The 576,716-nt window shown below is 30.9% G+C and overlaps 23 protein-coding genes and 5 long non-coding RNA genes across 70 annotated transcripts in view; 17 read left to right on the forward strand and 11 right to left on the reverse strand.

The window, feature by feature from the left end:
* Window positions 1-3,593: 3,593 nt before the first annotated feature.
* LOC105152928 (uncharacterized) lies at window positions 3,594-14,381 on the forward strand. Of its 8 annotated transcripts, XR_015544669.1 has the most exons (9): window positions 3,594-3,794; window positions 3,897-4,040; window positions 5,680-5,826; window positions 6,231-6,745; window positions 6,907-7,098; window positions 9,928-10,081; window positions 11,799-11,878; window positions 11,951-12,074; window positions 13,620-14,381. It is a non-coding gene; the product is annotated as an uncharacterized LOC105152928 (long non-coding RNA). The 8 variants fall into 8 exon arrangements; XR_015544670.1 differs by lacking the exon at window positions 9,928-10,081; XR_847030.2 differs by lacking the exon at window positions 5,680-5,826.
* A 3,924-nt stretch (window positions 14,382-18,305) lies between these two features.
* Window positions 18,306-22,685, forward strand: LOC147910170 (uncharacterized). The gene has a single exon (XM_087404034.1). The coding sequence runs from the start codon at window positions 18,306-18,308 to the stop codon at window positions 22,683-22,685; it is 4,380 nt and encodes a 1,459-aa protein (XP_087260160.1).
* Window positions 22,686-22,936: 251 nt separating this feature from the next.
* On the forward strand, window positions 22,937-23,455 carry LOC147910171 (uncharacterized). The gene has a single exon (XM_087404035.1). It carries the CDS (start codon window positions 22,937-22,939, stop codon window positions 23,453-23,455), a length of 519 nt encoding a protein of 172 aa, XP_087260161.1.
* A 12,793-nt stretch (window positions 23,456-36,248) lies between these two features.
* On the forward strand, window positions 36,249-39,494 carry LOC105153906 (uncharacterized). 2 transcript variants are annotated; one of them, XR_847142.2, is made up of 6 exons: window positions 36,252-37,005; window positions 37,538-37,697; window positions 37,783-38,271; window positions 38,461-38,677; window positions 38,738-38,829; window positions 38,900-39,494. It is a non-coding gene; the product is annotated as an uncharacterized LOC105153906 (long non-coding RNA). The 2 variants fall into 2 exon arrangements; XR_015544502.1 differs by having other exon boundaries at window positions 36,249-37,005; window positions 37,783-38,677.
* Window positions 39,245-46,020, reverse strand: LOC147910172 (uncharacterized). The gene is made up of 2 exons (XR_015544501.1): window positions 44,505-46,020; window positions 39,245-43,941 (listed from the first exon to the last, which is right to left on the reverse strand). It is a non-coding gene; the product is annotated as an uncharacterized LOC147910172 (long non-coding RNA).
* Window positions 46,021-72,026: 26,006 nt separating this feature from the next.
* Atac3 (Ada2a-containing complex component 3) lies at window positions 72,027-76,961 on the forward strand. Its single transcript, XM_011065729.2, has 8 exons — window positions 72,027-72,199; window positions 72,602-72,710; window positions 72,937-73,095; window positions 73,183-73,380; window positions 73,457-73,817; window positions 73,899-74,165; window positions 74,246-74,526; window positions 74,612-76,961. Exons 2-8 carry the CDS (start codon window positions 72,642-72,644, stop codon window positions 74,864-74,866), a joined length of 1,590 nt encoding a protein of 529 aa, XP_011064031.1. The 5' UTR covers window positions 72,027-72,199; window positions 72,602-72,641; the 3' UTR covers window positions 74,867-76,961.
* An 8,152-nt stretch (window positions 76,962-85,113) lies between these two features.
* LOC105151804 (Remodeling and spacing factor 1) lies at window positions 85,114-106,967 on the forward strand. The gene is made up of 16 exons (XM_011065727.2): window positions 85,114-85,304; window positions 86,606-86,790; window positions 86,887-87,083; window positions 87,417-94,642; window positions 94,731-94,945; window positions 95,036-95,342; window positions 95,419-95,597; window positions 95,747-95,936; window positions 96,055-96,290; window positions 96,385-96,781; window positions 97,299-97,410; window positions 97,510-97,882; window positions 97,948-97,992; window positions 99,596-99,712; window positions 99,771-99,879; window positions 101,759-106,967. The coding sequence occupies exons 1-16, from the start codon at window positions 85,160-85,162 to the stop codon at window positions 103,780-103,782; spliced, it is 12,057 nt and encodes a 4,018-aa protein (XP_011064029.1). The 5' UTR covers window positions 85,114-85,159; the 3' UTR covers window positions 103,783-106,967.
* A 4,020-nt stretch (window positions 106,968-110,987) lies between these two features.
* Window positions 110,988-119,065, forward strand: LOC105151801 (upstream stimulatory factor 2). Of its 2 annotated transcripts, XM_011065719.2 has the most exons (5): window positions 110,988-111,229; window positions 111,320-111,692; window positions 111,763-111,912; window positions 112,379-112,577; window positions 118,619-119,065. In XM_011065719.2, the coding sequence occupies exons 1-5, from the start codon at window positions 111,165-111,167 to the stop codon at window positions 118,654-118,656; spliced, it is 825 nt and encodes a 274-aa protein (XP_011064021.1). In that variant the 5' UTR covers window positions 110,988-111,164; the 3' UTR covers window positions 118,657-119,065. The 2 variants fall into 2 exon arrangements, with proteins under 2 accessions (XP_011064021.1, XP_087260505.1); XM_087404379.1 differs by lacking the exon at window positions 118,619-119,065 and having other exon boundaries at window positions 110,991-111,229; window positions 112,379-114,630.
* RhoGEF3 (Rho guanine nucleotide exchange factor 3) lies at window positions 112,825-366,235 on the reverse strand. Of its 17 annotated transcripts, none has more exons than XM_087404368.1 (25): window positions 263,859-264,420; window positions 259,808-259,840; window positions 257,576-258,043; window positions 232,941-233,112; window positions 231,813-232,074; window positions 229,688-229,986; window positions 226,113-226,362; window positions 224,577-225,505; window positions 224,141-224,278; window positions 222,920-223,302; window positions 221,649-222,386; window positions 220,904-221,360; window positions 147,078-147,186; window positions 139,429-139,556; window positions 131,115-131,519; window positions 130,002-130,104; window positions 129,488-129,679; window positions 124,308-124,513; window positions 122,460-122,560; window positions 120,744-121,066; window positions 120,063-120,434; window positions 119,498-119,860; window positions 119,127-119,340; window positions 118,645-118,887; window positions 112,825-116,807 (listed from the first exon to the last, which is right to left on the reverse strand). In XM_087404368.1, exons 4-25 carry the CDS (start codon window positions 233,075-233,077, stop codon window positions 116,662-116,664), a joined length of 6,498 nt encoding a protein of 2,165 aa, XP_087260494.1. In that variant the 5' UTR covers window positions 233,078-233,112; window positions 257,576-258,043; window positions 259,808-259,840; window positions 263,859-264,420; the 3' UTR covers window positions 112,825-116,661. The 17 variants fall into 17 exon arrangements, with proteins under 17 accessions (XP_087260494.1, XP_087260492.1, XP_087260493.1 ...); XM_087404366.1 differs by having other exon boundaries at window positions 263,821-264,420; XM_087404367.1 differs by having other exon boundaries at window positions 259,808-259,831; window positions 263,817-264,420.
* On the forward strand, window positions 279,431-321,181 carry LOC105151800 (lysosomal acid glucosylceramidase). 5 transcript variants are annotated; one of them, XM_011065713.2, is made up of 11 exons: window positions 279,431-281,786; window positions 292,013-292,073; window positions 309,496-309,595; window positions 315,517-315,738; window positions 316,003-316,141; window positions 316,295-316,448; window positions 317,743-317,903; window positions 318,097-318,503; window positions 320,403-320,631; window positions 320,797-320,910; window positions 321,029-321,181. In XM_011065713.2, exons 3-11 carry the CDS (start codon window positions 309,553-309,555, stop codon window positions 321,126-321,128), a joined length of 1,569 nt encoding a protein of 522 aa, XP_011064015.1. In that variant the 5' UTR covers window positions 279,431-281,786; window positions 292,013-292,073; window positions 309,496-309,552; the 3' UTR covers window positions 321,129-321,181. The 5 variants fall into 5 exon arrangements, with proteins under 5 accessions (XP_011064015.1, XP_011064017.1, XP_011064016.1 ...); XM_011065715.2 differs by lacking the exon at window positions 279,431-281,786 and adding an exon at window positions 283,920-285,644; XM_011065714.2 differs by lacking the exon at window positions 279,431-281,786 and adding an exon at window positions 290,245-290,462.
* Window positions 310,950-313,955, forward strand: LOC147910173 (uncharacterized). Its single transcript, XR_015544395.1, has 2 exons — window positions 310,950-312,842; window positions 312,916-313,955. It is a non-coding gene; the product is annotated as an uncharacterized LOC147910173 (long non-coding RNA).
* LOC105151798 (venom acid phosphatase Acph-1) lies at window positions 338,056-350,515 on the forward strand. 4 transcript variants are annotated; one of them, XM_087404415.1, is made up of 7 exons: window positions 338,056-343,425; window positions 343,846-343,953; window positions 344,975-345,240; window positions 347,202-347,548; window positions 348,329-348,540; window positions 349,824-350,038; window positions 350,145-350,515. In XM_087404415.1, coding segments are annotated over exons 1-7 (1,239 nt in total). In that variant the 5' UTR covers window positions 338,056-343,335; the 3' UTR covers window positions 350,146-350,515. The 4 variants fall into 4 exon arrangements, with proteins under 4 accessions (XP_087260541.1, XP_087260540.1, XP_087260539.1 ...); XM_087404414.1 differs by having other exon boundaries at window positions 338,056-338,396; window positions 339,965-343,425; window positions 349,824-350,515; XM_011065710.2 differs by having other exon boundaries at window positions 338,058-343,425; window positions 347,202-347,355; window positions 347,425-347,548; window positions 349,824-350,514.
* Window positions 366,236-369,492: 3,257 nt separating the features above from the next.
* LOC105151797 (uncharacterized protein CG5902) lies at window positions 369,493-374,590 on the forward strand. Its single transcript, XM_011065709.2, has 4 exons — window positions 369,493-369,964; window positions 370,875-370,985; window positions 371,532-371,737; window positions 371,832-374,590. Exons 1-4 carry the CDS (start codon window positions 369,549-369,551, stop codon window positions 371,996-371,998), a joined length of 900 nt encoding a protein of 299 aa, XP_011064011.1. The 5' UTR covers window positions 369,493-369,548; the 3' UTR covers window positions 371,999-374,590.
* Window positions 374,591-376,699: 2,109 nt separating this feature from the next.
* Window positions 376,700-381,808, forward strand: LOC105151796 (AMMECR1-like protein). 2 transcript variants are annotated; one of them, XM_011065708.2, is made up of 5 exons: window positions 376,700-377,231; window positions 378,611-379,166; window positions 380,070-380,180; window positions 380,364-380,569; window positions 380,670-381,808. In XM_011065708.2, exons 2-5 carry the CDS (start codon window positions 378,952-378,954, stop codon window positions 380,834-380,836), a joined length of 699 nt encoding a protein of 232 aa, XP_011064010.1. In that variant the 5' UTR covers window positions 376,700-377,231; window positions 378,611-378,951; the 3' UTR covers window positions 380,837-381,808. The 2 variants fall into 2 exon arrangements, with proteins under 2 accessions (XP_011064010.1, XP_087260312.1); XM_087404186.1 differs by lacking the exon at window positions 376,700-377,231 and having other exon boundaries at window positions 378,121-379,166.
* Window positions 381,809-383,981: 2,173 nt separating this feature from the next.
* On the reverse strand, window positions 383,982-386,097 carry LOC105151795 (transmembrane protein 126). 2 transcript variants are annotated; one of them, XM_087404187.1, is made up of 4 exons: window positions 386,003-386,097; window positions 385,438-385,609; window positions 384,490-384,618; window positions 383,982-384,402 (listed from the first exon to the last, which is right to left on the reverse strand). In XM_087404187.1, exons 1-4 carry the CDS (start codon window positions 386,080-386,082, stop codon window positions 384,163-384,165), a joined length of 621 nt encoding a protein of 206 aa, XP_087260313.1. In that variant the 5' UTR covers window positions 386,083-386,097; the 3' UTR covers window positions 383,982-384,162. The 2 variants fall into 2 exon arrangements, with proteins under 2 accessions (XP_087260313.1, XP_011064009.1); XM_011065707.2 differs by lacking the exon at window positions 386,003-386,097 and adding an exon at window positions 385,771-385,996.
* Window positions 386,098-392,589: 6,492 nt separating this feature from the next.
* On the reverse strand, window positions 392,590-401,133 carry LOC105151807 (facilitated trehalose transporter Tret1-2 homolog). The gene is made up of 2 exons (XM_087404036.1): window positions 401,109-401,133; window positions 392,590-400,851 (listed from the first exon to the last, which is right to left on the reverse strand). Exons 1-2 carry the CDS (start codon window positions 401,131-401,133, stop codon window positions 399,899-399,901), a joined length of 978 nt encoding a protein of 325 aa, XP_087260162.1. The 3' UTR covers window positions 392,590-399,898.
* A 9,516-nt stretch (window positions 401,134-410,649) lies between these two features.
* On the reverse strand, window positions 410,650-426,232 carry LOC147910174 (uncharacterized). Its single transcript, XM_087404881.1, has 2 exons — window positions 425,895-426,232; window positions 410,650-411,614 (listed from the first exon to the last, which is right to left on the reverse strand). Exons 1-2 carry the CDS (start codon window positions 426,230-426,232, stop codon window positions 411,524-411,526), a joined length of 429 nt encoding a protein of 142 aa, XP_087261007.1. The 3' UTR covers window positions 410,650-411,523.
* On the forward strand, window positions 426,197-452,347 carry LOC105151792 (hypothetical protein). The gene is made up of 4 exons (XM_011065701.2): window positions 426,197-426,351; window positions 434,733-434,838; window positions 444,574-444,755; window positions 450,997-452,347. Exons 2-4 carry the CDS (start codon window positions 434,751-434,753, stop codon window positions 451,057-451,059), a joined length of 333 nt encoding a protein of 110 aa, XP_011064003.1. The 5' UTR covers window positions 426,197-426,351; window positions 434,733-434,750; the 3' UTR covers window positions 451,060-452,347.
* Window positions 452,348-452,848: 501 nt separating this feature from the next.
* Window positions 452,849-462,333, reverse strand: LOC105151793 (uncharacterized). 4 transcript variants are annotated; one of them, XM_087404877.1, is made up of 14 exons: window positions 462,192-462,333; window positions 460,620-460,703; window positions 459,703-459,967; window positions 458,362-458,506; window positions 457,551-457,750; window positions 457,330-457,436; window positions 456,827-457,048; window positions 456,362-456,571; window positions 455,984-456,286; window positions 455,336-455,434; window positions 454,724-455,106; window positions 453,806-453,920; window positions 453,562-453,726; window positions 452,849-453,177 (listed from the first exon to the last, which is right to left on the reverse strand). In XM_087404877.1, exons 2-14 carry the CDS (start codon window positions 460,692-460,694, stop codon window positions 452,980-452,982), a joined length of 2,487 nt encoding a protein of 828 aa, XP_087261003.1. In that variant the 5' UTR covers window positions 460,695-460,703; window positions 462,192-462,333; the 3' UTR covers window positions 452,849-452,979. The 4 variants fall into 4 exon arrangements, with proteins under 4 accessions (XP_087261003.1, XP_087261004.1, XP_087261002.1 ...); XM_087404878.1 differs by having other exon boundaries at window positions 460,620-460,802; window positions 462,192-462,324; XM_087404876.1 differs by lacking the exon at window positions 462,192-462,333 and adding an exon at window positions 460,225-460,496.
* Window positions 461,598-463,442, reverse strand: fh (frataxin). Its single transcript, XM_087404880.1, has 4 exons — window positions 463,092-463,442; window positions 462,870-462,990; window positions 462,192-462,644; window positions 461,598-461,846 (listed from the first exon to the last, which is right to left on the reverse strand). The coding sequence occupies exons 1-3, from the start codon at window positions 463,319-463,321 to the stop codon at window positions 462,369-462,371; spliced, it is 627 nt and encodes a 208-aa protein (XP_087261006.1). The 5' UTR covers window positions 463,322-463,442; the 3' UTR covers window positions 461,598-461,846; window positions 462,192-462,368.
* Window positions 463,443-464,603: 1,161 nt separating this feature from the next.
* Window positions 464,604-471,043, forward strand: LOC105151791 (beta-1,3-glucan-binding protein). The gene is made up of 8 exons (XM_011065700.2): window positions 464,604-465,134; window positions 466,967-467,194; window positions 467,295-467,440; window positions 467,586-467,731; window positions 467,797-467,960; window positions 468,938-469,302; window positions 469,996-470,097; window positions 470,273-471,043. Exons 1-8 carry the CDS (start codon window positions 464,990-464,992, stop codon window positions 470,381-470,383), a joined length of 1,407 nt encoding a protein of 468 aa, XP_011064002.1. The 5' UTR covers window positions 464,604-464,989; the 3' UTR covers window positions 470,384-471,043.
* A 718-nt stretch (window positions 471,044-471,761) lies between these two features.
* Window positions 471,762-473,427, forward strand: LOC105151790 (uncharacterized). Its single transcript, XM_011065699.2, has 2 exons — window positions 471,762-471,890; window positions 472,736-473,427. The coding sequence occupies exons 1-2, from the start codon at window positions 471,800-471,802 to the stop codon at window positions 473,143-473,145; spliced, it is 501 nt and encodes a 166-aa protein (XP_011064001.1). The 5' UTR covers window positions 471,762-471,799; the 3' UTR covers window positions 473,146-473,427.
* Window positions 473,424-475,104, reverse strand: mRpS10 (mitochondrial ribosomal protein S10). The gene is made up of 5 exons (XM_011065696.1): window positions 474,898-475,104; window positions 474,645-474,830; window positions 474,444-474,571; window positions 473,745-473,946; window positions 473,424-473,550 (listed from the first exon to the last, which is right to left on the reverse strand). Exons 1-5 carry the CDS (start codon window positions 474,910-474,912, stop codon window positions 473,500-473,502), a joined length of 582 nt encoding a protein of 193 aa, XP_011063998.1. The 5' UTR covers window positions 474,913-475,104; the 3' UTR covers window positions 473,424-473,499.
* Window positions 475,105-475,790: 686 nt separating this feature from the next.
* Window positions 475,791-488,091, reverse strand: LOC105151788 (uncharacterized). Of its 2 annotated transcripts, none has more exons than XM_011065698.2 (11): window positions 487,727-488,091; window positions 487,462-487,596; window positions 487,012-487,299; window positions 485,321-485,673; window positions 484,630-484,819; window positions 484,050-484,204; window positions 480,542-480,849; window positions 480,246-480,471; window positions 479,882-480,086; window positions 479,209-479,760; window positions 475,791-479,121 (listed from the first exon to the last, which is right to left on the reverse strand). In XM_011065698.2, the coding sequence occupies exons 2-11, from the start codon at window positions 487,481-487,483 to the stop codon at window positions 476,954-476,956; spliced, it is 4,467 nt and encodes a 1,488-aa protein (XP_011064000.1). In that variant the 5' UTR covers window positions 487,484-487,596; window positions 487,727-488,091; the 3' UTR covers window positions 475,791-476,953. The 2 variants fall into 2 exon arrangements, with proteins under 2 accessions (XP_011064000.1, XP_011063999.1); XM_011065697.2 differs by having other exon boundaries at window positions 487,012-487,302.
* Window positions 488,092-490,906: 2,815 nt separating this feature from the next.
* Window positions 490,907-532,730, forward strand: FucTA (glycoprotein 3-alpha-L-fucosyltransferase A). Of its 3 annotated transcripts, none has more exons than XM_011065692.2 (8): window positions 490,907-491,313; window positions 520,478-520,719; window positions 522,734-522,823; window positions 524,058-524,246; window positions 524,986-525,210; window positions 525,392-525,580; window positions 526,252-526,487; window positions 526,939-532,730. In XM_011065692.2, the coding sequence occupies exons 2-8, from the start codon at window positions 520,552-520,554 to the stop codon at window positions 527,279-527,281; spliced, it is 1,440 nt and encodes a 479-aa protein (XP_011063994.1). In that variant the 5' UTR covers window positions 490,907-491,313; window positions 520,478-520,551; the 3' UTR covers window positions 527,282-532,730. The 3 variants fall into 3 exon arrangements, with proteins under 3 accessions (XP_011063994.1, XP_011063997.1, XP_011063995.1); XM_011065693.2 differs by lacking the exon at window positions 490,907-491,313 and adding an exon at window positions 516,096-516,423; XM_011065695.2 differs by lacking the exon at window positions 522,734-522,823 and having other exon boundaries at window positions 490,912-491,313.
* A 14,538-nt stretch (window positions 532,731-547,268) lies between these two features.
* Window positions 547,269-551,277, reverse strand: LOC105151785 (uncharacterized). The gene is made up of 2 exons (XM_011065691.2): window positions 548,972-551,277; window positions 547,269-548,484 (listed from the first exon to the last, which is right to left on the reverse strand). The coding sequence occupies exons 1-2, from the start codon at window positions 549,322-549,324 to the stop codon at window positions 548,457-548,459; spliced, it is 381 nt and encodes a 126-aa protein (XP_011063993.1). The 5' UTR covers window positions 549,325-551,277; the 3' UTR covers window positions 547,269-548,456.
* Window positions 551,278-553,017: 1,740 nt separating this feature from the next.
* On the reverse strand, window positions 553,018-561,782 carry LOC105151784 (uncharacterized). Of its 2 annotated transcripts, XR_846865.2 has the most exons (5): window positions 561,015-561,782; window positions 554,925-555,107; window positions 554,686-554,843; window positions 553,780-553,923; window positions 553,018-553,691 (listed from the first exon to the last, which is right to left on the reverse strand). It is a non-coding gene; the product is annotated as an uncharacterized LOC105151784 (long non-coding RNA). The 2 variants fall into 2 exon arrangements; XR_846864.2 differs by lacking the exon at window positions 561,015-561,782 and having other exon boundaries at window positions 554,925-556,993.
* Window positions 561,783-567,669: 5,887 nt separating this feature from the next.
* Window positions 567,670-576,716, forward strand: part of LOC105151783 (1-phosphatidylinositol 4,5-bisphosphate phosphodiesterase epsilon-1) — a 129,177-nt gene continuing 120,130 nt past the window's right edge. For both annotated transcript variants that reach the window (XM_011065689.2, XM_087404388.1), the window contains exon 1: window positions 567,670-568,306. The gene's annotated coding sequence lies outside the window, so the exon portion shown is untranslated. The remainder of the gene's footprint in view (window positions 568,307-576,716) is intronic.

Raw genomic sequence — 576,716 nt, forward strand, 5'->3', positions numbered from 1 at the left:
TAAATAGTGGTAACATATATGATATGACAAATAATAACACATAATGTCACAACAAATTTCCATCTGTGTAAAAGATGTACTTGAGATTCTTCATTTTTTTTGCTGTAAAACAGGTAACGATTCTATTCTCATATATTTCGACTAGAAGATATTAATGATAGGTTAATTAGAATCTGGACTGTTAAATTAGAATCTGGAAATTCTTGTTCTACATATTTCGTAATTTGATAATTGGCGCTGCAACATTGTTATAGAGGCACCTTTACATGATGAAAGAACACATTTATACATAGTTAAATTACACGACGATTGAATTTAATGTCAGTTATGTGTACTTCTGCGTTTTAAGAATATTGTGAATTTACTGAAGATGGCCAGATTGTGGCTGAAACGTCTAATATTTTATTAATGTAATGATAATTAAATATCACAAACAATATCTTGTGATGGTTTTTATGCTCTTCTTTTTACAAATTTTAAAGAATATTATCTTATTAAATTTGTGAATATGAAAATATAGTTTTGAAAAATAAATACTCATATACACGCATAATAGTAATTAAATAAGTAATAATATAATAATAAAATAATAAAATAAAATAATTCTAAAATAAATAATTAATAAAAATATATAAATAAATAATAATTGAATAAAAATAAAAAAATATAATTTAATAGAAATAGATAATAATTAAAAAATAAAATAATAAATAAGATAAACAATTAATAATTATATAATTATAAACAGTTAAAATTATTTATTACTTTTTTTATTACTTATTTTGAAGATATACACATTGAAGTTCCAACTACTTAAATTGTACAAATGTTATCATTTCGCAATAAGAGCATTCTTTCTCACATTTCTTTTATTAATAGTTTCCTCTTTGCACCGATGTTTGTCCATCTCTTTTTTTAAACATTTTTTAGCTTGAAATCTGACATTTGATAGATAACTACGAAATTAGCACAATTGTTTCTATTCTGAAGATGCTGTCGGTCGTCCGATTACGTGACCATTTTCAATCTTTTGATTGGTGCATGAAATGAAACAAGTTCGAAATCTTGCATAAAAATCATGTACAGAAATCATGGATGTCAGTATGCACCGATCAATGTATGAATGTATTCTAGCATGCATCGGAGCAGGTATGACTGCATGCATGCATTTCATTTAATAAAATGTATGATTCTATCGTAACGCAACGTTCGATTTCTTGTTAATTTTAATTCGAAACTACTATATATATTAGCGCAAATCTCCCCGCCTTACTTCTCGATTGAATGAACACACAATTTCCAGATTCTAATAATGTTACTAAACTATAATTGATGATAATTAAAAATTATGTCAGAATCATACCTCTATGCTCATTGCAAGTCCGTTAATACTTTGATAGTCGTTATTGTTGAAAGTGTGACAAGAACAGAGATTATTTAATTAAGTGAGTACTTCGTCTATAAGTTATCAGTCGTATTTCGGTTTATATATTAAGTTAGAAAATGGAAAAATTAAGGAGTGGGAATAAATAAGGATTCCTTATTCAGTAGAGGAAGATACACATTTGACAACCTCTCTGTGTTGCTTTGCTTGTTTAAACCAAATTTTTGGCTTTCAACGCTTTCAACAATAATGATTATCGAAGTATTAACGGTCTTGCAATGAACATAGGTATGCCTTTGACTAATATTTTTTAATTATCATCAATTATAGTTCAGTAATATTATGTCATCTTGTTATTAGAATCTGGAAATTGTGTGTCCACTCAATACAGAAGTAAGGCAGATTTGCGTTAATGTATAGTTTCAAATTAAAATTAACAAGAAATCGAGCGTTGTGTTGAGCTGAGAGGCTCATGAAAAAACTTTCAATAATTTGTTATTGACACTAGAAAAATTTTCACCTACTTTACGTAATTTTTATTTATTTATTATTTGTTAATTTTACATTACATGACATACTGAGAATGGCCAGAAAGTGGCCAAAATGTATATTTTTTATAATTTAAAAAATTTTTTATATATAATATGATATATTGTTTATACGTTTATAACGTATTGCGTTGGGATTTTTATGCTCCTTTTTTCATATTGTTTACAAATATAAATAACGTTTATTATTTTTAATGTTTATTTAATGTTTACTTAATGTTGGTACTACACTATCGTGTTCGTATATCCTAACCACAGACTTCTATATATACTGTTAGACTGTTAAGGGGCTCCGCACAATAAAAGGAACAAAGAACGGAGAACAGAGAATAAGGATTTCAATCTATCAAAAGTTATATATTGTGGAATACACAGTTTCTAATAGGTTGAAATTCTTATCTTCTGTTCTCTGTTCCCTGTTTCTTTTATTGTGTGGAGGCTCTAATGCCCGCATAGTCAGACCTTATATTTAAGCCTTAAGTACAAGATCTGACTGATAGGTACTTTCCATTTGATGACACAAGTCGACACAAGCGTTGTACTATCCTTATTGATATTCAGAAAGTGACAAAGATAGAACGACGCTTGTGTCGACTTGTATCGACAAATGGAAAGCACCCATTGAATACAAATATAGTTTAGTACAAGCCGTGGTAAAATGGGGTCCGAAATTTTATAGTGGTTTTGCGCATGCGTCGCGATATACATCGAAGGAATGTAATATGGATATGTCCAGCAGCTGTGTACGTTTGTGATAAACATGATGTGAGATTAATATAATTTTCAAATTGTATCAATTACATTGCCAACAAAATGTGCCTTCTCAACTTGTTCCAATGTCTAGTAGACATGTAAGTAGTAGGCATGTTGTTCCAGTATAGTTTGCACATAAAGCATAGACAAGCTATATTTTTTCCAGTAAGAATTATTATTTAATTGCAGAAATAAGAAGTATACTTTCATTGTTAGCATTGCTCGTTTTGTCTCTCGAAGCATTCTTTGACTGATCATTTCGTAATATTCTTCCTTCTAAATTGATCAACGAAGCATTAATGGATCATATCTAAGTACGCTGAGTTCATTCAGAGCGACAACGAGCAGCTCCCGAGAAAAAAGAAATAATACTATTACAAAATTATTTTAATTGACAAACTAATTTAAAATACTAAATATAAAAAACCTGATAAACTAAAAAGTATAGTAACTACTATTTAGATTTCCATTAAATAAATCAGACCTATGTTCATAATGGGTAATAGCGGTAAACAGAGAAAATTAATAAAAATGTAAAAAGAAATTTAAAAAAACCAGATGGTGATACACAGAAGAAACAAAGAGGTTTCCTCCTATTTACTCCTATTTACTTATTTATAGTAAAAAATTTTTTTGCATTTATAATTTTAGTTTATATTTTTCATAGAATATCCAGAGAAAACGTTTGAGTTTGTACTCTCAATAATTGATCATAAATTGCAAAGAAACTATCCAAGTTTACAAATGATTTTTCCACAAAAACAGTTTCTTATCACTATTTGGAAAATGGCTACTCCTGATTCTTACCGGTTAATATCTTATCGAATAATAAGATAACATTGGATAACATTAAATTTTTTATTAATAACTTTTTTATATATTAGATCCAATATGCGAAAAATTTAATGTCAGTCCATCAACAGTGTTACTAACAACACGAAGAGTTACCAAAATTCTAGCAAATTTGATAGTAACATTTATTAAGTCCAACAGGAAATGATGTTACAGAAATTTGGACAGGAATTGAAGCAAATAATTCTTCTCCAAAAGTTATAGACGGTACTCACATCAAGATTCCTCATATCAAGAAGCCTGTATCAATCGGAAAGGTTACTATTCTATTCAACTACAGATTTGTAACGTGCACTTTCAAGAAGAAAAATTATTTCATCTGATAATATGTTTATTTATGTATATTCTATATCTTACAGGTAATTTGTGATCATAAGGCTCATTTCATTCACTATGTTGGACATGCTGGTTCTGTACATGACCAGCGTGTCTTTCGACATTTTCAGAAATCCAAGATAAATTGGGTGATTCGACAAAATTTCCTGATGATTGTCATTTAGATGGTGAGTCTGCATATAAACTTCATGACAATTTAATGATTCCTTATCGCGATGATGACCACTTGTCTGAACGACAAAAAAATTATAATTTCTGTCATTCTTCAGCGCGAATTAGTATTGAAAGAGTCATTGGTCTTTTAAAAAATCGATTTCGAAGTTTATTACAATGTTTTCCTATGAATAAGATTGACTTAATTGCACGTTTTAATTGCACCTTGCCTGTTGTGTCATGCATAATATTTGTATAATGAAAGGTGATTTAAACGTTCCTCAATTAGGTGATGAAATAGAAAATGATATATTTCGAGAAGTTGCAAAATGTACCAACAGGTGTGATAAAACAAGATTTAATTTCTGAAAGACTTCCAATAAGATTTATATAGATTAGATACATTCAATTAACTTTCGAGGGTTTGATTAATTTTACTGTTTAAACAAGCAAACATTTTGTACCTTTTATTATAATCATTTATTCATCAACGAAAACAGTAAATATTTTGATTTATATATCAGTTTTCTTATACTTTGTTTATATTGTTTACATATCAATCTTACATCATATTGAAAATATACGCAAGTTACATATATTCATATATTTCGCATATATTATATTAATATAAAAATAAAATTAATATTAATATTACATTTAAACATACACTGAGAGGAAGACATTGTCATATAGTACATATGCATTGTATTAAAGGGATTTATGGATTATAAAAATAAGGTTTTCAAATAATATAAGTCCGAAATCCAAGGATATAACATTTAAAAAAATTGAAAGTCATCTCTAAAACGTCTTAAAGATACTTTATGAAAGACATTTAAAAGACGTTTAAAAGATGTTTTATATCCTGATTTTTATACTGTTTGAGTTATAATAATATAACATTATAATATATAATATAACATATAGTTATAATAATATAACATAATTCTGTATTGTTGTACATAAAAAAGTTACAATGGATAAAGGCAAATTGTGAATTCTCATGGCGCAACTTTTTGTTCATTATTTACTCATTTTAGAATTTCGTTGCGTAAATGCTTATTGTGACAATTTGGATTTTTAATGGCATATAATGTAGATTCGTTTTTATACGTCTCTATTAATATTATTATTTGGTCTTTATTACGACATTTTTTAACTTGAAATCTGATCTTTGAGAGATAGCTACGAAATTAGCACCATTGTTTCTATTCTGAAGATGCTGTTAATTGTCTGCCCGATTACGTGACCATTTTCACTCATTTGATTGATGCATGCAAGGAAACAAGCTTGAAATCATGCATAAAAATCATGTACAGGAATCTTATGGCTCCTACACGTGCGCAAAATGTGATGCGATAGTCAATAAGCTTACAGCTTCTAATATGTTCATTGGTTACCGCGTCTTATTTTGTCGCGCGGCAAGCGTTTCCGTGTCCAGTGTGTAGGAGCCAATAGATTTGTTTTCTGTTCCTGCATTGAGACTGCACTAGAATTGAACTTAACCGAACTAGTGCAAGTCAGAACTGACGAGTGTAATGATTTCTGCACAATGGAAGCGGAAACTTTTGCCGCGCAGCAAAATGTGATGAGGTAGCCAATAAGCTTACTAACTCCTAATGTGTTCATTATTTACCGCATATCATTTTGCAGCGCGGCAAGCGTTTCCGCATCCAGTGTGCAGGAGCCATAAGCGTGTCGATAAAGAATAGAAAATGTTCTAGTATAAGATAAAATTTGGAGCGTTCCCATAATCCCAACAGTATAATTTTCTTCCTTTCGAAAATCGATTGTAAAATGGTAAGTATATGGACAAGACACTTTTGATGTATAAATTATATGCATAAAATGAAGATACATATATATGTTAATTAAAAATCATAACTATTGAACATCAAATTTGTAAGGTTAGAAAATGTCATGTTAATGTGTAATAATTAAATATGTCACAATTACATTTTATAAGCAATGATCACTACTTATTTATAATAGAAATTGAAATATATCTTTTATATACGTATATTTTATATATATATATATATATACATATACATACATATATAAAAAATACATATATATTATTAAAATACATATATATGCGTAAGTGCATTTATATATATATATATATGTGTGTGTGTGTGTGTGTGTGTGTGTGTGTGTGTGTATGTGTGTATACTTTTCTATCTATTTTAAATATGTTACAGGTCTACTTTATTACTAACAAGAAAAACAAATATCAATGAAGGCATAAATGAGAAATATAAAAATAATGATGTAGTAAAATTATATTAAGAAATGTTTGACATTGCGACTTATGATAGCACAAATTATATAGAGGTTAATAGAAAATTGTATGCAATGTACCAAAGAGAAAAAGAGAGAGAGGAGAAAGAAAGAGAATGCCTTTAGCCAATCAAATTTTTGCGCCGTGATGTCATCATTCGTGCTATTTCGCGTTATTATTTTCAAGGCACGAAATCAATTTTGATGGGCACTTATTCTCTCTTTGAACGCTTTAAAATTCATTTATGTTCTAAAGTACAGAAAATCAGATAATAAAACCAGGGTCATCAATGCTTGAATAATTTATACAAATTTTCTTGCTATGTAATTTATATAATGCAAATACGTGAAAATTGTGAATTAAATCTGATAGATGAAGTAGGAATAAAATACTGCCTCAAAGTATTTCCGGAAGACGACGCACATGCAAAAAATGGTAAATAATTAGAGAATATAGGTTTTATAAGTATGCTGTTTACCACGTTATTATGATCAAGTATAAGTTGTAGGCAAAATAATACCATGAAAATTAAAATAAAAATGCCATAAATTATAATATCTTTAATGTGTACAAAATATTATTTGCCTTTGTTTCAGACCTAATATTTGTCTCTCGCCTACTTGGAAAATGCCCAGAAACAAGAATGTGAAACAGCAACTACTTTAGTTACTGCAGAGAATGAGAATGAGTCATTTTTTAAGTGGTCTCATGAAGCAACCCTTTTATTGATAGAAGAATATCGTCTTCAAGAGCATAATCTTATATCGGATAAGATGACCCATGAAAAAGTATGAAATAGTATTGGATCATTAGTATCTGTTATGCATGCTAACCTATAATAACCATATGTCCTTAAAGAAAGATAATGTAAAGTAAGAGCAAATCTCTTTAATTTTTCTGTATATCGCAGGTCACCTGGTTTTTTTAAATAATTTCTTTTTTCATTTTCATTAATATCAGAAAACATATTATCCAAATCGAAATCAGATACTTTTTTAATTGCAGCTTTATTTTTTATTTTAGTACTGACTGTCCCTTTTTTTCTTTAGCTTTTGTTTTCTTCGTGTTTTAATTATTTTTCTTTGCCATAATTAATTTTTTCTTTTCCATATTCAATTTTTTTTCTAAGTACTCTGTTCTTTTGCCATTAAACTTTCATGAAATGATGCTTGCTTTTTCAGTTTTGTTTCAACTTTTTCTTCTAAGAAAACAATCATTGCTTTCAATTGAGCATTTTCTTTTTCTAATTTTAGATACTTTTTATTTGCTCCTCTGAAGTTTCTATTATTTTACGTTTTGTTGTTTATGATTCGTTTATTGAAACTGAAATATGTGTAAAAAATATGTGAAACTGAAAATTGTGTAAGTTATTAAAAATAGAAATTATAGAGAAGAAATAACTTATATTTAATTTAAAAGTCTATGAATCATAATTTAAATATAAATTTATTAAATTAACGAATTATAATTGAAAGTTTTGAATATTTAATATAATGTTACCTTTTTATATTTCTGATGTTTCATTGCTGTCAAATACTATTGTAGAAGAGCAAACCGAAGGAGAAATAAAATACGTATGACCTGAATCTTTGTCAAATAATGTATAATAATTAACAAATTATTAGTCATAAAGACAAATTATTAGTCACAATTACTTACAGAAAGTAATTTGAATATTATATACACACCTAGTTCAAATGCACCTACACTATCAGATACTACTATAACAGATTTACTGCATTAGATTTTAATCTTTTTTTTTTTTTTTTTATATATTGTAGAAATCATTAATTTCGAAATGTAATTCACAAATTTTTCTGTACAGTGATGGTCCAATTTTCTCTATTTTCTCTGTTATCCATTATGCACATAGCTCTGATCCATGGAAATTTAAATAGTAGTCTTTTTATTTATCAGGTTTTTTTATATGTAGTATTTTAATTTATCAGTTAAAATAATTTCATAATAGTATTTCTTTTCTGTCAGAAGCTGCTCGTTGTTGTTCCGAATGAATTCAGCGTACTTAGACATGATCCATTCAATGCTTTATTGATCAATTTAGAAGGAAGAATTTTACGAAATGATCAATGAATCAAAGATTGCTTCGAGAGATAAAACGAACAATGCTAACAATAAAAGCATACTTTTCATTTCTGCAAAATTAAATAATGATTCTTACTGGAAAAAACCTAACTCTTGTGTACCCTATGTTTTGTGTACTGAAACAAGTTGAGAAGGCACACTTTGCTAGCAATGTAATTGATACAATTTGAAAATTATATTAATCTCATATCGAGAAGATCATGTTTATCCCAAGCGTACACGACTGCCGCAGGACATATCCATATTGCATTCTTTCGATGTATAACGCGACTCATGCGCTAAACCACTATAAAATTTCGGACCTCATTTTACCACGGCTTGTACTAAGCCCGTATTCATAGTCAGACTTTGTCTTAAAATTTCCTTAAATTTATCTTTAGATGCTCAGTAGCCAATGACATAATTCGTAGAGCATCTAAAGATAAATTTAAGGAAGCCTTAAATATAAGGCCTGACTATGCGGGCATTAGAAAACTTATTAGAAACCGTGTATGTAATAATGATGGAGATTATTTTGATAATTAAGTATGTTTTCGTTTCTAAATAAATAAATATTAAATTTCATTAAAAACGCTCTAAAATTTATTTGTACATCTAATAATTATTCTTGCGTGTTGTATTTTACATAATTTCATTTTTTTATCTTGAAAATTATTTGTAAATCACACAGTTGAAAATTATTCTGAGATTAATTAAAATTGATAAGAAATCGAATGTTGTGTTGAACTTAGAAGCTCATAAAAAAACTTTTAATAATTTGTTATTGACACTAGACAAATTTTCATCTACTTTACCTAATTTTTATTTATTTATTATTTATTAATGTTACATGACATACTGATAATTTTTTATATTTGTCTGTAGAAGTATCTTTGCGTTGCCGCATCCATCATCCACGCGGAATTGGATATCTAACGTAGACGCGAAACCTGGATTTCAGTTAAATGTTTTACAAGCTCTTAGTAAATTGAAAGATGAGAACAAAGATTGTTCACTGATATTTGAATATATAACACTTAAACGTGCCATTTAATGGAATGAGCATAATCATAGCTATAATGAATTTAATGAATATGGCAATAACATGTCAGATGGAAAGAGAAAAAAGATAGAAATTCAAGAAGTTATAGTATTTTTATTATAATAATATTTTTAGAAGGAATATGGAAGTAGCCTATTGCTTATTTTTTCGCGAAAAAAATGTCAACAATGCTTTCTGAACTTTTAAAAACTTTGATTTTATACTCTTAAAATAAACTTAGATAGTTTTACATTCGATACATTCAATATTCCGCTGTAAGAGTGCATTCGAGAATACGCTATAAACGCTACAGACGCATACGCTACAAACTCCGTTTGGAGAATCAATATCATGATAGTATTGATAAGCTTCGCAAATGCTTTACACAGAAAGTAATATTAACGTACACTCAACATGGCCAACGTTAGTGCAAACGAAATGAACAAAAATCGCATATTAAATCTTATCGCTTGTGTTTTAAACGAATTAATAGAATCATCATCATCAACATCATCTGATAGCGAGGAAGAATTGGATATACTTAATAATTTGGTAACAGCTCGTCGGAGGAAAGTTCTAAGGCTGAAAAATTATGTAGAAGAAGTTATTCCTAGTTGGAGAGATAAACAATTTAAATCATATTTCAGGTAATAATGAATAATCCGTTTTTGTTTAATTTCAATATACTTACTCAACTTATATTATACAATTTTCACATTTTATATATTTTGCAGTATGATGAAAATTATTTTGATTTAGTTATTTATAGTAAAAAGTTTTTTCTGCATTTATAATTTTAGTTTATATTTTTCATAAAATATCCAGAGAAATGTTTGAGTTCGTACTCTCAATAATTGATCGTAAATTGCAAAGAAACTATCTAGGTTTACAAATAATTTTTCCACAAAAACAGTTTCTTATCACTATTTGGAAAATGGCTACAACTGATTCTTACCGGTTAATATATCTTATCGAATAATAACGTTGGATAACATTAAATTTTTTATTAATAACTTCTTTATATTTGAATTGTCAGCTATATGTAACTCTGCATTTTAAGAATATTGAATTGACTAAGGATGGCCAGATGATTGTGGCCGAAACGTCTAATATTTTAATTAATGTAATGATAATTAAATATCATAAACTATAACTTGTGTAGTGGTTTTTTATGCTCTTCTTTTTATATATATGCATTGTATTAAAGGGATTTATAGGTTGTAAGAATGTTTTCAAATAATATAAGTTCAAAATCAGGATATAGAACATTTTATAAAATTGAAAGTCATCTCAAAATCGTCTTAAAGATACTTACAAAAAACATTTAAAAGACGTTTAAAAGATGTTTCTACCTGCTCGGGACAAGTGGGGCCGTATATTCATGACACCCTGTATATACTATACTATCGTGTATATATTAGGTTAGGTTATCCATTTATTTTTTCCAATAGATGGCTTTAGTAATCTGTATCACGCGTAGACGAGATACAGATTAAACTAAAGCCATCTATTGGAAAAATAATGGATTTCTTTTTACTACACCTAATATATACAATATATTATGCTATCATGTATACATATATACTATGACTAAGCATCATTCAAAGTTCGTGCGAAAAGCAGTGATGCGAATTCCGGACCGCTTGCAACACGATTATTAACATGAAGAGAGCATAGACGGACACACGCATGCACAAGTATATACGGATATGGACTTGTAGTGGCCGGAATTCGCATCACTGACGAAAAGCAAATTCAGTACCCGCGCTGGGTGAGAAGAGAGAGGAATAGCGGAAGGGGAAGCAGAACCAAGTCGAAAATCGGCCGAGAAGTGCAAATCTTGCCAAACCCTGATATAAACAGAAAAAAATAGTGTGATGTCCAAGACAAAATTGCTCCGAAAAGGCGATTTAATGTGTAATGCTGAATTGTTTGCTAACCTTCAATTGATCTCTTCTTTATGAAATCGGTATATATAATGGCAGACTTTTTCGTAATTCCAAATCAAGACAGCTAACGAATGACAATGTTAATGACAAAGCGTCCGATTCTGCAATTCCATTAATGATTCCGAAAGATGATCAATAGGAAATTAATCCAAAACCAATTGTAATATCCCATTTCTGAGTTGTAAGACTTTGGCATGCAGATGAATCGCAAGTTGAAATAAATAAAGGTTTCTAGAATAAGTTGTCAATCATTCCGACATTGAGGCGAATTCAGTTTGAACTTTGTCTTTCAGATGAATTTAATATGAACAATTGATTTGCAAGGTTCTGGGTGTCTTCGGCACATTTATAGATACTATGTTTGGTGCTAATGTATACCATCATCCATTGAAGTAGTATATTGGATTTGTTGCAGTCGACCTTGGTGTCTCTTGTGGCGTTTCGAGGATGCGTGTCATTATGATGCGACTGATACATTAATGTCTCACGAATTAGGTACGGCATTGTCGAATAATCTTGAATTTGTGTCTTCATATTACTCCATGCATATTATTGTTTAATTTGCAGATATGTTATCGTGATGCTCTTGTGACTGCCTGCTGCAGATTCATGATTTTTCTGGATTATTTTTATTCTGTCTTCCACTGGAGAAGTGATAACAATACCAAGACAAACGAAAATCAATACAGACGTAATTACAATTAAATTCATTTTTGTTTATTATTATTAACAGCCGTTATAAGTTTATCTTTATTTAATTACAATAGAGATAGAGAGTATACATGAATTAGATACATAATGATTAAATAATGAAATGAATAACAATATAAAATAGCATGAAGTAGTATAAAATGGTATTAGACAAAATTTATTTATTTTTTAAAAGAAGTCTCGTTTCTCATCATAACTTAATTCTTTTAAAATAAGTTGCTCTTTCGGAAGAATAATCGCATACTATTTTATATCGTTATCCATTTCATTATTTAATCATTATGTATCTGATTCATGTATACTGTCTATCTCTATTGTAATTATATTTTACTATGTTTCAAATCAATAGCACATGATTAAATATATGTATTATTCTACTCTTATTTACGGTTATTATAATTTACTTAGTTTCTAATCAGCCTTTTAGCTGCTGTCTTTTACATCTGTCGCTTTTATTTATTATCATGTTTTTATTTTTTACTACTTGTAAATAGTTCCACAAAGTTGTTATTATTATTATTAAACAGATCTAAAGAATAGAAAACGCTAAGACTTGAGAATTATTTTTCATTTTACAATTTAGGTTAAAAATATATTACGTAGTGTCGAGTAATTAGTTATATATTAGTTATATAAATGTATTATGTAATATTAGTAATGATTAGATTAATTAATAAAGTATATCATCAAGTTTTTAGTGGAAATTTAAATTTATTAAAATGAATTTTTAAAGTGCAAAAATGAAAACAGAGAAACAATCACGAACAATCTTGATCTTAACAAATATTATCCAGGACGGATAACAAATGTGTCCTGAACAACATTCAAGAGGTTTTAGCCGGACACCTTGCGTAATGCAAATGCCGGCAGTACTGTAACTTTCGAACCTTATAATTCGAAATGTACCTAACGAAAAAATTCTTTATTATATTGTCTTGGAAAGCTTTTTTGAAATAAGCTACAAGAATTCGCAATAAAAAATGGAGAGTTTGATTTAAAAAATTTTACGTAACATAAATCTTAAGGACTTCTTATCAAGGTGAACCAAGATCACCGTCTTTTTTCTCCCTTGAAACCATAAAATTTTTGTCTGAAATATTAAAAAAAAATTTCCCCTTTTAGAGATATTCGCGTGTATTGACTAAAAGAGTCTACCCTATATTGCTTATGTTGAATTGGTAGGTTATCTGTAATAATAATTTTGTGAGTTTGTACATGCATTTTGTCGAGATACTTGTTAGAGATATAAAATCTATCGCTATGTGTTCTTACTAATTTAATAATATGCTGTTTCTCGAGAGCAGTTAAATGTTCGTAATAATGATAGAATGTATGATAACTTATTGGAATTATTGAAATTATTTTCTACTATTGAATTATTGTTTATATTCGCTATGTTTTCGCAATTTTCGCAATTATCGCTTGTATTATTCGTATAATTATTAATGTTATCGCTAACGGAATTGATCCGTTTCGCTTTTACTTATCATATTTATACTGAATGTATTCATTTTTCCTTTTTCAGAAACAGAGTACACGCAAGATTAACAATCAAGCCTCGCATGAGGAGAGCATGTTCCTTGGAGCTATCAAGAGGGAATGGTTCTACCAGCTTCGAAACAATCTGATCGAACAGTCAATAACAAGATGTACATCCTGAAACCAAAAATTCCGCTTCAATACACCTGGGATATTCTTTATTTGTAGAACAATACTCAATAGTCCCAAGCATAGCATAGCACAACATAGCATAACTGAATTCAAAAGAGAACGGTGAAGTCGTACGAAAAAATCGATGAGTACGATGTGACCAGTCTATTATCCAGGTGGTTGCTTGGATTCAGAGATTTAAAATCATCACAATATTAAATATAATAAAATTTATATAGTCAATAATATAATAAAATTTATAATAATAACAAAATTTATCAAGAATTTTAATATTACATGCTTCATGTATATGTATAGGAATATCTGTAGAATTAACTCTTGACAATCAAGAACATACACCGGACACATAATAAAAGAACATAATCCATAATTTGTCTATCATAATTTAGTGCCAATTGATACACTTTAACTATTATAGATTTCTCGCTTACAATATACGATGTACCAAAGCGCATTGTACGTATAAACATTATACATAGATCAATGTATTTAATTAAAACAGAACAATGATATACATATATATATATCCGCCTATATGCGTACGCGCATATATATATGTCATATATGTAAAATATGTATGCATAAAATGAAGATACATAAAAGCCATAACAATTTATGAATTAAAAATCATAACTATTGAACATCAAATTTGTAAGGTTAGAAAATGTCATGTTAATGTGTAATAATTAAATATACCACAACTACATTTTATAAGCAACGATCACTACTTATTTATAATAGAAGTTGAAATATATCTTTTATATATACGTATATTTTGTATATATATTGTATATATATATATATATATATATATATATATATATATACATAAATATATAAAAAATACATATATATTATTATTTATGTTATAATAAACAAATATTATTGCTCATTAAAACATTCAGTATTATATTATTAATTATTATACATTATGTATACAGCATAACATTTTCTAACCTTACAAATTTGATACTCAATAGTTACGATTTTGAATTAATATCGAGAAAAATATGAAAAAAGTTTTTTCATATTTTTTTTATATAGCACCTTTTACAGCTCAGGCATCGATATACAGTTTAGTTGATCGAACAGTTTTGTTATCACATCCTAAGTTTTATCAAAAGAAAACTCAGATATGTGCATTAGAATACTTTCGAATAACGGAAAGCCCTTGGAACTAATATTTAAACTGTTTAATATAAGGATTAAAAAAATTGCTCTCAACAAAAATTTCACTTAAGAACGATGTCACACAGTCCGCCACACGCATGATTAGTAAGTCAATCTATAATATAAGTTTACAGTTGCATTAACAAATTAAACAAATTTATAAAAGTACATAAAGATAGAAAAGAATTTTTTGACAATAATAATATAATAAGATAGGAAACAAGACCGTTTATATTAAATAACATTACAATCCGAAGCGCCACTACGGTCTAAGTATTAAGATGTTGAACTAATATATATATTATTCAAACGAATGAATTAATTTCAGAAATAATAATTACGTGTCGATATGGTTGTCGACATTAACGCAATTAATCTGAAATGTAATAATCCCTCCAAAATTCCCCAAATTAATCTTAAAAAACTGTAATAAACTTATTGCGAAAAAATATTGCCTCGGCCGGGAGTCGAACCCGGATCTCTTGCATTCCGTGCGTATTTTTTCGCAATAAGTTTATTACAGTTTTTTAAGATTAATTTGGGGAATTTTGGGGGGATTATTACATTTCAGATTAATTGCGTTAATGTCGACAACCATATCGACACGTAATTATTATTTCTGAAATTAATTCATTCGTTTGAATAATATATATATTAGTTCAACATCTTAATACTTAGACCGTAGTGGCGCTTCGGATTGTAATGTTATTTAATAATAATATAGTTTACAAGATTCATTATAGCGATTGTGAAGTTTCTTATGTGAGACAAACGAAGAGGAAACTCAACTCCAGAATAAATGAACATATTGACAATAAAAAACTTAACTCATCTAGACATTCAGTTGTAACGGAACATTTATTACAATATAATCATAGCTTCGATTGGAAGCGTGTTAGAATATTGACTCAGAATTAAATTATAATAAGAGATTCATTTTTAAAACATTACTCATTAAAAAACAGTTAAATGGCATAAATTTGAAAAAGGACACAGAATCTCTAAATGACATATATCTTTATTTAATAAATTTCGAATAATAACAAAAATGATAGTTGATTTCTTTATTCGTTTGGCACTCTTGTACTTATGCGGTATCATTTGAGTTTAAACTCTCTCACAATCAAGATCTGTTCTCTTTATATGATAACTCTTAATAATAACCGATATCACGTTCTATATAATTTCACAATTATATTAGACTGCTACTAAACTAACCGATACACACAATGTATACATCTCACTTTCATGATCATCGTAAGTGTTACATAATTCTATTTGATATTCTTTCAATTTATATTAATATGCATAATTCTATTCTTTTTGTTTTATATATATATTTATATATATATATATATATCATAATACTTACGATGATCATGAAAGTGAGATGTATAAATTGTGTGTATCAGTTTAATAGCAATATATATATATATATATATTAGGTGTTGGAATTAATTCGTAGCGTTTTACAAGTGATGGGAAGTACTTTCATTAATGTATTTTTTAATGCTCATGTGAAATAAATAACATTCTTTCATTAAAAACGAATTAATTCCAACACCTAATATATATATATTTGATAATTTATTATTTATATTTAATATTTCTCTCAATTTAATTTATATAAAATAAACTATAATATTAATAAAGCTCTTACGAATATCAATTCAATAATAGTGAATTAACAGGCTATTCGAGCCGTGCTGAATATTATTTGCGAAATTTTGTTAATATAATAATAATTTATTAATATTAATACATACGTTTCGATCTTTTTTTTAGTGGATAATATTGGTACCAAAGAAAATTTCTAAACAACATAATTTTAATTTCTATGGATTGCTGGCACTGTTTAAGTAGTAGGTTTAAGTAGTAAGTCTTTAGTTTGCACATCCTTTTTGACATCTGCGCGCGCGTGTACATAATAATATTGTATAACAATAATATATGAAAATATAAATGTAAAAAATACGTTATAACATTTTATTAAAATAAAATAAAATAAAAATAATAAATAAGTGAAAACATAAAGTATACGCAGAACATAAAAAATGAGTACATAAAATGAATAAGGTAAAAAACGACGATCAATATTGCATGTGTGTGTGTGTGTGTGTGTGTATGTGTGGGCATATAAGTGGATAAATAATTATATGTATGTTAGATTAATTATATATTAACTATATGTTAATTAAATAATTAAATAATTTTAGAAATTAATTATATTTAATAGGGCTCTCAAAAACCAAACAATAATAAATATTAATAAGCGGGCAATGAGAGTTTATAGCACAGTATTTGGAGCACAATACATATAATATATTCAAATAATAAATAATTTTCAGTGTTTAGCCTCAGTAAAAATATTACTCATAGTTATAATATAATTCTTCGTACTGGAATCAATTTGTCATTGTTGTAATAAAGAAATATATATCTGAGTGTTCGAGATCGGTAATTCGAAAGAAAAGCAAGAATTCTTTCAGTCGATCGACATTAATTGTCATTGAACGCATGCACAAATTGAGCTCGTGATTTCATCTCAAACATGATTTTAATCCTCGTTAAAATCATCAAATTCGTCGTTCTTTGTTCTTTTTAAAAACAATTCGTTACACGCAAACAAGTTGTCGTTACCGGCAACGGACAATCGAAGGTTCTAGAACAATTCAATTCGCGCACGCGAGCGCCGCGCTCCGACGAATACGTCACGCGCTGTCACCAATCCCACGCACGGATCTTCTGTCGCGCATGACTGTTACGTTGAACGTCGCTAGAAAAGAATCCAAAGCGCCAATCAATTTTGTACACCTAATGCCACGTAATAATTACGATTGTGGCAAATTTTTATTGGATTTTTCCCAAAAGGGAAAGCTCAGGCCGAAAGCAATAAATGCTTCGATCTCGCCGTCCTCTTTCTTACTTCCAAAAAGTTCTTAGAGTTCTTAGAGTCGTAATCTCGCTTCGTAAAATCGCCGTGCTAACCGTTTAGTGAAATCGCTATAAACCGAAACTTTCGAGAAGCGTCAAGAAAAATCGCCGAGATTTTCCATCACCGCGATTCCAAACTCAATTTGGAAAAGGTGACCGCTTTTAATATTCTGTTAATCTAATCTTTAATTAATTACATATATCTTTTGACTTTGTAACTGAATATATTAAAGAAATTCTTTTGTTAAATTACAAAGAAACTGAGTTGATTTTACTGTCGTGCATCATACCAGCCGTGCGCCGAACTCTCACTCGAATCTTTACGCGCGGTGCGCTCTCGCACATTTTCTGGTCCTTCGAGCCGGATTCTCGCCGGCATCCGCAGTGTCGAGTGCATCGCGTTCAGTTTGCTAGTGCTGAAAAGAAAGAGTGAGTGATGGGTAAGAAACTGCAGAATTTGCTGACGAAGCAAGACGACCTTCGCGATCGCATGGCTCAGTCAGTATCAGATCTGGAGGAGCTCGGCGCAGCGAACATTACGCTGGCAGCCGCCGAGACAGTCGTCGGTCTTCTGGATGGATTGTGGGCGAAATTTGAGGCTCAGCATGAACTCATCATAGAGCATCTTGAAGATGCATTCGCGGAGAGCGAATACAACTCGACCAGAGTCGCTAACTCAGCGAGAGTGACGTACATCACGCAACGAAGTCTCCTTCTCAACCATGTTCGGAAACTCAAGGTGAAGGAACCGAGCTCAGCTTCCAAAACAGAAGGTAATGAGTCTTCCGGAAAACCGTCGCTGCCTCGCCTCAAGATTAGTTCTTTCTCTGGCGCATTCGAAGACTGGCCTACCTTCCGAGATCTCTTCCAATCCATTGTCGGAAACAATTCATCAATCTCAGCAATTGAGAAATTTCATTATCTGAAAACTTGTCTGGAGGGTCCTGCCAAGGAACTGATTCAACCATTAGCGATGACCGAAGACAACTATCCACGCGCATGGGAGCTGCTAAGCGAGCGGTACGAAAATAAGAGAGAGTTATCTCGCTCCAATTTTACCGCCGTGGCTAAGATGAAGAGCGAAAGTGCGGAGGAGCTCAACCGCGTCTTCAACGCCTTTACCAGGGTAGTCAACGGCCAGGAGAACATTGATAGGCCTATCAACTCTCATGGCTTCGATCTACTAACTCATCTTGCCGTCGAGCTCTTCGATCCAAGAACTCGCCTGGAGTGGGAGTCACTCTCACGCGCCTCGAGCGACATGCCCACTCTTAAAGAGCTAATGAACTTCATAAACCAAAGAGCACTTACTCTCACAGCCGCCAAACCACAATCGCTCAAGGTCTCCGACAACCCGTCGCGATCTGCCAAATCGCATCACGTCAAAAAATACACCGAATCTTCACAATGCGTCCTATGCAAGGGAAAACACAACGTGATGGTATGTGAAGAATTCAAGAAAAAATCCGCGGTCGACCGCAAGGCCGTCGCCGAAACTCACAAGCTGTGCTTCAACTGTCTCGGCTCTCATACATTCGCGAAGTGCCATTCGACGAAGACGTGTGCTACGTGCAAGTCTCGTCACCACTCAATGTTACACGACGCGTACGCTTCACCGAAATCTCAAGAGGTCAGCTCACTGTCGGCAGTGCGACGCGACAACAACCACAAGGCCATTTTGCTCGCAACGGCGCGAGTTTCCATCGATGATCGTCACGGCAATCAGCACACCACACGCGTGCTCATCGACCAAGGTTCGGAAATTTCTCTAATTTCCGAGGCGCTGGTCCAACGCCTACGCTTGCCCCGCTCTCGATCCTCAATCGAGGTCATCGGCATCAGCGGCAAAAGCTCCGGGCCCAGCCGGGGAAAGGTGACTCTCAAGGTGACCTCGGTAACAACAGGGACCGACTTCACCGTCGGAGCCTTTGTTCTGCCACGTCTGTCGCTTTATCAAGGCTCTCACGCAAGGATCAGAATGGAGTGGCCACATCTGAAGGGGCTCCAATTGGCAGATCCCGACTACGCAGCAAACGACGCTATTGAGTTGCTTTTTGGAGCGGAAGTATGCTCAATCATTCTCCAGGATGGTCTCCGCAAGGGAGGCCCCCAAGCGCCTATCGCTCAAAAGACGCTGCTCGGCTGGATCTTATCGGGAGGTTGCGACCGAGTAAACAACTCAGCACAACGTCACTCGCTTCAGTGCACAGCAGATCACGAGTTGGCCGACCTTGTGCACCGCTTCTGGGAGCAGGAGCGAGAAGTGCCCGCTCCCGTCGCTCTCACGCCAAAGGAGCAGCAATGCGAGGACATCTTCGCGCTGCAGCACCAACGCACTGCCGAAGGAAGATACATAGTGCGACTACCTTTTGCATCTCCGCCGACGACGCTAGCTGAGACGCGAAGACCTGCGCAACGACTCTTAGTCGCCATGGAGCGACGCTGCGAGAGAGACGCACGATTCGGCGATCTCTACCGAGCCTTCCTGAGGGACTATGAAGACCAAGGTCACATGGAGTTGGCGCCAGAACCTCCGAATTCCAATGAAGATCGGTGCTACCTTCCACATCACGGCGTCCTTCGTGAGTCCAGCACCACGACTAAGCTGAGAGTCGTTTTTAACGGATCGCAGCGTGCAAGGTCAGGTGAGTCACTTAACAATCATCTGCTGGTGGGGGCTAACCTGCTGCCACCCCTCGCGAACGTGCTTTTGCGGTGGCGGTGGCACCGATACGCGCTAGTGGCCGACATCGAGAAGATGTATCGGCAAATTCTTGTGCATCCCGACGACCATAGACATCAGTGCATCCTGTGGCGACACCGCGTTGATGAGCCTGTACGCGAGTTCACATTAAAAACGGTTACTTACGGTCTCGCTTGCGCGCCATTTCTCGCCATTCGCACGCTGCGTCAGCTCGCCGATGACGACGGACCGCGTTTCCCTCGAGGCGCGAGTGCTTTACGACACGACTGCTACGTCGACGATATCGTAACCGGAGCGCACGATAAAGACGACGCTATCGCGCTCCAAGTCGAGCTACGCAACCTCTGCATGGCGGGCGGGTTCCCTCTCCGAAAGTGGGCCGCCAACTGTCAGGAAGTTCTTCGCGACATTCCGCCTGAGTACTGTCTCACCAGAGACTCGCGGTCGTGGGACCTAGAGAACCACTCCACGCTGGGATTGCGCTGGTATCCAACCAGGGACGAATTCGCCTTCTCTGTTCCTCGTCGCACCGTCGTCACGTTCACCAAGAGAAGTCTGCTGTCGGAGACCGCTCGACTCTTCGACCCGCTCGGATGGCTGGCTCCAGTAACCATTCAAGCTAAAATTCTGATTCAGTCGGCCTGGCTACAGCAGCTAGAGTGGGACACACCATTGCCGTCAACCATCGCTGGAAAGTGGAAGCGGCTCTGGGAAGAACTTCCACTGCTTGAGAAGATCAGAGTCGGCCGCTGGCTCGGCACCGGCGACACGAGCTCTCAACTCGAACTGCACGGCTTCGCAGACGCGTCCGAAAGAGGTTACGCCGCCGTGGTGTACCTCCGTATCACCGCAAACAACCAAACGAAGACTCTGTTGTTGACCGCCAAAAGCAAGGTCGCGCCGATCAAGCTCGTTTCTCTCCCGCGACTCGAACTCTGCGCCGCCGCCTTGCTTACAAGCGTGCTCGTGCACACGCGCTCTGTGCTAAACCTGGCGACAACGCCAGTGATCCTGTGGTCCGACTCCAAGGTCACGCTCCATTGGATTCGAGGTCACGCCTCGCGCTGGAAAACGTACGTGGCCAACAGGGTGACACGAATCCAGCAGCAGCTTCCAGAGGCTCAATGGCGTCACGTCCCGGGCAAGGACAACCCTGCCGACTGCGCCTCCCGGGGACTGACACCAAGTGAGCTCCTCAGCCATTCCTTATGGTGGACGGGCCCTGCCTGGTTGAGCGGGAATTCGTCGCTATGGTCAAGCGTCAACCTCGAGCCCATCAAGGACGTACCAGAGCGGCGGGCCGCAACACTCGCAGCAGTCGTCAGGAGCAACCTCGAGCCGGAAGAACTGCTCAGATTCTCGTCGCTTCACCAGCTGCTCAGAGCGACTTCCTGGTGCGTGCGTTGGCGTCACCGCGGTCGCGCGGTCGGCTCTGTGAACGGTCAGCACAACGGGTCGGCGCTTCTCCCAGCTGAACTCGACGCGGCGCTCATCAGGTGGATACGCATAGCGCAGTCACGGCATTACCAAGAGGAGAGAGCAGCTCTCGAAGACAAGCGCGACCTTGCCAGATCCAGCCATCTGCGAACCCTCAGCCCGTGCATGGACGAGCACGGAATTCTGCGAGTTGGAGGGCGTCTCAAGCACGCAGCGCTGTCGTTCGACGAGCGACATCCGATCATCGTGCCTCCAGGGTCATGGCTCACTCGCCTGCTGGTGGAAGCCTACCATCGCCGTACTCTCCACGGAGGAGTCCAGATGACCCTGGGATTGCTACGCCTCCGATTCTGGATTCCACAAGGTCGAGCTGTAGTCAAGCGATGGCTGCATCAATGCGTGACGTGCACTCGGTGGAGGGCTGCCACTCCGCAACCAAAAATGGGGAACCTTCCTCCAGGGAGAGTGACTCCTGCACGCCCATTTCTTCACGTGGGCATCGACTACGCCGGGCCTATTTTCATCAGGACGAGCAAAGGGCGGGGGCACAGCGCTCACAAAGCATTCATCGCAGTTTTTGTCTGTTTTAGCTCCAAGGCCGTTCACCTTGAGGCTGTTTCAGCTTACACCACCGACGCCTTCCTGGCTGCTCTCCGTCGATTCACATCTCGCTGAGGACTGTGCTCGGACATATATTCTGATTGCGGCACCAATTTTTTGGGCGCCGACCGGCAACTTCGCGAGATGCTTCGAGCCTCCTCGGCAGAAGGACAAAGGATCGCACACGTAGCTACATCGGAGGGGATCCATTGGCATTTCAATCCCCCGTCGGGACCTCATTTTGGTGGACTCTGGGAGGCGGCCGTGAAATCGACTAGTATCACCTGCGCCGAACCATCGGCGAAACCAGGCTCACCTTCGAGGAAATGAGCACCCTGCTCGCACAAGTGGAAGCATGTCTGAACTCAAGGCCCATATATGCACTCTCAGACGACTCCGACGACCTCACGGCTCTGACACCAGGTCACCTGCTCATTGGGGCACCACTGCTGGCCATTCCTGAGCCGTCCTTGTCGGACGAACAGGAGAATTTGCTTTCCAGGTGGCAACTTATTCAGCGAATGCGAGACCACTTCTGGCAGAGATGGTCACGCGAGTACTTACACACTCTGGCTACCAGACCGAAATGGACCAAGGACGCTTTGCCACCACGCCTTGGATCGCTATGCATCATTCGCTCCGAGCTCTCGCCGCCAAATAAGTGGCCTCTGGCGCGAATCACGCAGCTACATCCTGGAGACGACGGCGTAGTGCGGGTGGTCACAGTCAAAACCGCCTCATCTGAATTAACTCGTCCTTTGGTCAAATTAGTTTTATTGCCAGAAGAGGCTAACGCGTTTATCTCGCACGCTAATGCGACAAATGTAAAGAAGAGCTTGAATTGATCGCGCGTATTTTCGTGAATCATTCTTTCAATGTTATTTGTCATATAACTCTCGTTTACGGTTCAAGTTCTTCCACGAATTCATTGTATTGTATCGCTTGTTATGTTTTCGCGTTTACGGTTTTTTGTAATCTCTATACGTAACCTCATACACATATCGTCACGGAGATGACGAGGCGGGCGGAATGTTCGAGATCGGTAATTCGAAAGAAAAGCAAGAATTCTTTCAGTCGATCGACATTAATTGTCATTGAACGCATGCACAAATTGAGCTCGTGATTTCATCTCAAACATGATTTTAATCCTCGTTAAAATCATCAAATTCGTCGTTCTTTGTTCTTTTTAAAAACAATTCGTTACACGCAAGTTGTCGTTACCGGCAACGGACAATCGAAGGTTCTAGAACAATTCAATTCGCGCACGCGAGCGCCGCGCTCCGACGAATACGTCACGCGCTGTCACCAATCCCACGCACGGATTTTCTGTCGCGCATGACTGTTACGTTGAACGTCGCTAGAAAAGAATCCAAAGCGCCAATCAATTTTGTACACCTAATGCCACGTAATAATTACGATTGTGGCAAATTTTTATTGGATTTTTCCCAAAAGGAAAAGCTCAGGCCGAAAGCAATAAATGCTTCGATCTCGCCGTCCTCCTTCTTACTTCCAAAAAGTTCTTAGAGTTCTTAGAGTCATAATCTCGCTTCGTAAAATCGCCGTGCTAACCGTTTAGTGAAATCGCTATAAACCGAAACTTTCGAGAAGCGTCGAGAAAAATCGCCGAGATTTTCCATCACCGCGATTCCAAACTCAATTTGGAAAAGGTGACCGCTTTTAATATTCTGTTAATCTAATCTTTAATTAATTATATCTTTTGACTTTGTAACTGAATATATTAAAGAAATTCTTTTGTTAAATTACAAAGAAATTGAGTTGATTTTACTGTCGTGCATCATACCAGCCGTGCGCCGAACTCTCACTCGAATTTTTCCGCGCGGTGCGCTCTCGCACATTTTCTGGTATGGATGTTCGAGATCGGTAATTCGAAAGAAAAGCAAGAATTCTTTCAGTCGATCGATCTCGAACACTGAGATAAATATTCATATAAAAGAAAAGATAAAGTAAATATTGCCTAATTGAAGATTTGTTGAATTCTTTCGTTTTATTTATTTTTTTTCTAGTTTCCCAGCTATATGTACACGCAGAATATTAATAACTGTAGAACAATTTTCTGTGGAGTAAAGTTGTAAATTCTGAGGATACTGTGTCTACAATTGGAAATGTTTACAATTGGAAATGTCTGAAATTTGAGAAAAATTTAATTTACTCATATACTTACATAAAGTGCATTTTACAATTATATGAACTAATTATTTCATGAATACAGTTGTGTATGAATGAATTTAAATGAAAATGATATCCGTGATATTCTATTTTAGACTATTGGATCTTTAAAGCATTGCACTTATCTCTATCCAAAAAATAGAACAACGCGATTATCATAATGAAGCAATATTCGCGTTATTAATTATACTGTTTGTTAAATAAATCGCATGGAGATACGAAGTAAGAAAATATTTTAGAGTAAAATTAATAAATTATATGGAATTATATATAACATAGGAAAATTGAAGAAAAAGATAGCTTTCTAGGTAACAGAATGATGTTTAAAGATGTTCTAATTATAAATATTTTTCTCGCAATTATGAATATAGTTTTTGAAAAAAACAAAAATGTGAAATGTAGAGCATGACTGTAAATAGAAAATGGTAACTACATTTTAATTGAGATACGTAAAAATCACAATAAACCTGCTTTAAAATTGTCGGAAATTAAAAAAGAAATTGAAGAGTCACATCCATATGAATCAACAAGAGCAATAAAAAATATAATTATTTCAAAGTAAGCACACACAAAAGCAATAAAATAGAAAATAAATAGTAAATGCTGTAATAAAGACAATTACTTACTAATAATTTTTGCATTAACACTTAGATATGATAATTTGTTGGATTACATAAACATTACAAATGTAGAGAAATCGATAAAACGATTTAAGAAGGAAAAATGAGGAAAAATTTTGGACGGACTTCAAAGAATTTAAACGAATTAAGGATTAGCTTATGAAATAAAAAATTGGAAGAAATTAATAAAATAAATGCAACAAATTCATTTCTTATAGAATGTGTTATTAAAAATAATGATGTCAGATCTATCCTTTTTATAGATAAAAATTTGACAGAGACTATTATTAAAGAAACAAATAAATTAAGTATATTTGAAGACAGGACATTTGCAACGATGCGCTAATTAAATAATAATAATTGTCAATTGTGAACAAATAATTGTTATTAGATATAATGACAGAATAAATAAAATAATTTACAACTGTATTCATGAAATAATTAGTTCATATAATTGTAAAAGATACTTTATATAAGTATATGAATAAATTTTTCTCAAATTTCAGACATTTCCAATAGTTTATACAATAATGCAAGGTTATCGTTTATACAATAATGCACGCATCAGCGAAATTTACAATTTATATTAAAAAAAAAATCAGCTGTATTATTCAAATCCAACCTGGCATAATAATATTAGATTTTAAGAAAGCAAAACGAAATGCGCTACAGACAGCTTTCCCTGGCGCTAAAATTACTGATTGCTTTTTTCATTATAGCCTGTACATTGATTATATTCTTGATTATTAATTTGAGGAGTCATTTATTAAAAATTCATTTAGTATTTAAATTAGTTGAATTATTTAAAATATTAAATAAGAAATAGATAAGAAGAAGTTATTTAAAATAATAAATACTAAATAACTTTTTAATTTCTTCTTTATTTAAAATATATATTTTAAATAAATTTGTTTGAAATAAAACCGAGTCCTGATAGTATCGATTTTACGAACCTGCTTTCGTCAATCTGTCGTCGCACTGTTAGTGATTGATATTTAATGTTAATAATTTCATCTTCTACGTACAACTAGAACACACTCGAAGACACAGTAGTCTCAGAATTTAACAACCTTACTCGACAAGAAATTGTTTTGCAAATATTAACATTCTGTGAACACATGGATAGCTGGAAAATTGGAAAAAAATTAATGAAAGGAAAGAAATGGTTCAACAACAGGCAGCATATAGATACTTCATATTTTTTTATGAATATTAGCTACTTATCTCAGATATATATTTCTTTATTACGATAATGGCAAATTAATTCCATTGAAAAGCTAAAATTATTTAATTACATAATTAACATTTAATTATTATAATAGTGGCAAATTGATTGCGAAAAACAATGCTACAATCATGAGTGACATTTATTGAAAAGGTAAAATTATTTAATTACATTAATTAAAATATAATTAATATATGTATAATTAATGTAACATATACATATAATAACATATACATATAATTATTTATCAACTTATATGTATATATGTATATACACATAAATACATATAATGTTTATTATCGTTTTCTATCTTATTCATTTTATATCCTCACTTTTTATATTCTGCATACTTTATGTTTTCACTTATTTGTCATTTTTATTTAATTTTATTTAATTTTATTTAATTTTATTTTAATAAAATGTTATAACGTATTTTTTACATTTACATTTTGATATATTATCGTTATACGATATTTATTATGCGTACACGCGCGTATATGTCAAAAATGATGTGCAAAGACTTACTACTTAAGCCCAGTTCCACAACTCATGGTTAAATCTTAACCGTGAAGATTCAATTTATTAATTATCTCTTTCCAATTCTAGAATCATCCTTTTGCTTCTTATCCGGTTTTTTGTTTCATGTCGCTCGAGATAAAAGTAAACAAACTTCGGAAGAAACAGGAAACACGTAGCAAGAAATGCAGTTGTCGATAAAACGATTGCAAAAGGGGAAAAAAAGCAAGAGATAAAAAGCAAGAAACAGGAAACAATGCATTGTAGAATAGGTTTAAAAAAATAGTAAAAAGCAAAAAATAGAAAACAAACAGCACATTGTAGAATAAGCTTAAAGGTTACAAGTAAATGTTTTTAAAAATACATTATAAATGTTTGTGTAGGAAACGTTAGAAATAACGATTAATTAAACGTTCATAAAACGTTTATAAAAACTTTTTAATTATAAAACTTTTTTTTTTACTGTAAAAGAACCATTTTAAAACGTTTACTTACAAATTTAGCTAACGTTTTTACAATATCTATATAACCCATTTTTATAATAGATCCCGGATGTTTGTTCACTGAAAAAAATGCAAATGTAATTTTACATGGAAGTTACATATGACCGGAAAATTATCTAAATATGACTGAAAATTTTCTGGAAAGGCTTTTCGTAAACAATTAGTAAAGGAGCGGTTAGAAAAGCGCTGATTGGTCTTTCTCAAAGAGATGAATATTATAATTAGGCTGCAAATACAAAAGTATATTAAAACCTCACCTCTCGCCTCGTTCTCAGTTCAAATTCTACTCAATGTTTAGGAGCGTATAACGCTCGTAGACATGAGATTCACCCGTACTAACGCTGTAAACTTCATTCTATTTTCTTTTTTTTTTTCATTCATTACATAACTAAGATAGAATAAAGCAACGCGTAAGATTGAATGCTTATGCTTTGGACTAGATAGATCTTCTCTGTCTTGCACACATTTGTTGTACGATGAAAATGCACAAATAAAATAACGGCTATAAAGTACCTCAAGTAAAAGCTAATACGGACAGAGTGCGAATGAGGCAAAATCGGAAATGAGTTTGTACAATAATCTGCTACACAGCCAGACATCGTAATTTGACAAATTCATGTCTTCAGTTTATTAAAATGATATATAATTCCAATGCGATTCTTCATCACTCACTTATTCTTTTCATGTATATTTTATTTTTTAAAAACAACGTTTTAAAAATGTTTGCACAACATGTTATTTAACCTGTTCCTAAAAAACATTTTTAAAATAACTTTAAACGGTTTTAAAACAAAAATCATTTTATAAACGTTGTTGTACTTGGGATCTATGATCTTCCCGACCCAATTTTAAATTCAGTATTTGATGCTGTAATATGAAGACTGTGTATTAAAAACAAAAAAAAGCGAGAGAGAGAAATACGATCGAGTTGTTGTGACGATTCAGTGTTTTTGCTGGATTCGCGGAGCCGGCTAGAAAAACGGCACTATACAATGAATTTGTTGCATATGTTCGTGTCGATGAATGTAGGCGCTTTATCGATCGCAATGTAGGCGCGGGACGCACCTGGTTGGTCCGTACGATACGCGGGTATGCGCTGGCCAATCGCGTTCGCGTTCGCGATAACGCGCGCGAGTTTTCCCCGCAATGGAGAAAATCAAAAATGCGTTTTGGGCACCCGATGATTAAGAACACTCGGCAAAGGCAAAGAAAAACAAACTCTACCCCTTTACTATTGTCGAGACCCACTGATCTAAGGCCGGATTCACATCTTGACGGAAAAATGGAAAGCGAAAAAGCGGAAGCTAAACAGAACTCGCGGAAAAACAAAAGCAGATAAGCGAAATGTACTGCCTACTACTACTGCGAGTTCCGATTCAAGATGTGGAACTCGGCGTAAGAAACTGACGGTCGAGAATGCTGGACAGAGGCAGAGCACGCTCCACTTCTGGAATTATGTGCGCTGAAAGAAAGTGGCAGCAAACAAGTGCCGGCGGCAGAGAACGCTCGGTGAAACAGAGAACACTTTATTTCAGATAATTCTCATCGATGAAGCGGAGTTCAAAATATGCCAGTCGGTTGTTATCGAAAACACTCGATAGTGAGTATGCTCTACCATTTTTTCTAGCTCGCGGCCAGAGGATTCGGTTCGAGAAAGTGTCAGAATCGAAGCAGGCGGAAAAAAGAAGAAGAGTTTTGCCGAGAAAAGCTGTTATGATATCAATCACTGTTTTTTTTGCAACATTTAATATACGCATAAGATCCTCTTTTGTGTGTGTATGTATATATATCTTGTAGTATTAAATAGCAAACTTAAATGAATTATATTGATTTAAAATGATTGGAATAAAATCTGTTAAAATATTAATATTATTTTATATTATAATTGCAAGATTAAAATAGAAACTTTAAGATATATAATCAATTAAAAAAATAAACAGTTATTATACATGCTAAAAATTATTTGTTTCAAAATTGCTTTATTAAGTAATATCGTTATGCGTAAAGAAAGAATTTTAATTTGGCTTAATTTTTTATCTTTGACCAATTTTATATACTTTATATTTGCTGAGAATGATCCCAATATTGAATTAAAATATGGGTTTATCATTAATAAAGTTATTTAGTACAGCTAACTAGATTGATTCACGATTGTAGACAAATAGACAGACAAATTTGTATCCTGTCAAGCCCGCATTGACTCTTTTATCGCCTGTTTCTTTTTTCCATTTAACTTCCATATAACTTCCCGAAATAAATGAATTACGCAGCGTTGTATATCATAGAATTTTATCCGTGGCAATGTTTCTCGGGCAGCCTTATTTTAAGCGCATTTTATCGATGTATGCGAAAACTAGGTCAGCAAGGCAATTGCATATACAGAGGAGCGCGCTATCACGTGCGTGCACCATCACATTGCGTTATCCTTCCTTATATCACGATTTAAGGAGGTGACTAACCACACAATCACGTCGGATGTAAGCTTGCATGCTTTCGTTTTGCGAGAGTGGGTTGAGACGTGTATATTGGGTAGCCTTGCGAATTTCTCACGAGGGAAAATGCACAACGGTATTGCGGTTCCGAGCTTTACCTGCGACAAGAGGAAAACAACGATCGCATAGGGACTGTTTTCACTTCATTCGTCCCTATTGCCTTAAATTTTTTAACTTCCCCGAATTATAATTTCTCTTTCTCTCGACCCATTCTCTCCTCTCTTTCCTTCTCTCCGTGGACCTTCCTCAATAAACTGTTCTATAAAAATAAAACTACTTAGAGGCGCACATATGGCGTGAATAAGAGAGAAAGTCAATCGATTTTTGTGTTGTTTTGTTTGTGACGCAGATGTATCGAAAAATCGCTCGAAAACAGATCGATGATTTTTAAATCTCGCCAAAAAATTGTTTTATAAAAAGAGAATGTAACACGATCAATTCAATGTGTGGACTGATAGCTCAGGCTTTTTTGTATTCATGAAAATGTTTTTCAATAGACATGTTTTTCATTAGTTTCTTAGAGAGGAAGAGTTTTTCAATCTACAGGATATAATACTTGATGTGTATTTTAATATTGGGCTATCTCGTGATTTAAATATTTGGTCACATCAGTTTTTAAACCTATATTGTAGTTATGTATATTTCTATTTTTTTATTCAGGAATCACGAGTTACGATCAATAGCTTTATCCAGGTCTGCTGCGACGGACCGTCCGTAAGCGTTATAAAAAGAAAAAATAACCAAAATGATTTTTATGTATCGGAACTACAGTTATATATACAACAGGTAGGTTTCATGTTGCATTTTTACATATTTTTTTTAAATATTCATGCATGTATTATGACTAATAATTATTCAAAAAACGGTAATAAATTTAAAATTGAACTTTTAAACTAGACTTAAACTAAAAGCTAAGTATAGAAACATTTTAAAACATTTTGCATCAACGTTGTAACACTATTATAATGTTCCAAAATATTTCTTGCTTACTGGGATGTTATAACTTCAGCGTAAATCGAGCCATGTAAATGTATAAGTCATTGAGTGTGATCGATTCTCACCTCAGCTCTTCCTCTATCAAAAGGCGCACGACTTTCCATACGAAGCGACTCTCATCCTATCTCCCTCTCTGCTTAGGGACGCTTGACTTCTATGTAAATCTCATTCTACTTTCTCCTCTTCCTGAGATCTTGGGGGCGCGCGACTTAATTATTATACAACTGTATTTTGGTATGTTGATAATGTATTATATATAACCACGAAAATATTGGTGATAAGATTATTTTCAATGTCAAATGTAAAAAAATGTCAAATAAATTGATTTTTCTAAATTTATTTTGAAAATGACATTGTTGGTAATTTTCATGATTATATTTATGATCAATGCACCGAAATACAGTAGTGTACCAATCGATAGCAAAATCGGAGACTTTAGGAAGAGAAAGACTTTCGGAAGAGAGAGAGAGAGAGAGAGAGAGAGAGAGAGAGAGAGTTTAGTAAAATTTAATAATTTATAAATATTTTATAAATAACATAATTATGAGAAAAAAACATATAAGGATATATGATATTCATTTTAAAATTTTGTATCTAACTTATATTTATGTTAATCTTGTAATATTCATTGCAAGTTTTTGAAAAATAGTCTTTGTACAACTGTTTATAAATTATAATCGTCTTGCAATATAAATTTTTTTTTAAATATTTATATGACTCCGTATATTTTAACTCAACTTTTGAGCTATAATATCTTTAGGTTTTTAAAACGTTTATACATCTGCGAATGTAGACTGAATGTAGATTGTTGCGTAGAAATAATGTGTATATTTATAAAACATTATAATATATATTGTAACTTTATATAATATTATATAATTTCATAAAGTGAGGTTATTTTGATTACTATTAATCTGTTTACACGTTCATATATAGTTTTATATTTTTTATTTTATTTATATTATTTATTTATATAGTTTTATATTTAATAATCAGACAAATATCTGGATAAAACAACTGGAGAAGAAGTATTTAAATATATCAAAAGAATAAAGCATTACTTAAAGTAGCAACCAATAAAACTTACTGAGAAAAATAGAATGTGTGAAAGTAATGTAGAAACTGAATATCATCATAAATCAAGCGCATTTAATTAATGGATATCACAGCCCAGCACTTGGTACTAACTAATAACTTTCTATTAAATTATTTCAATTTCAACAATGTATTTAAAGACTGATGTGTAAAGACTAAATTGATACAGTACGCATTAAAATAATTAATTAAATGCATATTATATATATATATATATATATATATATATATATATATAAAACAAATCTGTGCTTCGCGGGTTTTCTCCATGTCTTGGTCCATTCTTGATGTGCCAACGTTCCGTGGGCCTTGCAGTCCACTTCATCAGGGCGAGGAACAGCCTGATACTGAGCTGTTCCTCCAGGTCCTTCCTTTTTATGTTACGTATCAGGCTGTTCCTCGCCCTGATGAAGTGGACTGCAAGGCCCACGGAACGTTGGCACATCAAGAATGGACCAAGACATGGAGAAAACCCGCGAAGCACAGATTAGTTATATAGAAAGCACCCATGGAAACATCAAGAAGACATATATATATATATATATATATATATATATATATATATATTTTCACGTATCGCCGAAATAAAAATAACTCAAATAAAAAGTTATTATTATTCATATTAAGTGCACGATGTAAATTTATAAGCCTATTACGCCCGCGCGTTTCATATAATGTTTTAGAAACCAGTCGCAGGATCCAGAAAGTACTGCACGGAAAATGAGAGTCTTGCGTGAATAATACTCGACTCATGAGCTATGGCCTGTGCTCTGTATATGTGTATCGGTATATATTTTACATCACGACGGGGGCACGAATTTGGGGGCATTCGGCGATTCGTGGAATTTGTTCTTCGCTATCGTAATGCTCGTATCACACTAGAGATTGCAGATTGATCTGTGATCACGCTTGTGTCTCTTGACTAATCAGAAAGAAACTGTTGGTTGGTAGTTCACGGAAAAAAACAGCTGAAAATTTAATTGATTCAACAAATCTACGGCCCGAATTCATAGTAAAATGAACGGAGCTTACTATAACAAGTTAATCATCATGTATGTATTGTAATTTATAATAGTAATTTATGTCTCTGAAGAATTAAAAATGCCCGCCGAAACATGTAGGCGCATTAATTTACAATAATAAAGAGTTTTGTGTTACATTTGTATATTATTTTGCGCAACGATTACAACGTCTGACTCCTATTTGCCTTTTTTTTACTTAAAGTGGTTCTTTAAATCGAATTATCATAGAAATGTCTAATTTTTTTATATAATGAAGTTAAAGTACTGACATGAAATTAACATGTGCAAAATTCTACGGTAAGTTATCAATGAAATAAGAGAGAAAAAAATGTAACATTTCACGTATAATTTAGTGACATATAAGATTCGTAGATGTTTCTTTGATTAATTGCACATAAATCCTAGACTTTTCTCAAAAACAAGATTATAATAGTTTAAAAAATTACGATTTTAATGGTCACAGAAAAATAATAGATCATTCTGGAAAGATATTTAGTATTGAAGTAGCAAAATATCGAGTGGAATGTGATGATGACAGATAAATCTAGCAACATTGCTAGAAAATATTTGAATGCTGCAAAGGATGCAAATATTGTATATAAACAAATTCAAATATTTGGTTTACGCAGATTGTGGAATATAATAATTGAATAAAAATGTTGGAAAGTAAGAAATTATTAAAATAATAATAAATGTAAACACATTTAAAACGGGATAATTAAAATAACATTGTTAAAAAATTCTTTATTTTATTAACAAAATTTGTGCATATATCTACGTTTACAAAAATAATATACACAGAATTATACAAATATTACAATTTATACTTTTAAAGTAGTATTTTATTCCATTAAATTTTGTTAAAGTCGTTACAAATTGCAGTAATAATTTTTTCGCTTTTTTAAATTTGTAGAAAAATGTCAAATGCTTCACATGATCACTATATAATGTGATGCGTATTAACGGAATGATTCCATCTTTTTTGTACAAAAAAAAAGATGTGCACTTTTTAAAATTATTTTAAAATAATTTAATTATTGTACAAAAAATCGTTTTGTTACTAAGTGTACGTGATAATGCAACTCTTGAAGAAGAAAAATCCCCTTGCAAATTGCTATGCAACTGCTCAAAGATGAAGAAATTAAGTTTTTTCACAGACAAGTTTTTATTGAACAAATGGCTTTTTGCAAAACCTAATGAACATTTCAAGCTCGTTCAGGGCCAAATTTTTTTTGTCATCACGAGGGCTACATTTTATGAGAATTTTAAAGTACTGCGCTTCAATCTCGATGAACAGAGAGAAGTGAAAAAAAGGCCTTTTTCGGTGTGGTTTTTATTTATTTTTTCTACTTAACTAATAGAACGATCTTAACGTTCCACATCTCATTTTGTAGATATTTTAAATACCTACATTTTTCATACTTTTTTGTATATAATTATATATCATTTAATATAACATTTTTCGTTTTATAAGCGAAAAACCTGCTTTTTGCAACTATTCGAATTTTTTTTCGCATATTTTTCACACAAGTTGCAAGTCTCAAACATATATATTTCTTTTCTGATAGCCTTCCAAACATTTTCGTGCAGAGAAATGTCAACTTATAATTTTTGTGCGAAACGGATCTTTTTGAGTCTAATTCTACTATTAATAGTAGCGACGTGGAGCCGATTCTTTCGAAAGAAAAGAATTGTGGCATCCACAGGAACAATAGTAATCATTCACAAAAAGTATTCATGTAAAAAGGATCATCTTCATATTTATGAATCTCTCGAGATAACTGCATAATTACACTACAATTTCTATAAAAAAAGAGGAGATGTTGGTAGCAATGACAACCTCTAGGCATTGCAATTTAATTTTCTATCCTCCGATAACGGTCTGACAGAATTGAAAAAAGGGAATAAGCTCCGCGAAAACTCGTAAACGCCAATCAACCCTAGGAAGGAATAACAGCCTTAATGCAGGTCTGAAAAATGACAAGATTGCGAAAGACATTATAAATGCAATCCGTCTAAAACGAGTCATTCTCAGACTGTAGTAGATTCTCGAACAAAGCACTCAACATATTCACAAGCTTTGAAAAATTTGTTTTAATTTCTTTATGCGATAATTCACTTAATTTAATGATAATACATGCCATGAAAATGTATAAATTGCAGTTATCCAAAGTGTATGACCAATGCTGCCAGATTGAAAAATTGGACGGTAGATGGTACACCAAAAAAGCAGATTTAAAATTTAGACCGTTATAGTCAGATCTTAGAAGATCCGCACAATAAAAGAAACAGGGAACAGAGAACAGAGAATAAGAATTTCAACTTATCAGAAATCAAGCATTATGGAATACACAATTTCTAATAGGTTGAAATTCTTATTCTCTGTTCTCTGTTCTCTGTTCTCTGTTCTCTGTTCTTTGTTCCTTTTATTGTGCAAATCCTCTTATATTCAAGTATTGAAGTACTGTCTTAAATACGGTCTTAAGAAATCACGAACTAATCAGAGGACTGCATTAGCGTCTTAAGACATTACTTAAGACGGTCTTGGAATAAAAATCGACTATGAATATCTTTACGGCCTTAAAGCGATAAAGTCTTTTTTCAAGTAATTTCGTAAAACTGTTAGAAAATAAAAATATTGGAAAAAAAATATTGTAATTGTAAGTAATACATATCGAAAACAACTCAGTAGCATATAAAATACAAATTATACTAAAAAGAATGTACTCATACTTTTTTCTTTAATTTTTATTTAATCTCATTGAAAATGAATATTACAAATTTTATAAAAAGTAACAGAAAAAAAATTCTAATCTGTATAAAATAAATAATTCAAATATTTATTATAAAAATAATACAACATTTAATAATCTCAATAGTAGGAAGAACAAAAATTATAATTTATATTTATAATAAAAATATATTTTTTTTGTTTTCCAAGAAACACAAAAAAAAATAACATAACATTAATATTACATTTTTTTCACTCAATAATGCAACTACAATGTATGCTTTATGCATAACAGTAACCTTATTGAGTGGACAATTATAACGTTATGTGTTATTGTTATTTTGTTTTTTCTTCACTCCGAATCTACAATAGGTTTTTAAGCCTTAAGTCATAAGGAGACGAATCATCAATTATTCTCCTCACACTTAACTGTAGTCAATTTCTTACGGCTTAAGAGTGAAATCACACAGTGCGGAAAACGACTGCGGAATAGAGAATGCGTAGATAGCTTCATAGAAGCAACCAATCAGCGTTTTTCTATGTTCCGAATAGTGCTAATTGGTTATTTTAATGACGTATTCTCTATTCCGTAGTCCTTTTCCACATCGTGTGATTTCATCCTTAAGCCATAAGAAATTGACTACAGTCAAGGCTTGACACCTATTGTAGATCCGGACTTAACCTTCACTATGTGAAATACCTCGGCAACGAATTAACTTAATTAATGTTTTGTGAATAAACATTGCATAATGTTATTAAATATATCATATTGTATAGATAATGACATTGTACGTCGAAGTGATGTGAAAGGGGAAAATATTAATATTGTTAAGAACCTATAGTTCCAGTCGAAAAGTTTATAAGATGTGACACCAGAAAGCAATACAGAAATTCTGATTACAGAAATATGTTTAAGAGAACCTTTGTGGAATCAGAACGTTATGATCGCACAGCGACATAGAAGAACAATGGATAAGCTGTAGCAAGAAGTCAGCGAAGTAACAAAAGGTATACATTCAATTTTCAAATAAATTATATGAATAGTGATGAAAATTTGGAAGAAATTGCCTAGATGAGTGACTTATGTGATAATAAGAAAATTTTTATATAATTCTCTTGATGTCGCAGGCTACTTTTTCTAAGTCATTTCTTTCAAACTATTTATCCCACCATTCATACTATTTATCGCTATGTTTACACTGTGCATTTAGGCCGCGGCCTATACAATAAATGTCCTTGTTTAGTCAAAGTAAGTTAAACAAAGATACTTATCGCATAAATCGTAGACTAAGCGCACGGTGTAAACGTAGCCAATATATAATCAAAGTTCTCAGTTTTTTTTATGTAGTTGTTTTTCTTATGTAGTACACAGTACGTAGTTTGAGTACACAAGATTATTGTAAATATACAATACTTATAATTAATAAAATTATAAAAATAAAAAAAAATGATTTTATTTTAAGAGTATACTCTAGCGAAGAGTGTTAGTGCTCTAGTGAAAAGAAAAATCTCCGTAACTGTTTTATGTGGATTGTTTCAGCGGAGAAGCTGCTAAGTGGGGCGGCAAGTCAGTCGGAGAAGAATGGTTTTTATGAGTCATTAAACTTTTTGCGTGACACATTATTAAGAAGAGACTGAGTACAAGAAAAAAAATTTTTTTAATTTTTAGAAAATATGTTAAATGCATGGCTAAAGTAGAGGTTATTTGTATTTTCAAGATCTTGAATATTTTCATTCTGCATACTTCAGAAATATTATTGTAATTATACTTGAAATTTTTTGTAGAGAATATTCACATGCGATTTACGTGAAGAAATTATGGGCAGCTTGGAAATAGTAGAGAGCCATTCTTGTCTAATATGCAAAAGCAATTTTTGACGAAAATCTTTATTTTTATCCTCATATATATCATGTATAGATAATGGAGACATTGTATGTTGAAGTGATGTGAATATTTAAGAGAGAATCAGAATATTACGATCATACGGCAAGATGAAAAAACGATGGATAAACTGATGGCAAGAAGTCAACGAAGAACAAAAGATACACAACTAAGACATTCAGTTCAAATGAGTTACATGAATACTGATGAAAATTTGAAAGAAATTGCCTAGAGTGACTTATGTGACAAGAAAATTTCTATATAATTCTCTTGATGTCGCAGGTTTTTTCTAAGCCATTTCTTTCAAACTATTTATCCCACCATTCATACTATTTATCACTACGTTGCATTTAGGCCGCAGCCTATACAATAAATGTCCTTGTTTAGTCCCTGTAAGTTAAACAAAGATATCTATCGTATAAATCATAGACTAAGCACACGTTGTAAACATAGCCAATGTATAATCAAAGCTCTCAGTTTTCTTATGTAGTACACAGACGTAGCTCGAGTACACAATATTATTGTAAATATACAGTACTATTATTATAATTATAATAAAAAAAAATATGATTTTATTTTAGAAGTATACTCTAGTGAAGAGTGCAAAAGAAAGTGAAAGAATCTCTATGAGTTTTATGTGGATTGTTCAGCGGAGAAGCTGTCAAGTGGGGCGGCAAGTCAGTCGGAGAAGAATGGTTTTTATGAGTCATTAAACTTTTTGCGACACATTATTAAGAAGAGAATACAAGAAAAAAATTTTTTTATAATAATTTTCAGAAAATATGTTAAAAGCATTGCGTAAGTATTTGAATTATTAATTATGAAGCCACATATTAATAATTATTACTATTATTTCAGAAGTGTATCGAATACGCCAGTCTCTAACAACTATATAAATATCGAAGACGAAGAAGAAAAAGAGGAAGAATCTGCACAAGATGATATCCCTAGTATGTTGCATTTTATGCCCATCATTTTAATTTGTATACATATATCAATATGTATACTTATTATTTTCAGAGAAGCAGGAAGCAAAGGATAAACAGAAACTCAAACCAAGTAGTATTATCCTGGCACAAATAAGCGAGACATTATATGAGCCGCCGCCGACAATTTCTTTGCCATTCAATTCCAGTAACGAACGAAGAAGATTTCTGAATGATGATTTTTTCGCAACTTCGTCAATTTCTAAGATTTCAGGAGACAACTAATGTTGAAAATACATAAAATGTTATATAAAGAATTAAATAAGACTGAGTAATAAGTAGAATATGAAGAAAATGTATTATAATTTTTTTATTATTATTTTTTTAATATATTTTATAATAAAATATTTTATTAATATGAAGAAATAATATAAAAAGCTTTTAGAGATTTTACAAATGTTTTTTTATTAGAATATTTTTTAACACAAAATAATCATTTTTAAACAAAAAGTTGTTAGTAATAATTAGTACGAAGTTATTAGTAATATTAATACAAAGTTACAACAATAATGTTAGTACAAAGATTAATGTTTTATATTACTTAATAATAACTTATAACTTAATTATTAGTCTCACTGCCATGGTACGCCACCTTCATTGTTGAAATATTGGCAGAAAAGTTCTCTAATTCTGATGGCTTCTCGAGTACTATTATGTGTACCGCAATTGGATATGTCTATAAAAGCACATCTATTTTCTATTATTATTCTCCATAAACCTAGTAATATGCACACCATTTGCTATTTCTTTATTCAATAGGTCTAAATGTTACATAAAAGTTGTTCTTGGAGTCTTTACGAAGTCAGTAATGCAAGTAAATTGTATTTTTAATCATGTTCATGTGTCTACGTTGGCAATAATTGGCTTTCTGTAAATCCTCTATTGACTTGCCAGAATTCCGAAGACGTTTTCGATGATCCATCTGGTACGACTTAATCGATAATTATAAACATGATGATCTGCATTTAATGTCTTTTTGCCCCCTCATGCTACAGAGCGATTGGTTTTTACTTATGAATTCATAAGTAAGAATCGATCTCTCGGTGAGCAGACTGCATTCCGAAACTCATTAAACAAAAAGTGTTGCAATCTTTATTTGGTGAATACACATACGTATTAACATCGACTTACATACATTTTTAGTGGACTTAATTATAAAGCACGGCATTCACACAAACATAAGGCAGTAAGATGTAGCAGTAATCGCAATCTTAATTACAATAGAGAACGTAAAATGACTCTTGTGATTGATCGATTTGCTTATTGCTACATCTTAATGCCTAAAAGCCATTCTGCATTGATCATATCATAGCGTCGGAAGCGTCGTAAGCATCATCATGCGACTTTCCGATAAAAAATCACTTTTTTATGTATGAATATGTATAAATATATATATAAACATATATAAACATGCATAAATAGTCATAAACATGTATAATTATGTATGAAATATGTGTTTATACATTTTTTTTTTATAAAATTACTTTTCAGTGTAATAGAAATAATATTAGTAATGTAAAAACATAAAAAATAATTAAAGGGATAATTTCACATTGTTTATTTAAAAAAAAAACAAGTTTCAAAAAATATAAGGAAAAATGTGCGGAAAGTCGCATGATGATGCTTCCAACACTACTATATGAATAGCCTTTAGACATTAAGATATAGCAGTAAGTAAATCAGCCAATCATAATGGTCTACAATGGGCAGTAACAATAGTTGATTAAGGAGGGATAGAAATCGACCAATCATACTTGATTATTTTTCTCACATTCAACTATGATTGGTCGATTTCTAAGTCTACTCCTTAATCCACTATTGCTACTGCCCATTGTAAAGCATACATAAATGTGCCGAGGGCTTTATACTTAAGATCACTAAAAATATATGTTTTAAATATGTTTTAAAATGTATACAAAAAATTTTGTTATATAATAAATTCTAATAGCGTTTTCGGTTCGACCGGATCTGCACCAACTTGGGTTAGAAAATGTTTCGCTATTGGTTGACGTTACACGCTCTATTAATAGGAGAGCATCGAAACATCATTACTTTAACCTAGGTTAGTGCAAACTCAATCGGACCAAAAATGCTTTCTGTTTTTTTTTCTAATTTTCTGCTTAGTGAACTCTGGAGGAGATTGTCTCATCCGCCCTCCTCCCAGACTCTGAATCTGCCACTTGGTGTTGTTATTGCACATTAGTTGGGCAGTCTTCGTTTTACACTGCATTCTTTATCGAATAAATCAGATATTTAATAGTGGCTGGTTTAGCTTGGAATTCAACAACGGAAATAAATTTAGGACCTAATAATAATTACATTTTCGAGTTGTCTGCATCAGTTAGGTAACTATAAAATTTGCAATCCATGATACATTCATATTTATTATGTATTTTATAAAATCGTTATGTTTTATAGATGTATCATGTAGTTATTGGGTATACACGTGTTTCAAGATTCGGAATATAAAATTGGCAATGCGATACATGGAGTTAGGACATACGAACACAATAATACTAACATTAAGTAAACATTAAAAATTATAAACGTGGTTTATATTTGTAAACAATATAAAAAAGGAACATAAAAACGCAAGTTGTTATTAAAATGTCCAGTGTGCAGGAATCATAAGCGTATAGGTAAGGAATAGAAAATGTTCTAGTGTAAGATAAAAATTAGGGCGTTGCCATAATCCCAACAGTACAATTTTCTTCCTTTCGATACAAAAATCGATTTTTTCATACGACTTCACCGTTCTCTTTTGAACGTTCAGCTATGCTATGTTATGCTATGCTATGCTATGCTATGCTTGGGGCTGTTGAGTACCGTTCTACAAATAAAGAGTATCCCAGTTGTATTGAAGCGGAAATTTTTGGTTTCAGGATGTACATCTTGTTATTGACTGTTCGATCAGATTGTTTCGAAGCAGAGATACGGTCTTGATGTTCGACGACAATTCGTGTTCTATCAGCTCTGGTTGGGTTTCCTGATCGTGAGCTTCTTGACACAGGCACACGAATTGCTGGAGGATTACCAATTTTACAGGACGATCGTAACACGCATGAAATCTTCGTTTTGCATGAGATGTTGTCGGCTATCGATTCTGATTGACTCATCCTGGAACCTTTTGATCAAGCTGATCTGAACTGATAAATCGCAAGCGTTTCGAAGAATCGCTAGAATATCTTATGAAAGTTGATGAGAGATTTGTTCTTTAGAGAACTTCGAGAAACTAGAGCATTTGCCACGTTAATTTTTTTTACCACTTGCTCTTTCCTTGCTACGCTTGTTATGTAATAATGGATCTTCTCCGATTAATTAATACATTAAACATTCGTCTTTCCCCAATGTTTCAACAATACTAAAAATATTTTTTCGATGCTTATAAAAATATATATATATTATTCTCTACGTTGCGTTGGTACAATTATAAAACACTTGTAGTTCTAAATAAATATCTAGTCAATGCTACTCTAATATCTTTGTCTCTGACAACTTTCATATAACTGCCAAACATTATATGTAAAAACAGATTAATTTTTTTAACGTTATACAAAAAGAATCAACAAATCGTTAGTAACCGAGAAGAGAAAAGTATTATTTTTAAATGTTTTTGCTAATTTTCCAATATAAGATATTATTTGATAAATGTTCATTTACTTTCAGGAAAAGATTTATTTTCATATATATGCAATGTCTTTCTTTCTCTTTTATTTTGTACTTCTCTTCAGAATGTTTAAAAAACATCAAGAAAATGTTAATTAAAATATATACTCGTAAGAAATAAAGAGAAATATCACTATATTTTATTGTTGCAGAAATGGTGGAAGATTTTCAAAACTTAAACAATAAATGAAAACACGGGCCAATTAAGAGCCTACATTCGTACTAATTGGAACAATTATATCAACCTATATTTCTCAGTACTACACATAATACCGAACGTTTCGGCTTAATTCAATCTATCTTCATTCGATTTGCGACTATTTGAATTGCATTAAGGAAATTGTATCATACGAGATTACTAAGATGTTTGGAATTATTCAAGGGGATTTAGTATACTAGACTGCTGAAAATAAGTCGCTTGAATTAAGTCGAAACGTTGGATATTTGTTACATATTGTACATATTGTAGTACTGAGAAAATATATGTTGATATAATTGCTCCAATTATTGCGAATTTAGGCTCTAATTGCCCGCGTTTTCATTTATTGCTTTTATCTCAAGAGCCCTCTCTCTCTCTCTCTCTCTCTCTCTCTCTCTCTCTCTCTCTCTCTCTCTCTCTCTCTCTCTGTGCCTATGAATAATCCATCAAAGAGTGCGTTTCGAGTTACGCATGAAGCGCATGATGCATCACATTTGTCTTTGTTTTTCACCAAATAATAAAGAAGGATAAAGCAATACATCATACGCTTCATGCGTAAAGCAGGGAGCACAGACTCTTGCATAACGCATGATACATAAAGTATAACAAATTCAAGCAATTATAGTCTTTATTTCATGGAAAGGAAAGAAACGAAGGACTTTGATTGATTCAATTTCTTATGCATTACGTATTATGCAAGAGTCTTAACTCAGAACACACTTAATATCATGGAGCATAAGAGGCTGCGCACAATGAAAGAAATAGGGAACAGAGAATTTCAACTATTAGAAACTGTATATTCCACATGATTTCTTCTTCAGAGATTGAAATTCTTATTCTCTATTCTCTGTTCCCTATTCTTTTTATTATGCGCAACCCCTAATGCACACCGCAAAAAAAATCTTTATGAATGTGTATATCTTTATGAATGTGTAGGTGGACATCTCTTCCTTCCTAGTTTCCGGGCGTAGGTGAACTCCCACTATATGGTCGATATCGAATGTATTGTAGTGGTGAGATGAAAGGTGGGGAGATGTTCTCCCCTTCTAACGTAGCAGGGTGTTGCCAGATTTCAGTGTGCATGGTGGGGGAAGAGTGGGGATTCAGGAGAATCCTGGCGTCTATCCTTTATTATTTGCGCTCCGTCCTGTTCTGTTGAGATGGAGAGATGGAAGCGTTTCGACTCACGAGCAGTGTTGGACAGGCCTGCCCTAATAAAATAAAAGTTTGATTAATGTGTAATTATAATTCTATTTAAAAGGAAAAAAAATTTGTTGTACACATATTATTGCATTAGTATAAAATTTGGCATACACATAGAATTAATTTCATTGCAATTGTCGATTGTAGATGTAAATTTCACTGTATCAAAAGGCGCCGCGACGCAAAATCTACATCGCATGACAGCGCATGCTCCTGTTCGCGCGATAAAATCAATGACGCTAATTTAAAAGTCCAACGAAAGTGATTATCGCGTGGATTAAGCCAAATGACATACCGTTTTTTCATTTTTTACGTCAACGATATTCTTCGATGTAGAAATATTAGGTGGAAAATAGTAATGGGAAATCTGATAATGTAAATAATAATAATATACACTCAGTTAATTATTATATTCCGGTGACGCCGAATTTGTATATACATTATTAATTTTAAACCGTCAATATTGGTCCATCGCTCTCGCTGCGATTACATTTGTTCAATATCTTTGTCATTTAAAACGTTGTTGTATGCATCATTTGTCGCAAAATACTTCCAACACAAGCTTAATTACCGTGATGACATGAGATAGGACTTGGCGTGTAACGCACTTTCGACCTGGTTTCCCATCCCTTTATACGCCACCCACACGCAGTGTGAATCCTACATTAGCGTTCGATCCATCAGCGTCTTGTCAGTCGGCGACGACAGTTAATTATAAAATCGCCAGCGGTTAAATTGCACAAGCTGTCTACCATCTTTTTCACGTACCGTAAATAGAGTACAAATATGCAGCGCTGATTCAGAGATTGCACATAATGATGGGTATACGTCAATATATTTATCTACGTTCCTAATATCTCGACGGCCGCGGTGGCTGACGATGGCTGAAACTATCTGCGGGTAAGCAGACACCCCAACTGGACTGCACCCATCGCTGCTACGCTCGCGCCGCGGCCAAGCGCGGCTATTACAATCTCATTTTCTCATCTACATGCTAAAATGTAAAGCATAAATTTACTTTATACACTGAATTCATATTATTGTTACCCGAGATCGCGCTGATGAAACGTCCATCATCGCTTAATAAAACTCGGATTTGCTGCTGTGAAAATTAATCGAGTGCAAATATCATAACATTTTCATTTGCACAATTGCAGGTGTGCGATGAGCACCCTTTAAAACCGTTACACGTAAATTGAATTAAAAATGTATGTTAAGTACAAATATTGAAACGCGAATTAAACCGGAATTAAATCCTTAATACGTTATACCGCATTATTTGCTGGAAATGTAAAGTCACTCTCATTAAATATTTTATTTTGAATATTTCGCTTTTACATTCAGATTAGTTCAATACACAACGGTTTCAATGTTATATGTATTGAGTACACACACATTGTGCTGTCAACAAACGCTGAAAAAGATATTGCGTGGAAAAATATATCGCCAGTTCGAAAGCAGCGAGCATAAAGAATAAAGATCTTCGATTTCTTGTAAATTCTCAGTTGCAAGATATGCAAGATATATCTATGTATACCTACCGTAGAACTGGAAGAACGTTATGCGTGTGAGAGAAAAAATGAGAAAAAATTTTTCATAGCCTGCTGTGGCGGATAATTTTGTAGATTGATGGAGAATTTCACGGAGCAACTGACACCCGGGATACGAGTTCCTATACAGTCAAACGTCGCTCTATGTAACGTCTCTCTCATATAGGATTGACAAGCATTAGTTTTAAGGGCAAACTAAGACGTCAATTAAGAATTTAATATCTCTCTAACACTGAATGCTGACTCTTGACGATGACGCCTGACGTTAACGCGTCTCTCGCGAAATCAATCCAAGCAGAACAAGTCGTTTCAATATTAAAATGATGTCAAAATCACTCCACAATATTATTTACAATTCATTTTAACATCATTTTAATATTTTGACGTTATCGTGACTTGTTCTGCTTGGAAGTGTACCGTTGAGTTCGAGTTTAATTACCTGCGTGTAGGGATGTGCGGAGAGCACATACTTTTGATTTTAAATTTAAAAAAAAATTTTTTAAATCACTAAGTAAATTTATTTATCAATAAAATTATAAATATTTTAGTTATATAAAATTTATATACACAAATAGCAATGGAAAAGAGATTGATAAAAATAAAAAATTATGCATTTTATACAATACATATATGTGTCATTTTATATATATAAGTCTATCAACTAACAAATATACTCGTAATATAAAACATCAAATTTCTTTTAGTTTTATTTATGATGGCGTTAATCGGGATGTCATAAACTGTTCCCGAATTGATGATTCTTGTAATTTATGTGGTTGAATTTTAAAAATATGACCTTTTTTATCAAATCAATTGGAAACTGAAAATTTCAATGCATCAAATATCAAATGTTAAAAGGAATACGATACTCCAAAAATCGATTATTTATATTGGACATTCCTGCAATTAAATGTGTCAACGCGATCCGTTATTTAATATTATGCGGCCCACGTGAGAGTATCCGTGATGGATCGCATTGAGAATAGGAATGTTCCAATGTAATCGAGACTTTGATATCTCGTATCAACACTCCATTTTTACATTTGTACCGAAACTTTTGATTTCCGTATATTGCGTATTTTGATTCAAATTTCAGTTTCCGATGTTGCGTATTTCGATTCACATTGATACGAAATATCGATAGTCTATGTCTATGCTTCTTCGCACAATCTTAGTTGAGAGACAAAGTAATTAATTTTACATTATTGTCATTTTGCTGTGGCATTTTTTTTGTCTACAAGCATTCGTGCAGCACTGTTGTGTAATTGCTTATCGTGTTATCTGTAAATCACTGTGCGATATTCTGTGTTGCGCTTTATCCTCAATTTTATTCATTTACATAAATATGCCTGGGCGTTATAACAACAGCAGCAATTAATGCTTTTTATATACCTAAATTTTCTATTATAACTTGTAATACTGCTGTACAATAAACTAAATTGAGATTAAATTGTTATTAAAAGACGTAAAGGAAGAAATCTTAAAATTGAAAATAAAACCTTTAGAACTAAAAGAAATAAAAATTGATCGAGAAATAAGCAAAGAAAGCCATATCACTCATTATAACGACATGATGCAAAAGGCAATGTTTTTCATAAATATAAGTTTGAATATCGTCGCGTCGGCCGGGCTTGTATTCTGTAACTCGTTATGCAGTGATCATTATGAGCATATAATGATTGCCTAACAAGTTACAGAATTCTGTTGCCATATCGCTTTATGCCGCGCTTCGTTTTCCTATTCTACAAACGCACTTATACACGCTGAGTTACGCGGAGATCGATAGCAGCTCTCAGAAAGGACAAAATGATTTTTATCAAAAGAACTCGCAATATTTTTTCAATGTAAAAAAGGTTTATCACTAAAAATACAGTGATACTACTTCTTTACAGTATTCATGTCCACAAAGAGATGTTGTCCGTTCGAGTATATATATTGAAAAGATAGTTGCTGAGCGTTTTCTTCGACAACAGCATAGACAGTATGGATCAAAAGAACTCGCAATATTTTTCCACTGTAAGAATATTCATCAATATAAGAATGATACTACTTCTCTACTGTTATGTCCACAAAGAGATTTTTTCCATTCGAGTGTATATTGAAAAGATAGTTGCTGAGCGTTGTTTAACGACAACACGGACAGTATGGATCGATCATATTTAGAATCGGATTAAACCGATTTGCTTGAATCCATTGTTAAAGTGGGCGCGCACTTCTCAAATATTCCTGTTAAATAAATTGCGAGTTTTAAAAGGTGAAAGTTTCATTTTTCCTGCGAGTGCAATCTGATATAAATAAATTGCGCGAGTGTGCGTGGGAGCGAAGGATGCGCGTAAAAGTAGGGCGGGCAAACGTCCCGTTCGAGAGGATGTATTATAGGTAGTGCGTCAAACGCATTACCTATAATCTTTTTAATCCGCGAGCAAATAAGCGTATTAGCAAATAAGCAATATTTGATTGAAACGGATTTTCGCTTAACAATGATTTTGCGCAAATTTTACAATTCCATGTGCGCTGAATATTTGATATTTTTGGAACGTAGCATAAATTGAAGTTAGAATGCGTACAACACACACACACACACACACACACACACACAAAGTTAGGGATTTATTGATAGCATAATTTATACGTTATTGTACAATGCCCGGAGAAATCAATCATCAGTATTATTTTGCTGCTCAGATCGCTCCGAATGAACTCACCGTATTTGAAAAATAAGATTCACACTACTTACGACATCCGTCATACGACATTTAACATTTATTGTTACGATGAATGTCGGACGTTGCACCTCCCAAGAGACAAAACAAATAATGCTTTTATATAATAATGAGACAATGATCAGTTGTTCTAGACACTTCATTATTAAAACGCATAAATGCACGTTTTCTTTTTTACTAATCCGTTTAATCTTCTTCTTGATCCAGCATGAATGTCGTTCGATGGAAATGATCGTGCATATTTTATTATCAAATGAGTGTACATTTTATATGAATTCGAGAGCGTCCGAGGATTATTCACTTTGTGCATGAACGTAGGGGAATTCACGACTTAGGTCCTCGTAGCAGTCAATTTGCGAAATTAATCTGGAACAACGAAAATACTCGCAAACTTTCAAATAAATTGAAAAAAGTAGAAAATAAACAATTAAAAAGTGAAATTATGTTGATGTGATATGTTAAACTGCAAAAATTATTATATTCGCTTTGTGCATGAACGTGGAGGAGATTTGCGGAACGATTTAAGCACTTAGAGCAATCAATTTGCGAAATTAATCTAAAACGACGAAAATACTCGCAATCTTAATAAATTTTAATAAATTGAAAAAAATGGAAAATAAACAATTAAAAAGAAAACAAAATTATATCGTTATGTAATAAATTGCAAAAATAATTCTATTGATAACTCAGATAAATTATTTTACTGTTTTTTTCCAACATCTAATGTACATTATAAATATGTTCACATAAAGTGCAAAGATATGAAATATGATTGAGAGTTATAAAAAAATTGAGGTAAATATAATTTACTAGTAAATAAAGGTAGAAATTGCAAGAAAAATGTCGACAATTATTCAGTTTAATACACAATCAAAAAATTAAGAGGTATACCAATCAACATGTTATTTTATAAAACAAACAAATCTGCCAGAAAAAAGTGTCACTCGGCTTTATTAAAAGAATTATTAAGTATTTACAGTAAAATTAGAAAAATCTATCAGGCTAACTGTGAGATAGTATACAGCACAGTGAGATAAATCTATATTGAAGATATTAATCCTTAAAGTTGACAACTGTTCAGATTAGAAAATTCGTCATATCGACGAAATAATTCATGAAAATTTATATTTACAATTGTTATTCTGGTTTAATTAATTAAAGATAAATTTTCTTATGTAATTGAAATTATAGCAGAGAATATTTTAGGATTCAAAATTTATATTTTAATTTTTCATTCTTATGTGCATGCGCAGTTTGTTATCTAATCAATAATTTCAATCCCTCGCAACTCACGGTCTCAAGTAAAGAAACCACGGTAATCGTTGCGTTTGAATTAGCGTCGAGACACTACTATGTCTTTTGATCATATCAATATGACAAATTTCATAATCTCAGTAGTAAACTTCTACGATTAATATCTTGCTTTATGGAGTAGAGCGACTTTTTCTGTCAAATTCATTTGTTTTATTAAAAACCATGTCTATTGGTAGAGGAAGGTCGATACCGACATATCACTTTGTTTTTAGACAATATTCCTTAAATAAAAGGTAAAAATAAACCTTCAAATACATAAATACAAACTAAAAAGTGTCTTCTATCAGATAATATAAGCAATGTTTATAATATTATTTGTAACTTTGCAATAATTAATTTTTCTGTAAGATAAGCAAAAATAAGACAAAATGGGCTCCAAAACTGACACAATGAACAGTAATGATATACAGAATATCCCAGAATAATCGCCAAATATTTTGTGCGCAGATAGAGCGGACTAAAACTGCATCGAAAAGTCCTCTACCATTTTACAATTTTTTTTTAATAGTTAACAAGATATTAATTACTAAAAATTGTTGAATATTGGTTTTCAATAATTTTTTAATCATTGGTAGTTAAAAAACCTGCTGAGGACCAACGCCGGTTGTAGTTGCAAATTATAATTTATTTTCCAATGCACACATATAAAATAAACTAAATAACATAGACGTTTTGATCTGAATTTTGGATCCTCCTCAATATTTACGTTACATTGAGTAACGAATAAAATGTTGCATTATATACTAGACGTTGTTCTGTGAATCGTTTAAAATGCGTTTCCGTCATCAAAGTATCGCTTAAAATCAAGAATTGTTTACAACAGTCACAATTGCTTAGAACAGTCAGGGTGATATCCCATGCAGCGGATCGTGCGTAAGCGGATTCGCGTATCACCAATCATAGACTCATTCTCTTAGATCTGTTTGCAAATTTCGCAAACAGATCTAAGTGAATGATTCTGTGATTGGCGATACGCGAATCCGCTTACGCACGATCTGCTGCATAGAACATCATCCTCAAGATATCACTTACATTGAGAATTGTACACAGAAGCGTAATTAGATTTCCTGGTTTAATGACGGTTTCAGATTGCTGTGAATACCGATATTATGTGTACAACGGTCATGAACATACATGACCGTAAACCAGGAAGTCTAATGACGCTTCTGTGCACAATTCTCGATGTAAGTGATATCTTGACTATTGATTGACGATGTAAGCGATACCTTGACTTATGTCAAAGCTCGACGAAATAAAAGTCAGCAAAGTGGTACAGCCCCGTGGCGCTTCGTTTTTCGACGAAACGGCAGATTTTTGCGATATTTGTGCGACAATGAGCAATGTGGAATTTCCCGACGGACATTTATTCAAACGCATACGTAATCGTGAAATTACAAATGTACAGGTTTTGCTAATTTTTCATCAAGAAGGACTGAATGATGGATGACGCGATTTGCATCCAACACTGTTATTTCATTCTTTTCATTTTTTTCGATCATTTTTTTCGAAAACTCCATACTTTAAAACTCAACTTTACAGAAAAACAGTAAGAGACAAAAATTGTTTATTTTCTTCTCATAAAATTCTGAGAATTTTTAAAAAATATGTTAGTATTGCATTTTCTTATGTTGGTAAAAATAGTTGCCAAAAAATGCAGTACTAAAAAGTAAATAAAAAATTCTAAAAAAATTCTCAGAACTCTGTAAGAAGAAAATCAATAATTTTTGCTGTTTTTCTGTAAAATTGATAGTACTTCAGTAAAAAGTTATTAAAAATGAATATTTAACGATTTTTAGTTATTAATAATCTTGTTAACATACTATATTGTAAAAATTGCAAAATGATAAAAAACTTTTTGACTCAGTCCAGTCTGCTTACACACGAATATTTGGCGATCATTCTGGGATACTTTGTATATACACATATTTCAATTCTTTTTCTTTTATAAAAATTATATGTATAAAATACATACAATTGAATATATATAAAATTTTCCAGAATCTTCGATATAAAATATTTTTGTTGAATTATATGTACTTTATGCTGTTCTACAAGATACAAATATATAACGCGGTTTTTCAAGGTCCCATATATGTTCCCATTATCTTCAGCTCCGATAGAATTATTTGACACTATAAAGCAACATTACAAAGATTAAGTTATCTCATGATTTGTTTTACAGACATGTGTGCCGGATTACACTGCACCCCGATGTTATATTTAAAACTGTATTATGAAAAATAAGATAGGAAACAAAACCGTTTATATTAAATAACATTACAATCCGAAGCGCCACTATGGCGCTACTATATCTAAGTATTAAGATGTTGAACTAATATATATTTTTCAAACGAATGAATTAATTTCAGAAATAATAATTACGTGTCGATATGGTTGTCGACATTAACACAATTGATCTGAAATGTTAATAATCCCCCCAAAATTCCCCAAATTAATCATAAACTTATTGCGAAAAAATATTGCCTCGGCCGGGAGTCGAACCCGGATCTCTTGCATTCCATGCGAGCATTCTCTTCATTCTTCGACTCCCGGCCGAGGCAATATTTTTTCGCAATAAATTTATGATTAATTTGGGGAATTTTGGGGGGATTATTAACATTTCAGATCAATTGCGTTAATGTCGACAACCATATCGACACGTAATTATTATTTCTGAAATTAATTCATTCGTTTGAAAAATATATATTAGTTCATCATACATCTTAATACTTAGACCGTAGTGGCGCTTCGGATTGTAATGTATTATGAAAAAACTAAGAAAGAAAATAATATAAATATGACTGATTTAGGAAAGCATTTAAAACAACGTAATATTATTAATAATACAATCATTATTATTTAAATTACGCAATTTGCAAAAGAAAATTGTAAGAATTTTATTTTCGCATTCATTAACGCATTGATCACGAGGTTTATTAAATTGTTTCATTTTAAGTTTCAAATTTGATCGACCAGCAGTTCTACATATCATCATACACGAAGCGAATAATAACCAAGCTCTGATTCGCGTTGGGATCTTTGTAACACATACTGATATCTTCGAACATTATTCTCGTAATTGGTTTCTTCAGAAATCTTTAATAGAACATTTTTCGTTGAGAATAATTTATATATCTCCTTCGTTTTATACGATACATACAAGTTATAATTATAGTATAATATACGTTTACAAGTTATAATATACGTTTATTTATAATATTTTAATAATAGTTACATTAGATCGTTTATCAAATTAAATAAAAAAGCGCAAGAGATGATCAAGGCTAGACATCTTAGTGCCTAATAAATGTGATCGAAGTTTGGAGCGTTCGTGATAGAGCGAAAATTAAAAGTAAACTGAAATTAATCCTTTTGCGACTGCAGTGTTGGTCGTCATATTACCACGGATCGCGCTCGCAGCGATACGCTATATTATACGAGAATACAAGCTATTTCCGATAAATAGTTTTTGCGCTTATTTTAACTTCAACTCGCTCTCCTACAAAAACTACATATCAGACGCAATTTTGTTGAAGGAAAAAGTTGTTTTCTGTGCTAAAACGAACAACTTTTCTCTGTAGTAAAATTACATTTGATAAATAATGTTTTTTTACTCGTTATTTCAATATGTTCTTCTGCAAAAACTACTTGTCAGATGCAGTTTGCAAAGGGAAAAAGTTGTTTGTTTTAGCAGTATTGTGTTCTGTACTCCGAATGCGCAAATTTTGAATTACCCTGTATAGCGCATGGATAAATTAAACAAAAGCAATTAAACAAAAGGCATTTTTAAACCTTAAATATCAATAATTGTTGCTAGGCACAATTAGTATTGCCACTAACAAATTAAAAATAATAGCCAGTGTCGTCATCTATGCAAAATTTTGATTATAGTTACTCTTACTACGTATATATAAGGAGCGTCGCGCGGCAAGTGACTATACTATAAAGTCTGTTTTTTATTGCTGCACTGAACTGGTGCAATAAGTTGAAGTGAAATAAATATTTGTTGATGTATATTTGTTTCACTTCAACTTATTGCACTGTGTGTACCGGTTCAGAAAATGCAGCAATAAAAAATAGACCTATAGTCATTCTCAGTATGTAGCGAGCTTCTGGCATGGAGTGATAGTCACTCTTAAGCGGGAAGCACTTTTGTATAACGCGTAACACGTAATGCATAAGAAAATGTACCAATCAAAATCCTGCGTTTTATTCCTTTCCATGAAATAAAGAACTCTGAGTGGTTGGATTTCTTATGTCTTATGTGTTATGCGCAGGGCTCGGTCTTATTTCAAATAAATTTATTAAAAATATATATTTTAAATAAAGAAGAAATAAAAAAGTTGTTTAGTATTTATTATTTTTTAAATAATTTCTTCTGACCTATTTTTTATTTAATATTTTAAATAAGTTTTTGGAACTTATTTTATATTTTTTTATTTTAAATAAATCGTATCAGTTATTTTACCGAGACTTGGTTATGCGTTATGCAAGAGTTTGTATTCCCCGCTTTAGTATTAATTTAATTTAGTATTTGATGGACATTATTGCTTTAGTACAGGCATGTGCATTGCATCGAACGTACTAAAGGAAAAAGTAATACGAATTTAATTCATCGATTGCCTTTAAAGGGGTGGTATTTAGAATATCAATTTGCTTAAGTTCATTCCTGTTTTGCAAGTGAAGTTCAAATTTTTTAACTTTAATTTCGTCTGTTGGGCCGTCTTAAAAAAGTCTTTCTTTCTCTATATTTTCAATTAATGATTGAATAATATCAACACAAATGTTTGTGTTTTTTTCATTAATAAAATAATCTGCTTCTTTGTACATAATAATTCTTAAAATGTCCGTATTTCTTCTTCTCCCCAATTGAATCCTTTTTTATAAGACATTTTAATATGTATAATATAATACTGTTTGAGAAAGACTAAAAATTAATCATATAATACTATTTTGAAATTATACATGCTAGATGCTCTCCAAAATGTGTTTTATGCTTTTATATCGTTATTTGTATCATTTGATAAGCGAATCAGTTTAGTACGATACTTCTGTTTGATACTCGTATCAAAATGAATCCGACAGCGTTTATATCGTTCGTATTAAATATTTAATATTGATTTAATACAATTATAGTACTTGATACGCGTATTAAATACACGATATAAACTGAGTCTATGTGATCAATTTTAATTGGCAATTTTTATTGATATGATCTAATTCCTATTTTATAATTGTAAATAATTAAGAAGTTATTGTAAATAATTAAGACAAAGATTTTGGAAGTCCTTAAGAATATTATGTTTTGTCATTACATTATTATTGTGAAGGTACATGGCTCAGATGTTTGCATTGCGCGCTACGTAATCGGATAGATACATAAATCGACATTACCTTAATATTTAAAGAGCTAAAATTTTCAAAAAAATTTCCTTAACACTATAAATAAACAAAATTGTATAGATAAAAGTATAGATAAAAGTTGACAATTCCAAAAATAAATTTTTTTTTTTCGTTTATAATTTAAAAACAAAAAAAAACAAATTACAAATTTGATATAAGTACAAAAAAATGCGCTATGAAATTCTTTACAAAAATCAATTGTCAAAATCGAAATTAGTGTGATGTATGTATATGTCCAAAATTAGTTCTGTGAACAATACTTATCTCGCAAAATCCACGCGTATTCCTTTATAAAATCTAGCCCCTCAATTGACGATCTATGTCGTATAACTGAAAATTTCCTACGTTTGTCCCTATGTTCTGTATCAAAATCTACAAGCGAGAGTACAATATCACAGGATATAGAGATAAACGTTGGAAATGTTCGATCACACGCATGAGAGAACACGCTTGCGTTTCAATTGTTCAGAGCACTTCCAAGTATAAGATCTCAACTGTCATCAATTATACCCGTATCAGGCTACGGATAGACGATCACAATTAAAGGTTCTACTTCAATCACTCACGATGTAATGAATCTATCATAATTAACTGAAATTGACAGAACCGGTTGACCATAATTCTCAATCTGTAGATTAATATTACACTTCTCTTAAACGTTACTCTCGTACTCGTAGAATTTGATACAGAATGGTAAGGACAAACGTAGAAAATTTTCAATTTAGGTCTGTTTTTATTGCTGCATTTTCTGAACTAGTACATTCAGTGCAATAAGATGAAATAAAGCAAACGTAATATTTATTTCACTTCAACTTATTGCACCGGTTCAGAGTGCAGCAATAAAAAAAGACAATAGTAAATTATTTCATAAATTTACAATATTAATCCAGACATTCGTTCGTCCGTTTATCTATCCAAATGTCCGTCTGCATTTAGTTTTGTCAAATTTTGTTTTCGGAAAAGATACCCGAGGACTTTATACAGCTCTATCAAGACACAAATGAATCAAATCACTTGTGTAAAAAGATCAATAACACACTATATCAAGCAAGGCTTTTCAAACAGTGACTGAAATGTATTTTAAACTGTATTTGCAAAACAAATATACTTATAAAATAGTGCGCACTTTATAATTATTTTTAAAAGAATCGATTTTTTTTACAATAGGTATAATATGAAACATCCAAATTCGCTGGAAGTTTATCTCAAAAAAAACAAATTGATGTTTATTTAAAAAAAAGATCACTTTAATAACATTTCAATATTATTTTAATACTTGTAAAAAAATCCCCTTTTGCCGAATTATGTACAATACTTTCACGTAAAACTTTTCACATTTCATTTTTCAATTTTCACTTTTTATTATTCATTCATCAAAATTTCACGTGAAACTTACACTTCATTTTTCACTTTTTACTTTTTATTTTTCACTCATCGATAGAAGCGATATGACTGCCTTTGATTGGCGATACGATCGCCTTTCGCTGGAATTTGCTTTTGCGCCCCGTTATAAGAATTGCTTCACTAAGTGATTGCCATCATTAAGTCTCTGAAGCATCAATCCCCTGCTAACGACAACAAACTAATAACTAAAAAAAAAAAAGGAATTTCCATCAATTTGCATAATACAGAAATACGAATAAAATAAATGTCATATTTTCTTTTGTAATAATATATTTGATGCTTAATGTAACATACTATTATATTTTCTGACTTTAGTTTTTGAAAATATTCTGATTATGTCTTTAATTGTTAAGTAATTAAGATTGATTACGTAATCAAAACTGTTCATCAATTCTTTATCAATTGATATCATAGCTAAATTGCATGATGCTGCATGGCATGATCGCATGTCTGTGTCATCGTATTTCTCAAATAATTCTTTATTATTTTTAATTTTGAAAAAGATGCCTCTGTATATAGTCGCCACAGATATAGGCATAGTTAATAAGATCTGTAACGCTATTGCTAAATTTGAAAAGATTTCTAGAAAACCACTTTTAGTTAATTCATTCAAAATATCAAGTAAGGTAGAGCTTTATATTTACAAGAATAGCGCTACCTATTAAAATTTTGCGTCTCTCCAAATTTTGCGCCCTATGCTGAAGCATACTCAATGCCTCGTAACGCTTCCGCTCATCGAGATTTTACATAAAACTTTTCACGCATAAAGATTACATATGTAGTTTACCCTGACAAAAAAGACATTATTTTTATATACGCACGTACAACACACACACACACACACACGTGCGCGCGCGCACATATATAAAACTTTTCTTTCGTCAATGCAATATTAACAATCTTATTCTTCTTTTTCTTCTTATCAATACACAGCAACGCGCAGATTACACTTCCAATTCCAAAGTATATTTTTTTATTTCCGAAGTTTATTTTTTTATTAAATTTTCATTTTTTTGCCATGACAGTATACAAAGGTTCAAGTAAATAATTTTACAGCTTAGGGGAATTACATAATCTCACGAAACATGATCATAGAAAGTGAAAGGTTATAAAGTTATGTAATCTAGCTATGATATCAATTGGAAAAGAATTGGCGAACAGTTTTGATTATGTAATCAGTTTTAATTATGTAACAATTGAAGACGTAATCAGAATATTTTTAAAAGCCAGAAAATATAATAGTACGTTGCATTCAGCGTCAAATATATTATTACAAAAGAAAATATGAAATATATTATATTCGTATTCCTGTGTCATGCAAATTGGTGAAAATTCCTTTTTTTGCAGTTATTAGTTCGTTGTTGTTGGCGGGGGATTGGTGCTTCAGAGATTTAGCAATTCTTGTGATTGGACGCAAAAATAAATTTCAGCGTAGAAAATCAAAGGCGGTAGTAACACCTCCATCAATGAATGAAAAATAAAAAGTGAAAAGTAAAAAGTGAAAAGTGAAAAATGGAATGTAAAAAATTTCACGTAAAATTTCGATGAGTGAAAAATAAAAAGTGAAAAGTGAAAAATGAAATGTGAAAAGTTTCATGTGAAAGTACATAATCGACCGCCAGAAGGGGATTTTATGATTTTTCACAGGTATTATATTAAAGTGAAATGTTATTAAAATGGTTTTTTTCTTTTAAATGAATATCAATATTTTTTTAGAGATAAACTTCCAGCGAATTCGGATGTTTCACATTATACCTATTGTAAAAGAAATCAATTCTATTAAAAATATAATTTGAAAAATAAAAAATATTTTAAGAGAATAAACAGCAATATTTTTCTTTTTATAATATGTAGTCAATCTAGTGCATAGTAAAGACCAAGTTTTTATAGTTTCTGAAAACCTGGGTAACAAACAATTGTCAAACTTGAATGTAAGTACGCAGGAGAAATCTTTTAGCCTTTTTTGATTCAAATGATTTGATTCAAGAAAAAGAAATGCGTTCTCAGTCCTTAAGAAGACAAAAAACGTGGATTGTAAATCAAGATGAAAAAGACAATATTGAAATAAAATATTAATTAAATCATAATTTTGTTTTAATGTAATCTGATAAAGAAATAGAACATTTTGAAGAAAGTCTTTTAGTTCTCCCTTGAAATAATTGAACTTATTTTTTCTAAGAAGATTTTGTTAACCTGGCCCGGGTAATGGATTTATAATTCGTTTGAAATCATGGAACAGTCCCAAAAATAACATCTATTTGCAAACTTTTGCAAGGATTATCATTGCGCTTTCTGGCCAGTGAGTTATCTTATAATTTCAAGGTCCACATCCAGTGTCTTTCAAAGTCTTTTCTAATTTCTTTTGTCACCTTATCACCCATTGCAGCGGAAAAATTTTCCATTTCTTGCTGCTTTCGCCAATTAAAGGGCAGTTGCCTTATTAATATAGAATTCCTTTTTCGCGATATACCAAGATTACTTTTTAATATTTATAAGCCGGTATTTATAGTCAGATCTTATATTCGAGATTGCTTAAGTATAGTCTTAAAAAAAATCAGAGAGCCATATTAGCGTCTTAAGACATTACTTAAGGTATTTCTCCTACAATCGCGTTCAACCTATGAATATGCCTCTCCGCGCCTACTCTCTGAAGAGAGAAACTTTTAAGGCGAGCGTACACACTCACGCATAAATATCATATCTGTGTGCACGAATACTCCATACTAGAGACAGTTAAAATGTAGCAACAGCATGTCCTTGTCTCGCCGCTCGGTGTGCGAGAAAGAAAATTCCATCAAATTGCGAATTTAAACTATTCTAATTCAGAAACAACATCTAGTTCTCACCATTTTTTTATAAGGTTTCTATAATATTTCTACATTTATTTCTACGTATTTGTTAAAAAAAAAAAAATCTGTAGAAGATTTCCTATTAAGTATTAAAACGTTACTTTGGCAAGGCTTGATATAAGAATTTACATATTAAAAGCTGAAACTTCGAAGGTGAATATTTCCATTTCGACACCGCTAGGGTCCTTGAAATTTTAACCATATATAAATAAAATTATTTTAACATATTAACCAAATTTCAAAAAAATCTATAGAAACTCAATTTCTCGAAAAAGTACCTTAAAACAGTCTTGAAATAAGAACGAACTACGAATCCGTGAATTTATGATCAATCAGGATTAGCTCACAGCTAGAGATGTTAGCATAACAACTATTATCTGGGGATATAGGCTTATTCTGCTACTTAATCTGTTTTTATTCACTTAAAATGAAAGTGTAGCTTCTTTTTTCGTAACATGGCAACACCACGTAGCAACAACAACACAACAGAAAGCTTTTGGTTCTGTATCTTCTTGATAATGCACGTTTGAGTAAATTTTCGGAAAAAAAATTTTTATTAAAATTATTGAAGTTTAGATTTAGTTAAAAATAATGAAAAAAAATTGTGTAATGGATTATAACAACTTCAGATCAGTAATTTTTATTTTATTTTTATAATGCGCGATTATAAACAAGATAATTGTTCGAAATTTACGGTGATTAAGATAGCATATTATGGAATCATTTGATATGATTCCGATTGAAATTACTCAATTATATCTTTGATTTCTATTGAATTTTTTAGAGAAAACGGAATAATTTCAATAACATGATGCCAGTGGAACAGATCTAACAGTAATTGATGTTCTGTTGAACAAAGCAATACCAGAGCTAACGAATTATGGTGCTCCTGGTAAGAGATCCACAAGGCCTCTTCCCCTCCCCCTTCCCCCTCCCTTATAATTTTATTGATTCCGTTTGCTCGTAAGGGAAACTCAGATATCCGGCTCGGCTGAGCGACAACTTACAAAAAGTAGTTACAAGACGTATACATACAAAAACTCATAATCTTCGATCACTGCACCGGTGCACAGTGAGGAAAAAAATTACTATTAAAAAATTGCGATCTGCATCAATAATATTTAAAATTATTATGTTGACATAATAAATTTAAATATTGTTTAAGTATCAATTAAACATATATTTAAATATTATTTCTGAAGTACTTAAAATTTATTAAGAATTTTGTGTGATCTGTTTATAAATTACTAAACTTATTAAAATGAACTTAAAGTATTTCTCAAAATTAATAATTATATCGCCAATTATTTTGATTAATTAATTATTAATTACTTATTAATGTATAGAAATACAGGGTATGTGTGAGTCAACGCAATCTTTCTGTGCTTTCTGGGATTCATCTTATACAGGGTGTTTAGAATTTAAATATCACTTCGGAAGCATGTAAGGGATCGATAAACTAAGAAAGAAAGATCTGTAGAGTTATGTTCGTTTTTATTTCATTTTAGAAAAAATTGCAAAAAAGTCAAAACGTTGCTGCTTTATTCTCGCACTGTCTATGAAGTACTATCGTCGTTAAAATCGTGCACAAAAACAATAATAATAATTTTTAGGTGAAAACTTTTTTGTTTTTTTATATTTCTTTTTTTCTCCTGTAAATTCATCAGTTACTCGTCAGAAGTCATCAAATAAATTATTTCTGTCACAATATGCCGCGTACATAGTATAATGTTGAATATGCTGGATTTTCATGTATGCGACAAAACATCAACATTTTGAACAATATCTACATTAAGCAAGCGAATAAATACAATGTGAATAAATAATGAGAAAGTACAAAAATGTTTTATATAAAAGTTTCTTATATTCTGTATAACGGCATAAATAACATGTAAAAATTAATTTTGCAACAAATTGTTATAAATAAATTATTAAAAATTGTAGAAAAATTCTTATTATGTCAATCGATTGTACGGAAAAAATTACTAAAAAAACATTCTTAAATTTTTTTTATGCAAAAAAAATTATATAAAATTACCTGCGAGTAACAGTTTCATTAACAAATTTGCCGGAACCTCGATTTTGTGGATACATGTTTTTTTCTCGTGGCCTATCACGCAGTATTTCGGCGAATGGTGGTCTTGCGAGAATTTTCATTGAGTGCGCAAAAGGTATAATAATTTCGGCGCGACGTTCCTTCTCTTTCCTTTAATTATAATTATTTCATTTCATTTTAAAAAATATACCTCTTCACTAACCGACGCGATCGTGGTAAGAATTTATATATAAATAATTTTTACATAAACAAATAATATAATGTACTTGTTTTATTTATGATACGTAAGTATTGCAAAAGTGATAGTCACGAAAAATGTGTGGTCATGAAAAATGTGATCATGGAAAAAATAGAAACTCAATTCGATTCCTTACCGATTTATTTATACCTTATTTATACTTATTTATATCACAAATTGTATTTTAAATTAAGTAATAATAAAAGAATTATTTCTAATAATAGTTTCAAATATATAGCGCTGTAACATTGCTACGACAACGCAATCTTGCTAAAGATGAATATTTTTATGATGCTATGACATTACAACAATGTTGCAAATATATTGCGCGATGTATTTGTAATATTACAACATTGCAATGAGTTATATCTGCAATCTTTCTGTGCTTTATGGTATCGGTGCAGGATGTTTAGAATTTAAATTTAATATCCTTTGGGAGATGGTGTAGGAGATTAATGATCTAAGAAAGAAAATCCTATAGAGAGATTTTGTTTCATTTTAGAGAAAATTGCAAAAAAGATATCATATTCAAGCTCCGTACGCATGGAGCTGAGGGGATAAACGCAATAGGAACCGAATCATAGGCCGATTTGGTCGCTCCGGATTGCAAACGAGCTATGGGGAAAGATCGACATAAATCAGGAGACACTTCCCTTCGTCCTGAGACTCTTAAAAAGTCGGGAATCGAAGGACGAAGTAGAAACCCTACTCGCGGTTAACGCTCCGCTGAGCAAACTCACGAGTCGAATGAACTTTTCGTTTAAGGGGGTATACTCAATTAGAAATTTAAAAAAAAATTAATTTTTCAAAAATCACACTTTCTTAAAGTATATAATGTAGAAATATTCCCTAAAAATTTCAAGTTAATTCGCTATTCTCACGTATTTTCACGGAGATATACGATCTTGAGTATACGTTCGTCGAAGCGCTCCTAGCAGTCGCTCTAGCATGAAGGAAAGAAGGAAAGAATATGTAGAAGGAAAGAATACGTCGTCGGCAACAACAAAATTAATATTTTAGAAGCATCAACTTTAAGACAGGATGTAGTATAAGGTCCTGGAGTAGATAACTCTGTGTAAGTTGAACAATTTTTTATTTAGTAGTACACTGTACTTGAAACTTTAAACGCGTTTTTCTCAAACCTATGTTTTCAAAATCGGTGACCAAAACCACTGCACCGATCAATCTGAAATTTTACATGCTTTTTTTAGACATATAAATCTAATAGAAAGATTTTTTTCCAATGCGTTCTTTTTTTTTAATAGACGAAAAATGTCCGTTTCTTTTTTATGAAAATTGAAAGTTTAATTTTGAACAGTCGCCATTTTGTTGTACTTCAATTTTTCGGAATATCGATCAATTAAAGACTAGATTCATATATTAAGTAAATCTTTCGGATTTTTTCATTTCAGATAACTTGGTTCCAAATAGCAGTAATTACCGTAAAACGGCTTTTCAAACAGCTATTTTCTAGCTATAACTCATTTATTCATTAATATTTTTACATAAAAAAAATATGAAAACTTTGTCAAAGTAATCTATCGAACATAAAACCTTTCATACAAATATGTGCATATACTTTTCTGGAAAAAATTCACAAAAATTTGTCTTCTTTTGGCCTCCTAACTGAGTATATCCCTTTAAAGCGTTCAAACTGGATCAGTGTGCCACGAGGGCGCACTTTAACCAGATGTGTTAGTACGTTCGTTTACCCTTTCGATCATCCTTTCGGTTACCCTTTGGAACTTAATCCAAATGATTGGGGAGAGGGCTAATTGAATAAGGGAGAATTTAAAATACAAGAAGAAGTTTATATTAAATAACAAACTCCGCTTCAAAGTAAAGTTCGGCTTTACAAATATAATTGAAAAGAAAATAGTTGATAAATTTTTTTTGTCTAATAAATCAAATTATATGATTCCACCCTAATTAATCGTGCATTGTGATGAGTGTATTAATTAGGTGAAGGGACATATTTCTTACTTTTCGATTGGTCAAGATTCGGAATACGCTTTTGAGAGAGGAAAGGATATTGATCGGAATCTGTGTGAAAGTGTTATCTTTAATTTTATGATCTTAAAATTTATGAGAAAAGCACACGTGCAGTACGTTAAGAAAATGCATTGGCGCCGGTCTTACGCCTTCAATTGAACATTTTATAGTTATTTTCTTTTAATCGCAATGTTCAAGGAGGGCACCTTCGATATCTCGTTTAGTTCGCGCACATGCATCGATTTTTTAATTGATCTTAGCTGACATTTATAAGGAGATACTGGAATCTCTTCGCTATAGTTGTCATGAGAAAAGAAAATTTTTATAACTTTTTAAACTGTAACGGCTCAATTATATTTGTTACTAAACAACTTTATATCTTGACGAACTCCAGATCTCCATGAAAGAAAAGAGTCGTGGAAGTCCGTTGGACGTAACAACAAAACGTAGCTGCTTCATTCTCATACTGTCTACTAAGTATTATCGTCGCTGAAATCGTGCACAAAAACAATAATAATAATTCCGTTTTTAGGTGAAAACTTTTTGATTTTTTACATTTCTTTCTTTCTCCTGTAAATTTGTCAATTACGTCAGAAGTCATCGAGTGAATTACTCCTATCACAATATGCCATGTACATAGTCTAATGTTGAATATACTGATATGGTTTTCGTGTACGGCTTCTGTGATAAGAAGTCAACATTTTGAACAATATCTACATTAAGTAAGTGAATAAATACAATGTGAATAAATAATGAGAAAGTACAAAAATGAAAACTACGTCTTTTTCGCTCAAACTACGTCTGATTTTCTTCAAAACGAAACAAAAACATATATCTCTACTTTTTTTCTTAATTTATCGATCTCCTACACGCTCTCGAAGTTTTGATGTTTAAATTACTAACACCCTGTATAATATATATTTTTTAGTGTTACATACAAACACAATTTAATTAAATTACATTAAATTTATATTAATCTAATATTTAACAATATTTATAACATATGTAATCTTGGTGTAATGTTAAACTCAAAATTATAACGGACGACCACATAACTGTCTCCATCCATAGATCTTTGGTTAAAACATAAAGTCATATAATTAAAATTTAAAGTCATATAATTAAAATTTCATATCCTGTTATTTGAGATATTTCGTAAACCTTCATGATATACATGTAAGTAAAATAATGATGTTTTTCCTTAATAGTTACATGGGGAACTAGGATGTCAAGTAGAAATTGTTTAACCAAAGTCAGAATTCGTTAATTTGAATAGCCTATTATGATAACAATTTATTCAATTGAATAGAAATGACTTCCCTTATAGTAAGAAAGAAGTAATCAATTGAATTTTTAATTTACTTGAAGACTGTCGGAATTGACCCTCACCGATTTTAATGAGCTTTAGATATGTTGTAGAGCATGAAAAAATATTAGACCTATATTTTTTTGTGCTTATCTCAAGATTTAGGATGTAAAACACCTCGAAAATAATGAATTGTATAGTTTTTCTTAAATATCTTTTAAACTATAAGATATTAAAAAATGCTTTATGTAAAAGTTGTATAGTTTCTTATGCTCTGTATAACAGCATAAAAGATATGTTGCAAAAATAATTTTACAATGAAATGTTATAAACAAATTATTAAAAATTGATTGTAGAGAAATTCTGATCACACCAATCGATTGTACGGAAAGAATTACTAAAAAAATATTTTTGAATTTTTTTATGTTTGTACAAAAAAAATAAATTATAAAAAATTTCCTGCAAGTAACAGTTCCATTAATAAAGCACTGAAACATCGATTTTGTCAAACATCGATATGTTTTTTCCCGTGGCCTATATGCGCAGCATTTCGACGGATGGTGATCGCGTCGCGAGAGTATTCATTGAGCAAGAAATAATTTCTCGGCGCGGCATTCCTTCCCTTACCTTTAACTTTACTTCATTTCATTTTAAAAGGGATGATTAATTAGGAGGTATCGACTATCTTCCTCTCGTCATATCTTCCTGAGTAGAACATCCGCGAAGAGCATCCGCGTCAAATCAAAATACGCAAAAAACATGGATCTAATAAAGATATATCTCTTCACTAACTGATGCGATCGTGATGTTATCGTCTTCTTGTTGCACATCGAGAAGATGTGCTTATATTTTATAATAATTATAATATATATTGATTAGAGTCCTTTTTCTGCATTAATTATATACTAATTATATACTAATTGCAAATTTTATATGCAGGTATATATATTTTTAAAATTTTACATATGTAGACATATATTCTACACTTTTTCGCAAATATATATTTCATGCAAGTACCTATTTTGTACATACTCTAACTAGTGGAATGGACATTTTCTTTGCAATATTAAAAGAATTTTTTTTAATCTAAAAATTCCAAAAAATTATAGGAGTTGATTCTAAAGTTTGAAAAATCTTATCGCATGGAGACGACAACAAACACTATGACCCCTTTTACACCATTAAATCGATTAGTGTATCAAATTGGTGCGGAATAATATTTGATACATCCTTATACCGATCTACTTCAGAACGGATCAGGTTAGGTGACATGATGTCTTCACTGCTTTTCAAAATATAAAATCTTTAATTCTAACTTTAATCTGAACTTAAAAGCAGTGGCGAATTTTAATGTACGATTCAAAACGAACCAAGCATTTACAGCAGAGATGATTATTTGATACTATTTGATACGCATTCCAGCTTAGTCTGATACTTGTTCAGAAGTTTCAGAATAATCCGCCAGCATTTATATCAAGCGGTATTACGGATATGATGCGCACATCTTCAAGTGCTCGGTATAAATTCCTAATGATTTCCGCGTATACTGGATACGAAAACACTTGCCGCGCAAAATGCTACGCGATAATCAATAAGCTTACAGCTCTTAACATGTTCATTGATTATCGTGTCGTAGGCTATTAGATTTTTGTCTATATTACTCATTTCTTATGTATTTTTTATATATATTATTGTTACTAAATTGCCTATATTAAATAATAATATAAAATATTGATGAGATATGATTTAGGCGACCAGTATACATTCGGCAACTTTCCTAATATCAAAATAATATTTACTATTTATTTTTAAAATAAGTATGTCAATTATATCCTTAAAGTCACAATAATTGGGATTGTTACTGTTGTTTAGCGATATTATAACGATAATCGAGATATTAAATTTTAATGTATATACTAATGAAAGCACACGCCGAGAAAAATGTTCCGCCTGCATGAGTCGAATAGCCCGGTCCAGTTTGTCAAATATTGACTGTCAGCAGCAATTAAAGTTGGAGTGACAAGAGGGGAACCATGTCATTATCCAGGATTGTCGCTAACATGTTGCTGCACCGAAAAACTCGGATCGATGGCCACTACGCACATTCGCGATTACAATGGCGATAGGAGTGGTTTACTCCCAAAAAATCACTTGAAAAATGCACTAACCGACCAATCAACATTTTACCGATTGAAAATGATTTAATTCGTTTTCTTTCACATTATTCTGCAAAAAAACATCTATATACACTTTATTTTTTATGTGGTCATTGAAAAGTTATAAACAATTTTTTGTTAAAAAAAATCTAAACTTCAAATAAAAATTCCGAAAAAATTATGTAAGTTTAATTGAATCAAAATAAAATATTTTTTATCTCTTAGATTTTTTTTTAAAACAGTAATTTTCGAGATAAAAAATGTCTAAATTTGAAAAATAATTATGATTTTTTTTCTCACAAACTAATCATCCAATCAGTAAATAAAAAACGAAAATATTTGACCAAGCTTAAACCATAACGAGAATTTTATTTTATTTTTAGTTGTACTGTTATCGATAATGAAATTATTATAATGAAGCTCTGAAGGCGCGTTCGGTCTCCGTAGCGCGTGAGCGGTCTCAATACCAAGTCGTGAACTAATATCGCAGCTGGATACAGCGCTTGTTTGAAAGTTGAAATATCTACATTAGGATTATAAATTTCTAAGACTATAAATACAACAGGACTATAAATATCTACACTAAGATTATAAACTTTAATGAAACACGAAACATTTTGAATATTTTTATTGCATTTACACGCTGCGGACGCGCCTTCAGAACTTCTTTTTTTGTTTTGCATAGGAGGAGAAAATTTTCATAGGCCTTCTCTCCGATGGTCCATCAGAAACAAATCTAGATCGAGAAGAAAAAAAATATTCAAATCCCCAACATCTGGATCCAAGTGCAGGATTTGACTGAGTTACATCGCTCACAATCCTAATCCAGTCGCCTCCTCGCTAGAATCTTCTCCTTAAATATACTTCGTCCTTGACATATATGGGGACCATTCCGGTATCAACCAAATATTTCATCCGGGCTCTCCCATGTTCCTGGAGATAACCATCTTTCACACGTGCGGGACATTGCTATATGTAAAAATATACACTCAGATATACATTATAAATAATATACATATTACAAAAGTGAAATTAGATTATAATGTTGTGTAATCAAATATAATCAATCGCTAACGATTTCTGGCGTTCATAGTTGCCTTTTATCTTTCTTCATCAATCAAATTTGATTTATTCGGAAGCCGTTATGTGAAAAGTTGTATATATAAGTGTTTTTAATAACGCAGAATAATATGAGAATTCGAATGAAATCATTTTCAATCAGTAGAACGTTGATTGATCGATCAGTATATCTTTCAAGCGACTTTTTGAGAGTAAACCGCTTGTCTATTATAATCGCGAATATGCGTAGCGGCCATCGATGCGAGTCTCTCGATATAACAATATGTGAATATATATTGTGTAACAATAATGTTTAGCAACGAGGGCTGGATAAAATGCCTTTCGAATTCCATTTAAGATACTAATTGTAAAATACTTTTAAAAAGTGTATTTAAAATGTAAAATGGGTTTTTAAAATCCATTTTAAATGTAAAATGGATAAATAGGTATTTTAAATAATTTTCGAATGCAAAATGGTTTTTCCTGCATTAGCGAAAAAAAATTTACGGAAAAGTATATAGATTAAAACAAGATTTTAGAAATCCTTAATTTCTTATAGATATTCGTAAGAGGATATAGAGTGAGATTTATTTGTCTCAGAAATCCACAATTTTTCATAGATATTTATAGTAAGTGAAAGTTGTTTGAGAGCGGAGAATTTTTTGGTTTTTCAAAAAAACAATACTATTTTATATTCCACTACGAATATCTATGAAAAAATTAACAATTTCTAAAATCTTGTTTTAATTTATATAGTAAGTATTCGTAAAAACTTTCCGTCAAGGTGGTATACGTTTTTAAAAATAGTTTACGTTTGAATTCCATTTTCAACGGAAATCGAAACCCTGACTACAGTATTATAAATAAAGTATTTCTGACAAGAATATTTTCAATTTCTTAACATTATGATTTGAAAATTTTTTGTATTTACTTGAATAAATCAAATAAATACAAAAAGCCCTGGTTACGGTCAAAATTAGATATTAATATACATTTTTAGAAATCTATATAATATTTTACATAAAGCTGGATCATTTATTTTTTTATTAAGCAATAAAAACAAAGAAACTTAAAAATATGAGCCTACACAAGATGTTCAGTGTGATAGCAATGATTAATGTATTCAAAAATATAATATAATTACAGATGTTTTGACATCAATATTGTGTCCTCTTAAAAGTATAAAAAATATGTAATCTTAGTATAATCTCAGTATACATTGAATTCATTAAATATGTGTTGTCAAAAGTATAAAATATATCGTTAAGTAATTATCGTCAAGACTGCAATCTTCATCTACCGTATCTCGTCGGATAATCAAACTATTACGAAAGTCATTGAGAAACAGATTAATGATGTTCTGTAGAATATAATAAGAGAATGATCTAAAAACTATTAAAAATAGTTATTGAAAAACGATAGAAGCTATTAAGCAAATTGAAACTCAACGTAGAGATCATCTGACGAGATACGACAGATGAAGATAAGTCTTGACGATAATTACAGCTTAACAATGTATTTTAGAAAATTAACATAGATCATATGTAAGTGTATTTCATATCTCATACTTCAGTAAAAATATACTATAATTTAGTATGATTGATAACAACGCACTCTTCAGTTATTCGAAATATTTTTTAAGAAACTATTAAAATTTATCTTGCTGGAATGTGTCACACCCTACCTGATTCATGGAAGGTTAGAAGAAATTGAAAGTTCCGGATTAAAAATTGAAATTTTCGGAAACATACGTATACATTGTCGAATATCAAATCAATTGTAATTCTAGCGATAATTAAATGCTTAACTGTTGGAAATAAATCTTTTTAAAAAAATTAAACAATGTGACTTATTTCGAGCTTATAATTATAACTTTAAATTAATGTAATTAACATAAGAATATAAATACTAAATAATATTTTAAATAAACGTTTCGGCTTACAAAGCCTTCAGTGTTAAAACACAGAAATACAATCTTAAATTAATAAATCAAATAAATAACAAATACAATTAAAAAAAAGAAACCATCATTGGTGAAATGTCAGTATATAAAGAATTCAAACATCAAAAAATATTAAGATTACAATAAGATAAGAAGATTAAATATTTCAGTCAATAGTAAATTACATGGTATCATTCGATAAAATAATTTTGCCAAATTCCTTAGTTAAAATCGAGAATCCAGTTTGTTGCAGTTTGTTGCAAATAATTTGAGAATTCATTAGTTAGAATTCAGTTTTAGTTAGCGTAATGGATAAATTGAGCAACTTAAAAAATGATAAAAATTTTTCTTTTCCCATGACAACCTGGAGCAAAGGCTCCAGTATCTCTCCGTAAATATTGATCCAAGATAAATTAAAAATCGATACATCGTGTGCGAACGATGAGATTAAAAAGACGCCGATGATGGACATCGGGTGACTGAAAAAAACAATAAACAATAATAAAAATGTGAATTGGAAGCACAAGATCGGCGCCAAGATATTTTCCTAATGGTCAAGTCGCGAATTGTCAAATTTATTTAAAATATATATTTTAAATAAATTTATTTGAAATACGACCGAGCCCTGTTAATAATATTATAATAAATAGAAAATTAACAATATAAGTCGACTGAGGATCGGATATAGAAAAATGGCTTTTAAATTTTCTTAAATAGTCGATTTGAAGTCGACTTACAGTCGACAAAAAGCCATCCTAAAATAGTCGATTAAATATCGATCTTACAAATCGATTTAAAGTTGATTTAAAAAAGTCGACAATTATATATAGCTGTCGAAAGTGCTGCGTGGGTACTTATTTATGTAGCATTTATATAAAAAAAAATTTAATAAATTATCAAAATATTTATGTTAATATCGACTATTAATAAATTTTTATTAATTGTCGATAATGTCGTTCTTCAATTATCCTCGGGCCTCTCCATTGATAATCACGAAAATTTGCCCAAAGCCGGTCTTTAATAGTATCTCGTCGATACAGTGCAGTGCATTAATTCGCTGGACCATAGTAGCGGCTATCGAAAATACGAAAATGCAGTACTAAAAAGTTCTGAAAAAATTCTTAGTTTTATGAAAAAAAAAAAAAAATAAATAATTTTTGTTTCTTGTAGTTTTTCTGTAAAGTTGATAGTATTTGAGTGAAAAATAAACGATGATAAGTCGAGCCATTATTATGACCCAGCGAATTAATGCACTGCAGTGTACATGAAAAAGATCGGGACACAATATAGATAAGAATATATATAGGAACTGTGACCTACATGTCCACTCTCAGGTTTCTCTCTGATACAATTTAATTTGATTTGAGTTTGAAGATATTAAAACTTTTTTAATGTTGTGTTCGTCATTTAAATTTTTTACATTTAGATATTATTCTTGTACTTCTTAATTCAGACAAGATATTATTAAAGACTGTCAATCCTGAGCAAATTTTCGGCAGTATAAAAAGGGCCCCAAGGGCCCGAAGGTAATTGGAGAACTGACATTTATCGACAAGTGATACAAATTTATTATTATTAACATAAATCTTTTGCTCATACATTATTAAATTCATAAATTTTATTATATAAGTGTTCTATAAATAAAGATACATACTTAAAGCTATAATATTCTATATATGTTGCAGAAAAATTACAATTTTTTTCTCTGCGATTATCATCTCTGTTGATAATCAAACTTTGACTAATACTGAAATCACAATTTTAAAGAAAAATCGAGTATTATTGAGTTATAAATTATACATAATTACGTCTACTAAACTAATAAACTATAAAATTAGTACAATATTATCAGTTTTGAACTCTTAATCACTTTAATATTCACAAGAATGCGAACTCCCATAAGAATGTCGGTCTTTAATAGTATCTCGCCGGTATTCTTAATAACCTTAGATTATCCTATTAGATGCCGATAATCACGTATATCGTATGACAGACGCAAATGCAATCTGAATTCCTCATGATATCCATATGATATCCGTAAATACACGAGGCGACATCTCGGTATGGACTCGTCGCACAGGTAAGAAACTCTTTTACCATCTGAGCTAGACCGGACGATGCTAGGAATGGCGCCAATGCGCCGCCATTTTCATGAAACTTTACCGTGACTGTAAATCGCGGAGACTGTGACGAGGAAGAATTCCAGCGGACATCGCACGCTCATCGGTGGATCGTCGGAAAAATCGCGAGAACGGCGAGAATAATGTACTGGTCGTAAGTATGACATCCTGTTCCGATCCGTTGGTCTGCTAGTTTTTTTTTCGGGCACGTAACACAGGGCCTATGGCATGGGACTTCCGTTCGATGAAACAGGAACAGGAAGTTCCTCGCGACCCCGAGACGGCGAAATAAAAACATCCTGTAGCGATGCAAAAATTTCAAGGAATAAACGTACCACGCGCACGTGATACACCGCGAGGAGCAAATCGAATGTATTCGGCCGCACGTGTTTCTTCGTCGGCGAGCTCGATATTTTTACGGCCTACTTTCGGATTCAGCTGACCCAAGGTCGAACAACAGCGATTAATGCTCGAAAATTAGTCACTCAATGTTCGATTCTCATCAGTCAAAAAAATCCACAGTGATTGTGACAAGTCATGGATAATATAATTTTAGAGCCTGCTTGCACGAAGGTGACTGAGCTGGATAATCAAGAATGCAAGCTATGCAGGAAAGCATATGTACCAACGATATTGAGAGTTTGGACACGGATACTCTCATACCAGTAAGCATTCTTTTTTTATGTTGAAGATGTACAAAGAGTATCTGATTTTATATGAAGCTATTGTTAATAATCTGGTTTACACTGTACACTTAGTCTGCGGTCTATACGATAAGCGCCTTTGTTTGATCTATCAGTTAAACAAGAATGTCTATTGTATAGGTCGTGGACTAAGCGTACAGTGTAAGCGTAGCTGTTATCTAATAGTCATGCTGTCAATTGTCATTAGGTGGAACTTTTGGCTTGTGATGTCTCCTCTCATTCGAGACCACAGGATGCCTCGACTATGGTGGAACTTGGTAAACAGCTTCTACATAGTGCTAAAAATGGTGACACTGAAGCTGTTCGTGAACTCATGTGTAGGGGCGCACCATTTACCACAGATTGGGTATGTACTTTAGCATTTAAAAAGTATTTGTATTCTTTGTAAATTTTATTTATAACAATAGGCATATAATATATACTTGTCTTTTAGCTTGGTACAAGTGCGCTCCATCTCGCCGCACAGAACAATCACATAGATACTGCTGATGTTTTACTTAGAGCAGGGATATCAAGAGATGCTAGGACAAAAGTCGATAGAACTCCCTTACACATGGCAGCATATGAAGGTCATCATCAGATGGTACAGTTGCTGCTTAACTATGGAGCAGACGTCAATAGCAGAGACATGGTACAATATCAAAATATCATTTATTAAAGCACCAGAGCTTCTAGTACCAGATAATTAACATGAAAAATAATTTTAGTTAAAAATGACTCCATTGCATTGGGCAGTAGAACGTGAACACATAGATGTAATGCACATTTTACTAGATCATGGAGCCGATACGAGTGCAACTAGTAAATTTGAGAAAACTCCAGTCAGTCTTGCATTGGAGCATGATAGACTAGACTTTGTAGATATATTACAACAAGAACGAGAGCTAATAGGTATTCAAACTCATCAACAGAATCAAGCTAATTCTGTAGAACTGGAAGTAGCCACGAATAATTTAGTACAATTAGAAGCTGCCAATAATAGCAAAAGTTCGATAATACAAGAAGAGGAACAAAAGTTTGGAATGACACAGCAGCAACAATCTCCACGTAAACGTAAACTTTCTCAAGGTAAATGTCAATATATTTTTCCATGTAAATATTTATTTACAAATGCTTCTTTCTATTTCGAATTCTATTTATAATTTCTAGCGCAAATTGAGAAAAAACAAAAAATGATCTTTCAACAAATTTCTATATCATCAAATGATACAGATGGCGAACAAGAAAAAGAAATTGAAGATGTTGAAATAATTAATGCGAATAATATTATGAATAATAAGAAACATAAAGATATCTTATCGATAGGCAAACAGTTTAGGTTATTAGAAACACATGGAATCAGAATGATACCTGTAGATGATGAATCATCTATTGTAGAAAAGGCAATGGAAAGTGGGAGAACAGTAGTTTTAACAGGTCCGCTTTTGTGTACATTTGAAATTATTTAAAAACTAATATCAAAATATAATGTTCTAAGATGATTTATATGATTACAGAAGCCGGAAAAATTGCTTTGAATTTGACGAAAGGTTCGTCGATTAAACGCCTTCAAGTTGCTTCACGGAAAGGACCATCGAGGAAAGTTATAACAATTAGAGCAGACCAAATTCAATCAAAAATTTTAAATCCAAATTCTAATACATCTACATCACGAAGTCCAAATATTTTGAAAAAAGCTGTTGATAACAAACCAATGAAGTTATTGGTCACAACAGTTCCTAACACTTCAACAGCATCTACTGTCACCGAAATCAAGAATTCTATTTCGACAAAAGAAGTAAGACTATTATATATTTCAGATATAAAATACAAACAATAGACAATTAACAATAGACAAATAAATAAACATTTTTATATTTCAGAAAATTGTTTACGCTCCATCAAAGATCGTGGAATCAACAGTTTCACAATTAGATGATGATATAGAAGAAATTATTGAAGACGATAATCCAGAAAACAGGGAGCCAGTAACAGATATAGCAGTACTGAATAGACAATTAGCAGAAGCGCGAAGACAAGCCGCCGAGTATCGTAAGCAATTACAAGAAAAAGAAAAGGAAGCGGAAATATATAAACAGCAACTCAAGAACATCACAGCGCAAATAGCATCTAAGTAGTTTTGTATAAATATAGATTTCATATTCGGTTTCACAATTTGCAAATCGGATTTCTCTTTTTATATCAAAAAACTTTATAGCTTCGTTTTTTTTACAACATATTGTGTATTTTTACAACATATTATCAAGTAAGTGATTCAAAGTCCTCTCAATCCTCTTTTTGTATATGAATTTTGTTTCCACGAATATTAGATAACAATTTTCATTATTAAAACAGTTTTGTAAAGAATACCTATAAGAAACTGGCAATTTCATACGTATTTATGAAATACTTCTCAATATTTACATAAACTTATTTTACTATATTTTATAGTATGCATGAGTTCTACTTTTATTATGTGCAAATATAAAAAAGATATATATAAAATAAATACTTTAGTAAAACATTGATAACAAATTACGGCCAGATACATGAAATTGAATGTAAATGTACATAAACCTTTTGCTTTCCACATAATGTATTAAATTTAATTTATTCGTGTTTTTCAGACTCATACTTGTATAGAATGAGAGACATTTTGTAACGTAAATTATCTTGTTAGTTAAAAAACATGTTTTTTATAAATTCTGCTTAATTTTGAGAGAGACATTTTATAAACAAGCAATGAAAGAAAATTATTTTCAATGTGTGAGTATAAGAAATTGTAACAAATAAATTTATTACATAATAAATAAATCTTTTCAAAATATTTTGATTTTCTAAAATAATGATAATTAATGATAAATTTATTAAAATTTGAGATTTATTTTCGGATTTATTGAGATTTAAATTAGGACAGATTTAAATTATTTCAATACACTGTAACTTTTTCTCGTCCCACTTACATTTTCCATTTAACATAAGAAAGGCTATCTAATTTTATACATCAAATTGACGTGTCTCACTCTATATAGGCTTTAACTATAATTTCCTAAACAGATGAATGTTCATTCTTATTCTAAACTTTCACATTTTAATAATAAATAATTATTAATAAGTAGGGATGCACCGGATTGTAAAATTACCGGATATCCGAAAAGAATGTAACATCGAATGAAAATAATTTCTTTAAATCAAATTTTTATTTAATTTCAAAAAATGTTTAAATCAAATGATATAAAATTTCAACCGGATGTGTTTTCCGGATATTAATGATATCCAACTATCCAGTAAAAAAGTGTCGGATATCCGGTGTATTCCTATTAATAAAATTAATTCCCAAATTAATTCTCAAATGATTGAGAAATTAGAATAATTGATTTGTTTAAGGAAATATAAAATTTTGATAATTTATGTTAAAAATCATAATTCAATTCAATACATATCTTATTCTAATTCATCTGTACAGGATATAAAAATGTTTGCAAGAATTTCTAAAATATAAATGTAAGTTTTTTGCTTCCTTTTTGTAATAAGTGTACATATAAATTAATTTTTTGCATAAAAATTATTTTTCTTTGATTTATAATATTGTTTGAATAAAAACGTTGAGTTAAATGCTCTCTAACATTGATATTCTTTGTTCGATACGTTAGTCATTTTTTGGTGCAGTAATAATTAAATAGGAAAAAATATGCTGTACGCAACACAAAGATTATAGTGTCGTTAAAGTTTACATGAGCCATTTAGAATTTTATACATATTGTACCTTTTCATATCTTTACCATAAATTATGTTTCTACATAATTTATGAGTTGTTACAGATTGTCAGACATCGAGATAAAAAGTTTAAAATATCTGTTGTTGAATCAAATATGAAGTCTATATACAATGAATTTTCTAGAATTATAATGAACATCAGGATATTGTATATTGTATACTGAATTCACTTGCGCTTGTAAATAGAACGCATAATGTGGAAAGCAAATCAAATTCGGCGAGAAGCTCCTAATAGTGTGTAATTTAAAATGTGCTTAACATAATTTTACATAGTTCATTCAACTACACATGACATCGCTTCGCCTTAAGTTTAATACGAAGTGTGCATTCCAAGTATTTCTTTAACTTTCTGTCTGGTAGACGATAATTCGTCATTTTTGTATAATACCTAGAATAATTTTTCTAAGATTTTCTAGCCATGTATAGTGTAAATATAAATTTATACATAGTTAGAAATCTGGATTTTCAAAATGGATTATCATTTATTTCATAACTCTTTCATTACCCTTTAATTCTCCAGTCAACTCCGTATACGGTCGTGATCGAACTTGGGACTTGACTACGAATCGATTGCTTTTATATGAAACTCATAAAATTTATATATTAAAAGTCAATAAAAAAATATTATTTGTGAATTAAAATTTCATACAGGAACAAATGTTATGTTTCTACACGACAAACATAATATTTGCGTTTGGTACGGAATAGACAACAATTGTGTAAATAGTACGTTAAATAAAAAACAATGTAGTATTAATTGACAACAGTTAAATTGAAAATAATTTTGTTAACTCGATGACAATATAAATAAAACAATATAAATAACATTTTATTAAAACAAGAGCATGGTAAATTTCTTTCATTAATATTGTCATTGAATAATAAAATTATTTTTAATTAAACTGCCGTTGGTTAATACTTCATTTTTTTTCGTGCATTTGAAAGCTATTTAAAATAGATAACGAATTCAATTTGAGAATATTACAATATATAAAAAGGATTGCACTCTAATGAGTAAAATTTGAGCACAATGTTACGGCAGATTGGCATTAACTGTACTCGCATTATGTTGTTTTGTTAGATTGTCAACAGAAGCCAGGCAAAGTCTGTCATTTTCTAAATATTTAATGAATTATATTAATAATTATATTAATAATTTAATCTATGAAACGACCGATTCAGCTCGGCGATCAATTTGTTATTACATTCTGTTAACAAATTCTATTAGCATTCCGCCGATAAAAATTACATGTAAATATATTTTACAAAGAGATCTGTCTTCGACAGATTTGGTTATCTGGTTGCTCATATATTAGCCTAGATTTTTTTTTTTTACGAAGAACATTTATCACGTCCTCGCGGGAATATTTCCCACGCGATCGATGCTAACATTTCCAGTAGCGGCGGCATCTCGAATGAGCATCTCAAAAGTTCGATTTGTGTGATTTAATCGCTCTTGCATATCCGCGCATTTTTATCTTTTGTCAGCCTATAGATCAAAAGTTTCATTCCATACTACATTGACAGAGAATTACCTATATTGTTGCCTCACGTCCATGTAGGGGTGTAGGTATATTATACCTATGGCATTTTGTAGACCCGGCGGGATCGATTGCGGCGGAAGATTCGCACGTCGCTTCGTGCACTTTCTACACCTACCTGCACTTTTCCTTTTTCCGTCTCTTTCTCTCTCTCTCTCTCGCTCTTCCAGGCCCCGTTCCAACCGAGCCGCTCTTTCGAAAGACGAGGTGAGAGCTGTGCTCTCACTCAAGTGCAGGTAGTGTAGAATACAAGTATGTATGTGTATACCGTATACGTACAAGGCGACATCTCGCTGAGCTCGATGCTGCGTCCATGCAAAAATGATCTCCACACTTGTTGTGCATATATGTCGAAAAGCGATTGACGATTGGCGCAAGACGGGTTCTACTGAGTCCTACATGATACGGCGGATTCGATTCTCCGAAACGCTCGCGGCCAACTTCAATTCGATGTTGCAAACGCATTTCCGGCGGGCGCTCTCTCGCCTCAGACGTGGGACTTTCGCGATCGATCGAATCGTCGCGCCCATGGGCGTCCTCGGATAATTCTCAGGGGTGGGCAACGCGCGCCGATCGATAAATAACTTAACCCATTGACACACCTATCACGCGGTCCTTTCCGGAGACCGGATTCTCGAGATGAAAGGACGAAGAGGAAGAGAATTGCAATTATTCTTCTGTCGCAATCGCGCGCGAATTCAATTCATTTTCGAGCGCGTTCGATTTCCGACGCGAATATTCGGGCGCGTTCTCCCGATGCGAATCGATCGCGAAACTCGACCGATTGACAATGCCACCGCATGCTCTCGCTTCAAAATAACATAAAACAGTTAGCATTCCTTCAAGAATCTATACCGTATCTATAGAGAGAATCTATCTCGAAATTATGAATCGATTATATGTGAGATTTTTATCAGGGGATTCTGAAAATCGGTATGATTTCGCCAGATTCAATTTTCTTCACAGATAATAAAAGAATGTTCTTTCACATAGCTAGATTATTAAGAGTATGGTTATCAATCCTTTTAAAAGTCCTTATATTTTTTTCGAGATAGTGAAACTTCTTGGCCATTAATTAAAATTTTACATTTATAAAATTATATTAATAAAAATTGTCAGTAAAAATAATCGGTATTCACAGTTGGTACCTATATTTAAAATTGTTTAAGTAAGTACAGTCTTAAGATGTCCAATTAAGATGAACCAATTAGAAAGCTGTTAGTATCTTTAAGATTATTTACGATGGTCTTGAAACAAGAACCGACTATAAATACCGGGTATATTTTTTTCTTATGATTCAATTAGATAACTTTAATTGTACAAAAAGATACAGCGTACTCTGAGCAAAATCAGGGGATGCGCTGGAGTGACCAAATTATCGATATTACAGTCGTATAAAAAAAATCTTCAAATTGACTGAACGGAAAATCAAAAATCTTTTTACAGAGTTAAAGTAGACGCAAAATTATAGGAGGTGGTGCAATGGATTATAATTATACTAATATACAGAAAAAAATTAAAAATTTATTTAACTTTTTTTTTTATTTTAGTATAAACTCCACTCTGTACCATCTTCTAATTTTGTTTATTTACTTAATCTTGTAAAAGGATTTTTGATTCTGTTCAGTCTATTCACAGATGTTTATACGACTGTAATGTCGATAATTTGATTCTAACACTCTAACATTCCCTTAAATATTGTCAAGGGTTATCGAGCGAGAACAAAAACATTTTTTGAAAATTTTTGACCGCGCCTTTCATAATACTGGCTAGATCGACCTCTGTGATGGAAATGATCTACACTTTATTCACGAGAAATCTTAATGTTCTTAGAATATTCAGAGAACATAGGCCGATGTTCATAATTTTAAGTATAGCCCTAAGATATCATGAACTAATCAGAATGCTACATTAATATCTTCAGACATTATTTAAGACTGTCTTAAAATAAAAATGGATTATGAATACTGCGTGGCCATGTCCTACTAATTTTAGGACGTTCCTTGGAAGTCTGTGTTGTGCAGAGAGGCCATTACATATGGAGCAAAAGAAAAAAAAAACCGAAAGAAGAAACAGATCGTTTTTGGTTTGACATCTATATTTTCACTGAATTTATATTTTGTACAGTAATTCCGAGTATCGTTTTACACTTTTCTCAGAAACAAAAGAGGATGGCCGTGATAACGATCGGTATATCGTAGCTGAATATCAGACATAATCCGCCTGGAGGATTATGGAGCTTCTGTTTGCGGCTAGCTTACTCGCTCTCGGAGCATATTGTTGAAGGCTAGTGGTGCACACAGGCACGTAACACGAACTACGCACAAGCGACGGAGGTCTACAAATATATCATGCGAGCGTTGTACGTTATGTGTGTACAGTGGACGGCTTGGTTGCTTGAAAGTTGCGATCACCTTAAGAGTTAAATTTGAAAGAAGCGTGCGCTCTCGAGAGCGATCAGGCCTCGCATCCTCCCTCTTTTTGTCGGCAGGACCGTACGTGAATTAGGCCCTTTGGATGCCCCACAATTACTTTTTCCCCAGAGGGTAGTATTATGTATTTCCTTCTTAAAGCGGAAACGTAAAAAGTGAAAATTTTTATGATTAATGGTAATCCTTGCAGAAATCTAATAGTGGCCAATATTGAAAGGCTAATTATTTATTAAAAGCATTGTTGTTTCGTACTTTTAATAGTAATTAATTGTTTTCAGTAATAAATTGGTCAATATTAAATAGATCAGTGTTAATTTCTGTAAGAGAATAAAACATTTTTCACGTTTTCGTCCTAGAAAAAAATTGTATGATTGCTACCCAGAAGTGTATACATATAAAAATGTTACTTTATATAATATTTAGTGAAAACTTGTGTAATATACATATAAAAATATACATTTTTAATATTATTTTATTCATTTTGCCTGGATTATAACAACATATTATAATATATTTTTATATTTTTAAAAATATAAAAATTGATAATTAATTATACGTCTAGTTTTACTCATAATCATATTACAATGCACATTGTAAAAAGTATATATAGTAAAATTATACTAGTATACAAATTTACCTACTGTGTGTGTGTGTGTGTGTGTGTGTGTGTGTGTGTGTGCGGCGCGTGCGTGTGTGTGTGTGTGCGTGCGAGCGTGCGTGTGGGGAGAGGATGTGTGTATACATATAACGATGTAATCAATCTATTTTTCTATTACGTTAAAAAATTATATATTAATATGATAATTTACTATAAATTCAGCTTAAAACATACAACTTGCATAAAACATACAAAAGCAATTCAGGTAAAATTTTTTTCTTTAATAAAATTTAATCATTTTAATCTTTATAATAAAATATTCAAATAATTATGGTAATTGTTTTGTAAAATATGAAAACGTAGATTATATTTTTGAATAAAAATATAATATCTATCAAAATCTCAGTATATTACAAAATATAACAAAAAATTTATTAGCCATTTATTAACCATTTTTATTAAGATATCTAAAAATTTTATAAAAAGTGTAATCAATAAAAACCTCTGAAATTTATCCTTTTTAGTTTCATTTATCAGATTTAAAGAAAAGATATTGAATCTAGAAAAAAAGAGCACACAAAAAATCGATAGATTAGAATTATAAAATATATTTATTTGTTGTTAGAAGGTAATATCCAAAGATTTAATATTAACTCATAAGTAATAAACATTTATAGTAATATTTATTAGTAATATTAATTAATATTTGATTTCTTAACGAAACCAAAAAATTGTCAATTATTTTTAATTATTATTTTCAATTTGTGCATTTGTGTGTATAAATAGATTGTTTTGTATAATAAAAGGCGTATTTATCATTTTAACGTCCAATTACATAATTTAAGTACAGAATATTGTATTATACACGGATGAGCAGGGATATCTAGTGATTTAGATACTGTCCTGCGACGTGGTGCTCATGCTTTCTACGTATCATGAACTGCGCAGATACGTCATCGAGCGAGAGCGTCGTTCAGTGGAGCGAACGTAGGACATGCACAGCTTAACATTCAGCTTGTAAAGTTTTCGCGCTCTTTCCGAGCGATCTCCATTTTCGACAGTGACACGTGAACTTGTCGTGACGTCGAAAATGATTCGTCGATTAGATCCGAACGAACATCGACTTCATGCGTGATTAAGAAGATAATAACAGAAAGAAAGAGAGGGAACAAGAAAGATAGAGAAAGAAATGTTCTCGTGGACGCGGCTTAAAGACTACCAGGACGATCAGGAGTGGATCAAATCGATTGAGAATCCCTGCACTTATTGCAAGTTTATAATAAAGAATCACATGTGCTGTATATTTTGTTCGTCTGTGTTCCTATGTTTGTTACAATATGTTTAGAACAAAATGTACTCGTCAGTTCGATCTTTTTATTTTATTTTTACAAAAAAAAATTTTTGAATATTTTTATTTGAAAATTAGCCTTTGATTCTTCTATTCATCTACAAGGATTTGAATAAGGATACAAAAAAGTGTTATTTGTGAAAACACTGATTTTATTTGAAATCCTATGGATTTTTTTCACGCATTAATCTCACGTAGAAATATTGACGGTTCTCTATTGATTTCTATAAAAAAGTTTTCTTTATAAAGATAAAAACAATTTTTCTCTTAACTCGAATAGCGAATAAAGATCAATAATCGATTACTTTTTTAAAAGTTTAATAACGTCGTGCTGCTTGTATACGTAGATATATGATCATTTTAGAAATGTTTAATAATTAAATAATTCCACAATAAGAAAGTAATAATTTTAATATAAAATAAAATTAAACGAATTTCATGATACTTTATTAAATAAATAAATGCTGATTAATTACAATATGTCTTCAAAATTCAATTCGTTTGCGTTTAAAATTTAGTGATTCAAAAACAGTGGCTGCGTTTAGCAAAGACAACAGCTTTACAACTAAAAAAGTGATTGTAAAATTCTTTAATATGATTTATATATTTAGATCAATAACATTACATTTTTGATATATTATTACTTACTTTACATGTTTTCCATTAGGTATTATACCCAATTGTTCTTTTCAAATCATTTATAAAGAAATAAAGTGAAAAAAAAGAATTTTTTAATGAAAAATGTTGGAAAGTATTTAAAATAAGAAGTTGAAAAAAAAATTTTATTGAATATTCTTCATATCAAAATATCATCATTCTTCGTGTCAAAATATAATGTATATTTTTTTCAGATTTTTGTGCACGCTAAATTTTTTTATAAAAAATTATTGGTCTACTGTGTGAAAAAAATTATATTGCGTAACAAATTTTTTTAGAAAACTAAAAATACAATTCGTGGAAACTATATAATCTAAATGCTTAATATATCTGTCATTTCGAATTTTTTAAATCTGACCTTAGATTTATAATTAGCGACCCAAAAAACTACAAGAAATTTCACAGGAATTCATCAGATACAAAAATGTGTCTCTCAAAGGATTAATTAAATCAATTATCGATCACACACATAAATGATCAAGTTTCGTCGAAGTTAACTTAGACTACGATTATTATATTATTATCTAAATCGCAAGAAAAGAGTACATGTATATAGATATTTTTTTTTTAAATACGACCTATGAAGGAAGAAGTATATTTTTTTATTACATAAAATGTAGGCATTTAATAAAACTTCTAAAACATAATTTTTTATTAATATAATTTTATAAATATAAAATGGTCAAAAAGTTTTATAATCTGAACAAGAATACATACTCTTCCTTTCTCTTAAGGGTACAGTTGGTAACCCTACTCTAAGCATTACTTTTCGCAGGGTACGGCCCTGGCGCAGTAATGCGTCTGTCGTCTAGGTTGAGAACCTCTGAAGTGTTTCCAATCCCGAAGGCGATGTCCAGTGCTGCGTTTTGTCGTCGTGGTGGTCGTTTCTGCGCCACTCGTGTGTACCCGGTGACTCGGCGATCGCGGCGTCACACTTAACGTTCGTCTAGGACGAGAGCATCTCGACCCGCGCAATTTCGTAGTGAAACTATTTCGCTCGTCTTGCGGATTACGTGCACATAATCCTTGACTATACGTCGACGACGACATCGTGCGTGCGTACGTTTGTGCGCGCGCTCTCGGCATCGACGAAGTGAGACATCGAGTGTGCGTGTACGTGTGTAGTGCTTTGTAAAAGGAGGATAGAAAAACGGAAAGGACGAAAGGTAAAGAGAACTGACGCGCATAGAGAGTTTTAGCGCGTGATGTGTTGTGTCCGTGATTCTTGTTAAAGGAAAAAAAAAAGTGCGAAGAGGAAGAAGGAAAAACGTTACATACTACTGAGAAGGACGGAAATATCCAAGATACGATATAAAGAGCGCGGGAGGAAAAAAGAAAGAGGGAAAGAAAGAAAGAGAGAGAGAGAAAGGCAGAAGTGGCGGCGCCGCTTCTTTTCGCTTGTCGTTCTCGAGAGAGGGCGGAGGAGAGAGTACCTCCGTCTCTCTCTCTCTCTCTCTCTCACCGAGCGTGTGGTTGTGATCCCTCCGCTCCACTCCCCCCTTTCCCTCCTCTCTTTCTCTCTCTCTCTCTTGCGTCCCTCATCGGCCTCGTCCGCGCGGTAGTGGCAGGTAGAGGAGAGGAGACGCGCGAAGCGAGAGACGGAGAGACGGAGCGAGCGTGAGGGCGCATCTCAACGAGATAAAGGAGGACGAGAGTGGCGAGGAAGCGGGAAGCGTCGGCATCGGGACGCCCGGCGACTGACTACCTGCTGACGGTGCCGGTCCGATTAAACACGCGCGCGCGCGCGCACGCAGTTTGTCACGTTACGTTGCTGCTACTCCTGTGTTATTGCTGTCGCTGGTGGTGTTAGTGTTGACATTATTGGCACTGGTGATCGGCGGCTGCTCCGTGTGTGGGGAAAATGGGATACACGGCGAATCGGGCGGTTTAACATAATAGTGTGTGTCGCCTGCTTTGACGGCGGTGGCGACGACGATTGCAACGACGGCGGCGACGACGGCGGTGACGGTGGTGGTGGCGGCGGCGGCGGCGGCGGCGGCGGCGGCGGCGGTGGCGGCGGCGGTGGTGGCGGCGGTGGCGGTGGCGACGGGGCCCAACGGCGAGAAGCGGTCGGAAAAATGGCGTCCGATAACGAAGCCTCTTGCGCGAGTGACCCAAATTTCGCGGTGATCTGCTCATTTCTCGCCTGCTTCGGCAAGTCCTGCGGCATCATCTATCCGGACATCGCTCGGCTCCAGGAGATGCTCGAGAATACGCAAGAAGGTGAGTCTTTGCTCCAGTCTGTATCTATCCATCTCTTTCTTTCTCTTTCTCTCTCTCTCTCTCTCTCTCTCTCTACACTTGTGTGTACGTGCTCTCGCGCGCGCGGGAGGAAGGGGGGGACAGAGAGAGAGAGAGAGAGAGAGAGAGAGAGAGAAAGAAAGAGAGACACGATGTTGTATATGCGCCGCTAGACGGTGAGGGGAAGAGAGATGGAATGCGCGAGGAGGTGCGCGGGAGGAAGCGAGAGGGAACGACAGCGACCCGCCCCCGCGAGAGGCCAGTCGTCTAAGCGCGTACTATTAGTTTCTTTCGTACGTCTCCGCTTCGACTGCGAAGGCCTCGTTCGTTCGTTTTGTCTTCATCCGTCAATTGATTCGTTCCGGCGGAGGAAGCAGTTTCGCTTTCTCGTTTCCTTCGAGGAGCAAGAACGGCGGACAGTGGGAACGGGTGGCCGTCATCGTCGCCACCGCCACCGCCGTTGCCACCGCCGACTCCACCGTTACTTTTTGTTTTGGTGTGTGCGAGCGGTTTGGCGCGAGATATCGGTATAGGTAACTTACAGACCGTCCCTCTCTACGCGTCCCTCCCTCGCGTTCCGCGCGGTTTCGCGCCGACCTGAACGGTCTAATAACACGTTCCCTCCGCGAAGCGTTGCTATTGACAGATACAGCCGAGAGATACGGGGGGGTTTCACGTTGTTGTTCCGCCGCGTGCTGCCACCTTGTCAGCTTGTCGGTTACACGTGATTACGAGTTTACAAGCAACGCGCTTACGCTGCTCCGCTCCAATTTCTGGGGAAACATCATTGATTGATACCGATTTAAGCGCTCCAGAATTCGTCGACGATTGTTTCCCTTCTTTAACTAGAATACGTAAACAAAGTACTCAATTTTTTCTCACATTATTCGGATTTCTATTTATAATTTACGCTTTAGGTTCGAAGTATTTATCTATAGCATCTTAAATTTAATTTAAATTTGGAAAAATGTATTTTTTTGAGTAATGTTTTTTCCATCATTTGGTTTTATTTAAATTATTTTATATATTAAGTATATTATTTTAATAAATATCTTATCGGAGATTTAAATACATATATATTGATAAGCATACAAATTCATACAAATTCATAACTATGTTGACAATAAAATTTTGTAATTTGGAAGCTAATTGTATATGTATGTGTAATACGTGAGTAAAAAAGTATATATATATATATATATATTATATATATATATATATATATATATATATATATATATGATTATTTCTCTTTTGTTTCTTATAAATTTATATTTTTTTAGTGTCGCAAGAATTAATAGATCTGCACATCAAGTTGTTGCGAAAAACACGTAAATCCGTGTCACCAGAAAAGTGGGAAAGAGCGCTAGTCAAGTTTTGCCACACGTACTCTAACCAGGATGGATGGGAACTTGAACGTTTCGGTTACAAGAAAGCTCGTATTGCTGTTAAACTGCGTTTACTTAAAGTATGAATCATATAATTATATTTTCTTCTTGTCTGTCTGTAGGATCAAATAGTTAATTTATCTTATATATAATACTAAATACTTTTTCTGTTTTAGGTATTATTGGAAACACAATTTGACTTAAATCAAAAGTTTAAGAATGAAGTAAACAAATTGGCAGCTAACGAGTTGCGTGTGGAACCTTTAGGAAGGGACAAAAGTGGATTAGCGTACTGGTGTCAACTGGATGAAGAATGCAACATAAGAGTTTATAGAGAAGATTTAGATGAAGAGAATTGGGAATTAGTAGCTCAGTAAGTCTGTCTTATATACTATATATATAATTATAATAATATTAGGTGTTGGAATTAATTCGTAGCGTTTTACAAGTGATGGGAAGTACTTTCATTAATGTATTTTTTAATGCTCATGTGAAATAAATAACATTCTTTCATTAAAAAACGCTACGAATTAATTCCAACACCTAATATATATATATATATATATATATAAAATTGTAAGTTAAATATTAACAAAAGCTAAACTGTTATTTTTATTAATATGCTTATTAATAAGCTATTATTATTTGTATTGTCATTTATTATTTTATTCTTTATATTTATCAATGTATATGTTATTTATAATAGGGATCGAGAAGGTGTTGTTAATCTCATAAGTACCTTGTCAAATGGCGAAATCGGAGCTATACCAATTAATGAGGATAGCAACAGTTTGGAAATCTCTGAGAAACCTATAATTGACACTGGACAAGTAACAACGTCTCCAAGCTTAGAAGACGAAGTTGTGCAAGAAAACGGCGTTCACGAAATGAAGCAGCTACCAAACGGTAGAAGTGATGAGTTAGAGGATGAACGAGAGCATGATCAAGATCAAGACCAGGATCAAGATCAAGTTCAGAATGCTATCATTAATGAAACTGAAAAAGAAGACGTTGATGAAGAAGAAGATATTGATGCGGAAGAAGAAGATATGACGAATGATGAAAGTTCCAAGCAGATTACGGAGGAAGACGATTCTCAAGAAATGGTACAAACTCCGAGCACAGAATCAAGGTGTACAAATGATTCATCTTCGTCGGCGACTAATTTAAAGACGCTAAACATGAAAGTGGATGCAAAATTGGAAGATGCGAGCCACAGAGAGGCTACTGATGAAACGTCCGCTTTCTTGATATCAGAAAGCAAACCTTCAATAATACACAAGCAGACCGGTGTTATAAAAACTGAAGTTGAAGAATCGGCGCCGTTAAAATCTATAGAAACGCCTGTTATTACTTCGTCTCCATTGAAATTAGTAAATATTGCGGAATTGAAGCAGCCGCCAGAAGAAAAGTTAGTAAGTCCGACATCTGTTATCGCGCCCTTAAACGCGATGAAGAAACACGGTCCTTCCGACGAAATAAAGGCCCTTGAGAAATTGTCTAGCAAGAACAGTTTATCTTTCTCGACTACAGATTCCATTTCTGTGGGGCACAGTAAACTATCCATCAAACCAATCGACCAATTAGCTGCAAATCTTGTAAGGATACAGTCAGAGAAATTGGACAAGCCAAGCGGGCCGAAATCGCTGGAAAAGATTGCAGAAACTTTAGCAAGATCTAGTAGTATGTTGGGAAATATGGTAAACGGAGAGGATGATAGGCTGCCACAAGATTTTTGCGCGAGAAATCAATCCGAAAAGTCGGCAACGCACAGGAGTCATAGAGGCATAGACTTGTCAACGTCACCGCGTGGTTGGGAAAACGCAAATGAGCAAAATAGACCGGTGGATTTCTCTGGAATTGATCTTTCTAGTCGAAAATTGGGAAAAACAATGGATTTGCCTTCTCCTGGTTACAGGACGCAAGATTTCCAGCATCGAGAAATGGATCTGAGTACGAAGAAGGTGAATAAACCAGAAATGTCGAATATGCCATACGATGCGCGTAGCGTAATGTTACGTAATCATGTGATGGTGGCTGATTTGAGCAAGAGACAAATGCCATTTACCACCTACGAGACGCCGTATCATAATACAGCTAGATTACCTGCCAAGGACGAGCACAGATTACCAAGCTATGCGATACTTTCCGATCCCAGCAAGATCACGACGCTGAGGATGAACAGTGCACCACTGAAACGTCCTATAGAGGATGATGATATACAGCAAGATATGCTGAAGAGGATAAGAGCGGATGTAATTCCAATCAGAGGCTCTATAGACAAGAGACCGATGATAAGTGGCAACTGGAGAGACGAGGTGAGTGAGGCTATCGAGGAGCCTATAATGATGGTTCAAGGCGAGGGATCTGGCAGTGACTGCGACGCAATAAATCCCATTGTTGGAGAGGCTATAGAGGAACCGACAACTTTTTTCTACGGCGAAGGTTCCGGCGCGGAGTGCGGGACGGGTAATCCCGGCGACGACGCGCCTACTGACAATAAAGAAAGCAACGAATCAAAAACTGAACCTGACTCAGCTACCACGGCGCTGTCGCAGAATAAGGTTTTAACTGAAGACGAGATATCTACGGGTTCGATACTGTCGAACAAAACCCCTGTAAAATTAAATAGAAATTATCCACAGTCTAATGTAAGCGTAAACGATAATTGTCAAATAGTAGATTCTATACAAGAAAAGCCAAAGTTTAAGCACACGTTAGGCGTCCAGATAATACCTAAAAGTACAACCGGTCCTGTCAAAAGGTTGTCCAGGTGGGACGTGGGAAAACCAGAAGAGAAGAAAGAATGTGACAGTAGTATCATATCAAATGAAGGAGACATATCAGTGAAGAAAAATACAGATGATCACGAGCGTGATAATGTGGAAGAGAAGCTGCTGAATGTGGATGCCGAATCGACCAAAACTAGACACGAGAATTCCGCTGATGTAGATCAAAGCGTTAAAGTAGATAACCTTGTAAACACAGACAGTGACGCTATCGAAGATAGTGTTAAATTACAAGTGCCCGACGTAAGTTCGGAAAATATAAGTACGACGAAACAGGAAAGAGACTGTATACTTCAAGAGCCTGTGCAGTGCGACTCGTCGATATCGTCGTGCCAAGCAGATACTTTGCAAGAACCTGAACCATGTACAGATCCTGAACCTACGACTGATTCAGCCATTACACAAAATTTATTTGATTTGAATAGCGTGGTTTCGCGCGAATCAGATATTCCCGAAATAACGAATAACGAATGCAAACCAGCAGCTGCATCTCCGCCGAGATTTTTTTTTGGTCCCAATTGCATTTCGTACACTTCGAAATCCGATGAATTAGGATCTCAATCGGAACAAAGTCTGACTACGTCCATTCACGATAAAACGGACACTGTGCAATATGAATGCGTATCTTCATCGAAGTCAGCAGATGATACTGTTTATTCGTACAAGACGGAAGATTTTGATTTGACGCAAACAAACAATAATTCGTTGAAATCAGATGTGTTTACCTTGGAATCTGACAGCGTTTTATGTGGAAATAATAGCAAAGATATCGAAAAAATTGAAGCGCCAAGTAATACATGGGATCAAACAAAGGAAGAAACTTTGACGCCCAATAGCTCAATAGATCCAAACGTGTCCGAGTACAATGTTGCTAGTTCATCTGTCGCGCAAGTTGAAATACAAGCGAGCAAAGAGTCCAGTGTGCAAGAATCTATTTGTATTAATAAAAAAATGGGAGAGAATGATTGCACAAAATTGCATACAAGTCCTATGTCAGAAGTGGTAACTGAAAGTATTAATAACATAAGTGTAACTGAAGAAGATTCAATTAAAATCAATTCGAATAGCGAATCCAATGTTCAGTCAACAGAATGTGGGATTGTCGAATCGCAATGCGATCAGTCTATCAATTCTGAAAATCTTGCAAGTACAGAGAGTCAAGAAGATTCTTTTAAAAGATCGGATGATATGACATCACAGCTATTGGATGATAAAGAGGATAAACTACTGGCCGAAGACTCTAAAAACGAGAATGATTATCAATCCGATAGTACAAATGTTTGTAAGGAAGAACAAAACAGAATTGAATCCGAGATAATGGCGCATTCGTCTCTATTGCCACTTACACAAAATTCGCAATCAGAGCTAGCTGATCTCAGGGAATTCGAAGACGTTAACAAGTCGAACGAACCATTAGATTCGAATTCCATAAATGAAGTGGAATCTACGAGTTATCAAGAAGCAAACAGGCTCGAAAAAAACGATCTAGATTCCATGGGAGAGAATTGTGACAAGCAGAGTGACAAGAATGACAATTTCTCCGAAATCGATGGCCAGGAAGATCATTCAACTGACACGGACAATGAGAAAATGAAAGGCCTGACTGGTTCTGATGCTGACTCGTTGTGTGTTAACTATGATAAGAATAGCGAAAGAACTGATGCATTATCTGATGTAGGAATCCACGATGATGGGTCAGGTGATTCTGAAGAAATTAAATCTAAAGGATTGAATGATGTGCAAGTTAATGATACTGTGTTCGGTATACATTCTGAAACACATCTTCCTGAAAGTTCTGTGACTAGTTCGGAATCGGTTCGAGAAAGTGATAAACACAATGTAGTTCCTACTATAAGCAGTTCAGACGATGCCTCTGCACAAGACTCTTCATCTCAAGAGAGTGAACCTGTGCAAATAGATGATGAAAAAGGTGAAAATACTTCGTCTGATACTGATAAGCCTTCTACGTTCAATATTTCGCCTGTAACGGTGCCTGAAACGAATATTTGTGAACAGTCTGGTAGTGTCGAAACTATGAAAGAAATAAGCTCATCTAATTTAGTTCAGTCTACAAGCGAGTACGCGGACAATGTTTCTGAAAATCCCAGTTCTTGCATTGATCAAGATTCGAATGGTGAGATGGTTATAGATGATCGTGTGTCTGAATCGAATGAATCGTATAAAGAAAATGAGGAGACTGCAACGAATGATGAAAAATCAGGAAATACAACGCCAAAAGATACAATGCAAGAAGATACAACGCAAAAAGTTACAACGCAAGAAGTTACAACGCAAGAAATTACAATACAAGAAAATATAACACAAGAAAATATAATGCAAGAAGATAAAATGCAAGAAGATAAAATGCAAGAAGTTACAATGCAAGAACATACAATGCGAGAAGATATAATGCGAGAAGATACAATGCGAGAAAATACAATGCAAGAATCAAAAGAATTTGAGAAAGAAACTCCAGTTCTTATGAATATTGCACATGAATCTTGTCAGTCTGAAATTGATTTAGCAATGACGAAAACTGAAATCTTGGAAAAAGAGAAATCTGAAATTGATGCAAAGAGCAGAGCTTCTAATGATCTTAAAGAATTGACCGTAAAAGACGAGAATAAAACTTGTAACACTGATCAACAAGATACGATGGTTGCGGAGGCCTGTAAAATTAATGTAAGTGAAAAGGTTGCTGAAAATGTTACAAACAAAAAATCAGAGATAGATACAACTGCAACTGTCGAACAATCGGAAACAAACACTGTAGATATAATTTCTCAGGAATCACAAGTAAAGATCGTGAATGTTAACAAACAGTCACTAGTTGCGAATTATGATAGCGATTCCAATGATAATGGTAGCGATAATGTTTTCGAATCTGATGTAACACAAATAAAGTCTAAAGATTGTACTGTTGCCTCGATAGAGCAAAAAACGGATGAAGAGCAGTACGAAAAATCATTTGATAAAGAAAAAGATATCGACGACACAAATTTAGTTTCTGATGTGCCTCAAGAACCAGCGTCTACCAAACAACAATTAGAACCTTCAAAAACGAAAGTATTGAATCAAGATATAGTCACAGAACAAGATATAAAAATTAAAGAACAAAAATGTGTCGACGAAACACAAGTCAAATCTGCCTGCAATAACTTTGAATATCGTTCTGATCAATCAACAATGCTTTTAAATAAGGATGAACTTCAAAAGGAAACGAATATTCAGGATATTTCTACTACTGATAATTCTAAAGTGTCAGATGTGACGAAGCTTTCAGTAGTTCCGGTCACGATTCAGGAGACAACTGAATCTCTTCAAAACAAAAGTTTTGAGATGACTATCGGTCATAGCGAGAAAAATGGAGAATATCTCAACAATTCGATTGATAATACGAAAATAGTCGAGATGCAAGCCACTCGAGATATTCTTGAGACAACGGAAAAGGCAGATTGTTTAATATCTGAAAATGATTTCAACGAAAGCGATGCAAACAAAAGCACAAAGGTTTCGCTTATTCGAGAAAGCACGGAATGTAATACTGCAGACAATCAAGTGACTGACGTACTTCATATAACAGAGCAAGCAAAAAATGTTGCCGAGAAATTAGATGTCAATTTAGATATCGAGAATATCGCAAAATCGAAAAGTGTAAATGAACTTAATTCTGAGGAATTGCCTATTCCGTGCAAAAGATTTAAAGAAGATCTCGACCGTGGTAATGAAGACAATAAATGGGACGAGAAGTCGCAAGAAGAATGTTTGACTAAACCGTTCATGGAAGAGGTGAATTTACCATTAATTCAAACAGAATCAGGTATTATGCTAGCAAAGTTGGATAGTACTTTAGATGTGGATAAATCACACACGTGGAAAACTGAGAGTGCAAGTTTAGAAGGAAGCACGTCTTTGGATGCCTTGTATAATTCAAATTCAATGTCCACGAAGATGGACAATGTTAATAACTTAGACAGTTGCAACAATCAAAATGAGCCTTTTAGTATAAACATGAATGTAAATAAGATTACAGAAAATTTTGATAAGAATGAGCCTTCAGATGCAAATAATGAATCGACGACATTTTCCGCTCAGAAGATTATTTCAGAAATTGGTACTGTAAAATCTGATCCAAAGAAAGAAGCTAGTAAGAGGCTGATCGATGCCTCAGATATAGAAGATGTTCCTCCGTTAAAATCTAAGCCTCCGTATATGGAAACCGCCGATGATAAGACGCTGGGAAATTTAACAGATTCCGATATACAACTGCCTAAGACTTTAGATACCGTCAATGAGGCCGAAAAGTTAAAATTACAAACTGAGGATGAAACGAGATCAACGATCTCTACAACACAATTGTTTCAAAATGATTTCGATATAGTAAATGATTCCATGGCTATTGCTGAAGATTCGAAGAAGGTCGATTTAGAAACTACGGAAAGGGAAGAATCTTCCGAAATTCAGGACATCGAGATGAAAAATATTTCTGAAGCTTCTAATGATTCGACAGGCGTGGATAATGAAGATGTTTTTAATGTATCGGAAGAAACAGATCCCTTAGCATGTACTGATGACGCTTTAAAGAATATTACCGAAGATCCGTCTGACACTTCTAAGATAAGTATTCGCGTAAAGTCGGCATCTGATTTGATTTATGAAGGATGGAAATTGGACAGCACTACAGAAACGCCAAAGATCTCGCGAAAGCGGCGAAACAGCGCTCATGAATCGAATTCCGAGGATGGAGCAGCGAAGCAAGAAGATGAAGAGATAATGGGTGGCAAAAGGATGAAGTTACGCGCAAAACGTTTGCCGGATAAAGAATTACGAAAGTCTATCGAGGAAAGTCGTGGAGTGGCGGTAAGCTCCGAGGATGAGGCTGTGAAATGTGATCCTGATAATGTAGCGGAGCACGCGAATAAAGAGGGCAGCGGTGGTGATCCGAATATTATGCAAACATCGACAAACGACAAAAAGATTAGGGGTCGTCCTAGGGGTAGAAAGAGGCGTGGTTTCCGAGGTGGTGGACGTCCAAGTCGGCCAAAACTCGCAGAATTTCAGGGCGATCAGACGTCGCCTGGTACTCACCCTGATGAAACACCTAACGATGCTTTAAATACAGCACAGAAGAAACGAAAAAAACGTAAGTATACATACTATACATACGTATAGTAATATGGGATTTGCAGTATTTGTGAAAGTCTGTTAATTGAAAAAAATTTTTTTTACAGGAAAAATGGTCTTAGGCTTAGAAATAGGTAGAGATATCTCATTGGAGACGGAAACACCAGTAACAGCACAGGATGAAACGCCTGTTAGGCAATCAAGAAGAATAGCGCAGTTGAAAATAAAGGAACAAGCAGACAGGCGTAGAATCGAGGAGGAATCTATGCGTGAGATAGAAGAGAAAAAAGAATCAGAAAAGAAAAAAAGAAAAAAGCAGAAGGTAATTGTTTTATGATAAACATATGAAAAACTGTAATTTATATAATATTACATGTCTTATATAATGTTACATATCTTATGTATCGCATAGCCGGAAAGCGAGGAGGAAGTTATCATAAAAGAAATTGAAAAGGAGAAAAAATCTAAAAAGAGACGTCGAAAGAGGAAGAAAAAGAAGATGCTTGCTAAATTTAACGAAGCAAACCCATGGCAGAGTTCATCTGGATCTAGCAGTGACGAAGAGAATGATAATGAAGATGAAGAAGAGGATATGGACGAAGATATGGAAAGTGAAGGATCTTTATTATTTAAAAGTGATCATGAATTTTCTCCTGAGAGTGACCTCGAAAAGGATCATGAACCTCAACCTTTAAGACGTGCTAGAACAGCTCAAAAGGGTAAGTTATTTGCTAAAGAGAAATTTATATAATGGGACTCTTATTCGACTATTCTATTATATCTATCTTCCATTAGCCCAAAGTGATGTCGAGGAAGCTGAGGATGAATATGCCTGTCAAAAATGTGGCAAGGCTGATCATCCCGAATGGATTCTTTTGTGCGATTCTTGCGATAAAGGTTGGCATTGCTCTTGTCTCAGGCCAGCTCTTATGCTTATACCTGAAGGCGACTGGTTCTGCCCTCCGTGCCAACATGTAAGTTTATATTTTCTTTATATAATCTTCTATTATTTTTGTATAATTATTTTGTAAATTGTTCGCACATAAATACATAAATATTGTACATTTTTCACAAAGTTTTTATATATGTGTATAAATGTAACTTAATAAAATTATCTTTCAAGACTTTATTGGTGACCAAATTACGGGACAGTCTAAAAACACTAGATCAGGTAACAAAAAGACACGACAATGAAGTGCTACGAAAGAAACGATTGGCTTTTGTCGGCATAAGTTTGGATAATGTACTTCATAAAGGCGAAACACAACACGGATCGAAAGGATCGCAAGCATCCAGTCAAGAATCAGACAACGGTGAATATCATGTGCTTTATATTGTGTTTGTTTAAGTTCTTTTAAATAACATGACATTATATTAATTAATATTATCATGTATTACTATAATATATGCGATATTAATTTATTTTTGTAGAATCTTCAGAATCTTCTTCGTCGGGCACCAGTTCCGAGATATCGAGTAGCGAGGAAAGTGAACCAGTTTATCAGTTACGAGAACGTCGGTGCGCCAGCACCTACAAGTTTAATGAATATGATGATATGATTAATGCCGCAATTCAAGATGAAGTTGAAGCAGTTCAAGGTGCTGGCAATCAAGGAAGAGGCAAGGATATTGCAACGATTGTTAACGCGGAAAAGGAAGAGGCACAGGTAGGTTGAAATAATTATAAATAGATATAATAAATAAAATAGAAACGTAATATGTATTATCAGACGTAATATGCTACATTTATTTATTTTACAGGCTGAAGCGTTAAAGATGACGCAGTTAGAAGAGGACAAGGATGATACGGAATCAAAACCGGAAAAAGAAAGTGATGAAGAATATAAGATTGAGAATGAAGATGTGATCGATGACATAGAAGAGGAACAAAATACGATTGCTAGAAACAAAATACGATTGTTAGCACGTAAAAAACATCGGAAACTGAATAGTCTTGACATAAGCAGTGAAGACGATCCGGATAGTGACGAAGATTTCAAGGGTACAAGCTCCGAAGAAGAGGAGGACTTTGATGATCATATCACATCATCTGATGACAGCTTTGCCGATGTGAAACGACGTGGTAGAAAGGGCGATTCGCGACCTGTTAGAAGATCTACTAGGGCGCGCATGACTAGGGCCTACGATGATGATTTTAGTAAGTTTTGACAATGAAACTTTATTCTACTTTTTAATATCTGTATATATATTCTATGTGTATTTATTAATTTATTCCTGAAACCGATTATAATAATTTCATTTTTTTTTCACTCAAAAAACCTTTAATTAACTTTTTAAATTAAGCTATAAGAGGGATAAGAATAAAGATTGAATCCGTGGAATTTGTTCTACAATTGACTATTTTTACATGAAACCATATGTCATATTTGGATTTTATACAAATATTTTGTTACATAAATATTGTTTAATTTAATTGTATAATTTACATAAATAATTAAATTTTTATCTGAAAATTTTAAATTATTTGTCAATAAATGATTATCATTTATGCATTTTATTTATAGAAATACAATTTAAAAAATTAAAATAGACATACAGAATTTTTGAAATACAGTAATTTATATCATTTAAGTTACATTAATCTTCATAATAAAATATTCGATTATAATTTTAAAGTAAAATTTTAAAAAATTATTTAAATAAATTTTGTTTAGTTAACGATGACAGTGACGAGAGTGCTCGACCAAAGAGAAAGAAATCGCGATCCATATGGGGAGATTCGGATAGTGAAGATAGCGATAATTCGTGGAGGCAGAGAAAGAAAAAGTACGAAATGCGTAATATATAATATATATTAAAAATAATATATTAAAAACATTATTATACAGAAAAATGTTTAAAATATTATTTTTGAAATTATTGTAGAAGCAGAACAATATCAACATCCAGAGTTAGGACCGTACCTAAAACAAAGGGCAAAAAGAAAAAAAAGAGAAAACGTATAATAGAATCTGACAATCAGAGCGAAAATGACGAAGAAGATGAACCGAAAATTGAAGCACAATGTGAACCTAATTTACAAGACTTCAATACCACTCTAAATGAGATAATGGACGTTAATAAACAAGAAAATTTTGAAACTTCTTTAGGCGAAGGCAATGTTGAAATAAAAGATGATAGATTACAAGAAGAACCAACAGCTGCAGCAACAGTAGCAGCAACTGCTGCTGCTTCAGATGTCCCGATTCCACAAATTCAGCAGCCGTCAGAAATAGTACCGATTCAAAAAATCAAAAAGGTAAATACATTTTAATTAACTATTGTTACAATATTTAATGTTAATATTTAATGTTATTTTTTTAGGATATTGTGCCTAAACCGAAAAAAGCTCCTGGTATTAGACGAAAAGTATGTATAATTTCATATCTTTATTTAATTGATTATAAGCAGAGTTGGCGAGTAACGTTATTTGTAACGTCGTTAGCATTACAAGTTACTTTTTTCGGTGTAAAATGGATAACGATGTTACATTTTCTTCTGAGTAACGCAGTTACTCAGAATTATATTCGTTGTCGAAAAAAGTAACTAATGAAATTATTACTATTACCTTTCTTTTATTTCTCTTTTAGTAGAGGAATAAAGCTCAAAAACTAATAAATATATGTGTGCGTGCGTGTATGTACATTAATAATTTTTGAGCTTTATTCCTCTATTAAAAGAGAGATAAAAGAAAGACAATACTTATATCACACACACACGCACACACACACACACACACACACACACACACACACACACACACACACACACACACACCTCTATATATATATATATATCAGTTTTTGAGCTTTATTCTTCTATTAAAAGAGAATTTTGATATCTTTTTTATATTTATCGCAAAAATCTGCATATAATAGCGTTTTTCATTGACAGAGTTAGTGCGCACTCAGGCTTTAAAGCTGTTGCAATACAAATTGACATAAAAATGTATATTTAATAAAAAGCCGTTGTAACACAAATCGACATAAAGATGTCTGTTTAATAAAAATTTAGAAACGAGTTAAATTGCGAAATCCTCAATACATTTTATTACGCTATTTGATAAAATATACTTTAGGCGTTTTATCAATCGAGATATCTCATTTTTATATTCAGATTAGAGTAGTGTACAATGGCTTTAATGTGCGCTGAGTGCGCACAAGTTTTGCCAATGAAAAACACTATAATATTCTATTATAGCATTTTCGGCCCGACCGGGTTTGCACCAACTTGGGTTAGAAAATGCTTCGCTATTGATTGACACGCTCTACCAATAGGAGAGCACGAAGCATCATTACTTCAACCCAGGTTAGTGCAAACTCGGGTCGAAAACGCTAATAGTAAGTGCTTTCCATCTACGACACAGCGATCACCTCATCCTTGTTTAACAGTGACGAACAACAAGGATGTAACGATTTGCCGTGTCATACCGTGTCACTTCTGTGTCTCTTGTTGGATAATAATTTTATGCGTAGGTACAATTTTTTACATTAAAATGATCCAGATGACTTATGTACGTACTTCTTATTTCGTACCCTATGTGTAAAATGGAAATACTCTAAAGTGCCAACCGAAAATTGGTAACCATAACCAAAGTTCGACTATGCTTTTCTACTGTGTCGATGTGTGTCGCCTAAAAGTCTTGACGGAAAGCATCCTAACTACTGTGTCCAATTGTGCCGTGACGTGTCGTTGTTGGAAAGCACTGTGTTCGACTCTGTGTCGATGTGTGTCGCCTAAAAGTCATCCAGTGTCAAGAAAAAAAATTAATAAAAAAATAACGACTCATAATATTTTGAGTAACGTTAATAGTAACGAGTTACTTTTGCAAATCAATATCGAGTAACAATAATGAGTTACTTTTTTAGGAAAAAGAATGGTAACGATATTTTTATGAGATAACATTGCTAACCTTGATTATAGGTATCCATTTTCAAACAATATTAATTTTATCAAATTTTATTCTTTACAGATTATTTATGGTGGACTTCCAGATGAAAACAAACGAGAAGAAGAAGAAATATTAGGCAGACGGACTCGAGGACGAAAGATCAATTATCGAGAAGAAATGGCGTCAGATAGCGAAGAGGTATGTGACTTTTAACTTTAACGAAATCATGTGTATCCAAATCCTGATTATTTTATAGGAGCTGAAAAAAGCATTGATGATGAGAAAGACTGGTGAAAGCGAAGATGAGTACGTAATGAATGAGGCTGATGATATGAATGATGATGGAGAAAAGGATTCTGATTCAGGTAACATAACATCTTTATATTTTTTTATAAAATAATTGTATTCAAATAAATCATAATATAATCAAAGCAGAAACAATTTTTCATATAAGTCAAAATAAGTAAAAAATAAAATAAGATATTTAACAAATTTTTACAGAAGTAAAATTTAATAATAATAGGTTATGAGCTAAGTGATTATTACTATTAAAATTTATATGAAAAATTTGATGAACAATTAAACAGACTCTAGAATAATCAGATTATTATCAATGTTAATAAAAATTTATTATTTTGTACGGTATATAAAATAAATATCGAATGACAGTTAAAAACAATATGAAATTTTCAATAAGACCGTTATGTGACTACACAACAATTAAGAAATAAGGATAATGGTCAAGCTAGATCTTTAGTGATGAAATAATTCTGTGTGAATTTTTATATAGGATGTATCTAAAATAAGTATAAGACAATTAAGATATCTTTCAGTGTTCTTTGTGAAATATTTTGGAGATGTTTCTTAAAGATATCTTAAAGAGTTGTCTTATACGTTATATCTTATATGTCGATTTTAGACATTTTGCTCATTGAGTAACTAAAAAAGAATATTGCGAAAATTGCAAAACGATAGAGGACTTTTCAATTCAGTTTTTTATTAGAAATCGTACTATATGATTATTTTGATGGACGTTATTTCAGATATACCCTATATACTATTAGGTGTTGGAATTAATTCGTAGCGTTTTTTAATGAAAGAATGTTATTTATTTCACATGAGCATTAAAAAATACATTAATGAAAGTACTTCCCATCACTTGTAAAACGCTACGAATTAATTCCAACACCTAATACATATATATAGTTCTTAAACTATAATTGTATACAAATAAATCGTAATATAATTAAAGCATCTTAAGCCTTTAGATCGAGATTTTAATTTAATAAGATTCTTCGCAATGACTCACATTTAGACGTATGCAAGCTAAAGGTCACGTGTATAAACATTAAATTATTAAATTGCTTGTTGATTTAATTTGATATTACTGTAGCAGTAATCGGCTTGCGTCAAGACTGAAAACAATTTCGGAATGCAGTTTAAAAAGGATTATTACATATATGTAATATATAAATTCACGTAGAATTATTTCAGCACTAAAGATTTAGCTTAGGGTCCTTATTCCCTGACAATTAAAAATATATTAAAAGATAGGACTATGGGTTGAACAAACAGTTTCCTATCCTAAATCTCTTACTAATTTTTTCTCTTTCCTTACCTCTCAACTTATTCCTACCTTTTTATCTTATATAATTCATCTCATTTGACAACTAATGGCAAAATTGTCTCAGAAATTGTAAATTTTATAAATTTGAATTGAATTATACTGACTTCTCCTTAAATATAGTTTGATGGTTTATTTTTTTATATTTTTTAATTAAGGTGTTTTTTATAATAATATCCAGTTGTTTCTAAAACATATTCTAATTAATATCAATTATAACTGAAATTAATTATGAATTGACTAGAAGAGGAATATAATTTTATTCATTTTATACATTGACGAGAATATAAGCAGTATAAATTCATAAAAATGCATTATCTATACATTTTATTTAATTTACATATAACTATTATACTCTTGTTAATTTTCTATCTATTATGACTTATGTCTGACATATAATAACAGTTCACTAAGATTTTAGAGCGATTTAATGACTTAATTAATTCTTATATTTTTAACTGCCGTTCGATATTGATATTATACAACGTACAACTCATTTTTTGAATTATAAAAGAGATTATTTCTGAAAATTACTATAATTTATTAAATATTTCATCTAATGTTCTACAAATATAAATAATAATGATTATACAATTATAGATCTTAATTGAATGTTTTAGGAGATAATTATATTCCTAAGAAGGATGCCCTAAAATTTAAGAAGTCATTGAAGACAAAGAAATCACGTAATAGTAAAAGCCCTGCAGCAAAACGTAAGTCATTATCTGATGACATACCGAAACAAAGAAAGAAACCTGGACCGAAACCAGGAAGCAAGAACAGAGGACGCAAGCAAAAGTTGAAGGATGACATGGATGGAGACATGATTGGCGCAGTTATGGACAATCCTATTGGTGACATAACATCTAAAATTGATGAGAATCTTCCAGATAATGTAGGACTGGCAGGCACGACGATGTCAGTAGCAAGTTCGTTTACCGGAGACGTTCCTGAAGGTTCATTAACAGGTCTTGGTGCCGGAGAGCTGGCTGATCTAGACGATGAGCAGCTCGAGCAGATGATGATGGATGAAGAGTACGGACGTCGACAGCTGGAGCTAGCGGCAATCGAAATAGCAAAGAAGAAGAAAAAGGAGGAACGAGAAGCTAAGAAGTTGGAGAAAGCGCGTTTGAAGGCTTTGGAGATACTGGCGGCAGAGAGGCAGAGAGATCCCAACGCACCCGAGGGAACGGACGGTGAAGTGCCCAAGAAAAAGAAGCGTGGACGTCGCAGCAAAGCTGAGATCCTCGCTGAACAGATGCGCAGAGATGGTGCGTCAAATCTGGGCATCGCACCGACTTCGGTCATCGGTGGCGTTGGCACGCCGGATGGCATGAGTAATATGTCACACAACATGAATCCTGGTACCTTATCTACGGGTCTGACACCAGAAACAGATAGGAGCATCGAAGGAGGACACATGCCTCTTATGACTGGACCGGATGGACAACTTTTCAATCCGGATGGCACTCCAGTGAAGCCGAAACGACGAGGACGTGGTAAAGGCAAGAAGACTCTTGCAATGGAGGCGGCTAGAGCCGCGGAAGCGGCAGCTAAAGCCGCGGCCGAAGTTGGTTTGATCGGCATGGGTACTGACTCGAATTCAGACATGAAACAGAATGATATACCAAACGTTCTTCCTACGCCAGGTAGTAGTACATCTGGTTCGGCGCCCTCCACACCACCAGCGAGTACCGTACCTACACCAGGCCCTCCATCGACACAGTCGCCAAATTCGCAGCCAGTTTATCCATCACTACCCGGTCAACAGTCTTCCGTCATCACAAGAATGCTTCAGTCCCAACCGGTTTCCAACACTCCACAGTCATTCACCGCGGCGGCGGCAGCGATGGGTCACAAATATTTCGGTGGACCCAACGCTGGTGGACAGATAATGGGCGGTCCACGAACGGGATACGAGATGCAACCACGTGCCAGGATCCCGTCCCCTTATAGACAGGCGGGTCAATCATCTATGCCACCGCATTTTGCTGCGGTCAGATCGGGTACGCCACCAATGCGTATGCGAGTACCCGGGCCGCAAATGTATCACACGCCACACCATCCAATGGACCCATCCCCATCGGGTGGCGGACCGATCTCCATTACCAATAGAGATCGCAGTTCGCCCTTGACGCCCGGCGGACCGGCGATGATTCCACCGTCGGCCGGTAGTCCATTAGCCAAGGGTGGTCCAACACCGCCACCGCCACCCCCACCATATGTGCGGAGTGGTCCACCAATGGCTAGGTTTGCCGAGAATCCTATGGGACCCAGGCATCAGATGCCGCCGTTTACTAATGCCTCGCCTGTAAATCACAATATGCAGCAACCTTCACCACCTCCCAATCGACCGCCCGGTAATTTTTCACCGTATCATCCGCCTCCGCCACCTAATTATCACTACGGTGCCTATCCGCCGCCTCCGCCAATGTCTACAGCGGACGATGCAGCTGCCTACCAGAGTTCACCGTATCCCTCGGAGCATTTCTCCTCGCCGGCAGACAACCAACCACCGATTCAAGGACCGCCTCAGGCGCCACCGCAGCAATCGCATCCGAATGATGAAGACCATGGGACCGGCGAATTTGGCGGCTTGGTATCTTACTTTAGTAGCCAGAGAGAGGACGATCTCGATTCGTAGCATGAGTGAGAGCTTGGCCAACCCTAAATCATTAGGTAGGGGGAGCGTGCCCAGGTAAGATCGCAACTTTTGCTACAGAGGGAAAAGTGGTAACGTAGACGCACGAAGTAGAATATGAACTTTGGATGATCTAACTTTTCAAGGATATTAGTACGTATATCACGTGGAAATAAAACTAGAGTCTTCCTCTTCGACCTCTAAAGCAAACAGTTGTCCTGTAATCCTTGCACTTCTTACGCCGCCAGAGGCAAATCAGAGGTTGGCCAAGTGTAGAGCGAATGGAATCATAGTAACATGGCGGAGCCTATTTTTTAAGAGTTGTAAGTTTTTCTGTAATTAGTTTTCAGTTTAATTGGATTTGTATGCAACGACGTACGATCGTAAAAACTTTAAATGAAGACATAACGATCGTTTAGTCTAATGATAAGGTGAAAGATCTGACCAGAACCATTTTTTACCATTATTCATTATTATAATCCGCTGAAAATTCAAATGAAGTTATTTCCAGAAAATTTTAGAGTGAGAATGAAATATTCATTCTTCGCGAAATGGTAGTGTGTCCTGTGGAAGAAGAAAAAAATGATAGCTTGATCATTAATAATGACAAGAAAGGAATAAAAATTATCGAGTGGTTTTGAACGACATCGTTATTAACATGTACATATTGTAAATATTCCGTAAGTCCTTTAGATTATGTATTACATGTATTATATATACACACAACACATGCAGTCATGCAAAATACTATAAAAATTAGTGCGGAAAAGGCACAAATGTAATATTTAAATTTAATTCAAAAGAATGACATCTGAATATTATAAATTAACAAACAGTGTGACTATTACTATAATTATTTATAAAGAAAAAGATTAAGAATTTATAATAGGCAGTATATTGTATTTTACAAATTTTACTTGATAATTCTATGAGAATCATTAATATAGTTATATTGAAGAACAGGAGGCTGCTTTAAATGTATCCTATGTGAAAAATAAACAAAATGGATTTTAATAAAACCAGCTGTTAGCGTAATTGGCGATGAAGAAATTTTATAATGTCATGGCATGCATTAGTTACATAATTCTACATCTGTATGATTTTGATTTATTCAGACATGTGCAAATATTTTATATATATCGTGTCGTCTTTCATAGAAAAAATAGAATTATATATATATTATTATTATATATATATATATATATATATTATATATATATATATATAATATATATTATTTATATAATATAACATAAATTACGTATAATTATATAATTTGGAATAATTATATTTTTTGAAGTAATTTTAATTTAAAAGCAGTTTATATTATTATCGGTGTGTATGGTGCGTGATTTAAAGGACAATTAACTCGTTCGCACTACCTGATGTTTCTTTCTGCACTCCCACTTTGTCAGTATCTATATCCTTATCTATGATATTTACATTAAGTGTTGTATATGGTCTATCTGAATCTGGATTTCGTCCAACGTAAAAACTACTTTCACCAAAGTATAATGTAGATAGAATGGTCGGTCGATATAAATGTGTGTTCGAAGGGTATTTTGAAAAAAATGACTATCAAAAATCTTTTTTGGATCGATTTGACAACATTAATTAATTTTAATGCTAGTCAATTCTGATTCTTTTTAATAGCAAAAAAAAAATACGTAACTAATTAAAATTTGATGTATTTTCGATCTTACGCGAATAATCATATTAAGGCCAAGTATGTGAATATCGGCCAATCTTGAGTGCAGGAAGGAAATCGAGATAGATCGAGATGTCCATTGGACAGATGCAAATGTACTGGTGGCTGATAGTAAACTTCACTGAACGTGAAGTTTAAGTTTCAATTTTTCGAATGTTATAGATGATCATGACAGCCTCCTGCTCTTTGAAGTTAAGGCCGCTAGTGGCCGCATGCGACGGAAGAAGAAATCATGTATCTGTTTAGTTATCACACGTACATGCATACCTAATATAAATAGAAGCTATATGAATAAACAAGAAAAAGATATTACATTATCTTAGGATTAGCTTGCTTGGGAGAGTTTCCTTTACTACGTTGAACGTTTTGCGACCGAATCGAACGGTTACACACATATACACGTATGAAACACCCACAGACATGTACACAGACTCTACATGCAGTATAATGTAATAGAGGATTTATTACCACTAATTTTATTATTTTTACACCTATTACGATGTATATCGATTGTACGCAGTTTGATGTACAATCACTATTGTCTTCTTCTTTAGGCACAGCATGTCTTTGGAGCCGCTGGTTCTTAGGCTGCGCCTCGAGGAACCAGCTTTATCATGAAAGATTATTGCTGTCTTCTTTTTCTTTAACGTGCAATCGGGTAGGAGTGATTGACCTGCGATCTTATATATTGATGATGATTCGTAATCATAAAGTATTATTCAAATTAGAAATTGTATATTCAGTGAGATTTTTTTTTTAATCGACGACCTTCTATTATATGTGCATCAGTTATGAGCAATTAATTAGGAGCGATGATTATTTAAAAATTTGACTGATTCAGCGCATTAGTGACCTGTATTTTTAAAAAATTAATATTAATCTGAGAATTGAGAAAGTGAAATTTGTATTTTCTCGAATTTTCAAAGAAATGTATCGAGCTCGCTAGCGCGCTAAATCGTTCTTTGTATTGTCAAGCGTATTGTTCAGCTAAGATGAAGATATCAGTAAAGATCATTGATAGTACAGAATATCTTTATAATACATATAGATATATATATTGAAATATCTGCATTCAATTTCGAGATTTTGCACATTTTCTAAATCTATTTTTATGCGTGACATTGCATTTAGCGAAATATTCTCTAACATTGACATATAAATTTATATATAAATGAATATTTCGAACGTGTTTCGATACGTAACAGTTACTAACTGTCAGAAAATTGAGCATTATAAAATGTGACATAAGTAGTTTGTTTTTAAATTTGCATGAAAATGTTGGAAACATATAGTTACTTCTCGTTGTCTTCATAGTTTTTTTCCTCGAGGCGTAAATTAGCAAAGTGGCTCGATAAGACAATAGTAAACATGGTGCAGTTTAGCTTTTTCTTTTGATAAGGGTCTAGACCAAACGCAATTATATTACATGTTGTAGCCTAAATAAAAGAATTTTCTAATAAAATTCAATATATTGAAATAATATTGTCAAATCTTTTTACTTTTCTTTCGCTTTTACTTTCTAATCCTTCGCCTCGTCCTATTATATTTTTATAAAATAGAAAATATAATAGACCCTATTTACTATTGTAAAATCTTTTTTAAAAGAATATCTTTTAAACAAGATTTTACAATAGTAAAAAAAATACGCTAAAACATAAATGTATTAAAAAATATGCAATGAATATTTAACAAAAACTTATATTTATACACATCAAGTTTCTGTTTCTTTATGATCCCGTTGATTATTTTAATCATTTTAAGCCCGTTTCATGCGATTTAAAATTTACATGAAAAGACAATAAGTACGTTTAGCGGTATATATTTTTAAATATATTTATTGAATCGTTATTGCACATAACTTTTGGATGCATTAATCGTTAGGCAATTGCACTAACATCAATTTTATATATTTTTGAAGTTTTTATAGGATTTTTTAAGACTTTTTGTAATGATATATACTTAGCTAATTGTATTGCTCTTATACTTACTTTTTTATTTGTATTTATTTTTATACTCATTTTTAAATTAATTGAATAAATATAAGTTTTTTAATACTTATTGCATACTTTTGAATGCATTTATGTAGGATGGAATTGGCTAGTCGTATTGATAATTTAGTCGTACCTCTATTGTGTTTTATAAACGAAACATTTTTTTTCTTAAAGGTGACGACACAAATGTGACGATAATAACATGACTCAAGTACTGTCATTTTTATTTTGTCCTCAAGCGATCCGTTTACGAGTAATATTTAAAATTAATTTTGTTCGATATTTGATCTAAGTTTTTCCGTACAATTTATTTAAGATGTTAATATAAAATAAATAATTGAATTATAGCTGTATTATAATTAATATTTAAATTCTTTTCGAGTATAGTATAAATTATTTATAAAGTAGTACAAAATATTTATAAATTATGTTATTGTTGTCAAATTCGTAAAACCACAAAAAGTTGGATAAATCGTATTTGTTGCTGGTTTTTATATTGTACTTACATTTAAGATATAATAAAATAACATATTAAAATTGAATAATTGAATAATACTTTTGTAATTACTATATCTTGATATTTGTGTATAAGAAAAAGTATGTTTGTATTGAGCGTCTTTTTAAGATAATTACTAAAAGTTATTTATAAATATTATTTGTTGGATTTAAAAAAATTTAGATTTTTCTTTGTAAAAACTAATAATTCTTCATATTAATTACAATATAATTAATATATTATTATATTGGATTAGGGATAAAGTTATCCCTTTACAAGTTATATACAGGGTTTGGAAATAAAAATTGCCAAATATTGGTCTTGAATAATTTTTTTACTCAAAAAAAATACTATCAACTTTATAGAAAAGTTGTAAGAGACAAAAATCATTAATTTTCTTCTCATAAAGTTCTAAGAATTTTTTCAGAATTTTTTATCAACTTTTTAATACTGCATTTTCTCATTTTTACCAATATGAGAAAATACGGTATTAAAAAATTCTAAAAAAATTCTCAGAATTTTATGAGAAGAAAATAAATGATTTTTGTCTCTTGCAGTTTTTCTGTAAAGTTGATATTTGACTAAAAAATTATTCAAGACCAATATTTGGCAATTTTTAGTAATTAATATCTTGTTAACTATTGCGAAAATTGCAAAATGGTAGAGGACTTTTCGACTCAGTTTAGTCCTCTCTACCTGCCCATGAAATATTTGGCGATTATTTCCAGATATATAATAAATGAAGGAAGAAGGTAAATAATTAGCAATTATAGAGACTTTTAATTCAATCTTCTCTAAATATATATTGTCAATTTAAGGTATAATTTAGTAAAAACGAGCTATAAAGGCCCTCCACTTTCACCAATTTTATCGGCGATCCTCTTTTCTTTGTAAGTATACTCACCCATAAAAAAAGACGAGCTATTAATAAATTTAGCCTGTTTTTGCAGGTAAATATTATTTTTAATTTATTTTTTATTTTTATATTTCATTATTTTATTGTATTTCACTAATGAAATTGCAATAACTTTTTTAATATTATTCTTTATTGTAATTCTTTATACAATTTAATATTATAATTATAATAATTATTTATAATATATTATACAATTATAAATGTTGTTCAAAAATATAATAAAAATGATGACATACAAGCATAATTAACAAATTTAATATGCAAAATTATTACGATAACAATAAAAATACAACACAAATCGATCAATCTCGTAGGTCGTAGCTGAACCATGTTAAGGATATATGTAAATTATGTAATTTTTAATTTTCTTAATACACTTAATTCTCTAATTATTTATTATAATTATGATACTTTAATTCAACTCTTATTTGTCTTGATAATTTGATAACTTTAATTGCCGTAGATTTTATAACATGGATGCACTTTCCCATTAGATAGAAAGAGACAGTAAATGCGTTCTATTCTTTATAGTATCAAATGCACGACACGCATACTCAAAATGACATATGAGAAATGATCAGTAATTTCAAATATATCATGCAGTGATATTTTAACTGATAAGTTATAATTATATATAAGTTATAAGATGAAATCTTACAAAAATGATAAGACAATGCGAGCTATGTGATATGTATTGGTGGAAGAACGGCAATATTTCCTTTCATTCATAAATATAATACTTAATGAATTATACTTTGAAATGTAATAAAGCATAATTACTATTACTCAAAATTCGTGTCGGCCTATGTTATTATATTGTACAATATGTTTAAGATTTGTTATAACTAGAACCTGGATTATCCCATCGACCAATCGGACCGCCGATTCCAAAATAATGACGTATAAGAAAGCATTCACACCTTGGCGGAAAAGCAGAAAGCGGAAAAGCGGAAGCCAATCAGAACTCGCGGAAAAACAGAAGCAGACAAGCGGAATGTATCGTCTACTACTACCGTGAGTTCCGATTGGTTTCCGCTTTTCTGTCAAGGTGTGAACCCGGCCTAAGTCGACTACCGCGCCGCGCAGTATGCTCCCCTTAATAAGCTTATCGCAAGACAACTTAAGGCTTAAACACAATATGGGATATAATATCGAACTTACACACCAGAGCTCTGATTGGGCGTTATTGAGCTCGTTATTCCCTGTTGCCTGTGCCTATTATATTTTAGCCTTTACAGTTTTGTCAAAGGGTCTGAGCACAAGAATTGTCGTAACATTTACTTAGGCTTGATTGTACCAACGTTACTTTGACTTTAAGTGAAACTTAAAACTCTGTCTGTCTTGTTTTAAAGCAGAAAAGAAACAGAGATAGAGAGAGTTTGAAATAAAGCTTCATTTAAATCAAAATAATGTTGGTCGGGCTTCAGAGATTTAAATTATAGACGTAAGTAACACATAAGCTTTGGCGTATGACGTATAATTTATTATCGTCTCTTAGAGACACGGCAATAAGTTGCACGTCATACATGAAAACTTGGGCGTTATTATGTCTGCAATTTAATAGCCGCAGCAGAGACTCTCTCATAACGCATAATGCATAATGCATAAGAGAATCAACCAATCAAAATTCTTTTTTTCTATGGGAAAAAAGGAAAGATTTTGATTAGTTGATTTGCTTATGCACTGTGCGTTATGAGTTATGCAAAAGTCTGTGTTGCGGTCTTTAGTCTAAGTAAGTGTTACAACAATTTTTGTGCTCAGACCCTAACGAACCGAAATTCGTGGACATAGCGAAGAATACAACTAAAAAATCGTGGACATTGGTACTACGTAGTTCAATGTTCACATTTTATGGACATAGAGACGCTTCAAAATAAAGGGTTCCGCACAATAAAAGGAACAGGGAAAGGAATAGAGAACCTATCAGAAACTATATATTCCACAATACATGATTTCTGATAAGTTGAAATTCTTATTCTCTGTTCTCTATTCCTTTTATTGTGCGGAGCCCTTAACAGTTAAATCCCGGGCATGGCTATTCTCAAGCTTCTCTCTGATAGTACTGAAAGCACCTATTGTGTTGATTGCATCTCGTTGGCGTCTGATTGGACGAAATTCCATCCCCACATTCCCTATTATGCGCAATGCTTCTCACCTTTAGAATTCCACCATGTGTAAATCATTACAAGAATACCGGTTTATAATCTCACTTATAATTTTTTCAGTATAATTACTACAAATATTTCAACGCGTTATTATTTATATATTAAATTTATGATCATAAAAGTATTGCCGCGTATCAAAATGGAGACCAATCATTTTGATACTATTGACGAAAGGTATAAATATTTTTTAGAAGTGCAGCTTTGTGTTTAATATTGTAAATATATATTTCTTTTCTTGATAATAAAACTACACTCATGTTGCAGTGCAAATGAGAATGTAATAGGAGCCGAAACTGTTGATGTAGTATTGGAAGAAGCTGAAATAGTAGATTGTGATGCTGATGAACAACAGGATGATGACATTCAGTACCACCTGTATGCGATAAATAGACGTAACAATACAGTAGCATACAAAGTTATGCAGGTTAGCAACGATAGCAGAGAGGATAACGAAATTTCGATAGCTACTCCTGTGAATAATACTGTCCAAGTTTTGACTGCACCTCTAAATGGACAATTATATGTACTCAGTAATAGCAATGACATTGTAACGACAGAATCCACTAAAGCAGTTGTACCTAGCGTAGCTAAACTGCATATAGAAGGATCACAGAATATTATAACTACTGTAAAGAAGGTAAATCACTTAATATTACTGATACATTTTACATTATCATTATTTTGTTTAGAAAGATAATTATATTTAGAGGGATGAAAGACGAAGGGTAACACATAATGAAGTTGAAAGACGTAGAAGGGACAAAATTAGCAATTGGATTTCTAAGTTAGCAAAACTCTTAGCAGATTGTGAGCAGTATATGGATGAAGAAGACACAAAACCAAATTTAGAAACACTAGTAAGAAATTTGTAAATTCTTATTAAATAAATAGAAAGTTTATTAGTTGCAAATCAATAAGGACAATGGCTAAAAATGCAAATAAATTATTTTACTATTACTTAATTTATTTTCTTTAATTTTTATTCGTTCTTGACTGATTCATTGTTGTCCTTATATTGTAAATTCTTAATCTTCAACTGTCGTCGTGAGTCCATTGGAATCTTATCAAATTTTTCAATATCTATCAAAGTCTATTAACATGCTTTAAATGAGGATCAATGCTAATTTTTAGTTTTTATTATTAATTTTTATTAAAAATGGATAAATGAGAGGCTAAGCATCAAAAATATATGATAAAAAAGTTTATATGATTAATGGTTTCTTCACGACATCAGTTAAGGGTTATATTTATGTTTATCTTTTTATCATTTTTGACTTTATGTTATAACTTACATTATTTGTTAATCATAATATTAATTTATAGAGCAAAGGAGGTATTCTAGCACGAGCTTATGAATACATTATGGAATTAAAAGATGCTCCGGACAAATTAACTCTTAGCTTAAATGAAAATGTGCTGTTAATGGAAGAAATTGATCAGCTGCAGCAAGTCGTAACTGAATTAAGAAACGAAAATTCACAATTGAAAAACCAAGTTTCAAAACACGATATAACTATACTCGGTACTTAAATCTTTATAAGGATTATACATCTTTATAAATGATTTCCTATTCATATTTTGTTGCTGATATAAATGAATATCTTTATGACAAGATGGAATAAGAACACATGGACAAGTATAATAGTTATAAAATGTTTATTTACATATTTGTAACTCAGCATATGTATATACAGTGTGTCCCAAAATTCATAACTCAAAATACTATAGCAAGAAAGTTTTGGAAAAGTTAAGTAAAAAGTTATTTATGAATTTTAAGCAATAAGTTTTGAGATACAAGAATTTATGGCCAATTACAGATTATGTATTAATGAGCGCGCTGAAAAGCGCGTTCACCACCGTTAATTAATACTACTGCAAGTAAAGGGTGTTTTTTTAAGCCCGATAGAACTTAAAATTGTAAAAACTAACACAAAAATTAAATTATAATCAAAAAATTTGTTTTAGTCGAAAGATCAATGCATGGCATTAACATTTGAAAATGATTTCGGGCATATGACCGCGGCTGTTTAATTTAATTTTTTGTTTTATTTTTTACAATTTTAAGTTCTATCGGGCTTAAAAAAAACACCCTTTATAATTCATGGACAGATCATCTAAATGTAATTAGATTAGTAATTGGTCATATTTATCTCATCATCCCAAAAATTACTGCTTAAAATAAAAATTTATGAATAACTTTTTTACTTAATTTTTCAAGAACTTTCTTGCTATAGTATTTTGTGTCGCGAAATCTTGAAACATCCTGTGGTGTATATATGCGCGCGCGCGCGTGTGTGTGTGTGTGTATGTGAGTGAGTGAGTGAGTGTGTTTGTTTGTTTGTTTGTTTGTTTTTGTATTTGAAGAACAATGACAATCATTGTATAACATTCTATTGTACATATTGTAAACAATAATTAGCGAACAATTAATTTCGCAATGACGAGTCATCGTCAAGATGATTAAATTAAAGAAATATACAAATATACAAAATGATATCACCGTTTAATCAGTAATCAACTATATGAACGTCAGATATATTGCTTAAATAGTAAATTTCACTTAATTACTACAAAACGTGAAGTTATTTCTTCTAACAAGAAAGTAGGTCTACAATATTTACACTTACAAAATACGTCTATATATTTACAGAAAACAGCGATATCATGCGTTATCAGTGCTTTTCCTCTTGCATCGTTAGTGTAGCGCGAGCTCGCTACGGAAAAAATAGAAAAAAATTATGTTTACTTCATCGTCAGAGTGTACGCACACGGTTATCAATATCAAATCTCAAGGAAAATATAAAGACGTTTTTAAACACGTTATATGTAACTCTAAATTATAACAATAACGCTTAGTTTAATACTTATTGCTTCGAAGCGTTTTTCTTCAAGTTTTGTGCAGATCCTGTTTGTATGACAGTTTCTGAAAAAAGGGGGAGGGAGGATAAGTATTCTCCGAAATATAAATTAATCGGTGTTGAGATTACGTTAGATATGTAATTCACCTGTCAATGAGAGACACCTGTACATGAGAGCTCGTGAGTGCAAGATACGAAATGTTCACGGATTTCGATTACTTCTCCGTCGTGACAGTGCAAGTACGGTTTTGTGAATTGTTTGTGAAAAGTTGTGCTTACTTGTGCATTACACAATATCCCGTAGACAACACGAGTGTCATCAAAAGATGCCTCTAAAACTTATTGAGAAGACGTTCCTCTGAAGGATGTCTTTTAGACCTGCGTGTTGCTCGGGACCTTTCCGCTACTTATTTTTGACAAATTACGTCTCTTCCTTATACTTATGTTAGCCATTAAAGCATTTCATGTATTAGCGATACTTATTGAAAAAATCACATTCGAACTAATGAGTCATTTCTTCTATAAAAATAACTCTGAAATGAGTTGGGTCCAGCAACAAATTGCGCCTCTCCTAAGTCTAAACATCAACAGGCTAATGATCTCTCTGTACAGTAGGAATCTTGATCCATTCTTTTATCATTATATTGTCCTCGTCATATATAGTAATTTACGCTGTCAAGAAATAAGTAAAAATATACTTTTCTGTGTTATACAAAACGTAAATATCGCCTCGCCCATACTTGTGTTACATCCCTTTAGACACAAATATCAAAAAGACAGAATAATCGCGTTTGTCCCTCGTATGTATGTAGAGAGAAAATCGAAAACGCACCGATCTCTTTTTCTCTTATTACAGACCGGATCAAACAATTCTAATGAACGAAGACGTATTTCTTTAAACTTATTGGCAGTGTTGGAAACTTTCAGAATCCGTGAGTCGCTAAAACTGCAAGATCGAACATTTTGTCAAGGGACCGCATAGATAATATGCATAATTAACACAGAGGTTCTGCTGGCTGACAGATATTTTCTCGTTGCTAGGTCTGCATCTTTCATACAAGAGTAGAAAAAATTGAGAGATTCCCTCAATAATCTCCTTTTTCCTCTTTCTTTTTTCTTTCATCTTTTTTTTCTTTTAAAAGCTTGGTGCTTTTATATCGCAGTTGAATAAGGAGGCGTGATATGCGAGTACTTACATATCTTGACATATCTTGACTAATCACTTTTTTCATTTGTATGAATAATACTGCTACTATGTTGTTCCGCGAAAACATAAATTTTATTTTTCTTTCCTTTGCTCTTGCGTTTCATCTTCTCGTTTTTTCCTCGTCCTTTCACAATTTCGTACAAACTACTACAAATATTACCATTATGACGCGAAATAACGAACATTAGTTAGGCAGTAAGAGTTACCTTGTATAGCTCGCTGGAGATTTTCTCTACAAAATACATCTATATTTTCGTTGAGAGAAAAGTGGTATGCGGAATCGCTGATCAGAATTTCCTCGCAAAATCAATCAATATGAATTTCGTGATCGAACTTGCTAACACTTGCGCAGAACGTGTTATTACAAACGATTCTCGTTGTACATAAAATTGGTCGAAAAAATTATTCTCAAAATAGTCAAATAATCTAGACGAAGGCGAAGCTCGTTTAATTCAATTCAAATATTTCCTGATCGATCCCGTCGCATTTCTCTCTCAAGATTACAACCTCAAGGTTTCCTCTTGAGGAAGCATCTCGGTCGTCAGTCTTTCGTTTATCATAAAAAATACAGCCGTGTGACGTACCATGCCAGCTTTACCCAAAAAGCGATTGCGTGTGTAACAATACATCATATATTATGTATATCATGTTTTCATCGGCGTTTACCAAGAATTCGCAATGAAGAATGACTAGTACTTTCTCTTTAGTACTTCATAAGCCCGCTATTGACTTTATGTTATATTTACTATCTACTTCTCTAAATGTCTCTCTACTTTTCTAATCTACCCTCATGTCCGCTACTATTAATGTAGTTTTTAACATCAAATATCTACAAGATCGATTATACATCTTTCTCAGCTCGTAACAAATATTTTTCTTCTTCGAAACGTTCTATCTTTAGTCAGTGTTTATTTCAGACTAAGCACCGCCGTATACGTAACGTCGAAGATGATCGAACATTGCTTTTAAGACCTAATAATTAGGGGAGCACCGATTCGAAGACTCACAAAATCCTGGTTAGGCATAATGAGCGACTTTTGCCCGCAAATATCTAAATTGGACGATGACATTTGATAGAGACAAACGTCTGTTTTCGTGAGAGAGGCAGTAAATGAAAAATCATTGAAAGTTTCTTCTATTTTCCTCTCCACGGACAATGATCAAGATCGGTTGATAACGATTATTTTCCCTGCCTTAGAAGAAGATTCGAGGTATACTTCGTAGGACAAAAGCCACTTATGAATTAACACCTCCGTGCCGTATATATGACGAGGCGCTGTTCATCCTCGGTCCTAGCGATCAGTGGTTCGTTCATCGATCCACGAAGAATAATTTCCATGATTTGACCGGTTGCAAAGTGAGCATTACTCTGATTGGAATATCAGTTAACAAAGATATTCTCGAGTGTATTCTGCTCGCAAAGGTTCCTAAGTTTCGAAGCAACCAATATCGAGATGTCTCGCGCCAGGATTTCGATAGGACGATGCAGCGTTATTAGCTGCAGCTTACAGGTCAATATACGGTACGAAGGTAGGCCTGTCTCAGGACGGTTGAAGCCGTGCACTTTTCTTACTGCTACCAAACATAAACCATGTCCCAACCTTCCGTCCCAACGAATTAGTGGTGCCTTGACCACCGACCATTGTTGTGGGCATCTCGTACGCAGACTCTCTCTTATACGTTTTATCTGCAACATCATTAAATTAATATAAGATAAAATAAATTGATATCGAATAAATCAAATTAAATCGGTTAAAATCGGATACAAATGAATACAAAATAAAATGCAGATATTACAATGAAAAATATTCCAAAGAAAAGCTAAAAATAAAATCCCGACTGAGGTAATATTTTTCGCAATAAATTCTTTACAGAATTAATTTAGAGGGAATTATTTCATATATAGGAATGTTCGAATGTTTCGGCGCCTTATATTTATGTTATTAGCGTACAGTGATCACATCTGACAAGTAACACTACTCAAATGCCATATGCCGATTTCCCTGAGACTGTGCATACATATAGTACATTGAAAAATATCTGACATGTATTCTTTTACATCTGTTCGAAAGCCGTTTTAAAAGTAAAAAACGCCTGAATGTATAGGTGAACTCTAATATTTGACGAAGTACTCGTTTGTTACAGAATGGGGTATATGATGATTTTCGAAGTTGATGAATTCAAATCTGCTCCCAATTTTTGAGAATTCAATATGGTGGAACTAATATGGCGGATTTGATTTTTTTAAAATTAAGATAACAAGATTTTTTGCTCTCTGCCGAACCCGGGAATAATCAAATTTAAAAAAAATTTTTTTATATTCAATATAAAGTGTGAGCATCTAATAATAATAATAATAATAATTTTATCTCCAGCTCCTTTATATGCTTCACTTTAAGTCTCAAAAATAAATAAAAAATTTTTTCAAAAACCTCAAAAAAATATAAAAAAAAAGAAATAGTTTCTCGCCACCTCCAAGTTGATTATTTCTGGGTTCGGCAGAAAGCGAGAATGTCTTGTTGTCTTCATTGAAATGAAATCAAATCCGTCATATTGGTTCCACTATATTGAATTCTCCAAAATTGAAAGCAAATTTGGATTCAGCAATCACCTTCGAAAATCATCGTATACCCCATTTTGTAACAAACATACGAGTACTTTGTCAAATACTGGAATTCCTTATCATCGACGAGATACTATAAAGACCGACATCCTTATGGAAGTCCTTGAGAATATTGAAGTGATTAAGAATTAAAAACTGATAATATTGTATTAATTTTATGATTTGATTAGTTTAGTAGACGTATTTATAACGCATTTTGAACTCAATAATACTCTCAATAATACTATCGATTTAGAACTCAATAATACTCTCAATAATACTATCGATTTTTCTTTAAAATTATGATTTCAGTGTTATCGTCAAAGTTTGATTATCAACAGAGATGATAACTGCAGAGAAAAAGTTGTAATTTTTCTGCAATATATAAGATATTATAGCTTAACAAGCTATATGCACATTTATTTATGGAACATTTATATAATAAAAAATCATGATTAATAATGGATAAGTCAAATACGTATGTTAATAATAGCAAATTTATATCAATTGTCGATAATGACAGCGTTCTTCAATTACCTCCGGGCCTTCTGGGCCCTTTTTATATCGTCGAAAATTTGCCCAGGGTTGTCGGTCTTTAATAGTATCTCGTCGGTGTCTCTATACATTCATAAGGGCGTTTTCTATCCTTAAAACGGCTTTTGGGCAGATATAAAAAAAATACGTGTCTGATATTTTTCAATGTATTACATGTATGCACAGTCTCAGGGAAATCGACACTTGTGAGATAATTAAATCTCTAAATTAAAAATCTATATTGTATTCATAACATTTAATCTTCACCGATTATTGGCGTTCTCTCTCTTATTTATGTATATTATTTACACGGTCGTACTTATTCTTAAAAATAAAATGGTATCTTATTAATATGATTATAGATAATGTCACAGTGGCAAATATTTACTGCGAGGTTTGATCGGTGGCCTGTTCTGCTGTCTGCTGGCGGCAAGCCTGGCAAGTTGCCTAGCTGCTGCTGGAAACTCCAATCCATCGTTTCTATCCTGAGCCACCAGCCTTCGTTCCTCAGCCATTGCCGCTAGCCATCGCCGTTTCTCTTCCGCTGTGCGGCAACAAAAAAGTAGCCATTTGTCTCGGACGCAGCTGTACACCTTCAGACAATGTCTCACTGTTACCCCCGATTGAAGGTCTACGAAGAAAATCAATTATTAATTTGATATATCTTCATTACAAATCGTGATCAGTTATATGTACATCGTAGATCCTACCAATTCTATTTTAATTATTTAATAACGTGCTTTGCTACGATGAATAATATACAAAATGAAAAAAAATAATAATAAAATTATATAAAATTATAAAATTTATGAATTATTACTTTCTTATCGTAAAAGATATAATAATTTAAATTATCGAGAAATGCATTACCTTTTCCATCAGGCACATCAATGACTTCGCTAGTGTCGAGATAGATGCGACCTTTGTAGACGTAAGTATTACGCTTGAGAATGTCCTTTTTGCAATAGACCAGTTGATGATCGAAAAGGAATAACGTAATGTTGTTTGTCCACATACCGGTCTTCACTCTCATCGCCTCACCTTGATAAATAAGTTGCGACGAAACTTCTATGAGATCCTCACCCTGCGACCGATCATCGATATTAAATATATTTCTCAACAAATTTTTTTTTAATTAACCATTTTAAATAAAGCTCGCATTATTCAGGCAAAATCGGTATTGCAGCCAAAATGTAAATTTTAAAGAGAATTTTTATTTGCAACTATGAAAAGTGACATACCTCCCAACCTTCTACGCGCAATTGCCATGCGGCTAACTTTTCCAAACTTTCCATCCGCCTTTTTCTCTCGTTGATCAATACAGCGACGTCTCTCATCGCTTCCAAGGCCTCCTGGATCTTGTGATAATCCGGATGATCGGTCTTCGTATATTTCAGCAGCTCCGCCAATTGAAGAGGATATTTGCATATACGTTGGATGGGAGTCAATAAATATCCGTCCAAGGGGATTTCTATGAGACCCCTCATCAATCGACAAGCCTCGAAAAATTTGCTATAACGATTGTGCTGATAAAGCTCTTGCAACGTTGCCGTGGCCATTGGGTGACTGTTGCAGTATTCGGAATACATGCGAAAACCCGCCCTCTGAAAGAATCAATAACACCTCCTTTTTAACTTTATCTAAAGGTATATAAACAGAATTCTTTCTAACGTCTCTCTAACTTTCTATATATAATTCGAGAAAGTCAAGTAGAATGAACACACAGACGTATCAATTAATTCATTATTCATATAAATGGGATTATCAACAAATAAGAAAATTCATTATAAATTTGACAATGCTAACATGATTGAGGAAGCATTCGCCAACGCAGCTTTTGTACGGCGCGTTCCAGTCGATGCGATCTTCAAGGTCCTTCAGGAATTCGGATTGAAAGTCTAGGAGCTCTTCGAGGTTGATGAAGATCGTCTCGATCTGCTCCTCGGTAAACATATCCGTTCGCCTGCGGCATTCCGCGATGTAACCCTCAGCCACGTCGCGTAGAACCTTAACGAAATCGCGCTCAGTCTGGACAAGCTCGCGGACCACGCTAGTTCTTACTTGCTCGTTCGAGAGTAGGGAGATGCTTGTTCGTCTTCTGAGCTGAGTACCTGAAGACCCTCCCGAAGCCATTGCAGCCAGACAATCCTCCACCGTGTCCTCTTGACTCACGCGCAACTTTACAAACAAATTTATTTCACTGAGTTTATTTATTTATATATACGTTTAATTTAATTTAATTACGTAACTAAAAATTCGATAATTAAAATAATTATAATTATTTAAAAAATAAATAATTATGATATTATTACTTGAGATAATTCTAATGGAGATAAAAAATGGCGTATATAATTCGTTGATAAATTATTATTAATATGATAATTATATTGTATACATATTAATTATTATATTAAACATTTTATGTATTATAAATAATATTTATTGTTATTATAAAAATCGTACGGATTTATTTAAGGACATTTATACCCTGACAAAAGCGGCAGGAAACCATCCATACTCTCCTCTGCAGCTACCCCACCACCAATCCCTGTCCAGGGTATCGAGAACATCGATGACATCCCCAGCACGAAAAGCCAACTCTTCCGACTCCATTGCCACATGATCCCAAACGGCTTCAGCTAACATGACAATCTCTTCATCCATCGTTTGCTCGAATGATTTTTTTTTATCCGTCAAGGAAGCGATCGAAGATTCGGAATCAGACATCATTTCATCATCTTCTGATGTTCCGGCTCTTCCATCCTGCTCGTCCTCTGATAGCACGTTGCCACTGGGTAATCTCGCGCCTACTTTTTTAGGAATAGAATTTTGTTGTAGTAGAAATAAATAAACAATGTGAGTACATACCCTTAAACAGATTGTCCAAATATTGACTCAAATTTTAAACAAAACATAGTTGAAGAAATAAACATGGAAATTAATCGGCACATATATCGATAATATATTGTTATCTTTTTAATAAATATATTGCAACTTATTTGCAAAATTACAAAGAGGATATTAAAAATATAAAAAAATAAACCTAACAAAATTAACTTTTTTAAAGAAATATCTTTTCATTTGATTCTTTAGTATAAATGTTTTGTCTGAACAAAACAATCGATTCCTACAAAGCGTCCTATAACGTGAACGACATTTCGCTCCGTTTACGCTCGTCGAAGGAATCCCTCTGGAAGTTATTGGGACAACAAGTACGTCAGCCCCCGGGCCCAAAAACCGTCCATTGTGCAGTTCTCGGTGTGAGCGGAAAAAGAATGAAACAGTAGTTTTCATAAGATTCCTCGAGAGAAGGTAACCAAGCCCGCCGGAGTATCTCTCTTAAGTATTCAGTTAACCGCGTACGTGCGAATTGATCGCACCCTCGGGAAGTCGCATCTCTCGCGAGAAGGAGAGCTACGAACGTGCAAGAAAATGCTTTTACTAGGTTCTCCGGCAAACCGGGTTTCCTTATTATTGTAACGCAAAACAGAAACGTTTCCACACGAAGCAACGTTCTTACAGGGATGAAACTGAGCATGATTATTACAATAGGGACGTCCCATTCCTTACTCTCGCACAATTAGCTTCCCTTCTCTTTTCTTTCTCTTTATTAAGAGGGTGCATTCAATGGCAACACGATGTGAATGTTTCAACAATATTTTTACGAGGAATGCATGCTGAATACTCTTCAAGGTGATGTCTAGAGAGAAAACTGGTGATCTCTGTGGTATACAGTGCACTAGATGTCATCGAGGTTTTTCTACTGGCGTGTAAACTCTGTCCACCCAGCAAACGCGTTCTGACAGAATCCCTCCAACAATTCCGATACCGCATGAAAATATCTTTTTGAATTATTTGCTCAACATAATAAAAATGATCATTAAAAAGAATCTTAGTTTCCGTATCATTCTCTTGCGTTTTTCTTTCTCAATTTTTTTTATATTACATTAATAATAATTATAATGTATCTTTTAAAAATCTAGAACAATCTACGATTAATTTTTTTTAAAAATAATATTTCGAGTGATATGAGTAATTCTTCTCGATAGAGATGATTCAAGAAGAGACGTGCCGTCTCTCGTATTTTGCAGACGATAAGAGAACAGTCTACGCGCGTGCTTGGTAGACAAGACGAGAGGAACGTGATCTACGTCAGAGAGCTCGAAGTCTATCTTAAGTTAAAAGGTCAAATATGATGTTTACCTGCGGTTTTGACGCGCATTAACGGCGAAAGCTGATTGATTCCCAGTGGCTGGCTAAGCGACCGCCTCAAATTTGTCCGAGAACTCCTCCCTTTCGCGTTACTAAAGACCGCGAGAAAAAGAGAAAACGTTATTCGACATTAATTCGTTTTTGTACCGCGTTAACGTGCGGCGTATCGAGCGAAGGGATCGACAAAAGCGTGTACTCAGGTATTAAGCATATCGGTACAACATTCAGCAACAGATTACAGTATAGGTAGGTATAATATGTATATGTATAATATATATATATATATATATAGAGTACAACACACGACAAGAGGTATGTATATATACATATGTATATATACGTATGTTACGCGTGGCACAGATCAACTTTTTACTGGAGGAAAGATTAAAAGAAGGTGGTTTGTTATAATACCCGTCTACCTACCACTGGTCTCCCTCGATTTACTGGAAAGGTTCGAGAACAAAGAATTTTAAGTTTTCCCAAGTTGTCACTTGTTTTTCGGGGGTTGTTGATTCGAGATGTGGGAATCGCAATATAAGTGTCGCGTTTGTGAGAGGAAGTCAGAATTGTTATTGATTCGAAAATAAAAAAGCAGCGAGCGAGCGAGGCTACAGTAGGTATGGCCGTGCGGCTAAAAAGAGCGGAGTTAACAAGCGATATATCTTTTTACTTCGTATGTTTCTCTTTTCTTTTAATGCCTCCTTGACACTGCTAGCTTATTCACACTTGCAGAGTGCGAAAGATTATGCTCGCCTCGATTCTGGAAACCCAAGGAAACGTTGCTTGGATCTCAAATATATATTTTAATTGTACATTTGTACAATTCAAATAGAATGTGACAATTTTGAGCGTAAAACAAAATATTCGATATTTTTAAAAGTTTTAGTTTGATATTTTAAAAAATTGTAATAAAAGGTGTGTAAAATAATAATATTATGAGATAATATTATATAGAAGAAAACCTCAATCAATTACAATTCGATTAAAAAAAATCTTGTAACTTTTTTAGATAAAACACATTTTAAAAAGTAGCATATTTTGATTAAATCTATTATCGAATATGACAATTTTATATATTTTATGCATTAAACAAAACATACATTTCATACATTTTAAAAGTTTTAATTTGAGATATTTGGAAAAAAATTACATAAAAGAGAAAATGTAAGATAATAATATTGTAAGATGATCCAAAAAAAGACTTTCTTTTAATTCTAATTCCATTTTTTAAATTTCGTAATTCTTTAGATAGAATATATTAAGAAAAGTAATATATTTTATAATTAAATCATGTATTTATCGAATGTAACAATTTTACGCATAAAAATATATACTTATAAATATTTTTAAATGGTTCGATTTGAGATCTGAAGGAATTATGTAATGAAAAATAGGATAATAACATTATAAGATGATATTATGAGAAGAAAACTTCTCTCTTAGTTATAATTCTCTGTTCAGCAAATCTTTTAGATAAAATACGTTAAGAAAGTAGCTTTGAGAATAATAAGAAAGATCATTAAAGCTTTTAATAAGGTTTGCCTTATTCAAACTCCTTTTCTCATTACTGAAAATCGCTTGAATAGCTTCGATGGTTTTATACCTATCTAAAAAGAAAAAAGTTCTTTATATTTATATATTTTTCTCTCGTTAAAGCTTTTCAAGAGGCTTCTCTAAGCAATCGTACTTCTATCAGTTCAAGGATCCAAATGCAACGGTTGCCTGGGTTTCCCCAGCCTTCGCGAAGAGCCGACGTGATTCGCAAATGGCGATGATTTAATGAGGCGTACGCGACAAGGGTTGCTTGAACACAAGCGCGATTGTGATGATTAAACGCACCTTCTGAGCGTAACGATATCATGGGAGGAGTGCCTCGGGCTGAGCCTTGGCGGTCTCGATTTGATCGGTGACGGAGTTGACAGCATCCTGCGATAATTGTGAACGTATCCAGATCTGGTGTCCCATTGGAGCAATCTCTGCCCTCCTAAATCGCTGTTCGTGCGACGCACGTGATTATGCCGCGACGCACGATTCTGTAGATCCGCCTGAAACAGTCATGCGATTTTGATGAGGAGCTGCAATTAATTTATGTCGCGCTGAACGCGCTTAATTCATCGCACCTCCAAGATGAAACGCGCAAGTTCCCTATTTTCTCTACAATTCGCAGCGAGTTATATCGCAGGTCTATGTATCATGAACGTATTAAATTTGTCGGAAATAACGAGAAATTTAATACGTTTCTTTACTGTGTGCTATTTCAATGTAACTACAAGATAGTAAAGGTTCTTTTATGTTGTTTTTATCCGAAAGATATAAATCTCCCTTGCTCTTTTTTTCTTTTTTTATTTCTAATATAAAACTGTTCTTTCATAAGATTTTGTAATCTTTAGATATACAAAGATAATTATATTTAATCTACACAGAATGTATCAAACTATCTGTATTACCCTTTTTTTAAAAATGAATTTGGAAGTTGGGAAAAGAATTTTTATTACTAAAGCTATCTGAATTATCTAACAGTGGCATTTTAGTTTTCCGGAACTGTTGAAAGTAGGATAGACCTGAGTCAAGTCTGAAATTTTAAATAGAAGTAGAGTTCGTAGAAATTGTTGACTAAGTCTTTTAAAAATAAATAACACTTGCTTAAAATTTTTTTAATATTACAATTTACGAGAAAAATAAGGAAGTGTCATAGATTATGAATCATTCATTTATCTAGACACTGATAATTATCTGGAGTTTAAATTAAGTTTTTACATTTTTAGGATTAAACCATATATGTGATTAAGAAATTTTAAAAATACTTTTTCTTCTATTTTTATTTTAATTGAAACAAAAACATTAATAAAAAATAATATTATTTTTTGTTAAGAGTAAAAGGTATTAAAACTTTTTTATTTAAAAATTATTTTTTTGCAATAGACCTATCCAATGATATTTTATTCACCTATGTTTAAATTAAAAATTTAAGGATCTGTTATAGTTTCTTTACTTTTTATTTTATTTCTAAAAACATAAATACTACCATTCGATTCATCACGTAGATTAATCTCTTATCGGTCTTTGGTTAAAATTTTAATTTGAACTCTCGATATTAATGTCTGGATGACTCATATTTGTGATATTATTTTATTTTCCTCATAAATCGTGATATGAAAAAAAGTTTAAGCAAAAATTGTTGAATTTTAAAAGACCTATCCAATAATATCTTCTTATGCGACCTATGTTCCTATTTACTTTGTCAAATCTGGTTCAGGTTTACTTCCGGTTAATTTTTTCAATACTGCCATTAGTTTAAATAGGTAAATTGAGAATAAAATTTTTCTCCCTAACTTCGGACTATTATTCATTTCCGAGAAAAAAAATAATAGTAGGGTAACTCCGGTATATACGCCGCACCTATCAAAAACTTAATTTGTTAAATATTATTTACTATATTTAAGTAAATGAACTATATCAGTAAAAACTTTGTACTGTTTACTATTATAAAAAAAATATTAGAAATCTGAAATATTTATATTTCGTATTAAAAAATGAACTTTTTTAAACCTTGCATTTTTGCCGTATATCCCATAGGGATATCTCATAGGGGGAGGAAGGATATGTATGGCTCACGAAAAATTTACAAATAATGCATATAAATAAGATATAAAATGACACAATAACTTATAAACTTTATAAAAGTTTTATTAAGGAATAAGAATAATAAATATATATATGAAGTAATAAATAATAATTATAATCTTGCCAGATGTATTACAAGGATTATGAGATACATATTGGGTTATGTACCTCATAGGGTTATGAGGTACATATTTCATGCGTTTATTACATTTAGTGCACTGAATTCAATCTATGCACTTTGTATGCTTTGGGCATAAATCTCGCCTGTTGAAAATGCCGTATATTCCAAACAAGTGGGATGTACAAAACAACAAACTAAACAAAGAATACAAAAGCAAAGTACTTATGTTTTGTTATACGTACTTTATTATTCCTTTACTTTCATGTATCACGAAATAACTACTAAGTCTTTTGCACGTCCTACAATAATCATTTTATGTAGATTATAGTTTATGATGGTGTTACTTAATACAGTGAATCAACATCGATTCAATTCACAATAATTTCATTAATATTAACAGTAAGAAACTGAAATCGGAACACTATACTAATATAACATAAAGGCACATAATAGAGTAGTTGCGGGAAAATTATCCCCTTCTATTTTTTCTGACTTCTACGGTGTAAATCCCAGCGCGGCGTATTTGCCGGAGTTACCCTATGTGTAATCTGACATAGTCTGTTATATAAAATATTTTTAATTTTCTAATATGCTGTTACTAATATTTTGGCTAGTTCAGAATGAATTCTTCTTCAGCAGAAATATAGAGATTATTATTTATTTTCTAATACTTTACATTATATCTATAATTTAGCTTCAAACATTAATTTATAAAATTTTGTCTGTTATCTAAAAAAGAATAAAATAAAATGTTAAAAAAATAGGCCAAAATACGCAAAGATAAAAGATGTATGATTAATTATACAATTCTAATTTGTCAATTTAAAATTAGGACGATATAATGGAACCAGTTTTGACCTAATTCAATCAGTCTTTGTCAGCCACAATTGCATAAAATAAAATAATATTCAGTTAATTAAAATTAGTAAATACATAATTAAAAATTTTGAGATAAATAACATATATAATATATATGACATATAAGTAAAAACAATATTCAAGCTATAAATATAATCCAAAAATAATGTTATGCAATATTATGAAATAAAATACATTAATTGTCGTTATGATATATAAAAATAAAATTAATTAAATTAAAGAGAATATAATATAATGATGGATGGAACTTGTCACTTCATCTCGTATGAACATTGTATCCATCTTCTCCTTTTTTTCTTATACAAATATTATCTTGGTGCAGTCAATATGTGAAAAAGTCGAATAGATTAATAATTATTGTGATATGGTTATTATAATTGGTAAAACTTCAAAGTAAATAAGATATTTGAGAAATTTCATATTAGTATGATTTTAAGCGATAATGCAACGTTATCAATATTTCGTAATTAAAATACTGCAAATATTCAAATTGTATTACACTAAACTCTAATTATAAAATTAATTTTGTTTTTCAAATTAAGTTTGTTATTCATTTGATTTTTCAAAATTTAATCACGGAAAATCTTTCTTTTCCAATTTTCTTTATTACAATTATACTTATATATATATATATATATATATATATATATATATATATATATATGTGTATATAAGTTGAAAATTAATGATTATTTATTAAGAAAAAAATTTATTCCAAAGTATTAAAAAGATAATATAAATTTTAAGATGTATGCAAACATTTTTAATGGAAATTAGAAACAATATTACTCATAAATAACTCATATATAAATTAATGACACTTTACTTTTTGTTCTTCGTCAATTGTCGACATTATTCTTTGATAGCATCAAAAGAATGGATTTATACGGACTTTTGTACGAAATGATTAATATACACACAACAATTGTATTTCACGCACGCAAAATATTCAGGCAACAGACTCGAGCATAACAAGTTCTTTACACCGTGAGTTAAATTCTGGACGACCGCATGAGCTGCTCCATATCGACTAATGACGAGCGCGTTTCCTTTCTCGGTATCCTGGCGTTTGCGATATAAAAACGAATCACGAAATGGTAAGTGAATCTTTCTGCAAACGTGGTCAAATCGTACGTAGAGATGACTAATTCTGGCTCTATCGAGGAAACGGTTACGACAATAACACCGATAAGCATTATGTTACTATTAATGACTAATGTAAGTCATCGTTTACAGCAAAAAGAAATATAATAAATACAATAAAAATAAATTGTCCGGGATTATATATACAATTTATATAAAAATAATGTCCAATCGCGCGTGTGTGTCCTTGTCTCGCGAGAGATTAATTCGGAAAAGCGAATTATATTTGCTGCAAAAAATATTTGAACTTTTACGTATGGAATTGATTATATCTTTACAAAAAGAGCCATTTAATTCGCTACCAATCTAATCTTGACCGAAAAACAAACAATAAAGTTAAAAATTGCGCACTTGATTTAATTAATATTGAACACTGTCCATTACAATATTCATCGCGATTTGCTTCAACTGTTGGATCGGAACAAAAGTTCGTAGCGCTAAAAACTTCGAAATTCAAGTAGCTACAACTTCGTTAAAAATGAACAAAACTTAAATTTTTAAAAAGGATTTTAAAGCTTGAAATCTCTACTTTCGAAAAGTCACTATGTCTTTTTTACGTTTCTGTGATTGAAGTAACTTTTACATATAGAAAACTACGAGCTGTACAAAATAAGAAATTTTCTTCTCACTTTGTAAACCTGTCACATGCCCCAAAAAAACTTGTGAACATTTTTTTATTTTCTAACATGACAACTTAAAGTTTTCTCTACAAAATCGTTCCTAAAATTTTGTTACTGATATACAATTAAGGATTGTATAGCCACAACTCAAGATGTTTTAAGAGATAAAATAATGTATTTCGAATAAATACGTTAAAACATAAAATTTGTAAATTTCGTTACGGAATTATTGCACATTTCAAAAAATGGATTTTTAAAGTTAAAACTTTGTTCTAATATAGAATGGTATATAATTGCAAAATTATATTAGGTGTTGGAATTAATTCGTAGCGTTTTTTAATGAAAGAATGTTATTTATTTCACATGAGCATTAAAAAATACATTAATGAAAGTACTTCCCATCACTTGTAAAACGCTACGAATTAATTCCAACACCTAATATTATTCCAAATTTTTTTTAAAAACATGAGATACAATACAAATAAAATAACGCTACAAACTTTTGTTCCAATATTTTTATATTGTAAGAAATTAATGTATCGATTTCATATTGTGCAAGCTGAAACATTTTCTGAAATAAAGATATGAGAGGCATTAACATAACGATGAGAGAAAGGAATAAAAAAGTTTACCTTGAACTTGTCAATCAGTATCTGGTTGATGAGCTCGGACTGGGGTCGCAATTTATCGGTAACTCGCCTGCGAAGAGCCGGAGGGCTGTCAGTGTCGTCGGGAATATCGTCCGTATCGTGGGACTCGGAGCTGTCACCACCCCCCATCACTCCACCGCCACTGCCCCCAGTCAACGCTCCACCAGATACCATCTATGTCATTCATGTAAAATGTTTACGATATTTACTTCCTTCATGTGTCAACTCTTTTTCGTTGAGTTGTGCAACACTTTGAGGACGCTACCTAAATCGTCCGAAAGATGTTTGGAGGAAGTTTGAAAGATTAAGATGATCTCTCAGCCGCATAAGATTCTCCTATTTCGCCTAAAAACTGTTCCAATCTTTCAAACACCCTTAGACGTCATTCGAACATTTCTTGAACTCGCAACTTGTTTTTCGAAGTAGTTTTTCGAACGTAGAGAAAATAAAAAAATTTGTCTTTTTCTCTTTCGTTTTCTTTCTTTCATCTTCTCACCTCGATTTGTATACCGCTGTCTCCGCTGTTGCATTTGGCGTTTCGGGCAGCTTTGTTACCCTTTTTTCTCTCCTTGCTGCTCCTCCAGACGAGTGGGCCAAACCTAAATATATTCGGTTAAGTCATATTCGCTTCTCCTCTCAAGATGATTGTCATTAAAGGATACGATCTTTTATCACTCTCTATGTCAAATATGTGATTGAATTTAATTTGATAGTTTATGTTTATATAATGGCTAAAATTTGGGATCTATATTAATTTTAGACTCAATAATATATTATACATATTCTGTTTTAAAAATAATTTCTTTTTTTTTAATAAAATATATTTTAAAAAAGGCAATTATTACAAAAGTGAAACAGACATAATTTAAAAAATTAAATTTTTCAGAAAAAGGGAAAAATTTTTCAACTTGAAATTATTAAATCAAATATTGGCAAAAAGAATAATAATTATCAACATAATAAAATGTTTTTTTTTGTTATTTTCGTTTTACTCTTAAAAAAAACCACTTTTTGAAATGTGATTTTAACGATTTTTTTGATAATTTTTTATGAAATTAATTTTTGATAATTGCTAGAGTAATCTTTATTTAACTTATTCTCTCGTAATAACTTGAAAATTACATTTTTTTATTTTTTGAGTGCCACTTTTGAAATAAGGAAGCGATATGCTCAAAATTGAAGAAATTAAATTAAGGAGGAGTTCACCTCTTAGACTAATATAAACATAGTCGTTTGCATATCCTGCCTTTCTAGGATATACGGATAATAACTATGGTCGATTATACTGTATAATTATATTACATTAAAAAGGATTCGAAACTTGGATTGAAATGTTTGTAATTATTGGTGTTTCGAATAAATTATGCACATTATTAATCTATGTTCGGCTCATAAATCATGTTTTAACTATTGATATATCTCATTTGAATCTTGTGTGGGGAATTTATATATATATATATATATATATGTAATATATATTGGATAATATACAGATTGCAAACAAATTATTCTTTACGCCTACCGTAATCAACGTTGTAATAACAATATCTTCATGACCTAAGTCTAAGATTGTATTCGGTCAAAGAGAGTAAGAAACTATGATACAAACCGGAATTTCTGGTCATTGCTAGAATCGTCTTTGTGTTGGCTTTGACTGCTTTGCTCGGAAGTGGTTACGGAAGGCGATTCTGTGCCTTCCTCCTCATCCAATGGCCCGGTGCCATCATTGTCTTCCACGGGACATTCCTCGTTGCTCTCCTTACTGCCTTTCTTGTGGAACCTCAGCGAGAAGCTCTTACGGAATTTCTGCAGTACGCTCTCTTGCTGGCTCTGTGCGCGATGCGCAGCATTTTGACTTCCGCCGGTGGGCACATTGGCAACATTCAGGACGGAAGACGGTTCTTGCAACCTGGAATGACTGACCAGAGGGATCGTAGCCTCGGCCAAGGGATGTTCGGTCGTCACGTGGCCCGTCCTTGTTCCTTCGTCCTCTTCGTCGCCAGACCATTGTCGACTGTAAATAGAAATTGCCCCTTTATTCATCTTACAGGAAATTACATTAAATGAGAGGAACCGACAAGAATTCAGGAAGCTCCCAAGGCAAGAAATTCCTGATTTTCCATATCAAGAATTGCTTTAGAAATTATTGAATTCCTTTCGATTCCCGTCTATCTCTGTCGATTGGCTTTAATTCTTATGAGACTCATCAGGAATTAAAAAAAGATGAATCTCTTGCATAATTGATCAAGATGCGAAGCGTCCGGGGTTAAAACGGATGTAAAATGGATCCGACAAATTATATAGATTCAATTCCTCCATTCAAGTTCTAACATTCGCGTGTCACATAAAGCTAAAGTCAATATCTCTCCATGCATCTCGTGTATGGCATACGACTACAAAAAAGCATCGAGAATGATCGAGAAGAGACGATCTACAAATTTTTGCATTACTTGTATAAAAACGGAATCATTCGATAGTTCGCGGATTGAATGGTCTTTGAATCTCACAAGAATAAATTCTCTCTCTGTTTCCATTTATTTTTTCAAACGTTACGACTAACCGATGATCTCCGATGAAAATCGACAAGAGACAACTACGCGAACCACCTCTCATGTCTCGCATTATTCAGCGTCTGTTCACTATGAGGAAAACGCGGAAAAGAGGCAAGACTGATTAATCACGAACGTGCTCGGTCGAAGGCGCATAACGAGTGCATGCGCGATTGCAGTTAACAAAATGACCATCCGAAACTGAACAGCGGAAATGCGTCTACGTTCGCGAAAGAGGAAACCGGTCGAAATATTTCGCAAACGTTTCACGAATAAAGTTGCATTAGCGTTTCGTGAAATTATTCAGCGTGGCAATTTTGTTTCCATGCGTCGTCGGATCGCTCCCTACCGTGGTGCTAATAAGTGCAGTATGAATTATTCGTCCTCGTGCTAAATACGTATAAATATATCCTATGTAATACGAGCATCCCTCCGTGATGCAACGTTTCGTTAAAATTATCATGGCCGCGCGAATGTTTATGATAGGGCGCGAGGAAACGTTTAATGATGTTAATTGTGCATGCATTGCGCACATTAATCATTAATCATAAAGGAAATATTTTTACATTAACTATTATTGTATAAATGTAAGAAAAATAGATACTGTAAATAATGCAAATAATAATTATTTGTTTCAAATATTTCAAAAGTTCATATATCTGTAAAAATCTATAATAAAAAAAGTTCATGAGCATCAAATTTATCCGAAATATATTTTAAATCTTAATAAGAGTTTAATACTTTAAGATTAATTAAAACAAATTTGATTTGCTTATTATATAAAGTTTTGATAAATTTTATAATATATATATTCTTTAAAAAAAATAATACGTTTTTGTTTTGAGTACATATTAAGTTTTTCTAAAGTTGAGTATAATAAGTATATTTTATAAAATTATCAAAAAAATATTCTTCATAAGGGGATTCTAAAGTCATTTGCATTAGCGATTAAATCATAATTTTTGTATAACAATTACATTATTCCTCTTTTACAGATTCGAAAATTCTTTTCCAGCAATAAAGTAAAAAATCTACACACACACACACACACACACACACACACACACACACACAACACAGAAATGTCATATGTTCTATTGCTAAGAAAAGTGATTACTCAACTTACTTTCTTTCTTTTAAGTCACTTCTTAGCAATATAATGATATTTTTCTGTGTGCGTGTAAATTTTTTAAATTAATATTGGAGACATATAATCACAATCGCTCGCTATTAATACTGCGTTAATAAGGTATTGCGTTAATTAATTATCATACTAAATATTCCATAAATTTCAAATCTTAATAACAGAAATTGATGCCAGATTTACCAAAGAATTTATTGTTAAAATCAAAATCGGAGCTTTATTGGACAAATCGACGCATGAAAACAAAATGTATATATCACAAATGAGCGAAGAACACCATATCCAATTAAAGCGGACGTCTAATAATATTTTTGTTTGAGTTTTACAAGTTCAACTTCAAATAAACTACACGCTGATTACCTGTTTATATTTTGAAGATGCTCGTTAATATTAATAATATTAAATTGCTTGTGAAATTTAATTTATGATATTATGTACTCCAGCTTCAGTTTAGAACTGTGTTTTAGAGACCGACAAATAATCAGCGTGCAATTTGTTTGAACTAAAATTTACACGAAAACATTATTAGGCATCAAGATCTACTTTGACCGGATACGGTTATTTGTGTTAAACATTTTCCAATCAATTTTCTTAATATTATGTATACATTGTTTTTAAGAAATTAAAAAATCTTTTTAAAACTTTTCAAATAATATAATTATAATAATTTCTTATTGTTAGTAAGACTGTAGAGACGATCTCAAATTCATTCTATCTTTTCACTGTTTGAAATTGTACATCTTTATAAAAATCAAATTTTATTAAAGTGAAATCTATTTAAAATTATTTAAAAAAATGATTTCGACGTCATTTTTTTCCTAAAGTCTGGTTAATTGGAAATTTTTAATATTTATTCGCTAATCAGAGACCATAAATGCCTTGACATATTTTCTCTTCTTGAAAAATTTTTTTAATCTGGCCAAGAATCTGGTAGATAAAAAAACATTCTTTCTGAGTAGAGTCTCAGGAAAAAAAAAATGGTTATAGCTTTTTAGGAGGGGTTTCAGTGTGTTACGACAGACGGATGTAATCGTCTGAATCAGTTTAATCGGAATCACGCACCACATCATAAAGGATATTTGTCACGAGCGAGTGCTCTCCTTTCGTATGCCAATCCCTTATCCTTCCTACGAATGTGATCCCCCGCACGCAAAGCCGCATCTCATGCTCTTCGATAACACCTTATCACATCACTGTCACGAAATCGCGGAACATTACCGCGAAAGTCACGTCGATATAAATCAAAACACTTAGAATTCCATCATTTTCAATAACGTGATTACTATAATACAGAAAATGTGTGTGCAAAAAAAAATATCAAAAATATGACATCAATAAAATTCAAAATCTCTTCGCGACATTTTTCTTCTCCAAGCAAAAGAAGTGTTCTCGTGACGAAAATGATTAAAAATAAAAACCGTTTGCAATTTGTCCGTAGAAGTGCCGATGTGCCGCCATTCGATGGGAGAACTTTTGAAGGAAGAAGCATCTGGCAACTGAAAACAAGACGGCAGCAGGAAGTGCAGCGGTCGACGTTCCATCGGCGACTGAGAGCTTTCATAGCATGAACGAGAAGTCTACGGACGTGTGCGTGTGACCGAGTATACTACACGCACGTATTGTGAGTTGTGTGCTCGTGAACTCTTCCAGGAACCGATTTCGAAGGGTCGATCGCATCGGATAGCATCAGGTATAAGGCGAAGGGATATGCAGCATCTTATATCCCACACCTTATACTTTCCTTTTCTTTAGCCCTTCTTTCTTCTTTCTCTCCTTCTCTTTTTCGGCGGTGATCACAAAAGGCACCATTTATCCGTGTAGCGACAGAGGACTTACCTTACCTTTCATCCTTTTCTCAATCGGCAGGACGCCTACATTCAGAGAAACGCAACGTTTGATATCTATGCAGATATATACATAGATCGTTAATTCTGTGACGAAAATCGGAAAATCGATTCGACAACAAATATCATTGATATTTTGACATTTTTATACTATTTCTGACATTATTAAAGTTATTTAGGAGAAACAATTAATTGTAAGATAATTTTGTGATGTAATATGAAGGAGAGAAAAGAAAGAAAAGAAACAGAAAGACAATATAATAATAAATTATATTATTATAAATAATAATAAATATATATTTCTCTTTCTCTCTCTCTTATCTTCCTTTTTCTAAAATATTTCAAAATAATTTTTTGAACTTCTCCAACTCGATCAATTTTCCACAAAATTTGCTACATAATTTGCGTTTAGAAAGTTTTTTAAATTTCTTATATTAGAAGATTTCACTTTTCTCTTATTAAACGACACAGTAAATATTAAAACGTTAAAATAAACTAAAATAGCTCTATTTACCCCCTTGTTACAATCGAGGTATATTACGTTAAGTAACGCTATGATGGGAATAACACGGGGTTAATCAATGTCGGCACGAATGCAGAAGATCACGAAGGGTAAGGAAGTATCTTTCAGCTCTGTTCACTTTATCAAAGCGGATGGCCCTTCTTATGGCAAAATAGAGCCTGCATAGAGCTCTTCGCTAAGAGAGGGAGGATGTAGACGAGATAAAAAGCTGGCAGGGCGTTTTCTATATAACTCGGTAATTAGAACATCCGTCGATCACATGTGTGTATGTGGACCTGGACGTCCAAAGTCAATGCACCCCAGGTAGGTCATCCGAAATAACGCTCTTACTCGCGCCTCGATAAATATCTCTCTTTCTACGCGACATACAGACATAGCAGACACATCATATAGACATAGCACACACATACACACACAGACATACACATTCATGTGATGCGGAGATTGGTGAATTGCGAAAGAGAAGCTTGAAAAACGTGACACTGTGTGGGATCACGGACGACCTTTGACGCGGCTCGCCTTTGTCCTCTATCAGCGGGATGTTTTTTTTCTTTTAGATCATTTTTCGTTTCAGAAGAGTCCTCTTCTGATGTCTTTTTGCAGGAGGTCTCACTACCGCAGCGACGATGACAAGGAATGCAATCATCACGAGCGAACAATCAGCGCGATGAAACTGCACAAGACGTCGTTCTAGGTTTCCAATTTATCCCAAAGAGATCGAGTGGCGAAAAAGTGGTTTAAAAAAAAAATGTGCATCTTATAATTGTCTCCCTCCGGCATCGTGTCGATGTTTGTCGTACGCAAGATTTCCAACTATGTTGACATGTTCCCGTTATGTTTTTTTCTTTTTTTTTCTTTTCGATCTACATTCAATTCGCTGTTGCAGCTTTGACGTTACCGCATCATGGATGAAACTGCCATTCAATAAACGTTTTCAAAACGCGGTATTTTATCGACAATTGAATAACACGATGTCATCGATTTTTTTCCGCATGTACAAAATAGAATTTCACTACTTTTCGTTGTCAAATATTTGGTAAAAACGGACTTTCACTCGTTTACGAAAGTAACACGTAAATAAGCGTCATAAAATCTGCACACTAGATCTTTGATATCATATTAAATATTAAATGAGATTATATTTAAAGATTCTAATACTTAAAATTAATATTGATAAAAATGCTTTAAGCACACTTACATCCGAAATAAAATAAATTATCTATTCATTAAACTATAATAAAATATGCTCTTATAAATAAACAATAATACGCACATATATATATATGCTAATCTAATAATTTCAAAAGACCTTCATATAAATTGATATACGCACACGTATTATGTATCATAATGAAAAAAAAAGAAATTCCATTTCTTTTTCTTCATTTCTCACATTATGTGTATGATTTATTTATTTCATTTGGGACACATCATTTAAGACACACATACATACATAGAGAGAGAGAGAAGGGGAAGGGAGAGGGAGAGGGGAGAGAGAGAGAGAGAGAGAGAGAGAGAGAGAGAGAGAGAGAGAGAGAGTGCGCTAATAATCTCGAAAGACCTTCAAGAATTTATTCTTTCGATGTTCACAAACACGCTTTCTTGATTATTTTGCCTTTTTTCGAATGTTTTCAATTTTTCTCTTCGTAAACAAACTTCGTCTTGATTCGCATATCTAATTTTTACCAAAGTTTATGGGAATAAAGTCGCAGCTTGGACTCTTGGACACAAAATTTCATTTGTTGTTATCACGTGTTTCATATATCAGCCCATGTAATATAGAGTCAGCTTTCCAAATAGAAGTTATTTCTATCATACAACATTGCTTGTGTTGGGCACAATTTTAGCGAAATCATAAAATGAGTGTAAAGAGTAGACGAAAAATAGCACTTAGGAAAACCAGGAGATCATGTATCGGTGGGACAATTGCAACATGAAAATAATTTTGGAATAAAATCTATGGCACATACAAAGATGTAAAGCAATTAGACATAAGCAGTAAGCAAATCACAATAGAGAACATAAGGTTATTGCCATACATTCTCTATTATGATTGGCTAATTACTTCTCGCTTACTGCTTCTCTTACTATCGTAAGTTTTTCTAATGTGTTTCTGGCTTAAAAGTCTTCACCGCCATCTTCGTCGCGACCACCCTTCAAGTCGCCTTTTCGAGAATGCCTGTGGTTTTTAAAGAAGAAAATACCACCTACAAGACGAGAGGATACCACCCGTGAAAGAAGATATTTGTGCTCATGTTTAAGTTTCGGAGAAAAAGAATTCTATGAGACATTATTTTTGTTTATGCTTGGATTTTTCCCACCATCACGAAAGAAATACCGTAAGATGTATATTAAAAACGTAAGAAAGACAAAAGGGAATATGCTCAAAGCTAGAATAAAGATAAAAAAAGATAAGAAGAAATAGCACGTTAAAGTGATTATTTTTGATAACTTAAAAATCATTGTATTTTAATGTGATATCTTCATCAAAGTTGTATTATTTTATTTTAAACGATATTTAATAACAAACAAATGCGTATACAAAATTCTATGGGATATCTTCATAATTAGCGATTGCGTTCAGCAGAAAAAAATAACTTCAAGAATTTTGCAACAGTTGCAAAGTTGCTTTTCTGTTGAACACAGTCGATGCATGAATATCAACGCAACACTAAAAAAAGAGTCAGTAAATTATCAAATGTAAGTGAAACAGTGTTAATCAAATGTTCGGTTAATTATATGGTTAATTATATCGATTAAAATTATATGACCAACAATAATTTTATTTTTCTAAATAAGATAAATGTTTCAGTAATCTGGACGTTTAAGCGTAGGTTGTCATAAATAATTTATAATATATTAGAAGGTTTTTAATATAAATATTATATTCATTTGAAAATTCAAGACTCCCTTAAGCAAAGAAAAATTATTTGAATCCACTTATAACAATTATTAATTAAAATATTTAAATAAGTAATAGACTGCGTCAATATATCAGTGGCCAGATAGCCGATCTGACACTGAGATGTAATTGTTCAACTATAATTGAAAAATTAGTATGCTGGGAAATATTAATGTAAATAGATGTTTAATGACCAAAGACAACTTCAAATTGATCTTTAAGGTAAAAAGGATTTGAGACTGAATATTAATTTAAATAAATAAAGTTTTGTATAATCTGTTCGGTCTCAGTGACTGGACATGTACCTATGTCCGGATTTACATAACAGTTTTTGTATTTAAATTAATATCAGTCTCAAATACGCTTTTTAAAACATAATATTATAATTTAATTGTAATCTTTAAATGCAATTAAATTATAATACAGTGATAAAAAAAGCATTTGAGATTAATAATAATTTTTGTGTACGTGTCCGATCACTCTCTGGGACATTTAGCTTATTTAGTAAATATTATCAAACATAATAATATAATCAACCGTAATATTTACTAAGTAATATTTACTAAGTATTTAGAAAAAGTAAAATTATTTTTGATTATATTAACAGAACATTTAATTGGCGTTATTTTATTCAATTTGATAGCTATTATCAGATTAAAAAAAAAAGTAACGTAAATCATTTAAGTTTGAGAGGGAGGAATAGCTTGGGTAAAAAATGTAATTAAGAAAAGAAAATTAATTATAGAAAAATTAAATATGGAAATATAGAATATTGTAGTTTTTTTTTCTTTTTATTTTGCTTTGTAAATTTGATTGTGAAGATTCGGTTTTGGAGAGTTTATATATTTCCATTAATAAGTCGTAAGGCCTTTCAAAAGCTAAAAGGCAAAAGCTAAAATAGACTGCCTTCTCATCTATTATTATAATACTGATGCAATTTAGATATATATAATGGATGTACCTGTCATGATTTCTATCCAAAAGCGCCGGGGTGCTGGACGCTTTGATCCGCCGTTGAGCTTTGCTGAGACCAGGAGTTCGTCGTCTTTCCCTTCCGGCGTGGCCACTCGTTCTGTAGTCATGCAAAGGCTGAAACAAAATGTTAAAAATTGAAAATATAACTGTTAACACAATCAATCTATTAAACAAACTAACAGTAATATTACAGTATTATAACATAACATTCATTAACAAAGTTATAAATAACATTCAGTATTATAATTTTCTATTCAATAATACATATATGTATTACAGAAAATATTGCACTTATATTGCTAAGTAAGAAATTATAACATTAATATAATATTATTGTTAATTGATTGGGAACGTAGAATAATAAAACTATACTCATCCAAATAATTTCCAAATAATATTGTTTCTCATTATTGTTTGTCAGTAAAGAATTTCTTTTATTCCATCTGCTAGTACATATCGATCTCGATATCGATATATCAAAAAGGATCACGTTCATTTTTAGTACGTGGATATACAGGGTTGGCCATATTCGACGGAAAGATGTTTTTTTTTTCAATCATGGGAAAGAGATGTTAGATCGAGATGTTAACGACGTTTCCCATGATTGAAAAAAAACATCTTTCCGTCGAATATGGCCAACCCTGTACATAGCGACATATTATTGATGACAATTGATAACCCTCGCGAGAAAGTTGCGTTACGTATGTATATCTTTCCCACGATTCGACTGGGTACGCACGAATGCGCTTGATCATTCGTATCTTTGTATCAGTATTGAACGTACTTCAGCCAGGTTACCGGGTCTAATATTATGTTGCTAAGCTTCGTTACAAGTGGGTTACCAGACAACCGATTTTATTTTAAATCGTTCAGTTCATCTTCCTCTCGCTTATTTTTGCCGTGATTGACAAATTGCAAATTGCAATTGGACTGGATTTTATTTATGACTCTACTTTATTATGCAGAGACTATAAAGAATAATTACGTGGAAATACGAGCAATAATAAATCATAAAATGCGAAGTGTTTAATAATAAATTTCTCTGATGTATTAAATGGTATTTTTTTTATCGGAAGTCAAAATAATCTCTTTATTATTCGCATATTAAAACACCTGTGCGAATGATAAACGTTCGCTTTCACAGTGTCCGGCTGTAAATTATCGATTTACTCGCCGCAGCCCCCAATGTATATCACTGCACCTTATCCGTAATCGACGAAAGCGTTGATTTCGCGATTTCTGCCCATCCTTTCACGCATGCCTCCACGCTAGACAGGAAATGGAAGGGGTGTCGAGCCACAAAGGTCGATTATATCTTTGCAGCTGCCTCGACACCGCGCACGGCGTTTTACTAATTAAGATTCCCATGCGGCGAGAAATCTAATACAATATATGTGTATATAGATGTGTGTGAATATATATAGATATACACATATATATCGACAAGATAAATCCCGCTCGGTCGAACTTCTATCGCCGACACCCCTCGAATCCGTTTCACTATAATCGTACTCGATTCAAACGGAAAATTATGGAAATTTGAATCGTGCCACTTGGCTTTTATTTCGATGGAAATTTCGTTTAACGCTCTCGTGCTCTAAGAAACTTGAATATCTGTCAAATATAATCTCAATCTATGACATTTTCATCAAATAATTTGCTTCATCGGTTATCCGCTGTTAGAGAATCTGTCAATTTAAACTGTCTTGTGTTCTCTTTTTCAATCTTCCATTTTGAATACAGCGTTTAAGAGGATTCTAAAGTCGTTTATGCTTTACTGATATTTTTCAAATGTGTATTTTTCTAATTTCTTTTATTAGATTAAAAAATCCTTTTCTAGAATTAAAGTATAAACAATAATGTAGGTAGTTTCTAACTACTTACTAAACTGGTTAGACTCGTTTGACATCATATGTCAAAAACGAAAAAAAGTTGGAAGATTACAGTTTTATTATCGGATTTTGGCGTCGATTCGTAACAATATTTATTTTATACACCTACGAGTTTTATACTTTGTATAAAATGTTAAATGATTTTAGTTTGAACTAAGGATTACATGAATAAACAATGTTAAATTCTTAGAATTAAGTTTAGATACCTAATATAAAAGATTAGCTAAATAGTGGTAGGATGTCAATAACACATAAATGTGTGTAACTCCTATCGAATCGGTAAAACGTCTTTAGAATCCCCTTAAGATAGTAGAAATATTCGCTCGATTTTATCATTATTAGATGCTTTCCATTTGGTGTCAACACAAGTCAACACAAATGTCGTTCTATCTCCGTTACTCACTGAGTGTCAAGAAAGATAGAACGATGCTTGTGTCAACTTGTATCATCAAATGGAAAGCATCCATTAGGAGCATAAATTACCTGCCTAGGAGCTACACCTGCCGCAAGAGTGTGACGCGTATAACGTGGGACTTTACGTTCCCGAGACGTCCGCTTCCGGTTATAAACGCGCAGTGGATAACGTCAGTTCGACACGATACGTCGGATGTTAACGAGCACACTGTCGTCACTGCGGATGATGCATGTAGGTCGTCGCAAGCCGTTCGCGGTACACCACAGTGATGCATCCCTATTCCTACGTACAGCTACCGTCGAGACGTCACCGGCATTGGGGCCATTACTCACGTGTCGCCGATCGATGATCGCTTCCGTGTAATCGATAATTATACTCGGATCGGAAATCTACGACAGCGAGCCGTCGCGCGGAGTTCGCGTGCCGCGAATAACGTACGGTGTGGCAATGAAGTTCGATAATGTTATTAGAGAAAGAAATACTATTTAATTAATGCAAATTACGCAATTTACATTTTTGTAAAAAAAATATTATTATAATTTTAACATTTTTGCTTGTCTCAGAAAATCCATTATACATCCTCAAGTTAAAATTAATTTAATTTAATTTTTAACAAAGTACTTCTTAATTAATATACAAATGATCTTTTTATCCTTTAAAGTAATTCTCTTCAGAGTCAATGCACTTCTGATAACGTTCGTATAACTTGCGGAAACTCTGTGAAAAGTTATCTTTGGATATCGCCTTAAGTCGCTCTTGTCACACAGTTTTATAAGTAAAACACAGAAGTCATAATAATCATAAAATATCATGACCTTATTTATATATATTTATTTTTGAATTCATTTTTAAATATCAAATGATGATATTATTATAACTTAATTATAACGCTGTGTTCTATCTGATGGAGTTAAATTCTGATTCAAAATGTGATCACTCCATTTCCCCAAATGCTCTAGCAGACTTCTTTTTATTCTCTAAACTAAAAAAAGATGATGAAAGGAACTTGATTCACAAACATTTCAGACATTCAGAATATATATATATATATATATATATATATATATATATATATAAAACTTAAGGCAATATCTAAAAATGATTTATACAAAATTTTCATAAACTGTATGTAAGAACGTCAGAAATGTATTATCTCTAAAGATTACTTTGAAGAACAGTAAAAGTCATTTGTATATTAATTAAATATAAATTTATTTTCTCATAATATTCACTAAACTTTATTGCTACACCTCGTATTTAAATCGTCGGATGAAATATCATCGTCGATATTATGTCGGCTAAATGAGTTCCTACGCGACGTCGGCGTTGCGACGAAAATAGTCTTAGGGAGAAAAATAGCCAGCAATGATGAATGAATCACTAATAATATAAGTACAATATGTTAGTCCTTAGCTCCAGAAACGCAGGTAGAGTTCTTATACAAAGCTTGTGATCAAGTCTCAAAGTCTATTAAGTTCTTATCGAGCAGTCCTCAAATCATCATACATTGCAATGAAGAAATTATGACTCGAACTAATGAAAAACGAACATGTATGTTATACTTGTCCAAGTTGAAGATTAATAGTCGGTCAACTTGTTATCGACAGAATTGAAAAGATTCTCTATTTAATTATGAGGAATGGGCGTTTTATCGCGCGCGCGCGCGCGTGTGTGTGTGTGTCTAAAATAAATCGACGACATGCATCGGCCTACACGTCTACCGAGTGTTCAGACCGGAAGATTAGCGATGTTGTTTGAGGTCTGTTTAATTAAGAATTGCAATGTCTCATTGACTAACACAAGAGTTCTATAATAACAAATTTATGGTTTTACATCGATAAACAGAGCCAATTTGATTCGCGATTTATTGGATTGTTGTTTAGCCATTAATTCGCTCACTTTGTGTATTTATTATAATTATACGGGTAATTCTTTTTTATTAATCGAATGCATAATTTTCCTTCTGCAATGTAAGAATAAACATAAAAGTCTTTTATGTTAATAAAAAATATTGAATTATATTCAAATAGTTAATTTTTAAGAAAATTGAAAAAAATGAATTTTTTATTAAAAATTAAGAAAATGATAAATTTATCTATACTTCTCGAATTTTTACCGAAAAAAGATACAATAAAATTATTATCCTATTGAAATTTTTTGTAACTTGAGATAATTTCTTTTTTTATGTATGTTAAACCTCCAGCACCACTCCGAAATTTTTGATCATAATTTCTAAAAACACTCTAGGCAGTTGAGAAAAACAATATATATTTTTTATGATTCCGGACTACATTAAAATCTGAAAAAATCTTGTAAGCTTGTGAAATCTTTAATAATGAGTTTTTACTGTAATAAGAATTAAAGAATACATTTTATTTATTTTTTATATATTCAAATCTGAATAAGAATTTTGAGAAAACATGATATCAACTGTGCCTTTTAAAAGGTACAAAGTGATACCGGAGGGTTAATAATATTTAAGAATCAAAATTTTCTCATATATATATATACACGTGTTTAAATATTTCTCGTCTAAATTAGTGTCTAAATTACTAATTGGATTTGAACAATGTACTATTTTAAAAGTAATTAGAGTGATGATAATTTACTAAATAAAAATGACGTCCTATACTGTCAACATAATATTAATGTGGGATTCTACTGTATTTCATTTTAGTAAGTCTTTTCTCTCTTAAGAAAGACATTCCAAAGTAGGAAATAATAAGAACTTCACACGGGGTTTTCGCCTTTCCCATACATATTAAGAGACAGAACAATTAGGCTCAGCTCTTAATCAATCTTTGTTAATCTATTATCAATACCAACGAGTCAGTAATCTTTCAGTTAACTAATTAATCCGATTGTAATAGTAAAACAGTGAATCAGCAAACGGAAAAATAGTAAATTGGCAAAACAATTCTGGTCCAAATACACCTTTGCGTGAAAGGTCTAAGTTTGTAAACTACATTTGTAATCCTTTAACACGTTCCATGCTACATGGATTAAAGGTGACTCACGCTGGATTTGTAGTTCAGGTCGCTTGCTATTTTATCGATAAAAGGAAACGAATTACAAAATAATTTTGATATCATACGTGAATATGTAATTATAACATATTATGCATGATATATTTTACATTGAAACACAAGTTTATTGCGCTATGAATTTCAAAATTCAAATAGCTATAATTTTGTTTACAATGAACGAAATTTATCTCTACTTTCGAAAGATCACTATTTGATCATTTTTACATATAGAAAACAAAAAAGACAAAAATTTTTCTTCTCACTTTGTGGATCTAACAAAAAAAAAACCGTGTAAAAATTTTTGAAAAACTTTCTATTGAAATGTTTAAAGTTTTCCCTATAAAATTATTTTTAAAAAATTTTCCTAAGATTCTCTCTCTCTTTCTCTCTCCCTCTCCTTCCCCTTCCTTCTCCCTTCCTCCCCTCCTCCCCCCCTCTCTGCTACTGAATTATCGCAGATTAAATAAAAGAAGCATTTTGCTTCTTGTGTGATTGCTCATAACTCCATTAAAAATATAATACTGCAATTAAAAAAATAGATTTTTAAAGAAATTTTGCTGAACATGTAGCGCTATGAACTTTTGTTCCAATCTAATATGAATATTAGATAATATTAATCTAATATTAGAATTTAATATTAGAAAATATATTAGATTCTTTGATAATACTTTTAAGACTTTCACGAGTATTTTCTTCAGAGGTGCCAAAGGATTTGCGAGTCATCACCGTGTTGTGATCCATTGTTAACACCAATGTTTCGTGAATCTTGCCGTTCACTTTATCAGGGTGAGGAGCGCACTGATACTTTATCCTGATGAAGTAAACGGCAAGGTTCACGAAACGTTGGCGTTAGCAACGGATCACGACACGATAATAACCCGCAAACCATAAGACTTTTTTCTTTATAATAATTTTTATAATTTTTTAAAACAAATTATGAAATTCATGTTATATTTAATAAATATAACAAATATAAACAAAATCACCAGTGACTTATACAGTGTGATGATCAATCATTTAAAATTGACGTAGTTAAGAACGTATAATAGTTTTAAGGAAACAGTAAAGGTAAATTTAATTTTAATTGTTTTTAATTTAAATTAATTTTGATCATTGTTTTTGATTGTTTTTTCTCCGAAATTGTTTATAATAAACTGGAAATAAATTTAAATAGCTTGCAAGTAAATTGTTGCTGTCGAAAAGTATGGAAACAACTCCAATTTAAATAAGCTCATTTTGCTGAGTATAGTTACAGTTCGAATAAAATAAGTTGTTGCTATTGACAAATGTAATGTAACTACATTTCAATAAACATAATTTGAATAAATATTAATCTTCCATTAATAAATAGGTGCTCTGAAAGGATGCATGCTGCTTCCTCTAATATAGGTCGTTTGAAACTGTAGGTTTCATATATCTATATGAGTAATGCAGAACGAGTTACGTCTCTGATAAGAAACTAGAGACACAGAACAAGAAGAATAAAATATTAAAGGAAGTAATTTCATGTTATATTAAATATAAAATTCTATTTCTTTTTTACAAATTGATTACAAAAACTTATCCAATCCTGGCTTAAATGTATATTGACCCAAAAATAGTCAGTCAAATTTTTTGGTAACATATGACTGAGAAATAAGTACGCGGAGAAAATAATGTTATACCTGACAGGTCAGTTAATTTATCAAACGATACCAGTTATTTACCGTCACGTTCACCAGTAATAATGCATCGCTGTAGCCAATCCGCGACGTAGATGCCGCAAAGCCATTGTTATTCATTGAAGGAAAAATAATATTACTCTTCTGGGAGGAGTGAATCAAAAGACGCAGGTTTTACGTCATGCAATATGTATACATATATAGAAATATAGTAACCTCAAGAAAGAGATGTTATATATACTTTACTTTAAAATATCATATATTTTTAGACACAAATGCAACACGCAAATCGATTGAATAAAAACGCGACTCTATCTTCCCTGTTTTATATCAAATAATTAAGTTTGATTATTTAAATGGATCGTCTATTATTCTTTTTTTCTTCAAGATTAAAGTATTGATCTCGGAGTATCGAAACGACTTCGTGCTCTACCATAATTAGATTACTTATTCTTTTAAGTAATCACTTCCATCTTCTATTATATTTTAATTATTTCTTTAGTAACATAATTATACTTAATAATAATTAAAAAATAATTCAATGTAATAATAATTATTATATAATTATTATAATAAGATTACATATATAATTCTTGATTACGTAATTACTGCAATTCTTTTATTATATTCTTTTAACTTACAGAAACGGGGGCTGTGTGAGATGTAGCCGCTTCCTGCGTGTGACGGAGTCTGCTGGGACTAGGACTGGATCGCTGGGAATCTTGTCCTCGCTGCCAGGATGTTGACCTGCTGCAACAGACGAACAAGAAAATTCAATTATCTTTATTGCGACAGTATATGACAAAAAAAATGATTTAATGAAAAATGTCAATTAAAAATAGGACTTGATGTAAATTGAGAAATCCTTATCTCTTTGTTGAAGTCTTTTGGACTTACAGTCACACATATCGCTTTATATTCTCTCATTGACGTAACTTGATATACCGAGTGATTCAAAGACTTATTCATTCGCACGCTTATATTCGCAGTAGAATTGTATAAGTAACGTTATCTCAATTAATTCACATATAGGCTTATCGTGTGTTATCGGTATCGGATAGCAGTGTGTCCAATGGATGCGCCACGTCAGTGATTAATCAATAAACACAACGCGGTGCGTCGCTTGAATCTTAATTAATGGGTTTGGAGGAGTTGAGCAAATTCAACATACGTCTCAGAGTTGCAGTTCGTTATCTTAGTAGGTCGCATTCAAGTACGATATGTATGTATATAGATATAGAAGACCGGAATACAGGTTTCGCGTAATAAAATTCTGTTAAAATAATTCGTGCGCTTAGTTCAATAACGCGGAAAAACGGCTGTGCGCCTCGCAATCGTGCGTACTGGTGGCAAATATATATGCATGCCACATTCGTTTCAACGAACAGTGGACTTTTTTTAACGTTACAACACACGCCGTTTTAAAAGTACCGTTTAATAATCGCAATATGCAATGAAAACAAAACCACAATCTTTTTATTATTCTATTTATTTATATTGATACGTAAAATATGTGGACATATTTTCATTGAACAAAAATTGATTGCAAAGTCGCTCAAACAAAAATAGAAATTATACCAAATGATTTTAAGATACTAATATAGAAAACGATTAAATATATTCTTATTAAAAATAAATTATTATTACATTAAATTTTCTATTATTATATTAAAGAACAAAATTTTAATATAAACATAGTTTTATCTTATGCATTTAATTAAGTAAAGAAGATATTTGATCAAAGTGAATCTTAGATATTTCCGTTTGAATTTATGCATCTAATTCTGCAAATCGCGCGCCGCAATCATTTTCGATCTTGAAACGCAATCATGAGCAAAATCAGAGTAGTAATATGACTTATTAAATTGATAAGAAATTTAATAATTTTTGATGCTAATATGCACAGCTTTATAAGATTGTTAAAGCTGAGGCAATTTTTCGCAATAAATTATTCATAGATTTAAGATTTTTATTAACATCAGATTATTAATATTCTTATAAAGATGCTTATTAGCATAAAAAAATCATTAATTACTTGTCAATTTAATAAATGATATTGTTATTTTGTTTCTGCTTATGATTGCGTTTCAAGAAAAAAAATTTCGGCGCGCGATTTGCAGAAACAAATGTGTATATTAAATCACACAGATCATTTAAGCACTAAGATCCATATTTAATTAGATTTATTCGCATCGGTTTAAATTCGTATCATAATAGTTTTACCTTGTAAAATTGTAAATTTTAATAATAAATTTGTTTCGCATCGCGTGTTATACAATCAAATTGCGCAATCACCGACGACACTATAAATATCACAATTTGAAAAACACACATTATGAGCAGGAATAAAGCGGAAGTAATGCAATTAATAAAAATGTGATTTTCTTCGTCGACGTGCGATAAGGAGGAGGTTCATACGATTCGGTCGACATTGTTCGCGGCTCTCGCGATTGAACGGGGAAAACATTTTCGTAATAAATTACGATGGAGCGCATGGCTTATCGTCCTGACGCGATAATGGGTGCGATGTTGTAAGTTATGGGGTCAAGGATCACCAGGTACGATTTGTACCAACGTTTCGTCGATAACCCCTCTCACAAAGATGACGATTAATCGTTCCGATTGTCGTGCCACGAGACAATAATCTCGGGTTACGTATCACACGTAGCGCGCAATGACGTGGGCTCGACTTTCTACTTGAATCCGGCAATGCGTGCGTATACACTAAAGTGCGTGGAGCAAGCGAAGAACGCAATTTCTAATCTTCTCGATACTTATTTGCATCGCAGATCTTGAAATCGTTGCTCCTATTTGTATTCCTAAACAAATTGCGAAAACCTTTCCAATTTAACGAACGAAGCGTTTGCTCGATTTTCATAATGGATCAAAGAAATTAAGAAATCGATCCACGTGATGTGAAGAGAATCAGCCGATCGCAATAATCTCAGACGATCGGAGACGCGCATGCACTTGCGCTGAGGAAAAAAAGAGAGAGAAAGAAGCGGAAATCGCTTGGTCCCGCATTCTCACGGCAGTATTTCATTATTCGCGCGCGAATATACCTCGCAACGTCGTCGTGCTAGAAACACGCAACGGCGACGTACCGATCGTCAAATGGTGAAAGGCGATAATAAACGCCGCGGTATGGCGAGGCGCGAGAGAACGAGTGCATTCGTATCGTTCGTGTTGCGCAGGGAAGATAGGAGAGGATAGAAGAGAAGAAAAGCCAATAAAAAGAAAGTACCCTCGGTGACGGCCGCGAATAGCTGACATAGTCAGCCGCGAGTAGAATTAACAGTTGTATTCTTTTAAAAATACATGTACTCTTTTTTAAAGTCATTGGTTATTAATTAAAATTTTATTACTTGTAATTAAAATTATATTAATTATCGAAAAAGTTATGGTCTAGAAATTTCATTTTATTAATTCCTTCTAATTTGATTTTATTAGAGCCATGTTAAAAATATTTTTTTCAAATTTACAATTCATACGCAATATAAGTAATTCATATTAAATAATTCATTTTTCAAAATTTTGGCTATTTTTCGAACATATATATTGTTCTGTATATCAGATTTCAGATAATATTGATAGAATTAAATAATTTTAATGGATGTTTTCAAATTTGATATACATTTATACAATGTATAAAGAGTCTGAAGGGGTTAAATATTGACATTTAACGTATGAAAAGTTATATCCCTTCTCTCTCGGGTCACCTTTTTTTAAAAAGTGTACATATGTATTATACATTTTCCTCGTGTTTCGGATATGGTAACTCTAGCCGCGAGCCGACTACGATTGAAGGCAGGTCACGGTGTATACGGTGTTCTTAGGCACCTGAGAGTTCATCGATTTATTCCACTTTCTACGCGTGGTACCGATCGAGACCAGCGCGGAATCTTCTTTCCTCGCGCGCGCGATGGGAGCGGCCAACTGTCATCCGCAGAACGGACGAGATTTACTTAACCCCGTTGAGTATGAACGACGTGCAGCTCTCGTCTTTTTACGAAAGATCGGTTCTCGATATGTTGACTCTGTTCGCTGTCATGTTAACCTTCTCTATTACCGACAGGAAAGCGAAGCAAGGAGGCGTCGGCGAAAGCCTCCTTTAACCTTTGATTATAATTAGCTGTACGATCATAATGTAAGACCAACGTCAAGTTAATCTCGAAGAGCTATAAATGTCTTACATTTCTAGAAGTGAAGATTGTCCAACCTTTCGTTGTATAAATATTAATGGATTTGTTCTTATACAGGGTGTATCTGAAATAACGCTACTCATGTAGTGCTATTCTTAATAAAAAACTGAGACAAAAAGTCCTCTATCATTTTGCAATTTTCGCAATATTTTTTTTAGTTGCTCAATGAGCAAAATGTTTAAAATCAATGTATAAAACAACTTGAACATATTTTTGAGAGTTTTTTAAGAAAAACTTTCAACTCTTCATTTGGAAAGATATTTTAAAATTGTCTTATACATCGATTTTATGCGTCTATTCTATTTATGCGCAATATTTAGAAATTAATATCTCGTTAATTATTACTCTTCGACTTTTTTATTAGGAATAATACTGTATGGTTAATGGGCATTATTTCAGTTACATCCTGTATTATGATAATAACAATGGATTAATATACATATGAGAACTTTAGCGGACAGAATTGCAATTTAATTAAATCAATTGTTTTCTAAAGAAATCCATCCAAAATTATTAATTTATTAAATATTTTTGATACACTTTTATTTTTTATAATCGAAGAAGTCGATCTTTAATTTGAAATTCATTTGAATATCTTTAATTGAAATTCATTTTTCTTAAATTAGAGATTGCCACGTTTAATCAAAAAAATTAATTCGAAATTAATTTAATAAAATTAGATTTTATAACTTAATTTCAAATTAACTTTTTAAAAAATATTTGTATAAACTATATATTACTTTAATTACACATTTTTCTATTTGTGTTCAGACTTTAATAGTTCGAGTTATTATCGTTTGATAAGGGAATCTCGCGAAATAAAAGAGCTTCTTGTAAGATCTTCTTACAAGTCTTTATTAATTAAGAATTTTAATTAATTTTGATAATGTAAGTACATATTACATAGTCGTTTTTCTTGTGAAATTTTTCAAAATCGCGCGTCGAGATAGACATTTTGTAAGATATCCGTATCTAAAAGCTTCGACGAAGGTAAATGCATGGCACGGTTGTGCCATTATGAAATACGGTACTTTAAAATTTGATGGATGATTACAAAAACGCGAACGACGGTACGGGATCTAATATTTACCGTCTGGTACGTGGAAACTACGTCACCAGCCGCGTAGTACGGTTGAAGGATATTGGCACGTCGTGCTCAGTGTACATAAGCGGATACCTACGATACGTGCTTGCAACCAGGCATACTGGATTCTTCTCGTGGAAACGCATGAATTTTCGACGTGAAAAGTGCCAACACGTAAATATCACCAGCGATACGTCCAAGGTTAAGAAGTTTTACGTGTTAACTGCGTTACCTTGTAACGTATTGCACGAAAATTATATTTCTCGACAATTATCGAGAAACATAAGTAACTTTTAATTTGTTGTATTTTCTTTAAGGAATTAACAAATTGTTTAAATAATAAATTACGTGACATATTTGCCTATATAATATTATAAATGATATAATCTATTCTTTGTCCATATATATAAATCCAGCATTATTTATAAAATTAATTAAAAATATTAAATACAAAATACGTTTTTCTATTTTTCTTTTTAAAGATAGATACAAAGTACACAGAATATCGATGTTCCAAAAATAAGGACGTCGTTAAATTTTTATCTCAAAAATAACTTGTCTCTAATCGAAGTCTTAACCAACTTAAAGTCGGTCTTCTCTTATCTAAAACGACACAAAAATTTTCTGGAATGCGTCGATTTTCTTTTCTCCGCGTTCTTCGAATTTTTTAATATTTTAACTTTATTACTTAAAAAGAAGAATAGACAACTTTCTCAACCTGTGTTTCTATCATATGCTTAATATGGAGGCGCAGACTCGCTGTTTTGCCCGGGGCGCCGAAATACCTCTACCGGGCCGCGTTGCGCGTGGGTGTGCTCGCTGGTGGGTAATAACCGGTCGTAAAATCTTACCGGTTTCACAACGCAACAGCTTCCCCTCGGCCCCGTCCACGTCTTATATGAATATACCTGTGAATCTTTTCTCGCTCTCGGCGTCCTCGCTTATTTAAGAGACGCGCGCGATGCACTGCCGCTACTCCGCGCCCTACAGCATGATAGATTCACGGATAAATGTACGATTTTTCCCTTTTAACAGGCGCATTGAACTGGCACGAAGTCTGCGCGCATCCTAGGAATGATCGTTCTATCGCGCGTTGAATGATAACGCTCATGACGTCCATAATTCGCGTATAACGTATCGTTTTGCTTTATGCAAGACGTTTCCGTGAAATTGCCGCTGCATATCAACATTGGACGATCCAATTGAATAACAGTCAGAGGTTTGAATTAATTTCTCTTCGGTGATCATTTTATCATCGCATGACTGTAAACGAATGTAACATCGATCGCACTCGTTATAACTCGTGTCATAATTATTCGTTTGTTTTATATATAAGGTATCTTCTTGTTTTACTTTTCCACATTTTGTACTTAACAAGACTTCTCAGTCTTGTTAAGTACAAAAATAATAAAGTTAATATTATTATTATTTCTGCATCGTTATTATTATGTATTACAAAACTGATACAATATCAATGCGATGAAATAATAATCCGAAAAGTTTAGCATTTCTTATTTTTTATTAATGGTTCATTGGAATTGCATTAATTATATAAAACAGAAAATAATTGTACACATTATATTAAGAGAAAAATTTAGATAAATATAAGGTAAATTGCAGAATAAAATTTATGTTCGTGTAAGAATTTAAAACATATTATATTTAAAAAATTCACTAAATCTTCATACATATAATTTTTTTAAATAGTACTAAGTAAATATGTATTTATAGTAAATAAATATTTTACTTAGAGGAAAAAAAAATCATTAAATCATTAATGGTTCTTCTCCGAAAAAATATATGTTTACATTTAGTAAATATTTTCAGAACTGTTCAAATAAACTTATTAAAATTTATTAAATTAATAAAAAATTTAAGTAAATAATTACTTATTAAATTATTTTTCTGTGTGTCATAGTTAACTGAGTGGAAAATTACGTATGTTATGAATTAATTATTATTACTTCGAATTTTCTCTCTCTCTCTCTCTCTCTCTCTCTCTCTCTCTCTCTCTCTCTAGCTCCATGCAAGACAAGTATGATTTATTATACAGCAACTCTTTTCACTTGTCATATCCTTATTTGAAGAATTGCTTACAATCATTGGACATGCGTTATTCGCTGAATGAATATGTACGTATATAGCCGTCATATGAGTGGTAGAAACTAGTTGTAATATTACAAGGTAGATTACCGAATCACCAGGCCATTTAAAACTCCAACTTCCCTTTTTCTTGCATTTTCAAGGATTCAGAACTTTCGCGGCTCACGCGAGCGTTAAAACGGAATTGCGGCATTTATCGGTTCGTTGTTAATAGCACTCGTACTTGTATGTTTCCGCAGCCGTTTGCTGACGGATCTCTTTCAAGCCATTAAGGTTTTGTACGTTTAGCGCACGAAGTACTGGTGGCTCCTTTTTCCATTTGTGAGTTTCACGTTCGCGTGTCGCATCATCTCGACTAATTTAGCATAATCAACAAAATTGCGTGAAATTTGCAAAATGCGAATGGATTTTTGACAGTCATCGTGAAGATTTAAGCTGCAAAAGATCTCCATAAAATAGAGTATAAAATATAACATAACATTTTATTGTCATCTACACGCGTATTGAAGTAGAAAAAATAAAATGTCATTAAAATTATATTTATTTTGTTTATTTATTTATATCAAAATAATAATGAGATAATTACATAAAGAATAATTATATAATCTCTCAAAGACACATTATTCAAATAATAATATTTCTTCTTAATGAGAATGTAGGCAGACTCTCTGACGTCAACGTAAAATATGCGGTAGAGATAATTATCTGATTAAATTGTTCTAAAAATATAATTCGAACTTTAGTCAACAAACAAGGTTCTATACAAAACAGTAAGTAAATTATGAAAACTCACGCGATGCATATAAAATTTTGTTAAATTATGTGATTGTTTAGCACATCGCTCATTTACAATGTAGATAAAACAATAGATTATTCATGGTACTATGAATAATATCATTTATAAACATTACAATAAATGATAATTATTATATAATATATATATATAATACTTATGTTGTAAAAATAAGAGAGGAGGAGGGATATAATAAGTTACGTTACATTAATAGTATATATTTCGAATAATACATTTTTATCCAAACAATCTTTTTTTTATTTATGCCATAAATCCTCTACATAGTCTACAAGCTCGGTTGCGATGCTCGTAAATTGAGCACGGCATTTCCTCGATTTTGATGCGACGAACACATGCCGATAAAGGGAGGTTTTGTGGATCATAAAAAATCGATTCTGAAGCCTTCACCTCGTATGTGCATTAAACGCATGGATTCACGTTTGCCACGGGAGTGGTCGGTCCGGATGAGATGTTTAGTCCATCCCTGTACTCGTCGGGAAAATACTTAAGGGAAAATACTCTCAACATTGCGGCAAATGTTGTTAAACGCATTTATTCGATGTAAAATAAATTTTGTCGTTTAGTCGTGAATTCAAGCAAATATTTGCAGCAGCTAATAATTCCTGACAATTCTGCCATTTTCCCATTTTATTAGATTTATTCTCATTAATTTCTCATTAATTAGATTTATTCTCATTGATCCAATTTCGAATTATAATTGCTTATTTTATTACTTTATTAATTTTAAATGACGCGTTTTTCACATATAAAAACAATAACAAATTAAAATCCGAATGCATAACTCGAGATATAAATTAAGTAATATATTAGGTGTTGGAATTAATTCGTAGCGTTTTACAAGTGATGGGAAGTACTTTCATTAATGTATTTTTTAATGCTCATGTGAAATAAATAACATTCTTTCATTAAAAAACGCTACGAATTAATTCCAACACCTAATAAAATATTTTCCTTTGAGAAAGACTTGTCTAATGATACTTTTATCAACACAAACAATTTACTTATAATAACTCTCTGTGGTATTATATATCAGTGTTTGTTTTTTTTTTTTAACAATTTCTCGACGTTTCTGCGGTTTTGGGATTTTTCTGAAAATCGTGGAGCTGATTTATGTAAGCACAGTCGATGCCCGCCGTAAAACATCTCATCCCGAGAATCACCTACGAGACGAAGAGACCGCCCGAAGGGATAAAACGACGTTGGTGGTGGTCGGCAGAATATAAAGCCCACCTTGCATCCGCGGAGCATTCGTGACGACTTTGTATATATGTATCTATTGATATACGATTCCGCCTTTTGTCGACGGACTCTTCTTTATCTTCTTCGCTTTCTTATTTTTATTCTCTTTGTCTCATCCGCCGTTTTCTCAACGTCGGCTGCGAAGATAAGTCATAACGCTAAAGTAACGCACTGAGATTTGGAAATCTCACGGAAATACCAAATACATAACAGTATTACGTACATACGAAGGGAATCATATTTAGAGATTCGTCATTTTATATGGATTTATGATGGAATAAAATAATAATTCGCAGAAATTTATACAAGACTCTAAGCTTCGACTACAGTAACGGATCATTTGGAGCCGAAACGACAATTTTAGACGATTGCACAATCTGTACGATTGGTATTACAAGGTTTTAAATTGTGGATGAAAAGTCTTTGACCCTTTCTTTCAGTCGTCGTAAAGCAAAGATTTTCTTCCATTCTATACTTCAAACAGGACGAATTTAGAATTTAGATGTAGTTTCCGTAGCTGACTTGAAGTTAAACTGCAGCAAACAGGCAACAAAATTTTACATTTCAATTTTTCTCAAGCAGATTCAATTCAACAAATCCTCTGTATCTGTAATTTAACATTTAAGTTGAAAGAAAAACTGAAATAGTTGTTCGAGTCTTTGGACTCGAGATATATTTTCTATTATGCGCATTGCGGGACATGCATGCAGTTCTCTCTTGAATTTTACGTGGAGTTTTGATATGTGCCAGCGGGGAAAGTATCGATCGTGCAAATCGAAAATTATACAAACGTAGAATTCTCGTCGACAGTGAGAACCTTCAGTTCGGCGAATAACGTATTCCGGTCGTGAATAGGATGCATGTCTCGTGAATGCACGTCTCACGTGAAAGCCGATACGGCCCCACGCGATGCGTGACCCTACTCGCTATACGGCTATTGAATTTCAATTTGCAATATCGCTATCTAATTAATACGATCCTCTCCCACACACATACACATACACACACACATACACACACGCATGCGCACACACAAGCACGCACGCACATATAAATCTTCATTTCTTTCTTCTTCGAGTAGGTCAAAGTAAATCTATCAAGTTCTTCCCACGGAACCAGTATTTCGCTGTTTGATGTATTTTGCATTTGCCTGTACAAGATTCATTGTAATCTGTAGCTTGCATGTTCATTCATGATAAGTCAAGTATGAATAAATCAAGTCTAATTGTAAGGTCAGTTCCTATATAAATCTTTGGATTTTATGATAAACCTTAGTTTATTATTTTTAATTTTATGACGATATGTGTTATGATAACTTTATGATGATATGTATTACCGTTTTCTTCTATTTTTTTCATCATCTTTATGATAACTTTTTTACTATAATTTGTCTTTTGTTCCGTGTATAATCTGATAGAAAGAATTGTAAAACTAGCGTTTTATGCGTTGTAGTTACCCAAAGAAAAAAATCAAGTTTTAGAAATCATTACTTTCAAATTGGAAAGATTATTAAGAATATTATAGTCTAAGAAGTTAATCTTTTGTCTTCTCTTCGTTATTACGTGCTTCATTATTACGAGTTGACTTACGCGCAACAAATCCCATGTTAATTCTTATGTTAGAACAAAGAGAGCTACGGTTAAGCCGACTTCAACTGAAAATCAGAGAACCTTCCCGAATTGCACGTACATCCATCGAGCCTGTATCTCATGTGTCCAGCTTCCCAGGAACTAACTTTCGCGGTTTCCTCAAACTTTGTAATGGTTTTACTGAATGAAATCTCCGCGCTAAGCGGATTAATAGCATATATCCGGGGACCAGATCATGCTCGCCAGAAGTTGGTTATCCTCAGGTAAGATAAGAAATGATTGTTCTGCAAGAGTATGATAATTTTACGAAGAAAATTATATTCCAGAAATACCGACAAGATCATCTTTTAAGATTAAATTTTTTAGCAGCCATATAATATTTTTATTTTATAAACCAGAATTAAAAATTAAACTTTAGAAACATAAATACAAATCAAAAAGTGGCTACTATCAAATAATATAACAGTTTTTATAACACTATTTGTAATTTTGCAATTTTCACAATTAACTTTTTCGTAAGATAAGCAAAAATAAGAGATAAAATAGGCTCCAAAATTAACACAATAGACAGTAATGTCATATATTCCTATTATTTTTCTTTCATAAAAGTTATTTGTACAAAATATCTATAAGTAAATGTGTATAAGACCTTTTAGAATTCTTTTCACTTCGATATAAAATGTTTTTTTTTTGTTGATTTATATATTTATTATACATACATTATGCTGTTCTGCAAGACGCAAACATGTAATGCAACAGTTTCTTATTTTGACAGTTTTCCCATAAATACACGATTGCCTTCAACTTCAATAAAGTTATTTGACATTATAACAAGACTATAAAGATTAAATTATGGTCTGTTTTACAGATAGGTGTGTCAGTTTACACTGCACCCCTTTTATATTTAGAAATAGGACATTTAAAACTAGGGATATATTGTGGAAAAAATAGAAAAGAAAAAATACAAATAAAATTTAGGAAATTACAAACATGTAAAACGATGTAATATTATCAGTAACATAGCCATTGTTATTTAAAATATGCAATTTGCAAAACAAGATAATAAGAATTTTATTTTGTAGAATTCATTTTTAGCTAATTTTGTACAGAAACAAGTCATAAATATATAAATTATAAGTTTATCTTCTTTTTAAATAATTAACTTCTTTAATTACTAAACAGATTATGTTTTTATTAATATTAACAAAGTGCAATAGTTTTTCGAGAAATAAGGGGGTGTCTCTTTAGGAGACCTATTTTAATATCCGATACAAACAATTTGGTGAATATTTTAAATTGGATCTCACTTCTCTCTCTCTGCCTGTACGTTCCCTAAAGTTGTATCGAAAATGGATATATCGAAGAAATAAATCCTATGTAAAGAACGGTTCGTTTCCATAACACGATCTGCACGACCTTCGAACAAATCAGAGTCGACCTTTTATTAAATTGTTCATACATATTTTCGTGAAATCGATAACGGATCGTTCTCATAAGAAATTGCAGAATTGCAGAGTTGTATTCGAGTCATGCACGCTTCGCGAAATATCGTTGGTTTAAACTTGGCGAAACTGGATCTATGGAAAAGCGACATGTCACTATAATGCTCTGTTTGTGATAAAGAGAACATGCATTGTGACACACGTGCAGTCATAATTATGCACGACGTTTTATCGTTACGCGGAAGATAGAAGGGTAAGATTTCAAAGTCTTGCTTGAGGATTATTCGCCTTTGAAAATTCTCTCCGAGAGCATTTTCGGCTTATTTCTACGGGAATATCCGAAGAAGTTCCATCGTGCCGTGAAACTGTGTATCGTTTTTCATATTTCCGCATTTTATTTTATAACTATCTAAGGCAATAAACTTTTTCGACTTCAATCGTATATCATAATATATTTACAGGTATTTCTCCGCAATATTTGCTGCAAGATCTTCGTACGCCCAGTATTGTTCGATGTTATTACGTAAGACTTTTAACTCAAGATTTTTTAACGTCAAATAAGAAATTTCAATTCCGACAGAAGCTAACGTTTTATGGATGACTACAGGTGATGGTAAGTTTCTTGAGCGAGTTCATTGTCATAAGAATGAGGAGAGACAATGGAAAAAAGATGGAAATGCTAGATAGAAAGAATAACAAAAAGAATGTCGGCAAAGGAAAGAAGAGAAGTGAATGACCGAGCAAATTCCAGTGTCACCGCTAAGAACGGCGCGTATAAACAAGGTGATTTCTTCTCTAAGACTCTTTCGTTCACACAAAATATTTTTCTTAAAAATACAGACAGTTTTAAGAGCTGCTGCAAATCTCGATCGTAATCTTCTTGCATTTATTTTTCCTTTGGTAAATATCTTTTGTCTAATTCAATTCGATCGACTAATTGATCTCAATTGATCTTGAAATTGATTTTGAAAGGTTTAACACATAAAAGATCGATTAATATATTACGTGACATAAATCGTTAAACATTTTTTTGTGATTAAACACTTCAAATTCTTATCGAAGAAAATGATTGATTAATAATCAAAATACGATTAATAAATTTCTGCAATATACATACATATTTGTAAAATGAAATTCGCTTTCTTTCTACAAACTCTTCTAAAATCATTGTTTATTACTATGTTCTTCTCTTCCGGAGATTCACGCAAGCAACAAAAAGCCCTATCGAAATTTCAATAGAATAATATAAATGCTATACAATGGACAACTCATGAATGGAATAATAGCGAATGCATGACAAAGGGATTCTTATTAGCAGGCCGTCCTGACGGAAGGAAACATGAAACGACAGTTTAAATATGAGAGACGTGAGCTCTCGTCTACAATTTATCAGAACGACACGGCACTTTTCGTTGAATATAAACGAGTGTGGTGGTCAGTGGTGGCACGCGCCACGTCGCCGGAAACCTGTCGCGACGTCAATGAGTTCTGAGTTCTGACCCGGTTTATCTCTTGTCGATTCTGAATGTATCCTGCGATAGACGGACTCACGGATGAGAATGTCCTCATCCATCCCACTCATCAAGAAGTTCATTCATCCTCTGCATAACTGATTTGTTACGCAGTTCTCACGTGGATTTCTTTACTTCACGGATATTTTAAAGTGTCAAAAAGAAAAAAATATTGATAGTATTTTAAAATGTTACATTTGTGGAGAAATTGATTAATCGCGTGCGCATTTCATCAATTTTCATAAATATTTTAATATATTTAAAAAACGGGAGACTTTAAGTAATATTATGTACATTGCAGAGTATACTTCGTTTAAATGGAAAATCAATTGTGACTAAATATCAATTTTTAATGAATATTCTAATATATTAAAAAAATAAATATCAGCAATATCATGAAATATGATATTTAAATGAAAAATTATAATTATGATTAATTATTAGTTCTGATAAGTATTTTAATGTACAACAGGAATTATTGCTCTAAATTATTAAAAAATATATAAATATATAAATAAATAAATCGTATACGTTTTGTTGAGAACATACATAACCACAAACTAAATATTTTAATATATAAAAATTTATATTACTTATAAAAGTAGCGACAATACAACAAGTACATTTTATTTTTTATAGAAATATTTTCAATTTATTCTGTATATGCAAAAATATTTTCATTACTTTAAATACGAAGCGCCACTACGGTCTGAATGTTAAGATGTTGAACTATTATATTCATTTTAAATGAATTATTTTAAATGAATTTCAGAAATTATAATTGCCGATATGGTTGTCGGACTTTCAACGCAATCAAAATATTAATAATCCCCCCAAATTTCTCAAATTTAATTTTAAAAAACTGTAATAAACTTATTTTTCGCAATAAGTTTATTACAATTTTTTAAGATTAAATTTGGGAAATTTGGGGGGATTATTAATATTTCAGATTGATTGCGTTGAAAATTCCACAACCATATCATGCAATTATAATTTCTGAAATTAATTCATTTAAAATGAATATATATAATATTGTAGTTCAACATTTTAACATTCAGACCGTAGTGGCTCTCCGTATTTAAAGTAATGTATCTATCAAAAATATTTTTATAAATATTTGTATAAATTACAATAAAACGTAATAAAAGTTATTGATTAAAATTTAAATTGCTATTGACAAGATGAAAGGTGAAAGGAAAACTCTCGTGTATGTATTTTTAAAATATACAATCAAATATTTTTTATTTAAATCAGTTAACCTTGTTATATATACAATATTAAAGTGACATTATCAAAAAGCGAATCTTTGCCAAATCATATTTCATATTTTATTTTAATATATTTTTATATGGATATGACATTATATATACATATAATATATTGTGCACATTAAAATGTATTAAAATAAAATATGATGTATATGTAAAAAAATCTCAAAACTATTTTATATATAAACTAATGAAGAACATTGATTTAAACAAAAAATATATCATTAAAAAAAAAAAGAACTTACTCTCCTGTTTCTTTGAAGATATTTTTTCGCAACGATACATCAGTCTAATGCTTCTTAATAAATTTTAGAATAATAAAAAAAAAGTTTGTAGCCATTAATGTTTAAACAAAACTTTATACGTATATTTCTGCATATATAAAAATGATACTAATATAATTTTTATTGAATATGATATTATATTAAGTTATTGAAAAATAGATATCTGTACGTATGTATATCAACATCTATATAATAACTCTGCATATATAATATTTATTTTATTCTATCTTATTAGATATAATATTTTTTATAAATAGACTACCATGAGGTTCAAATATCCTTAAAGTGGTCAATACAATATTGCGAGTTATAATTCATCTTGCTAAAAAGTACATTTGCCAAGACTCACGTGAAATGCGAGCATTTAACTATCTCAATTTCGATGATTCTCTCCTTTGTCTGGTGTTTATCCCAAGGATAAACTGTGTATAATAACAATGCCTCGATCGAGCGATCGTTCACCTTCATCACCACGATCTTCGAATCGCCTTCTCATCCGCCTTGTATCGCCTTTTCACTGCGATTACCTTCAATTTCTGTAACAAGAGTCTGCCGTAACTTTTTTTTCGTTTACACGAATATTACTTCATCACTACGGATATGTATAATTAGCGCATGACGACCCCTAATAACAAAGCCCATCGCTGCACTAATAGATGGGGGTGATAATTGCAGAATCGATCGATCGGGCAAAAGTTCCCATACGTGCGCTTTCAGGTGCAGCATGCATCTGCATATCTGTACCTCGTCGGCAGCTGCAATCTAATGTTTGCCGCATATGGACCGGTTATCGCCACGTCCGGCGGGGATGACGTTCCCCAAGAGACAGAGGGGTGGCGTGCAACATGCGCTACATGCGTCGCGACGTCGCGTACTCGTAGATTTTAATAAAGTGAGTGGTTGCACTACTAGAAGCGACGCACGTAACAAAACAGCGATAGCCCGCAGAATCCATTTTTCACACTTTTTCTTTCTCTTTTTTTATAAGCTTTGGAATTAATTGTAAACTTATTTCCTTCGGAAGATTTTGTTTTTCGTACGTTTTTCTTTCGCGGCACACACATTTATTATCTCTAATTTAAAATTCTTAGAGATGTGCACGCGCGAATTTTTTGCTGTACTTTTGTTACCTTCAAGCGATGTAGCAAAAGAAAATGTAATTGATGCAAGTTGCCCCGTTACAAGTATTTGAGAAATCCGACAAAAACAGAAAGGAGGCATGATTGACTTTTCTCTTGCGTGTCTGTACAGCCCTCTTCCTGTCCTTATAGCAATTCTGTCTCCGTTCTGCAAAATGCTAACAGCTGCTATACAACTAAATGCAGTCCATCCGGACCGGTTTCGACGATCTGAACAAAAGAGCTCACGAAAAGAAGATTCTTTCATCCTTTTAAAATCAAAGGAATCGATATTTTATTATCCAATTAATAATAAAACAAAAAAATAATAATAATTTAACATCTACACAGGAAGAACAATTTTGCTGAAGCAATTATACATTTTGATAGTTTTATAAACAATGGAAATGTAATTCAAGTAAAATTAAAATGAGATTCTTTTGTGAAATTTGAAAGAGCTGTGAAGAGTCTCAAGTAGGCACGCGAAGTGTGCGATACACGTGCTTCCTCGTATTCCCTCTATCTCAGTTTTCAATTTTTTTTTCTTTTGTACAGTTCAAGCTCTGTAATATATTGAAACGAGATCATCGAACATGTCCGGCAGCTGTCGCGTGGCCGCAGGAAAAGCACATCTGCTAGTCGGGTACCTACTCTTGCCAAGCCCTTCTCCTGTGTTGGCTCGTCCTTAAGGACCTCCGTTCTTTCGCTTACCTCCCGTCTATTATTTTGCAGAACAGCGCTTCGATCGATTCTCATCCCTTAAACTCGTCCAATTTCTCGACAACGACCATCTGCCTGCTCCATGAAAGGATTTCGCACATTCCTTGGTACGGACAAGAACATCTATACGGTTTTTCTAAATGTACCTTTGTTAAACCTCACATTTTGAAAATTTATATATTAAATGGCGTTTTTGCAACAAAATTGTAAATATTAATCCCTTAGGCGAGAAATAAATAACTTGGATATTCTCGTCTACTTATAGACTGATCCTATTCGAGTCTTCAATTCAAAGTTAGTATGGCTGTTCAAAAATGGACGACGATGTGCCCAGGATAAAAGGTCGGTCATCTATTTTTAGCTCTTCTCACAGCGCTTATCGTTACTGAAGCGTGATCTCCTTCTATTCACGTAATCCTTTATTACATCAGAAGGTTATAAACTCCGCCACAAGAGAATATCAAAAAAAGTCGTTTATGATATTGAATTTCTTGTATGGAGAAAAGATGCACGTATACATTGGATAACTCTTGACGTGCTTATCGTAAAAGTTGTGTTAACGAAAGCTCGACTAAGAGGAGAAGTCATAAGTGAGACATATATGTTTGTGGCGCTTAATGATATATTCGATCCATGGCCTACGACAACTTACATAATTCACACAGTAAGTGGAGCAGCAACAGAAATCGATACTAAACGTCCGCCATAACGGTCAAGGAGGGTCGGCAACCTTATCAGGAAACAGGAGTTAATTCAATATCGAATAAACCGAATGATGCAATAAATAAATGTTTAAACGTAATATTTTATCGTACTTTTATAAAGGACATTCTATTTATAGTTTTAAGATAATTTCATCACATATTATTTGTCGTACAATTTTCAGGTTTTCTGTAAATATCAAATAAAAAAATTTGTCAAATATGATTAAATATTGATTTTCGAATGCTTGAATTTTTTTTTGAAGTATTACACATGCATAAAAAAATACATAAACGTAAATAATAACAATATGTTCCAAGTACTATTGTTTATCACAAACATCAAATTTATTTAAAATATCTTCTGAATAGTAAGTTTAATATATGTACTTATAATAGGAAGTTAATAATACTTCAATTAAAACTATCAAATCATAACAAATTCGATTTGCTTATTACATAAAATCGCTTTTTCGATCAATTTGAATATACATTATTCAAAGAAAAAAATTCTTGTTTCGAATACATATTAATGAATTTTTCTGAAATTTTTAATAAATATATTTTTAAGATTCTTATCAGGAAAATATTTTTTGTAAAAGATGACCGTTACTTAAAAAAAGAAAGAATTAAGTAAATGTTGTTAGTAATAAAATTATATTTTTCTGTGCAGTATTTTTTGAATAATTTTTGCAATCTTGGATTATTTAAAAAGATTCTTAATTCTTATTCTCTGATATTTCGTATCTTATTATACTTATAATTCAGCTGTATTGTGTGATCGGCTACATTAATCTCAATGCGAAACGTCTCACGCACGTTCGTGTGCGTGCGCATAAATGCCAATAACAGCGAGAGTGCGTTGACTGCTGCAGTACGAATTGCATTTGCATAGCTAATTCGTCGTAAGAGGGAAACGACATCGTCCTCGTTATCAGGTAGCATAATGTCCGTTACATGCAGATCTTGATTTCTGCAAGTCTCACTTTGTTACATTTTGCCGCGTATTCCGTGTATCTTAAACAATCGCTGTTCCGGCAAATGAAGGAACAATTCATCGGGAAGGAATTTCGCTGCCGCGATAAATCTGCAATATCGAATATGTTCACAATGAATCACGTGGCATTATATCGCCGGCTGTTTAATATCCATGGCGAAAACTTTGCGAGTTTCTACCACAATTGGTGGCGATAGTAGTAGTGGTGGTTCCATTATTGTACTCCTGACCGTGGAAAATTCGGAGTGTATAAACTGCCATACCACGGCGAACTCTGCTTTCTTTGTGGGTCTGAGCGGCCAATTATTAGCGTAATGGCTTCTCGCGACTAACAATAAGCTTAATTGAAAGCGAAACTATGACACGATTCTCGTATCCGACGCTTGTTCCATCCACTAATGATCAAAGTCCGAAGTTTATAAGAATCGCGAGATTTTATTTATTACGACAGAAACGAGATATCTATTTTCGCGATCTTCTCGAAAGAATTTTTATTGCAAAAAGAAGAGTTATCAGATAATATAATAGAAAAACTTGCAATTGAACAATTTCCTAGACACGATGTATGTATCCGTTACGCGCGCCAATCCAGGCGTGCGCTCGAAATTATAGGTCGTCATAATCTCGTCGGTTCCGACGTTGTTGCCGCAGGTGATGTGATTATCCTGTCGATACAGCCACGGTTGTATCCTATAGAATTGCATGCTTGTTTTTACGCGATTACCTCCTGGTGCATTAATTACACATCGCTTACTTCAACGTCCACCTTTCAGTATTCGGATATACATCACGATTTTCGAGAATGTGTCTTCGTATTAATGAAGTTCTTTAAAAAAAAAAAAGGGATTCGACAGTATGATCTGACGATTTTCTTCATTTGTTGTTAAAATTGTAAAAAAATAACGCGTATATCTAACGTATTAATATTATTAAATCCACTTTCGTTGAATTGACAGAAACCTGTTATAATATTATATTAACGAAATAACTTCGACTATTAAATAGAATTAAATAAATACGTTATAAGCAAATGCATCAAAATTTTATGAGATGAAAGGGAACTCAAAGAGACAACAAAAAAGGATTTGATGTAGTCGATTTCAACTCTAGTCAATTTGAATCAATTGGCCTGTAATTGTGGTTAGACTGTTCCGCTATCAATGTTCTACTTTGGTTAGAATTCTAACGAGCAACTTCGAGGAAATTGGAGAATTCTAGGGGAATAGACGTTCGGCGTACTATTAAATTTCCGTCAAGATTATTGTTCATATCGTATTAACGCTGCTTTTCATACGGACACACCCGTTAATTGTATTATTCGCTAATTGGTTAAACAGTTAGAAAGTTAGAAAAAAGATCGTAAACAATGTCGGTAAATTGAGTATAAGAAAAGAGAGAGAGAGAAAGAGAGTATAAAAATTTCAATCTAATAACAAGTTAAGTCGATTATGTTTGTGTAACAATATGTGTAGGCGTGTGTGTTTAATAGAAAGACAATTTAATATAATTTGTTGACACTGCCCTTCGATAGACACAATTTATTAAAAAAAAAGACGATGAAAGTTCTAGTAGCAATTGTAGAGGTATAATATTATAAATTATCGTTAACTACTAATGTATTTATATACATCGTAAATATGATTTCAATTATAGAGTTTCTCTCGAATAGTTAAGCACATGGCCATATAGGTGCGCGCTGTGAATGAACGACTATATCGATTTCACCAGACCTAATATGGCCATCTTATCATCGTGAAGAAGAAATGACGTCGCGGTAATGTGAGAAGTAAGGCACAATTCAATTTAATTTTCTATTTCTTAGAAAAATTCGTTTTTACATATATTACGTATATTACGTTTCAAACATAAATAGTGACTTCTCATATTGGCGATCATTCAATATCCACATTCTGTTTAAAAACACAACTTTTTTGGATTTTGCATTCGTTGCTGCGATGAATAATTATTATTTCTAAAACCAATTTACTCTATTTTTGTGGAAGTCGCATTGAATGGCTCTTACATCAGAATGTAATTCCAAAGTGAGTTGTTCGAAATTCTAGGAAATCGATAGATTCTAAATTAGATATTTGTTGTAGCTACATGGACACACAAGGTGACTGATACAAACTTATTAACTGTAGCGATAAGAGACGAACACGTCACTAAGTGCCCGCCATAATTAATGTAATTACTTTCCAGCCACTGCGTTATCAGGACGATGTACTACACCCACGCGTGTCTCACGAGATACCTCGCATTGCGCCACTTCGGTAAATATCCCGTAACGAAATAAAACGATCGAACCTCTCGCTCTTCCTACCAGAAATAATTCGCCTTACTGCGCTTTATCGTATCCGCTTGATGAATAAAAGTCAGTTACAGTAAAATACAATATCGTTCAGGTTCCCTCGAGACTGAGATAAGATCTCGATTAAAGTACATATGCGACATTCCAGTAAGAAAAAATATTACGTTCATAATCGATTCAATAAAAGGGATTATGCAAGCGGTAAAATGGAAAAAGGGGCCAAGTTTAAGAAGTATTGGTGCGATTTTCAAATCGATATAGTTGTAACCGTAATAAAAAATTAACGAAAGCCAAGTTTGTCTGGTGTTTCCATTCGTTAGTCGTTACGAGCGATGACACGTGTGCGGGAGGAATAATGAAATACGCAGAAGAGTGTATACGTATAGTAAGACGAAAGCCGCTCCGTCCGCTGAAGAGCACAGTTAATATTTCGTAACGCCAGGTGGTTAACGAGCACCATTCACTCGTTGGGGCTCGGCTCTCCATTCGACACACGCGGACGCATCGTTCGTATCGAATGCAGTCATGCCACATTGCAGCAATTGTGCTGTTTGCTAGGAACTGTCCGGTTGCCGGCTGGACACGAGCAATGGCAAGAGTAATTCTGTTGCTCGGACAAAATGCGAGGACAATCTCGAGAAAGAGATGATATTAACCGCCCAAAGTGACAGAATAAGCTCATACCTCCATGGAAGAATAACTGGGCTGTACGCAAAGGGTATTATACGAGTATTTTCGTGCTGCTATTATGTCTGAAACATTTGCATGCTCCAATAAATGTTCAGAGAATGCGGACAATGGATTATGGTGAAAAATATCCTTTATTGACTATAAAAATATCTCGCAGTCAAAGTCCGATGAAATGCAACGAAAAAATTTATAAAATATATACCTGAAACTTTTTAATAACTTTTCTTACAAAAATAGATTTAAATAGATTTAATTATAATTAATTAAATTATACTGATTACTTTCAGAGTTTGTTTTCTTGATTCATATGTCTTAATTTATTTTCAAAAACCGAATTTTGTCAAAATAATATATTTGCATTACGTATCAAAAGATTAAACATTAATAAAACGCAACTTCTTAAGACGCACAAATTTTTATTTATTTATTATTTTTTGTTAGTTAATAATACCTAGTATTTAATCAAAATTAATATTTCAGAGCATAATAATTTTTTATAAATAAAGAAAAATTAAAGCTATATCTCCGTGATTATGTTTTACAGAAATATCTCTTTTCTAATATTAAGTGTAATCAAATCTAAATTTCACTTTTATCAATGTTATAGATGTAACAATTAATGTATTAATTATATAAATTTCACATAAATATATGTAAATATATATAATATTTGTATCTAGATACAAATATTTCTTTTTATTATATATTCTGGATATTTTTGAAATTCATCGCTTTTTTATTTATTGCAGATCCGTTTATCAATCCGTCCATTTTTGTTTTTTAATTGTTTTAACTTTGCTGATATGTTGAGTCTAATTGATCCAAAATATAATTTATTTTATTATTAATATTTCATTTTTTAAATCTTTTTTCTCTGATATTTAATGATTTTATCTGTCAATAAAATCTCACGGAAAGAATAGTTTTGCTGGAATGTTAAAAAATTTAAGTAATTATAGATTTGAAAATAAATTTTATTCAACTATCAAAATACTATATATATAGAACGCTCAAACTGATTGCTAGAATAATAAAATTTGTTGCATCATTGCTCATCGTGTTTGAGTTTTCTATGCAATTATTTTGATTAATCCAATAAAATTATTTTTAGATTTGTATCTACTTTAATTTTTATATATTTTAATAAAATTGTTCTTTTTGTGCTTTCTGTATTTATAAATATTTTCGATTTTTTATTTTTTGGTGCGAGACAATATTCTTCAAAGTTTTTTAACCATACTGAACCAAAACGATATAGAGGATCATATAGTGAATAGATTAGCAGAATTAACTTATAATACACCTCAATCTAGATAATCATTATTGATTGATGATACAATTCTTGCAAATAATGAAAAATCGACTAGACGAGGCTAAGAAATTTGTCTGTGCAGCGGACAATTGAATGAGACAGAGATTAAGATGGGACGTTGCCCATAATACCTCGATGGAATTTGCCGCCGCCCACACGGCTTTGTGTATACCCGGGTGTATACTACGTCGATAGAAAAATAAACGGACCTATCGATTGCGAAACGAAATGCATACTTATCATATATACAACTGTATGCTATCATATGTGCCCGTGATAGTTGCTTCACATACGCGGTTATTACATTCGACGGTGCGACACAATAACACATTACAGTTAATTAATAGAACTAATTGCGACAGAGCTGTTCACCGCTCACAAAGACACACAACTTACGCGCTACGTCTAATTTGCGACTTTGCCATAATTAGCTGGCTCGGTTTGCTTGCGTGGCGCGATTTCGTGTGAGCAAATCACTCGCGGGCGAGCAAGCTGCCGTAAAATGAGGTCGCTGCTCAAATCCCAAAGTTAATAGCACCGTAATAATTTGCTTTCCGTTAGTTACTTTGTAATGCACATTATGACTGTCGAAACTTGCGTCAATTAGCTGTAAAGAGCCTAGAATTTGTGAGGAAAAAACCTTAAGCCCATAACCTACTTCTAATGTCTTTTTTATAGACGCTAATATATAATGTGAAAGAAAAGATCGAATAGATTTTTCGTTAATAATACGGTTTACAGATTATGCTGTTTTTATTAACGAAAAATCTATTCGGTAAAATTAATGACGGACCGTGTTCGCCAAAGGTGATTCGTACTTGGTCGAACTTCCTTTTCCTTTCGCTGGTATTCGCGAAGGAGATATCCCGAGACACACCCGTTCCAGGCGAAAAGGTAGCGCGCCGATTGGCGATTGCGAGCACAAGACGATGTAATTGTGCGGTTCGATTGCGGAACGGTGCGTTCTTCCGTTGCGTGTCTTAAATGCGATCGTTAAGGAAGACTTGTGGTGGCAATACAGGCGTCAGGAATGCCGCTACCAGCATTGTTAACCTTAACGATACTCTAGTCAATGTCGTCCTTGGCGTCTTTGGCGAAAAAGACACGAGCTTAATTCCCATTCTTGTGAAATTGCCGTAGTCTGGCGTTCATGAACGTCATTTTGTGCGAAATGAGAATGGCTGGAAAACGAGAAGAATGGATTGAATCGTGAGTCGCGTGGAAAAGTGGATCCCAGACGAGCGAGAGTTCGTTCGGCGAAATTGAAGCAAAGTGCTTCTCTCTTTTCCGGAGATTGATTCATGGATTTTAAAGACCGTTTAGAGTTGAATCATATAATTTTAGATCGATATTTCTTTTTTTTTTATTAGAGGCAAAATACAAAGTCTAAAAACTAAAAAAGATTTGTCTATTTGGCTGATAGATATGCACTTTTTTTCACTGACCAATTTAATCACACATTTCTGTCGAGTTTCTCTTTATCTTTCGTTTTTCTCTTTGAGATGGTTTGGATGCACGCCAACGAGGGAGATTCGACGCACGTTCTTTGATCACTCTTTATCCGAAGCATATTTCGTTCTCGCTGGTTGGACGGACACATGATATTCGAATTTGTCAGCGCAGCGTTAATTGCCAAACGAGGGATAACAGAGAGAGAATGAACGTCATGCGTAACCGACACCGACGAGCAAATAGTCAAATCCACGACGGCGATCCTGCAATTTATTCGGACGGAAATCTCCGGACGGAACGATGAACTCGAGTTTTCATCATCAGTGCGCTTCGTTAGTGGATCAATCAACATGATTTTTGTATGCCTGTTCGTGAGCAAACGAGTTCGTTATCGCGATTCGCATTCTTGCAGAAGTTTCGTTCAAAAATTGATCATAGTTCTCTTGATCTCGTATTTATACGTTTCAAATCAACGTATACAATCGGCATATCATTGCCGTTTAGTGCTTATAATTACAAAGAAATATACAATTTGTCAAATATTCCGATTTTAGCAAAAAAATAGCAAAAAGAGGTCTCACTAAAAAATATTTTATTTTTCCAAATTGTAAAACCATAGAATATGTATCGCTTTCAGAAAGTACAACAACTTAACTAAACGAGTTTTCTCTGCAATGAGATCAAAGTGTGGACAGTAGAAAAAATTTAATTTTGAGTTTATATTTTAAAAGCAATATTAATAACAAAAATTAGTTTTGATTTTGATTAGCCAAGAATTTTGTACATTTTTTAAGGATACATCTTCCTTATTAAAGCAATAATTTCAAGTTAAAAAAATAACTGTATTATTTATATATATAATAATTGAATTATTTTTAAAAATAAATTATTATGTATTCATTTTTACATTCATACATCTCCCCCGATTTTTCCATTTAATGAAACTTGTCTCGTTTTTTTATATCTTCTTATATTATATATAAATCTCCACTCAGCAAATAATGCTCGTTTTTACCAATATAGATTAACTTTAATCTCGATTCAATTTATTTTTCATCTTTTTCTAATTTTTAGAACTAGGAAAAGATGAAGAATTAGTTGAACTGAGATTAAAATTAAACTACTATTGATAATAACGACATTACAATTGATTCTACCTAATATATAAGTAGATTGTTTACATTTCATATCATAATTGTCTCGCATTTGTAATGTTCATACAATACAGATGAGAGAAACATACTGTATAGTTTGTTTTGAAACAAAATAAATTTTTATTTATTTTTGCTTATACTTTCTTTTCCTTTTGATCATAAAACATCAGTATGAGTCTTGAGGGAAAAGAATTCTTACAAAATGGAATAAAACATAAATTGACATATATTTTTATTATAAATTCGCACGGATTCATGGTACGTTGACGAGAGTTGATCGTTATAAAGGAAAACATATGTTTCTTATTATATATTATTAAATATTATAAAGAAACTTGATCGTTGAGTGTAAGCAGCGACATCAATGCTCGATTGTATAATATTAAATATTATGCTTTATTCACTGTAAATACTTCATGTTAAGAAAGACATGAGATTCAAAAAAGCTCTGTGTTGCAGTCAAAGGAAAGGAAAAAAACCCTAGAATTGTCAAGAATTCCGACAGAAACTTCACCGAAAATTGGATTTCCGCAACGACCGTCGAGACTCCTTGAAAATGAGATGGAGAAAGCAAAAAAGAAAAAAAGACAGTGTGATGCATGTTATATACTGACGATAGAGACTCTCGCGAGATTCCTGCGGCTTCCGGTAACGATATTATCTGCATCTTGGCAACGGTTGCGTGATAACGCGTGGGCGCTCTGATGATTCGCCTTCGCAGAGAAACAATAGCGGATCCACTCTCACAGGTTGCAAAGAAAGCTCATTTGGTTTTTAAATAAAAATCGGGTTTATTTAAATTTTCAGTTTAAAATTGAAAGATTGAAATAAAGAGAAAATTCAAGTATCTTTCCTCGGTTCTTCATTGGCAAATTCTTCATTTAGCACCAATATTCGTTGACTATAATTTTCATTTGTAAATTCTTCAATTACACACACACACACACACACACACACACAAAAATGTGTATAATACATGCACACGTACGCGCGGGAAATTGCTTCTTCTGAACAGAAATGTCAACCATTTTTTATACATTCCAAGTTGGATAAATTATGAATGATTCACTATTAACATATCATTCATACACGCTATTTAATATCAATATTTTTTTACAAAATATGATTTTCCACGTAATAAATACAATTATTGCTTAATGCAGTCGCGGCTATGATTTTCTTACCGGTATATCAATCTTTTCATCAAATTGCATAAGTACTTGTCATATGAATATAATCTAGCGCAAGACGTGCACATCTTTACACGTCGTTGTAAATTGTCGGCGCACGTAGTTGTGCCGGCGCGGCAGCAACGACGTGCTTATTAAATTCCCGTCATAAATCTTTATTAAGTTTCCCGGAAACTTACGCGACGGTAATTTCCTCCTGTACCTATGTCGACGCTTTCGAGAGGGACTCGGAAAGTCAGTAGCGTCCTGGTGGATAGTCGGTTGCAAGAGGGGATGACAAAGTCCTTTAACAATCGTTTGATCTACCGAGGTAAGAATCCGTGTTGATGGAGAGAGAGAGGCGAGATAAAGGTGAGTGGCAAGGACCACCCGGGCTTCGAGGGTTCTCGTGAAATCTTGGCAAAGCTACTAGTTACGGATACACTCCATTATGGGCGCACACAACTCGTCCAGTCAATTCCTCGCCGGCTTAAACTCCCCCTGTTTACTCCTTTGATTACATTCAAATAACAATTACCAATAATTACCGGAAGCGAAAGGGAACGGTCGTCCGGTTTATCTACTTTTGCTCTTCTCTGTTTTCAGATATTAAAAATTTAAGAGCTATCCGGAAAGATGATTTAAATAGGAAAATGTAAAAGGATCTTATCGATAATATCCATAATTCATACATTACAGATTCCATTTTAACTCGACAGATTTTTTAAATCTAGACAACTGTGTCAATCCTGATTGAATATAAAGCTATAAATATTAATGCTTATATGATTAATCTTATTTTGATTTAGCTCGATGTTTTAATTAATCGATGTTTTTTTTAGAGTTGAGAAAAAACATGATCCGTATTATATCTTCAATGATCATAATAAAACATTAAAAATCTTGGTAATTTTATTTAAATTGGTTAAAACAAGAGATTTAATTATTTTCTAAATATATATTTAAAATCCTGCAGAGAGGAAAGAAAAGAAATATTTTTTATTCTTAAAATAATTTAGAAGCCAAATTATTAAAATAATATTATTTAATAAATTAAAAGCATTCAATAGACAAATTATTATAAAAAAACGTCAATATTTCTTGAATAGTGATTAACATAGTCATTAATGAAACTTTTTTGTTTGAGAATGTTGATCCCAATGTTTATTATAAATTTACTTTTGAGATATATATATCTAAAAAATAAATAAATAATAATTCACGCCTGTATTCACAATCTACAATTTATACCATAATAGACATCATCTTCATACATTATTGTACAAAACATTATTGTTGTTTAAAAACTGAAATAATATGTACAATATTTTTCTTTTTACTTGCAATAAAAATCAGTTAGTTTCGAGTTTTTATAAAATTTGTTAATTTCTACCAATACGATTTATTAAAATTCTATTTTGTTTTACGTCTCTATTATGATATCAAATCACGAGATCATAATAGATGTGTCTCGTGTTTTATCGCGAGATACCCACGTTGCATCAGAATATATATACGGCCGGATATAACATGTCTAGCCGCCAATAGTGTGTGTACGTCGTGCGTGACGACGGCAAGCGACAGTGAATGGTCGTCGACCATCATGGGAAGGATGTGGTTAGCCCCGCCAGTTTCGTGTTTCGCGCTAAGGTGAAACTTTGGGTCTCATATGCACACACGATTGTAGAATTAACACGTAGAGGTAACGAGATGCGCGCTTCATCCGTCGCTTTCTTTCGGATGTGCCTGCAGAACGCATTATGAATTACGATTGTTCGAGAAAATTTGAAATTCCCGCCGAAGATCCAATGATTTAGCCGTTGATAAATCAATTCGCGCATTTGTTAACAAGCATAATACGTCAAATGTATTATTCAAATATGATAAACGATTGCAGTGGGAATAAATTACGTGTCGTGAATCCTACAGAGTCAATGCATCCTCCCCAATAATAACGAATGCAGAAAAGAAGATTTTGTATATGCGTGTAGCGATGTATAATAATAAAAAAATTTAAAAAGTATCTTCAAAGTGTCCAGTAAATTGAACATTTATTATGGAATCTAATAGACACGTTTCCTTTTAGAGTCTGTCTAGAGTCTTTTAGTATCGTAAAGCTTCCAGTTTCTTGTCTCTATCATGCTAGTGTACAATTACTTCGAGTGGTCCAAACGCAAGTAAAACGATAGATGGAGAAAAAGTCTGCACATTGATGATCTCAGTGAATTTACTCTAAATAAAAATAGTCTCAAAAGTAGTGTTTCATTATTTGCACTTTAAATGTAACAACAAAATGTAACAGATCTTTTTGTTAAAAATTATTTAAAAAAGAATAATTAAAAGAAGATTTAATGAGACACAAAATATAAAAACAAATTCTTTTCTAAAACTGCTTTTTGTTTTACATTATATTATCAAAGAAAAAAAGAAAATTAATGTAATTAAATGAATTATCTTTTCAATTAAATTTAAATTTTTTTCAGCAAAGTAGGAGATATACGTAGAAGAGGATAAATAAGCAATAATTATACTTCATATACTTCACATACAGACAAAGAAATACAATTTAAGTATCGAAATATTAATTTTATATTGATATATGCCTCTCTGACTCATTAAATCGTCAAACTTTAAACTTTATTAATTCTTTATCTATTATCTTTTTTTCTATAAAGTAGTATTTAAAAACTCTATGGTCTATAAAATCTGCAACCCTTTTAGCCTCAATCTTTTTGCGGGGAATCCACTTTGGTACATAGGCTAAAACTCTGGAAATGAAGGACCTAAGGTGGTAATGTACGATGTCTCGAACTTGCTGTCTCGTAAATAATTCGCATTTGATATGCAAGGGAGAAAGAAAAAGTATCGTAGTGTCTGATCCGGATCGGAAATATGTGACGCGATATGGACGAAATACGGCACCTGGGAGGAGGCCGTTCGTGTCTGTCCGTTGTCCATGTCGCGACGTAAGAGAGAAAGAAGAAACCACCGCGCGCCATCAGCTTCGAGAAAAACTGGTTCTGGTAGAACCTGCCGAGGCTCACACGAGATCCCACGGGTGTATTCGAGAGCAGATCGCGACAGACGTCTCGAAACCGCGAGAAGGAGAGATCAAATTCGGCCTATCCGATGTAATTCGCCGTAACGATACGCGAGGATGAATATAACTTTCCTCGATTTGAAAGATCGCTCGATCGGATTGAATTTCTTTTTATTTCTTCAAAACTATCTAGTTTTTTTACATGGAAATTGCATTGGTCATGTCTAATATATATATATATCTATATTGTAAAATAGCATTAATTATTTCTAAACATATATGTATATGTCTGTATATGTATATATTGTATTGTAATATATATTATATTGTACATATAATCAAATATACAAATAATTAATTTATTTCTAAAATTTTTACACGGAAAGAACGATTTAATTAAAGTACCTAAAAATTGAGCTAAATACAGATCTAAAAATAATTTGTTATTGTGTTATCAAAATAATTACGTATAAGAATTTCAAGCATGATAAGCGAAAAAGATTTTGACAATCTAGTAGTCAATTTGAGTATCCTATATAATTATTATATATATAATTATTTGGTGAACAAAATTATTCTCTCTCTCTCTCTCTCTTTCACTGTATATATTTTTATAATAAAGACATTTAAAATATTAAAAACTTTTTCTTCTATCAAAGCGATTCTTTCTCTCTCTTCTTCTTTAATAAAGATTATAAAAATTAAACGTTTATTGCTGCTTTATAATTTTTAATATCTAATAACTGAAATTTAGTCTTAAAGAACATTTTAAACTTCGAGGACAACGTTAAACGTGTCGCGGCGAAACTCGAAAGTATCTGAATTGCAAAGTATTGTAATTTATGCTTAGACTATCGCGTAAATTATTCGGATCCTCGCTTATCATTTACTTTAAGAAAAAGTTTTCTCGTCGAAGTTTTCATTCCTTAACTCAACAAGAAGCACTTCTCTGCTTTGTGTTGTAATCAATGAAATATTAGGACGCAGAAGTCAAGTCCTCGCAATCGACGCGTAATGTGTGTATTTTTGTCTCAATCGATTCTCGACCATTTCGTTCGACGTTGGAAACATGAAATTCACGTTCTAACATAATATTAAATTTCCGCTTACAACCGCCCCCGCTGTGGAAAATTTCATTTCGATGATAAAGGTGACTGCGTTCGTATATACACTTGGGATTATTATACACCCAGTGCATTTACATTAGTGAAGACGTTTCGTGATTCAGTGATTTTTTGAAAAAAAAAAAAAAACGAAAAAACGAATCTGTATAAATTAAAAATAAATTTATTTATTTTAGAAATAAATGACACGATGTGTCTTTATTTTTAAAATAAATTAAAAATAATTATAGACGATGGAAATTTACAACGTCGAGTGCACGCGACTAGACGTGGATACTCGCAAAAAAGCAACACGCCTGCAGTTCGCCACAAAATTGCACTGTAATTGCTATCAATTTATTAATTTGCGAGCGCAACATGCTTTAACTACGTGCTGCGGGATTTCTGAACGGGTCTTTCGTTGAATTAATATCCAGAGATATCCCGGTAAAACTTTGCACACTACCCTCCCATAAACTTCAACGTGCACATATGTATAAATAATCGCTTGGCGGTTGCCTAGTTGCACGAGTAGAGGCTAAAGTTCTATTTGCATATTGTTGCTTGTTCGATTACTCACTGTGACACGAGATTTTGGATTATTAGGCTGCGTCACGTCATAACTTTGCGCACGTTTCGAGAATTCTGCTGGGAAAACACAGATTCAGTGTAACTTATGCAAATTGGCAGGGAACCTGTTCGAGAATGTCGATATATTACATAAAAAGGACTCGAACTGAATATTAAACAGTAGCAATAAATAGCGATCTCTCTCGCAATTTCTTGAAAAAATTGAAAGCAGATTAATGCAAGCATTTGTCATTAAAATTAATGTCAGATAGCTATAGCAAATAATGACCTCGTTCAAAATTCTCCCTAAGGAGAACCGGGTTCAACTCGGTCGTGATATTTATTATTAAACTAACATTGAGAATTCTAGGCTGTTCTAGATATTTCTTAGATTTCATGTTGAAATATTAAAGCAAGAATACACCGACTGTCAGAATGCTTCGTGAAGGCAAAGAATATTTTCTGACAACGTGAAGGAAACATAGTATATTAGAAAAAGAGAAAACGATACAAATCGTAATATTGATTGGCGGGAGTTAAATTAAAAATTGACATCGATTCGATCATAGATATTCTCGATAGAATGAATATGAAAGAAATGGAGCAGTATGTAAAAAGGAAAGCTTCAATATACTTGTGTAATGTACGGTATTGCATATGTAATATTTCCTATCGAATCTCTTAAAACTCTTTTATGCCACTTTTACTCGATATATCTCATAAAACTATTATATGACATTTAAATTATGATTTAATAAGAATTTGCAAAGAAAACTCTTGTAAGTTATAAAAAATATAATCACATAATAAAATAATATGATATAAATTAATAAAAAACACATTAAAAAGTATAATAAAAAAATTATCTCTTTTTAAACAAGCGGAGAAATATTTTCCCAAGGAGTTTGTGTATCAAGATTTGTTAAGCTAATCAAAATATTCTCGACCGCGACTAATTATAAAAAGTTCATGACATTTATATTCTCTACTGATTATTCAAAGTAAGTCGCGAAGATATTCTTACTTGTCGTTCTTTGCCCGCGCCATATTCTCCAAACTGCGAACCAACTGCAGATTGGTGAGCTTTGTGAGAGAGGATTCCCTTGGCAAATAGGCGGAACAGTGCCAGCTGTGTCTCCAAAAGATACTTCCGCTCACCCTTTCACGGTTCTTCGATGACAGCACTGCACCTTTCTCACTCATGTCACTGCCCACAACAAAGTCCGTCTCGTGCAACGCGTTTACACGTTTCTTTGTCCCATTGGCCCCGCGGAACACGTGGAAAGCACAAATTTTACATTTTAGTGAGTCTTGTACGTGAGTCTTGTACAGCACGATATTTTATTTCGCAGCTCCACTCTATTTTCGTTCACAAAATTACGATATGAAGTCTCGTTTATTTTACAGAAAGAAAATATTATCTTCATTTGTTAAGAAAATACTTGATTGAGCATTGTCAGTTTATTAATTCGTTAATAACTTTGTTAAAAAATAAAAATCTTTTTTTATAAATATCTTTTAATAAAATAATAAACTGAAAAGTTGGATTATGGTGTACATATATATATATATGATATACAAGCAATCGTTTATACATAATTTAAATTTTGAGCGATTATTTATTGATAGCCAAATAACGTGATATCACTGAAAGCCATGTAACGAGAGTCGCTGAACGGACAAATTTTTGCGAAATATATGAAATTTCTGGGGTTGATGAAATTCCCGCAATGGATGAAACATCCTGCGAACGAGTAAAGCTGGCGTCGATCGATCGGAGATACTCCGGTGATAATTGAAGAGAGTTAAATTAAGAGAGTTTGATTCGAAGAAGAATCGACAGCCAAATAATCCATGGAATTTCTAGCCGCCGTCCAATGGCGATTATTACTTCGCTCAAATGAATCTTAATGAAGCTCTTAATTGAATGTTCATCAATTTTCCTTCGTACATTGGCTACATGCGAAGGAGAATTGATAATTGTAGGATATTAGCAAAAGATGAGTGGATACGTTTTGCACGTGAACACATATTTGAAGAATCAATAACAAACAAGTAATTATGCAAAGTGAAAACGTCATAATATCCGGAAGACATTTTTTTTCAAACTGGATATATACTCGATGAGAACAGGTACGTAATATCTACGTATTTTACGTGAGGCATGTGGATAAAAAGTTATTGGCATATCCACAAGAATGTAACGTGTCATAAAAATATCAAAATTTCAGCGTGAATTGCAGAGAGTAAAATCAAATTTTTTTATTCACATAATTTCCACCTATCTTGATTACTACCTTCTAGTTTCATTGCCATTAAATTTTATCAGTAATTCTACGATTATACGTATTAAAATCTATATAAAGTGTCAACTTCAAATAGAATTCATATTGAAAACAATTTATTATGATTTGACATTAAAATCATAACGATATATTCATGTGGATAAATAGATGATCATGTAAATAAATTTTTGTCCACGTAGTTTATGTAAAGTATGTGAATTCAAGGTAGATACCAGAAATCTGTTCTCATCGGGTATATGATTTTTGAAAGATTTTCACTCTGTCGGCATTAATACGGAAGTAGAATTGCCGAAGTAATCGCTGAGGTAAGAACGCGCTAGCTAAATTACTAAAGTCACACAGGGAGAGATCGAGGCGACCTCGGAGGTAGACTTCCTGGCTGTGTCTCGCTTAATTAAGCCAATAATTCATGTCGCACGATAAACGAGGATCGTCGCACAGTGCAATGTATCGCGAGAACTTAGATTCCGCGGTGTCTTCGCGACTTATCTCGCGTCGAATCCAACTCGCACAATCTCCCTTCCTTTTCCGAGGGAAAAGGAAGGATTCTCGGGAGTTCCACGTGAGCGAAAGAAACCGGCGAAGATCTACGGATCGACGAAGGTGAGCAGGTTGCCGGCGAGAATTCCCCGTTGTGTTCCCTGGGGGGGGTCGATTAATCATGGTTTTAATTTTAATTTTATTGGCATGGTTACATAAGAATGATCGTTGCACCGTGAGAGCGACTTCCGGTCTGGCGGAAACCGATGCTTTTGTATTTGTTTACCGTTTCGTTTGTTATAATGCAAATAAATTATTGATGTTTTGCTGCGCGATTATTTTTTCCAATCGTATTCAATTATTAAACGAGGTATTGTGTTAAAAAATATAATCGCTATATTTTTTCATTATTAATGAAATATTTTATTCTGAAATATCTTGGAACAGCCTTGTGATTATTTATTGTTCCAAAACAGTCAATTGCTCGAGTAATATTTCAGAAAGTGGGACATACGATTTAGATAAATGAATAGTCGAATATCAGTTTCACATAAAATCACAGAATAATCGATGTGAAATTGAGGTTCGTGAAATTTCCGTTCTATATTTCGTTGTAGAAAAATAATCAAGTTTATTCGAATAGAAGAATTGGCGCTCCTTAGGTTTGTTTCCTAACTATAAACACTTTTGGAACTTAAAGTAAGATATATGTTTGATATTTGATGAAAACGAGAAAAAGAGAGTTTTCTAGTGCAGTTTAGTGTAAGAAATAAAAAATAAATTACTTGTTTTTAATCAAATCGGACTGTGATAATATTACGTCATGTTATATCACTGATCGACCAGCTATACTCAATGGATTACATAGAAATAATTTTAAGTATCAAAGGTCGACATATGCACGCATATATGCGCGCGCAGAACTGACGAAACAATTTTTTCTTTTTTTTTTTCTCATCGCCGTCATTAATTATCAGTCGGGATGTGAGCTCGACAATGGCGAGGCTATCGCAAAATTCTTTTCACAGAAATAGCGGACTATGAGGATGCCATTAGCAGAACGCGATAGATCGGAAATGAATTTGGAATTACTCCTCTCAATCCTTTTTCTCAGCGTCTTTTGTTCTTCGTTGGTGCTGTACGATCGCGCGAATCGTCAGCTTCAAATCCGGCGACCCGGTGCAATTAACGAGAATGAGCGCGATGTAATTTCAAGCGTGGGTCTCGGCGAAGGCCGGAAATGTCGGTGGGTGAGGAAAAATTGGCGCGCGCACGCGCTAAACGACGAACGGGAATTGCTCTCGCCCTTTGCCGTGCACCAAAATATTTTTACATCGCGCGGTGTAATTCGCAAGTTGTTTTATTTCTATACGAATTTGCAGCCCGATATTACGTCGCGATACGTCGCAGCGTAGTGATTACAATAAACTCCTTTTGTACACCAAAATATTGCGCATTTAAAATAGGAAAAAGACACCTACGTGCATAAAACAGTATCGAGAAATTCTCAAAGTTCTTTCGGATATAATTTCGGATGGAAGTGATAGTGTTTTTTTTTTTTTTCAAAATCGTGTCGCTATCGCGGCGTTCCTGCGTGATAAGGTACTGGAGAACCTTCCGTCTCAGGTCGCGGATGACGGACCATCTGTGTATCTGTGCACCGGTCGACACTGATCGATCCGTGACCGTCGCCGACAGAATTCCGCGCGGTGCTCGCGCAAGCCGGAAGCGGAACGGTGTCGCGAACGGTGAAACGAGATGCGCGGGCGATTTTGTATTTCGGCAACAACCGACGATAACAACAAGGACGACGGCGACGGCGACGGCGACGACGTGCTATCGGCTCGGCGGCACGCGGCGTACTGCTTCGTCGATTGCAGCGCCCTGGTAAGCCGGCGACGAGCCGCGCGTCCCGCGATGCGCCGCGCGTTGCACCTTCGGAATGATCGCGAGCCGGTTCGCCGACCGCCCGCTGCTACCTACCTACCTACCAACCTCCCTTTCCTTCTTGAACAGGAGAAAAGGGAGGAAAGAAAGGTGATACGCGCGAGAGGCAAACAGTCCAGCTCTCGTCCAGCTTCGCGCTTTTTGCTACGCGGATCGAGATCGAGTTTGCGCTCACGCGAATTGCGCGCTTAAATGCAACTCGCACACTCGAAAAAAAAAGCTTGGTGATATAGTTATCAAACGTTGAGTGAAATAACGCCAAATGTTCGGTCATCATAAAAAATAATTTTACTTTCCTAAATTTTTTGATAAATAATCTCTATTAGCATAGGGATGTCCCGAGGACGTCCTGTGGATTATTACATAAATGAACGCCTTATTATGTCCTACACACGTTTATAACATCCAAATTCGGAGTCTTAAAGATGTCCATTCGTAATCCTTGGAACTATTCTATTACTTTTTATACAGCAGGCCTCCAAGAGATGTCCTAAAGACATCTTAAGGATGATCGAAGGGTGTTTCTTGGGTAAAGTGTGCTGAATTTGCAAGATTGAAATATTTTACAAAATATTATTATATTCATTAATTTTGCTAGTACAAGATGATACACTAAGACTGATCGCACTAAAAGTACATGCGAAAATCTATAAGTACAAATCATTATGACATGTCTGAGCTTACATAAATTTGAACTTACATAAACAGAGACCTTGACTAAATTTTCAATGCGTGACTATTTAGCAGCAGAATATTAGAAAAATACAAAAATAGATCTCAAGGATTACTATTACGGATATCTTTAGAACTTCGAATTGGAATATTAAGGAGATTTTTAGGCACTTATTTACTAAGGCAAAGGATTTACAATTTTCATCTTATCATTATTACTAATGTCCTACATATATCCCATATATATCCCAGGATATCTAAGACCTATTTAGGATCTGAAAATGTTTTATGCTGTTAGTGTATTTACTAAATATTTACAAATTGTTCACATTTTTACCTTAGAGAAAATTACATAATCGCTACCTCTAAGATATACTGAAAAAAGTCTGGTAATAGCTATCCGATGTTGAGTGAAATAATGCCAATCGAATGTTTAATTAATATAATAAAAAATAATTTTATTTTTTTAAATAATTAATACTAAGTTACTATTACTAAACAGTTGATTATATTATTATATTTGGTATTTACTGAATATTAAAATAAAATATTATTTAATAAATTTATTTAGTAAGTAATAATTTAATAAGTATTTATCAAATATTCAGGAAAGTAAAATTATTTTTTAGCCTTATTTCAATGTACCCTCCAGAGTCCAGGGTAGCGATTACGTATTTTTCCCTAAAACGGAAATGGGAAAAGTAAAAATTTTTATCGTTGAAGATAAGAAAGTTTTTCACTTTTCCTCCTTAGGGAAAAAAATTATGTGATCGCTATCCTATGGCGTTTTACTTCCTGCATATTTTGAACGGATCCCAATCACTAATTTCAATCAATTTCGCTAATTTGCTGTGCGGTAAACGCAACGGAAGGATGAACACAATAATTGTAATCCTCCTGTGGGAGTATTGATTAGTATATACGAGGTATATATACTCGATAATGACCTGACAGGTTTATGAATTATACAATTCGCAAGAGATTGATGTGCGAGAGCATTGCACTGGCGTTCTTTGACGAACTCTCGAAGCTGCACGCTGGAACTTTTCAAAGAAATTTCTTTTCTCCTGATCTTTATCTACCGATTTGAAAATCATCATAAGCGTGGCGAACATCTTGATGATTGGAAAATCGAGAAAGTGGTACATCAGAATTGATATGCATGATCGATAAAAAAAGATTCGTTTCTCTACGCTTGATTCCCACTATGCGAACGATCCGATAATCGAGTTTTGGGAGGAAATTTCGCGACAGACACGCGTGATAGGATTAGAGATGGGAAAATTCGATTTGTTATTCCTCTTGTGTCTCAGCTGTCATTACTTCGTGTTACAGTACAGAAGACGATAGTTAGAATAACGAAAGTTTTGAATAATCTTATTGTTGGATTAGTATTCATAGTCTTATACTTAAAATTGTTTTAAGATACACAATTTTAAGATATAAACCAATCACAGAGTTATATATTAGAATCTTAAGACATTATTTAAGACGGTCTTAAAATAAGAACGGATTTTAAATATTTGACGTAAAATTTTGTTAGCACAATTTTCACTTTCGGATCAATTAGAACTTACGCAACATCGATCTTTTATTAATCTTCTGTCTGTAATCATATTTTTAATCCCTCTGTTTACAACAAGTCTTTTTTATTCAGCCCATATTTTGTTACTATTTTAGGTTTTTAAAAAATGTGAAAAAGTTCAGAGTTATTTTTCAATGTTTTTATTATATTATCAAACAGTTTTTTAATGCAAATATTAAATCTTTATTTAATAAAAATTGAAATTTAAGCAAAAATAGAAAAGAAATTTTAGAGTAAAATTTTGTTTGCGTTAAAAAAGACTCAGGTTGCTGACAGAGAGTTCAAATAATGTATCAATTCTTAAATATTAAAAACTAAATATTGAAGCAAAGCTTAAATATTGAAACAAAAGATTTGTCATGCCAAATAAAATTTAATTTTTAACATAACAAAAGTAAAATTGTTTCTTCAGTATTCTTTTTTAATTTAGAAAGAAATTTTTTTAATCTGCTTTGTAAAGCAGTTAATTTTCTACAATTTTATTTAATACAAAATCTGATAATTGTATAATTACATTTTTGCCAATCTTTTGAAAAATGTTTCACATCGATATTTAATAATAATTTAGCTATTCATTGAATTTAGAAAGCGACTGAGAGAAATAAAAATGATATAAACGTAAGTTGTAAATGTAAAATGAGATGATCGCGAGTGAGACATTAAAAGATAATAAACGCATATAAATGAGAATGTATCGGGAAAAATGAATCTCGATTCTTTTCTTTGTAAAAAGGTTCCGTTTCAAGAGCAATTAGATTAGTACATTGCAGCGCAATGAGTGCAGATCGGAATATCCAACGAACAAAAGCATACAACGATCATTTTATCGTTAATATCGACCGACTGTACATGGTATGCAAATTACCAAATGCATTTCATGTTGCCAGGGTTTCTCAACCTGATATTATGAGATATTGTTATAAGTTATTGTTATAAAAAGAAATATTAAAACTTTTTTTACTTGAGACTCCAAACTTGAGACTTATAATAATTTTCTCTCAATTTTACTCATAAACATTACAAATAAATTCATTTAATTCAAATTTAATTAAATGTAAATTAGGTTATCAAGTAACCTCACGAGTTAAACTATCTTCTTCTCAGGATTAAATAAATAATAGTTGAAACTTTAACATTTATCGTTATACATATATATATATATATATATATTATATATCATTAAATACATTTCTATTTATTAAAATATTTGAACTAGAGATCTAACAATAAAGATGTTATTTTCAATGAGCCAATTATTGTTTTATTTAATTCTGCTACTTCCTTATTCAATATTCAGAAGAAAGTAAATTCTAAAATGACGCAGGATATCTGTTTCCAACGGCGAACTTTCAGCAAGAATTCCTTTTTCGTTATTGCGTTACAGTTTGATGGCGGCATATTGCGTTTGATGCGATAACTTTCTCGCTATATCGACGACAGCGCAAAACTCTCGGCCCCGTTACTGCGATACAGTTTAATTGCATTTTCCATGAAGACGCTCGAAAGCGTATACGCCTTACTGAGACTACATTACCAAGAGAATCTCTTTGTCCGAGCTGTCGGGTTCTCCGCGATCGTTTTCCAAAGAGATCAGCCTCTTCAGTGGAGGGAGTGTTCGAAGGGGATGTTCGATCGAACTCGCTAAATCTTGTTTTCAGTTTCTTTCACGCTCGATTCTGCAAAGTCGCGCCGTATAAAAAAACCTCTTCTTACATTCGAATGCAGATTCAATGATCGAGAAAGCGAGATTTTCCTTGAAAATTCTGAAAAGAATTCCATTTCGATTCAGCGAAGTTACATTGTACTAAGATTGATTCTCGGAAGCTAAGAAACGCGAGCACCTTAATAGAAACATATCCGAAACAAATCCAGCAGAGAGAGAGATCTCGCTCTTGTATTTCAATTTGCGTCTCGCACAGTAAATGCTTCGTGTATATCCTCGTTACATTTCATAGCCCAGAAATAATTTGCGCGATTGTTCGTACAGCGACGTCATACAGAGGCGAGTGTGGAATGAAAGCGGATAAATGTGAGCGAAGGCCGAATCCGGAGGGTACAAACTCGCTCTTTGGAGAAAGTGTACCAATGAATACGAGAATAACCACCGACTGGGCGACTGGCGTAATTAACAAAAGTCGGAACAAGTGGAAGTACGTTCATTAACGGACGTATAAATCTTTAATTCAAAACCGGATCACACACGCTGCGATACTATTCGCTCACTACATTACGTATGCGTATGTCCCGCAATTATTTGTCTCTGTCGTTTGTATCGACTTTAAAGAGAGTGCGTGACTATGTCGAACGATGTGCTAAACATGCCCGGTCGGGCCCGTGTTAACGATTCAGGAAATTCGGATAAAAGGGGATGCGGGTGTATGGAGAGGGTGGGAAATGCCTCGCCCCTTTCGAATCGACTAGATCGTGTTTCACGTGACTGGGCGGAAACACTGAGGACGAGCTTATTTGTGTTGAACCATTGCTCCAACTAATTGATGCTTGCTGTAGAATTCACCGTAAAGTACACGGATACCAATGCAAATACGAGAGCGCAAACGTTCGACCGCTGCATAATCTTTGCCGAGTGTTCCATCGTTTTAATTCTGATAATGTGGCCGACAATTAGCACGAATTCGCGGAAGAATCTTTCGAAATGTAAAAATGTCAGATCAGAACCCGTATTCGGATATGATTATGCTTTTTTTTTAAATTTTTCTCGGAATTCGTATGTAATATATGACGCAAATATTATAGGAGGCGTTCATCATTTGAATTACATGGATTCCACAATTCAAACGTGTGTAATTCTGTGAAATCGCAAATGCATACATAGATATTCGAGACGAAATTCTAATGATTTGATCGCTACTCTCAATTCATATAAATATGGTCTTTCGTTCTTCCAAAAATCTAATTTGGATAGTAATTCAGTATCTATTTTTTTCTAAAATTTCTTCCTTTCTACATAAAAAAAATGTCGAAATATCAAATTTCAAGTTACAATAATTAATTTGTAATATTAAAGTGAAGTTTCTTTATATTAGTCTTCTAACATTTGCAATTATTAGAGAGAATGCAAATGGTTATGTAATAATATTAAATGGCGCAATATTGTAATAATTTAGTGTTCCTGCAATTAGAAAAAAAATTAGAGTATAAAAATTTAAATATCAAAATTTTAATATCTTTTATTTGACATAGTTTTCAACTGGCTCGGTCTACGACATCAAGTGTGATAAGCCAATGGGGTTAATACGTTCAACAAGAAGTGTAATTGTACTCGCGCCGTGCATACTTTATGAGTTCACTCGAATGTTGCTGAGAATTCCTAGTACTTATCCGACTCATTACAGATTAGGTTGACAGAGATACTTTATAGAATATGTTTGTGAAATATATATATTTGTGAAATGAACAAATTGCAAAATCAATCAATTATAAGTCTAGATATACGCTTAAAATTCACATAAACTTTAGATTGAATTGAAAAATCATTTGAAAACAATTTATTGCTAATATTAATTTTTTATTTAATTTAACATATTTAATTCTTTCTAATTTTTAATTTTATGTATACATATTTATATAAAATTATAAAAATTGTGAAGGATTAAATATATCAAATTAACTGAAAAATTAATGTGTATTAGAAATAAATTGTAAAATCATAAAGAAAATATTATAAATAAATTTTTAAGTAATTTTTTATGACTTGGTACACATAAAAAAAATTTTTCTGCTAAGAAAGTGATTGTTCACTTTACTTTTTTCTTTTAAGTAACAACTATATTTAACAAAGAAGATTTTCTTGATAAGGCTTGAAATATACTTATTACAAATTTTAGGGGAGGGAGAGAGAGAGAGAGAGAGAGAGAGAAGAGGAACATTCATTATTATGTACTCAATACATTTTGCTGCTAGAAAAAGTGATTACTCAATTTATTATTTTTTTTTAAGTAATCGTTATCTTAAACAAAGAAAATTTTCTTAGAGTATACTTGCTTATTACAAATTTTAGAAAATTTATTATCATGTACTTAGCACAAAAGTTTATTTTTCTTTTAAAGAATATAAAATAATTAAAAATTTTATCGAAGAAGTGAATTTATAAGCAAATCGATTTGCTTTAATTTAGTAATATTGATTGAAGTATTAAACTTATTAGGATTTTTTTTTCAGAATACATTTTGCATACATTTAATGTTTGTGATTAATTTAGCTTAGGAAATACGCACACGTATAAAACACACACACACACACACGCACACATAATTAAAATTTAAATACAGTACGTATTTTTCTGTGTGTACACATGTATAATTAAAAATTTTTGGATTTATATATATATGTACATATATACACCAAATAAAATAAATGTATCAATTAAGGAACAATTAGCAGACATGACCCAATTATTGAATGAAATGCTAAAAATTTTAAATATTAATAATATCAAAATTTTAATATTATAAGATTGATATATACGACTTTAAATAAATTTGTTATTCGCTAAAATTTAATGAAATGAATTTATTTAGAGTTATATATTAAAAGCTTAATATTAAAAATTTGTCATTTTGATTAAGAGAAATAAATAATCTATTTTCGGTCAAAGCGGATCTTAAATATTTCAGAGTATAAATTTATATACATTTCTAATTCTGTAAATCGCGTGCCGAAATTCTTTTTGATCTTGAAACGCAATCTTAAATAGAAAAGTATAGTAATATCACATATTAAATTCATAAGCAATTTAATAATTTTATATGTTAACATCTCACAATTAAAAGGATAATAATTTTATGTTAATTTATGCATCATAAGAATTGTAAATAATTTAATTCAATTATGTCATATTCTTAAAAACAGTTTCTTCGAATGTATACTAATAATGCAAATAAAAATAATATAAAATAATATAAAATAATATAAATAATATAGTATCCTTATTTAGGAGGAAGAAGAGCGTTTCTTAATACTCTTGAAGCATCTTATTAGTTTAGATTTAGAGAAAAGCATTTTATCGAGAACATCATAAATAAATTGAAGGTATGTGTAATGCGTTATAGCAGAGAATACTGAGCCACGGAACTCGAACGGAGTGTTTTCCTCGAATGTTCTAAAGTATTTCTTGCAAAAAAGGAGCACGTTTCCGTGGATGGGGCAAATGGACGGTTTCTACGGTGAATTTTCTTGGCGAGCCCGGCAACGCTCTCGGCGAGCACGATGTGCGCGAACCGATGAATAATTGAGGCAACGGGATACGAGGAGCGGAGGTGAACGAGCGCCCGGAACTCAAGCAGTTAAACAAAAAAACTGCCGCTCCCGCTAGGTCCGTCATTTATTCCTCCGTGGCGACTGACGCGAGTGGCGGGATTAATTGCAACACATAAGTCGCTCTATTTTTGTACGGCGATCGGATATACGCGCGAATCGCTTTGAGCGACGGGCTTCCATCCCTTAGTAACGGCCGAACAACAGCCACGCCGTCTTTCCCGCGCGCGCATTTAAAATGTCAAATCGAGTTATTATCGCGATGCTCGCGGTTGTAATTTATCGGACAAGTAATTGAGGAAATAACGAGCGCGCGTCCACGATTCCGTTTTATTTCGCTCGGAAATCGTACGACGACAGGATGGGGATGCGCGGAAGGGAAGAATTTGCGGAGAACATTGATGGTTTCCATCTTGGAGGCTGATAACCCGCTCTCCTTTATGGACCAGGACTAGTCCATCAGCGCGGCAGCGGCAGCATAACGTTTTCGAAGTACAGTAATTACGAGAATTGCAATTTGTTCGACCGCTGGTCGCGGCTGGAACATCCGAGAGTTCATTTTGCTCGATTGTTCGTCAAGGAGAAAGAAATGTATGCCTGCACCGTTGCTTGATCCTAATTGCACATGCAGTGGCGATGCGCCGACGGTGCAATAATGGCGTTTCGTTCGTATTTTCGCACTTTCGAAATTCTTCCCGCGTCATCGCGGACGACTCACTGCGAAACGAAAGAGTATAACGAATCGAAATTTCGCATGTGAATTTCGTGGTGAATTGTGACCGTTGCAGTAAAAACGTTTATCACGTCATGGTTGTATATTATTATAAAAGTTGCACGTTCTTAAAACAATTTGTCGCACACCAATTTGACGAATTCTAAGATCAGTATTTCACCAGTATAGTTCATTCTTATTTCAAGATCGTTTTAAATAATGTCTTAAGATGTTAATACGATCCTCTGATTGGTTCATGACATTTTAAGATTTTTACTGTACTTAAGACAGTCTTAAATATAAGAATTGTGACTAGGAATACTAGTCCAAATCGCTAAAGAATTCGAAATAAATTTCTATAATTTTTTTTAATTATATAGTGCCGAAAAAATTGTAAATAAATTTCTATTCTTAATGTTTTGTCTTAAATTAGATAAATAAATAAAGAATAAAAAGCTGAGCTTTCGAGTTATTTATTAAGTTAAATTAAATATATAAAGTTTCAATATATAAAGTTTATTTTTCAATAAAAGTAAAATCAAAGTAAAACAAAATCTTTTTAAAGAAAATATACGCGCTCATCGAAAAATATATTGTGCACAAGAATAATGAAAAAGTTACCGATTATGAAAATGTTTTTCTATTTTATAAAAAGAGGCCTCATAACATATATTTAATAAAAATAAAAAACATGACTTTACATAAAAGATGCTAAAATTATAAGAATATTTTGTATATTATTTTACATATTATATAAAATCAAAATACGAAATATAATATAAAATTTTATTCTTTTCAAAGATATAATTTATTTAATGTAATTCATGATAAATCTTTCATATTTGATCATTTGTAAAAAATAATTAATATCAAGTAAAGTGTGATAGAATTATTACATTTTACATTAAAACTTGTACATGTATTTGTACATGTACTTTAAACTATATAATAAAAAAAAATAAAAACCTATAAATAATTTGTAGTTTCAGGTCAGTATTCATAGTCCATTCATATTTTGGGATCGTTTAAATAATGTCTTAAGATGCTAATATGATTATGAAATTAGTTTATGACAATACTTAAAACTATATTTAAGATCTTAGATATAAGAACTATAAATACTTTATTTAAAAATATAAGTTCTAAATAAAGAAAATAAAATCAATTAAGCTCTACTATTAATCTTTACATATTAATCTTTATTAATTGCCTAATTGTTTTAACTTTTCACATATAAATAATGTTTAGCATAAGTTGAAAATTGCGAAAGTAAACAAATTAAAGAGACATCTGGTTGTTAAACAAATTCAAATTCTATATCAATATTTATGTCTTAAGACTACATGTCTCTCCTCGACCTTCCCCAAGCAGTTCTGAACATTTCTTAGTATATCACATTTAGTAATACGCGTCGTTACAAAAATATAATGGAAATGCGAAACGAAAGCTCGTTTTGGAGAAATTATATTAAAATAAAAAGTTCAATGACAAAATGCGATTTGTGTAATAAAGTTTATGAAGCTAAAGACGACAGACTATCGATGAAAGCAAAATTGCACTTACTTAAAGAACATAAGAGAGTGCAAGTGTGATGTATCGGCAGAGCACAAGATTACTATGCCAGAGATCCCGAGCAGAATTTTTCGATTTTTGTTAGAAAAGTTCTCTCGACAAAGATACACTCTCGGTGGTTTGCCATTGCTTGCCAAGAGGAGCTACGAGCATTCGAAAAATTTTTTGATTCTGCCTGGGATCGAACCCGGGATCTTTGTGGCGTAGTAATCTTGCGCGTTGTCGCTACGCCACGCTTGCACTCGATATTATAAACTTATATATAAACAAGATAATATTTTATTAAATGAAAAAGATAAATGTTTCTTTTACAGAAATTTGATACTGACAGATAGTGATTAATTATTTATTATGAGTGCTTTCAGTGCTTAATACTCAAAGTAAGTAATTTTCAGTATTAATAAATTAGCATTAAATTGGATTTTCGTAAGGAAAATATGATACTTTATATTGAAAAACAATAAGACAAAGTGCACTATTAGTGACTATATTTTTGAAATATTGGATGAAAGAGTTTAAATAATTACTTGATTTTATACACATATATATATATATTACGTGTGTGCGTGCGTGCGTGCGTGCGTGCGTGCGTGCGTGCGTGCGTGCGTGCGTGCATGCGTGCGTGTGTGCGTGTGCGTGTGCGTGTGCGCGTGCGTGCGTGCGTGCGTGTGTGTGTGTGTGCGTGTGTCTGTGTGTCTGTATGTATGTATGTATGTATGTATGTATATATATATATATATATATATATATATATATATATATATATATATATATATATATGATCAGATAAATATTGAAAACATGACAAAAGTAGCTCAGAAAATAAAATAACTACATTAATAGAAATCAATAACATAAAGGAAAAACGTTTGCAAGTCTTCATTACAAATCCTTATATTACTGTTTTATTCTTTCTTTGAGTTATGTATATTCTAAAATAATGAACATATTATATACAAAAAATATTATATTTGTATATGTATATACATATAAACAATAAATACTTAATATTCATGTTTTAAAAATATTAGAAGTATCCTCTCTCTCTCTCTCTTTCTCTCTCTCTTTCTCTCTCTGTCTCTCTCTGTCTCTCAAGTGAATAAATATTAATTAATATAATATAATATAATATAATAAATTGATATTAATTTCATTTTCACTCTATTTTAAAATCCAATAATATTTATCTTTAATTTAATAAATTTGTCACTTATTTAGCACCTAAATATTTAGCAGTTAACGAAAGTTCCCGTAATCGGACAAGAAATTCACACTTATGTATTTAAATCTTCATTTCTTAAATTAATTCAGAAAAGAGTTATAAAAGTGAGATCCTTCTATTAAATGATTAAATAATATACGTAGAATATGACATTATAATTACATTAATGTATTTCTCAATATTTTTAATCACTTTATGTATACATATATGTGTACATATATATACAGGCTATCCAGTAGTTCAAATAGACGATGATGATATACATTTCGAAGAAGAAAACTAATAATTTATTAAGTAATGGCAATCTTGTCTTTGATCTATTCTAAGCCGGAATAATTGAAGAAACAGGAACTCCCGGAAGGAATAATTATTATGCGGATCTGTTCTCATATAGCACATAAAAGACATCCTTACAAGGAACGTCCCTACAGACATTCAAAAGACATTCTACATCTTGAAGATGTTCAATCTTTTCTCTAAGAGATTAGTTATTTTAAAAAAATTTATTCTTAACTTTAGAAATTAACGATTTTAGAAAATAATTTATAATCGATCCTTTTTGTATTATTAAATTCCAATTATTAAATTTCAGAAAAAAAAAATTACATTACTTTAACCAGTGGTGACATTAAAATTATCTTGGAAATAACAGTTTGTAAAATCCAAAAACAAACATTATCTTATTTCGTAATAAATTTATTTTACATTTTATGATTGACAAGTTTGAAATATATCATAAAATATAAAATAATGATTACATATAATCTATAACTTTTTCTGGTTTAAGTAAAATGTAGAATTAATTCACACATTTATAATTAACACTTATGTACAATATACACATATATTGTTATTTATATATATTTTGTGTAGTGGGAATCTATCATTATAATGTATTAAGTACAACGAAGGAAGAGAAAATAAATTTTAATTTCGTAAAGTGATGATAAGATTAATTAATTGAAGTTAAGAAAATTTGATGCAATATGATTCAGTGCTGTTATATCGATCAAAGTTCTAATGTCCTAATTTTTATATGAAAAGAATTTATTATTAGTGTATCAAGATATTTTAATAATTTATTAAAGAATAACACAATATAATACGTATTGTTGCAGATTACATACATCATTTTATATATTCAAAGATATATAATAAATATCTAAAGATATATGAAAATAGATAAAATGATAAAAGATATATAAAATGATAAATGCTAAAAGAAAAATGCTAGAAAATAGCATTTTGATTGCCATAATAAAAGAAATTATTACTAATAATTAGACATTTTTTATAAATTTTAAATAATTGAATACAGTCAAATTAAATTACATAATGTGCGGGAATGCACCACGCGGAAAGATTCGAGTGAGAAAACGGCACAAGGTTGATATGATACACGACAGTAAAGAGAACTCCGTTTCTTTGTAATTTAACAAAAGAATTTTTTTTAATATGCACAGTTACAAATTCAGAAAATATAATTAATTAAATATTAGATTAACAGAATATTAAATGCGATCACCTTTTCCAAATTGTATTTGGAATTGTGGTGACGGAAAATCTCGGCGATTTTTCTCGGCACTTCTCGAAAAGATTTGTCTTATAGCGGTTTTCACAAAGCGGTTAGCACGGCGGTAGCGAGACTATGACTCTAAGAACTCTAAGAAGTCTAAGCACTCTAAGAAGTCTAAAAACTCTAAGAAGTAAGAAGTCTAAGCCGGAGGAACGGCGAGATCGAAGCATTTATTGCTTTCGGCCTGGGCTTTCTTCTTGGGAGAAATCCAATGAAATTTTGCCACAATCGTAATTATTACGTGGCATTGGTTGTACAAAATTGATTGGCGCTTTGGATTCTTTTCTAACGACGTTCAACGTAACAGTCATGCGCGACAGAAAATCCGTACGTGGGATTGGTGACAGCGCGTGACGTATTCGTCAGAGCGCGGCGCTCGCGTGCGCGAATTGAATTGTTCTAGAACTTTCGATTGTCCGTTGCCGGTGCCTGTTTGCGTGTACCGAATTGTTTTGAAAAGACTAAAGAACGACGAATCCCTGACTTTGACGAGGCTTACGGTCAGGCTCGAGATGAAATCAGGTTCGAGCTCACCTTATGCGTGCGTTCAATAACAATTACTGTCGGTCGAGCGAAAGAGTTCTTACTTTTTTTCCGAATTACCGATCTCAAACATTCCCGCCCGCCTCGTCATCTCCTGACGATATATGTATAAAAGTTACGCATTGAGATTACAATAAAACCGCAAACACGTACATAAGATACGCGATACAATACATTGAATTCGTGGAAGAGCTTGAACCGTGAACGAGAGTTATATGATAAAATACAATTGAAGCAATGATTCACGAACGTACAGGCGATCAATTCAAGCTCTCCTTTACATTCGATGCATTAGCGTGCGAGATAAACGCGGTAGCATCTTCTGGTAATAGAACTAATTTGACTAAAGGACGAATTAATTCGGATGAGGCTGTTTTGACTGTGACCACTTGCACTACGGCGTCGTCTCCAGGATGTAGCTGCGTGATCCGTGCCAATGGCCACTTATTTGGCGGTGAGAGCTCGGAACGAATGATGCATGGCGATCCAATGCGTGGTGGCAAAGCGTCCTTGGTCCATTTCGGTCTGGTAGCCAGAGTGTGTAAGTACTCGCGTGACCATCTCTGCCAGAAGTGGTCTCGCATCCGCTGGACAAGTTGCCACCTGGAAAGCAAATTTTCCTTTTTGTCCGACAAGGAAGGCTCGGGAATGGCCAGCAGTGGTGCCCCGATGAGCAGGTGACCTGGTGTCAGAGCCGTGAGGTCGTCGGAGTCGTCTGAGAGGGCATGCATGGGCCAGGAGTTCAGGCATGCCTCCACTTGTGCAAGCAGGGTGCTCATTTCTTCGAAGGTGAGCCTGGTTTCTCCGATGGTTCGGCGCAGGTGGTACTTAGCAGATTTCACGGCCGCCTCCCAGAGTCCACCAAAATGTGGTGTCGAAGGGGGGTTAAAATGCCAATGGATCCCCTCTGATGTAGCGACGTGTGCGATCTTTCGTCCTTCTGACGAGGAGGCTCGGAGCATCTCTCGAAGTTGCCGATCGGCGCCCGAAAAATTGGTGCCGCAATCGGAGTAGATGTCCGTGCAAAGTCCTCGGCGAGATGTAAATCGACGGAGAGCAGCCAGAAAGGCGTCGGTGGTGTATGCTGAAACAGCCTCAAGGCGTGGAACGGCTTTGGAGCTAAAACAAATAAAGACTGCGATGAACTCTTTGTGAGCGCTGTGCCCACGCCCTTTGCTCGTCCTGATGAAGATAGGCCCGGCGTAGTCGATGCCCACGTGAAGAAATGGTCGTGCAGGAGTCACTCTTCCTGGAGGATTTCCCATTTTCGATTGCGGAGTGACAGCCCTCCACCGAGTGCATGTCACGCACTGATGCAGCCATCGCTTGACCACTGCTCGGCCTTGTGGAATCCAGCGGGAGGCGTGACCTCGAATCCAGTGGAGCGTGACCTTGGAATCTGACCACAAGATCACTGGCGTTGCAACTAGTTTTAGTACAGAGCGTGTGTGCACGAGTACACTTGAAAGTAAGGCGGCGGCGCAGAGTTCGAGTCGCGGGAGAGAAACAAGTTTAATCGGCGCGACCTTGCTTTTGGCTGTCAATAATCGAGTCTTTGTCTGATTGTTTGCGGTGATGCGAAGGTACACCACAGCGGCGTAACCTCTTTCGGACGCGTCTGCGAAGCCGTGTAATTCAAGCTGAGAGCTCGTGTCGCCGGTGCCGAGCCAGCGGCCGACTCTGAGCTTCTCAAGCAGTGGAAGTTCTTCCCAGAGCCGCTTCCACTTTCCAGTGATGATTGACGTCAATGGTGCGTCCCAATCTAGCTGTTGCAGCCAGGCCGACTGAAATTAGAATTTTTGCTTGAATGGTTACTGGAGCCAGCCATCCGAGCGAGTCGAAGAGTCGAGCGGTCTCCGACAGCAGACTTCTCTTGGTACACGCGACGACGGTGCGAGGAGGAACAGAAAAGGCGAATTCGTCCCTGGTTGGATACCAGCGCAATCCCAGAGTTGAGTGGTTCTCTTGTTCCCACGACCGCGAGTCTCTGGTGAGGCAGTACTCGGACGGAATGTCGCGAAGAAGCTCCTGGCAGTTGGCGGCCCACTTTCGGAGAGAGAACCCGCCCGCCATGCAGAGGTTGCGGAGCTCGACTTGGAGAGCGATAGCATCGGCTTTGTTATGCGCTCCGATTACGACATCGTCGACGTAGCAGTCGTGTCGTAACGCATCTGCGCCTCGAGAGAAACGCGATCCGTCGTCATCGGCGAGTTGACGCAAAGTGCGAATGGCGAGAAATGGCGCGCAAGCGAGACCGTAAGTGACGGTTTTCAATGTAAACTCGCGTATAGGCTCATCAACGCTGTGTCGCCAAAGAATGCATTGATGCCTTTGATCGTTGGGATGAACAAGAATCTGCCGATACATCTTTTCGATGTCAGCCATTAGCGCGTACCGATGCCACCGCCACCGCAGAAGTACGTTCGCGAGGGGTGGCAGCAAGTTAGTCCCAACTAGCAGATGAGTATTGAGTGACTCACCGGACCTTGTACGCTGCGATCCGTTGAAGACGACCCTGAGCTTCGTAGTGGTGCTGGATTCTCGAAGGACGCCGTGATGTGGAAAGTAGCACCGATCTTCGCTAGAATTCGAAGGTTCTTGCGCCAATTCCATGTGACCTTGGTCCTCGTATTCCTTCAGGAAGGCGCGGTAGAGATCGCCGAATCGTACGTCTCTCTCACAGCGTCGCTCCATGGCGATTAAGAGTCGTTCAGCAGATCTTCGCGTCTCAACCAGCGTCGTCGGCGGAGATGCAAAAGGTAGTCGCACTATGTATCGTCTTTCGGCAGTGCGTTGGTGCTGCAGCGCGAAAAGGTCTTCACATTGCTGCTCTTTTGGCGTGAGTGCGACGGGAGCGGGCACCTCTCGTTCCTGCTCCCAGAAGCGGTGCACAAGTTCGGCAAGCTCATGATCTGCGGTGCACTGAAGCGAGTGGCGCTATGCTGAGCTGGTTACTTGGTCGCAACCTCCCGATAGGATCCAGCCGAGCAGTGTCTTTTGAGCAATAGGCGCTTGGGGGCCTCCTTTGCGAAGACCATCCTGGAGAATGATTGAGCATACTTCCGCTCCAAAAAGTAGCTCAATAGAGTCGTTTGCTGCGTAGTCCGGATCAGCCAATTGGAGCCCCTTTAAGTGTGGCCACTCCATTCTGATCCTTGCGTGAGAGCCTTGGTAAAGCGAAAGACGTGGCAGAATAAAGGCTCCGACGGTGAAGTCGGTCCCTGTGGTTAACGAGGTCACTTTGAGCGTCACCTTTCCCCTGCTGGGCCCGGAGCTTTTGCCGCTGATGCCGATGACTTCGATTGCGGATCGAGAGCGTGGCAAGCGTAGGCGCTGGACCAGAGTCTCGGAAATCAAAGAAATTTCCGAACCTTGGTCGATGAGCACGCGTGCGGTATGCCGATTGCCGTGACGATCAGCGATGGAAACTCGCGCAGTTGCGAGCAAAATAGCCTTGCGGTCGTTGTCGCGGCGCACTGCCGACAGTGAGCTGACCTCTTAAGGTTTCGGTGAAACGTACGCGTCGTGTAACATTGAGTGGTGACGAGACTTGCACGTGGAACACGTCTTCGTCGACTGGCACTTCGCGAATGTATGAGAGCCGAGGCAGTTGAAGCACAGCCTGTGAGTTTCGGCGACGGCCTTGCGGTCGATAGCGGATTTCTTCTTGAATTCTTCACACACCATCATGTGGTGCTTACCCTTGCATAGGACGCATTGTGAAGATTCGGTGTATTTCTTGACGTGATGCGACTTGGCAGATCGCGACGGGTTGTCGGAGACCTTGAGCGATTTTGGTTTGGCGGCTTTGAGAGTCAGCGTTCTCCTTGTCATGAAGTCCAGCAACGTGTCGTGGTTTGGCAAGTCCGTGGAATTGCTTATGTGCGATTCCCACTCGAGACGCGTTTTCGGGTCGAAAAGCTCGATGACTAGGTGATTCAAAAGGTCGAATCCATGTGAGTCAATTGGTCTCCCAATACTTTCTTCGCCGTTCACGACACTGATCGCGGCGTTGTAGATGCGGCTAAGTTCCTCTGCGGTATCGCTTTTCATTTTTTGCACTGAGGCGAACGTGCAAAAATTGGAGCGCGACAACTCCCGTTTATTCTCATAATGCTTGCAGAGCAGCGCCCACGCGCGCGAGTAGTTGCCGGTTACGGCCAGCGGACGTATCAACGCCTCCGCGGGTCCTTCCAAGCAATGCTTTAAATGGTGAAATTTTTCTACGTTTGAGATAGACGGATTGTTGCCAACGATAGACAAGAATATATCCCGAAACGATGGCCAGTCTTCAAACGCGCCCGAAAACGATCGGATTTTTTCGGATTCACTTGGAGGTGCTGTGCTTGATTTTTCAGCTTTGAGTTTTGTCCGGTAATCGTTCAGCAGGCTGCGCTGCTGCACGTACGTGTTTTCGGCGGAATCGGCAAATTGAGACGTGTTGTACTCACTCTGATCGAAGGCTTCCTTGTAATGTGCTCGAATAAGCTCGTGTTGCTTTTCGAATTTCGTCCACATCTGGTCGAGAAGCGCCAAGCGGATTTCGACAGTGTAGAGGGTGATGTTGGCCGTCCCCAATTTCTTCAAATTGGTCACTGACCTGGCCATGCGACCATGGATGTCCCTCTGGGCGGTCAGCAAGGCGGCTATTTCGTCACTCATGATTTCACTTGCGAATTCTTCTCTCTCTGATTTTCTTGATAATGCGCGCACTGGACGCGATGCACTCAACACTGTGGATGCCGGCGAGTATCCGGCTCGAAGGACCAGAAATGTGCGGGAATGCACCGCGCGGAAAGATTCGAGTGAGAGAATGGCACACGGTTGATATGATACACGACAGTAAAGAGAACTCCGTTTCTTTGTAATTTAACAAAAGAATTTTCTTTAATATGCACAGTTACAAATTCAGAAAATATAATTAATTAAATATTAGATTAACAGAATATTAAATGTGGTCACCTTTTCCAAATTGTATTTGGAATCGCGGTGATGGAAAATCTCGGCGATGGAAAATCTCGGCGATTTTCTCGGCACTTCTCGAAAAGATCTGTCTTATAGCGGTTTTCACTAAGCGGTTAGCACGGCGGTTTTACGAAATGATATAGTAGCTATGACTCTAAGAACTCTAAGAAGTCTAAAACTCTAAGCAGGAAGAACGGCGAGATCGAAGCATTTATTGCCTGGGCTTTCTTCTTGGGAGAAATCTAATAAAATTTTGCCACAATCGCAATTATTACGTGGCATTGATTGTACAAAATTGATTGGCGCTTTGGATTCTCTTCTGACGACGTTCAACGTAACAGTTATGCGCGACAGAAAATCCGTACGTGGGATTGGTGACAGCGTGTGACGTATTCGTCGGAGCGCGGCGCTCGCGTGCGCGAATTGAATTGTTCTAGAACTTTCGATTGTCCGTTGCCGGTGCCTGTTTGCGTATACTGAATTGTTTTGAAAAGACTAAAGAACGACGAATCCCTGACTTTGACGAGGCTTAAAGTCAGGCTCGAGATGAAATCACGAGCTCGCCTTGTGCGTGCGTTCAATAACAATTACTGTCGGTCGATCGAAAGAGTTCTTACTTTTTTTCCGAATTACCTCTCAAACAAAACCGGTATTGTTATCGTAGGTATAACGCGGTCATATAATTCTTATTAGAAACATGAATCCCGATGGACTAGATTGTTTTCACTTAAATATAATAGTTGGCCATCGATGCGTATATCACGAATGAGCTAAATGTGGATATAATATACGGATTATATATTGTATATCTCGTAAAGATTGTAACAATGATTAAAAATTTTCTGAGATAATGTTAAAACAAAAATTAGAAATTATACAGGGAATGGAAGTAACTCGTTACTTGTAACGAAGATACAGTTACAAGTTATTTTTTTTTAACTTTACTAATAACTGCGTTACTTTTTTTCTTTGGTAATGGTAACAAAATTACATTTTTTTATATAACGGTAACAAATTTCACAATTACTTTTATTGTTACTTTGCACATGATTGGACACAAGCCACTTACACTGTAAACAAATTTTTTTACATTTAATAGATGTAAAATAGATTACATGAGTCCCGTATATATATATATATATATATATATATATATATATATATATATATAAAATCATATAATTTTATAGAAATTATGTAAGTCTACAAAAATTATGTAAATTTTATTGCGTGAATATATCTTATTTTATATTGAAAATTATGTAAATTATGTAAATAGTAAGGTATTTTGAATATTTATTATGTGATGTAATTAATCTTGTTTTAGTGCATAAATTCAATGAATATGGTATCGGAAGATTGAAATTAATACAAATATCAGTATTTCAACTATTAGGTGTTGGAATTAATTCGTAGCGTTTTTAATGAAAGAATGTTATTTATTTCACATGAGCATTAAAAAATACATTAATGAAAGTACTTCCCATCACTTGTAAAACGCTACGAATTAATTCCAACACCTAATATATAATGCTCAAATTTTCTTTCTTTTTTAAGTTAAATTTTACTGATTTATATCCAGTGCCAAATATGCCACTAGGTAATCACAATCAGTGGTTATTGACTAATTTAGATTTAGAGAATAATTATAACAAATGTTTGAAGTCTTCTATTTAATTTAATTAATACATTCTATTTAATTTAATTAATACACTCTTGGACACGAAGCAATTACAAATAATGTCACAAGCATCAAATAAGATGCGTTGGCGTATATCTTTATTGACAATTGGAACTTCATAAACTAAGGACTTTAAAGTCGGTATTCATGGTCAGTTCTTATATTCAAGACCGTCTTAAGTTCAGTCTTAAGATGTCACGAATCAGAGAGCCGCATTAATGTCTTAAGACGATCTTGAAATAAGAATCGACCATGAATGCCAGCCTAAATATCTCAAAATAAAAACCTAGAGAAATTAGATCGGCGGGCATTAGCGGGCATAATGAAATTTATTGAGCTATATCTTAATAACAATGAATCGATCTCTAAAGCTTAATATTTTTTAATAAAAATTTAGGAGTGTTCTTTTGGTATGAAATGGAAACTTTTGAGCTGAGAGGCCGATTAAACAATTTTTTTTCCATGTCAGTTTAATATATATATATATATATATATATATATATATGTATATTAAACCGATATGGAAATAAATTTTTTTAATATATAAAAAAGTTTTATATATATATATATATATATGTATAATTTTGTTGAAAATAAACGAAATTTAAATTTAAATAAAAGATTTTAAAGCTTGAATCTCTACTTTCGAATAGTTACTTAGTATATTTTTTGAGTTATGAGTTTTGTAATTTTTACATATAGAAAACTGAAAATTTTCTTTTCACTTTGTAGGATTGTAGCGTGTCCAAAAAAATTTGAAAAAATTTTTGACTTTCTATCGTAAAAGCTTAAAACTTTCCCTACAAAATCGTTTTTTCCTATGATTTTTGTTACTGAGTTGCTATGTTAATTAAATAAAATGAATATTTTTTTTTACTTTGATTGCTTATAACTCTGTCAAAACCATCACAATTTAAAAAAAAAGATTCTCTCATATAGATAGAATAAAATTTAGATTTTATTTTATTTTTAATAAAATAGCAACTGTTTAAAGTTCGAATAATAAATCGGGCACGATTTTTGCACTGATCCAATATGTATAAACACACATATAAAAAAATTTTCATTTTTCACGTTTTTGTTCTAGAGAAAGTTACATATGATCGGTATCTTAAATTTATTCTCTCACGATGAAAAAGGGAGGACTAAAGCGGCACTAGGGAATGGTTACTTTTCGCAGCGCTATATGCGAGAGATCCCGATATAAGAATCATAAGTGAACTTCTGCCGAGCTATGACATCAAATTCGGAAGCGGAGATAGTCTGGATAAGGAGTATATCCAATCCTAAAGACATTTTTGTAAGAGTTATTCAGAGGGAAACAAAATGCGCAGCCAAAACAACGCCGACTGTAATTTCAATTATAACGCGAAATATCCCGCGCGCAAGGATGAAGGATGCGGCAGTGCTATCACGACTCGTAAGAACTCTGAGGTTCGAGAGATAGCTTCAATTAGCGCGATAAGAATTATTACGTGGGCTTACGGTTGCTTGCATGCCCTCGAAAGGACTTCGCCACTTGTGCTATAGCGACGATCAGCGACGGATGTGCGAGAGGATGCAGGACATCCCGCAAAATAATTCTCGACGCGTACTGAGAGCAAGAGGACTCTGGTAAGATGAACGTATTTATTTATTTATTTTATAAATCGATTTCTGTGTCGAAGGGATCGCACGCATCCATAATCATTATTCCGGGTCATGTTTGGTAATGTACTTTTTTTTTTTTAGTTGCGTTGCGAGTATGTGATCGTGCCATCATGCTATTTTGCACCCTTTGATTACTGTGACCTCTATGCGATTCGATAGTCCGGGACATCTTCTTCACGACTACTTGGGAGATCATTCTAACTTTGGCGATGTGTCCTCGCATGTTATGTCATCGCCCTTACACATTGCTGATCCTTCGGATTCTCCGTACTTCGATTATAGAAATTTATAATGCAAAGCCTGTTCTGCAATGTGCATTTTGTTTCCTGTTTCTTGTTTTTTTACTACTTTTTACATCTTATATTTTTGCCTCTTATCTCGTTTTTCGTTTTTATCGTCCGAGTTAACAAAAGTTAACGAACTTTGGAAGAAACAAGAAATACATGGCAAAAAATATGATTGTCAATAAAACGATCGCAAAGAGGGAAGAAAGCAAGAGATAAAGAGCAAGAAACATGAAACAAAGAGCACATTGTAGAATAGGCTTAAGACTTAAGTAGTAAGATAACATATTGAATTCGCTACTGCTTATGTTATGGTCTTACGGTCTCTAGTGTGATTGATCGATTCGCTTAAGCCTTACGTCTTAAGTTTTTTTATGTACCAAAGCCTACGTAAATGGAACTTAACGTTTTTGGGTGCGCGTGATGTTTGAGGCGGAGGCGTTTCTAGTATTGAGGAGAGACGTGAATTGCTCCCCATTAGTGATCAAGATTTTTTTCGATGTTTTCATCGATCATTCTTTTCGAGTACCATGTTTTACTGGTTTTGCATTCGGCGTTCGGAATAGCAAACGTGGGATCAATTTGTTACCGCGTGGCAAAAATGTTTCGACGATCCCAACATTCAATATGTGCTTCGAAATGAAATTTTTTGTATGCAGGAAGAGCAATAGAGCACGAATCGGTTGCAGATTATTTAATTTGCATTCAAACTTTTTGGGTCTGTTGAGTCCGCCATGGAACTTAACGAAATAATTAAATCACGCGTATAAAATGCTGCCCACGACTCCAAGTAGCTCTTCGAGACAAGTTTCATGATTTTGCAACTCTTAGGGGATGTAGAGAGAAATTACCATTTGTTTACTTCTGAGTTTCGTATATCGTGGGAATAGAATTTCTATGCACGTACGGTATTAGTATTTAGATTTTGCGTCTTCAGAATAGTATTTTGCGAGTTTCCTAAGGAAGCGACATCCTTTCGAGAATATTAAGAAAAATAGTATGAGTACTTGTGAACTTTCAGAATTAAGCCCCGATCAAGAGGAGTGTTTAAAGAATTTTCTAGAAGCTAAAATATCGAGGGCTGTCAGAAATCCTCTGTCAATTCTCTTACGAAACATAAAATAGATGTAGGGCAAAACGCATCTATCAAACAGCATCGCTATTTTTAGTTTTTTGCCTAAAGTTCAAGAAGCCATCTGCGAGGAGGTCGACAAGATATTAGCGGCCGAAATAATAGAGCCATCGTTTATTTAGTGAATGGTCGAACCATATCATAATGATTAAAAAGACCAACGGAAAATACTGTTTTTGTCTAGATTTTCGTAAAGTAAATGGCGTGTCGAAAAAGGATGTGAATCAGCTAATATGAACGGCATCATAGATAAATTACTGTTCGATATATTTCGATAGATCTGAGCCAGGCGTACTTTCAAATATCGTTGGAAAGAGATAATCGTAAAATTACTGCGTTTAGTGTTCCAGGTAAAGGACTTTACTATTTTACACGAATGCTGTACAGGTTTACCGGAACGCTCGCGACTTTTCAGCGGCTCTCAGATAAATTAATCGGACTGATTAATGGAATCCCATGCATTTGCGTACCTGAACGATAGTTATTAATTATTGTAACGGCTACTTTTGAGGAGCATTTAGAATGGCTTGAACGTATTTGGATAAAATCTTCGCTGTTGATCTTATTATAAATCCTGAGAAGTGTGAATTTTGTCGTTCACAGATTCGTTATCTGGGATTTACAATACAGAGAGAGGACTTAACTGTCAATTCAGAAAAAAACAACCGATCTTAGAATATCCAGCTCTGTACAATCTTAAACAATTGCGAAGATTTTTGGGCATGTCGGTACCGTCGCTTTATTTCGCAATTCGCTACCATTAGCGAACCCCTTACGCGATTATTGAAAAAAATCAACGTTATGGATAGGGTTGGAAGGGGGGACGGGGACAAAATCATGCCTTTGAGCAAATTCGTGCGAAATTTGAATATTCGCTCCGATATTATCGTGTCCCGATTTTATCATTCCATTCGTCTTGCAGACCGACGCTAGTTCCGTTGATATCGATATTGTTTTAATGCAGACTATCGATTGCGCGGAAAATATCGCGTTTGCGAATCGTGCGCTTTCAGACCCGGAAAAGAAATATTACAGAAGTGTTTAGCGGTCGTTTAGGTGATACAGAAATTTCGACTATATTTAGAGGAGTGTAGATTCATGATAATGATCACAGTAGCTTACGTTGGCTTCACCATCTAAAAAATCCAATTGGCTGATTGCGCGTGTTTGGGTGTTAGAATTACTAGAATAGAATTAATAGAATTACGAAATTATATATCGAAAAGATGCGTAACATTAGGTGCCGTAACATTATGTACGTTATTGCGTATATTCTGGAACGACATTGGATGGCGAAATTATTACTTTTTCTTTAGTAGCTGTTGCAAACGCAGAAATTTTTGATAACGGCTGATCTTTGGTATCGTAAACTTTTTCGCGAGAAAGTTTCGGAGAAGACTAAATTATTCATAAATTGGAAAATAATAGATGAGTAATTATATATATTACTTAAAACCGACTACGACTTCGACGGTAGAGGACCGCTAAAAACTCGTGTTGCCGCGTGAAATGAGAATAGAGGCTCTAAGCGAATTTCACGATGAGCCATTGGCCATCTCGATATTGATAAAACCTATCAACGCTTAGATCTTTTGTATTATTGGCCGAATATGTTCCGTGATGTGACGAAGTCCGCGCGTGTGATATACGTCAGCGTACAAAAGTAGAGTAGACTAGTCCGGCAAAATTCATAGATCGGAAGATTGCAGAGAGTTGTGATTGTCGATATAATGGATCCGTCGTTGTATAGTAAGTCAGGTTTCGCATATGTTCTTATAAACTTCTAAACAAAACTTAAACTATTTACAAAGTGAGTTGAATCCCGTACTGAGGGCGGCAAATGGCAAAATCATATGCGAAGCTTTGGAAGATCTTGTCATTTCGCGTTGAGGTACGCCGAGATTTTTGCTGATGAATAATGGTACGGAATTCGTTAATAAAACATTACGAACATTCACTGCAGAACATGATATTAATTATATAACCGTTCCGTATCATTCACAAGCCAATCTGGTCGAGAATAAATCGTACTCAAAATAATTTTCATTCATAGCCTTCCTAGATCGTAACCACTGAGAGTGATATGTTTATCTGAAGAATTTCCGTTTCGCATATAATACCGCACATTATTCGTCGGTCTGCACTTCACCTGATATTCTGAATTTAGGTCACGAGTTAGAGCCAGTACACTCGTTGCGTCGACGATGTCAGGGAATGACTGAGAAGTGGAATGACTGTGAAACGCTGCAAAGTGGGAGGAGCGCCTTATCATCCATGGTTCATAATGTCGCCGCCAAACTGTCATCGAAGTTCCAGGGTCTCGCCAAAGTTAGAATTCTTTCTTTCGTAATGTGAGCTTCGATTAATGTAAATTTCGATAATACCTGTCGGAAAGGTGCACATTAAAGACCTTAAATCATATCACATCACATGACCTTGTCTAATCCTAAATTAATGCTACCAAAATTGTTTGAGAAGCTACCGACGTTTCCGAAGGAGGATGAAGGAAGCCTGGGAGGACTTTTGGCAGCGATACTACCTGACTCTGAGACGACTGGAAGATGAAATTCCCAAGTTCTGGAAGGAATTCTTGTACATGGCCCGTTTTCGCGACAGCCGCTATCCCATCCGGGACGCCCAGGTGCGGGAATAACCCACGAGATGCGGAAATACAGGCCGACGCCCCGGGAAGAGCGGTGGTCATGGATCGGGGTATACAGATGGTTTCTACCAGATGAACTGTTACCATGCAACCATGCCACATCCCCGATTGACAGGAGGATAGCCAACGGACCCTATCATCGTCGTGGAATCCACCTTGGAGGTGAAGTAGCGAGAGGAACGTCAGGCCGAAAGAGCTGAGGAGCGTCCAGTTATCTTTCACATGGGAATTGTGGATCCATGGGACATTGCTATTCCCGATGCTCTGAGCAGGGACCGCCTCTTTTATTACGAATGTGGCCAGCAGGAAGTCACCCTGTGGGATTGTGAGAGATGTCGAAAGGCCTAGAGGCGTATAGGATCCTATCGTCCAGAGCAAGAGCCCTCGAGGGAGGAAGATATATATCCCAATCGCGGCTACTAGCCGAAAACTATGTTATCGACTCTTAAAAGACTTTCTATTTTATTTTATGTCTAATAAAACGTAGATAAGTAAATTTTCGTTTGTTCCTTTCGTGTTTCCTATATCCGAGTGTTCCTCTGGTCTATGAGCAACTGTTGTCTCTCTTCTCATGTGATGTGACGTTCTTTCTCTGGGTGATTGGATGATAGTGTTTCTTTTTCACTTTTCTAGTGATACTTTCCGAAGAATTGAACTGGTTGCGTGACGCGGGGCCAAGGTTACTTCATAGAGACGGAAAAATCTTTCTTTCGTACTTTCTTTTGGATTTTAGCCTGGCGATATCGTTTCCCGTTGAATATTTCGGGAAAGGAAAAAGTATCAAGTGAGTTGCGTATCGGGAGGCAAATTTTTTTGAGTTGATCTTATGCGTCTTTGAGAATACAGAGCTATTATAAGGCAAAAATTTTTATTTAAGTTGCATTTTGCAAGTTATATAGCTTTGGAAAGCCTGAAAGTTATATAGCTTTGATATGGGAGAATCGCGAGTAAACCCTTTACAGAATATAAGCTCGGCACAGCGAAATGTGTTAATAGGGTCACCGTTGACTAATCAAAATTTTTTGGAGTCACTATCATTTTGAGCATTTCGTTTCTTTAGACTAAACTCTGCAAAATTCCTTTCGTTTTTGAAGAGGCTAGATGCGGCCGACTGGAGAACTGTAATTCCCATATCGTAGATATTAGAAGGTTATCCATATATCCGTAACTCGCTTGTGACATACCGCCAGGTAACTATTGGTTGAAAATTGGTGGCTACTGACATTCGTCGTAGCTAAAACCTTCTCGATCCTTTCTAGGGAAGAGAGAATTGTAACGTGATGTTCAAGTATTATCAAGTATTATTATGTTTATCCAAAAGTAATAATAAGAGGCTCAAGAGATTAAATCTAATGATATGTATAATATGAACCAACACAAGATATTAGTGTGTGATATAATCAAAACTTTATTAAGCAATTGCGGTATATATTACGACCCTCGTCCTCTTCAATACATAAATTAATGACGCAAAAACAATTAGTAAGATCGCATTATGACGACTGTGTCCAATCTTAACGGAAAGTTGTACATCAAATTGATAGGTTTAATGTAACGTTGAATCGGAAAATCATGGAATCACCTACTCTGTTATTGAATTAAAATTTTAATAGCGAATATGAAAACGATGTTAACAGTTCAAATGTTCGACGGGTAATGATTATCATTTATCCGTCGAGTGTTCGAACTATTAACATCGTTTTCATACTCGCTATTAAAATTTTAATTCAATAACGGAGTAGATAATTCCATGTTTTTCCGATTCAACGTTACATCAAACCTATCAATTTGATATTTGTATAACTTTCCATTAAGATTGGACACAGTCGTCATAATGCGATCTTACTAATAACTAATTGTTTTGGCGTCATTAATTTATGTACTGAAGAAGACCCGAAACGAGAATCGTAATGTATACTGCAATTACTTAATAAAGTTTTGATTATATCACACATTAATACCTTGTATTGGCTCATATTAGCATGATTATACATATTATTATTATATTTATATTAATTCAATTGATCTTTAATGATTGCGCAGATTGTTTAACGAATAATGTTCTATCTTGCGTGAGCTCGTACCATTGAGAAAAGTTTTTAGTTAACATCGCGTTGTCGAAAACGTAATCAGAAGATGTGATAAAGTTTTATGAATGTTTCTTCCTTCGTATCACCGTTCATTAACTTTCTGAGAACCGGCATGTTTTTGATTGAATTTTTTTTAAAGGGCTAGAACTTTTTTGTCAATAGGGTTGAGTGAAAAAGGTGTCACTGTCGAGTCCCTAAAGAGGCCTTCGTTGCTTTAAAGGTTAATTATCCAGCGTGTATAGGAAATTATAGATGGTTGATAGAATCTGTCACTATTTTATTGTTACAAATTCTGTGTATTTCATTGCTGCAATATCCTACTCGTTCTCCGAAATCTCTTTTCCTTATGAATCACTCCCTCTGTCAATGTCATGGCTGAGCAGTCAGCATTCATGATTCTTTTGAGTTAAAATTCTGCGAAAGAGTGATTACTGATATTGTAGTTGAGAATAGTATGGACTTTTGGGAATTATTTACTCTGAGTATCGACTAATTACTATCTGCGAACCTTAGAGAATATTAATCGTGAACACATGACAAAGCTGCATCACGGTAAATGCAATTGCTCTCTCTCTCTCTCTCTCTCTCTCTCTCTCTCTCTCTCTCTATATATATATATATATATATATATATATATATATATACATACAGATGCATATACACTTACACACAATAATCAGGGGATCACTTTAAAACGTGTAAATTTTGCCAATTTTTAAGAGGCTTTCAAAGATTGCAGAACATTTTTCTGAGTGCATTATAAAAAAAAATAGAATGTCTTTTAAAGTAGTTAAAATAATATTTTCTGCTCCATTAAATAATCTTTTTTGCGAAGATCTGCAGAAGCAGGTCGTGTTAATATTCTGAAAAATTCACGATTTTCTAGCTTTTCACGAACAAAATAATGACAGAGTAAACAATATTATCACATAGGTTTCGAAGTCAAAAACGTTTCCTTTAAAATAACGAGTATTATTCTAACATGTTTAGGAGCTGAGTTATTAGATTCCAAAGTAAACCATACATTTTACAAGATCTTGGTTAATTATCGTCAGCATTCGTGTTACCCGATGTGCACCATGGAGAATTTGCTCGGATTTAATTCATACATTATGTATATAAAAAGTGTGCAGCAAAATGTGTGTGTGTGTGTGTGTGTGTGTGTGTGTGTGTGTGTGTATACTCTAAAAAAAGACCGGAACAACGCTTAAGGGAAGATATCCGAGATCATTTTAAGATGAAAATCCTAATATCAAAATGTTGAGGGAAAATATTTTTTTTTTTTAACATAATAAGTATCAATAATTTGAAATATCAGTAATTATATCTTCGCATACATAATTTTTATATTAATATTTACAAGAGGCAATAATTAGCTTTCACTTTTAGCATTTTGCATTGTATCATATTCGAACGCGCAAATTTTGGACGGTATAATTCGCTAACTTTAAATATTTATTGTTCAAAAATTATTATAGCTTCGATATTTTGGTATAAGAATTTTCATTTTAAAATAATGTGAAGAACCTCTCCTTAAGCGTTGTTCCGGGGCACCTTGCTTGTGCACACACACACACACACACACTCTCTCTCTCTCTCTCTCTCTCTCTCTCTACACACAAATGATGTGTAAACTCTAACCGAGTAACCTTCCCTAATGCACATCGTGATTGTAGTAATTATCTAAAATTTTGCAAAATGTACCGTTCACTTTAGAATTTAATAACTCAGCTTCTAGACATGCTAGAGCAATGTTCGTGGTGTGGTTATTTTAAAAGAAAAGTTTTCGATTTCAAAATCTATTGGTAATATTCATAGTGACATTTTTCATCCTATCTTTATTTTGTTCGTAAAAAACTAAAACATCGTGAAATTTCCAGAATTTCAATACGACTTGCTTATAGTCTTCGCGAAAAAGACCGTTCGATGAAGCAGAAAAAATTATTTTAACTGTTTGAAAGTCGATATTCTTTATAATGCAATCAGAAAAACTGTCTTGTAATCCCTGAAAGCTGAGATATAGCCTCTTAAAGATCAGTAAAATTTGTAGATTTCAAAGTGATTATTATGCGAAGTATATTTCAAAAAGCATTATGAAAGTTTTTTTTTCCAATATTTGCAACATTTCTGATGACAAAAAAAAACAATATTTCATTTGTTCATTATATTTTCAGTGACCCTATTTTCTTGCTTAGAAGGTAAGGTAAGACATCTGTAATGATTATATCGGGGGAAAAGAACCTCCAAATTAATTTTAGTGATTAATGTTTTGATAGATGTTAATAAAATAATAGAAAGCGTCAGTATAGTCAATAATTTAGTAGCATAATATTCGCAGTGCATCATTCGAGTGATTAATGGCGCAGTTATTGCTGAAGCACATCGCTAAATGCATCGAATCGCAATTCGTTGATTAATCAAGGCACCCGGTTGCGCTATCAAAATGACGAGAAATCATAATTTGACTTTGACGCGAAACGCACGCGATTTGTGCTTTCAAGTGTATCAAGTGTATACAGTTCTGTCCCAATTATGAGTGTGAATGAATACGTGTGGTCGCAAAATCAATAATACTCATCCATCTATACGAGGATCAGCAAAATGGACTAAAGAAAATAAGCGGCAACACGATGCAACGATGCGAACGATGAAGTTCCAAATATAACGCAAATAGCGATATATTTTGATTGAGGGGCGTGAGCGCGCAATCTCCATCATTTCGAGGGCTTTTAATTCGACAGCTCGATGTAACATTTCGCATTCGATTGAATGAATACCGCATATTCGAAAAAATAAAGTTCATAACCACAATTTGAATATTTAAGAAAAGAATTAATCAAAATGGAAGAATTAATCAAGAATTAATTAATTAATTTTATTTATTTCAGGGATAATTATTTCCTTTATTGACGTTCGATTTTCCATGCATTCACGTTTCTAAGAGTAATCTGACTTGAGTCTAATCTCGTATGAAATAAACATTTGGTAGATTCGATGGCTCTGAAGCGGAAAGTGCACTTCGATCAATCTCGATAAAGCGATACGTCAACAAGTTTTGTGGAAAAGACTTGGAGTAATTTGTGAAGTGTACGAGTATTAGGATTATACGAGATGTTAATTTTCGATCAATTCGAACAATTAGATGACTCTCGTCTCTAATCAGTATCAGCGGTCAATTCCTCGAGATTTGGCCGACCACCTGTCGCACGAATTACGATCTTTGGAAGATTAATACTCCAAGCGTGGTCGATGTCGATATATAGCACAGAATCAAGCTTTGCGATCCGAGAAGCTATCTTAGTTTCCACGCCCACATATAGAATTCTCGATATACGTAGGCGTCGTTGAAAAGTAAAGTTGAGAATTTACTTGACCATAACACTGCTGTTATTGTACTGTATCCAATAACGGATTCAATGGCGGACAAGAAGAAAAGAGACGTAAAAAATTCTTTGAAATCTTTTTATTATTTAATCAAAAGAAATTCATCGACAGTTTATTTACGAGCAAATTAAGAAATTCAAAAGTTAAGAAAAAAACTTAGAAAATTATTTGAAATATTTCTTTTAGGTAAAATATAGAGAGTAGAAAATAAATTAATTTTATAATTTTAGAGTTATTCGACATTTCTATAAAATAATTTAATGGAGATATATTATAAGATACATTTATAATATAAAGTACGATCTTAATTAACCTGATTTATATTAATTTATATTAAAATTGAATAAAGCGTCAAAATATTATCATGGCTGTTAAAATCTTGTTTATGATTTTTATTCTAATTATACTAATTATATTTTTCTGACATCACTTTATTTATCATCTTCATAGCAACATTAAACAATACGTATTTTGAGCACAAAAGTTGTCCATATTATTATTATTATTGCCACTACCGTGTTATATAATAAATATTACTACGGATGTGCAATAAATTATTATTGTAACTCTCTCTCTTCTCTTAGTGTACCTTGATTTTATAGTGTGAAGGAGAAATATATCTCTATCATTCTCATACAGTTGAAAAAGACGTATGTATATAAATACTATATATTAATATATTATTAATATTAAATATTAATTTCTCTTCGATATTCTTTTTATAAATATATCTTATAAGTTATAAAAGGCAAGGCTATTAATAATTTTTAATCATCTTTTATGAAATTTTTTTTTATCACTTGAAATCTGTTATATTTGATATTTGTATTTTCGTCGAAAGGAATTTTTCCGATGAAATAAGGTAAAAGAAAAATAAAAATTAAAGGATATTTCCGAGGTGTCATAAAAGGAAAGGTAGTATGATACATCGATCAATGACACTTATGGCGTCGTGAGCTGAAGAATGTGGTTTCTCTTGATAGATAACATTCCATAAATATTAAATAAACGTCAGTCATCGCGCGCACGTAAAGTGAGATTTGATGGCCTAGATAAAAATCGATATTTTCATTTGCCGACGATATTGTTTATTTCATTTACTGGCTACCACTTTTATTAAAGAAATGTTTATGGCGAGCGTTGAGATCTACAATATGCACTATAATTATTAGAATTAGAGGATTGATGGAGAGAAATGAGTAGTGATCTAGATATGTCATCAAAATGAACGATCTCATGCGAATGGTTGCGACATCAAATTAATAATACTTCTCGACATATTTTTATAATTGTGTAAATGTTAATAATATTAAGGGAATATAATAAATATAATATTTGTATATAAATATATATATTTATATATAAATCTAAATATTTATTTATATATTGATATTATCTGTAAATAATATTAAATTAATTTAATAGAGGAAAAGATGATATTATAATCTCCCGTTTATATTTTACTAATTTTGTTAATAATTAATATGTAAATTGAAAACTTAGTGATTATATTACATTTGTTAAAGTATATTTCTCAATCAATTTTATAAATTTAAAATTATGAAATATGTATTTATTATTTAGAACGTTATTTATAAAAACGGCAACAAAGCATAATAGGCTTTAAAGAGAAACTTTAAAAAGAATGGGGGTAGTAATGTGACCTCCAATAAAAAATTAAAAAAATTGATTTTGCTTAAAAGACGCAGAATTATAAAAAAATAAAATATTTCAGAATATATACGTGTACACTTAATTTCTTTCCTATATAGACTGTTCAATACTAAAAATTTATAGTGCATATGAACTACAGATTAGCGATAGAGTTATAATTAACTTATTAAATAATTATTTAAAAACTTCGAAAAATGGAGGTTGTTAATCAGCACTCTTAGGGTACTACATTAATAAAATGTGCTATTGTTTAGGGATCTATTCTGTAACTTTTAACGACTTTTAACTGTAACTGTAGTATTACGATTGCGCAGGTTTTATACATAATAAAAAAAATAACACTAATACTACTACGACAATCGTTAAGAGTTACAAAATAAGCCCCTTAATCCTTAATCGAGCAAAAGTATTAGCTAACAGAACAGTTTAGGCCTCAAAGGTCCATATTATTCTTCAGACAAATTTTGAAATAAAATGCAATTGAAAAACGATAGTAAAACTTATGCATGGAAAAGTTTGTCACAAAAAAAAGTTAAAAAAAAAATCAAAACAAAGTCGCACAAATGATACTTTCTGGGCCTTTGAAATCCTCTCTTTGCCCTTTAAAAATTAACTTGTTTAACTCGAAACATTGTACAACTAAATTAAATATTAAATAACGAACAACAAACTCAAGCATATATATTGTATATTCGTATAATATATATATATTCGCATATATATACTCGACTCAAGCACACATATATTTGAACGTAATAATACGTTCAAGTTTATAAACAATGAGGAAATATATAATTAAATACTAAAATGTACCGGAAGTTGAAGATGTTTCGAAACTTGATAAGTAAAAATACATCATAATAAATGTTGGCTATTGTGAATGGGGCAGAATCGTGATATAACGGTGGATTTACTAAATAAATGATTCTATAAATAATCAATATAATTTACTATCTATTAACGGAGATATTAAGAGAGCTCATTATATTTTACTTACAAAAGCCATATAATATCTTCTCTTTTATTATTAATTTAAATGTTAGTTAATTTAATATTGTTTGTAAATAATTTTAAATATATGTATATGTATATATGTATTTATAAATAATATTAAATATACGTGTAAATAAAGTAAAAATATAAAATATTTGTAAAAAACGGCTTATAATAAAAAAAAATCTCTCATCTTTTTTAAATAGCTGAATTGATCATCAACCATTTTATAATAATCTTGAAAAATTTGCAATCTCCGTCTCTTATATCTTACGATTTTTTACGGATATCTAATGTCTTGCAACGTGACTTACGTTCCGATAAACTCGAGAACGCGCAGTTTCTGGCGTTATTCCATACAGTGGAAACTCACGCAAAGAGGTCGGCGGATCAAAAGTTTTGCGTTTCACGAATGTTAGAAAGAAGGAAGAGAGTTCATGGAACTTCGCGTTTACCGGATTAAATGTCGAGTTCAGAAACGTTGGAAACTCTGTGCACATAACATCAAGCTTAGAAGTCTGAAACGCGCACGAAACGACCAACTGGACAAGATTTAGTGAGAGATCAGTTAGCAACGAGACGATCGACGTAACGCTTTGTCTCATATCGGAATTAAATATAAGAATTTCAAGTTAGTACCAATATTTCAATATCATAAATTTTGAGGAAAAGAAGAGATAGAATCGCGGTGTGTTGAACTTGTAAAATGCCTGAATAAGATCCACCTAATTTATTTTCTTTTTTTTTAATTCTATTTATATAGGTATATTATAATAACTTAAGTAAAAAAATAAAATCTTTATTTCTCTCATTCACAAAAATAAAATATATCTTCTATATAGAATATTTGTAGATAAACAAAAAAATTTTTTAACTCTGATATTGAGCCATGTTATATGCATATGAATATAATTTATAAGTCTTAAATAAAAAATAAATTAAAAATAACAAAGAAACTAAACATTATCTTTCTAAATCAGTTTTAAAATTATTAATCATAAAAAAATTCCCCTTAGGACTTACTTTACTCTTAAACGTCACAATTATCTATAATTTAATCTGTAAATAATTTTTTAATCTTTGAAAATTTCTAATTGGATACAATTTTATTTTCTTAAAAATTGGCAGTATTGAAAATCGTTATCCTTGATGAAAGTCTCATACAAAAATAAATAACAATGACCATAGTAATAATCACTTAAATGGGCCTCATTTGATGAGAGTACATTATTTAAAAAAAAATATTATCTCAAAAAAATATATTTATTTGTTATTTTTCGATAGCTAGGAAATTGAATAATATAAAATATATTGAATATTATATATTATAATAAAATAATGTGTATTTGACAAACTTTGCAGTAAACTATTATAAAAATAGTTCATACACATACTTCGTCACAAGTTTTTGTTGCAGTAAACAAACATGTTGTTGTCGATTTTAATTTTTTTAGCTATTTTTTTATCTAAATACTTCCTATGGCATCTTTCAAGCATATATTCTAAGCGTAAAGCGTGTTTTTAAGTAATTTAAAAGTGTCATATATTTAGGTTTTATTCGGCTTAGGTATCTTATTCTTTGATCTATTTTCTGTTCCTGCACTAAACTGTTCTAGAACTCTCTTTCTCGCTTTAAACAAATATCAAATATATATCTATCTATCTCACTTTAAGTTTCAAAAGTGTACACTAGTTCAGAAAGCAGCTCTTATTTCTCTGTGGCGTGTTTCCAATGAAGAACGCTTTTCGCATTTTGCATTAAAAATAACAGCAGTCAATCAGAAATCATTTCTGCCATTTCACCGAGGCTGCTCCATTATTTTACATCAACACGAAGGCACAAATCGTATCGTGGGTCGCGCGTGGGCGAGTTTACACTTGCGTCCAATTGTCTTGATAAATGCGCGATTACATCGTGTCACGCTTCGCACGCGTGCTTCGAAACAAAGAAAAATTCTCATGACAACAAAATTTATTATGTGACGTTCATTAATCGCCGTGCGATGGCCGAGGAATTAAATCAGGAATTAGGTCACACCGATTCGTATGCATTTGCATTCTTGCGTAAAACTGCAAATTGGTAGGCGATAGCAGTCGAGTTTCAAGTCTGCACTGGGATCTACCGTATTCTCGCGCGAGTAAGCAAGTTTATTGTTGATCTGACAGGATGACGCGAGAAGCAGAAACGCGAGAATTAACGAGAAATTAACGCGTACATTTTCCTCGCGGGGATATATCGATGTGTCTGTTGCATGTGATTACACTGTTAACATGTCATCGCAGATTCCACGTCATTCGTCATTTCGCGATGGAGCAAACGAAGGACAGTTCGCGTCGAGAAAGAAAATGCTCGCGAGGTTGCGTCGCTAAAATTACATTTACCCGCCGGACAAAGGACGCGCCAATGACTGTCGTGACGCCTCTTCCCTGCGACGGTTTAATTGAAAGCTTCACACGTGCCGTTTTACGTGCAAAGCGCGCGTGTTTTTATACACAGCAATGCGGTTTCGTCTCTCAACAGAGATGAGAGTGTCTTTTAGCATTTAATAAATATAACATCAGGCAAGGTTTGATACACATTCTGGAAATTTGATATATATGATACGTATGCGTATCATAAATAGAATACGTATCGAACTTGATACCTTTAACGTAATCGTAACTTCTAATTTATTAATCTTATTAACTAAAAAATAATGTTTTTAGGTTTTTGAAGTTTTGAAGTATATTGCTGATTGGGAATAACTCCAAAAGCTTTCCAGTTTTATTAAAAATATAGTTTGGAAATAAAAAACGAAAAGGAAATAATATTGAAAATGTAAGTGCAGTATATACATAAATTTGATATACAATAATATTAGTAATTCGTTGTAATTTTTGCTCTTATCGCGTGGATTTAATTTGAAAGTATATATAATCTGGTTATGTCATAATTTTCTAATTAATTTTCAATATAATTACATATTGTTGTATTTCAAATTGTTGATATCACAGTAAAATACAAATTTGTTTTGCCAATTTGTTTGTCTAAAACATCTAAATAAGCTCATCGGATTAAAAAATAAGGTTATATGATAATTCATATACATACATATGAAAGTAAAGAGAATCATACTTCATTATCATACGTAGAATACCTATGTATGATACACGTATGATACGTTCTCAACCCTGACATCATATATTGCGTCAGCTGTAACGCTTTGTGACATAAGTTCTGCAGATTTCTCTCTGAATAATCTATCTTCCAATACATTCATTTTATTTTAATTTCAATAGTTTTAATTTTGTTTTATTTGCATTTTTATTTGTATCTTTGAACTTCATGTTCGAAAGCTTGTAAATAAACTGAAATGAACGAGAAAAATTTCGAACATGTCTTCGTGTTGTACGCAAATATTTGCCAATCGAATTTCAATGCTGTAAAAATATTAGCCTACGAATACATATACGCGTTTAACTGTATCCATTTCTGTTTCCATTTCAAAATCCGATTTTAGGAAAATCGTATTAGAGATGAACATACCTACATAAAATCCGATAGGTGTCTACATCGATCATATTCCTGTATTTTATCGGATTATTGTGGAAATAACAATTATGAGAAAATTTTTTATAGAGCTTCTAAAAAAAAAATCGATATGTTAAGAATGCGTGCTCCGTTAAAAACGAATTTGCAATAGCATTTTTAAGTCTAATTACGTCGTAACGTAAAATGCAAAGTTTAATATCGATTTCAGGATAAATTCACTAATTAAAGCGCGCAGGGCACGCTGGCTGTAATATTCGTATTGGAGGCTTAATTCTAATCCCAAGGATACAGCAAGTCCGATAGGCTGTCCCGACGCGATTCGCGTATGCAGAGCACGTATAATGGAATACCCGACGGGGTTTCGATCGGGAGCCAATTACCAGCGCAATCGAACGGGCGCGGCACGGTGGCCCAGTAAACTTAACCGCAGGATTTAAACGACCGCGGGCGCGTACTGCGTTTAAGGCGAATCCATTCGTGAATCCACGAAGCCGTCCACCTCGAAATTGCATCCGTCGTTTTATTCGAATGGGACCAGGAGGTATAGGCCACCACGGGCGACTTTCCCGAGAGATCTCGCTTTACGAGATTTATTTGCGCGGACGAATCACGTACTTGCAGAAATAACGTGGAAAAAAATTCTATTACTGGTACTTACCCCTCCGCCGTGTTGTGTGCCAGGAAGGATTTGGGCAGCGACAAGGATCGCTGATGAGGGTCCAGGACGGTGTCGCCCTTGAGCGAATCTTCACCCCGAGTTGGCGCACTACCAGGCCTGGATAGTGTACCGTCCTTCGGTGGTTCCATCAACGTCTTAAGCGAACCGATTACAGCATCCTCTATTGGTGTGGACGCACCGGAGCTCTTTGCATTCCGCGGACTCTTCGTCACCGTGCGATCCGACGTGGTAATCCAAATATCACTGCTCGAAGACGACGAGGTGGTGGTCGAGGAGATAATCGGGCCGCCGCTTGGCGATCTATTGACGACGTTCATTCCTTGAACAGGCGACACTCTCCTATCCTTGCTGTCGGTGCTCTCGAAGGATCCCGGAAAATCAGGCTTCCGGTACACTCGGTGATGCATCTGATCCCTCTTCTCCGTTCCAGAGCCTACTTTATTTACAAAAAACTCTAATATAAATGGAATCTAAATTATTCGACTTATCCCATATAGCACAGATCGTTCTAATAATGTTACGATGTTTCAGCAAAATTACAACGTTACAACAATGTTGCTGTAAGCTTCTGTGCTGTATGGATATTAAAGATTAAAATAAAAACTAACATTTCTAAATAAAAATAAGTAAGATACTGTCTATTAATTTAAAATAAGTATTTGTTTCTACTTGTGACATCTTAATTTAATAGGATAAATTTTTTGATAATTAAGCTATTACGGACCATTCCCGTTAGATCCCTCCAACGGCGACCATCTATTGGCCTGCTTGAGCACGGCTTTGGGTCTCTCCTGATATTTGCCCTGCTGGCTGTTTCTGCTCTTCCTTAAATTATCTCTGTCACGAAGCTCCCGATCGTCCATTCGCTCGAGAGAGGCCGGGGAAGAGCTCGCACTTCCGCGATGACTACCAGCATCGGTGGAGAGTCTCTGATGTGCTGGATAACTCTGCGACAGCTTCATGAAAACTGGTGGTGGCGCCTGATTTGGTGAATACAAGGTTTCTCTTTGTGAGCAATGAGGCCAAAAGTCGCACGTGCTGCTGTTACAACGCAGTTTTGTATCTGGGCTGATACAGAAGTCTTGATTGATGGATGGCGCGTTCGCGTTTGGTGTTGTAGCACCTCTCTGCAGCGTCCGTGGCCGCCTTGATTGTTGCTGTTGCTGCTGTTGCTGTTGCTGTTGTTGCGATTGCGACTGCTGTGGCTGTTGCTGTTGTTGAGATTGTGAAGAATTTGATACTTTCGAAGATTGCTGCTGTTGCTGCTTGGAGGATATGATGTAAACGTCATACGTGTTATTGCCTCGTCTCTGCTCTTGGCTCTCGTCGCGACGTTCATAGCGGCTTGACATCATATTTCTAGGCACGACGCGGCTACGCGTGCCATACAGATATTCAGTCACCATCTCCGTTTCGCGGAAAAGATTCTCATTTATGGTATCGTCAGTGGATTGAGCTTTTCCTAAAGAATTTGGGAAAAATCAGATAAGAGAATCAGTTCGATTTTGATCAATTTTGATCGTTGATTTGACGTGACAATCGTATATTTTCTTTAAAAACAATTCTTTTTTCAGTTTTTTGTCCGCTAAATTTAATATAAGAAATATTCGATTTCGAACAATTAATCTACTATGTAATTTTCTATATATTTCATAAGATTTTCTATTTTCTTTACATTTTTCATGTTTTACGAAACTTTCCATTACACATTGATTTTTCTATAAAACGTATGAAAAAGTGAATAGCTAGAAATTTTATGCAAATATTTTTTAATGTAAATATTTAAAATAAATTTTGCAGAAGTAAGAATAATTTATTATAATATAATAATTATATAAAAATTGTCTGCATATATGATCATTATCTTCTTTTCACGAGAATATGAGATTTATAAAAGATACATTTGAGACCATTTATTCTTCGGATCATAAAATATACGCTTGTAACTAGAATTAAATTATCTTAGGCGTAAAACATCCAAGGAAGAGTACTCACTGTTCTGAAGAACATGGCGCTTGGACCTGTCACTTCCTCGATCATTCACAATTTTCACAACAACTCTGTGTGCCTCGTTTGACTCTCGGGAGTGTTCTCTCTGCGGGCCCGTCGTTCCCGGTGACCTTTTCTCCGGTAATTGGAGACTCCTGGATCTTCTAACTCGGGATTGATGAGAATCAGGCGATACCTGATTGGTCCTAGCGCTCTGGTGCTGTCGCGAGGGATTGCCGCGTCTGAATGGATTAGGCGTAGGTGACCGCCCTTGTCGTCCCTCGCTGCTGGACGAGGAAGACGATGAAGAAGGTGAATTAAACATCTGTTTTCCTGATTCGGAGGATCCGGGCGATCTTCTGAGCCCCTGTTGGCTTCTATGGATTCTCCTAGATGTAACACTTAGGCGTTTTATTTTCGCATAACACTGTGCAAGCACTTTGCAATGCAATACTAAATTAATTTATTTTTTTAATTCAGGAGTAATTCTAGTTACCTAATTTTTTTTACCATCACCTGGAATATTTTTATATCATTTAAATCAATATTAGTAACAACATTTTATTATTTTTAAATTTGTTATAGTATTTGTAGATTAAATTCATATCCATAAACAATTTTCTAAAAAAAAAAAACATAAATAGAAAGGAAACAAATATTAAACACAAGTAATTTATTATGACATATATTTTTAAAAAATGAAAATTTTTTAATTAACATAACGTTTTTTTATTTCGATAAAATTCACATATTTAAAGCTTTGTAAAGAGAGAATAGTTATTTAAAAAATAAATAAATAAATATAAATAAATAAAAGTTATATACCCATTTAAAATAATTTTACACTTATTCATATTTCTTTTCGCCACTGGGATATAAAAATATCTCAGGTGACTATTCCCGAGTTAATACATACATATATATGGAATGTTAATTTAAAAAGATTAAAAAATACAAAAATAAATGTCCAAAATGTTTGTATTATACAAATTAAGAAACTGTTTAATGTTCATTTACCAATGTAGATTAATTTTAATCTCTGTTTAATTCACTCTTTACTTTAATCTATTATAATTTTTAGAAGAGAAAAAAATTAGAAGTAAGTTAAACCGAGATTAAAATTAATCTGTGTTAGTAGAAATGGATATAAATAAAATACTTTACAATTTTTTCTCTGTTGAATTTTTATTTCTTATATGAGAACTTCATAAGTTTTCATATGCATACCCTTGCCTGTTGGGCGATATTCGTTCGCCGTTGGCGCGAATCGATTCTGTGGACGAATTCAAGGCAAGAGCTGACGACGACACCAAACTGAGATTTAAGGATGAACTAGGATTATCATCTTCGTCACCATCTTCATATCTAGTATCGAAAGATCAATATTTTCAATATATTTCTAAGCTTCCGTTAATACTGTTAACGTTAACATTTTATGATATAGTGATTATTATAATATATCTATAAATTATATGAAATATAAATTATAAAGAGAGACTATGCTAATTAATGGAGAATATCAATGTTTAGATTTATTTAATTCTGCCGTTATCAATTCTACTTTTCCAGAAGAATTTGTAATCGAGACTGAACTAATACATTAAAAAAATTTGCCGACAGAGACAGTTTTCGTTCATCGCAATCAAAGTTTTTTTTTACATACCCTTCCACTGAAGAATCTGTATTCTCTGCCAAACTAGGCATAATAGGTTTTGTGACACAACTGTCAAGGCTTCGGAATCCCATCGACGATGATGACGAGCTGGACGATTCGAGATATCTCTGCGCGAATTGCGATCTTCTGGAGGATGATTGATCCTCCAGGGACTTGGCTTGCGCCATACGATATTGTTGCTGTTGTTGTTGTTGTTGCTGCTGATTGGCATTTTGTCTCTTTGACCTGGATGACGCTAAACCGGAATTCTTCCTGGACGGAAGGGAGCTCCAGTTGACCTGATGAGGTGGCGGCGATGGTGGCGGACTGATAATGTCGCTATCGACGATGGCATTCGATCGCGGTAGAAAAGGGGCCTTGCTGCCATAATTGCTGCGCACGGCAGAGGAAGACGAATGTCTGGAGGAGGACTTTTTGCCGGCAACGGCGTCTTGGAACGCCGGTGGCGGCGATATAATCGGCGTAATCGATGGTGGAGAGAAGGACTCCGGAATGCTGTGCGGCGACGTGCAGGCACTGGTAGTGATAGAGTCGAAATCCTGGCTGTGCAGCGCGAGGAAATCAGGTCGCTGTGAGTCTAATCCTCTGGTAAAGTCCTGCGGACACTTGCCCGGCTCGCTGTTGCAATGATAGTCCGCTAATTTCACCGCCGCCCGTCGCGACAACGGTAAAGTACCAGTGGCCGCAGTTACCAAGTTGCTCTCATAGTTTGCACGACGATTTTCGTCGAGAGACCGCTGCTGTACCTGCACCCAGCCGGAACGACCCAAGTAAACGCCATCAACCTCGCGATCGCACCATCGCACAGGCGAGAGCTCGCGACTGCAGTTGCCGCTGATAAACAGCTCACCGGAAGTGCCGCTGTTACCCGATAAGAAGGAGTTTACGGCATCGCGTCGACGGGAACTGGCGGAGACCTGCACAGGGGAGAATCCTCGCTAATTGACACCCTAAGTGTCATCCCAATCTCCTAGTGTCATTTCATTATATTAATTTATGTTTGAATAACGCTATTCTACTAATGATGAAGCTAGACAATTATGGCGAGACAAATTTAATTCCAAATAAAAAAGAGTGATTTTGGTTAAGTTAAGAGATTGAAATGTACAGCCCATTAAATACACATTATGTTTCATTAGTTTTTCTCCATAATGGAGAAAAAGTTGATTATATTATAAATCATATAAAGCCATGTTCGTAAATATTAATCAACGCTAAACATAATTTAAATGATCACTTATTAAAGCAACAATCAGGAAAAGAACTCATTTAACTTAAATTAACATTTACTACGGCGATCCACAGGATTGTTTTCTCAAGCTTCCGCATGAATTCGATTCTTACTTCCGGGATATGTTCCGTTTTCATGCTTACACACTGTAAGCCTTGTTGTTTATCAAATATTTAACAAGGACAAATGATGCTTACAAGCTGTAAGCGCAAAACGGAACACATCATTCATCTCGAGGATGAAGTAGCGGAGATTAACAGTACGTTTCTGACGTCTTTGCGATCCCCACTTACCTGGCCGTGGCTGTCTTGACGATGCTTGTGGCTCGACGTCGATGTGGTCGACGTGGATGTATCGTGACGTTTTAGGGATGGTATCGAACTACCGCGGTTGTAGGATCCACGCGCGTTCCCGCTGGATTTTCCTCTGCCGCTCGCTGTCTGACTCTTATTGCTGCTGACGCTGTACGAGGAGCCTTGAGAGCCAACCTCCCAAGGGTCCGCTGACGCGTTACGGAGATGGAGGATCGATACATTAGGGCCCCTGCAACCGAAAATTTTCTCCTTTCGAGATCGGCTTGAGGTACCAGGAATAACTATTCTTAACTATATCATTTAAATGTTTACTTTACGAATAAAAATTTATTTTTTATTTGATGTTTATATTAATGTCGATTAATAATAGATTCCTGTTTGACGAATAAAATTGGAATTTTACACTTCTCAGATTTGGCAAAAAAGAACAAAAAGTTTATTTACGTATACATCGCTCTCTTATTTCAAAAGTGACATAATTTAAATACTTAAGTTTTACAGAAAAGATAAAAACTATTATATTTTTCAATTCGATAGAAAATTATTGACTAATCAAATATATCAGCAAAAATAATATATTCTTAACTCTTAGTACACATATCGATGATTTTTCTTTTATTACACACATCGTTTGTGTCTTAGGTTAATTTTTATTATTTTAATAAATTTACTACAAAAATTATTAAGTAATTCTTACATCTTTAATATCTTAAAAAGTATTTCTAAGATTGTGTATTTAAACAAATTGTATATAAAAATGTTATAATTAATCATTTGATCCTAGTTTTTCAAAGAAAAGAAATAGGATATGAATAATCTAATTGTATGTACTAAGAGTTCATTTTGTCATTTTCATTTCACAATCCTTTAAAAAATCATTCTTTTTTAGTTATGACAATTTTGATGATATTTTTCTAATCGCTCTTTTCGAGTTGTGACGTTTTACAATAAAATAATATTTGAAGAATAGAATTTGTTTAATTTTTTTATCTTATTCGATTTTAAAGGAAAGAAATTATATTTTTTATATAACACATTTTTTACCATGAAATTAAACAAGATAAAAATATATAAAATTGCTTTCTTTTGCATGGTTGCGCCTATTTATTCATACTTTTTTTATTTGCTATCGAACTCAGAATTTTGCTTCATCTCGACGTAAAAGGAAATCAACTCGTGGTGCATTTTAACGTCTCCGGGGATTTTACGCGACAGTTGGCACGATCGGAAACCTTCCGTATCCGTCGATGTCTTCAAGTAAGATAGATGCGATCGTTTTCGATTGTATACCTTCCCATGCATACTCCTTCTCACGTACATGTCTGATGTTACAACGACGAATATTTATATAGTGATATTGTGCAAAGAATAAGCGAAATAATGATTTAAAAAATATCATTAATACAAATACAAAAGTAATAAAAATAAGAGAGAGAGAGAGAGAGAGAGAGAGAGAGAGAGAGAGAGAGAGAGAGAGAGAGAGAGAGAGAGAGAGAGAGAGAGAGAGAGAGAGAGAGAGAGAGAGAGAGAGAGAGAGAGAGAGAGAGAGAGAGAGAGAGAGAGAGAGAGAGAGAGAGAGAGAGAGAGGAAGCAAAGATTACATCATATGTACTAGTATGTTAAAAACTTCTTTGAATATCATTGTGACAATCAGATATCCGAATAGTTTTTCTCGAGAGTAGTACGCAAATCTCTTCGCGGACATATGTACCCTTGACTATGTCTCTTATCTTCGTATCAGGATCTTCATTTTCTGGACCTTTCATCGCATGGAAGAAATTTTTACAGACTACTGTGAAAATGTTATATCTTGTAATAATAAAATGGAATTTTTCCATACTAATTATATTAATAAGAAAAATGTATGCGAGGACATCGCCATATTTTCTTTGCGAAACGGATGAAATGATATGAATTGAAAGTAAGTATAATGATTGATATTTTCACCACCACGGTCTGGACAAAATTCAAAGTTTCTCCACTAGGGATTCAATCATCTTTGGCGCCTGTTGTGATTAACGCGCGATCAAAGAGATCGTTGGAGATGAAAAAGACGCTTGTGAAAATGAAATTTTCCGGGGCGCTCTCAAGTTACGCCTCAAAGTCTTGATGATGCTGTATTAGACGAAATTTGATCTACCGGGTAAATGAGAAATGTTAAAATGTTAAACATTAAAATGCGAAATTAATCGTATGAAAGGACCTGAGCTTCTAATTAAAATTAATTTTCTTGGACTTATTTTAACGAAGCGTTAAAAAGGATTATCGATGGAAAATGCAGAATTCGCTGAATTTGTATGAACAACTCGACATTCGATGTGATTTGTGAAACTATTAATTAATTTGGGCTAAAGACAGAGGAAAACGTACAATGAAACTAGGTGACGAAGCGTATTTCAGATACTTGCTGCGAATAACCTTTCGTCGATATCGCTCCACATATGGAGCTGACGAAACGCGCCGAACAAATCGATTGGGACAGGAATATCCGTGCTCTCAATTAATCATATTTACCTTTTAACCGACATGACACGTAGAGTCGTTCGCTTCCTTTGATAGTAGTGTGATGTCTTAAATAGAACCGCACTTTAAATAGACCGATCTTTCAGTCTGAATAAGAAACTGGCAAGATGGAGTGACCACCCTTTCTTTTATTCACTGTCACGTATGCTTGTGTCAGTATAATCGTTGTATTGAACATTGCAAAACATTTCTCATCTATACGTTTATCCATCATACTTTTTACCTGTCAAAATTGACTGGTACGAGAACAGCAATTACTCTTGCTCGGTTTATTTTCGAATGTCAATAAAAATGTCTCGTATAAAAGAGACAAATCTTTTTTTATACCGCACGAGATGGTAATATTTGGTATTTTTAACATGTTTATCATGCGGGATGTTCTTGAAAAAACTCCAATCTTGTCTTTACAGATTAATCAGTCAATCGGCCTTGAGAACGGACATCATTCTAGATTCGGCATTAAATACGACGATAAATTTAACATTCTTTCCCTCGTGTAAGCAGGTCACGCTCGACGATGAGTATCCGAGTGCACGAAGAAGTAACGCGAGAGTGGTCCTCGCAGCAGTTCGTTGGGCATCATGAAACTTACATCGTATGTAAACACTAGCATCTAGAGGGAATCTAGACGGAAAGGACAAGCATGAACAGGATAACAGCGGGATGAACAGGATTCAGCGACTGTTTTCGTCGTTCCTATGCGACAGTCACGCTAACTTCATAAGATTCCATGCTGGATGTCTTCTTCAATAACTCAAATAGACACAGTCGCACTATTTTATCACACATATACGATTTCACTGTGCACAATAGTAACTGTGCATCCACAAAATCTTCCTAAATTCACGTAATCAACGTTTCTAAACTTTTCGATTGATTATTTTTAATATTTCAGAGATTACCAAGCTAAGATTACTTGCCCTGTGCAGTACTACTGGTTGTGGGAGTTCACGGAACAATTAGGAACGCACTGGGACCATTCTCCAGAGCGACAAATTTAAATAGAAAAGAGATAAAACGCGTAACGTTACCTGTCGACACGCGGGATAGGACCCGCGTTAGTGATCTCGCTTGTATCCGCGGCCGGACTGATTCTGCGCGGCGGCAGGGCGGGAGGCGCAGCCTGACCGGAGGTTTGGCTCGAGGACAAGGTCGAAACGGGCCCTCCGACGCCCACATTACCCCCACGTACCCCATCCTCGGTCGAGTGCTGTCTCGAGGATTGCGAGTTCTGCGAGAGCCAGCGGCGCCCAGCATTCCGCGTCACCACCGTGGACCCGCCGGGCCCCGGCTGATGACCTATCGTGCTCCCACTATCCAATGACGTGCTCTGTAACCGAAATCCAAGGCCGTTCTTCGTGGGCAGAGAGAAAATCCGTGGGACGCGATTGAAAATCTGAAGACTACACGCACCGATCTGAGAGACCGAGCGAAAATTCCAATTGAGTGCTTGAATTTTTCCTCGTTTAAACATTTATTTTAATTTATGCTAATTCTACGCGAAACACTACTGTGTCTTCTGACTATTAATGTAAATTAACTTTAATCTGGGTTTAACTTACTTCTTATTTTTTCCTAGAACTAAGAATTAAAAAAAGTTAGAAACTAAGTTAAATCGAGATTAAAGTTAATCTAAATTAGTAGAAATGTCCATGTTAAATCCATTAAAAAGACTTGAATTTTTTATATTTTACTGTGTCTGACATTCTCTTATAAAAATTTATTTTTAACGTGCATTTAGAAAATAATTAACACATTTAAAAATTAATTACATTTAGTTAACAAATAGTTACTTGAATCCAAGAGATCTAGTATATAGTCCTATAGTCCTAGAATTAATTATTGTGGTAAAATTTCAGATACATAAAAATCACTGTTAAATAATAATTAACGTTTCTGATTTTTTAAAACATGTTCTATAAAAAAATATCTAATGCTCGTTTCTATACTAATGTAGTTCAATTTTAATCTTGGTTCAATTAACTCTTCATCATTTTCTAGTTCTGAGAATTAGAAAAGGATGAAGAATGAGTTAAATCAAAATTAAAATTAATCTACATTGGTAGAGAAATGGGTATAAATAAGAACATTTTTGAAACACACGTATTACGTCATTAAACATTAGTTTCCTTTTTTTTCGACCATTTTTGGTTTTCTCTTATTAACTAGAACTCGTTAACGGATATCATTATCGTTATGATCGTTATGAAATTGTGTCAATTGCCAAAGAGGCTTGTGCTACAGGGCGCCATTATCGTTACGTCGATCACGGACTAAACTTGCGTAGCCATAAGAGCACGAAGAGCCGTGCGGCTGTCTCTACTTCCAAATACGGTCGAAGCACGTACAACCGGTGGGTTGGCGCAACTCCGTCGCGTGTCGAAGAAAGTATTTTTATTCTCGTACGTCCTGCCTGAGAGGAGAACTTGTCCGTACGACCGATCTGTCGCGATAACTCGAACTTCGAACGTGCGTGTCATTTTATTGACTTTTATTACTCTACACGACTCAATATCTCATTGATGCATCACCTGATTTGCTTTTGGAACATCCGTCTATATCAATTTATTTATACAATATCGTAATCGAAATACGTTCAGGAACACATTCCAGACAAATGATTTTATAAAATATACACGGAGAAAAATATTTGGTTGAATTAATTAGAATCTTGGAAAATAAACGATCCAGAATTTTGGTTAAGATTTCTGACCAGAAAAATAAATCTATCAGAATTTTAGTTAATTTTACTTTTCTCTGTGTAAAGATTAATAATTCAAAATTTTTAATTATGTTCCATCACAATGTGATTGAGAATGCGGTCCACTTGGCGTTACAATAAAGTGCTTTGAATCATTTGATTGACTCAACAGAAAGAATTGTACTAATTTATATTAGGTGTTGGAATTAATTCGTAGCGTTTTACAAGTGATGGGAAGTACTTTCATTAATGTATTTTTTAATGCTCATGTGAAATAAATAACATTCTTTCATTAAAAACGCTACGAATTAATTCCAACACCTAATACTAGTTTAAAGAAGCTTTAAATTTGTAATATCAAATGGACCGTAATTTAAATAACGACAAAGAGCACCAATGTGTTAGATTAATAAAACAGATTATTTAAATTCGTTCGATTATATCTCAAGACGTACATTTACATGATTTTTTCTGGACGTAACGGACGAGTCTTGCGAGGATCCTCTTGCGTAATGCCGAGCGAAGACCTCGGCGAGTCTGGATCTTCCTGAGCTCGCATTTGACTTGGATTTATTTGGCGGCGAGCCATCGACAACACCCGCCAAATTCGGATTGCTGCTCTTGCGCTCCGGAAACACTAAGTGCTCGATGTTCGGCGTGTATCCAGGATCGTTTCTGACAATGTCCTGGAGCGTCACGCGGCTGGGTCCGCCATTACTGCAACAATTCATGCGCAATGCCAATTTTCGTTAACTGTTGTCAATGATGATAAAATGAACTGTATATGAATTTTAGTAGATTCGTATTAATAATAATAATAATAATGTGATAAGTTAATAGGCTAATAAACTAGCAAGGCGTTAGTTTTTTAAATAATTACATTAGAAAAGAAATTATTAAATTTTAATACATATTTCTTTGAATATGCATAGTATTAAGTAAATATTTATTTACGGTAAATACTTACTTAATAAAAGAATAATCAAATTAGTCATTTTTATATTAAATAAGTGTATGTTCATATTTAGTAAATATTTAGTTATTTATTGAAATTTAGTATTTTTTCAATATATAATTATTAGACTGCGGATATTTATGCAAAATACTTAACTGAATATTAACCATCAGAGCAGTCGATCGTTGTTCGTTAAAGAGTTATTAAAAAGTAAAGTAAAAAGGTTGAGATTGCCATCTGTAAATATACAATTTATGCAAAATATGCATTTTATATTCAGTAAAATATTCAGTTAAATATTTTGCATAAATATCCACAGTCTAATAATATATATCATAATTATATTTATCAATTAATAAATATGATCGCCAATTAAAAAATATATTTATATTGAATTAAAATATAATTATTATTATTTAAAGAAATTAACATCCATCTTACTCGTTTATTAATCAATTACCTTATATTATGACTACAGATGACTATAGATGAATCGAAAGATGTCTAAAAATTCATTCCGAGAAAGTTCAAGTAAATGCCTTAAGGTATAAATTATTTCATAAATGGATTTTAACCTTTAGTTATTAAGATAAATTCTTGACATAAATTTGTAAATTTTTTAACTAACCTGGGCCCGAAACCATGCGACTGTCTTTGTCCGCGTCTCTTCCCGCTGCCACGGCCAGGCTTGATGTTTGTCGCCTCGGCCAATTGCAGCAAACGGCTGCGATGCTGCCGTAACAGCGGGTCCTCCCGACGATTCATTCTATCCTGTGCACCTGGAATCTTGCTCCTGCATCCTGGAATTATTCAAGAAAAGAAGACAATAAATTCACTTAAGATTTACTTATGTCCTTTGATATCTTCACACAATTATATTTTTCGCACAACACCAATAAATAATTGTTTTACTGCCGTGAAGAAAAAAATACTTCTCAGAATGGGTAAAAAATTGTAATAAAATTAAAAAACACAAATAGGTGATAAAGGCAGTATTTGGTCAAAGCGGTGTTTAATAATATATTTGTTTAAGTTTTTTATAATTTTCTATTAAAGCAAATTGCGCGCCAATTATTTGTCGATCTTAAAACATAATTTTAAACTGAAACTGGAGTATACAATATCATAAATTAAGTTGACAAACATTTTAATATTATACAAGCATTTTATATTACAAGCATTTTAATATTACTGATGTTATATCTTTGAAATACTAGTAGAGAAATTATTGTGAAAAATATCATCTCAACCAGAATTCAAACCTGGATCTCTTTTATTCTGTGTGGGCATCTTATCAATTTGATTCGATTACCGCATATGATAATAATAAAAGTTAAAAAAGTTTGTACAAGATGGAAAAAGGTATTTGTGCTGGCAAAGTTCAACATGTCTAGAAAAAAGCATACTCGTTGCAAAATATTAATTTAAATTTCCATAATGTTCACGACAACAAACAGTTTAATAAAGTAAGTTTTGCTTACAGTGCTTTATAAATTTTTACGAGATTTGCAAAAGCGTGAGCTTGCTTTTAATCACTCTCTCCACAAGGATCGGTCAGAGAAGAGGAATTTACCACGAGCATACACTGCTTGTGCTGCTTTTCGACTCGTCTTCTCTCTTTTATCTCATTTTGATGCGAGAAGAGAAGGCAGATATATGAGATATATGAACAGAAAGGAGAAAAATGTTGTTGTCCTCCGCTGTCTGCCTGCCGGTTGCGCATCTTTAAAAACGTTCTCTTTCTTCTCACCTCTCGAAAACTTGGCGATTCCTTATCGCGTATGTAAAATGTGTATAAATGTTTCTCTTAAGGAATAATACTTTTTTTCCAAGCAAAATATTTTTAATTCCAACGTGTATTATAAGGCTAATATTTTGCATTTATTCGATATTTTCGTTAAAAAATTTTCTAATGATTTAAAGAAAAATAATCGTTTCAAAAAAGAACAAGTTATATAGCACTATTGTAATTCTAACATTAAAAACGTTTTAGGTTTTTGGATACTTCGATGTAAATTGTAAATAACTTTCTGAGAATTTCTAATTGAGAATAGAGGAAAGTGAGAATTCCAAAAAAGTGTCATAATTTTAAAATCTCAGATAGCACTGATTCATTTGAACTCGAAAAGTATTCATCTTCTGTTCTTTATAAATTAGCATAATCTGTTTAAAATGAACATAAATGAAAAAAAATTTAAAAATATATATAATACAAATATATATATATATATATATATATATATATATATATATGCATATTTGTATGTATGTCTTTAATCAAAGTAATATTTAATTTACATAAAAATTAAGTGTGACAAAACAGAAATTCATTTCATAAATAGGAAGTCAATAAAAATTCTTTTCGGACTCTTTGTGCTATCTGGAATATTCTTAAAATCGCATGCCTTTAGCTTCTCAGGTTTTAGATATTTCAGTTTAATTTATAAATAATTTTTTCAGAATTTCCTCCATGAAAATACTGTTTATAATAATTAATTGTTCTTAATCTCGGCGTAAACTTTTGTGACAAATAGCAATCCCGCGCGTGAACGTGATAAATGGGTAAATATTCGAAGACAAACTGATGAATATCCTATTCCTACTTTTCGTTTTTATTTTTTCAATAATATCACTCCTAGCAGTAGTTTTAACAAAGCGCATTAAAATATCGACTATCGAAGAAAGTTCGGCGGTCATGAATAGTTAGCCGCAAAAGCAACAATATGCATGCCGGTAAATTTAATATCAGCCAAAATTAACCGACAAAGCGAATATTTCAAATATTTATTCTCCATGTTTTAATTTTCATTGGATCGTTTGATGTTTTTGATATGCAGGGTAAAGAAACGAATAAACATTAGATTTTCCTAAAAAAAAAAAATATTATCACAATGAAAGAATATACACAGTGTTCCAGGATCATCGGATTTTCTTTTAATCAAGGATACTTTGGAAGAAACTAAAAATCCATGGGTGGCGAAACAGTATGGATGATATAGAGCATTCCGTACTTATAAATATTCAGTGTATGGAATTCCATACATTGAATTCCATACCTATGTAGGTATTTGATCGGAACTCTTGTGACACGCTTCTGTCCTGAAGCGCTATCCAATATGTCTATTGCACGCTGAATGCGATAAACAACTAGTGATATTTAATGAAAGCTCTGCATTTTCGCACGTGATAATGTAAAGCAGAACTCTCATTGGATATCGCTTATCGTTCATCGCGTTCAGTGTACAATAATTTTATTTAAAAAAATAAAATCAGAGCAGCTACTTTTGCCATGTAAGAAAGGTATGTATAAGGAAATATATATTTACCCCTTCCTTCTCCTCCATCAACCTATATACCAGAAACTTCATACATTGAAAAATTTTACTTCGTCGCCCTTACAAGAATCTCCATCTTGAATTGCATTTTGAGATTCATCAATCTTTGCCACAGTCAACATTCGAGTGAACGCGTCTACGACCGACAATTTTTTCCTCTTAAGGAAATCCTAAACTCGTTTTATTGACTCAAACAAATTTACATACATATGATTTACGTGTCATTGAAACATTACTATTACATCGCATGCACACATTCGCAATAAATTTAGCGATAAAGTATCTAAAAATCTAATTCTGAGAACTCGACGGTGTTCATATAAACTACTAGTCTGCAGACTACAATTTTGTAAGCACAGATTTTATATCAAGCAAAGCTTTTATATCAAGCAAATGTTATCACGTTGTTGATAACATTGAACTCTAAACGTCATATTGGATTAAGAAATGGTAAAAATCTCAATTTCAAAATTTTTTTCGTTCTCGGTATAAATTCCTCACAAACACGTATACTTTAATTCTGGAAAAAGATTTTCAAATCTATAAAAAAATAAAAAAATAATTGTTATACAAAAATTATTGCGTTTAGTGGATAATATACACGACTTTAGGATCGCCTTAATCGATCGATCAAATTAAATTCACCTTAATGCTGGACGCGCCTTAAATGACGATTTTATTTCCTTCGTTACAAATCGTTTTCCGATTCTATTAAGAACCGCTCTCTTTTGCAACTTCCAGTTACGTTGACGCATAATCTGTATTTTGGTTCACTCGGGCTCAATGAAAAGATCGTTTTCTCTGTGGCGAGGGTTTTCTCACTGGCGCATCGGCGGCACTCTATTTACTGAAATTCAACGATTTTTCCTGCACGAGCTTAGCCGTTGTGTTGTAAAATATCAGGACAAGACACAGGATCAAGGATTTTAAAGGATTTTAAAGGTCGATTGGCCTTTAAAAAGACCCGACATATATAACGTTTTTAGACAAAGCGTGAATTCCGGGAAGCCACTGTTTCAATTTGATTTATTTGGAGTCTTGTCAAATGGAATACTTTTCTCTGTAATTTTGCTAGAGTAACATATACACGCACGTGCCGCCCATAATTTTCAAAAATTGGATAATGTTGGCGCGTCGTTAGTTCCACTTTGCGGGATTTTCGTTCGAGGAATCGTGATTCGGAATATAATTTGTAGCCCATAAAAGTATCATTCGTTTCAAGTTATTGTCATTGGCGATAGAAAAAGCACATAGCAGGCAAACGCGGGAGCGATGCCAAATCAAAGAGCAAATCATGCGCGCGCGCGATTACTCGTCGGAGGGATGATCGGATTTGCGTGCATTTGGACAGCGAATTTCGAGACGAGCGGCGCACGTAACCCACCCTATAAATTGCGAGTTCTGATTAGGATTTACGAGGGTGCAAGCACGCTCTTTAAAACGAGCATCACGAGGTACACCGCGAGTTCTCCAATCGAAATTTATGGCTGCGTACCTCGCGAAAGAAAATAAGAAAAATGAGAGGGCGAAATCTCGCTGGCGGAAGGGGATTTTTACCACAAGCTCGTACGTTTTCTGACAATGCGAATGTTTCGACCCTTAATCTTTTCTGCGGTACTAATGCTATTTGATTTACATACACTCACTTCCTTATGTTCATGGAGAACGGTTTTATCACATTGGGAAGAATGAGAATACTTGATTGCATAAATATTTAATCTTAACGGCTTTTGTATATACTTGAAAGTACAGCGCGATAATTATTGCGCACAAATTTCGACTTGTTAGGTATTAATGTATAAGTTATATTTTAGGTGTTTTTTACAAGCTTAAACTGAACGTTTTAAATGCAGCCGAAACTTGCGGGTTAAGCTTGTAAAAATATTTAAAATATATTGTAACTTATATAAATACATAACAAGTTGAAATTTATACATAATAATTATCGCGCTGTACTCTCATAGCCTTATAATTTGTAATATTTTAATAATATTTATTTACAAATTTGCAAATATATTTTTTCAGTTTTATAACTGTATACTGATTCGATTTATATGACTTAAAATGCAATAAACTGAAGTTGGAAATAACATCACAAATAATATTGATCGCTAATTTAATAATGATGCTAATAAGCATTTTAAAATACGAAAAATATTACCTTTATTAGGGTTTGAATTCGGAATTCTGACATTGTATGTCGATCAATATGCTTATAACATTCATTTATCAATTAGAATATAGTCATATAGCTTTTTAGTCAAGTTATAGTTTTAAAAAACCAAAAACTAATTTAAAAAATTTTTTTTTATCAAATATGAACATTTTGACTACAAAAAATTAATTTTTTTTTAAATTAACTTTTGGTCTTTTTAAAATATGATTTAGCAAGAAAACGATTATATAATCTAATTGATAAATAGCTATGTTCAACAGAGAAAGCAGCTTTGCAATTGTTGTAAAATTTTTCAATATAATTAATTTATACATTTAGATTTATAAGAAAATGAAATGAAAGATAAAAACTAATCATATAAAGAACTTCATAACTTGCAAAGCTGCTTTCTCTGTTGAACGCAGTCATTGACTACTATAAAGTATATTAATCGACATAAAACATAAAAAATATTGTAAATAACGACATAAATATACAAAAGCAATTAAACATATTTGGGCTCTTTTTTTATTTATTTTATTTATTAAAATGTTTTGTATTTTATTAATTAAAATGTAAAATTTTAATACTCACCAAAAATTTTACATATGTATTTCTAAAATAAAAAATGGTATATAGAAATACGAATGAAAAATATATAATTAAAGAAATATAAATGATAAAGAATTGTCTTCTCAAGTATCCTCATTTCTTCTTACGTTTTTATCTACAAATTCCTTAATAAACTCTTAGAACTGAATTTTTCTTAGCAAATATATCGCAATTATAAACTGTCGTAGATATAAATAAATTTTCCTGAATTAATCCCTGTTGACGCAAGCAGATACTGAAATGATTATTCTTTATTTAATTTCAAATGAATTTTGCTTCTGTAGAATTATAATGAATTTGCGAATTTATCTGATATTATATTTCATTATTTGTAAAGGCAATTTTTCTTCTCGAGATTTCATTCAGAAGTAATGGAATGAAATGAAAACATTTCATTTTGAGCATTCCTAATCCGCGTAGGATTTTCAATGAAGAGGTGGAAATTGCGCGACACACGAGGAGAAAGATTAATACGTGACGAGCTTTAGAAGGACTCTCGGTTTAATAAACGGCATTCTATATTTCTAGTTTTATCGTTTAGGACTTCTGTCCTAGCAGTGGATGGGATCACGTACTCACATAATATAAGTCCAGATTTGTTGGACATATGTTCCAGAATCACTTGTGCAGGAGAGCGTGAATCGTTAGTAAAAAGATCATATTGAAGTAATAACGGAGGAAATTTATAAACGTCACGTAAATGCTTGCGACTATCGATTACTAGACAAATTGAAATGCCGAGAGGAAATATGATATATATTATACATATAATGCAATAGAAAATATAATATATAAAAACTATAAATTTAGATTCAAAATAAATTATTATATTAAAACAAAAAAAGGTTTATTTTTTTATATTAGTTTTAATACGATTAAATTGAATAAAAATACATTAAAGTCATGAAATTCGTATTAAATAAAATCTCATTTTGCGCCTGCGATATAAGTCATGACAATTTGCGAGTATAACGGAATATCTCTCCACAGGCGTTGGAACGTCACAATAAGTTGAAGATGAATCGCAGCATTTTAGGTATCTATAAAGTATCTTAAAACTTAGATTTTTCGTAATAATTATTACGAACGACATCCGATATTTGCATATCACTTTAATATTGTATAACTTTATAATATTATTTGATTTCTCTCTAATCCCCGTATCGCAATCTATAACTAAAGCTCGACACAGAAAATCAACAACCCGAAAGCGGGGCACGTTAATTAAAAATAAACACTTGGTCACATCTAATTAATAAATAAAATAGATTAATTGTTTCATTATAATAAAAATGTTTCATAGAAATCATGAATATGACAAACAGCGTTTAAATAATTTCTTTTTTTATTTTATATACAAATATTAGGTGTTGGAATTAATTCGTAGCGTTTTTTAATGAAAGAATGTTATTTATTTCACATGAGCATTAAAAAATACATTAATGAAAGTACTTCCCATCACTTGTAAAACGCTACGAATTAATTCCAACACCTAATACATAGAAGTGTAACTTAATAAAAAAGCTTAGAATTTATTTCGTATAAATTATTTCATAAAAAATTTATATAAATAATATCTATTCGCATGAAACATGGTAAACAAATTTTTTTTGCGTTTGATAGAGAAACATGACGAAAATTAACTTATAATCATATTTACAATCATAATATAGATTAAAAATAATCTGTAATATTTTTAATAAAAGTTATTTACATTGGTATAAAAATATTTTGAATTGTGTATGAAAATGTTTATTATAATATAAAAACTGTTATATTTTTTTTATAAATTTAATCGGTAGAAAACGGATGAATTCAACGTGCAGCAGATAATACAGGTAATTGTGGCGATCGATAGAACACGCGTTAACGAGACGGCGAATGGATATTCTTGGATAATAAACATTACGTTAGATAATTGCAGGCATAATTCTATGGGATTAAACGAAGGAAATCTATTTTACAGAAATTCTCTTTTACAATAAATTCTCTTCCTTCTGTTGATTTAAATATTTAATTACATTCTATTATAATATAGTTGAAAGGGAAATTTTATAGAATTTTTACTCCCCCCCCCTCCCCCTCTGTGCCCTTTTATACATATTTTTTTAAATACAATTCTTAAATACAATTTTTCCTAGTATTTTGCATTAAATGATGTAATAGATAAGATTTTCTTTGCATTCCTATAATCATAGTGTTTATGCGAACGTTTCGGGATTGTGTGACACGTACGATCATACAAGAAATATATTTGACGGCTCTCGTACTACATGTAGGTGGATAAATGCAATGGCGGTGACGTTAAGTCAACAGAACATTATCTGCGCTTACGGAAAGAGAGAAGAGAGAAAGATAGAGAAAGAGAAAGTGACGTAATTGTGAGGACGTGGTGGATAACGTGAAAGCTCTTCAAGCTTGGCTACCATCAAATTACGTCAGATTTTCAGAACTTTCAAAAAGCTTTCCAAGAACTGACGGTAGTCTTTGATAGCAAAAATTCGAAGCTACCATCACCGTGTGTGATATCAGCTCGACTTTGTTGAGTGACGTTAGTTTAGAATATTAATTTATCACTTTAAATTAATTTGCAAAAATTATTTTTTACTTATTATCTTCGTTGGTTCTACGATGAAAAATATTTGATATAAAAATATATGTCTACAAATATATTTATATAATTATAAATAAAATGTACTTATTTATGTATGTTTCCTAAAAAAAGTAATTAAAAAGATCATTGAAAAATATTTTTAGAAAAATAACTTTCGCATTGTTTTTTCTTATAAAAATTGCGATTACAATATTATATGTATAATTATGTATATGATTATACAACTATATATATATGTGTGTGTGTGTGTGTGTGTGTGTGTGTGTGTGTGTGTGTGTGTGTGTATACTCTTCTATATACGATTATTTATACATAGACATATTTTTTCTCATTTTTTTAAATTTAACTTTTTTTAAAATAAACAATACAAAAAATTATCTTTTGAATCATTTTTTATTTTTTCTTATTATTATTTTTTTTTGTACATACAAATAAAAATTATAGAAAAGATAGAAAAATATGATTGATGAACAGTTAGTTCATAGTCTACATATAATTATATAATTAATAAATATATAATAAATATATATAATGTATGTATATTTTATATGTTCTTATATCAAAAATTTTTTATCGAGTATCAGTCCTCATCATTTTGCTTGTTGCTGCAAATTTTTATTAATTGTTATTTAAAAGAGAATAATTACTGATTAATAAACAGTAATATTAATTATATATCGGTTAATATATAAATATTAATGCGTGATCGATGATGTTACGTAGTCAAAATAATTATCGATGCATAATTGTCGAAATTTAGAAGATATCAGTTGTCGGGATTTAAAAGATATCAATTGCACAACCAATTAATTAAATTTCACTTGTGGAATTTTTTTCATGAAAATGTGCTAATTCCTGTTTTGCAGATAATGTATCATACATACAATAATATTAATCACAATTGCTAATTTTTTTTTTACGTAAGTGATTAAATGTATAATGCGAATTGTCCCATTCGTACTCTTGAGTGTGATAACAAACCAAAGTTAGATAGAAGTCGGTTATGCAATTTCACAAGTGATTTCCCCGTGGAACGAACATAAAATCGAGATATAATATCTAGATATCTTAAACTTATCCATCAGACACGAAAGAAAAATATTAATATTTTTTACATCAATTGCAGTTATACTGCGCATAGCAATATGCTTGTAAAAAATTGTGTATACACAAATGATATCATTAAAATAAATTTCATTATATATATATATATATATATATATATATATATATATATATGTATAAAATGAACATTTTAGTTGGCAAAATATTCTACAAAAAGTTTATTCATTATATATATATATATATATATATATATATATATATATAATAAATAAACTCTTTGTAGAATATTTTGCCAAATAAATATGTTCATTTTAATTTCTATAAAATTTGAGCTAATGCAAACAGAGAATTCATTTTAACTTGCGCGTTTTAAATTTTGAACTCGATTAGAAACTCGGCGATCTTTTCTAGAAATAATTCTGTTGTCGAAAACGCTCAAGGGCAATAAGTTTCTTATCTTGGGTAATGGGGTATGGTCGACCAAACTATGCAGTAAAGTGGAGCATGTCCTTTAGGTTTTGTAGAGATCGACCTTCAAGTAAGTCTAGACATCACTTGATTTTAGATCAGCTAGATTTAGAATACGACAGTATATTGTGGCAATACTTTATTATTCAGAGTCCATTAGTGTTTCGATTTTTCTATAAAAAAATAATTGATTGCATATTATATAAATAGTTATATATCTACATTCGATCGACAATGGATTTTTAATAACTTTTTAATGACTTTTTTGTATATTTTAATAGAAAATATTGTGCATTATTATTAATATTGATATTAAATTAAGAATTTAAAGGAAATATCCATGAAAAATAAATTTTTATTATCTTTAATGTTATAAAATATCTTTGTTAAATATAACAACTAATAAATATTTTTATTATTATTATATGGAGACATATTTCTCTGAGTGAATAAATAAAAAAAATATTGTATTAGGTATTGGAATTAATTCGTAGCGTTTTACAAGTGATGGGAAGTACTTTCATTAATGTATTTTTTAATGCTCATGTGAAATAAATAACATTCTTTCATTAAAAACGCTACGAATTAATTCCAACACCTAATAGTTGTAATAAAAATTTAAAAAAAAAGCTTTACGCTTCGCGTAATTTTTCTTATATTTATATTTATTATAAATAAGTATTTTGACAGAAAATTATAAAAAATAAAATCACAATTTTTTGAACTTACAATGTACACAAACAGGTCATATAATTTAATAAAAAAGTTTATTGTAGTATTTGCTTTTATTTGCGTTATCACCATTTCAAAATGATTTTTACAAAATGTAATTTAATATTTTTTTTTATTTTCTTCTCATATCTTCTTTTATTTTTTCTTTATTTTAAATCCAAATTTCTTTTTCTTTATAACTGTTATTTATTACTTAGGAAAAGTATTTTAAAGAAATAATAAAGACATTAATCGATTTGTTGGAGTTACTCAACATTTATCCCATGAGTATTTTACTATTCTTGGAAGAAAATAAATACACTCGGTTCTATCGGAAATGTAAGAAACAACGAAGTATGGCTAAAAGTAACACGTCGATCACGATCGGAACAGGAAATGGAGGAAAACTTTAGTTCGACTGCGTCAGAGGTATGTGGGAACGAGCGAACTTGCGAAACAAATTTACAGTTTCTGGAGTTCAACGGTTTGGTTGAAATGATATGACGGCTAGTTTCAAGAACAGGCTCGATAGGGACAACTACGTTTCGTCACTTTCCACTCGAACTAATATATTTAACGAACTGTAACGCCGTTTACCGTTAATGCATCCGAAATGATAATGCATTAACAGAAATAACGGCAAACGATACGCTTGACTTACAAAATGATATTACGCCTCTGCTAATGCAATAATCTACGTTTACAGACTGCGCATGATATAAGCTTATGAAAGAGATTTATTAAATAAATACACAAAATAGTCAGGTTTGTTGAATACAACGATAATCTTTAAAAAGCTTGTTTACAATCCTATTTAAAACTTACTTAAATATTTTTTTAAGTATACATCACAAAAAGGGTAGGTAAGGGTAGGTAATAATTTAATGAAAGATACATCGTAAAAGATTTTAATAGGCTTTATAAGCATATTTCATTTTTACTGTTAAATATTTAATGATTTACAAGATATATAAAATAAGATATATAACGGAGTTATAGATGTTACTTTTATTTACAGTATGCTATGGATACATAATTTTCAATGCATACTTGAATCGACAGTACATATACAATTAGTTTTTTGGAATCATATCTTCTCAAGTTGATTATCTGTGTTTCGAGAGATCGATCGCTAAATAATTAATATGATCAAATGGACATCGAATGCGCAATGTATAAAGAAAAACTTTCGTGTGCTTTCTACTTCATTCAAGTAACGATATGTATTGAACTATAATAGTAATAAGGTATGTACTGATTTTGGAAAATCTTATAATAATTTAGTAATATTCTTGAGGTTTCCATGAGTACTTTCTATATAAAGATTATGCGTTTCGCGGGTTTCCTCCATATCCAGATCCGTTCTTGGAATGCCAACGTTTACGCCGATACCAGTATCAGGCTGCTCCTAGTCCTGATGAAGTGAACTGCAAGGTTCACGAAACGTTGGCATTCCAAGAATGGATCTGGACGGAAGAAACCCGCGAAACGCATAATCTTTATAATAATTTAGTATTTAATCTGCATTGAGGATGACCATGGAACATTGACTATCATCGGTGGATCCTCATTCCTTAATAACAGTTTATCACTGTACTCTGAGGATTCCATGTATTCCCCAATAGCTATATGAATATTAGTGTTTTCTATTGGCGTGGCTTGTACATAAAGGTTAAGTAGTTATATAGTAGGGCACACTAGAAATTTTCGTGTATCTAATTTTGATCCAATTAATTAATTTGATCCAATTAATTAATTAATTTTATCGTGTAATGTATCGGTACACATATAGCTAGTACACTGAGAAACATTTATCAAGTGTCAATTACCAAAAACAAGTAAAATGTTACAACAATCAATTTTGCTTCAACTAAATTATTTTGTTGCATCAACCAAAGATTTGTTTGCCCATATCCACACGATAGAATTAATTAATTAAAAAAAATCACTTTTACACATGGCAGCATAGTTCAAATCAGATTTGTTTCAATGTTTTGTAATAACTGGAAAAGTACTTATGCATTTCGTTTTTACGAAATTGTATTAATTTAAAAAATGTTTATTTAGCTTCTCAGGCTTCGTCTATGATATCACGATGATACTCGTGGTATATAAATAAGTAAATAATTTTTTAGGAATCATTGATGCATTACATTTTGACGAATAACAATTTCATTTTTTTGTATCTGTGTATATATTTACTATTTTTTCTATTAATAAAAGTTAATTGTCCTAAAATTTTTATTGTGGCCTCTGAGTAATCACTTTTATTTTATATGGCGACAGTCAATATGTTAAAGGTCAAATCGTATGATTTTATCTCTATTGTTTGTTTGAAAAAGAAATTAGGAGGGCTATCGTGAAACAAATTAAGATTGCAGGATCATCTTAACAGCCTGGCATTAGTCTTCTTAATGAACAAACCGGACTATTCTCGTAAGTTATGGGTTGAAGCGCAAAATACCACAAGATTTCATCTTGTAAAACTGACTGACGATAGAGTGAACCTCTGAGCTCATACCAAATAGGGTCTTTATTGATATCACAAAATTATTAAATGTCCTTAAACGTGACAGATTGTAATGGATGGAGTTAAAAAAAATGATATTATTTGTATCATTAGCAAAAGACATTTATCCCGTCTCTACAAATGATATTGCAGTTTATTTATTATTTGAATTTATATCCATTAGACTTTTATGATATAATTGTTTTAATTGTTAAATGATTAAAATAATTTTACAATAATCCTTTTAATTTTTTCATAAACGTTAAAACTATTTTAACAATAATGAGACAAAGATAATTGTCATAGACGTTGAAATATTAATGTTCATTACAATTTGCAATCGAGAAAATATTAAGAATCGAAACATTTTGGCTGAGTAGATTAATAATGCTATTTATTTTTAGAAAACACGATGTTTTCAATGAGTTTTCTACATAATGTATTAACGTGGATATCATGATACACTACATCAATTTCTTTCTGCATAATTTATAAATAACTAAAAGTAACATAGGCACACCACAAGATCACAAGCATCTTCCTGTAAGTACCCATAAGTCTGCCACAAAGTCCTCGCATAAGATATCAGTTTCTGACAGGTGTTGTCGAACATTCTCTTCTCTTCTCTTCTCTCTCTCTCTCTCTCTCTTCCCCTCTCTCTTACTCTTCCTCCTTCCCCCCCTCACTCTTCAAACTCATGGTATGTGCTAAAGTTTGTTCGTAAGAAAACGCGTTCGCACTCTTAAGAGCATATTTAACAGCATCCTATTTCCGCACTTGTTTATAAACTTCTCTCTCTCTCTCTCTCTCTCTCTCTCTCTCTCTCTCCCCTCCCCCCTCTCGTTTATATTGATCGCGTCTATATCGCAAACATGTTGTTCTAATTTGTATGCGCTTCTAATTTCGCTCTAGAAAAAGCGATTTTAATCATTTTAGGAATTTCAATTCGATTGCATGTCATTGATTGAAATTATTGGTCCTCTGGTTAATTCTTTTCATTTAATTCTTACTCGGATAATCGAAGTTCAACGAACCTAGCTACGAATTATCGGTGTGACGTTAATTAGTACTCAGCAACAAAAGAGAAATATTATATGCGTAGTAGTAAATTAATTTCGAAAAGCATAAGACAATTGAACAGATTTCTAAGTCACATAGTTATTATATTAATATATAGTTAAAAGCTCTCTCCCTCTCTCTCTCTCTCTCTCTCTCTCTCTCTCTCTCTATTTTCTCTTCTCTACCTACGTAAGTATACGTGCACGTATTGTCTGTCGCTCTATCGTTTGAGACTTTCTATCAGTTGCTGCCCTGTGTGGGCTTTTTTTTCAGAACTACTGTCGAGTACTACTCTTTCTGCTAGACTTGCTCTAAGTCTTGGATTTTCTGTATTTTTGTGGCTCTGGGAGGGCTTTTCATTTCTGCTCTTCCACGGATTGCTGAGGGAAGTTTCTGAAAAACTGCCTGTCTTGCTGTATGCCTGCGGGTGCGTACCATAAGCTCGTGAGATAAGCCTTGTTGCGGATAGCGAGAATCATATCGTTAGGCCGAAACGTAGTCTAAGCAAAAGGTCTAGTGCATCAAATATTTTAATAAAAAGATTGACGTTTGAATTTATTAATGTTTCTAGAGTGAATGTGATTAGAGCAACGGTTGACAGGCGAGTTGCGAGTTGGCTAGTTGGATTATTTTAACTAACAAGGAGACTGCAAAGAGGAGAGGTCAGACTGATACTGCGCTGCGTGTTTGTAAGGGATGTTTTCATGGAGGTTTCTACAGTTCTTGTAAATTTGTTGGACGACAAATTGAGTGGATTAAATGCTGACAACATTAAAAAGATATTTCAAGAAGTTTTATTTTTTAGAAATATGTAATATTTTTTGTTATATTTTTGTTCTTTTTTAGTTCCTTTTTTTGTATATGCTTTTTTTTAGAATTATGATTTTTTTCTATGTACACTTGATTCATTCAATGTACTATAGTTTTTGCGCTTAAGAGGACTTGTCCCAGAGCGCATAATAAATGCTGCTTTTTCTCTCTCTCTCTCTCTCTCTCTCTCTCTCTATATATATATATATATATATATATATATACAATAATAATAATGATACTTTATATTATACGTATACATATAAATTTGTGTAATAGATGTATACCATAAATAATTGCACTGCGAAAATAGATTAGCAAAAGAAAAATTAATTAAATTCTTTCAACTCTTTCTGCGGACAAACCGGAAATACTTAATTGCTTTCACAGTTCCTGCATCCCGTATAGATTAAGCAATACGCATTTATCCGATTGAGCGATCTTCAGCGATTGAGCAATATGCATTTATCCGATTGAGCGAGCTCCTTGTAGCGATTGACCAGCAATTACACATAATTATGTTTTTGGTATAAAGTTGTCATATCACTGAAGATTGTTTAATGTAAACCAAAAAAAAAAACGTCTGGATAATATTTTTAATTTCAAATACCCTAACACCGTGTCAGGCTAATTGCCTCCTTTTATTACTTATTTAATTAACTATATTTAAACTGTAATGCCATACATAAATAGTAAAATTAATAATAAATTAACAAATCACAAAAAAAGAAAAAGAAAAATACAAAAAAAAATTATTATTTATTATTTAATTGCTTCCGTCGACAATATGAAATTTTTACTCTTCGTTAGCAAACTGGCGCAAATTTTAAACCTCACAGATATCTATGTCATTTCGAACTATACAAAAATCTGAAAAAAAATTCTTATATACTTGTAAAAAGTTCTTATATACTTTGCCTCAACAATGAGTTCCTACTTATATTATATAAGTGAGTTTTTACTATTAGAGAAATTGGATTGTATGTATTTTACTTATTTAAAAATTTATCTACCAGAATTCATAATAAAAAAAATCAACTATATGTGCCTACAGTTCAACATTGTCGGCGAAGAATCAAATTTGTAATAACAATTTATAATATTATCCTAATTTGTGTGAATATATACTTTAATTATCATAATTGCACAAATGTTATAAAATATATGTTAACTAAAAAGAATTTATAAAGAGTAACTGTGATAAAACTGCAATTTTTTTTGGAATTTATAGAAAATGTCGAAGTTAATAATCAACACATCGCTTTGCTCAACACCGCAACTCTTAATTTTACTAAAGAATTACTAAACTCTCATACAAGAATTTACTATTTAAGGGAGAACATTCATACATGTATATTAATATATTATTAGATTGACACAGCTATTATAGCATAATTGAATAATGATACGAGTAGAATTTGAAGACGTTTTCTTCTTACAAGTAACGCGTCCATCTCACTGCGTACTAGAAACGAGGTCAATCATACTCAAACCTGACGAGGGGATTTTCTTTTATATATATATATATAAAAGTATACCTTATTCAGGATTATCTTAGATCAATCAAATCAGGTTCTTATAACATACAACCTTACAAAGATTAACCATATTCAAATGAGAGAACCACTCTGATGAGAACCTTGTTAGATGGACCTTATTTACCTTATGTCAACCAAATCAGGTCCTTATAATATATGAGAATAACCTGTAAATCTATTCGAGATATTGCATTCTCTCATTTCGGATACATACCCTAATAGCATACTTTATTCGAGGGACAATCTGGCAAACGTTCTTAGGACATAGGGATATCCTTTGAATGTTCTTCAGAACGTCCCTTGGAAATCTGTGTTATTAAGGTAATATTGATGCCACAATAATAAATTATTTTTTTGATAAAAAGAACTAACTGAAATTATATTTAAACTTTTATAACTTTTATAATTGATTTCGTGATTTAAAGAATCGTGATTCTTTGTACGTGTAAAACTCAATCAAACGAACAAAATTTATATGATTGAACAGTCTGTGTTTAAACTGACGCCTTTTTCCCGTTGCACGAAAAAAAAAACTTGAGCAAACAGCCTTGTATGCGTAAAGTATCGGGCGTTATGCAACTGCATCATTATTCTGACGTAAACGAGCGCGCGCAGGACATGAGCAGAAAGAAATGACGTGCTCGAATTTATCGGCCCAGCGCATAAACGCCAGTTGCAGAGTGCCAGGCCTTTATTTGCTCTCAATGGGCGAAAAGTGTTCTTATCAAATGTGTCAACAGCACGTTCCGAACGCGAAATCCGACCGCGCGTGCCGCATCGAACCGTGTGAATTCCACGCAACTTTGTCATGATGCGGTGCATCGTTTGTATAAATGTATTAGTGAAGGACGGCATTGATTACGAAAGACGGCAGTGTAATACGGATTGTAGTTATATGCATGCGATATCTTATCTCACAAGGGAGTTATAACTGTCCGGAACCAATTCTTCTTGAAATATATTGTTAATGTATTAATATATTGTTATTGTATTATTAAGAAATAATTATTAATCCTTATAATATGTTTACATTTGTGTTTTTTTTTCTAATAGTACTATCAACAGTATTAGAACATAATAAAAAAGATAAACGTAATAGGTAATGAATTGCGGGTATAATTTTTTATTTCGGTATCTGTTATCTGTCACAACTATTTTCAAATTTCAAGATTTTCTAACATAATACTGCAATAAATTCTTTGTACTGTTTTGAAGATGCTTAGTGACATTGTTAAATTGACGATCAACTTAACTTGTGATATATTATTCCAATTTTATAATTGCGTCTTAAATCCGACGACAATTAATGCACAGTTTATAAAACTGGAAGATGTAATTAAAATTTACATTATTAACCAAGATCCAGCCTCGACTGTATAATTAATAATTTTCCTATATGCTATTCATTAAACCTAATTCAACCTGTTATTTTTTTAAATATTCTTATAATCTTTTAACACTATAATAATACCGAACGATCATTTATGTACTTGATCGTTTCTATTTTTAAATTTTGTTTTAACAGATATCTTATTTCTTACATAAAAGATAAGATTCTGAAACTTTCTCATCAATTTTTGTTGAAATGTTTCATCAATTCTTTCCTTTAGCTTGATAAAGTATTTGATTTTTCATCATTTTCTTTTCATAGTAATACAAACGAATTCTACAAGTAAAAAATAACCTTCCGTTATAAAACATTTAAATTATCATCGAAAAATTTCCTGGAAGGAAATTAAAGTACGCTGACAACAACTATAATTATTTTGACAATTGACTAATGCGCAACAAGTGATTAATATTTCATTGAGATATTTCACGACTTGCAAAATCCGCACTACTAATAATGTTCAGTTGACTTACTGCACGCTGGCTGATCATAACCGAGTGATAAACCATTAGAACATACAAAATGCATAAGCTAGTATAAAACCGTATGGATCAATGAGCATGTTATATAAATCAATGTAACAACTTTATGCTGAATGCTCGTTGGTCCATTCGTTCTTATGCTAGTTATGCTTATGCATTTTGTATGCTATAGTTTTTACTTTCAATTCGATTCTTTATTTGCCTGAAAAAAAATTTATATTACTACATAATATTTAAAAATAAAAGTAGAATATTAGCAACATAAATTAATATATTCTAATTGTTTATTATATTTATTGATTTCTGCATATATATATATATATATATATATATTCTTGCACAATAACATTTCGTATACATGCACACGTTGAAAATAACTTTATATCAATTTAGCAAGATTTTAGTAGAATCTTAATGTTCGAGAAAAATAAGAGTTTTTGTTACGAGAATAATTAAAAGTATTTATATTCCTATATTTTTATATATAAGAATTATGATTTTTCATCACGCTTAATTTTTGTTGTAATAAAAATGCTTTTTTTTCTATTGAGAATATTACATTCTTTTTCATCATTTTATTCATTCTTATTTTCCAATAAATAAATATATATATATATATATATATATATATATATATATATATATAAAATAAAATTTTAATGAAATATCTAGTATTTTTATTTGCGATAAAAAATGATCGCTTGGTCCTTTTGAGAAATATCGATACTTTAAGTATTAATAATTCTTTTCATTTTAAAAACAGTTTCTTTTTAACTTTAATCAATACTTCATATTAATATCCAGCTAAACTTTTTATCTTGCAATCTCTGTGTTGTTTTATGTATTAAAAAAAAAGGATTTATGAACTTTTTCCTGAAATTTTTACTGACAGAATAGTAAAAGAACTTACACTTACTTAAATAAATCTCCTCTACGTATATGCAGTCCCTTACCCTGTTTTTATTTTTTTCTAGTAATTCTAGATTTCTTCTCTCGAAAAATTACATCAATCACTATTTTTATTAAAATCATTATTCTCTATTATTATTTTAACAAAGTTTTACCCTTCTTAATAAGTGAGGATTCATCTCGAGTTGAGTTTCTCGCAATCAATTTTCGTTAGTAACTTATAACGCACATACTTTGATTCAATATATTATTGTAACGTTACTTACCAAGTATATCGTCGTCTAAATAAAATTTAATTGAGAGAACAGTTTCTCTACTTATTTTAACAATAAATACACTTAAAATATCACGTCGCGTTTCCGACGCAACATCATATCGTGAGTTTCTTTTGGTGGACGCTGAAACTACAAATTCGAATATTATTCTGATCCATACAGGGCTGTGTTTATAAAATTTACATCCAGGGAGTTTGACGTGATTTTCAAATATTCCACTCTAGCCTTTCCCGACTTTAATAAATACAACTCTTTTTGCATGACATCGGCTAAACTCACAAGTATACCTACAAGATACTATTAATAGTACCTTGTCAGTGATAAATATCACGTTAATCATATCATTAATCATATCTTGTTTAGACGGTGGTAACCTTATATACTTAAGTATATTGTATATACTGTTAGCCCTTAGTATAAGGTCGAGTCATTATAGTGACCGAGCAATTCCTGTTCGTGCAAGTTTCTTTGAGTTTTTTGGTAATTATAAATTAATATATTACATTTTATTATTTTCCAAAATGAAGTTTTGATATTTATTTTAGAAAGTTGAAACTATGTTGATAAATTTTTAAAGATTTATTGAATCATTTTGAACATGTGAAAAAAATGGACGGATTCTAGTGATCCATGTTTGAATAGATGAAGCATCACATTGTACCTTGTATTGTAAGAGTTAATGACAATTGCTATCTATCATTTGAATGATTTACAAACTCACACTACAGACGTGCTTGTTTAAATTATTTAATATCATTTTCTTTTAAAATTATGGCGTCCCTGGGCACTTTGGCGCCCTGGGACTTCAGCCCCAAAAGTCCGTAGATAAACGCGCTACCGGATACACATAGAGATCAATGTAAATAGTTATTATATTATTAATCGCTTGGAATATCACTTCGAATATAATATGTATAATTTAATACATAAATTTAATACATAAATTTATTAGTATTTATAACATTATAGCTTAATGCTATAACGCTAATTAAGAAAAAATGATAAGATTAACTTCAATAATTCATGCTTCAAAATGATTTTTGCTTTTCTCAAAAAATTGGACTTAAAGAGAACATAAAGAATGAGATGACTAAAATGAGTTATTCTTTACATCCGGAATGATAAGTAAAAGCAATATGTCTTTCTTGTATTTTTTTTAATTGCTTAATTTGATTTCAATTTTCGAAAAATTTTAATTTGTTGGAAAAATACTAAAATCAGCATACAAAACATCTCTAGTAATTCATCTTTAATAATACATACATTCTGCTTAATAAAAGAAAAATATTAGTATATAAAAATAAAGCATTTCAATGGAAATTATTTTATGGCATGAGAGCGTGTTGTTCATTCTTTATAGAGTATATATATATGAATGGAAAGAAAATCTTAAAATTAAACATAATAAATATAATAAACAACGCTCTTGGCTATCATAGTAAAAATTTACAATAATTCTCATTTTGATAAGGTCTCTGTTTTTAGATGTTAATAATTTGTTTACTTTCATGTCAGAATATGAATTATTAAAAATAAAGGCATTATCATTTTACTTGCAAGTAAACGAAAATGAACATGTCGGAAGCTTAACAATAATAATTTATAATACTAAATGTAATAACTCCAATTTAATAACTCCATTTATGTCTGTTTTAATATATTTTCCTAATAAATTTTTTAAAGTTCAGAATCGAATTCTACAGTCCAAAGAAACATACCGCTTTTATTGTACTTACCATTCCGGAAGTAAAAAATTGGAAAAAATCATTTTAATTATCATCTTTTAGATTCATTCTTCGATATCATTGCGAAAAATTATCACACCAATTTTTTTACAAATCTATTTTAAAATTTAGAGAACTCACTTAAAAATTTCATTAATTTTTAACCAATAATATTTCATCATAATCTATAAAGTAAAATATTGAAAAAGGTACCAATTTTTAATTTTATACAATTTACAAACAAAATATCATAGAAAAAAATTAAAAAACAGATAACCTTTGCTCTTTTTTTAAATGCATTTTTTAAAACTTCTCTGCGATTCTTTTTCATCAAGATACTTAACTTTTCAGATGCGAGAAAATTGCAAGCTCTCAAATTTATGAACGGTAGTGTATACATTTTATACATAAACACACATATATGTATATATAATGTGTGTGTGTGTGTGTGTGTGTGTGTGTGTATACGCAATGTAAACGTGTATGTCAAAAATATAACTGAATGCTTAATATATCAGCAATAGTCTTTCAACTACACGAAATATGCGTATCGCGTACATTTTTCACAAACAGTCATTGATTTGTTCGTGAGGGGGACAGAAAAAAAGTTTGGAACTAGAGAAACGCGCTTTTATATCGGAATAGTGTAAATTTCCAACTACCGCAACCTCACTCTTTTCATTCTCGCGGGAAATAGAGGGATTGACGGACAAAGTGCGGTATGCATGTTTGCCGCAGCTCAATGCGAGTTGAAAACAATTGATAACTGTAATGAGATTGGCTACCATCCCGACCGCTTCGCATCAACTGCGCACAAATGCCGCGGCCGATGCGTTTCTAGGTGGAGGCTGGTTCTCTACGTAGAACGTCACCACCGATGAAACACTATTAGCCTGATTAGGAGTATCAAGGTGAAAACATTTACTGGCGCGCGTGATGATCAAACAAGCTCCCTCATTAATGACGTGTTATAGCCGCAACGTGAGTCGTTAAATACGAACGGAATATCCAAAATTCGAGAAATTGAATCTCATGCTACAATTTGATGTGCCAATAAAAGAATGGCGTTGATAAATATTTATAAAACTGATCATTGTAAATACGATTTCTAGTGTGCCGCGTAACCGAACGTTCACTGTGACAACTAAACCCTTCGTCTCATATGATGTATATCATATTATTTTATTAATTCATCATTTTAATCGCGCAATGACATAGCAATAAATATATGTATTTCTAACTTTTTGATGTTTTCATGTCATCGATTGAAATGCTAAATCAATAAAATAATATGATGTACATCATATATTATTTTATTAATTCACCATTTTAATCAATGACAATAAATATGTATTTTAAACTTCTTGATGTTTTCAAATTGTTCGATTTATTTTCTCATTTGTGTTCATTTTTATGCAATATTTTTACACAATACCCACCAAAAAATATTTTTAAAGTATCAAAATAATTATAATAATTACATAGATCGCTGAAATTGATTATTAAAATGACAAAATTTTTTACTGCTTTGCTTATATAAATTTCTAATTTTTTTGATAGTTCAATAAAATTATTTTCAGATCTGTATTTATCTAAATTTTTAGATACTGCAGCAAAATCGTTTTGTGCAATGTGTTGAATACAATGTGATAAAACATATAATATATGACACTGAAGGATTAATTTTCCAAATGAACTCTGTTATATTTTTCATTACGTAAATATTGATAGAGGATTAGATTATCATACTATATATATACGTATATAATAACACACATATCAATTAAATTATTATATAATAAATTATATACGCATAATAATTATTTATTATACATTAATTATTATACAAAGTTACATATTTGATATATTTGTTTCTCATAAATAAAAAATCAATTGATATTATAATAAAATAAATATGAATTGCACATTCTCTGTCTTAATTAGTATCTGTGCTCCGCTAGAAAGAGAAAGCAATGTTGAATTCGCATAAGTATTTCTCTTCGATTCGTTTTGAGTGGGAAAAATAATAGAACAGACGATAGAAACGGAGCTTTAATCTTATTTGTCATTATCCTCACTAATACTTTGGAAATGGATTAAGTATTGATTTCTTATTTGGAAGATGGTAATGATTTTTAAGTATCTTCAATATTTTTGGTAAGATACATAAAACTAGAATGCCAAATTCAAGATATTTATTTTGCATCTCGATTCATTTAGATCGAACAAATTTGTTTGCAGGAACGACTGGCCAAAGTAGAACGCTGGAAATTGAAGATGCGATAAAAAGGACTTGCTCCTCTTATCGTACCGAGGACGATAATCAAATTCTCAAAAAGTGCTATCTTCTTATCGAGATTCCGAAAAAAATACTACAGATTTTCAGAAGTTAAAAAAAAAAAGCTAAGAAAAGAATGACATATGGAACACAGAGCGAGGAGAATGTATGTTGTAACAATGTCAAATAATGCAAACCGACAATTTCGATGGATATAACTCGCATTACGGAAATCGATACTCTAACCAGGGGGGGGGGGGGGAATCTTACTCGTGTGTGTACATGTGTATGTGTGTGCAATGTTTGCTCGTGCTATAAAAAATTCGAAACTTCGATCCATTGGACGTAATGAAATTTTCCTTAACGCGACGTTGCTTTCGTAACGAATTGTCTCTCCTAGAGATGGAAATAACTCGCTTGTTTAATGCAACTGTCGTCAGGTCGTTGTCCTCGTGAGATCGGAGACGAAGAATAAAGGAAACGAAGAGAAGGAGCAAAGTTTTCTGCAAGATGGGAACGAAGGAAAACAAGATTTCTCTTCCGGATGCCTACGTGACGAGGGTTAAAAAAAACATCGTACAAGACATTACAGAAAAAATATGCAACGGGGTCGAACTTCCTCTTCGGACATTCGACAGTTCTCTGCGTATCTCAAACGCCCGCCCGAGAAAAAAGCTCAATGAGAAACGAAAGATGAAGCGTGCTTACAGCACGATCGAGAAGAAAAAAAATGTTCTTGATAAAAAGCAGTCAGTTTAATTTCTTTAATCTGGTTTTTTCTCATTTGGACGACTGCGACTTTCTGCGAATAAATACGAATGTAGTTACAAATTGTCGACTTGTGTCTCTTTTATCTTTATATCTTTTGCGAGTTCCAAAGTTAAACGTTGCAGCAAAATAGTGACGACGTTATATTATGTAAAATGCATATTATCTTTGCGTTGCTGGAGTTACAATTATTTCTCAATATTCATTAAACATTAGTTAAATATTAATTAAATGCATATTCGTATAAAATTAATAATGATGGAATTAACAAGGGAGATCCCTTTTCCTCTCGGTGGTCAATTTAATGCGCATCCTTCTCTCTCTCTCTCTCTCTCTCTCTCTCTCTCTCTCTCTCGTGAGCGCGCACGTTCACACACACACACACACACACACACACACACACACACACACACACATACACATACAGAGTACACATTTATCGATCAAAGGCACTCCAGAGAGATTTTCCTCTCTGATTGAGATCCGAATCGAATGGTTACACGAAACAGAACAAAGGACTGAAGCGCACGTTTGTGAGACTATTGATCGTCAGTTTCTTACCTGGCGATTCCGGTGTTCCTCCCACACCTGTCGTTTCCGGAATTCAACCTCGTCCATGCTCCGGAAGCGTATCGGGTCCGCAATAGAAGAAATTGATGTTCTTTCCGCAATTCCGCCAACTGCGCGTAACGTGTTAAAGCTTCCATCAGGCGTGATTCTCCGTGCGATCACTCTCGAAATAATAATTCGCGTATCTTCTCAGTGCAGTTTGCAGGACACTTCATTTTGCGAATTCGCCGTTCGAGGGCATTTTTAACGTGACACCACTTACTCTTCTATATATTTTTCTTTTTCTTCACTAACTAATCGCCGCTTTACGAGGAAAATATAAAGCGTTACTTCCCACTGCAGAAACAGCACGAATAGAATGTTTATTTGACAACAATCCTGTCCGTTATTTTATTGAAACATTTTTAAATAACATTTGTTCATAATTTCCTTTTTCATCAAATGCACGCTTGTCCATTTCTGAAAATAAAAGTATTCATTGCACATCTTCGAGATCATTCCTTTTTTCCCGAGGAACGTTAATTCCTAGAATTCATGTATCAAGTAATATTTGTATATATAAAACGATCGTGAGAGAGATGAAAGATTTTTTGTAACTTTTAAATTCTTCATTATCATATTCTAATGCATCACCAATTTAATGTATAATTGTAGACGGTACTATGATGCAATGTTGGAGCTTGTAAAAGTATTAAAACTATTATATTTTGATTCTTTAGAATTTATTCTTATTGCATCAAATTTTCAATATAGTTATACGTAATTATCAATCATAGCTTATATCAAGGGATATATTATTGTTAATAATATACACCTTTTTTATTTTTCACATTGCGTTATGATACAATAAAAGAAGATTTATTGAAATATATTAGTGTTACACATTCCTCGATATTTTCTATATTTTCTATAACGAAAAATACAGTTAACTTTAGAGTGTAATTGTGTTGTTAATAAATTATATGAAATTTTTAATCTAATACGAATTTAAAGTTTACATTTTATACTGTATATTAAAAAAAATAATTAAAAAATATTAATTTATCGCGAAGATATAAAACGAGGCAGTTCGTTCACGGTTGACATAAAATCTTCACTTGTAGGCATCCGAAACAAATGATTTTAGTGTCATTTTAATTAGTGTTGAGACACTAATTAGAGATTACAGTCGTGTCTCTAGAATCTTAAATAATGTCGCTATCGTTTGATCGAATGATGGTCATCTGAAGTTAAAGGTTTTTCACTAAAATCTTAAAAAAAACTTTTTAAACTTTTAACTTTAAATTGCCACTATTTTGTTAAAAATTATTATTTTTTACAAAAGCTATGATCAAACGATCATCATTTAAGATTAAAATAACATCATTTGTTTCAGATGCCTACAAATAGAAATTTTGTGTCAACTGTAAAAGACGCATTAGTTTTCTTAAATGTTTTATATTTTCGCGATAAATTAATATTTTTTTAATATGTAGTATATAAAATATAAATTTTAAATTCATATTAGATTAAATATTTCATACACATTTACAACACAATTGCACCCTAAAGTCAATTCTACTTTTCAACCCTCGTGTCTACCCTTAATCCATACAATTTCTCAAACTTTTTCAACATTTTATTCTTTTAACTTAACAACTTCACTTTCTACAGGGAAATCCGACCTTTCGCGTTTTTATCTATGATGAAATCAAGAATCACACATGGGCGTAGGTCTTCTCTTTATCGCGAAAGATAAAAAGGTGGTCTTTATTGGTCCATTGAGACACGTTGGTTGTTTTAACAAGATATCGCGAGAGACTTAGACGGCACAGATTTAACTTTGTTCTCACACAAATCCTAAATCCATTTTTTCTTCCTCATTTCATCGTCTACAAACCCTAAATTCATTTTTTCTCCCTCATCTCATCATCCTTGTTGCATAACTTTCCTTGACCGGCTTAACTGAATCGTTCCGCGATATATTTAATTGCGAATAGCCGAGTTGTAATTAATTCCGTATTAGAAGCGAATCTGTTGGAATATATAATTATTTAGTAGGGCGCGTACGCTCATATGCAATTACAATTTTATTTTAATTAACAATTCTAAAGGTGATTTTCGTAAAATTGTTCAGAAAATTTCATTATTATTCAAAAATGTTATTATTTTATATAACATTATATATATATATATATATATATATAAAATGTTAATATTTTTATTTAATTAAAAAATACTTACGAAGTGCTTTAAGTACTTGATAGACTAGAATTCCTTCGGCATCATATATGTATTTTTTCATAAAAAAGTTATTCATATAAGATTATTAATCATATTCAAATCTTGTTCGTGCGCAATAAATTACACTCTAAATCTGTAGCAATAAAATTTCACTGGATTAAATTGAAATTTCAATACAGACATTAGTGAAAATTGCGCTAATGTTATTGCCAGTGAATATTACTGCAAGATGGGAATGGAAATCCATTTAATGATTAAAGTAAAAAATTTACTCTAAAAAGGAGTGAATTTGGAAATTAGAATAATGACAGAATAATGTCATTCCAAATTTAGATAACAAAGCCTACGGAGACAGATTTTGAACAGAGCATGCTATCAATTTATTAACCTATTAATTATTGTTAATAATTATTATTTTATTTTTAATTATTTTATTCTGTCTCTTATGTGTTTATGTTATATGTGTCTCAAGATGTATCTCGCTCGTAATAATCAAACGATAAACATATGACAAATAGTACGCTATGTCGCTAAATTCCCTCTTTGCAATAACATTCAATGCATTATCAACTTAATGCTTAAACCACTTCGATTAATCGAATGAAATAGTTCACTCTTTTATGTAAGAGTAGACAGATTAACTTCAAAGCAGTGAAAATCCTTATTTAAAACACTTTGTTACTTACTTTTGTTAACAGTAAAATTTTCATTGCTACCGGTTTAGAGTGTAATTTAAATGAAATTAAGTTAAATTAGAGTAAATATTTGTATGATACAATGGATCTTCTGCATGTGAAACGAATTTCATAAATTTAGAATTAGTAGTAAATGCAATAATGTCGTTGGGAAAGATCGTGAACGTCTTAACATTTTCCGTCCTGCCATTTTGTAATTTATCCCGATAGCCATCGTTTCATCAAGGTGGCTACTGCTTTCCGATAACGAAATATCGACCTACAACGAGTAAAGGTCTCGAGTGACTCCGCACCCTAAGAAAAATTACCTGTCCTGCATTACAGGGCCATTTTTTTATATCTTAAAAAAGAGAAAAATGAAAAAAAAAACATACGACCTTTCGTCGTAAATCCCTTCGATCCCATTTTACCCGAGATACGTATAATGTCTTGTAAAAAAAATGTTTTTATTTCTTTTACGACTATTTATAAAATTTGTATACCCTCAATCTGACGATCCTTCTTTCAACAAGCTTTCTCGGGAAGCGAGAGTTCGAAGAAAGAACCTTCGGAACAAAGCGACGCGAATAGAATTCCATGATACTGCTGTACAATCCTCGCATGTGATCGACATTTCGCGTTGCGAGGAAAAATTACGCGATGCAATAATGACAAACTTTCTCGCAACGCTTCCGCTTTCTCATCTCACTTCGAAAAATGTGAAACAATTTTTATTTTCGTATCGAATGGATGAAATTGCCACAAAACAGTCCGGATCAATCGTTGAGATGGTTTCCGCAGGAAAGGACGCACTTCGAATTCGGGAGTAATGAAATTTATCACTGTTACGTGACCGGAAGCGACAATCCGCCGGAATACACTCCTTTCAAAACGGTTTCGTGAATTTCGCGAAATTTTCAATTTATCATTTAATTATACGCGTCATACCATTGTTGTGTGTATAAGATGAAAAAGCGATCAGCAATATGTACAGTTTGAAATTCACTTTGATCAAGTACCTTGTATTTGTTGGCATAAATTAAACGTTTAAAATGAAAGCTAATTAATTTGATTTGGACACCTTTATCCATTGAATCAAACGGATACTTAAGAATAAATTACCGATGCGATTAACGCGACGACTCTCCAAAGACCTTCGAGAATTTATGATCCAAAAAGTAACGGACGCACGTTAGAAAAAAAATTTAATGCACCTGGGATTATCCTGATAAACGTCACGTGTTATTATTTCAAGTCGATAAAAATAAAATGATAAACGCTTCACAAACTTTACATTCAAGTGCGAAGAATGTACTATTGGTAGGATCTCTCGTTCATTATTTCGTGACATGAGTAAATATAAAATTGTATTTCGTAAATATTATGTAAGTTTTATTTCTTCTAATTTATTATATATATAATTATAATAATCTAATAATTTTTTTTTATTAATTAAATGACAAAAATTGTGTTTAAAAAATTACATTTTTATTAAATAAAAAAAACGTAATGCTTTTACTTTTTTTACTAATTGATCCACTGTTACACATCTAATCCAGTATTAAGTACATTGTTATATTTCGTGGACTTAGATCTTTATTTAATCGCTAAATAAGCGGACAAGATGAGAAGCGAAATTAATATTTGTACGTGTATATGGGTCACACACGAGAGAAATAATATTAGCGAAATTATAACGATGGCCGTGCAATAATTATGCGCCTTTCGGAGCTCGTAATGTCTTTAACCTCGCTCCTTATATGGATGAGTGCGCAGTTGGCTGAAGTAACTTCAAGACTTTGTAGCTTCCATTCTCAAAAGAGAAAAGAGATGTGAAAAAGAGAAAACTGAGAAAAAGTAGAAAATAGAAGCTACCTCTTACAGCACGATGTGTCAAATTGCGACGTAATGTGTCGCGATGACGATCATGCTTTGATTTACAACAGATATTTTTAATTTTTTTGCGAAAAACTGACGTCGATCTAAATCATAATGGGAAATTATTTTTCAAAATTGTCTCAAGTTATTATTAACCGCTCTTTTATAATTTTGCATACATGTTAAAATTAAATACTTGCTTTTAATTTCACGCGTATTCTGCATCTCAATTATAAATATTAAATCATTGTTATTTTAGTCTCTGCATGATTCGACAAACATAATTAAACATACAAATGGAAAACATTGAAACTTAATCATGCACCCTCAGCTGCGCGCTACGTGGGTGAGGTCACGTGATTAAGTTTCAATTTTTTATTTCTACATGTTCCAAATATAAATTGTACAAATGACAAATTCTGCATGAGATAATTAGTTTGTGTAAAAGGTGGAAAGGACATAAATCAGACACCGACGCAAAATTTGCACTAGTGGGTCAACTTAATGGAGAAATTACGGTAGTAATTTGGAAATTGCGATACTAATGGTATCGTTCGAGCAACGATTAACAACTAGCAGAGATATATCGACTGGAAGAAGCTGCAACTACTAATCACGATGGATTTATATCGTTAGATTGCTCGCATTGTACATCTCGCAAATTTAATACTCAACTAATTTCATGATCAGTACTTAATGGTACATTTACTGAGCATCATAACATTCGAAAATTTTATTTCTATATAGAAATTCAAAACAATAATAGCAGTAGTAAATGTCAGGCAATAAATGTACATCCAAGAGAAACGCGAATCGACAAGAAGGAGCTTGATATCGAGATACCTCGTGAAATTTGCCTTTGGAATGTTCCGTGAAAAATATTTTGCGCATTTGCATCTGTAGTATGCGCTTTATCGAAATTCGATGGTTCGAGGACGTTTGAGTGCCAGGGAAAACAGATAAACTAGCCAGACAGATGCGGAAGCGGAGGTCAATGTCCTCGAAAAGGCGCGTATCGCAGGGTCGTATCGGAGATCCGCAGCTTGCAACCCGGCAAAGGGAACTCCGACATATAAAAACTTAAACAGAGACTCAGTAATAATGACCACGTGCGATCGTCTCGAAGTTTTATCGTCAAAAACGGAACGTCCCGTCGCCGTATGCTGGACAGAGAATTTCAGGAGTCGGATTCAGAAATCATGAATTTATTTTGATGTGATGTAGGCACGCGCTTCGTTTCGTTCGTGAGAGATGTTACACATAAAAATTCCCGGAATTTTAAAGAGAAAAAGTAAATTCCTCTTTGAAAATTCTTAAATACAATCCATGCAATTTCGCCTGCTTCGCGTATTTTCTCACCAATATCAAGGTTGAAGGGTGCTCGAATAGAGAATGCGCGAATAAAAGGAAGCACTAAATTCACAAATGTAAGCGAGTATCCTCGCGAAAGCACATACGCACTCGCTTTGACCCTCAGTAAGCAACTCGTATCTCTTCACCTTACGGTGTACGTTACTCGCAACGGAACCGCTTTGGGTCCACCGGGGAAGCTGATCGGCGTCGTCCCGGAGTCAATAATTGCGATGCACGCTGCGGCATCGCTGAAGAAGCGTCTTCGGGAGGTTGTCGACCCGGCTAACAATCATGGAGCGGCTCGTCACCTTTCCTCGCGGGTTTTGTCGCGCCAGGATTGCAGCGGGACAAAGGAAGTGTCAACGTGCCGGCGAAGCACGTACGCACGCATGCACAGATGCACACTCGCACTGTACGCACTTTCTCTGTAAATTTTTCTCGGAAATCCACCTTCCGTCATCCGTACACGCGAGTTTAAAACGCCTCGCGGAGACGCTCGTGCGGTCGATCGGCACTATTTACGCCGAGGATGCGACATCTCTTGAGGGGGGCCAGTCAGAAAAGGGGTGGATTGACGAACGTAAGTTAACCGCATGGGATGGTCTTTTGGGGTGCCGGTCCCGACGTTGACTGCGCCATCGAGCAGACTCCATCGCGCCGCTCGACATCGGCGGCGGCGACGACGACGGCGACGCCGCCGCCGCCGCTGCCGCCGCCGCCGCCGCCGCCGCCGCCGCCGCTGCTGCTGCCGGTGAGCGTCGACTATCGATTTTTCCGCGCAGCCTCCGCGACCGGAACACGCCGGTGCACGTCTCTGCTCTAGCTAGTCCTGTCGCTGGCTTGCCTGTCCTGCGACACTGTCGGGTCGATCTTTGTTTTGCCTCCTTTACCACACAGCTTCTATTGAATCGACGTCTTGCGAAAAGATTTCTTCGCGACATCTTCGATCGAGACAAGATAATTATGATAATGAAGCTACGAACTGAGAGGCAGAGACTGCGGTTGATTTAATTGCGGTTGCTTGGAAAGATGTTTTTCACTGTAGTTATAGGAGTAAATATTTCATACTTTCCTTGAAAAGGAAAAAGGAAAAGCCAAAACTAATGTCAATTATTTTTATGCAATTATTTTTATGCGTTTAAGCAATAATGAGAAGCAGTAAAAGATCGTGAGAATATATAATTTTAGATTGGATCCCGGGGATGTAAATTTATACCGTTCGTTGGTGGCTTTAGTCGCATTCAATTTCATCGGTCTTTTATCCTGCAAGAGTCTGGCTTTTGACTCTTATATCTCGGTTCTTTTGCGTCTGATGATACAGGTCCTTCTTCCAGTCTCCTTGCTCTAGAGAAGTGATTAATAATTACGATAAGATATGCGAGATATTTCATTGAACGATCTCCATGTTTATTGAATTTTTCATAATAATTTTTTTCCAACAGCTTTATCTCAAGGCGTAACGCGTGTTTCATCTCAAGAAATTAAAATTATTCATATTAATTAGTAATATATAATATGGTTACGTATATCAAATTGTTCCTCTCAATTGCTACGTCGCTTATATTAACTTTATGTCGATTCTTCGCTTGCATGTTAGTGCTTAACAATACATTAGTATTATTAATTATTCACGGCGACACGAGCACACATTACTTTATTCAATTAACTCATTAATTAATTGAATATAATTACATTTATACAAATATGTAATACTAATTTATTCCTCAGATCTTCCATGTAAGACATAAGTAACGCGATTAACCGCGATTAACTGGCGTGTCGCTTGTAATAAATTTATATCTTAAAGTCACGATATACTTTAATGAACCGTAATTTACACAACATGTAATAATTATATATTACTAGTAAAATGTTTGCATTTTTTTATAAATTCTTCCTTATTAGAATGAATTTGGTAATGAGCTTATCGCGGAAGAGAAGCGTTAGCGTGACGTATTCGATATCGACTAGTATTATTCTCAGCACGCTGAAAGTTCTAACAATATTATGAGAAAGACAGAAAGGGAGGAGAGAGAGAGAGAGAGAGAGAGAGAGAGAGAGAGAGAGAGAGAGAACGACAATTTTATTAAACGAAGCAATACATCATGCCGAGGAAACTTTCAGAGATATTTCATTACAATAGTACGTTACATTTTTTTATCGAATTAAGATGCGCATAGCGAAAAACTCGCGCAGAGTCTAAAAGGTTACTGCAGATTGAACTCGCTCGTTGGAAAGCGACGCGATCGATCATTTCAATCCGGTTGCACGAGATGGAAGGCCGAGATTAAATATCCATTGTGTGGCCGCTATGTGTCTGGATAACATCCGCCGTGCCATTGGACAGTTTCGGGTAGTTTCGAACGATTCTAATTACAAACATAGTCGGCCGCAAGAGAAGGCAATAAAGCCTCGAGGGTGGATCAAAACTTCGCCGATTATCGAATCTGCTTGCTCGACGTATCAAGCAGGAAAAGTCAGACATCATCATGTTACCGGAGGCACCATGTGTTAGTTTTAATTATGACTCGCGGTGGTAGAAGGTAAGTGGCGTGGAAGATGCAGCAATATTACATGTTCTAATGATACCATTCATCTTCCAATTAATTGCGTTTATTTTCAACAGAGTTTAACATGTTTATTTAATCACCTGTCTGCTCATTATTAATCATTTTTAATTCCTGCAAAATTCAATATATCCGTTTACATATTCGTTTCTATAAAGTCTTTTAAAAGACGCAAAATTGTTTCGTAATCAATATTTTTATCGTCACTATTGTTATTAATCGTAAATGATCTGTTTATATTATCTATATTATACATATAAAGACAAAAAGGTCTGTTTTATTTCAGGATTAGATTTTAAAATTATTTTTACCCTATTTACGCTATTATCATTCATGTGTTACAACAAAGTTATAATTTTCAATCAAATTAGAATTTGCGTAGAAAAAGAGAAAAGAAGCGAAAAAGAAAAGAAAGAAAAATAGAACTAAAATCAAATTGACCATGGGTAATAATAACAAAAAAAACGAGTGAATAAAGCCACAAACAAACGCGCAGTATTTTCTTACTCCCGGTCGTGGCTGATCATGAACGGATGAGTCTACTTACGGCCAGTAGTGGCACTCGATCTGTGGTCGAACAATAAAGGGAAGTTAGCTTACGCTAGCGTTTTATCTGTTGGAGATAAGTGATCTTTGAAATTGCGATAAAAAAGATGTCGGACAGGTGTATCGAATGCCCACATGACGTAAAGTGTACGCAGACAGAATATATATATGTATATATATATATATATGTGTATGTATAATACACGTCGACCTCACGCATGGGATGACAATAAGAATGACAAAGGATCTCATTAACGTCGCAGGGAAATATCTCGGGCGCGGTGAAATTTGATCTCGATATGGATATACATCACAGTCACATCCAGAGACGTTTCGATACGGAATGTAGGACAGCATGATAAATTCGCTGAATTACAACTAAACGCATAACAATAATACGCAACATATCTTATATGTTACGTATTATTGTGCGTTCAGTTGTAATTCAGCGAATTTATTAATTCTTGCGTAGTACGTTTTCAGCATTTTTATTAAATAATAACACGCATAGATCATTCGGATCAATTTTGACAATATCAAAATGATCAAGGCATTTTAACAAAATTTATGCACATTGGACATAGAGAAGTGCTCCCCTCTCCAATTTTGATGAGCTTTTAATATAGTGTAGTCTAGATCAAAATAAATGACATATATTTCTTTATACTTGTCCATGCGTGCTTTTAAAAAGTAAAAAACCCCTTAAAAAAGTCGATTCTTTTTCAAAGCAAATATACTGTTATACAAAAATCGTAACTATAAAAAATAGAAATAAATTTTTTTATATTAAAGTTAAATGGATTAAAAGTACTTTATATAATAATTTAAATAAATATATTTTAATTTTTTTGTTTTTTATAAATAAAAAATTTTTTATTAAACAATTGGTATAAAGTACTCTTGAAATCATTCTTTTACGAGAAATGAACAATTTTCTTCTATTATTTATATATAGTTTATATGTAGTTTCGACGATATTTGTTTAAAAGAAACTAATAAATTAAGTGTTTTACCTCTCTAAATAAATAAAAGACGTATAACAAAAATACGTAGCCCTTATTATTTTTATCTAGAGGCTACAATATATTATATTATAAACTTATCAAAATCGAAAGATACTTCCTTGTGTTGCATTGTTAGTTCAAAATGTTCAAAAAATTATATTTCTGAAAAAATATATAAAAAAAAGATTAAATATCTTATTTTAGCAATTATTTAGAAGAACGTGGTAAAGAGACGTTGATATTTTACAATTTCTCACATTTTAGTTATAAAATATTAATGCAGTAATAAGAGATGTGGTAATAACGTTATGTCATTAACAAAGATTGTTTTGAAGAAAACAGAGAGGAGCCTGTTCATTAATGAATATTCAAAAAAGGCAGTAAGCGACCCTTTTTTGAATCATCATTTTAAGACACGAATTATAGCGACATATACGATCGTTCACAAGGGAAGATTCAAGTGAGCGCGCTTCAAGTATCACATGTGGGAAGTCCTTCTGAATGAAACGATAAAAGAGACGTTTTCTGGGATATTTGGAGAATGGAGATAAATTCAGGAAGCTGTAAATCTCATGAAAATCTCTTGTCGAGGCAATGCGACCGAAAACGGTTGCAAGACGGTCATTAATGAAAGATACAAAAGAATCGGTAAAAAAATGTATACACATGAAAGTGCGTTTTTCTGCTGATTGTATCAAGAATAGAAAACGAGGACGACTTTCGCATTCGAATTCAGCACTGACCTTTTTATTTAAGATTACTTCTTTTCTTCTATTAACCATGTCCTACTTCTTTCCTTGCGTTAAAGTGTAATTTAATTAACAGACTTTCTGACGTAGAAAATGAAATAGTGACGACTTTTAAAGTAAAAAGTAAGATAAAAAATGAATAAGCATGAATGTATGATAAAGTATGTTAAAGTGCAGAGGAGTGTGCCAAAAATCGATGGAAATGATAGACTATATATCCTTTCGCGATTTCTGTCAGCATTCTGTCGTCCTTCGACAAAATTCGTGTGAACTAAACAGTGTGATGTAATTTTTCAATAAACGTGGAGTTACAGTAAATTGAGTTACAATAAATGGATTATTGCTAAACGGATTGTTGCTATTGTGAAATAGTTTTATTTGCATAACATAGTTTATTAGTGCTCGTAAACTCAAACGCATATTTTCCACATCTTATCGCAAATTTATAATATCGAAATGTGTATTTGCCTTTTATGTTTTACTGTTTATAATTTTTTAACTTATAAGATTTTCAAAGATTGCTCAAATTGTCATTAATTAATTTTAAATTATTTTATTAATATTTGTTAATTATTTTAAAAATTAATTTTTAATGTGATAATAATTGTACTATCCGAAATTTGATCTTTTTTTGTAACACGAAATCTGTTGGCCAAATTTGGCTATTACGTCATAATTTTGAGAAAGCATGGTATCAAACAGATAAAATCTGATAATTGAGGGTTCTTTGAGATGTAGCTTCGCCAGCAAATTTTTTCTAAATTTCGTTAATCCGCGAAAATATCAATTTTTAGCTTTAAAATGCATTTCATTTCGTTTTGATATGATTTTTTCGTTTTCGAAATGTAAAAATTTAATACAACTTTTTTTCCATGTAATACATGGAAAAGGCATTTCATTCCATTTTAATACTAGCATTAAGTGGAAAATAAATATTAGCAATATGAAAGACATTACATCGACGATTAATCTTTATTACAATTTTAGTCAATTTTGGTCAACGGATTTGGGTACAGCAGGCAAAAATACATAACGAATGGTTATCCACACTTGTGTTGAGTAATGGTTTTGGATAGTGTTATTTACTGGCAATTGTAATGAAGCTGTGGAAGCTTTATCATACGGATAAACGAACGAACGTTCAGAGCTTCCTTAATACCTGCAACGTACTACTATTATACTCGCTAATGCTGTATTCGCAATGTCGCGCATATCACCGGTGGATTTTCGCGAGAATATCCTGAGTCCTAACTAAGTTACGGAGTTTTGACCAACGAGAATTACGCTTCGCGGTCGTCGTCGGCCACCCATTACCTATGCGAGATCCGCTGTACTAATCCACCTCGTCACCACGATAAATCGTACAAAAATACATATGTCTACCGTTATTGTTGACGTGGAAATACGTAGATAATAAGTCTAAGAACGTTAATCTATCAATATACATATGTTGTCGCGAATTTATGATATTCTGAGTAAAATATATTTTTGGTTATTTTAATTTCACTTTAATTTACTCGATAACCTAATTTCATATTTACATCAATAATATTTCAAAAAATTGCTATTAATTTATTTATTAAAAACATACAGCTGCTTCATAGACTTTTCGTCAAATTCAATTTAAGTTAAGGCAAGCTAATTTTCTGAGTAAAACCGGAAGAGAGTCAGATCGTGCAATCGACATCAAAAGAGAATTTTATCAGTTTTGATTCTAAGGTTTCCAATTACGGTTCGATGTGCTTTAATACGAGCGGTGGTTAAGTTTTCTACGAAAACTTCGCATGACTTTTGGACAGACTCTTCTCGACATTGGACGCGAAGAAAGGATTAGAGTTTTCCACGTGAATAAAAAGAAAAGTAATTAACTCTCAAACATACACTACTCAACAAAATTAAAGGATCTCATTTTAAATTAACGTTAAAAAGAAAAAACTAAATTCTAAGTTACGTTATCAATTGTATATCATAAAGTTATATATCGTAATATTTCCTCTTTAAAATGCTTTTTTAATTATTGCATTGCGATTTTTTGGATGATTTAAAGTGATTAGCATTTTTCAGGTCTTTTCTAAAAAAAAATCTGTATTTATCGGCATTATCCCGAGATGTACCGCAGGGAGATTATACGGTCGAATTTACAATCTTATCTGTGTGTGCGTGCATGCATGCAGAAAAATCTCATTCTTTTGCTAAGAAAAGTGACTACTCAATTTACTTCCTTTTTTTAAATAATAGTTATCTTTAATAAAGAATATTTTCTTGATAATAATCTTGAAATACACTTAGAGGCTGCATACAATGAAAGGAATATAGAACAGGAAATAGAGAATAAGAATTTTAACTTATCACCTACCAGAAATCAGGTAGATAGAATCACACAGTTTCTAGGTTGAAATTCTTATTCTCTGTTCCCTGTTGCATATTCCTTTCATTGTGCGCAGCTCCTTATACAAATTTTAAAAGAATTAATTATTATATATGCAAAACAAGAATTTATTTTCTCTTAAAGAACATTTTATAAAATTTTTATAATTGTCAAAAAAGCGATTTTGTATAATAAGCAAATTGAATTTGTTTTAATTTTTGAATATGCGATTATTGTACTTAAAACTGTGAGTTAAAACGTTTATATTGATTTAGTTAATGAAAATTTATATATGCGCGCGCGAAAGAGTAGTTCTTGTAGGCATTTTATCTTTTTGTTTTAATTTAATAATCTTGATTGATGAAAATATTAAATAAAGGATTCAGAATATATTTTGAATAAATTTAAGTAACGCTTGTAATAAACTTATAGATTTGCAATATATGAATTTTTAAAATACCTCAAACAAGTAATTATTATTTGCATACAGTAAGTATCTTTCTGTGTGTATGTGCGTGCGTGTGTTTTTTTCGAAATGCCAAGAAAGCAACTTTCAAAAGTGCAGGCAGCTTCAATTGTTGCAGAAAAACAAATATGACGGCAGAGAGAGAGAGAGAGAGAGAGAGAGAGAGAGAGAGAGAGAGAGAGAAGTTTTTAAGTAAAAATCTGAAAATGCATTACTTACTTTAAATTATCTCAATAAACAAATCGTAGCGTATATAATGATTAAAAAAGCATTTTAAAGAGGAAATGTTATATTTTACGATGCAATTAAAGAAATTTGCAGAAAATATTTTGCGCTCGTACATGTCGTTAAAGTGAGAATTTATTCTTCAATTTTTCAAGATTCACTTTAAATTATAATTGCTGTTTGCAGTGATATTATTGCAGAGACTCGGGATTCGAAAGTTGAGGTTTTCAACTTTAAAATGCTTTTTTAAACATCGCTCTGCCACTATTTTTCACAAAGATACGTAACTTTGAATTTGGTCTTTTTTAACATTGAATTTAAAACAGTCTTTTAATTTTGTTGAGTAGTGTAGGAGCAAGTTTCGAATCACGAAATATTTCTGATCTTTAATTACATAATATATATTGTTATTACGAATGCAACTGCAATACCATAGAATCATTCGCCTCGACGAGATAAGATAAAAAATACATTTTCAAGCTCTCTCGCGTAGCGAAAATTGTTGGCCCGTCTCTTTCGATTCGGGTTCGACGGTCCTCTCCGGCGCTATTATCGAGGTGCCTGGCAGGCTCACGTCTTTGCGGACGTCGAATTTACTGTCTCTCGCCCGAGGAAGCGTAGTTTCATCAATTTTTGATCGATCGCTTTTCGCTCCAACTTGCACCACGCCGAAGATGGATAAGAGCGACATCGAGAAGCGATTCACCGCCTCCACTTTAGATTCGTACTAAATTTTCCGCGCAAATGTTCCTGCCTGCATTATTCTTCCTCTTCTCTTTTTTTGCGTCCATCTGTTTCGCTCTTTCTCTTAACGGCAGCTGCTCACACTGTCGGTAATTTAATAAATAATATGAAAACGACGATCCTCGTGTGAACGGAGAAACATGAGCATTTTTATTTTAAAATAATATTATTATATTAAAATAATATTATTAAATATAGGTATGCAGGGTTGAAACGTTATTTTATAAAAGTAACGCATTATTCGAAAAATATCGATTTGTTATTTTTTTGTACTGTTAAAGTAAGATATTAGATTTAAAAATTATTTCATAAATATTAAACGTGAAATCAATATTACAATTTAAAATTATAAGCTAGTCCTTATAACAAGTTTTCCTTATATCTAATAAATCTTCTAATTATAATTAATAATTCTTTATTACAAATATTAATTACAAATATTAATATTTTCTATTTATTAATATTTTTGTTTTTTAATGTATGCTTATCTTTAGAAAATTAGATTGTAATTTACAAACGCAGATTTTATTAAAAACTTTTATTAAACATTGTTTTTAAACATTAATGTCGTTATTAAGAGCGCATTCCAATATTTATTGTCAATATTGAAAATTTATAGTTCACATTTATATGGCAGTGATTATCGGAATGCAGCCTGAGAAACAAAGTACATAACATTTTTCAATACTTAAATTTCTATTATAAAATATTTCTAGCCAATTAAAAATAATGCAACCTATTAAATAATTATAAAAATAATAAGGAATTAATAATAAAAGTAGCGACTAAATTCATTACGGTACAAATGTAACGATATTACCGAAAAAAATAATAATAAAAAACGGTAACAGTGTTACAAGTAATTACCTCCCAACTCTGCACAAATACTATTGTTATTTCTAGTCACTGTTTCGAAGATTTTAGTAATTAAATGACATTATTATCAAGACGTTATTCATATTCGCGAGATTTAGATATTCAATAATTTCTTGCATTATATCAGTACGTATAATATATCCTAAAAAATCGACATATCTGTCAATAATATTTATGAGAATTGAAGCTTTACGTATTGTCGTACTTCAATGTAGTAAAATACATTAAAATGGAAAACTGTTTCGACAAAGATTTCGCAATTTCTCAAACAAATTTTTTTTTTTAACTCGTTTTCTCAGTGTCGATAAAACATATGGTGAAAAAACTAGATCACGTACTAGTACTGGTCTCTCGTGGCCCATACATTTTATCTGCGCGCGAAATGAATGGTCTTTTTAATCGATAATTGATCTCATTCGTACCATTAATCCATCCCCTTGCATCAATGATGCATCAAACAACGCGAGCTTTTCCACCGGTATAACCGGTTATCACGAGCGCTTAAAAATAAACTAATTATTTCCCATCCGTTAATGCACGTGTTTATAAATTCATACCACGATTTATCGTTCATGTTTTAGCATTGTTTTGAAAAAATATTTGTGCTTAAAATATCAGTTTATACATTTGTGCATACAAGAATGATTTTGTTAAAATATTTAAAAATTTAGCTAAATACAGTTTTAAATAATTTTCTTTGATCATCCAAATAATAATGTGTAGGAACTTCGAATTAAGCAATGCTATAAAAACATTTTAACAACCAACTTGAACAATCTGTAATTATTTTGGTAGTTTAACAAATTATTTTCAAATATATCTAACATCTAAATTTTTACATACTTCAACAAAACTGTTCTTTTCGTGTAGGCTTGTTATTGAAGACTTGCTTTGTTCATTAAAATTTCATAATTTTTAAAATAAGTCAATAAAATATTAACGTTGCAATTAAGGAAAATTAAGTAATAGGCAATTTATAAATTTTATTGATACTGATAGGACAGAAAAAGTTCAAATGGTTATAGCGATAATCGATAATGTTTTATGGCCATTAATATCTCACCGGCTCTATAAAGAAGGAAGAGAAGAGGAAGAGAAAGGGGATTCCGATTATGACTGCAAGAAAGAGAAGCCCTGGCAGATCTATAATAGGAAGATTCGAATATTGCTGCATTCTTAATTATCGGAAGATCAACTTTCGAATAAGATTACAATGGATTAATTTGCAAGATGAACAAGTCGTCGATTATGGAAAATATTGAGCGTTGTGGAAAATTTTAACGAGACTTTACTTTTGCGAAAAGAAACGAGAGGTATGACTATTATTTCTAATATATTGTTGAAAAAAATATATTGTATTAAATAATATTCTAGTATGTATTTTTTAATTGTCATTAAAATGATATCAGTGTTGAGATTGAATGTGACGCGCTCAGATCGATAGAGGAAATCGACGAATTTTGAGTCAATCGCACGTATTACACATCGATTGTTTTTTCACTCATTACGTTATCTTACACAAAGTCTTCGTTATAAAGTCTGCGAGTAAAGTCTTATTTAAATATTCTTAAATATATATTTTTTTACATTTAAATTGAAACATTACGTATCTTTTGCATTCAAATTAAATAAATACACGTATTAAACTCATTTTAAATGAATTCATATACACAAGTGTACGTATTTCTGAAGTTCCTTATATGTCAGGTATTTTTTAGTAAGCATACTTTAACAATAAAATAAAAATATTAAGCTGTTAATTATTTGCACTTTGAACAAGTGCAGAATAGTTTCTTTATTTAACTAATTGTATGTTTGGTTAATTTATGTCAATTTTATGCTTATGATCACCAATATTTTATATACGTTCAGATTCTTGATTCTATAGTAAATAAAAGAAAAATATCCTCTTGTATTATATATAAAAGTTAATAATTATATCACTTGAGATATCAAGCATTTCATTATTAATTCAATTTGACGTCATATTAATTATCAATTAGTTTAATTATTAATTCGATATTTTTATAATGCGTATTAGTCAAAATGTATTGTAAGATATGAGTTACAAACAAACTTATTATTCTATTTCTGTTGATAATTACTGCAAATATTTGTTAATGATTAGAAAAGTAAATTTTTACTACGTATAGGTTCGTGTGTTTTCAAATTTTAATAAGTTTAAATTCACTATAGAAGAATAACAAAAGAGTTTCTTTCATTAAACTTAAATTTTATATATTTCACAATTAAATTATCTACAAATTTTGTATTAAGATTTTTCTAAGATGCTTGTAAGCATCAAAATTATTAAATTATGATATTACTGTTCTTTGATTTAGGACTGCGTTTCAATTTCGAAATAATCGACGCACAGTTAGCTTGAAATGAAAATTGTATAAATTCACAAAAGAAATACGGTTAGGCACGATGAACCGCCTTGACCAAATGACCTTTTTCATTTACGTGTGTTTAACTTCATCGATTTTCATTTAATATTGTTAAATTTAATAGTACTCGTGTACACGGTAGAACAATTTTGCTCTGAAGCATCTGAAAATTTAATTAGATACAAATACGAAAATAATTTAGTTGGACGTCAAATTAATTACATAAGAATCTCGAGCATGATAAACAATGCCACAAAAAGTTTTGACATTCTAGCAATCAGTTAATTTGAGCGTTTTACAAAATTATTTTGTACACAGCATGTCTAAAATCAGAACATAAGACGTCTTTAGATGGTTCTTTGGTAACTCGAGTTACCGTAGAAATATCTAATTTTTTTATATAATGAAACTGAAGTACCGAACTTGACGTATGCAAAATTCTACGATAGGTTAACGATGAAATAAGAGAAAAAAAATGTTGGAAATGTAACCTTTCACGTATAACTTAGTGACAGATAAGGCTCGCAGATGCTTCTTTAACTAACTGCATGTAAATCTGCCATAGATTTTTCTCAAAAACGAGATTATAATAGTTTAAAAAACGATTTTAATGGTCACAAAAAAGTAATAGGTTAACGGAAAGATATTTACATGCACAAACTTGCATATAAATTTAACCTCGAAAAGTATACATAATCTCATCTTGTTCTCGTTCAATGAAGATGCAGCTATTATATGTTCCATACTATTTCATTAAGGTATACACGTAATTTTAATATTTTATTCCAAATTATATAAATATTTATAATTATAATTTTGGGTAGGCCGTGATGAGGCAAATTTTCGTACTTTACTAAAGAACTATCTTAAAATGCTTTTAAAATTAATTGTTATGCTATTAATAAAAATCTTTTTAAAAAAGTTCTAATATTAATTTCTTAATTCTGATTTATTTAAAGCTAATAGAAACTACAATATTTAAATTAGAATGTTTAAATTTGTAAGTAACAAAAAATGTACAAAAAAAAAACAGGAAAAAAGGAAGTTTTATATTTTTATATTTATCGCAGAAAGAAGGCACGATGTGATAAAATATGATTATGAGAGCTTGGGTAAGATATAAGGAAGGCCATTGGAGTATACGAAAACACTGTAAGAAAGGATCTCTATTGGGACAATATGACTCGGAGGTTATCGATGTTTGCAGAACTGAACTCTGTACTAAAAGCACGAAAGAAAAAGGAATAGATAAAAGAAACTGGTTTAGAAAAGATTCAGAGGAAATCTCATCAATTATATACGATAGAAAAGAAGGAAGAGTTATTTTTAAGGAAAAGGTTCATCATTAGGATTAAAGGACGTTTTATGTTTGATAAAAATCTGTATAAATATCATACCTTTATGTGTTCTTATAGTTTAAAGGGACCTGGATCGAAAGGTTTTTTCGATTCGGTATCGGTTCCAGTTCAATAAAATATCAACTAAATGTTCCAGTTTCAATTTTACCAATAAAAAAAATCAAAAAAATTACACTTTTTAAAGGGTTTTTTTCGATTCTACTTATTTGTTTTATTTTATTTATTTTTTAAATTTGTTCTATAAAGAAGAAGGAGGAAGAGGGGGGGGAGAGAAAGAGAGAGAGAGAGAGAGAGAGAGAGAGAGAGAGAGAGAGAGAGAGAGAGAGAGAGAGAGAGAGAGAGCGTGTTCACCCGTTCAATGTAGAGAGCCTAATCGAAAAGAGGCAATTGATCACATGACTCTGAATAAAAATTACGTAAACATTATTTTAGGCATGTTTCTCTCAGTCCTTTCTTACAACTTATTTGATTCTTATGGATCTCACTTATTATCAGGGCTGGGTAATATTTAAAATAATTCCATTTTAAATATGTATTTAAAATGAAAATGGCATTTTGCATTTTCTATTTTTAATGGTTTTTAGAAAATCACTTTCATTTTACATTTGAAATAGAATCGTGTTTACCATTTAACCATTTATAAAATAGATAAAATAAGTAGTTTCCTATGTTTTCACAAATTTTCTCTAGAATCATTGTATAATATAAAAAAAATCAAACCTCATGATTGGCCAAAGATTTTTATAAATATTCAAATAAACTGCAAATTAAACTATAAAAAGAAAATTAATTCTAGATAGTAATAAGTATAAATATCGAATCTTAATAAAAAAAATTAAAGTTCCAGCTTATGTAAAATACTAATGTAGATTTTAAAAAATGTATGTTACTCTTAATATTTAATTTTGATCATAATCAGCACTTATCATATTAATTTGAGTTATTTGAATAAATGATCTTATTTCCAAATCATAATATTAAGAAATTTAAAATATTCTCGTCACACACACACACGCACACACACACACACACACACACACACACACACACACACACACATCCGCACACACACCCACACACAAACACAGAAATACTTTATTCATAATACTGTCCGGGCTTCGAATTCCGTTAAAAATGAAGTTCATACGTAAAATAAAAAATGTATACTACCTTGGTGGAAAGTTTTTACGAAAAACTATATAGATCGAAACAAGATTTTAGAAATGCTTAATTTTTCATAGATATTCGTAGTGGGATGTAGAGTAGTATTATTTGTTTGAAAAACCAAGAAATCCTTCGTTCTCAAATAATGAATCACTCTATGTCTCAAATAACAACGAAAAATTATGGATTTTTAAGACAAACAAACTTTTTTTTGAGAAACTCTCTCTATATCCCACTATGAATATCTAAAAAAAATTAAGGATTTTTATCTTGTCTCAATCTATATACTTTTTCCGTACTTTTTCGCAAAAATTTTTTTCCGCTAGGGCAAGAAAAACCATTTTGCATTCGAAAACTATTTAAAATATCTATTTATCTATTTTACATTTAAAATAGATTCGAAAGATCATTCTGCATTTTACATTTTAAATATACTTTTTAAAAGTATTTTATAATTAGTATTTTAAATGGAATTCGAAAAGCATTTTACTCAGCCCTGCTTATTACATATGTATTCTTGAATTTCATAACTTAGAATAAATTCCTGCAAAACATGTTGGTGAGAAAGATAAATAAAAAAAATGCTATTAGGTGTTGGAATTAATTCGTAGCGTTTTACAAGTGATGGGAAGTACTTTCATTAATGTATTTTTTAATGCTCATGTGAAATAAATAACATTCTTTCATTAAAAAACGCTACGAATTAATTCCAACACCTAATAGTATCTTAAAAAAAGTTTACATTAAATTAATGTCTCGTGATCCCGCCAGATTTCTTATATCATATACAGGTGTTGCAAGTATTTACATTCTGATTATTATGAGAGTTGGCGATGGTAATACTGGATTGAACATTGGTAATTTGAACGAAGGAAGAACAAAGATTAAGACAAGGATAAAGATTAAAAATTAAGAACTGAAAATAGAACTGAAAAAGAACCGAAAAAACCATAAAATTTTACTAGTTCTGTTACGGTTTCGGTTGACTAAAAAAAAGGATTCCGAAACGATTCCGATTTTAGTTCGGTCACTGGCTTAAACCCTTGATTATAGACTATAAATAAGTAAAATATGCAAGTTTATATTGTATCACATTATTTAATTGTTTGTGATATCTTTTCCCCCATAGCAAGTGACATCTTACCCGTATATATAGAAGAAAGATGCCACTTGCAGGGTATCAATTTTTTTTAATAATACGGGACATCAAAAGTTTAATTCATTGATTTGTATGAATAAAGAAAGGTTGTTAAAATAATATAAATAATATTTTTTCGCTCGGTCGGGGCTCGATTTATTGCTTTAGAGCGAGTGTTACATCATCTTCTAAACTAAATCCTAATAAACTTAATTATACTATAATAATATTTATACACGTACAATCCTTTATCTACTTATATTATTACTCTTTTATATTGTTCAAATAATAAAATTTTATTTATTAATTGTAAACTTAAAATATGTACATTCTTCAAAAATATCGATTTTCGATAGTTCAAATAATCATACTTTTTTGAGCGATTCATATCGTACTATTTTTTTCAGTTAGTTCAAAATTTCAACTAAAAAAATTCTACGGGTTTTTGCTTGAACATTAAATTTAAAAATTTGAGAATTTTTTATCCGAAGTAGTCATTTTTTGCAAATTTTTCCAACTAAATTTCTTTGAGGCATTGTAATTAATTAAAATAAAATATGATTTATTTAATTCATATTTATCTATCTTTGAGGTATAAATTTCGCACATTATAAGCTAAAAAATACGTATTCAATCCAGAGATATAGCGTGACAGAGTTTCACATATTCTGGTTAAACCGGGAAGGTAACCAAAAATTCGGTCGGCTTCCTAAAATTAAATTTCCAGTTTTTTTAGTCTGCAAATCTACTTATTTTAGCAATTTAACATAATGTTTTGTAGGTCTGCATTTCTGAATTCTGTGGATTTATCTTTTTATGACAAAATTTAATAATATCAAGTAAAACAGATGATGCAGTTTGAATAGTTGCTTCTCGAATTTTCACAGGTCAAGAAATGATATTTGTGACAGTAACGTTACTAACAAAAAACACTACTAAAGCCTATTCTACAATGTACTCTTTGTTTCCTGTGTGTACCCTTCTTGTTTTTTACCTTTTGCTTTTTTCTCCTTTGCAACCGTTTTATCAACAATTGTATTTTTTGCAAATATTTCTTGTTTCTTTCGAAGTTCATTAATTTTTATCTCGGGCGATATAAAAAATCGGATAAGAAGGAAAAAGACAAGATGTAAAAAAATGACAAAAAGCAAAAAACAAGAAATAAAAAGCATATTGTAGAACAGGGAGAAATGGAAATAATGCGAATAATAGGAAAAGACAAAGGAAATAAAAAAAATTTTTTTTAAATTAATTAGCCCCAGATAAACTCTCTTATAAAAAGAATGAGATTTATTAGTTAGTAATTAGTGTAGCTAATCTAAAGTAAAAAAAATTTCTACAAAAAATTGCTCAATTGCTAGTTAGTTGTTATGTCGAAGTTTAAAATTGCTTTTTTTACATACTCAACCTTGTGCAACCCTCTTCGATCTAAAAAATTTATTTTCCCAAAGTGGAGTATGTATGAGTACACATACATGAATATTTGTTATTTTAGCCTTGAAAAAATAATTTTTTAAAAACTGTTGCACAGTTTGCGTTCTAAATAATGATCCAATATACATGTTTAAATTTTATCTCTCGTTTTTTAAAATTATAAAATTTCTATTTGTAGAAAAAAAGAATCGTCAAGCCTATAGCATCACAATAAGTATCGTTAATGTGTCATTAACATTTTGTAATTATTTTGTATGGAATTAATTAATGTTTAATTTACTTCTTTTCCTTATGTATAACATGTTCATATAAATCTTATAATATTGAAGTTAATCTTACTTTTTCTCGATATACAAAACAAATTAAAACTCGTAAGTAAAAGGAAATATCAAGTGCGATCGACAGATGAACAATCGACACAATACTTTATATTAAGGTATATAAATCAATAAAGCTTACAGACTCATACTTTGAAAATCAGCTTACACTCGAGTGTGCTTCTGAAAGCACAACGTTCAGTGAAGCAACTTGCTCGTATGCACTATAATCTACTAACTACAATCCAGTTAGTATTACATGTATCGTAATAACTTGCGTACATTTTTACATAAAGTTTATATGAAACGGCTTCCAGAACACACGCATCGAAAATTCATAGCATTTGGACTTTTTTAAACAATATTTTATTTACTTTCACAAGTCCTAACATTTCTGCGTGTAATGCAGACATCAGAAATTTACAGACATTTGTGTAAACTTTTGTAAACTTTCTGGCATAATGATTAATAGCAACAGACATCACATTAGTATTATATTTTTAAAATTTGCATATATAAGCAATAAATAAATTTTATGAAATATTGGTATCGTCAGTATTAATATTAGCACACAATTAAATACATTAACGAAATATAAATGTATCTCACTGTACACACAATTACGCAAATATTCTCGCACGGTACAAACGACTTTATTGCCACGGCTCCATGTACTCTCAGTGCCATGTACTCTCAGTGTTCATTTCACACTAGAAGGACAAATGCTTGTAAGTAGAGACATCATTTGTTAAAATATAGTTATAAGTGTAGCTATAGTTTGCATCCCGCATTTTTCTTGATGAATTTTTTTACAATTTTTGTTATAATAAATTAAATAAATCTTTATTATTAGTAAAGTTGATTAAAAGAAAATTGAAATATGATTGAATTATGATCCAATATTACTGTTATTAACAAAAAAATGTCCTAAACTTTGTCGAAAATTAAGAAAAAAAATCCGTATTTTTGTTACTTAGATCTCTACAAATTTTATTTTCTGTTATATTTTTAAATGATTATTTTTCAGCTTTAGAATGTTATACCTAATAATTAAATAATTTTAATAATTTATTGAAAAAAGGATCAAGTGTTTATAACAATAATAAAAACAATAATAAAAAGATAAAAATATCGAAATAAACCTGGCTCTCTCTCAAGCTTATTTTTGCAATTAACATCTGTAATCATATTAATTATTATTAGTTTTAAAAGCCAACGCTAGTTCTTAATAGCTAATATGTAATGTCTTTCAAATTTTTAACAAACGTCTCGTCCTTACATTAGAACCTTTTTAATGTAAAAACATACAAATAAATCCTACCTTACATATTAAGTCAAATATTAACTTATTATGTAAGGTAGGATTTGTTTTTATGTATTAACATTGAAAAGGTCCTAGTTTAAAAACGAAACGTTTGTTAAAAATTTGAAAGGCATTAAATTATTATAAAGAATTAACATTGATTTTTAGCTCTTTTTATTTCATATTATTGTTTTATTCAATTGAGCTTAATAATTCAATTCATTATTAGTTTTATTATCGCCAATTATCAGTCTTATCTTGTGACGGTACAATTTAGGAAACTTGATAGGTTTCATAAAAACACGAATTTAATCTTTATAATATTGCAAATATGTGCATATATAGAATGAATGTAAAATATTCTACAATAAATCTTCTTTTATGCAACTTCAGATTACAATTATGCATGACTGTGTTATTATGTCAATATTATAGTTGTATATCAACTATATAAATTGATCAAAACTTAATATCAATTGTACCTGATGTTAATTTTTCAAAGTTTGTATACACAAAACAAGAGATGTAACCTTAAATAAACTGTTAAATTTTTGTTATATTACTTTTTTTTATTTCATGTTTTTGTTATTGAATATTGCTCATATTAAATAATAAAATAAAATATTGATGAGATACGATTTAGGTGACTGGTTCAACAACTCTCTTCAAATTATGTAAAATTGCACAAGCTGAACAGAAATTTAAATGACAAATTAGTTTAGTTTATTTAAACAGATGTAACAAAAATATTGGAATAGAATGAGAATAAATGCAAACACGAAGAGATTAATGTTTTTATTATATGTAACGTAAAACAGGATAAAGCAATTAGCAAATTTAAAATGCTGCAGAAAGCATCCGAAGCGTTTTTTTACCGAACCAAATAACTGAAGAATTAAAAAAATTCATATTTTGCTTTACCTCTTTTTTTTTAACTATACTCAATTTGTCAAATAAAATAATATGCGATATTTTATATTAGTTTCGTTATGGTTTTTCGCTATGGCATTTTAATGAACACATATATACATCATATGCGCATTGCTTAATCTATTTTATAATCATAATAATTAATCAACAACATTAACAATTTAAATAATTCTAGATGAGATCATAATAAATAAATTAATATATAATAGGCAATTAGCGCTTATGGTATAATACAAAACTTTACATTAGAAAATATGTACATGACATTACATCACACTAAAGATATTGTAACTGTATTTTTAGTTAATTACAATTACAAATCATATTTTCGAATGTTCTATTTCATTAGAATTCTGAAAAGTAGATTATAATCTTATTTATTGTACATTTGTTATTTATTTAATATCTTATTTTAATTATGATTGACAATTGATTATGATTGATAAACAAGACACACACACACACACACACACACACACTCTCTCTCTCTCTCTCTCTCTCTCTCTCTCTCTCACTCTGAAAAAATATTTTATAACTAATTCTTTTAATTTTTTAATAAAAGAAGTTTAGTTCTGATATTTTTAATGGGCGACATATTTTTTCTATTAATTTTAAATATATGTCCTCGTGTACGTATTGAATATAAAAATTTTTTCCTCTTAGCTAATTTTTTTGTTAGAAAGTTTGTTTTTTCATATTTTTTTCATATCTTTTAATCATGCAAAATTGTTTCTATTTTTTATAATATGTCATTCTATAGTAACAGCCACATATAACACTATTGTAAAAAGATAATTAATTTATCGTGAAAACTTCATATCAGAAGATGCAAAATTCTCTTCATTTAAGTTATTTTGCAACGACTAAAATAGGACCAATATAAAAGATGCAAGACGATATAATTTAGTTTTCTAAATGAAAATTATAAACATTAGATTTGTGAAGTATAATCTAATATTATCACAATAAAAATAATGACGTATTTAACCTCGTTCTTTTACACTGTTGTTTTTAATTGTCTATTTTTAATTTGTTGTCAGTATTCATCCGAATACAATCAATTGTACTGCTCTACATTTACAATTTTAGTAGTTCACAATATTTTTTACATAGACAGCATTGTTTTTTAAGGAGATCCTAAAGACGATTAATCATATTGAAAATTGAAAGATTTTTTGTATGTCCATGGGATCTCCTTTGTCACCAATCTTAGCGGATCTTGTCATTCAAGATTTAGAAAATCACATTCTGTAGAACGTCAACATAAATATTCCTGTATTATCGGTATGCGGATGACATTTTACTTGTTGTTTCTAACAATCAGATCTATGTAATATTAGACAAGTTTAACTCGTATCATGACAGATTGAGATTCACAGTTGAGCACAATTGTGAAGGTATTGTGGATTTTCTGAATGTTAGTTTGAGGATTGTTGAGAGTCTCATAAGATTTGATAATTATAAGAAACCAACGAATTCGGGACGCTATTTAAATTACAAATCTAACTACCCAATAGAACACAAAAAAGGGGTGATAATCAGCTCAGAATCCTTTTCCTTGCCGGATTATCATAAGAAAAATATTGAATCTGATCGATGTTTTGCTCTCTAATGGCTATCCTTTAAATTTTATCTTCGCCACAATTAATAGCAGAATAACCTTGTCGAGGAAAAAAAATTTATACTATACTAATACAACTAAGAACTTCAATGATCCGAATAATAATAATCCAAAGAATTACTTTACGATACCTTACATGCACGAAATTTCAGAAAATTTTAAATCGGTGGCCGAAAAGAATAATTTGAAAGTAGCTTATAAACCTATGAACACGTTAAGGTCGGTCATCAGATTAAGTAAGGATAAATAGACATGGAACATTGTAATGTTGTATATAAAATAAGTTGCCTCGATTGCGATGTTTCATATATTGGTCAAATTAAAAGGAAAATTAAAACAAGGAGCGAATATTAAGAGATCCAAAAGCTCATGTACAGTAATGTCGGAACATCAGTTGGAATATGGATATGAATTGGACTGGGAGAATATTTCAGTGTTAGATTCGGAACCATGTTTTCAAAAAAGATTCATGATATGATATTCATTAAAAAACAAACCAAAGCTATTAACATACAAAATGATATAGATCACCTGAAGCATACTTTCCTTTACTTAATATAGCTTCCCCCACTTGACTCCAGAATTACCCTCTCCTTCGGTTTTTCGACGAAAATTGTTTATAAATTGTACTGTCATGATTGTACTGTCTGAGTTCAACATACAGTCTCCGATATTCTATTCGTTAACACAAGTTCACATCCTGATAGGATTCATAAAAATTATTGCACATAGGTAAGATATTAATGTGTTTTCATAATTGTAACTTTGATTCATTAATTTTATTATATTCATTTCATTAGAATCTGGAAATTATATGTGAATAACCAAAGAGGACTAGCGATAGGACTAATTAATTGAAATTTGACAATAGATAGTTTAACAAGATATATACGACATTATATTCGACTTCCTTCTCTTTGAAGATTTAACAAAGATTTCTCAGCAAAGATTTCTTGTTGTAAACGTTTGAAAAAAAAAATTTTTTTTCTTACAATTTATAACTCGGCATTTTATACTCTTTATATTATTCTGCGACTTTGTATTATATGCGTTATTCAGAATTTGTAATTTCGTAATACTGAAGATGACCTAATTTAAGGTCGAAACGTTTATTTTTTCCAATTGTTACATAATTAAAATATAATAAATTTTCGCTACAAACATCTTGCGTTGTGGTATATGCTGTTAGGAGAATTTCTCATTTTCATATTGAAAATAGCACTTATATCCAGACGATTTACGCCCTGATTAAAATTGCGGACAAAAAAGGATAGAAAATGCATTCTGTTTCTGTCTGCTTTACTATGTTTCTTAAACTGCATTTACGGATAGAATGTGTTCACGCAATTTATCAGTTCCTGCAAAAATAGATAGACATACTGCGATTCCTGTCCATTTCTGTCCGCCGATACGGATACGCATCCTATTCTTTTCTGTCCGCCGATACGGATACGCATTCTATCCGCTTCTGTCTGCCGATACGGATAAGCTTCCGAGAAAAATACACATCTGGATACTTCGTATCATCGACGGCAATCATAGGGACGCAAACTTCCTTAACGGAGACCACTGCGCAAGATCACTCATGTCATTTAACCGTGGATAATACTCGACACCTGAACATCAACTTTCCTGATAGAATAACATCTGGATACCGAGTTCCTCGACAGTGACCCTTAGGACCCTTGTCTAATGTCAACTAGAGATCCCTCTGAGACACTTGGACACTCCTTTTCCAGAATCGCGAGTTACTTGCAATTTCATTAAGCAACATCCTAACATCACCCTCGTTATCCCCCCAATACTCGGATGTCGCTTTCTCAAAGAAAAACATTAGTTCCTTGTCAGCAAATCTAGACGACATATTGTTCTTCGACGGTGAACATGTAGTTACTGATTTCCTCGGCGGACCTAGATGACATCAAAACATTCCGTTCCTCGACGGCGAACACGTAGACGATATTTAAACGCGTTTTTACATGAAAAGAATCTGTAAGAAAAAACATTGGGTCGGCTCTGCAAATCGAGATAATAAGCATTAGTTGACGACTACTGAGATTAGGATAAAAAGTAACTTTTCGTTACATTTCCATTATTATTTTTTTAAATCTACAATCGCCAATCACAGCGAACTAGAAGCTTTTCTAGTCTCAAGCTATGCACTGTAAAAAATTGTTGTGTAAAATCGCAACTATTATAGTGGATAATTTTGAGACCCATTATAATAGTTGTAAACGTCCACATGTAAATTTGCAATATGCAAATAAAAATAATTTCTTGATTTGTGAACTAAGCAGATTGTGAAAGTATAATTACAATGTGTAATTACAGGAACGATAATATGGCAATATATTTCGCATTATACATTTAACAGCAATACGCGAAAAATTTCTATTACATTATGTAATACTACTAAAATGGATAATTACAGAAAATATTCAAAATATCCTGCTATTTACATAATTTGCAATATAAAATAAGATATATTTATACAATAAAATTTTATACAATAAAATTTACATAATTTTTGTGGACTTACATAATTTCTGTAAAATTGCATGATTTTTTATATGTACAAGACTAATCATGTAATCTATTTTATTATATATGTGTAAACAATTTTTTTTATAGTGTAAGTGGCTTGGGTCCAATCATGTACAAAGTAACGATAAAAGTAACTGTAAAATTCGTTATCAAAAAACCGTTATCAAAAAATGTGTAACTTCTTTACCGTTACAGTTACCAAAGAAAAAAAGTATCGCAATTATTAGTAAAATTATCAAAAAAGTAACTTGTAACTGTAATTTCGTTACAAATAACGAGTTACTTCCGTTCCTTGGTAATTGTGGACAGATGCTGATAGAAATCTACAGAACGAGGACAAAAACGGATAGGATTCCTATACGTAATTGCGGACAGATGCAGGTGAATTGTGATTACGTACAGGATGCAGACAGTAACGGATAGAATCTATTACTGCAAATGCGGATTTTCTATTTGCAGATTGTGTTTGGATAGAACGGACAGCTTACGGTTAAAATTGGATAGAAATCCTATCCGTTTCTATCCGTTTTTCTTTGTTATTTTAATTAGGGCGTATCATTGACACATTCCCAGGTAGCAAAGTTTGACGTGTTTTGGGCCTTTACTGATCATTATTGACATCTTAATAAAGTTAAATTAACATTCGAATGTCACAAACGATTGACGTCATCGTGAGCCGTCATTTTGACGTTATATCTTGGTCCTTTACTAACATGATACTATCCAACTGGCGACTTATGACGTCAATATGACGTCACGGAATGGCATTACAAAAATGACGTCAATATAATGTCACGAAATGACGTCAAATAAAATCTGGCTGCTTTTTGGTCACTTGACATCATTTGTACAAACATGACTTGAATTTGATGTCAAAATGACGAACTTTGCTATCTGAGTTACTACATCAATATCTTACTCACGCACGCCACATATACACATAAATTTTCGTACAATAATTACATTTTAAATAGACGTCTAAATCCAATTTTGAGAACTCCACACTGTTTCTTTATGCAAACTACTAGTCTATGGACTACTATTTAAATACAATTTACACAGCTTTTATATGAAACAAATGTTGTTACGACGTGAGAATTCTGGAGCGCCATATTGGACTAAGAAATGGTAAAAGTCTCAATTTCGAAATTGTCATTCTCAGCATAAACTCCACCTCACAGATGCATATACTCTAATCCTGGAAAAGGATTTTGAAATTAATAAGAAAAGAAAAAAGTAACTGTTGAAAAAAGTAACAAAAATTATATAGGTTTATTTTCGATAATTTATTTCGAATATAGACGACTTTAGGATCTCCTTAAGGAAATGAAAATCGATCTTTAGCTGACTGGGTCAGGTTTGTTTTCCGAGATGTCCAGAAAAACTTATAATAACATTTACAATGTTACTGTAATATTAACGAGACGTTTTATTCTCGTTATAATATTTCTGGAATAATCTATGGGCGTTATTGAATAATGTTATACATAATGATCTATTTTTCTTTATTAGTCAGCAATCGATTCGATCAGAAAAGAATTAACAGAAAAAAGATTTGTTCCACATACTCTATTCTTCTCCGAATATCAAACTTCAAATTGTATTCGAGTTTCATTAAATATCGGATGCTATCTAAGTTCAGTTTTTCTTTTCCGATTTTAACTCTTCCGTTAAAATTTTATTTATTTGATATTGATTTTTATTTTATATTGATTGATTCTTTTATTTGATATTGATTAAATACCATTACTTTTCTAGGATTGCTCATACTCTTTTCATACGTTTCATTCAGACAGTACCCAAGTAATACACAATGTGATATTAAATTAATGTCAAGTTCTCTATATCAATTTTATCGTGACAATCGAATGTTACTCAAGTATATAATCTTTATCGCACTTGATATGTTTTCATAAGATTTTTATGAAATACAACAAATTAAATCAATAATGACATCGTTATTCTATTCTAATAGAATGTCCCAAGTTCGAGAATAATATTATTGCAGCGTGAAATTTCGTAAAAAATTAAATAATAAAAGTGTAAGCCATTTTTTTTCATAAAATAATTTTCGTAAAATTTTTAAATATAAACCTAATTTAATAGTTTGACTGATAAGCATTGACTCATAAGCATTAGTTAAAAAGTCATCTGTCCGTGTAATGTGCATGCAATAGTATTCGATACTAAACAAAACCTTGCCAAGCAATTGTATGCACACTATCACATATCTTTTTAACTAATGTTTATGATGAGTTAAACTTTAAACATTTATTATAACATTTATTTAAACATTGATTTAAATAACTACTTTACGAAAAGAATGACTAATACTTTTATCACTTAATTTTTCAAGAAATTTCACGCTACAATATTATTCTCAAATTTCGTGACATTCTATATAATACGTGTTAATTATAGACTACACAATCAGCACACCGCAGGGAAGGTCTTTTAGATAAGAGTCTAATTTTTTCACTTAGTAACTTCTAGAAATTTTGTAGTGACCATGAAATATACATTATTTACCGATAAGTTTTTTTAAACAAAAATAAATTGACATAAATCATCATAACTTGTTTGTGAATTGTAGTATAACAAGGAGTAGCGAGATATGAATATTAAAGTTGCAGCATTTCTTTTGGATACAAACTGAAACTAACGAATATCTGGCCAATACTAGAGAGAAAAAAGAGAAGATATGCCTCGCTAGGCGCGAGCGTCCTGTTTCTCGGCTATTACAAAAGAAACTCAATTTCAATGTTGGGACGAGGCCAAATATATAAGCATGCGCCAATTAACGGAATTCAGTTCGCTCGTGGCAATGCGTTCAACTAGGTACTCGACTGACCAAGTTTCATGCAGTCATAGAATAGTTATCAACATGTTTAGTAGGGCGTGATAAAAAAAACAATATAGAAAAATACATGTTTGGAGGAAGGCCAAAAAAAGCAGTCACGTATCTTTGTGCAATTTTTTTTTCAATTTGGCGACTAAATAAATAAGGTAGATACCTATATTCTATAAATAAATTTCTTTACATTATTAATTATCGCATAATTGTCAGTTTCGCATGATTAAAGATCAACATATAAAGTTCGATAAAATAACTGTTACGACTTATTCTAAAAAAATTTAAATAAATTCCAAAAACGTATTTAAAATATTAAATAAAAAATAGAGGTTAAAAGAAGTTATTTAAAATAATAAATACTGAATAACTGCTTTATTTTTATTTAATTTTGATATACATTTTAAATGAAACTTTTTTTTTAAACATGACCGATCCCTGATACACCTTATTTAGAATAAAAAAATATAAGTTCTAGAAACTTATTAGGTGTTGGAATTAATTCGTAGCGTTTTACAAGTGATGGGAAGTACTTTCATTAATGTATTTTTTAATGCTCATGTGAAATAAATAACATTCTTTCATTAAAAAACGCTACGAATTAATTCCAACACCTAATATTTAAAATATAAAAACATTGGAGCCGATAAAAAACTAGGAGGAGGTTTGCCTACAAATCGATTGTCTACAATATCATTTGTCTACATCACTTTTGCCGACAGTTCGTTTGCACACAAAAATTGTTGCCTACAGCTCGATTGCCTACATGCACACTATTCTCTGCTTTAAAAACACAAATTCTGTTTTAAAACACAAATTATCTGCTTTAAAAATATAAATTATTTTCTTACTTAACCTTAATTTTATATATGTGCGCAAAAATGCTTGTAAGCAAACAAGCTGTAGATAATAATTCCTATAGACAATAATACAGATAGGCAAAATGACTTCATTTCTGAAATTTTTATTTGTACGCAAAAATGTATGTAGGCAATCGAACTGTAGGCAATAATTTTTGTGCGCAAACGAATTATCATTGAAAGTGATATAGGTAAACGATGCTGTAGACAATCGTTCGTAGGCGCCATTTTCTAAAAAACTGTATGACTTATTTAAAATAAAAAAGGTTCCGAAAACTTATTTGCACCCAGAAAAAAGTTTTTTTGATTTATTGAAAAAAAAATTTGCTTGAATCAAAGAAATTTGTGCTATACGGTTAAAAAAATATTCTTTGATTTGAATGGCATTTCTTTAAATTTTTATTTTCCTCAAAGATATTGTCTTCGACTTAAAAAAAACAACGAAAGAAATGATTTCTTCAATTTAAACATAATTTTTCCTTGAGTTAAAAATATTAAATAAGAATTAAATAGTCAGAAGAAATTATTTAAAATAATAAATATTAAATAACTTTTTTATTTTTTTATTTAAAATATATGTTTTAAATAATTTTATTTTAAATATAATCGCGAGCCCTCTAGCCCAACGTACATTATTATTGCAGCAATGTCGATTATTATAGATTAAATAAAACAACATTGTTCAGTATAAAATTATTTTTAAAATTGTTTTATAGCCGATTTGTACATCATTATATGTCATACATTTACAACAATTAACACGACACTGTAGGAATTTTACTACACATCACGTACGTAAGCTTATCTTTATGCATAACGTAACAAAAACATTACTTTCCTTACAGATACCGTCAACCGTCTTCATCAACCGTCCTCAGTCTCGTCTATTGCCGGCACGTTCAACAGGTGATCTCTCTAGTCATTGAAATTAATTAATTAATTAATTAATCAATTAATTAGATTCTTGAATGTATAATTTTGAGTTCTTACAATATTTCTTTTTGTATAGAATACACAAATTGTTTTATTTAGAAAATTCTTTTGTTTTCTTTTTTCTTTTATTCAAATTTATTATTGCCCAATAATCCATTTCAGTTTTATCAAATTTTATTTTTAAAATATTCTATAGAATATAAAAAACAATATTTTACAAAACATAAGAAATAAAAACATTCTTTTATTTTGAAACACAGCTTCAAAGCAGTGTTAGACAAAATTAAAAATTAATGATTACGGTTAAAAATTTAATTTTTGATTATAATAAACAATTAAAATTTTTTAGTTGCCTTCAAAATCTTAAGTATTAATCAATTAAATTTTTAATTTGCAATTTTAATCGATTAAAAAGTCATTACATGTAACTGTGATTAATTTAATCGATCAATTAACAATCATTATTTGCTGTAAATTAAAAAAATCAATCGTTAATTATTAATCATTTGTGTTTTGTTAAGCACAGATTAAATCTACTTAATTAGTTTAACATTTTTTTCGGTAAAAAGAAATTTTTCACGTATTGTACGTTTTAAATATTTACATAAAAACGAAATAATTATTATATATAAACTATTATATCACATAAAAGAAAAAAACTTAAATAGACTATTAACTGTTAAGGTATCAGAACCGAATAAATTTTGTTAAATCCTGATATTGGGCTTTATTACATGAATGTATAATAATATATCAAATTAAAAGTAAATTAAAAATAACAGAAAGTAAACGTAAAGTTTTAAAATTATTAATCATAGAAAATAAATTCCGTAGGACTTACTCTACTCTCAAATATTACAATTATCTTTAATTTTATTTATAATTAACTCTTTAATCTTTGGAAATTTCTAGCTATTTGAATTTTATATTTTGACTTCTTAAAAGATAGCATTGAAAATTGTTATTCTCTGGCGTAAATTCCACACATAACGAACAAATAATAACAGCTATAATAATAATCATCATATAAGTAGGTCTTATTTAATAAGTATATTGTTTTAAAAAAAGTATATAATTATTTCAAAAAATTGATTTATTAATTATTTTCCAGTTAGGAAGTTGAATAATATTATAATAAATTATAAAACATTATATACTGGTAAATTTTGCAGCGAATTGTTATAACAATGGCTCATATACACAAGTTTTTGTTGTGTTAAACATATAAACAAACATATTGCTACCGATTCCAAATTTTTAATCCCTTTTCATCTACTGTGATACATCTTTTAAGCATATACTGCAGGCTTAAAGCGAATTTTAAAGTAATAAATTTATTTAGTGCTGGGCTTTTTATTGAGATCAAGTATCTTATTTGATGTGTTGAAGAACATAATTGCGAACATCTGAGCGTTGTTACGATGAATCATCACAGTGTAATGAATTGTTACAAAATAAGCTAAGAAAATAAGTTAAGAAATATAAACAGCTGTGTGATACTTTGTAGAGTTAACTCATCTCAGTATGATTCGTATATTCGTACTGGTAACATACACCTAAGATCGAAAAACATTATAAAATGAAAAATAACAAATAATTTCTAAATATTCCTTTAATTTTTCTTTTTTTATTTATTTTTTATTTTGTTGTAAGTGTTGTATATACCAGAGGATTCGGTATATACACCGGTATATATACCGCACTTACAACAAAAATTTAATTTATTAAGTATTATTTACTATTTTTAACATAAATGGACTATGTCAGTAGAAACTTTGTACTATCTACTACTATGAAAAAAATATTAAAAATCCGAAATATTTATTTTTTGTATTAAAAAAAAAGAACTTTTTGAAACTATTGATAATTTGAATAGCTTTCCGATATGACAAATACGTTCTTTAATAGATTATAAATCCAGATAGCAAAGTGTCTCAGCACAAATTTGTGATTATTTATGATGTTGGCAACTTGATGCAACCATGGAAAAGAATCATCGGATCATTTGTATCCGTTCTTTTTTCACAGTTAATATAATTTACTATTTTACTATTAATAGGCGCATCTCAAAACTAACATTAGTAAGCGTGGTCATTTTGATCGAAATATATTCTTGCGCACATACACACACACATACACACACACACACACACACACACACACACACATATGTTATAACTCGGATACATATATGATTATAATTACTATAATATAAGTAATAATTAATAAGAAAAAATGTTTTGATAATGCTTTATATTAATCAATTAAAAACAAAGAAACGTAATAATTACTGGAAATAATTATATTTATTTATGATCTTTGAATTTAATTTTACCTTTTTTTATTTGTTAAAATTATTGATATGTAACAAAATAATAAGAAAATTATAATAATTTTACTTTTTATTTATAAAAATATAATAATGACAGAGGCTGGCGAAGACAAGAAATACTACGTAAGCGCGCACTACGGTTTTTTAGACGTTACAAATATATCAAATTTTATATAGATAAGCGTGTTTACGTCATCTATTTTCGCATACTATATGAAAAAACATACATTAACAAACATTTACGTAAAGATAAAAATATAATAGTATTTGTCATCAATAAAAGATATAAATTAAAAAATATAAATAAAAGATAGAAGAGTACAGCAAAATAATCACTCCCGAGTTAAACGCTAAAGAAGACTAAATCTAGGATTGAAATATGTATGTCGCAGCTTTTTTGCAAAATTAATCTTTTCATAAAGGCTAACTTTTAGCCTCTTAACCGCAAAACGGCATTTTTTTGGCATAACCGCCCCAAACCAATCAGCACTAATCTATACTTATCTCTAATGTCTACCAGATAATGATTGTATTACATAACAGATGATGATTGTATTACGTAGTAATACTTTAATCAACTTTAATGCTCCATATCTCGCTTCGCAGAGCAGTCCCGGACATTTTTCTAACAATTTAATCAACTTTAACGCTCTACATCTCGCTTCGCAGAGCAGTTCCGGACATTTTTCAGATTCTTTAATTTTACACAAAAACGCATCGAATGAGCCTAATTTCACCGAAATTGGAGGTAAGCTCTTCTGAAGAATTAGCAAATTTGTTTTTATTTGATAGTTACTATTATTGTTCTAGATTGATTAATAATACACATTTTACAAAAAGGCTAACGAAATATTTAGCTTTTTTGCGTAAAGCCTAGAATTTACGTAAAAAGGCTAGACGATTCGTTAGCCTTTTTGCAGAATATGTATCATTAACCAATAAAGCTGATGTGAGTTAGTCTTTTCGCGAAAAGCCTAAGTGCTTCAACCTACTTGAGAAACTATTGTTAATTTTGCAAAAAGGCGCCGTTTTGCAAAATCTGAAAAAGAATTTTGCATAAAGGCTTGCCTTTTCATGAAAAGGCTAATTTCGCAAAAAGGCTGCGACATATAAGATAAATAGGTCACGAATTATATGTATAAATTGTTTACAAACTGTATTTCTAAATCGCTCTCGTAAATATATAAATTCACGCTCTAATAATCGTAAAGGCAATTTAGTTCTGTATAAACAATAAAGTTATGTATATATATTTCGACTCACATTTAAGCCAGTTCGATAACGGTTGCATGACATGAGTAATCAAAGTCTCAATACTATAGTATAAATAAAACGTAATAAATGTCATATATGGAAATTAAAAATACAGTCAAAGAGTAAAAAATAATAATGTAGTAATATTGTAATAAGATTAAAAATAAAACGCTTATATAAAAGACACTCATATTTTATAGCAATAATCAACTAAATAGCGATACATCAACTAAATAATAGAGAAGCATCACTTACGATTCAAAATTATATGTTAAACTAATATATATACATGCAGGGAATGGAAGTAACTTATTATTGTAACTTATTACTGCGGTTACTTAGTTACTTAGTTATCTTATTGTAATAACGATTTGGTAATGCTGTTACATATTTTTTTTTATGATAATATATTATCAGAGTTGGAACAGTCAATAATTACTTATAATTGATTGGAAAAGTCATTCGTTACTAAAAAAAATAACTCGCAGTTTGTAATTTATTTTTTAATGTAACTTGTAACAGAGTAAATTTACGTTACTCGTTATTTATTCACACAAAAAAATAAATTCTTAAAGAAATGCATAAATCTTTAATCCAAGAATATTTTATGCTTAGAATAGCGTCAAGAATAAACATTTTCCAATTAACAATAAATTATTCGTAAATTAAAATAACTCTGCGTAACTAAATAATTGATTTTATTAGAATTATATAATAATTTTAGAAACAAGAATACAATATACTTTGCATAAATCTATTTATTATTGATGCCAATGAATATTTATAATTGAAAAGAATATTTTATACTTAAATGAAAATAAACAGTATTCAAGAATAAAAATGTACATAAATCAGGAATTCATTTTTTTCTGTGTGACTTTTTTCAGTAAATAACACGTAATGACAATCTTTTGACCTTTCAAAGTGACTTCCCTAATTTTAGCGTCACCGCACTCAAAGAAAAATTTCTTCGATTCAAAAAAATATTTCTTTGCTGTACGGTTAAAGAAAAAATTTCTTTAATTTGAACGTAATACCAAAATTTATTTGATTTCAATGATTGAAAAAATAATGTTTAAATCAAAGAAATAATATTCAAATTAAAGAAATTTTTTAATTAAAATAATCAAATAAATTTTTTTATTTGATTTCAAAAAATAATGTTCAAATCCAAGAAATGACGTTTAAATTAAAGAAATTTTTTTTTAACCGTATAACAAAGAAACATTTTTTTAAATCAAAAAACCTTTTTCTGAATGCACACGCGTTTAATTAATTATCACTATCATCATAAAAAAATTATGATATCATTAGCAATCTATTCGTAACGCTTTTTAAACTTTTACGAATTATCTTCAAAGATATCAGAAGATTTGCGAATTATCATTGCCGTGTTTTCATTGCTAATGCTAAGGTTTCGTAAACCTTGTTGTTCATTTTATTAAAAATAGTATACTAATACTGAGCTGCTCCTCCAGAAAACTTCATTTATGTAGAAAATTATTATAAAAAGTAACTGTAAAAGTAACGAAAAAGTAACTCTTCCATTTCCTATACATATGTATTCTTATAAATAAATTTAACTCAGAACATATAATTGCGCAATTACTTTAGGACTTTCAATTAGGAATCTGTGCGGAAGAGAACAAATTTTCGATATAAAACAAAATACGTAATACCAATATGATGATATGATAATTGAAATGATTACGAAATATCAAAGTCTGTTCCTTCACACATAATTGTCGCCTCTCTTTAATTTTCCTACTTTTTTTTGGTTGTATGTTCCAAAATTCGCTGCTAGTATTGAAAATCTATACTGCACGTATACTTACTGCACATCTATACTGCACATAAACTTAAATAGTCTTTTAATGTTGGCTGCTGATAGACTATGATAGACTGATAGTGAATTTTGGAAACAGCGTTTGTATCGAATTAACTGATATCTAGGTTTTAAATCTGATATGCTACAATACGATGTGACCATAGTCCACCAACCTACCTTAGGACTTTGCCTCTAAGATAAGAATAGAAGTGAGACTAGATTCTATTGTGACCATAGTTCACCAACCTACCTTAGGACTTTGCCTCTAAGATAAGAATAGAAGTGAGACTAGATTCTATTTAGACTCATTTTCGAACCTTATAATGTGACCATAGTCCACCAACCTACCTTAGGACTTTGCCTCTAAGAATAGAAGTGAGACTTTAGAATAAGATTAGACTCTATTGGAACCTTATAAAAGAAAACCCTCAGACTGCAGAGACAGTCTTCGATATATTGCGAGAGTAGTTACGTCTCTAAAAATTTTCCAAGTGACAATTGTAAAAAAAAAAAGAAAAGAGAATACAATAAAGATAATTTTTTATTTTGAAATTGTTATCACAAATCTTACAACGAAAACTCATGAAAACTCAAAGTTTCAACGCAAATGTCAAATATTAAAAGAGTAATGATATTTTTGAAACATCCCTACTTTCAACACACATACACACACACACACACACACACACACACACACAATCAATTTGAAATATTAATAATCCCTTCACATTTAATTAGAAGCATTTAAAAACCTGTAAAGTACTTATTGCGAATAATAATAATATAAATTAAAGAATAAAAAGAGTAAAAAGAGAACAGATCATCATAATACAAAAAAATTAAAGGACAAACTACGAAAACAATCAACACGGATCGAAGTCAAAATTTAAAATAATTATTAAACAATTATTTTAATATATTATATAAAAAATTCTTTTAATATATGAAAAAGGACATCTGTAATACAGTACAAACAAAAAATTTTAAGTAAGATACTTTTATAAAATATATGATTATAATTGAACTAGAGGCTTTGTTACAGTCTCTTCAACATTATCATTATTAATATTAGGTGTTGGAATTAATTCGTAGCGTTTTACAAGTGATGGGAAGTACTTTCATTAATGTATTTTTTAATGCTCATGTGAAATAAATAACATTCTTTCATTAAAAAACGCTACGAATTAATTCCAACACCTAATATAATGGTTAATGTAATGGTTACATACGTTAAAAACATCTGTCATTATTCATTGGCACAAATTTATGTATGAATTATCTATCTATTACGTTATCTATTATATGTATAGCATATATATAAGATATTCCAAAATTTGAGGATATAAGATTGTAGCGTGAAAGTTCGTGAAAAATTATAAATAATGAAAGTACATATTATTTTTTTAAATAAAGTAGTTTTTAAGTATATATATTTAAGGTACAAACAATCCTAAACATTCATTAAAAAGTCCTTTGTATCACACGTACCACATACATGATAGTATGTGTACAGCGACAATATTTAGTATCACTGATTGCAAAGTTAACATCTATTATTGTATATAATAAGGTTTTGATTTTGGATTATTTAAGCCCTTTGCTAAACGTTTGGTACGAAACCTGACTTAGCTTTAGATTAAATCTCTTTTTTTTTTAATGATCTGACCTAAAATAGGCCACTTGTTTGGTATAAAATGTGTGTTACTCGAACTAAAAGCTTACTAATCTTTCAAAGCTTATTAAGAAGACTAATTTTCTTGCTAAGATAAAGGCACAATAGCTAAAAGTGTAACTGGTGAACAGCGCTGAGACTGAGAAAATACTTCAGATCGCTTATGTAAACAGTTGGTGACCTTCTTTGAGATACCATATAGGTCAGGCCGCACATATGTCTTTCGAAACATATGTTTTCTAAACATAATCAGACATTAGATGAACAAATAATTTTTTAAACAACATTTAAGTCTGGTACATTTTAAATTCTTACACTTAAAAAACTGTTTTATAAAAAAGAAAATGGCATTTTTTATTCAGAGATCCGGAATTGAAATCGAAAACCGTTCTATAGCCCTTTTTTTTTGGTGAACCGAAACTGAAACTAAATTCTATAAAGTTAATAAGAGATGACTCCTTTTGCCTACAAATCGATTGCCTACAGCTCGATTGTCTACATTACTTTTGTTGACATTTGCGCACAAAAATTATTTCCTATACAGTCCGATTGCCTACAAGCACTTTTACGTACAAATAAAAATTTCAGAGACGAAATCACATTTGCCTACATGTATTATTGTCTACAGGTCGATTGCCTACAGCTCAATTGCTTATGAAGCATTTTACCTCTCTTAGGTGGCTTCATTAATTTATAAATTTGATAAAAGGGAAACTGGATTAAAAAAATGATTTGTATTAGCTGATAAAAACATTTAATAATCCTTAATAAGTAATATAAATATAATATATTTTTAACTGTGTGTTTAATATATCGTTTCTGATAAAATATGCTTGGTATAACTCATGTAAAAATGTTAAATTAAAAAATTAAAAATTTATCTCAACTATATGAAAATTTTCTGTCTTCAAAAACTTGCTGCCTTAGACAAATGCCTTGTTTGCATTAATCCATCACTGTCTACGAGCACTTTTGTGCAAATATAATATAAAATTAAGGTTAAGTTAAGTAAGAAAATAATTTGTATTTTTAATGCAGAGGATTTGTGTTTTAAAGTAAAGAATTTGTTTTAAAACAAAGAATTTTTGTTTTCAAAGTAAAAAATTTGTATTTTAAAACAGAATTTGTGTTTTTAAAACAATGAATAATACATGTAACAATCGTTGTAACAATCGAGTTGTAAGCAATAATACATGTACACTCTCAGAAAGGATTTCTAATATCGAGAAAAAAAATTCTTGACGTACTTAATCTTATCTCAACTATATGCAGTATAAATATAAAATTATAATTTATATTAAGATTAAATTAATAATTTTTATTCTATTCTACTTAATCTTATCTCAACTATATGCAGTATAAATATAAAATTATAATTTATATTAAGATTAAATTAATAATTTTTATTCTATTCCCCTCGAATAAAATAAGATGGACTTCTTGTCTTGAGACGAGTATAACACATATAAATTTAGGTTTATATATTCTTACGTTTAGAATAGTCTATCCAGTGTTATACATATATGTAATGATATAGTATGGCAGCGAAGCTTTAGTGGTGTAGTGCGCTAGCTGAAAGATACACGAAACAAGAGATCCTGAGTTCAAGTTTCGGCTGAGCCTAATTGCCGAAAAATGTAAGATTACTAACATTCTGCAAATTTCGTATGGAATAAGAAATTTCCTTTAGATCGGTGTTTAAAGGAATCCTAAAGTGAAACTCTGATGAAGTCATGGTGAGATCGCTATTTTTCCAGCGCATCGACATGTCTTTATATACTACCGCATCAATATTTCACGCAACCTGTGATACGCACGTTGCAAATTCATGTCGCAATTTTCGTATAACAAATTCGTTGCAATAAAGCGTGTAAGTCTAATTTTAAGAACTCGACGTTACTTGTTCACGTACAAACTATGTGTGTTTGTGAGTTACTATTTCGTAAGTAAAGATAGCAAAACTTTCGTATCAAGCAAATGTTGTCATACACAATGTTGATTTGACAGCTTGAGAGATGCTATGTTATACTAAAAAATGATGAAAAATTATAAATATAAATTTCAAAACTTTTATTTATGCCGTTTTTGCATAAATTCTACCTCATAAATACGTATTAATGCGTATACTATTTAATCCTGAAAAAGGATTTTCGAATCGGAAAGAGAAAAAAAATATTCGTTATATAAAAATTATATGATTTAGTTGGTAATACAGACGACTTTAAGATCCCCTTAATGTTAAATATTTATTGTATCTAACCTAAATTTTTTTATTAAGAAAATTAATGAAATAGCATCAAGAATATTTTATTCTTATATAGATTTTCGAATTTTTCATTTAAGAAGAAAATATTCTTTTTTAAAAAATAAATACGATTGGCTTTATATCTTATTTATCTTATCTTATCTTATTTTATTCTAAATCGAGGAGTAATAGCATTGAATACATATATAATTCTTTCCTATAGATATAGGCAAACATGACTTCATATCTGAAACTTTTATTTGTGCGCAAAAGTGCATGTAGGCAATTTCATTTTGATGCGCAAACGATACTGTAGGCAAATAGGATTCTCTCAGATAATATCAAAATTATAACTAACTCAATAAAATCATTTTTGGTTTAATTTTTTTTTGTTCTTTTTCCGATTCTTAATCTACACATCTAAAAATAAAATCTATTCTTTATATCTTGAACTGATTAGTTCAATTAATGAATTATTTGTCTTTCTCCTTCCATTAAAGAAAGAAAATAATCTCTAAATTAGTACAGCTAATTTATGGACACATGAAAAGGATGAGTTCATATTATCGTCACATTGTGATTCAAATCCTTGCATATCATATGTACACAAAGTACATGTATAAAGCACGTGTGTGCTAAATAATATATTTTTCTATAATATATTTTTATTTCGTTCTATATATACACACACGCGCGCGGGCGCGTAATCAGGGCTCGGTCTTATCTCAAATAAATTTATTTCAAATATGTATTTTAAATTTAAAAAAATTAAGACGTTATTTACGTATTTATTATTTTAAATAACTTCTTTTGATTTATTTTTTATTTAATATTTTAAATAAGTTGTATCCGTTTTTTATCGATTTTGTATTTTAAATAATTTTCTGGAAAACCTATTTTATATTTTTTATTTTAAAGAAATTGAAGAATCAATTATGTTACCGATTCGTTACAAATAAAAATAACGATGAGTAATTAAATTATAGTATATTTATGATGAAGTATAGCATGTGTGGGATACAAGATATACCCATATATGATTCATGTTTCAATTTTCCACCTGTGGTACGCAAAGGGTTAATACTATTAAATATTAATTATAGGCTATAGTTATAAAAAAACTGAAACGTTATACTTATAAATATATATTCATATATTTAAATAAACAAAATCATTAAAATATTTTGTATTTACAATACTATTTGAAACGTTTATTTAAAGTACAATTTTTTATTTTATATTTTAAGTAAGTTTATGAAATCAATTTCTTTTAAAATAAAAAATTGCCTTCAAAAACTTATTTAAAATAAAAGACAAATTATTTTTCTATTTAAATAAAAGTTATTCTATATTCTAAATAAATTAATGTATTTTCAGGTCCTATTTTATATTTTAAATAATTTCTTGTGACCTATTTTTTATTTTAAATAAATCATATCAGTTATTTTACCGAGCCCTGAGTTTAATAGAATAAATATAGAAAAAAAGTAATTTTAAATTTAACTACTCTCTTATCTCGCGAGTAACTACATAATCGAAAAAATCTTAAAAAATTGTAATTTTTAACTTTTCGATTTTCTTCACTAATCAAGTAACCGGAATATTTATTCGATATTTTATTAAACCTACACCGGAACTAAATTAAAAAAAATCTTTCGATCCGAATCCCTGCTTTTGTTATTTAATTTTTTACAAACTTTTATGTTACAATTTTATTATCTTCAAATTTTGAATCACTTTATATATAGTATTACTATATATAGAGTATGTATGTATATATATATATATATATATATATATATATATATTATATATAGTAACTCCAGCAAGTACGCCGCGCTGAGATTACATCGCAGAAGTTAGAAAAAATAGAAGGAATGGGAGTAATTTTCTCGCAACTGCTCTGTTATGTCTTTATGTTATATTGATATTGTGTTATGATTTCAGTTTTTTACTGTTAATATTAATAAAATTATTGTGAGTTGAATCAATTTGTCACTGTGTTAAGCGCCACTATAAATTATAATCTACATAAAATGATTGTAGGACGTGCAAAAAACTTCGACGGTTATTTCGTGATACATGAATGTAGAGAAATAGTAAAGTATGTTGTATAACAAAATACAAGTACTTTGCTCTTGTATTCTTTGTTTAATTTATTGTCTTGTATATCTCTCTTTTTAGGATATATGGCATTGTTAACAGACGGGATTTATGCCCAAAGCGTACAAAATGCATAGATTGATATAATTTGTTTACTTTAAACATAGTAAATAATATTTAATAAATTAAGTTTTTGATAGGTACGGCGTATATACCGGAGTTACCCTATATATAATGTACATTCATATCTTAAAAGTAAAGCAATACAAAATTAAGTTTATCATTCACAGTATGAAAGTAATAAATTTCTTTAAATGTCTGATTATTTTATGTTACTTTCTCATGAAACGCTTTATAGTAACATACAAATGATTAAGATAAGAAGACTTATGAATATAATTGAGATAAACACAGAGAGAAGAATGTTCTTAAAAAGAATTTTACAATTTACATAAAAGAATTTATTTATAGAATTCAATGTTTTCAATAAATTAATATCAGTCATACATATGGTGCAGCAAAAGTTGTGATATAATAAATAATTAAGAAAAAGATAAGTTTTCTTTAATTACAGTAAAAAATCGAATCAAGATTTTTTTCAAACAAAATGTGATTTATAAAAGAATAAATATAGAAATAAAAAAATTGATATTATATATTTGCGTACTTAAATTCCATTGCATGTAATCGTTTCAAAAACTCGTATATATATATATATATATATATATATATATATATATATATATAAAATCTACATTATATGTGATTAATTTAAAAAAATATTCATATATATATACTGGATCAGGGAAAAACTTTCTTCGTATTTTTTAATTCAAAATTGTATATACAATATCTTCGGCAAAAATGAACGAAATTCAAATTTAAAAAAAGGATTTTAAAGTTTGAAACTACTACTTATTATCTGCTTTCTTAAAAAGGTTACTATATTTTTTGAGTTTCTGTGAGTTTGATAATTTTTACATTTAAAAAACTACAAGCTGAAAAAAATGAAAAATTTTCTTTTCACTTTAGAGTTCTCTCACATGTTAAAAAAAAATTTACGAAAGTTTTCGACTACCTATCGTGAAAGCTTGACGCTTTCCTTACAAAAGCACTTTTTTTTAAATATTTCTATGAATTTTTGTTATTGAGTTATTTGTGAATTAAGTAAAGGAGCATTCTAACTTTAATTGCTTATAACTCCGATAAAAATCATCCGCAATTTAAAAAACAGATTCTTAAAGCTGAAACTTTGCTCTAGCGAATGATATAATTATAAAATTTTGCAACAAATGAAAAACTTTTTGCAAAAAAATTTTTTTAAATACAAAAAAACTTTTTCTCCGACCTAATATATGTATATATAATATATATACATACATACGTATATGAGTATACAGGAGTAGTTCAAAATGAATAAGACCTTTTTTTGTGTAAGTACAAATCGTTGGTAGATTTTTATACTTGTGAGTGACAAATGGAGGTGTCTATTCAGATCCATACAATTGGATTCGCTATAGTTATTTCTGTAGTTATTGTTTCTTAAACAAATAGTACCGAGTGCTGCACTTTGAAAGCGTTTTTTTTTTCAAACCGTACATACACAATATTTCGACAGTTTTAATATTTTGTAATTTTTGCAAGAAATTAGATAAACTCATGAACTCGCACTATGCGTTGCATAACGCTACTCGCTACTATCTTTTCGAACAGCATTATAAGAACTACGGAAATAACTGTTACGAACCTATTGTGTAGGACTTGAACAGACACCTTCACTTGTCAATAAGTACATTTATCAATGTTGATTTATACAAAAAAATTTCATTCATATATTTAAATCATCCCCTCATATATTTAAAAAAATATCATAAATGCTCGTTGTTTGAGATCGGTAATTCGGAAAAAAGTAAGAACTCTTTCGATCGACCGACAGTAATTGTTATTGAACGCACGCATAAGGTGAGCTCGTGATTTCATCTCGAGCCTGATCTTAAGCCTCGTCAAAATCAGGGATTCGTCGTTCTTTAGTCTTTTCAAAACAATTCGATACACGCAAACAGGCACCGGCAACGGACAATCGAAAGTTCTAGAATAATTCAATTCGCGCACGCGAGCGCCGCGCTCCGACGAATACGTCACCAATCCCACGCACGGATTTTCTGTCGCGCATGACTGTTACGTTGAACGTCGTTAGAAAAGAATTCAAAGCGCCAATCAATTTTGTACAACCAATGCCACGTAATAATTACGATTGTGGCAAAAAAATTTTATTGGATTTCTCCCAAGAAGAAAGCCCAGGCCGAAAGCAATAAATGCTTCTCGCCGTTCCTCCTTCTTAGACTTCTTAGAGTCATAGTCTCGCTACTATATCGCTTCGTAAAACCGCCGTGCTAACCGCTTAGTGAAAACCGCTATAAAACGAATCTTTTCGAGAAGTGCCGAGAAAATCGCCGAGATTTTCCATCACCGTGATTCCAAATACAATTTGGAAAAGGTGACCGCATTTAATATTCTGTTAATCTAATATTTAATTAATTATATTTTCTGAATTTGTAACTGAGCATATTAAAGAAAAATTCTTTTGTTAAATTACAAAGAAACGGAGTTCTCTTTACTGTCGTGTATCATATCAACCGTGTGCCGTTCTCTCATTCGAATCTTTCCGCGCGGTGCATTCCCGCACACTCGTCATTATGATAGCACAAGTTGGTGTTCGCAAATTTGGACAAATGATATTTTTAAATTGGCGTGTTTGCGTATTATCAGTTTGTATAGTAAACTAATAAAAAATTAATTAAATATTTTTTTCGTGACAATTTTTGCAATATTAAAAAACAATGTGTACTGAGCAACAACATATTTTGGCATTAAATTTTATTTCAAAATTGGTAAAAATAAAATTGGTAAATATTTGATTCGCTGAAAATAATATATGAGCATAATAGCACAAAATTTTCAGGATAGCTTTATTATTAATAAGCGAATATAAATACTTAATAATGCATTCACTCACTTACCTCAATCTGTTCAACATATTTATTGAGGACGAGATAAGAACAACTTTTATATTCATCGATTTAAAATTAGTTTTGTGCGCTTCTTTATTTATACAATTATCCCAAAGCTAAAAAAATTTAAAGAAACGCAAGTTTGATGATATCGAAATATTAAACAAAATTTGAGGAGAACGTTTGTGAATACCTTGAAAAACAATTTTGAGAATCATTTTTAGCAGAAATGGACCAATAATAAGTGTATTACAGCAGACTAAGCTTATTTTGAAGAAGATTAAAAAACTTCGCATGGGAATCTCATACTAATATGAAAAATGGTTTCATTTAAATTATTTAAAACTGTGATATTTTGTAATTTATGAGATGCTAATAAAAAATCTCTATAGGCATAATTATAATAAATGGATAGATTTTGCTGTAGTAATAATTTGAAAATTATTTTAAATCAAATTATACTGAAAAAAACATCTTTATTATGGACAGTATATATTTATTTTGTTAACTGCATAAGCATTTATACAGTTAATCACGGATATCGTATAATCATACATGTGATCAAATTATTAAACAAGTTTATGTCATAGTATACGTGCGCGAGAGGAGAAATGGAATAGATGTATATCAATAAAAAAAATCATATCAGGAACTAGAAATTCAGGACAAATAACGTCTCGATTATGTATCATAAAGTTATAATAAGAACAATAAATAAGCTATAAACTAAGAAAATATAGTAATAGTAACCATTTTCTATAATACAAATGATTAATATTACTACATTTTCTTAGTCCATTTAATTTATTTATTGTTCTTATTAAAATTTTTTGTTACACATTGTTGTAACGATATCAAATTTTAATAAACTTTTCCAGAAATTTATTTCTCATTTAATTTTGTCTTTGAATTAAATGAACCATTTTATTATAATATCAGTAAAAAGTCTTATAATGCTACGTCTTTTATTGCTGAGTGGTTTTTTTTGTTAGGAAAAATTAAACTTCACTGCATCTCTGATGGAAGTATTGGTAATGTATTGGTCGCGAGTGAGCGACTTTAGTAAAAAGTTTTATGTATTTTTTAAAATTATCTCAACAATGATTATAAATTAGTTCTTAAAACTAAAACATTATGTTTTATTTTTAAAATATATTATCTAAAACTAGAAAAATATTATATAATATGTTTCTAATCTTAATTATTGAAAAATATATTTGTTAATTTGTTATATCTTATATGTATATTAGATCTAAATAACTATTTAATGTAGTTGAGTCGCTATTTCGCAATCAATTAATAGTACACAAATATTATTGCCATAACTATATTTTTATAATGTTGAATATCATTAATTGCTATTGCTCTGTAAAACTATATATAATTACATATATTATAATTTCAAAATTGATAAATTATTATAAATTATTATAATTGCCAATAACTATTTCGTTTTCTCTCAGTATGTATAGAGGAAGTCCAGGCAAAGCGGATGTGTTAAAGTTTGGGAAGATAAATGACACAGTTAAAATTAAGATCAGAAATCTTTTTTATTCTAATAATTCTATTAATGGAAGGAACTTTGAAATAAAATTAAATTAAATTAAAAAACTTTAATATTTAAATATTTTTTTAGTCAAAACGTAAAAAAAGAGAAACCATCCGCTTTGCCCGACCTCCTTGAGTAAAATGAACAGGGTCACTCGAGCAATAATGATGGAATTAAAAAAATCAAAATCAGCGTCGGCAGTCATCACAAAAGTAGCTATCTGATTCTTTATATCTAGAGCAGCTTTCATGACCCATTTGGTACACTGACTGCATTAGACTGCATCTAAGGTTTGTTCGTGTCGCATGCTCCAACATGCTCCAATATGCTCCTATCATAGCTCCTACTCACTCCAATGCACTCATACGATGCGAACAAATCTCTAGTCTTCGAATGATGGATCGGTGTACTTTTCAGAACATATCATACTGCGTTGTGGAAAAAAAACAAAAGTGAGATGTAAACAATCATGTGCCTTTCGTTCACTCAAAAGAGTCTCTCCCTTTTCCGGTATTTTCAGTGCAATTACATACTGGATAAAGAGGATGAGCCATTCGCTTTGCCCAAAGAACTTGGCGCAAATTTGGAAAAGTTAGAATAAGTTTAAATAACAAGTGAAAAATGTTAACCCTGAATACACATTTAAAGTCAGAGAATTCTTACAAAGAATCATTCACATTGGTTAAGAAATAGTTATTGCTAATAATTAAACTACGTACCTTGCAAAAATCACAAGAAAACACACAATTTATTTTATTTCTCTATCAAACACAAAATGAGCATAATCATATGTTTTGCATTTTCATGACGTAGCCGGTCGGTTATTTCTTCGATAGTTAGAGATTCATGGTACTATCTCAAACAGATAAGCAAAAATAAAAAATATTTGCTTTCTCCAGAGCGTTTGTTTTGTTCGGACTTCCCTTGTATCTACATCGCAAAGGCCATTCTATTCATTATATTTCTACTTATTATACATATAAGTATAAATACAGATATGGTTAAATATATAAAGGTCTATATAGTTAAAAAAAAATAAACGATGTACTACAGATCAAGGTATTCAGGAAACAAATTCATTTAATTAGTCCAAAATTTTCAAATGAAGCTGCAATAAAATCTGTAAATCCATTTTTAAATAATTATAGGGACTTTTTAGACTTGATTAGAGCATGTTCTCAGCTACAAAACATCATAGTTTCAACTAATTTAACTAAAAACATTTTTATATAAAAATGTATAATTGAAGGGTCCTTTCAAATCCAATAAAATTTGTTTTTTTTTTTTAATTACATATTAATCCGTACATTTTTTAATTTTCTGAAATATATTTTTGTCGATTGCTATACAAATCGTGCAAAACGTTACAGACCAGTTAATGATTCTTTTTTTCTTATTTAGTACGGAAGAAATTGATTTAAGTTGGCAAGCGCAACATCTTTGCGTCAGTTACTCGCAATGAAGCATGCAATTATCCTCGTTCTTGCTGTTGCAGCGACAAGTAAGTATAAAAATACACACACACACACACACACACATATTTTATATATATATATGTATATACGTATATATAATATATATATATATATATATAGAATAAATACTAAAAGAAAAAAAGTTGCAATTAGTATAATTTAATTACAATTTACAATCATTTTTTGGAACAACTACTATATATGTATTTACAGTTGTTGTTTGACTATACACATAGGATCAATTGTACTATTAATGTAGTCATACTGCTTAAAAATCTTCAGTTTTTTCTTAATATATTTTTAAATTATTATTACCATTTAAATAGTAAGCGAATGTTAAAAAATAGTTATATTTACTATATAATTGCAATTACATTTGCGAGTTAATACTAGAAAAATGCCTATTATATGGTCGAAGCTGGATCTTCATTGCTTTATAATAATTCAATCTTGAATTACTAATATACACTATATATGTACTTGCATATATATCATATTGTAGTCTTTTTAGAATTGCGCGCGCCGAATTATTTTTCCGGACTATAAACGCAATTAAAACTACTCTAGTAATCGTGAATTAAATTGACAAGCAATTTAATAATTTGATGCTACCATCAAGCATCATATTATAAAGATGTTAATATGTTGAAACTGTTAATAAATTTATTGCGAAAAATATTACCTCGGCCGGGACTTGAACCTGGATCTCTTGTATTTCGTATGAGCGTCCTAAGCTATCAGATCACCGAGGTTTAATGGTTATTAAATTACTTGTCAATTTAATTCGCGATTACTAAAGTAGTTTTAATTGCGTTTATAGTCCGGAAAAACAATTCGGCACGCAATTCTAAAAAGACTATAATATGGTATATGTACAAGTATATATATATATATATATATATATATATATATATATATATATAGTGTATATTAATAATATTTAAGATTGAATTATTATAAAGCAATGAAGATCCAGCTTCGATCGTAATAGGCATTTTTCTAGTATTGATTGTGTTTCTCACATATGCGGTCTAAAATAAAGATTCTTAGTATTGTTTACATTTACTAAATAAAAATGTTTATTTTATTTACAATTTATATCTTGATATTTACTATGTTAATTTTTGTGTCATAAATTATAATACAATTTGTTCATGTTTGAAAGAATTATATGCATGGAAGATTATTATTAAGGTTAAAAAGTAAACATATATCTCAACAGTCTATTAAAGTGTAATTCTATTAAAATATAATCTATTCATATATATGTGTAATAGCTAAACAGATTTTTAATTATATATATATATATATATCTTTCACGATAAAATATATAGGTCTTTATCACATTTAGTATTTAAATAACTTTTCTAAAAATCTCATATTTTCCTCCCGCAAAGTATTCGCAAGTTATCAAAAATAAGACTTGTCCTAGAAAATTCTAATATGTATTATAGCAGCTCCAGACAATACAGTTAATGTCAATTAATGTACTCCAATTTTTCGCACCTTCGCTAAATATTAGCCTATATTTATGTAAATAATTATGTCATGTGCGCGTGTGTTTGCTTGCACGCGCGCGCATGTGTAATATTTGCGTAGATTGATATTGGCATAATATTTGTGTAATATAATATTATATTAACCATATTGTCTGGAAAAGTCTTTAATAGAATAGATTTTTGGATTATTTAATTATCTCAATGTTATTATTATTCACTTATTATTTCGTTTATTTTCTAGCAACTCTCTCTCTCTCTCTCTCTCTCTCTCTCTTCTCTAATAATAATTAATATAATAACTTTGAAATATAAGATCAAGAATTTTGCACGTCTAGTCAAAAAATAATAAAACATTTTAAACTTTGATAGCAAGGGAGGCAAATTGCGATGAGCAGTTAAACAAAAATAACGAAATTCCTGATTCTAAAAAATTAAAATAATATGAATTAATGGACTCTCGATATTAAAAATAACAACACAAGTAATGAGAATAATTCTCATTGCTTATATTGTCATTATATCTAAAAAATTAATTTTATATATATATATATATCTTTCACGATAAAATATATAGGTCTTTATCACATTTAGTATTTAAATAACTTTTCTAAAAATCTCATATTTTCCTCCCGCAAAGTATTCGCAAGTTATCAAAAATAAGACTTGTCCTAGAAAATTCTAATATGTATTATAGCAGCTCCAGACAATACAGTTAATGTCAATTAATGTACTCCAATTTTTCGCACCTTCGCTAAATATTAGCCTATATTTATGTAAATAATTATGTCATGTGCGCGTGTGTTTGCTTGCACGCGCGCGCATGTGTAATATTTGCGTAGATTGATATTGGCATAATATTTGTGTAATATATTAGGTGTTGGAATTAATTCGTAGCGTTTTACAAGTGATGGGAAGTACTTTCATTAATGTATTTTTTAATGCTCATGTGAAATAAATAACATTCTTTCATTAAAAAACGCTACGAATTAATTCCAACACCTAATAATATTATATTAACCATATTGTCTGGAAAAGTCTTTAATAGAATAGATTTTTGGATTATTTAATTATCTCAATGTTATTATTATTCACTTATTATTTCGTTTATTTTCTAGCAACTCTCTCTCTCTCTCTCTCTCTCTCTCTTCTCTAATAATAATTAATATAATAACTTTGAAATATAAGATCAAGAATTTTGCACGTCTGGTCAAAAAATAATAAAACATTTTAAACTTTGATAGCAAGGGAGGCAAATTGCGATGAGCAGTTAAACCAAAATAACGAAATTCCTGATTCTAAAAAATTAAAATAATATGAATTAATGGACTCTCGATATTAAAAATAACAACACAAGTAATGAGAATAATTCTCATTGCTTATATTGTCATTATATCTAAAAAATTAATTTTTATTGGAAAATTGGATCAAAAAATTCTTGCATGACAAGCAATTTATCACAGTGAAAAAAAAACATACTTCTTATGAAAATACAACAAACATTATTTACGTATAAAGAATCGTATCCATAATTATACATATTTTTCTCAAGAAAATTCTAAGATCCTCTCTTCATCCAATTTAACAACGTTTATTCTACACTTGCTAAACAAACTGATTTTCAGCGAACAATGTCTAATTTATTAACAAAATGTTTCTTTCTATTGTAATATTCATGAATTATGTCTTATAGATCGATAATAGCCACGTGTTAAACAGACGCTTTAAAAAAAAGGAAAATTACAGAAAATATAGAAACATTTCGGAAATTTATAAGGTAAAAATATAAGAAAGTTTACAATGTAAAAATTAATGAGTGGCATTAAATTAAAAATTTAATTATTTTCCAGGAAATATTTAATAAAAATTTAAGAATATATTTTTTGTAAAATGAGAGTCAGTAATACGTAAGTCTTAAATCAACTCTAGAAACTTTTCTATTTAATTTTTTAAGTTACTGATTGCCAAAAGCTGTGCAAACTTTCTGGAAGAAGCTTTAATAATATAATATTTCTCGATTTACTAATGGTAAACAAGGTTGTCAAATGTTATATTTTCATTGTTAAATAAAATTTTATTAGGTGTTGGAATTAATTCGTAGCGTTTTTTAATGAAAGAATGTTATTTATTTCACATGAGCATTAAAAAATACATTAATGAAAGTACTTCCCATCACTTGTAAAACGCTACGAATTAATTCCAACACCTAATATAATTTTTTAAAGATTTTTTAGTTAAGAAAAATAAAATTTTTTAATTAATATAAAAATGAACAGATAGAACAAAAACAATTAAATTATTGAAAAATATAAGATCTTTAAATTAAATTTTAAACATTTTGATTGTATGCATATATCACAAATATTTTATATGAATTATGAAACATTGTTTTCATAATTACAATTTACATCATAGAATACTGTTGCATATAAACTAACATAATATATAAATGAATTTCATTTATGTAGCATTATCAGATCCGCAATAAAATTACACTTATCAGAATTAGCTATCAAAATTTATGTAAGGTGCTAATATATACTAGGTGGGGTGAAAAGTAACCTCCTTGGGAATGAAAAAAATTTTTTTCTTATGCAGAATCTCGCCCAAAATATGGCGTGTTCGCTCAGTACTAATCTTTGTAGCATCTGCTAGCTCGCGCACCTTCACTTTCCGGTCAGCCAACACCATTTCATGTATTTTTTTGACATTTTCCTCGGTAACCGCATCGGAGGGCCTGCCGCTGCGGACTTCATCGGTAGTGGAGTTGCGGCCACCACGAAACTCTCGAAACCAATATTTGACGGTGTAATCTGACGGAGTATTAGCCACATAATATTTATCCAACTTTTCTTTTGTTTCCTTCGCCGTTTTGCCTCTCAAAAAATAATGTTTTATGAGAGAACGAAAATCGTTTTCGCAAACACGTCAACAACAATCAGCTCTCAAAACAAAACTAAGGGCAGTATCGCACTGCCACTTGGCATGTCTGCCTAAATATGAACGGACTACAAGGCACCATAAACTTTTTTGCAGTAGTGGCGCATTCTGACGGTCAAGGAGGTTACTTTTCACCCCATCTAGTAAGACAGATGAAAAAAAGAGAGAGAAAATACAAGGAATAATTATAACTACATAAAAGTAGTAAAAATTAAACATAGATATAAAAACAAAAATAGAAATAAAAATAAAAAGATCTAAAAGCAAAAAAAAAACGAGAGAGAAAGAAATATACTCTAAAAAGAGAATCTGGTTATAGCTAAATGTTGAATAAAATAATTTCAAATGTTCAGATAATATAACTAAACATAATTTTATTTTTATAAACATTTAGTAAATATTACCAACGATAATACTTATTAAATATTAAAAAAATGAAATTGTTATATTATATGAATATTTAGTTGAAATTATTTCATTCAACATTTGGTGGCTATAATCAGACTCTTTTTTCATTATATAAAGTCTCGAAATCAACTATATCATATATAAATGTGAAAAAATATAATAATTGATAACTTAATACCAGAGATCTATGTCTTCTGATAATTTATTTGAAATTTGCATTTTATTATCTTAACTTCACTGCAACATATGCAAAAAACTGGCTTGTTAATGTATTCTTATTTAATGTAAATAATATTAAATTTTATCTTCTTCTGAAATATTTTCTTTACATTATTCTTTAATTTTATTTTAAAGATAATAAATTTTCTTTGATATTTTATCAATTTGTAAATTCTTTAACATTTGGTCTCAAGGAAAGATATTTATAGACACAAAAGGTTTCGTTATAAAAATGATATATTATACATATATCAAGCTACATATTAAAATATATTTTGATCTTTCTAATTTCTTACGATAATTAGGTGATGCTCAATCGTACATATTCAAAATAGTTAATATAGTCATACATATTCAATAATGGTCAGAATAAAATAAGTTGAAAATTTCTTTACATAGTTTCATCTATATTGCAATTTTCTATTTCTATCAATGCATATTTCTATTGTATATTTTAATAATTTACAATAATTTACTTTTATATTAATATACTGTCATAATACTTTTTATAATATTTTAATAATAAAATTAATTGTTCATATCAAGGAAATTACAATTAAACACAGTTTTATATATTTTATTCAGGGTTTATTATATTTTCACAATTTTTTTTACAAAAATGTGAATGTCTTTACTTTCCGAAACTAAAAATATTGTATAAGATATGCAAAAAACGTGGCAAAATTTTCCATTTTATTTAATAATTTTAGAATGTATTGATATCTATATATGTATGTGTATGTACTGGCATAAAGTCATCCGTTTAATTTCCATAGAAGCTCCATTAAAATAATAGAATGCAAAGAAATGTGAAAATGCGTACATAATATAATGGTAATGGTGAAGCAATTAATCAAGTATACTTTTTGATGGACTCTTTTTAGTTGAGTCAATAAATGGCTGCAAAATCAAACGCCGATTGGAGTTTGGAGACGAAAGCGGAGATGATGGATATTATTGCGTTTGCAATATGACGTACTGCGACGAAGCTCCGAACGTGAGCAGGACATCCAATAGATTTAAATATTTCCTAATAACATCCAGCAAAAGTGGTTTGCTCTTTAACGTATCAAACGGTATATACAAAACGTATAAATTGAATGGCAGTAAGTACTGAAGTTGTTTTCTTAAAACATCATTAAGGCCGGTATTCACATAGTTGATTTTTAAAACTGTTTTAAGTACAGTCTTAAGATGTCACGAACTAATCAGAAAACCGTATTAGCATTTTAAGATATTATTTAAAACGATCTTGATAAGAACAAACTATGAATACCGGCCTAAAAGACTATCCGAGTAGGTTTAAAGTAGCCTAGTATCCTTCAATTCAAATTTGTGTACAATTATATTTCAAATGCCTTGTAATATAGAATCAGCTCCATTGGGAAAGATCACTATAAATCGAAAAGACGTATACCAAAAAATCTATGGATTTGGTGGGGCTGTAACTGATTCAGCGGCTATGAACATTCATGAACTAACGCTCGAGGTATCCGAGCACTTATTGAGGTATAATGAATTACATGAAAATCAATTCAATTTCATTTCAACAATTTAATTTCAAAAGAATTTTGCTAATTCATTCAACACAGTTAACATATCTAGAAAATTCGTAGCGACTTCTCTTAAAAGTTAATTTCACGTTCAATTTTCAACTTCTAGAAGCTACTTTGGTCCGCATGGTATCAATTACAATTTCATAAGAACGCCCATGGGTGGCTGTGATTTCTCAATGAGACCTTACACTTATGCAATGGTAGAAAATGATACTTCGCTTCAACACTTCGAATTACAAGTAGAGGATAATCTTTTCAAGGTTAGTCATTTATTGATTAATATTTCAACTGTTTATATATCTGATAAGACAAATAGTTCATTTTTTTCGGATATCGATAGGCATATCAAAGAAAATGTGTTTGTATTTCTAAAATTAAGGATGTGTCACATCAAAAAACCAAAAATATACAAATTTCAAATTGTTCCGCCATTTTGTCGGAATATCTGTGCAAAATTTGAGCCCAACTCTCTTATTAATTTAAAAGTTATTTAATTTTTTATTTGTCTTGACAATTTTCTTTTGTCTCTCTCTTATGTAAAATTGCTTTTATGATACTTATTTACAAATTTGAGAAGTAACATTTATATGTGTGTGTGTGTGTGTGTGTGTGTGTGTGTGTGTGTGTGTTTGTGTGTGTGTATAGGACTGTCAAACCGCCAAAAATAAATTTAGGAAACAAACAAAATTTTTCTCTGTAAGTTTACTGTCAAATTATTTAAAAAATATAGACTTCTTAAATTACAGTTCTATAATAGGAATGAATAATGTCAAAATAACCTAAATTATCTCCATTAATACTTTATAATAATCAAAATGTGATTATTGAATGTTCTGTTTATAATAATAGCTTTCAGCTATTAGAAGAATATTGTATCTATTAATAAGAGAACGATCGACTGACTGATTAATAATATTGTGCATAATTTTTTCACATACTTGTATTATTCCTCGTGATTAAAAGTCAATAACAGGTACTTCATACGCTTTTTGCTTCAAAGCAAACGAAATTAAAATATTTCGACATTATTTATTATCTCTTAAATAAAACATTTGTAAGCAAATTTTCAGAGGAAAATTTTATTTGTTTTCAGATCCTATGCTTTAAGTTTGACAGTTTAAATCGAGAATAGTCTGTATATACTAAAAAAAAAAAAAAAAAAGAACCGATAATAAAACAATAATAAATATCTATATAAAAGTTTATTTGGATTCACTTACTCGTTTAAAAGTTAAAAGTTAAAAGACTTATAATAGTTTTATTGATAAAACTGCAGCAAATAACAAAACTGCACCAATTATTATAATTCAAATTATTTGTTTTGTCTTTTTATATAATAATTAAAATATAAGCGTATTCACGAATTAAAAGTATCATAATTTTTTAAATGATATTGTCTGATATTAATTTTTTCTGACTAATTGTTTAACTGATACTGTTAGAAATAACCAAAACGTCGATCCTTAAGTGAATAATATAATTATCAATTACACAATATATACACAATGTATATACATTTATTAAATTATTAATAGAAATCTTAATTATCAATAGATACCGATAATAAAGCGAGCTCAAAAAATAAAAAAAGGGAAAATTAAGTTGTTGACTGCACCATGGAGCGCCAGTCCATGGATGAAAACTAAGAACTCTTGGACGATTGATACTAAATTACGTCCAGAATATCGACAACTATGGGCAGATTATTTCGTAAAGTAACTACCGTTAAAATATTTTTATTAAGTTATATTCTCCTTATTCTCTTTCATAATAGTTAATCAAAATATTCTGATTTGCTACTACACTGCACGATTCATTTTCATATATATGAAACAACGTTACAATTACGTAAAATTTCCCGAGATATTTGAAACATATTATTTTATAAATCATTTTATATTTTTATAGATTTTTCAAGGCTTATCGTCATAATGGTTTAGAATTTTGGGCTACAACGCCTCAGAATGAACCAGAAAATTACAAGTATATTCCGCTAAGTAATAATATGTCTATCAACGCAATGGCATGGACAGCCGAGGAAGAACGTGACTGGATTATCAATTACTTGGCGCCAACCTTAAAGAAAAATAATTTCGAACATATCAAGATCTTCATATTGGATGATACCAGACTATCGATTCCTGATTGGCCAAAAACAATATTTGAAGATAAAAGAGCAAGAGATATTGTTTCTGGAACCGCGGTCCATTTTTATTTTGATCATTTTATCAGTCCGAGTGTCTTGGATGAAATAAAAAAGCTGTTTCCAGAGCAGTCAATATTATACACGGAAGCTTGCGCTGGAGTTTTCGAAGGTTGGTAAAGATTTCTGTTTTCATTTTTATATTAATTTTTTTTTGCTTCTTTGATGAAACTAGTAGTTTTGACAACAAAATTAAACACAAAATTTCTCTACTATTTATATTTTTGATTTTATATTTTTCAATTATTTTGTATTTTTTGATACATAATACAGCATGTCTCAAAGCAAGTTGTTAAAATTAAACTAGACTATCATTTTTACACGTAGAAAATAGAAAAACTAAGGTATTTTTTAACAGAAGACTTTGTTAGTTTTACATGTAAAGTAAAACCAATCGAATATACTTATGTCATTTAACAAATGTTTATAAAAATGTCAAATATTGGTAATCGTAATAATATATATTTCGGAAATTTAACATCTCTCTTGATAAAAGAAATGTTAAATAAAATTCTTTTAAATGTTCTAAAATACATGTCATTGAGATTAATGATATTTAGTACTTTTACAAACATTTAATTAAATGATACAAATATGTTCGATCGTTTTTACTTTACATGTAAATAAAACCGCCAAATGTCCTCTATTAAAAAATATTTTATTTTTTTATTTCTATGTGCGTTTAAAAATAGCTGATTAATTTCAACAACCCATGGGACATGTATATGTTAAAAATATGTCTTTCCTCCTAATCCTTTACAACCTTTTATAACAATTTTTTATAAAAATTTTTGCTAAGTTTTATTGCTTTAAGTTTTATTCTGTAATATCAAAACAAAAAAGAATTCTGCATGTTTATATATATGTTTATTATGGATTTATTTTTTTTCATTTAAAAACAAAAAATATAAGCCTCGTAAAAGTGGATACTTTAGATATTTTCATAACTATTCGAAGATCGTTTTATTTTTACAAGTTTTTCTACATAGAGACAGAAATTATCATTATAAACCGATAAAAAAATTGGATAAAAAATGAATAAAAAATTTTCATGCACAAATATATAATATTCATATATAAACATATATAACATATAAACATTTAAAACGTATATAATTATATATTACTCATTAAAAAATAAGAAACACTTTCGAACACGTTCTAAATTGCGCAATATTCGGAACACCATAATTCGATAAAAAATCATCACAGACAAACAATCAAAAAAATTTGAAAACTTGAAATCTGTACTTTTGAAATCGATAATGGATATCAAAATTTTGTACAAACTTACAAAGATTTATAGCTTGAAGTAAAAATCACATAAAAATTTATAGCAATCGAAAAAGTAATCTTGAACCTTTAATTTGTTTTTTTATTAAGCATTATATGATTTTTTTTTCACTGAGTTATTGAAGCAAAGATGATCACTTTTGCTACAACTCTCGAATAACTTGGTGAAAAAAAATGTTGAATAATTCGATGAAAAGCAAATTGAAGGTAAAGATTCACTCTTTTGTAAACCGCATTTTTATATAATTTTTATTTCACGCCAGAAACTTTCGTAAAATTTATATAATACAAAATTTTCAGATTTGACGGATATCCACTTGTGTCTATGTACCTCCGTAAAGAATCAGTCAGATTGACATATCAATTACTGATTTCAAAAAAGTAAAGATTTTAAGCTTTCAAATGTTTTTTTGATTGTTCGTCTGCAATGATTTTTCACCGAGTTACGGTGTTCTGAATATTGCTCAATTTTAATCACATATAGTATATTTCGTTAAACATACAAAATGTAAACTATTGCATCAATATATGTTTTGTATGTTTTAAATAATTTTAATTGAATACACTGTGTAACCTCAATATTTTATACAATTTGAAAATTTCTGTTAACGTATCTCTATTAAACATCGCTTTACTCTAATGGTTTTTATGAAGTACAAATAAGGGCTAAAATTTATCGTATGCATGTCTTTAATGAATAATATATAATTATTTATAGAGCAAAAAGTGATACTGGGATCGTGGAAACGTGCCGAATTGTACGCAGCGAATATCATCGAAACTATGTCGCACTGGGTGTCCGCTTGGATCGACTGGAACATTGCTTTAGATACGAATGGTGGACCCAATTGGATCAACAATTTTGTTGATTCTCCAATAATAATCAACAGCACTGCCAATGAATTCTATAAACAACCGATGTTCTATGCAATTGGACATTTTTCAAAGTCCGTACACTATACCTTTGTACCTCAATTGATACTTATAACATTACATAAAACCTAACTTGTAAAAACTCGTAAAAACGTAATAATTTGTAAAATAGTTACATTTAATATCTGTCTACTGTGTTTTACCAATATTTCTATTAATTAAGCGTTTTTCTTAAATAGATATGTCCCACCTGGCAGCAAGAGAATTGGCATAAAATCGCAGCATATCGCGAATATGCGAAACATTGCATTTTCCACGCCTGATGGTGGTACCGTATTGGTGATCTTAAATTTGTGAGTTTAACCTTACATAAATTTCTAATAATAAATCATATATAAATATATGAATTAGAAAACTGCACATTATCTCATTATAATAAAAATCTTATATATCTACTTTTATTTTTTTCAGGAACGAAGAGGACAAAGAAATTTTGATCCACGATCCAAAGAAAGGAACAACAAAACTTAAAATCCTCGCAAAGTCCTTAAATACCATGAAATATTGGTGATGTAGTTGAAATATAAATCCGCTGTAATGTAATATATTGATAGATACACATAATACGTGATGTGAACACTTAAATCGTTTTACAGAGTTCTTTACAAAGAATTCTTTTAAGATCTATCTATTTAAATTTGAGGGGGGGAGAGGGATTATTAATATTTCAGAGTGATTGTATTGAAAGTCCGAATGTAATTGGCACGCAATCATATGTTTTGAGATAAAATATATATGTATATATATTTTATCTATATTATATATATATATATATATATATATATACACATATACACACACACACATAATATACACATATATGAATTTAAATATACGAATTTAAATGGCCAAACTTCGGAAGTGCGTAAGGGATCAATAAACTAAAAATAAGTCCTTCAGAGATATATTCGTTTTGAAGAAAATCGCAGAAACGTAATTTTATATTAAGAAAAAAGTATAGTCAATTTTAATAAATATTTAGTTCAATACTGCCAATTAAACATTTACTTACAGTAAATAAATATTTCAGTTCAGTAAATAAAAAAGATTATTAAATCACACAAATTAACATTTCTTGTATCAAATAAATATATATCTTTATATTTAATAAATATTTAATTGGTACTATTCAACTAAATATTAATTAAAATTGACTATATTTTTTTTCAATGTACGAAATATTATTATTTTTAAAGCAGAATATTATTGTTTTTTTTATACGACTTTAACGATAATGCTTTAAAGACAGTGCGAGAGTACTCTCGCATGTTTGCACACCAATTCCAGACAGAAGAATGAGATTGACGAATCATTACGTTGAGATTATGATCGAGTGTTTGACTGTAACACGAACTATCCATACAAGATGCAATGTGTTCATTGCTGTAAGAGGCCAACATTTTGAAATCTGCATTAAGCAAGCGACAATAATGTCAATAAATAAGTGTGAATGAATAAGTAATAAATAAGTACAAAAACTATTTTTTTGCGATTTTCTCCAAAACGAAGCAAAAGCGAATATATATCTCTGAAGAACTTTTTTCTTAGTTATTAATTCCCTACACACTTTCTCCTGAAGTTTGACCATATAAATTCAGGACACTTTGTATATATAATATATATGTGTATATTAATTTAATATCAAATTTTGACTGAAAGTTAACGATTCTCATATTTAGGTCATGAATTATTTTAGTCTCTTAATTCTCTACACACGATAGATCATTCGTATTTTGCGCATTTCTTTTTTTTAATACTAAAAACACCTAGCTAAATAATGGTCTGTATGATCTTTTTCTTTTTTTTAATAATCTTACAAATACTTTATAGAGATCTTTAAAAGGCAAGTAGGTCTATTATTCAAATCTTATAGCTTTTCTTTAGGGAGACTCTTGGGCTCGTTGGGCATAAAAAAGAGGCAAATTGACATTGTTCCGTTTATGTATTTATGAGGAACAATGAAAAAGTTACTACAAAACATTTCTTTTACAATATAGATACTTCTCTCTAAGTTTCATTTAAATCAAACAAGTATTACAATAGAAAAAAAAAAAAGTCTGATTCAAAAGCACAAGTAAATTTTTGTGAACATTTCGTATTAATGTCCTTCGGCTTGCGAAAACAAATCTAAGCGATATATTATTAAAAGAAAAGTGTTTATCAATGTACAATACAATATTTTTACGAGTAAAAATGATAATTTGTTATAATAAAGTAATTAAAATCGAATGTGTATAGGAAGGGAGTGCTGACTCATATCATAAGAAAAGATTTGGTTAAGTCGCTGTATGTGTTAACATTTAATTACAATTTAACTATGTCAAAACGCTTTATATTTTGTGTAATATTTCTATATTAAAATGAAGTAGAATTAAAATAATTTACACTTATTTTTCTGTAACATTTTGCTATTTGATTATTACAAAATAACTTTGAAAGATACAATTTTTATTAAAAAGTACATATCTACTTTCTAATTTTCTATTACTTTTCTATTATGTTTTTGTTAATTTAATATAAAATTTATTATAGGGGCAATTTATAACGTAATATGTACCAATTTATCCCACATATTAGGGCAAGTTAACTACAATGCAGCATGTCCATATTTCATTTATTGCAAAAAACTATACAGTGTATAGAATCGTTACTGGCATGAAATGTAGAGAAAAATTATCTCTATCATATTGATATATTTTAACCATAATAATGAATTGTTTAAAATCTAATGCTGAAATTGTAAAAACCAATGAAACCCCGGTCTTCCCTAAGACTTATCATATATCACTGTATTTCTTGTTCAAAACATGATTGTTTTAAAATCATTATAATGACTTTTCGTTCGCTACGTAATGCCAATTTAAAAATTGATAAATTTATTAAGGATTTATTATAAAGAATTTATTATATAAATTTATTATATAACTTATATATATATATATATATATATATATATATATATATTACAAATTTATATATATTACAAAATTTTTTTATTCGTTGAATTTAAATTTGATATCAGAATTTTAAAATTTAAAATGATAGATCCAATAGGCGCTTGGCAATCAAAAAAATTTTTAGAGGATTCTTTAAAAATTCTAGAGTGAAATTTATATACATATTGGATCTGCCGTTTTTAATTTTTAATTTTTTATATCGAATTTGAATTTAATGAACCAAAAACCTTTTGTAATAAATCCTTAGTACATTTGTCAATTTTTAAATTTAAAAACTATAATATATTTTACTTTAAATGTTACTCTTAAATATTGAAAATTGAGTTACTCTTTTTCAAGCTAGCTTAATCTTTTCTTTAAGGTCATTACAAGTAGAAAAAATTTAATCGTAAATTCGTAAAGCCGTAAACAAATCTCAATTAAAAATGCAGTCTTGTGTTTTAGAATGTTCAACTATGATTAGTTAATATGCTTATGATCTTACGATAAATTTTTTTTAGGATTGGCTTTCAGAGTAAGATTCCGCTTTTAAAAAATTTAGAGAGTAAATTTTTGTGAAAATAATTAAAGTATTTTTTACATGAAAAAATAATAATCGAACAGTAAGTATAAAGTTTTGAGAACATAGAATAAAACGATAAATCAAATAAAACATGCATACACAAGCGTGAAATATTAATAAATAAGCTATAATAATATTTAATATTTATTAATAGTTAGTATATACACTGTAAAAAAAAAATATTAATTTTAACTTAAAGACGTATAGTGGACTTTCTGAGACATGCAAAAATGTTAAAATGAACATTTTGTGTTAATTTTAACATTTACATGTCTTAGAAAATCCACTATGTCTTTAAGTTAAAATTAACATTTTTTACAGTGTACATAGATGCTAGCATATATTAATAATCAATAAATTTATTAATAATTAGCAAAGGAAAGTCGCTGATGTAGGTCTCCTAAAGCGACACTCCTTATTTTAGAAACTAACTATTGCACTTTATTAATATTCATAAAATCATGATTTGTTTAGCTAATTAAAGAAGTATAAACTCATAATTCGTATATTGTTGCCTATTTCTATATCAAATCAGTTAAAAACAAATTCTATGAATGTAAAAAATAAAATACTTACGATTTTCTCTTTTGCAAATTGCGTAGTTTAAATAACAGTAACTACATTATTGATAATATTATGTCATTCTAAATGCTTGTAATTTCCTAAATCAGTTTGATTTATATTATTTTTTTCTCTTAGTTTTTTCACAATACAATTTTAAATTAAAAATTGGTATACAACGCTACGCCTGTCTGTAATACAAACCATGAGCTAACTTAATTTTTATAATATTGCTCAATTGGCTCTATTGGAATTGAAGACAATCGTATATGGAAAGCTCTTGAAAAACTATCGCATATTACATATTTGCACTTTGTAAAACAGCATAAAGTAAATGTGCATATAATTCAATAAAAATGTTTTATAACGAAATGAAAAGATTCTGGAAAATCTTATATATCATTCACTTGTAGATATTTCATACAGATAATTCCTGTAAAAGAAAAAGAATAAGAACGTAGCATAACTATCTACTATGTCAGTTTTGCTCATTTTGTCAGACGCTCATTTTTGCTTATCTTACGAAAAAATTAATTATTGCAAAATTGCAAACAGTATTATAAAAACTGCTTACTTACTATCTGATAGAATACACTTTTTAGTTCATGTTTTTAAAGTTTTATTTTTTATTTAAGAAATATTGTTTAAAAACAAAATGGTATGTATGTCGGAATTGTCAACTTTTCTCTATAATAACGAGGAAAAGTTTTTATTTGTGAATATATATGTACAAAGTATCCCGTAAAGACTATAACGACATTATAAACATTTAAAGTTAGCAAATCATATCGTCTTTTGCACATTCAGATGTGGTTACAACACAAAGTGTTAAGAGCGAAAGCTATTAATTGCCTTTTGTTAATATCAATATAAAGACATACATAACATATGCAGAGATAAAATTATAAATATTTCCAATTATTAATATTTATTATTAAAAAAAATTTTTTTCTTATACTTAGATATTACAATTTCTTACATTTTCAATCTCAAAATGATTTCAGAAATCTCCCCGTAAGTATTATTACGGTCTTTATGGGACAGCTTGTATATATAGTCACTGTGGTCGTAGCCATCTAATTTTAGTATTAATTTTAATATTAGTTGTAGATCAAGTTTTAACAGTAACAGCAAGCACAAGAACATGAAAAGTACAGCGTCACTATAATGACGCTTCCGTCTTGTTAAAATATCCGTAAGAACCACTTAATAATTTTTGTATACTTATAAAATGATGAAAATTAACTCAAACACAAACGATCAGTAAAGAACTGAAGAATCATAAATATAACAGCTAGGGTTAAATCCACTGTTATTATAATATATCTCGTTAAAATACATATAATATATATCTCGCTAAAGCAGATATTTAAACGAATTTACTTAATCTAGCTTAAGGCGAATGATAAGAAGAATCATTAACTCGTGAAATACTGCCAAACTTCCTTGCCTATTCTTGAGGCACAATCCTGCTGATAGTATAAATATGTAACGGTCCTGCAACTTGTCCTCCCTTTAAATAGAATTTCTACTCAAATTGTAACTTCCTCAACTGCACCTTATTTGCATCCGATTACGCGTTGTTAGTTCGTCGGTTCTCGCAATTACTCTAAACTTTTGCATAACTCGGGTCACTCTCTATTAAAACTCTCACTAAGAATTCTTACCTCCTGGGCAAGAATTTGCTAGATTTGATGAGCACCCAGCAGAAACGGGCTTGCTCAAACGCTTTCTCAATCTCATTGAATGTTTAAAATATCTTCCGCTAGACTATATGTATAACTTCAATAATAAAGAAATGATTTAAACTCGAGAATACAAAGTTTGATAAAAGTCCTAATTATTTTTGCAGATTATAATATATAATAAAGAAATGATTTAAGCTTAAAAATACGAAATTGATAAAAGCCCTAATTATGTTTACATGTTCTTCTAATGAATGTCATTCCAACAAAATTACCCTTCATGAATCAATACTATATGTAACTTAATTAATATAATTTTAAGAATAATGTTAAGAATAAAAGAATTGAACAAGTATAATAATATTGGCTCTTTGAACGTCAAAAATAATGAAGATGACTGGATAATAGTCAAAATGTTTATTTATAATTGAACGATAAAAGATATTTGCAACAACATCCTATGATTTGGCCTACATGCTCTTTATTGTTTATTAAAAGAATTGAATGCGTTATAAAAAACTACACTCAATCTGCTTAAATAAAATATTATTTATATAATTGTCAATAATTATAAATAAATAAAAAATACAACTTGATGCGTAATCAATCTTTAATGTATGTAAAATGATAGAAAGAAAAAAATGTATGATGTATTTTATTTATATGGTGTATTTTATTTGAACCATTAAAAATGATCCAAAACCGAAATATTTAATATTTGCCTGTTCTTTTCGTTGTTTTTCCTCATATTGACATAATTATATCACAAATATTAACATATTTACAGTTTTATTCTCTCTTGTCTTTTCCTTTTTATTATCTTTATATAAATTTTCATTTGTATAATTCTTATTAATCAACGGAATTCCCGTTAATAACTTTTTTTCATCTCTATTCTGATGATTTGCACAATCTCATCAAAGCCAATCCGATAACAATGCCAGTACAAAGAGAGAGATATTTTTATCGGATGCGTCAGCGAATCTCAGAAAATGAACATGCATGGATTTAGGGCGGAGGACATGCGCGAAAAGGGAACGCCAAATTTCTCTCGGCCAGTGAAATAAAGCCCGGATCGAGGTTGCTTATCGGATATACGCGAAGGACACTCGCGTCGCTTCCGCGTGCGCACATTATATGGGTTACTGGTCCAAGGTCTGCCTGAACTATGCCCCGGGTTATCGCACCAACTCGTGTGCAGGTAACGCTGCTGCAGGCACTTCCTCTCTGTAACCCATATATTCTACTGTTACTTTGCCCATATTTGCGGGTCAAATTCCAACGGGAAAATATTATTTCCGAAGCTCCTCGAAATCTAGTCAAAATTGCCTAATATGTCACTTATGTGCATCACTTTTAACATTTTGTATATAAAACTGCTTAACATTGAATTTCTCAACACCTTATGAAAAAAACAAAGATGTTTCTGGATAATAAATATCGTTCTGTATATGTAATTATATTAACATAACTGTTTTTTCTATAATTATTTTATATAATATAAATATTTAAAAAAAAACATTTATTTTCAAAGTCAAGAATTTTAAGAATTATTATAATTCAAAATTTTAAGGATTAATATAATTAAAAATAATCGATTTTGCATTATAAAATAAAATTATCTATTTAATGTAATGAAATTAGTTTTCTAATTCTGAAATGCTTTAGAAATACTGTGAAAAAAGATGTACTGATATCTCATTTGTAAATAAGATTGGGCAAACCTTCGATTTTTCAACGAAGCAAAGTAGTAACGATACATTCGTGCTATTGTGTGAATACGATCTACTTTTGCCTTCTTCAATGTTTTATAAATATCCTTCAATTATTTCTTATACAATAGATTGTATATCAATAATAGTCTAAAATTTTTATGATTTTCTTAAACAATAGATCCTTCTCTTCTTAACTAATTTAAAGTCTATAAATACTAATCTAATGCTATATTATTTTAATGCAAACATAAAGTAAAGCGTTTCGAATGATAAAAAATTATACATGCAGAGAGATATATTTCTCTTTCAAACCGCTTTGTGTTTCTTACATCACTATATGTTATTCATGTTGTTCCCGAGAAGTCATTTTATATAGCAAAAATAAAACTTAAATGGAAGCAAATAAAACAGGAACTATTCAAGGAAAGATATATAAATAGACAGAGAGAAAATTAAATCACTGTAATTTTTTGCTATGTAAAAATATGTTCTATAGTATATCGTTCTTTTAATTAAAAAATGACACAATTCAAAAAACTAAGTTTCTTAGAAAAATTTTTCTACTTAACAGAAAATTATTTCTATCTATTAATCAAATAAAATATCGGCAAAATAAATATTCTTAACATAATCAAATGTCATTTTTGTTATTTTTCATTTTACAACTCTTAAAAAAAACTCCTTTTTTTTAGTTGTAATGATTTTGACAATTTTTTATGAAGTCAGTTTATTTTTTATGACTAATAATGTTTACCTAACTCATTCACAGTAATAATTAAAAATTAATTTTTTTATTTGTGTATCACTTTTGAATTAAAGTGCTATGTTTATATAGCAGAATAAATTCTATAAGACATGTATATGCATTAAATACGGACGCACGTTGTTTGAACTAGTTAAATAAATTTAAGATAAAAGAAATATAAAATAACAGTAACATTAAGATAAAGAGAAAAGAAAAGAAAAGAGAAAAGCGCAAAAAAAGATAGAAAAACTTCAAAATGAAATTATAAATACAATATACGTTGATTTACTTTCTATTAGAAATATATTCTTCTATATGTATGATAATAAATCGTTTATTATTGCAATATATTCTTTAAATAAAAATATGTATTGATATACTAATAATCGATATTTAGCGTAAGAAACAAAATATATAAGAATTGAAACTAATATTTATTATGACTGTTATATTTTCTGTTTTGTTGATTGCCTTTCGAAATTGAAAGTATTTCGGCGCGGAGTTTGCGGAATTGCATATGATATACATAAAATTCATATTAAAAAATTCAAATACTAAGATCTAGCTCATATCATGTAGGCTTTTGTCACTTACAATTATGTATTCACATATCACGGTCTTATGATTTTGTTTATATTTTATACATAAACTATATTATATACTATATTATATCATACAAATTTTCATTTTTGTTATTTATCAGCTTGAATTGGCTTTTAAATTATTTCCATCAAATATTCTACAAAAAATAAATATAAAACGTTAAAATATATATAATATAAATGATATATTCGATACTAAACTTCTTACTATATAAACTTTTCCTTAACAAGCACATTGATTAAATTTCTGAACAAATTCTAGAAGAAAGTCCCACAAAGAATATTATGATAAAACAATTTCTAAAAAGTGGATACTTAATGAATAATACCAGAATGATTATGAGTTAGGTTGCGTTTTATTTAACGCTCACAACGCTCATGGAATCATTTCATCTTTCGTCATTGCGAGAGTTAAATGGAACACAGCCTTAGATAAATAGTATTTTTATAAAATGAGATTTAAAAGTCAAATTTATATATAATAGAGTTTTTGTTACTTTAAAGAATACTAGATATAATCCAATAAGTAATTTTCCAATCTTCTGATTATTTGAGATTAATTAGAAATTATTATTTTACAAGAGAGATTTGCGCTTCGCAAAGAGATATCATTTAATTTATCAATATACAGTGAAATATTATATATAGTAAAATATATATAGTAATATAATGGATACAGAAATAATCAAAAGAAATTTTTAAGAAAAATGGAAGACAATTTATAAAAGAGAGTTTAAGTAAAAGTCTAAAAGAGAAAAGATGTTTCGAAGAGTAAGATGATGTAATACACGAAAAGAGGGAGAAGAGAAAGAATTGCGTAGATGGAGGTGAAGGTCGAGATTTTAACGTGAAAATCGTGCACTGGTTGCTAGAGTGACTAGATGTAGCCTATCGATCTTAGGCTGATCCGCGGTTCCTCGAGAGAGGAGGAAGTTGTTCCCGAACGTGCCTTCACGCTCCACGACATCTGTCGATAAGTTATTCAATTCCGGCGCTATTGGATTTCTCTTTCCCCATGAGGTGAATCCTCAGTTGCGGTCTAACTACATCCTCGGCGGTCCTGGTGACCTGATCGAGGACAAATTCATTTTTCGTTCATCTCTCCGTACACGCGCGTCAACAAACGATGTTTGATTTTTAAATGAACAGTTTGGCAATTTCGCGAATTTAATTCTCGCTGAAAAATGCAAATATCGCAATATATGGCAAATATCGTAATACTGTTCACACATTGCATAATTACAAAATAATATATTGAAAAAAGCGTTTGAATGAACTTCGTAATGAAACCGCGAGCCTGTACGGCCATGATAAGAAGCTCGTCTCTTATTTGCAACGTTGCAGCCTCACCCATTCATTATTGATGCTATGAACGTAATAGAGGAGCTTCTCTTTCGCTACATTACGCTACGCTCTATGTGCCTGAGAGAAGACTACGTTTCTCTCTCCTTGCTCGGCGGCGGATTAAAATTCATAGATATCCTTGAAAATATTAAATGCGAGTACTCCTGGGTACTCATAATGGTATTATCTAGTGTATCAATCATCGGTATCTTCCAAGCAATGGCTATTTCGTGTTTATATCTTGAAAAAGAGAAACGGAAGAATTAAAAGAAAAGAAAAGAGAAAAAATTCTTTTAAGAAATTTCTAAATATTAAATTTCACAATATACTTTCTGCAATAAATTTCTTGTTCAATATGAGACTTTAATAATGTTCATTAGTGATATTAAATTAATAATATTAATTTAATAATATTATCACTGCGTTTTCATTTTTAATATTTAGTTGCAAGACCAATTAGTAACCAGCATGTAATTAAAAGCTTGTACACAAATGTGTACAACCCACAAATTAATATTAAGCTGATAACCCGCCTAATGATATTAGGTGTTGGAATTAATTCGTAGCGTTTTTAATGAAAGAATGTTATTTATTTCACATGAGCATTAAAAAATACATTAATGAAAGTACTTCCCATCACTTGTAAAACGCTACGAATTAATTCCAACACCTAATAGAATATGTTATTTATTTTATTTCATAATATTGTCTTATTTCTTAAAACTTAAGTAATTATAATCTTTATTCTTAATTTTTCTTAAGCATTAAAAAACATAAACAAAAAATTTATAAATAAAAATTAGAATAAAATAAGAATAAATTATTTAAGACAAAGAAATTAATTTTCAGTGAAAGAGGATCTTGACTGATGATTAATATTTATATGCAAATTTGCAAATATATTTTTTAGTTTTATAAACTGCGCACCGCTCATCAATTCGATTTGGTGGATTTGAAATACAATCATAAATTGAAACTAGAAATAATATCACAAATTACATTGATCTTCAATTTATCAGTTTAATTTCTATTATAACTGTTTATAAACGTCTTATTGAGAAATGATGTCTCTCATTTAGTTATCACGACAAACATCTCCACATATGTATATACGAATTAGTAAGCCATCCCGGAAATCCAAACAGCAAAATGTCGTCTATTGTAAGTTAATAATATCATCAAAATATCATGTCATAAAAAATATCAAAAACGAAGCCATAGACTGACGTGATATTTGACGGAATTATGGCGTAATTAATAGAAGAAATATATATATATGTGATTCTACACAATACGTAGATAATATAAGCAAAAATACAACTTATTTTTCTATGGAATAAATAGCTATAACGAATAAATAACGGAATAAAATTATTAATTACTACTTTACTTAATTAGGCAATAATTGCAATTCTAACACAATTTATTGATACGATAATTAAACATCGGTAAAGCTGGGAACGTTACTTCATAAAACTAACATATTACCATTATTGTTATAAGTATAGAAAGTAACAATTGTTAAATACTGTTTTGTAATATTAAAGATATTACATTTAAAAATTACGTTATTTAATAATCAATGTTAATTGTAAAAATCAATATTAAAATTATAATTCTAATAAGTTAATCTTATAACAATCTTATTTTCTTTGTATTAAATTTATATATCTAATAAATAATCGATGTTTATTAATATATTAATATTTTTATTTTTTAACATCTTATTCATTAAAAAATAATAATTATATGTGACAATAATATGTTGTCACAAATATTACTTTACGTCATTATTTAGTTTTTCATTAATACTAAATAACGAAAAAAAAATTTTTAATAATATTACAATAATGATGTTTTGTTATTCGAGAATTACAGGTTCAAATTTTAAGATGTTTATTAGCATCATTATTAAATTAACGATAATTGTAATTTATAATGTTATTTTCAACTTCAGTTTATAATTGCGTCAAATCCAACAAATCGGTGCGTAGTATAAAATTAAACAATGAACCTTTACATAGGAATACTATTAAACATGAAGATTCGCTTTGATCAAAAATAAGATTCTTTTTTTATTTGGAAAAAATATAAATAAAATTGCAAATTGTGTTGCATGATAATTAAACGTCTTATACTCGACACAAGATGATAGATTATATCAAGAGATATGACCATATAGACGTAATAAGAACATGACAAACGCTGTGGAGTACGCTTTTTCCGCAATCTTGATCAATATTCACAAAGAAGGAAATTAAAGGTTGCGTTTGGTCGACTAATAGAATGTTCGGCTGCAGTTGCGCGATATCATGTGGTTCTTCTAAGGCTCCTTCTTGCTGCACGAAGATTGCGTGTGCAATTCAAAACTCGCTATCAGCGATATCTCTTTTTATTCATTATGCATTTGCATGTCGCGCTTGTGGAAACTACACTTGTGTCGTGCGTAAATGATGCATTAATAAAATACTCCGAGCATCCGGTATTTCTGTTTCTTCTTTTCGCTTCTTCGCTTTTTGCCTCTCACTTCGCATCCAATCGATGTATCATTCAAGGTCACCATCTGCAGAACTATAAGATCACTAATTGGCTCTCAGAGCAGAAGGAAGTAATATTATTAGCACGCGACTATTTAAAAAATGTGAAACGATTATTGATATAGCATCGACGCACATTCAATAAAGATATAACATTGTGCCATCGAAATCTAAATTCTTAAATCTTTCGAACAGTAATTCAATATTAACACAAAACCACATCACAAAAAACACAGTTCTCATCGCTGAGAATAAATATTTGTCTTATTTTAGCAAATATTTAAATTTTAAAGAATTTATATTTAAAGAATTTTTTAAGATCAATTCACTTTTTTTCTTCTCAAATTTTTATATGTACGATAAATCGCGAACGATTTGTGATATCTATTGCATTATATTAGTTTCGTGTTTTATTATATTAACGCCGTACGCATAAAATTATAATATTAAGTATCACATTGAATACAGATTACGTATTACATATATAAATGTAATCTTTTTTTAGATTCATCGGATTGTGGCGGATTAATCTGTATTTTTAAACATTTCACATACATATATATCAAAATTAAAAATTATTTAAATAATTCTAACGAACGTGGTTTATAAATCAAACATATAAAAAAAAGGAGCATGAAGTCACAGCACTAGATGTTGTTTGTGAAATTTAATTATTCATTAATAAAAAATCTTTAGACATTTCGGCCACAATCTGATCATCTTCTGAAGATTTCATGCTCCTTTTTTTAAAAATTATTTAGATCAGGGATTCCCAAAATGTGGGTCGCAACCTATTAATGGATCGCAAGCCAATTTTTTGTGGGAAAATTTTAGAATATTAAATTACATTTCACTAAAATGCTGCTCCCTTTCGCAACTACATACACGTGTAAAATTGATATTGACTTTTCAGTAATGATAAGAGTTAAAATTAAATTGCAAAATAAGTTATAATTATCAAACTCCTTGCAATGCCCTACTGAAAATGACTCGCATCAATGTTGATATTAACCCTCCTGCACCACTTTGTGCCTTTTAAAATACAATCGATATCACGTTTTTTCAAAATTCTTATTCAGATTTCAATATATAAAAAAATTAATAAAATACAGCTTTTATCATAATAAAAATTTATAGTTAATGTGGTTGTATCGCAAAATGACTTTTCTTGAGATTTGTTTGAAGCTTTTACTATATGAAGATAATGATATTCTCTATACTATAATACATACATATCATTTTGAAGGAGAAGAGGAGATAACCAGGCATATTCAAAAGATAATTGCATTTGAAGTTAGTACTTTTAACATGTGCTAGACAAGAAGTTTGCTGTGTCAGACAAGGAGCAACGGTACATTTTTAATTATAGCGCAAAAACGGTATTTAAAAATTCGCTCAAAAACTAAACTATATAGACTATATAAATAAATATAATATGAAATCTTCTAAACCGAAGAAAATGGAGGGTAACTAGACAAATATTAATTATAAAACCTTAAAAAGTTTCTTTACTGTTTCACTAATATTCACTTCGCTTATCAATTCATTCTCAAATACCGGACGACAGTGAGAAATTACTGTTGAAAAATAAAAATTATTGTTCAAAAACTGCGATCTGCAATCAATATTGAACAATTTTTTTCACTGTCGAACAATGCTCTTATGTGCTTCGCTCTTATACTGGTGCTTCGGGCGATTGCCCCCTTCCCCCCCTCCCACAAGTCGCTCCTATGCAATACAAGGTTTACAAGTATACCAGAATTTTTTTCAGATTTTTATGTAATCCGGAACTATAAAAAAAATATACATATATATATATATATATATATAAAATGTATAATATATACTGTTTTGCTTAACGGCCCAGAGTGTAAGGTATGATTGAAAATTCTGGAATAGTGCTGGAGAATTAAGATAGTTAATTATTAATAGACATAAAAAACAAATGCATTTTTCATATACATCTTATACATCTGCAAAATATATTGATAAAAATGTATTTAATACAAAATAAAAAAGGAGAGCAGTAAAATTAAGTATAAATAAATAACAAAGATCTGATTAGGAATCAGAAACGAGAGCAGTCATTTCTTATGTAATTTTTCACACTCAATCGAAATCTGGCAACAGAATTATTCCATCACGTTAGGATTTCGAGATATTCTAACTTAAAGTTGTAAAAGTCGCTTTTTTGGGTATATTTGAGTTTCTGTATTTACAATATACCTCTCTCAACATTAGCACTAATTTTATATGAAAGTACTAAAGTTTAACTTTCAAACCCATATTGTTTTAACCCGATGTCTTCTTTTTTTGTTGAAATATGACAAATTGAATTTTTGAAGTTTCAGTAACAACTAGATAAATAATACACACATATATATATATATATATATATATATATATATATATATATATTGCAGTCAAAAAAATAGGGATGTATTTCTTATTCATTGGCAGAAAATTGAGCTAAAGCCTCCAAATTCTAAGCCCTAATGTCTAAACTTGTGAGCCATAAACACTTGAACCATCAACCCTTAAACTCTAAAATCAAAAGATGGCAGACGTCCCCCGATTTTCTATGTCTACTGAAGCTACGTGGATCGTAAATTTGCTATTCTAAAAAGTGGGTCGCGATTCACAAAAATTTGGAAAATCCTGACTTAGACTGTAACGATTATAATATATATTTTATTATAAAATATATCTCATTGTATACTGACATTAATAAGAAAGCTAAATGACACGGTTTTAAATCCATAAATTGCACATAGCAGATTATATTAAACGAATTTAAAGTTTACGAAACTACTTATGTAACTTGAAAGAAACGTTAAGGAGCGAATTATCAGTACGAAAATATTAAGACATGTTTCTCTTGTAATTAACTTATTGTATACAGCAGATTATTGCAACAGCCAGAAATCAAAATTTCGAACATATATTCTGTAAATAAAGTATAATAAAGATCTGATTCTCTTATATATTTCAACCTCTCCTTCGGTTGTCCTTAATTGGAGATTATTTTGAATAAGTCTGTTAAATCTGTCTTTTTCATGCTTTTATGGTACCGAAATAAATAAAATTAATGTTTAAAAAAAGCAAGATCATTTACATAACTTTAAAAAATTCAGAAAAAAATGTATTTTGCATTATCAGGTTTTACATAAAAAATTATAAAAGAAGCTTTTCTCGTATTCATTCTTATATTTTCTACTGTTTGGCAGTTTTAAGAAAGTTTAGACAGTTTGACACTTGTCTAAAATCATTTTGTATAAATATGTACGCGTACACACATACATGTATACTTTAATAAATTTTTAATTTAATAAATTTTATAATGTACACGGTATGAACGTTTAACGCTCATTGAAATAATTTGTCCAAAAATATTTATTTAAAAACAAAAATTCTATACATACAAATACACATATAAAATAAAAACTCATCCAATATACTATATTATTAATAAAAGTTTTTAGATGATCAATGAATTAATAAATGTAATTAATGAAATAATTCTAGCTGCCACATTGAAAAATACTTATATATGTTATGTAGAGTTGGAAATGTTACTTTAAAAAAGTAACGCGTTAGCATTATCATTATGATTCATTTCTGTTTTATTATTTTTTTGCAATATAAAAATAAAGGTTATTAGATTTTAAATTTACATTATTTGATAATCAATAAATAAACAGAATAATAAATATTAAAACTTGAAACTATTTAAACTAGTTTATATACTATAAATTGAAGTTTTTTTTATATTAACTTATCTAATTTTTCTAATTTTTTAAATTATTATCTAATGTCTTTGCTCTTTAGTACTCCTTTATATGAATTTAGATTAAACAATTTGCTTTTAAACATTAATATCATTATCAAAAGTGCATTTTAAGTTCACTTTCAGTACTAAATATCCATAGTATATACGTAATGTGAATTATAGATTTTCAATATTGATAATAATTATCAAATGCAGCCTAAGATATAAAATATAAAATATTTTTTAAGAAATAAATTAAAAATGAGAAAATAAACATTTTAATTGTATTTATTGTATATGTAACTTTTTATTATATCTAATAAAATTTTATTATTTTATACGCAAATAATACTTGCAAAAATCCGATCCATCGAATGAAAACTAAAATAATAATAACGGCTAAATCATTACCATTACCGCTATAAAAAAAATAACGATCATTACCAAAAATAGTATCGAAAAAAACGGTGTCACAAGTAATTTATTACTTATCAACTTTGATTATGTAAAATGCATAAATATATGCATCTCGCGATTCAATTACACATACTATAATTCAAATTTGGAAATTGATAAAATATTACATTAATAACTGCATTTTGATCGATTGCTTCTATTCAAAATTTCAAATTAATAAATATGTTATTATCCATTATTTGTATTACGTACCTTAATATTTACACTGTCAAAGCACATTTACAATATTTATCAATAAGATAGAACTGATCACAAAGTTTGCGAAATCAGTCATAGATCTAATAATATTCTAGCTACTTGCTTGTAAATGATTAATTGTATCTACTTTTTGTTGCATTATTTTTGTTCTTCATTTACACATATACTTCTTTTATAATCTTGTCGTATACGTTATTACGTATTGAAACTATTATCATTATTTGTCATTACTTCTATTATATTAATTAAAAAATTTCCCTTGATATATATTAATATTATATCTCTATTATTTAATATCTTTTTTACAACATTTTTGTTATTCCTTACAATGATTAATAACAAGATTAAAATTATGTTACATATTACTCAGGAATTATATAAATCTATGTATAAACATTGCATAAGTACGATAGAGCGAATATCGTAAATTAATTATAAACTTACACGATCAGTTTATTTTTTTCTTTTCTAATCTACATGTCCACATTAATATAAAAACACGCGCGGACTTTTATTCGAGTCACACCCACAATTCAGTTTTTATAATACGACAAAGCTGTATGACACAACGAACTGATTTTTCTTCTACACGGAAACTGAGTAACGTGTTTCGTTATTAAAAACAAAGTGCGTATTCTTTTTAAAGTTTACATTTGCACTGATAATTAATTTAATTATATAAATGACATTTAAATGATTAATTTCAAAATCCGCATCAATTGATAGATAGACATATTGTACCCGAATTTCATATTAATTGATATTTTCATTTCGAAAATTATTCGTAAATAATCAAGTCAGTCATTTAATTAAAATTTTAACGGAAGAAAATTAATAACGCACATGTACACTTAAACAAACAATCATGTGACACTTGTTAGTTATTATATTGTACAATGTAAACTATTGTTTAAGTTTCTATGTGATACATTATAAAATATATTATAACATATCTTACAATCTAAATCTATAGCAATGAAATTTCACTGCATTAAATTGAAATTTCAATGCAGGCTTTAGTGGCAATTGCGCCAATTTTACTGCAAGATGGGAATGAAAAATCCATTCGATAATTAAAGTGAAAAATTTATTCCAAAAAAGAATTTGAAGATTAAAATAATGACAGAATAATGTCATTCCAAATCCAGATAACAAAGCCTACGGAGACAGATTTTGAATTGAGCATACTATCAATCTAGTAATCTATTAATCTTAATTATTAATTATTATTTTATTTTTAATTATTTTATTTTGTCTCTTATATTTATATCATATGTGTTAGATACGTTTCGTCCGTAACGACCATGATGAATGATAAACATGCGACAAACGGTACGCTATGTTGCTAAATTCATTCCTTGCAATAACATTCAATGCATCTTGCATTATCAACTAATACTTAAATCACTTCGATTAATCAAATGAAATAGTCCACTCCTTTATGTAACAGTATACAGATTAACTTCAAAGCAGTGAAAATCCATACTTAAAGCAATGACTTTGCTACTCACTGTTAGCAATAAAATTTTCATTGCTACAGATTTAGAATGTAGAAAATATTTCTCACAAAAAATATTTTAAACACACATATACTCTAAAATAGATACTGAAGTTATTTGACAAAATTTTTACAAAATTTATTAACAATATCAATAGATTCAGGTAACAAATATAAATATTTTATAATTATCAATTTTACGTTATCTTGTTATAGACAAGATACCATTAACTTTTTTTTATGAAAACGAAGATATTTTCTTTAAATTGTTATAACAATTAATTACTGTAATAAGTAACATAAAAAAAGTGTTTTGTAAAATAGATATAATTACTAATATTGCATTACGTATTTTACATTAATGATATAGATTAAGATATAGAAGCGAAGATTAAGCATTAAATATATGATTCATTTATATGTAGTTGTAACAAGGTATGGCTGAATGAAGGCCGCGCGAAAGTCGTTCTATTCGCATAATTTTAATACATAGGTAACACTTGATCCTGTGCTAAAATAGCATTAACCTCACACAAGAAAAACTAAGCGAGATATGTTTTATTGTTTCATAACATAAAGATTATAGTAGATTCTATATATATTTTTTATTATATTTATAGAATAAACATATAATTAAAAATTGGAAACATTCCATTTTTATATCAATGTACTGTTATATCAAACTGTTTATCCGTAGAGTCATCCAGATGATGTATTACAACGTGGAATTTCATCATTTTATTAGAAACCATCAACCATGACTAAAAAAATCTGAGAGAGAAGCAAGAGGAGGAAGAAGAAAGAGAGAAACTTGTATAAACTAACAAGCAAATATGCTTAAGATACTTTAATAGAAAAATAATGTTTTAAAGATAAGGAGCTTGTTTTGCACGTGAGAATGCATGTTAAAATTAGTGATATAATGAACTTGTAATTAGTAAATATATATACAGTACAATCATTTGATGCAAAACTTATTCTTTCTTGACTGGTTTAGTTCTTGCACGTAATTAACAATCGAGCCCACTGCGATTGCACAATTATGAGAAATCATATAAGCATTATTCATCAACAACAAAAAATCTTGTACAATTTTAATATCGATGATATAATGTTAATTATAAATAATGTAATAATGTCAATGATGCATTAAAATAGCTAGAATTCTTAATCTATTCAGCTATTCGCAATATGCGAATAATTTAATTATTTGCACTCTTCCTCATACGAAATACGTGCGCGATCGCAATACATTGTTTTTTATGATTGTTACATAAAATAATTATTCTAGGAAAACCGATATTTTTTGTTTCACATAATTTAAAGTTTATTTTTATAGACAATTTGTAATTTATTATATGTCAGATTTCAAATTGTAAAATTCCATTTATAATTTCATATGTAAAATTATATACAAAAGAAAAAATTATACGTAGTTAAAAGATTGCGAATTCGATCGAGATTGTAGGTCGTTTAAAGTAGATTTTAGATGCGATTGTTAATGCGTGAAATATATGCCTGACCACGCGATATATTTTTTTTTTCATATACATATTACGTAAACAAAATATTTCTTCAATGTTTTATCCGTTTCGTAAAAATAGATTCAATCAATTTTGTTGTATGAGCGCTGATCGGGAATTTACGATGTATAGGCCAGTATTCATAGTCAGATCTTCCATTTCAAGACCGTCTTAAGTACAGTTTTAAGAAGTCACGAACCATTTAAGACGCATATTAACATCTTAAAATATTACTTAAAACAGTCTTGAAATAAGAGCGGATTATGCATACCGCCCCTAATTAGAAATGGCATCTTCAGTTGCATACATAAACGTCATTTTTGTTTGAAAGCCTTCTCCCAAGTTTCCCTGATTTCCTTGAATTGATTTACGGAAGAAAAATTTATAATATGCAGTCGAGTAAAGCAAAAGCGTGCAATGATTTCGCGGAATGCACCACAAAAAGACTCGGCGACAACATATTCATTTCATTTTATCTCGATTATATCCACATGAATCATTGGACACACCCAAATTCTTACAAATTCTAAAAATACTATTAATGTACTATTAAAGGAATATAATTACAATATCTCTGAATAAAAAAGATCCCCAAAAAGTCATTGTCAGAAATAACATCTAATATTTCAAATACGATTAGAATAGCTAAATTCGTTGCACGGCGAATGACAAGGTAAGCATCATATTGCTCTCAAAAGTCGAATCGACTGGATATCCTTGGGACTTCCATAATATGGTATATATTCGATTTAGTCAATTTGACGCACGTCTACACCTGGCACGACATATCAATATCAATTTAATATGTCGATACATATCGCAGAGATATCGGAATTTGATTGAGGTTAAAAAAATATAAAAAGTACTTCGCGATGTATTTTATGTGAAACAATATATGATATTTTATATATAAACTAATAATCATATATCTTAAAAGAAAACTAAATAAAGTACAATTCAAAAAATTATATTATATTCTATTTGTGATAAATAATTGTTTGATATTATATATTAATTGGATTTCAACTGAGAGAGAGAGAGAGAGAGAGAGAGAGAGAGAGACAATAAATTTATTTAAAAAGTTCAAAGATTCTTTACAGATAAGTTTCAAATAATTATTAATTAATTGCGTTAATGTCGACAACCATATCGACACGTAATTATTATTTCTGAAGTTAATTTATTCGTTTGAATAATATATATTATATATTAGTTCAACATCTTAATACTTAGACCGTAGTGGCGCTTCGGATTGTAATGTTATTTAATATAAACGGTCTTGTTCCTATCTTATTGTTAGACTGTTAATGTTTAACGAAAATTATTATTTACAAATTGTTAACGAAATACTCAGTGAAATTTGCAATTATATCGACACACAAATAATTCTCAACAGGAATTCCTCAAGAAAAAACTTTAGAGATTCGTAAATCACATATCGCTTTTTATGGTATACTTTTATGTTCCACAGATTCGTTTTGTTATTTACGTATATATAGATAAGCCTGTTGGAACGGGCCAAGCATTTTGCAAAACTCATAAATTTAGCACATTCATGAGTGTACATCAAGGAATTGTTTACTAGGAAAAAAGAAAGACGCAAATCAAAGACAGATAAAGCGATTTTATAAAATAACAACATTACTTTATTGAATATTTGGTATTAAAAAACGCAAAATATTATCGAAATTATTTGCAATTATCTCCATAATAAAAATTTTCGTTAATCGCTACAATGTTTTTCTCATATTTTTTCTCAATGCCAAGCATTAAATTCTTTTAAATAGTTAATTAGCCATTTTAAAAGAAGATAATATTTTTCTTTATCTTTAAATCATTATCTTGCAAAGCTAATTAATAAAAATTGGGTGAAGTTAAAAGTTGTCATCAGAGACAGCATGTTTGATCGAAAGATAAAATTCTAATATTTTTAATTGCTGCGCTGCGCACGTAAGTGGATCAAATGACATCTGAATCATTTTCAAAAATATCAGATTGCTATTTTTCATAGTCTATCACACGTTTCTAAAAAATCAATAAAATGGAGTTCTTGAAGTCAATATAATAAAGTTCTCGAAGATAATAATAACTCACTTTGACGTTCACTAACAATTATAATTTCATACATAATTCATACATAAATGAGATGTCGCGTGGCGGAATGTGAGTGTTCGATTAAAAAGTTTCAACATAAAGAATTTCCCTATAAGATCGTCAATTGCGGTTTTCTGTAAGTTTCCTGCTATTTATTTACGTGTCCTTCGTGGAAGGTGACGATCAACGTCAGGAAAAAGGATTGGATTGCTTGCTCAGAGCGGGAAACTTGCTAATAAAAATCGTTGGAATTACGAGCTTGTTCGACTGTTCCAACCCCCACTTACCCACTCATGTCAGCAGAGAGGCGAGAGTAGAAATATAAACACCATCCGTAGATTGTGATGTCGTGAAATCGTTGATTCCGATCGCGACGGTTGTTCAGATCGTTTCGGATTAAGTTGAAAGTGCTCGTTCGACCTAAAAGTGCTTTCGGGAAGATACCGGGAGAATGTTTCTGCAATCGACGATTTTCACCATATTTCTTAGCAGCCTTGCGTTATCAGCCACTCCCGATGTAGAGCTGCAATTGCTTCACGTGGTAAAGTTTTACTTCATTCATTCAAGTGCACATAGAAAGCGTTCGTAACTAGTGAAAATTATTTTTTCTCGGAAGATTGTATTCAAATAATGATGTAAAAAAATTATGTTTTTTTTAAAGATTTAATTTAATACTTTTCTGATTTTTTGCAAATATGTAATAATTATTTTCTCTTTTTCCAAAATGTGTTATTTCTACACTTTGTTATATCACTGAGAGGCAAACATAAACTTTGCAAATTATGCAAGTGTGAGTTCGATGCCGAGAGAAATTTTCGAGAGAAATTAAAAAGTTAAAAGAAAGCGATCCCCCGTGTCAAGTAACAAAACATTTACATTATTGCGATACCGTCTGTGCGGTGACAGTGATGGTAACGAATGAATATTAACATAGCTTAAATAAGTATATTCTGTTTCGAAGGTATTTCGTCATGGTGATAAAGTGCCCCATCGAGAGTTTCAAAATTATCCCAATGATCCATATCGCAACTATTCTTACTATCCAATGGGAAACGGAGACCTGACCAATGTAAGTATAAATCACAACAGTTAAAACAATAAAATATATTATATCAGTAATCAAATATTATCAATCCAAACGTGATTTAATTGTAGTTTTAATGTTGTCTGCTTAAAATCAATATCGTGTTTTTCAACTATTTCCTTTTCTTATATTTTTTTAAAAAATGTTAATATGTTTTATGTTTTTGTTAAAAATAAAGAAAATATTTTTGTCGCTATCAGTGTATCCTTTCAAAGAGTGGTGGCTCTACCCCCCAATTTCTGTATCTATCCGCATTTGACTTATATTTTAACATATAATTACTAAAACAGATATAATAAACGTAAGCTAATTGTTTAAAATAATATTGCATAAATTATATTTTAATTATACTTACAATTTCAATGTACACTCATAACACAATATTCTCAACTCCAATACAGACCACACTAATAGAGAAAAGCTTAAAATCTTGCAATATTTTACTAGACTCATATAAATTCCTCTAGATTGTGATATGTATCTTTCGGAAAATATTTATTATACTTTAATAGTTAAAAAATAGAATATCATCTTTAGTATCGTATATATTAAAATAATTTAATTTAATAAAAAAAATACCTATTATTTAGTAGCATTAGTTTTTTTATGACTTATTTAAATACGAAGACATACTAACAAAGTCAATAACAAAATCACACTAACAAATACAATAATAGAAACAGTTACTCTTGAAATAAATTAGGTTACAACGCTATCATTAAATCTTTATTTATTTTTATTCTTGTTATCTCTCTTTTGTCTCTTACTCTTGTCTCTATTTTTATGCAGCATAGTATAAATGTAAGAGAGAGTATAAGTGTTTTTCAAAATTTCTAAAATAATTAACTTAAATAATTTCCGTAAATGAGAAATCAATTCCCTACCTTTGTTAAATATTCGTTATTTTCCGTTAAAATTGAGAAAACAGTTCGGTTTAAAAAAAGTCTATAAAATTTTCCGGCTCTTCGAAACCTATCCAATTCCATACTTTTTCTTATACAATTAGCAAGGCAAGATGCGAGAATACAAAATTGGGACAATGTTGCGCGAGAGATACGATCAATATTTCGGACCGGATTATTGGCCGTCCAAGATCTATGCCCGATCTAGCGAAGTCCCGCGGACTCAGTTGTCTCTCCAGTTAGTTCTGGCAGGATTATTCCCGCCCTCCGAGAAGCAAACCTGGAATCCGCACTTGCCCTGGATTCCGACATGGACGTTCTTCGTGCCATACAAGACTGACAACCTCTTGTTTCCGCATTACTGCTATCGGTAAGTAACTTTACAGAGAATTGATCACAAGGATCTGATAACAGGATTGACGATCAAATCTCTTTCTTTTATCTCCTTTTTCCAATCTTTTTTTCATAAACGCTTAAAATATATTTGTTTCCCTTTTTTGTCTTGTTTTCAACTATTTTAGCTTTAATATAATCTAGAATAAAAATAAAACTTTCAAAAAATAGAGAGAATAGATTTAACTATTTTTGTATGTACTCTTCTGCGCAGGTGCATAATGTTTTATACAGAAAACTCTAATAATATTTTAATCTAGCATTTATAATTGTTTCATTTTTAGTCTCAACAAACGGTCATGCTAAAGTTTTAGTTTTTAAATAATTTGGTGTGAATTTTTATACATATCCAATCCAGCAAACTGCATACTAAATTTAATTTTTAATCTTGAAACGCAATCATAAACGGAACTAGAAATTAAAATTATTTACAGATTTAAAAGAAGCTTATTAGTATCAGATCATTAATATCCTTCTAAGATGTCTTGAGCATCAATCTTATTATGTTGCTTGTTAATTTAATTTGTGATATTACTATTTTAGTTTTGTTTATGATTGTGTTTCAAGATTGAAAATTAAATTTCACGCGCAGTTTATAAGATTGAATATGTGATATATAAAAATTCATGTATGTCAGAACACCGAGGAGACAAAATTTTATTTTATTTCTTTTCGCATTGTCTCTATTATAATTTTAACTATTATTTGTACCCGAAACTTTGACTCTACTCTTTTTTGACTTAAGGCTCAGACTCATATTTGCATTCTCCGTTCACTTTTAATCAAACATTCGATTTACTAAAATTGACATTATAAGTATTTTAATGATTAACTGCAAGTAGCTTTTATTATGCGTACGTTTTTTTCCATTATACATTATAATATGTACATTATGATATTCGTTTTCTTGTTACCAGTATCAGAGCAAAATAGATAATTTATTATGTTTTTGTTTTTCCCGACTGTAACTATTATGTATGTTTTTAACATTAAAAATGATCCGATCGCGATCGAAACATTTGCTAGCTTTCTATATTAAATTTTTAACTTGAAACATTTCTGTTTCTTTTATTTTTTTGTACATTTTATGTTATCATGTTTATTTTATATAATAATTTTTGGCTCGTTTTTTTTCTTTGTTTTATAAAATTTATAAGCCTTATTACTAATTAGATATAAAAATTCATGAATTATTGAAGCACTAAAGACCCAGAATGATCATTTAAGGCTTTCATTTTCTAGTTGTGAATTCATATTATTGTCTTAAAAGATACTTTGTTGAAAACAAAAATTAAAATTAAAAAAGCGGTTACGAACCAAAGTTGCTAATGTTTAATAAATCTTATATATACATCAAGTACGAACAAATCTATCACTAGGTCATTTTCAATAATAAAATCAATGTTAACAAAATATAAATAATAATAAATTTCAATCGCAAAGAAGCAATCATTAAAGTAGAGAAATAAATAAGCATTAAAACGTCCAATCAAAAAATGCAAACATAAATTATTTTATAAAACCGATGATTAAAAATATTTTCTTATACATATATAAATTTTGTTACTTCTCTCTTCTGATTATAAAACGATAATATTCCAATAACGTTCAATCAGTAGAAATCTCTGTTGTTATCAATTAACAAATATGTCTCGAAATATGATGGATGGCCAATTGCAATTGCATGACTAAAAGTCTCGATTACAAAAATTGTTATATCATACTTGCAAAAGTAGATCAACGGTCTGAAAACGTGAGAAAACTCCATCGAGTCCTATAATTCCTTAAAAAATTTCAATTGCAATCAGTTACAAAAACACAAAATTTTGTAAAACAGCTACGACTGGAATCTTCAAAACAAACAGATGACTATCGTTAAATTTTAAAGACCAATCAATTCATTACTTTGTTTAATATTTTTTTCTCTTTGTTTTTTAGATACATAGAAGAATATCAACGGTTCCTTCAACTAGATGCGAAAGAGATAATTAATAAGTACAAGAATATAATGGATTACTTGACGGATCACACTGGTAAACTAATCAATACTACGGAAGCAGTTGGTCATTTATATAATCTACTGAAAGAGGAGGTAAGCAATTATTCCGATAGTAATAAATTTATAAGTTTATCTAAATTTTTATTATATAATCATTTCCAGAGTGCACAAAATTTGACACTGCCAAAGTGGACTCAAAATGTTTTCCCAAGTCCGATGATAGAGTTGATAGAGTTAGACTTCAAACTTCGATCATATACAAAAACTTTAAAAAGATTAAATGGAGGTTGGTACTGTGCTATTATTGCAGAATGTCTTTGAAATAAATCAGCAAACTCTAATAGTGAATTTTATTTATCTTAAAAAGATGTAAGCAAAAGTATTAAGAAATCTCCAGGAAACTGAGAAAAAGATTCGAGATTGTCGTATCACTGATAATAAAAGATCAAGCTTAAAATTAATTGTAGCTTTGTGATACAATGAAAGTTATACGTCATATCTAAAGAGCAAATAATTATATTTATTATCAGAATTCTGTTTGACAAGATTAAAACTATAAATACTATAATAAATATGCAACAATTTTATGCAATTAATCTCAAGGAAGTATGTAATATAGAAAATGTATGCAAAATGTATATTTTCATTTGTTAATCTCAAGGAATGTACGAGAACATAAAATGTATAATTATTTTATACTCTGGTATAAATTCTACATTCAAGTTCATAAGACGTCAATTTAAAGCACAAGAAAATTATTTCCGACAGCTCCTTTAAAACTTAAAGAAAGAATAATATTCATTTTAAGATCAAATCTCTATGAATTTCTTAGATATTCTTGTATAAAATTTCTGCCACAAGCAGAAAGCATTTGTAATTCAGCAATAATTTTTCCGGATTTACAATTATGCAACTATATTTTCTTCATCTTCAAGATAAATAGAACATATTACTGAGATTTTTAAATTTATTCCAGGGACTTCTTACATTTTCTTTTTATTTTATTATTTAAAAATAAAATCTCAAAATTTCTAATTGTATGATAATATGGTGTTTATATGAACAGGCATGCTGCTTCGTAAAATAGTGGATGACATTCAAGAGCACCGAATAGGAAAATCACCACGTGATAGAAAAGCTTTTCTGTTTGGTGGCCATGAATTTAATGTAGCTGCTCTTGCCTATACTTTAGGAACAAACGAACCAACAGTACCACCTTATGGTGCTACGATCATTTTAGAAACTCTCCGAGACAACAAGGGAATTTATTACGTACAGGTATGTTAATACAAATATCTCACGCAACAAATAAGGTCATTGGAGGCAAGATGCCACATTTAAGCCTTTATTCTTGAATAACTTCTTAATGTTATTGAATTAATCAACGAAAAAATATTATTTATACATATTCTAGCAGCCTTTCTTTATTCATACAAATCAATAAATTAAATAATATTCCGTATTATTAAAAAAAATTGATATGTCATACTCTGTAAAAGTGACATCTTCCCCCTATATATACGGATAAGATGCCACACCTACGGGAAAAGATGTCATAAACAATTACATAATGTAATGCAATACAAACTTGTATATTTTATTTATTTATAGTTCATAATCAAGGGTTTAAGCTATAAGAACACATAAAGGGATGATAAAACAAATTGACGAAATATGAAAGAGAATAATTTAAGGACATACTTTTATTTGTTTAAACAGCATTTTATTAATTTAAAATATTTCGAATTATATAAAGCATTTTAATTCAAAATTTTAATTTATAAAATCGTTTTAATGATGGTTTCAAGCAGGAAAAATTGTATTTTATATTTACTATCATCTTATTCCCAAATGTAAGAGGAATCTTCAATTGCAACTTTTACGCATATAAGAATATTACAAATTATAATATATATCATCCACATGACCTCCAAGAAACACTGATTAAAACCGTATATCATTTGCCCGGTTTTACAGTAAGCATCGAAATACAGATCTTAGCTATTAGCATACCAAATATTACAAGAGATGTTTCACGACCTACCTTTTCGTATTTCGTATAATCTTTACCAATTAACTTTGAACGTGTTCATCTCTGATAACTGCGCAACTATTTATCACATGCTTGTGCACAGTCAGTATGGTCAATGCACGTTCTATAAAAAAATATAAACAAAATCTTCCCCCTTGTGGCATTTTCCCTTGAATTATCTTAAATCTAGAAATTATATTAATTTTTATAGTAATAAATTTTCTGTAAACAATTAATAACAAATCTACTTTCCGCGAAATGCAATTCAAGAAAAGACTTGGTTCTATTTTCTATTCCAATATAATATTTATTTTTATATCTTACGAAAAGCCTCCATTTGATGTATAATAACTGTCGGAACTATTACTGTTTAATATCTCAACATAATTTTTAAAACATTCTTTTTAGACCTGGTTTCACAATTTACAATCAATTTTTTAACCAAAATTCAATTTACTCCTCATCTTTTTTCAATTCTAGAATCAAGCGCTTGATATTAAAAATTTATTTTTCGTGAACCTCTCCACAGGTTTTATTATGGTCTGGCGTTACGGAACAATTGAAAGTACAGAAAATCCCAGGCTGCGCAGAGATATGTCCCTTTGAGGACTTCCTTAGAATTGTGAAGGACGTTCTGCCGAGTGATGATGAGTATTACTGTCGTTGGGATAAAACAGAGGATCTTAAAAAAAACATACATCATCGATCGTCGGCAGCATGTATCGCCAATGACAAAACTTCGTGGTACATCTTTCTCACCGTTCTCTTCGCATTTACATCAAAATTCGTGCAAAAGTGATTTTTATCAATATAGTCAGAATTCTAGATACTTATTCTTTTTTTTCTGCAGAAAAAGATAAGAGCACAGCTACATGTCCTTAAGTTAAAAGGAAATAGTTGCGAAAATCGACGCAGTACGCGTTCTGACCAATATCGGAAATACTTTGCCGAACTATGAGAACGTTCGGGAAGCCCAACGAGGTTGTGGCTATGCGTTTCGCTGCATGTGCTGCGGTTACCACGTTAATGCATTTTACCGCACGCGTTGTTACACTGTCGCGTTATACACAGACCACTGTATATATGTAAATAGCTATCGGTATATCAATTTCATAGTAGTCGATATCGTATTCATTTAGAAATAGACATCTCTCACTCATAGACACGTATCACCAAGAATATAAATACTGTAAAACGTGTCTAAATTCCTAAACTATAATAAAAAAAAGTAATTTTTTTCCCTTTAAGTAAATATGATATTAAAGAAGAATTTTATATATATATATATATAAATTCTTCTTTATATATATATAAAATATATATATATAAATATATATATATATAAATAATAATATATAATATAATAATAATATAATAATATATAATAATATATAATAATAATATATATAAATAATATATATATAAATATATATATATATAAATATATATATATATATATATAAAATTCTTCTTCAATATCATATTTACTTAAAGGGAAAAAAATTACTTTTTTTTATTATAGTTTAGGAATTTAGACACGTTTTACATCCTGTGATAATATTTCATAAATAAAAAATTTAGTAAATTTTTTTATTTTCTTCCGGACATATGAAAAAATCATTTGGACCTTATCTGGAAAATTTAATTGCTCATGTTATAAATACATATGTATAATACACAGAATTGGGAAGTTACTTGTAACTAATTTATAATTAGATCCGAATTTTCATTTTCTGCTTAACTTATGGTTAAACTTAATCTGATATTTTATCTAATTGATTTCTATGATAATGTCATGGGTGAAGTATATTGGGTGAAACATCAGATTAAGTTTAACCATAAATTAATCAGCTAAAAATTGAGTCTTAGAGTTACTATTTTTTAGTAACTTTAACTTCGTTCCTTTTTTTCCAGTTGTAACTATAATTTAACTTAGTTACATTTCCTTTAATAACTATTTGATTTATTTTTACGTTTTAAACTTATTTGTTAATTTAATGTGATTGGTTAGAATCTGAATAGTTGCGCTACTACCGCTACCGGTAGAAAACAAAGGCTGCGACAGACAAACAATTTAGGAAATTATTCTGTAACTCTTAACGACTGTAATTGTAGCTTTACAATGTCATTGCGCAGCTTTTTTATCATACACAAAACCTATGCAAAGTTACAGTCGTTAAGAGTTACAGAATAGACTCCTAAATTTGGCTTATTGTTGATGTCTACTAACTTTAGCTCTCGTAAGCGAATTATCTGTACAAATATTATATTATAATAACAGCGTTTTTATTACAATTTTATTCTGTTGTTGTTAATGTCAACTGATTCCTTACATGTAAAGAGTCGTCTATAATGGGAATAATATGGTATAAATTGTATAAGCAATAAGAAATTGACCAATCAAAGTATAATGAGGAGAATAATTAATTACGACTGATTAATTCCTTATAACTTATTGCTTACTAATGCAATATTATTCCTACTGTAGACGAAAAGCACATTATATTATCTGTTTGAATATCATAAGTCAGTAAAATCATAAGCGAAGCGACCAATCACAGTAGATAACGTGAAGTTATTAGCTTATATTATATTTTTTCTATTATTGGTCAATTCGTTTACTGCTTACATCTCAAAATAGAACAAAAACGTTTATAAAGTATTTAGGAATAGCTATTTTTGTTTTAAAACCGTTTAAGGTTATTTTAAAAATGATTTTTATATAGGAACCGATTAAATAACCATGTTGTACAAACGTTTCAAAATCGTTGTTTTTTAAGATAAAATATAAATGAAAAGAATAAGTAAGGATCGCATTGAACTATATATCTTATTTTAATGAAACGAAGACATGAATTTGTCAAGTTACAATGTCTGGCTGTGTAGCAGATTACTGCACAAACTCATTTCTGATTTTATCTCATTCGCCCTTTGTCCGTACTAGCTCTTACTTGAGGTACTCTATGGCTGCTATTTCATTTGTGCGTTTTTGTCGTGCGACAAATGTGTGCAGGACAGAGAGATCCTCGGATCTATCTATCTTATAGCCAATCAACAGGCTTGAAAAATTTGTCGAACAGAAATGCATAAAATAGTGACCTTTTAGTATACTCTGTATTTGCAGCTACTGTATAATATTTATCTCTTTGAGAAAGGCCAGTTAGACTTATGTGAACCTGGCATCCGAATTAAAGAAAATAATTTTTTTAATATCTAGGCATTAAATTAAACTCGGTTTATATCTGTTTGTACCTCAAAAGTTTCAAATATATAAAGGGTTAAAAAAATGTCCCACTTTGAGATATTTGAAATCTCTAAACGGTGCTGTTTCGGGATCATTTGTACCCGTCTGTACCACCATCGATTTCGTTTATACCCTTAATGGTGAATTTGGTTCTCACCCCTGTTTTAAAAATAAGGTACAATGAACCTTTTAAAAATACAAACGAAACTTTTTTTATACAAACGAAACTAACGGGCACAAACGAGTACAAACGATCCTAAAACAGCATTCGTTTACAGATTTAAAATATCTTAAAGAATGGCGAAGTTGGCTCTCACCCTTATTTTAAAAATTCGGTACAATCACCCCCTTAAGGGTAACGAAACCGATAGTGATACAAACGGGTACAAACGATCTCGAAACAGTATTGGTTTAGAGATTTCAAATATCTCAAAGTGAAATGCTGACATTTTTTTTAACTCTTTATATTGTTTTTAAAACCCTTGAGATATAAATGAAAAGAAAAATGGTACAAATGGATATAAATCGAATTTAATTTAATACCTATTAAAATATATTATTTTTTTTTAAATCAGGTGCCAGGTTCACATAGATACTTATCAGAACTTTTCTAATCGCTCCTTCACTAACTGTTTACGTAAAAATTTCCAGTCATATTTAGGTAATTTTCATATACATATAACTTCTATGTAAAAATTACGTGCATTTTTTCAGTGAATGGACGTCCAGGACCTATTATAAAATCGGATTATACAGATGTTGTAAAAACGTTAGATAAATTTGTTGATAAACGTTTTAAAATAATTCTGTTAAAATAAAAAAATATAACGTAAAATAGTTTTTATACTGGTTTCATAAACGTTTAATTGATTATTATTTCTAATGTTTTCTACATAGATTTTCTACTTATAACGTGTTAAAAACTTTACTTATAACCGTTACTGACATTTTTTCAACAGTTTTTTAACATTTTTGTTCTACTTGGGATCTTATTAGCTTTGTTAAATAATATTTCTAAAATAATAATAGATGATTATATGTCAACTCCTGTTAATATTATGTTATTAAAAAGTAATAATATTTAATTTTAAACAAATATATATACACATATAAAAATCGCGATATATCGCGTACACTGCATTTAAAAAAAAAATCGCAAGCATGATGCACAATTTTGAAAATCGTACATCCCTATTATTTATAAATTCAGGAACAGTAGCGATTTTTTTATCTCGAAATTTATCACGAAAAGTTAAGTCAGAAAAAAGTCTTTAAAAATTTTTGGAAGCATTTGAGAACATAACAACAAGATTTTCTCTTTTTTCAGTCAATTCTTTAATCTTAAAGAAAAAAACCTTTTGTAAAAATAAGTTTTTACATAAGAAATTCGAGAGTATTGCGAAAAATCATCGCACCATATTTTTTAAAAACCATCAATTTTTTAAATTTTATTTTACTAATTTGAAAACAAAATATAGAAACGAAACTAAAAAACAAATTCACAACTTTATCTTTTCTCCTTAAAATTTTCCTTGAAAACTTCTCTCTACGATTTTTTTCCGAAATGAACGGTAAGGACATACATGCAGCCATATATACATTTAATATACCTAATATACAGCATTAAACTCTATAATATACTAAAGAACCGTCGTTAAAGTAAATGAATGCTCTAATAAATTGTGTGTTCTGTGCCTCTCCAACATGTTATGTGAGACAGAGAATACATGATCTGTTACAGATATCTGTCTCTCGATTGACTTACTTTAAGAACAGTTTTTCTTACATTACGAATCCTTTTGTTCTGTAGAGTTCAATGACATACAATTTTCTATCACGATTATACAAAAACACGGGCTCAACATGTTACAAAGAACTTTATACTGCCGGCGTCGCTGTATTATGAGTTGCTATAGTTATATTATTTTTATCTGCTTTAAATATACATGACTGAAACCATAACCAATAATCATAATCTTCACAATATCTGTCTGTTATAATAGTAATCATTATATCAGTCCTTATAGAAAGGATTTTAATACATATAAATAAAATTTCATAAGAATTACACCAGTATTGCTTAAATAAACATTTAAAAAATCCATTTTAACACTGTACTTTCCGCTAATATGAGTATCTTTTATATATAGAGAAGATATGTTTTGCAGTGTGAAATTTTCAAAATCGAAAAGTAGGACTTGATTAATATTCATATGATAGGCGTCCATAATTAATCGTCATTGATAGAAATCACCTGCGATACACTATAACATTTTTTTTCTCACTGTTCTGGATACAAGTCTCCAGAAAGCACATTACCCATTGTTACATTTTTAAATATTTATTATAAAATATTTAATGTTAAATATTATAATGTTATATTTATAATCATGTGTAAAGGTTGACAAATCAAGTATTAATAAATCAATGAAAGATTTCTCCAAATATGTTCTCGATCTGCTTGTCTTTATTGATACGCTTTACAACATCACAAAATAAAAATGATATAAGTTTCTTTCACGTGTTAAATACGTAATTAAATTTTTATAAAAATCTGGCAGTAGAATGATCCCAAGTAAAAAATAAGCGACAGTTTGTGACGGATATTTAAATATCACAGATAGCGTAATCAGATTAAATTCTCCGTTTAACGAATGCGAAATTGGAGCAAATTTGATTCCAAAATGAACGAACCGACTCTTCTATTTTTGTCGGGGTGAAGAGTTCAAGAACCTGAAGAAAACGCGATCGAAAAGTGGTCTCCACGTAGAGTTGCGAGGTGGAAATAGACATTGCTGCTTCGATCGACATGTTCATCGTATTGATATAGAGCGCCGTTAAAATTGCAGAGAGAAAAAGGGCAATTTATATATTTTTTTATGTACAACCCGACGTTTAATATCACGTTTGATAGCGTACTAAGTTATCACGAAGGACGTTTGAGAAACACTGTCGGAGCGATTCACGCGCGATCCTCCGCTGCCGTTTTTCTGTTCTGCATGGAATCGAGATATCTCAACGCAGATACGTGCATCAAGAGGGGTCTCTGCACTTTCGTCACGGTGATTCACCTTCCGTGGCGAAACTACGGATGCGTGCGCACCTAAGATGTACTGTCAAGAAGTCCGTTTTGTATCAAGTATGTTATTTACATAACGACAGTTCTTGATAGTAAACTGCCATGGTGCGATGTCATTGGATGATGGATAAATGACAAGCTTATTTCTCTTCTGTCATCAAACAAGTATGACGGAGTCGCACATTAAAACAGTATAAAATATGAATAGCGGCTCTGTCCGATTTGTAAATGGCGAATATTATTTGTATTAGAAAAAAATCGATGGTGCATCGGTAATTGCAAACACACATACTCTATAAATTATAAAATAAAATGTATTGGTTAAAATTAATTGATTTAAATCAATAATCTAATAAGCTCATAATATTGCAGAGCATTAAAATTAAATTATACAATTTTGAGGCCTATAAACATCACAAGAAGCAATTTCTTAAAATTCAAATATTACAGATACAATTTGTCATCATAAACAGCATCACAATATAAAACGTTTCGACTTATTTAATCTTCTTTAGTTATCACCACTTACATCAATCACAAATTAATGTTTCAAAAACTAATACACACAAGTATAAAGTTACTTAATTTAAGAACGCATATATCACAATTAATTCCTGACGTATGACGTTGAATCTTATTATCATTAACGACTGTTCCTCAACGATGTCATAATTTTCAGAGATAAGATGCAATGTAATGTAGTAATAGATAATTCATCAGTCCGCATTCTTATGTCAAAGATATAAAATATTATAATAAACTAATTCTCCAAGATGACAAAAATCTTGTTAAGTCAAAAATTTAAAAAAAAATCTAACAAAATTGACATGAGATTTACGTTAGGTTTTCAATATATTGGAAATTTAAAAACCACTGGAAATAATGTCAATGCTTTTTGTATCAAATAATTGCTTATCTTAAGGTTTACTGCAAAATATGCTTGGAAATTTGATTCATACGTTGTGTGTAAATTAGTAATTAATTATTAAATTCGTGCTCATAAGTATGTTATAGTTTTCAAGATGTTAATTTGTAATTGATATAATTGATAATAACTAAAGATTACACGGTTTTGCTAAAATATCTAAAAATTTAGCTAAATACAGATCTGAAAATAAAAATTTTACCGGACCATCAAAGTAATTATGTAGGACGCTCAAACTGATTGCTAAAATGTCAAAACTTTTGTTTGCTTCTCATGCTTGAGATTTCTGCTCAATTATTTTAATAATCCATCAAAATTATTTTAGATTCGTATCTAGCTAAATTTCTAAACACTTCAGTAAAATCGTTCTTTCCGGATAAGTAAGTCGATACATTTTATATTGTAATACAGTTTAAAATAATAAATTGTATTTGTAACACAGTATAATACACATTCCCTCCTGTGAAAAAATCAAAGAAATTGTGAAAGTAGAATAAAAAGAAATACGCGTGTCTCGGAGCAGATCAAGTCGTTAACTTGTTTTATGCAGCCATTTATCGTATTTGCTTCATATTGGCTTTTACAATTGTTTTTTCAATTATATAATAATTTTTGAAAATAAATAATTGACGTTTTTGCATGTAAAATTATGCGATGAGTTCAAATACAAAAAAAAACTGAGAATTATTTTTTTCATATATTTTCAAATTTTTGTATTATAATAATAATAATACAATTATAATTATAATTATTATAATAATCTGGGTCGTTTTGTCTTTGTCGTTTGTGTAATTCCGGTTTTGTATCACGAACAATAGACCAACAGTATTCACCAAGCATGTATCTAATGTCTTTTCCTTTGAAGCGTTTCTTTATTTCTGCTTGATGAAAACGTTCATCATGTTCATCATTGAATTCATCCAAATTTGAAAAAAAATTCAAATGATTGTGAAATGTATTTTGAGCGACATGTTAACTTTCATTGCATGAAAAGCCGAAATCATTTCAGCAACAATTTTTTTGTAATTGTTTTTTGTAATCGGCTTTTTTATTGCTCAAAAAATTTTTGATGACGGCTACCAAACCAGTAAGTCAGTACCGAGACATAGTTATGCTTTCCTAATATCTACTTTCAGAATTTGAATTTTTCATGGGAAGAAACCTGTGCTGTACAGTATTATAAAAAGACATTTGATGATACTTAAAAAAATGTTAACGACTTGATCTGATAAAACGCCGAGATACGGGTATTTTTTTTTTACATCTACTTTCAGAATCTCTTTGATTTTTTCATGAGAGGAAAAAAATCGATTTTGGTCGTAATATTTGAATTTTAAGAAATTATTTATTGCAATGCTCGTTACAGGCTACAAAATAGTATAATTTTTGTATTGGTTACTTTGAATTTTTCACTGTAGGCGTACTATTTTTATTCTACGATACTGGCGCTGATACAATACTGATATTTTATTGGATGTGTACTGACTTAAATCTTACACGCTATATTACTGATTCGCGATCTAACAAAGCCGTTCGGGCGGCAGAGCGTTTTCAGCTAAGAGAAACCCTTTTGGATTTGATTGCGAGCATAATTTCTCGCCTGTGGCACAGTCCAGTATGCTTTGTATTATTCAATAAGCGCTGCAAGTAACCACTGTGCTGATTTATACGAAAATGTATGCACAATATGTAAGTACGCCGATCAATTTGAATAATTAATAGTGTGAAATCACTAAAGCTTGGAATCTAAATGGCTCGTTAATGCAATCGATAACCAGTTTGCTGTTCGTATTTGCTCGACAAAGTATTTTAAGTATTAAGGACATCTAATTTCAAATTTAAAAAAACATTTGATTGTTCAAAAAGTTTATAGTGATTTATAAAGAAATCAAAGACAATATTTATGCCATTCGATGTATCTTTACGCAATAATATTTATATCGTTTTTTTTTTAGTTATCCTTTAACAAACAATTTAAAAATCTCGTCTTTTCAGAACTTTCTATTTTTCTGGTTGAGAAACTCTGGTAAGTGAATTTTTAAAGCCTTTAAATACCGAAGTTCTTATCGTTAAGGGAATTCTGCGAAGATCGGAATAAATGATAATCGAAGGTTGTTTGAGATCTTGGATGATACAGGTTAAGATAGAACAGCCGCGTACATAACGAGACCTTGTATTGTCATTTCGAGATCGTGGTAAAAATCCGATACGTTACGCGGTTAATGATTACATCATTCCAGATTACGTTGACAGATAGATACGCATGTAAGCATGTATATAGTTACAAACCAGCACGTTCTATGCAATACTCTTGGTTAACTTTGATCCTCTTATAAGTAATTAATAAATTATGGTAAGTTAGACATTTTCTTATTAAAATTTTCAATTCTAATTGATCTCGCAGAAATATGCTATTAAAATATCCAGTGAAGATGACATCCTGTGTGTATGTATGTATGTATATCTATAACTTTTTAAAAATCTTATATAATTATACTTTATTTATATATTATTTATATATTATTTTTTCCCCGACTCAATATTACATTATAAAAGATTGTATCTTTTATAATGTAATATATGTATTACATAATTATACATATATGAGAGAGAGAAGAGAGAGAGAGAGAGAGAGAGAGAGAGAGAGAGAGAGAAAGAAGTAAATAATATATAAATAAAGTATAATTATATAAGATTTTTTACATGTATATAAAAATCTAAAAATATATACAATTTATATACGGAAACATTAAAAATTTTTCCTGACTGGAGAAGAGTTAATCATATGTTAATAAAAGAAGAAGAATTTTGTGATGTATGTTATTCTTCCTTCCCGTTCATGAGTGACATAAATAATGATCGCGCGACATTCAAGAATATGCGTACCTCATTGAGAAAGACGGTAGATCATAAAAGTATAAAGGTGAAGGTGTGGGAATGCATACCACAGATGAACAGCAGGTAATGTCCTCTCAAGGCAAGAGTTTCTCAATAGGCACGCGATTGTTAAGTGGCAGGGACAGATACGGCAACGGCGGAGGAGCATTATAAAGAATTTTACCAGTTTACATTACGGGAATTTCCATAACATATTTGTTATTTAATTTTAACAATTTCGATTGTTGATTGTTGATTGTAAATATATTATATGATTGTGTTAACTAAGTAAACATCAACTTAATCAACGAGCTATATTTTTTCTTTATCTTATTAATTAGGTCTTATTAATTAATCAGATAATATAATTTCATAATTTATTACCTATAATAAAGAAATAAAAATAATGATAAAAAATATAAATATAATTAATACTCCATTTAATTTTTTAATTATTTTGATTAACAGTTAACAGTCAATATTCGACTGATGAAAACTTTGAGTATAATTCAAAATTAATATACATTGTATGAATATATTCTTGTATTGGGTCGGGAAAAAAGTTTCTTCATTTTTTAATTCAAAATTATATAACATATACAATATATCTTCGTCAAAAATGAACAAAATTTAAATTTAAAAAAAAGTTTTAAAGCTTAAAATCTTTACTTTCGAAAGGTTACTATATTTTTTGAGTTTCTGTGAGTTTGATTTTTACATTTAAAAAATTACGACCTGAAAAAGATGAAAAATTTTCTTTTCTGGCAGTTTCTCGCGTGCTCAAAAAATTTATAAAAATGTTCAATTATCTATCGTGAAAGCTTGAAGCTTTCCTTACAAAATCATTTTTTTTTAATGTTCCTATGATTTTTTGTTAGTCGCTGAATTATTCGCGAATTAAGTAAAGAAGTATTCTAATTTTAATTGCTCATAACTCCAATAAAAATCATCATACTGCAATTTATATAAAAAACAGATTCTTAAAGCTGAAACTTTGCTCTAGCGAATGATATAATTGTAACGAAAATTTTGCAACAAATGAAAAACTTTTGCAAAAAAATTTTTTAAATACGAAGAAACTTTTTCCCCGGCCTAATATTTAGATTTTATGTAACGCTTCTAAGCCAATTTTTATTTCATATTATTTTATAATTATTTTAAACAATATTAAGTAAAAATCAACTGAGAAATGTTCAACACAAACGAAGAAGTCAAATTCGGACAAAGTGGGTCTTAATGCCTAATATTTTTGTATTTATAATTTCCAGTTGAAGCAAATTTAAAACTATGCAATTATATATTTGTCAATCTTGAAACACAATCTTAAATTAAAATACAAAATGTCATTAATGGAATTAATAAGCAATTTAATACTATTAGTGCTAATGAGCATCTGTAAAATACTGTAAAGAGTTTATTGCGAAATATTACTTCAGCTTTTTAATTAGTTCGATTTCTTCTCGACTGTAGGTATTATTAGCAATTAAGGCTATTAATATCAATCTTTTTTATAAATACGTTTAAGTAAAATAATCTCTCCTTTTTATAAAAATTATCTTTTCACGTTCGTATCTTTCTTTTTCAAAGCATTTTTCTCATCATGCTTTACGTAATATATGTCTTGAGAAAAAGCTTGCAGTGTGAATTAGCCCTCCATCATATATTCCTCGTAAGCTTCTTTTTAATGTATTTCTCAAATAAATAAATTCAATACGTTCCTACAAGCATTCAAGTAGTTATTATTATTTTTTGTTGTCGTTATCAAAAATTGAAGTTTGAGATTTGCACGTAAAATAGGCGTAAGGGCGTGTCACCAAACTCCAGACAAATCGAACAATTTCTTTAAACAAATTGTTTTTAATGAAAAATTCAATATTACAAAAAATCCCTTTACATGGTACTTGGGGGATTCCTGTAGAGCACAATTATTCAATATATCCTCATTAGCTTGAATGACGGCCTCTATTTTCAGTCTGAAGCGTTCGCACGTCGTAATGTAGCGCTGTCCATGCCGACGAATGCTGCCTCAATAGCGGTCCTTAATGACGTCACATTGGGATGTCGAGATTTGTTTGTGACCCTTTCAACTATGCTCTATACATAGTAGTCCAAGGAATTTAAATCTGGACTGTTGAGAAGCCAGAATGGGAGCCGAGATGAGCAATTCGGCTTGTCCTAGCAGCCTCAGAGAGCATCTGTCGAATCTTTAATGTGTACGATTTGTATCGAAGGTCCTTCTCGGCAATTCGATGCATTGTTGGCTCGCTTACACCAACAATCGATGCTAATTTTCGCAACGATTGCCCTAGGTCATCCGAAATCAGCGCTTGAGCCCTTTCAACGATTGCGGAGTCCTCGCAGTGCGTTCTTTCGATTCTTCCTCGCTGGCATACTGGAACCTTCGTTGCACTGTTCTAAAATCGTATATTTTGCCACAACGTCATAAACAGTTGATCTCGGGTATCCAAAGAACTGAATTATTTCCATTGCTGAGCGCCCAGCGCGAAGGCCTTCGCTCTTCGATTATACTTCGCACTTGGTTTCAACTTCGCAACCATTTTGAAAATATGACTGTTTACTAGAAGCATCAGGCTTTCTCGGACGCCGACAATAATCTCTGGCGGCACAATATAACGGAAAATTTAAATTAAAATTTGTTCGGATTTTGGTAACGCACCCTGTATAAGTTATATAAAAATATCACCACTTTCTTAAAACTTTAACGGCTAACAAGTAGAGCGAGACAATAAACGAAATGGAAAGTAATGTATATATAGATTCTCAGTAAAGACATAAATATAAGTATGTGCATATTTCCAGTAGAGACCGGAAATCAAAGAGAAGAATTGAACAAAGTAGGAAAAAAATCGGACAAAGGAGGAGAAAGGCGATAATAGGCTTGATTGTTACATGGAGTGACGAAGGAGGAGCATTGTTTGCATTTTACGATGTGGCATGCACAACCGCGAACATCAAATCACTGCAGCTTCCCTCCAGCCGTGTAATTTAAGCCGTGCGTAAGTACGCGTGCTTTTCTTGTGCGCGAGATCCACCTGCGTGACGATTACATCACCTGCGTCTCGAAACTTCGCGGTTCCCCGACCAATAAATTATAATCCTTCGGCTCGGACAACGAGTACAAACGCGATTGATTAGAGGTTTTGCGGTACACAATTTTTACTTTCTTTAATATTTTTAGATCAACGATTTTTGAATATCTGTAGGTTTGTTTTCTCGTTCGCAATGATCGTAGACCAAAATCCTAATATGAAACACCTTTTACTCGCTTCGTGAAATACTAATGGCGAAATCGAGTCTGCGGCATGCGAGCGAGTGCATTATCAACAGCAACTGCGTTAAAGCAAATGCATTTTGTGTGTTTCGGTAGGATTGTATCTCATGTCAGATAAAAGAGGAAGGGAATTTTGTCGAATCGTTGCGATATTTTCCGCGATGAAGTCTGAAGAACGCTCGATAGCGTGACAAATCGGTGTGCCGTCGAAGTGAAATCACTTGATCCACGAATCGACATGATGAAATCACAATCCTGACGTAAGAACAACGGAATTTCTCTAAAAGCAATTTCAATATGTCTATACATATCTAAATAATGTGCCGTGTTAAGAAGAAAGTTTTTAATTTACATGTCGAATTACTCCGCAAATTTGTTTCTATGCGAATAATTGCGATTTATTAATATTTATTACTTTTTGCGAAACATTTAGTTAAATCATAAATTATATGATTGTATTATTTGCGATATGACGATAATTACAGCACGCGAATCGGAACGTGTGACGAGACGCAGTCAATGATGCTCGTTATCGCGATAAAATGGGAAATGTATCTTAATTAACTCCTGGGAGTCAATGGAAATCTCGTAACGACCGAATAGTTTTCGGAGTTACGAAACTAATTACTCTCATCTAATTTAAGACCAGATCGAATGATAAAATAGAGATAACACTGAGCGTTCGCTATATGTATATGCGTAACTTGTTAGTCACTGATACTTGCTATGAGAAAGTTTGGCAAACAAATGAAAAGCAGCTTTTTTTATGATTCCTACTTCCATTTATTATTTTGACAAGAAAGTGTCATTTTAGGGAGAACAGCAAATTGTTACCTTTATTTCCCGCGTCCATCAAAAACATTCATTTTTTCAAAGAAAAAATGGAGTGTCCATTATTGATATTTGCTATCAAAAATTGTGATACTCCAGCAAACAAGTGGAAAGTTACTTTTCTATAATTTCTACTTTTAATTGTCACTTGGACAAAGAGTGTCAATTTTTGAACTTAATTTAAAATACTAAATTATTAATACTAAATTATTAATACTAAATTATTATTATTATTTTCCTCATCATTAATTTTTTAAGAAGAAAATAGAAAGCCAATCAAATATTTAAAAAAAAAAAATGACATTCAAGTGACAAACAAAAAGTTGCTTTTATATGATCCCTGCTTTCATTGCCATTGTGTTTAGTGTATTTTTACTATTATTTTTCTCGTTTATTAACCGTTTATTCTTTCAAAAGAAAAATAAAATATCTATCAGTAATTTTCGCTTGAAAAAAGATGATATTCTAGTAAAAGATGATATTCTAGTAAAACCTAAATAAAATTCCTTTTTTTTTAATAATTCCTATTTCTAATTGCAAAAAAATATTTTTTAGCCAATAGTATTGCCACTAGGTATCTCCTGTATTTCAAAATCGATCATTTTCTCAAAGAAAAAAAGAGAAGGAAGTTCGACTAGTTTCATTTTTATAATGCACAGATATTGAAAACTATGAGATATGAGATTTCTGTTTACGAAATTGTCAGCAAGAACTCGTTCGTCGAAATTTCGGCCAGATTGAAGGAATCGGGAGACGTGACTTCACGCCGGGCGACGCGGCGTCAGGTTGCGCAAACGTGACTCACACATTTAATCGTGCGCCGCCGTCCTTTTATGTAACTTGCCTGCACACAAGATGCACGCAAATATATCTACACTTCGAAGACCTTACAAATAAACGTTAAGATCGAGACAGTTGGTGAAAGAATGGCTCAATGACTTACCCGATAAAATCCTGCGAGAGTAATCACCTTTTTGCTGTCTCGTCTCTCATATGAAAAATACGAAAAATCACACCACTCGCCACGGTCACCACGACTTGCGGTTTTCCTCGGCGCGGTGGGTTACGCTTTGAAAATCTTGTCTTGCGTGTTGCAGGAGGCGAGTCGCCGTACCGGGTTCGCGCATTCCCGGACTCGTTGCACGCCGATCGGATCGGGCATGGCCGATCGATCGAATTCGCGCCGGTGAATCGTCAACTTACGTCACTTCTCCACACGCGATCGCACTTCCGAATTCCCAATCGCGCGGCCGTTTCACTTCCGTTCCATTCGTTCCGGCAACGAGAATACGACGTACGGGGACACTGAAGTACCGTGTCAAAATACTCGTTGCGCGCGTGACAGCTTAGCGAGCGGCCGCGAACGCACGCACGTTGCCAGGTTGATATGTCGCTGTCACGCCTCGGGCATTCACGGCGGTGCATCGTAGGCAGCAGGTGCCAGGTAAGGAACTAGGAATCCAGGTGCCCTTGCTGCCGGCGACGTCATTACGCGGCCACGACTTGTTTTCGCAATTTTCGCGGCGCGGCTCCGACGCCGGTCTGCGCAGTCGCGCGCCATTCTACAGGGCGTCGAGTAAACAACGATCTTAGATTTGATCTACGATCAACGAAATAGCGCAGCATTTTGATTAAGGATATAATTATACGTAATTCTTAATAAAATGAACGAGTTATGAAAAATTACAAATTTTTTATAAGGTAACTAGACTCAATTTAGGCCGTTTCCCAAAGTAGGACGACTCGCTGTTTGTATACATATAATTATACGATTAATTTAACAGATGACAGTGGTAATTCGAGTAGGCGATCCGTACGACTCGATTGTATCGATTCATAAATCATTATTCATTCTGTTTGTGGAAAAACAGGAAAAAACTAATACGTCGTGGTCGTGTAATATTCCGTAAGTAAGTAATTTCTATAATTATGAAAACGTAGTTATTAATTTCCGTAATTCATGTTATTGTAGCTTTATATTCTTATTTTACAAAACACTATGTAGTTTAGTTTATATATTTGTCACAACGTTTTGCTTATAATTAAGGAGGTTCTCGCGTCACTTTCTAGTCAATAGACAGTTTATTCATAATATAATATGAAATAATTAAAATAATGGAATAAAAAAGTTACTAACAATATTTTATTATACAATTATTGTTAACTTTATATGTTACTAAATATTTTCGAAATGACAAAATAAAAGTTATAAGATGCTCGTTTGATGTACGTCCATTTGACATATATTTTAGCTTTTTTATATTAAAGAATATAAATTTCTTGTAAACTATACAGTCAGTTTAAATGAAATTTTACAAGAACAAACTTAAGTGTTTATTGTATAATTATAACGATTTTTACATTGCTGTCTTATACGCAAGAGTCTCAATTTAAAAGAGAATAAGGTTAAATCTCGAACTTGTAATGTAAAATTCTATAAATTTATAATTAAATATTATCAAAATGGTACAGTAAAAGTCAATGTAATATACAATGAAATTTTTTCTAGATATTATTGATATTATTATCTTTTATATTACATGTATATAATAGATTTGTCTTATATTTCATCAAACGCGAGAACCTCCTTAAAGAAAAGGAACTCTTTGTATGGTGATATCAATGTCCGAGCATATACATAAATGTGACATTTGTCACAAATAAGACCTGAACCGAATAAGGCCCATCTAATTTATTTCTTTTTTTACTTCTATTTATAGGGATATTGAAATAAACTAAGTGAAAATCAAATCTTTATCTCATTCATTCCCAAAAATAAAATATATTGTTTATATATTAGGTGTTGGAATTAATTCGTAGCGTTTTACAAGTGATGGGAAGTACTTTCATTAATGTATTTTTTAATGCTCATGTGAAATAAATAACATTCTTTCATTAAAAAACGCTACGAATTAATTCCAACACCTAATAGAATATTTGTAAATCAACGAAAAAAAAAAATTTGTTAATGTCTGAGGGTTTTTTGGGCCTTATTACATGAATATGAATATAATAATTAAGGTCCAAATAAAAAAATAAATTAAAAATAACAAGGTAAATATTGGCTGCGTTCAGCGGACTCAACAGTTGAGTGAGCGCTCGCTGTTAATGTATTCTTCCAGATCTAAAATGCTGATTGGATGATCTAAAAGCATATATCAATTTGGGAATCAATGTATCGCCAATATTGGCCGAACATTGATGAGACAATTTATGACCAATGATACATTGTGATAAATATTTAATCAAGTGTCTTTGTCTAAACATCCATCGTTTTATTGTAGTTTATAAACGCTATTTATGCTATATAATCCATTTATTAATATGTTTACATTATATTAATGAACATAAATGTAACAGACTGTACTTGAGAAGATTTATCTCAGAATATTAATAAAATACGATTAATGGTAATAATAATGTTATTATCTATTATTATATGTATGTATATTAATACGTTTATGTTTGAATTTATGAAACTCTGCCAAAAACATAATAGAGGCAACTTTTGATATTGTACCCATACTGCACCAAATTTCTAAAGATGTTCATAGAACATTTTAGGAATGTACACGTATTCTTAAGACGTTCGTATACGTTGTATTAATGTCATGTGCTACCTGGATGTAACAATTTTATACAATAGATGCAATGAGGCGAATAATTACTCGATAATGATGCTCGTAGGCGTTCTCTTAAGCTCATTTTAAACGATCTACAATTTGTGTCAGATGTTTTTTCAGAATAGAATTCTATTTATAACTGTATATATCGTGCATTTTGATATACTTATATATTTAATATATGTATTATATATATACATATATTTTAATTCTTCGAAAATTTTGCATCTTAATGCGCATCCTACAATTGTGTATGCCTAATTGTAAATGACTACAGTTATAAGAATTGATTAATTACAATCGAACATTCTCCACATTTTCGAATTGATTGATCAATTCTTATAACCACTTATAACTAGGTTTAAGCAATTGTAGAATGGATTTTATATGATTTAAAATTAAAAGCAGAATTCTATTTCAAATTCTAATACAAATTAGAGGCTTTCTACAATAAGCCATTACCTAAGCTTTAAGTCTTAAGAAATTGACCAATCATAGTCGATTAATCTTCTTACATTTGACTATGATTAATCGATTTCTTACGATTTAATAACGAATTTGGTCACTTGCACTACGCTAAATCAGTCCATACAAAAAACTTTACATAAAATTAGCAAAGTTAAATGTAAAAGTAGATATATAAATATTTTAAGCAATCTAGCTACTATCTACTAATGATACATTATTTAACAAAAAAAAAATATATATATATATATATCGTTGTCAAAGTTGATTACATTGTATCATTGCATTGAGATATTTTATATATATATGTAAAGTAATTTTTAATATACATTGATCCAGTGTAATGCGTGTGACCGAATTCATTATAAGATTTAAAACTTAAGTAACAGCTTATTATAGAAAGAAAACATATGTTGTGAAAACTTACTATATTTTATTTGAAAATATAAAAAAGTTAAATCAATCACGTATAGCAATCAATCAAACTATCATTTTATCATGTTAAAATATACTTTACATTATCGATTAAAGTGGAGTTTACGCATTAAATAATAATTTATAACATCTATGCACACAATGTAAATTATGTAAATGTATGTTTTATATATCATCTGTGTAAACAATCTATACATGGGTATGGATCATCGAAATCTTGTTCTTTGTCATTGCACTGTATTGCAATAGTTTATTATTTTTCGCTTACATATTTTTATTTATCAATATTAAAATCAAATTAACAATCATAAAACTTGATTATTTTATGTTGTCTAATTTATAATAATTTACACATTTTACATGACTGTATTATATCTACGTGAAAAAAATTTGTGTAAATGTATATAAAAAATACGTAAAAAGTCCACATAAACATAATTTTGAAATATACCGCACAGCTTTATTTGGATTAAAAAGTAATTACTACCCGGTAAAACATTTTTTATGCATAAATACGTATAATTATGTATAAGCATGCATAAACATGTATAAATATTCACGAACATATAAAATTTTATATGAAATATGTCCATACATGTTCATATATCTTTCTTTCTTTTGTAAAATTACTTTTTAGTGTAATAGAAATAATAATAGTAATATGAAAACATTAAAAATAAAAATAATTAAAAAGATAACGTATTTGTTTTAGAAAAAAATCAAGTTTAAAGAAATGTAAAAAAATTACTTATATATAATTATATATAAAATTATGCATAATTATATATGAGCAATTTTTTTTTTAATTTTTCCAAATTTGTTTTTCTTTTCTAAAACAAATAATGCGAAAATTATCTCTTTTATTATTTTTTATTTTGTTTTCACATATTACTATATTATTATTTTCATTATATTAAAAAGTAATTTTACAAAAGAAAGAAGGATATATGAACATATTTCATATATAATTATAAATGTTTGTGAATATTTATGTGCGTGTTTATGTATATTTATACATATTTATTTAGGCATGAACAATTTTTTACTGGGTATTCTTATTCTCTTTCAAATAAATATATTATATCACATTTCAGACTCGTCATCTTTGAATTCTTCTCCCCCCCCCCCTCTCCCGCTCCTCAATTTCCTCTCTGCAATTTCTCAAAATTCTGACACTTGAACTCAAATTTTCGCTATTCCAATTTCCAAGTTAAAAAATTTGCATGTTTAATAATGCAGCGGAACGAATGAATTGGTACAATACTAAATAGTATATAATACTACTTTTAAATTACAAAAATTAAAAATCACATCTCTCTGATAGGACATTTAAAAGGACGCAGAGGACGCCACCATCCATTGATTTCGTTCGCGCATGATCCGCAGAGCAACCCGGGCAAGTGACGAGGCGCAGCGGTAACAGCGTGTGGCGGGGATAACCGCTAATTATCAATGGCGCGATGACGCGGACGCCGTACTACAAATGGCGGGTAATGAAACAGCTGTTCACGCTACCGTCAGCTCGACATCTAGCGGAGCGCGGGCGCGATCCGGCACGCGTCGGCGACGACGTCGACGTTGGATACGGTACGACGAGGAAGATCGTAGACGAGGTGTTAGAAGAAGGGCTAGGACGGCGGTGCCCGCTGGTGACCTCTCTAAGAGGAACATGGCTGCTGGTTGCTGCGGCGCGAAGAAGCAGAGGCTGGGCGGTGGCGGTGGCGCGGCGCCGAGCCTGTCGCCGTGCGACGGTACTGCCATACGGCACGGTACTCCTCAATCAAGAAAACCTGCGACGATCGCCCAACCAGAGATGGGCTTTTTCTGCTTCGACGTGCTCTATTGCCAGCTGCACCAGCTGGACCCGCCGAAGGCGCCCAACTTCAGCAACGAAGCGTTGTGAGTGGTTTTTACGTACCCTCTGTTTCTCTCTCTCTCTCTCTCTCTCCCCCCTCTCTCTTTCTCCTCCACATCCGTCTGTCCGTCTGTCCATCTGTCCATCTGTCCGTCTCACTCGAGCGTCGCGTCAGCTGTTGTCTTTTCACTTGTTCGAATGACAGGTCGTCTCTGTCACGCGAAGCTTGATCGAAACCGCGGCGATATTTTTATAACATTGAATTTCGACGTGACAGAGGTATACAGAAAAAATATAATATTCTATTCCAATTGTTATGTTTGATTCTTATCTTTACATTTAATTTGTGTGTTATGAATTTCGAATTCCGAATCGATCTTTGATCTTAATTTCCTCCGATCTAGAAATTTATCTGTAAAATCGCTAGGCTGCATTGTTGGTGCATTGTTTGGTCCTCGTGTGTACAGATTATCTGTCGGCGCGCGATGCACGCATTATCGCGGCGTGCTTCGATTTACCCCATTGTACAGTGCTATGCCAACTATGTAGGCCACCTAAGGACGTTACGTTTGCTACGACATATTTGGATAAATTATTATTAATGATGAAAATCGCTTTTGTCTATCTAAATATTCCCACATTATATATATTTTTCCAATTTTATCCTCGGAAAAATTTATAGCGAAAGATAATAAAAATTATTTTTATATTGTTGCTTTTGTATTATATTTATTTTTATTATACTTCGTGAAAGAATCTCGTATTTATTTATTTTGCATTATACCTGTACAAGACTGAAATCTTACTAAATAGAAAAGAATTGATGTACTGTGGCTCATTTTACTCTGGCACATTTTCCTTTCCTCTTTCCATTCCTGATGGTTCGATGTCTGATAAAAATAAGAAAAAAATGTAGCTGAACATGAAATTTTTAATACAGATACGTCTTTTCAGCCCTTTATTTGTGACGTGGACAATAGGAAAAGATATGAGATTACGAGGTTGTATTGGTACTTTTAATGCGATGCATTTACATGCTGGGCTACGCGAGTACGCTACAACTAGGTGAGACACAAGGTTTCTCACATTAAAAGACAGAATAGTACATAAATAACAAATATATAAGTTATTTATAAATATATAATATAATATATTAATATATATTAATAAATTTTATATATATATGTATAAAACTAATTACATATATATATTACTATATATTAATAAGTTTTATATACACACGCATATATTATATATATATATATAAACGCATAATGTAAGATTTAGCACATAATTTATGTAAATAATTGTAACATTTTAAAGCTCAATCTGCAGTGTGTCTTTGTTTCCTATTTCTTGATTTTTACCACATTTACTTCTTGTTTTTTTGCCTCTTATCCAGTTTCTTCGTTGTCTGTCGTCCGAGGTAAAAGTTGTCAAACTTCGAAAGAGACAAGAAACACGTGAAAAGAGATTGTTGACAAACGATTGCAAAGAAGAAAAAAGGCAAGTAAAAAATAAGCAACAGGAAGCAAAGAACACATTGTAGATTAGGCTTTAGCATAATAGTTTGCACGCGCTTTTTAATACATATTTTTATATGTTTTAAAGCGCATTCAAAGACTCTCGATTCAATCCCATAACTCGAGACGAGCTGCCGCGCTTGCATGTAAGCGTGTCAATTTTGCGGCATTTTGAAGACGGGGTTGACTACTTAGATTGGGAAGTGGGTGTTCACGGGATTCGCATAGAATTCCACAATGAGAAGGGTAATAAACGGACGGCTACTTATCTGCCCAGCGTAGCTATGGAGCAAGGTGCGTATCCGCGACCGTAGAATAGAACAGGCAATGGAAACTCTCACGAGGAGGTATAATCTTTACGAGGAATAATCTGTAATCTGATATTCAGGATGGGACCAGATACAAACGATAGATTCTCTGCTACATAAGGGTGGCTTCAAAGGCCTAGTCACACCCGATATCCGTCGTAGCCTGAAACTAACTCGCTATCAAAGCGAGGAGGTCACCGTGAGCTATCAGGATTACATGACACATTGTCACAATCGAAGATGCTAGCAGATCGCCTGGGGTCCCGGCCAGGGATCCCTGCCCCAACGATCCGCTGAGGCTCGTTATAACAACGCTCATATGGTCAATTCGCCTCATTTGCAAAACGATAGTGCTCGATACAATTCTTTCGTGTCTGGTCAACAACGTTTACAGATTATCACGCAACCGAATCGCTCGACGTTCATACATCCATTACCCTTACCTCCAATTACCCCAGTTATGATACCGATACGTAATAATCCTCCCATTTGGTGGGATAATGCGGGTCCGTCCTATCCGTCTGCGCCGCTTTATCCTCGACCACCGCATCGTTTCTTAACGCAGAATGCTACGGAGCGTGGGGTACGTAAACGAAAATGACATTGGAGGCGGATACTTGTTATAATTTTCCACTGTTTAAAGTGGTGCGTCTTTCTATGTCTTAGTGTACACAGCCTCCCATTTATGGTACCGCATACTCCGTCTTGAGATGAATAATAAATCATATATGATGGCATTGTCTAATTGTTGCATATTGTATTAAAAAGTAGTGATTTTAAAAAATTTAAAACTATTAAATTTAAAACTATTATATTTACATTGATGTATGTTGTGAAATATTTTAAAATTTAAAAACAATTTCCTCAAATTTTACCGATTTCGGAGATTTATTGATAAATAATGAAAAAATTTGGTTATATTACTCATTCAATTATTTAGTAGCTATATTATTTATTTTATTTTTTGCATAAATTTATTTAGTTCCCTTTTCATTATGACAATTAACTTTACCATCATATTGCGAAGAATCTGTTTGCATCGATAATACAATTTAAGAATGGTAATGAACATTTTTATAAGACAGTGATCACGCCTAAAATTCACTGCCTGCTTTCACATGATATAATGTACAAAATGATGTCGGAATTATTCCATTTTTTGTACAATGTATGTGACATATAATATAATTCTTATACGTCAAGTGAAAATTAGCAAAATTTATAAGAATATAATTTCTTTTTGTTAATGTTATTTATTGGTATAGAATGTGCAATATAGAACATAAATTATGCATTAATTGTATTAGAAAAAATGGATCTTTATCTTGTTAAAATACATCCGTTGTGCATTTAATCGCGTCAAAAAGACAGTAAGTTTTACAGAGAAATGATATAAATTTTCTGTGGTTAATTGTGATTTAGTTATTAAAGTATGAAAAGAAATCATACGTAGTAAAAGATATAAATATTAGACATGTAAGTTAGACATAAAAGAAAAAATATATAAAAGATCTCATTATGAGTTTGTGTTATTTGATTGATAAGCTATTGTAATTTCGTGATAGTTGCACAACTTGCAGTATCTTATGCTGTGTATCTATTAATATATATTTTACAAATTTTAATTTTCCTATTCTATGATACAAAAATGAATTACTGATTTTTCGGCGAAAACTACTGATTAATTCTACTTCCCTTGAATTACCAGCTATTCTCAGTAGCGGGCTTTAAACACTGCCAATTTAATCGTCTTATTATGTCTTTTATACTAATGCAATATTTGTTAGAAATAAATAAAATAATTGTTATTATATCTTATCTTTGTTGTAGTATGTGTTATTCTCTGTGTTTATCCGTTATAGTATGCGTTATTATTATTTACGTAAAATGTTTGCATCGATGATAATTAGCGAGTTCCTAAAATCTTGCCTTCTGTGAATCTTGGCATAAAAAACGTCCAACGAACTGCCACATACTGTCGATTCATGTGTGCTCATTTGATCTATCTATGGAACTCCATTTGTGTAATAGACATTTATCACGGTTTATACGTATGAATGTTAATATGTATGATGCATTTTCATGAGTACGAAAATAATTCTATCTAGCGTTGTGTAATTATATTTTGCAAGTAAATTGTATTCGTGTTTGTCGAAGAGTTTACGAAAATACAAAAGAAAACCCACTTACTAAAAAAGTAAGTCATTAATGTTATCGCAATGCAATTAAATATATAATCGTATTGAACACATTTAAGATTGATAATTATCATGCGAATTTTACTGAATGAAATCATTTTGTATTTTATCAAACTGCCACAAAAATCTGTTCGATGTACGCATTTTGTAATTGCATAGAGTAAGCATCTCACATGTATAGTTTATACTGTACTTTTAATCTTTCTCTCGATAATTAATTCTCGATAATTATTATAACTTGAAATTACACGACGAAAATTATTAATAATTTCCAAAGCAAATTGTACTTGGCATCATAACTGATACCAATATAATATTAATACAATATCAAGCAAATGTACGCTCATTTTGATTGCATTTGTAAATTAATAATACAGCGAACCTATAGATTATTCTTTATTTATTCATAAGTCAGACACAGCGAACGTAACTCTCTCTCTCTCTCTCTCTCTCTCTCTCTCTCTCTCTCTCTCTCTCTCTCTCTCTTTCTTCCCTCTTCCTCTCCCTCTCCCTCTCCTTTCTTTTCTCATCTTCTCCTTAAATTAAGAAATCAGTAGAATTCATAAAAATTACATCAAGGTACTGTAGATAATTTTTATTGCAATGGAAAAGTGAAATAAACTTTTATATTGTCATAAAAAGATCATTGTAATCAATTCTTTTCGCATTATTCCTTATCTCTTTTTCTATTTAAAAAGCTCTTTATGATTTATATATTTTAATATGTAAGTTTAATGTATATTTAGTATCACATGCAAAAATGCAGCGAAATGAAACGTATTCTTATTTTGAATAAATGCAATAAATGTAAAAAAGCGTAGTTGAAAAATACAGATTTAGACATAATGTAAAACATTTTGTTATATGTTATATAAGTGTATTCCAAAATTCGCGAAAATTAAAATATTTTTAGGCACGAAGAACTAAGTGAATACAAGTTCTTGTAATTTTTGATTCTAAGCAGTAGTTTTCGAAATTGCTCAATTACAGAGGCTACAATTAGGCAAGTCACTGACGTGAGCCGATAGTATTGATAATTGCGCAATGTACTCATTAATATGGTCTAAATTTAATGTATTAATATTAGAAAATATGTTGCTATTGCGCTTAATTGCACAAAGACCATCAATTTTTTAATCAAACTTTCCATCGCACTCATTTCATTAAAATGCGAAATAAATTATACGTTAACGAGTGACTTATGGGTCAATTCTAAGCAAAATCGTAAAACTCGTAAAGTGTTCTCGTAAAACGTCTTTTAAGAACTTATAATTAGTATTTTATGCGTATGTATCGTAAATATTTAAGTATTATTCGTAAATATTTAAAATTTCTTGTAAATTGTAGCTGCTAGTAAGAAGCTGTTTGTAAAAATATTGTAGATATAAGCACTTAAAAATTTTTACAAGTCTTAATAAGAATGTGTTACGAGTCTTATGATTCTATTTAGAATTTAGGCATAAAACTCACTTTAGATAATCTATAATTCATATTTAAATTCACATCAATAGTTTAGATAATTTGAATCAGAATTCAGAATAAAATTTTAATTTTCAAATAGTCTCTAAAAGTGAATTCTATTTTATATTATTTTATATTTTATATTTCCATTTATTTATTTTATATTTCCAATATGTTATAGTTCCCCTATTATTTATTTTAGAGTATCCTAAAAAAATGTCTAGGTAGTGATGTTATCGATTATTGTAAAAATGTTCATATGAATGCTTGTCCTATTCCGAACGGTTTCCGAGTTTTGAACGTGCAATTGCAAAATTACTGTTATAGACACGTACTTTTTCTAATAATTCATTACTCAAGTGACACACTTTTTAAATCAACTAATTGTAAATAAAAAGAAGTGCCAACGATTTTTAAAAATATTGGAATAATAATAAATAGTGCATCCAGAAGCATGATTGCTCACTGAGTACTCAATGAGCTCTTGTACCTGTTTGGTCTATATTTTTAGAATAATAAATATGGAATATGCTAATCAGATGCAAGAGCTCACTGAGCGTGCTTCTGGATGCACCCAATGTAATTTATTTTAAATACATTTACTTTAGAGATTTTTTTAAACTTTATAATAAATTTTCAAAAATTTTATTGTTCAAACTATCTTGGAAATCATTCGAAATAGGACACAAAAAAATACATACTGTACGTGAATAATAATTATTTGTTTCAAGTTCATAATTTCAAAAGTTCATAAATCCGTAAATCTACAATAAAGAAGTTCATCACAAGATCAGCATAAGATTTATTAAAAATATGTTCTATATAAATCCTAATATAATTTTTCAAAATCATTAAATTAAAACAAATTCAATTTGCTTATTATACAAAGTCACTTCTTCGATCAATCTTATAGTATTCTTTTAAAAAAATGAATTCTTGTTTTGAATACATATTAATGAGTTTTTCTCAAATTAATATTATTTATTAAAGATAACTGTTACTAAAAAAAAGAAAATAAAAAATTATCACTTTTCTTATCAATAGAATATTTTTTGTGTGCACGTATGAACATTTTCGTTTAAAATAACCGATACTGTCTGGAAAATAAATCTTTCTTCCCGGGACACCCTGTATATGTATATGTGTATGTGTATATATATATATATATATATATATATATATATATATATATATGTATACATTATATATATAAATTTTTATTGTGCAATGGCATAGTTGTGTAAGAGAGATGGCGCCGTAGTATACCGCGCGCGAGTGCGATGCAACCGGCGTCGCGACGCACTCGCGTCCAACTATCTCAGACCGATCGGAGTCGCGTCGCATCGTAGACGCGCGTATCGGCTGCGGCGTCGAATCCTACACGGTTCAACGCGTTTTTCATGCATGCAGATGAAGTGCATACACGGCGAGCGCGTCATCGCTGTATTTACGTGCCGTGACAGTTCCTCGTATGGGAAAATTGACAGTGAAATCTCGTAAATCGCTGCGATTGCTCGGTGGTCGCCACGGGCGTCGACATATTGCGCGTGTTGTGTTTCAGACGAAGTTCTCGACAGTTCGTGTACGTTTTTTCCCCCTGATGCATCTCGTCTCATCCCGTGCGAGAAATTAACAGTTTAAGAGGAATCGCGCATCATTTCAACAACGACGTATGTGTTCGTTCGCGTTCGTTCACGCCGGTTCGTACTCCATGTGCGACGTAGTTGCGTGGTATCGCCGCTTCCACCCTCGCAAATGCGACCGGGGGTGCGCGATGGAATCGACGCTCAACAGTCGGCACGTCTCTTCGCAGCTGTCACGGTAAGTAATCGCACGACTTTACGGTGTTGCGGAGAAGTTGAGGAAATATAAATTGAAACGTTCGCTTAGACTTGTGTCGCTTTCACTCGCCGAGAACGCTAGTCTTGTATATAAACCTGTAACGCTAGATTAAATTCCTTCCGTAAACGAAAATGTCTTTTATATTTCCCATGTTATACTTGAATTTTGTTAAAAACTCAAATACTATATGTTTATGTTTTTATACTATTCACGCATATATTTTCAAGTTTATTATTCATATATTACGACAAAAAAAAGCAGGTTTTTAAATTTTAGATCTAGGTTAACTGATGGATGCTGGACGATACTTCGTTCCATGTATATTTTTAAATTATTATTAAAAAATTTTTAATTTGATTAGCGTAACATATGAGTAATAAATTTGAAAATGGACCTACAATATGAAAATATGAATATATAGTATTTGAATTATTAACAAAATTAAAATATATCATGAATATAAAAAAGACATTTTCGGCCATAGGAAAGATTTTCTGCTTAAATTTTATTGTAAATGTTGTATAATTTGCCTTCATGCTTTCGAATCACGATTATTATTTGATCTTAAAACGTAATTAAAGTATCTGATTTTTTTTTAAGATAACTTTCGACAAATAAAAACATTGAACGTTTAAAAAATATATTACATATTTAAGTTGAAAATATTAAAATCAATCTCTAACTATAATTGAAAAATAATCATATTTGTAAAATCTACGTTATGTAGATTATTTTAAATAAAAAAAATACGTAAGTATTTTATAATAAATTACTTTAAATAAAAAAATACTTAAGTATTTTATAGTAAATTATTAATTACTTTAATTATTTATGATAATAAATGATGTCACATGAATAGATCGCTTTATGTTTTATAAGTTGTAAGTTTGATATTTTCTGGAATTATTTTTTGAGTAACAGAAAATATTATTTTTTCGATTTGAAATTTGTAATATACTACACATGTTGCGAATATATGTGTATTGCAACAAAGTGTTTTTTTAATTTTACTTATTACATCTCATTATTTTATTATTAATTTATTATTAAAATTGTTAGCAATTACAAATTGGTTGTGTTTCGACAGAGAAAGCAGTTCTACAATTGTTTAATAAAATTCTTCAATATGATTATTCTTAGTTTCTCACTCGATCTAAATGTATAAATCAATCATATTAATATAATCAGTTACAAGGTTGTTTTCTCTGCTAAACGCAACAATTGTTAAAGAATCATTATTTTTTTCTGCTTTGCGGTTTCAAAATGTCAAGTTAGTTGCTTTAAAGCTAAGTTTTCTTTTGTAAAAAAAGAAGAGCTAGGTAATAAATAAATTTTTACACAAGAACCTTTGCATGTAGCTCTGACGATGAATACAATGATGACTCGCGTATGAACGAGTAAACAAACATCGCTTCGACGTCGGTCGATCGTATTGGAGCGCGTTAAAAGATGTGGGCGCGAAAAGAACGACGGGATGACGAAAATGGCGGGTGATGAAACAGCTGTTTTAACGCGCGCCGCGCCATCTGGTGGGGCGCGCGCGCGATATGGCACGCTAAGGCAACGAAGAGAACAACGGCGGCAGCGACGACGACGACGACGGCGGCGGCCGCGACGAGCGGACGATAGTGAGACGTATACAAGTTCGTGTCCGCAGTTCGGGTCCGCAGTGGTCGACGGCGACGGTTGAAACGGTAACATGGCTGCTGGTTGTTGCGGTACGAAAAAGCAGAAGCTCAACAACAATTCCGCGGGCGTACCATGCAACGGCACAGCGGTGCTGTCGAATGGCACGCGTATACGTAATACGCCGATCGTGCAGCCCGAGATGGGTTTCTACTGCTTCGACGTCCTCTACTGCCAACTGCACCAACTCGACCCACCAAAACCGCCCAACTTCAGCAACGAAGCATTGTGAGTTTAGATCCACCTACTGAGCTAGTCACCTCAGCGTCCAACGTATCCCTTCCTCCCTGTCCCGACTATGCGTCGCGTGCCACATCTCTCTGTCTCTCTCTCTCTCTCTCTCTTTTCCCTCTTCCCTCTCCCCCCTCTCACGCTCGTACCTTTCCCATGCGCGCCTTCGTTGCCCCGCCTCCCCAGGTCTCTCTTGCCCATTCTGCATCGTGGCATCTTTTTTTTTCCTTTTCGTGGCTGTCCTTTTTCTTCCTCCACCCACGCCAGTGCATCTCTTTGTTGAAACCATCGCTGTGCTTTTGTGTCTTTAACCATCGCAGAATAAAGAGCAGGGGAGGGGGTGAAAGCGAAATGCAAAGAAACGTCTCTTGAAGGATGCATTTTATTTTTTTGCAATTTTTTACTTTGCCTGGCTCATGCTACTGACCTTCCGTCGAGGTTATACCAGATACCAGCATTGTTTTGCTTCTGAATAATTTACTGAAATGTAAACATTTTTTGTTTCTCTTTACTTTCTCAGTTAGTCCCTTAGATTTTAGATCTTAGAGATAGAGATTTGTACCATGATTCATCATATATTTCTACTACTTTACTCTGTTTTATTCCTTTGGTTTAGGAGAGATTATTATTGATCACACTAGCATACATTTTGTTATAATGATGTTTACACAAACTGTTTATATAGAGATAATAATATAATCATTGTTTATATATATATAAATATTGATCAAGAAGCAAAAAGTTATTTAGCAGTTTTGTACTTGTGTAACTAAAATTATTGAGAATTTAATTTAATAGTACATGTTTTTTCATAACAGAGAATTAATGTTCTGTGAATTAAGTTTCGAAGTCCTGTGATTTTATTTTGTCATTAACACATTTTCTTTCATGCCTTTCTAGTCCCCTGTTTGTAACATGGACTATTGGAAAGGATATGCGACTACGCGGTTGTATTGGTACATTCAATGCCATGCATTTACATGCAGGACTTAGGGAATATGCTACTACTAGGTAACTATATATATTCTAGCTGGATAGTTCCACCTTTCGATAAACTTCAACACAGTTTTATTCTTTTATGCTCTTTTGTTCATCCAGTAGGTAAATTACATAGTTTATCCAAAGATAGAACAAATAAATTGGCTAGACTAGAATTTTGGATTATACTTTCAAACAAGCAATTGTGTTTCACAGTGCTTTCAAGGATTCGCGGTTTAATCCTATAACACGAGAGGAACTTCCACGCTTACATGTAAGCGTTTCTATACTGCGGCATTTTGAAGACGGCGTGGACTACTTAGATTGGGAGATAGGAGTCCATGGGATTCGCATAGAGTTCCATAATGAAAAAGGCAACAAGAGAACTGCTACTTACTTACCTGATGTTGCGACTGAACAAGGTTTGTGTGAATTATTGCGTGTGCTATGGAACTATTCTTATTATAATCATCATATTTTTTAAGTATGCTTTTGTCTCCACTAAATTGACACTTTTTTTAGGTTGGGACCAGATACAAACTATAGACTCGCTATTACATAAGGGTGGTTACAAAGGCTTAGTTACACCAGATATTAGACGCAGTGTAAAACTGACGCGATACCAGAGCGAGAAGATTACTGTAAGCTATCAAGACTACATGACACATTGGCATAACCGGCGATGCTAGCAGCTGGCTTGGGGTCCTATCCAAGGGCCCCTACCTTGCCAAACGCCCGGCACATTTTGTTATAAAAATATTTCAGATACAGTTAACGCATCTTACTCACAATACAGTACCACTCAATATAATTCTTTCATGGCCAATCAACAGCATACGTTAGTTATGGTTCAGCCGAATCACCCCACATTTATACATACACTTCCGCTGCCACCAATTCCTCCGGTTGTGGTACCTATGCAAAACTATCCGCCATTCTGATGAAATTGTGCATACTGCATCCTTCAGTACGCTATATCGTTATTCCTTACAAACTTTTGTAATGCAAAGAAATGAATTAAATGCTTAAACGAATATAACTGAAGGTGGCTGTTATGTATCATCGTCTGTTGCTTGAATTGATTATACATTTTGATTGTTTATTGCAGCATTTATTGTCTCTTTTTCTTTCATTGTTAGCTATTCTTATGCGATTTATTCGTCTGTGAAAAAAAATGCGAAAATATAATCTTCAGTATGGTGGCAATGTTCTTCCAAAATATTTGTTGTAAGCATAAATAATATTGTCGGCATAAGAAACATTTGTATATGGTAGATTCTTGTTCTCAAGATTGTACAATTTTATGATTGTTAAATTTGAACTGAAAACGAAAATCTATTTGCAAGCAACAATGTAAGTTCAGTTTGCTGTCGAATATATGACTAGCCATTGATTGTTATAATGTAAATACTATACAATTGTAGCTTTGCCATTATGCCATCATGCTAGAACATTAGATATTCATATTAGATTTGTGACGAGTAACAAAAAATTTCCGAATACATAATACTATTTATAATTAATTGTGACTATATTAGTCCATTCATTCTATAATGTACAAATTTATCATAGTCGCCTGTTTACATTACAGATTTAAATTATCAGCAAATACTTGTGAGCACAATGAAATACTTTGATTTTTTTTAATAATTAAGGAAAAATATTTAATTGGAATATTCTGTAAAACATATAGATGCACTATTATGTAGAACGCATAAAAGTTATTTTCTTTCTAAGATCTAATGTAATCGTTAATTATTCATATTTGCGTAATATTTGACGCAATAACACTACTATAACATCTGAACAAAATTTCTTTGCATCAATGGTATAAATTTTTCTTTTAGGATGGGATCATGGAGTCTTGCACAATGCATAATGCAAAAAATGAACCAATCAAAATCTTTCATTTTCTTCTTTAATCAATAATGAAATAAAAGATTCTCATTGATTTTCTTATGCATTATACTAAAATCTGTGCTACCTTTATGTGCTTTCTACAATAAGTCATTAGCTAAACTTTAAGTATTGAGATAAGAAATTGACCAATCACAGTCGAATGTGAGGAGAATAATCGGCTGTGATTAGTCAATTTCTTATGGCTTAAAACTTAATAAACTTAAATTGTGGCTTATTTTGTAGAAAACCCATTATTGTTATTAAATGCTGTCTTACTTTATAGACACTTACTGCTTTCTTTATAGACATTGATTTTTTTTATCTATTTTTATTAACATATGTGGACAAGAAACATAAAAATGACATGTAGATATGTCATATAAATTTTTAATGTTACATATTTATACCATTCCTACAATGAAGTTTTAAATGTTTTGATTATAGTCCAAAGTTTTATTACAGCAAAGGGATCGTTATACTAACAATAATTTAATTTCTAAAAATTATGTCTAATTTTAAAAACTTTTATTATGATTTGCTTTAATCTATATCGGTAGATAACTTTAGAATGGGACCTCTACTGTAAATAAGCAATGGACTACATCACTACATCACTAACAAAAAATAGATATAGATATATAATATATAGGTGTAAGACATTAAAACAAAAATGACGATCTCATTGTGATGTTGATTGCTGTGCAAATCATGGTAATGACTCATTCATTATAATGACATTCAACTAAAATCTTTTCCAACTTAAAAGTAGTAATATGGAAAAGAGCAAAAATACAGTTGTATGTACTACTATAGATGCAATTGAATTACGGCTAACGTGCATTTCGTGAAATGGCACAGAAAATGAAAATCTGTCAGTGTATGTACCTTAAATGCGTATGTTAAACAGCATTGTCACATATAAATAGAAGAGAGAGAAAGTTCAGGCATATTTTATATTAAACTGTCTTGCTTCTTAGATTCCACGGCTATATGATAGCTGATTTCATTCACTGCCAACATAACCATTGTTGTAGGTATTATACAAATCCTACTCCTACCGAAAGAATAAACGGATCATATTGTTGTACTTTGGTTGAATTGATGCGTCTGCATCTGGTGTTATCTTTTATATATTCTTATCGCATACACATAGTTCCTGGGATCTCCTTGCTACTCGGGCCCCTGTATGACGTCCAGTAAACTGCCAGTAATATACTTAATTCTAGAGTAGTTGGCAAATCAAAACTGTGGTCACCTGTGCCCAATTTGACTTTAGAAACCAAATCATATGAAGAGATTTCTTTTTTTTTCTAATTAAAATATGTAGAAAAATGTATAATATAGGCATATAAAATAAGAATACTTCATTTTCGTTTGTATAAGCTGGGATAGAAATTCAAGAAGTTCCCAAATTTAATTATATGACGTTGAAATAGTTCGTTTAACATAATAAAAGAATAAGCGTAATTTGACCTCGGTCGTAATTCCCATCTATTAAATATTGGAAGTCTGTGTAAAATACTTCTAGATTTTTTCACGATGAAATATGTATCTAATCGGAGTAATTGAAAATATCGAATTTGCTATTTTACTTGAGCCTATAAGTAAATTCGTATTATATTTAATATTAATATAAAATAATACATACGTTTGACTCGATATTAAGTAAGTTAAACTTTATATTAAATAAGTGAATCAACATTATATGGAAAAATTCTCTTAAATCAGAAAAGTCGTATGTATTATCAACATTTAAAGCAGCGATCTTTTTAAACAGTTGAAAAGCGTTTATTATTGTAACAAATCATATGGTGCCTAGACATTGAATTAATTTTGAGAAAAGGAATAGATATGTACGAGACGCATAGTGAATATCAGTGAATGATTATAACTAGACATCTTATAATATTATGTCAATGATGAAATAAAAATACATTTTATATTCTACAAAATACATTTTATATTCTTCTGTTGTCCTTATAATATTATTAAATATTGATCTAATATAGAATGGACTAAAAATATCATATATTTTTTCAATTTTATATGTATATATATTTTACTACAATTATATATACAATATCTCTCGTACTATAATACAATAATATTATAAAATTCAAAGAATGTTATTTTTAAATTTCTGCTCTTTTTCTTCTTCTATTAAATACTGCATATCTAACATTCGAAGGTAAGATTTGATTTCTGAATATGTTATAAAACCAGCTACTAACGCATGAAAAGTGAACATCATTGCAATCTTGGGAAATATTGGCTGATAGATTGTTAGGACGCGTCTAAATATTCCTCTTATGTCAGTTATGTGTGGCACATTATATATTCCACTGCCAGCAGCAATCTGTGATTCGTATAAGATGTAATAAAACTAATCAAAAGAATATCAATATCGAAAAACAGTAATAGAGAGCAAAATTTTGTCACTTACTGAGAAGTTTGCAAACGGTACAAGTATCAGTGGCAAAAACACTCCGCTACAAGTTTGCATCAAAGCAGACTTGGATTCCATGCATAGAGGACATGATATCTCTAATAATAATAGCTTATTCATGATCAACTGAAAGATATATAATATTTTGTATTATCAAACTCCTTGCTCGGATAGCTGGTTCAACCCATGCAACATACTTTATTCAAGAGACATCCTGAAAATGTCATAATAAGAAATTCATAATAGAGGTCTAGATGCATCAGAGTAATGTAAAGGCATGTATTGAGAAACCTAATAACCATATTAAAAATTTACTAAGCTTATTTAGGTTATCTAGGTTTATTCACTTAGCCTTGTATTGAGCTTACTTATTCTGTAAAGAAAAATGAATTGAAATGAATTTAGATTTTTGAAAGTATGTTTGCGAACATTGAAATAAATCCTTTTTAATTCCAATGCATTTTTATTTATTTATAAGATTTGCATAAAGCATATTTCTATGCCTTTAAATAAAACAAAATTTCAGTTCTTTAAATGCATCATGAATACTGCTCAATTTAAAACCTTGAATAGGAAATACAATTTTTCAATCCAATTATATCTATAGAAAAAAAAATTTTTCTATCCAATTAAATATAAAAAAAGTAAAAATAAACCAAGCATTTGGATGGATTGAAACGAACTAAAATCTCAATTCATTTTAATCCATTCTCGCTTACTAGATATTATTTATTATTTACTTATGGGACAATAGACTAAGTCCAAAATAGTGGTCAAAATAGCCAATGAGAAAAGTTATTAGCATTTGGCTCAGATAAAAGAATTGCACTACTTTGATACATCCAGAGCTATAGAGAGAGGACATAGGGATGTCTTCTAGATGTCTTTAAAGCGTCCTTTGGACATCATACTGTATAGGAATTTAATCGGTTTTTCCGTCAATACCTCCGTATGGACTACACCTGTCACTGCAGCTGGCGATACTGCGAGACCTAATACTGTAAGTAATGTCCCATAATTTCGGATCTTCATCCTCGCTCTAAATCGGTGATTCAAATAAAGACTAGTGATCACCGTCGTGCTGATCAGAATACCGCGTCCAACTATTAATGGCCATCTAGATTAAAGGATTTATTGTTTTATCAGGTGAAGAAAATTTTTTTTGTATAATTCTTGTGCCCACACTAACGGGTTTGAACCATAAAACAAATCGTCTAAAGTGTTATTGAGAGAAAAATGTGGCTTTTTAATAGAGAATAATGTAATGGGGTTATGTACACATCACTCCATGGTTTCCAACTTCTGATAATATGATATTGTTTCGCTATACGATCGCGTTTCGTGACAAAGGAAGGAATTTTTGATTCATCCTGCTGTGCATTGCGGATTATAATTCGTTGTGGCCGTGATATATCACCCATTTTTTATATGAGCTTCGTGAATTCATACAAAACACGTGCTCACACACCAAGTTACAACTTAACAACACAACTTAACAATTGCAACTCACAACGTGCTTTTGACAGTGTTGCCAGATCCCACGCGAATGCTACACGCATGCGACCAATCAAAATTGTCAAAGTGTGACATCACAGATAAGTGATAAATTTAAAACTGTTATTTCCAAACAGCATCTTATGTTAGCAGTATGCTCGTCAAATATATTATTTTGATTTCAAGTTTACAGGAAAAATTTGTTTTAGAATAATATTTTACAAACTAATAAATATCTTGTAACTTAACTAATAAATATTCTGTACTTTCCTTTCGATGGCAATATGAAATATGATGCATCGAAGGTGTTGGGAACATATAGCTAAACACGAGCAAAATTATATATAGTTTACTTCTTTACATTTATATAATACATTTACAAGAAATAGAAAATAGAGACTTTAATGTCTATTATACATAGGATACGACGAGCGATATCTAATAAGAACTCTGTTTTTGTATCATCACATGCAAAAAAGTATTACGATTCAAAACCGACATGTAATGTAAGAAATTTATTTGTTAATATAAAAAGTAACGACTCATTACATTTTGAATGATGGTAACAATAACGAATTACTTTTGCAAATCAATAACAAGTAATCAGAGGCGGTGAAATACGGTAAGCGAGTTCGACATGGGGGGGGGAGGGACGCCACGTTTTAGAAGCACCTAAGGGACTCTGTATGTAATTATGTATTGTGGAATACACAGTTTCTAATAGATTGAAATTCTTATTTTCAATTCTCTGTTCCCTATTCCTTTTATTGTGCGGAGCCCCTAACACCGCGTACCTACAATATATTGTACTGAATAAAGAGTGAAATAATTTTTTTCAATAAATTGCGAAATACATAAAAGTCTTGAACTATGCAGCATTATAAAGCAAATAGTTATGATTCGTTTTTATGCATTCCTCAAAAAAAAATATTTTAGTAACATCAAGTGTATGTCAATATATATATATGTATGTATATATATATATATATATATATATATATATATATATATATATATATACTTTCGATATTTTCTTCTTTTTTCTCAACGTTCTTCTTTTCTTTCTTTCTTTATATAATATCTGTCATTTTTTTTTAAATAATTGTTCCACGAGATTCGGGTAGAGATATACGCGTCGATGAATAATCGAATGTAACTTTATTTTTGTTTTGTTTAATTTTTCAAATTGAAAAATTAAATCCCATACAGCACAAAAAGATTGCAGAAACATTGCAGAATGATTTCATTGAAACATTGCAATATTGCATGGTAGTTGCGAAACATTGCTAAATCATTGTTGCAAAATTCCAACAATGTTAAGATGTCTTTTTATTATATTGCAACAAAATGTTCCAACAATATTGCAATGTAATGTATTTGGATAAATTTTTTACGAAGTCTAAAATGAAAACTATTTCTATACATATATTTCACTAACTTTAATTTTTCTACAAATCGCATTTCTAGTGATATGTGCTTTCCAAAAGTAATTTTTTATGATAAAACCATAAAATATTCCAATAAATACAGTATTAATTCTGAATAAATTTATTCGTAAGTATGGAATGCTATACATATAGTATTCACATACATTTAATAAATTGATACATATGCATCTATAGATATATAGTAATTAATAAAATTACACACAATATAATATTCAAATATAATATTCAAAATATATATGATTTTTATAAGCATAGAATATTTTAATTTATCATTCAGTTATATTTATAAAAATAATTATACGTTTTTTAAAAAATACATGTTTATATAAAATAATTTGAAATAATTTTAAAATAATCCTTTTGTTCTAATTATCATTTCTAAATTATTAAAATGAAACTACTGAAGAATAAATTTAAAAGGACACAGATGTTAATATAATATAAAAAATAATATTTTTTAAGGTTGCTCTGCCGGTGCCTGATACCTCTCCCAGGTCTCCTTCTCCTCTCAGAATAAGGTTGACATCCTCTCGCACAGGACACTCGCGTAAAACACTCGCGAATAAAACTATAATCGCACGCGGACTATAACTTGAGTCCGATTACTTGAACGGCACTCTCGAACAAACGACGCGACGAACCGGCTACGGTTCGTTCATTTTCAAATAAATCGGCGACGAGGGTACGTTAGCTTCCCCCCCTTGGATTTTTACACGAAGAGAACGATTTTCCTTAATATCTAAAAATTTATCTAGATTTATCATTCAGATCCGAAAGTTTTTAGATTTGAGAAAAATTCTTTTCGTATAAATATCCTCTGGGTACTGAGCCCTCCCACCACGTCAAGGTGTACCCGTGAGAGGAAAGATAATCTGAAAAATGTAATAGCTATTATCTATACTACTATGCAATTTTTACAAACGAATATCAAACAGTCTGCAATTCATTATCATTGCGAAATAAATTTAGAGCAGTTAAAAGAATTGAATCTTTTATTTATAGATGATGTCTGTAAGATATGATTAAAGTCAATAAAATGGGCTATTTAATAAAAAAGAGAAATATTTCTTTTATTATATCGATAATAATAGTTTCAAAGAATTACGTTTAATTTTTAAACGGAGTATAACGGAAGGTGCACAAAAACAAAAAAATAAAAATTATTAAATTATTAAACTATATTAATTCTGAAAGCAGGAATTGCGTTATTTATTATGAGAGTATTATTCATATTAATGTTTTATGACTCGTGTGACCGTTCGTATAGACAAATGCGGCCGTGTCGCGTGCCGCTCTTCTTCACATTTTTTTTTTGAAACATATAATAATCGCAACAAATAACATATAAAAATGCTAGATATATAATAAGAAATGTTGTATTTTATGAATGTTCACGTAATACGATTACTAGAATGATTAATTATTCATAAGGTACAATGTTTCGTATTATATTTAGTATTCTTCGCGATAATATTTTAAAAAGTAATGTGAAAGAACCGCACGCGACACGACTACCTATTTCTAAGAATTTCAGTAAGGGACAGCGCAGTAATTACGCGTAAACGTAAACATGACGCGCCGCTCAGTGCCACCCCGTACCATTCTCAACACAAGGTCGCACCAACCGTCTAACTGCCGAAATAAAACGAATATTACGAATAAGTAAAATAATATATTCTTCCCATTTTTAATGTTCTTCGATTAATAAAACGATTATTTCTAGTTTTAGCGGCGCGAGTCGTTTAATGTGATATCATAATTATATTGCGATATACCGAGGAACATATTTGAAGTTTATTTTATAATTTTAAATATCAATTTTTCGTATCAATTACAATGCTGACAAAAGGCAAGAAGTAAAAAGAGATTCTTATTAGCGTGGTCTTTCTTACATCATTGCTCACGTGAAATAATTTTGACATCCCAATATTACATCTCAATTTTGATTACTCTTTTCTGTGATGTAATTAAATAAAGATTAATAATATGTCATCCTTTTTTTAAACGAAGATAAATACAAAAATTTATTTTGAATTATAAAACAATTTTGACTAAATAGAATAATAGCATGCATCTAACAACAAGAATCTCATTTTTATTGTTAGTTACCGTACATCCGCGAACGTACGAAATATTTAAAATATTCATGAGCTGCGTATGTGAATAATGAATCTCAGAAATAAAGGGAAAAAGTGCATACAACCTATAATCCTTTTCAATCCTTAATATACTCCTTAGTTTTAGGCAACCTTATGTAATTCGCGTTCGTAGATATTACTATTAATTAATGCGACACGCGGAGCGACTCGAAAACACATACGTCTCCCACCGAGATCGCCTAGCGAATGCCAAAGTGACGATCGACCACCGCGCCGCGCCCCCCTAAGCCTTCGCCTCGCGACCCACCGCTTTTCGTCGCGCGCGACTCCCTTCCCCCCCCCCTACCCGCTTTCGCTCGCGACCAACCGCTTTTCGTCGCGCGCGACCTCCTTCCCCCCCGAGCTTTTCGCCAGATGTTTTTAGATTTCACCTAACTATCGCGTATGAAAAATATTCAACGATTTATTCAATTATATTTTTCATATTTTACATGATTTTGACAAACAGATATCGCCGTACATTTCGCGTTTTGCTTTGTGGCATCTCGGGCACAATCCTATTATTTGCATGATTCTCTTAAACGAATTAGTAATTATTCGCGTGAGATATTTTTAATATTTTCAATAATTCTCAATTTTCATAATTCTTTTTAATGATCCATACTTCAATAAAGATTGATAAAATATTCTATATATGTTCTTTATATAAAGATAAACGCAAAAAATCTTAATAAAATGAAACAATTTGTGCTAAATACAGGTTTGGTTAAAAGTACTAAATATCTTGTTAATCGTTATTTAATTTTTCAGTTAATAAATTAATTTAAGACACTCTACTTTTACTGCAAATTATTCTGTGTTTCAGAAATTCTTTAAACGTACGTATAATAAAATATAAAATAGATTTCGGAAACTTATTTAAAATATTAAATGACTCAGAAATGTAGTTATTTAAAATAATAAATACTAAATTTCTCTTTTAAGTTTTTAATTTAAAATATATACTTTAATTTTCATCGCTTTTACAAGTATGTAAAAATTTATTATTGAACGATTTTTACGTATATTTTGGCAACTTTAAAAAGAATTTGTAAAGTTGTATATTTATAACAAATTCTACATTGTTGTAACTAAATATAGTTAACAAAATGAAAAAAATGTATTTTTTCAAAAATGTATAACTCTGCAACATAAATATTTAAACGAAAAATTTAAACGTTAATGTTTTTTTTAAACTAAATTAAGTTAGAATTAATGGCTTATAAATTTTTAATTTAAAAGAAGTTAATAAATTAAAGTTTAAAAGTAACTAAATGAAATTAAAAATTAATGCTTTAAAATTATCTAAATTAAAAGTTATTAACTTTTTAAATTTTTTTAAATTTTTAACGTTTTAACTAATTACTACCTGACAATCCTGAACATATTTTTCATTTAAATATTAATTTAATTAATTATTACTTTAATTTATTAACTTCTTTTAAATTAAGAATTTATAAGCCGTTAACTCTAACTTAATTTAGTTTAAAAAAAACATTAACGTTTAAATTTTTCGTTTAAATATTTATGTTTCAAAATTATACATTTTTGAAAAAGTTTTTCATTTTTCTCATTTTGTTAACTGTATTTAGTTACAACAATGTAGAATTTGTTATAAATATATAACTTTACAAATTCTTTTTAAAGTTGCCAAAATATACGTAAAAATCGTTTAATAATTTTTACATACTACTGTAAAAGCGATGAAAATTAAAGTATATATATTTTAAATTAAAAATTTAAAAGAGAAATTTATTATTTTAAATAACTACATTTCTGACTTATTTCTTATTTAATATTTTAAATAAGTTTCCGAAACCTATTTTATATTTTATTATACATACATTTAAAGAATTTCTGAAACACAGAATAATTTGCAGTAAAAGTAGTGTCTTAAATTAATTTATTAACTGAAAAATTAAATAACGATTAACAAGATATTTAGTACTTTTAATCAAACCTGTATTTAGCACAAATTGTTTCATTTTATTAAAATTTTTTGCGTTTATCTTTATATAAAGAACATATATAGAATATTTTATCAATCTTTATTGAAGTATGGATCATTAAAAAGAATCATGAAAATTGAGAATTATTGAAAATATTAAAAATATCTCACGCGAATAATTACTAATTCGTTTAAGAGAACCATGCAAATAATATAGGATTGTGCCCGAGATGCCACAAAGCAAAACGCGAAATGTACGGCGATATCCGTTTGTCAAAATCATGTAAAATATGAAAAATATAATTGAATAAATCGTTGAATATTTTTCATACGCGATAGTTAGGTGAAATCTAAAAACATCTGGCGAAAAGCTCGGGGGGGAAGGGGGTCGCGCGCGACGAAAAGCGGTGGGTCGCGAGGCGAAGGCTTAGGGGGGCGCGGCGCGGTGGTCGATCGTCACTTCGGCATTCGCTAGGCGATCTCGGTGGGAGACGTACGTGTTTTCGAGTCGCTCCGCGTGTCGCATTAATTAATAGTAATATCTACGAACGCGAATTACATAAGGTTGCCTAAAACTAAGGAGTATATTAAGGATTGAAAAGGATTATAGGTTGTATGCACTTTTTCCCTTTATTTCTGAGATTCATTATTCACATACGCAGCTCATGAATATTTTAAATATTTCGTACGTTCGCGGATGTACGGTAACTAACAATAAAAATGAGATTCTTGTTGTTAGATGCATGCTATTATTCTATTTAGTCAAAATTGTTTTATAATTCAAAATAAATTTTTGTATTTATCTTCGTTTAAAAAAAGGATGACATATTATTAATCTTTATTTAATTACATCACAGAAAAGAGTAATCAAAATTGAGATGTAATATTGGGATGTCAAAATTATTTCACGTGAGCAATTATGTAAGAAAGACCACGCTAATAAGAATCTCTTTTTACTTCTTGCCTTTTGTCAGCATTGTAATTGATACGAAAAATTGATATTTAAAATTATAAAATAAACTTCAAATATGTTCCTCGGTATATCGCAATATAATTATGATATCACATTAAACGACTCGCGCCGCTAAAACTAGAAATAATCGTTTTATTAATCGAAGAACATTAAAAATGGGAAGAATATATTATTTTACTTATTCGTAATATTCGTTTTATTTCGGCAGTTAGACGGTTGGTGCGACCTTGTGTTGAGAATGGTACGGGGTGGCACTGAGCGGCGCGTCATGTTTACGTTTACGCGTAATTACTGCGCTGTCCCTTACTGAAATTCTTAGAAATAGGTAGTCGTGTCGCGTGCGGTTCTTTCACATTACTTTTTAAAATATTATCGCGAAGAATACTAAATATAATACGAAACATTGTACCTTATGAATAATTAATCATTCTAGTAATCGTATTACGTGAACATTCATAAAATACAACATTTCTTATTATATATCTAGCATTTTCTACGATTATTATATATTTCAAAAAGAAATGTAAAGAAGAACGGCACACGATACCTCTACTTGTCTAAACGAACGGTTTCACACGAGTTATAAGAAAGCAATGTTAATACGAATATTCTCATGCAAATAACGCAATTCTTACTTTCACGATTAATATAGTTTAATAATTTAATTAATTTTTTAGTTTTGATTTATACGATCCATTTAAAAATTAAACATAACTTTGAAATTATTTATCGATAATAAAAAAAATGTTTCTCTTTTGTATTAATCTCTAGTCCATTTTATTGACTCTAATCATATCTTACAGACATCTGTAAATAAAAGATTCCCTTTTATCTATTTTGAATTTATTTTGCAATGATAACGAATTGCAGACGTGTGTTTGATATTCATTTCTAAAAGTTAACCGATTGCATAATAATTGTACAGTAATATAGATAATAGCTACATATATTACATTTTTCAAACTATCTTCCCACGGGTACAACCTTGACGTAATGAGAGGGCTCAGTACCCAGAGGATATTTACACGAAAAGAACGGTTTTTCTCAAGTATCTAAAAATTTTCGGATTTATCTGAATGATATTTCTAGATGAATTTTTAAATATTTGAGTAAAATCGTTCTCTTCGTTTAAAAATCCAACGAGAGAAGTTAACGTACCCTCGTTGCCGATTTACTTGAAAATGAACGAACCGCAGCCGGTTCGCGTCGCGCGTTTGCATCGGGAGTGCCATAAGTTATCGGACTTAAATTATAGTCCGCGCGCGATTATAATGTATTATTCGCGAGTGTTACGTGAGTGTCCTGAGAGAGAATGTCAACTGAGAGGAGGAAATTTAGGAGAGATATCAGGCATCGGCGGAGCAATCTTGCGGTAAATATTATTTTTTTCTTATGTAAAATTGAGCTTTTTTTGCTTGTTTTTAAATCATTTTATTTGACAATGATTTAAAAATGATTATTTTTATATCATTGTTAAATAAAATGATTTGAATAATTATATATTCTATAAAATAATTATATACCTTTTTTAAAGTTCTTAGCAAAAATGAATTTGTATAAAATATTAAAGTAATTTTTAAGTAACTCTCCTTTTCTTTAAATTAGATAATACAATAAAGAATAATATTTAAAAAGTTATTACAATTTTATTAGCAAAATACAATAAAATAATTCTGGTAAACAATTTTTTATGCATTTTTTATGTATAAATATGTATAAATATACATAAACATGCATAAATATTCATAAACATGTATAATTATACAGGGTGTTTCTTAAGATGGATCAGGGTCACATTGAGGGTCGAGAATGGATCAAAGAAAACAAAAAATTCTTATATCATTTTGAGATATTCGCTCGAAAGTTTTCGAATTAAAAAAGGAAACGTCTAACAGAAAGGCCGGTTACACTAACATAATTAACATAATTATAATTTTGATTTTAAGCGGAACTTAAAATTCTCTCTATCTCGTTTTAAAACCGAAAAGAGACAAGAACAAAGAGAGTTTTAAGTCTTGCTTAAAATCAAAGTAAGTTGGTGCAACCAGGCTTAAGATTATTAAAATGAAGATTAATGTATTTTCAGCTACATCTTTAGCTATATGTTAATAAAACTTTTATAAAAATATATATTTAACACAAACGTTCACCTCGCAGGGTAGAACAATGTTTCTTTTTGCTATTTCGTTATAAAATTTTATTATTAAATTCGTTCGTTTTGTGCAAAAACACATCGAATGAGTTTAGTTTTATCGAAATTGGACGTGAGAGAAAAAAAATTAAGTTTATAACATTTACCACTGAAGTAAATCTCTTTAAAGGAATGAAATATTAAGTAGATACTATAAAAACCGCCACTGTCCAGCAAATGAGAATGGATTGAAATGGATTAAAATGGATTCAGATTTTAAAAAATACGGATTCATGAATGTTAAAATGAATCCTTTTCAATCCTGAATGCATTTTTATCCATTCATAGAAGCAATATTGCATAGAACATATCTCTATGCCTTTCAATCCAAAAATAATATTAGTATTTTCTGTGCACATCTGTGAATATTGCTCAATTCAGAATTGTAAATAGGAAGTACAGTTTTTTAATTTAGTTGAATTGAAAAATAATATCAGTAATTTCTGTGCAACGTGAATACTGCTCAATTCAATATTCTGAATGAAATGCAATTTTTCAATCTAATTAAATAAAAAAAGTTTTTATTTAAAAATAAATCATAAATACTACTTAAATTATTTAAAATTATAAGTAGGAAATTTTTCATTTTAATCCAATTAAGTTCAAAAAAGTTGTAACGTAAAAATAATGAACGCAAAATTTTCAGATTCTAGTGATTACAATATTCTTTGGTTAATTAAATGTTTTCTAATCGAGTTATAAATATACAAAATTTTTTTTTTTTTAGTATCTGTGTTACAGTCAACTGTGGAATGATATCGAGAGGTGGATGACTTATAATATAATAAATTACACGTTACAATGTTTTGCTAATTTCTTATCATGATACACAGCTATATATACCTAACATGTATCAGAAGAGAGGGTAAAAAGGAATTATGTAGGGGGAGTTATGCTAAGCACAGGAAAATATATCTCTGGTAATTTTTCCAGGTATCACTCTGCAAGTTCAGATCTTCGATTTGTTTTTTCATAAATATCATTTCTGACGTCATTCTTTTATGAAAACATGATTCATAATGAAGGAAATTTTTTGTTCATTTTTCGATTTTATACTTGATTATATTTATAAAATTTTGAAAATATAAGATTATTGATCCAAAAGTCCAAATTATTTTCCATTTACTATATTTCATTTTATATAATTATTTTTAAAATATTTTTTTACATTTTATTTTATTTCATTTATTCATTGTCATATATCTTCTTGATATTTTTACAATATGTTATCAGTTTTCTTGTATTTACATGAAAAAGCTTTAATAAAATAATTTTTTTAATTTATGATAACGTATTAGATATCTTTTTTATTTTTTTCCGTATTCTCTTTTTCTCAGAGAATATATAAAATTAAAATTTTATAATTATAATTAAATGAGGTATAAATGTTTTTATTTATAATGTAAAGGAAGAAAATTAATATAATGTTTATAATTTAATGACAAATTACAAATACATCGAAGTTTTTATTATATATAAAATATTTATTTTAATTTTTTATTTTAATACGTTTTCTGTCAAGGAAACGCGATAACATATTGAAGTTTTAGTCTAATGAATGGAGCTCCTTTTTGGAAAGCTCTGCCTATTAAAAAAGTAAATAACGTAGATCTTTTATAAACCATGTTTTATATAACATTAATCTAATATTATTAGTAATTTTAATGCAACATTGTGATATGATGTTAATATGAAATACTACAAATGCCTCAAACATTTATAAGAAGAAGGAGATATTTTGTAATAACGATAAATGCTTGTAGTTAATTAATAACGAGATTAATAGTAATCGATTAATATGCTGAGAATGAACTTACAGATATACATGAAGGACGAAACAAACTCGACGTAAAATGAGAAACAATTGATGTAAGCACGTTGATATGAGCAACACATGCGTAGTTAAATATTAGGTGTTGGAATTAATTCGTAGCGTTTTTTAATGAAAGAATGTTATTTATTTCACATGAGCATTAAAAAATACATTAATGAAAGTACTTCCCATCACTTGTAAAACGCTACGAATTAATTCCAACACCTAATAATTTTAATTTTTTTATTTTTGCGCGTCAGAAAGAATGTGACAATACTCCTTACGTGATAAGAAGTAATACCAATAGGTAACCAATCAATCCCGCATGTTTTTAAAATCATAGGTAGTATTTGTAAGATAATTGAATTACTATGTTTTTTATCATATAAGACTAATAATACATATTACCTGAATATAAGAATTTTATAATTTACAGAAATGTAACCTAAAGAAAAAAAGAAAATTTATATGAATAGAGGAAACGTAATAAACATTAATAAAAATGAATAATGATAATTTGTGTAAATCATGAGAAAAAAATTTGAAATAATCAATTTGATTATAATTTATAATCTGGTATTATAAATTTTGCATAATTTTGGTAGTTTGTAGTTTTGATTTAATTAAAAGAAAAGAGCTTCTAGTTTTCAAGATTTGGATCTCTGTTGTTAAATTCATAATGAGCAATTACATTAATTTGTTTTATTTTTTATCATTTCTTTCTCTCTACAAGTTACTGCTCATACTTTGTATGTCGCTAATTTAACTAAAACAATGAGAGATTAATTAATTTAACAAGGAATGTATTGATTTAAATTTAGACTATTATTCATTAATTATAAGTGCATTAATATGGATGTTGTTTACTTCGAAAATAAGCAATTTAATCACATAATGGATTGATTTATCTTGATGTTAAAATCTCTTTAATAGGTGCCTATTGAGCATCAAAAATTTAATTATGATATTGTTTCAGTAGTTTAACTGTTTTTAAGTCCGGAAAAATTAATTCGGCGCGGAGTTCAAATTACTACAAATATGATATATATATGCATGCATGTACACATATAATATATAAATTCAGGTTAAATTATTTAAGCATTAATGATTCAGTTTCGATCGTTATGGGCCTTTATTTCCTATTTCTTATTGCTTGTGTTTTCACATGTACACGGATAAAACGACTACGGTTGCCACAACCAAAAGTAGCTTCAATACATTTTTTTATTATAAGAAGTACGATTGTGACTCTTTATAGCCATAATCGTAAGATAATTATAATCTTAACGGTTATGGCTATAAAGATATGTTCATATGGTTATCACATACAATCAAATGCCGAAGGTACTGTAACTTTCAAGCTTTATAACTCAAAAAGTACTTAATGAAAAAATATTTGATTATGGTGTTTTAAAATACTCTCGAGATAAGCTATAAAAATATACAATAAAAAAATGGAGATTTTTATTTAAAAAAATCAACGTAACCTCGATCTGACTTTAGCGAGTTTGGTTACTTAAGGTTAAACTGATAAGATCAGTAAATAGATCTTTTTAAATCATACAACTTTTGTCAGAACATTTTTTTCGATTGGACCTTATCCTGCGAAGATAAAAAGGATGATTTGAAACACCCGGTATAACACATATATTCTGTCTGAATTTATATATGTATATGTACTCGTATATTATACATTTAGTGGAATCTATTACAAGAAATTACATTATGTATCGATAATTTAGAAATTATAAATATACATATGCAATTTCATTATCATTATCACGGAAAATTTACAATCTTAGAAAGGTCTTATATTTAAAACCTTCATAACATAGCTAAAAAAATTATTGAAATAAAAAAATGCATTTTATAGAAAATGAACAATACATTCATGATTTTTTATCAGCATTTCAAGATCATCTTTTTCATAGAAAAATGTTAAATGTTGCAGAAAAGCTATTTTTTTTGCGTATTATACGTCAGTTATTTTGAAAACCTGACGTGATGGAGAAATTTGGTTTGCAATATCGAGTGTGCATTTTCAGCATTCAAGAATCTGAGCGCACACAAAAATCTATAAAAAATATCTTATTAGAAGTAATTTTTTGCTATGTATTTATGTTATTCATAGACTTCTATAAGTAGACTGTCGACTTCGCCGCCATATTTGAAGATAGGGTTGGGCAACGCCGTGTTTAATTTTTTACATTCACACTTGTATAAATCACACGGATAATTATTGCTCAGTATACATCATATATTTACAGACTGGACGTATACATATATATATGTGCTTGGGGGAAACAAAACAAGGATAGCTCGGAATCAGGTCTCTTTCTATCACATTAAATCAGCAGTCTACTTATAGAAATCTGTGATGTTATTTGAATTTAAGAAATAATTTATTGAAAATAAAAATATTGGTTTAGACAAATGATCTTGTTTTTTTCATCCAGTAAATTATCTTTATTAAACATAATTATGTAATTATTTAATATGGCCAGAATAATATGGGAGCTCCTGGAAGATAACAGAAAGTAAAATAAGACTAGTTACTTAATCAGAGAGAATTTTAACTTTACATATAAAACATATTTAAGCGCCTTTAATAAAAAAATAAGAAAATTTTTGGTTCATTTGTGCATAAAGTTAAGGAAATTTTGATATATAATAACATTTTATATTGATTTATTATATTTATATAATTGATTTGTTGATACAAATAAATATAATGTATTTGTATTAATAATATTGTATAATTTTATTTAAATATTAAAATATTTATTACATACAAGTGAATCAAGAACAAATGTTGTGAGCGTATTTCGCACATTGTTGTATTCTTAAGATTTGTGCGAGTATTGCTGATATTTTTATTTTTTATATGTAAAGAAAAGTTAGTAATGCCCAGTATAGTAATGCCCAGTTAATAATGCTCAGTAATGCCCAGTAATGTCCACTAATATTCTAGTAATGCTTCAAATATGTACACTGTAATGCCTTCAGTTTTATCCCTTGATTTAAATTTAATTAAGTAATTTTAAACAATCGCGTATTACAAATAAAATAAAAAATTAAATTATTTTTACAGCATGTGCTGTTTAATGCATGTGCAAAAATAATATACAATGAGTAGAAGTGATATTTTTATATATCTATTCTTTAAAATGTTTTTTTATCAACTCAGTTGATCTTGTTACTAAATAACTAAATGTAGGTTTGCTGAGAAATAAAAATATTACATTGAAACTACAATTTGTTAAATCATTATTCGTCATATCAACATTACTCGATATTGATTATCGATCTATCGTGGAAAAATTTTTGTAATAAATGCAAGAAAACAAATTCTATTAAAAGTTTTCTATAGACCGATCATCCGATAGTTCGATGAAATGTATTCAAATTGATTCAACTAACTGTTTAGTTCTTCCGTCCAGTTCTTTTTGAATCTCTTGCAACGACTTGCCTTTAGTCTCGGGCATGCAGAAATAGATATATGGTACAGCAGTTATCAATAACAAAGCATACACGTAGAATAAGTATTTTTCTGTGATTAAATTGATTAAAGGCTGATATGTCGATGTGGAGATAAAGGAGGATATCGCACAGATGATGCTGGCGAAACAGCTAGCTACGCACTTAATATGTGGCAGAAAGATCTCACCCAGTACCGTGTTAGGTATCGAGACGAGACCTACGTATGAAGCTATCTGGAAGAGCAACACTGAACAAATCGGTAGAGCCTGAAGAGTAGCGGGATTATAACCTGCATCAAGAAGCTGATATTGTATACCTAGACAGATTAGCGAGATCGTGACAGCTAAGGTGGAGAGGATTATTAGGATTCGCCTGCCGAACTTATCGATTAAGAGCATAGAAAGCATAGAGCCGACAATCCCGATAGCAGTAACGATAATTACGATCATTGACGGTTTTATGACTGTCACTTTGGTGTGTCTCAGAATGGTCTCCATGTAGAATAATACATTATTTATGCCGCATTGAAGATACATGAAGAGTAGCGATACGAGTATTTGTGCTTTCCAAATATATGGAATTTTGAATTCTTTTATAACTTCTGCAAATGGTAAGCTGCTATTCTTTTTGAGAAAGAGCTTCAGTGCTTGCAGTTCCGATTCTACATCGCAATCACGATGATACCAGTGTATCGAGATTCGCGCTTTAGACTCCTGTTTAATCTTGATGAAATGATGTGGCGATTCCGGCAACCAAATGAAAATTATTATTAGTATGACGCAAAGAACCAAGCATACGGTAGCACTCACGTCCATTCTTAAATACGCACCCATGATACTCATCATTAGATTGCCTATTGATAATCCGCTTACAGCTGCAAAAAGACATTAATTCTTATTAATCCTTATATAAATGCTTATATTTTAATTTAAACAATATAAGAAATAATGACAGCCGATACTGGATTTTCGTATATAATGTACAATTTTAAGTGTCACTGCGCGTACCTTAACACTGAGGCACTACCAATGTCTCTAGATTAACAAAAGATTGATAAAAAAGGCATATACAATACATTAGATACAAAGACGTACATAAATTAAATTTAAAAAAAATGCAAATTCGACTCACATTTCGAGTCTTTTTCAGCATACATTAAAAACGGATAATAATAATTGTTCATTAAAACAGAACAGATTTCTTCTGAGTTGCAAACAAAAGGATTGTCAAGTGATTGTGATAATCTTTTTTTAATTTACTGATCACTTTGAATCTAACATTTGATTTATTGTTTATGATAATCTATTTAATTTTTTCTTTTAAATTTTTATTCATTTGAATTTATATCTTACTTATGCATAAATCTTATAACTTTTAACTCACATGACAACTTTTTATTTGTAATTTGGCTTCATAGAAGAAATCTAATGAACAATTTTTATGTTTTCAATTTATACTGAAAAGAACACGAAATGTTTACGCATTTTAATTTATATGCACTTACGTCTAACATATTATATCTTTTCTATCAATCTTGTTAATAAAGTTGTGTACTGCACGTAAGAAAATCTAGTGCCGGTCTTTCTAATTATTCTCATTCTAACTATTATATATTATTTACTATTAATGCGATTCTATGTTCTTTAACTATTTAGAATTTTTTGCTTTCTCTTTTATGTTATATCTTATCAATTTTATAAACCAAAAGTATTAATATATAAATGCGAATTAAAAATTGTACATTTATTAATTATATCACAAAATTAATTGTTCAGATAGTGCGCTATTTTCAATGATTTCTTTAAAAGTAAAGTTATAATTATTTAAAAAAATTAACCCTAACTGTAACTTTGCAAGTAATGATTTACTTTCCGATTCAGTATTTAATTGCATAAAATATACGATTAAAATCATTTACTGATATATTTGTGATACTCACGAAGTTTTTTTTGTCAAAGGTTGTCTTTAGATTCGGTTCGAGATTCGATTTAAGATTTGGCTTAAAATTCGGTTTGAAATTCGGCTCGAGATTCAGCTCGATAATCTGAATGCACTTTTTTATGATGTAATCATCCGAAAATTAAATAAATAGAATCGTTGGCCGGTTATATTATATATATATATATATATATATATATATATATATATAATATAACATATAATATATCATATTCTTTCTCTTCACTGCTTGTTGTTACTAAGCCTTCACGGGAATGTACTCTATAAGAAAAGCGACGAATCTTAAAAGTTGTTTTAGTCCTTGGGAATGAAAAATAATGATCGATGAATAATGTAAATGTTTCGTAATAACATGTTAAGGCGATTTCATTCGTAAAACTGTAGAAGTATTAGTGATTTTTTATTATTTTTATTCATTATTCACATTCATTATTCAAATAAATTACATATAGTGAGTCCAAAAAGTACAAAAGAAATTTTTTATTAAAAAAGTCTTATCTGTAGAAAATAAACATTAATTAGCAATTTTATACTCGACTTACTCGGATTTTTTAAGTAAGACCCCTCACTTTTTCTTTCCTTATAGACCTTTTCAAAACACTATAATTTTATCCATTTTAGATCAGCCGTTTAGAAGTTATTGAGCATTTTATAGTCAGATTTCAGCGACTATAGATGATCGTACACAAAAACTGTTCATTTTTTTGTGCTAAAACTTTTTCTTTAGCAGGTTATAAGTTATAACATATGTGAAAATTTGATTTCACCGGGATCCAATTTCATATAGGATTAGTTCTTACATGTCATATATACATACAGCCAAAGCAAAAAGTATTCATACAAGGAAATTTGTTATAAAAAAAGTCTTATTTGTAAAAAATAAACATTAATTAGCAATTTTATACAATAAATGCATTTTGTTCTAACATAAACAAACGAACTTCGCATGTATTCCTGATTGTAGAAACTAAACTTCTCGTCTGTACGAATAGCATAGATTTTTGAGCATTCAAATAATACAATTTTAAATTTTCACTTTTTTTCAGATGATATATTTTGTAATTAATACGTATATTTTTGGTATATATAATTTTAAGAAACACACAGTCTATTTTATTCTTTATGAATAAATTGTTAATTATCCAATAAAAAATGGTCGTCAATTAAACGTTGAATCGACGTCAAATTGATGTTGAAATCATTGTATTTATATCGATTCGATGTCAATTCGATGACTCATTTCTCGCTGGATAATATTTACTTTTTAAAAATAAAGTTTTTTTAAAAAATATTTTTTCTGTACGAATACTTTTTATACTCACTGTACATATATTAAAGAAAAGTCGCCAATATTGATTTCTATAAAGAGACTTCCCCTTATTTTTTAGAAACTAAACACTACATTTTATTATTGATAAAAACATGTGATAGAAATAAACTGCAAATATATACATGTATTATAAATTTTTACTTCTTTAATTTAAATGATTAAGGAAATAAAAATTTATAATTCATACAGAATAAATCAGAGTAGTTGAATCAGTTTTTTTTTTACCCTATGAGAAAATTATTCACTAATTATATTGATTTAGCGATATAGATCAGATGCGTGGATACATCGTGCGAATTGCTGGTCTGGACGCGCACCGAGAAAAAGACACATTTTTAATATCTTGTAACAATTTTCACAACGTTAAACGTGCGTATTTTTGTATATACTCAAACCAGCAGTTTACACGATGTTATCCACGCATCCAATTTGTATCATTAAGTCCATAATAGATAGATGTGTAATCGATAATTTTTTCATAGGGTAAAAAATTGGTTCAAGTACTGTGATTTACTCTGCATTACATTAAAGTTAATTACTATATTCATCAAAAAAATTGCTAGAAATACTAATTTTAGAAATGTTAATTATTGACGTAACGATACAAATGCTTAGATAACGTCGTGCTAGTTTGAATACGGAAATAGGCACATTTAGTGTTGTGTTGTAAAAATTGTAGATATTAAAAATACACATTTTTCTCAGTGTGCTCAGCTCAGCAATTCGCACAATATATCCACACATCTATGTAATCTGTATCGCTAAATCGGTACTTAGGTCGGTTCTATCGGCGCGCTCTCATTAGTACAATTGCAAACATTAATATCTTGATTATTAAGAATATCGCTAAACGGTAAAGGACTTTTATGTTTATTTCGATCCCATCTACTTTCCTGTGGGCGGTTGGAGAAGTCTCGCGGGATACCCTGTACATAGAAGTCGTAGATGGTCATAGGATCTCAAATTATAAAAAATTGACCAATTCTAATCAAGTATTCTCCTTATATTTGTCTGCGACTGGTCAATTTCTCCCTTAAGACTTCACGATCATCTATAGATTTGTTCGCGTCGCATGTTCCAACACGTTCCAATATGCTCCTACCATAGCTCTTACTTAATCCAACGCACTTGATAGAGTGAGTAGGAGCTACAGTAGGAGCATGTTGGAACATATTAGAGCTTGCGACGCGAACAAATCTTATGATTTCTGTGATAAACGATCCAAAAAATAGGTTAGGTTCTATATAGTTTGCTTCTATTACTAATAATTAGTTGGTATAGCAGATTAGTAGCAATTACAACAAATCAATTTTGTTGTCATATATTTATTGATTAGTACCTTGTTAAAGGTACTGGTGGCTTGTTAAATTAACAAAATCCTTTCTCTCATTGTCAGTGTAGAACGGACTAAACTAAGTCGAAAAATCTTTTATCATTTTGCAATTTTTGCAATACTTTATAGGAGATATTAATTTCTAAAGATCACACCAAATAAGCACATATCCGTGCGAACTAGATTACGTCTATCAATTGCAGTCGATTATTGCGCGAGAACTACTTGGTAGGCGCGCATTAAGCGCCATAACTTAAGCCTACCAAGCAGTGACTACTCCCTGTGCAACAAGCACGTAGCGATCGCGACTAATACGGGCGTATACTTGATGATAATCCGCGCAGATACTCATTAAGTGATATTTAGAAATTAATATCTCCTAAAGTATTGCACAAAGGACTTTTCAATTTAATTTAGTCTGTTCTACACTGACAATGAGAGAAAGGATTTTGTTAATTTAACAAGCCACTAGTACCTTTAACCTTTAACAGGATACTAATCGGTAAAGAACTTTTCGACTCACAAGGGAAATTTCACAACTGTCCGGAACCGATTTGATTCCCCATAAAATATGTTGTTAAAATCTAAGAGACACGAAAATCTAAGAGACACGTATTTTTTTATACATGCCCTAAATCATGTTAAAGAGAAAAAAAATCTCTTTAAAAAAAAACGGTATTTTTCTTTCGAATCGTTGGAAGATGATATAAAAGATGGACAAAAATTTTTTAAACAGAAGTTGTACGATTTTAAGAGTACTTCAATGTTGTAAAGAAAAAAAATTAAAAAAAATTTTTTTGTTAACAATTGCTAAACAAAAAAATTTTTTTTTAATTTTTTTTCTTCACATTGAAGTACTCTTGATTTATAGTATAGTATAGTAAAGATGATTTATAATAGATATAGTAATCAAAAATTAGTTTCTAATATAACATAAAATAAAATGCATAAGTACCTTGTACCTATGTATCTAAAATTTAAAAGATACCATATCCAAAAATAACTAAATACGGATACAGGTATTTCCGCCTATAAGAATCCAGGTAATGTACTTAGGTACAGCTAAAATATCTAGATACTGTATCTAAATACTTTTACTTACGTTTCAACACTGTTTGTGACTTGTTTTTATATAAAATCATGTGATCTTTGTAGTGAGCACATGTCGAGATTCCGTGAGAAAATGATGGAACAATTGATTGTTTGCATAAATAATGTCTTTAATAAAATTCACACGCATTTGGATACTTATTGTAATGAGGCACGCTCGCAACTTTTTTATCTTGTATATGTACTTTGCATTGTAACATGAGCGACAGTTAATGATTGAGATCGAAAGAGATGTCTCCAATGAATGATATTAATTACTCTTTTTGCGTTATTTGTGGCAGATGTTATATAATTTCCTTTTACTGATCTCGATAAAACTCTGTCAGTAGAATCGTGTCTTATTGTTAATATTGCTTCACTCAAATGCGTGACCTCGACAAGACTTTATTAGTAGAACCGTGTCTTATTGTTAGTATTGCTTCACGTCATAAATGCGTAGCTCTTGCGTAGCCTCTGTAATTTGGTAACGTTTATGCAATTAGCGAAAGACTTTTATCCTACTTTTACACAATCTTCCTAAAGCTTATTCGCGATTTCCGCATCAAGGTTATATTTTCGCAACCTTCTGAGAAATTGATTTCGTAATTGTTGTTATCCTGCAACTGCTTGTTGATAAGTATTAATACATTTTCTAAATACAATCATCCAGATTCTAAATTCAACATATCCAGATAAAAATGAATTCTACAAGTTCAAAAATAAAATTCTTATGATCTTCTATTGCAAATTGCATAATTTAAATAATAGATGTATTATTAATATTAATTCTCTGCAAAAACAATTTATTAAATTAAAATGTATGATGAAACCTAGGTGATACGTATTTTTATATCTATTAAAGTCCCATAAATAAAAATTCTACTTAATTTAAACTATGTATATCAGACATATAAAAAATGTGATATCAATAATGGGCTAAATTTGCCATCAAGTTAAAGCCCATAAATAAAAATTGTACTTAATTTGAACGGTACATATCAGGTATGTAAAGGATTTGATATCAATAACTACATTGTAATCTTTAAAAATTGTTATATTAGATTTAAGTGGTACAGTAATACCATTGTAATTTTTTTTAAATATTCACCATTCAACCATCTTTTTAATAAATGTAGCATTTAAATTAAATATATTATTTTGAACGGTTTTTGTTTCATTTTTAATCCAGCAACGCCAAATGTTTTTACATGAAAATTTTTTTATTTCAATTTTTTAATTTTATTCTGTTACGCCTTAATTCTCTGTGATAATCCTTGGGTTAACAAGATAACCCAATGGATTTCATTTTTTAATTTTTTATGCAACAGAGTTTTGTTCAAGATTCATATATATGATTTAGATTGAGCAAGGTAACAACTTTTAAAGATTATAATATAGCGCCAATTATTGATATCAGATCTTCTATATACCTGATACCGTTCAAATTAAGTACAATTTTTATTTATGGGTTTTTAACTTAATGGCAAATTTAGCGCCCATTATCACATCTTTTATATGCCTGATACGCATCATTTAAATTAAGTAGAATTTTTATTTATGGGATTTTAGTAGATACAAAAAAACGTATCACCTGAGTTTCATTATACATTTCAATTTAATACAATTTTGTTTTGCAGAGTACGTATCCACAGCGCTTTTTTACCTTTTTTTAAAAAGGTAAATGTATGCTGATATCTCATGCATTTTGTAAGCATTTAATGTCTTTTTAAAAACAGTATATGAATTAATTAATTTAGTACATATCTTTTCGAAGAACCGAAGAATACATACTCTTAGCGCCTTTTTCGTCCCTTTTTTTAAAGTTTTGTACTGATATCATATATTTTGTAGAGTCTTGTTTCCTTTATGGGACTTTAATAGATACAAAAATACGTATCACCGAGGTTTCATCGTATATTTTAAGCCAATGAAATTTTGTGTGCAGAGCACGTCCCCACGGCACTTTTTCACCTTTTTTTGAATAGGTAAATGTATACCTATCTCTAAATGTATACCTATCTCTAACCACCAACTAATGTAACCTATTCTTGAATAGGTAAATGTATATGATATCTTATGCATTTCGTAGTGTTTAACGTCTTCTTATAAACAGTATATAAATTAATCAATTTAATACACATTTTTTTCTGAAGAACCGAAGAATACGCACTTTTAGCGCCTTTTTCTACCCCTTTTTAGGGTAAGTTTTGTACTGATATCATGTATTTTTTTGTAGTGTTTAACGTTTCTTTATAAAATCATTTTTTAATGTAGTGAAATTTCTTCTCGCGAAACATATATTCGTATATATATATACTACCTTCTTACCTCTTTCAAAAAGATAAATTTATATACTAATATCATGACCCTTGTAGTTTTTAATGCTTTTTTATATAAAGAGTATATAAATTAATTACTTTAGTACATTTTTTACGAAGATTTTTGACTGTAACATTAGGGTTGGAAAGTCCAATCGTTTCTTCTAACGAGTTGGAACGATCACTCGTTAGTGAAAAATAGTAACTTGTTATTTGTAACGCGTTACTTTTTATTTACTCATTACTTGTAACGAATAACGTTATGCGATACTTATTACGAATAACTTTTTCAATGAGTAAACGTAAAATGTAAAAAGTTACTTTTTTTCAGAATTATTGTATATATATACAGGGTGCGTCACCAAAATCCGGACAAATCGAACAATTCCTTGTCGTGGCAGCCTCAGAGAGCCTCTTTAATGTGTACGATTTGTATCAAAGGTCCTCCTCGGCAATTCGACGCATTGTTGGCTCGCTTACACCAACAATCGATGCTAATTTTCGCAACGATTGCCTTGGGTCATCCGAAATCAGCATTTGAGCCCTTTCAACGACTGCAGGGATCCTCGCGGTGCGTTCTTTCGAGTGACTCTTCCTCGCTGGCATACTGGAACCTTCGTTGGACTGTTCTAAAGCCGTATATTTTGCCACAACGTCATAAACAGTGGATCTCGGGTATCCAAAGAACCGAATTATTTCCGTTGCTGAGCGCCCGGCGCGAAGGTCTTCGATGATTGCGGCTCTTCGATTATACTCCGCACTTGGTTTCAACATCACGGCCATTTTGAGAATATGACTGTTTACTAGAAGCATCAGGCTTTCTTGAACGCCAATAACAATCTCTGGCGGAGGCACAGTATAGCGGAAAATTTGAATTGAAATTTGTCCAGATTTTGGTGACGCACCCTGTATTCATATGTATATATATATATATATATGTGTATATATATATATATATATACATATATATACATATATATATACATATGAATGACATTCATATATATTATTCTATTATATTTAGTCTAAAATGTTTCATAATTTAAAAAAGATGTTTGCATTTGTCTTTATTTAAAGAATGTACAACATATTATCCATCTTTATTAGTGAATAAAAATTAGAGATACCTCGAATTTTGGATTTAAAAAATAGAAACATTTCACGTAAGCAATTATGTAAAAAATTTCACTAGTAAACCGCTTTTTACCTCTCACCTTTTGACACATTAGTTGAAGAAATATTCGAAATTCTGAAATAAATATCAAATAGAGAGCTCCTTCGATGTTACACGATAATAGGGGATGATATCTCATATAACTCGCGCTGCTAAAACTATAGAATGTTAATTTCTGAAAAAATCGATATAAGAAATTGTTTCATTCTGCGAAATATTAATTTATAAATTATACTTTTTTTCAACTAATATAAAGACAAGTTGTCTATATACTAATATTCAGGGCTCAGTTGTATTTAAAACATAAAATTATTTAAAGTATATACTTTTAATAAAAAAGATAAAAAGATTATTTAGTATTTATTATTTTAAATAACTTCTATGATCTACTTCTTAAGTAACATTTTAAATAAGTTTCCGGAACTTATTTTATATTTTTTATATAAATCGTATCAGAGGGTTGGTCGTATTTATAATAAAATAATTTTATTTAAAATATGTATTTTATAAATAAAGATAATATTATAAAAAAGCAGTTATTTAATATTTATTATTTAAAAAGAACTTTTTATTCTTTATTTCAAATAAGTTTTTGGAATCTAAAGTACGTTTCATGTTATCTAGTATAATATATATTTGTCGCAAATATGTTTCAAAAAGAATTATGTAAAGAAGAACTGCACGGTTACCTGCCTACACGAGCGTCGGTAAATGAATGACTATGCAGTAAATGGTAACTGTGTGAATTGCGAAAACATGCGCTGACCGCCCGCCCTTCCGCGTTAAGACAAAGCCGTGCGCCAACCCTCTGACTGTCAAAATTTAACGCATACTTTTTACAAATAATCTATTCTTTATATTTTTTACATTCTTCGATAAATAGGCTTTATTGCTTTATTTCTTAAAAATCATTACGCACTCACATCTCACATCAATATGTATATTTTAGATATTTCAAATTGTGTTGCGCAATAATTAGTTTATAATAACTCTTACAATATCCGCGCAATGTATGCAATATTTTTAACAGATATACGTATTGTAGCTTTTTGTTGCTTTTGAATCATTTAATTCTGCAGTCATTTATGTTTTATTTCGCATTCTTAAAAGTTATATTCTTTTTGTAGGTAAAACATGTATATCCTAGAAGTACGAAAAGATTAAGATGATTTTGAATATTCATTAATTCAATCGACATAATTATTTATAGCGAAATTTTCAACTATATTTTAATTATATTTTTATCTATATTTTCGTTTCTAATCTAATTCTTTTACAACAAAAATTAATAATTAATAATAACAAAATATTTTAAATATCATGTTGAAGATCGATTTAAATTATTTAAAGTTTATTCTAAGTTGCTATTGAATTTTTTCTGGATAGTGACAAATTAAATTTTATATCACATTTAGGTTAATTAGATATTTATACATATTTGATTGTACAATGGTTGATAATATCATTATTCCATAATCCACTTTTATCAGTTAACGATAATGTTGTTCTCTGTACCATAATTAGGAAATATTCATAATATTTCAACTTATGTACTTATTACTTTGATTGCTAAATTAAAATAAGTCTGTACTCTATTTTGATGTAAATATATTTTGAATGGAATTTTAAAATCTTTCAATTAGGAGTAGATATAAACTTTAATCACATATATATTCTTCGTCAAATTTAGATCTGATTTTTCATCAAATAGAGCTCCAAATTAAGCCGCAACGTTTGTAAATTAAATTTTTAATATTAAGTATCTTTATTAAACTTCAAATTATAAAAGTTTATTACTTATACTTAACATTCTTTCATCATAGAATCTCTTCTATTTTATAGAATATACTTAGAAGTTCAGTTGATACAAATTAAACTTCCTTTATTCAAATTGCTTGAAACTTACTTTGACAATTTGATAAGAGGAAAGAGATCTATCAAAAGTTTTATCTTTAAGAAAAATTCTTTCATATTTCTTGTCATATTTTAAACGTAATTACTTAGGTAAAAAAATGAAATTTATAAGATTACATAATTTCAAAATTTATAGGATTATCAATTTATAAAATTATAAGATCATAAAATCAAGCAAACTTCCAACAAATATACTGTACACGTGTCGCGATTACAACGTAAACGTCTACGCAAGATGAGGTCCATGCGATCCGTGTCGAGTTAGCTTTGAATCTTGAGTACGATTTTGTCACGACGAATTACGCATGCAATGCCGAACTTGATTTTCCTGTGAAACATTATGTCATGCGAATTGGTAACAGGATGAGGCCTCCACAGTCGCATGTGTGTGCTGTTGACAGACATGTCCTTTGTAATATGATGTGTACTTTACAAAGACATTCTCTCCGATAAAGGCTGTGCTTCCACGTGGCAAGATATCATCAGAATCTTGATAAAATCCCAAAAGTCACTAATAATACTGAATATAAAGAAATAAAGAGAAAGAATTATTAGAGAGATTTTTATATCTGCTCCGTTCCATCAAAAGTGACATAACTTAATATTATGTTTCTATTTAAAACGATATATTCGTTTCTCTTAACAGCAATAAAATATGAAAGTTACATATTCATAATTTTAAATAAATTCAACTTTACTTATCACATGTTAACAATGAATTCTTTTACTGACGAAGACATATTGTTTTATTGGACACATGATGGAATTATTAGGTATAATTCGAAACATGAAATATAAATAGATAAAAAAACAAATAATCTGGCGTCTTCTAAAACAACGCGATTAATTTATTTATAAATGTCAATTCTTATTTTTTTCTTTATCAAGTCAAGAAATCTCTTATCGTCTGTAATAATTTTCGCTTAATTATTAGAAGAAAAATTGTTTCAAAGAATAAAAAAAAATATATTATATATATATATATATATATATGTGTATACATAATCGAAGAATATACAGAAACATATACGATTTATTTGAGATGAATTGGTTTTAAAATGAATATTGTTTTTTTTTCTTTTTGAATATATTTTGTTTTTTTTTATATTAATAACTATTCTTTACAAATCTTTAAAGGAGTTCCACCAAAAACCTGCAAAAAATATTATATTAATTAAAATTTTTATTTTTTAGAAATATTGTTATAATAAACTATTTAACGCGCTTGCTTCGTTTATAATATTTATGTTTATTTATCGATTTTAGAAAATTTTGAGTAAATTCATATCCATAACGTTCTCAAATACAATAAATCGGAAAACAACAATTAATAATATATAATATTAGGTGTTGGAATTAATTCGTAGCGTTTTACAAGTGATGGGAAGTACTTTCATTAATGTATTTTTTAATGCTCATGTGAAATAAATAACATTCTTTCATTAAAAAACGCTACGAATTAATTCCAACACCTAATATATTAATAATGATAATTTTTAAGTTAAGATTTGAGTGTAAAAATACTCCAACAATCATTTACATAAAAAAATAAAGTACTACTCCCAAATTAAGAATTAAAAAAACGAGAATTAAGCTAAAAAATCTCATTAAAATATTTAAATAAATATTACAATTATAAAGATGCGAAAGGAAAGTAAAACTGTTAATAGTGCTATAAATAGAAATGCGATATGTGATGAACTCAATCGTTAAAAATATCTTTAATTGATCCACTTAATCTTTAGTTTTTACATTTTTTTCAGAAAATTGTAACTACATAGAAAAAAGATTATTTTTAAATCAATTATAATATACTCATATATAAGCAACAATATTGTAATCTTGTTTCAAAGGAAAAAAAAATTTTAATGATTTTATCGAATTTATGTTGATGCAAATATTACTTTGTCCTCAATTCAAGACTTGCTCAATCAAAAGTTTTACATCAATACAAATTTAATCAAATCAAACGAAACAAATTACAATATTTTTGCTTATTATATATGAATTATATTATATTATGATCGTTTAAGAATAGTCTTTTTTTCTGTATATAACTTTAATATTCTCAAATGTCAATAAATCAAATAGTAATCAATAATATACAATAGTTATTGCAATAGTGATTTTAATTAGGGAATAAAAATATCTCAGATGATCATTTACGTAAAAAAAAATGGGAAGATAACTAGTCTTGTTACAGTTAAAGCTTCTGCAATAAACGGAAGAGAAAAAATAAATCTTCGTCGAGATATTTCATAAAACGCGATTAATCATTTCATCCTACACATTTGACGTAAGATTACTCTGCGTATCCGATTACGTGCGAACGCTTTCGTGGAAATTTACGACAAATCAGTCGGAGCATCAAAGCGCTCGGTGCAGCAAGAGCTTTTCATCAACGAAATGTAAACCCGTTGACGCATTCTACGCACGTTCGAGCGGACATTTATGGCGACATACAGTGCAATGCGGGGTGAGAAACACCACGACCATTCTGCGTTCTGCTGCAGTGTGTTTTATCACTCGATGATTAGGTGTGGCGACGGCGACGACAGTGGCCACGGCGGCGACGAGCAAAGTTTGTATAATGTATGATAAAGCCGATCGTGTTGGGCGCGACTCCTGCCTTGTCCTATTCATTCAACACGTTATCAGCGCGTCGCCCTTTCGACGAATCGATCCTTTCGATAAATGCTACACTGAATTTCGCTCTTTTTCTCTTTCACCTTTCTCGCCCTCTTTTTCATGTTTTTTTTTTCATTTTTACAATAGGCAATTTTGTGCGCATCGAAATTGTACACGCAAGTAAATTCGTTAAAATTTATTAAAAAAGAGCAAACAGAAACGACACTGACACGAAAACAATTTATTTGCGGACATTGAAATAAATACGAAACGTTATTTGTAAACGTTAGGGAATATGTTGGATGGACTGATCAAATTTTATCTCGCCGTTTTCTGGTTGATAGCTTTTGTTCTACAACAAACAAGACAAATTAGTCACCTTTCTTCCCTATTTCGTCTAACAATGTTTAATTATTAAAAATTATGTAAATATTATTATCAATATTCAATTCGATATTCAACATTTAAATTTAATATTCAATTTAACAGTTCAACATCTATAATAATTCAATATTATTTAATCACGTAAACTGAAACGATATGATTTTGTATTGCGACAGCGTTGTTTATTCGTTACTTTTCATGGGCGTGGGGTTAACTTTTGGCAAGCAAAATAAACTTATTTATGTGGAAAATAAACTTATTACTAACACGGATTTTCATGTTGATGATACAACAACGCAATGAAGTTTAGACGTTTTCGCATCGAATGTCGTAGCAGCGACGGTTTCGCCACAACTTTTTACTGCGCTTTTGCTCTGCGCGTAGCATCATTAATTCGTTTTTCTAAATATAAAATTGTATTACTTGATATAGAATTATGTTGTACTACTTAATTTCATTACCCCCATCGCCTTTTTCTCCGTTTCTCCATGCGAAGCGCAATTTCGCAGTTACTCATGAAGACACGTCACTTTCCCCTCGAATATGTATTTGAAAAAAATAATATTGTAAAAGCAAGTTACAACATACGTTAAGAAAAAAATTGTTTGCGAAGGAGGGCATTGATAAAACGATTTGAATATTTTATGCCGCAAATGTGTAATTCAAGAAGACCACATCGGCGATATCTGACACTCTATCCCTTCTGTTCAGGTCTGAAGCACTTTCGACATTGTATGTGAGATCAATTAACGTTGCCATTATCGCGATAGATATATTTATTTAGACATTAGCAGCGGAGGCGTTTAAGTGGACTGATGATGTTCACGATCGCAATCCTATACGTATAAAATATTCTCGGTTATTCGCATAATGTTCCGTCGCTCAATTGTTTTTATGTCTATTAATTTCACCCTTGCATTCGAATAATCGCTGTGTATTCTAAGTTTGAAATGCTTGTAAAATATTTTGATTTGTGTATAAAAGAGTACTATGTCTCTACAGCGAGATGCTTAATATGTTATTTCAAGCTTCTCATATTTCCTGTGTGAATATCTAGACAGCGGATTTAAATGACATAATAAAATGTTTTTTTAATCTTTTCATTATGTTATTTATATTCTTTTTGGAAGCCTTTTTGAAAATTTACCTCTTTTAATGAGAAACACTCTAATTAATGAGAATAACTCTAAAGATTGATTCTGTGTTATGAAATCCCAAACAATCGGAATGCATCTCTGAAAAAATCTCAATAAAAATAAAATACTTTATAGCACGTGACGACGGCAGTCAAATATGAATTTAAATTCACGCCTCTTCGTGTCTCATTTAAATTGCATAGGATTACAGTAAGTTAGGCGGATGAATTTTTAAATTATAAGTCAAAGTTGAAGTACCACCTGCCGCGAATACGACGCTGCCGCGACGAGAATGAAGAAAGTTGCTCCGGGCACTCAGGTGCACTTCAAACAGTTAAGGTCGTTGAATACTGTCAGGAAGCCGAGCAATATTTACATATCCGCGTTATATCCGCCCGTAACAAGCGTAAGAACAACCCTCGTTGCTTATGCAAAACGTTATAATTTTTTAAAGAAATGCTTCGCAAGGAAATGAATGCGAAAATGAATTCCGCTAGAATTGTACCCGACGATTGTCTGCATTTTGCTTCTAACATGTTCTAACGACCTCTAAATACACTTTAACATTTTTCAAAGAATCCACCGTACTTTGCCAGAGAATAGAGTGCTTTCTAATTACTTAACATATCTTAATACAAACCTACATAGAAATTATACAAAGTGTAGCACAACTCAATTAGAACAGAACGTATATATACGCTGTGCATGGTTTTGAATAAAGTTGAATTAAATGTAACTTTTTCCGTTTGTATTAAATAAAAAAGCAAAAATGTCGGCTACCTAACGTTCTTAAACTTCATTTAAGTCACCGCGATTAGTAAAATGTAATTAATTGTTACTAAACAAATACAAGCTTATACAGCCAATTAGTAATCCTCGGGCTGAGTACGAATGTGTAGTGTTGTATCGACGATTACATGTTGCGGTGTATCTAGAAATTTTACAATTGAAAAACACCCGTGTATTATGAAATTTCTCTTGTTTCGTTATTTTTAAGAATCCCTAATATCCTGACATCTTATGAATTCTTGTGATTCACTTTTCTTTGTACGCTTATTTTTCGTACAAATATTTTAAGGCGATATTTTTAAATGCGCAAAAAACATTTTTAACAATTGAGCTTATCATATACCGAAACTTTATCACATCTCTATTTATGGAATTAAATAATAAATTTCACTTTGCTTAATTGTAATATTTTTTAGATATTTTAATGTATAAAACATTACTTATTTTTAAATTTAGCCTTAATACAGAAATAGCCTTATTTTTTCTTTACGTAAACAACTTGGAATATTTTAACATTCTAATTAAAATCTATTATTATAACAACTCATTATATATTATTGATTTTCGATTTATTAGTATTTGAGAAGTTACAGATATAAATTTTCTGAGAATTTTCTAAAAAAATAAGAAATAAATATTACAAAGAAAATAGCACGTTAAGTAACTTATGACAGTATTTCTAAAAAATAAAAATTAATTAATAAAGCGCTTTTTTATTACGAATGGAATTACATATTTAAAAATTTGTAAAGAATAGTTATTAAAAAAGAAAAAAATATATCCAAAAAAGAACATAATTTTAAAATTCACAATTTTTCTCGTTGCTGAAGTATAAAAATATTTTAATGACTATTCTCAAGTTTATTTCTTATTTTTTTCTTATCTCAATTCTTATTTTTTGACATCAGAACTCGACGGATTGTGAGATACAAAATCTTATAGAATCACGCTAGTAAAAAAATCTGATTAAAAGAGTCATCTAATTAAGCTTATGTATGTGTAGACATACATAAACATTGGCGTATTATATCTGAATAAATGATAATAGTGGCGATTAGCGTACTACGATTGATTCATTGGACCATTAATAATGTCCTACCCGCAGAAATCATTGCCGGTAGCATTATTTGCTTCTCCACTCAATGCGTTATTAATTAAGCTACCATTATATGATAATAAACGCGACAGTGGTTTCAAAAGGTGAGATTTAATTTAATTAACCAAATAGTTTAAAAGTAAAATATGCATCGTTAAATATGCTGCTACTTCAAGCTATATCTTCTTTTTTTTTTGCTCTCATTTTCGTATTCACATAAAATTCCAACAAATTACATATTTATTTTTTCATGCCCAATGCAAAATTAATTCCACGACTGCTTAAATGATAATGACGAAATGAATGATTATTTATGTGTTTAAGTGTTTATTTTTATCAAAATTGATGTGATTACTACTGAAAAACTGTTTATGTGTTATTATTTATATAATTAATAGAATTAATAGAACGAAACGTTGGCACATCAAGAATGGACCAAGACATGGAGAAAACCCGAAGCACAGATTAGTTATATAGAAAGCACCCATGGAAGCATCAAGAAGATTGTCAATTAATAGAATTCTTTATTACCATCGATTACGTATATACGATAACATTTTTTTTTCTAACGAGCAGTTTCAACCGTGAACTTTACACGAAGCACAACTTCTCGATGACTTTCAACGAGTTAAGGGATATAAAATATAATATTTCCGAACATTACATATAACGAAATTATTTGTTACTTTTAAGCGCAAAGAATTCACGAACGTATATGTATGTGTGATTGAACCTTTTTCAATCTTTTTGTCATATCATTTAAAGAGCTAATCGCTGCCGCTATATAATATTTTAAAATATATATTTTAAAATATTTTATATTTTAATATATTTTATATCTTTGTACAAATATTTAAATACATAATTATATTTGATGTGTTCTGTTTGATTGCGCTTTACATTATTCGATATCTGTGTTTTAAGAAGATTAATAATAATTACTAAAACAAAATATTATAGAAATGCAATTTTTGAACGTATTGCCTATTTTTAGTAAATCGAAACTAATCGAGTTATTATTTATTTTTTATCAGATCAGTCGATCCGGCTAAATGTGGGCAAAACGTAAATGCAGAAAACAACGCATCTTAACAATGAATTTAATAGTTATAAAATTTACCAAGCCTGAATTATTAAACATATATTTTAAAATTAATAATAAGTTGCTTTGTCCTTAAAGTTTTGTCTATAATAGTTATACAGGTGTCATATAAGAATGTCGTATAAAGTAATGTTTCTCGACATGAAATATCGAAATCGCGAGAACTCTTGTCGTACGAAGTCGAGCTAATTTTAACTTTCTACGATTGCGACAATTAATTTACTAATATTAACCTATGACTAGAAACAATATTTTTATGACATTCTCATACGACATATGATTCAGCCTTCCAAAAAATACATCAAGTGAGAGAGAAATCCAGATAGCACAGAGAATTCAAAAAGAATAAAAAAAGAATTTAGTTGTGTCAATGCTGAGTTTATTTTCAGATGCGAAAAGAATTCTTTTCAAAATTTTTTAGAAAAAGAATTTTTTTTACATCTGAATATGAATTCAGAATTAATGACATACGACTGAATACTTTTAAATTCTCTATGCTATCTAGGAAGTCAAAATGATTTTATTTTGACATCAAAATAAAAGTCAAAATAATGATTCTTGATTATAAAATTTGATTGTTTGATTTTATATTAACTTTTGTGTATTTCTTGGGCTGTGCGACTACAAACGAAGCGTAATAATTACATTGTTGAAATGTAGTATCGCAGTACCACGCTTGAGTATAACAATTATTTTGATTAATTCTACATTTTATATTACTAACATTATCTTGATCTTCTGGAAAAAGTATTTCCAAAGAACAACCGTACGTATTTCAAACCTTGACACGATGAATAAATCAGTCGGACCATTAATTGCCCTCGTTAATTTTTATGTGAGCTGCATAACGCTGTGATAATACATTAATTTTGAATAACGGCAATCCATAGATTCGACATTTCTCAACGTTAACGAGAACCCGTCACTTCAGGAATGATGGTACCAAATTCGAGAGTTAAATTGCATTTATAGGAAATTCTCGTCGATTTTGCGTACTTAAGAACATAAAAGTCATAATGATATTATTAAGACATCATGATTTTAGTTTCTTATAAATTTATATTTTTTGCTATAAATTATTTATAATTTAATTTGTTTTTAATTAGTTAATATAGTTTTTAAGATGCTCAAATCATTAAACAGCTTTTTAAAATGCTTACTTATAGAAATAATATCTATTAAATTGCTTGTCAACATAATTTGTGATATTATTACTTTAGCTTCGGTTTAGAATTGTGTTTTAAGACTGACAAATAATTGGCGCACAATTGAACTAAAAATTATATAAATTTACAAGAATTATTATTAGGCACATGAAGAATCACTGACTGCAAATGTAGGGCATTTTTCATTTATATGTCTTTAATCTTATCGGTCAATTTCCATTTAATATATATGATCTTATTTGTTACTTATAAGTTTACTACATTATGATTTTGTATTTTATTTGAATATTTTGCTACAATGGCGAACTACGTCAGATTCGGTCACTACTATTACGAGCCAGGCGACAGTTCAAGTTGTCTGCGTATGTTATAAATTCGCATACGCTCGTTGTTTTAATTTTTGACGCACCTCGCCGTTGCGTCATTCTACGCTGGACTTCATGCATGATGTAATTCGATATTTATTAAATATGGAATTATCTCCGTGGGGAATAAAACGGCAATGCGTCGTGTTGAAAACGTGACGTCGCGTGTGTGTTTGGTCGACATGCGTTTCGTCCTGACGTTCTGCGGCGAGAACTACTGACACAGAAACTCTATTTTAGCCAGTTTGCTATCATAGCGCTTTAAATAATATGCCTGAAAAACAATTCTCTTGTTGAGCGATTTATATCTTCGAACATTTATGGAAATTTATTTCCCTCTCTACATTTGTCTCTCCGAAAAAATATATAAATTTAAATTTTAACACATTCGCTACACATTGTATCATGTATATGCATAATGCAAGAGTAAGCATTCTTTTAACGCAATTTTATCTATATATTCGCTCTATATCCTTTTCTCTCGTCCAAATTAACTAATAACGCTAATCGCTAATCCTTTTCTCCTGCACACACTGTTAAAGGTAGCAGTAACTTAATTTTATCATGAATGCTCAAATATAAGTGAGAATAATGTGAATAATTAACGTGTATTGTAGTTAATCGTTTTTAGTAAATCGCTACAAGTTAATAAGTATGAAAAGTTAAGTCCCATGTCCAACGGGGATAACGAGATTGTTTGTACATGCGATGTATCTTCGTTCACGAAGGAGTTAAAGTAAACTATAGAAAGGGAAAGCGTCGGGTCGATTTTAAAGTATTTCCACTGCGCGCTGATTTATCGAGAGAGTTTTACTGTAATCTGAAGTATCGATTTTTCTTCTTTTATTTCGATTTCCGGATTAAAAGAAGTGATACGTTCTTCAATATTCCCTTGTAATTTCCTTTTATTCAACAGCGACACGTATTTCAATCACCGATTTAAAGTGTCTCTTCGATATAAACGCTTTTTCAAATGTCACTCGTTGTGATATCTACCGCAATTTTCCTGGCGATTAATTAAAGAGAATTGATAGTCTCTCGCCGTGTTCTATAACGTAAAAACAAGAAAATATTCGATAGTGTTGGATGTTGATAAAAAAATAGCACTCTTGACCTTGCGATCACATACAATTATAATGTAATAAATTGAGGTAACATTAAGATATGCTTGTGTTGTAATTATTTTTTCGCATCAGAAGATCGTGTCTCCTGTCAGTGTTTCCAAATGAATAAGAAAGAGAAAAACGAGTGTATGTCAGACGACATTACTCAAAGGAACTGAAACAATGGACTCATTATTAAAATTTCAAAAGGATTATTCCTCCGGTCACAGAAAGAAAAAGAAAAAAAAACAATTAATGAGTTTCTTAGAAGATGCTTGATTTATCGCTACAGGGCAAACTGGATGCTTGTTACTATACTTATCACGAGCACAAGCTATTTCATACAAGAAACAGCGAATAGTTTAATTCGATGAGACGACGCGAGAAGCAAGAAAATCTTAAGAGATTTGTTCCAAAAGTTATTAACGCTCGTGCCTGCCTGAGGTTTTTTAATGCTCGTCGATTTAACTATTACCATGACGAAAGTAATTTAATTATCTTATGCAACTACTACTTTGCTCATTAACGTGACCAAAAAAGCAAGTACGAGTCACCGTCGTATGACCGCAAGAATTTTTTATCAGCTCTTAATATTATTTCAACAATTTCTATTATTCGAAAAATTGAGGAAATCATCAAAAGATTGTTTGCAAATATTATATATGTGTGGGTGTATGGGTATGTGTGCATGCGCGCATAGATATTTCATTTATAGCATAAATTTATTTGGATAAATATGGAAAATGAATTAAAAAAAATAGGCTTATAAAAAAAAATGAATAGTTTCAATAGGATTTAATAGGATTCGAATTTTTCACTTGATATATTTTTATTTATATTTTATATACAGATAAAATGTTTATTTACCGACTTACATTCATCTCGCAAAAATAAATATAAGCTCATAATAAACAAACATCCGGGCAATCTTATAATAAAAATAATGATTAAAGCAAAGATGACACAAATAAGGTCTATTTAAGTATTAATCTATTTAGTGCCAGATTCATGTATTAAAAAAAGATTCAATTTGATATTTTATTATGTGAAATGAAATAAAAAACTTAATATCTATTTTTAAATGTAAATAATAATATATAGAAATGAAGAGCTTCAAAGTTGTGAGAAGATTTAAAAAGAGAAAGAAAATTCAAAGGAAGATTCAAAGTATATATCTAAAAGGTTAAATGCTTTACATTAACAGAGTTTTGCATTTTATAATTATTTTATTACGCGATGCATTTTTAATAACATTACATAAAATTTATTATATGTGTGTGTGTATATATATATATATATATATAAATTGTGAAATATATATTTATATAATAGTTATATTTATATAACGCCCACACTGCAGTGCAGCCAATTACAAGTATTATTTATATTGTCGCCGCGTCACACAATGCCTCTCATTAAGTTATTATTATTATAATATTTAATAATTAGCTATTTGATCTTTTCATGTTATTAATTACATGATTTTAAGATTATATAAGCTTATCAATTTCCATCAAGAGGACGTTTTTTATAAGATTTAAATTATAATAGAAAAAAAGCAATCAATAGTATTTTTTCATAATAAAAATCTTGATAATATGAATTATATTAATTAAATCTTAAAATGAATATTACAGTTTACACTCAAAAAGTATTTTAAACCGTGCAAAATGTTTCTGGAGATAAAATGTTAAAGATTTTTGGATCTTAAAAAACGAAGTTGCGCGAACCAAATTTATCGAATACGATTAATTTTCCAATAATGTTTAATGCATTAAAAATGGCTTTTTTGTGATATTCGAAACTTTTTGTAAAAAAGTTTAACATTATATTGAAATTCTAATCAGAAATTATAAATGTATTTTTCATATTCTGTAAAATATTTTTTATTTTAAATTCTGTAAAATACTTTTTATTTTAATATTTCTTACTTTTTAGTTAAGTTATCAGTTAATAAAACTCTATATTTAAATCCTTTAATGCAAGTTAAATTTTACTTGGTTTGTCATCATTTTTGTTAAAAAAAAAATAGATGAAAAATGCTTTCATGAATGTAATTAGGTATTCTGCGCGCATTTAGAAGTAGAATGTCAATTTTTATTTCTTTTTTGCTTGAAAAAAATTTTTGCTTGGGAAGATTTGTATTTAGTGAAATTCATCTTTAATACCTATAGTATACCTTGAGATTCACTAATTGTAAAATTATATCGTCGATTACTGCTTATCTGCTTTCTGCAGATTCAGAACATCTTCAAAGAACTGGATAATTAAAATGGTAAATCTTATTTCAAAGACAAAATGAGAAATATAGGCAGCATGCAATTTGATAACCAGGTAATAGCTATCAAATTCACGTGCATTTTCTCATTGTTATGCCAGAGTAACTTTGGCAAGGAGAAGGAAATTTCTCGTTGAATCTTAGATCGTTTTCATTGCAGATAATCCCACAAGCAGAGTGTATTATAAAGTTATTTAATAGAAACACAAGGCTTTCGTAAAATTTAATTTGATCTAATATGGAAACACACAAACTGTAAACTTTAAAATTTAAGAAACAGTCGAATTATTTAAAAAATTAAAATAAAACTTTATTTTAATGAAAAGTCGCTGAATAATTATTTATAATAAATGTTTATGATTTTGCAAATAGGATTGAGAGCAAAATTTGATAAAAATAAATTTTTCTGTAAGCTTTATAAAAGATTTCGTTTTTAATAATCTTTTATAGATCAACAATAGATGAATAGAAAAATGATATTTAAATATTTTTGTCATAATGTATTTCTTAAATAGATAACGTATTCCATTTCAATCGATGTGAAAAACTGTGAATAAACCAATAATTAAAATGATAGAAAATGTGAGATTTGTGAAATAATTATTTTTTGTATTGTTGAAATGGCGAAGCTAGAGATTTTCATTTCTCGGTGATTTGACAAGTAAATTTTCCGCTTGAATAAACAACTGAAAACGCAGTAAAATTTTTGAATGTAGATTTTTAATTTAGATGTTCGTATCGTAAAAACGAGTGAAATGCACACGAAAGAAAGAACAAAAGATCAATTGTGAATTGTGCAGAAATATATAACAATTTTTGCTTAGTTCTGTGCTGTACGCATTCAATTTCACACGTGATTAGCAAACAACTAAAAATCGAACATTAAAAAAAAGAAAAGTATAAGAAAAAATGGGGAAAAAAGGAAATGTGTTTTGTATGTATGCAAATATACGTTAAGATAACAAATACTTTTAATTTTGAGCAGAACTAATTTGAATATTGGATTAATTTTTTTTTTTATAAAAATATACAGTTTTTAACAAAAATACATTTGAAAATTTTCTGAAATTAAATTTCTTAAAAGATGAGAAAATATAGCAATGTTTATTTTGTTTATTAATTTCAAGTTTGATTGTACTTTTCTGCTACTTTAATTAAAAAGTTGACATTTAAATTTAAAATAATTTAAAGATATTTAACTAAAAGATAAGAAGAATTTTTACATAATATAGTTCTTCTCGAAATTTTCTCTAAGGGCAAGAGGGTATAAAATATACAAATGGATTCACAATCCATTTGTATATTTTAAGATCGTGTTAAGTATTGTTTTAAGATGTTAATGCAGCCCTCTGATTGATTTATAATTTCATAAGACTATAAGACTTAAGACATTCTCAATAAGATATAAATAAGAATCTTTCTCTTTTTTTTTCTTTCAACTATAAATATCGGCCTAAGAAAAAGTTTAACAAAGCTCTCTAAAAATATTAAGAGGCATTTCCTAAAATATTAGTAATTCGGGGACAGTAAGTTACAATGTTATAGTATGTAACAAAATTACAATTTTTATGACAAAATTTTTAAAGATGATAACAATCTATATTGCTTTATCAGTGAAAATAGATCAATCCGAGATCCAAAAATCTAAAAGCTCACGTATGCAAAATTATTCGCGGAAATCTCTGCTTCGTTTCGAAGTCAGTTTGCTACAGAACTCTGACATCAAAGACGCAAGAACCTTTTCATTCCATAGACAGAACATTGATGTGCTTCGCACTAATATAAGTAAGATTCGTACGACGTATAATTAAAAAAGGAAAAAAAAAGAAAAAAAGAAAGCACATCACGTTAAGATAAAAATCACCCTTTTCATTATGATCTGTAGCAGCAACCACAATACAGAGAATTCTTAATGAAAATGGTCCTCTCTTGTAAGGATCACAGACATAATAAAATAAACGGTTGCTAACTTGTGTTCAGCTCCGCATGTGGCAAAATTTTTCAAAATGTTTTCAAATGTTTGACTTTACAACAATACCGCGATGTCGCGCGAAAAACTGCCACGGCACGATTTAATGGAGATTCATGAAAACATTGCCTCTTGTTAGTTTAGTTTCAACAAATTGAAAAAGTAGTCTTGGGTCCACCCGCATGTGTCCTAAACATTCAGTCTGAACATAAAGTACAATTAGATACAAAGATATAAAGAACAATAAAAACAGGTTTGGAAAAAGAGTTAAATTTAACTTGTCAGTAATTGGAAACTGAATTAGAATTATCATGAAACATGAAAGAGATTTCTTTAATCTTTTATTGCTCTTAGAAACGATTATTTTTAGATGAAATTAAATATAAAAAGACATTATGATTCTAAATATATAATTATGCTCGCTATAAATATCGTGTAAAGAAGTATTAACGTAGAATATTTTTTCCCTGGAAATCAGCGGAAACCAACTGTAAAACATTTCATATAAATTAATTACGAAAAATACAAAGTTATTTTCACGAGAGTGACAGTTTTTTAAAAGAATGGCATATGCATCACATTTAAAAAAAATTTAACATTTTGTCACACTTCACGATCGAGTAAACGAAACGTAGCCTTTAAAAAATCGATAGGCCTCTCTCTGATCACAAATTTCTAAATCTTTTTTCACTGCCTCCATTTTTCAATCTTTTCATGTACATGAATGTCTTCCCACACATATATTTTAAATATCGACATCAATAGACCGAATGAAGTTACATACCTGTCAAATATTATTGAGATCGAATACATCATCACATCGTTTATCGGAGATAAACCTGTATTGGAGAACAATTTCTTAATGAAAACGTTTGTGCAAAAGAAAATTCGCAAAAAACCACCAGAGTGAGTAAGTTCTTCTACCTCCTCGTCATATTTCGTCGCGAGAGAGTAGCAAAGTTGGAGGGATGAACGGGGCATGGCAAGAAGAGGACGCTTGCGCCCCGTGACCGCGTGGCCGCTTTCCAACGGCCACCTGTGCGCCCACTCTGTCTCTTTCTCTTTCTCTCGCTCTCTTCCCATCTCTCTTTCATCCCCCCATCGAAAGCACGGCTTTCCCATATATATGAAGGGTCCCTCGGTATCGCCACACTTCGCATCATTACCGCCGTAACGTGCAAGCCATTCAATCCCTGCTCGACTCACATCACCTGTGACTAACGCTCAAGAATTCAAACTCGGTGAGTTCAATGATTTATTTCGTATGTACGTCCTTTTGTATTGTTCCTTATTTTAACTTTTATTTCTTTTTCTTTTCTGGTAGTTATCTTTACGTTTAACAAGTCCGCATCATGGAAAATGTGTTTTTTTGCAATTTGTTTCGAAAATATTATAAAATCTTATTATAATTAATATTAAACTTCCGTTGTTTGACTTATTTTTAAATTCGTTGGTCGTGAGTTTAATTAACATACGTACTGTGTGCATTTTAATTATGAAAAAAAGAGATCAGGAAACATTATATTTTAAGTATTCTCTAATTCTGTGAAATAGAATTACTCATCAAAATGTTTCACAATGTGAAAAGATTTTGTTATTTATATAATTACGATAATAATGATCACAGACATGTTATTAAAACTTCTATATAATTAATGACTATAAGAAAAAAAATTATATTATTGTTATGAATATATCAAAAATATTATAATAATTCAGTAAATACTTTTATGCTATTTTCTAATTGATTTTTATAATTCCATTGCATAAATGACAGATTATCATTTCTTATATTATTTGTGATTTTAATTATCTCAAAATTTTATTTTAACTAATTTTTTTTATTTCTTGAAACTGTTGAATTATAATTATTTAAACAAATTATAATTTGCGCCAAATTTCGGAATAAAATTCTTTTTATAATATATATTTTTGTATATTAAATATTTTCATACATTGCGTGTGTATTTATATAAATCTTTTGTTACATTTTTAATATATATTTTGGTATATTTTAAATAAATGTTGTTTTGATTTTTTAAATACATTTTTTAATTATACGGCACATAAAATTACACACAGAATTCTATTCTTCTAGAGAGAATCATAAATTATAGAAAATAGACTTAAAAGTGTAATTTACTTTGATCATATAGCTTTTTAAATTTAGTAAATCATTCAAAAACGATAAACCAATAAATAATAAACCAAATTCTATTTTAAAATATCTAATGCAGTACATTCATTTATAGTACATTTTATATGTTTTTTTAAAGTGATGGGCATAACCGATGATTTGTTTTTAAAAAACAATTATATTAAATAAACGCAATTGTAAATCGATTGTGCTTTCCAACTATAGTGTAAGTCGAAATGCAGGTCAATCTTGTCCATCAATTCTGTCGACTCTCAAAACAAAAAAAAACAAATTAATCATTTAAATAATCGATTATTAATCGATTATGTCCATGATTTAAAATGTTTAATACTATTTATTTCTTATTACTTATTTATTCATTTTGTTTTAATGATATTTATTATAAACAGTATATAATGAATTTTATTTTAGAAAGAATAGTGTTAATTATTACATTTATAGTGTTAAAATTAGATTTTTTTATTAATTAAAATGTCAATAATGCAACCAATTACGAATAATTAAATGCAAACTGCTAGTTTTCCTCAGATTAATTAATCTTTATTCTCGAGTTATGTTTCTTGCAAAAAATATACCATGTATAAAAAAATATGATTTTACATAGTTATCAATTAGTATATGTGTGTGTGCGTGTGCGTGCGTGCGTGCGTTTCACATCACTTTCATCTTCATTGAAAAAAATTGAATAATCATGACGCGTGATGTAGCAATAAACTTTTGGGAAAAATAATACATCGTTTTACGTACTGAATCATTTTTCTACGTGATTAGATAACGATACGTATAATTCAAAATTAATGAGTAAAACAATTTAAATTTTCTAATGTGATTTAGTTTTGTATATTTTAAACAATTAGTAAAACAATTTTGTATATATATATATATATATATATATATATATATATATATATAAATACATCAATATGATAGAGAATTGATGATCAAAGTTAGATGTTTTGAATAATACAATATATATTCTTTATTAAATCAATTTATTTCAGATATGTGTATTTGTGTATATATTTCAAATATACTATATATATGAAACCAATACAAGTTGATTTGTAAAATTATAATTATCAAATTGAAAATATCCATTTATAATATAAATTATATAAACATTGATTTTTTCTTAAAGCACATGAATAATCTGCAGATTAATTTTTATCAATGACACCCTAAGAAGATACAAAGTTTAAAATCCTATGTCTTTTGTAAAGAATATTTATAAAAAGATAGTAAAACTTTAAACATTTAATAATAATTAGATTTTTAGATACTTTGATTTTTTCTTATTGTTTTGTAAAACTAATTATAAAAATTTAAATGTGTAACTATACTGCGTATATGTATATATATATTTTGTTTAAAAAAACCATTGATTGATATATATATATATATATATATATATATCAATCAATGGTTTTTTAAACAAAAAGCGCTTTTGTATTTCTCATAAAAATTGAGTACGCTGCCCTTACGATTATGATGTACGTAAATCCATTGAAACTATCCGGCGGCGTGGTCATTACTATTTTCTTTATCACGATATAATGGGTGATAAATTACTAACGTAGGTCAAAGATATAAAACAGAGGACAAAGAAAGACTGACATTTCGTAACTGGATTATATCGGCTTACAGCCGATATATTTGTGAATTTTAGAATAATTTCATTTAAAACCTGTAATTATTTTCAGCATATTGTACGTCATGTATTACATATCATTACATTTAATATGACATAAATTGTTATTTTTTTATGTTTGAAGTTTCACATTAAGCGTATGTCGTCGCAATAACGATAATTATTTATTTAATATGGCTTATTTGCATTTTAAATAAAAAGATTGGGTCGCATTTTTCGGACATTGCACACAAAAATAAATTTAAGTAAAAATAATTTATATAGAGCTATCGAATTAAATATATATGTAAAATTATATATATATTTAGGTATTTTCTACACCTACTACAATTTATAGTAAATATAAATCTTAAAAAATTGTAAAAAATTAAATGTATTATAATTTTCAAAGTGCAAAGTTTTTAAATTTTATCCGCATTAATACTTTGACCATTATAATATATTATGGTTTCCTATACATCTTATTTTTATTATATATTGTATATTATTTTATATGTTTTATATTTATATGTATTAAAACAGATCTCTCTTTCATATTTACTCGAAATGTTAATTTCGATATACGCTTTACTTTCCGCGTTGCATGATTATGCAGATTATAAATTGTATTGCAAGAGATTTAACTTAGCGGACAACTCGTTCTGCACTTGAACATATACGATTTATATAATGCATTCATAAGTAACAAATTACAAATTTTTAAATCTGCTTTTCTAAAAACTTTCTGCAGCGCGCGTTCACATTTTGTTAAACTTCTCAACCGGAAATATGTGGGTACAATACATCCATGCGTTAAAATACCGGTGGTATTGTACGACCAAAATTCATTTAATTTGAACATTAACATTACATACATGCGTATACGTGATGTAATCAAAGTCATCTGGGGTAGATAACTGAGCAGCTTGAAAATTTCATGGGACAATAAGTAATTGTGAGAAAACAAAATCGGGATACGCACAAAGTATCTTATCGCGCAAATGGAAATTTCTCGAGATAGCTGAAAAGCAGCTTTTAAAACATAATTCCACTACATACAGAAGTGATATCCAAAATCGATATTCGATTACAATGTGTTTCTTCTTGCGCAACGACCTATGTTTTTCGCATACTTCTCATTTATTAAGATGTTTCACTAATGACTAATTAATGCAAAAAATAATTACGATCGGATATTGTTACTGGAGACTGAACGTCGATGAAGCTATGATAATCGATATCTCTTTTCTTATATGTAGAACCTCTCTTACTTAATTATTGGCTCACTGATTATATAACAAATTCAATTATTTTTTCTTGAACGCTGGCAGGTAAATATGATATAAGTGCTGCGAAGAGAATCCACGAGCAAAAATAATTGGTGAGCAAAAATACGATTTTACCGTCTTCTCATCGGTACGCGTAAATTATTTATGTTCTTTAAAAGCCTATACAGCACGTACCGAGTAAAAAGATGGGCAATTATTGTCCTGGAAAGCTCAACAAGTAAATTGCCGTTAATCAAGGTTGAGAAGTGCGGGATATTCCTGAAATATATTCCTCTACATTATTTTTATCTGCTTACGTCGCGAAGCTTTAGAATTTTTAGATGATTTAGTCTTTTTTCAAGAGAAACAGAATGTTTTATTCTCATTAACAGTAATAATAGAAGTTCTTGATATTTAAATAAAAATATATATCATCAAAGGATTTATTTTAAAATAAAATATTTAACATATACATACTTCCTTGCAAAGTATTTAATAACGAAGATATTCCAAAGAAATATTACTTTTTAATTTGAAATTATTATTTAAACTATTCATTATTCTGTACACAAATTTTTTTTAAATTATATTTTAATTTATACTTTTAATGAAATCTTTATTGTAGTTTTAATTAGCTATTCAACGAAAATTCAATAAAATTCAATAAAATTCAATAAAAACTGAAAAAAAAATCTGATTCTAGAGATGATAAAGAACTTGTTTTTGAATTTGTCGTAATTAACATGCAGAGTGTTTACAGAGACGCTTTGAGACAAAACAAGCCCATGCAAAATACGTTGTGCTGTCTAAGAAACTGATGGCAAGAACGAGACACGCTTTCATGCTTATAATAAACTTTGAACTATCTATGTTAGTTTGCATTAGATTTTAGGAATATTTATAACTTTACTTTTATATATAATTTGACGTCTATATTTTTATGTATTTGTATATATATTCTAATTTTTTAAAATGTATTTCATATCGTGCAATAAAGATATATATTCAATTTTATTCTGAATTCTGACGAGAATTATACATCGTCTAAAATAGGCTTCATAAAGCAATTACGCATCGGCGTGTATTGCATTCGTGTACGTTTAACATTGAGCACGCGAAAACGATTAAACGGATTTACCTCGGTCAATGCGGTATGAGTAATCAACGGATTATACGCTATAATTCACGCCTGTAGAAACGACAAATAGAATTGGATTCGACAACTTGGGTTCCGTCGTACGTTAGAAATTGTCGTGACATAAACCGCAATAAATAATAACATAAATCGGATCTCTCCATCTCCAGTCATTAAAACAGAATTTCAAATTTATTTGTTTAATAGAAGTATTCGATATGAAAGATATTATATTTTATATATAATATATATTATAATGAATTAAATATTTTTTAGAAGACGTTTTTAGATTTGCTATATTTCCATTTGTGTGTTTTTAAATATTTATATTTTTTGTTTAAAATATAATTCTCTAACTGTATTTTTCAAATTTATATTCCTAAATATAATTCCTATTTTATTATTTAATAAATAATCCAAGACACAATTAAAATATATAAATAATATTTTATTTGTCTAAAGAGAAAAAGATAATTATATAAGATACAGACTACAAAAGTTACAGCACAATCTATATTTATGAAAATTTCATAATATGAAGAATAAACTACAAATGCAGTTTGCATTTATTACGTTTTCAGTTTATTATTATAGAAAAAGAATTTATTTTTCTCAGATATTTATTTTTTCTTTCAGTTTAATATTTTTGAAATTAATTCATTTAAATGAATATATATAATAATTCAACAATCTTAATATTCAGACCATAATCGCGCTATTTAAAATAATGTATTTAATATTTTTGTTCCTTAGGTAAGATAATAGAGAAATCAAACTCTTGGCAATCTGCAATAAGTTTTTCAAGTGTTCTAATCAAAGATTTGTGTTTAAGCAAGCACTTAATTTCTACGAGAATATAAATTGTTTCCATTTTTTTAATTGTTTATAGTCTTCATGATACCCAAATGTTTATCGATGTTTAACTCAAAAATTTGAATTATATTGGTATTTCTTTTAATTGATATACATGTTATTTGTTTATTTACGAAATTTATTTATAATTTTTATTTATAATTAGCCTTCAGCAATTTGCAACTTTATTGAATATTTCTGTGAAAATAAGAGATATATTATATCTCATATTATAATTTCATATTTTATAAATAAAAGACAGAATTATAGCAAAAATATAAGAATTAGCAAAAATATAAGATATACTGAAAACTTCTGAGCAATAGTATATATAACATATATATGATATATAAAAATATATATAAAGTTACATTACAATATTTTTGTTATCTTTTTGCAATTCTCCTTTCTTTCTGCTTGCAGAAAGAAAAAAATATTATATCAGTGCATGATTTATTTACAATGTATATAATCTTTATTTTTCTGTTAAGAACATCATGCGTATTTTCTTCTTTAGATGAATCGTAACATTACTTGTAAATTAAAATTCAAAAATTAAACTTCTATCGACAAGGGAATGAAAGTTATATTAGTGTGTTAATGGAATTTTCATTCTCGGTAAATAAAACGAAATATGTTTACATGCGTTTCTGCTGTGCGACAAAATCAAATTAAAAATGAAAATGGAAGAAGCAATAACGTCGTACTTTTCCACGGCAAAGAAACGTTGAAATGGATCGTTCGGTTTTGAAATAGGCGTGGTTTATTATTCAAACACAGTTACCTATAATGGATCTATGTTTGAATTTTACGGTCGCAGATTACAGTGTCATATACGGACTTCTTGCTTTGCGGTTATGCGTGCTTTAATGGAGGTTGTCTCTAAATTAATACACCGTTCGGAACAGAGATCGCGATGCTTGCGCGGATACCCTCATCGTGAGTGGGGTGATAGATTGTGGTAATACACGAGTTTGCGTGGAAATGATAATTCGGTATGGAAATGTCACGTTCATGCGACACTTGCGAAGCGTGTGATCCAATTTAATATTTTACGCCAAAAATTAACGTTTACATATGCACTTAATTCCACAACGTTGTTCACGTGCACGTGAATATGGTCGTTTCACGATGCGGAGGCGATCCTCTCTTCTAAGTAGAATTTATAATTCAATGAATTATTCAGAAAGCGCAGTGTCGATGCTGATAGTTTACTTTTTTCTCTTGCTTCTTGTCTTGTCACTTGAGCCGTTGCATGACATAAATAATAACGTAGCTAACTAGATATCGACATAGAAATATAGCTCGTTAATATTATAACCTCGATGATATCGATAGCATTGACCCTTTGAGAATCGAGAGCGTAAAGAGGTGCACCTTGACTCACAGTCTCGAATGAGCTAAAAAATTTGGTTGATAAAATTTCATTAAGCTAACGATGAAAGATTTTTATCAAACTCCCTTTTGATCACAAAATTACATAGTGCTATAATATCAGCTATGAAATTTGATAAATTTTTCCAATATAAATAAAGTAATTTTCTCAAACTGTTTCAGCGTGATATTAAATAATTTATTCAAGCGAGATTAATATATTTTTTAATAAAAAATGAAAAATCATTATACATATATATGTCTACAAATTTCTTTGTTGTTAAATATTTAATTTTTTGAAAGTAAAGTTTAATTAATGGATTACTCCCACATTTACTAACACATTTACTGTTAGCTTCTATTATTATCTTCCTGTCAATATTTGATACTTAAATATAAGAATAGCGACAGCATTTTAATTAAAAAAATGTAATTATTAAAAGTACAAAAAATTTAAAAAAAGTTATAATTAATGATTATGCGAATCATATGTTTTTACAATTTTAGATTTTCCGAAAATAATAGACTTAAAAATAATAATAAGCATTTATAGGCTATATCAAAAATAAATATCGTAATGTTGTTCCATTATATATTTTAATAAGAAACACAAATTCATTAAGCAACTCGAAATGCACATTTCATTTGGATAACTCTTTACAACGGACACGAGAAAATGATTTAACGAAATATTTTGCATAATAAAATTATTATGACATCGCTCGAAAAGCTACGTTTCTATTATAAATAATGTCTCTTGAGTAAGCTATGTTATTTAACCGCAAAACCCATACTTGGCTTGATTGTTATCATAGTGGTTTTGAATTTATCTTCCCTCACACATTTTCGTCAAATGTTCGCATGTTCAAACGACACATGGGGGAATTATATCAGCGACAAACGTAGTATATATTCTAGCATAGTCGAGGCTTCTGCAAAGTGCAAGTCTTAGTGAAACAAAACTACCATTGCAACGTGTTGTGTCATGCTACAACGTTTGAATTATAAAATACTAGTGTGACGATCTTTTTCATCTTTGCAATGTAAAAAAAAAGAAAGAAGGAAACCTATTCTTTACCAAATCGATTAGATAACGCTTGGCACATATGCGCGTTCTCGGCCACACACGTCCGAAGCAAAATACGTTTACGTCCGCAAAATCGACCAGAGGCATCAAATCACATGTAGAATCGTTTATTTGATTGCAGAGAAAAGAGGAGAGCATTATGTATGCCAAATATTGCGCAGCTTTTATTCTTGTCGTCGTGATAGTCGGTCTCGTGGACGCTACCGAAAATTACATGGATTACGGAGGTAAGTTATCATATTATTCCACAAATTATTTATTGTTTACTTGAAAAGATGTTAACACATGCAGAATAATCGTGTGCTTTTATTAGTTTTCTTAAAATAAAGTTATTTATTTTTTTATATGATTGAAGTAAATTTAATTTTTGAACGGAATTTCTCGCATGAAATGCAGGAGATCCGGGTTCAAATCCCGAAATAATATTTTTCATAAAAAATTATTTATAGTTTTTATGATAATAATATTAAATTACTTATCAATTTGATTTGTGACATTACTACTCCAGTTTCAATTTAAGATCTGTGTTCGAAGACCTATGTTTGAGACAGGTAATCAGCGAATAATTTACTTAAATTGGAAATTGTATAAATTCAAAAAAATATATTATTAGACATGCACAAAGAATCGCCTTGATTGAATATGGCTTTTTTCATTCCTGTGTTTAATTTCTGGAAAATTGTTGAAATTGATACGGGATTTATATTGCATTGAATTGTGTAACTCTTGTAGCGAATTCGATTGAACGTACTAGTGCGGACCGATGCATATTAAAACCTTTGTACACTGATTTAATCTGAATGCAAAAGTAAAATGTAAACATTTTGAATTATAAAATACATATTTTACCTAAAAGCGCAATAAAGTATATTGAATATTTCACCGTTTACTTGGTTTTTATGTTTATAATAAACATTTATATAAAACTTCCACGAGTACTTTCTACACGCAGAAAAATACATCGTATTGCTAAGAAAAATGATTACTTAATTTATTTTCTTCCTTTTAAGTGATGATTATCTTTTGACAAAGAATGTTTTTTTATAATAATTTTTAAATATACTTATTACAAAATTTTTGGAAAAGCTCATTATTATGTACTCAAAACAGGAATTAATTTTTTTTTAAAGAATATTATAAAATTGATTGGAAAAACACACACTCTCTCTCTCTTCTTCTTCTTCTTCTTCTTAATAAATAAATCGAATTTTTTTTAATTTAATAAACTGTATTAAAATATTTATTATAGGATACTAGGATATATATTTACTAGAATATATATTTACTAGGATTTAGAATATGTTTTAAATAAATTTCTATAACTTCTTAAGAAGTATCGCGCGCATGTCGGTTTTGTGCAACTGGAGAGTGTATTGTTACTAATCATACTAAATTATAATATATTTATAATGAAATATAGCATGGGGTATTAGATATACCCACATATGATCTATATTGATTTTTCACCTGGTTCGCAAAAGATTAATGCTTGTGATAAACTTGATAGATTTGCAGATATACTGAACTTTTGAAATACTTAAACCAAGTAATTATTACTAGCATAGAATATTTAGTATTTTCGTATTTTTCTGTGTGTATACAGAAGCTACGTCCCCCCCCCCCCCCATAGTTGAGTTATCTCCATTTCCAAATCCATTATTAGAACGTCAATGTTTTGCGAATATCACAATCCACTTCATTAGAATGAGAAACAGTCCGATACTGAAATGCATATCTCTATGTCAATTTGTACGACGGCTTTATATGCATCAGTTCGCAGTGAGTGCATCTGATCAATTTCGCTATTAAACTTGTACCATTTCTGAAATAAGCTTCTTATTCTATACTCTCTTATACTCTCTCTCTCTCTATATATATATTCTTATATTTCTTTAAACAACAATAATAAGCTTCTATTTCTTCAAAGCTTATCATTATGATATTTCTCGTTCTTTCGACGTTAAATTTGTGTTTTACCTAGCTATCCTCTCGCGCCATAAGTCTCATTAAAGTTTCACTCTTACTTGACATGATAACACGTTTTTGTATTCCATTACCGGTAATACCGCATATCAACGAGGCCGTTGCCAGCATGTCTCCTATTATAATAATTAATGATCGCAAAGGATGGCTATTATTAAACGTTCGCTTCTAAACTGTAGCAAAAAATGTAAGTCTAATTAAACTTTCTATCGTATTTCTTGCATTTGTTAATATAATGGTTTTATCTTATTATGTTATACGTGTTGTGTGATTGCAATTATTTTCACGCGTATCTATAGATTAATTTTTTTAGCGTAATTCAAAAATAATGTTTAATAGTTTTATATTATAAAATATATGATTTTTTGTTTTTTTACATATTTTTAATAACAGGTTATTTCTCTGTTCGTATATGTAGTAAATTTTTTTAGGTAAAATGTTAAAATATATAAATATTAATTAGTTTTAGAGTTATTTAAGATTAAAAAAGCGTTCATTTCTTGTAAAATTTTAGACAGACTTTAAACAAGAATTAATTTCTTTTCAATAAAAAAATAATAGAATAATAGAATAGAATAAAATAAATAATTTCACGACTTTTGCTTCAAATATGTTACAGAAAGTTTATTATTTTTATCACAAATTAAAAGCATCATGTTCTTAAAACGTACAGATATTTACCATCCAATACTATTAATAATTGAATTAAGCAATTTAGTTAGAGAAAATTTAAATGATAAGCCTAAAAAAATAAACGAGTCCTATTCTGGGAAAAAATAAAGTTTAAATATTCTGATAATGTTTAAGAAAAAAGAAATACAACACCGTTATTAATGAGAACTAAAATTATTTTTAAACATGGAATCGGTGTACTCACGGATATTCCCTCGTATGAGCTAATGAAGATAATATTACAGTGCAATGAATAATTACAGCGCTTGATACGAAACGCAGTTGATCCAGGATGATTAGGAATTATGTATTTCATCGCAAGATATAAACTCATCATAAATCCGGTCGTATTGATCGTCCTACGTGTCACTTTCATCGTTGCCCCTAATCACGCGTACGATCGGTCAAATCTCTGTCCATTCAATAATCGTTTATAAGAGGATCGTGTCCTATCATACGGTCTCTCTTTTCCTCTCTCTCCGAGCAATGTCAAAATGACCTCATCACAACATCGCTTTCGCGCGAATTATCTGTTAGGGTCCTTTTGCCATAAGCGTTTTATCAATATACCTACGTTCCACTCGTGCACGAACAAATTCCGGTACATGGTTTTCCCGCAGACCGCAAAAGCGTTCAGTCAAGCATCACAAATATCAGCTCCACTTGTCGTAGTTGATACATATTCCAATATAATCTTTTTTTCTCTTTATGGAAGATTTAATTTTTTTTCAGAATGTCCTCGTAATTTTGATATTAAATTATCTGAAGCTGCATGGTAGTGTTAGAAAAGCCATTAGCGGAGCAAACAGCGAATATTTAGCTTCATAGAGATAAAATTTAATATAACATAGTCCGCATTATAACGTGAAAAGCGATACAGCGCGTTATGATAGTCAACAGGTGCATCGGACAACCCCATCTACTTTTAAACTCGCGCTTCGTTAATTTTGCTTCTCTCATAAAACAAATAATTCGCATTTGAGATAAAGATCAAATCATTGCAATTGCAGTATATCATTATTTTTGTATCTGATATTTTATGATTTTTAATGCACAAAACTAGGTTTATCGATTGTAACACGAGCTGCGGTTTTGAATAAAAAAAAACCACACCAATACATGTTTCACATCATCGCGCGTCCTCGAATTTTACCACGCAAGTTTTTCATAGAGTTGAAAGGTGCCTATTCAATCGGAAAATGGTTGCCTGCTTGCCTTTGTGCGATATACACGCGGGAAAATTCTATCGTCTGTATTCTTACAAGGTCGACATGTACCTATTACTCTGTTACAACAAAAAAAGATCGGGTTTTTATTGGTGAACTGGTTAAGTTTATTAATATCGTTATTTGAAAATAATCAAAGACATATGTGAACAAACATTCGTTTCGGAGCTTTTTCATTTTCAGCATCCCCATAAATACATTTTTCTAGTAAATTGCGTGTTGTTAAAATGTTTGGTTTTAATAATAACAATAAAATGCAATGATAAATAATACAAACTCCTTTTTAATTTATTTTGTATGTATATTTTATGAATAGAATTTATTACGCTTCAGCATATATAGAAGAAGGGGACTTGGTTTATATATCTTAATCCATTCACACCTTTATATCTTATATCCGTACGTTATGACACAGATATTACTGTATATTATTATTAAATAATTATCACTTTATTACTATCTTGCTATCTCTGGTTTAACCACCTACTCTATGCATGTGATCCTTTATATTCTTTTATTTTTTTTCTTTACAGTTTATCCGCTTTATCCTGTATCTAATTCTAATATTATGGATTCAACTAAATTTACACTAAATCTAATATCTATAGCTCTATCATAGCCTTATCATAACCTATAATTATTGCATATTTTTTTATCATTATCACTCATTATTTCTCTTCTCTTATTTTCTTTCCACCATTCGCTAAATTACATCATCTCTACCATTAATTTTCTTTTTGTATTTCCTCTAGATCCTCTCACTAGAAATCATATCCTTTCTTTCCTCCCTTCTTTTTTTAACTTCATTTCTCTTTTTCTTAATTTCTTTATTATTTCCCATTTTACCTCGCCTAAATCTTTATCGTACAACCTTCTTCAAATCCTTTTACTTTCCTCTCCTAATTTAGTATCTTTCTCTCATCTCCGGACACTTTTTAATGTAGTGCTGTGTAAATTATCTTTTTCTCTACCACAGAATACACAGTTCTTTCTATGCTCTACCAATTAATTATTTATTGTCTTCCTCCAAATTTCTCACATCTTAATTTAAACAAAGTTCTCAATTCATCTCCTTTTTTCCATTCTCCCAAGTTTTCTTTGAACTTCTGATACGACGGAATCCTGCTATATTTATCTTTAACTTCTTATATCTTTCATTGTACTTTGCCTTAAAAATTCTACAATCCTCTTTTGCATCTCTCTTTCCCTATTTATTAACTGATCTTCAAAACCTTCTTCTCCGTATATCACATCTCTTGTCCCCATCCATTTCTATTGTAATACCTCGCCCTTTCATGTCCATATAAATTCTCTCAACTATTTCTTATCTTTTCTTCCCAATACGCGCGTCAAATTTCCTACCGTTCCTGATTTTATTTTTTGTTCAAATTTTCTTGCTCATATTCCCCAACCTACTTTTATCCATAACTAATTCTCTCATAATTATATATTTTGAAATCCAAATTGAAAATCCATTTTATACAATTCATTATAATCTTTCCTAATTTCTCTTTCTTCTCCCATCCCCATATTTCTATTCCATAAGCCATAACACTTTTGTACCAAAAATCTAAATAAAATTCACCTTCTCCTGAAATTATTTTTACACATCCTCTGATCTAAAACCTTTCTTGCTATCAGCTTACCTTTTCTATCTTTAATATGATCTTTATAGTTACCCCACTTGTTCAAAGTAATAGCCTTATAGATACTTAATTTCCTACTTAAACTTACTGCCTGCACCTCCTCTATCTACTTTTTACCCCATTTTCATTTTTCAATTTTTTCTCTTCCTCTCCTATTATAAACTAACACCTTAGTTTTATCTATACAGAGTTCAAGTTTTCTTTCCTCTAAAAATCTTTTAAAAGTTCCCATCATATCCTGCAGGACTTCTCTATTTTTTGCTAATAAAACTGTCACCCACATTCGCGAGATTCTAGATCCTTTGTTCTTTTATATCTATTCCCCGATATTTACGGTGACCATATTTTCTTAAAAATAAAAAAAATAAAGGATAAATCCGAAAATTTTAGGGTTTTGTTCGTAAATGTTTTCAAATCAGTTTGTGACAAAGAATTTATGCATTATAAAATTAAGGTAATGCACAGTTTTCTAATAGTTTGAAACTGGTTCGAACGAAACTGTATTGGAACAAACCTTTGATCTAAAATAATAAATAAAAGATTTGAAATAATAAAAATAAAAACAACTAGTTTAAATAAATTTTAATTAAAAAATTAATAAATATAATTAATAAAAACAAATTGTATTTATATGCATCTAACTATAAAATATTTTTCGTAAAATTTTCTTCATTAATATAATATTAGATATAATATTAGATATAATATTAATATAATATTAACTAGTTCGAAAAGAATTTCCCGTAATATCAAAATAAAGAACAGTAAAGGACAATATTGAAAAATAAAGAACAATATTGAGTTTTAAAACAATAAATAAATTTAAGGACAACTATCTAAAATAAAGGACGTACGATTACCGATGCTCCTATCTCTTAATTTTTTTCATCTAAGTCCACGATGCACAAATTAAAAAGGAATGGACTCATCACACTCCTGCCTGACGCTCTTCCTCGTTATAAAACTTTCTGTATTTCCTAGCCTCATTCTTACTATTACTTCCATTCCCTCATAGGTCCTCTTAATTCTTCTAATCAAACTCTCGCGTTTATTTCTTTCTTTCTCAAGCAGTCCTGTAACATGTTTTTGTCTATCTTATCAAAGGCTTTCAGATCCACAAACATCATACATACCTTCCCGATTTCTCCTTCTCTGTTTCCTTCCCTCTGTAATACTCTGTATGATGTGTAGCAGCACGAAGACATTATCAATTATCAAACTTTCTCTTCTGGAACCTGTTTGAATTTCTGGGATCATTTTTTTTTCTTCTACCTCCCTCTCTAATCTATTTTTCAACACTTCCGCATATAATTTGTACGCAGTGCATAGCAATGATATTCTTGATTCTTTTATAATTCGTTACTTTTTCTTGATCTCGTCTCTTATATAGAGACACTACTATGCTTTTCTTCCAGTCTTCCGGAATCCTGCCTCTTCTCCACACCAACTTCATCAAAGATACCAGCTTCATCCAAAAACTTTTTCCCGTATATTTCCATGCTTCTGATGGTATCCCATCGGTGCCAGCCGCTTTCTTAAGCTTCATTTTTCTTAATATTTTCCTTATCTCTTCTTCCTCCAGCTCTTCATCCCCCATCTCTGTGCTTCCATTCTTAACTTCTGTTTCCTCTCTTTCTACCTCCGCGCCATCCAGCAGATTTTTGAAATAGTTTCTCCATTCTTCTTTATTTATACTATTTTCAATCTGCATCCTTCTGCCTCTCTTCTTATTAATATATTTTTATATATCTACCTCTCTTTCAGGTTCCTTAATTCCTCCTTCTCCTCTCTTTTTCTCTTTGCTTATTCTCCAGTACCTTCCTTTTCTTCTCTTTTGTAAATTTTCCTTTTCTACCTTTTCTCTCTTCCATTTCCAATACATCTTCTTAACTTCTCTCTTCTTTTTAGTACGGCTCCTGTCCTACTACTAGTCCTTGTGTTTTAATTTCGTTTTCTTCCTTTTTATTTTTTTCTTCACCATTTCTTCATAAACAATTTGTTTAATTTCTTCCCAACTTTCTTCTATATTCTTTTCTTTCTGTGTTCCTTTTTCTCCGTTTCCTTTTTGAATCTCTTAATCATTCCACATTATTATTTCTTCCTCTCACTCCTGTTCAGCCTCTGTGATCAGATTATTCTCTTCTTTCTCATGCTCCTTGATCTTCAGATACAAAGGCAAGTGATCCGAGTCCACTCTTATATCAACCTTAAAATCTGTAATCCTATCATTTACATCTTCATTAATCATTAAGTAATCTATAATCAAATTACCTCTCGCTCCTGTACATGTATATTCATCCTCCCAGTAATCTAACATTCTTCAAAACATATAAATTTTTTTAAAGAAAGGAAATTTCTTTAAAGAAAGGAAATTTCTTTAAAGATAAAAAACTTGATTATCCCATTTTACAAAGCTCCTATCTCTATATTTTCTATAGTTTTATTTTTGTTATATCTCTCCACACTTTCTTCCTCCATTTCCATTCCTCCCAACTCTCCTATTCTTATATTAAAATCCTACTTATGATTATATTTCCTTCTTTTTCCTTTTCTTCATAAATTCCTTCAACTTTTCCTCTAAATTCTTTCTTCCTTGCGTTCTCCATAAACAAAGACAATCCTTATTCTTTCTTTATTCATTATTAAATTCATAATGTATATATTTTATATAAATAAAAATATGTGAAGATGTAAAATACAAATACATACGTAGAAAATAACGTCCTTGTCATGCGCTATAACTGACAATAATCGAGCTTTTATATAGCTTTCATAGTTGTCAAAAATATCTGTTATTCAAAGAACATCTGTTATCTATAAATCTTATAGAAACACAATGTATCTTTATTTTTTGAAAAAAAATTGATACCGATACTGAAAGCGTTAATAATTCTGAATACGTGCACATCAGATATAAATATGTATATGTATTACGTATATGATAAATGACACGTCAGATAACATCGCCATCGCTGATAGAATATGTGTATTTTTTCTGTTTTTTTTTTTATAGGACGACTATATGGATGAATAAAAGTGAATAATCGTTATAACGCGCGTTATATACGATAGTAACCGTATAAACGCCCACCAATTCGTATGACCCTACGTGCCCATACGAAGAACGCTACTTATCGTAAAGCGGTTTAATACCGCATAAAACGGACGTACTTGTAAAACGTCATACTTTCTCTCTATTTTCCCGTAAAACTGGCCGCGCGCATCACACACGCGTCTGATTTACATTCTTTTGAAAATAAGATGCGGCATATGTGAATCTATATAATAAGATAAGAGAGTTGCGCTTGACATACAGCGCTCGGAAATTAACTTTTAAACAATGCTGAAAGATAATTTCTTGTTTGGATCGTAAGACAAAGTGGCAACTATTGATCGAAAACTTGTCGATAATATGACAACAGATTTCATTGACGCTTTTAAAATGTGTGCCATTAATTCTCAAGTAGTAAGTTTCTGGTTCGTTGGCGCTTTAGGAGGATCAAAAAACTATTCCAAGATTCGTTCGCAATAGGAATCGTTAATATTTGACAATAGTTAAAATGCGATGAATATTTATAAGGTAATTATACAAATCGATGCACATCAAAGCAAAATTACTTAATCTTATAATATTTTATCTTATAATACAGAGGAAGAATTCGTTCTCTGCAATTGTGTCGATACCAATACATAAAACAAAAAAAATAAAAGAAATGATGTCTTTCCTGCTGTTCGTTAAATCCTCTTTTCCATGGAATATCAACCTTTAATCCTGTACACATGTTAATCCTATATACACATGTTTAATCCTGTATACACGGAGTTATACAGGAAAAAAACTATTCAACATTTATGTGGTAGATACACATTACACTGAATAAAAAAATCTTAGTGAAAATAGGTCAAAAGTTTAACTATTTCTCAGATGTAAACATACAATTTTATTACTTATTATTTTATTATTGCTATTATAATTTTATTACTTATTGATAAACAATTTTGTATATTAGTATTAAGTCATAACTGACTTTTTGTCTTCTATATGTTGCATACGATCTGAAAAGAGAGAAATTGAGATAAGTAGCACTGTGTATGATAGTCTATTAAGCTAAGATAGTCTAATTAGCTAGTTGATGTCAACTTACTAATTCTTGAAATTTTTAATTACACATCTACGGTGAATGAGAAACAACATTTAAAACGCGATTTGTTAATACTGAGGTAAATCTTCATATTGCGACAGATAGAAATCAATAAGTCAGTTATGATACCAACATATATAAATATAACATATAAAAATGTATGTATCTTAGAAACGGTTGAGCTTTCAACTATGTCCACTAAAACTTCTTTACTCAATATGGTGTGTATTGTATAAGTGCCGAATGATTTTTTTAACATTCTGTATATGAATCTATACTCTTTATGTTTACAGAAGAAATGGCGGAAAAAGCACCCGCAGAGAATATCCATGAGCTGTATAAGCTCTTGCTACAACGCAATGCGCTCGACAACGTCGGCTTCGGCGGCATCCCGCTGGAACACTTGATGATTCGAAAGTCGCAGCGATCGCCATCGCTACGTCTTCGATTTGGTCGTTCTGGGCAACACATCTCCGTAAGTTCTCATTGTGTTTTTGCATCGATGATGTAAATAGAATAATCCTTAAAAGGCTTAAGCAAAAAAGTTCATAAAATATTACATTCATTTAATTATATACAATGAGTGCAAGAAGTATTCGTATAGCGAAAATTATTATTTTAAAACAAACTTATTTTTAAAAAGTAAACATTATTCAGAAAGAAATGAATTGATTAAAAAATAAATAATATCCAGTGAGAAATTAAGTTGATGTCAAATCGATATCGATCCGATAATTTCGACGATAATAATATATTCATAATTGAAGACGGCAAAGAGACGAGTAAATATGATATTTAAATAGATTAAGTAGATCCTTTTTAACTTTTTGCACAGCCTTGTTTAATACGTTCGAATCATCTACGAAAAAAAGAACATCAAAAAGAGTTCTATCGACTTTTACAGATTATGAGCTTGTTCTTTAATCAATTCTCCATCGAAAAAAACAAATTAATTGAAATATATCCATTTTAACAGAAGTTACGGTAATAAATATGAATGGGGTCCCAGTGTATATTCAAAGTGTGTACAGCTAGAGCTAATAACATTATTTGAACTACTTATTAGACTGATCTAACAAACTGCACATTATAAAAATCATTGTAATTTAATTGTATAAGCTTCAACATACCTTTTCGTAGCAAAGTTACAAAATTGAGATGATTGATCTGTTCTTTTTAACTAAAGTTGTTGCACGAAGTTCATCTTTCTTCCTTTTTTCTTCACGTTGGAAAGAAAAGATGAACCGCGCAAGAAGTTCAGCTATAAAAAGAACATGATATTATATACGACACCAAACTCTCTCATGCACTTATGAGTTCTGCGTTTGTATGATCGACCGACCATGAATCATGATATGAATCATGATAGAAAAGTATTGTTTGGTAAGAAATAAGGAACAACAAGAGAAAAATATTAGGATGCTCCAGGATTCGAACCGAGGCCTGGTTTTTTCCTATTTGTAAACTTCCGGTAGACTTCCGTCCTGTCACCGAGCCACACAGCCCTGACGCTGATAACTTCTCCGTTGTACCTATTTCCTCTTTTTTACTGTTTTCGTTGCAGAAGAAACGCGCGGAAACTAACATCATAAAACAAAAAATTAACAATTCATTCGATTCGCCCTGTAATTCGATTCACCCGATGATCATGGAATTTTTTTCAAAGGAGAGAGATTTTATCAATCCAGAGATGCACCAATGCGGAATGAGGACCAAAAAAAGGGAGAATTTTGCTATTGTATTGAAAAGAACGTCACTGTATCAATTTTGTTGTTGTGACACTTACAACAATTTTTAACGTTAATAATTTCATTTGAATATTTTTACAGTTTTTTAATGTCTTCGTAATTCGTATCTCATTCTGAAGAAAAAAAATGTTACGTTTTGCATATCATATAACTTTTATTTATTTTTTTAAAGACATTTTTTTTAAAAATGGACAATACACAGTTGCTACAAGTAAATTTTTTAATTCTTTAATATTGTCATTATATGCTCAAACTAAAAGCAGTTAAAAATTACTTATTTGGTCAGAAGAAAAAAATATCTTATGTAAAAGTAAAAAACTCACACAAAGTCAAAAGTGTATGTTTTTTACAATTAAAAATGAAAAAGACAAATTCGATAGAATACATCATTAATTGGCCAATTCAAAACAAAATATTTTCATTAGTAAAACAGTGAAAAATTATTAGATATCTACTGATGTGAATGGATGTGTGCTAACGGGACTCTCTCAAAACGAAATAATTAATAAAAAATTTCGGGTAAGAGTTGAATCCCCTAAAACCTCCCCCTGGATAAGCCTATAGATTCGTCTCTACCCTAAGTATTTTTGCATTAATATTGATTTCATTTCAAGATGTGTACTTTAAAATGTCATATTTTTTAAAAAGTATTAAATCCAAAAAAGTTTACTTTAAGTAAATATCAGAATATAATCCTATTTATAATATTTTGTCTATTATAATACATGCCTCGTAATATAAAAAAGTATTTAAAGGATGAAAAAGTATATAAGTTATATACATTAAAGTACATAACTAAAATACATAGGTACATATATCAAAACAGTGTGTGATATTATAAAATTATATAATAATTACCCTGGTAACAAGATGTCTAAAATGACGTCTTTTGACATCAAAATTACGTAGCTTGCTACCAGTATAAGCTTCATAAGTTTCATATAAATGAAATTCTATTTTCACTGTGATGAGAATTTACAAATTGTTTATAATAAGCTTATAATTTTATATAATTTTAACATTATAAAAAGTACAGATATTATTTACAAAAAAATTCTGATTATTTTTTTTTCTATGTTTAATAGACATCTTGTTTACAGATCTATTGTATATATATATATATATATATATATATATAAAACAATACGTGTTTTTTATTATGTGGAACGCAAGAAAACATCTATGCTACATTTAGATCTTAATTCTAAAGTAGCTAGGTAACTCTAATAATATAAAAGTTTTCATTGCCCTTATTTATCGTTAAACGTCCGCGGAAATTTATATAAATGTCGAACGTTGTACTCGAATGTTGTGCTTTAACGATTTATTTGAGTTGATTAATTAATGAGCTAATGAATTCGCACAATTTATTAAACCATTCAAATAATCTTTAATATTAAACTGATTAAAATAAATAAATTATATTACATTCTTTGTCTTACATATTCACTAATTTTAACATTTATATATTACATGCGTTTTATAATTATAACTCACGCAGCCACTTATTAGATAAAGACAATTGGATATAAAACGCGATACAATCAATTATATAAAAAAGATATGCTAAGATAAAGAGATGAAAGGACTTTGATAATTAATGCGTACTTAGTACATTTTCGTGTCATCGAAAATTCTCTTCGAAATGGATATTCTTGTTTCGCATAAATTACTTCTGTTTCTGGAATGCGCGCAGTTTAATTCATAATGCTTTTCGAGTCCCCTTTGCATTCTATTCTTAATGTGCCGCGAGTATTCCCTGGGAAATTAATTTTCTCGTAATTAGTGAGAGTGACGCAGCTTTTGCAAACTGAAGTGTGGTCGCGACGTGCATGCTGGTTGTCTCGTAGGACAATAGGGATAGGGATTATATTTAACATGGTATTAATTAGAAAAATGTCCATCTAACGAATATTTGGAATATTAAAACTTAACGAAGAATTGAATTACAGAATCTAATTGCTATAGGTAGAATATCAATTAATATCAGTTAATAAATAAGTGGCATTAGCCATAAATAACAATGCTTCATATGCATCACATGAAAATTACGTTGAAACTTAAAAATACATGTAATGTGTTGTAGATTTACTCTTTTTTCAATCGTGTCTTTTTTCTATCTTTCATCTATCTTTCATTTTAGAATAAATTTAAGATGTGTTATCCATAACAAAGATTTAATTCAACACCGCATATTTTCACCACATTATTTTTATGTACATACATTATTTTTCTCATTTATCCATTTTACAGTATTTTAAGAGGTCAATTTGTAATTCCCGCTTTTGCATAATAAATTTACAAGGTTCTTGGTTTTTAATTTCCCCCGGAGAACTAAAGCGTATTTCAATTTGCACAAATTTCACTTCTCAGCATTTATATATATTTTATAACATTCGTAACATTAATTGTCTAAATATTAACGTGTATATGTTAAAATATCTCAGACCTACTAAACTCGTTCAAAGAGAACTGTTATAAGAGTTACGAGAAACGCTGGCACATTTTGCGATTTCACATGCAAATTAATTCATACATTTATCATCTTTTTTTTTTTAATAAAAATGCCAAGGCAAATATTCAACGAAATAAATTCATTTCGACTTAATACATGTACTTTAATGTAGGAAATGAGCAAACTACATTTTGAAGTTACACACGATGTCTACACACGAACGTACCTATATGTTTGCCGAAAGTAGATATGCTTGGCTTGCTTTTATCACATACATAAGTATTTGAATAGAGGAATGTAATTTTACTTCATAAAGATCTGTGAAAGAATGCGTGTTTTAATAAATCAATTTTATTCCTTCTTTCATTTTGATTTCAATTTTTATTATATTACATTCAGAAATTATGCAAAAGACGCGTGCGACGCGAACAATACATGAAACATTACGAAGATATGTGCTCCCGTTTATAACTTGCAATACATCCGTGATACATCGAGCAGAGAGCAGATACGAAATTTTCATCTTCAAAAGCTCGGCAGAACAACATTATGACACTTCGTGCGCTCGACGAAGCATACGACTTTTTTAATAGCAATATATTGTCACATCGAGGAACGTTATTCTGCAACTATCGATACGTCCAAAAAAATACACCGTGTTTGGAACGAGTTGCACTGTGGGAAAGTCGCGGACAGTCAATATTTATCTTCTTTTGAGCGATGCTACAGAAATTAATATCGATCTGATATTTAATGATATTGTGATAGAGGAATGAATTTATATCTTGTAAATATTTATTTCGTACATATAGATATATTCACTTACTAATATAGATATGTTAAAAGAAAATGGGTCAGTATAACGTTACAATCTATTTTTTTTTTTTTTTTTTTTTTTTGCGAATAAGTATATTTATTTGTCATACTTGAGATAACTGTGGCTTGTAATTAGAGACAAAATTCATCAAAATCTTTTTTTATAAATAAGACTTTCGGTTATCTGTTCTATATACTTTTAATAGAACAATATTTCGTTCCCGTCTTATATAACTCGGTTAAAAATGATGATCATTATAGATGAAGAGGACTGCTGGCAAGTCGATATTTTGATGGCAAATTACAAACGACTGTAATAATACGATAAAACTAACTTATCCCTCGACACGAAGAAACGAGCGGCTAGCCTTCCCAACGGAGTTGAAGCGTTTGGATGGATCATGAGGGGAAAACTTCTCGTTCTACGTATCTAACAATTATCTCCTTCCTCCCCCTTTATAAAAAGTTCCCCGCCGTTTGTCACCGCAAATTTGTAACGTGTGCGGCCTTTGTAATCGTGACGGCGGATGTGCGACGAATACAAATTTCCGAGGGTGACGTGACGCATTACTGAAATTCTTATCTATATTAACGAAACCATGTTGACGACGGTGATATCGATTTGTCAGCGTTGAATATACGTGGATGTAATTCGTGAAAGAGATCCCTTCTCTTTATTGGGCCACTTCTCTTTAACACTTATGTGTTATGTACAAAGCGTGATTAATAATAATAATAATGTTATATAACGTACGATGCGAAGTATCCAAATCAAATAGCGTGTTTATATTAATGATGTAATTTATGTATATTTACGTAAATTATGATGACGAAAGGAGATATTTTCCCTAACGAGAGTTGGACTATATTTCCTCATTCAATCACGCCGCGCAATTTCTTTCCTGATAAGGTCGTATTAAGTATCATTTATATTAAGGAGCTTTTCTTCGTTTTAAGAATAAGCTTTCCCAAATTATATTTGATTATCTTGATCTATCCCTAATTCAGCACTCGTGTACACGGAAAGAACAGTTTGGAAGTAAAAATTTAGCTAAATATAGATTTGAAAATAATTTCGCTATACTCCAAAATAATTATATAGGACAATCAGATTAGTTACTTGAATGTCAAAATTTATTGCAGTATTGTTGATGGTACTTGAGTTTTTACTTTGATTTTATATTTTGATAACCCAAAACTATTTTCAGATTTGTAGCTACCTAAATTTTTAGATATTTTAACACAAAATCATTTTTTTTTCACACATAGATATACATTTGATCAATGTAATATAATATAGCTCCTTTATTTTACATACCTACATTAAATTAACTACATTGCGATTATATTTTTACGATGGTATTATGTATCGACAATTATACAATATTTTCGATTCAGTATATTCTTTGCACTTTATCTTTGTGTACAGAAAGAATGATTTTTGCGGGATTTAAAAATTTAACTAAATACACAGATTTGAAAATAATTTTGTTAAATTATTAAAATCATTTATACAAATTAAATCATTCTTTTCATGAGTTTTTATATTTTATGAGTTCACACATCGCTGCTCAAAGACATTCATCGCTTGAATTCTCTTTGGCTTCAATTTATGCGGCATCGGCGAATGATATCGGCGCAATTAATTGGATTTTCACAAGCAATTAATTAATTAGCATCCTTTCGGTGTGTTACAGGCGGGAGCTCTGCCGAGACCCCTAGGCGCGGTGGCTGCGGCGGGATACGACGACAACAATTAATCGGCGGAGCTGATCCAGGGACATCTTTCCGATTTGTTTCTTGATGAAAACGCGCGACCACCCTTTCTTGTACAATATAAATTATGTATAATTCATCGTCATTGCGTCTTGATCTGCGCGCGCGCTTCCCAGGCTGATGGTAAGCATCCCTAAAATTCCCGTGTCTCTTACTCTCTCTAAAAAAAAAAGCGAAGCTTTTTTGAAAACAATTTGTGTTATCGGGCGAATGATTGATCGACGTGAAGAGAACTTCATCATTGTTTGCACGCTTGATTTGCGCGCGCGTTAATCTGAAGCGACGCGTTCCTAGAACGACAGTTTTACGGTAATCGATTCTTTCGCTGTGTATAAGATTTTGCGAGATTCATGACACTGTTCAACTTACACGTTCTATAAGATCTTTCTTGAACAATTGCACTCGCCATTCTACCTCGTCGTCATTTCCATTAATTAGTGACAGCGCTATAAAAGGACACTTGGCCTAAGTCCTTCATTCGTGAGATAACAATCTAACAATCTAAACGCTTCGATCGTTACAATTTTCTCTTCGCAATTGTCCCTTCATTTAATTACACGTATCGGCACAGAAATATAGAAATTATTTTACGCCCCATGCGCTAATGTTATACAGCAGAGCATCCCAGACTTTCCGGGTGATTTATTAATAAATCAAAAATTAATTTTATTTTCTTTGGAAAAAATTACATTACTTGTTTTAATTGTCGATTTAATGTTTCGGCTAATAATTTATTTTTATTAATATAATTAAACTGATTAATTAAAGTATAGGTTCTATTGTTCATTTACGCTTCAACTTATTAAAGCTTTTTCTCATTTTTCTTAAATTATTATTACATAATAATTTTATAATTAGATCTTCCACTGAATATTTCTTTGAAAAGACAAAGAGAAAATAGTAGATCTGACCTGAAAGATTGTTTCATAATTCTGGGATATCGTATAATTTTCAACAGCTGGCCTGTTGGTCTATCGATCGATTAATAGTCTCATGATAAATGTGCCAAATAATATGATCGTTGTATTATAAAAAGAAAAAAGATCTACATTATCTTATTACGTATGTATAGAAGAGGCTGTAACAATTTAACAATTTTATGCGTAATGGGGATCGATTGTAAAACTTGGATGCAAAATGCGCAAACTATATTATCCAATATTAATTATATTCGCCACAGAAAGAGGGTCGCGTCTCAAATATATGTCAATTTACAAAATTAAAAATAAATTATTATGTAACACTGTGTCACATTTATTCCTCTGAAGCAAATGTGTTCTACAAAATTCTTGATTTCCCATGTAAATCCCGCGGCAGAATGTTTTCCGCGGATATTACTCCGTGAATGCATCATCTACGAATGGAATTACTGGTAACATATAATTGCGTTAGTTATATTAATGAAATAATAGAAGTTAGACTCTTCGACGTAGTAAAGTTTTGACGTTCATGGTGGCAGCTAATCTAAATAAAGGGGAAAGAATTAGGAAAGAACGAGGAAACGCTTAATTCATGTCGCTAAAAGGATTTTCTCATCTTCCAGGCAGATTAAAAGTCCGTTAAAACTTTCAAAAAATAGACCTTAATAAAATTGGAATAAAAAACTTTCGATACTAAAGAAGTAATTCGCACGAACTTTTTCACGAGAAAAAATTGACGACTATTTATTTTGAGATGCATTATATAAAATGCGAAAAATGTAACCTACACTTTACTGCAAAATATCTTATCAAAAGCTATAAACGTAAAAAAAGTATCATAGGAAAAAGCATCTTTCTGTATTATTTCGAAGATCCGTTTTATTGGATAAACATATCTACATATTAATTACAGAGTTAAAATTCAAGCATATTGAATAAAGATTGATTACGAGAGAGATATTACTCGCTACGTGTGCAAATGACTTATTTAAAACGTGCTGACCTGACGAACGAGCAAATCCTTTTGATAGATTGCGCCACTTCTTTATCTTCATGGCTCAGATCTCCAATGTTCTTGAATTCCGGTCTTAGGAGAACTTGACTTCGTACACGCTCCAAAGTAATCGATAGAGGCATTGTTAATATCCTTGACCAATTTGTTGCCTCGTAATTAGTCATAAACTGCAATACACGATTTATTCGCAATACGTGTGCTAATTATAAGCACAGTTGAATTCGTATCAAAGATCTATACACAGGAAGAAAGATTTTGCTGAAGTAAAAATTAAAAAATTAAAAATTTAGCTAAATACAAATCTGAAAATAATTTTGTTTAGATTATCAAAATAATTATATAAGATGCTTAAACTAGATGTTAGAATGTTAAAACTTTTTGTAGCATTGTCATCAACATTGGAACGTTCTATATAATTATTTTAATGATTTAATAAAATAATTATTTTCAAATCTGTCAGATTTGCTAGCTAAATTTTTAGATGCTTCAGCAAAACCATTCTTTCCAGCTATCACTGAGGGACGTGTAACTCTAATCATAACATCACTAACTTGATCAAAGCATGTGTCCTCAATATGAAACATTATATGTGTGAGAGGTTTCACGATGGGCGAGACCTTAGGTAGATTAATCAAATCTACCTGCCTGCTTTCCTCACCGCGACGTAAATTACTTAATACCCAGTCGGAAGCTCGAACTAGATATTCGTATGCAATCTGCGTACACAAACATCATTCATAAACATTATGCATTCGTTTCTCATGCGGCAAATGTACGAACTAATTCTTTACTCACTTTTAAAGAACGTCGTCCGATATTCGTGAATAACAATTCGTCCGTGTAAGTCTCAATGACGCAAGCCATGTTTTGTAATTCACCATTTCTCGGATTCTGATGTTCTCTTCTAAGGCTGTAATAAATTTCCTTTTTCTTTTTTCCACTTAGATGAAGTAAAATTTTTTAAATATATAAGATTATTATAATCGACATTAAATTAGATTAAATATAATCAAATTATTGGAATAATTACGCTAGTTTCAATTGTATTTTGCATTAATAAATTTCGTTTTACAGAAATTTTATTAAATGTTAAGTTTAAGAAAACTAAAGTTTCATGTATTATAATGCACAGTTTATATTCCTTGTAACATAAGCTCGTAACAACATTATGAAATTATATGTGACACAATACAGTTTTTATCTCATATTTATTCCGAGCGCGAGTTATATTTATGTATAAATAAATAAATCAGGAATAATCCAACGCAATGCTGTAATACAATTCAAAATTCAAGCTGTAAATATAATTCATAATAATGTGTATTATTATGCATTTATTTGAATATAGAACATGACACATATAGAACATAACAATAACATATAACAAATGTGAATCCCAAATCCATCTTTTAACATTTTATAACATCTTTTAAATTAAAAATGCATGATATACTCCGCATTCAACACACTCTTAATTCTGGTATATAGACAAATCTAGCACTTTGAGCAATATAAACTTTTTCTAAGAAGTTATTAATTCTATACTTCTTTTATATCTCCAGTGGAGAATTATATTATAAAGAATTATTGTGGAGAGAATTATAAACGCAATTTATAACATCACGGTAGAAAATTGTTACTTTACAAAAATCACATCAGTATTACTGTTATCCTACAATTAGGGATAATATAATTACGAGGTAACTCACCTACCTATCTTTTACAAGAAGCAGGAAGGAGTCTATCTGCGATGTATGTTTATTGTCCTCGTCGATGCTGCAAATTGCTTCAGCAAGCGCCGTTGCGGCGGTAGATCTATCGTATGGATTGAAGGGACTCAGCTCGCAGCACGTGTCTCCAGAATTCGGTGTATCATGGGGCTCGTTCTTGCCTTTTGCAGACACACCCAGAAGGGTGGAATATAGAGCGGCGCATAATACCTGGAGCAACACGTTGCCACCGATCGGCCGACAGTGCGCTGGGATGTTGTCGTTTAACGCGAACGCGGCGCGTAAAACTGGAGTCGAGGCGGTCACATACAACTCGGCGAAACAGCCGATCGCAAGGGACATGGCTTGATATATACTGGCACCTGTCTAAAAATAATTTTTTAAAATTTATTCTAACGCTGCAATTCTCATAGCAATATTAAACTTCACAATTTATTTTGCATCTCTTATGACACCGTAGTGACGTCTTGATATTATTTGCAATTTTAACAAATGATAAAAAAAATTAAACATTCGTTATAAAAAACAACAAATATAAATATATTTTTCTCACACGTCGGATCATAGCGCGTAAACATTATTGTATAGTAATTACTTTTGCGGCTTCTAAAAGAGCTTCAGTCACAGGCTGCATCATGATCTTCAATGGCTTTATCAGCGCATTGAGCCAAGGTGGCCGCGATTGATTCCAGACCTTCAAAACGATAAATAAATTATAATTTTACATTCACATTGATGTAAGTGTAAAATTAATGTGAGCGTAATATTCGATGCATTTATAAATTAAAGTAAAATAGAATATTTAAAAGTTTGATAAAGAAAATACACAGATTATAGATACAACAATATTAAAATTATTTTCATGTCAAAAAAATGTCTATCTCGTATAAAGATGAATAATATTTTAAAAAGTTATAGATATCTTTTTAATATTATTTATGTAATATATATAAGGAATTTAAGATAGATATTTTTCTTTTTCTATATAAATAAATCATTTCGGAATGTTAAATGTCACTTTTAAAATATCTCGATTTTATATTATTTTCTATATATATATATAATACATGCTATTCATATAATAATTTCTGTTAATCTTCGTTAAAAATAAATTTAAATAAAAATGCAAATTCTTGTCATAAAACTCATCCATATATATTGTGCAAACTGTATTTTGATATGAGAATTAATAATAAATTTATACAATTAACTCTTCAAACGATATTTCGTAAAAGCATACGACCTGCTGTCTGTCCAAATAATTGGACCAATTCGGATCTTGCTTCAGCGCTGGTATAATTACGTGCTCCGGTTCGTTAACAGTTACCACCAATATGTGAAATAAGCTGTATAATACCAGAGCTGAAGTTATTTTTAGCGTTTTGTCACACGCCGAATTACTGCATAAAAAGCCGCTACAACTTCTTTTGTCTGTCTTCGATTTTTCAGCTGCGTCACTGTCGTCCACGTACGTAACGCCCACGTTTTGACGTATTAAGGTCTTCAGCAACATCTTTGCCACAACGTAATTACTCATCGATATCACCTGCAAAGTTTCATAGAAATAATAAAATGAATAGCTTCGTTAGGACAAGGGCTTCACAAGGGTGTTAGTAATTACCTTCATTAATTGAGGCCAGTTAGGTTGAGGCTGATGTCTTAAAACATTCAACTCAAGAATGACAGCTTTATCCTCGGATAATGTTATAATGTCAGCTGGAGAATTAATTGTATCTAATCCTAATAAATTTGGAGCACATATCAATAGCCAAGGTGCAGGACCTCGTCGAGGACGCAATATCGCCAAATTTTCCAATCCATGTCGGAAAATCTAAATAACAATTGTTAAAAACAGTTGTTTTTAAAATATACAAAAGGAATTTTATTAATTGTAAGTTTCAATAAATAAACAATATTTCTCTTTTTACGTAAAATTTTGTACAATCTTAATAACGTTAATACACGTTAGTTTAATAAATTTATTTAAGTAACTTATTCAATGAAAATAGTGTTTTTCTTTATATCCAGCTTATTAAAACAGTCCCAAATATTCAACATTATGTTATATTAAAATATTCAAAAATACCTGATACAATTCTTTAAGAGGAGTGCCTCTAAGTAGCAAGCAGATTAACAGTTCATTACATTTTGCGTGTATATCTCTTATTGCTGTCGGCAAATTATTCGGACGTACACCAATCATTCCATCGCTATCAACACATGCGCCTAAAGCGAGATAGCCCGTACAGCAAAGTGCATTAAAGGCATCTGACCAAAATTGTTCGAATCGTGCCAGTGTCGGTCGTCCCTGTCACAATTTCATTTTTATCTCCAATTCCCATCTCGGTTACTTACACAGACTATATTCAAACATTGCGCTTCAATAAATCGCGGACGAATGTATAATACAATAAATAAATAAATCATGCAAAAGAGCAAAAATGAACATAAATTGATTTTACGTTTGGTCGAATATAAAATTCGCGTTGGTGGTTTACGATAACAATAAAATATTCAATGGAGATAAATGAACACGAAACAAATTGAAAGATTAATCAGAACTAGTCGTGAAATATTTCGTGGACTTACGTGAATGAATCGCGTAGTTATGATAGACAGAGACTCATTTAGCATCTCTGAAAATATGCGCTGTGCCATCTTAGGCGATACTGTATTCCATAAATCCGCCTTAGTACCTGGAAATATTAACATATCGTTTTTGCAAAACGTTACTTCGCGGAACATCATAAATTTATTTTCATGGAATATTAGAAGAAATTATATCATGAAAAACGAGTCGAGTGCTTTACCTTGCATGTATAGCCACCACATTTGTATAACATAAGAGCATCGCTCTCTTTCAAAGAATGGTTTGTTGCTGTGCCAACTGAGAGAATCCGCCTCATTAAGAATGTATAAGGAAATTAATCGACAATGCAGATCGAGCAGTCTCTCTGCCACAGCTTCGGCCATTTCGTGAAACGCTTTATGAGACTTATTAATCTTTTCACTATTAGAAAAAAAAGCGATGATAAGAGTCAAACAAAATCTTATATAAAAGTACAAGTTACTCGACTTTAAGCATAAGAAGAATTAATATAAATAATTAAAAGTTATTAAATTTAGTTTCCTATTAAATTTTAAATATAATAAGATCAAGAAAGAGAAAGTGTATCATTTTATAAATTTAATAGTAGGTACTCACAATAAGAAATAAAAAATATGTGTTAATTTTAAGAATTAAAGAATTAAATTAAATATTTTTTTTTGCTGATATTATTGTTTGCAATATCATTACTTTAAGGTAAAATAAATGTTTTTTTGTTTCTATCTATTACTTATACATATATTCATTTATAGTGTCGTGAAATCAATATTTTAATTTTTATACACGAAATCAATATTTTCATTTTTTATACGCAAAATTGTATTTTATAAATTGTGATAAATATGATAGAAAAACGTCGTATTGTTAATGTCAAAACGTTAATTTTTATGTGATTGGGAAAACTATCTAAATCTATTTTATGCAGCTATCCTTGGAAAAAAATTTTGGAATATAATAAATTGAGATAAAAACCTATAAAATAGAATGAATGTAGCTTTTGTAATATAAAGCACCTTGACTGAGAAGAGATTGTTCCTTTTGCATGCTGATTGTAACACCATAAGCAATTACGTATCAATGCCGCTGCACCTAAAGTAGCGGTGAGCACAGTGAGATCAGCGTGATCCAAAGATTCTTGGATCAACATGTGTAGATGTTCTAAAAAAATAAAAGTTTTAGAATACTGCATCACTTGTTCTCTTCAAATACTTCAATTTAAGTCAAAATTGTGTCATTATAAAAAAAAATTATTCAAAATGTAAACGCAACTTCCTTGCAGAAATGATTTATTCAATTAACTTAGTATCAAATTTCTCTAACAGAAATTTAATCCAACGATGAATTACGGAGCATATTCCTTTTATTGTGTGGAGGCCTTAATAGCTGATGTTATTGTATATTTGTCACTTTATGTTAAAATGACATATGTAACGACATGGATATTTTTTAAGTAAATGTTAAAATTTCTTCTTAAAAAAAATTCAATACTAATTAAATAATTCGCTAGTGATCTTTGCTTTTTTAAATCTTATTTTTTGTATTTTAACGCCAATTAAAAAAAAATTGTTAGTGAATTAAACATCCAGAACATAAAATATATATTTTTTATTTAAAATACATATAATTTATAACAGTTGCTAAAAGTAAATCATTTTGTTATTTAATTCTTAATTATTAGAATATCAATACAAATATTAATAATTTAAAATGTTTTTTTCTAAAAATAAATTTTTGTAATAATATATTTACTTGCTTTTATAAATTGATTTTATAATATATCAAGATTTTTTCCATATGTATGTGTTAGTTAAATTCTAATATTTTTATATACTGTAAAAAAATTCTTCTAAAAATATAATATTATTTTAAATGATTTTAAATTTATTTAGGATTTAGGATAAAATTTTGTTTATAATTTTGTGTGTCATATAATATGAAAAATATTTAAAGAATTAAGTTACATGTAATGTGAGCAACTGCACAATATAATTTTTATTTATAATTAATTAAATTTTATGCAGCTTTTTTACAATCTTCTAATAGCTAATATTTTTGTCTTTTATTTTCTTAAGTACATGCTTATCATCCTCATACACCTTCTTGTAGTTCTTACTTTCTTAATTAATTAAGATAAATATTTATGTAGTTACATTTACATTTTTCATAACAAATTAAAATTTACATTATGAAATATAATTAAATGTTAGGAAAATATTAAATTTATAATTAATTGCTCCTTTTTTTTTACGAGCAATTTTTCTCAATTTTTTTTGTAATTCTATTATCTTTTTATACAGTTGTTTCAAATACAACATCTATTTATATTTCTCATCGGGAGTCAGGAGGAAGTATACCTAACAGTTGCTCGGCGGTGTCAACAACGAGCATGATAAAATCGGATGGCTGGATCCGTTTAATGACACCATCTTCACTATCGACACTGGATGAGCTTTCATTTCCGGAGGAACTCAAACCGGAAGGCCGCTTAAAAGCGGCCATGAAGTCTGCTTCCCACCATGTAACGATCTTAATCGCGGCAAACGAGGCATGCCGTGGAAAATCTAGCCTTCCGCCACTGATGCGTATGCAGAGGGGTTCTCTCAGAACAGTTTGCATCTCCTGCATCGGAAAACGTGATAGACTATGCGAGTATTAAATTTGTTTATTTATAAATTGCAACATTGAGCATCAGAATTAATTTTATTTAGGTATTCATAGTCGATTCTTATATTTAAGACTATCTTAAATACTTAAGATGTCATGAACCAAGCAGAAAGCATTAGCATCTTAAGACATTACTTAAGACGATCTTAAATAAAAAAAATAGACTATGAATACCGGCCTTAAAATATTCTCAATTTTAAATATATTATTACATTTTGATTTAAAATTAATGTCGTGCACGCTTCCCTATTGTGCGAAATAATGACACGTGATAATGACAAATAACTGAATTGCTCGTTTTGCATGTGCATCTATGCGTATATAACGTGCGGCGATTCTCTAGTTTCGAGAACAAGGCCGATAAATCAATCCTTCCTTGTAATTAAATCACGTCGTGCTATACGGCAAACGGAGTAATTTCGAAACAACGCGCTTTCGATGTATCGTTTTACGCCGCTCGGGAACCATGGATGTAATCTACGCGCTAAAAGCATTGAAGCTGATATCAAGCTGTCGCGAAAATCGACATGACAAATTTCATTAAATCACTCACAAACTGCAACATAGAAATTGCATTAATGGCACAAATTTATCATCTAATTGGTACCTGGTAATATTCCATATCTCGTTGTAACAAAATTCTTACGCGATCGACCAAATTTCCATCTTCCATAATCTCCATTTTTGAGCTCTGTCGAATAACATAGAAAACAATTATGCTTGGACGATCTAATTTAATTGATTCTTTATAATTTTGCTTGTGCACAAGCAAATTCTACGTGTAGTAAAACTGAAATAAAAAGTGACCTTTCGATGTAACGTAGACTTGTCGTTTATGTTTTAAATAATTTAAAATAAATACTAATTCTATCTTAAATCTTAAATACTAATTCTGTCTTAAAAATTTCAATCAATTAATTAATAATAACGAAAAAAATTGAAGCATATAAGCTGAATTGTTGAAGATAAATTTCAGCTCACTCTCTTATTTTCTTTGCTCTTACTCTTTAACCCATCAATCAGATAAATTATCACAAATAATTTATCCAGAGATGAAACAACCGATTTAAACAAATTTTAAAATAAAATAATAAGATCTGGCTCTCAAATTAAAGACAATATGACTTGCTTAAAAATACTATTCAAGATTTATTTCTCTCAGTAATCAATTTCATTAAGCACAAATCTCAAATTCATTAAACAATCTAATTAATTAATTGGAATCACGCTCATAAAAAATATAATGATAACGCGCGTGCACATGCACACGCACATGTACTCTATGCTGCGTTTATTATAAATATATTTAGTATTTACAATATAAAACGAAAATATATCAAAACCAATTTAAAATATGAATCATTTGTAAATAATGCGAGTGTATAAGTTGTCTTTGAAAAGGAATTACAATACAATATACACATATATATATATATATATATATATATATATATATATATATACATATATATACATATATACATATATATAACTTTTGCTATCTTTAAAGATACAAAAATAGAATAAAAGAATTGATAGGTTCCAAAGAGTAAATCCAAGAATAATAAAAGCCGAACACTGGATGTACGCGTGTAATAAATTTATTCACTCAATACATAATATACAATAGTTACGTTTCGATCCTACTGTGGATCCTTCTCAATATCACAAAACATATTAAAATACCATTAAAAATTATTAATCATATATAAATTAAAAAATCGAATTATGCGACATGACCGCGTCTTGTGAGATGTAGACGTAAGGAAATTATGATGTCCAAGCGTATTTTTAAAATAATAGGCATTATCATTCTTGGATAAAAAATACACTCCTGTAAATGATATCAAACACATCAATATATATCTGATATATTTTAACATATATATACAATAATATATAAATACATAAATATATTATATATTTATATATTTATAATTGTATATATGTTAAAATATATTAGTATAAAATATATGCTAAAATAGATGTAATATCAGATATATATATATATAATATATAAATATTTTTTCTTTAAAAAATAACTTATATTTGTTCTATGTTCCATATGCTTGCAATATAAAGTATAATAATAAATAACAACGTACACGTGCTATTATAGAAATTCATTGCCACTACAGTGCAAATATGCAATATATAACTTAATATTAAAATTACTTACATGAAGTTTCTTTAATCGTTGTTACTAATGCACTTATACTGATTTCTTATCTTTTTATATTAGTATTTATGTACAATTTTTGTAAATCAGACTTCCTTCATTAATGCCTAATAATCTTTATAATTATATCAAATAGATTATAAATTCGCGCAATTGTGTAATTAACTTCTATTAATATTATTTTTTAGAATTATCCATCACAACTTGTTTCTCTCTACCACTAAAGGAACATTTGTCAAAGCATACTTCAAATTTTACAATTGTCGATATTTCATGATTAAGTAATTCATGTAAGGTTTTGCCATCGTGTTTGTATATCCATTGGCTATTTACAAAATCATAACGTTTGGGTCCAGATTTTGGAGAGGAGAGCCAAATTTGCTTGTTCGGTGTTTGGCGGTTTATAACATAAGTACCATATGGCTCGCCAAATTTCACAGTTAAAACTCCATCCTGCAACAAAAATTTCCTTAGTATTGATAGATTCACAAAACAAGAATTATAAATTTTTTAATTAGTGCTATATGTAATATGGCAAATAGATTATAGATTCCCACAATTACATAATTAAACTTCTATTAATATTATTTCTTAGAACTATCACAACGTGTTTCTCTCCACTACTAAAAAAAAAAACAATGATTAGAAGAAACAATGATGAATGCAATATATACATACTCCATAAGACACATCAGCATCTGGCAAATGCACCACTGCTTCAATCAATTCCTCAAAGTACTCAGTTAATGAATCCAAAGTTTCATCACAGACTTTTTCGTATTGCACAGAGCTAAGTTCGCTAAAATTATACAAATAACAAATTTCTTTTTACATTAATAATACATGCAAATATTACACATTGTTGATTTAAAGTGTCACAAATAACGTAATGATGCTTACCTTTCTGTCAAATGCTTAGTAGTTATACTGAAATTTTTTATAGATAATTGCAATAACGTTCGTGGATTTCTCTTTGAAAAACGTATTGAATTGTGATTGACATAACCTGCAATAATGCTGATGGGCCTATTCAGTTGTAGAGTAGTTCGTTTTTTAATTGAAATTCTAGGAAGGAATAGACTGCAAGACAACCTTGGAATTATGTAAGATCTCGTCATAATGGTTAACATGATAAATAATCTCTCTTAACAGTTTTATCGATTAAACAAGTTCTCCGGTTAGTCTGTACAGTGGTAATAGTGATATTTCTTGACGTATGTTTACATTGCTGCGTCGGTATCGTCACTCATTACGCGCGGAACTATTTTATATAAATTAACATTAATTGCATTTTTATTAAATTTCTATATTATATTATTCTCTATTAAACTTTTAGTATTTTATAAACTTCATTTTCAGTTAAGAAATTCAATTAATAAAATAATTTTCTAATTAACTATGAAATAAATTAATATTTTAATAATACTCGGGAAAAAATGTTTCAATTATATAGATATATAAATTATGTATAATTATATAAAAAATTGACATATTTTAAATACAATTATATTAGGTGTTGGAATTAATTCGTAGCGTTTTACAAGTGATGGGAAGTACTTTCATTAATGTATTTTTTAATGCTCATGTGAAATAAATAACATTCTTTCATTAAAAACGCTACGAATTAATTCCAACACCTAATATATTATTATATATATAAAATATATCCACATACATAACATTTTTTCCCGGTATTTAAAGCTTTCCCTGGTAAAAATTTTTCTCAGAATTTTTTATATAATTTTTCAGAATTTCTATATACTTTTATAACTTTTTTACATTTTTTTATACGAATTGAAATACTTAGAAAATCTATATTTTTTCTCAGAATTTTCCATACATATTAATTATGAAATATCATAAGATTTCTAAGATTTTTTGTAAGTATTAGGTGTTGGAATTAATTCGTAGCGTTTTACAAGTGATGGGAAGTACTTTCATTAATGTATTTTTTAATGCTCATGTGAAATAAATAACATTCTTTCATTAAAAAACGCTACGAATTAATTCCAACACCTAATATAATTTCTGATATATTATAAAATCTAAAAAATTAAAAAATATTTTTAAAATTATGGAATGAAAAATCTCAGTATATTTCAGAATTCACATGTATGAAAAATTCTAAGAGAAAATGTAAACTTTCCGAATATTTCTGAGTATTTCTAAAAAATGTTTTAATTTGTATAAAAATTATAAAAAAAACTTTCACCAGGGTTATGAAAAAATTACAATTTTTATATCATTTACACAATTGTTACATATAATTTATATTATAATTATATTTAAAAAATTATTTATAAAATACAATTGTTTTCATATCATGGTAAACATCAATTAATAGTAATTTAATAACAGTGTTATAATTTTACAGTACAATTAATGTAATGTAGCTATTACATGCGTATTATATTTATGTTGTTGCGAGTGAAATTATAACATTGGTGTTATTATGTTACAGTTAGTTGGATTATCTTTCTTTCAACTGCGAATATCATTAATCAACTTCTGAAAGTCTGGACAATGACCCGAGATTACATAGTTGTTTTTACAGATATTTTGGATGATTCGACATCGATAATAGCTATATTCAACGAGGGAATTCCAAAACTATACAAGACGTAATCTGCATGACGAATAAGGAAAAACATAAAGGAAGGAGTAAAGAAAGTGGAAGAAACAGTAGTGATCATTGAAAGCGCCATGCATGCAGTGTTAATCTTTTCTTCTAGCATCATACGCGACCTCGTACTTGATAAATATCGTATATACAACATTAAAAATTGATAATCGTGAACATGTTCTCTCGCAGAGTCCATCATGCGATAGTTCAACTGATTTTCGTACTAACATGCATACTTGTGAAACCAGTGTTTCTCTACGTGCTACCGAATCCGATTTTCGAAGTGTTAAAGCCGCAAGGTCTTCGAGTCTCTATACCTGGTAGGTTTATGCATAGCTTTTTCCTCTTAGAAAAGATTGTGAACAACCGCAAAACTTTTAAAGATTAAATAGAAAGAAGAGTTTCCAAAAAATTTCTTTAAAAAAATAATTGTATTAAAAAGTATTTTTTAAGGATTAAAACATGCCTGATTAAATTTTATCCAACATAATCATTATTGCATAACATGTTTTATGATAACGTGTAAAATGTTGATACTAAACGTTGTATTTTACACATGAGATCTAATGAATGTATTGATATATATAATATGATAAAAAATCACGTACATTCTAAATTATTCTAAATTATATATAAAAACATTAAAAGTAGTAATAATAGAAAATTTGTTAGAAACGCATTTTTGTAATTAAATTGGAAAATAAAATTATCAAAAGATAACTGTTTGAATATAATAAACATATATAACATAAGCGCTCATCTTAACTCCGCGAAAAAATGTTTTATATAGACATGTTTTGTATATAATTATATAAAATATGTAAATATGAAATATTTTTTCCCGGATGTCAATATAAGTATCTATATAATTCCAAAAAATCTGTCGACGCACAACAACCGTGTCAAGTCAACTATTTTTCTCAACTATCATAAATGCGTATGTATATGTACATTTAATTTTAGATGAATGATACTTTAACATATACATATATATATATATATATATATATATATATATATATTTCATAATTTTATATTGTTTCTATTTTAAATGATATTAATTCTCTCGATAAAATAAATTATATAAACATCAAAAAACATGATCTCGGATAGAATGCTAAGAACATAATATTAAAGTTATTAACGTCATTAATTATTAATTATTTATATAATGTTATAAAATACACGTATTAAATTTGTTCTACTCAAATTTTATATGAAATCTATAGAAATTATTTGAATTATTAGGTGTTGGAATTAATTCGTAGCGTTTTACAAGTGATGGGAAGTACTTTCATTAATGTATTTTTTAATGCTCATGTGAAATAAATAACATTCTTTCATTAAAAAACGCTACGAATTAATTCCAACACCTAATATATTTTGCATCAATTGTATAATTTGTTTTTACACAGATAATATAGTAATATATTCATTTGCAAAATATTTCATAATATCCTCTATTTGTATGTATATTAATAAAAATAATCATATATATAATTATTATCATTTTCTTACAATCATAGATATGTACAACAATAATATTCGAAGAGAGAAAAACTTCAAAAATTCTCCAAAATGTTTATTAAGATAAGATATTAGCATTGTTAAAAGCAAAGAGCGGAATATAATAAGTATATAATTTGTTACTTATATATATATTATATAATAATAATCATTACTTAATAATTTATTAATTTTCGAATTCTTTAAGATATAAATAAAATATTAAAAAATATTCCGATACTAATGACTCTTTTTGCAATACCATTTTATTGATGTTAAATATATTTTTACTTTGCTTTTATCATTGCAGTGAGAGATTAATGATTGTGACCTTAATGATTATGTGACCTACGAGAAAATTTAAATCACAAGAGGTTTAACTCTTTCAACATATCCTATCTTATAATATTTCAAGTTTTGATATTACATTTCTAAGAAAACAAATAACATAAATTAATACGATACAAATATAATAATACTACAACTAATTATAATAAAAATTATATGTATATTTTATTATCTAAAAAAATAGGATCACCTAAAAAATAAAAACTTAGATGTTAGATAAAAATGTATCTAAATAAATAATAATATTTGAATAAAAAAGAAAAATTAATTTAATATTTAATGATGATGCGATTAACAGATGCACCAGGTTTAAGAATATTTGGATTCCACGCCAACATCAACAAAGCAATTCGCACTAATGAATATGGTCAAATTGCTGGTGATACCTATTTGGCAACAGACGATCGCTGGACTTTTGAGGATTCGGACGTGACTATAAAAAATGGAGATGTACTTCATTACTGGATTTATGTGCAAGCAAATGGGATTAACCACAGGAAGAATAACCAAAGATGGACATATTACCGTAAGATTATTTACATAAACACACGATTTCTCTGATTTACTGATATAAAAATAATGGGGTTATTTTTATATTATATAATATTTCAAATTAATAACGACAGAAAATGAAGTTGATAGTCAAGAAACTACACAGACAAGTTCTCCAAAATATGAAATTTCAATCGAGGGCCGATTATTACTTGAAGACTATTTCAATTCTTTCAACGCGTCATTATGGAAACACGAGATAAAGATGCCATTAGATCCGGTGGGTAATGAGTATGTATGTATGTATATATATATATATATATATATATATATATATATATATTCATACAATGTGTATATAACTGTATATAGATATATATGTATATTTTATATCAACTCAATAAAGTTAATTATGTTGAAATTAGGACTACGAATTTTGCGTATATCATCATCCAATCATTCATGAGCAACTTGTGCAAATTCATAATGGTCAATTATTCATAAAGCCAATTATACTAGAAGACTATTATGGCGAGAATGCGACCGCATACGGAAAATTACAACTTAACGAGTAAATATAAGTAAATTAAATTTCTATTGCATTTTTTTTTGTTTTATAATCTATCTTTTTCGTAGATGTACAAGCCTGGTTGCTTTCGAATGTACGCGACAGGCGTTATCCTTTAGCATTCTGCCACCCGTTATATCCGCACGTTTTACTACAAAAGAACATTTCGTTTTGCAATACGGAAAGATCGAAATACGTGCGAAATTTCCTGAGGGCGATTGGCTGTATCCAGGTAATTTTGTAATTTTTGTATTACGAGCGAGACATACATTACGCAATGTGAAACACATTGTGTTGAATCTGTACAGTATCACATAAATTAATCTGAATAAAATACAAAATATAAGACAGTTTATATATAATTTTTTTAATTGCAATTAACTGTATAAGATACATGTTATAATATAATAATAATGTCTTATTAATTACAAGTTGCTAAATATTAGTTAATAACGACACTTATAGTTAGTAACGACACTACATAATTTGATTTAATCTTGGTCTAAATTTGTATCATATTGCAGCATATATATATTTTACATTTAATTGTGAATAAAGAGTATATTATTTAAAGAGTATTTTATTAATTTACATAGTAAATACATATAGTATTGTATAGTTAAAAAAAAAAAAATTTTCATTGCTCTCGTCAATTTTTTGCTTTTTTATAGAAAGTTTCGATCAGTTTTTTTCTTTGTATTTTTCTAGCAATGATAAATTATTTAAATAAGACTTGATTTACTTCCCTTCGAATGGTTAATGGATTTGTCACAATTTACATTACTCGTACTTTTCTTTGAGAAAGATATAACATTATTACAAAATTCTCAAGGAAATATATATTTAGCCATAATTATGCAATCACAACAATAAATATTAATACACTTGATATACATATATATATATATATATACATATACATATATATATACATATATATATATATATATACATATATATATATATACACACACACACATATATATTTTTAAAATATATACTATAAATATATACTATAAATAGGATATTTTCGCCATAATTCATATGTATATATATATATATATATATATATATATATATATGTGTGTGTGTGTGTGTGTGTGTGTGTGTGTATATATATATAATTTTTTATTGAAATATTCAAGTGGAAACAAATTATGTAAAACAAAATTTTAAAATACATAAAATATATGTCCTAATAATTTTCAGAAATGTGGCTTGAGCCACGTCATTCTATTTACGGTATGAACTACGCCAGCGGCCGTGTTCTTCTGGGTTTAACACGCGGCAATGAGAATTTGGTGAATGCCACGGACGTTTCGAAGATCTATGATACTAGACGATTGGATTTTGGCGTGAGAGTAAGCCCATCCCTTAATGAGATCCAAGAAATACTCGTCACAAAAGTAAACGAATTCGGACCACGATGGACGAAGGATTTCCATGTGTACACAACGATCTGGACCAGTGATGGTTTCACGTTTTTGGTCGACGGCGAAGAAGTTGGTCGAATAAGTCCTAATGAAGAGGGATGGATGAGTGGAGACAGAAAAGCTGCCCCGTTCGATCAAGAGGTATCATTTAGTTCTATTATTCTATTGCACTATAGTTCTATTGCTATAAAACGGTTTTATATTCTTTGTAGTTTAAGCAAGCATTATAAATTTATGAGAACATTTTATTTGTATCACATCTGTATCATTACCTTATACATATATGTCTCTGTTTAAATATCTAAACTTTAGGAACGTGTAGAGGATCGATAAACTAAGAAAAAAAGTTCTGTAAAGATATGCTCGTTTTGAAAAAAATTGCAAAAAAGACAAAACGTAGTTTTCATTGTTGTACTTTCTCATTACTTATTCACGTTATATTTATTCACTTGCTTAATGTAGATATTGTTTAAAATGTTGACCTCTTGCAGCAATGCAAGCATTGCATTTAGTACGGACAGCTTATGTTACAGCCAAACACTGATCTGATAGATACTACTCCTCCACGTCCTATCCATCGTCGTGGACAATGTCTGTCTATCCAAGCTCGAGTAGTTCTGCCATAATTGGACATCGAGTTGAAATCACATTTTCTTTACTGGATTTTTTTTCTTAGTTTATCGATCTTCTACACGCTCTTGATGTTTAGACATATAAATTCGGGCTACCCTGTATAGTGCAAATTAATTAAATAATTGTGTGAATATATATATATATATATATATATATATATATAAATTTCTTAAAATTAAATATTTATATTTTTTATAATAGTTCTTTATCACTCTTGGTGTCGGTGTGGGTGGAGTACGTGTGTTTCCGGATGGTACACACAGTTCCGGAATGCGAAAACCATGGAGAAATATAGACGCTAAGGTACACTTTAATATTTTTTTATATTATTTAATTTAATTTAATCATTTAATATTATTTAATTAATCAATTTATGGCTAATTTAATATGTTGCTTTAATTTTCATTCTTAAAGTACTCTTTTAAAAAATAAGCATCAGTTTTTTAAATAATTACATGAAATATCGTCTTGATTCTAGGCAATGTTGAATTTCTGGAACTCTCGGAACCAATGGCTACCAAGCTGGAGACGAGACAGTGGCAGTAAGACTGCTTTTGTAATAGATTACGTCAAAGTGTGGGCTTTTTGAATCAACATTGATACATGCATAATTCTTCATTTTTTATCATATTCACTATTTTCTTTTTTATCATTTATGTTACTTGTAGTGGTAGACCTTTTTTATCGCGCGACAATTATATCCTACGTAGGCATTCAGTATTGCGAACATGAAGAAACAAGCTATCAGCAAAAATAGATTTAAATCGGTTACCTTCTGATTCAATAATGGCAGAAGATTACAACGTTGCCTGCAATGTTATTGCACTTGGAATCTCCACCAAGACTTATAAAGGCCTTTTTACCTGCGTAACGTAATTAGAGTCCTGTAATTGGACCACTTCTGTTTCTATAAAAGGGTGAACGATACTCCCGTAAAATTGGAAAGAAATTCAGGGTCGCCCGGAGCTGGTTTTTACCTTTAATGATGCCTCCATTAGCCGCTCGGATGGTTATCCTCTGATAATATTCCTGCCGATCACGACATGAACATGAAAATGTCTTAAACCAGCGCGAAGTTTACCAAGGGCATAACATTTTCTATAGGATAGATGGTACCATTAATTGTATTCGTTTCAACTAAATTTTCTATGCGTTATATCGCTTTCCTTTTTTTTTTCTAATATAATAGCTACTTCTTTATTCTATTGTAATAAAAAAATAGATACAAAATTATATAATCAAAGAATAATCACTTATTTATATTCCAAAGAAATATTACATCATTATATGAAAAGCGGCAACGTGCATAGCTCACAGCTAAAAATACGATACCAGACATGATATATTATGGCAAGTGATGTGATTGTCAAGGTCATCCCTGTGACAGATTTGATTTTATTCGTCAGTTTCATTTTTTTTACGAAGTTTCGAAAGTTCGAAAAAAAAATTTGTTTTCAAGATTACATAGTAAAGGTCTATCTATCTGAATTTGACAGTCCCTTCTTAAACAATGTATAAAGAAATTAGATGAAAAAAAAGAACATAATTAAAGCACAATGTCGACTTTCGACCTGGCCCATTATTCAAACCGGTTTACCTCGGTTAATGTTGAAAACAAGAAAAAAGGGTCATCATGCAGTTTCTTCCGTCTGCTTCGTGGTATCACGACTGATGCTCCGGCCGGATCCGATTAATTTTAACGTTCTATGGTGCGCACGTGTGCTACCTTACTGTGGCATAAAATCTCGGCAAAGTCGAACGACCTCAGTTTGGCTTTGACGTCTTGTCTGGTTTTGTTTTTGCGGCCTCTTCTACGCGGCGAAACTTTTTCCTCGTGAACAGTCGATCGATAGCTCCCGCGGTAGCTACCACGATTTCCTCTCCCACGATTGGTAGACAATTCAAACTGTTCTAACTTGCAATAAATTTTGTTAAATGTGTGTAAACTTAGTACTTTATTTTAACTTAAGTCAGTAAGTCACTTGCAAAGACCTCGTGACAGATAATGACTTTGAAAAAAGTGACTGTTATTTTAATCATCTTCGTTTGGGCCACTGATTCCCTGGCAGTTTATTATCCTCGTTCAAGGCGATCAAGTAAGTGATTTTATAATATAATTTTTATCATTACAGATTATATGCTATGTAATCTACACTCTGGAATCTATTCATATTTTTCTAATATTAACACAATTTTGAATGAAAATTGATAATTAAGAATTTTTACTTTTTTATATCTCCTTTATAAGTTGCAAGATGTTGGAATAACTAAATTAATATTATTTTAACAGATGAACTTTAATGTTAAACAATCTTATTAAATATTATTTTTAATATAAAACTATATTAAACTCAAAAAGTGCATGAGTGAAAATTTATCTACGATAAAGAATTAATTAGAGTAATTTCTAGTAAGAATCAATTGTTCGATATCAATTGTTTTGGGCTATATAAAGTTTAAATATATTCTAAATTAATAGATATTTATCTTTTACTATAGTGTGTCAGAATTATTTATATTCAAAACGCAAAAATTAAAAAAAATATCTAAAGGATTTCATAAAAGACAAGTGATCAAAATATTTTTAATTCTTTTTAAAACACTTTTCAAATATATTTCTTAGTCAGTGTGTGCATATGTAACATCGATTTATTACCTGAACGTAACATTAACATTAACTTCAACAAGAATACATATATGTGTATATATTTAGCAAAGATGTCATTCAATTAATGCATGTTTAAATGTTTTAAATAAAAACAGTTGTCTATCCACAGTCTATCAATTTTTCTATATCACAATGCATGCAGTTGAATAATTGAAAAACTTGAATTAAGAATGCGTATTGTCGATACATGCCGTTGGTGCAACCAGCTTTATATAAAATTATACAAGAATTAGATAAGTAAGTATTATATACATTATGAAAATTTTATTTCAGGTAATGAATATATATTGCACAGATGTACAGCCACTGCGGAATTAATTAGAAAGCATAGGAATGAGGATGTTGGAGCCAGTTTACGCAGAGCCGAAGGAAATTTGACACAATCGCAAATGCAACAAAAAGATTCTCTGATTGACGCTATTCAATCTGAAACTTCCAAGCAAATTTCGAACGGTGTTTTTCGACGTATGACTCATATGAGAAGACGCGGTAGTGGGCACGCACGTCGAATCGCAAGCAAACATTTAGCAGATACACCTCTTAAAACCGTAAATATCAACGTACCACAAGACAGACCATCAGCTTTTAAGAAGAAAAATCCATTACCGGAACTCTCGCGCAATATATCGGGCAGAAACATCGATTCGTCGTCACATGTAATAATTATCAAATCTCTCACTTAATATTTTTCCAATGACATTCAGTTTATATTGCCGCAGATTTTAATTTTATTGCAAATTAGTATAACTGCGTAATACATAATTACTTGTAATAATACTAAAGAAAAGCATATCATTTTTTTTTTTTTGGAACAATTTACCAATTTTATCTTTCTACAAATATTAATATTAATAAATATTATTTTTTATAACTGCGGCCTTTTAAAATAAGATTATTTTTATCGTATAATTAAATTTTCAAAAATTAAAATAAGTATAAAGTTAAATAAATAAACTTGAAATGTATTTTTTGTAGTTTATATTGAAACTATCTACAATCCTCATATCAACAATTATTCATAGTTACATATTATATAATTATGTATTACCCATTGCAGCTATACTCTCAGGCAACTTCTCCATCTCAACCTACAAGTAAAAGTTCTTAGATAAGACAGATGCAAATGAATTTGAATCTATTTTATATTATAGGTCCTTTTCAGCTAAATTTCTTGCATTATTATTTCCTCGTTTTCTCGTTTCTATATAGAGAAAAAACGAGGAAAGATGAACAGTACAAAGTACATAGAAATATAATTAAATAGACCATATAAAACTCTGACCTTAGTCACTTTCATAGCCACTCCTTCTGGCAAATTTCTTTGAAGATATTCTAGAAAAGTATCTGCTGTCGATCCAGTCAATTTTAAAAAGTCTAGATAGCGATAGTAAGTCCTAATTTCATACTGAACCCGGTGCTTTTTATGAACATGAGCAGATTTTAATACTGTCCAGCGTTCGTGGATAGCTTTATATGGTGCTGTACTGTAAACAAAAAAAATTAATTTTAATATATTATCCAATCAGCTATTTTTTGTGATTTTTTCCTGTGGATGGAGGACTTATGTAAGTGCTTTTTATCATTCCATATGATACTTCAACACAGAATCTTAATATGATCCAATCGTCGTTAAACATTAAAGTTAAATAACCGAATAAGACCTGATTGCATCAATGTTACTTTAGGCCTGTTCTTTTTGGCTGAACTTTTGTACCAATTCCTCTTTCTTCTTTCCTTCTGAAGAGAAAAGGAAGAAAGATGAACTGGTGCAAAAGTTCAGCTAAAAAGAATAAGCCTTTTAACTTTAAGCAAGACTTCCCACTTTCTTTTTTTAAAGCCGAGAAAGAGAGAGAGAGAGAGAGAGAGAGAGAGAGAGAGAGAGAGAGAGAGAGATATGGAAAGCTTTAAGCCTTACTTAAAGTCAAAGTAAGGTACAATCGGGTCTAATTAGAATATTAATAAACAAATAACTAGAACTCACTTTCTACCTATGTTGATTTTCAAATGATTTGCAGCCATCGTTGCAAATTCTCCATAGCTCTTTAATACCGCTGGATCATTTCCCCTGACTTCAACTTCAACTTTTTTATACAATTTATCTGGTGTGCCCTAAGAAATAAATATTCTATTTACACATTATATTTGAATAAATTAATGGAAATATAGCAATAACAAAATTTACCGTGTTTATCGAAAGAGAGACCTGTTCTTTCAATGAATCCTGTTGCTGTTCATCCTGTTGCTGTGTTGACATGAAAAGTTTCATGGAGGATATATCACTTCGTAGATATTTACGCACGAGAACATCAGGATATCCTGATTCATGTTGTATGGCAGCAAAAGTAGTATTTCTGAGAAGAAGTGGTAGCTAGCAGAATATAACACGGTTAACCTCAATTGCAATTTGCATTGGCTTTATGTTTATATTGAGATACCTTTGATAGGAACATTTCTTGTCGTTTTATATCGGCGAATAGAATTCCAAACTGCGAGATAATCTCCAGAAATTTTATGAATTTATTATTTCCGTGTTATGTAAACATATTCATTCATATATACGTTTAGCTGAACACGGTAACTGTAACTGTAACCGAGGCTAATTTGCTGGATCCAACGATCATAACCAATAAACCAATCCAATCATGTTCGCTTACTGCTCGGCATGCACAACTGTTGTTTCTATTAAACATAGATTGTACATACAACGTACACTGAATACAATTTAATTAGAATCGTACAACAGTTGTGTAGTTGATTGTGACGTTACCATGTAGGAGCAATTTATGTGTTAGTAGCAATAATATAAAATTCTCTTAGTAGAACAAAAATATTGCGATTATGCAAAGTTTATATTTGCAGCGTTAAACTAAAATGACTAAATTTAATACCCATTATTGCAATATTAGATATTTGTTAAACACAAACTAATATTTAAAGTTAGAAGAAGAGTTTTAATTGTTTCAATAATTAAGCATTGTTCTGGTTTTTTTATAGTAACAGAATAGCACAATTAATTATGTCTAAAGTTATAAATGTATATATGTGCGTAAAACTTGGATATATATATAAATTAGAAAGAGAAAATTACTTAACATGTTAAAAATTTATTAACATAATGTTAAGTAATTTTCTAAACATCTAAATATGCATATATTACATACATATCTAGATCCACAAAAACTATCTGATGCAAACTATAATAGTAATATCCACAAAAATTATCTGATGTAATATAAATTTCTTGTTTTCGAAAATTGTGTAAAATATTTAATATAAAGCGTAGTTTTGTATATTTTTATCTTATGTTCAATTTGTAATAAACAACATCTGTTATAGAATTTTATTTAATTTGTTCGAAATTGTTACAATTTTGATTTAAAAGAATATACATCGTGATTCATATAATTTTATAAGTATAATATAATGAGTCTAACCGAAACATTTACCAAAATTGAACGGAAACGCTCGGCTATATTTCAATTTCAATCAAAATCCAAATTAAAAATAAGAATCCTAATAAAGGCCATATACAAGTATAAACATGCCATATAATGGCATATATTATGTATTTTTTCTTCATAAATATCATAATTATCAATTATTGATTATATCAATTATTGAAACAGTAATTAAATTTCGAAATCGAAAACCAAAATTTTGATCGTGCCAATTTTGGCTAAAGAATATAACTGCTTTTTCTTCATAAACGATATAATTATTGAAACAATAATTATACAAAACATTTAATATGTATAATTATTGTTTCAATAATTATACATATTAAATTTAATATTTATGAAGAAAAGCTGTATGAGTTTCAGTCGAAACTGACATATGAGTTCGTTTTCAATTTCGGTAAAAGTTTCGGTAAAAGTTTCGGTTCGGATTCTAATAATAAGAAACTCATAATTTGCAGATTTTTTAGATATGAAATATGAGATGTCAGCTTGTGATATATTTTAGAAAACACTTCAATGAGAGATACAATTAGCTATTATTACATACATATGAATCAACTGCAATTTATATTATACATACTACATATATATCATTTGCAATTCGTGCAAAACTATGTATGTACAATGCTCCTTAGTAAATATATAGGCTATTTTTATTTCTCTCATTGCACAAATAATGTAATTAATAATATTTAAACATTAAAAAAAATAAGTATCGTCTGTTTTGTCTTATTGAAATACATATTAATAAATTGAATTATGAATCATTTGAAAGAATGGAAATACTTTTAAACACTATTGTTTGCACAAAAATCACAATATAAATCACATAATAGAGACAGATATTTTAACACATATTGCAGTCGTAATTTTATTTGACATCGCATATTTGTTTTACATAGTGTTTTTAATACCCATTCAATTCAATTAATGGTCTATGTGCTTTTGCTTTATAAACCGAAACACTCAAAAGTGAGCTAAACTATTATTACTTTGAGTGTAACATTAAAATATCTTGTCTAACATATTATAACTAACGTCGATCCTTAAACAAATTGGGTACAAAGGATCGTTGCGGTGTCTGAAAACCATAATTTGATTGCCATCCAACGTTAGTCCCAATGTTGGATCCAACGTTAGTGCCTCCTTGCCAGTTGGTAGATGATGATGATACCTTCTTATTCATATCGTTTAAAGGCAACCAGCGCGAGTCGTTTATACTCGGGTTATTACTGTTTTGGCATAACGATTTCGCTGGAAATATCTGCGACTTGTTTTGCCAATTATCTTTGGATTTTCCCCAAGGATCCTTGTCAACTTCTCTGGACCAATTAGTCGACGAAGTAGCCTGATTATCGATGTTCCTGTTCAATCCAAGATTGCCGTCGTCCCCCCAAGGGTCCCTTGCGTCTTCGGGAAGGTCATTCCAATCGTCTTTATCTCCTTGATTCCAATCATTAGATTGCGACTGTTCCCATCGCGGCTTGTTTGTATTCATCCAAGACTCCTTGTTGCGGCCACTCAAACTATCCCGATTCCAATTTTCGCCACCATTTCCCGATCTGGATGGACCGGACCATCTATTGTCTGAAGTCTGCCAAGGTTCTTTCATACTTCCAAGTGATTGTTTTGCATTCCATGAATTTCCATGAGATGAAGATTCTCTGCCATCCCAGGATTTATCTTGATTAGTTGATTTGCGATATTTGTCATTATCAGACAAAGCCTGCCAATTTCCGCTCGTTGTCGATTGTCTCTCATTACGCCAAATGTTTTCCGGTCTTTCATTAACGGACCGTTGCCAAGTGCTGCTTTGTTCAATAGCACCTCGACTTGGTATGTCCCATTCATCCGCAAATCTATTTGGTGGCGAGCTTTGGCGTCTTGGAGGAGATAACTGTCGCCTCGGAGATTGCTGTCGCCTTGGAGGAGATTGCTGTCGCCTCGGAGGAGATTGCTGTCGCCTTGAAGGCGAAGCATTACGTATATGTGGTGCTTGATGTGGCGAAAAATGTCTCATGGGAGAAGATTGATGCCGCGGTGGAATCAAGTCTCTTGGTCTTGATGGAGACATCATTCTGACAATAGGTGACATAGGTCTTCTTTCCGGAGACAACTGTCTCGCAGATAAGTCATATTCCATCGGAGATATTTGTCGTCTAGGTGGAGATAATTGTGGTCTTGGCGGCGATATGTGCCGTCTCATAGGTGACATTGGTCGACCTGAAACTTGTATCGGTCGTCTTGGCGGAGACATTCGATTAATCGGTGAAAATGGACGTCTAAGCGGCGACATTTCACGTCTTTCTCTATTATCAGATACCATTACTCTTATTGGCGACACTGGCCGTCTCTGAGAATATTCTCGATGTGATGGAGAATTACGTACTTGATACGATCTATCTGGAGAAAGATGTCTTCTAGATGGCGAGGATAAACGTCTCGGTGGTGATAGTAACGGACGTTTTGATGAAAATCCATCTGATGGAGATGCTCGTTGTGTAAATGATAAATTTTGCCTTTTCATTGGAGAAACAGGTCTTCTTATAGATCCTGTATCGCTCCAACGATTTCTATCAAAACTTTTATTCTTATTCCAGAAATTATCTTGGTTTTGGTGTCTATTTCTGTTATCAAATGATTTTTGAGGAAATTCCGATCTGTTGTCGGATTTAAATTTTTTTGATATTGGCATTATCATATTTGGCTCTAATGGTGTAAGGTTATGATATTTTTTGAATTTTGGTTTATTGTCCTCTGTTTCTAAGTATTCTTTATTCGCTGTCGTAATAACGATATCCTGTGCACGAGTTTCTTGTACAAATCGACCTTTCAAAAGAGGATCGTCATCAAGTGTCTTAGACTCAGGCTCAGGTGGCGCAATGCGATCCCACACTGAACGTGGCAAATGAGCCTGAATCTTATTAGTTTGGTCGAGGACCAAACTTAATACGTTTTTTAATTCCTTAGCGGTCGTTGCATCAACCGTAGGAGATGGACCGCTTAACTTTTCTTTGGCTGCTTCAAGTATTTCTCGACTTTCATTTACCTTCTGTATTAGATCTGTGTCAATTCGATTGCTCAATAATTTTTCTCTTAAATCAACTTGTTCTTTGATCTCCCTTGTTTTTTTCTCAAATAATGGATTGATGCGAAGGTTTGAATTTTCATGAAACCAGGTCTTTTTCTTAGCTGTAACATCTGATTAATAAAAAATTGATTAGATGTGTGTATGTGTATATATGTAATATCATGTAATATCTATTAGTTGTGTATCACCAAACTTACCCTGTTGTCCCACTTTAGATTTAGATCCAATCTTTTCAATTTTTTTAGGTATTTTATTAATTTCTATTATATCGGGCGAACGGTCTCGTTTCAATTTTAGTTTACCTTTTACTGATAAAGGACTGCTTTTCACTGCTTTGGTTATTTTTTTCGCGTGTAACGCTTTAGATTTTTCCACAAGTTCAGGTTTAGCTAAGGGATTCTTTCTTACCCATGCATCAGCATTTTCAGATTTGTCATTATTGATTATTTTCTCTAAAACCTTAGTATTAGCTAACGTTTTGCTTTCTTCCTCCAGCATCTTAATAAACCATGGCTGCGTAAGCCTATGCATGAGTCTACGTTCCATTAGAATAACTACCTCAAAATGAGGTCCCGTAGGCAATGTATCGACGACACATGCTCGAATTGGCATGAACGGATGACCGAGCCCAGTTTCTATAGGCCGTGCAAGTTCTAATATTGCTCGAACTGATTGTTTTGTCAACGTAGTGACCATTACAATACGTCGAAGAGAACTGATCTTCCTTAAGCATGTCATTACTTCGATAGCTAAAAGATATTATAACTTTAGAGTTTTATTATCGCAAGATATATGTTGTGATCGGAATGCTAAATGTTATTAATTAATCGCCAATAAAACTAACGATTAAAAAAAAACAATTTTGCGTACCTCTACCCATATTGGTGCCCGCATTGACTATACAATAAGTCACACGATTTTTATTATGTAAATCACGCGCAGAATTTAGTTTAGTTACAATTTCAGATGGAGATCCCATTATAAACGATGCATTGTATATGTTGTTCAATTCGCATGTCATTTCAGCCTCTTCTATTTCCGAAGGTGAATCAACTCCTATCACTTCTCGACATTTCTGTTATAATGCAATGATAGTACATTACTCTTCATTAATTTGCTTAACACTGCGTTTATGTATCCATACATAACGCATGATGTTAAAATATCAATATTAGGTTGTTTAATAATGCGTTTACTTACATAAATATCTTATGTAAGTTACGCAAGTACTTACAGATGCTATTGTAAGTCCAATTACACCTATTCCACAACCAATTTCAAGTATTGTAATTTTTTTTGTGGGCTCAAGCATGTCCGCAACTGTTTTAGCTACATTCCATGCACCAGCAGCATTACACCAAAAGTTCGTCTTTGGCGCAAGCTGCACTTTCAAATTACCCACGGTTTCATCTAGAGCTTCTGCTCCCACTAAGAATGTTGTAACAATTTTATCATCACGTCTGAAATGAATGCAATAATATATGCAATTTTTTGCTATTTGGAGCGTAGTTTATCTTGTTTGAATCTTACTTGTTCATTGATTTACAATAGAGAGATTTGACATTACAATTCCTTCCCGAACCAGACTCATATGTCTGTTTCAAACGATCCATAGTGCTACGACTAATATTTTTCCCGGTTGCAAAAAGCATAAGTTCATCTTTGCTATTGCAACGTACTAACAAACACAACCAATGTTGGTCTTTATCTTGATCTATATCTTTATCTTTCTTCGTGTCAATATCCATAGATGTGTCATCTGATAGATTTTCATTAGAAGTGTCTTGAGTTGTGTCTTCAGTCGCAGATATAGTTGTTTGAAGAAAATCTTCAAATATCTATGTACCAATAATCATCGGTATTACAAGCCCTGTATAACTTATATCTAATATAAGTTATCTAATATTAAATTACGTCGTTTTTTGCATTTATTTATATAATATAAGTCTTATTTATATGTATGTATGTGCACATACATACATACATATGTATGTATTTGTATATGCATTAGTTTACACGTGCATGTGTGCGCGCGCTTGTGTAACACATACAATAGGTGATAAAAATAATAGAATCACATAAATTAACGATTTTATAGGAATATTTCCAGATGGTAGATTGCGTATTTTGAAATAAGGTGAAAATTATGAAAATAAGCAAATTCACTAAAACATTTATAATTTTTTTTTTATTTTGTTCTTGATCGTTGTTAAAATCAGAAGTGAATCACTTCATTTCACGAACTATTGACAATATCTAATTGTAAGATGGAATTTGTAACACCGTCTATTTCTTGTCAATATTGATGAATTAAACACTGGAAATTTAATTGATCAGATATCAAGAAAACAATCAAGTTTTCGTTGTTGCGAGACGTTAAAGATCTATGCTGGATGTAATTATAAATATCATGTCTTTACTTTTTTGGATCTTTTATTGTTTAAACTATACTGTAAAATTCATGCGATTGATGAAGACTCTATATAATTGAAATTACTTTCGCTCATTTTTAATGTCTATTAAACATTAAATTTAATTAATATTATATAACATTCTATATTTTATTTGTTCGTGGCCGGTTTTCTCAACATATTATATTGCATTTTCAATGAACAGATTATTATTGTTTATCTTATTATTGTTTATTTATAATTTTATTGATCAACATCTAGTGAATTTGCTTACTTTTGTAATTTTGAAGAATTATCAACAAACGTCGATTAAACAAATATTATTTGATTAATGTGTGGTATAGGACAGAAACAATCAAAATAAACTACTTAAAATGTAAGGAAAATATGCCCAAACGAATTAATGTGGTAATTATAGCAAAAGGAGATATTACTATATAAAATATTAAGTCTATTATCATTTTTATACTCCATAATTCATAATTATATAAATTAAATTTATTTTTTTAGTGTATTTTAGTACTCAACTGTCTATTAAAAATTATCATGTATACATGATCTTCTCTCTCTGATTGTATTTCTACATGAACGAAAAAAAAATCATTTTTCGAACTATGATTCTAATTTGATCACCCACTGTACAGACGCACGCATGTATGCGTTATTATTAATTTATCTATTACAAAAGTTTATTTTATAAATAAACTCGCATATCTATATGTAGTATATGTATAGATTTAACTTTAAATCAAACATATCATCTACATAGTAGATATTTTGTGTGTGTGTATACATATACGGTAGACCACCCATACCACCCTTTTATTTTTGCAGCATAAGGTCAAATCATAAGTGTTTAGACAAAACTTGTAGGGTTTGAAAAGATTTATTTACTGATTTTATCGGTTTGACCTTAAGTGACGTCGCCAAGATTAGGTCACGTCGATTTTTTTTAATAGAACATTTAATTTTTGATTCCATCTAATAGCCGAGAGCTTTCCAAAACATTACAAAACATAATAAAATTATTTTTCATCGAGTACTTTTTGAGTTATAAGGCTCGAAAGTTATAGTATTGCCAGCATTAGCATTACGCAAGATGTCTAACCAATGGTTAAAACCTCTTAAATGTTGTTCAAAATCCTGGATAAAGGTTATTCTCCGTATTTTCATTTTTACATAAAAATTAAAATAAGAGATACAACCTCCAACAGCTTTGATCTCGATAAATGTTATCCAGGACATGATCCTGAACATTCAAGAGGTTTTAGCTGTCAGTCGGACGTTTTGCGTAATGCTAGCGATATATACTATAACTTTCAAGCATCATAACTCAAAAAGTACTTAATGAAAAAATATTTTCTTATAGCGTTTTGGAAAGACACCAGCTATTAAATTTTGGAATCAAAAGTAGGATGTTCCATTAAAAGAAATCGATGTGACCTTGACCTGACTTTGGCGACGCTACCCAAGGTCAAATTAATAAGATCAGTAAATAAATCTTTTTAAACACTACAACTTTGTCTTAAACACTTTTCTATAAAACTTATATTTTCCGAAATATTCAAGTGTCCTGACCTTTTTGGGACACCTTGTATATATATCAATATATTATATATATTGATATATATATATATATATATATATATATATATATATATACATATACCATATGTATCAATAGTCATTTTTCTTTCTCTTTTCTTGCAAAATAAGTTTTTATCCATCTTTCCATTTCACAATAGTGTAATATAAGCATCAAAGCGGCATATGATATTTATTTTAAATTGGCTTTTTTTATATATATAGTAATATGTGAGATAAATATTGCAGATTTTTACATTTATATTTCTTATAAATATTTATTTATATTTTTATATTTTGTCTATTACAAGAATATAGTATATTTTGGAAATGGAAATGGAATTATGATGGAAATTTCAAGTGCATTTATTACTGCATCTATATAGCATTGTGCAAATTAAATTTACAGATGCTCTTTTTCTTTCTCTCTATTCTTATTTTATGCATATATTTATATATATGTATAAGTCATATGCCTCATTTACTGTTCTTGTTGATGTTGTCGTGTTCTTATTGATTGCAATCACTGCATACACAGTAGATTTCCAAAGACTTTTCTTTCTTATTCCTGTAAGACTATCCGTATTATATACTTTTATACAGTATATAATACAAAATTAATGTATCTTCGAAATATATTTTGTTATAATGCATAAGTTTTACTATATACAACTATTAATTAGAGAAAGTTCTCTTAAAATAAATAAATATCCTTTTTTTTTAATTTTTCAATATATTAAGTAGATTTAAAAGATAGAATTACTTTGTTTTTTGTTGTACATATATATCTGGTGCTCATAATTATTATATTATAATTGTTCAGAATTATCAGATTTCATTCAGTTTTTACAAGATAGAAGATGTTCACGAGTTCATGCATATATGTTTCAAGAGCTAAATCTTGCATATATTTTATAAATAAATGTAAATTGAGTTCATATAAAAAATATAGATTAATCAAAAAGTTTTTATCCGTTTTTTTATTTCATATATGAAAATTATATTTAAAAAAAAACGAATAAACTTTTTGTAATAAATTTTACCTTAACTGCCTTTAATACAAAAGATGGAAATTCAGTTATATGAGGGGCAGTAGCAGATCCTATTCCGATTGGTTCAAGATTCCAAGTTGATTTGAAATTATTAATAGGAGAGTTTGGGTCTGGTTTTATAGACTCCTGTATGGTTTTTTTTCTGCCTACACACATACCAGATATATTTAATTATTAAATTCTAATTATTTCTATTTGCACAATATCTTCATTACTTTATACAAAAAATATATACATTATAATATTATTAAAATATAAAGAAATAAAATAAAGTTATTTATATCTCAGCTCAAAATAAATTTATTATATATTTATATAATTTCCCACAGAAAAATTATTTTATTATAATACTTCAATAAACGTAAATATTAATAAATGCTAAACACACAAACTGTGAACTCCTAAATCAAAAAGAATACAGGTACATATGTACATAAGCAATTTATTAATGATTATCAAAAGCGCACAAACTTATCAGTTTTTTGTAATGTATGCTTTCCTTAAAACTATGAGTATACTTATGAAACAAAGTCAACATAAAAAAAAAATTTTAAGATATTTTTATACTTACATTGAAATTTCCATCGATTAGTATTTGGTTTTTTTAATGAACAACGTCGAATTGGATCTATCTTACATATAGGCGATCCTTCTATCTTCTGTATTCTTTCTAGCCATTTATTATAAGAAGGATAGGAAACTGTTAACACTCGAGCTAACTTTGATAATCTTTCTTTTAAAAGACTATTTTTCTCCGCAAGCTGGAAAAAAAGATTTTGTGTACACTAGTGCACATTGTTTTATAAATTGTAATAGATTAATGTTAGGGATGCACCGGATACCCGAAAGTATCCGGTATTATCTAGCACTTTTTTACTATCCGACCGGAAAGCCGGATATCATTAGTATCCGGGAATATATCCGGTTGAATTTGATATCATTGAATTGTTGATTTTTTCTTATACAAATGTTCTAGAAATAAATATGTATATTCATGCTATATTGTCTGATACATTGTTACAAAATTACAATTTTTTTCGCTATAGGCCTTTTTTGTTTAGAAGACACTTTCTCGGAATTCGGTCAAATATTCGGAAAAACTCGGATATCCGACTCGAAGAGATTGCCTTCTCGGATATCCAATCGGATACCGGATAACCGATGTTACATTCTGTCCGAATATTCGATATCCGGTAATTTTACGGTCCATCCCTAGTTTATATATGTATATTAATTGCAAAAAATGAGATTTATTAATGTACCTTCTTTTCATACCACTTAACCTCTATAAATTCTTCTTCAATAACTGTTACTTCATCTTTATCTTCCACCTGTTCTTCACTTTCTTTTGCAAACAATTCTGATTGATTAATTTCCTTCATACATTGATCCACACAAAAGGTTTCAGGATCTAATTCAATATTTTCTATCACATCCAAATGATGCATCACATCTTCATCTGTTACATCCTTTTGTCCATCAAACTGATCTAAGTCAATATCAGCAGTAAAATCAGTTGTATCATTATTTGATTCTTGATCACATTCCATCATTACCGGAACCAATTTATCTGTGTTATCTGTGATATCTGTATTATCTTGAGATTTTATGCCAACTGCAAATGACAAATGTTTTATATTGCATAAGAAACATTATATTTCTATGCAAATTCACGCTTTTGGCACCATAAGATTTATTATGGCTATCAATACTTTGTTAATCTTAAAATATAAAATACAAAATCACTTATTCTTAAATTATAATGTTATAATATTTAAACTATGATTATAAATTACAATATAAGCTGACACTAAAATCTGTAACATAATTACTAATGTTTTGTAAAACTTGTTTCATTTATGTTAATTAGAAAGCACTAATTAATTTCAAGGAATCAAAATAACATAATTTGCATTAAAAAAATATATATAGTATGTGTGAATACTAAGTTTATTTTAATAATTTTTCAAATTTGCATATGTAATAAAGAATATAATTGAGAGGATCTATAAAACCTTCACCATAGATCCTCCAAAATATAATTGAATGGATTCAATGAGTTCATGATCAACTCTGGAAGATTATTAGAAATAGTTGCTAATCCTCAGAACATATTTTTTAAAAGATTATAGTTGAGTTATTCTTGAGCTATATTCTATTAAATAATCAAAATACCATATCACATATATAGTTTATAAAACAGCATTTTTCAAGTTTTATATTTTTTATTAAAATCTGACCAAAACTTTTATTAAAGTCCGACCGAAACTGAAACACTCAGCTACATGTCAATTTCAATCGAAACCAAAATTAAAAAATAGAAATCCTAAAGACTATATGTATAGACATATCCATATATTGTATATTTTTTCTTCACAAATATCATAATTTACTGAAATAAGTACAATAAATTTTACTTGAAATCGAAAATTGAAATTTCAGTTGTGTCAATTTTGGCCAAAGAACATAAGTACTTCTACTTCATAAATATCATAATTTAATTATTGAAACAATAATTATATATATTAAAATTAATATTTATGAAGAAGAGCTATATGGTTTCAGTCGAAACTGATACATTTTCAGTTTTAGTAAAATTTTCAATTGGACTCTACTTTTTATCCTTGCAATATAAAGGAGATACACAAAGGGCACATTTCACTTAATGTTTGTAACACTTCTAAGTATTATTTCATTCTTGTTGTCATTGAATGTTAATCAAGGATTAAATAAATGTATATAAGTGTTGCAAACATTAAGTAGAACATATCCAAAGTAATCTTAAAAAATTAACAAATACTCATCTGGTCTGAAGTGACAGCTAAAAGTTAATTATAAGATATATATATATATACATACATATATTTTATATATATATATACATATATATATACATATATATATATACACATACACTACATATAAAACTTCAGAATAACTTTCTGTATTTTACCAGCATTAGTTTCAGGATCTTGTTGCGTTGTATCTGATTTTGGACAAGTTGTAACCTCTGCCTGTGATTCTTGTACCTGTGAATTTTGTACCTGTGAATCTTGTACCTGTGAATCTTGTATCTGCGAATCTTGTGCCTGTGAATCTTGTGCCTGCGAATCTTGTGCCTGCAAATCTTGTGCCTGCGAATCTTGTACCTGTGAATCTTTTGTCGTTTCAGATGTTTCTACTTCTGTGCATTCATCTATTACCTCATAGCATTCTTCTTTGTTTATAATTATCTCAGTATCTTCTAAAACATAAGTAATGCATATAGTAATGGCATAAACAATTATAACCATAAATAGTTAAGCCAATAAAAAAGAATTTCTCGAATATTCCACGCCTCAAATTGATCTAAATTCTCTAAACAGCTCTCAACAGTATACAGTTGCAACTTTGAAACATTTACCCTTCAACGAGGAATCGCCCATGGTTCCAAATTTTTGCGGAAACACGAAGGCGAACGGAACAACACTCGTGAGAGTTTATCGTCTTCGAGTTGCGATAACAACTACACGACCATGCATATGACGTAATGCAGTGACTGGCAAGAGAAATGACGGAATAATTGATTGTAGTTGTAGAAACAGCAATAAGTACCAGCAGTGCTCGTTAATAACGGCGTATCGTATGCGCCTTCGATTATTCGGTTGTTTACGAGAAGCAAATCTTACCATTTACGAGCTCCGCGTTTAAAAATATGCTTCAAAGAGACGCGTGGCTGACGTCCACCACAATCTCGCCTTTTGCTTTCGCTTGTAACGTTCTTGTTTTACACTTTTCAGCTCCTATATCGAACGAATATCATGAAAAATGAATGAATCTATAGACCTATTTTTCTGTTGCTGACGTTGCTGTACTGCGCTTATTAGCTTTATTACTTTTAAAAGACATAACATCGAGACAGACATATAACAAAGCGTTAGAGAGAAAAGAAAAGAAAATAGGAAGTACAAAAGGAACAAATACAAAGGACATACGTTAACGATCACACTACTTAACTACTAAATATAGTGAATAGATGCGTTCTTAAAAACATCGAAACATGGACTACGTTTACACAACTCAATTTACGCCGAAGTTACAACCATAGTTATACAATATATTGGCTAATTATAGCTATTCTTCTGAACAATAAAATGATGTTTCTGAAGAATAAAATGAATAAATTGGCCAGTTTCCTAATCGATGTTAAGTCTGATTAAGTCTGAGATGTTGTGTCCATGATGCTAGAAATCGGTTCAGAATCTCGCACGAAGAAAAAATTGATCAATCACATTGATCAATTCATGTGTTCAAATTGTTTAAATGTGATTTGTTAATTCTTTCTCTGAAATCTCAAACTGATTTCTAGCATCATGGACATTGTAGGCCTAATTCGAAGGCCTATCGAAGGTTTAATCCAAATCAGAAAGTAAAAACCAATTACAGTCGAGTATTCCCCTGTTAGGCCGGGTTCACACCCGGATTTGATGGAAAAGTAGAAAGCGGAAGCCAATCGGAACTCGCAATAGTAGTAGGCAGTACATTTCGCTTGTCTACTTATGTTTTTCCGCGAATTCTGATTGGCTTCCGCTTTCCGTTTTTCCGTGAAGGTGTGAACTCGGCCTTACAGACTGTAGTTGATTGGTTCTTATATTCTAATCCGAATTAAACCCTCGGAAACTAGGCCATAGACACAAGGTTTTATAACTTTGATGTAAACTGAGCCTAAATATAGGTGCATCCAGAAATACGATTGCTCACTGAACGCTCAGTGAGCTCTTGCATCTAATTGGCATATTCTGTTAGATTTAAAAATATAGACCAAATAGCTGTTATTGGTGTATTCTTTTAGATCATCCAACATTTTAGATTTAGAACAGCAGCGAGCGCTCAACTGTTGAATTCTCTGAACATAGCCATTGATTGATACAAGTTACGCTTACGCAAGTTGCACCGCATGTGACGCCACCCTTAGAATAATCTAATAACTGCTAATAACTGTTTAATTCAGCGCGTTTAATACTGCAAGTGACATATGAAAAACAACATGTCAAATCTGTCGCTCAAATGTCAAATTCAATACTTCTTGTACTTCTTCATGTATAAAGTTGTTGTTCTAATAGGTCTGCGACAAAAATGATCATGTGATCTTTTTTGTTACTGAAACGGCCAGTTTGAAAGGCTTGTGAAAATATGCACCTTCAGGCGGAAAAATAAATAATGAATTTTCATGCTTCCTAGGAAATAAATTACGTGATAATATCTTAATAATAAACATGTTTTTCTCCAGCAAACGAGAATGGATTGAAAGATTGAAATGAATTGAAATGGATTAAGATTTTCAGAAATATTGAGTCACGAATGTTAAAATGAATGTTTTTCTTGAATGCATTTTTATTCATTATTATAGGAATTGCATGGAGCATATCTCTATGCCTTTCAATTTAAAAATAATATTAGCTTTTTCTGTGCATTGTGAACACTGTTCGATTCAAAATTTTTAATAGGGAATGCAGTTTTTCAATTCAATTGCATCCAATTGAATCTAACTGAATCTAATTGAATCCAATTAAATCCAAAAAAAGTATTCGTTATTTTTTAAAATACGCATTCGGAAAATGGATAGAAAAAGTTTCAATCCATTTTAATCTAATCTCGTTTGCTGGGAATAAAGTCTAAAGCCTGCGGCACACGATGCTTGTTTTCCTGCTGGATTGCTAGCTGGAAAATATTAGGAAATGTTACTAAATTGCCAATATAAAATATTTTAATCATTGTATATAATAATATAAATTAATAATTTTACAATTAAGCCAGCGGCATACGATGCTGATTTTCCTACTGGATTGCTAGCTGGATTAGAATCTTGCTGTATTGGCTGCGATGCAGTGCCAGCATTACAGCCAATAAGGTGGCAAGATTTTCTAATCCAGCAGAAAAATAAGCATCGTATGCCGCTGGCTTAATTGTAAAATTATTAATTTATATTATTATATATAATGATTAAAATATTTTATATTGGCAATTTAGTAATATTTCCTAATATTTCTTAAATATTTATACCAATATAAAACGTTTATAGTTTTGCAATTTTACAGCTTTTAAAAATATATTCCATTTTTATTTATTTTGTTTATTCGCAAGTTATATATAATTACATTTAATAAAATATTTTAAACGATGGATGATGACTTCTCTTTCATCTATTACATAATGATTCAGTCAATTTTTTGCAATCAGTATAAAAATTCCATATCTGTAAATTCCCCCAACTAAAGTATAATATATATACATAATCTATAGTATTGTTATTTTAAGATCTATCTATCTTAAATAATGTAAAGATGCTAAGAGTCTTTTTCATTAACTTCTGGTTAAATTAATCGATGATCAACTCGCAGAAATGCCAACGATATAGTTTAATATATCAGAGTGTCTCCTCTCTCTTTCTCTCTCTTCCTATTCTGAGACAAACTATGTTTAGTTTTCACGTTGGCAATCGTGATGATTCGATCAACCATCGATGTATCGATTAGCATTAATCAGAATTGGTAAAAGAAGCCCTACAGCTCTCTAATTAATTCATAAGGTTTATAATATCTTACTATATTTAAGACAGTCTTAAATATTTAAAATCGATTATAAATTCCGGTTTAAGTGTAGACTATCGCTCTTCAACTTTGTGTACTATTCCTTCTAAGTACATAATTGGAAGCCCTATGCCACTTTACGCAGAAGGGTAGTTTGATGCGTCTCAGTTAAAGGGCGCTTATATCGCGATCACGAGGGCGCAGACGCGCGTCTTATGGATTTTACCCCCGCGTATCGGAAGCGACGGGTAAGGTCCTGGTAGCGGCCCGATGAGAGCCGAAGGGAGATAGAGGGTGAGGGTAGGAGGGGGTGGATCGCGCGGTTCACGTTCGTGAAAGGGAGAAGGAGCGATGCGCGTAACAGTCATCGAGGGAAGGGAAGGTGGAAGAGAAAGAGGAGGAGGAAGAGAAAGAGAAGGAGGAGGAGAAAGAGAAGGGGATGGGGACCACCACCGAAACGACAGAAGCGACGGGTTGGGTCGGCGGTCTACAACGTGTGACCTGCCTGATGTCGCAGGGATGAACGAGCCCGCGCATATCAACGCATATTCCATTGTGTACGATCTGACGAAAGGGCTCTGACATGTGACCGGACCGGAGTGTGCATCGTTCCGGGGTGCGATCGTCCGTCCATCCAGCAGCAAGTTCCTGCAAGGACTTCCGTGGTCAACCACGTGACGATTTTGGTAAGTTTTTCTTATTTCTCTCAAAGGAATCTTTTGTGTTGATAAGAGGGAGAGGTGAATATTCTAATGGTGGTTTCGTGAGATGAATATCAAGGACGTGTGGGACGATAGTTCTCGTGGACTTTGAAAATGCGTAAGGGGAGGAGGAGCGGGAGAGGCGTGATGAAAATATTTATTAATTATAATTATTAGTTACTGCATGTTATACTTTATTGTACATTTGTGCATCTAACGAAAATTCATCTTTTATAAAATGTAAGATATAATGTATGTATATACACGTACACACACATATATAATGTGTGTGTGTGTATGTGTGTGTTGTGTGTGTGTGTGTGTTCATGCTCAAAAATTATTAACAAGCTTTTAATTTAAATGTTTTTATTTTTAATTTAAATGTTTTTTTTTAAGTTGATTGTTTTTTTGAAGAAATTAAAAACCTAGTCAATTAAAAAAATATAAAAGATAATATAGAGAATATTTAAGAAATAAAAACTTATCTTTCATTTATTTTTAAATTTTGTATATTATAATATAATTTTTTTTTATTTATATGTGTATACATTCTTGCGTATATATATTTTTTTAAAATAAGAATTTCAAGATTGAAAATGATCTAAAATGTGTTATTATTTGTTAAAAATCTAAATCTTTACATAGATTATAATAAAAGTTTTATAAATATTTTATATATGTATAAATAGAAATTCTTTTAAATTTTTTTCTAATGTAAAATGTTGGGACAAGTGATTTTATTTCAATTAATTTAATATAAGATATTGTATTAATAAAATTGGATTTAAAAAAAATATCTATGTATTTCTTAGAATTCCAGAGTGACATGCCATGAAATTTATTAGGTGTTGGAATTAATTCGTAGCGTTTTACAAGTGATGGGAAGTACTTTCATTAATGTATTTTTTAATGCTCATGTGAAATAAATAACATTCTTTCATTAAAAAACGCTACGAATTAATTCCAACACCTAATAGAACAGCTTTAATATGCATTGATCAGAAACGCTTTGCTATACATTTTATTACAGCAACGACATACTGGGTATAACACACCTAATTCAACTTTGATTGCTTATAACTTTCATAAAAGTGGACAAATTTTTCTTTCAAACGGAACGCCTAAAATTTAGAAATAGAACGATACAAACAAATATGTTTATTAAATCTATGGCTATGTTTTAAAATTTACTGTTAGAACTAAACATCTATAGTACACGTGACGTAAACTATAGACTTTCAGTACTGGTAGTAAATTTTGAACGCAGTCTATATGTGTTACAACTCAAAGAATTACTAAAAATAAAAATAAAAAAATGTTATAAATTGTTCTATTATTAATACATGTCATCTATATAAAATTTGAACACAATTTTCTTATTAGTTCAAAAGTTTATTTACATTAAGTTTTATTTAAATTTTTTGTTTGCCTTGCTTCTTATTTAAAATCGCGTAAATTGTATACAGTTTTGTATTGCAAGTTCGATGAGGAAGTAGTATTACAAATTAAATCAAATATTTTATATATATTTTGTATATTTTTTATATATATTTATAAAATTTATAAAATTCTAATGCATATTCGTGCAAAGTGGATTCACTTGAATCCACTTAGTCATTTCAAAGTTATTTACTTAAAACTGTAACAAAAAGTGGTGATAAGAGCTATTAAAAGCTAAATAATTTGTTTTGTTTTTTTGCAGTCCATTTTGTGGCGTATTTATGACAAATTTTTTTATAATATGTGATATTGGCTTTCGTTAACTGATTTTTTACTGATACTTTTAACAAAAGTATCAAAGAATATTGCAAAAAATTTAAATATCCTTAAAAAATTTATAAGCAATAAAGTAAATAGAAGTTTTGGAAAAGACTGTCTTGTATTTAAAAATTCTTATCTTTCGTAAAATTATATTAAATACGTTCTTGAAAAGTAGAAACTTTGAATTAAAAAAAAATAATATTGTGTTTTTAAAAAATTTTATAGGTAATTATATATGAAAATGAAATTAGTTGCTGATTATGTATTTTTATCAAAAAATACATTTATTTATATTTTCTTTTTTCTGTTTTTTACAATAAATTAATACAAAAATAAAATGAAATAATACATAGCATATAAACGTTTATTTAATATAAACATGCAATTAATTCTCTATATACCTTTTTTATTTATAAATATAAATAATATAAATAAATAAATAATATAATATAAATAAATAAACATTGTTATTTATCAAATTTAAATAGATACATACTAAATTAATAAATTACAAGCAAAAAAATAATTAAATTTTATTTTATTCTATTTATGTGTATATATTTATCTTTCACAACAAATTGAAGAATTGAAAGTTCTATACTTATAGAATAAATTCATTGAAGAAACTATTTTATTCTTAATAATTTGTTATTATTGCGAATATATATGTTTATAACGAAATTTTGTTAAATTTTAGCTATGAATCATTAATTGAATTATTTAATTTAATCTTTAATTTTATCTTAACTAAAATTAATACAATATATTAGAATTGAGATAATGTATCAAATTATTATATACAATATATTCAAAGAAAGTAATCAATCGTTACTGACTATGAATTTTCTGTGTATAATTATTTGTCAATTTAAAGTTTATCAACTTCACAGAACTTTATAATATAATACATTTTCCATTCTTATTATTTAATTTAAAAAATAATATTTAAAAAATAATATTTTCTAATTTAAAAAATAATATTTCACGAATTGACGCGTGACGTGGATGATTTACATTGCGGAAGTTTCATGTGTTGCGAGTTTCTTTTCATATTCATCAATAATCTCGTCGCATAGTTAAGAAAACAATTTTGCTTATTTTGCAGCTTTACTTTCTGCCATTGTCATAAAGTCTTACACGCTGTCTTTCTCGATATCTTGCTTATACCCTTTTTTCTTTATTTCTCAACTCGACACACCGTCAAGGATTGCAACGTTCGCGAGGCTATAACGTCGCAAACTTCATACTTTCTTGACATGTATGTATCGAACACCATTTGTAGTATTACAAAATGTATCAACATTATCGATTAATGTGTTTTATTGCTACGATTGCATTGTTAAAGCTAACCTAAGGGCCGGTCATTCCACCTTTTAGTAAATTTTATCTGTTGGGTAAGTAGCAAGATTACATGCACTGATTTACCTAACAGGTGAAATTTACCAAAAGATGAAACAATCAGTTCTCAAAGTCAAACAGAAAATTTGAAAATTGAAAACAATATTTTAGGAAGAGAATTTCAATATCAATTGATTTTGCTTTGATTTGCTCAAAATAAATTTTTATGTAATCAAAAAGATGTTGAAATTATAAATAGAAATTATTCGTAGGAAACAAGATTGGACGTATAATAAATTCAATTGCTTATAAAGAATGAAAGTAATGAAAAGTATGAAATGAAGAGAAAACGCTTTTATATCATTTATCTAATCTGTGAATCTTAAAAAAATTTACAAGCGATGAATCTAAATTAGAATTAAACGTCAATTTTTAATTCACATGGTTAGATTAAAAAAGTTAAAATGTAAGAAATGAACGAATGGAGGAAGAGACGCGAGACGTGATAGGAATAAATTTTTCGCGTTGGCAATATATAATGACTGCAACTGCGGGAGAGAGGAGAGAGGTTTGCGTTTTTATCTGTTTGGATGCAGCGTGGCAAAAGTACAACGAAGAAATATATTCCGACGTTAGCAGAAGAAACATCGACGTTTTATGCGAGAAGTTCAATGCTTACGATCGCGTGTCATAGGCCGATATACACACATATATATATATATATATATATATATATATATATATGTATATACATATCGAATACATACCAGAGGCACATGCTAGTCTGACTCGATTACTTTGGCGCACTTGTCGTGGGGGTTGGATATAGAACGCGGTAGGGTTGTGCTCGCGTGTGATTGCCACACGATAAAACACGACACAGGGGTGACTCGAGGTGTGTGAGCGTGAAGGTTGATTCACGCTCGAGGTATGACGGTATAGTCCTCTTTGCGATTGTACCTCGATAAAGGCGATAGCGGCACCGGTGTATAACAGCCGAATTTATCCTGAAATTTATTTCTAAGCGAATTGTCGTTGCTACGAAAACAATTTTTTCTCTTGGAAAATTAAGGGAACAATGCAGATGCGGAGTATTATACAGATATGTGTCTCGCGGGATGATATTTTCTCACGTAAATTCGGTGTTATCAAAAATACTTTTGAAGTCATTGACAAATATTTTCGAGCTATACTGTTAGATATCATAAGAGCTGCAATGGCAATTCAAAATCTCTTGAGTTAAATAATATTTTTCTCACTTCCATGTGTAACTCAATAATACATTTCTGTGGTTAGTTTGAAAGTAAACAACTTTTATATTAATATATGCACTTAGTAAATAATAATCCGAATTTGAATCAAATTTAATATATTTCCTTGAATAAAATTGTTTAACTTCATGGTTTTATTTAAATTAATGATATTTTGAGTAAGAGCAGGTGACTTATAAAAATGATTAAAAATAACTCGGATATAATTTGACACTACGAATTTAAGTGTGAAACGTTTAATGTTTAAACAGCTATATGAATTTTTAATGCATCATGCTATTTGTAGAATTGAAAGATTTTTCACAAAAATTAAATTCAAAAAGTTAAATTTAGAAAAAATGAAAAATATCTCATTTTTAAACCGGTTGTTATATAAATATGGTAATTTTTTTCGGAATCGTAATAGATGTAAAAATTAAGTTTTAGTTAATATTTTAAGAATTCATTAAAGAAAAATAAAAATCTCTGAACTCGTGGAAATTTTATTTACCTATACAGAAAAAATGGTTTTGGAAAGTGATATTATTGTCGATTGGATATAAAAATATTTAAAATTTTAGTTAGATACAGATCTGAAAATAATTTTATTGGATCAAAATAATTATGTAGGATAGTGCTGGAATTTAATTGCAACTTTCAGCCGATTTTAAACCGCGCGGGTTGGTAAGGTAAGGGGCGGGAACCAAACTGAAAATCGGCTGAAAGTCGCAAATAAATTCCAGCACTGATGTAGGACATTCAAGCTGGTTGCTATAATGTTAAAACTTTTTGAAGCATTGCTTATTATGCTTTAATATCCTACATAAATTAATTTGATAGTCCGACAAAATTATTTTCGGATTTGTATGTAGTTAAATTTTTAGATACTTCAGCAGAGCTGTTTTTTTTTTATATATTTATCCTCTAATTTTATATTTATCTTTTTTATAACATTATAATATTGAAGAAAGAAATATTATTTAAAGTATAAACAATAATTTTTTCACTTTTTGTTCACCAAATTGTTCGCGATGTAACGCTGAAATTGATACGATTTGGTGCCATAGAATTAAAAAAATGGATTTATTTGGTTTTTATGAAAAACCCTTCAATTCTCAGTTTCATTATTTTACTAGATAAACGTGATATATATGCTTAAGATTACTTTGACCTCGTTTATAAATTGCTATTAATAAAAACATTTTTTGCGAATATTAACTCTTATATTTTCTGTTTTTTTGTTTGATTCTTGCGGAAATAAAATTATTCACAAAGCTAATAGAGTATAATTTGATAACATAACCCAGAATTAAAAAAAAAATGTTTTATTTGGTTTTCGTGAAAAACTCTCAATTCTTCAGTTTCATAATTTTACTAGATAAGCGTGATATATGTTTAAGATTACCTCCCCCAGTTTACTTCCCATTTTGTTAACCAAATCTTTTCCAGAAAATTGCAACCATTTTTCGTGTTAGAATACATTTGTAAGATATTTGCACGAATGCGCTTTCAATTCATTAATATAAAACAAAAAATAAACAGTATAAACATAAATAAAATAATATCCATTGCTGTACGCTCTATTTAAATTTCATGAAGTTCGTGTTAGGTCAACGTTTGGCAACGAACACCACCGCATGATCTGCATCGACGAGCAATTTGCAAACGTGGATGGCACGCAAAACTCGCTTAAATCATCAGACGATATGGTCAAAGGTTAATTCGTTGGAGCGCAAGAGGCGGAAATTGAGGACTAATTAGACAACCATATCCTATTCCAAATTGTACCGTAAACAGTGCGCTCACAATCAGTCGGCAATAATGTTGCTTTCCAAATATCCCAAATATTTCCCATGAGCATTTGAAATTAATTTGCATCAATTTTCGCGTAACGAGTTGATCAATTTGTATCAATATTTGATATAAACTCCATTGCTACATGCAGAATCCGCTTAAATCTTTATCATATTAAAAGAGTTGGAAATATTTTGTGTTTGCTTTGTTGAATTTTAAAATTTTTTAAATATATTTTTTTTCAAATATTAGAAAAAGTCTTGGAAAGAAATTGTCGCTTTTTAATTTGTTATACATTTATGTTTTGCATCTAGCTTTTTTATTTTGTACGTAAGCATAAATTTCCTTCATTATTTAAATAACGTCTGTCGTATTACTTACATAATAGCCGAAATGGATAAAATGTTATCGATGAATATAATCCACTGGTATCATAAAAAAATAAAAAATTATTTGATAGTCTGTTGCGATAATTGAGTTTGGTATTTTAATTGGATGTTATTATGATTCTTACAAACATCTAACCGATATTAATGTTATTTCATATAATGAATGTACATTGAAGAATATTTCGATATAAAAAAAAAACAAAAATATATATGATATATTCCTTTTTTTAAATTATTTCTTTATCAAGTAATTTATTATTTCATAGGCCTTATTTTTTTTTTAGTAAGCAAATAAATATATTTTAGATTTAATGAGTATCATATAATTTGTCATACCATATCGTTTGTAAAAATATCATTTTTTTATTTTACATAAATTTATTTTGCATAGTGATTATACATAATTAAAACTTATAAAAAAATTATATAGTTATTTTTTGTATTAATTAAGAAAATAGTGAATTATTATTTATCATAAGCTATTATAAAAATCTCAATATTATAATTGAAAATTGTTCGAAAAAGATTTATTGGTTTTCCAACAGCCGGTAAGATTTAGGCAATAAGATATTAAAGTTGGTAGACTAATCCGTTCATACTGTAGTTTGGCATAGTTTCTCTCCTTCTCTCTTTCGCTTCTTCCAGGGATAACCTGGGAATAGCTTCTGTTTTCTAGAATATCAATTGTGTACTAGAAATAAGTCGCGCATCCCCAAACACAGCCGCTATTATCGAATTGTACTTCAAATGACCATCATAAATTTAAATGTAAGTAGAAGACATATAATTTATTCAGATATACAACATAGTATTATTTGAAAGATATAGCAATGCCACTAAACATCTAAAGAATAATTTTAACATACACATAAACACAAGGAAAAATATGATCAGCATAAACAAAATAAATAAAATAATATAGACAAATTACAAAGATACAGTTACCAATCAGAGCCAACACAGGTATTATTCTTGTGTGAATTCAAAATTTTTATTACATAATAAATTAATTAAATTCTATTTGGATTATCCTCTATAATTAACGAAAGCAACAGTATATCATGAAATAATTACATAGATTAAAGAAATTATTACAGTCAAACAATTTAAAAAAAGCAAGTCAAGATACATAAAATTCATTCGTTAAATAAGATATTAAATCATTTACATTAAAATGAAACTGGTGACTTGATAATATAGACTCATTTTGACTAATACTTAACGAGATCTTATTATTATATCTATATTTTAAAAAATTTGCTTATACAGTCACTTTTTATATATCTCAGCGTTGACTTACTTTTTTTAAGTTATCTGATTGCGACAATTTGTTTAATCTATTTAATTATTTTGTGAGCCACCGTTGCTTTTGTTAATTGAGAATGACCCAAAAGCGTAGAGTTGAAATATTTAATTAATTTTTTATATAATAAAGATTTTGAATTTACACAAGAATACCTAATGTTGACTTTGATTGATAATTGTACCTTCGTGATTTATATTCTCTACAGCCTTTTATTATTCTTTTTTATAATATAGACAAAATTTTGAATTTTAACTAAGGGAAATATATAAAATACAAAACATCAGAATTAAGCACAAATATTTATAATACTTATATGAAATTAGATACGTTACTTATAGTTGCTTTTTTTTTAAATAAATGCTTGCGAATTTAATGTCAACGTATTCAATAATTGAGAATTAAGTTAATTTTAGAAAAAAAATTATTTATTTCGCTCTGTATTCTCTAAACATATGTAAGTTATTTTTTTCTTTAATTCTTTTTTAGTTATTTTTTTCTGATGAGACAGCCTACTTGTATATTTTACTAATCCATTGCCGTTTTACGTGCCGATCGCACGAAGAAGTGCATATTATCGATTTAATTGAGAAAAAAGCGCGAAAAGTATATTATTCTCTCTTCGGTAACGAGAATTAAAAAGAGTTGCAATTAAAGCTGCGGCTGATCAATCGGACCGAATCATTATGTTGTAAAAAAATACGTCAGCTTCCTTTATACCTGAGCGCTGAATCTCTTTGTGACGATCGTCCGGGAATAATATAACTGAATTTCATGTGGTAGTCAATCTGGGTTATCTCGCGATTGCGACAATTATATTACGGACATCCGCAATGACCTGGATCACGGTTGAATCGTTCGAAACAGTTAATAGGAATTCTTCTATTCGGAGGAACAAATATCGCGCTACCCGAAATAATACGCGGTGCAAAAAAAGGAGAGACTGATGATAGATATGTTTATTTGAATACTTTACGTTTCTAAAAATTACTATTCTTATCAGATTACGCATAATCACCACAATTCATCACAATTGTTATCTCTTCGGTTATCGGCTAGAAATTCTTTTCTTCTGATGAATTTTTATAAAGAATTTAGAGAGCTCAACTACTAATTACTCTGAATTTTGGTGACTCTTTTTTTACAAGAAGATGGTAATGTTGAAATGACGATAAATGGTAAAAATCTTTTGGGTTTTATTAATAATATGTACAATGAAATGAGAGAATAGCAATAAAGTTTCCTCTAATTTTAAAAATAAATATTCGAAAACACACACACAAAGACTGGTTTTTTTAAGAACGCAATAAATTATTATGCTGAATATTTCCACTATTTTTCCTTTTAAAATTCAATCTCGATACTAAACTGAGAGAAAATTTTTTAATATTTGTTCTACATTTATATTATTACCATAATTATAGTTATTACTACTATAATGTTAGTAATAATAAAATTATATTGTATACACATATATATTGTATAGTTCTATCAACAAATGTATATAAATATAATTGATACCCAAAATGATACAAATTATAATATCGTTATTATTAATAATTATAGTTATTAATTAGTATATTATTATAAAAATGATTGTAATTACTACCTGTAATTTAATTATACTTTATAGTCATTTCTAAACAACCATGTAAATATAGTTCACAAATATTAAAAACTTTTCTCTCAGTGTAGTCTAAAGGCGACAACAATGAACGTGACATGATACGTAATAAAGGATGATAAATCAGTATAATGTGATGCAAAAGTTAACACACGATCGTTAGAATTTAAATCGCAAGATTTACGATATTGCGATTTGCCGTAGACTTCCTCATGTCGTCGTTAATGAACGTGACGGGATCACGCTTCTGAGGTGATTTAAATAATTGTATGTCGGCACCCGCCCGCTGACAGCCGTCGTGCGTTGCGTGCCGTAGATTTATTACCCACATACATTATATGCACGTACGGGATGACGACAATTCGAAGTTGACGGGAGTTATTGCTTCTGATTTATTGGTTTCTATCAATTATCATCGAAGTGCTTAGCCCGAGACGAAAAAAGGAATGCGACTTAACGTTCCCTTAATGCAGGGAACAACGAACTCTTCCTCCTCATTAATCGTGATTAGTTTAATCCGCATGGATTTATCCATTTCATTGTGATGCGGCACAGAAACGTGGCGATGATTATGCGTTTCTGTCGGACTTGCACGTTTATTATGCACGTGTTTCATCAGGATGCGAATGACAATGCACGCGTATGCCGTGACGGGCCTAAACGTAATTTAGCGTGTCACTAAACTACCGGTCGGAACACCTATGACAATATTTATCTAACAACATAAAATTTATCAGCGATCTGCACACGACGTTACATCTGTTGGTTCCGCTTGTCTTCTTTCTTTTTTTTTTTTACGAACGCATTAAGAGCGCGAGAACTATTTGTTCTGTATTTCTCTTTATGGCGGCGAATCTCTTTCAGATGACGTCTCGTACATCTACAATTGACAATTATGAGGTGATGCGTGAACGCCTACACATTATTATTCGACAACTTCGGCGACTTCGTTCACCGACCATGTTATCTGGCTATGTAAACATGTACTTAATAATTTCCGTTTTATTGCCGCCTAATTGATAGTAATCGACATACAATCACGCGATCGTACATAAATGGAATGTGCAAACTACAGTTGTGTCTTTGCCTAATAATACATTTTTTTATTGATAAGTTTATTTTCTCTGTTGTCTCTTACCTTTACCTTTTATTATGGATTTATCTAAATTAATTATATGAGCAAAAAAGTAACAGTTTTTATTTTTTATATCGTTAATCTTTTATGTGCGTATAATAATTTACCATTGATTATTACTGTTTTTATTTGATTTTATTTTTTCAAATAATTTTTCTAACAGAATTAATATTAACTCTTCTTTTCTGGTTAAGTTTAATAAAACACACATAATTACACAATATAATTTATCTAGATAAAGTAAAAATTATTCTTTTGAAACAGTTGTTACAATTAAATTTTATCTCTGTATATGATAGTACTATAATAATTAACTCTAACAAGAAAGCTTGGTAGTATGAAATTTCATTTGTTTCACATCTAATTCACGTAGATATTCTCACCGAATTTTCAAGTTTTATCTTTTTTACTGTCTTTAAACCTATCTTAATCTTATCAAAGACTTTCACAATTTGCTTAACACATGTACTAATATTTAAATTTTTTTATCAATTTCTCCAAGAACTCAAGGTTTTGCTGTATCTTTTAACGATAGTATCGTTATAGCATAATATTTATCATTGCGTTTTTTCGGTAAAGAAATCTGTAACAGCACTAACACTGTTATTAAAACATACAAAATATGAGTAGCATGTATAAGATTTAAAAAATTGTGCAGTGATAATATAACGATAACAAAGAACGCTATCGTTAATGGACTGTCTACAATAAGCCATTAACAATAGAGATCTAAAGATAGCAGCGAGTTGTAAGCGAATCAACTTGTTACAAGGCAATTCAATAAGTCAGTAATCAGCGTAGAGCAGTAGAGATGGACAAATTTCATTTTTTACGATTTGAAATTTAGATTATGTTATAACTGTTCAATCATAGAGTATATTATTATATTTGCTCTAAAAAAAAGACTTACCATCCTTCTGAAAGATTGAAATATTGTGACGTAACGATCTAATATGATTTATTCTGAATGTAAGTTTCCTAAGATTTATGATTTATAATTTTGATTTACTAATATAATATGAATGATGACTAACTGCTTATAGAAAGCCCATAAGAATTACAGAATACGGATACAGGAATTACTCGATTAGATTTATTACAAATAGGTACCTGGTAAAAAATTTGTCATGCATGAATATATATAAATATGTATAAACATACATAAATACGCGTAAATATTTATAAACATGTAATTATATATGAAATATGTCCATACATGTTTATACATCCTACTTTCTTTTGTAAAATTACTTTTTCGTGCAATAGAAATAATAATGATGTGAAAACATTAAAAATAATTAAAAATGTAATTTTCGCACTATTTGTTTTAGAAAAAATCAAATTTACAGAAATATAAAAAAAATTACTTATGTATAATTATACAGTGCCCATCAAAAGTCCCGGATCACCTGAATAATTTCTGAATAGTTCAAGATATAGGATTGAAATTTACAGGAATATAACGGGATTATAAAATCTATTATTGAACCTCAAAAACACTCATCTAACATTTCCGGGGGGGGGGGGGAGATGGGGGCTTGAAAATCTTAAATGGCATGTGGGGTCGAGTAAAGACTTTTTTAAAAAAAGACGATTTTAAAAAAAAATCACAGAGATCTCGGTCAGTCCGCGTTATTCTCGTCTCGAAAAGTCCTTTTAACCGAGTCTTCACATGCCATTTAAAATTTTTAGGCTCTCTCCCTTCCCCCCGGGAATGTTAAGGTGAATATTTTTAAGGTTAAATGATAGATTTTATGATCCCGTTGTATCTCTGTGAATTTCAATCTTATATCTCGAACATTCAGAAATTATTCAGGTGACTTTTGGCGGGCACTTATATAAAATTATGCATAATTATGTATGAACAATTTTTTTTTACATTTTTCCAAGCATATTTTTTTCTAAAATAAACAATGCGAAAATTATCCCTTTAATTATTTTTAATGTTTTTACATTACTATTATTATTTCTATTACACTAAAAAGTAATTTTACGAAAGAAAGGAGGACGAACATGTAAGGACATATTTTATACATAATTATACATGTTTATGAATATTTATGCGTGTTATATATATATACATATTTATATATATGTATGAAAAATTTTTTACTGAATACCGATGTTTATTTTAAGTCTTTGTCAGAAACTAGACTCATTTCATGGAGTTAAAACTGATAAAATAGTAAAATTCTACGGAAACGGGTATATCGCAGCGATTTCACAACCGTTGCGTTATCTACCCGCATAAGCAACACAACTTAAAGCACTTTCGACTACACTTAATAGGTCGCCTATCGCTGTATGTACATATCGATAGTAGATATGTTTTCAAACAAAACGTGCGTGCACTGAAAGAAAAATGTTAAGCTTTGCTAAATTTAATATTTGTTTGAATAGTGACAGTTAAATCTTTACTAAATGTAATTTGATACAAGAACCATTAATTTGATTTAACTGTTATATTATTTATCTAGCAAATATTAATTTTTTGTAAATAAATATTATATTAGTATTATTTCAACAATTATTTATTAAAATTAAGTACATTTTTCTTTTAATGTGCGTATATGCGTAATCACAATTAAAGCTTACGTTGACAGGCATTAAATATATGCAGATATATAGGGTGTTTTATAAATGTATAATGTCAATATTTTAAGTAAATCTATACTAACTAAAATAAGTAAAAAAAAAACGACATATGAATATATATTCTATATACCTTAGTTTTCAAGTTATAAATGATTTAGGGTGCGGTTGAGTTGTCGCTACGAATACTTCGAAACACTTTTAGTAATGGCAACTTGATCACACCTTTAAAAAGATAAGAAATGTTCGAAGTATTCGCCTCAATATACGCCTTAGCATTAAGTTCCGCACTTGTTCAAAAATACTAGGTATTCCTCGAATAGTCTCAAATCCATTATCTTTTCTCGCAGATCATTCACATCCTTTACTGGCATTGAATTTACAATAGATTTTAAATGGCCTCAATCAAAATCTAATGGATTGAGATCAGGAGATCGTGACAGCTATAGAATGAGTCCTTCTCGCTCTATCCATCAGTTTACGAAGGCATTGTTTAAGAATGTTCTCGCTTTAAGATGAGAATAAGGCGGAACACCATTGTATAAATCACAAATTTTGCTTGATAGCCAGAGGCATCGTTTGGCCTTTTTTAGAACAGTATTTAGAACAATAACTCGCGAGCATAAAATACTGACTGAAATTCTGTCCGATTTGTATTGATGGATATTGTTTGTAAACATTAGATAACGTCGAACATGCTAAGCTGTACAGTAACATGTATTGATGCATGAAGCGAATACTTTGAATATTCTTTTTAATCATTCATAATTTGAAAACTAAGGTAGGACATATGTCCATATAATATTTTTTTACTTATTTTAGTATACATTTGCCTTTTAAAGTATTGACATGCATATATGAAACACTCTGTATAGTGTAAACTCTGTATAGTTATAATATGTACTATATAATGTGTAATATCGAGATTATGGAAAGCGTAAATGAGATACCAGAAACGGTGACTTTGAAACAGTAGTTTTGGAATTATGTCATGAAACATTGAATTTGACGCTGCATTGTGAGATGTGTTTACAAGTGAGAATATTCAATAGAAAATAATGACTGGGTCGATTTGCGAAAGGAGAGTGTTATATCAAAAATCAAGAATGATATGTATGTTTCGATAAAACACGCTGTTATAGTTATCACTTAATATATATATGCGCGCGTGAACCGCAAGATAATAAGTTATCTCTTATTCATTGATGTCAGTCAAGAATGTAACAGCCATATTATATAGAACAATAGAATTGAATAGAAAATTGTTATTAGAAGAGAAAGAATCAATGGTGCGAATAATTGATATAAATAGTGTAAGATGATGATATAAAATGACGATAGTTATCTATAAAAATCTATAATGATACAATATATTTTTCAATAAACGCATATTCTATAAAAATACAATTGACCTACTATTGTAAACAAAAATTACACAGCAATGGTTGCACTGAAAAAAGAGTTTAATATAGCTATCAAATGTTTAGTGAAATAATGCCAATTAAATTTTTGATTAATATAACTAAACATAATTTTATCTTTACAAATATTTAATAAATATGTATTACCATTAGTAATATCGTTTGGTAATATTTACTAAATATTTGTAAAAGTAAAATTATGTTTATATTAACCAAACATTTAACTAGGATTATTTCATTAAACATTTAGTAATTATTACCTAACTTTTTTTTTAATGTACAATAAATCTTATTTAATATAGTTACTAAAAAAAAATTCTAAAATGTCCAAACAAAGAAGAAAGAAACGTATAATATTTTTCATTAAATTCATCGAAATTTTATTTGTTTATCTTGGCATGATTCTAATACATTGAATGTTGGAAATGTCACGTCATTTTTTTGACAGAATTAAAAAACAAAATCTATGTAAAATATTGATTGATTGCATTATTTGCTGATAAAATTTCTTCGCAGAGTTTTTCTTGCAAAAATAATTGCAACACTAAATATAAGAAATCCATAAAATAACGCTTGATAACGCTCAAGTCTTATTATATCAAATCAATATTTATTCAAGCAAGAATTAATGAGAGCACCACGGCATTCACGTTTTATTAAATCTTTTAAAGACGTCAGACATTCACCCTCGTTATTAAGAATATGGCTGTGTTCAGCAGAAAAAATTAATTAGTGAGTGTTTAATGATTCTTTAATGATTGCTTCCTACACTTAGATCCAGTGAAGAATTAAAGGCACGAATTAATCATATGAAAGATCACACATACACACACACAACACACACACACACACACACACACACACACACACACACAAAGCACTAAATGATTAGATTTCTTTGCTAAATGCAGTCTATGCTAAAGGTCGATATCAAATTATACAGCAATGGCATACAATTCTATTTTATTTTCTTTAGATATGTCACATTATGCAACATGCTATAATTAAGTAAAAAAAAAAATCATTTTGTATATAATTTTATCAGTAATGATTGAAATGACGATTGTATTTATACATATAATCAAGCTTATAAATATTTTGTTATTAATATTGTTATAATATATCACATTTCGCGAAAAGTTAAATATTTTAGTGAAAAAAAAAATTGTAGAGAAAGTTTGGACCATTTTAAAGCACAAAGATAAAGTTTTAAATCTGCGATTAAATCTTTTGAATTTTTTTTTGCGACTATTTTATCTTCTATTTTATTCCTAATACTTAAAATTGAAAATTTATATTTTTGCAATATTTTTATCTTCGAAAATCAATTTTTAATTTTATATAATTCAGAAATAATGTTGTAAAAAATTTTAAACGCAGATTTAAAGCCATATTTTTGCGCTTTGAAATGCATCAAACTTCTCTACGATTTCTTTTCGTCGAGATATTTAACTTTTCATAAAGTGTGACGAAAATATTAATAACAAAATATTTGTGAGCGCGACTATACAGTTACGGTTATCGATGCTAATATAGTCGATGTTATTTATTATCATCACTTTATCAACAATATGTCAATCAAATGGACGTTATTTAAATGGTTAGTAAATCCAATAAAATTGAATTGTAAAAACATCTATCCGCTATAAATTCGATTGACTGCATCTCATTTTGTATGCACGGATTAAATTCTTTCGCAGAGTTTCTTCTGCGGAAATAACTCGGGTAAATCGAGGGCTAAATGCAGACGAATAGTAAAACGAGTGATCGTTCAATCTCGATCATATCGACTTGGGATTTGATGAGATGAGGTTTGGAAAAATTGTAAAATGAAATACTTCCGTGATTTTTTGTGCGACGTATTATAGCTGCTTTATCACACGGCTACTAAGGTTGAAAATACAAATAATTAATAAATTGTCGCATTAATGGGCTTAATTAATATTAATCATTATTTTCGCTAACTATTAATTAGTGTCAAATTTAACTTAATTCAAATCACTACTCCTATTAAATATATTGTTATTTTATATTTTATACTAAATGATAGTTGACACTAATATAGTTGTTAACTATATAATGTCAAATTGATACTGTATAGTCAAATCATTGTTTTAGTATAAAATAACTGTAGGAGCAGTGGTGACTTATATTAGATTAAATTTAACATTATAGATAACAATGAAGAGCTTGAATTTGATAAAATCCACGATTAAATTTGCAAAAAACATTATCCTTCTAATCACTGAAGTATATGATATATTGCAGCATATAATTTGGATTGCTTTGAGCAGTTTTTATCCATCGTGCATGGAATGATATCCAGTTTATCTGATTGGCGCATCTATGAATCATGTACCTTTTTTCTATAAAAGCACTTCCTTTCTCATGGTCGTATCTGTCCCTTATTTATAAACGTATGTATGTTCAGGTGCATTGAGTCAGCGATTATTTATCGTACACATACAGTCTGTCCGATAAGAGCGTGGTCGACTTATATATGAAAGAAAAATTTATTTATTACTATTCAAGTAATGATTATATTCTATAGAATTATATTGTTAAAATGCAACTTCATTAATAATGGGTCCAGTCACCACCTATAATGGACTGGCATCTTCGAAGTATATACTTTCCATTAAATTAATAGTGTATTCGTGCGGTAAAGCATCCAATTGCATCAAATTTCGACAGACAACTTTTAAAGTGAATATCCGTCTCCCACGAAGTTTTCTTTTGATAAACACCCATACATTTTCAATCGGATTCGTATCCGATGATTGCGACGTCCAGCACCGTGATATCATTTGGCTCTTTCCAGTTCTTGTAGAACTTGCTTCATTATCTTTTTGAAGAATCCAATCTTTATTTTTATGGATAAACCAACGTAAGACAAATAGTATCAGAATCTTATGATATATTTTTAACATTTTTTCTGCGTTCAAGTTGTCTGTAAATAAATAAAGATAGGATTCTTCAAATCCTTGCTCTGAGAAGCAGCGTGCATCTTTACGTGCCACGTTCTGGCAAATCATCTACCATTTTTGTTTATAATATAATGTTGTACCTACTTTTAGACGAATGATTTTAGACGATTGATTTCTGCTGCATTTGGCGGCAGCGGATTCAAACATTTTTAGTCGTTTTAGATATGTAAAATAAAAATACAGCTTCATAGCGCATTGCGTAAGTGACACTCGTTTTGAAATATGCTTTTTCTATCAAACAATAACTGGCACTATGACTAATAAATGCACAAAAGGTAACACCTATCAGCACAAAAAAAGTTAGGAATGCATCTTTTAGGAATGCGTCTCTATCGGACAGACTGTATCTAATTCCTGCTTCCGTTTTTTAACACTCGCAAGCACGATTACATTACTTTTTTGTATTAACATTCCATATTAATATTTTTACATTTTTGTTTTATATAACATCCTACATTTCCTTTTATCTTCGTCATTTTTTAATCTCTGAACTTTACTCCACTACTATTCCAAACGCTTATTATCGGAATTATTATTCTATAAAAAATAAATTAATAATCTATAAAAATAGCTTTTCTTGATTCTTTGAATATCTGACTATATTATAGTCAGATATTTTAACTCGTTACTTCGAAATGTTAAAACTTCTTTTTTCTTCTTTCGATCATCTATCGTTCGATTTATTGTATTTTGTTGATAATAATTTAATTTTTCCGTTTTTAAAATAGATTTTAATATTAGTATACTTTTATTATTTTTATATTTTATTATTTTATTATTTCTTTTATATTGCTTTATTACGCACGCGGTCAAATATTAACAAATATCAAAACTTTTTCTTTTGCATGTATCTTTTTTCTTCTCGGTGTTGTATAAAAATATCAAACTTTTAGTTATTATTATAAATATTGTTATTACACATACGATATAAAAGATAGCCAAATCATATCAGAGACATTGTAATGGTAAACGGATAATTGGATAAATGTCACATTAAATAAAAATTAGAAAAAATACAAATAAAATAGAGCTACATGTCATACAAAAATAATAAATAATAACTATTAACACACATTTCGACCTGCTACGAGATAATTATTGCTTACAAAAATGAGTGTGAAAGTTACGTAAATAGTGCAATTCTTTAAACGTTGAATGTTGAATTCATCGATAATTAATTTTAATTATTTTTTTCTATATAAAAATATTAAGCGGCTCAAAAGATATAAATCATATAAATAAGATAAAACTACAAGCCATATAAAAATAATAAATAGTAACTATTAATTAAACAAAGTTATGGCTTATTTCCGAAACGTTTGTAATTTTATATTATTTTATTAATTGTATTTAGATTATTATATAATATTTACATTCTCTTATGTTATTTGTATTAATTTAAAGTCAGTCTAATTATAAGCTCGAAATAAGCCACGACTTTGTTTAATTTGTTTTGAAAATTACGAGCATTTTCACTTTAATACGTAACTATTAACATTAACAAAAGTTTAACCTGTTACTAGATCATAATCATTGATTACAAAAATGAGTGTGAAAATTATAAAATCAATTGTCGAACTGATTTATGGACGCCAGAAAAATATTGGATGCTGTCCGTCCTTTTATACTGATAATGTATAACATCTCGACGTTTAAATTGTCATTGTAGATTGCAACCTGCTTATTATATATTCGCCAGAACTCTAAGTACGGAGTGAATGTTCAATTTGCTGATCTCCATTCATATGTAACCATTACAATATCGTTAATATATAAAGCGATGTAAGCCATCTGATATATGTATCTGATATTGTCTGATCACAATATATACAAGTGAAGATAAGCGAATTGGAACTTGTGCATTTACTTACAGTTCTGGCGAATATATAATAGGCAAGTTGCAATCTACAATGCCAATTTAATGTTGACATACATTACGTCGTCATACATTATCAGTATAAAGGACGGATAGCATCTAACATTTTTCTGGCGTCCATAAAATATATAATTAAATTCGACAATTGATTTTATAATTTTCACACTCATTTTTGTAATCAATGATTATGATCTCGTAACAGGTCGAACGTTTGTTAATGTTAATAGTTAATATTAAAGTGAAAATGCTCGTATATTTTCAAAACAAATTCAACAAAATCATGGCTTATTTCGAGCTTATAATTAGACTGACTTTAAATTAATACAATTAATATAAGAGAATAAATATTATATAATAATCTAAATACAATTAATAAAATAATATAAAATGACAAACGTTTCAGAAATAAACCATGACTTTGTTTAATTAATAGTTATTATTTATTATTTTTATATGGCTTGTAGTTCTATCTTATTTGTATGATTTATATCTTTTGAGCCGCTTAATATTTTTATATAGAAAAAATAGTTAAAATTAGTTATCGATGAACATTCAACGTTTAAAGAATTGCACGGTTTATGTGTATATCACAATGTTACGATAATGGCTGTCTCAACCAGTCTCAACCTTGAGACATAAAAAGAACAGGAACGTACAAAACATTACTAATAGCATGCGATGATAAGATAGTCAAAGCAGCGTTAACAGTCAAAGTAGCGTTAACAGTATTAGGCATATGTATCAAAAATAGTCTATATTTTACAATTTCATCTGAGTAAATCTTTTATTCCTTACACAGTCAAGTGATAAGGTAGCGATGCAACTCAGCATCCCGATAATGGACAGTAATACTCGAACGGTCGATCTGTGCACAGGTTTGTGGCAACGTGTGAGTACTGCAAGTTAACACTATCGTGTGAAAAGTACATAAGTGAACGCAAAACCGGAAGAATCCAAATGAGAGATCATACAAAAAGGTTGCATTCCATCTGATCAAGTAATTCATGTTTTGTTCCTCGTTAACTCGAAGTCATAAATAAATTGAAGATTTACATCAATTCGCGTAAAATTTTGTCAATCAGATAAGATTTTTTAATGATTATCATAAGATAGAGAGAGAAATAGAAATTACAATCGTTATTGTGTGTAAAACGTGTGAAAATCATCTATAGTGTTCGTCACATATAAATCGGCTTCGACAGACTAGAGCGCATTAATATTTAAAAATTACGTGAATGCAATTTAGTCCGGAATGGTAATGGAAATGCGATCTTAGTAAAATAAAATACGGTTCCCGACGGAGAAAAGTGTAAAGGTTCATATTATTTATGCTTTCAATTTACTGATGCAGTCGAGTGCCATCCTCTCGAGAATTACAGAACATCGAATGGTTCCGTTATGTGGTGTATGTGTGTATATCTTTTATACATATATGTATATAATGCTAAAAAGGGGCCAGTATTCATTTATTGTGACAATAGGAAGTGAGCACTGAAATAATTTTAAAGCTATATATTAACGATACTGTACATTTCTATTTTTATATGACAGCAAAGTAAAGGATCTTTTCTTTTATCGCAGTGTACAAATATTATTATTATTATTATTACGTCACTGAATACTAATATTGTTAATTAGATTTGTGATATATTTATGTTTATTTTATAAAATAAATTCCAAAGAAAAGCTAAGAAATATTTGGAATTTTAATTTAAATTGATTATAATTATGCTTCTAAAAATTGAATTATACAAAAGAATACTGTAAAATGGCATGCATTATTTGTATTTCTGTTACAAATCGTATACATATATTTTGCATGTTATTCGTATCATTTTATAAATTTCTTTTTACATTATATAATCCTAATTTTGGTAATTTTAATTTTTTCCATCCCTATAGATAAAATATTAAAAAATTCATTAATAATGTGTTATTTAAAATGTAATTAATTTGATAATATCAATATAACAGTAGCAATATCAATATTATTATAATTATATTATTAAAAGTCATTATACTAAATATTATTCACACTATTTATATAGACAATTTTCTATTTCTGTCCGGGAAAAAATGTTTTATATATAATTATATATAAAATTATATACAATTATATAAAAATTATAATTATATAAAAATTTACATATTTTATATAATTATATTTAAAATATGTTCATATATACAATATTTTTTTTCTGGTTTTTATTGGGTGCGGTCCATTTAATGTTACAAATGCTTCGAAACTTTTGATTGATCAATCGGACGAAAGAATTTTACTAACTGACCAATCACAAAATACTTTGAAACATTTGTAGCATTAAGTGGACCATAGCTATTATATAAAATTAAAAAGTAACCTATATTTTTAAATACGACTCTTAGGAATAGGAAGGAGAAATAGAATGTCCTGAAATTCGCGAATTAATATACTACAGCAAGAAAGTTTATGAAAAATTAAATAAAAAAGTTATGTGTATATTTTTATTTTAAGCAATGGTTTTTGGTATAAGAATTCAGAATCCTGAGTAGTTATTATAGCCATATTGAATCGTGACGTCAGAAGCAAGAAATACCATGTCAATTTTTATTACGTGCCATTTGTAAATAAAGACAATTTTGATAAAACAAAATACGGGATTGCTTTAAAATACTTGTAAAAATGGACGAAAATTAGAGTAGGATTAAGTATTATGAGCACTGTAGATAATATGAGCACCCTTTATATTTCTGTAACGATTGGTACTAGTAGTGATAACTGTTATAAAAAGATGCATCTCTTCGCGACATTCCAATATGCTGCGAAGTTTGATCTTAATTTATGTACTTTGGATATTTTTAAATAAGCAGTGGCGTTTTTTTTTTCGTTATGCAACTTTTGATCCTTAAAGATGAAGATAGTCTTAGCTGTGGTCGCTTCTGGTTGGATAATGAAAAACGTTCCAAACGTTATTTTTTTTCCTACGTTTTTTATTAACTTCATAAGATCCTCCATTGTATATTGAGATAAAATATTTTGTTCTCCATGTTATTTGTAAAGTAAATAATATTGAGCCATTCTAACTTCATAAATCCCGAGACCATTATTGATTTATTAGATACGGGAGTTTTTTGAATAGGTATGCATGATCGTTTATTACAAGAGCAAAAATTAATACAACTGAATTTGTACTAATTTGTACATATCATTGAAAGTAAGTTATTAGTATTTTACATGTTTTCTCCTTAAACTTACAATCTATGAGGCATTCTACGTCAAATTGGATACCTTTGAAACATCATTTTATTTTTTTAAATTTGTTAATATATTCTACAGATAAAAATAGACACATGTTTCACGAAAAAAGTGTGAGATTTTTTTTGTGAAGTTATTAACGCTTGTAAGTTGCAGAAATTTATAAAAAACATCGCTCATAGGAACATTCAAATTATTATACCGTCGAAATCATAAAAAATGAATAAATATATGAGCTTGGACTCTTTCTCTTTAAAACAACAAAGACAACTAATTCAAGGCTACTGAGAATCAGCGCGGAAGGGGGTGCGCAATTGTTGTAATGAATATAAAATAATTACTCCATAGATGTCCTGAAGTCTTCTTTATTTAAAATTCTTGTACGTTTGGACTCACTTTGGAATCCTGATATGATGATAAGTTAAAAATAAGTCATTATCCTCTTCAGGTTGTTTTAAAGAGAAAGAGTCCAAACTCATATATTTATTCATTTTTTATATTTAATAAATATACGTGGAAAGAAAGTAAAGTAAAATTTATTTCTTCTTCTTCAAGTACAATACAAGTTAGCAAAATATATCAAGATCATTTCTTAATATAATCACCCCTGTAATACATTTTGTGTAACAGTTCACAAGTTTTTTAATTCGTCTACAAAAACGTTTTGGTAGTCCTCGGAGCCGCGTATCGCTTCTTAAATTCTAAGACAATTAAAATTTGAACGTCTTCCACATCCAGCTTATAGTTCTTTGCTATTTTCGATTTTCATTTGTTTGGATTATTAAAGAAAGCTATGTATGATAGTGATAAATTTCAGTGATTTTTAATCTGTGTCACTTTACGTATTGGAAACAATGGAAACTGAGGATTGCGAATTAAAGATTAGAATTTGATTTATTAGATAATTTTAACTTTTTAATCGATTTTTGATAGATTAAATTCTAATCTTCAATTCGCAGTCCTCAGTTTCCAATGCGTAATATGACACGAACTTTAGAGTTTAGGAAGCGGTGTATACGTGGTTTTGAGAGCAGTTAAATACCTTGTGGTTAGAATTGTAAGATTTGTGGATTGTTACATAAAATATATTACAAAACTGGATGATTATATTGAGAAATAATATTACATATATTTCATTACGTCATTGACATGAGGGATAAATAAATTTTATATATATATATATATATATATATATATATTAGGTGTTGGAATTAATTCGTAGCGTTTTACAAGTGATGGGAAGTACTTTCATTAATGTATTTTTTAATGCTCATGTGAAATAAATAACATTCTTTCATTAAAAACGCTACGAATTAATTCCAACACCTAATATATATATATAAAATAAGTTTTAAAATCTAAAAGAAATTTTTCATACTGTTATGAACATATTGTTTTCTTTTCTATTTAATCTTTATTTGAATATTTCCTATCTGATACCTTGAGTAACCATGTAATATCCTTTTCAATTCTTTTAACAAACAGTTTTTATCTATTGGATGTGTGGTATACATTTACAGGAAACATTGACCGAATTAAAACTCGACTTAGTAATCATTGTGAATGACACCCATTTAACTAACTTGACAAATTTAGTCCTTATCATTAGAATACACGTGAGCGTTTATTATTCATTGCGAATTACTGTCGAGAATGATTCGAAAATAAGTTAAAACATTTGAAATTTGTAATTTACTTATAGTTTATATGAATAATAAATATTGTTAATTGAATAACCATCCATTACAATGCTCCAATCATTACAACGCCCAACTCTAATTTGCCCTATTATAATTTATTGTACTTTACTGTATTATTGTTTATCGGGTTTTCTATTTAAAAGTCATTTTGCAATTCTTTATCAAATCCTTGTTTACAAAAGAAATACGAATACGGGAACATTAATATAAATATATATGCTACGTTAGCAGCGATAAACTAAAACTTTCTTTGCTCCTCTCACACTTCGAGTTTACACGTGTAGCTCTCGCTGTTCCAGTGAACGTGAACTTTATCATGGTTCAAAGATGAAACCACGAGAGAATGTTGCAATCTTTTTACGAGCCGGCGGGATGATTCGTTTAGCAGTCAAGCGAACGATTGTGCACTCGTCGGGCGAGAATCTTCGAAGAGCGTTCTGGGAACTGGAATGCTTCGTTTTCCATAACATTTCGCGTCACTTTCACACGAGTGCGTGTTAAAATGTATTAATTTGTATTCAACACCGTATTACATGTGTTTGCGAGTGAGTCTAGAAATGCGTTCGGCGAGATGTTATTAGCGGTATTTGTACCACATTCTATCTTCATGGTTTATTACGTATAATAAGGATAGAATAACACAAATAGAGCTAAGAGCGTCTCTCCGAAAAGTGCACCTTAGAATTCCAGGTAATAAATCATGTTTTTAATAAATCTATAAATATAAATATATAAATTATATAATAATATAATAATATAAATATATAAATATATAAATATATAAATCTATATATATTAGGTGTTGGAATTAATTCGTAGCGTTTTTTAATGAAAGAATGTTATTTATTTCACATGAGCATTAAAAAATACATTAATGAAAGTACTTCCCATCACTTGTAAAACGCTACGAATTAATTCCAACACCTAATATAAATTAATAAAAATAATTATTAGGTGTTGGAATTAATTCGTAGCGTTTTTTAATGAAAGAATGTTATTTATTTCACATGAGCATTAAAAAATACATTAATGAAAGTACTTCCCATCACTTGTAAAACGCTACGAATTAATTCCAACACCTAATAATTATGTAATAAATCACGGTCTTTAACATTTATGAAATCGAGAACGGACGTTGTCTCCTGTGAACTTTTTGGACGGATACAAAAGATAGAATTCTTTCGATTGGATTCTTTCGATGGAAGAAAAGAATTGCGCGATACCGATGAATCGAATTGAATCGTTGAATATATACTTTTATAGCACTTAAATTAAAAGATCAGCTCGAAATTAACGAAAAGAAGAGAAGAGATACTCGTAAATCAAGAGAGTAAATACTGTTACATGAGGATACACAGTAATAAGATCACCAGGTCAAATCATGATTTAATGTGTCATGTCATGATTTAAGCGTAATATGTCATGTTACGTGAAAACACATTATTTCTTCCTTTAAGATGAAAACGATATTTGTGAGAATGAATTAACGTGAGCAATTAGTTCATATAAATTAAGTATACTATATAATTTGACAACACGGATATCTGCCTTGTACGATGGCGTACGATAATTGACGACAGATTAATAGTAGATTGCCAGTGTATAAATATTGGACGAGTAGGTATATGTTAGTACGGTGAGCGTTGTTTATTCGAACGTGAATCAATGCTCGCATGTCGTATCGATTATATGGGGGCGTGCGACGGCTGACAATACAGCCAGATAGTGGACGCTATCTCGTGATGAAAATAATTTAATGACATCGAGTTTCAAACCGGAGCTGTTCAGAGCTAACGAATGAAAGGATGAGCGAGTTATCGATAAATCGCAAGAACGTTTCTGTGTGGCGTAAAATCCACAGGCACGTGCTTTTGCGTCCTTCGGAAGTGTCCAATTAAATTTATCGAATAACTATATCTTCTACAGAGAAAAACATCCGTCAGTGTTTCAACGTTAATTTAGAACGGGAAATCTCTTTTTAATATAGCGAATAATCGATCGCGTATTTAAAATATTATGATGTTCGGGAAGTTGTAATGTTTCATCTCTTAATATTGCTTTAATGAGGATTAGTGCTAAGTGCTTAAAAAGCTTATGCGAGAATGATACAGTAATGAATCATCTCATATAATGATTAAGGTTCTTTAAGAGTGGTGATTGTTATATCAGGTAATTACAAAATGTTCAGTGTTCCGGAAATTAACAAGGTTATGCAATCTTATCGAATTTTACCAGTATTCTTGGATAACATAATCGCGCCTACGAATATATCTATACGAATATATAGTATGTTCTACATATGTACTATACAAGAATAATTTTTGTTATTATAAAAGATCATTAGATCAATTAATTTAAAATTTATTAATTTAAAATTTATTTAATTTTTTTTGTGACTAATTAGTAATTTTCTTTAAATAATTTATTAAATTATCTTAATTTTGGCAAGAATTTAAAGAACTTAAAGAAGGTGTACTAAGCTGATACATTACGCATCTACCTATATGATTAATTAAGTCATATCGTGTATACATTTATATGCATCGCCGAAATTAAGATAATTTAATAGAAAATTACTGTTAGTACGCATATTAAATACTCAGTGTAAACAAGGTCCATCTAGACTAGACCTGTCCAATTTGAGTTTCAGAGTCAAAACGTAAAGCCATTGACGAAAAAAGTTCAATGTGGATAAGATTTCGAGGACTGTAAAGTGTTAATATATATATAAATGATGCTTATCAACACTTCATAGTTTCTAAAATCTTACATTGAATTTTTTTGTGTCGATGGCTTTGTATTTTGGCTCCGGAGCTCAAATTGGACAAGCCTGATCTAGATGATCTAAATCGTTATAGGAAAAAATTAAATAAATAAAGAAATAGCCAATACGGTGTCAAGAGTGTCGAGGTAAGATCTTAGTGCCTAATATTAGGTGTTGGAATTAATTCGTAGCGTTTTTTAATGAAAGAATGTTATTTATTTCACATGAGCATTAAAAAATACATTAATGAAAGTACTTCCCATCACTTGTAAAACGCTACGAATTAATTCCAACACCTAATAATATTTAGCAATGTATTCTAAATCTTTTAGTTATACAATATGATAATTATATCATTAATTTTTTTATAATCGTAATATACTTAATTATCCTATATAATTATTCTCGTTATATATTATAATAAATTAAATTTAGGTAAAATTCTACATGATATTCATTATATTATCTACATTATTAAATATATACTATCAAATTTAACTTAATGTGAATCGCTATTACTCTTATTAAATATATCGTTATTTTATACTAAAACATAAAATTAAATTTGACACTCTCTCTCTCTCTCTCTCTCTCTATATGTATATATATATATATATATATATATCGTGTTAATTTAACACTACATACAGTAGTACTACTGACATCACATAGTGTCAAATTGACAAAATATAGTGTCAAATATAACTATTGTTTTAGTATAAAATAACAATAATTGAATAGAATCAACGGCGGTTTACATTAGGTTAAATTTAACACTAGATTTAATAATATATAAAAAGGATTACTTATAGTATATAAAAAGGTTTTTTGGACCACTCTATTTAGATGAATTATTTTTTAAGTTAAATCGTGCCATATAAAACGAAAAAACTAACATGAAATAAGGATATAATTTAAAATCTGTATCATTATATCTTCTACAGGGTGGGCCATCTATTGGTACGTTTTTGAATTTCGTCGTATGGCAACACCGAACGAGCTACAGACCCGAAATTTTGACAGTTTATTAGTCATACCGTCCGCGGCACGAAACAACATGTTTTCTCTTGAAGAGCGTTTTGAAATTTTAAAAACTTATTTTCAAAGTCAGTGCTGTGTCGCCGAAACTGTACGAATTTTGAAAAGAAATATGGGTCGTGATAGAGCACCCACCGAAGGAGCTATACGCAAATTGGTGAGGAAAGTTCGTGAGAAAGGGATGTTAGTGGATGACATTATATTACGACTGTTTTGAGTGAAATTGGCGCCGAGGTAGTCCAAAATGTCATTAATAATTGGGGTGACCGAATGGCATACTGTAAGGCCAGTAGAGGGAGCCACATGAACGAAATCGTTTTTCATTCTTGACGCGGATACTTTTAGCTTCACAACAAAAAAAAAATTAATAAAAAATATCAATGTATGCTCATTTGATCGCATTTTTAAAAACGTACCAATAGATGGCCCACCCTGTATATATGCCATCCATGGCCGGAAATGGAACATATCTTATCTCGGAAAATGAACGGGATATGATATAACAAAAAATTATAAAATAAAATAAATTACTAAAATCTATTTTTATTTTCCTGGACTTTTATTATATATATATATATATATATATTGTATTTTACTGTAGCTTCACATATTTACATACAAAATGTAATTATATTTTTAAGCATATTTTTACCATTTTAGTCGGTATTCTTTATTTCATACAAAAAGCTTTTAAATATTTTTTAGAGAAGAAGAGAAGGGATATTAAAAAGATATTAAAAAATTTTTCAATTATTAATTTGAAAGACATTAACACAACATTAAAAAATCTCCGAATTATTAAGTTGAGAGATTTCTTAATGCCATCGTCAGCAAATTATCATTCGCGAATTATCTTTTAGTTTATATTATCTTGTGTGTATTCTTTCCAGATTATTTGCAAAGATCGATATCTCATTTATTCTTGATTAATTTTCATTATAGCGTAGCCGAATGTCGTGGAGCTAAGTGACGCATGGCTAGATAAGGAACTTGTCCGACTTAGGGAACTGGGAGGTATGGCTTTGCCGCGTTTCTCCCTGAAGAGATACTTTTTCTACGTGCTATGTCTGACGGGCACATTGATCGTTCTGCTAAATCTTCTGCGAGAGGACGAAATATGGCACAGCATGCGACCACATCCTAGTCAGCCACAGGCTGTTCGAGTTACCGGCGACATGCCGAAGGTATTGTTATTAATTATTAATTGTTCTAGATTAATCGATGCGAAAGTCATCAATATCTGATTATGGAGAAAATAGTTAATTACATAAAAAGTGTATTTTTTTTACAACCTTTCGTTTTGTAAATTTGAAATAGAATAACGATATTGTGCGTAATATTTAGAAGCGTATAAAAAGAGAATTAATCATCCGCGTGCAAAAATATTTTTTGCCATCCCAGAAGTGCGCTATATATGTATAGTTATTCGTATATAGAAATTGATTAAAAAAAGAAAATAAAAAAAAATCGTGTTAAATATGAATTATTTTTTCCGAATTTTAATTCTTAAAATTAGAAAAAGATAAAAAATAAGTTAATCTGTGTATATTTCTATCTTTAAAATTATCTTTTTCAATTATCTATTTTTATCAATATACATAGATTAACTTTAATTTCTTCTGTACTATTTTTATTAATGTAGATTAGCTTTAACTTGCTTTTTATTTTTTTCTAGTTATAAGAATTAGAAAAAGATAAACAGTAAGTTAAAAGATTAAAGTTAATCTATATTAAACACAGGGACATAATAAGAGATTAAAGTTAATCTATATTGATAGAAATGAATAACAGAAGAAAATAATTTAATAAAGACGCTGCCTTTAAGAAGCTATGATTTTGTCGTATTGTGTGACCAAATATAACTTAATGAAGTTCGATTTTGATCACCTCTGGCTTTGGCCGTCTGTATGCTATGCAAGCTCGTTAGACACATTCCTGGTAATATTAATTATCTTTTATTAACCACATTAATAAAAATTATAATATTAAACATGTATTTTCGACCTTTATTTGTCTCAAAAACAATTAAATGATATTTATAAAATCTTCTGTTTATCTCGATTATGTTTTTTTTTTTACATAATTTGATTTCTCTAATTATTCTGCATATAAAAGTATTAAAGCAGAGATATAAAAAATCAATAGTTTATGAGATAATATTTTATGTCAGTATGTGCCAGAATAAAGTATAAAATATCTCGTAAATTATTAGTTTTTTAATAACTCACCCATAATATTTTTATACGCAGAGGAATTATATTATAAAAAGTCATATAATTCCATTTAAAAAAGTGGAGATGATCTTTATATTCTTTTGGCGCCTCCGTCTAGAAAAAAAAACAACATGACCAGTTTCTAACGTTCTCTTCAAAATCATTCTTATTTTAACAAAATTTTTTTGTCAAAAATAAATGAATTCAAAATATTCGATAAGTCGTCCTATATAAAATTTGCAATGTATAATAATGTTTATAATGAATGAATTTTTTGTTTAAAAAAATTATTATATTAATATAATAATTTTTATCAGAAAAGTGTATAACTTTTGTGCTAAAGGCAATATATAAGATTTCTTCCTCGTTTTAATAAAATTAATCTTTGTTTTAACATTAGAATTTTCAAATTACAACAATTCTTTTGAAAAAGTACGAGATACACATAATATTATGGAATAAAAATATCTTTAATAAATATTAATAAGAATATAATGTAATTTATTCATAATGTTGATGTATTCCATAAATTTTTACTACAATATTTTTCTATGAGACATGTGAAATATCTCGTTGCGTAATACATAGTTCATAGTTTGATTTATTCAGCTGCAGATATTTCTGCGGTACCGGTTGTAATTGCAAATCGATATCATTTTGGAAGAAAATAAAAGAATATATTGAATATTATCTCGATCTGTACAAACATAATATTTTTTATTGATCGAAATATTGAATAAAAATATACTAGTATTTCTTGTTTATCATATTTGTAATTTAAGCGCAAATAGATCTCTTTTTAAGATTACAGTAATCTTTGGCGGTTGACTTATTGACGTTATACCATTATGTGAAGATGTGATAACAGTATATCTAAAATGAGAGAAAGAGATAGAGAAAGAGAAGAAAGTGTGTGAAATGTAAATAGTACAAATGACTGCGAAATAAATTACGGAATAAAAATAAAAATAAATTTCGCTCGCAGATGAAACTCGATTGGCCTTTGAAATCGAAGAAGCCGACGATGCGAGTATTACGCATTCGGGAGCGAGTGAGGAAAAGACTTTCGTCCGAGGTACGGTCAATTGTAGCGTCGATTAATTCCAAAACGACATGTACACGGAAAAATATTTAAAAAAAAAAAACGAAATCTAAGTTCTTTTATTCTTAAATACGTATTAAAAATTCCCACGATAAAAGTATACGTCAAGTAATGTAGATATACATTATACATGTTATTATCGATTATTCCTATGAAATTTTATATGATATTGTTACTTTTTCCGTGTGTCTTGCTTGTTTTTGCGTCTTAAAATAATACGGTGCGTATGCTTGTTTTTCGAACTTAGTGGCTTCCTCTTTTTCGATTGGGTTAGCACTAGTATTATACATCGCATAATTTGTAGCTAGTGATAAGAATACAATAAAGAAAATTATAATAGTTCGAATAAAATATAAATAATTTTTAGGAGATTCAGCTATTGTAAATAAATTTTAAATGAAACATTGTTTCTTTCAATGCTTTCTTTACACAATGATTAGATACGTTGTAAAGTTTGATAAAAGAAATATTGAAATACTTGAAATATCATCGTAATTTATTTAATGTTCATTTTGCTAAATACTGGACGCTTAAGTAATAGCAAAGTTAAATGGATATAATTAACGCCTCAGATTATGAGAATTGTAAGAAATTGGAATTTGTAAAATATGATATATCGTGATGCATTTAGAATGGCTTAATAGTATAGTTGTCTGTGGCAGTATATTATTTTATTTTTTCTAATTATCCGTATTTAAAACGAGAAAGTTTTAACTTTTTCTTATCACTTTTCAAGTCATATATTATCCAGTTAATAAAAGCTTACATGTATTCGCTCATACGTAAATTATGATATTATGCTTAGAAACTTTAAAAGTTGCAAATTACACTTAACTAATCGCATAAATTTATATATATATATATATATATATATATATATATATACTGATAGAGCTAACATAAAAAGCATCTATATTAAGAAAAATTTGAATTAATAAATTAAAGATAATATAACAGATAATATTATAATATATATGAAATTTCAGATAATATGCGATTATTTAGGTATTATAGATAGTAGAAAGGTAATTGATTCATAAAAATATTATCTTTACTGTGAAATTTGTTGAATGCGATATTATTCATAATATTTTCTGGTTTAATAACATTTATAGTTTGTGATATTGTCTTTTTAGTTGCAGCAGAGAATGACGATAAAGATTCTATTTTTCATTCATTTATACATTTTTTTCCTTTTTATTCGAAGGTATTAAATATAAATGGTACTGCGAGCTTGGGCGAAAACTCGATAGACCAAGATCCATCGCGAAGACCTTGGTACATGAAAGGAGGAACAAGAAGACCTTATCCGGCGATAAGAACTCGCAATACTGGCCGAAGATTGGCTCAATTGTGGCCGGAGGAAGCTGCTTACGATGATCGTGTGACTAATCAGGTAATTCTGGTAATTGCATAAAAATTTACGGATTATAGTTCAAATTTAATTATTATATACATATATTTAATTATCAACATTGCTAATTATAAATTGATTTTTATGAATATTAGACATATACATTCGAAAATTTTCTTTATTTATACATGTTTGTACATTAATATTTTGATGTAAACTTAATTTTAAAATATTGAAGAGGAATAAATATCAGCAAAAATGTTATTGCATTAAATTAATTTTATTTTACTTTATTGAATCACGATGCATTCCGATTATTATACATATAATTATACATATAATTATATTCTCAATTTTTTTCATCAAAATACTGAAGAATTTCACATTCTTGAACAATTAACATAACAATGACAAATCTTAATTTTATGTAAATCCTTTGTAAAATAAGTGCATTAGTAAATAATAAAATAAACTCAATTTTCGTCACACATTTATAAAAAAAAGTAAGAATTTTGTTGGCTCTAGTTTTTGCTGATGTTGGATAATGTATGTTAACAAATTTGTTTTGGGATTTTAAGGGAATTAAAAATATAATTATAAGATAATATTTCATAGTACTTGTTAGTTGCTAATTGCTACTTGCTTATTGAGTATTAAGTTCTACAAAGCTATATAAATACATATATGCAAAAAAGATTTTTTTTTGTTTAATCGATAACTTTTCTTGACTAAACAATTCTGTGCAGACATAAATATATTAACGTCATAAATAATTTTGCAGCTAATGTTCGTGCCACCTGATTACAACAAAACAGGCAGTGAGCATTCATTGAAAAAAATAATGATTCCTCACGGGATGGCCGAAGCCAAAATCGGTCCTGACATATTCTTCCAACAACGCTGCCCGGTGAATACTTGCACGATCGTCCGTGACAATCCGGACGACGCCGATCTCATTCTATTTAAGGATTACATCACGCATGTGGGACGAAGGTCTTACAATCAGGTATCCGATGTAACACAAGCAATATTAATTTTTACGACCCGAGAAAATCAGGTCACCTTTACTCAGCGATTGAACTCGCCTTTGAACTTTACTTATATAGTTATATCGCGCACATATAAAAGAGGATTTATTATTAAATTTATTATTTATATAATAAAATTATTTATGTAATTTTCAACAGGTGTGGATGCTGTATTTTTTAGAATGTCCTTATCACACGCAGAGCGTAAAAAGCGCTCTTATCAATTGGACCGCCACATATCGGCGCGACAGTGACATAGTGGCACCTTACGAAAGATGGCAATATTATGATTCGAGTATCACACAGATCTCACAAACATTTAATTATGCAGCAAACAAAACAAAGAAGGTAAAATATTTAGATTAATCTTAAGCCTTTAATAAAATTTGAATTGTCTGAGAACCAAAACAATGAATAAAATGTATATTTATATTCTTTGTAAAATAAGTGTACTAATAAATAATAAATTTTTGTTATATTTATTTCTATAATTAAAATAAAATAATATAGAATTGTATATTTTTTAAAGACAGAAATAGCTTTTATTTCCTTTGTACTTTTTAATAAAATACTATTTTTATTTGTTTAGTTGTAAAATGAAATTATTTAATCTTAATTCGTAATACTGTTAAATTTTTAAAATAATTTTAAATAATACATATTTTATATGAAGTTAATGGCTTTAAAAAATTTCAATTTTAATTAATATTTAAAAAATATGTGCGTATATGCAATAAAAATAATATTTATTTGATAATGAAATAAAATCATCTATTCTTCAATATGATTTATTGTTATATTAATTTATAAGAAATAGAAACGTTACTTTCAGATAGAAATTATATTAGAAACATTAAGATTTATATAAAAATTAAATCAAAATAAAGAATTTTATTAAAAATTATATTTCTTATCAAAATATCAATATTACATTTTTGCAAATACTTGTAATTTTCAAATCGTTACACTAACAAAAATGACATTCGCCTTCTTCTTCACAATATTTGTTGTTTAATTAGGTCGCCTGGTTCGTTTCCAACTGCCATCCCCGAAATCAGCGTATGCATTATGCCAGGGAACTCTCAAAATACATCCAAGTGGACATTTACGGTGCGTGCGGCAGTCTGCGTTGCCCGCGATCGCAGTCGCAAACGTGCTTCGACATGCTCGACGAGGACTACAAATTCTACCTCGCGTTCGAGAATTCCAACTGCAAAGACTACATTACAGAGAAGTTCTTCGTTAACGGACTTGGGTACGTGCGATGGTATTTTGCTCTCTTCCTCCTTTCTCTTTCTCACCGCTTTATCCTCTCACTCTGATTAGCGCATACAATTCATACAGAGAGGTGCGGTATTTTAGATGCGAGCAGCGAATATAAGTTGACCTAATACGCTCGATCATTTCACCCAGAGGTCGGCAACCTTTGCCAACTTGTGCGGTATCTTGAATAAAGCGGTTGCGTGCCAACTCGCGTTACCTAATCTTCCCTACTGATTTAATGGACAGAAACGCGTGCTACTCGCGCGGTATTAATTAAGCTTCCGAACTGGACGCGACCGCCTCAATTTACAAGCGTGAAACACGCGACATGATACGATTCCTTTCATGACACAATCACACGTTTTCCTTCTCTCACGATGGCATTTCTTGTATTTTGGAATATTATCACTGTTTGTATTATCTATTTTTCCTTGGATGTGCAGGCACAATGTTTTGCCAATCGTGATGGGGGCTCATCCGACGGATTACGCGCGCAGTTCGCCGTACCGTTCTTATATCCATGTAGACGAATTCGAGTCGCCGAAAGAACTGGCTGAATATCTGCATCGATTGGACCGCGACGACGACCTGTACAATTCATATTTTCGCTGGAAGGGTACCGGCGAATTCATCAACACGTATTTTTGGTGCCGGGTGTGCGCCATGTTACACGACGACCGTCCACCAAAGTATTACAAGGATGTGAACGAATGGTGGCGAGGGGACGGTGTATGCACGACCAGCTCATGGCGAGAACACGATCTCGCACGTCCACAGAATACTTGAGGATAAATCGCCCCGGGGATTCGTTTAAAAGGCTCTTCCGGCAGCCACGGGGAGATCCGTGCGTGTGTGCGTGCGTGCGTCCGCCCACGACACGTTGCTCAATTTCTACAAACGATTCTGATTCTTCCAAAACAGAACATTGCCTGAATTTGAAAGATGGCCGGAAACTTCAGAGAACGTGGTATTGTGCTGTCACGTCCAAGAGGGTGGCTTCAGGCGGTTTCCGAAGATGTCGAGCCAATCGTAAATCCATACAACACATTTTATCTCAGAGATATGTCTGCAAACGTTCTCAGAATGTCCTCAGGATGTTCTTCAGAACGTTCCTTGGACATCTGTGCTGTATGGGAAGTTTCGAAATGAGATTCCGGCAGGGCGCGAAAAGATGCATGATCTTGCATGACCTCGTTTCGCAGACACTCGAGCCGTTCTGAAGAAGGTATTAATAAGACCCTGATCGGTGATGATGTCACGACTTTTCACACGGCTGTTTTTAGAGGCGCTCGAAAAGCTATGACTCGACGATATGAAGTTTCGCGCAAGTAAACTATCTACGAAGTGGCTTGGCGATTGAGACGCGGATAAACGATGAGGTACAGGAAAATCTTTCAAGGTCTAAATGAGAATGTTTGCTCGCGAGAAGGGTCACTCGCGAATTTTTTCAAGGGGGCAATCTGTGTGCCTAATTGTCGAATCTTCCAAAATAATGTTTCTATACACTCCTTTTTTGGACGATAAACAGAGAAGGTGATTTTATGAGGACAGCCATGATCTCTGAGAGATCATTTTATTTATATCATCATGGAACTTATTCGGGGACAAAATTTTGCAATGTTCATACAAATTTAAGAAAAAATTCAAATAGGCATACGAAAGGCGCCGTAAAATAATACAATACGTATTATGAGAATAAAAAGAATTATGTTTGACTTTAGAAGACTTGATTCTCGCTGCATATTTAGTATTAAATTATCTGTGATCCTAAGTTTTATCTGTACAATTTAATAAACACGATACACACTTTAAATGAAGAATTAGGATTACGTTTGCTATTAATGTGCAACAAGAATAGTCTTTGTGTACGGGAGAATATGACCCAGAATCACCGAATGTCTTTCAGCTACATGTACTAGAGAATCAGTTACGAAAGATATTCATTTAAAAAAAAGAAGATATTAAGCAGCATCGAAAATTACGATATTAATTAGAAATTAATTAGAAATTAAGAATTTATAATAAATTAGTCTTCGGCCATGTAAATAACAAAATCTTATTTCTCAATTAATTTTATCATAACAAAAATTTTAAGTAAATCTTAATTACAATTTACAGTGACTGTCAAAAATTCCTGGTTAACATATAATTTTATCAATCTAGTATTTCTTAGTTTATATGATAAGTTATTATTTATATGATAAGATATTACAATTTTTATAATAATTATTTTAAGGATACGGTATTCTAAATACTAGAATATATTAAGTATTTATTAAATTTTTATTTGTAAAGATTCTTTTTTTTTATCTGAACAATATAATAAAATTATTCGTAGACAGTGGTTAGACAGACACTGTATGTCAGTAATTAAGCTGATAGTTATGCTAATAAGTAAAAATATGTGAGAAACATTGCTAAAAGTTGCGAGTCATTCACAAATTTATCACGATAGTTGTAGTTGGAAAGACAATCGGTGAAGACAAACTTGAAACGATGCTAGATAAATAACCACTATCCGATAAATGAGAAAAAATGAGCAGCTGCGAAATTTGCGTGTAATTTAAAAGAACAGTGGCGCCTCGAAAGTACAGTATTGTAAAGCAGTTTGTGAGTTTTGTCGAAGAGAATAAAAAAAACTCGTAGTCACTGCTTTTTGTAGAGTGAGGATTACTGTTTATTATTTAATATTATTGTTCCTTCTTGCGAATTCTGTGAGGGGATCTTATCGTTGTATGTTGTAGATGAAAAAAATTCATGTGCATTCAGATTTATATCATGTGTAAAAACTGTAGTGAAGTTTACTTTTTTGACAATAATTATGCACAATAATAATTTCTTGTACATACACACACATTTATGTACTCCTATTTGTGAAATTGACAGTGCAAGATTTGTGTGTAATGGGATTGATAGAATTATTAGATGTAATTAGAATGTCAAAATACGTATAAATCATTATACATTTAATAACTTGCATTTATATTTTTGTTAACAGAAAGAACATATTTATATATTTTACGAGCATATTTATTTTTGAACTATATAGTCTTTATCGAGCATATAAACATTAATACTCGCGTGAATTTATGAAGTATTTAATATTCTTGAGTGCACACGAATTTTGTTATTTAATAAGTGTTGTTTTACTGAAGTTCGCAGAATCTAGTCAAGAAGAAGCTCAGTGAAATATTTTTGAATATAATTTATAATGATAGTATTATATACAGCGAGTACCTGTTTCAAATAATTCCTGTTATATTTTTTTTCTTTCAATTGAATTGAATCAGTTGTCCCTGCGAGGCACAGCACGTATCGTCGCATGATATATTTTCATGTTCACTCTATGGCTAGTGTCAATTCGAAAACAACGACTTCCGGTTTGAACACTAGTCTAGCTCAAACGTAGCTCAAATTTGGACGGATTTGGTCCAGAAAAAAGACAGAAGCACTGAAAAAAACGGAAGCAAAGCGCAAAATATATATTTGAAACGCACGAAATATAAACACGTAAAGTCACGACTTAGTCACCTCGAGACAAATTTAATCACCGATCTCGAACGGTTCCTACATTATAAATTACTCACAGTGCGCACAAACAGTAACTAGATATTTAGATAACAAATAATAAATTAAATGATTAGACCATACAAATTGACACTGAGGAGATATTAAACATCTTGGATAATCATTTTTCTTTTTTTTTTATAGTGTTCATTATTTATGTTTATATAAATCAATTTCTCTGTTTTGGATAAAGATATTATATCTTAGCAATTATTAATTTTCATACCGATCGATGTGCTTCAGAGAAAGTTACTTAAATCAATTGCACGCCAAAAGCATTTATATAATTTGATATTATAGTATTAAGGCTACGTTCCATTTAAGCTCACAACGTTCGTAGAATCATTTTATCCTTGTTATTTATCAAATGTTAAAGGACAAATGATGTTCGCGAGCGTTACGAGCTTTTAAGTAGAATGCAGATTAAGTTGAAAATTTATTATTTATCGTTATATGAACCTAATCAAATTTTTTTTATAAATACGCAGCCCGAGATTTCGGATATGTTAATCTAAGTTGTTTACGTTTTTGACATCAATAAAAAACGGAACGAAAACAGCGAAATCCGGCTGTAGGAAGGATTTTTAATTTTAATGTTAGGTTTATTAATGATTGGTGCTGCCTGTAACAATTGGTGCTGCTGTACGACGTATGTAACATGTGTATACGTCGATGACGAACTCCTGATTTAAGCGGCCAGTGTAGACTTCAATATAAGTATCAAATATTAAATTTATGTAGGCAACGAAAGGGGCGCGAGAGAGTAACGCACGCTCGATGTTGAAATATATCCGTGGCGAAATATGTGATAAATAAATGTTTCTGTATCGAGTATACCGTTGATGTTAGATTCCCTCGATGTGCGCGAATCACATATGACAATTGGGAAATTGCTGAAATTATGCTGAAAAAAATATGGTAATAGTTATATCAAAGGTATTTAGCGTATTGGTGCAATTATTTAGTGAATATTATCGAATATAACAATGATTACCAATCGTTTGCTAATAATTAGAAAAGTAATATAATATTTGGAAAAGTAATTTAAATTTAAATTTAATTAATTTATATTAATCAAATATTTGATTGAAATTATTTTACTAAAACTTTAGAAACTAACATTTAAGATTATTATTGAACTTTTTTCAGAGTATCTGCTGAAATTGCTGAAATAATTGTTATTTTGTAATGGATGCATGGAAGAGAATTAATTAAATACAGAAAAAATCCGTCATTTTATTGGCATATAATGCAAAAATATGCAATTATAATAGAAACAAACATTTTAAAACAGTTGAAAATTTGATTGGCTTAGCAATATATGACGGATATATATGTTCTTACTATATTTTAACAAAAATGATGGATTTGCTTTAAAGTATAATGTTTAATTTATATAATGTTTAATTTTCATTCCGTTCACTTTTAATTATATTGCAAAGTAACAGTTAGATAATTTCAGCGACTTCTCAATTGTCACTCTGTATTACAACCGTTTCTAAAGCGACTCAACTCGATCAATATTTTTGTCCGCCCCAAATTCAACGATGGATACGAGATGTTATTACTTATTCTCTCAGCGATTGCCCGTTTCATCAATCTCTAGATAGTACGATGATTTGTAAATAGTAGCGTGTACGAAGGTCATGATATTCCCATAATGTAAAGAGAAAGAAACACGTCACCGCATGTAACATTGAATATGTCGATCGTGGTAGATAATAAGACTACGCGAGACAGTATTCGCCTCAGCGAAACGTGAAATCGGTTCAAGTTCAATTACAGTTCCGAAATAGATGTTATTATTCGGTTCATAATGTCGGAAAATCGATATCGAAGTCGGAGAATATTGTATTCAACGCATATATTCAATGCACAATATTGTCCGACCTGACTTTACATGCTCGACTTTATGTTTAAAATCACAGTCTTGATGCAACGGTAAAACCAATTTTGAAATGAATTATTCTGATGTAATGATTATTTGGAATTGGACCGACCTCACATATCGATTTCGGTACTATTTCGCATAGCTCTAATAGATAATGCATTCGAATCAATACTGAAAATTTGTAGATAAAAACGTGACAGGTAACGTGGCTCGTTTGGGTCAAATGCGATTATTATTTTTTTTTATCGGTCGCTTTTGTATCCAGCGAGCCGCGATTAGTGCCATAATGTCGTAAGATCGTGAAAATTAATCAAAAATCGTGTCGTTGTCTTAATCGTTACGTCCACGTAAATCAATTTTCCGCAATTAAGCGCGACGGAAAGTTCACGCAGACATTATTCTATAATTCTACATAATTTTTCAGATATACGTTTGCGCATACGAAAATTATTGACGAGAAAACTATTGTCGAAAAGCAATCGTTCATAAAATTTTATTAACAAAGAAAATTTAACCGTTTCTACAAAGACTTGTATACAGTATTTATTTTTTTACACGATAAGTCGCGATGAGGTCAATTTCATGACTTAATTGATTTTTTTCTAATGACATTGATATATCAATATGGCGCGATGGATTCGCTGTAATTTTCTTAACTTTTCAATCTTGTGATGTTCTATTGAGCACAGCAATATTAAGTTTTATGTGTTCATACAATTATATTTACATTTATGCGCATTCCTGACCTAAGAAATAAAAAACGAATACTATTCTTAATTTTATTCATTTTTCTTGACTTCCCACCATTCCTCTCAAATATGAGACTTATCAAAGCAGATAATAGGTTTTTATTTTTAATTTCGGAACTGTAAAGTTATATCTGAAATATACGAACTATAATATTATTACGGTGTATCATGCATAATTATGCATAGTCATGTACTTACAATTAGAGAGGTACTATAGAGAGGTACACAGTGTCTATAAAAAATTCCATTCATAATGAAAGATGATAAAGCGGCATAGAACAGGACCATGCAGAGTAATGCAAAAAATAACAGAAGAATTATATTGCTTATACAAAACATAAAGAACATAAAAAATTTAAAATAAACAGTTCACAATTGCTGTTAAAGCTTGCATAACAGTCTTAAATATTAATTCGTGAGCTTTTGTGAAAAAACTGAAAGAATATTTGACTAGAAAAGCAATTTAAGTTGATTCTTTACGTTAAAATTTTTTTCAAAATACATATGTTATTTTTCAGTTAAATATCTAATTGAATGTATAAGTTTTTTTATAAAAGATTTAATTTTTGCAATTACAAATTAATTATAGTATACAGATAACTGGAGACAGAGAGAGAGAGAGAGAGAGAGAGAGAGAGAGAGAGAGAGAGAGAGAGAGAGAGAGAGAAAGAAAAAAAATTTACTTTTTTACTTTTAAAAATATATATAAAATTACGTGAATATAAAAAATATATTACAAACTTTAAAACGAAGAAATAAGTGATATTTTTTTTATTGAAAACTATTTAAAAAAAAGAATTAGGTACAAGAAAAGTCATTGATTAAAATAAATATCTATGAATTAAAAAAAATACATACATAAGTTTGATTTTTTTATAACTATAATAATATAACATTGAGATTATAATAATGCTCAATGATATTGTTCAGCTACAGTTCATTTTTTATGATTTTGCATATAAATTTCATAAATTTTATTGGAAATTTGCGATATCTCATTTACATGAATATTCCTTCTTTCCGCGGCGCTAGAACGATTTAACTATAAATGTCAAAGGTGATAGCTCGACTCTCGCGTTGAGAAATGGATTTAATGATGAGAGAGAGAGAGAGAGAGAGAGAGAGAGAGAGAGAGAGAGAGAGAGAGAGAGCTACAGATTCAGAAATATACAAGACAATTGTGAAATTGCTGAAATTAAATATTTTGTAATAAAAAATGGATAGAGTAAAATTAATTAAACACTATTCTACAGAAAATTGTTATTTTATTAGCATTTGTACTAAAAAGAATATACATTTATCAATTTATTATAAAAGTAAATGTTAAAAAGAAATTTTTTAATTGACTGATTGCCAATGATTAAGATCTCGATCCAGATAGTCATTTTCCGTAAAAGATATTTATTTGAAATTCTATAGAGACACAATTATAATTATTATTGTTACAAAGTACATTTAATATAATAGCTTTCAAAGGCCCTTCATCCTTCATTGTGCAAGTTCAGATGATCATTAGCAACCAGCTGGCGTTATTAGTCCTTTATATATTTGCATTTATATTATAAATGTATATTCTTTTTATACCAATAAAAATAATGAGTTTTTTTACATTATTTAATTTATTTCATTCTTTGCTCATTTATTACAAAATAACAGTTATTTAGTTTTAGTGACTTTTCTATATCACTCTATATAAATAATTTATTGACAATGGCAAAAATTGTTATCTCCATTTAAAATCTTTTGGCGACAGCAAAAAGACTTGTATAATTTTCCTTATTCAAGTATACTTGTATAATATTCCTTATCAACTAGATCTTTTTTTTAATTAAGAAAAATTCATGTTTATAATTAACAAAACGTGTAATATGGCATGAGAAATATATACAATTTTTGTTTATTAATAGAATGCACTTAACTAATTTTGCAGCTAAATATAGGATTTTAGCTGATTTTGGAACAAAATATTCATTTTTATTCAATATGATGGATATAACTGCTTTTGCAACAGTACGGATTTAGGAATTTGATTTTTTTGATTGTATAGAGTATAGGGGCAAATACAATTATTTTAGCATTTTTGAAATTCAACTCGTACACAACGAGCTAAGAAATTCAGGAGTTTCAATGTATATAATAATATGTTTTAATATTTTTGAATATAGCTGCTTTTGCTTAGATTATATTAATATAATATGCTTTGTACGCGGCATTGGAACAAGTGTTATGAACTAATAATTACTAATAGCGCGATAGTAAATGAAGCTTGACAGATGTAAGTGACAATGTTTATTGTTATCTATATAATAAAAGTAACTGGATAATTATCTATATGAAAAAATGGCTTCATTTTACCTTTATTTAGATTATTAGAATACGTATTATCTCCATTTTTATCTCGGATAAAAAAATGTTATCTTTTTCAAATTATTTGCACTTTCCCCAGTACAAGATTTTAAAATATCTTCTTTTTTTATAAACCAAATGTTTATGCTTAATATTGTTAGATCAGTGTCGTCCAGAATTTTGAATTTTGAGCATTAACTAATTGATGCATAGCAACATTATCGCTTATTATCTTCTTTCATCTATTATTTGAACAAAAAAGATACTTTCAATATACATTGATTGAATACTATTATGTTTAAAATTTAAATCTAAATCTAATTAGATTCTTACTTCTTATTTCTATACGTTCTATAATCAAGCAGATTTTTTTCAATTATAATATATTTTAATATTGGCGCCAGTAGAGTGTCTGTATAACAGATATATGTATCATACAGAAATCAGTTTTCAGATAAAATATATTTTAAAATTTTTAATCTTTTTTAAGAAATACAGTTTTATATATAAAAATGAAAATATGAATATATTGTATGAATATATTGTTTCTTACATATATATATATATATATATATATATATATATATATATATATATAATAGAGAATAGAGTCTTTCAAGCTAATGGGGGATATATCAAATAATTGTGTTTTACAGGGATCCCCCAAATGCCATGTAAAAGGATTTTTTATAATATTTAATTTTTTATTAAAAACATTTTGTTTAAAGAAATTGTTCGATTTGTCCGGATTTTGATGCACTTGTATGATATATTCTAAATTGTTTTACTTAAAAGCAATAATTATCTTAAAATTATCTAGATAAAATGTTTTATAATTTCATCCTTTATCGAAATAAATTCAAAATGGAAATATCACATTTAAGACACGATTACATGTAATTTATCTTATTTTCATCTAGATAATTTTTAATTATTATAAGCATTGGCAAGAACGCATAGGATTTGACGATTTTATCACATGTTCTGTATGCCTAATATGTCTAGCATTGATAAGCTTCAACAGACAGTCGTGTGTGTGATGTAGCATGTATCCAGTCGGATCCTATTTCCGAAGTAATTCGCGTTTTGGTATGTCTATCTCCTGCACTGATTCGCGTTTCATTGAAATTCAACCACCGCGATGCTCAATAGCGTTTGATAGCGCGGAAATATTTAGCATCTGATATATATTACTTAGCAGATTTCTCAGACCTGCGGCAGCGAAACGACCTGATTCTAACAAAATAAATAGGGACTCTATAAACATCCTGTATATGACTACTATATGCATAGGTAAATACACGTGTTTACCGACACCGTTATCTGGGTCAGTTCAGGTCGTCGAATTTCGGGACCATTCGAAGGAAGATCTCTCTAAGCGTTTTCGCTGTGAAAGAGGACTCCTCCTCGACTATTTATTACGAGCAGTAGAGGAACCCACTTCTGTACGCTTGTCTCAAATAAAATAGAAATAGAAATAACTAGCAGACTGTAGATCAGAGCTAGCCAAGCAAGCGAAATCTACGAAATTCCTGCCTGTTCTCCAAACTCTCGCCGCTAAGTTAAATTACCCGAATATTCTACGGCAGAAACAGCTCCAACATTTAATTGCGTAAGCATTTACCAATGCTTTTTGTTGGTCCGTGAGTGAATTTATTCCTAGATTTGTAGGAACGTATATTGCGAATGTAGAAAAAAAAAAGTAAAAACGTGCGCGAATTAATGCGGTGGAGCACGCGGATATATTAGAGACCATTTGTCTCGGGAAATAAAGGATAATGCTGCACGTCCGTGTGTTATATCGCACGGCCGGACAAACGTTTGCGTCTCGTACATTTAGCTCTCAGCGCTTATAGGGAAGTACACATTCTGCCGTTAATGGGTAGTCGATTAAACTTCGTCGACGTTCGCTTTCATTTTTCACCGCGCCATTTCTTTCTTAATGGAGCGACTCGACAGCTCCGGGTCAAGTTTGCTGATTCGTCATCCTATAAGTGCACCCGCGATGCGAGTCCACGATAATCTCTCGAAAAATCAGTATCCAACTTTTGCCTTGTGACGAGAGTGAATTTTTGAGTTTGAAAACAAACTGTTGCTGAGATCGTGCTGAGAAATCTAGTTTGATAAATGATCGTGGTCTGAAACGTGTTCAATTTGACGAGCAGAGGAATCCTTTCACGATTCTCCCCAGGTAGAACTTACGTCAAGATTAAAAATGTTTGGATGGTGTAGCAGGTGTATATATTTAATGTTTCAATTTTCGGTTAAACGATTTGTTAATATATAATCGCACCTTCAAAGTGACATGCATCGTTTACATTCTTTTCTCTATGTGATAAAATTCAAGGGGACAGCAAAATTAAACGTGGAATATTTTAATTTTAACGCAAACGTAATTAGAGAAATGAAAGAGTGAATAATTGGAGATTTGTACGCAGACAATAATCGTTGTATTGAAGCAATTATATATCTGTTTATATACATAGTTATTTACATAAATTAATAACATTAGAGAAGGAATAATTTGCATTATATGGCGAAATTAATGTGCGAATAATACGATAAATTACATCTAATTAATGCAATATTATATTGTACGTGTCGTGAACTCATTAAAATATTCAAACCGTCTTTTTGAGATTTGATATTAGTGCGAAATAATCGTTTCTAATTGTACTATGAAATCCTAATGGAATGCTGTTCATATAAAATCGCAAAATCGTACGGAAGTTGAAATTGAGGTTGTTAGCCGCAAAGTATGGCATGCGGGAAAACCAAAAAAGTGACCGAAATTGTCCAAGTTTCAAGAAAAAAATTCAACTTGCCTTTCGGGAACTTTTAATAGAACGCTGGGGAATTGAACCGGAAGGAAAACTTCAGTAATTTTACGCAAAAACTGCGTTATCGTAAAAGAAAAGATAATTATAATGGCTTTCCACAAATAAAATTCATCTTTTTATATTTATCAATCGATGAGAGCGATTTATATTTATATTACTTTAAACATTACTTATTATTTTAATAAATCTATTTTAATGCATCCTAATAGAGAGGGAACTGCAAAATGTCAAAGCATTTATATCTCGTAAGCATTACACATGCTAATATAATTCTTGTTCATGGCATAATCTTTATTAATTCTGTATCTTTGTCATTTAAAACTTTATAAGAAGTCAAGAAAAATGTTTTACTTACTAATAATACATTTAATAATATATTTTCTGACAGTTCGAAAAGAATTTGATTTATTAGCGACTAAAATATTTATACATGTATATTTTTGCATAAATATCAGAATCATAATATATTTAACTCTTACCCTACAAGTATGGGTCACTAGTGACCGAGCAATTCCTGTTTGTGCAAGTTTCTTTAAGTTTTTCGGTAATTATAAATTATACTACATTTTATTATTTTTCAAAATGAAATTCCAATATTTATTCTAGAAAATATGTTGGTGAATTTCTAGAGATTTTTTGAATCATTTTGAATAAGGTAAGAAAAAACGGATGAATCTAGTGACGCCTGTTTGTATAGCTGAGGCATCAAATTGTACGGTAAGGGTTACATTTTGTATATACATACAAAGATGATCATACAAAATAATTTGATTCACAATTGTAGACATTCCAGACATCTGGTTTATTTGAACTCGAAATTCACTTTCTTTAAATTCTTATAAATTTAATAATCTGTTCGAATTAATAAAGAATTCAAAAATATATATAAATATATTTATAAGCATACTTGTATGTATGTTAATAAAAATAATATTTAATTTACATAAAAAATCAGATATGATTTATTCTTATACAAAATTAAGAAATAGAAAAAAGCTAGAAAGAAAATATCTTTTGAAATGGAAAAAAGAGCTCTCAATTGGTAACATAAAAATGAATCTTTTTGGACTATCTGAGAAACTTTTAGAACAGAAATGGAAATTCATAAGTCGTAAGTCGAGAAACAAAAAAGATTTTTTTTCAGACTTTCTGTGCTATTTGAGCTTTAACAAATAAAATCCATTTTTACATCTCTAACGATTAAGAATAATTTTAAAATGCACATTTATATACGAAATGTAGAAAGAAATACGTAAATTTTTTTAGGAGACCCGAGCATTTCTATCACAATCATATTATTGAGTATCACTATTACACAGAATTGATATAATTTTATAAGAAAAAAATAATTAGTACCTTGATTTATAATATTTGAAGTAGGAAAAGTAGCGAATTAAAGATCTATGCGTGAGGAGAGAAACCGGGAAACAAAAAGTTCTGAGGGAATCGAACATCTGTGACAAATTACAGGAGTGGTACTGCAAGAAGTAAAGCCGGATCTTTGCCCCCTTCGAAGGGAGAACACTCATTAGGGAGCCTGGGAACAGGTTGACAGGCACGTGACTCGCATGCCTCATAGCATTAATGTCAATTTAATACATATTTCCATGGTCGCTACAGGGAACGTAGCCATTTTTCCTGCCTGTTCGATCTGTCGTAGATAGCGGCCGTCGCTGTCGTCGGGTGGCCTCGGTGGACGCCTACAGGCGCGGCGGAGTGTGCGTTCTATCTAATAATAAATAAATAATGCGCCACGCGCCATCCGGGGCGCGGCAAATCGGATCAACGAACGGCCGGATGATTCCCTTTTCGAGACGAAGCCCATAATAAAAGGCTACGATAGGCAAATAGAGGCAAAAGAGGATAGCGGATCGCGGCCTTTTTTTTTTATTTTTTGCACTCTTCCCTCTTTTTTTCATTAGAGGGAAAAATATTTTATAAAAAAAAAAAAATGTTACCGGTGGTCTCTAGGATCTGTAAAGAGGCCTCTTCACAGAAGCGTTTCACGCTTGGCGAGTTCATCGCCAGGCTTCATCCTGCGGATCGATCAGGCGTACGCTCGATCGCGTCCACGTTAGCAAGTTCTCCGAGAGCCTCCCTTGTTTACACCCTTTCTCCTTTTTGCTCCTGCCGTAAAAAAAAACTTATGACGCGTCCGCGCGCGCACAGGGGAGACGCGTTTTAAAGATAAAATTATCTCTCTACTGTATTACGCCGCAACTCAGCTTCGACCGAGTGAAACAAACATGTCTTTGATGCAAATATAGATGATATTATTTTCCAGGTATTTTTATGATCATGCTAGAAAGCCTTGTTTCTTTTTCTATAAAATTTACATGTTTCTTTTCTCTTTCTTTCTACCTTCTTTATATTTTTTTTTTCTATTTTCAGCCTGTCTTTTTTTTTTATGTATATACAAATTTCAAATGTCACAAGACTTATCAGTCGATTTTAATATACACATAGATTAAAAATATTGTTATATGAAATGAGAATAAAGCATATACTGAGAAAAAGATTTTTGGTATTTGTAACTATAATTACATAATTATCTCTTCTTGTTACTGCTATAATATTAAAAATAATAACTGTACGTATAGTTCTAGTAATAAATATATACGGTTGGCAATCAAAAATGACTATAATTATAGTTATTATTATCATAAAAATAATTCAAATTACTATAATAAATTATAATCATTTGAGGACAAAAGTATTTAATTATAATTTATAGTAATTGCAATACTATTTTTATGATATTGATAAATACAGGCTCAAAAAGTCCTCTACTATTTTCACAACAGTAATTTAATTAATAAGATATTAATTAAAGTTAAGTAAAAATTGCTGAATATTATTCTTCAATAATTTTTTACTCAAACTATCAACTTTACAGAAAAACTGCAAGAGACAAAAATAATTTATTTTCTTCTTATAGAATTTCAAGAATTTTTTCCGAATTTTTTATCAACTTTTTAGTATTGCATTTCCTTGTTTGTATCAACATGAGAAAATACGGTATTAAAAAATTTTGAAAAAATTCTGAAAAAATTCTTTGAACTTTATAAGAAGAAAATAAACAATTTTTGTCTCTCGCTGTTTTTCTATAAAGTTGATAGTATTTGAGTAAAAAATGATTGAAAATCAATATTCAGCGATTTTTAGTAATTAATATCTTGTTAACTATTGCAAAAATTGCAAAATGGTAAAGGACTTTTCGACTCAGTTTATGCGCTCCATCTACACAAAAGCAATTGGCCAAAACTTACGGGACACCCTGTATAATTGTATTATTTTTGATTACAAACTATATTCGTTGATGAGATCATACATATAGTTATTATTACTAACATTATAGTAATAATAATCATAATTATAATAAACGTATAATTATTATAGTTATAATACAATGATTAATTATAGTTGCTAAAGTAAGGCTCGAGTATCAACATCAAGATCAATAATAAGTATATGAACTCATACAATAAATCTTAGAAATCCAATAGCAATTATAGCTAGATTATACTTAATGAACCAAAAGTTTCTTTCTTTCCTATTTCATTTATAGCAATATGGGAAATTAAATCAAATATCTTGGAAGAATTAAAATATAAAGAATTAAAATATAAAAATTCAAGATGACCAAAAAATTAAAATAAGTGTTAATAAAGAATTGGATCCTCTTTCCTAAAGATTCAAAGAATTTAAGTTTCGGTCAGTTAATAATATAATGATAGTTCCTGCTAAAACAGGGTCAAATAAAAGAAGTAAGATTGCTGTAATTAGGACAGATCATATTAGAAGTGAGATTTTATCTATCGAAATAATTGTTTGATGTATGTTAATAATAGTAGAGATAAAGTTTGACTCCTAAAATGATTCTTGAAATTGAGGATATTTCGGCAATGTATAATAAAAAAAAAATTGATAAATCAATTGAAGGTCTTCTATAGAAGATATTAGAAGTGTTAAGAGCAGATAAATATTTCAATCCTTTTCTGTTCCTGTATAAATAAAATTATTTAAAATAAGTAAAGTTAGAGAAGGTAATAAAAAATTTTCTTTTATCAACGTACTTTTCTAAAAATATTAAAATACTTTATAATTATATTGCTGTGTATTTTTGCTATTACATTTATTTCGTTTGTTTGTACTTCGTATTTTTTTGTATAAAAACCCATTTCAAAATTATTCTCAGTCATGCTGATAAAAAAATCTCTGTTTTATTAAAACGGTGAGATTTATGAATCTGTTTGCAATTATTTTGTAATTATTTTGATATGTCTAAACTTTAGATATATCATATTGAATAAATTAAATATTGTAAATTTCAGACTTATTGTTGTTATATCGAAAAAATATAGAGCGCATCACTAGAAATTAATTGAAATACTTTGCGATTATGTATTTTTAGATTGTTTTCTCTTGTTTTTTACGCTTTGCTCTTTTGTACACAATAAACTTCCACAACGTATCGTGTGGTCAATCGATCCGTCCATCCATTCATCTGATCGCGCTCTGAAACCATCGCACTCTCGCGCTTTTCTGCCTTTGTTTAGCGCGACTATTCCTGGATTTTCACTCTGTTATTCCGTTAAAACTTTTCTCTTTCCTCGCTCACGATCCTCGAGTTCAGGGAAACTTAGGTATTCGACTGCTTCGTTTTGGCTCGTACTATACGATTTCGCGTACCGTGTTCTTTCATTTCCCTCTCTTTTCCTTTCTCCGCTCGCCTTGAAATTAGCAATCGTAAGGATTACATCTAACGTACGTTGCATTACGACTTTCGACATATCCAGTAAAGTAACCACCGCTGATTAAACGACTTTATTGGCAGCGGCTTCGCCTTGGATTTTCTTATCCCTGCTTTCAACATTTCTCTTTATTTTACGTTTTTCCGTTAGTCATTTGCTGAAGCGAAAAAATTTTTGCTTTCTGTTTTTTCATCTGTACGTTTTCTCACAAACGTCCAATTTTTCCAGGACATCCATTGCGAATCATTCTCAATTTTGGTCTTTGGTTTCTCTTACCGTTCTTTCTTCTTCTTATTATTATATATCGCTTTTTTCTTCCAACCCTTCTCTTATTTCGGTTCCATTTTCAATTTGTTCACCGTATTCTCGAATTTTTTGTTTCTTTTGTCAGCAGAGTCTCAGAATAAGTAATTTCTTTTTCTCGAAATATGTAGAATTCTGCATTCCTTATGCGCACGCCGCAACATAAATTAACATCCTAAGAAATACTAAATTTATTTCGAACAGTTCCTGTGTCGGTTCCATTCCAATCAATTCATGACAGTGCCCATTAAGCTGCCCTTCGTATTTTATTCGATTCATTTATATTTCACACTGGGATTCTCCGTATCACGTTTCGTAATTGCTAGATCAATATTAGAAAGTAGAGGAAAGAACAACATGTCTTACATATGATATTATTTCAAGATATTTTCGTTTGCTAAAAATGTTTCACTTTAGAATTGTTAAAATTAAATAAGAGATAGAAAAAGAAATATTTTCCAATGAGGAAAGAGAAACTTCTGTCCTTATCTTTCTGAAGCAAAAGAATACAATATGTGCGGTTTGATTAATATCATTGATTTATTTTTTCATCTTGTTTAAAAATAATCTTAAAAAGTAACTTTTTTAAAAAAAGAGAGAAAGATAAATTTAATAGATAACTAATTTATTACGATCGTCTAAAAATTGTTTATTTTAAAAATTGGAGACTCTCTCTCTCTCTTTCGTCTCTTCATAATTAACTTTTTATAGAGTTATAATTCGAATTATTTAACTTTCTTATTCACTGCATGTGATGAGTCAATAAAGAAACAAGTCAAATAGTAAGCTGTTTACGTATTCGTTTCCACAGAAGACAATAGAGAATGCAAAGAGACCAATAATGCTCGATTTGCTTCTTTGTCGTCTTAACGTATTTGCAGCGTAGCTGCGAGCTATCATTTTATATTCTGTCTACGTTAGATATCGCCAATGGGCGCATTCGGTTGTTCACAAATATTTGCAGTTGCAATAATAAGCGCGGGTAAATTAGTTTTTAGTGCGATTTATCAGTACGTTATCCATGGTAGTTGTATACCGCACACGAGTCGATTCGCTAAAGTATCTCGAGAAATCGAAGGTTCACGCTGCGAATAAAAAAAAGTGCAATAATAGAAGCGAACAGAGGTATTTACTTTCCTCGTGCTGTGTGTCTAAACTTGTTTATATCGGTTTGTGGATCGTGGACTCTCTGAGAAGAGATCCTAATAAATCAGTGGCCGAATTAAACGAGGGACATTTTCTTTTTAAGAATAAGTGTGTCTGTAGAAATTCTTTCGACACATTAGTTGTACATTTTACAAGTAATCAAGTACTCTAATCAAAGGCATTTTTTGTTAGTCAAATTGTTTTGATAATTTAAGTTTCAATAATAGAAGTAAAAAAAAATTAGAAGTAAAAAAGAAAAAAATATAAAACAATATAAAAAAACAGTTTATTATAATGTAAATTTTTTTACAACAAAATATTTAATATTATTTAAATAATTCTAAAGAATTTAGAATATAGATATAATTCTGAAGAAACAGCATTAAATTGAATTTTAATACAGAAAAAAAGGATTAATTCTGATATATAGGTAAAGAATCATTCATTAAATATACGCTAATTAATTAAATCACAATGCGTGCAGCGATAATTATGTACAGTGTACATTATAATGATCGAATGAAGATTAAGAATAATCGAGTCAAGTTAATTAATTTACTTATAGTTATAATTAGAATTCAATGATTTGCACATATGCTTCGTACACAAATCTGTTGATTATTAACTGCACAATTAATTATTAACACGATGACTGAAATAGCTTATTGAGATAGTATCAACATGAACAATTAACGTGCCTCGATCTGTGGATACAGCGAAGTGAAATTCGTGATTAATCGGTTAGGAGAGTTGCAGTTCTCTCGTCGGATTGCATTAATAAAGACGTTGCACTTAAGAACCATTACAGCCCCGCTTAACCTATATTAGAAACAATAACATGATTATCACGCTTCATTAGAAAAAAATACTTGAAAACAAAGTGATTAATAAAAAGGCAATTTAAAAAAAATTAAATAACACAAGAGCTAATATTGTGAAATTTATTTGTTTATAAATAATTTATAATTTATAATTTTGAAAATGTCGTGGAAAAAAACATTTTCGCGACAATACATAAATAAGTTGATGACATATTAATTATAAACGGAAGTTACATAGAATTATCTATTAACACACACACAATAAGCGAAATTATGATTTTATGTGAGCTGTCAGAACTGCGTCAAGGGTTTCGAGATCGTTCACGTCGACCCAATTGCCATATCGATTTGACACGGAATAACCCCCATGATCACGATCTTCTGTGTGATAACAATAGTCGCTATCTAAAAGTAGTAGTATGAAACCTCGAACAGGAAATGCCTAGATTACATTTTTCGATCCTTTCTTCGCATGAGATAACGTAATTTTTCCTACCTATATTCCCATTCGCGACGTGCAGCATGACGACGTTCAATGATAATATCCATAAAAGTGATCAGTATACCAATAAAACGCCATTGACTAATCAAAGCGAGCTGGCGATGTGGCGTACAACCTATTAAAAGTAATGTTCTCCAACTCGTTTGTGGTAAACGCGTAAACGGCGGGAGCAGATAACCGTAAAATGTCAATAAATTAATAAGCTTCGATCCGCCTTCTCTTTTCCTTTTTAAAGAACAGGCTGGCAAAGAGAAGAGGGAGAGGCGGGGCGGGAAAGTGAGAGAAAAAGAGAGAAGCGAAGCTTTTACGGGGCAAATTGTAACCGCGCGAAGACGACACTCGAAGGCTCGCTCGGTTGAACTTGCAGCCTATTCTCGTAGCAGCCGTTTGCTAATTCATGCGAGGATACTTCGTCGCAACTCTCTTATTCGTTCCACTCAGTAAATTGCTAAGCGAATTATTCGCCCTTCTGATGAAAGCGAGGTGTTGCTCGGCTGCGCGTTCGATTAGCGCTTGGTCGACCTTATCTAAGTTATCCCTTAGGTGCCCTCAGGCGTCCAGGTGTGTCTTTATACCTCTCACACTCCATTTCTCGATCAACCACGAATACACGTGATCCTCCTCCCCCTTATGTTATTCTCTCGCGCCATCACCTCCCCCTCTCTCGCCCGCGGCACCTCTTTTTCTCCCTTAACGAGGCTTTATAACCACGCGCTCGCGAGCCCTTTGCGATTCCGAGCGTTTCTCGGCCCTACTAATATTCACGGGGAATTTAACTCGCGCGTGTTTACGTGGAATAGCCGCTTTGACCAACGAGCACCGTTATTGGATGCCATAGAATCGTTCGCCATTCGCGTAAACGGAAACGCGGCGCATCGTTCCTGTAGTTGAAAAATGAAAGCGGGCGGGAGTGCGAAATAAATCGAGACGCTAAAATGCAAATTAAGCTTTCACAATGCAACGACTACTCCACTTCCGCCCGTTCCCCGCGTCTACGCGCCAGGGTTTTCAGTTTCTTTATATACTTCTTGATGTTCCACTTTAAGTCCTCCATTATGCTCCAAGTAGAATCGACCTCGTTTTATCCTATCGTCCTATTCAACTGATGCGGTTGACGCTTCTCAGTGTAAATAGCACAAACGGCTTCCCTCCCGATACGAGAATTTATTCGCCAAGCGGTGCTTTCTAATAACCAAGATTATTATCGATGGGAAATCGGACAATTAAAAATCGGTGCCTACGTCTTCGTCGCAGATCTAACCGGTCGATCATCCAAAGCATACATTTCGAACGATCGTCCTGACTGCACAAATCTTTCACGGCTTGTCGATCCTGAACGCCATCGAGCCTCAATGTCTTTGTTCTTCTTCTCTTCTCATCCTCTCCTTACTCCTCATGTTTTCAAACTGCAATTAATTAAAATAGAAGATTTCTGTTTCGTTTATCCATTCCAGATACCATCATGGAAGCATCAGGGTTTCACGTTCAATGTACGGGCGACGATTTGGACAGGGGATTGTAACCCCGTGGGATCACAGATATCAAACTTTTTAATCCCACGAGAGAATCCCACGGAGAACCGCTGCCGTGTCAGCAGTTTCGAGAGCGGCTATCGTTCTCGTCACGTATGGACGTGACGTTCCGCCGTGTCGCGTCGCGAGTTTCTCCGTTCCTCTAACACGTTGGACACATTGAATGCGGATTTTCGTGTAAAAGTCCGATTCCGATATGATTTTCGAATCGTCATCTGCGAATCAGAAACTGAACAGAATATATTATGCATTTTTTTTTATTTGTTCAAGCTGATACCTTCGGCTTGATACCAACTTTTGATTCTGCCTAGAAACTTGTAACTTTTGAATTTGCATTTTAACGATAACGTTCTAGGTTGGGGCAAAAATTTCGTTCTATTTATCAAATAAACTCGCAAGCAAATTTTCAACAAAATTTAAGTAAAATTGCTGTCACGGACTTCGTTATCTTTTTTCATCTACAGATATACTTCAATTTTTTTTTCAAAGAACGAAACTTTTTAAATTTATTTGATTCAAACTTTGATGTATTGAAAAGATGAATCTTTTATTAACAAATTAATATTGTGATTAACAAATTAATAATGTGATTATTTTGTAACTGAAAATGTAAATTATTGGTCGTATTACTTTTAAATAAAAAAAGAAAAGATTAATGAATCCTTTCACAGTAATTAATATTTTGTCTTTAGTAGAAAAAAAAGAATTAATCACGTATTAATAAACAAAAACCTTGTTATTCATCTTTACAGAAAGTAAAATAAACTTATATAAATAATTCACTTTTGCATTATTTGTTCTCTTTAAATTTCTCTTTAGAATTCAAGAGGAAAACTATTTAATTATAAATATAAACTTTACACAAAGAAATTTAATAATCATTTTAATATAATTTTGTTTAATAAATGTAGGAATAGTTATCTATAAATGTTATGTATTTATATATTATATCTATATGTAAATTATTATAAAATGTTAAATAAGATATTATAAGATTTTCAACATTTCAGTATTAAGTATCTAATTAAATACAGTAAAAAAGTAATGCAGTACAGTTGTAATAGCAATAAAATTATATTTGTCATCTTAGAATTAACACTTGTACATGATTTTCATGCTTTATTCTTCTTATGTAACACCTTAATAAATAAAATTACTTATTTTACCTTAATTTACTTATATTCCGACCTAATTTTATTCCAACTTAACTCTATCCTTAATCTCTCTTTCTATGTTTTTTTATCTCCCTGCGTGATATAATCATAATAAATTATTTATTATACCATTTGCGAAAGTAATTATTTTTTGAAATTAAAGTAATTAATAATAAAGTAATTAAAGTAATTTTTGCTTAACAAGAAAAAGAATCGAGAATTCTCTTAATTTCATTTCATTGTGGTCAATTTATTTATTCTATTTTAATTATCATGTAGTCTATATGAAAGGTACTAAGGAGTAAACGAAATTTTATTGCTGTATTCGAAACCACCCGGGAAAGCAGATGTTTAAGTTATTCTGTGCTGCATTCCCGCTGCATTCTAAACAAGTAAAAGAAATAAGTTCAGAATCGCAATCTTAAAACCCATACAGAATAACGGATAGTACAGAACGAAATATCTTGCGAGTCTTGTATCAAATATTCCCACCGTATTCGTTTCACACCCACCCTCCGCATTCCGCGGAATTCGGATTCGCCAAAATGTATCCGTGTGCACGGATAAGTTTTTCTCGTTTTTTCATGACAGCCGTAACGTCGACATTACCACGAAACGTTATACGTACGTGGCAATGGAATACACGACGAATCGCCAGCAAAATGAGGCGGAAAGTAAGAACGAACGCAACGAGAGTAACTGGCGGACACCGGGACGCGGTGGTGGGAAGACGGTATAGGGATGGGATAAAGACAAAACGGGGGCACATAGGGCCGATAGGGCGTGGAGGGTGCAGGCAGCTTCGACGCGAGCGGCGCGAGGCACGAGGGTGTTAACTGTCCTTTGAGTCTCGTCGGCTGGAACATCTCACCCGTGCAACAACGTCTCACTCGGTCCATGGGCTCTCTCGGGCTGGATGGCGGCGTGTGTATGGTCGAGCTGCGACGCGGCGAGGCCAGAGCAGCATGGTCGACTGCCTCGTAAAAAGGCATTTTCGCAGCTCCACTTGCGCCCAAAATGGCGGACGCATCGGCTCCCGGGGGACCGTGTAAGCATCGTGTAACGACATACCTGATTACCCCTAGTGACCAGTGAGCCGAGTGTGTTCCTGCCGACTCCTTTCACCCCCCTCGAGAGCATCGGTATGCCTCGGTAAGTCGTTAAGAACGCACCTCGTTGGGCTCCAGCCTCCACATCATCGCTACTGACTGTCCAGTCTTCCATGGCGTATAATCGCCTGTATTATTAGCGACGTGGTGGCCCTTGCGCAAAACGGAACGACCCTAGGCGCGTCTGTAAATACATCATACCGCTCAGATTGAAGTTATATTCTCGATGTTATTAAAAGCGGCGTAAAGCGGCGTAAAGCGGCGTAAAGCGGCGTCTACAATAAGATTTTGAAGGGTAAAACTTAAGTTTCAAGCCGTAAGAAATTTATCAATCATTGGCTTAGTTTCCATCATGCACTTGATACTAACTAGTATAAACTTTCTATTATCTTAATTTCGGTGATATGCGTATAAACATATACATGATATGTGTCAATGAATTTAATCATTTTGATGCATATTGTACCAATTTAGTACATCATTCGTTGAATTACATCGCTGAAATTAAAATAATTTAATAGAAAATTACTAGTTAGTACGTGTATCGAGTGTGCGATGTAAACTAGGCTATAATCGATTGTTCTCCTTACGATTGTGACTGATCAATTTCTTACAACTTAATGCTTAAATCTTAGAAGTTTTACGCCTTAAAATCTCATTGTAGACGCCGCTTAATACGTCGTATGGATGCACAACACGTACGTTGCACATATAGACTGAAGATTTTGCAAAATCGATTTTACTAATGAATTAAAATTTTTTTTTCTATTTGTGTTGTCTGTGATTTGGAAATAGATCACACGAGTTAATTGAAATTAAACAGGAGTTAATTTTACGTTACATCGTATGATTGATTATATTATTCTGTTTAATTATTCTGTATATTTAAAATCATTGAAATTGTCATGTCTATTTAAAAATAATTTTTTTATTTTGCAATTTGTCAGAATCTTTGTCAAATTACACACTAAATACATTTATAATCAAAATGGGACAATACAAAAGTATAGAGGCTTTACACAAGAATAGTTTATAGATTTAAATAATTAAATTTACTTTATCTTTAGTTGTATTCTATCTATTCACTGATTAATATAGATTTTCTATACTATTGATTATAGTTTTATTAATTATAGTTATGTATTATTGTATTCAATAATTGTATTAAGAATATATAAATAAATTGAAATTCCTTTCCAACTTTCTTCGACATAGCATTGAATAAATCTATGGCCAGTATTCATAGTCGATCCTTATTTCAAGACCGTCTTAAGTAATGCCTTACGATGCTAATGTAGCTCTCTGATTGGTTCGTGACTTCTTAAGATCGTACTTAAGACGGCCTTGAATATAAGATCTGACCGATCTTATATTCAGGATGAATACCGGTCTATGTATTTTTTATGTGTGATTTATATAGTGCTCCAAGGATACGAGACATTTTTATTTCTAAAAAATGTTTTTATGTCTTTCTTAAAAACCAATATAATTATATAAAAAACTAAGACAAAACTATCCTATATTTAAAAGTTTATCTTTAAGAGTTTAAATTTTTGTGGTTTATGGTATCTCATAGTTTCCTTTATATATAATATTTAATATAAGTATTATAATTATACAGGGTGTTCAGCGTAACGGTCTGTATGATTTTTCGGATACTTTCGATAAAAAAAGTTGAAAAGTGAATATTTATCTTTTCATACAAGCTACAACATGCAATAAAAAATATTTTAAAAATATTAAAAAAAATTTTTTTTATAAAGAATCAAAGTCATCTTAAATGTTTTAAATGCCACCATACAATTTTTTTCCATAATATTGTAGGGGTCTTCAAGATGAATTCAAATCACTATCAAAATGTCATCTTTATTGATGTACTGATTTTATTACATATTTTATTAAATAAATACGTAATATGTATGTCACTACAATATTATGGAAAAAATTATATGGTGCTATTTAAAAAATTTTTAATGACTTTGATTTTTTATGAAAAAAAAATTTTTTTAAATACTTTTTTATTGTAACCTGTATAAAACAAATAAATATTCACCTTTCAATTTTTTTTTTAAACTGTCGGAAGTGTTCGAAAAGTTGTACGGACCGTTACGCTGAATACTTTGTATATAATTCATATATATGTGTATATATATATATATATATATATATGTGTGTGCATAAATATATATATTATATATTTATAATATTCTCTAAACTGAGAATTTATTCGCAGTTCATTATCACTGTGTATTGTAGCGTAACTTGAGCTTTTATGTAGCGATAATGCAGACTTGCTTACAATGCTGATCGTGGTATCATTTATAATGTACTTGTATATAATTAATGTAAATGTCGTAATGACACTCACATTGACATTCATACGATATATAGGTAAATATCACGAATTTCGTGCCAATATGCGCTTGCAGGAGCACTTTGATGATGTCATAAATATATGTAGATTTAATATCTCTACATATCTATAACTTCAAAAGCAATATTTGCAGAAGACATTAATATTTACAACGTGCTCAACGCTTTGCATTATGATTTTACATTAAAATGATACTTTGATATTTTTTTCGCAGTAAAATTATAAAAATTAAACAACAAAAGTGCAATCGATACGTATTAACATGAGTAACCAATCCAGAGAAAATCCTCGTCAGTGTCGCATGAGTTATGAGTTGCAACTGTGGTTTCGTCATTGTTACTACTATGTTGTTACTATGTTGATACATCCGAAGCACGCAGAAGACAAATCACAAGTTCAGATGGGCAGCTTGCCGTACAGTTGTGTAGCACAACTGATACCGAAATCGCGAATTCGTGTCGCGAATTTGTGGTCGAAATCATTGCGACACGACAGTACTCGGGCATCGACGCGACACGCCTGCCGCAACTTAATTAATGACGTTCGACATCCGCGAATCGTCGGATAATTCGCCGAGGTGGTTTCCGGCCCTCAGCATTTCGGCCGGTTACGCAGAGATATCATAAGGTCCAGGCATGCGACCCAGCCGGGTATTGTCCTGTTTCGATCCATCTCCTCATTTCCATTACCGGCGACATCGAGACATTCCTGGGAAATGTTTCCCTGCGATTTATCGCCCACCCGTACGCCCGTGGTCAAAGATAATCCCATGCTTGATGCAAACCTTAGGCAAACAACGGTGTAGCTGCATTTCAGGGCTACGGCCCGGTATGTTACCAGGGTAAACTGAATGGCGCTTAAATGTGTCGCAACTGTGTTTGCTTGCGTTTTGAGACTACGGTAAATCTACCGATAGGAAGCATCATCTCGTACAACGTAGGTCCTTTTAACTTCGAAATGGCAGAGATGAGTGCGGCTGATCCAGCGAATTTCTCTTTTTTTTTCTTTTTTCGTCGACTCTGTAGTATTATTTTTCCTGATTTACATAACTGCATCAGATGAAATCTAATGCTAGAGAGTACTTTATATCCACTTGCTTTTAGTTTCTTTTTTTCCCTCTCTTTTTCCCTTTAGCCTTTATTTTTTGTAGTGAGTAAACAAAAAATGGAAATCTATTTAGTCGAATAAAAAAAATGTTTTAGCAAACGAGTTGATTAAGGAAAAATTTTCGTGGCACTGAATGTACGAAACTTTTTTTTCATGCAAAAATGCGAATATATTATAGACAGATACATATATATATATATATATATATATATATATATATATGTATCTAAAAAAAGCATAATATATATTATATACCAAAGATTTTCTGCATTATGACTTTTATAACTTTAAAATTTACTCTTATATTCGGATTGTATAAATGAAAACTTTTACATCTTCTTTCAAAAAATTTTAATTTAAAAAATTTTAGTTACGTTTTATATATATATAACTTACATATACATAAGTTACATACATATGCGCTATGAACATATGCTAATAATATAATATGAAAGAATCACATATCTGAGCCACCCAATTCATCGTCTTCATTGGAATTGACGGATACAAATTCTATTTGATTGTTCTCATTAACAAAGAATCTTAATAAAGAACCGTTTCATATTCTGATGTTACATGTTGAATTCTGAGCAGGTGATATTGAAGTTATAATATTTTTAGCTTGTTTTCTTCCATCTCAATCTCGAGCATTTGATAATACTTTTCCTAAGAAACTTAAAATCTCCTTTTCCAATACAGATTTCTCTACAACATTTCTGATAAGTAGTATCACGTCTAATATAAAAAAGAAAGTCGATATAAAGAAATTATTATAAATTAAATGCAATATGATTTATAATATATGTAAAGGAAAAATATAAAAACAGTATCACTTTTCATGCAATTAAAAAAGGCTGTATAACACATAAGAAACTTATCATTAACTTTTTTGGGACTTGTAAGTTTCATTGCTATTTGAGCTGTTATACATTTTTTTAACATGTTCACTAATGATGAGTAATAACTTCATTTTTATCTAAACAGATTTTGAGCACGCAATTCTGGAAACAATTTAAGAGTATCATGTTAAAATATTTTTATTGAAATATGTATAATTCAAAACAAATAAATAATTTAAATTTTACTTACCACATCCACTCGTAACTTATTATCATTTTTCAATCTTTCATCAAATTTTATAAACTCTGCAAGATTGGTAATTAGCAAAGAAATATTATGGTTTGCCAAAAATGTATCAGTTTACAAACTGGAGTTTCCTTTATTTGCATCAACCTGTAAATTTTAGTTATTTGTTTTTTAATAAATTTCAAATCACTCTTAACACCTGCCATGTCTGTAGCTAGTATTTATAAAACTAGAAATTATGAATATGTATTTAAACTTTTTCATCAATTGCATAAAGAAACATTTTATTAATTCATTCGCATTTCTTATTTAAATGTGGTTGCATAATATGTAAAGACTGTATAGTATAACAGAAATGCATCAAGAGTCACGTAATTGTAATATTTGCTGATTGATTGAGGTGAAAATCGTATTCTACCCTTGTTTTACATCTAACGATAAAAATAGAATGACATAATAGCATTGACTGTTGTGTCATTCTATCTTTATCATTTATTAGATATAAAAGAAGGATAAAATACGATTTTCATTCCATCCAATCAGCAAATATTACAATTACGTCACATGACTCTTGACGTATCTGTTACACAAGGATTTATAAACTAAAGTCTTCTAAAATATATAATATTAAAATAAATGTTTAAATGATAAATAATTTACTTTAAAATGAAATCATATGAAATTTGTTTCGTTTTTTATTTACTTTATTTACTTGATTTACTTAGCAACAAAATTTCTTTATTTCAACAGGATGTAAATTATTGTTTCAGGTGAAGTTTTCTTTAACTGTGAGTTATTTTGGTTCTGCTCAACTTCAGACGTTGTCTCATTTTCTGAAATAACTTCTTAACAAAGTGAATAAAATCTTCCAAAAAAATTTATAATTTATAATTTTATATTGAAATATACCATAACTTTCTTCAGTACATTCTGCACATGTAGATGAATCGAGTAATTTTTGCTCTTGAATGTCATTAGAGGTGTGACGTAAAATCTGTTGATCGTTCTTCGTGCAGATATTCATATTAGCAGGGACTTTTATATCTTTTACTATCCTTTTTAACACTCTAAGAATTAATAAATTAATAAGTAAAAAATATGTATAAAAAATATTTGTCTTATAGTATTTTTAAAAATTTAAAAATTACCTTGATTCTTAGATGTCCCTTTTAATTCATTTTTCTTTACGAAATTATCAAACAATAACTTCTTTTTCTTCTTGTTCTTTAATTCAAATAGGTTTCACAGATTTCTTTCCTTTAAAATCTTTTTTTTCTTTTTGTCTTCAATTTTAGATTTTTCATACGTTGAGTCTCCAGACGTTGACGTCTCTAAATATTATGGAAGATGTGTAAGATAATGGAAAAATAAAAAGATTAAATGTTTAAAAGGAAGAATGTAAAGTGAAATAGTTGTAGTTTTCATTTCTGTCACAAAATTTTGCCCTGTTAAAATCCTTATTTCCTCCAACTTCTTTTTCCTTGCTCTATGTTTTTCTACGCGTTCATTCATTCTTTAAACAGTTTTAAAATCTGAGCATGTCTACGCAAATTGCATAAATTTTTACCAGGAAAAACTGCTTCAAAGAATCACTGAAGGAGAATCACTTAATAAAATTCTATCAAGTTTTTGTCCATTTCCTACTCAGCATTGGCACAATTAATGAGAATATAGTAATATTAGATAGTAACTGGATACGTGTCTAGGAAAACTGCATACATTTCTACCAATTTTCAATTCGTTGTAGATTTTTACATAAGTATTTTTCGTAAGTAATATTTTTTTCGTAAGTATATAATAAAGTTTTTTTTAAGATTTAAAGTATTTTATGATAGTAATGCGGTTGAAATTATTATATTATTCTATTATTTAAAACTTTTACTGCGATCTTATAATTTTACTTTAAAACTTAATATCATTCATTTTGCCGTTTGCTCAAAATCTTAGTCGTAAAATTAATAAAATTATATAAATTATATGGAATATATATAATACGATGGAATCGCAGCGGATATTTATAAATGACATCAAAAAATATTTTTAAAAGAAGATATATTCAATATAGAATCCTTATTTTTTAATTATGATAAAAATTTATATATATAATTTTAATTTACGTTCATCGAGAATATTAAACACTATAGACTTGTAGGATCAAAATTATTTCGATTGGATATTTTACCTCATCAATGATTTTTCTTTAATCCTTTTGTAATAATTCATTGTGAATGTCCATCGATTTCGATTTTTTTCTTAAAACGCAGAATTTCAGAAAGTTGAGAACAGCTTATCGATATGCAATAATATTTCATCTCGCGCAACACGTGTCGCGCGAATATATCAGGAATATAAATTGTAGGCAATGACGAAATCCATGGCCACACCTCTATTCTGTTCCGGATGTATTAATCCATTTATTTTATGGAACAAATACAATAAATCAGAGATTTACAATGAAAATAAAGGAAACAAGAGAAAATAAACGCAAAACATATATTATTACAAAAAAAATGACTTACAGTACTCCAATTTAATTTAAGATAATCTTGTATTATTATTTTCATTGAATTATTTACTGGATTACATTGTCATATGTATTGGGGCGAAAAAATAAATTTTTGCGGATTTTATAAGTATAACATAAAAATAAATTACAAATTTTTGTATGAAAGATTGATCATAAATTGGATCAAAATATTGGCTTACAATATGTATATAAAATACAAAAAAATTACTAATTTTTTATCTACAGTATTAAAAGTTTAGAATTTTTTGTTTTATAAGAGAAAATTTAATACGTATAAAAAATTTGCCCTTTTTTCTCACAGTATTTGCATTCTTAATAATGTATAGAAGCTTTATAATTAATAAGTGTTGATACTGAAATTTATTCATTTAACACGAATTATTACTTTATACATGGACTTTTAAAAAGAACATATAAATTGAACCTTATTACTACTTTTTTGCGATACTGATTAGTGTGAGAGACATGTTCTCTGTATCGTGAGAGACCGTCATTACGAAAAATATATATTTTAACAGTTCGATAACAGTTTGACGTTGAAGGAATTAATTAATGTAATTAAAAATGTAACGAGTGTAATTAAAAATGAAGCGAAAATAAAAACATACGTTCGTTTCAAAGTTTGTCTTAATTTATTTAAATATGTACATGTAATAAATAGCTGCGGAGCGAATTTTAAAAAACAAATAAAAAATAAAATAAAAGTCCCGAAAAATAAAAAATTAGATTGAATTACGCTGTATTATATTATATGCAAAAAATTAAATTAAAATTACATTATGTATATTATTTTTATTGCATAAAAAATACAATTTATAAACTATTAATTATCTTTGATTTAGTTATATTTTTAATTTTTCTATTTTCACTATTATTAATGATTTATTCTTAATTTTGTACATTTTTCTTAATTTTTTTTGTCTTCGATTCCAATTTTATTTTCCTTTAATTTTAATCAATATTATTTCTTATATATTTTCTACATATTTTTTCGGACTATTATTTTTTGTTATATTTTTATTTATTATTTACATTGAATAATTTATCAAATTTATGTTCAATATATTTTTTGTTATAATTACTAATGAAATAATATATTAGGCTAGTAGCTCTTTTTTTACTATACTAATTTTATAATTTCTTACTTATATTAATCAATATTATCCTTATTTTCAATATTCTGGTTTCTCGTCTCTCTAACACTATCTTGTTTTAAATATGTCTGAATACGAATGAATAATCAAACTCAATGATACATAAATATTATACTATTAATTTAATTCTGTAATTTAATAAATTATGAAATGTTTAATTTCAAATGTTAAATGTGCGTTAAATGTATTTACAATGATTTATGCCTATAATTAGTATTTAATGATAATAACCTAAGAAGTAGAATATTATTTAGCTAATAAAGAATCGATGCTAAATTGAGCGTAAATTAATGATGAAAAGTAATCAATGCATATTTCTTGAAAATTGATTAAGTAATAAATAATATGGTGTCTCTATTATAAACATTTCTTAATTTCATGAAAAATTTTGCTATAATTATACTAGTAATATATATTTGCATTAATAACATTATGGAACAAAATTTGATTTTTTTTACAACATGAGTGTGAACAGCCATTTCTGACGTATTTTTGTCTGCTAAATACAAATCCGTTGACAAATTTGGTTAGCACGTCACAATTTTGGGAAAAACGGCGCCAAAGAGACAAGAAACGATTTTGAAGATTCTCATGATGTTGCAAAATTTTTTTCTAAATTTCATTAATGTTATGCGAAAATATCAACTTCTAGCTTTAAAATGCGTTTTGGTTCGCGTTTTTTATTTTCGAAATATTAATTTAAGATTAATTTTGTTCCTCCCCCATGCAATACATGTATCTACATGTATATCTCTCGAAAAGTATATCTCTCAAACTAAATTACATTTTAAAGCTATTAAAAGTAATTCATACTTTCATATGGCATTAATAAAATTTAGAAAAAATTTTAATACCGATTCAACAAACGAAAATCTTTAAAATTTGTTTTTACCACTTTGATATCATTTTTTCAAAATTGTAATGTGATAGACAATTTTGACAGATTCGTATTCAGCAGATAAAAATACGATAAAGTGACTATTTACATTCGTGTTACAAAATGGTGTTCCACAGTAATGAACCTTTTTTTAAATATTAATAAAGCTTAGTATAAAACACAAAAAATAGTATACGTGTCGAACACGAGCATATATTCTAAAAAGATACACAATTTGACAAGTATTGAGAAATATATCCAATATAAGATCGGATAGACAGCATGATATTGGATACGTGAAGATTAATACCAGATAAGATTAAGACCAGATACTTTCACGGAAACATTATTACGCCATGACCCTTGTTTCAGGAATAAGTAAAACTTTTTTTCGTCAGGAGACTCGATTTGGCGAAAGTTCGAAAGAAGAAGACAATAAGAGAACAAATGGAACAAAGCGTAAGGCAGATAGTATATAGGTCACCCATGAAAATAAGTAGAATTCATGATTTCCGACGGTGACATTAGCGCCTTTTTCACAGTGGCGCAAGGAACGCGACTTCGCGATATTAAAAAGAATATACAAATGGATAAGCTTTCGAGCTCTTCTTGAGATATTACGTTGCTCGAAGCTATGAATAATTTCTGCACCCGACGACAGTGCCAGGATCTGTTGCTTACACTTTGCGGAGCAGGTATTTTCATCACTGAAATTTTACAATAATTTTCCGAAAAGTGCACGAGTGCTGTATCATCTCTCATATTATTAATCGACGTATGTTCCCTATGAACTTACAGTTCTTTTTACAAGAGAGAGCGTAATCGATATTCGGAATAAACTCGGTCATCTGAAATTCATTTAGAGTTGCATTCTCGTTATGTTGTTTTTCCATTTATATAACAGCAAGACTTTTTTGATAGATCGCTTTGGTTGATCTCTTTTCAATTACGTCTACAAAATATAATTGGATTTAAATTTTGATTTATAATTTAATTTATTTCCTAAATTCTTTGGAGTGGAACTCTTCTAAAGAGCGAAACTTGAGCTAGTCTCAAAAAAGTGTACTGTGATTCAATTTTCAATTTTTAAAAGTGAGATTTTACTTTTCAGAGTGACAATTCACTCTAAAAGTTTTAGTAATATTATAATAATATATAATAATATTCCCTTGCTGTGTATTACATCATTGATCAATACTTATAGTAATTAGAGAAGTGTACAAATATGTACTATTACAATGTTTAATAATAATTTTTAAAAAATATTTGTGATAAGAATTTTTTATGTGAAACTGTGAAAATAAACTGTGTAATGAATATGTACAAAATAGGAAAAACCTAGTTTTATTTTTTTGAAACGAATTTCTATCGATTACAGGTGTACTGAAAATGTTATTTGAAACCGTGTATACATACATGGCTGCTTAAAGCCCATTTATTTCCGCGCGATTCAATTTCGTCACCTCTTCGAATTCTTCCTCCCATGAATACGACGGTCCCGCATTTCACAACGCTCATCGATTTCGCGGAGAAAAGATCGAGTTTATAAACTGTTCATGACCAATGAGTGCTCGACTTGTACACGAACTTCTGCATTTTGAAGTGGCGCACCGAGAATCGAGGTCTACTGTCTCGTCGATTGTCTCATCTAAATAGCGTTTACAATCGAAATCACAATGGTTCCCTGCTTGCAAAACGACCAAACTTTTGAATTGTCAAACTCTTTGACAAAGTAAACATAATAAAAACTATGGTTCTCATCTCACGCTGATCTTTTCAATTTAATGGCTTATAATTATGTAAATTTATTTATGTCAAAGATGTTTAAAGTATAATCTTTTAAACGTACTCCTTTATGTTTTATTAGCATTTATTATTATTCTCTGTTCTCTCTTCTTTCTTATTTATATTTTTTTATAAGTTGATAAAATGTTTGTAATTAATTTAATTAAGTATGTTTTAATTATTTAAAGAAAATATAAGTACATTATGAAGATTCAAAAATACTTAATACTTTTCATGATAATTATAATCTTTTTTTAAACATATGAAAAGAAAAATACAGTAGTTATATGAAGCATTTAGAATGCATGAATAACTCGCTTAATAATTAAAGCAGGAAGCAAAGCTACTGCATTATTTATCATCACGTTAGTCTTCCTTTTGACCTACGTTTCACTCGATTTCTTATTCGTCTCATCTTCAAAGAATCCAGAGCCGACATTCAAAGATCTTTACATTCCAATAAGCCTTTCAATACTTTTTGAATAAATAATTGAACAATCAGAGAAAAAAATTTACGATCTATCAAACAGATAGATTCTAAATATGTCATAAATTAATTTCTGAATATTGATTCTCTCATTTTTTTTCAAAAGGAATGTAAAGAACTGATAAATAAATTACACTGTTAAAAGGAGTAAATGCTACTTTAATGTATGAGCAGTTATTTGTTGATTTTATTTTTGGTATAATAAATAAAAAAAGGACTTTTTTATTGTAGTGAGAAAAGCGATTTATAAACTCTGTATTTCCACAATTATTCTTCAATTATAAACCAATTATATGTCTATTTCAAATCAATATCTAACTTTTGTGTTCCTGTAGTCGCCGTGCTTTTCTTAACTGGATAATTTATTTAAGGAGGAGAAATATTAAGGAGACGTGCTAAATCTCGTACCTTTGGCGAAGTGGCGTGCGAATAGCGATAACGACAAAAAGCGAGCGAAATGGCGCGATATCGAAGTTGAATCTGTGGTAACGAAGCACTATAACGGGTAGATCGATACGCAGAGCGAGCCCTTTCATTTATCCGATGTGTTTCGTCGCACTCTCTCTCTGCATGCGACTCTAGTGAAAAGTTTCTAGTGAGCGTGCAGCTTATAGGACGCGTAACGCGGTCGCATATTTTGCAGCAGCAAAATCGTTCCTCTGAGATCAAAACTGCGCGACGGCGTCGTTTTCCTGGAAGAATGAGAATATGGGTCGCAACGCACATAGGTCGAAAGAAGTGGCAATAAAATCCGCGAGAAAACGCGAAAGCGGTTACGTTTATTTTTCACCAAACGCTACTACGAGACAGCATCTTGAATCCGCTCCATTTTTGCGACGCAGAATCTTTGTCAATTTTTCCAATCATTAAATTACGTTCGATTCCAAATAGAAGCGAAAACGCGTTACTGGAACACGGGACTTCTTGATAAATCGGTCGAGATTCGCATCTCACTGCGGATTCATCATTATATAGGTCATGCTTTGTAATGTCGACGTGTTCATGGCACATCGCTTAAAGGGGTTTAAATCTGACATTGTCGACAGCATTGACCACTCAACAATTCCAGTGCTTCATGTAATATCGCCACGAGTGATTTCCTCGTATCCGCATTATTATTGGCATTACGTGCCAATGAAAATTATTGTTTCTGCTTTGTCACAAAGCAATCAGAGAAAGATCCGGCTAACGCGGTAATTTGTCACATGCGTTGTGTTTTCAGCTAAGATTACGTTGATAGAAAAATCTATTTATAAAACGATGTAAAAAATCTATTCTTGGTTATTGATTAGATAAAAAGAAAGAGAAAGAGAGAGAGAGAGGGAGAGAGAGAAAGAGAGAGAGACTCTAAAATTAATCGTCCTTGTGCAGTCGATTTTAACGGTGAGAATCTTGTCGCAGGCGAACGAAATTGCGATGGGAAAGCGAAAACGAATGACTCTAAGTACATCGGTGGAAAGAGATGCTTCAAGTGTTACGCAGTGAAAAAAAATTTTCATGTGGTGGAAATTCCCTTTTCTCGATAGCGACGAGGATTCGTTGATGTTTCTCGTATCTTTTGATGCAAATGTGCGTAGGACATTGTTGATTGATATTAATGATCGATTTAATTGCTTAATTCCGAGTATAATTACATGCTAATTAACAAGATGATGTTTCAAGCTATTGTCGCAAATTGAAATAAAATTCTTTTTAACTATTATTCGTTCCTTTCGTATACTAGAACTTAAATATTAAATGCTAAAGAAACAAATTTTCTAAAATCAAGCTTTTATACAAAATAGGATTAAGATAAAATTTATTTTACACATAAAATAACAGTACTGTCCAAAATATATAATCAAATAATAAAATTCATATAATCGGGAAAAAAATTTAAATACTTTATTAAGAGGAAAATTTTTATATAAAATATAAAATAATATTTTTTTCATATCTCTCAAATACAATATATATTTCAGTTAAATATTTGAAGTACCAAAATTTTACAATTAAAATTTTATAATTAAAAGATAGAAAAATATTTATATGAATTAGTAATTAAGACAGCATTATTTGACTTACATATATAAGAATTAGTATAAGAAAATGAATATAATATGTGTCTATTTGTCATTTTATACAAAATTATATAAACTTATTTAAATAAAAATTAATATTTGTCAATTTTTATTAGGGTAACTCTGGTATATACGCCGCATCTATCAACAACTTAATTTATTAAATATTATTTACTATGTTTAAAGTAAACGAACTACATCAGTAAAAACTTTGTACTGTCTATTATGAAAAAAATATTGAAAATCCGAAATATTTATATTTCGTATTAAAAAATAAACTTTTTTAAACTTTTGTATTTTTACTGTATATTCCATAGGGGTGAGATATATGGTTACTCATAGGGGAGGGGGGATATGTGCAGCTCATAAAAAATTTATAAATAAGTCGTAAAATGACACAATAACTTATAAAAGGTGACACAATAACTTATATTAAAATGCGTTTATAAAGTTTTATTAAGAAATAAGAAAATGATAAATATGTATATGAAGTAATAAATAATAATTACAATTTTCTCACGTGTATTACAAGTGTTACGACATGAGATACATATTTCATGTAATGCGTTTATTGCATTTAGTGCACTGAATTCAATCTGTTCACTTTGTATACTTTAGATATAAATCCTGCCCGCTAAAAATGTCGTGTATCCCAAACAGATGGGATATTACAAGACAACAAGCTAAACAAAGAATACAACAGCAAAGTACTTTATACAACATGCTTTATTATTCCTCCTACACTCATGCATTATGATGATAACCACAAGTCTTTTGCACATCCTACAGTAATCATTTTATGTAGATTATGATGGCGCTATTCAATACAGACAAAACGATTCAAGTCACTATAATTTCATTAATATTAACAGTAAGAAACTGAAATCATAACACAATACTAATATAACATAAAGGCATGTAATTGCGAGAAAATTACCCTCCTTCTATTTTTTCTGACTTCTACGGAGTAAATCCTAGCGCGGCGTATTTGCCGGAATTATCCTATATAATGCTGAAAAATTTAGCTAGTAGAGTTCTCCGTAATGCTAGCCTTAGAAATATATTTATCAATTTTGATAAAGGAACGCTTGATTTTATTTACATGTAAAAGATCGTTCAAGATAATAAATGACTAAAACCACAGTGATGGGCCCGAGACGACAAACTGGTGACACGTGGAAAGCAATTTCGGGTCAAGGTTCATACAGACAACTATATTGAGATACATGGACAACGAATCGAGAGATTGCAAAGGCGAAAGTTTTGCGCGATACGTTTACAACCATGCAACGGATGCTGCAGCAACGTTCTAACATAGACGATGCATCTGCAAATGCAGGCTTTCTTTCTCTTACCAAGTATACACCGATAAAGTACGACTTTCGTTGCTGTCAACGTGTCACAATTATTTAACGTGTACCAGAGTTTATTAATTTCCTATAAGATAATTCCGATATTTCTCATTTGTGGTATTAAGATATAAGCAGTATCGATTGAAAAACAAGAGCAAAACAGTGTTTAAATGCATTATTCTATTGAGCTATACATTATTATTCCGATCTATAATTGAACACTTTATCGAGAAATGTTAATTATCAATAATGATTAACGTCATATTTACCTATAGCATTTTTATTGAAAATCTTTTCAGTGCAAAAAAAAATGCTTATCATCCAAAGACAAAAGACTCAATTTGATCTGCTAATACCAACGTATATATGTATATGTAAAGTAAATGTTCTATAAATTTTCCAGAGTTCATTAATTTGTTAGACTCTTCAGATCTGGACAAAAACTTATCAATATCTACTAAAGAGAAGACTAAAGGCCCGAGCACAGATCTTTACGTAACACATAATGCATAAAACATATTGTAAGAAAATCGACTAATCAGAGAATCTTTTATTTCATGAAAAGGAAAGATTGGTCGATTTTCTTATGTTTTATGCATTATACGTTGCGCTCCGGTTTCAATAGTTAATATTATCGATATATTATATTAATCTCCAAATATTCATCCCCAAAAAGTAGACTAACTAAATAATTTATAAAAACAATTTACAAATTCTCACGGGACATTTATATTTTATTTCGTATTTTTGTTTCTTTTTTCTTTGTAGCAGAGGAGATATCGTGGGTCGCTTTTTCCTCTGAGCATTTGTGTATCGCTTATTCCAGACATGAAATGTCGATTCTTTCCGAAACAATCGTCCACCTGCGTAGCACCTGTCCTAGGTTTTATCGACCTACTGGCGACGATAACACGCGAAAATGGGAAATGCCAGAGAGATCGCTCATACTACTTCGCCCTCTCTCTTTACCTCTTCTCTCTCCCTACTTCTCTTCTGCATGAAAACGTCGCGCGATAACTCGTACGATGTTGTCATTCAAGAGGAAATGGAGTTCCAAGATTTATTCGTGATATCCCAGCGGGTCGATAAGCTTTATTATTTGTGCGCGCCGTAGCGAGATCAGCGGTGGAGTATGATAAACATTTTCGTCATCGTGCTCAAAGCAGATTACTTCCGTGATATTTCTCGGTCGGGCTGCACTCTCGAGATTCAATCGTGCGATCAAAGGCGTTCCACCTATCAAAGACACGCGGATCACGCATTGTCATAAAGCAGATTCGACGCGTTTATTTGGTTTTACTGGGATTTCAAAATAAAATGATGTGCATTATTCTCGAGTCGTTTTCAAATTGACTCGTTTTCAGCTGCAGTATTGGCCCATTGAATATAGGAATTGAATTGAAATAGCGCAATAAAGGTTTATACATGGTTTTTAAATCCGTTTTTAGTCGATTTATAAATCGCTAGAATTCAGGATAAAATCCTATTTACAGTTTTCTAGTGATGTGTAATATAAAAAAAACATTTGACGGCTCAGAATACACACGTATAAAATTGTATATCAAAACACTCAGCATATAACATTACTATCGGAATTTTATCCTGAAATCCGATGCGAATTATAGAGCATTTGTAACGGAGTTTATTTTCAGAAGCAAAAAAGAATTTGTAAAAATGTAAAGAGTGTTGTTGAAAACGTTGCAGCTATTTTATAGTTTAAAAAGAGAAATTTAAAACTGTGTATCATGTCAAAATAATCTATTCTCCAAAAGTAAATACATGTAAAAATTTTACTTTTTCGATTCACGTCTGTTCAGTGAAATGAGCTCGATTATATGTAATTCCATATAATTATCAAGTAAAATGATTTATGCTGAAATTCTATTACATTAAATATAATAAAATTAAATACTATACTTTGTAGCTGACCGGTAATGAACGGGAATTAAAAAGAGCCAAATGTTATGTGTTGATTATATTACGCTCGGCGTAGCATTTCACGTACGTCACTCTTTATTAATCTTTTTACGTTCTCTTTGCATTTTATTCGCGCAATATAGTGAATAACGTTAACGCCAAAACGAAAGCAAACTCGGGAGGGCAGGGAAAGCTCGTTTAAGCGGGCTACAAATCTTACGCTTTTATGAACTTCAGACCAATTTTAGCGATGGAAAATGTCAGAAAAATCGAATCCTTTATCACGTTAACCCCTTTGCACTGAACAACAAGAAAATTTTCGAGATAGATTTTTGTTGTACTACTTACGTAAAATCTGTGATTCATTCATATGCAAGGTATGTATTTTATATTAACGGATAAATGTAAACTATACATTTCGATGATATTTACATTAAGCGCAGCTTCTATCGAAATTATCAGAGCACATTTTAACATTTGTTGTTATCTCTCTAAATCGTGGAATGAAATTTTACTCAAAGAGACTGAAAATTTAGCTTATTATTCTATCTTGAAAAAAGAGTGAAAATACAGCCATTCTAGTTCAAGAGTGACAGATTTTCACTCTTTTTAGAGTGAGAGTTACTCTTTTGAAACGAGATTCATTTCAAAGGAGTGAAATCTGAATCATTTTTTGGAGTGTAATAGCAGGGTAGATGAAACCTCACTCCAAAAAAGATTGAGATTTCACTTCTTCTAGGAGTAAATTTCATTCCAAAAGAGTAAATCTCACTTTAAAAAGAATGAAAATCTGTCATTCTTGAACAAGAGGGGCCGTATTTTCACACTTTTTTCAAGACAGACTAAATTTTCAGTCTCTCTTCGAGTGAGATTTCACTCCACGAGATTTGGAGAGTATTACATCTGCCGCTTTATATTTAACGAAAAGCACAAATTTACATACAGAAAAACCCTTTTTCACTCATGTATAAATCTCTCTGTAAAATTAAACGGTAGAAAATTAAATAGTGAGCGTAAATTAAGGTAAACGAATACATATATATATACAATTATGTATAATAAAATTGTAACTAGGACGTGAGCAAACCTCGGTTGCTCACTGAGGACGTCTTAAAATATGCTTTTGTCGCTCGGTGAGAATCCTCGAAATAATACTATCTCGCCGCCACAACGAGGATCCTTAAATAATACGTTGGTAATTTTCAAGTTGTTCTCAATTTGGACCGTACAAAACGAAAGGGTTTGCGCACCCGATGGCTATTCTGAGCGTTCCTGTAAGCCAGTCATGCAATTAAAATCCGTTCATCCGGCAAAAATATCGAGAAGGGTTAATGAGCGCGCGCGTATCTCGAGCGAGTATTCCCGTGCAATGGCGAGCGTTAACTTTAACCGCACGCGATTACCCCCGGTGTTTATTCCGCGAGGCACGCGCAAGAGGAGGTCGTCCTTCTCCCCGGGAACGAGCGAGAGAAAAGAGCCTTCCGTGTAGCATTGGGCCGAACCGAACTGTTCGAGCGCGAACGGAAGTGGTTATCGATGCGTACCGGAAGCTCGTCGTTGCGTCCGTGTTGTTGTCATAAAAGAGAGCTCTCGGGGGCTCAGCGAGGGTCGAGCGGTGATCAGTGGCGAGAGAAAAAGATGAGGACGCGGACGAGGAAGAGCGGGAAAAACAGATCGGGCGTGAGGAAGCAAGGGGGTTGAGGAAAGTTGCCACGAGAGTGCCGGGGGAGTTAAAAGGGTGGCCGTCGCGGAGGATGGCCGAGGGCAACGGAGGGCGGAAGATAAAAGGATAGGAAGAAGAGGCGACCGACGGACCAGTCCCGACGAGGGTGGGATGCATACGGTAGATCGCGAGAGGGGTTAGCGGTGTGGCACCGACGCCGACGTCGAGGTTGGGGTGGACGTACCGCAGGAGAGGGGCGCCATTATATTTGCGCAGGGCCGTCCAATAGGGCGCAGTATCGTTCCGACCGTCGTCGCGTGAACACGTCGTAGTTGTGTCTGGACTTGTGAAACGCGCGTAAAATCACCGTCGTCGCCGTCGCCACCTCTCCCTCCCCACGAACGTCCACGTCCGGTGTCCCGACGAGGGTGAGATCCACGCGAGACGCGTACTCGTCCTCTTCTATCATCCCCCCGTCTTCTATCTATCCCGCCACTTCGTCTCTCTATCTTAATTCTTTCCCGGCCCGTATCACTCTATCCGTATCTCTTCACGTTCCGTACATTCCTCATCCCTCCTCCCCCTCCCCCGATTGTCGCGCGTCGTCGCAACTTTTACTCGCCCGCACGCAGTATAACAACATTGGGGAGCGCGAGAGTCCGCCTACGCACGAGGGTAGCAAGTGGAAAGTGTTACGCTGCGACAAAAGTGAGTAGATAAAGTGGCTGCGCTCTTAATGTGAAAGGAAAAGGGACCGGAGAGGAGAAAAGTATGATGGAAGAGAATCAAAAAACTTTTCCGTCCTTTTCCCACTCTCCGTTCCGTTTGCGCACCAGTGGGACGGTCCTGGATCTTTTATCTTCTTTTTTATGTGAGTTCTGAGTGTTTTCACTTTCACGCAACGCGATACCAAACTTCTGTTCGTCAACGAGGGTAAAATCTTCAATTAATTGAGAATTGCTCCGATTAATCGCATTCCTATCTACGTGGAGGCACGCGAAAGATTTGGTAATATCAGGAGACGGAGATTTAAATACGCGACATAGTGCACGTCAGCAATTTTCATGAAAATTAAGTACAAAAATTGAGAAAAAGGGGAGATAGAGAGAAACAAAGAAAAATTAAGACAATAAAATTTTGAGTTTTGATGACTGTATTCAGTATTGGTATGAAAAAATAATTACATCCATTCAAGGAACATACAAAAGTAAAAAAAAAATGGCTTTAATTTGATTCTTACGTCAATAAAAAATCAAATTTTGTAACTAAATCGTCATTTTTCTTGACTTAGTATGTTCCTTGACCATAGAAATCGGTACATTTCTCGACAACCGCAGAGCGTCGAAGTTAAACTGAGCAAAATCGCACGATCCTATTTCACGTTTAAATCATTTCCCTATTTAAAATTTAAACCGATTAACTTTTTGTTTTATTATTTGTAACATCACTTGAATGTCACAGAAATCTCTTCGATTTTGTAATTATGCAATTTGTTCTCTAACGATAATTTTGGAGAAATTCGTAATGCATCGCAACCTTTTAATTGCCGACACTCAATGTCTGGGGATGACTAAAACTCGCGTTAAGTTCTTCAAAGCGTAATACGAGTGAAATTAACTGAGAAATTAGAATATTATCTCTTTACATTTTGGAAACTTAATTTGCCTTTAATTCCTACGTTATTTTATAATTAAACCTCTCATCATATTTTTGATATCGATTTCATGTTTCCCAAGGAATCCATCATATTTGAAGAGATATTTTATCTCATGCACATATTAACCGATAACTAATGAGTAATGAACTTGAAATTGCTTTTAGACAAATCATAAACATTAGTTTTGAATAAAATGATCGATGGAAAGTAGAAGAATATTTCTAATTTTTTATTTATGGATTATTTCCATATATGTATATCAAAAGAGATTAAAAAGAGTTTTTTAAAATTTCCTACGTTACTTCTTTATTCTTTAGTGTTCTTTTTGAATCTATAGTTTTTAGCAATAATTAAACATCTTATTTCTTCTAGAACGAATTGTTCTTTTTTCTTAGAATCACATCAGTAAAATATATCATATGAGTGCAACAGAAATGTGTTTCATTTCAAATAATTGATAGTTTAATTAGAAGCAAATTTATTAGATGCTCTATTTACTTTATTATTGCAACTGTCTAAAATCTTCGTCTCACATTAATTATGCATATGAGAATCGTTGACATAAGTTAAATTTCTCGAGAGCTAAAATGCATTCAAGTTTATTTAGTGAACATTCAAGAACGGAAGAAAATTTTCCAAAAATACGTGTATAGCTCTTCGATCCTTAAGATCTCTTTTTCAGCGTAACCGTAATACAAGTTGACATTTTCGCGTTGCGTGACAGTTGTTCAATTAGGAGACGGTATTTTTATGGACCTTTCGAGAAAATGGATGACATAAGGTAGGTATCGAGTATATGTTTCCTTCTTCTATCGTAGCATGAATTTGAAAGATTTTTGTCCAGTATAATACATTTTTAAGTACTTCGGACCTAGCGAAATTAAAGTAAAGTTAAAATATATCTCCATACGCATGAGCCATTAGAATTGTTTTGACAATTTTAAGTAGATGCATAAGTAATCATATAGATATAATAACGTAAATTTTTTGTAGAGTCATTTGTATTAATAATTTAAATGTTATGCAAAGTTTTATATAATGTTTATAATACGACTTAAATAATTAAGCGCTTGTGGCTCTATGATCATAAGTATTGTATTTTCTTACATAATTTATCGTCCTGCTCTTAATTTTCAAATATATCAATATAAAAAATATATATATATATATATACATATACATATATATATATATATACATATATATATATACATATACATATACATATATATATACATATACATATATATACGAGTATATACACATATATATATATATGTATATATATATATATATGTATGTATGTATATATATGTATATATATATATTTTGTATTATGTTATTCTCACAATAATAAATTAATTTTGTAACAAAGATGAAATGAGATTAAAATACAGAAGCATTAATAAAAAAATACTAAATAGTCAATAAGATATCAAAGTATCTTTTCTCTTCACTTATATTTTCTTATGAAAAAATAAAGCAATCTTGTTTAATCAGAATAAATTTCTATTCCTTTTTTCGTATACTTTTCGCTCTGTCATAGATTTCTAATTCATTTTGGTTTAATTAAAGTCATGAAAAAATAAAAGAGCTTTTATAACGAATTTGCTTCATTTGTTCGTATTTTTCATGTATCTGCGCGCACGGATATTCATGATATTCCCATAAAATGTCATAGAATCTGCCAGCGCTGCGCTTTTGTATTCTAATGGAATTATGCTCATTTCTTTGTGTTATCGATATAATAAAATCGAAATCATACATATCAGATTTACGGATTTTCTGTAATAATATCTTTGTATAGTTTAAAATTTAGAAAAAATACATTTTAATTTAGAGAAAGATAATTACTTTGTGTTTGTAATTAACGTAAATACGAATTAATAACTCGATTACTCTCTTATTTCATTATTTACCTACGTAAAAAATAATTGTAAAATATAAAAATATACTACGAAATAATTATTCAAATGAGCAAAATTTTTGGATAATAAGGGACATCTTGCATATTGCAAGCCAAGAAGTTAAAGCTCGTATAATTAATTATCATTAAAGGTATATAAGTCCAACAAGAATGCTAGCATCAATTTATAGATGCTTATTTAGGTCAACTTAATGCCGCCTTTCCGACTAATAATGGTCAGTAATATTAATAACGTGTTATGCTTTTGCGTGTGCAGGCAAATTGTAGCGTTACCGCATGTTGTTATTACATAAAAGCTCTAAGTTACTGTGTGAACTTCTAGTTTAGTTAATTAAAAATGAAGCCTTTCTTTCGAGTGCACGGCCGCGTTTATCTCGCGGTGCACGCATGCGATCTAGTTAGTAATTCTGATCCAGCGAGGGTAAAAGATATGAAGCAATATCACGCGGAGTCTTGCCTTTACAACTCATGTCGCTGATAAAAACAACACTGCTCTTTTTTAATTCCACGCAGAAAAGAAATATATTTTTGAGTTCAGAGAATTTCAGCTCGCACAATTTTCGCGTGTAGAAAAAATTGAAGTCCCCATGAGAATTAAGGATATTTTGGCTGTATAATATTAAACTAAAAGTATCAGCCAAAAAATTATCAGCTAAAAAGTCAAAATTAATAAAAAGATAACACAATTTTTTGTTATAAATACATCTTTAAGCCAATTAAAACCCAAAACAAAAATAATAAATAATTTGGCTTATAATGACTTTACAGTGAAATATTCATATTTTGCTGCAGTTGTTAAATGAATTTAAATAAACTTTTGCACAATTAAACATTTATTAGACATTTTATTAGCATATATAAAAAATTTAATTTTTGATGATTTAATTCGTAAAACTACGATTATCAAATTCGTAGATAAGCACAATAAAATGCAATTATAATTATTGACATAAGAATCAAAGCAAACAAAAAATTAAATAATTTTTAAACCAATAAAAGAATTGTACTCAAATTTTATACAGATATTTAAATGTAATAATAGAACAATTTATGAAATTTTTATATTTTTAGTAATGTTTGGAGATGTAACATATATGTATATCTTTAAAAAAGAATATGAATAGATTTTATTACATTACAGGTCATTATATAAATAAATTGATATTTCAATCAAAGTATTGAGAAAATGAATATGATAATTTTTTTATATCGAACCGTTTTTATAATACGTAGTTATCTAAAAATTATAGAGTAGTTTTAATTGCGTTTATAAATCCAAAACAATTCGACGCGCAATTTGAAAAGACTACAATATGACATATACAAGTACATGTATAGTGTATATTAGTAATTCAAAATTGAATTATTTAAAGCAATGAAGATCCAGCTTCGACCGTAATAGGCATTTTAAATTTCTAGTATTGATTGTGTTTCTTACATATGAGATTTAAAATAAAGATTCTTAATATTGTCTAAAAATTAAATGTTACCAAGAGATTCGTCATAAAATTTGTTCCTGAATTTCTTGGTAATCATACATTGCAAAAACAAGCCTTAATGATATAAAAAATGCCCTCACACATTTGTACAGTAATTATTATACAATGTGTATTTTGTATACAATTCGAAAAATTAGAATACGAAAACTTATCATATTCCAATATTATATTTCTTGAAGAATAAAATTATATATAATAAAATTTCTATTAATATTTCTACTAATGATTTTTATTATACTAATTGATCTAGAACTTGAAAACAAGATCTTATTTATACCGCTGATATTACTTCGTGAAAAATTGCAAAAGAAAATATGTTATAAATTTTACAGCAGGAACAAATTTTCTGTGTCATAATACTATTGAAATTTTTATTCACGAAATTGATATTATAAATAAGTATATATGTTGTTTAAAAAAGAGATTTTCAAAATACTTTTTCATGAATTCAAAACAAGTTGTTTATTTATTTTAAAACACGCATAATCGATTCATAACGTTTTAATAAACAACATACAGTATACATTTACATGTACAAATCATGTACCTTAAATAAGAGAAACAGAGAAAAATAAAGATAATTGATCTTTTTATATAAAGGATAATACATTTTTTAAAATTTACTAAATCTTGATACAAATTTCTTTAAATAATACTAAGTAAACATGTATTTACAATAACAAATAAATATTTATTCAATAAAAAAAGATAATTAAATCAAATTAATAGTTTTGTATCAAATAAATATACCTATATTTATTATTTAGTAAATACATATTTATTTACAATTAGAACTATTCATAAAGATGTGCAATTTTGTGATATATCGCTAGCAATTTTCTTTTCTTGAATCACAGTGCGATATGTAATTGACTTTTTAATCGCGAAATCGCATGCAATTTAAAATCGCGCCAGCGGTTAATATCCTGTATTTATTCTTTAATTCTTTTAAGCCATGCGAACAATTCGACTGACGCGCAATAAAAAACCGGTGTAATTTTTTATTTCGTGAAGGATTTTTTTTAAACGTATTCCGAATTGCAGTAAGAATTTTTCAACGCTATTATGCTAAAACAAATGTTTTCGTATTTGCTATGTTTTAACAATTAATATTTTTTACTGTTCAGATATCATATGCTCTGAATTTATCAAACATTTTTAATACGACAAAAATGCGCAGTTTAATAATTGTAACATCCACACATAAAAATCACGATGCGATATATCGCGATCACTACAATTTTTAAGAAAGATTGCAATCGCGATGTACAAAATTTGAAAATCGCATATCTCTAACTATTTAAATAAAAATTCAATGTTCTTTTTCAATGTATTATGAATTTAGTAACGATAGATTTTAAAGTTACTCTTGAAAATCTATTTATAGTATCAGATGATGTCATGATCGTTAGCGTTTAATATTAAAAGTCATTTTAAAATATTAATAATATAATATATTAAAATCGCTGTAAAAAGTCATTGAAATGCAGTTAACGTTGTTGAAATGCAATTAAAATGTCTGTTTATTCAATTACTAATTAAAAAGCAAACGCGCTTCGTGATACATCAATTGTGACGTCAGTTCGATTAAAAAAGTTCCGTAGATACATATTTTTCATCGTAAACTGCATCTTCGAGAAGGTGATAAGAATTTGTGTCGACACGCGAATACGTCATTGCAACGGTATATCCAAAATTGAATATATCAATCTTTTATTAGAATTCTTTGTACGCTCCATGCTCTAAACGCGTTTATGGAAATTGATATTGCATGGCAAAATGTACTTCAGGATGCGCTTACTCACGAGCTTCTATAACGATGACAAAGTTACTACGAGGAATGCATAATTTTTTTTATTAAAATTCTTTACAAACTCATCGTAAACTTTGCGAGGCCAAAACACTTTCGAGATAGAGTTCGAGTCTCAATCGACCGCGCGAATTTAAATTTAAATCCAAATCGTTTATCTATTTGTCAAAAAAAGTAAAATGTCGTATATCTACTATACTACGTTAAGTCAAAATTCCGATGCGTTTTACAAGAGTCGCGTATTTTATTTAAAAAAAAAGATGTTAACCGTGCAATTCGTTGCTATAATTGAATTGGCCCTGTTTGAAATTAAACTCGTTTGTTTTTATTGAAATTCTTACTCAATACACGGAAACTCAATACACGGCTTATAATGTGATAAAATACTAAAGAGAGGGAGCTGTAGGGTTTTCGTGTTTTGCATTTCAATGTTTCTCGTTTCTTTTCCGTTTATCCGATAGCTATCGTAATCTTGCGAATTTCCAATCTTGGCTGCGCCATCATATTTTTCTCTATGAATGATGTCGATGATTGCGATATAGATCATCGGTTACAAGTTGTCTTAAATTGTTACTCCACTTAGATTCTCTTTCGAACTTTCACTTAAAGTACTATTCAGAGTTGGCTATTCATTTGTCTCTACTCTTGTCGTCAAGCAAGCACCTGTAATTTATTTGTGCGACAAATTAAATTAACCATTTACGCGTTATTTACTATTATAGACTAAAGGAGAGAAAACAATTTTCTGAATTAACATATAATAACGTATATTTGAAGTACATAAAAATAATATAATTTTTTATTTTATTGTTAGTTTAAAATTTAATGTTCACATTCTTATATCTCTTTTTTTGTTTAATGAAAAATATCGCTGTAATCATATATACTGAATAATTTTGTATAAATGTTTACAAAATTTTTATACAATAAAAAATGCTGATTATTATGAAATTGAATATTATTATAAAATTTACTAGGAAAGTTTGTATTACGAAAAAATATGTACTAAGAAAAATATCTAGTTGAATTAATTAGAATTTTGAAAAAATGGACAAAAGTGAACAAATTTTCTAGTTATAAATTTATAGAATTTTAATTGAGTTAACCAGAATTTTGATATAATTAGAATTTTCTGATTCATCCTTTTTCACTCAGACATTTTTTCCAGTATAATCTTTTTCAATTAATTTACATTTTAAAAATTTTATTGAATGACTACAAATAATTGTTTTGTATTTCTTATGAGCATAAACAATTGTTTTTCACATTTTAGCAATTTACAGGAAGAAATTGAATAATGTCAGTATGACGTGTCGTATAGATGTATTTCAATATAGAGTTCAATGAATTCGCTATCTCACATGCGCGGATTAACCGAGCCGATCGGTTAATTCAGTGGAAAACTCCGTTTTCAGTTTGGCTTGAGCATCCAAGTAAAACGTAATTTATTTTCCCAGAGCGCACCGTTGCTCGTCTCCCGACGTTCCTGTGGGAATGTCGTAAAGAGGAACGATATATCGAACATAAGTAAACACGTTCGAGAGACATCCGAAGGAGCCGGTACACCTACGTAACACGGAAGGTAATCTTGTAATTGCTATGCAGTGAGGGAAGGTAAATTGGTAATTGCTGTACATCAAGAGAGGCTAAATTGCTAATTGCTACGCGAATCGAAATATAAGACACCAAGTTTATGTAGTTGTCAACATGAGATTTAAATGATCTTTTGCAATTGACGTAAATTATCAAATCAATTCTTTTTTTACGACAATGAGCAATAATCTTTAATTAAAACACATGCACAACTTTTAAATTACATGTGTATATTCAAAGTTGTATTAGTTTGTACAGAGGAATGACAAAATTTCAACATTTTTTTATACATTCTTCGTCAGGTCAAATTAATTGGATTGCAAAAAATTGAAAACAACTTTTTTTATTGATATCACATATGATTTTTTATTAAAAAAAAAAAAAAAAGAATACGACGCAATCATATTAAGTATTTTTTAAATACGTTAATACCAACTCTGCTGTATTCTAGAATTAATATTGTTGCTTTCCATTCGTTTGTATATAAAAGTAATTATTCTATATTTCCTGCAACGTGTAACTAAATCTACGTTATTATTCTGCGCGTATCAACTATAATTTTTAATCTTATCCGAAATATAAAGATTGGAAAATTTCTGAATAATATAAATAAAACGAGAATCGTTCTTTTT

The sequence above is a fragment of the Acromyrmex echinatior genome, chromosome 3 (genome assembly GCF_024713525.1).
Source record: "Acromyrmex echinatior isolate Ae372 chromosome 3, ASM2471352v2, whole genome shotgun sequence".
NCBI lineage: Eukaryota > Metazoa > Arthropoda > Insecta > Hymenoptera > Formicidae > Acromyrmex > Acromyrmex echinatior.

Coding starts and splice junctions, on each gene's coding strand:
- LOC147910170 (XM_087404034.1), top strand. CDS start 18,306: ATGGGTAAGAAACTGCAGAATTTGCTGACGAAGCAAGACGACCTTCGC.
- LOC147910171 (XM_087404035.1), top strand. CDS start 22,937: ATGAGCACCCTGCTCGCACAAGTGGAAGCATGTCTGAACTCAAGGCCC.
- Atac3 (XM_011065729.2), top strand. CDS start 72,642: ATGCAAGCTATGCAGGAAAGCATATGTACCAACGATATTGAGAGTTTG. Junction 73,381..73,456: donor ACGTCAATAGCAGAGACATG/GTACAATATCAA, acceptor AAATAATTTTAG/TTAAAAATGACTCCATTGCA. Junction 74,166..74,245: donor GAGAACAGTAGTTTTAACAG/GTCCGCTTTTGT, acceptor ATATGATTACAG/AAGCCGGAAAAATTGCTTTG.
- LOC105151804 (XM_011065727.2), top strand. CDS start 85,160: ATGGCGTCCGATAACGAAGCCTCTTGCGCGAGTGACCCAAATTTCGCG. Junction 97,883..97,947: donor CGATTCAAAAAATCAAAAAG/GTAAATACATTT, acceptor TTATTTTTTTAG/GATATTGTGCCTAAACCGAA. Junction 99,880..101,758: donor AGAAAAGGATTCTGATTCAG/GTAACATAACAT, acceptor TGAATGTTTTAG/GAGATAATTATATTCCTAAG.
- LOC105151801 (XM_011065719.2), top strand. CDS start 111,165: ATGATCATAAAAGTATTGCCGCGTATCAAAATGGAGACCAATCATTTT. Junction 111,913..112,378: donor AACCAAATTTAGAAACACTA/GTAAGAAATTTG, acceptor ATTAATTTATAG/AGCAAAGGAGGTATTCTAGC. Junction 112,578..118,618: donor ACACGATATAACTATACTCG/GTACTTAAATCT, acceptor ATATGATTATAG/ATAATGTCACAGTGGCAAAT.
- RhoGEF3 (XM_087404371.1), bottom strand. CDS start 233,077: ATGAATCGTCGGGAGGACCCGCTGTTACGGCAGCATCGCAGCCGTTTG. Junction 226,363..229,687: donor CCTATCCCGCGTGTCGACAG/GTAACGTTACGC, acceptor TTTCGGTTGCAG/GGGCCCTAATGTATCGATCC. Junction 129,680..130,001: donor ACAGCGGTATACAAATCGAG/GTGAGAAGATGA, acceptor TGAATGACATAG/ATGGTATCTGGTGGAGCGTT.
- LOC105151800 (XM_011065713.2), top strand. CDS start 309,553: ATGAAGCATGCAATTATCCTCGTTCTTGCTGTTGCAGCGACAA. Junction 309,596..315,516: donor TCTTGCTGTTGCAGCGACAA/GTAAGTATAAAA, acceptor GACTCTTTTTAG/TTGAGTCAATAAATGGCTGC. Junction 320,911..321,028: donor GTATTGGTGATCTTAAATTT/GTGAGTTTAACC, acceptor TATTTTTTTCAG/GAACGAAGAGGACAAAGAAA.
- LOC105151798 (XM_087404413.1), top strand. CDS start 343,336: ATGTTTCTGCAATCGACGATTTTCACCATATTTCTTAGCAGCCTTGCG. Junction 347,549..348,328: donor TTTAAAAAGATTAAATGGAG/GTTGGTACTGTG, acceptor TTATATGAACAG/GCATGCTGCTTCGTAAAATA. Junction 348,541..349,823: donor AGGGAATTTATTACGTACAG/GTATGTTAATAC, acceptor ACCTCTCCACAG/GTTTTATTATGGTCTGGCGT.
- LOC105151797 (XM_011065709.2), top strand. CDS start 369,549: ATGGCGGGTAATGAAACAGCTGTTCACGCTACCGTCAGCTCGACATCT. Junction 369,965..370,874: donor AACTTCAGCAACGAAGCGTT/GTGAGTGGTTTT, acceptor ACGTCTTTTCAG/CCCTTTATTTGTGACGTGGA. Junction 370,986..371,531: donor CGCGAGTACGCTACAACTAG/GTGAGACACAAG, acceptor TATGTTTTAAAG/CGCATTCAAAGACTCTCGAT.
- LOC105151796 (XM_011065708.2), top strand. CDS start 378,952: ATGGCTGCTGGTTGTTGCGGTACGAAAAAGCAGAAGCTCAACAACAAT. Junction 380,181..380,363: donor AGGGAATATGCTACTACTAG/GTAACTATATAT, acceptor TGTGTTTCACAG/TGCTTTCAAGGATTCGCGGT. Junction 380,570..380,669: donor TGATGTTGCGACTGAACAAG/GTTTGTGTGAAT, acceptor CACTTTTTTTAG/GTTGGGACCAGATACAAACT.
- LOC105151795 (XM_011065707.2), bottom strand. CDS start 385,913: ATGGGTGATATATCACGGCCACAACGAATTATAATCCGCAATGCACAG. Junction 385,610..385,770: donor TGGAAACCATGGAGTGATGT/GTACATAACCCC, acceptor CCTTTAATCTAG/ATGGCCATTAATAGTTGGAC. Junction 384,619..385,437: donor CAGGTGTAGTCCATACGGAG/GTATTGACGGAA, acceptor TATATCTTTCAG/TTGATCATGAATAAGCTATT.
- LOC105151807 (XM_087404036.1), bottom strand. CDS start 401,133: ATGTATGCTGAAAAAGACTCGAAAT. Junction 400,852..401,108: donor TGCTGAAAAAGACTCGAAAT/GTGAGTCGAATT, acceptor GTCTTTTTGCAG/CTGTAAGCGGATTATCAATA.
- LOC147910174 (XM_087404881.1), bottom strand. CDS start 426,232: ATGGGAAAGCCGTGCTTTCGATGGGGGGATGAAAGAGAGATGGGAAGA. Junction 411,615..425,894: donor ATCTCAATAATATTTGACAG/GTATGTAACTTC, acceptor CTTTATATTCAG/TATTATTAGTGACTTTTGGG.
- LOC105151792 (XM_011065701.2), top strand. CDS start 434,751: ATGTATGCCAAATATTGCGCAGCTTTTATTCTTGTCGTCGTGATAGTC. Junction 434,839..444,573: donor AAATTACATGGATTACGGAG/GTAAGTTATCAT, acceptor TTATGTTTACAG/AAGAAATGGCGGAAAAAGCA. Junction 444,756..450,996: donor GTTCTGGGCAACACATCTCC/GTAAGTTCTCAT, acceptor GGTGTGTTACAG/GCGGGAGCTCTGCCGAGACC.
- LOC105151793 (XM_087404876.1), bottom strand. CDS start 460,323: ATGCACATGCAAAACGAGCAATTCAGTTATTTGTCATTATCACGTGTC. Junction 457,437..457,550: donor GTGGTGGCTATACATGCAAG/GTAAAGCACTCG, acceptor TAATATTTCCAG/GTACTAAGGCGGATTTATGG. Junction 455,107..455,335: donor CTCTTTTAGAAGCCGCAAAA/GTAATTACTATA, acceptor AATTATTTTTAG/ACAGGTGCCAGTATATATCA.
- fh (XM_087404880.1), bottom strand. CDS start 463,321: ATGTTAACCATTATGACGAGATCTTACATAATTCCAAGGTTGTCTTGC. Junction 462,991..463,091: donor ACTAAGCATTTGACAGAAAG/GTAAGCATCATT, acceptor GTATAATTTTAG/CGAACTTAGCTCTGTGCAAT. Junction 462,645..462,869: donor ATGCTGATGTGTCTTATGGA/GTATGTATATAT, acceptor TTTTTGTTGCAG/GATGGAGTTTTAACTGTGAA.
- LOC105151791 (XM_011065700.2), top strand. CDS start 464,990: ATGTTCTCTCGCAGAGTCCATCATGCGATAGTTCAACTGATTTTCGTA. Junction 467,195..467,294: donor CCAAAGATGGACATATTACC/GTAAGATTATTT, acceptor TAATAACGACAG/AAAATGAAGTTGATAGTCAA. Junction 467,961..468,937: donor GGGCGATTGGCTGTATCCAG/GTAATTTTGTAA, acceptor AATAATTTTCAG/AAATGTGGCTTGAGCCACGT.
- LOC105151790 (XM_011065699.2), top strand. CDS start 471,800: ATGACTTTGAAAAAAGTGACTGTTATTTTAATCATCTTCGTTTGGGCC. Junction 471,891..472,735: donor TCCTCGTTCAAGGCGATCAA/GTAAGTGATTTT, acceptor ATTTTATTTCAG/GTAATGAATATATATTGCAC.
- mRpS10 (XM_011065696.1), bottom strand. Junction 474,572..474,644: donor TCTCTCTTTCGATAAACACG/GTAAATTTTGTT, acceptor TTTATTTCTTAG/GGCACACCAGATAAATTGTA. Junction 473,947..474,443: donor AAAATCAACATAGGTAGAAA/GTGAGTTCTAGT, acceptor TTTTGTTTACAG/TACAGCACCATATAAAGCTA.
- LOC105151788 (XM_011065697.2), bottom strand. CDS start 487,483: ATGGGCGATTCCTCGTTGAAGG. Junction 487,303..487,461: donor GGGCGATTCCTCGTTGAAGG/GTAAATGTTTCA, acceptor CTTATGTTTTAG/AAGATACTGAGATAATTATA. Junction 484,820..485,320: donor TTAAGTGGTATGAAAAGAAG/GTACATTAATAA, acceptor CTTTTTTTCCAG/CTTGCGGAGAAAAATAGTCT.
- FucTA (XM_011065692.2), top strand. CDS start 520,552: ATGGCTTTGCCGCGTTTCTCCCTGAAGAGATACTTTTTCTACGTGCTA. Junction 522,824..524,057: donor GGAAAAGACTTTCGTCCGAG/GTACGGTCAATT, acceptor TTTTATTCGAAG/GTATTAAATATAAATGGTAC. Junction 525,581..526,251: donor CAGCAAACAAAACAAAGAAG/GTAAAATATTTA, acceptor TTGTTTAATTAG/GTCGCCTGGTTCGTTTCCAA.
- LOC105151785 (XM_011065691.2), bottom strand. CDS start 549,324: ATGGAAGACTGGACAGTCAGTAGCGATGATGTGGAGGCTGGAGCCCAA. Junction 548,485..548,971: donor AGTGAGACGTTGTTGCACGG/GTGAGATGTTCC, acceptor TTACTTGTTTAG/AATGCAGCGGGAATGCAGCA.